This window comes from Euleptes europaea, chromosome 13, assembly GCF_029931775.1.
Source record: "Euleptes europaea isolate rEulEur1 chromosome 13, rEulEur1.hap1, whole genome shotgun sequence".
In the NCBI taxonomy this organism is placed as follows: Eukaryota; Metazoa; Chordata; class Lepidosauria; order Squamata; family Sphaerodactylidae; genus Euleptes; species Euleptes europaea.
In genome coordinates, this window is record NC_079324.1 from 31,326,418 (window position 1) to 31,903,133 (window position 576,716).

Below are 576,716 nucleotides of genomic sequence, written 5' to 3' on the forward strand. Positions count from 1 at the left end.
TGCCAAGTGCCCGGTGGTGGCGGGCAACCCCCCGACCAACTGAGGGTCTACGGGCAAACGTGCCTGCACACTGTGGCACATCACTTCCAGTTTAAACCCGGAAGAGCTGCATCGCGAGGGGCCTTTTACCACTCCATGTGAGTTTGAGTGGTAAAAGGCCCCTTTGCGATGCGGCACTTCCAGGGGTAAATGCATCGCAAGGGGGCTTTTACCACCGTAAAAGGCCCCTTGCAATGCATTTACACCTGGAAGTGCCGTATCGCAAGGGGCCTTTTACCACTCAAACTCACAGTTTGAGTGGTAAAAGGCCCCTCACGATGCGGCGCTTCTGAGTGTAAACCGGAAGTGACTTGTGCGTGACCATGCACAATCCCCTCAGCTCTGCCCTAAAAGCCTCCTGCCGCAGGAGAGGGGGGACCTGGCAACCCTAAGTGTATGTGTGTGAAAGCTACCTCTGAAAACTAGTTTCTGCACACAAAATACTCCTCCCTGGCTCTGGATGTCTGTGCTCTGACATTAGACTGGCCCAGTGTAATAATGACTGCAGAGTGCATTTCCCATTTTGGCGACATTTCTACATTTTTCTTGTGCCATGAAATGTTCTAGGATGTGGACTGCTCAACAAACATCAACATAACTTGTTTTGTTTTTTAAAGTATGCAAGAGAACTTTTTAAAAATCAGAACAGGGATCAAATATTAAAAATGCTCTTGTCACACAGATGCAAGACTTGAGTTCAAATCCTAGCAGTGTGAGCCTTTGAAATGCTAGTTACCAAGCAGTAGAGGATACAGGATTATATAAGAGAATGTAGCTACAATTAACTCTCCTCTTAATTGTTACCTACTACATATGGAACTTTATCCCAGAGAGATGCAACACAGAATGGTATTTACATTGTCATGGAATCCGCTTTTCCCCAAGTGAAATTTACAGTTAAATTGCTAAGACGTGAGGCCACTGCAGCAGAATGGTATAAAAGTTTTATTAACCAGGACAACACATGAATTTGTTTTTAGGCCCTGTGCTATTTGTAGTAAAATTGATGCAGCCTATATTCACTGAATTTAAAAAGAGAGAGAGAGAGGGTGGATGATGTATTCTCTTTTGGTCTAAAGAGGTATGGGATATTTTGGTCCAAAATCATGAGAATTGTGAAAGGGGTCTAATTTCTAGGAAAAGAGGCCGGCAGCCAAAGAGTGCTCCCAGTACATTGGGGTTTTCCTGCCCCCCTTATGGGTGCAGCAGTAAGCCTTCAGCCTGCTCAAAAGGCATTCATCGCCACACAGGTAGCTATAGTGGAAAAGGGTCAGTGGCAATCAAAGATGTCACCCCTTGGACAAAAGGAATGTACCTTCTATTCATGGTTGACAATCTCTGGATCCAGGCTATCGATGCCAGGGTGGAATTTTGTGTGGACGTCCTGTTCCCCCTCCTGGAAGCCCTTCCCTAATTCCTGAGGGATGGGGACACTCTGTGGTAAAGGAAATGCACTCTGCATAGGGGTATTTTGCCTTGGTATTGCTTCCAGTGCTTCAGGCCTGTGCCCTGAAACTGAAAACAGATGGTAGGACTGAGCACTGGGGACTTGGAGCGCCAACTAATCTTGGGTTGCCAGCTCCGAGATGGAGATTTTGGGGGTGGAGTCTGAGGAAGGCAGGGTTTGGAGAGGGGAGGGACTTCAAAGCCATAGAGTCCAATTGCCAAAGTGGCCATTTTCTCCAGAGAAACTGATCTTTGTTGCCTGGAGATTAGCTGTAATAGCAGGAGATCTCCAGCCACCACCTGGAGGTTGGTAACCCTAAACTAAGCTCTGCAAATAACCTTTGATATGAATTTCAACTGTGGTCAACTAGAAATGCTGTGCAAATTTAAGCAACTAGGGATTTTTTTTCCTGGATAGTGCATGGAAGTGCAAGGAGGAGGAAGTGACCACATGGGGAATGAGCACTGCTATCTCATGAAGCTCCATATTCCATGAGCAGCTATGGAAACCCCATGCAGGCATCTCTTGCCACTCAGAGTACCGAAAGCAGGGACTGCACTGTTCCATTAGTACCCCGGTGGAATCCTTGGCAAAGGTGTGCACATGGTGGCGTCCCACACAGTAGCATTCAACCAGGGACTGTCTCAAGAACAACTGCATATCACAGAAACGCAGCTGTACAGAGTGCAGGAAGCCATTCATGTAGGCTGCATGGGGAATGGAGTAGGGTGTTCACGTACATACCAGTGGATATGGCTGATGGGGAAGAGAGAGGCAGGCTGAGCACTACTGATGCCGCCCTGGTGCACATATGCACTATTGTTATATATTACATTTATATTCTGCTTTGGCTGTAGGGAGCTCGGGGCAGGGTACCCAGAGGTCCCATGTGGTCTTCCACCTACACCTTGGACAGACCCAAACTTGCTTAGTTTCCTCAGAGTTGCTGCATCGTATGCCTTCGGACCACATCTCTATGCAGTCAGAGGCTAGCCAGGGCCATAAAGTGATGATGCATTGGCTTACACTTGTTTCTAAAGGCCAACCTGGAGGTCACTGTGGTGGACTTCCCAGTGGCTCCTTCAACACAGCAGTACCCAGCAGCCCATGCCCATATAGATCCTAGATAGCAACGTGGTGGACACCAATTAGGGCAGAAGGGCCATACACATCTAGTCTGGAAGCCACAGAACCAGCTCCTTCCAAATGTCTTGCATTAGAGTTATGCGGATAAGTCCCACAGCATGGCAAGCCAGGTGCTTTTGTGTTCAAAATGTGATAGCACAGACTGAAAGGGTGCTGCAGTTGGCTTAAAAAACAGCATTGTGCTGTTGTGCTAAAACTGTAAGTCAAGTCAACAGAACAGAATCACAAAATTCCATTGCGTAGGAATTGGTATGAACATTTCCAAGAGCCTCTCGTGCTATACACGCAGGGCTGTAACCGCACAAGATGTTCAGTGTTCTGGTTTTCAGGGACGGAGTTTCTGAAATCTTAGCAACGACCTGCATCGAATGGGAGGGGGCAGTGAATGACATGGTTTGTGTCCAAAGGGTGATTTCCAATTTTCCAAGGGGACATTTCATACTTGCCCTCAGAGATTTAAGACATTTTGCTCAAGAATCCATATCTTCAACAAAAGTGCAATACTGCAGGGAATCTACCGTTCCATAAAGCACATTATGGATGGCAAGAATGGCAGGATCCAGGAGACGCGAGGCAAAGAAAAGAGTCCAAAACTGATACAAGTGGTACAAACAGGTACCCTACTCTGGAGCCATATTTTCCATTTATGGCGAGTTCCACTTCTGACAGAGGAAGATATTTTCTTTCTTTTTCGTTTTGTTTTAAGGAAGAGGAAAAAAGCGATAAAAATTAAGCTCTATGAATACAGTTCCCGAAAAGAGTGCTGTTCCACCAGTGATCACCTGTGCGCTGGAGGACGTAACAGGACGGAGCTGTGATGAACAGGATGGCAGTTACTACAACAAGTGCGCTTCAATGCGAAGCCAATGGAGTCCTTGCCGAACATAACGGACCAAGTTGGTCATACTGCTGTGTTGTGTTAAGGGACCCATCACGGAGTCCAGGTCTATGAAAAACTCTGCAAAATAAGAAGTGAGGTCATTTTCTGCTACTCTCGGGAAGAGGGTACCAAAAACCAATTCCCCAAGCCTAGTAACATGAACATTATGTTGCGGTCATTTATTAATTTTCTGCGCTGAAGAAGAAGAGTTGGTTTTTTATATGCCGACTTTCTCTACCACTTAAGGAAGAATCAAACCGGCTTACAATCACCTTCCCTTCCCCTCCCCACAACAGACACCCTGTGAGGTAGGTGAGGCTGAGAGAGTTCTGAGAGAACTGTGACTGGCCCAAAGTCACCCAGCTGGCTTTGTGTGTAGGAGTGGGGAATCAAACCCGGTTCTCCAGATTAGAGTGCACCGTTCCAAACCACCACTCTTAACCACTACACCATGCTGGTGTATACCAAGTACTAAGTGGGCTCAAAAGTGTTTTAAAGTATCATCAACAATAAAGTCTAAAGATGTTGCTAAAATCTCCGGTAAGGCACAGTATAGAAGGTATGGGTTGGGCAGAGGAACATAGTGGTACAGCGCAACCCAGCATATATTGACTTTGAAATAAGTACCTCTGATATCAGTGGGGATTACAGTGCAGTAAGTATGCATAGATTTGTAGCATTCAAAGTCTAAGCATGAAAAGCAGATTGCTATCAATATAAAGATTACCCTTTCTCTTTTTTAAAAGCAAGGACATAACCAGAAGACTGGGATGAATCAGAGAGATTTCTTCCTTCAAACCAGTTGTGTGTGTGTGTGTGTGTGTGTAGATTCATAATTGCTCTTGAGATCAGACAGAGGTGACACATGCCATTGACGCCATATGTGCTAGCCAATAAGGGTCCACCACAAATATAATCATAATTCATGTTCCATTCAGAGGAGGAATCTGTCTTTCCCTTTTTCAATCTGAAACACAGCCTAAACCTAGCAGATCAGCTTTTTTCCAGAATTTTTCCCTAGGATGCGTGGGAAAAAAAAATTGGAATTGTGGAATCGCAGCTGCTGATTCTCTCTGCCCTTAGTTTTCAGAACAATAATAGCTGGGTGTGTTTGTTGACTGAGCACCTGAACGGCTCTGGCTCAAAGCTAAGCAGAACAACTCACAGCTCTACTATCCATTAGCAGTCAAATAGCATCCCTTTGTTTGTTTGATTAAGAATCCTGTCAGGCAACTAAGCAACCTCCTGTAAAATTTGCTTTACTGGGATCCCTAATTTTTGTCTCTTTGAATTACCTGTCTGGAATTTTCAGCTTGGGAATCTACTCCCAAATAGAAAACCCACAGTATCATTTATGAAAGTACAAATTGTGACTTTTCTAGAAGGGGAGGGGATTTTTACATGGCCATTCCTTATATGATTTCCCATGTGCCCCCATTCATAAATAATACTGATTTTATGTTATTTCATACTTGGAAAAAAGGGAGGGAGATAAAAGATATATAGGTAGGATTAGCAAACAGGAACTTCCTTGTAAACTACAGGCACTTTCACGCATGCCAAATAATGCATTTTCAATCCATTTTGAAGCTGGATTTTACTGTGTGAAACGACAAAATCCACTTGCGAATGATCGTTAAAGTGCATTGAAAGTGGATTGAATGTACATTATTCAGCATGTGTGAAAGCGCCAAAAGAAGACTAGCCACACCCTTTTATTGAAACCAAAGATAATGAGACCTTGGAGATTATCCTCGCTCGGGGCTATCCACCTTGGGAAAGAATACAGTAAGCAGAAATGATGCAAAACAGGAAATAAGTATATCCTTTCTGCTCGCAAGGTTGGAGTTGCCACTCTGAGGCCATAATCAGACAGTGAGCTATTCAATTTTTAACTTTTCATTCTTTAGAGCAGAGAAAGAGTGGAAGGGGCACCTTTGTTCTCTTTCGTCAGCTTGTCGGCCATGTCCCAGTGCTCGTAGCTCCGCAGCACATTGTTGGTGATGTTGACGTGGCTGGCAGCCATGTGGTGGATGCGCTGGGGAATGGTGATGGTCCCTGCAGAGGAGGACCCTGCGGTGCCTGCGGCAGTCCCAAGAGAACTGATGGGCGATGGGCTCAAGGACATGGGGGATGGCGTTTCTGTGCTCCTGGGGAAAGGAAAAGAGGGTCCAATTCAGTATTAGAGAAGAAAATGCCCTACTTGTTAGGCATTCATTCATTCATTCATTCATTCATTCATTCATTCATTCATTCATTCATTCATGAACTCTGTATGCTGCCTCTTCAGACCTGCTCAAAGAGTTGGTTTTTCTCCACCACTTAAGGAAGAAACAAACCAGCTTACAATCACCTTCCCCTTCCAGCAACAGACACCCTGTGAGGTAGGTGGGGCTGAGAGAGTGTGACTAGCCCAAGGCCAACCAGCTGGCTTCATGTGTAGGAGTGGGGAAACAAATCCAGTTCACTAGATTAGCCTCCGCCACTCATGGGGAGGAGTGGGAAATCAAACCCGGTTCTCCAGATCAGAGTACACCACTCTTAACCACTACACCAGATCAGAGTTCTCCAGATCAGAGTTCACCGCTTCAAACCACCACTCTTAACCACTCTTCAAACCACCACTCTTAACCGCTGGCTCTCAAGGCAGCTCACAATAAAACAAAACCAATCAAGACGGTAAAAAAAAAGTCAGAAAAACAAAAATGCAATAAAAGAAGACAAGCCAGTAGAATAAAAACATACCAATAACCTCATGACTATAAAAAACAAGCCAAGCCAATTCAGAAAGCCAGGACACCAAATTACATAAAATGAACTTAGTCTAAAAATGATATTACTAAAACAGGCCTCAGACTAGGTAAAGACTATAAAACAACTAAAAAGAAACCCCTTTGTTAAAAAGCCTGAGTAAAGGCAAATGTTTGATCCTTGTGCCTAAAGGAACACAAGATAGGCAACAGTTGAGCCTCAAGGGGGAGGGCATTCCAAAAGCAATGGCATGGTTTGCTTATGCTACAGGTGATGCAGATCTCCATGTCCCTTTTAAGAGGAAGTGGGTCAAGCATCCTCTGGAATAACATCAAGCAGATTTTGAAAAGGGTGTATGTGTGCACTTCCAACCCCCAAAGCAGACACACAAAAAACCAAGGCTCTCGTAATCTTCCTATTGTCCTGTATAGTTGACCTCACAGCTCGAGGAATATGCAGTATCAGCACCGGCCTGGGCAAAATATGTGTGATGAGATCTGAATTTGTCTTGTTGCCATGGGAACCTCTGAGAAGAATTTTTTTCCAAGGGGACTTCCCAGACTTTTTGCATAGCAATACAGCACTGAGCCATTTAGAGGGAGAGGCAATAGGCATAGATTATTATTTTTTGGCCATAAACCCTCCTGTCTCAAGGCATGGAGGCTAGACCAACATCAAGCATTTGGCCATATCTATATTACAGATTAAACAGTCATTCCCCCCCCTCCTTTTGGTAAAAAGAAAAGTTGGTTTTCTAATACCCCAATTTTCTCTACCTTTAAGGAGTCTCAAACCGGCTGACAATCACCTTCCTCTCTGAACAGCAGACACCTTGTGAGGTAGGTGGGGCTGAAAGTTTGGAGAGAACTGTGAATAGCCCAAGGTCACCCAGCAGGCTTAATTTGTAGGAGTGGGGACACCAACCCAATTCGCCAGTTTAGAGTCCACAGCTCATGTGGAGGAGTGAGGAATCAAAGGGCAAAAACGCATGGTGGCTTTAGCCTCCTTTATTCCCTGTTTCGATCCTGGCTGAATCCTGGCTGAAACAGGGAATAAAGGAGGCTAAAGCAACCATGCGTTTTCACCCAAACTCGGCTCTCCAGATTAGAGTTCATCGTTCTTAACCACTACACCACACTGGCTCTCTGGTGTTAGGGACTTCAAACAGAGAATTCACAGTGCTCTCACCAAACTACAGATGCCAAGAGTCTTTGGGAGTAGCCATGACAGCTGAACTGGTGTAAAACCAATGTAAATCTGTAGCAGCAGCTGTTTTCAGTGAAAACACAGAACATGCTGTAATCTGCTTTCTCACATGATCACTGCTTCATCATACTGAATGCCAGTCGAACACATACGAATACACAAAGCTGCTTTTTACCTAGTACTGTCTATTTGACTGACAGCTGTTCTCCAGAATTTCAGGCAGGGGTCTTTTCAGAGAGAGAACTTGGATAACGTAAAATGATAATAAAAAAGCCCTCCTCAAATTTTCTCTTCTCCCTCTGAATGCTATTTCCAGGCTGCTAAATTAAAAAAGAATCCAGCAACGTGATACTTTTCAGTCTCCGAGATTCCCAATGGAGGCCCTTCATGAGCCCTAATGCTGGGGCTAATTTGCATATTTTATTAACATCATTACAACGTTTGACAATTAATCTGCTGGATATTGTGACAAGTTCAGTTCTGTCATATGAATCCCACCCCCCAAGTGCATACCATGATTTTTTGGGGTCTAGTATTAAAAATGATGATCTCTTTTAAGGTAGTTGAGACAGTGCAAACCTCGGTGGGGGGGGGTGAAAGGCCTTTGCAGGTGGTGTGACTCCTGCGCTGGCTTTAGTGCCACTTGCGCTGTGCTGTCCACATGGGCACTTACGCCAGCGCCAGGGCACTTACGCCGGCGCTGAGGAGCAGCGCAGAAGCGTGAGGCACAGTCTCGGTGGCAGCGCTCTTCCAGCACAGGGGATTGCACCAGCACCAAAGGGAGCATTCCCGGGGGCGAGGCTGACTTTAGCCAGCTCCCTAAGCCTTTTCGCCCTGGGAAGGCCCACTTTTGCTGGCTTTAACTTACACCAGCAAAAATGGTACCCCAAAGCCCCATGGAACTGTGCACAGCAGTTCTACGGGGCTTTGGGGTATTGTCCTTTGTGGCTTGCTTGCCTCAGTGCAGCAAACCGCTCAGGAGGTGGCCCAGCTGTGCTGTTCCCAGCTGCAGTGAATCTACCCCCTTGCACAGGATTGCGTTGTAAACAGGAATAAAGCTGGAAGAAAAATGTGCACACTAAAAGTACTGTTTCAATGAATCCACTATAGCCGTGTTGTCGAACGCATGGCACGCGTGCCAGATTGGGCACTCGGAGCCCTCTCTGTGGGCAAGCGCGGGGAGCCGTCGCCCTGGACGGGGCGGGCGAGGCACTCCTCCGCTTGCAGCAGCTGGAGCCTTTCTGCGTGGCGGCCGTGCTGCGCTCCCTTCAGAAAAGGCGCCCTCTCTAACGCCTCCCTCCGGAGGCCGGGCCGGGCGCAATAGAAGGGGCGGGGGGGCCCTCTCCTGGGGGCAGGGCCAGGGGAGCCGGGCCAGGGGCGAGAGGCTATAGAATCCACTATAACTGTGACTGGTACACAATGGTATGATTTAGGTGGAATGGCAAACCTTGGTTTGCTGCTGTGGGGAATATTTGTAACATCAGACTCTCTCCCTCTTTTCTATTGATGAGTCCAGCCAGCTAATCAGTTATTCCTAACTTTGCAGAACACTGAGTTTTCCAATACATCGGAACCCATAAACTACACATCGCTTGTCTCAGACCTCGGCTGGTGCCAGACAACATGGTGGGTGAGTCTACACCTGTCACTGCGGCGGCTGACTGGGTCCAAGCCAGGAGGCCCCTGTTCTCCTGCCAATGTTCTGGCTATAAGTTACAGGTCCAATCCACCCATGCTGGTTTCAACCATGGGTTTGAATCCTGGTTGGCAGTAGGACTGCCAATCTCTAGGTGGGGCATAGAGATCTCCCAGGATTACAACTCATCTCCAGATTACAGAGAGATCCTGGAGAAAATGGCACCTTTGAAGGGTGGACTCCACCGAAGTCCCAGCTCTCCCCAAGTCCCACCCTCAAATCTCCAGGAATTTTCTAACCCAGAGTTGGCAACACCAGTTGGCAAAAAAGCACAAAGTAGAGTTAGATGGTTCCAATGTAAAAATGGTTTGACCTAAGCATGGAAATAAGTAATTATTGTGCCATGAATGAAAGGAGGAGGAAGGGGGAACTTACAAGCCTGAAGATCCCCCAGGGTTGTTTATATAGTGGAAAGCCATGCTTCACTACTATACCTGAACCATGGAAATGAGAAACAGGAATGGCTAAAAAAATTTTTTTTGTCTAGAATTAGTCAATTGCAACTGAAGTGGTGTTTGTGTTCTAGTTACTAGAGAAAATCTGTGTGTCAAAATTTGTAAAGGGGTCTCATAGCTGTAATGATTTTCCTAATGACTGTTAGGGAAACATTCAGTCTGTATTATTGGTTTATCCTCCAAGCATCAGGCATGAAGAACAGTGACAGCCTGCTACACAACACAGTCCCCCCCCCAAATATACAAGGCACCACTGTGGAAAACTCTGTGAAAGAGCACAAGGAGAGATACATGCAAGCAACGGAATCAAAAATATTTCTATAGGACCCTTGAAGAACTGCTGCTAAGATTTGTTTCCATCTGGTGCCGGTTTATCTGGGCAATGTTTTAGAAGAAGCTGTGCTTTAAGTTACCTGTTTGTTGCAAAACTAATGCTCTCATATGGATTTCCTTTTAATTCTAGCACCAGCAATTAGGAAACATCTGCTGACGAGGATAGCTCTTTGGAGCTGCCTACTGCGGTCATGCACATTTCAGGGAAAGTCAATGAAATCTTTTTCTTTGGCAACATGATTTCACAAACCCTTATCTTAAATGTTTGCAGCTGATGAAAAATCCCACACCACTGTACACTAACACAATAATTAACAGTTATCTATGCTATAAACATATTGGCTTTATAGCCCTAGGCTTGCTGAAGAGAATCCTGGGATATGTAGGTTGATGAGGCTAGTAGAGATCTGCAGCCCTCCTGAACAGCACTACAATTTCCAGGTTTCTCAAGGAAGCTTGTTAATCAAGTCTGTAGATTTGAAATGGCCCCTTCATGTTTTGTGAGGCAAAATTGGTATATCCTCTTCCAAGGGTGGTGGGCTTGGGCATATGTTATGTTTGCCCACATAAGAGCAGTGGTTTGGAGCTGTGGACTTTAATCTGGAGAACCAGGTTGGATTCCCCACTCCTCCACATGAGTGGTGGAGGCTAATCTGGTGAACCAGGTTGGTTTCCCCACTCCTACACATGAAGCCAGCTGGGTGACCTTGGGCTAATCACACTCTCTCAGCCCCACCTACCTCACAGGGTGTCTGTTGTGGGGAGGGGAAGGGATGGTGATTGTAAGCCGGTTTGATTCTCCCTTAAGTGGTAGAGAAAGTTGGCATACAAAAACCAACTCCTCTTCTTCTTCTTCTAATGCAGGTAAACATGAAAGGGAGAATGACTTACACATGGGCATGCTGGGAGTTTCATGATTAAGCAGGGATATGAACACTAAAGACCCAAACCCAAGGCCATAGCTGTTTACCACACTACCTTCTTACATGCCCCAGTTGTGAACTATATCCAGCCAGCAGCGCAGAAGTCTGCAATCAGTTCCCCCACCTCTTGTTCAAAATCAGCACCCATCCCGAGCAAGCAAGCACAAATTGTGATGCATCAAGCCAAACACAGACATCCCCTCCCCCAGACATACACTGTGCATTTAATGACAACTTTTCCTGTTGTCGTAATCCTTGGGGGCAGCAAAACAAGGTAGAATGATTTCCTAGTAAGCCACTACAGATGGTTGCTTGGCTGTAGTTAGCATGGGGATTCACATGTTGTGAAGGCCTGTCCCAAGGTAAACAAATATGAAGCATGTGTGGAGGGCGGGGGGACACGCATGCGCATGCATGGCTGATTGACGCTTGAATTTGATTTCAGATTTGAGATGGGGATGCTTTAGCATTAATATAAGGGCTCAGATAATTGGTTGACTAAGTGCCTTCATGTTATTCACCACAATTACGCCTCCGGTTTTATTAAACAGCACTTACCATATATCAATGAAATATTCATTGGTCTTTCATTACTGAACAAATCATTGAAAAAAAATCATTGCCCTGGAGATTAACTGTACTTTGGCGTCCTGGAACGACACTGTACTTTCTATCCAATTAACAGCTATTTTTATGGCTCTCGTTTGGCTTTAAAAACCAACCTGATGAAGAATTTGGGATCAATCAATCCACATGAACCTTTTTCTGTTCTGCATGGCAAAGTGTCACTTATAGATTATCGTGCCATAATATAATACTTTATTATATATATAAATACATATTTAAAATTCACCATATAAGCCATTAACGGCTCATTTCTATGAATAGGGAATACTCACTTTCCATTGCCTCCCCAAGGAGAAGGGGCCTGTGAAACTTTGGAAGAATTCTGTAACAGAAACCGAGATTAGGAATAAAGAGAGCAGTCTTTGTTCGCTCAGCAGCAGACACAAAGGAAGATTTTAAATGGCATTAATATTGATTACCACAAGACAAGGAAGGCACTTGGTATTTCAATAGCAAAGCAGAACATTTTATTTATAGAACTATCTCAACATAATAATCCCTTTTAAGCTAAAAAGTGGGGGGGAACCTGGCTGGATAATTAGCAGGCTCTAACCAGTGGTACAGAATTCGATGAAAGGCACAATATACCAGAACTCCAGCATAAATCAGGCACCTTTCATGAAGAAGTGGTTTAATTATTCTTATCTGAAATTCCTTCTGTAATGTGTGCTTTTCACCTTGTGGCAAACTTTTAATCAGAACACAAAACCTGAGGATGAGAACTGGAAACAAGGGGAAATTGAACCCCGCAGGTGATGGTTCTTGGTAAGTTTGCACAAAGGATAGTGGCAGAACTCGCTGAGGTGACTAACCGTGGACTCTTCTTAGTTTGAGACACGTTACAGCAAATGTCCAGATTGCATTTAAAAGATTTATATTCCAACTCTCAGCATGAAGCTCTCCAAGGCAACTAACAATAACTTTATTTATTTATTCCTTAGGGTGCTTTAAGGTGCTATTGGTTGATTTTGCTACAGGAGTCTATCACGACTACCACTCTGGAATTACTGTCGCTGTAATATCATAGGTCACAATTTTTTTTTTTTGATGCAGCACCCACTTCTAAAGTTACTGAGTTGAATCCAGCCAGCTTTTCCACTGGTGAAAAGTGGAAGATGGGTCCCTTTTGACCACTGAAAAAGCTATTCTGGGGGACATTGGTATCTGCATGGCCCAAATCCATGTGGGATGCAGGAGGGGAATCAAGTGATATTGAGTGAAAAAGCTGGCTGGATTCAACCCACTGAATCTCCTGGTAACTGCTTGCAAATTAACTCCTGGTAACTGAGATTAACTGAATCCTGGTTACTACTTGCAAATTGACTCTGTGTGAATTTTCTTCTCCACAACATAAAATGCAATAATCCCACATCAGTGAACACTGATCAACTAATTTTTAAAACTTTACTTTTTAGTATTTAATCATATATAGTATTACTGAGCAACAGGCTGTGTTGCTTGGCCACACTTCGTACATTAAGTGCAGAGGCAAACCCAAATTTGCCATCAGGCCGCCTCTCCCGGCTTACCCCACCCCTTTCCTCTCCTGGCTCTTGTAACCTGCTTGTGAGAGATTCTTGGTCCACAGTCTGAGGACCACTAAATAAGACACATAAGCATAGACACACCTAACTGGTCCTCATACCAGTATGCTCACAGCAACCATGTGGTCAGCTGATTATGCTGACCTTACTCTGTGGCTGGATGTTAAAAGCAGCCAACTCTCTATGTGATGGCAGTCATGCTGCCAAGAGTTTAGGTAAGCGATCACTGCTATGAAAACAGTTGTCAACCAGGAGGCCTAGCAGTAGGGTTGCCAGCTTCAGGTTGGGAAATATATAGAGATTTTGGGGTGGAACCTGAGGAGGGCAGAGTATGGGAAGGGGGGGGGACTTCAATGGGGTATAATGCCATAGAGTCCACCTTCCAAAGTGGCCATTTTCTCCAGGTGAACTGATCTCTGCCGCCTGGAGATCACTTATAATAGCAAGAGATCTCCAACCACCACCTGGAAGTTGACAATCCTAACTAGCAGGCTGCCTGCATTATCTGGGTGATGTCATGGCGGGGGTGTGGAGGGGAACAGACATCATTCTACATTAAGAGAAATGAAATAAAATGATGGTCACCTTAAAGTATTCTATCAGTGATCTGGAGTACTTCATAGCATGGTCCTTCTTTAGTTTAAACATTCTCAGGTAGAGAAGAGATAAGCATCGGTAGCTGTGGGAATTTGGAGCAACAAAATTACATTAGTTCAGCCCATTATTGAAGCTGCAAATTCTAGGCACAATCCAGGCAAGCACCATTTGGGGTTGGTGCAACTGTCATGATCAATGCTGTCTTGCAATGCTATCCTAAGCAGTTACAACATTCTAAGTCCTTTTAAGTCAATGGTGTAACTCTGTTTAGGACTGCACTTAGCCCCTATTAATTACCAGCAGCCAATTAACAATTAATTCCTAACTGCCAAAAGAGATGGAAATGGGATGCAGAACCATACACTTTCTTACTGTAATTTCTAGAGATGTGCACAATCCCCCCCCCCCAGTATTTTTCGGATTTCAATTAAATAGACCTGAATTTTTTTTTGAAAATCCAAAAAAAGCCCAATCCCCATACCGATATGGGATTTTCCCTGGGTTTTTTGAATATCTAAAAATGTTCAGGTCTATTAAACCCTATGGGGAATCTTTGTGGGGCTCTGGGGGTGGGTGGTTAAGGTAGAGCCACCAAATTTTCAGCACAGCTTCAGGTGACTCTAATTTCATGGGCCCCCTTTTTTCTCCATTGGAATAAATGGAGAATGGATGAAGCACCCTCTTTGGGGCCTCATAAAATTAGACCCCCCTAACCCAATCTTTACCAAACATGGGGGTTCTTCTAAGGAGAGTCACCAGAAGCTATGCTGAAAATTTGGTGTCTCTACCTCAAAACACAGCCTCCCCAGAGCCCCACAAAGATTCCCCTAGAGTAAAATAGACCTGAAAAATCCGGGGGAAATAAAAAAAAATTCGGCTTTTTTGGATTTGCCTTTTTGGCTTCATTGAAATAGTGTCTCTTTTTTCGGTTTGGCATATCCAAATGCACATCCCTAGTAGTCTCTCCCATTTCCAGAGTTAATGTCCCCTGACCTGGCTATGCATTACCTTGGCATGGATGTTACTTCGGTTTTCTTTTACCTTTAAATTCCAATCAGCTTCAAAGCCATTGCTAAGGAAGCATCAAATGTTACCCCTACATTTGCTCTAAGTCCCAGTAATTTCTGCATTGAAGACTTCACAATCTGCTTAACCTTTTCATGGAAATCAATGCATTAACATACATAACCTAGGCTGGAGTCATTATAGCATCATATATATATATTCTTGAGTCATTATAGCATCAATATACTGGGTCCTAAAAATGCTGGTAAAAATGCCAATCTTAAGTCAGCGGGATCTGAGGCCCATTAAATTTTTTAAATCTCACCTTTCTACCAGAAGGTACTCAAGGCAGTTAACCATCAGAACTTTAAAATATTAGAATAATTAGAATTAGAATAACAGATCTAGTTCAGAACTAATATGACATTCTAGAACCAAACCATAAAACTATAAACCATAAAACCATTAAAAATAAATGGTTACCCATTATCTGTACACGTGATTAAACCACGGGTAAAAAGGGTGGACTTCACCTGCTGCTTGAAAGATCCCCTTTGTCTATTTTTTTTTTTAAATGAACAAGCTACAACTTTAAGCCTATGGCTCCTGAGACAGTTTCCAGCATAAAATCAAGCAATTCAAAAACAATCAATAAAAAAACTTTTAGTCAGACCAGAACTACAGCAGCCTAAAAAGATTAAAAACCCCTAACAACAAAACCACCACAGTAGAAACTTCCAAAATAAAGCCAGTATAAAAATCAGCACAAATGTTCTGCCCATCTGGAATACATGATAATAGGAATGTACACTACCAATACCTGAAAAAGAAGAAGAAAAGGAGTCCTAACCTGACACCTAAAGCTAGACAAGCCAGATCCCAATGGAAACTGTTTCTTGGGGGTGGCACTACATTTCTTTATTTTAATTTGGAAATTTCTATTTCTGACATCTCCATCCCTACTCAGGACAGAATCATGCTCATTCTTTCTCCTCAACCATACTAATAACATTTGAAAGAAATATTACCGTTACAAGTGATGTATGTTTTCATGCCAGCCATCGAAAGATACTGTAAAAATTCTGTTTAAAAACCCCCAGACGAATTGCGAGCACCAGCAATGAAATGCGTGAAAGGGAAAGGCTCATGGCAACCACATACAAAAGAAAAATAAACAAAAATAGATGCATTTGTCGAATTAGTGCAGGCGCTTGTTGAAATTGTTTGAGGAGGAAGTTCCTGAGCCAGGGTGCCACCACAGAAAAGGCCATGTCTCCACAGAAAAGGCCATGTCTCCACAGAAAAGCCATTTGTCTGACTGCTGATGATGGAGGCATTTGGAAAAGGGCCTCTGACATACACCTTAGTTGACAAACTAGTTCATACAGAAGCAAGCAAACCTTAAAACACCTTTAATCCTATACTCTTCACTTTCCCTTCTAAAGCCTGGAAACTGTTAGCTAGTTTGTCTACATTAATGAGAAAAAAAATCAACATTGAGTTAGTCATGAAAGATATCCATTGGCTAGCCTTTACTAGTTTCGTAGTGAAACAAACTGTCTCAGGGAAACTTCTTTAGTCAATCGGAAATTTGCCAGGTGCCTCACCATAAAACTGCTAGCTTCTTGTCTCCTTCTGTAGCGGAAGAGCCCGTGAAGTTTTTGAGCCTCATTGCATACCTTTAAAGAGAGATTGGGGAGGGGAACATTGAGCATTTTTAACGATGCTTTGAAGAAAATGGGTGACACTGAGAAACAACTCCTTCAAGAACCCTAGTAAAGACCTAGATCCGAGTCCTGTAACATCTTAGAGACCAAAAAGATTTCCGAGGTACACGCTTTTGGAAGTGAAAGCTCCTTTTGTCTGATACTGACACAGGTGGTTGGCCATTGCCTGTCTCTGTGTAGCAACCCTGGACCTTCCTTGGTGGATCTCCAAGTACTAACCAGGGCTGTCAGTAGGTTTGGGGTCAGACTGTGACTCGGTGGCAGAGCACCCACCTGGCATTCAGAAGGTCCCAGATTCAATCTATGCCAATTCAAGTTAAAGCACCTCCAGGGGCAGAAGCTGCGAGGGACCTACCTCTGCCCAAGACCCTGTAGAGCCCCTGCCAGTGACAGCATACAGCTTTGAGCTAGATGGACTAATGTTATGAGCTGGAAGAAGGCAGGTACATATATTCACTATTTTTTTTAAAGAAAAGGCAACCTTTTAAAATCCATATATTTAAATCACTTGTATATTTTTCATTTAAGGACACCATATGTATGCTGTCTTATATCGAGAGATCACTGACCCATCTATCCTGGAAGAAGAATCTGCCAGCTCTCAGGCTGGTCTTTCCCTGAAACCTGAGATCTTTTTTGATCAGACATGCCAGAGACCGGGCCTGATCTCTTGAACACATGAAGCTGCCTTATACTGAATCAGACCCTTGGTCCATCAAAGTCAGTATTGTCGAAGGCTTTCACGGTCAGAGTTCATTGGTTCTTGTAGGCTGTGTAACTGTGGTCTTGGTATTTTCTTTCCTGACGTTTCGCCACCAGCTGTGGCAGGCATCTTCAGAGGAGTAACACTGAAGGACAGTGTCTCTCAGTGTCAAGTGTGTAGGAAGAGTAATATATAGTCAGAAAGGGGATTCAGCTCAACCCAACCCCTTTCTGACTATATATTACTCTTCATACACACTTGACACTGAGAGACACTGTCCTTCAGTGTGACTCCTCTGAAGATGCCTGCCACAGCTGCTGGCGAAACGTCAGGAAAGAAAATACCAAGACCACGGTTACACAGCCCGGATAACCTACAAGAACCAAAGTCAGTATTGTCTACTCAGACCGGCAGCAACTCTCCAGGGTCTCAGGCAGAGGTTTTTCACATCACCTACTTGCCTAGTCCCTTTAACTGGAGATGCTGGGGACTGAACCTGGGACCTTCTGCATGCCAAGCAGATGCTCTGCCACTGAGCCATGGCCCCTCTTCTGCATGCAAAGCAAATGCTCTTCCTGTGAGCTACAGAATCTTTTCTATGCAACTGCTCTCATCCTGCTCCTGAAAGATTAAAGTTGAATCATTTCCCCCCACCCTACCCCTCCAATGAAGGAGTGTGCCTGCTCACCCACATTCCATGCATTTAGCCTCCTGAAAAATCAAACCATCACATAAAAACCATTGTTCTGAGCCTTAATACAATTTCACAGGTACTTGTGTTAGAATAAGTAATAGAGTTCGGTGTTGCGTAAGAAATTTTTAAGGTGTCCGGGCAGTCTCATTTACAAGGAGGTAATGGAGTGCGAGTGAACGGTACTGCTTTTACCACACCGCAACACAGGCGCCCAGTTCTTATCATCATTATGCTCTTTATAGATAAGTCCCTTTTAGTTCAGAGCCTCCTTCTCTCTCATGCGCATTATGATTGCTCCCATCATACCTAGTGGGTCAGGCCAAATAACAAAGATTTGTATCCCTTGAGGATGTGCAATCTTAGAAAAGAAGGGATTTAAAGACACAATTAGTCTAAACAGCCTTGGCAGTCATCTTTTTGGCATCCTGAGTTATTGTGATGAATTGCTCATTTTCACAAATCAATGTCATTTGTACGCTTTCAACCCTATGGCATAACTATAATTAACAAAAATGGATAAAAACAAAGGTCTGCTTAGGTCAGTGCAATGTTGTACATTCCAGTCTGGAAAACATGACATATTGAGCATGATCTGGACCACGGCTGAACTAGGTATATCATTTTCAGTGCAATCCTAAGTGGGGTTATGTCTTTCTAAGCCCATGGAAGTCAACAGGCTTAGAAGGATATAACTCTGCTTAGGATTGCATTGTTAGCAGCCAACACTGCCTAGGTCTTTCCTCACCTACATGATACTCTACATCTTTTACCCCAGAGCCCTCATTCTCCCCCCCCCACTCATCCCTTTGGCTTAACCTTGTTCATCCTTGCCCCCTTCTGAAATTAATCCTTTGGTGTTGTATATGATCACTCTACTGCACTGCAAACTTCTTTGTAGTCTCTTCTTTCAGTTTAAACCAGAGCTGCATGCAAATACACAATCTAAAATATTTACAAGGCGTATTATTTCCCCAAAGATAACTGCTTCTTTTCAAATCCGGTACATTTCTGCTATGTAAACAAATGCTCATTCATAATGCAATGCATGTACTATCTCCAGACTGATGCTTCTTGGTAGTCTCATGCAATGCAGTCTTTCATGCTCAAAATCTATGCTGATAAAAGAATATCCCAAAGAAACTAAGGATTGGCTTAGGGTGGTGACCTATACGTCCACTTCCCCACTGCCCCACTGCCATATCAAGTGATTACATGCATGTGTGTGTGAGCCATTGCAGATATAATACCAAAGACAAAACATTTATCACTTAAAAGTCCAACAGATTTCATTGGGGTCAAATCATACATTGCAAGTCATCAAGGGGTTGGTAGAAGAATTCCAGTGACCAAGGTCTGTGGAAAGCATTGTGTTTGGAGTGATGATGGAAGTTATGTCTGTGGTAATATTTTTATGATAGCCTATTCACCTGAGCAAGCCATCAACTGATACAACAATTGTTTAGTGATTCATCTGTATGTCAAATTAATGTGTAAGTGACGCCATCGAAAAAACAAAGAATTTGAGTTGAGGTGATATGAAACGTGGCCCATATACACACATGCAAACCATTGTTTGATATTATAGCTGACAAGTGGTGAACATTCATGTGTGAATCAGGTCTAAGTGTGATTTGACCTTACAAATCTGTGTACTAACATTATTGTCATTCTTGTTGGCCCTAAATTCTAACAGGTGCTACCACTTGTTCGATATTTGTCATGGAAAATACCTTCCTACACATCATCAGAAATTCTATTTTAAAATTATCGTTTTACATTTTCTATACTTCCCCTTCATTCTTGCTAGTGCCCAAGGTGGTGTATAACCACACAACAATTAACAACCATCATTGTTGTAAACATCTAAAAGTATTTCTATAAATATGCAAAGACTAATTTACCATAATATAACAACAACATGTTAAAAATAGTAGCTGTGCATTAAAACTTATAGCTTAAAAGCTCACAAATAAAATGCTTGGTAGAAGAGTACTATTTTAGTTTGATGTCTACAAGTATATAAAGACTTCGGTTGATGGGCATCTCTTGGTAATTTCAGAGAGATGGTGTTATTATCAGCTCAGGGTCACCATAGTGAACTGAGTTTGTATACCGGCTAAGGCACATTTATTTATTCATTGAAGGTGCTTTTAGCCTACTTTTATCTGCCCATTGAGGACAAAGTGGCTTAGAATGTAAAAAACTCATAACAACAGAAGTTACCACATGTTACATTGATCTTAAAGAGCAGAAAACTTCATCCATCAGTCTGTCCATCAATCTAACTGTGTGTTGAGGTAATAATTGAAGGTCTTATTTAATATTTCCTCTATTTGAGAACACCCACTAAAAGGAATAGAGCCTTTTCGGTGGTTGCCTCAATATTATGTGTGTTCATGTTCTTTCCTCCTAAGATTTAGGTGTCCAAGTAAGGCCTTTGGATAAGCAGAAGAAAGGAATCTTAAAGGCAAGGTACTGGAGCTATTGGTTCAGAGTTTATACCAATAGCTTGTGCTACTATACAATTACTACTGTTTCTACCTTATTTTTATATAGATTATATAGTGTGTATTTTTAAATAATCATGTGGGAGCCACTTAGGGCATCTATGAAAATGTGGGATAATTCATACATGCATATATAAAGTGCGTAGATAAACAACACTTTAGCTGTCATTATATTGCTGCTTTTTAAACAGGATTGTCCATATTAAGTAAGTATTGATCCAGGAGAGATTCAATGAATAACTCATAGCTTCTTCATGCATCTCTCATATTTACCAAATATTAAACTGAATCGGATTTCTCAATCAATAGATCTATCTTCGTATCTGTCAAGCTGAATTCAGCTTAAAACTGTAGTTTATATAAACAGGTCAAGGTAGACTAGTTTAAATCCAGTAAAGGAAAGGTTTTAAAAAGTCGCCTTAAAATCAGAAGACATGTACATCTGGTATCAAATACTGCTTTCAGTGCAAATGCTAGCTAACCTCACAGCGTCTCACTGACTGATTCACGTGCGTGTGTTGAAACTGTTAGCGTATTGTCATATGATCTAAGATCTATACATAGCCCAAGTCAACCCAAGTACTGGAAAAATCTGCAAATGATACATTTTAAACATACTAGTCAAATCTCAGTGCACATTACCTCATGGAGATAAGGACTTCAATAACACAAAGCAAGCAAAATCACACATGGAATGGAATGATAGGTTTGGGGAAATCTGTTGCTCCCTCGTGCATCCAAATAAGCTTTGGGGGAGAGGGTGGTGATGAGCCAAAATGAGGGGCACATTTTGTGAATATGCCACCCCCCCACCCCCGAAATGGGTTGTGATTCTTTTCTACCTTTGTAAATTAGAAAATATATTAATTAGGGGAAATTAAGGACTTATAGGTAGGATATATAGATTATTAATTGAAGTAAACTTAGAGCAAGAAATTTATGGAAGAAAAAATCAATATTATATCCTAGCTCTTTCATCCATTTCACCATTACTGGTTTAATCCTTTCTTGCTCTAAGTTTACTTGAATTAATAATCTATATATCCTACCTATCAGTCCTTTATTTCCCCTAATTAATATATTTTAATATATTTTCTAATTTAGATTTCTTTTTATTGAATCCAACTAACTTGTCTTTATTAAATATATCTTTTAGTTTATAATACATAAACCAGTCTTTAATTTTAAGTTCTTCTCTACTTTTTAGAACCCATTCTCCTTCTTTAAAGTCCATAATTTCTCTATAAATATCCATATCTAAATTTAGTTGTGTCTCTCTTTTCATAAATGCTTCTACTGGATTAATCCAACCCGGTGTGTTATTTTCCATAAACCTTTTATATTTTCCCCATATTTGAAATAGACCGAATCTAATAATATGAAAATTAAAATATTTGTTTACCTTATCTTTTTCATACCACAAATATGCATGCCATCTAAAACGTAAGTTAAAACCTTCTATTTCTAATATTTTGGAATTCTCTAACAAAATCCAGGTTTTTAACCACACAAAACAGGATGCTTCATAATACATTCTCAGATCTGGTAACCCCAGACCTCCTGTTTCTTTTAATTCAATTAAATTATTATATGCTATTCTGTGTCTTTCTTTACCCCATAAAAAAATTTAAAATATCTTTTTCCCAAGTTTTAAATATCTGAACCCTCTTTATAATTGGTAAATTTTGAAACAAGAAAAGCATCTTAGGTAATACCATCATTTTAATTACTGAAATTCTACCCCATAATGATAGGGGTATTTCCCCCCCAATTTTTTAAGTCTATAAGAATTTGTTGCCATATCTTAATATAATTGTTTTTGAATAAATTAAGATTGAGGTTACCCATATACCCAAATATTTTATTTTATGTTCAATAGAAAAGCCAGTCTTTTTTTATAAGTCTTACTGCTGCAAAGGAGTCATATTTTTAACCAATAATTTAGTTTTATTTTTATTTATCTTAAATCCTGCCAGTTTACCATAAACCTCCACCGTTTTATTCCAGTTACAAATTTGGTTAATAGGATCAGTCAAAAAGCATACTAAATAATCTGCATAAGCTTTAACTTTAATATGGTTTCTCCCAAATCAAAATTCTATTATATCTGGAGTATATCTAATCTTTTCCAATAAAACTTCCACAACCAAAATAAACAACAACGGTGAAAGAGGGCAACCTTGTCTGGTGCCCTTTTGAATTTCAAATTGTGATGTTAAAATATCATTGATCAACAACCTAGCTGATTGATAAGTGTAAATATTTCCAATAGTTGACTTAAAGTTTTCTCTAAAACCCATATATTCTAATATTTTTTTCATAAATTTCCAATTTACATTATCAAATGCTTTTTCTGCATTTAAAAATATCATTGCTAAAGGAGTAGTGACAGATTCTGCATATTCTAAAAGATCTATTACTATTCTAACATTTTGGCTTATCAATATACCTGGGAGGAATCCAGCTTGATCCTCATGTATAATCTGGTTTAATACTATTTTTAATCTAGTTGCTAAAATAGTTACAAAAAGTTTATAATCGTTATTCAATAATGAGATAGGCCTGTAATTTTTGACCTCAAATAAATCCGAGTTTGGTTTTGGTATTAATACAATATTTGCTTGTTTCCAGGTTTGTGGTATGGATCCATTCTGCAAGCAATTACTCATCACCTTCAGTAAAAATGGAGAAAGTTGTTCTGTAAAAGTTTTGTAATAAAATGCTGTGAATCCATCCGCTCCTGGACATTTATTTAATTTACTTTTACCTATAGCGTTTTTTAATTCCTCCATAGTTATTGTAGAATCCAATAATTCTCTATTCTCTTGCGATATGCCCTCCCAATCAAATTGATTCAAATAAACATCCATTTCCTTCTCTGAAACAAAATTTTGACTATATAAACTTTAATAATAATTTATAAAAGTTTCCATAATTTTTTGTTTATCTGTTGTTATTTTATCCTCTTTCTCAATTTTTAATATTGGCAATTTTTTTTTTTTAAGCTGCCAAGCTAATAATTTACCCGGTTTATTGGCATGTTCAAAAAATCTGTTTGTTAAACAATATTTTTCTCTATTTCTGAAGTTATTAAAAATTCATATTGATATTGTAACTTTTTAAACTTATCTATCTGTTCTTGTTTGAGTGATTTATCTTGTAATTTTCTTAGCTGTCTTTCTCCCAGTTTAATTTCTTCTAATATCCTCCTCTTTTGTTCCTCCCTCTCTGTATACCATCTTGTATTTTGCTGAATCAAAAATCCTCGAAATACTGCTTTACCAGCGTCCCATACTACTTCAACTGAAATTTCCTTATCTACATTCTCTGAAAAATAGTTTTGTATATCTATTTTTAATTTATCTACTATTTTTTATTTTTTAATAATAATTTTTTTTTATTTTTTTAAATAAAAAATCATTTATAGACCATGGTTTATTATCTTAATTCTAATTGAAACATCATTATTATCTGATAATACCTTGGGTAAGATCTCCGGATTTTCAGACATGTTTACAATTCCTTTAGAGAGCCATAACATATCTATTCTTGAATGAGTAAGATGTCTGGATGAAAAAAAAGTATATCCCTTTTTGTTACTGTTTACCAGTCTCCATATATCAAACATTTCCCATTGATCTGTAAGACGATTAAAAATACCAGGTAATTTACCCTCACAATTCCCCCCCTTTTTTTTGCAGATCTGTCCAACTTAGATTCCATCACTCCATTAAAATCTCCCATCAAAATCATTTTTTCTTTAGCATATTCAGCTAATATTGATGCCAAGTTATCATAAAATATTTTTTGGTTTGTATTAGGTGTATAAATACCCACTAACAATATCTTTTGAAACCCACTTACAATTTCTATCAACAGGATCCTCCCATCATTATCTTTGTATATAATCTTATGTTCTAATATCAAAGGAACATACATAGCAATTCCATTATTTTTTTTTCTTTTCATTACATGAGGTAAAAAGTTTACCCAATTTTGATTGTTCCAGTCTTATAATGTCCTTTGGTAAAATATGAGTTTCCTGTAAACAAAAGATGTTAGCCTTAGATTTTTGTAGGTGGTAAAATACCTTCTTCCTTTTGTTGGGAGAATTCAAACCATTAACATTCCATGATAATACTTGTAACATATTAACGTTCAACTAATCCCATACCATTAACCCTTGTTTAACCCCCCTCCCGCCCCCCATTACTGCTTTTAATATCATTTTTAATAGTTCAGCCTTCGTCTGTCTGTGAGTCCTCCTCAGTTGTTTCTGGTAAGTTTAGCCCTCCACTTGCTTCTGCCGCCTTGTATTCTTCAGGAGTATCTTTGGATGGACGACGTGTTGGTTTAGGAAGATCTCTATCATATCTTCTCAAGAATTGTTCAGCCTCATTGGTATCTAGGATCTTAAATCGTTTGGCCTTGAAGAGAAAAGATATGCCTTGTGGAAATTTACATCTATGTTGAATCCCACTGAATCTCAGCCGTTCCACAATTTCTGAAAAATCCTTTCTTTTCCTAAGTAGTCTTCCAGGGATTTCTTTCATTAACCTCACCAGTGTACCTTCTATTGTGAGTGGATTTGAGTAATGTTTATTCAGGATCAGATCCCGGTAGCTTCTGGAAAAAAGTTGGATTAAACAGTCCCTTGGGACATTATTATTTGTTGCATAAGCCGAGTTGATCCTGTAAGCTGTTATAATCATTCCTTCCACAATTGTTTCATCTTCCTGGAGAAAATCAGCCAGAAATACTTTTAAAAAGTTCTTTAAATCTTTCCCTTCTGATTTCTCTTTGAGGCCGCATATACGAATGCAATTTTCCTTTATTTTTAATTCTAACATCGCAGTGTAGTCATCACATTTTTCCTCTCTCTCTTGGCTTGCTTCCGTTGACATTTCCAAAGCATCAACCCTTTTTCTGGTGTCTTTGTTATCCTGTGAATGTTTCTGGAGTTTGACCTCCATCTTGTCCTGTCGGACTGTCAAAGCTGAAATACTATATTTCAAGGCAGAGATGGCGGCGGTATTTTGTCCAATAGTCACTGTATTTTGTCCAATAGCCACTGTATTTTGAGTCAGTTCTTGCTTTACTGCTGTCACTTCCTGAAGTGTTTTGGTCATCAATTCGTGTAAAGAGTTCAGGGTGACCTCAGGTTTTTGTTTAAGAGTCATCTTTGCAGCCACAGATGTCCCTGTCAGAACTGGTGAAGAGGTTAATTGGGCAATTATGTTAGATACAGATGCTCTTCTCTGGAGTGGCAAAGTTTGCTGAATCTGGAGCTGTTTAGGATCTTTAATGAGTCCTTTCGGGTCTTAAAAACAAATGTATGCACGTACAGGCAGAATGTACTTGTGTTTGCCATAACACATGAGTAGGGTTAGTGAAGGCAATGAGAAGACTTTGTTTGCTATCAGTGATATCTTGATGTGGCCAAAGCTGATTGGCTACCTGGATATCAATAATTTTCACTATGTGACACCTTATTAGCTGGGACCATGCAGTGAAGTGCATAATAAAACAATAATAAAAAGTGTTGAAGTAGCAGCAAAGGGAAAATGGTTGCCAAATGACACCAAATAGTCACCAAATCACAGAACACAGGGATATTTTCATAATTTTTTGCCACCTACAAAATGGCAACTTTCACTTCAAAAAGCAGACCTCATGAAAATATGGCACAGCCTGAATTTCTAAGCTAGAAATATGAATCTATGTTTCCAGAAAGCAAACTGAATTTACTTGTGTATGTGCATGTAAGTGCAAAAGGAGTACTCACAAGCTGCAACCTTACCTGCCAAATTTCATCCTGGTATAATTTTTTACAGCCAAATTATAAACCTCTGGAAAACAGATTTTATAACCAAGATCCCAATGGACTCTCTTTAATGTCTGGAATTATAAAACTAGCCCTTTCAAAAGACAAGTGTCATGGCCAAATGGAGAAATTACTATGCTTTCCTTCCACCCACTACATTTCAATTTTAATTTTATGAATATTGCAAATTATATAACACACACATTATAACCTCTAACGGGGCTCATTTATAAGAGCAGTGTCCATCAATTATAAATTTTCCATGACATTAATAAAATGGCAAGAAGAACTAATTATGATGACTTCTGAGACGAAAGATGCCTTGGACTAATCATTAACGAGGTCGAAACGATACTTTTAAAAAACGCAGCAAGTTCTAATTATGAGTGAAATGAGATTATGAAAACGATCACAGAAAAGACATTAACCTGATGAGTTCCACAGTCTCCGAGTACATGGTGTACGGAGATTTCGCCTCTAATGGATCGCGCTCCATAGCATTCCCACACTCAATGAAGGAAAGGGCAGCATCAGCATAATTCACGGCTTTGCCAAACTTTTCCAGCTGAAAAGAGAAAGAAGACACATCTTCAACGGATGCTCCAGCTTTTGTTTAAAAACAAGCTTAAAATTATCATCAACACAAGGGCACACTGAAGTGGGACCCTGTCTTTGCCAAACTCTGCTCTTGCTACTGTTGATATGGATGTGCGTCTTTCTGAGCATATGCCCCCTCCCTGTGCAGCTTACTGTGGGAAGATTTTTGAACACACACATGAAGTTGCCTTATACTGAATCAGACCCTTGGTCCATCAAAGTCAGGATTGTCTACTCAGACCGGCAGTGGCTCTCCAGGGTCTCAGGCAGAGGTCTTCCGCATCACCTACTTGCCTAGTCCCTTTAACTGGAGATGCTGGGGATTGAACCTGGGGCCTTCTGCATGCCAAGCAGATGCTCTACCACTGAGCCACGGCCCTCTCCAAAAGGAGAGGGGAGATGTGAAGAGCTGTCTGCTGCATTCCGGAATGCAGGATAAAAATGTCTTTGGGCTCTGTTGACAAGCCTGATTTTTCCTATATTGAACCCTCATGTTGCACCCCCCCTTTGGAACTAGGTAGGAACTAAGGTTGCCAGGTCTTCCCTGGGGACAGGCGGGGGATGGGGGTAGGGTTGCCAGATCCAGATTGGGAAACTCTTGGAGATTTGGAGATGGAACCTGGGGAGGACAGGGACCTCAGCTCCAAAAATTCTATGCCTCTCATTCTCTCCCGGAGGATTTGACATAGCCCCAACTCAGAATTATCCAAATCCTATCTAAGATTAATCATGGTGTGAAAGGGTGGCAGAGGACCAGCCAGCCCCCTCAGCATTTAGGGCCACGGGCCTATTGTTCAGTTTTCTACACAGGCATGGCTGACGTAGCCATAGGGTTGCCAGGTCTCCCCTGGACATTGACATGGGATGGAGGGAGTGGGTGGGTTGGGCTGCCAGGTTGGGAAACTCCTGGAGATTTGGGGATGCAGCCTGGAGAGGACAGGGATCTCAGCAGGATATAATGCCATAGAGTCAACCCTCCAAAACATCCACTTTCTCCAGGGGAACTGATCTCTGTAGTCTGGAGATGCGCTGTAATTCCAGGGGATCCCTAGGTCCTACCTGGAGTCTGGCATCTCTAGAAGGGACAGTAGCTGGGCCAAGACCTCCTTTGCTAAATGAGCTGCAGTGATTTTTAGCAGATGGACAATAGCAAAATGCAGCCAAATCCAGAAAAGCAATAGAGTGGTTGAGGAGGGCCTTTGGCAAGTGTAAGGGCAGGGATGGGGTAAAGAACAGGGTCAAGTAAAGGATAGCCCTTCTAACAAACGATATATGGGAGGTTTGCTATGGCCATACAAAGCGGCCAACAAGTTGCTGTTAAGCAGTGCCTGTCTTGGAATTCCAGTAAGAGCACAGGGGATGTCAAATGACATGCGACAGGAAAGAGCTGCCTGCAGGCACCAACAGGATGTGTGATGCCTTTTTGCATTAATGCTGCATGAGAAACAGCCTGAATTCTGCCAGGCCCAGACAAAGGTAACAAGATGGAAGGCTCGTCGACATGCCAAGTGAATTAGGCGGCGTGGGTGCGGCAGCGCTGAGGGGGAGCGCGAGGAGGCTGTCATGAGCCTGGGCCTGTAAACATTTGCTCGCAGAGAGCAGGCAGCAGGCCGGCGCCCACTTAACACGGATGTGCCATTAAAGGTCAGTCAGCCACAGGATGTGTTGGCAGCCTGCTTCTGCGAGCCTTCTCAACCTATGGAGTCAGCTGTCAGCAAGAAGCTCGGACCACCTCCTTCAAGCAGGCACATCAACAAGAATGAATGTTCAGTGACAAGCAAAATCCAGATCTGGAGCAGGAGCATGAGGTCCACAGTGGATCAAGGGAGGGTGGAAAGACCCAGCCACACCCATGCCTGCTAGGCTGAATAAGAGGACACCATTTGGTTTGGCTTGTCGCTCTCCTGCCCCCACTGTGTGCTTCCCTGCTGCTGCTCAGCTGGCTGACAGGGGGATAAAATGACTGGAAATGGGGGGGGGGTGATCATCAGCATCCTAACGTGCTGATGTCACTTCCTGTGTGCCTGGAAGTGACATCAGCATCTTGCCATGGGTCATTTACAGAACAATGCCAAGGCTTTGAATTGTGCTTGGAAATAAATGGGAAGCCTGTGACCCCCCCCCCCCACCGCAAGATGTTCACAAATGTTTTTCCAAAAATCCCTGGAAATCTTAATCCAACAGTGGTTTCTTTTCTACTATCTTAAATCTCTCTGCATCCTGCCTTGCTGTCTTTCCTCCTTGACCCATATCTTTCTTGGAAGAGATATCTTCCTTTTTACTATGTTTAAAATGGCATTTAGAATTCTGTCGGCACTAAATACTAACATGAGTTTGGTTTGGGTTTCTGCCATATGAAAGTCTGTCAGCCAGCAACTACTGTGAAGGGTCAAGTCTTTTCCTGGGTTTGATCTCTTTTTCAGGTTCTGCCAACATATTCTATCATGGGCTAAAACTAAAAACCCCAATAGGGCTATGTACAAAAAAAGAGCACACTCAACTTTTCGTGTCTCCTACTGAAATCTGTGAATCCATGTCAGCAGGTAGCAAAGTAAACTGGATTGTTAGGAGAGGAATAAACCTGCACTGCACAGTTCTAGGGACCCTTTAATGTTTGGATCCTGTCTCCACCTAGGCCTCCCATTTACACGACAGGGGTGGGGAATTACTCACGCTTAGCTCCAGTTTCATGCCACTGAGGAACTGAGGAGTGAAAGAAAAAATTGTCTCCACATAGTGATACTCAAGGAATTTCCCCTATGGTAACGACCACAGAGACTAAGGGAGGCAGCCTAGAGCATCACTTGGAAGTGACATCACATCTTCCCAAACTCTGCCCTCCCCAGCCCCCCCCCCCCTTCCAAAATCTCCCAGCATTTGCCAAGGTAGTTTTGGGGACCCTGTCTATCAGAATAATAAATTGGTTTATAGATAAATCCAACTTAGAACCTTCTGATAGTTACTACTTATTCAAAAGACGTGCCTGAGAACCACCTGCATTGCTGCAGATCTTCTGCAAACATTGTCAATGAATTACAAGAATAAAGGGCACAATTTAATAAGGCACACAGATTAGAAGTTGTCCTCTCTGGTTTATCATGATATCTTTCAAGATGCAGTATAGTGCTAAGCTATCGCCATGCCATTAAAAAAATGCAACTTCGACACTTACCAGGGCATCTGCTTTGTGCTTTAACTTCTTGGCCTCTTGCATGTAGTAATCTGCATTGTGGAGCCTAACCAAACAACAACAGTAAGAACAGCAATCAGCTGACAAGATTTCATTTTCTGTATTGGCCAAAGCCAAATAGTCCTTATCATGGTTTATTACTGTACCTTGGTTAAGATCACACAGTAAAACCATGGCTTAGTTTGTGGAGGGTATGGTTAGGGAGACACCAGTGAGACCTCAAGACATCAGAGAGACTCTGGGAAGATTGCGTAACAACAATTCACTCAGTGCAAGATGTAATGCCTAACCACGGTTTAACTTCAAACCATGATTTTCCTTTCTGGTTTGTAGTTAACCCTTAACTACTATTTAGGTATGTAATTCCAGATGTTAATGCTGAGTCATGGCTAAGGAAAACAAGCCATGGGACTCCGCATGATGCCTGCAGAGGGCCAGGTGTTGTCAAATAGCTGATAAAAAGCGCTGACTGGTTTCCAGGACAAACTGGCCCCATTTATTTTTGTTTCCCTTCTGTCTTATCAGTGCAAAGCTGCAGGATGCAAAGCTGTGATTGATGAGCTGGCTGCAAAATGGCTAACAGTGGAAACCAGAAGCCCAAAGGGGCCTATTAAACTTTGCTGAACAGAAGGAAAAGAGAGACCATTCAGAGGGATTAACCATAACAAGCTTCCATTAGAAAAGCTAAAATACAAAATTATATATATGTATGTTTTCTGCGGGGGAGAAAGAATTAGTCAGCATTATCCACAAAAGAAGCTTACTTAATCATAAATGATGCAAAACCTTGCTTCCAATAGGAAAAGAAAAGCCCCCAATTGTCCGAGATGATGGTCAGCCTGGAATCATACATACTTGGGTGGTCACTGCTCTGTGGCAAAGTGAATGTTTTGCATTGCATAGGGTCTGTGCTACAGTCCTTGACACCACCAGCAGAAAAGCTGAGAAAGACATCTACTGGGGGAGAGAATTGTCTCCAGTCTGCGTAGATAATACCGCACAAGTCAGATCAATGGGAATGGGACCCACACTTCATGTGGCAGACATAACTGCTGGGGGTGGAAAGTGCTGTCAAGTTGCCGCTGAATTATTGAAATAAGCATACAGTCTTTAAATACCTGCATACATGTTCCTGGGAACACAAACTGTACATGGGTGTCTAAAGATGTGTATCTGTCACAAATGATACACAGGCATCCGGTGACTGACTCACTATAAAACAGTGTCAGATTACCACTGAAATGAACAAGAACTTGTCTGTGACATTATTCAAACTAACAGCAGAGCTACACCAGCGGTGGCTGCTATTTGGCCAGGAGAGAAAGTAACAGAGTTAGCCTGCCTCATGCATATGAGTCTGGAGTCATGCGCCCTTCCTCTCCAATCTCTGAGTGGGAAATTGCTCCATCTTTCCCCAATCTCTCTCCTAACATCCATTAATGAACTGCCAGCTCTTGATTTTCTGAAAAATTTCCCTTCCACCCACCCAATTACTAGAAATTGTGAGAACATAACAGAAGTTGATGGGCAGTTAGTTTGGGACAGACAAAAGGAAGTCCATTTTCACATGGTGTATTATTACAGGATCCTCTGCCCCAAGATTTAGTGAGGGCTGCTATATCTTCAATAGGAGATAAAATTCACAGAGAATAAGTCTATAGATGTCTACTAGCCATGATGGCTAGACAGAACCCCACGTTCAGAAGCAGTATACCACTGAATAGCAATTGCTAGGAAGCATCAAGAGGGGAAAGCTTCTGTACCTATTTGTGGACATTCCAGGTCATCTGAGTGGCCATTGTGGGCACAGGATACTGGAGTAGATGGACGTCTGATCTGATACTCAGGGCTATCCTTATATTCTGCCAGCGTGGTGTAGGGTTAAAAGCAGTGGTTTGGAGTGATGGACTCTGATCTGGAGAACTGGGTTTGATTCCCCACTCCTCCACATGAGCGGTGGAGGCTAATCTGGTGAAGTGGATTTGTTTCCCCGCTCCAACACATGAAGCCAGCTGGGTGACCTTGGACTAGTCACCCTCTCTCAGCCCCACCTACCTCACAGGGTATCTGTTGTGAGGAGGGGAAGGGAAGGTGATTGTAAGTTGGTTTGATTCTCCATTAAGTGGCAGAGAAAATCGGCATATAAAAAAACCCAAATGCACTCTTTAATTGACACCATGTGGCAAAACCTTCCCCACCGTCCCTTGGAGCATTTGCATGCTTCTATAATCGAATGTAGACCTTATTTGACGACAGGGCCCTAGCAGTGTCAAGCCTGAGCCAGAGATGATTGCATGGCTTTGCTCTCACCACCTACATGTCATCGAATGTGATCTTAGGTCTCCTCGGCTCAGGATCCCCATTGGCGAAGGCAGGTGCTGCAGACCAGATATCATTGTCTAGATGGCTGGAGTCAAGCAGAGTGTTTGCGGGCCTGCTGCGGGGGTCGTCCTCCTGTGGGAAAGCAATTTTAATTAGCGGCTTCGCCTTGCTTGCTAATAATACCTTCGTATGTCATAGAATACGAGTTGGCGCACCTCAGGAATTAAAATCCAGGCACATATTTTGCATCTCGCAGGCTTCATGTCATAAGTCAAGCTCAGCAGATTAATTAAGCGCTGCAGCTACAGATTGCTCACACGCACGGCATCATTAACACCCCCTTCCAAAGGGGTGTAATGTCAGCATGGGTGCCTTGTAGCATCGCTTGCTTATTAAAACGGAAGAAGACGGAACAGCGAGGCAAAACTTTGCAATCTCCGATGATTAGTGGTGAAGCTGGATATAAACGGTGGGACCGCCACTGAAAATAATTCAACACCCCCTCTTTTAAATCGCATCAGTTATATCACATATTAATTCTATTAAAGTGTTGCATGAAAGAGATAGGTAGATCAAATAGAGGTGTAGTTACACACACACAGAGGGATCCGGGGGGGGGGGAGTGACTTTTTTTTCCATTCTGCAAATCATTGCACAACTTGTGTGACCCACCAAATTGGGTTGCCAACAGTCCTGGAGAAAGAATCATAGAATCACAGAGTTGGAAGGGACCACCAGGGTCATCTAGTCCAACCCCCTGCACAATGCAGGAAATTCCAAACTACCTCTCCTCCCCACACACCCAGTGACCCCTACTCCATGCCCAGAAGATGGCCAAGATGCCCTCCCTCTCATGATCTGCCTAAGGTCACAGAATCAGCATTGCTGATAGATGGCCATCTAGCCTCTGCTTAAAAACATCCAGGGAAGGAGAGCTCACCACCTCCCGAGGAAGCCTGTTCCACTGAGGAACCGATCTGTTAGAAAATTCTTCCTAATGCCTAGGCATAAAATGTCAGTCTTTTTAAAAGAGGTGTGTGTGTGTGTGTGTAAAGTGCCGTCAAGTCACACCTGATTTATGGCGACCCAGTGGGGTTTTCAAGGCAAGAGACTAACAGAGGTGGTTTGCCAGTGTCTTTCTCTGCATAGCAACCCTGGTATTCCTTGGTGATCTCCCATCCAAATACTAACTAGGGCTGCCCCTGCTTAGCTTCTGAGATCTGACGAGATCAGGCTAGCCTGGACCATCCAGGTCAGGGCAATAGAGGCTTAATGTGTGGGAAAGGGCAGTTGAAGCTTTTCACGACACAGAGGTAAATAACATCCCATTAAACCTCTATTAAAGGGACAGGAGTTTTTTTCTCTAGGCTTGTCCGTAACTCTGTCCCAAGCCTAATATAGCCCATCAAATTTCTTGTTTTGTTATGTACTTGTGATTGACTCAATAGTTGAGCACCTGCTTTGAAGGTAGATTATCCCAGGGAAGGGCTGTGGTTTAGTGGTAGAGCATCTGCCCCAGGTTCAAACCCCATCAACTCCAGCTAAAAGGATCAGGTAGTAGGTGATGTAAAAGACCTCCACCTGAGATCTGATTCAGTATACTGATTCAGTATAAGTATGTTCACGTGATTTAATCCCCAGCATATATAGTGTAAAGAATCATGGATAGCAGGGGTCATGGATGGCTGACTGAGATGCCTGAGAGCTGCTCCCAGTCAGAGCTGGCAATGTGGAGCTAGGCTGCAAAACCAGATCTGTCAGTTTCTCATTTGTTATTTACAGATAGGTTTGGATAAGGGTCTTCAGTTGGAGCAAGCAGAAACATTGTTCCCTTGAGTCCACGATACATCTTTTGCCAGAAGGGCAGAGAGATCATTTGATTGCTGCCTCTGAGAAATGTTATGGATTATCTGGAGCCAGGATACTAGCTAGACAAGTATGATAGAGGGCTATTTTTGATCGTTTTCTTTCTTTGATTGCAATTCTGTTCTTAGTGTTTTATTAATAAACCTAACTCCTTCTTACAGTGAACTAGAGTGTTTTGATCTTGGGGGGGGGGGATTCTACCTAAGCCTGTCTCACCCTGTATTATTTTCCTGGTTTTCTTAGTTACATTATTTAAGAAGTGCAGGCAAACCCCTTAGGGAAGCTGAAAATCAGTGTCTGGCAGAAGGGTTCCTTGGCATCCCACTTGGATCTTTCCCCACATGAGAATCCTGTTGCTCTACAGACGGAATGAGATATTGATCTGTGCGTATTGTGGGGTGGTTTTAGGCCCAGTGGTAAAGCTGAGGTATCTTGACACCCTGGGGTACCTGGGTAAGGAGAGGAATATGAACTGTCTGAAGGACTCCAAGGAAGGACGTCACTAGTGTGTTGTCAAGAACTTGGCATGGCACATGGACTGTGTTCAGCAGGGTGGATCACCATTCGTGCAGTACCAAGACATGATACTTTAATCACCACCCAGCAGTTTCTTATGCCAGAATTTGCTCTCTGTTTCCTTTTAATAACTTTCTGGGTTACTTACACAGATTCCCTTTGGGTTAGAAGAGGACTTGTTCTCGTTTTTCCTGTGTTTCGAGCAGCTGTTGGCCTGCAAGGGGTTTGCCGGGTTGTTTTCTTGGCTGAAGGAGCCGCTGTCGTTCCGTCTGGGCACCGTCTCATCTAGCAAAGGAGATAACGGCGGGGGGAGCAGCTTCTCTTCTCTCTTCTTAGTCACCTTTTTAACTGAGTTGTTGCTGCCAAGAAGTAAAAAAAAGGAGCATTTGTTATAGCCAGGACTCATCTGACATAGACATGTGCAAAGATGAACCTCCTGATAAGTCATAGGTGACCTGCATCTGCTGTGTCAGGAGGACTGTGGGTTTTAATTTTTACGTTTGTAGCATGAGTCAGCAAATGCAAAGTCCCTGCCCTTAGGCACCACTACACTGCCCATGTGTGTGTTCTTTATAATTGAGCCACCCCAAATGAAAGCTCTGAAACTGACTGCAAATGCTATAAAATGCAAAAGATAGCAATCACTCTGAAGAGATAGGCATACTTAGTGCCAATCTTGAAGCCCTTCAGTGATGGCCAAACTCCCATTGACTTGCCTTTGCAAGTGCCTGAAAAATTCCTTGAGGCATTTCAAGCAAACCAACAAGTGGATTAAAACAACGTGCGCCAAGCCTCTGTGCTTTCTTAAGCACTAAAAACCCTCCTCTGTCTGAAGGAAAATGAAATACCAGTGGCGAGAAGAGCTTGGTAGATGCTGGAAAGAACATTTTCCATTAGGAGAGTCCTGTGAAAGCTTCTTCTGTGTCTCCCAAGCCTTTTCTGCCTCTGCTGACCCCTCCTGCTTCACATGGGTAAGAGGTTTTCTCTTGCAAAAGTGGGGGGGGGGGAAGGCAGGTAGGTCTGGTGTGTGGCTGATGCTGCAGCAAAACATATTGTGAGCTTGGCCAGAATTTAAAAGGCTCCACTGAGCTGAAGCTTTGTGAAGTTGGGGGACTATATATTCTGAACTCCACCAGATGGAACTTTATCATTTATTAAAATAATTATAGTTCACTTTCCCTTGTTCGTTCGTTCGTTCATTCACTCACTCACTCACTCATTCATTCATTCATTTTACTTTAATGATACTGTTCCTCTGGCCAATTTGTTTATTTTATATCCCCTTGTGGCTCAAGGACGGCTTAAAATTCCAAGATTAAAACCATCAGTAAAACCCTGTGGACCCTCTCATCCCCGAGATAATTCCTGAATCTTAAAGACTGTTAAAAGCGTCCACAAATAAAATAGTCTTACCGTGCACCCAAGAAGATGTGAGGAGAAGATGTGCACCCAAAGTGACTCTAGGAAGAAAACATCTCTTCTACCAGCTTCTACAGCAACAGAGCTGTTCCCTTGGGAGAGCTGCCCTCATGTAACTTAGCCCTTTTATTCATGGGTGTGTCCCTCACAGTCACACCTCCAATGACTTTGAGTCTTTGTTTTGATTATGCATGTGGTTTCTGACCATCAGAGGTCACCTCGCTTTCCCCATGTATTTCCCCACGTTTTGTCCGTGTTTTTAAAATTCAAGATAAAACAGGTCTCTGGAAACGTAGGCAAAATGTGGGGAAACGCAGGAGGAGAGTGGTCGGAAACGGCATGCATAATCAAGACAAAGACCCAAAGTCATTGGAGGGGTGATTATGAGGGAAACAGCCATGCATAAAAGGTCTTAGTGGTAAGGCTGGTGTCGTGTGTCCTCGGAAATCATACTTTTCCTCTCTAAAAAAAACGACAGCCTTTGCTGCCCGCCCCCCAAAAAGGCAAATAGATCCACTTATCTCCTTAACATGTTAATTTGGCCATGGATTTAATATATATATATATTTTAGTTACTGTCCCAGTCCAGTCAATGAAGATTACTTGAATTTTAATCTTTCCTTAGACAACTAATATTGCATTCTACAGCCATTTACTTTCCATGATTATTGACTCAAATTTTCAATAGCAAATTAAGTCAACAAGAATTTATGTCTCCCTCTTAGTCAATTTAAGTCAGTGTCAGACATTTATGGATTTACAATACCTCAAAGCAACAAATCAAAGAGAAACAAGCAAAGCAAAACGGCTTGATTTCTCGATCGGGGGAAATTCAATAGCCTCACCTGGTGGTACGTTGCATCACTCCACCAGTTTTAATGATAATGACGTCCATTTCAGTTACTGCCTAATAATAGCCATTATCAAATAAAAACCATTGCTGTCAAACGGATGTTTTATTACCATTCTTACTAATATGACATATCTGTCTGTCTTTAAGTGAAATTTTAAATGAAGATCTGTAACATTTTATCGTATTAGAGAACTTGGGGAAAAAATTAAAAATTGCAGCATTATAACAAATACACATAGATGAACACCATCCTGAAACACAATTACAAATATGACCAACACTGTCCATTTCTCAATACATATATCCAGTGTTGCCAAAATTATTTCTAACATAGTATGTCAATTTTGACATAGACACTATAGTCTAGATTTCACCAATCTGTTGTTTAAGTTATCTCACCTTTCTTCCAACAAGGTGTTGGGGCTGCCACAGTTAAATGCCTAATTTCCTCTAAATCATTCCAATCAGCTATTGTTTCATGACAGCATAAAAGAAGCACTTTAGAACTGGGTGTTAAATGGCACTCCTGTCATTTCATTAATTCACCTGAGAATCTTATTCTAGAGCATCTGAATACAGGAGGTGGTGGGGGCAGCACTGGCATAAATGCCACTTGTGCTAGAATAAGAGGCATTTATACCAGTGCTGGGGTACTGACGCCGAGACCGGGGAGCAACATGCAGGGGTGAAGAAGAAGAAGAGTTGGTTTTTACATGCCGACTTTCTCTACCACTTAAGGAAGAGTCAGTCCGGCTTACAATCACCTTCCCTTCCCCTCCCCACAACAGACACCCTGTGAGGTAGGTGGGGCTGAGAGAGTGTGACTAGCCTAAGGTCACCCAGCTGGCTTTGTGTGTAGGAGTGGGGAAACAAATCCAGTTCACCAGATTAGCCTCCGCCGCTCATGTGGAGGAGCGGGGAATCGAACCCGGTTCTCCAGATTAGAGTCCACCACTCCAAACCACCGCTCTTAACCATCACACCACGCTGGCTCTCGGCGCTGGTGCAGCTGCGCAAGGGCTTGCACCTGTGTTAAAGAGAGCATGCCTGGGGGGGAGCTGGCACAGGAATGCCCACATTTGCCGACGTGAACTTACGCTGGCACAAAAGTAAGCACCGCCCAAGGAACTACATACAGTGGTTCCACAGGGGTTGGGGGAGCATCCCTGTTAGGTTGCTGGCTTAGGAGGCGGCTTGACTGTGCCGTGGCTGAGCCATATTAAAATCTTTGGCTGGAGAGATTCGGGAGTTCGAGTGACCCTAATAAAGCCAGAGATAGTGAGGCCTGAGCAGTACTTACCAGGAAAGGGAATGGCTACAAAGGGACTGGGAGGCCTCATTTCAACGTGCCCTTAGCTAACATACAGAACAAACACAAAAAACTGGCCAGGAGATTGAGAGATGGGTGGTGGGGAGAAATCCCCTCTCTGCTTCTGACTGGCAATGATTTGGCAAGATATGTCGAGCAGGTTAATGTAGTGACCAGAAGCCAAAGCAAAAGATTGAATAAAAAGTCAGAAAATAGGCCTGCAGCCAGAGAGGACTCCTCAGTGGGAGAGGGAAATTGCAACACAGAAGCCCCAGTGCATGAATTGCCTAGGGAACCAGACTGGCTTGTGGAGGAGGACACACCACCTAGTCTGCTGATTGCAGAACAGCAAACTGGCGAGACTTTAAAAGGCTTAATACAGCTAGCCAGAGAAGGCCCGCCTGAAGTGTCTGTATAACACGTGGTTTAAAGGAGGCAAGCTGTACAGAAAGTCTCTGAGAAGAAGGTTTGCAAGTGAGGAAGAAGAGGCTTGTCACACTACCTCACAGGGTTGTTGTGCTAAACGGGAAAGCTCATGGCACGCCACTGTCACTGGACAGAGTACAATACACTACAGATGGGATCAGCAAATCTCAGTTTCACTTCCTGGTGTTCACTTTTGCTTTTCAACCAGTTTGATGCCTCTTCAGCCCAACATGAATTTTAAGAAATACTTAATTGCTAGCTTTTATGCCTGTATCAAAAGTCCTTAGATTTTATGGGGAAATTTTCAGCTGTGGCAAAAGGTGTTCCCCCCACCCCTTTGACAGTTCTTCCGCAGTTGCATTTATACTGCACTCTTTTACTCCTTCTCTGAACTGGCATCTGCACACAGGCAAATCTGATTGGCTATGCATTGCTTTGACCTCAACACATTCCATTAAGCCTTAATGATGAAGGGATCCCTGATTGGTTAGTCTCACCCCTTTGGATAATCCAAGAAGAACAAAGAACAAGGAGAAAAATAAAAGCACTAAAGCTGTAGCAGCTAAGAGAAACTACAGCACTGATGAGGATATGGTGAAATATTTTTATTCTTTCAGCAATTACTAATGTTGGTGAGAAAATCAATATGGGAGAACATTCAGCACCATCCTGATTATATAACCTCAGTGAAGTCACTTGCTACTAGCAATTATCTATATTGTTTCTTTGCTCTGGGCTTTTATAAACTGGCTAGTGTTCCTGGTTTTACCCTTTCTAGAAATTTGTACGATTTGCATTTGATTGGACGCTCCCCAGGTATCACCTAAATTCTCAAACAATTGGTTTGGGCTAAATATGAACTCATGGGATATTAATAGCAACTTGTAACGTGATTCTGGTCTCAGTTAAGCGTAACAGATAAGGAAGTCAAAAATTTTTGCTTGGCAACTGGAAGCATCTGGGACCAGGGGAAAAGGAAACTAGCATAGGGGAAATAACTATTGATGAACACAATTATATTTTAACAGAGGATACCAATGGTTTCAGAGCCCTAAGGAATTAAATTAATGACCTAGAAAACAAGCTCAAATTAAGAAACATCAGGATGGGGGTAGATCCCTAGGGCTTGATGAAGGAAGGAAATAAAGATTTTTTATAGATTGTGTTGAAGGATAAATTTATAGTATTTCAGGGAATGACACACAGGAAATTTCAGACACACTCTGTAAATTCATCTAACCCCATGCAAACTATCTGTCCCCTTTTCACACTTGAGAAACAGAGGGTTTAACCAGGGTAAATCTGGATTAATTCATTTGCATTAAGAGGAGTTAGTAATTACAGAATTATAAAAGAGATTAGGAACTGCCTGATTTTGGTACACAATGGGTTCTAAAGCCATCAATTACATGTTAATTTCAGGATTACTTAATAAACACAAATATTGCTGCTGCAATCAAGAGTCCAGAAGAATTGGTGATTTCTTGGCTCACAAGAGCATCAGTCAAAAGTAAATCCTTGCAAATCAAGAAAGGGATAAAACTGGGGAGGTCCTTTATGGATGATGTCTACAGAAATAAGAAGTAATAACAATTAGCTAAATAGACTTGAGGGAAATAAGAGGGGAAAGAACTGGAAATGAGGAATATTGGCGTTTGAGCCATTTTCTGTGAGTTTTTTTGTTCATTTTAATATAAAAGCAGAAAGGAGATTTGAAGGATCAGAACAATGACCTGTTTATTTCCAACAGTGGCCAGGCAGATGCATTTGAGAACATGAGAACAGCACGGCGTAAAGGCAAGAACTCTCACATCTGTTTCCAGCAGCAACTGGTCTTTAGAGGTATACTGCCTCTATATATAAAGGTTCATTTAGCTTGCCATGGCTAACAGTGCCATCTTAAAAAGTTCCATCCTTCTAAGCCCACTGTCTTCAACAGACAGAAGGGTGTAACTCTGTTTAGGATTGCACTACAAGAGACCTACACTTCCAGTTTAATCCTTTGAGGAAAAAAATCTGTCTAATATAATTGCTATCACCATATCCTGAGGCCAATTCTGTATATTATATGTTGCATTAAATACTTTGTTTTGTCTGTCCTAGGGAAGCGGCAGGAGTTTAGTGGCAAAGCACATGCTTTGCATGCAGACAGCCCTAAGTTCAATCCTTAGCATCTTTAGGCAAAAGGTAACAGAAGCTGGACGATGAAGAAAGCTGACAGGAAGAAAATAGACTCCTTTGAAATGTGGTGTTGGAGGAGAGTGTTACGGGTACCATGGACTGCCAAAAAAACAAATCAGTGGGTTATAGATCAAATCAAGCCTGAACTGACCCTAGAAGCTAAAATGACTAAACTGACGCTATCGTATTTTGGTCACATTATGAGAATGCAAGAGTCACTAGAAAAGACAGTCATGCTAGGAAAAGTTGAGGGCAGCAGGAAAAGAGGAAGCCCCAACAAGAGATGGATTGACTCAATAAAGGAAGCCACAGCCTTCAATTTGCAGGATCTGAGCAAGGCTGTCAAAGATAGGACATTTTGGAGGACTTTCATTCATAGGGTCGTCATGAGTCGGAAGTGACTTGATGGCACTTAACACACACACAACAGATGCTGGGGGATTTCTCTGTTTCCTGAGACTCTGGAGAGTTGTTGCCAATCAGAGTAGAGTACTGAGCTATAAGGACCAATGTTCTGACTCAGTATAAGGTAGCTGCCTATGTTCCTACTAACCTACTGCCCATTAATTTCATTGGATACCCCCAAGTGCTCTATTCTCATACATAGCCATCCTTTCTTTGTTCTCCTTCCTTACTCCAGTGTCCAACCAGGATGAAAATAATATTTGCAGTGATAGTTATCATGTGAGTCATATCTATCGGTGTGTGAGTGGCAGTCTGTGGCATGATTCTCTAGGTGCAAAACTGCAATTTGGCACAGACTGCTGGATTGGCCATTTCAGACTATCTGGCAATTCCTGTTGGAATCTCACTCCACAGTAGAGGGGAAAACGTACTTTGATTCCAACCCCAAGTAGCCTGTACAGAGGACAGCCCCATGAATTCACTGCATATGTGGGGAGGGAGGAAGGGGCACTATTGCTTGGTCGCCTGCAGGTTGCGACCATGTGGAGGAAGGGGTTGTCCGTACCCCCCTCCCTCATGATCATCGATGCTGCTCTCCAAATGTTGCTGATCATGAGGAGGGAGAGTTTGCGTGGCCATTTCCTCCATGCAGTTGCCCCTCCAGATGGCCAGGCAGTTGCTGTGTGGGGTCAGGATGCTTGTGCTCACATAGGCCTATCATTTGTACTGGGATACTAATGCCTGACAATGGCAGGAGATAAAATCTTAAAAGAACTTATCATACAACAATCAAAGGTAGCATCTTCAGGCTGTTCAATTCTACCTGCACATATCTTGTGAACAACATCCACGTGAGCTTGCAGCTTGTAACAATCCATCTAGTACATTTTATCCCACTTTCTTTAAGAAGATCAGAACGCAATACATTCATTTAGAAAAAATCTATACTACCTCTCTAGAGAACCCTAGAGGCAGCATACATAGTCAGCCCTTCCTCATTTTATCCTCACAACAACCCTGTGAGAGAATGGTTGGTCTGACAGCATTATCTAAACATGGTATCAAAATTGTTTTCATCCTCTTTTGAGGTTATTTGGAGGAACTCTTGTAGATTCCTATAGAGACAATAACCCTTGTAGATTCCTATAGAGACAATAACCCATCCTGGTATGAATTGATTCTATGGGATTAATATGGCCCTTTTCTTAGCGTTCTGGTTAGAACGACAAACATCTGCCTGCATGAACAAAAGTACTCGTTACTGATAAAGCAAGGGAATCGTATTTTACGGATATAAAAAAGGTCCTGGTCCATTGTGGCTTGCAAAAGGGCTGTGTGAATTGTAAAGGGACCATAATGTTTCTTTAATTACAGGGAAGAGTCAATGTAAAGACAGGCCTCTCTGCAGCCTGTCATTCTGAAGAGTCTGATGATAAAGGATCATCTTAATATCATGGAAAAACTTACTCTTTTGCGTTGGTTATTCTGTGATTGGGTATTGGAGAGATGCAGGGCGGAAGCAGACAAGACATAGACGACTCCTCCAGGCGTTGTTTCTTGTTTTCTCCAAATGCGTCCAAATTCTCCGACTGCTTCAACAACAGACACCAGAAAATTATGGCTTTAAAAACACTGTGTCTCATCTCACCAGCTTTCCCTACCATTGCAGATGATAAAAAAAACAATCACAGTGTATGTCCCTCCAAGTAATTGCAGCCGGGGTTGAGCCAAAATTAGCCAGGCAGATTCAGCTGTGTTTTTGTTTAGCTTGAAAAGGACTTCTGTTTTTGAACGTGGTTTTCCAGCACCTCTCTCGAACATTTCTATCATACTCTGTTTGCCACTCAGCACAGAAAGGGGATTGTACCGACGGTGGCTCATTCAGTGTAGCTTTGAACCACAATCGGGAGATGTGCAATGAGCTAATCATAGAATTGCTCGATGCCAAGAGTGGCTGCTTCTACACGGCAATTCCCTGGTTTGCTATCATGGCCACTGTGAACGCAAAGGCATTTGATGGCGCGTCCACACAGGGTTTTCTCTGTGCTTTCCTGTTCCGCCCTTTGACTCAGATGAGCATGTTTCAGAAAAGATTGTTATCAAAGCAGGTTCAGGAAACCGCAGAGCAGAGCTAGGGAAAACCTGGAAGGTTGATGACTTGCAGAAGGCCCAACAAATGTCACAGCAGTGTGTGTGTGTGTGTGAGGTGGCAGGGAATGCTGAATAAGTGGAAGCAATCACTGGTGATTCAACCGACACCATCGTTGGACCCAGCCTGGTTCTCTGAAACAGGGTGGAACTACATGCTATTTGTTTTATTTTTATTTTTTTTAAACAAAATGCAGATGCGGGAGCTGTGATTTAAAAGGGCAGCTCATAATGTATGGGGGAAGAGGCTGTTGAACTCTCTTCCCTCATACTTTCTCCTGATGAAAATCACCCCACCCCAGCCACTCTTACCTATACTGGGGGGAAATATGTGTGCCCATAAATTTGAACTGGGGGGGGGGGAAAGGAGCTTCAGGGTGATTAATTCTGGTGGGAAAGTAGCAAGGGGAAAGGAGTTATACCTCCTCTCCCCTGGCCTCAGTCTCTCACTTTAAATTGCTGCTCCTGAAGTTGCATTCTCTTAAAAAACCAGCAGGACTAATAATCAGAGAACTACCCCCAATGTGTAATTTTGCTCTGGGAAGGTGGTCTGGCAAATTCCTCCTATTCCATTATTAGCAAAGCTATAATTGAATTTTGGGCTGGATTCACTCCCTTGTTTCTGGCACCACAGCTGACATTTTTTGCATGCAATTGGCACCAATGGTACTTGTTGCATTTGCTGAGATTGATAACATCCTTAAAAATAATAATAATCCTGAAACCGTTTTTACTCTACAAGACCAGAAGTAGAGCCATTTCCATTCAAGAAAAGTCCCACACAGACGCAGCAAACATTTATTTTTGATATAAACCCTCTGTTTCCTTTCTAAAAAACACATTTTAGTTTGAAGCATGCTGTCATATCCCACAAGATAGGATCCCCCTGGGCATAAATAACACGAAACACATGATAAAGCATTGTCTCTCGAGTCACAGCAGATTCTGCTTTACAGGTAGCTGTTGCAAAGAGAGGATGGGAAGGTACTGAATGGCATTTTGATAAATCACATTTGTTTATGTAACAAACCCCACATTTTTCAATGTACATTAAAAAGGCTGAACTCAGTAACTGCAACAAGCAAGTACAGTCTATTGACTTTAATGGAAGCATGCCTGTTTACGTTTGCAGTAAATCTGGATTTAATGCTCCAGACAGCGAAAAACAAACCATCAAACAAAGATAACAACCACAGCCCAAGAGGGGCACTGCACAACAAAGCCCTTAAGTTATCTTCTAACCCCTTCCCTCCCATTATAGTCCTCTCTGATCTTCCAAACTTTACTCCAAAGAAGTCATGGTTCCTAAACCTGGAGAGACATCCAGTTTTTCTAGGCTGCATGCTCTACGCATGAAAAGGGAGACCATTGCTTATCAGCAATACCTAAAGGCCAAACTACATGATACTCTTTTTAATGAGTTGGGTTTCACTTCCCCCAAACCCAACTCATTCTCACCTCAGTCACACAGCAGCTGCAGGAGCCGATTTGAACTCGGACAGTGGCATGGGGGGAGAAGTCGTCTTCTGCCTCTGCACCACCTTTCCCCTGAGCTGACAGGTCCTGGTGGGGAGTCATTTGCATACCTTTGGAGCTGCACATGCTTGTAATACTCCACGTGCAGCTCCAAAGTGATGCAAATAATCCCCCATGCAGGCTGTTGGCACTCAGGAAAAAGGTGTGTCCTCGTTTCTTGCCAACTTTAAAGGTGACATTCCCTGGAGCTGCTGTGCGACCGAGGGGAAAGGGAGTTGGGTCAAGCGAACCCAAACACAACTCGTTAAAGATGTATTGTATAATTTGGCCCTAAGCTTCCTGATGAGAATCATCACCCTCTATTATAGCGAAGAAGGGGTGTCTGCTTACAGACTTTGTAGAAGGCCAAACAGGGAGAGGACAGGTGGCCTGGAATCACCCCATGCCTTCCTCTCAGCTCCCGATACCAGCAGGAGCTGAGCACTCTACATAAAATTTGTCTACGTGCTGTCAGAGAATTCTAGCCGCAGAAAGCAGTGTACCATTATGAGGTAAAGGCATTAGACTGGCCAACTGGAAACAAATAGCCTGCCGCTTGCTGTCTTTTAGCTTGGGTTTTTAACTGGGGGGAGACTATTGACGATGAAGGATGCGTGTCCCTGTGCTTCTTCTAGGCCTATAACCTCTCTGCAAGTGGTGTGGGGGACTCTCCCCTTGCAGCTAAAATTAGGCTACAGGAGAAGGTCGACTAGTCTGGATCATATCCTACAAATCAAATTTACCCTTTCATATGCCAAGGATTCCATTAAGCCATAAGGGGGACTGCCCATAGTGGATTAAAGGGTCACAAAAGTTTGGAAACTGATTCTGTCAGACCAGTCCTCTGCCCCCCCCCCCAGCAGATAAATACTTGTGGACAGCAGTTTGTTTCCCCGATGCACAATTTTTCAGTAAAAGGGCAATACCTGTCAAGGCTGTCACCACTCCTGCGGAATGTTCTCCACCATGAAGGCAGAGACATGGTGGACAGAGCTGATTGAACTATACAGTGGGAGGATTGTGCACCCCTCATTGTTACAGCCCAGTTGTAATGCTGAGTACCTATGAACAAGTATTGGGAAACAGTGGCAAAGAAATGGAAATCTGGACAATTACTGTGCCCCAAATGTGCTTTCGGTTTCTCAAAGGCATGCTAATTATCTTTAGCAAACACAAAACGAAGGGTAGCCATGCAAACCTCTTTCTTTAAACTTTGTTTCTGGTATTAAAATTTCTGATCTTACTAACCATGATTATTATACAGCATTACTCAAATTAATTGAATTAAAATGGGCCAGATTCACTGTTGTGGCTAAAAAGATTTACTATTATAGTGTGCAGGAGCCATTAACCTGTCCTCAGAGGAGCTCATCATCAGTACCTGAGTCACCTCCTGACTGGAAGCAGTGGTTCATGCAGAGATGCAGTAGGCAGTTTCCTCTGAGAACGGTTAAGATCCTATCATGCCCAAAGTGGTATGTACAGATACACCTTTTTTTGCTTTGTTTTTGCAGATTGCCACTGTGAGATTTTCTCTCTCACCCTTCCTCATTTCTGTGTCTTGATTCATTTGTTGCCTTTATGTCATTTTTACATCATCTAGAAGTTCCATACCATTTATATGCAGCTAATGCAAAAAATATTGTTCTTTTTTTTTAATGGGGAAAAGTGGTATGAAGGAGCTGAAAATGACACCAAGGCAAAGACTCACTGGTTCATTTCACATAAGGGAGAGGCGAAACGGAGCAAGGATTTCGGAGTCAAAATGTGGAGGTTGCAAAACTGAACAGCATCCCTGTACTTGAGGTGGAAATGCAGCAGAATTAAATACTCCCAGTGGTCCAATGGGGGGAAAAGACAACATCATTCAGAGACACAGGAGGCAGCCTCCTCAGTGGGTGGGCACCTTTAGATGCGAAGGATTCTTTAATTTTGTAAAGAATCTATCTCTCACAGCATAAAAGTGTTTCCCTTCCACATACTAATGCGCCCCAGCATGGTTTGGGAATTACGGATTCGGCTCCGTCAATGTACATATTTCATCTGTATAGAAAGGGCTTTCCAGAAGTAGACTAAAAGGCCAAGGGAGCAAAGACTGGATCTGCCCTGACACCCTCACTTCCCTGAGAGATAACAATGGTTCCCCATCCACTGCAAAGAGAAGGATTACCTTGTGCTTCCTTTTTGATTTAGTGGAGGGTTTTTCAACAGCTGGTGTCGGGGACTCCCGGGACTGTCGCCTGTGCTTCGTGTTAACCTCACGGGGTTCTGCTTTCCCAGGTGTGCTCTCAAAGGGGTCTTGTCCAGGGATCCGAGAGAGTAAACTCAGGTCTATTTTCACCCAAAGATATTTGAGCTCTTCAAACTCTTTGAGCGGGGAAAGGGGTTCATTCTGCACGATTGGGATAGGCGAGAAAAGCTGCTCCTCTAAATCGTTGCCGTTTTGGTCCATGGAGGTATTGCTGCTGTTGCTTGTTAGGCTACTTACGCTGAGGATGTTGCTGCTGGAGTCCTTGGCTTTAGTGCTATTATCAGGGCCGCTGCAGGCCTGCAGGTTCTTTGCCTGCAGCCCCTCTTCCTGGTCGGTGTTTGAATCGGAGGTGGACGAATCCGTTTCCACGAATTCTCGGGATTTGGGGACAGTTTTGCTGGGGCCTCTGTACTTCTTCTTCTCGGGAGCAGGCCCCACGCTCGTCCTTGGTTCTTTCCTCGGAGCCGTCTTCCCGGCGGTTACCTTGGTGCGGACTTTTGGCTGTTCTTGAGAGTCTTGCATTTCCTTCTCTTTGGGTGTGCTGCTGGTATTATTTGGTTTGGGCCAATTATAGTCTTCAGTGCTGGAAGTCCTTTCTACCTTTTTGGGTTGTTTTTTCCCGGTAGTCCTTTGGGAGGGGGGTTCATTGTGAGCTGGTGATTTCTGCTTCGAGCTTTTTGCTTCTGCTGGAGCTTTCTGGGCAACCCGGGGTTTGGCTTTCTCGCGGATGGGACTACGTAGCGCCCTGTCTTTGGAATCGGTCAGGGCCAGGCTGCTGCTCAGCTTCCCTTTGTTCTGTCCCTCGATCGGTGGGTTGCTCTGAGATTGTGAGCTAGTCTCACTGTGGCTCTCATGCTGGTTGCTGATGATGGTCTTGTTGTGGGGATTGACTTTGTTCAACCATTTATCCAGCTGCCATTTGTTAGCTGAGGGGGGTTCAGGCTGGAGAAGGAGAAATGATAAACAAGCAGCCCTTCAAAAAGTTAAATGAACATTGCATTCCCAACACTCACTTCTATTTTAGTCGAGCAATGGCTACTGCTTACCACACGGCACTACAGAAGGATAGCAAGTTTCAAAAACATATTTTCTCCAAGGTCATTACAAACCAGTGAAAAAGAAGAAATGTGAACAAATTTCATATTGATTTTTGAATTTAAGAGAACAATGGAATGGGATTTAAATCATCCTAAAAGGTACATGGGCTTGGTCCCATGTACCCGAATGCACATCTCTTTTACTGTATGTGTCCCCCTCCCCTAATTCTTATACACATGATCGGAAAACTCTGCTTCTTTTGTACAAATGGTATACATTAGGGCAGATGAGGATATTTTCAGTGGTGGACCCCACACCATGGAACTGCCTAGTGAGGTTCAGCTGGCAGCCTCTCGGGTATCAGGCACAGACTCTTTTTTGTATCAAAACCCTTTTTTAAAGAGGAACTCCTGATTGTTTAATGTTAAATGGGACTTATTTCTGAGTAGACCTACTTACAATTGCAGTCTTAGAAGCATACCAAGAAGCTCTCAGGGAGCAGGTTTGATCCCTTGAGGCTAAGGTTGCCAACCCAGAGAAGCTGAGGCAGAGAGAGAAGTTTGGGGACAAGACCTTCAGGGACTTATCAAAACAGTCCTACTCCTGTGCAGACAGCTCTTGTGCTGTTATGGAGAGTGAGTCTTGAGGTCAAAAGGCATCAGTCTATGGAAGAGGGATGGGATCTCTTAGAAGGGACCCCTTCCTTGGGTGACAGACCAATATCCTCTCATACCAAGGATAGCCCTCTGGGGTTGGGGAGAGGTGGGCTTTTGGTAGTGGGTGATTTCATTATTAGGAACATAGAGGTCTGTGACAGGCGTTTTGACCACATGGTAACTTGCTTGCCTGGTGTGAAGGTTGTGGACATCACATGCTGTTTAGATAGGCTGACAGATACTTCTGGGGAGGAGTTGGCAGTCATGGTGTGTGGTAGCACCAATGACATTGGGAAAGCTAAAGGCCAGGACCTCAAAGGTAGCATCCTCAGAAGTGCTACCGGTTCCATGCGAAGGGCTAGCTCGACAGGCACAGATCAGGGCTCTCAATGCGTAGATGAGAAAGTTGTGCTGGGAGGAAGGGTTTACATTTTTTAGGCACTGGGGAGCTTTCTGGGACAAGCTGAAAGTGTACAAAAGAGACTGGCTTCACTTGAACCAAAAGGAAACCAGGCTGATGGCGATTAATATAAAAAAGGAGGCAGAGCAGCTTTTAAACTAATCCCAAGGGAAAAACCGACAGGAACTGGGGAGCCTCCACTTTGGGACAAGACAGTCCAAAGGGATGATTGCGTAAACACTCAGGGGCATACATTCTACAATGCAGCTGTCTGTAGATTTTGTTTCAAATAATATGGAGCAATGAACTGGCAGTGTGATTCCTAAATATCCACTGTAGGTATTGCAGGATATTTACGAGACGACTAGATAGTAATAGTAATCTCACAGTAGAAGAAAGTCATGCTCTGTATAAAAATAACCATGATAAGTCCAGCCACCTTCTCTCTGAAATGGTGAACATAAATAATGTTGACATGAATTTAGGGTTACCAACTCTTGAAACAAAAAATGGCTCAACATCTCAAAGTCTTCCAGGATGAAGTGAGAGAGGTACAGTCCAGTGGCCTTGGGCAGACCTGGGGGAAGAACCCGTATTTAAAACATTTCTCTTCTCCTAAAGGGAGCAGCTAAAAGAAAAACTGCCTAAGGGAACAAAAACAGCCTTACCCCAGGTTTGTCTGGCAACTGGGCTGAATGAAAACCCCAATCAGACTATTTCCCCCCTCTCTGATCAATTGGTAACCACATGGACTACATTATTTCTTCAGAAACACTCAGGTTTTGTAGGGAGATACTCCTTTGCAAAAACCAATGCTAACTGTATGAATTAACTTCAGAAAGGGTTGTATGAAAGTGCCTTTGGCAAGCCAGATGGCTCTTCCATCTAGCTCAGCGCTGTCTGCTCTGACTAGCAGCTGCCTTCCAGGCTCTAAGGCAGAGAATGATCTCTCAGTATCGGTTTGAGATCCTTCACATGGAGATGATGCTCAGGACTGGACCTGGCAGCTTCTGCATTCAAAGCATGTACTCCACCACATAGCCATAGCCCTTTCCCCTAAGGGGAGGGCAAAACCCCCTTTGGTTTTACCTCTGGAGTCCCGCTGCGTGACTCTTCATTGCATTCACTGTCACTGGAGCTGGTTTCACTGTCCGAATCAGATTCAGAGCTGCTCTCGGATTCACTGGAGCTCCCAGAGCCTCCACTGGAATGGACTAAGACGGTGTTATGTGTTGTCGTCAATGGAAGGCCACTGTACAGGAGAATAGCACATCTCTGTTAGTCCCATCTGTTCATCCTAACTTGGCCTTCACTAATTTAACCACATTTTGATCCATGATCTTGAACAAGTTCTTGGTCAGTTGAGACACCCAACGGTCTTCTCTTTACAAACAGGCTGCATTGGGACAGGTACCTGGGGTACTGCTTCACCTCTGCTCTATTTTGCTACCACCCCATATGTGGTGTAGCAGTGCATACTCATTAGTCCTTTCTTGGGCTGCATCTGCATAACAGCAATCATTTGAAACATCCTCTGTGGACAAGCCAATCCAGTTGCAAATGATTGCTATAAAGCAAAGATAATGCAGTATCCAACAATGTGTGGATGCAGACTTACTCTCTTGCCCAATATCCTATACCAGCCTGTGACTTATGGGCAGGACGTGGCCCCTGCAGCAACTTTATCTAGCCCATGGTGTCCCTTCCAATATTTTAACCAAAGGTTTGCTTGTAGCTTCACTTATACAGAAAGGGAATCTATTTCCGCCTTACCAAAGTGAGAGACAAGACTTGCTTTATGTTTTAAGCTGTCTTTGGGTTTTTCATGTAATGTCTTGGGTTAGGCTATATCTGAGTTCACGGCACTGCACATCTGTAGAACCATTATCACTAGGCGGCCCCAATTTGTAGAGCTTAACCATCTACGGGAAAAGTCTATTTGTGTGACTAAATACATCCCAGGGGACAAAATGGCTCTTGAAAACAGAGCAGTTGGCCGCCTGTGTACTATGGCCTGCAAGGGCTATAAGAACTGGACATAAGTAAGAGAGGGAATGTGTCTCTTAGAATTTTGCCTCCGGGGCATGGCAGAAGGGCCTATTCCCACATTACCAGATGGGCGAGGTTGCTGCTGCTTCCTGATGGCCTTTTCTTGTAATATCTGAATACTTAGAGGGCTGAGTTTATGATGTGGATACAGCACTCTTGCCCCTTTCTGGTGGGCGGACACCAGAATTTTCTATTTTAACTGTATTTATTACATTTTCATCCCACCTTTTCTCCAAGGAACTCAGGTTGGTGTTTGCAGGCACAGGGGCCAGAAGGGGAGTGTGTGCGAGGACAACAGACTGCTCTTACACACCAGTCAGGGATCATCACTTATGGTTTTCTCTTCCTCCACATATAATCAGAACTACAATGTAAGACAGGTAGGGCTTACAGAAAATGACAAGCCAAAGGTCATCCTGTGAGCTTAGAACATAAGAACACAAGAAAGGCCATGCTGGATCAGACCAAGGTCCATCAAGTCCAGCAGTTTTTTCATACAGTAGCCAACCAGGTGCCTCTAGGAAGCCCACAAACAAGACGACTACAGCAGCATTATCCTGCCTGTGTTCCACAGCACCTAAGATAATAGGCACGCTCCTCTGATCTGGGAGAGAATAGGTATGCATCATGACTAGTATTCATGATGACTAGTAGCCATGGATAGTCCTAGCTTCATGGCTGAATGGGGATTTAAACCTAGGGACCGAATCCAGACTAGATTGTCAATTTCCACCGATTCCCCCTTCCCACTGCAGAGCCCCCTCATGTCATTTCTCTGGGTCCCCTATCCCCGCCCCCCAGCAGCATTTTTGGGAGATCAGTGACCTGCGGTTGGGGGGAGGCAGGAAAATTCCATTCTGCCACTTGAAAATCTATTCTGGATCCAATCCCAGGTTTACCACGGCCTGTTCTCACCAGTGTACCACATTGGCCATGGCTTTATTTATCCTATTTATAATAGTTTTAAAAATTATTAATTTATTTGAATAGAACTGCAATTTTTAATGCTCCAGATATTTTGCTGAATACATTTTAGGGCATGTTGTGCTGGATTTGAGCCTTGCAATCCCAAGAGAGCAGTATGCAGTTATTTCACAATAAATTAAAATACATAAATAATCTGGCAGAAGTGGGTTCAACACACATATCTTAGCCCAGTGAATATAGTGAATGTACGTCAAAATCACTTCCCCCCCCTTTAGAATATCTGTTTGTCCTCATCATTGGCCTGTTCCAAAAGTATTAGAGCACTACATGGAAATCCTTAATCACTTTCCCCTGAGAGATCTGATTCAAAGAGCTGGAGAACGCATCAGATTCGGTGGGAATGAGGATTTGAAAGCTCTGTTTGTGAAACAATCTAATATTGCTGATGTTTTCTTAAAAAACAAAACACAGGGATCATGAGCAATCCTCAAGGGAGTGCGTGAATGGCCTCAGGAGGCAGCGTGACCCCTGCGCTGGTGTTAGCGCCGCTTGCACCAGCTAAACCGGCACTAATGCTGGCGCGGGGCCACTTACCCCAGAGATGGAGAGCCACACGGCAGCGCCACACATGGGCACCAACGCAGACAGTGCGACAGTGTTTCCCCAGCACAAGGACTCACATCGGCACTAAAGGGGGCATTCCCAGGGGCAGGGCTGACTCTAGTCAGCTCCCTAAGCCGTTTTGCCCCAGGAATGCCCCCTTTTGCTGAAGTGAACTTGCAGCTGCAAAAAGGGAGGCGTGGTCCCATGAAACTGTATGGATCAGTTTCATGGGGTTTTCAATAAAACATTTTTGTCTTGCTGCGTCCGGCAGCAAACCGATCAGGAGGTGACCCACCTGCGCCGTCCCCAGGTGCACTTCTATTACCCTCCCTTAGGATTGCGCTGTTAGATGTAACTTACTGTCACATCCAAACCTGTTAGTCTGTGGCTTGCAAAAACAAATAACTATCATCTAAATAATTTACCAATTGAAATGCGCAATCTTCGCTTTTATTTTTTTTGGCCCACATATTTATAATTTATGTTCAAATGAAGGACATTAGGCAGCTCTAATATCTGAATGTAAACACTTTAAAAATTAATTTTAACGGAGGCTATGGGTTATTTCCCCCCCCTCCCCCGGGCTGTACACAAAGAACTACTGGAACATTACAATTCTCTAGAGATGCCCTGGAGATTCTTTATTTGGAGCTATTTTTTCACTCATGCTTTTGCTAACTCAACACCAAAATAAAGCTCCTCCGTGTCTCTGTTTCAAACCATCTTCTACGCATCCCTTCCCTGCAAGCCACTACTATTTATAGAATAAAAGCACAGTTTAAATAATTGGATTCCCAAAGCAATAGTTATTGCTTGCTGCAGTAGCTCCCTATTGACTTCCAGGCTCCATTCAAGGTGCAGGTGATAATCTATCATGTCCCAAACGACCTAGACTCAGTACATCTAAAAAATAAATAAATGGCCCTGAGTAAACCGTCTCTTCATCAAGCCACGATTGCAAGGGCATGTCACTCTAGAGTTGTACTCTTATTGGCTGAGGGGAAATACTTTTCCCTTGGAGACTCACCAAAACTAGAATTCAAGCCTTTTGAAAGCGGCGTAACATTTTAATTCAAACTAGCTTTTGATGACTGGGGACTGGAAGGGATGGCGTAATACAATTAAAATATTGTAACCTGAGCTTCTTGTGTCCTGTTAAATAACAGACCAACAAATGACTCTGATTCCATTAAGCTCTGGCCAAATGCTCATCTTTACACTAGGAAGGATATGTCTTGAGGGAAAGCCTGTAAATTCCATGGCTCTCATGGGGCATGAAATGAGTTTCTTTGCATTGTGCCCTCTTGTACCTGTGCAAAAGGTGTGCAAACAAAGGTGTTCATATTTTTGTCAGAGAAACAGAACACATGTTTTTGTATCCTTCTACCCAATTGAGAGAGACAAAACCTGATGATGGATTTTAAATTTGCAAAGCTGAGCATTGGAAAGCTGACGCCATTTGTTAGTACTCCATTATGGATATTCAATACTTCACCCAACCCTATCTCATGGGATGCGCGTGGCCAATTTCAACTCACCACCATCATTCCTTGGAACTGTTTGTGATCTCTTTTCTCCCTTTCCCAAGCTTCCTCTTTCTCTCAATTCTTCCCTTTCAGAAAACAAACCCAATCGAACGTCTCTCCACTTTCTCAGATGTTTAACCAAACAACGGCACGATAGCAACTCAAACTTCCAGAAGCCAAAAATCAAGAAAAGTACAACAGGAGTGTCCATAAGAATGCTTGCACTATCACAGGCAGATTAGGATGTTAAAACAGACCTAGAACCAGCTGAGCTGAATTGTCACTGTGGTGTAGTTCAAGGGTGGGTCTGAGACAATGATGACAGTATAGATTTGCTCTACTTGGCTCAACTTGCTCTTGCCCATCCATGGCCCTGCAGGGCAGTGGCCCCAAAGGAACTTTCCCAGAAAGTTCAAGGGCCAATCCGCCCCTATACATCACTTTCTTGTCTGTTGACATCTACAAAACCTTCCCTCCAGCAACAACAGATTCAAAAATCCAGCAGCAAGAGATTCAAAACATTTGTGCTAATTCTTTGTTGATATGTGGTTGCAACACTTCTCCATCACACAGGGCCTTTTCCATTGTTACGTTTTTTGGGACTATTGCATGGCAAGTACCAGGAGCATGCACTACGACGATTTGCTCTAAAGCAGAAGAGTTGGTTTTATATGCCGACTTTCTCTACCACTTAAGGAAGAATCAAACCAGCTTACAATCACCTTCCCCTCCCTTCCCCTCCCCACAACATACACCCTGTGAGGTAGGTGGGGCTGAGAGAGTGTGACTAGCCCAAGGTCACCCAGCTGGCTTCATGTGGAGGAGTGGGGAAACAAATCCAGTTCATCAAATTAGCCTCCGCTGCTCATGTGGAGGAGTGGGGAATCAAACCTGGTTCTCCTTATCAGACTCCACTGCTCCAAACCACTGCTCTTAACCACTACACCATGCTGGCTAAATGCACTCAGTTGTAGGGTTGCCAACCTGCAGGTAGTAGCTGGAGATCTCCTGCTATTACAACTGATCTCCAGCCGATAGAGATCAGTCCACCTGGAGAAAATGGCAACTTTGGCAATTGGACTCTATGGCTTTGAAGTGCCTCCCCTCTCCAAACCCTGCCTTCCTCAGACTCCACCCCCAAAATCTCCATCTCGGAGCTGGCAACCCGAGATTAGTTGGCGCTGGACTTTATGGTATTGAAGTCCCTCCTGTCTCCAAACCCTGCCCTCCTCAGGCTCTGCCCTAAAAACCTCCCGCCGGTGGTGAAGAGAGACCTGGCAACCCTACTCAGTTGCCCTTTTGTTTGACTAGAGTACCATGCATATTTTCACCTCTGAAGCAGAAAATATAAACAGGGCCCTCTTCAGATGCAATGCCGACTGTGTATTAGAAGGATAGTTAGTAGTGCTTGTATGTGTGGTTGGATACCCCCAAAGTAATAATGACTGAAAAAGGCTACAGAAATGTCATCCTTTGGAGTGATTTTAGTTGTAGTTAACATGAATAACCATACCCTCTGTGACTATTCCCCTGCCTCCTAACCTGCTTGGTGATGTTCCTTTCTGTTGGAAGAGCAACCACCAGGTTAAGAACGTAAGAACATAAGAAAAGCCATGCTGGATCAGGCCATGGCCTATCAAGTCCAGCAGTCTGTTCACACAGTGGCCGCTAGGAAGCCCACAAACAAGACGACTGCAGCAGCAGTATCCTGCCTGTGTTCTGCAGCACCAAATGTAACAGGAATGTTCCTCTGATACTTGAGAGAAGTAGAATTTTGCAACCAAAATGATCAGGGGACTAGAGCAACTGTGCTATGAGGAGCAGTTAAAACATTTCGGGCTGTTTAGCTCGGAAGGAAGGCGGTTAAGGGGAGATGATAGAGGTCATAATACTAGAATGCGGGGTCATCTGCTGAAACTGGAGGGGGAGAGATTCAAAACAGATAAAAGGAAATATTTCTTCACACAACACATAGTTAAACTGTGGAACTCCCTGCCCCAGGATGTTGTGATGGCAGCCAACTTGGAAGGCTTTAAGAGGGGAGTGGCAAGTTCGTGGAGGATAGGGCTATCCATGGCTACTAGTCAACATAAATACTAGTCATGGTTCATACCTATTCTAAAGGTCTAACTTAATTAGCCTCCCTGCTTTACTCTTCCTCAACCCTGCCCAACGTGTTGTGCTCATGTACAGGGGAGAGGGACAAGTGAATGCCCATCTCTACACCTCACAGAATCTGCCATGACGACTGCAGAAGTGTTACACAGCTTCATGGTCTACTTCAAACAACCGCATTGGGACTTGTGATTACGCGTTCCCTCCTCATAATTGGACCTCCTTCCCTAGTACTGTTCCTTATATTTTTGCTCCCATACCTGTTCACATGCAGTCTGGTTTCTTGGCATGTTTACAAATCATGCAAGTGACAGCCCTTTGTGGGATGCTGAGGCTGTGTGTACAACCTCTGTTGTGTTGGAGTTCTCCAATAGTCAGTGTGCTCTCATATTTAGAAGCAACCAAGAGACCTGTTGGTGAAGCTACCAGAACCTTCTATATCAGGGGTGGGGAACCTTTTTTCTGCCAAGGGCCATTCGGATATTTATAACATCATTTGCGGACCACACAAAATTATCAACTTAAAAATTAACCTGCTATATTTGGTCAAACATTTAGCCAAGAGGCAGGACCGGAGACAGCTCCGAGTGTCTGCCACATAGAGCGACTCACTTTTGAGCTCTGCTGTCCCCAGCTGGGCCCAAGAGATTCAGACAGGGCAGCATCCTTCTGAGCTAGAGATCTGCCAGGACCCATGAAGGGCCAGACCAAATGATTTTGCAGGCCTTATACGGCCCCCGGGCCTGACGTTCCCCACCCCTGTTCTATATTTTGGCCACATAGCAGACCTGAGTAGTTCATTGAAAGCAACATACTGTAGGTGACAAATATACCAGGAAGATAAACCACGAGGACTTTGGATTGTCCTGGGGTTCATGTGGGAACAACTGGGGAGGCAACGGCAATCATGCCAGGAAAAGTATAAAGGATATCACAACCTTTAGTTGTTTTACAAAGACAAGATTGAAAAAATTGAACTAGACCCAGCCCAGCCTTTATTTCTTTTGTGGTAACAACACAAGCTACTCTGGGCCGAGACATGGAATCTGAAGCCAGCTGGTTCACAATATTTCTTTTCTGTCCACATAAAATACAATCAAGTCATATTTTCCTTTCTTCTTGGATGACAAGATTACGACTTTGGCTGCGTCGTGACATTTCATGCTAAAGACCTTACTGCCACCAAACAAAATCTTTTAAATTAGAGGCTCCCCTGTTTTTAGCTCACGAACAAGAGAACAGCACTGCCACACAATGAGCTGCGATGAGAACTACCGGGTTTTTTCTCAACATCATGCAAAGCAAAAGACACGGGGCGTCTTGCAAACAGATGTATGAGTGATGGAAGGAAGGAGGTACATACAGAGAACGTTCATAGAGAATAGGGCGGAGTAGTGGAAAATCTTCATCTTGAAGATAAATTGGAATGGAGAGATTACAGGTCTTTTAAGAGAGGAAAATCTATCATTCAAAGGAAAGTACAGGTTGAACTGAACTTTCCCCTGGAGGCAGTTTTCAGCCACATGCTTGAAAATGATTTCCTATGAAGATCAAGGGTTCAAATATTATCTGACAGAAGTGCTACTTTCCCTTCCTCATATGTATGGGAGTCGGGAAGGGTCTGTAAAAAGCGGAGGGGCTCCAGGTCAGTTGCAGAACACACACCACCCAAGAATAAGGTCCTAGGTTCAATCTCCTGTTCCTCCAGCTACAAGGATGCCAGTGGGGGGGGGGGGGTTTAAAGCCAAAATGGAGGGAAGGTGATCGCAGCATCTGCAGGTGGTTTAATGGAAGATGTTAATGGACTGAGGTCTGTTGGCTGGAGATCAGTTGTAATAGCAGGAGATCTCCAGCTACTACCAGGAGGTTGACAACTCTATTGTCTGAACATGGGTCACTATACTAACTATGGCTAGTCAGGGCTGAACTACAGGTCTGAGAGTTTGATTCTGCCCATTGAAATCTCTCTCTGCCAGCTATGCCCGGAAAGACCGACTATAGCCAACTGAAAAGTCTCTCAGCCTGTTGGCGAGCTGGACCAAGCAACTTGAAAGCACGGAGTCGCAGGGTTTCCTAATTAGTAGCATTTTCTCACACAACATATGATTCTCTAGGATTCCACAGTTCAGGCATTACACTGCATGTTGACGTACACACCATTTACATTTACAGAGGTTTAAACATCTGACCCATTTCTGAAAAGAAGGCCTGGTTCAGCCATAATTCAAAACTCTGATTGAATTCAACTAGCTATGGCCAGTGTGATTGTCTGATAGGGTTGCCACGTCTCTCTTCACTATCGGTGGGAGGTTTTCGGGGTGGAGCCTGAGAAGGGCGAGTTTTGGGGAGGGGAGGGACTTCAATGCAATAAAGTCCAATTGCCAAAGCGGCCATATTCTCCAGGTAGACTGATCTCTGTCGGCTGGAGATCAGTTGTAATAGCAGGAGATCTCCAGCTACTACCAGGAGGTTGACAACTCTATTGTCTGAACATGGGTCACTATGCTAACTATGGCTAGTCAGGGCTGAATTACAGGTGCTGGTTTTTGACGAGTCGGGTCTGCTTTCCTAGACCCAACTTGCTTTCCCTGTAGTCACACAGCAGCTGTGGGGAATGGCATTTTTGAAGTCCCCAGGAGCCCAATTTGGCTAGGGATGATGGCACAGGAAGAGGAGGAGGAGGAGGGACTCTTGCCATTCCCACGGTGCCATTTTCCTGAGCCAAAACATCTGGGGAAGGGAAATGGTGTTTGCATGTTTGGAACTGCACACGGAGCTCTGGTGTGTGGACCTAAAATGTACAGGAGCACAATATGTAAAACTGTAAACCATCTGGGCTGCTCAGACCATGTTCAAGCTAGGGCAGCAGCAACAGTGTACAATTTCTATGCTGTTTGAAGCATGAGTGAGGCGGAAGGTGACTTTTCTTAAACAGAAAGAGCTAGTGTGGTGTAGTTGTTAGAATACTGGACTGTGAGGGCCAGATTCAAATCCCCTCTCTGCCATGGACGTTTGCTGGGTGACCTTGGGCCAGTCAATTTTTCCCAGTCCAACTGATCTCACAGGGCCATTGTTATGAGAATAAAATGGAAGACAGGAGAATAATATTGCAAGCTGCCTTGGGTGCCCATTGGGGGAGAAAAGCAGAGTTTTCAGAATAATTTACACAAGGAAGCAAGGTATAGTATATTCAAGAGACTGGGTTCAAATTCCCATTTAGCTATGAAGGCTGTTGTGTGGCCAAAGTAAGGCAAATGAATGGTCAAAATAAGGCCTTTGCGACCATACAGGGCTGTTGTGAAGGTAAAATGGATTAACCCCATATACATTAACCTCTTGGAGGGCAGGTGGGATGGATGAAGAATTAACTAACTTCAGCAATGTCACCTTGCCTCAGATATACACCACAGGTCGTGCAATTCGAAACAAAACTCTTACATCTGAGTAGCATACTTCCCTTCCCTCTTGCCTTTCTAGAAGGCATATTTTATTAAACATTTTTTTCACATTATATTTTATGGCTCTCTCAGGAAACCATTACACTATGGAGAAAGGTAGCAGAGCAGTCAGGAATCAATCTAGTTTATAATACCGAGAAGCAGAATACACAGCAAGAGAGTTTTCTCCCAACAACTGCATAATGAAGTTAACAAATACAAGCCACCCCCCATCTCTCAATAAAGTAAATTCACAATGAATAAATAAAACCATTTCCAAGAATTGTCAAGTTTAACTCTTCTTTTCTTGTTCTTAATAGCATGATGATCATAATGCTGGACTAGATAGATACTGGACCCAGCATGGCAGCTCGGGTATTCTTATAGCTAATTTTTAACAGATCTCTACCAAATTGTTTTAATAATACTAGCTTCTTTTAGTATAGGCATTTGGCACCAAGATAAGCCCACTGAAGGCCAAACTAGGCGCAACAGCTACTTCTCTCATTTCCTTCTAATCCCTCCTCAAAACCACCTTTTCCATGAAGCTTTGGCACAACTGAAATGAGGCATGTAATGCATGAATGTTCTTCTGATTATTCTGGCCTCAAGATACCTCTGTTGTTTCCTCTGAGGCACTTTTTAGACTGCAAGCTTCTCAGAGTAGGGACCTGTACAGTACCATATATTGTGGGTCTTTTACACACATGTCATAATGTAGAAACTATATCAGTAAATCCTGACACAACTGTAGTACTCCCATATAGTTAAATGCAATCCCATTGAGAGAAATTCCTCTGCTTCTCTCCTGACCTTTTGCAACATTTAATCGGCTGGACAGCTTAATGCTGTCACATTTGTGGGAGTCCGATCCTATGCAGAGTTGCTGCAGGGTAAGCCCACTGATTTTCAGGGCCAAATGATGTGAGAGCATCAACAGGTGCAACCCATGGTGCAACAACAATTTTAAATGCATTTATAAATGCTGCAAGGTCCTGATCCTGATCATACCTGCAGCGAGGTAGCCTGAGTTGCCCTTGTTTCCTTCCTGTGGCCTTTTAAAATCCCTTTAAAATGCTGGCTGCTTCCATGGGTTAGATCTGTGGAAGCTGTCATGTCTCGTTTGCCCTTCAGTGGGCCTACATTGGTGCCAAATGCCTATACTAAAAGAAGCCAGTATCATTAAAACAACTTGGTAGAGATCTGTTAAAATTAGCCATAAGAATACGAGCTGCCATGTTGGGTCCAGTCTCTATCTAGTCCAGCATTATGATCCAAACAGTGGCCAAGAAGAGGCTTTCAAACAAAGCATGGAGATTAAATCATCTCCTTCTTGTTGTCCTGCAGCACTACATTTAGAGGTATACTGCCTCTGAACAAGGAAGTTCCATTTAGTAGTCATGGCTAATAGCCATGATGCCTTTATCCTCTATGAATTCATAATCCCTTTTAAAGCTTTTCTAAGAACACAGAATTCAGTGGACTCAGAAAGGTGTAACTCTGTTTAGAATTGCACTGTAGGTCAGTGGCAGTCACTATGTCTTGTGGCTGTGAGTTCCATAAGTCCACTGCCCCATTATATTATATCATTCCCTACTGCACTATGCTTTAGAAAAGCTTGCAAGAAAATACTGTTGCAATGGATGTCAATGTCTCTTCACCTCATGTGTATTTCACTTTGACAACCAAAAAGCCAGGTGGCATTCCCCAAGGGATTTGGCTCAGGTTGCTAATCCAGCCAGAGCTGTGTAGTGATGTAGTGGTTAAGAGCGGTGGTTTGGAATGGTGGAGTCTGATCTGGGGAACCGGGTTTGATTCCCCACTCCTCCACATGAGCAGCTGAGGCTAATCTGGTGAGCTGGATTTGTTTCCTGAACACCTACACATGAAGCCAGCTGGGTGACCTTGGGCAAGTCATTCTTTCTCTGCCCCACCTACCTCACAGGGTGTCTGTTCTGGGGAGGGAAAGGGAAGATGATTGGTTTGAGTCTCCCTTAAGTGGTAGAGAAAGTTGGCATATAAAAACCAACTCTTCTCCTCCTCCTCTATTCCTTTTTGCTTTCAGAGCCAAAACTCCACTTCATTGCTGATCCTAACAAACATTTTACAAATACCAGCAGCAATTCACTCCCTCTACACTCATGTAATTTAAAGAAATAAATTATTGACTTATATTTTCAAGCCACCACTTTTGCTTCGTGTATTTCCTTAAGTTAGAGATTCATTTTCTAAATGTCTCTTAAATGATTACGGAGATTTTGTGTGCATGGCTTATTTTTCTGCACCATAAATGAAGAATGAATGTGCAATTTACGCATTGCTTGTTTCTCCAGCTCGCTGCTGAAACTGTTATTACATTATTTTCAACACATCATTTACTCTTAATATTTTAATAAACCACTTTATAGGTGAAACAGAATAGTTGCAACAAAGATAATGCACACCATTAAAAACTATTAATCTCCAGGATAAATGTAATCAAATCTGAGTATCATGAATACACTTGGCAATAAAAAATGTCACTTAGACAAGGGCTATCAATTGATTAAGAAAATTTTAACTTTGACATAATTTCCTTTTGACCCAATTAAGCAATTGATTAGATGGAAACACATTTGCATGTTACCAAGGCTCTATGTAGGTGCTTTTTTAAATACTGAAAGGGAAGTAAAATAATTTACAATTTTACAGCACAATCTGAAATAGATTTACACCCTTCTACTATGTCCATGAAAATGGGCTCAGAAGGTATAACTCTGTTTAGGATTGCTCTGTTAATGTACAAAAAGCCACTATTCTTCATTAGAAGCAAAGGCATTAACATTTTCTTTTTCACTTCCTGTGACAGGAAGGGCCAAACTACACCACTGGCTAGTGTATTTTTATCTCACACTTTCTCCAAAGAGCTCAGAGCGTTACACAGTTGCCTCCATTGCTCCATAGCTTTGAACTTCATGGGAAAGTGGAGATTTGAACCCGGGACTCCGAAAATCCTAGTCTGACACTGAGCACTGTAACACACTGACTGTTAAGGACATTGAACCTCTCAAAGGGTAATTTAGCTGAAAAAAGCAGCCATCACACGGGGATGAAATGGATTTGGAGCCAGACCAATGGGGGAATGCAATGGAGATTAAAAAAAAAAAAAAATCTTCCCCTGTCATCTTCCTCTCTAGAAAAATGTTCTTCTCTGAGCTGCAGCAGGGGAAACAACAGGCAAGATGTGGGTACCTGCCTTTATTCCCTTACAGGGTTTGACAAAGGGGCAATGGGAAAAATGGAGCAGGAAGGGAGGAAATTAAATCTCCTCCCCTCATGCAGAAGTCCTAATTCATATCTTAAAGGTAAAGGTAAAGGTAGTCCCCTGTGCAAGCACCGGGTCATTCCTGACCCATGGGATGACAGTCCCATCCCGACATTTACTAGGCAGACTTTATTTATGTGGTGGTTTGCCAGTGCCTTCCCCAGTCATCTTCATATCTTACCAACAGTTTTTCCCTCATCTGTTTTACATGTTGGACGCTCTGATCATAGATCTCCATGGTTCTGTCCCTAACACACTGGAACAAAAATAGGCTCCACAAATAAACCAGTATGTCCTTAGTTCACTGATCCAAATTGGATGCCACAATTAACTAGCTCAAGTTGTTACTGATTAAAACTAATCACACCTTGAAGAGTCCCCCCCCACTCCACATTACAATGACAACCATTATCTAAAAAGACCTATAATTTCCTGGGCCACTTGAGCAGAACAGCCATCCAAGCAAACTCAGTTGTAGGATATATAAACCAGGATATATAGAATAGCAGTCCTTGAGATTGCATTTGTCCTCTTTCTTACTTTCTTTTGGTTTTCATTGTGAGCATGAGAATCAAGGTAAAGAACATTTTTATAACAAACATGCTGATTGCTGTAAAAATTACACATTTGTCCAACAAAAAGCTGTCATTCCATTTTCATTAAACACAAAATAAAAAAGAACTAACATTCAATTGGAATGAAAGAAAATCTTTTAAATTCTCTTTGCATTTTAATATTAGCTTATGAGATCACTATTTATTTTAGGGGTTAATATGGCCTATTTGATAACAGCTAGCTTTCTAGGGCACAAGAGGCCATCTGATTGGTAAAAAAATGATAATCTATTCTGGACTGAATATTGTCTTGAAGGATCAGGTACCAAAGGCAGAACTAAATATTTTTCCCCACCCACAATATCTTGCTAATGATGACATTCATAACACATTAATAACAAGCGTAAACGTAAATGGGTTTGAAAATCCTCCTCAGCATTCCCTATAAATCATAAAGGACTGTTAATAAACAGTTGTAGAGGGGTGAGGGGAGGAAATGACAGATATTATGAGAATCTGCTCCCATGCTTTGCCTAATGTTATCTGTGTGGTGTTCAAGGATGACATCTTAAATCTTCCACACGAAAACCCTCCAAGTCAAAAAGGCTCAGCTCCTCGCCAGACAGACTTCCCAACCCCCGTTCTTTTGAATGACAGTAAAAGAAATAGCAGAAATCCTGTAAATCTATTTGATTGACAAGCTTCCTTTCCAGGTCGTATCCACTGCCATCTCTGTTGCTGGCACCACATCACGGGCCCGATTGATAACAGCCCTGAGTGCTGATGTACACGGCAACATTTCCCAGATGGGACATTCTTATGCTCTTGTAACCCCTCTGTTCTTCAAAGGAGCTGGACCACTATTCCCCCCACCCCCCACCCTCATATGGCACACTGCTAAAGGCCCTTGTCCACCAGCACCTGCTATTCCTTTTTATTCTAGGGAGAAAAAAAAACTGTCCTAAAATTCAGTTCAAAATCTAAATTTCAAAACGAACCTCACCAAATAAAATGGAGGCACAGTCAGATTACAACATGCACAAGGCCCTGTACTATGTTAAGTTTAAGAGCCAAAAAAATTACCCCTAATAACCAACAGGCCCTACTTAGTTTATGTATAAATCCAGCTTTGAATGCCAGGCTAGACACCATATGGTAGGGTTGCCAGGTCCCTCTTTGCCACCGGCGGGAGGTTTTTGGGGTGGAGCCTGAGAAGGGCGGGGTTTGGGGAGGGGAGGGACTTTAATGCCGTAGAGTCCAATTGCCAAAGTGGCCATTTTCTCCAGGTGAACTGATCTCTATCGGCTGGAGATCAGTTGTAATAGCAGGAGATCTCCAGCTAGTACCTGGTGGTTGGCAACCCTGCCATATGGACTCCTTTGCAAGATCAGGGTATCAATACTAGGGTCGCCTACCCTTGCCAGGCCACCCCTGGGAGCACCGGGGGGGGGGGGGGAGGAACAACTGTGGAAATCAGCATCACACAATGTCATGATGTCACTTCCGAGTTAGTATGCAGAAGTGATGACAGTAGGATTGCCAGGTCCCCCCTCTCCTCCGGTGGGAGGTTTTTGGGGCGGAGCTGAGGCACGGATTGCATGCGTGCGGCCGCGGCGATGCAATCACATCCCTTCTAGTTTATACCTGGAAGTGCTGCATCGCAGGGGGCCTTTTACCACTCAAACCGTGAGTTTAAGTGGTAAAAGGCCTGCAGCGATGCGGAGCTTCCGGGTGTAAACCAGAAGGGACGTGCCGCAGCATGCAGGCGCACGTGTACGTTTGCCAGCCGACCCTCAAACTGGTTGGCGGGCAGCTGGGTGGGTTGGCAGGGTTTTGCCTGCCCCCACCAAGCAGTTGGTAACACTAGATGACAAGGTGTCACGGGTTGCTCTAGGAATCCCGCACATTTCTATAGTTTTTACTACAGGAATTTGAGACTTTTCTTAGAGAATTTGAGAGCAGTAGTGGGAGCCCAGAGGCAGGCAACCTGGCAATGTTAATCAATACCCATGTTCTGTTCACATCTGGATTATACTGCTGTAATACATTTTACATGCAGACTGTTTGGAAATTTAGCTGGTTCAGAAATCTATCACTAAGATTGCTGTTAGAGAGCAAACATCTGGCTAGTTTCAAAAAGAACTGCGTTAGCTGCTATTTTCTTTCTGCACCCAATTCATAGTTTTGATTCTTAAATAGACTGGGATCAGGGCATCTAAGGGACCCCCAGCACTCCCACAGAAACTTGCCCCTTCAATTACCATCTTCTACAACAGCACTGCTCTGTGTGCACCGCCATCAAAAAGAGGCGTTGGATCTGCAGGGGTGCCTCTGTTTTTAAATTCCCTCAGCACAGTTGGTCACCTCGCCCTAAGTTTGCTAAGCTTCAGATGCAAAATAAAACTTGTTTTGTTCTCAGATGTTGGGTTGTGTGAATGGGCAGGCTCCCCCACTTCCCCAATTGCTTCTGTGTGTATGCTCTTTAGGCCAGGGGTCCCCAACTTTTTTGAGCTTGCGGCATCTTTGGAATTCTGACACAGGGAGGTGGGCTTAAACACAATATGGCCTAAATACATTTAATTTTTATTCTGGACTTTTTCTATCTTAATGATATGTGTTTTAATTACATAATGTGAGTCAGCTCAGACATTTTTAATGGACAGAGCAGCAAAGAAAGGCTTCATAATAATAGCTAATGACAAATCCATGCAAATCCATTCTTGTTCCCCAAAGAGAAGTTGCATCTCTCTGAGTTCTTCCCCCCCGTGTTCACATTTGGACATTTAATTTCTGGAATCTTGGACAAGGGCCAAAGTATGCAAATCACACTTGCATTTAAAAAATCTTGAAAAATCTTCTCCAAAGGCAAACAGAGACTAAACAGGGATAGTTATTTACAGGGGACTAAGTCCAGAAAGCAGGGGAACTTGGAGAGCATGTGCCGAAGAACTTCAACACAGCCAATTTGTGTTTTATGTCCCAAAGAACAAAAATCACAATGCCATCTTTCTGTGAAAGAATTTTCCGATTCCATTTTTATTTTATTCGAGTTGGACCTCTTATAACACAAGAAAGTAAAAACTATGTGTGTGATTTTAATGGTCATGGCAGTTGTTGAGAAACTTAAAGTTTCTCAAATTTTTAATCTGGTGTGGGAGTTCACATCAGATTCAAACTACATGTTACGTCTACCAAGAAACAAGCGATAAGCTTCATGTCATAAGCAATCGCAAAGCTGCCCCATTAATCTTTTAAACGACTCTTACCCATTCTCCTTTAAGCACCCTTATGACTGGGAACACTTACAGGGTGCTACCTCTCTCTCTTTAAATCCCTCCTTTCTTGTATCTTTATTCCAAACTAGGACAAAGCTTTTAGCACACAGTGCTTGCATGACATGGGTTCCCTTTGGTTCTCTTTTGCCTGTGTTGTCCCTTTCCACTAGGGTTGCCAACCTCCAAGAGGGACCTGGAGATCTCCCCAAATTACAACTGATCTCCAGACCACAGAGATCAGTTCCCCTGTAGAAAATGGCTTATTTGAAGGGTGGACTCTATGACATTATGCCTTGCCTAAGGTCCCTTCCCTCCCTAAACCCTTCTCTCCCCAGTCTCCACCCCCAAAATCTCCAGGAGTTTCCCAATCCAGAGTTGGTAACCCTACTCCCCACCCCCACAGAGAGACTTTGGAATGTAAGTTCCTTGTGGCATTTGCCTTCTTTGCGTGTGGTGTAAAGCAGTATATATAGTGATAGATATGTGCCATGTTTTACCTTCCCAAATTGTGCACGACACAGCTGCAATCTGGGAATATCATCAAAACATACAGGAAAGAAGCAGCTGTGGCTCAGTGGTAGAGCATCTGCTTGGCAAGAAGAAGGCCCCAGGTTCAGTCCCCGGCATATCCAGTTAAAGGGACGAGGCAGGTAGGTGATGCGAAAGACCTCTGCCTGAGACCCTGGAGAGCTGCTGCCGGTCTGAGTAGACAATACTGACTTTGATGGACCAAGGGTCTGATTCAGTATAAGGCAGCTACATGTGTTCATGACTGTAGAGATCTGTGTTCAAATTTTGAAAAAGATCCCTGGATGATTTGGGGGCCAGTCACTTTAGCAGGGTTGCTGTGAGGATACAATGGAAGGGTGCCAGGAGCACCCTGGAAGAAGGGTAGGATATATTTAAAAAATGTTAAGAAGTAATTGTTGCCTGGAAAGCAATCAAATCTCATCTCTGCCAAGAACTCGCTGTGTGGCCTTAAGCAAACCACTCTCTCTTGGCCTCAGTCCCACCATCTGCAACATGGGGATTATAATTCTCTTGACAGGGCTGTTGTAACGAGAACTATGAGAACAGTGCTCAAATGCTAGCTATTATTATGTTTACCACTGATGGTTAAAAATAACAAAAAAAAAATTCTGTGGGCAAACCCGAAGCTGTTTAATAGCTTACCATGCGCTAACTCTAATGGCGATGGGAGGCTGCCATGTGTATCAGCGCAGCTATGTGGCATGCCCAGCATTATAACCCTCTTGTAACATCCCAGAAGGAAAGGGAAACAGGGAGTATAGTATAGTAACACTGTGGTGACTACACAATGCCCCGTTCCAAATTTATTGAGCCCCTCTTATGGAGAATGGGACCCAATAGGGTGAGAGAAAAGATTGAAAAGCTCTTACAAGGGGATAATCCTTCAATCAACTCGCAGGTTGCGAAATTTCGTACTGCAGCAATGGAAATACGTCGCCATAGAGTAGTCTCTTAGCCCAAATGGCAGATGTCTCTCGGTTGTGGTTTTAAGTGACGTATGACTCGGACTGTAAATCTTTCTTTGCAAGATTATTTTAGTCCATGTTTTTTTTAATCTGGCCAAGGGCTGTAAATAAACGATTGATTGATTGATTGATTGATTGAAACACTGTGGTGACCACATGGTCACAGCCCATGGGGAGGGGCTGTGGCTCAGTAGTAGAGCATCTGCTTGGCACACTGAAGGTCCCAGGTTCAATCCCTGGCATCTCCAGCTAAAAGGACCAAATGATTTCATTACAGCTTAAGAGAGCAGTACGGCCACAGAATATGCTGGACCTTGTATTCCAAAGCAAAGCATAGATGAGTGCCTTGCAGATAGGGTTACCAACTCTTGAAATATTAAAATATTGTAACATCTGAAGGAGCTGAGTCACAATATGGAGCCTAGAGGTTTCTGGGAAGTAAGACTCAGGGTCAGAGGCTAGCAGTGTCTAGTTATTGTGGGGCAGATAGAGTGGCCAGCTCTGGGTTGGAAAATACCTGGAAATTTTGGGGGCGGAGCATGAGGAGGACAGGGTTTGGAGAGGGGAGGGACTTCAATGCCTTATGTCCAATTGCCAAAGTGGCCATTTTCTCCAGGTAGGATTGCCAGGTCCCTCTTCACCTCTGGTGGGAGGTTTTTGGGGCAGAGCCTGAAGAGGGTGGGGTTTGGGGAGGGGAGGGACTTCAACGCCATAGAGTCCAATTGCCAAAGCAGCCGTTTTCTCCAGGTGATCTCTATCGACTGGAGATCAGTTGTAATCGCAGGAGATCTCCAGCGAATACCTGGAGGCTGGCAACCCTATCTCCAGGGGAACTGATTTATATCGGGTGGAGATCAGTTGTAATAGCGGGAGATCTCCAGCCACCAGCTGGAGGCTGGCAACCCTGGGGGCAGAGTCTGGAGATTTCTGGCAGTTGAGAGGGGAGAGTCCAGTTTCTGTAGAGTCTAATGCAAAGATTGCTGAGTCACATAAACTCAGGCTTTCCCCCTTTTCCTGGTGAGCAGCCTAAAAGCAAAAACACTGGCCAGGAAGATTTTTTTTTTTTTGGCCTGGTTGGCAGGCAACCTTACTTGCAGGGGTAATTTTATTTCCATTTTTCTAGCTATTTTCTTGGTATATTGTGACCTGCTGTCAAGAACTCATTGCAAAAGTGCAGAGTGCGTGACTCATCTAAATCCTCTGTATGACTCATTTATTTGGGATAGAACTCCTGTGGAGTTTTAACATTAAATAAAAAAGGTGTGTGTGTGTGCGGGGGGGGGGGGATGGGACGACAGAGAAGGAAATGAAACACTGGCTCTACAGGATAATAACTTGTTCCAATGGCATGAATAATTATTAGGGCCAGATAAGATGAAAGTGTGCGTTCAAAAGGATTTCAGCAAGCTGCTCCGCCATAACTATGTTTACAAATGACGAATAGCAACTTAGCTCTACTCTTTGCCACAGAACTGGTGCAGTCCTTTCTATGGATTCCAGCAGTTCTCTATTAGGAAGAGGAGGAGGAGGAGAAGAAGAAAAGAGGGTGAGAGATTCAAAACAGATAAAAGGAAGTATTTTTTCACACAACGCATAGTTAAATTGTGGAACTCCCTGCCCCAAAATGTGGTGATGGCTGCCAACTTGGAAGGCTTTAAGAGGGGAGTGGACATGTTCATGGAGGAAAGGGGTATTCATGGCTACTAGTTAAAATGGATACTAGTCATGATGCATACCTATTCTCTCCAGGATCAGAGGGGCATGCCTATTATCTTAGGAGCTGTGGAACACAGGCAGGATGGTGCTGCTGCAGTTGTCTTGTTTGGGGGCTTCCTAGAGGCACCTGGTTGGCCACTGTGTGAACAGACAGCTGGACTTGATGGGCCTTGGTCTGATCCAGCAGGGCTTTTCTTACGTTCTTATGTTAAGAGGAGTAGTAGTTGGTTTTTAAATGCCGACTTTCTCTACCATTTTTTTAAAAGGAGAATCAAACCAGCTTATAATCACTTTCCCTTCCCCTCCCCACAACAGACACCCTGTGAGGTAGGTGAGGCTGAGAGAGCACTAAGAGAACTGTGACTAGCCCAAGGTCACCCAGCTAGCTTCATGTGTAGGAGTAGGGAAGCCAACCCAGTTCACCAGATTAGAGTCCACCGCTCATGTGGAGGAGTGGGGAATCAAACCCGGTTCTCCAGATTACAGTTCACTGTTTTTAACCACCACACCATCAGGGAAAAAAATGCCCTGATTCGGATGAGCTTTAGGAAAATATTACTCTCGCTCTGTCCTTTGTGCTGTTTAGTCTTACCCATGTTTGCCCTGATGGAAGTCATACTGGGATGAATCCAACCATTCTCTAAGAGGTCCCAATGTAGTGAATGGGGGCACCATGGTGCCCGCCAACACCTTTCCTGACACCTGCCAAGTGCGTTTAGAAAGTGGACAGGGCTAGGTGGGGCTTTTGTCCTGTAGGGCTTCTGATTGGCTGTGCAAATTAAAAGACACCCTGCTAAACTGAGCTTCTGCCGGAAATGTTGAAGTGGTACAATTAGAGTTATACAGAACCTTGATCCCTGACATTTTGCGGTTGGCTCTGCCTCTTGCGACACCTATTGTGTGATTGGCTCCACCTCCTGTGGCGGCCTCTTTTGATTGTGCCCACTGCGCTGGGTCAGAATTCCAAATGTGCCCACAGGCTCAAAAAGGTTAGGGACCCCCTGCTCCAAGGAGCCTTCCTCCCGCTTAAGGAGCCCTCCTCCAACTTAATGGTCTCTCCCACCAACAGAAGAATCACTTAAATTGGAGGAAGGCTTCAAACTTGAGACAAAAGGAAAGGTAAAGGTGCAAGCACCGGGTCATTCCTGACCCATGGGGTGACGTCACATCCCAACGTTTACTAGGCAGACTTTGTTTACGGGGTTGTTTGCCATTGCCTTCCCCAGTCATCTACACTTTACCCCCAGCAAGCTGGTTACTCATTTTACTGACCTCAGAAGGATGGAAGGCTGAGTCAACCTTGAGCCAGCTACCCAAGGCAAACTATAAATATTTCAACCAACCAACCATCTTTGCTCAGTGGAGTGGTAGGCTGGTGGTAGATCCATCCCACTGAGATAAATGGGACCTCAACAGCAATCCTAAGAGTCCTGTGCATACTTATTTGGAGTGAGGCTAGGATTGCCAGGTCCCTTTTTGCCACCAGCAGGAGGTTTCTGGGGTGGAGCCTGAGGAGGGTGAGGTTTGGGGAAGGAGGGACTTCAATGTCACAGAGTCCAATTGCCAAAGCGGCCATTTTCTCCAGATGAACTGATCTCTATCATCTGGAGATCAGTTGTAATAGCAAGAGATCTCCTGCCACCACCTGGAGGTTGGCAACCCTAAGGGAGGCTCACTAAACTCAGTGTGACTTCTGAGTAAACATATACAGAATCAGGTTGTCTGGTTGCCCTCCTAAGTACTTTGAGATCAACAGGACTTAACTTTGAAATAAGGCTGCCATGCAGTGCAATGGTTTAGTGTCATACTAAGACCTGGATTCCCCCACCACCTTTGCTTTGCTTCAGATTTCTGTAATCCTAGTCCTATTACATTGCTTATTAGATGTCTCAGCATATTGATTGCATTGACTTACGCCATGTAATCCACCTTGAGTCTCAGTGAGAAAGGCAGATGATGAAGTTATTATTATTAATGCAATAATGATTATGATGATAACAATAATGATAGTGATAACAACAACAACAGGATTCTGTTTCGTGACACCAACCCCTACACATAACCCTTTCCCTCACACCTATCCAGGAGAGGGGCAGTGATGTTTCATTCCACAGAGGGGAAAAAAAAGAGGTATTCGTGTCAGAAAATCTATCATTTGCTCTAGGTACTAGCTGGAGATCTTCTGCCATTACAACTGACCTCCAGCCGATGCAGATCAGTTCACCTGGAGAAAATGGCCACTTTGGCCATTAGACTCTATAGAATTGAAGTCCCTCCCCTCTCCAAACCTCGCCCTCCCCAGGCTCCGCCCCCAAAACCTCCCGCTGGTGGTGAAGAGAGACCTGGCAACCTTAGTGTTAAAGGCTGTTTACAATTTGCAGGCTGGGAGGAGTCTCCATTTCATCATTTCTTGCTGCCAACTGGATGCTGATGTGTACCCTTGTGGTATGCCTAGGGTTTACGATGCCCTCTCTACTATTGCAGTCCCACGTGTTCTTGCCCCGGTGGCACTAGCAGCAGAAGGGGGCTGGTGGGGAGGCCTCTGGGCTCTGTCACACTCCCAATGACATAACTGGGAATATCAGGGGGTCCAGTTTAGACTGAGTCATTTTAAAATATCCCTAGGACATTCTTGAAAACAATTCATTTTGCTCAAGTCCAGAATGAAATAGGATTGGGGAGCGGGGGGGTTCCACATGACTACAAAGAAATTTTTGTTTGGTGATCTGATTAGGGAGGATACTTTCTTTTCTTTCTTTTTTTTGGGGGGCCGTTTGCTCATTGCGACTTATTAATTTGTTGGTCTGGTGGTTTTATAAGCTCCAGTTCGGGCCGGGTCTCCCTCCAGTATTGTATTTCATGCCGATATGGGAAATGAAATGGAAGGATGATACAATTATGGCTTGCATGATATGCAAGGAAATATGGTAAACATGCCAACTGGCCTGAAAGCTGCTTAGCAAAATGATTGTACTATACTAGGCAGTGTGAAAATGTAAAAAAGAATCCGTAATGACAACACAGATTAGCCATTTGCTCTCTAACCTTATTTACAGAAGCAATCAGAGGTATTCAGGTCGAGTTAATGACCCTGTCTCCAATTAATTCAATTGTCTACAAACAACAGTGAAGCAGCGGCTGTATCAGGGACAATTGCAGAGGGAATACGCAGGACTCCATTAAAAGTGACAATAATAATGCATTTATTGCTAGGAGGGGGAAAAAGTACCCCTGCGCTACTGTATCATAAATTCCCGATGTTAAATTATACTCTGTGCTTTAACAGAAATTCAATTAGTGCAATAATGACAACTAGAATAATGACAAGGAAGAAAGGAAGAAAACAAGACAGAAAAAAGAAAAAAAAAAGAGAGAGAGAGTTGCTGTGCCAAAAAATCCTCGGACTAGAAATTTGGCTGCTTAGTTACAAGCAGTTGGCGGCTTCAGCGGTTTCTCCCATGCAGAGCCGCTCTCTTGAATCAGCGCCAGCTTCTCCCTCCCTCCCCGTACATTTTATGAACAAGTTGCAAAATGAAATCTGAAGCTTTTGAATCCAATTATGAAAGGCACATCGGAATCTATCATTGGTTTAAAAAGCCCCCTTCTTTGCCGCAGCGCTTGGATTTGTCTAGTAATTGAGGTAAACCCAGGTGCTGTTCATTATGGGCCATTGTGCACCATCTGAATTCTGGGAACGGCAGAATTAAGACGGTTTAAAACTCTGTGTGAATAACAAACAAGCATGATTTGGAGGTTGTTTATACAAGCCCGGACATCGCTCATCTGGGGCTCCTAAGACACCTGCTTACCCTTTTGGAAACCAAAACACTCTTATTGACGTTCAGGCTGCTTTTTTCCTGTCTCAAAGATCTTTTTTTTCTGTAGAAGCTACGCATTCCCACCCTCCCCTCAGGCTGTTATCGACAGCAGATCTACTGACAAAAGGAAAAACAAGGATATAACAATTATCCAATGTAACGGAGAGAGCTGAAAGCTTTAAAGCCATGTTTTTGCTTGAGAGGATTCGGGCACAAGCTGCCTTTGGAGCAAAATAAGGAATTGCTTATTTCCAACTCAGAATCGGCTCTAGATGTAGAGTATCATGTTGAAAAGCTTATTCCTTTCCCCACCACTTTCCCTGAACTTTACTTTCCCTCACATATACAGAACGAATTCCTACTTGCAGTATTGAATCTTATCAGTGATATTTATTTATTTATATTATTTATAGTCCTACTTTCTCACTGGAACTTGGCAGATTACACAGTTAATACATTCAACCAGATGGGACATTCAATAAACAATGAAATAGCATTTGGGTTGTAGATCTAATCCAAAGTCTAAAAAACAGAACTAAAGCAAAGCATAAGCGTCAACATGACACATTAAATGATGCAAAATTACACAATGGGAGCCAGTCCACAGCAAACTATACACCAGGGGTGTCGAACCCATTTGTTACAAGGGCTGGATATGACATAAATGTCACTTGGTTGGGCTGGGCCATGGGTACCATAAAATTTAATATCAGGTATCAGAGATACAAACTTTATTAGAAGACACAGACAAAGCCAATTAATGATATTATTTTTTTACTTTATTTTTTACTTTAAATATAAAAAAGCTTAAAAGAATAACACAGTATTTTTTGATGTAACTATCTTTGCTAATTGGCACCTTGGGACTGGTGTGCATGGCTTCCTCGGCTGGCAAGCCTGCAGCGAGCCCAGATCGGGAACAGGGCGGGGGGGGGGGGGCGGCTGGCTGCCTTGGCTAGCTTGTGGGCCAGATGAGAGCTCTCAAGGGGCTGGATCTGTCTCACATTCTGTATGTTTGACACCCATGCTATACACTGTAGTACAGACCACAGTCCCCATTCATTTGTCCAAGTAACTTTGTGATGCCTTTTGTAACAGCGCGACCCTACTGCCTGCATAGAAAAGCCCTCTTGAATAGTTCAGTTTTGCATAGTTTGTGAACAGCCAGGAGAGCGGGAGCCTTCCTGCTCTCTTCAGGCAGGCCATTCCATGAGGTGGGGGCCACAATGGAAAAGGCACGTGTACGGGCAGTTGTTGACTTTACCCTTTTGCAGATTGGCACCTGCAGAAGGCCTTGCTCAAATGAGTGAGAGAGAGAGAAAGACGTTCTCTCAAATATGTGGGTCCAAGGCCAAGAAAGGCTTTGGGTGCTTTCACAAATGCTGAATAATGCACTTTCGATCCACTTTCAATGCACTTTGCAGCAGGATTTTACTGTGTGAAATGGAAAAATCCACTTGGAAATTATCATTAAAGTGCATTGAAAGTGGATCGAAAGTGCATTATTCAGGACATGTGAAAGCGCCTTTTGTCAGGGATGGCCAATACTTTAAATTGGGCCCAGTATTGCTCTCTCAATCATTTTGCCCCAGTGGGGGATGGGGCGAGTAGGGTTGCCAGATCCAGGTTGGGAAACTCTTGGAGATTTGGAGGGTGCACACTACTTAGCCAAGATCAAAATTCCCAGTTGATGGTGTTTCTTTGTGCACATTTTCTGTCATGCTTGATGAGTGTATGCAATGGTACATTCTATATTCAGCTAGGAGGGCTGTCTCCAGCATCTTGCTTGCAAAAAGTAACCAGCTAGATGCAGGGCATAAAATCAACAACCCTCCTATACTGTTTGTCCTTTGGCAACTGGTGTTCAGAGGTACGCTGTATCTTTAACAGCCATGTGTGCCCCCTGTGCAAATAAAAGAAAAATGAATACAACCTATGGCTAGGATGGAGGTTTCTGCAACTCCACCAAAACCCAAGGTTTGTAAAAAAATAATTTATTTTACTTATCAATTTAAAACATTTTTATCCTGCTTTCCCACCCAATGGAGGACTCTCAAGGCAGTGAACAAAAAGCCATAAAAATCAACTTTAGCAACTATATCTAAACATCAATTAAAACAAACAGGAAGGAGGGACAGCTTTGCTTGGTAGTTCAACATTGCCATTAGACTTTTTTAGACAGTTGGGTGTAACCAGATAGCTCATTTCTTGCTGTATTTTTTGGCATATAAACCCTTTTATTTAGATTAGGTATTTACTTGCCCCAATTAGTTTCCCAGTTAACCATTTGTATTCCTTTTTTTGTTTTGTTTAATAAATTAAAAAAAAAAAAAGGAAGGAGGGACAGTAAGGGAAAGCCAAACAAAACAAAAAAGACTTAATCCACTGGTGGAAGACAGTGATAGAATTCCCAGGGAGGGAATTCCACAGTTTAGGGTGATATATTTGTTTTTTAAAAAATATAACCCACCTCGACAGTGCAAGCGATGTATGTGCATATGTGCACAGACATTAAAAGTAAAAATCCTTTAAGCAGCAAAAGGGCCATGCAAAAATGTCGTCACAACAGCCTCTTGGAGCAGGCACAAAGGGGACACTTGAGTCCGGTTCCACTGCTCCCCCCGCCCCGGGTTGCCAGGTCCCTCTTCGCCACCAGCGAGAGGTTTTTGGGGTGGAGCCTAAGAAGGGAGGGGTTTGGGGAGGGGAGAGACTTCAATGCCATAGAGTCCATTACAGGGGCGAACTGGCGATCACTGAGGATGGCTGTGGGACATCCCCTCCCTTGTAGTCCTTTAAGGGAGGCCAGGTGTCCCTGCCGTAAGTGATGTCATCGCATTAAGTGCCACACGGAAAAGCTTGTCCCCGCCCCCCGTTCTCCTGCCAGGCTGCCAGCGCCGGCTGGCAACCCTACTCTCGTCATAACAATAACTGTAACAATAACAACAATAACATCAAACCACAGTACACCTAATTATTTAGAGCTATTCTGTTCTGTACGAAGTGCACAGTAGTACCCAACAAGACAACTGCTAATAAAGCCAATAACAACAGAAATCAGCTCAAGTTTAAGCTTCTGTAAGTTGTGCATTTAATAAAACTAACACTGTCTGACAGGACTCTGTGGAAGGCAGGGTGGACTCTCCCTTCTTCCATATCATTATCACAGCCAGAGAAAGCTAAAACACTGCAGGAATAATAAATAAATTGAAAAGGCTCGCAGACAATATTCTACTGTGGGCCTCATTTGCACTTTTAAAAAGATGCCCTACAGACCTTATGTACTTTTAAGATTCATCTGAAAGATACATGAAGAAGTCTTCCAGTCAAAAAATGTACATATTTAATGGAATTAGATCTCTAGGCTAGAAAAATGTCAGAAGAAAAGGAGAAATATTAAAGTGAATGCTAGGCGCACCTTTCTACTGCTTTCTTGCTTTGATAAATATCTTTTGGGATGTCATTTGCTAGGAAGTCATGATTTAATGAAACAAAAAAGCAGGCCCCTGCAGTATATAATGTAGTCAGTTTACCTCAGAAGTGACTTGATGTTTTCACAGTTGGCACCCGTCTTATTTCGCCTGTCAGAGAAGTTCACATTCGCCTTTTTTGTTGCATCCCACCCCAAATGCAAATGTAGAGATTTGTGTGAGGTGTGTGAATAGAGTGTAGCCATAACTACCTCACAGGGTTGTTGTGAGGCTAAAAAGGGGAGAACTTTGCATGCTGTCCTGAACTCCTCGGAGAAAGAGTGGGATAAAAATGTAGTAAATAAATGAAATATGCCAGAGGTAGGAATGTTTCTGATTCTAGGGGAGGTGGCGACAAGGGGAATGTGGTGAGCAGAAAGGTTAGCCACTCACCCACCCCTTGTTCACTGCAAATTTACCCTCTGTCTGCTCCTCTGCAGTTTTTCAGCAGATGATCAGATCCAGATCTTTCACCAGATCTGGAGATCTGGTCATAAAAATCACATTTGGGGTTTGCAAATTAAAGTAAAGCAACAACACACTTCTTGGTTCCATCAGCTTCTTCTCTCTAGCATCCCTGACTCGAAAGAAAGAAAGAAAGAAAGAAAGAAAGAAAGAAAGAAAGAAAGAAAGAAAGAAAGAAAGAAAGAAAGAAAGAAAGAAAGAAAGAAAGAAAGAAAGAAAAGTCATCCTGCAGAGTTCCCCAGTGGATCACAGCAAATTAGCTTCCCTCATCCATAACACGTTGTGGCAGTCTCTCTCCCATGGCACAAGTACATCGGTGTCGCAAAAGGGTAAAGCCACGTCAAGTCTGCAGCCACCGCTATGCCATGACCTTAAAAGAATTCCACAATATCAATTCTCCTAATGGTATTAAAGCAGGCAGGATTACTTTTCATCTGTCCGTAGCAAACTGATTGAGTGTAACATAGCCAGAATTTCATTTCCTAGATATTTATTAAAGCAGCACTGGTCTTTGAAGAGAAATAGCAGCAGAAGAGAAACCGGGAACTATTTTATTGCTTACATTTTTTTAAAAAAAGAAGGAAACTCACTTCATATTAGCCCCATATCAACCATTAATCATAAAAGAGCTTTTAAAAAAGACGCCCAGATGAAATCTAATTGGGGGCATCAATCGTTGGGTAGATCAACCATCCCAAAGAGCGGTTTGATATATTATTGAGAAATGGATATGCAAATGATGAATAATAATTGTGCTAGCTAAATGGAGACTCCATGTACATAAGCAGTATGTCACGGAATACTAGGTTCTGCGGCAAACAGTTTTGCTAGAACATCACTTTGATGCCTTACTTTGGGAGTGCCTGAAAATCTGGCTGGCCTTGGCGGGGCGGGGGACCTTGGTCCTATCCTGCAAGGCAACTGTTATATTATTCTGTCTGCTTTCCAGTGTACTGGCTGAAGGGGAAGTCTGAACACCAGATAGTGATACCTCTGATGCATTTCACAACAGAGATAAGTGAAAATCCCCCTTTTAGATGTTATACTGCAAGTAAGTTTTAGTTGTTTGTCCATAACATCTGGACCTTGCTGATCTATCTGTTCAGAAAAGTCATATAGTACAGTCCTTTTTGGTCATGTACAACTTCAAAATGCAGCTAGAGGACTGTATGTTTGAATGCTTCTCCTATGTAAAAAAATCCTTGCATGTAGAAAATAAGCACATATGCCTTTCTTCTTGATATGCTATGATTCCGAGTACAGGTTTTTGTTTTGTTGTTTCTTTTTACACAGGGAAGTACTGGACTCTGACCTGAGAAGACCTGAGTGAAAATCTCTACTCAGAATAGGGTTGCCAGGTCCCTCTTCGCCACTGGCGGGAGGTTTTTGGGGCGGAGCCTGAGGAGGGTGGGGTTTTGGGAGGGGAGGGAGTTCATTGCCATGGAGTCCAATTGCCAAAGTGGCCATTTTCTCCAGGTGAACTGATCTCTGTCGGCTGGAGAGCGGCTGTAATAGAAGATCTCCAGCTAGTACCTGGAGGTTGGGAAACCTGTGCTGAAAATAGTGGCAACTGTATAGAGAAGCAGCATGTGGCTCAAAATAATAATAATAATAGAATATAGTAAATATCAAAAACAATATCTTGGTATAAGAATTATATTCATTCAAAACCAACCAAAGGCGAAAAAGCTTCGCAGGGCTTAAGACCAAGCCTTAAAGGCTCAAAAAAGTTATTGGCCAACCGGCTCCAAAAATACAATGCCTTTTAAGGCTAAACAAATACAAATTTGAAATAGCACAAGGCTAAACAAGTACAAAATAGAAATAGCAAATTCAACAAAGCCAGTGGCTTATAGTTACACAACAACAATACTATAGGTGCAATCACAAAGAGTAGCAATGCTAACACGACTTAACAAAGTAAGAGTCCATGACTCTTAGCATTGCTACTCTTTGTGATTGCACCTCTAGTATTGTTGTTGTGTAAGTATAAGCCATTGGCTTTGTTGAATTTGCTATTTCTAATTTGCACTTGTTTAGCCTTGTGCTATTTCAAATTTGTATTTGTTTAGCCTTAAAAGGCATTGTATTTGTTGGAGCCGGTTGGCCAATAACTTTTTTGAGTCTTTAAGGCTTGGTCTTAAGCCCTGCGAGGCTACTTCGCTTTTGGTTGGTTTTGAATTAATATAATTCTTATACCAAGATATCGTTTTTGATATTTACTATATTCTATTATTATTATTATTTTGAGCCACGTGCTGCTTCTCTATACAGTACCTGGAGGTTGGCCACCCTAACTCAGAATGAAGTTCAGATGGTGTTTTGGGACCATTAACTCACCCTAAATAGCCTCCTATGGTTGTTCTCAGGATTAAATAGGACAACTTACATACATGCTGTCCTGAGTTCCTGGGCAGTCAGGAAAGAAATATAATGAATGTACAAAGCATCTTCATTCATAAATAAAGGCAGGCAAACATTGCTTAATGTTCCATAAGCGATCTTCAGATTTTTGCTAACTAATACTGTTGGCACAACACCTTTCTGTTTGGTAATAAATGACCTTGTGAAGTACTAATTGTTCCGGAGGCACTTTATTGACTTCCAATAACCGGCATTTTTTCTGCTGCTCTGATTATAGTTATCACTCGCTAGTTGAGGAATGCAAGATGGCACGAGTTCCTTCCTTTAACAAGTTTTAAATCCCTGCAGAATTGTCAGCAACAGCCATAACCACAAATTGGTTTGCAATTTCCCTCTCTCTCCCTTCCCGGCAAGTCCTGCATAGTTACATGATGAACCTTGCTTCAAACAAACTGCTTCTGACTTTTATGATCCTTTTGTGATCTAAATGGCTATCTCGTAAGTTATTCCATTGAAAGGGCTTCTTCCCCCCCCTTCTTCCCCCAATTGCTTTTCAGTGTGAAATAGAATTCTGAAGATTTCTGGGGACCGTTTCGCACGCTTTCGGTATTGATTTGCTAAACCTGATGAGAGGTTTCTGCTTAATATACAGTCTGCTATAGGAACAGAGGAGAAAGCTTTAAAAAAAAAAAACACCACTAAGATCCAGCACCAATCTCACTGCCTGTGGCCGCCACTGCCTCTGGAGTGGGTTACTTTTAATGCAGTGTTAGTGTGGGGATTTGAAAGTATCATCACAATGAACATCTTTAAATCCTTCGTGTACACCTCAATGGAAAAAAGTAATTGACTCTTATAGAGTTGCTCACTCCTGTCCGGCAAGCTGGACTACAGAACAGACAGAAGAAGAAGAAGAAGAAGAAGAAGAAGAAGAAGAAGAAGAAGAAGAAGAAGAAGAAGAAGAAGAAGAAGAAGAAGAAGAAGAAGAAGAGTTGGTTTTTATATGCGGACTTTCTCTACTTTTTAAGGAGAATCAAACCGGCTTACAATCTCCTTCCCTTCCTCTCCCCACAACAAGCACCTTGTGAGGTAGATGGGACTGAGAGAGTTCTGAGAGAACTGTGACTAGTCCAAGGTCACCCAGCTGGCATCATGTGTTGGAGTGGGGAAACAAGTCCAATTCACCAGATTAGAGTCTGCCGGACAGCCGCTCATGTGGAGGAGTGGGGAATCAAACCTAGCTCTCCAGATTAGAGTCCACCGCTCTTAAGCACTACACCACGCTGGCTCTCACACAGCCAAATGCTCCTCCATCCTGCCTGGATCTGGATGTAGAGGAGAGCTCCACTCCTCCTGGTGACTAAGTAAGTGCCATAAACAAGGTCACAGTGAGAAGAGGCGGTGGTTAGGCATTCTCTCCCCACTGCCTGGATCTTGCTCAGGGTGAGAGCTCCCCCCCTCCAAGGAACAACCTGCCATAAACCACCTGGAGGCCAGAGGGAGAAGAGGCAGCAACTAGGTATTCTCCCATCATGTCTGGATCTTGCTGAGGATGAGAGCGCCACTTCTTCCAGAAACTGTCTGCAATAAGAGAAGCCAGAGGGAGAAGGGGCAGCAGCCAGGCCTCTCCCCCCATCAGGCCTGGAACATGACCAGCCTGCAAATCTACTCCCCAGTGTGTAAAATTACCTTTTAATTGATATTTGTTGTAAGCCACTTTGAGAGAGCCCCGGGGCGGCGCGGGACCCTGAGAAGTGCAAGTCTAATGAAGACTTGGAGATAAAGCGGCTGCAAGACCTCAGCCAGCTGAAGGGAGAGCTGGTGGTCAGGAATGTGCCCAGGTTGGTGGAGCGGATCTTTGGCGGGTGGGCCAGCCAGTGTCCTCCTTTGAGTGAGATTTGAAGATTGCTAGTTGATGAATCCGGAAAGCCCAATCTCCAGAAACAGAAGGATGTAGATCAGACTTTGATGAATGCCCAGAGAAACCGAGCTCCATAACTGGTGTGCAGCCACAAAGAACACCTCTCTGTTTGCTTCCGCAGGCCCTTTATTGCGAAGGCAAGATGGCTGACACTCATGTAGATCTGCCAAGCCCAAACTTCACTTGATCTTTTGGATACATGATTGGACTCCTTTTTATGTAAGTTGGTCTTTGACCGTAATAAATAAATAAAATGAATGAATGAATGAATGATTGGACTCCCTGATACATAATTTAACTGCAATAAGCAGCTATGGGGAGAACGATCTTGATCAGGGCTCTTTAGGGTTGCCAACCTCCAGGTACTAGCTGGAGATCTCCTGCTATTACAACTGATCTCCAGCTGATAGAGATCAGTTCACCTGGAGAAAATGGCCGCTTTGGCAATTGGACTCTGTGGCATTGAAGTCCCTCCCCAAACCCCGCCCTCCTCAGGCTCCGCCCCAAAACCTCCCGCCGGTGGCGAAGAGGAAACTGGTGACCTTAGGACTCTTTCTCTTCCCCATGCTCCTTCTCAAATCAGAAACAGCAGCTTTCCTGGGCCACTTTAAACGTTGGAAGGGAATAAAACGGGCCTGGATTGTGCCTGTCTTTCTTCTTTACTAGGGATGAAATAACCTGGGGGAGGCATCTCTTATTGGTAAAAAGTACGGGGGAGGAAAAATACCCTCCCCAGCATCTCATGCCCAAACCATGTCAGGTCCTCTATAGCTGCTTTTTGTAGATAAATTAAGCCTAGGGATCCTACATGAATCTGTAGCACCACCTCTAGTTTGGCCATAAGGCTCTAGGTTGGGGAAAAGCTTCACTTTCCCAAGGCTGACCCTCTTCTCTGACTGCAGTGATGGCATGCTTCATTCACCCCTTTCCCTCCCTGCTTTCTGAGTATTTTTCCACTGCAGTGCCTAAGAGAGAAAATGGAGTTATCATAGCAAAGGGGCAGGAGGAATATGCTACCTTCCTCTTCTGAAGTTCTTAAGGGCATTAGCACCCTTGAAGGTGGGATCCAGCAGTTCAATCCTCCAGCATCTAAATATGCACAGCAAAACAGACTGCTAAAGCCCATCGCTCAAAACCATGCCTGCCTCCATATTCATCTCCATTACCCCAGTGAATGAAAAGGAGATTGAGAACTGCAAATCGGCATAATGCTGGTGGTTCAGCGTTCAGCCATGGAAAAATGAGTGAGAAATTGACTGCCTCTCCCACCCTGAACTGCCTGACAGTTTCGTCTTTCCTTTCTAATCCCAACAAGATGTCGCGATCATCTCTCTTAGCCACGGATCTGATAACGTCACTCCAATCCTGTTTTAGTGACCTAGTCTTCTTGTAACAATGATCACTACAGCCCCCCTTGGCTTTGCCCTGTGCTGGAAAAAGCTGCTTCTGGTAAAGCACCTTTCAGGCCAGAGTATTTCATTATTTTCCATCCACACAGATATTTGTGCATGCCAGAGAGAATCTTTGACTGCTGTGCTCCAGGCACCCATGTGCAGAACTTTTAAAACTCATATCCCCAAACAGAACAGAACTGCCGCAGTGACATCCAATGCCAACTATTAAAAGATAGGCAAGATCCTCATCAGCTTAAATAACTCCCATGGAGTTTTGCTGATCAAAACCAATTCTCTTAGTGCGGTTAATAATCCACAAAGGAAAGAAAATAGGCAAAAAATGGTTGCCCAACATTTTCCTCTTCTAGAGCTAACAAAAGGATGGTTTCAATAGGCCAAATCATTTAGGGGTGGTGGTGGTAGTGGAAAGATTAACTCCCAAATCTCCTTTTCCCATATAACCACAATCAGGGCCATATATACCTGAAATGTACTTTTAAAAAGACTTTGAGCGATCTGCAATCTCATTTAAACCTGAGAATTGTAATCTGTAGGTGAACCTGTGAATGACAAATTATTAAATGCTTGAAAACTACTGTTTGAATTCTGTAGGCCAAGTGGCTCATATTTTTCTCTGTATAATATTAATATATGGTTTGCTTTATTTAGATCTGTGTGGGAGGGTTTTGGAACATTTGCCAGGATGTTGATGTGATTGTCTATGATGACTGAATGAAGACTAGACAAATAGTTTGTTGATATTAAATAAGTGAAGAAATTCCCTGAGCAATATCCGGTCCTAGGGACAAATGTGCAAGCCAGAACTGACGAGGGAAACATTTATTTTACACAACTATTATTTTACACAACATTTATTTTACACACAATGCATTTTAAAAATACATTGTTGTCAGCTATGCTTTTGGCTGATGTTAAATTATCACCGATTACATTTTTATTCCCCCTTCCTGCAAAAAGCTTAGGTCAACAATAGAGAACTGCCCTTATTTTATCCTCACAACTGCCCCATAAGGTCAGATTGAGAATTACTGGCTCAGAGATAGGACATTTTGGAGGACTTTCATTCATAGGGTCGCCATGAGTCGGAAACGACTTGACGGCACTTAACACACACACATTACCCAATGAACTTTTCAACTGAACAGAGATTTTACCCTGGGTCTCCCAAGTCCCACTCCAACATACTAAGCATTATAACACACTGGAAATATCCAGTACATTTGCTTCTGATCAATCCCATTTCTCCCTCAATGGGTCTACATTAGCTTTTAAGGAATGGATATTGTTTTTCTAATTTTGCAAAGAACTCTTTCGCTTGATAAGATTTTGTACGGATATGAACAATAGAGTAATGGAGTGTGTTGTAAAGACATTGACCTGGGTTTGCTCCATCGTATATATAGCTTGCATGCTTATGTTTGTGAATGGGTGTACACACTTGCCTTTCACTGCTGCAAGGCAATTTATCAAGAATAAATAAAAGTTCATATGAGTTCTGAAAATACGCACTCGGCTATGAGAACTGAATAAAGAGGCAGGATACCCTCCACATACCAAAGGCTGGATGACAACACTGGGGAAGGGCAAGTGATCTTCATGCTCTACTTATGGGCTTCTGACAGTCATCTAGCTTATCCCTGTTGGACACAGGAGTTGATGGACCTTTGCACTGATCCAAGCTTGAGGATAAAACATCTATAAATAGCTATTAAGTTTGGTAACCTAATGGTACTTCCAAAGACAGCTACCCTCCAAATAGTAGATGATGAGAACGGGGTATGGCCTTCTTTGTCCTCTCTGTTTTTGGGCTTCCCAAGTGTATCTGGCTAAGCCATTGTTGGTAACAGGATGCTGGATCACATGGAACCCTTGTTGATCCAGCTGTGCTCTTCTAATTTTTTTTAATGTGGACATACAAGAATGTCACTTTCTGCAGTGATATGTGCTAACAAACCAAGATATAAAAACAATAAAACTGTGGCCTTTTGTGCATGGCTGTTTCCTTGTGGTCATCCCTCCTATGACTTTATTTTGATTATGCATGCCATGGTCGCCTCACTCTTCCCCTGTGTTTCCCCGCATTTTGCCCACCATTTTCAAATTCAAGATAAAACAGGTCTCTGAAAACGCAGGCATAATGCGGGGAAACGCAGGGGGAGGGTGAGGCGACCTCTGACGGTCAGAAACAGCATGCAAAATCAAAACAAAGACCTGAAGTTGTCGGAGGGGTGACTGCGAGGGAAACAGCCATGCATAAAAGGCCTCTGTTTATGATCCATGTCAAAGAGGCTTTCAAAATCCATTTTGTTAAAAAAAACAACTCATGAAAATAGTCCTACTGCCCTGTCATCATCTGAGCTTCTGAATCTGCCTTATGCTGCCAAACTATCAGTCTGTCTCGCCCGGTCCTGTCAACTCTGATTTGCAACAGCTCCTCAGGATCTCGGGCAGAAGTCTTTTGTCTGCGTCGGCTATCCTTTTCAGTGAAAATGCCACAGATTGAACCAGGCAGGACCTTGAGGATGCACAGCCTGTTCTGTACCAAAGAGCTACAGTGCCCCCAACACCCTGGCAGTGTATTCAGCACACAGACCTCTGTACTTTTTCTAGGGGGCCCAGGCTACATGTGATGCGCAAATGCCAACTACGTACGAGGTGTAGATGTGGGTAATTTTTTTCAAAAACAAAGCTGGGGGGTGAATAGGGTTGCCGGGTCCCTCTTCACCACCAGTGGGAGGTTTTGGGGGTGGAGCCTGAGGAGGGTGGGGTTTGGGGAGGGGAGGGACTTCAATTGCATAGAGTCCAATTGCCAAAGCAGCCATTTTCTCCAGGGGAACTGATCTCTATTGGCTGGAGATCAGTTGCAGTAGCAGGAGATCTCCAGCTAGTACCTGGAGGCTTTTAACCCTAGTGGTGAAACTGAATCAAAGTCCAGAGTCTGGAGGAGGTAGCACTTCAACCTTTCCCATTAGGCTGTTTTTCTGCTCAAAACCAACATCCAGCCATTTTTCTCCTTTGGGGAGGAAAAGACTGAAGAACAAGCGCCCCTTGCTTTGCTCAGGCAACAACCCTGCACTGTGTGGCTTCAGGACATGCCCTAGGCCAACAAATTCCATTTGGATAAATGGGGTCCTCCCTCTTGGATCTTCGCTGCATTCATGCAGGCTCCTTGCCAGTTTAAAATTGGCAGTGCAGCCCTCAGACTGAGAAAGGTTCCCCACCCCTGGTTTGGGCAAGGACACTAGAGGAAGCCTGGGCAAGCTGGAGTATCGAAGGGCTTGTTTTTCTATGGCTGTTCTGGACACACTTGAAGCACACAATGAACCCACTTTTAAACTCTGGTATCCAGATCAAAAGCTTGGAAAATCCTTAAAAGCAGCCAGACCATCTGCAGCTGCCAAATGCTAAACTGTGGTCCCTTCCCTTCTAATTCCACAGTTTCAGGATGGATTAATGGACACCTTTCCTCCAGAATAAATAAATGTGAGAAGCCAGTTTTCCTTTCCCTCCGAATCTATTCCCTAGATTTTCACCTCACGAATGAGCACATTAATTCAGGAATGAGTTCAGCGGTGATCCCATTTGATGGAGAGGGACTGCCTGGATATGCCAATTTTCTTCTTCATACTAAAAGCCCTTGAAATTGTTTTTTTTCCCTTAAGTGAGAGAATTCTAAAGTGCAAACAGCCTATATAAATCTTAAAAGCTAAAGGGCTTTGCTACACCTCCCTTGATTTATACGCAACCTGCATGGGGAAATGCATGTTGATATTTTATCCACCCTAGTCATTCGTCACAGCGTGTATTCATCTCCTTATTTCCTGAGAGAGTAGCTTTAGGTTCATATTTAGATTTTTCACCTTGCTAATTTATGCCAGCTGACGTTTAAATTACCAGCTTCAGAAGAGGGCTGAAAAAGGAAATGTTTAGATAGTTATTTGTAGCAAAAATTTGGAACAGACCTACAAAATATAATGACCATAAAAAACAGCTCTTCTGCATTTGCACCCACTGTAGCTTCAGGCTTGGCAGGGCTCACACCAGGGATCTTGTGGGTAGGATTGCTGACCTTCAGGTACTAGCTGGAGATCTCCTGCTATTACAGCTTATCTCTAGCCAGTAGAGATCAGTTTACCTGGAGAAAATGGCCGCTTTGACAACTGGACTCTATAGCATTGAAGTCCCTCCCCTCCCAAGCCCTGCCTTCCTCAGGCTCCACCCCCCCCAAAATCCCAGGTATTTCCCAACCTGGAGCTGGCAACCCTACTTGTGGGTCAGGCAGAAGTTCCTGCTGCTCACTTATGCCACCAAAGCAACTGAAGCTGCGGTACTTAAACAACAGCCCAGAATCCTCCTGGCCTGGAAAATCAGGTGACAACCGAAAGCCAGTCCCATGCTACTGACCCCAGATTGACAACTGAAGAGGCTGTCACGTTTGTTGTCCTCTGTGCTACCAGACTACCAGTCTTTCTGCTTCCTGACTACCTGACTCGCCTGCCTTCATAATGACTGCTGCCAGGCTTGCCAGGTGCCTGTTGATGGTGGACAACCTCTCGGCAGTTTTCGCTGCTGCCTTCTGACGCTCAGTTGGTTGGCAGGCAGAAACAGTCTGGATAAACATGGGGGGCAGCGAATGTTGTCTCCACATGATGACATCACTTCCGGTGGGATCTGGAAGCACTGGCATTGTACTGGGGTGATGCTCTAGCACTCATCCCAAACCCTTATGGTTTCCCTGGAGTTTTTGGGCAAGTGCTAGGGAGTCACCCTGGCACAATGACAGCACTTGCAGGTCATGCCAGAAGTGATTTCATCATGCATGGTCGAAAAATCGTATGCCCCCCCATGGTAAGTACCCACCTCCCCCCCATCTCCCTCCAGTTGCCAAGCAATGCCTGGCAACCCTAATCTGTTGTCAGTATCTTTGCCTGGCTTTATGACTGAGTGCCTTGATACATGGTTTAGGGAAGAAGCAGATAAAATTTGCTAGTTTACTGATACAAGTGTGTGTGTGTGTGTGTGTGTGTGTGTGTGTGTGTATTAAAAAAATGAAGGGCAACCTAATGAAACCTTGAGAATTTTGTATACTGAGAAGATGGGTGACAGAGGAGCTGAGAAAGATATAGCAAATTATCTGTTTTATGACATACCAAAACTCTTTAAAGGTACAAAACTTTCAAGTTTCTTAATTTCCCTGAAAATCCCCATACATGTTTTGCTGGAGTCTATTGGAATATAGTGAAATAATTACATGTATTAAAAGTCAGGAGGGCAGTACTCCTATGCTACCACCTTACCTGACACTCTGACCACTATACCACATGGTCTTTTATGCATGGCTTTTTCACTCACTGTCACCCCTCTGACAACTCTGGGTCTTTGTTTGGGTTATGCATGCAATTTTCCACAGTCAGAGGTCACCTCACTTTCCCCTTGCATTTCCCTGCATTTTCAAATTCGAGATAAAACAGGTCCCTCAAAACACGGGCAAAATGCAGGGGGAGAGCGAGGCGACCTCTGATGGTCAGAAACAGCAAGCATAATCAAGACAAAGACCCAAAGTCACTGCAGGGGTGACGGTGAGTGAAACAGCCATGCATAAAAGACCAGTGTGATATAGTGGTCAGAGTGTCAGGTAAGGTGGGGCACAGGAGTACTGCCCTCTTGTGTTTCAATACATGTGATTATTTACCAAGAGCATATTTCTGGCCAGTTCACTGCCTCTCCATACTCCGTTGCTATAAACAATCACATGTGATTTTGAACTGTCTACACACAGCAAAGCCACAAATCCCTTTGCTGAAAAAAGCCAATTGATTGAATTGTGTTGATAACATTGCTATAGTGAATAGTTATTATGAAGTCAGAAAAAGTAACCAAAGTAGATGCTCTTAGAATGGATTTTTAAAGCAATTTAATCTTGAACAGATCCAAGAATGGGGATTTCAACCTTGCCGAGTTTCTTCCCGCCAAATTTAATATGGCATGCCTGAGTTTAATTTCTTACCAAAAACATCTCAAGAAACTGAGCGGGTTCGAAATAAACTCTTGTAAAAGCCACTGTGAAATGTGCCACACAGCACAGAAATGTGCCACACAGGGGGACACTGGGTGAAATCAGCCACTCTGCACTTGCACAAGAAGAGCTAGCTTGGCTCTCAGTTTATACCATTCATGCAGGAGTGGTGAGATGCTTTCCCAGTTCCTCTTCATTACCGCAACTTGTGCCTGGCATATGGTTTAGGAGGGCACAGGGACCTCCTGGCGAGAAGGCAAAGCTCTACTCTACCTCCCATTCATAGGAACCAATCCAATGTATGCAATCTATAGATACAAGTGTGGGCAGTTTCTGTGAGCTCATACACACAGAGAGAATATCACTAGATGTGACACACACAGAGTCAGATCCTACGCATGTTTACTGAGAAGCCCACTTTCCTGAATTTGATGGGGTTTATCCCCAGGTAAATTGAGTCTTATTCAGTCTTGAGGCAAAAAGGGGAGGGGGGAGAGACTATTAAGAGATGAAAAAGAAATCCCACAGAAATAATGTTTTTGTAAAAAAAAAGGGGGGGCTAAAAACAAAGTCGAAACTTGCCAATGACAGTTAATCCAAGATTTTATACGGAAAAGTATTTTGACTTCTTTGAGCCAACACATTTATAGCTGCTGCAATGAAATTTTAATTTTGTGCTCTAATGAACACAAATCGATCCGTACTCTGTGTTGGCAAACCTTATGATGGCTGCATAATTGAGAGAACTCAGTTGTGTTAAAAAATACCCACAAAATCGTAGCCAAGTGCCAAGAGATTAAAATGTAGGATGGACAGCCGGTGCGGAAAGCCGCACCACTCGTCACGGTTGCTTAACAGGAGTCATTCTAAACTCTCATGTACAAGTTTGCTGTCATTCTTTTTTCCATTTTCGGTAATTGCAGACAGTTGATGGTTAGGAAGAGAGCTCATCATTCCCCCCCCCCCCCAAAGCAATATTTAAGATAGTATTGTAGCTGCAGTTTACTTAGAGGGGAAGATATTTACACCTTTCTGGACTACTCTCTCATAAATGTAATTGCATTTGCTTCATTGTAAAGCCTCCACTTTAACAGGGAAGTGATATATACCTGCACATTATAGGACTAAGGAAATACCTGGCTTTCCTCTCTGGATGCAGCCTATACCACCAATGGCATTGTTGTTAGCCTGTGGATTCCACAAAGCATTATGGAACTTGAACTTGTTCAATATGAGGCCAGTTCTCACAACCAGTGGTCCCTGGATATAACCCACTCTGGGAGAACTCAGGGCTGGTGTTGGGTTTACTATTCAAGAGGAATCTTATGGCAGTAACAACCAAGAGGGATGAAAACATTCAATCATGAATAATCTGGCACAATTATTGTTAGTTAATGCAATTGTGCAAGTTGCAGTGAGGTTATCCTATACCGAGTTACTGATTCATTCAATCAGTGCATGAAACCATAGCTGGGTAACGGGTGGCAAAGTTTCCAGTGGTCCTGTGAGAAACGCTGACTACATGAATCAGAACTGGGAGAGAAAAGAAATGGGTAGGTACACTTTGCCAGAGCCCAGGAGTGCAGGGAGGTTCAGCCAACAGTGCAAACCCAAAGTGTATTTTTGACATTACAAAAATGTAATATAAAATCTTTTTCCCCCTCATGAAATTATATGGGTTAAATGCAGTGAAAAGAGCAAGAGTCCAGTAGCACCTTAAAAACTCACAAAATTTCTGGCAGGGTGGGAGCTTTCATGAAGAAGGGAGCTGTGGCTCACCTGTCAACCATCCAATCCTAAAAGAGGGGTTAATGGTGAATTTCTCCGACACCCCAGTAGTACCTTTTTGCACCCCTGAACACCGAGTGGCTCCAAAGAGAAAACAGAATGGAATTTGCAATCTGGAACGGTAACACCCCCTCTCTTTAGGTAATTCCACTATTCCCCCCTTGACTTTACAGAGCGCAGCAAGGCAGAGCCCGTAATTTCCAAACATAGATCCTGGAACTTGTCAAAAGAGGCTGCCCAAATGGATCGTGGTTCTGACCAAAGATAAAATTTCACGGGAAGAACTAGGGAAATCACTGCTAACTTGATGATTTTTGAATGCTTATTGTCAGCTGCCTGGGATATAAAACATATTATGTCAATCAATACTATTCTGATTGCTTATAAAGATCATATTTAAATCATAACCTTCGACACGTTAACACTACAATGACTTCAATGTGTGACTAAGCTCATGTGAGAAATGCTAATTTCTCTCCAAAAGTGATATACAGTTTTTTTTCCAGGTTTCCTTTTACATTTACTCCGCCCACCCAAGAAAAACATCTGAATTTCAGAAGTCTTTGTTGGATGCGCTTTCGATTTAAAGACGAATCTGATTCCAGTCCCTACACAGTAGTTATTGGAAATGGAAATGATATGTGAGGTGCTCCCATTAACTTGTAGGAGATTCCGCTGCCTTTGACTGACGCAAGGAACTTGATAAAGATAATCGTCTCATGGACACCCGCTGGGGACTCAGCTGTGACTCTACTGCAAAATACAGTGATCTATTTCCTAGACCCAAGAAAGTATTAAGGTACATCCTGATTATTTGGGTTTATAAAGAGCTTTGGGTTTCATGCACACATCAGATTACTGAAATGTTTACCTCAGAGTCAATAGGCCCTTCCCCACTAAACAGGGGAAATAGGTCCTAACAATACGCTAGTGGTAAGTGTAATTAATTCCTGGTTGATTCTTGTTTATCCTTAACTTATTTTAGATAACTCTGGGCTGACCTAAAGGCATGCAAAGTAGTTGCAAATCAAGGATGGGAAAAAATCAAGGCATGAAGCTAGTGGCCATGATCCAGACACAGAGCCAGCCTCTTCTCTTCTTTGTCACAGAATATTCAGTGCATGCAGTGCAAAATCCCTATCACTTGGGGTAGAGAATTCTCCACAAGAAGGGGCTACAGCTAGGGTTGCCAACCTTCAGATACTAGCAGGAGATCTGCTATTACAACTGATCTCCAACCAATAGAGATCAGTTCACCTGGAGAAAATGGCTGCTTTGGCCATTGCACTCTATGGCATTGAAGTCCCTCCCCTCCCCAAACCCCGCCCTCCTCAGGCTCCGCCCCTAAAACCTCCCGCCGGTAGCAAAGAGGGACCTGGCAACCTTATAGCTCCTTGAGCATATCAGAGCTATGTATCCCCCCAAGCTATCAAATACACCTAATAAGTACAACAGAAATAACAGAGCGACTAGGAGGAAGCAAATAATTGTCAGTCAATTCATTGATTAACTGACAGCTTCTGTCACATTAATAGACGGATCAGCTGGCTGAAAGAAATATTGCAGTTTCTCATTACAGAAGCTATTTTGAGTATCATCAATGCATATACATATATGGGACAAAGTATACCGATGCCTATAAAGGCTTATTCTAAGAGAAAACAATGATGCCATGGTCCAGCAATATAAATCAGTGGTTACAGGTCATGCAAATGCATCCAGATGCAGACTCAATTGCTCACTCAGGTATCCTTGAAATTTTTATAATTCACTTATTTTTTTTAAAAAAAACATTACTCTGCTTTCCTCAACATTTTAGGCAGATTGCAAATTGAATTAAAAAGATCCATCATACAAAATATAAAGTAACTCAATAAAACTAACTAGCAGCAATAAAACTAGCAGCGATGTAATTAAAATAGCAGCAGTCTTAGTCCTCCAAAGCAGCTTGAAGAAAGATATCCAGAAGGCAACCAAAATCACAACCAACATATCACCACAGAAATGTAACCCAAAGTAGGAATGTAATGAAATTCAACTCCAAAAGTTGGACAACTCAATTGTTGGTTCAACTCAAAAGTTGGCCAAACATGTGACATTGCCTTATACTGAATCAGACCATTGGTCTAGCAAGGTCTGTACAGTATTGTCTTATGTGTCAGGCAGCAGCTCTTCAGGATCTCACACAGACATCTTTCGCACTTCCTACTACCTTATCACTTTAACTGGAGATGACGGGGACTGAACCTGGGACTGTTTGCATGCAAAGCAGGCACTCTGCCACAGAGCTACAGCTCTTGATTGATTGCAAGTTCTTTTGTGGTTTCTCCATGCTTGGAATGAAACTACTGGGGACCTTTTGCCCAATCACATTAGCAAAATTCAACAGAAATATGGCCATCAAAACTGACATATAAACGGCCCAGAAATGGTGCATAAATGTCCTAAAAATTATGTATGTCATACAAGAAACAAATAAAAAGAAAGAAAGTAGTGGGATGAAAATGGCTTTCCTGATCATGAGCAAAAACTAAAAGAAATGAAAAAACACCAGCAACCCTGTATGTACATCTCTGACCAAAAGTGAGTCAAAATAACCATGCAGTGGAAGAAGAGTTGGTTTTTATTCCTCATTTTTCTCTACCTTAAGGAGTCTCAAAGCAGCTTACAATCATAATCCCTTTCTCTCCCCACAGCAGGCACCTTGTGAGGTAGGTAGGGCTGAGAGAGTTCTGAGGGAGCTGTGACTCTATGTGGAGTCACCCAGGTCGCCCAGCTAGCTCTATGTGGAGGAATGGGGAATTGAACCTGGCTCTTAACCACTACACCACGCTAGTTCTCAGTATTCACTTGGTGCCTAAACACAGAATGAAAAGACATCAGGCATATTTCACTGGGGATAGAATTACATAATCATGGTGCTACCACCAAGAGCCCCGTGGCACAGAGTGGTAAACTGCAGTTCTGCAGTCCAAGGTCTGCTCATGACCTGAGTTCGATCCCAACGTACGTTGGTTTCAGGTAGCCGGCTCAAGGTTGACTCAGCCTTCCATCCTTCCGAGGTCGGTAAAATGAGGACCCAGCTTGCTGGAGGTAAAGGAAAGATGACTGGGGAAAGCACTGGCAAACCACCCCATAAACAAAGTCTGCCTTGGAAACGTCGAGATGTGACATCACCCCATGGGTCAGGAATGACCCAGTGCTTGCACAGGGGACCTTTACCTTACCACCAAGAAAACTCTAGTCCCAGTCACCACTGACTTCAGAAAGTGGAGGGATCCAGAGAAGTGTCTCTCCAGAAGATCTTAATGAAAGAGATTGCTGTGAGGGTGGTTCAGCATCTTCATTCAGAGTTATATGTGACAAAATGCAACTGCAGCGGGATTCATCTTTAAAGCATCACACTGTATTTTGGCTTTCTTACTGCCACCATCCAATATTTTTCTGGTATATAGTTTCTTTTGATTAAACAGCAGAAAAATAATTTATTGGATTTTTAAACAAAAGGCTGTCTTAAATTTTCCCATCAAGAGACATACTCTGACTACCAGCTGTGAATACACTTTCTCAAGGGACCATCTCCATCTCAATGCACATTATTAATTTGCAAGTGAAACACATTATTAATCTGCAATGAACAAATCAATCAATTAATTGCACCCGTTAACGATTTTACTTCTTGAATTAAAAAGACCAAAAAAGAATTAGTTTGTAATTTTACATTTGGGACATTAAAGTTTCAGCTGTTAGCCAATTTTTGCCACTTCTATATATTGCTATGTTTAAGTCTTTTCATTTTTTTTTATCAGTATGGTATCATACAGCAGATTTTCAAGAACAACCTTGCAGGTCAAAACATGCACACAATATGGCCACTCGGGACTAGGTTAGATGTTTCTGTGAACCTGGCTAGTTTGTTGAAAAATGTGAAAACTTCAGAAAGAATAGGATTGATTCCCCCCCCCCCAAAAAAAAAAAAAAAAACTTTGGGCAGCATTTTGAGTCACTGCAACCCAAAATGGTACCCAACAGCAGAAGAAGGTAACTTAGGGGAAACAGGGGAAGGGAGAGGAAGAGGAAAACGAAACTGTTGGTGATGTGATAGAGGAGATGGACAGAGAAAGATGGAGAAAGAGTGAATGGGGTGAGCAGCCAGGAGGTTGAGTAAGGAGAATGGGAGGGTAGAAAAGATTTGGAGGGTGATTGATGAGAAGGAGTGGAGGAAGGTGCAGGGGTGGGAGAGAGAGAAGACTGGTTAGGCAGCTGGCAAAGAGGACTGAATGAGAGAAAAGACAATAACGATTAGAAAGGTAAGAGATGGGGGGAAAGAGTGCATAGGGAAGTGAATGAAGTGGAGATGGAGCAGAGAGGGAGGACAGCCAAAGAGAGCTGGAGGAAAAACAGGGACCAGTGGGAAAGGAAATGGAATCTCCCCTACCTGTGAGGCCTTGCAGGCCCCCAGCTTTCCTTTTGTATTTTCTTTAAGTTAGCCTTCTTCACTGCAGTATGAAATGCCTCATATGTCTGACATTTTAATTTTGAGGGCATGGGGCAAGGCCCAAGAGTATCAGAACTCTCTGCTTATGAACTTCCCTCTTGTCTCTCCCCAATGTGCCTGGGAAATTTCATTGTCGTTCACCAATCCCCCATCTCCTACCTGGCCTGTCTGCATTAGCCCTGTCAGAGTGTTCCTCCAGCCCTGTCAGTTCACAGTCAGCAAAGACAAAGAAACGGGAAAAGAAACATCTACGTGTATTTCCTCCTCAGCCAGAGGCCAAAGGCACACTGTTTGACAATATGCATTCTTTCCTCTTGACATGCACCAGTAATCCATGTGCATGTCGGAATGGAGGTCCCTCGGTTAATGCATAGCACTGTCAAGATAGCCCACGCCTATAATTAAAAAGCTTGCCAGCCGGGAAGACCTGATGGATGAGCCAATACCTGAATAAGTGTTACATCAGTAAGGTGAGAATTAAATGACTCAACAGGACTTTGACGTGCGACAGGGAAGAAAAACACAGCTACAACAAGGGTGTCACAAAATCCTCATTCCCTAAAACTGTAATCCCTTCTCTTTTCTTTCTTGCTCTTTGCAAGTCGTAAAACCCTGGCTGCCTTCACGTGGGAATTGTTCCCAGGGGGATGCACAACATGCCCCCACTTTATTTGGGAGCTTCCACAAAATGCCACTCTTCCTGAGCAAGGCTCCTTGGACTCTCCGGGCTTTCTCTTTTAAACCAAAGCAAAGGGGGGGGGAGTTCTTTGCACTCACTTCAAGTAGAAAATGGCCTGCCTGCTGCAGGCGGAGCCTATGCGTGGACACTCTGCAAGGAACCAACTAGGGGGTGGACAGTGGCGGACTGGGTCTAAAAATATCGGTTGCCAGGAGACAAAGGGGGCCCACCCACAACTATAAGGCTATCATTGAATTTTTATTAATTTTTTATTTTTAACATATTGTCTGATGTTTAAGGGGCCTCAATTCATCAGGTGCCCACCGGGCCCACTTGCCATCGGGCAAGCAGACACAATGGTCAGTCCGCCACTGGGGGTGGAGCTTAGCACTGCCTTCAAAATGGCGACACCGAGCTCCCGTATTATGGATCCCTTCCCTGTTAAGCTTTAGATAGATAGAGTTGCCAACCTCCAGGTACTAGCTGGAGATCTCCTGCTATTACAACTGACCTCCAGCTGATAGAGATCAGTTCACCTAGAGAAAATGGCTGCTTTGGTAATTAGCGTCTATGGCATTGAAGTCCCTCCCCTCCCCAAAACCCGCTCTCCTCAGGCTCAGCCCTAAAACCCTCCTTGCGGTGGTGAAGAGGGACCTGGCAACCCTATTCATAGAGCTTTTTAAATTTAATAAACAACTCAGTTGAGGCTCAGCTGCGAGCTGCATCTCAGCTGTTGGGGGTGGATTTGCCATGCTATGTGGGGGGACTGGCAATATTGTTGTCAGGTTGGTGCTTCTGTGCTGTGGGGCACGATGGATACCATCACTGAATGGTGTAGGGATGGGGGCATGTGAATGTTGTCTACCCCTGCCTCAATCCCACTTGTGGCTGCTTGCACAGTTAAGAGCAGACAGAATCAGAACTGGGAAACTGGTGAGCACAGTTCAGCACTGGACTGGTCAAAAGCGATTTGGTCACTTGACTGGTCATACTGCTCAAGAACAAGAAGATGTTTTAATCATCAAGTCTGATACTTATGGGAATTACAAGAACAGATTAAACTGTCAACAAATTTTAAAAACTGAATTATGATAACTTACTGCTGTCAGAGAAGGTTTCCATTAATATAAACAATTTGGGCCAAAACTATACATGCACAGCTGGGGTTCTCTCAGCCTGACTTTGATGCCAACAGTCAGACATCAGGAGTGGCAAAACTAACTACACCCAAGTATACAGGGGCCCTGTCCAGACTGGGACTCTGGCATGGGGAGAGAAGGGGCTCCCCCCCTTCTGAAATGGTCCTATTTGCCCTGATGTGTAGGGTTGCCAGGTCCCTCTTCACCACCGGCAGAAGGTTTTTGGGGGGAGCCTGAGGAGGGTGAGGTTTGGGGAGGGGAGGGACTTCAATGCCATAGAGTCCAATTGCCAAAGCAGCCATTTTCTCCAGGTGAACTGATCTTTATTGGCTGGAGATCAATTATAATACCAGGAGTTCTCCAGCTAGTACCTGGAGGTTGGCAACCCTACTGATGCGGGGCTTCACATATAGGACCCTGATACACATGCCTCTTGCCTTCTGCCCCGCTTGTTCTGTAAGCTGCCCCACATCACACCACTCCTGTAAAACAATCTGGTATGAGCCACCTGCACAATAAAATCTGCTGCTCTCCTGCTACTATTAATAATAATAATAATAGCAAGAAATGAAAATGCTCTTGTCAAGAAGCTGAGCTACACTGCTGAACTCTTATCTGACAAATTCTGAATGGGGGAAAAAACAAAACAACAACAACAACTCTAAAGCAAATGTTCCAAAATATGCCTGTTCTTCTATCCCGCCAGAAGGGTTGCTAATGAATTTGTTGCATGAATGCTCAGACAGATTGGGAACTATAGCTATGCCGGCCAGCCCGACGTTACCCTGGCACCGAAAAGCCTATTTGTACCCATACAATGTTTCCTCTAGAGTATGTTTCTCATCCAGAGGTGATTTTCCAATAAAATCAGCCTCAATTATTGCAAGCACAGGAGCAGCCCTGGAGGGAGGATAAGAGGCAATTCAATTGTTGGAAATGCTGCATGAAGCAAAATTAACCTTGCAGCGCTATTATCCTCCGAAACATTTAGCTACTTTCTCCTCTTTCTTTCATATTAATTGACCCTAAACGGCAAGAAAAATTACATGCATTTTTATCTTCATTTATAAGGGGGGGGGGAATCAAAAGTTGCTTAACATTTCCAGGCATTTTTTTAAAAAAAGACCCATGATTTGAAATTGCCTTTCATAATATATATATATGGCATTTATACACTGATAAGGCACTGTGTGAAGAGCCCCGTGGTGCAGAGTGGTAAGCTGCAGTACTGCAGTCCAAGCTCTGCTCGCGACTCGAGCTCAGTCCCAACAGAAGTTGGTTTCAGGTAGCCGGCTCAAGGTTGACTCAGCCTTCCATCCTTCCGAGGTCGGTAAAATGACTACCCAGCTTGTTGGGGGGTAAAGTGTAGACGACTGGGAAGGCAATGGCAAACCACCCCGTAAATGTAGTCTGCCTAGTAAACGTCAGGATGTGACGTCACCCCATGGGTCAGTAATGACCCGGCACTTGCACAGGGAACTACCTTTACCTTTAAGGCACTGAGTGGGGGGATGTGTTTCAATGTGCTTTGAGAATGACAAACTGAACAATGAGAACAGAGACCCCAAACTTGATGCAGCAACAGACACATGGTTGCTGCTGAAAACAGCAGCTGTATGCCTAACTCCCTACTCTATGATGTCTAGTAGCGCTTGCCATGTCTTAACATTATGTTATTGAATGTTCCTTGTCTCAATAGCTGGGATGCCAAGGTTGCCCATTTTGGCAACCTCTTACTTTGGCCTCAGTTCCCCATCACCACTTGTCAAAAATAAAGAATAGTGTTGTAAAAAGCAACGTCTGAACAAAAACAACACCAGGCTAAAGAAGGGAACAATACATAGTGAAAGAGACAAGAAACATACAAGAAATACTACAATATATAACAATCTCTATAATGTTTAAACACACATGAAGATAAACATAACAGCCCAACCTCACGTGGAGGCAAACAAAACCAGAGAAGTCCAACAAAATGTGAAGAACGCAAGTGGTCAGGTAAGTGTGGATGCTGAACAATGATCCAAAATGGCTCAAAAGGTCCAAAGGAGATCAAAGAAGGAGACAGTCGTTCCAGATACAAATTAGAAGTCCATTTCTGCCAAAGGCTTCATCAGTCATTTGATCTCAGAAGAGTCTGTGTGCAGTATTCTATTCTTTCATAGGACATTTAAGCTTCTTGCCATATTAGATTCAAATGATCATTGCGCTTAGCGTAATAATGGCAGGGTGGTGGTGGGAAATTGGAAAGGGGAATGGTGTCCCGCAACATTATTTCCGGCTGCATAACTAGAAGATACCGTAGAGTTTTGGGAAAATCCTAGAGCTTCCCATGCTGCACTAATGTCACTTCTGGTTATGTTGCTGGAAGTGACATCATGTCATTAAGGGACACCGTTTGGGTAGGTTTCCACCACTCCTGGTCTACCAATAGCTGACAGACTCTACATGATGTTAGAAATAACTTTAAACCAAAGTAGTCACAAAATTTGATAACATCCTTATTCAGTATCAGATCAAGTTGGGTGAGGCAGTGTACATTCAACCCAGAACCTATATCTGCTGCCTCTGAGCTAGGCCAGCATCAGCAGCTTTATAGGGTCAGATGGGACGTTACTGGCTTCTTCTGTCCCCTGATCCCTGGGGGCTGATAGCTTCAGTAATACCCTTTGGCCACCTGCAGCAGTGACACCGCATTGAAGCAGGGATGAGCTTCAGCTTGCATCTCAGTAATGCAGGGAGTACTTGCTCTCCACACCCAGAGCCCTCGTTTTGAGATCTCTGGGGCCTTATGATTCCACAATGTACACTGGCCTTTAGGCACAGTTTTCTGTAACTCTCTCTTTTGGAGAGATTGTGATATTGGTTCACTGGTTAATTTTCTGCTTGATTTTTCTAAGGTTCCATATCCTGGACAAGCCAACAGTTCGAATCTCACAATAAACTGCAAAATAAAAAATAAAAAATCATGTTCCTTTAAAAACCACACGCAGGCCTTTCTGGCTACCTTCTGCCAGGGAAACTAAACACTGCACAAACTAATTCATGTTCCAATTCATCACCACTGGCATGCATCTGGGTAGCTTAAAGTGTATCCGAAGTGGAAGCCATTTAAATTGGAACTCTACTGCCACAGGCTGCACACATTTTAATACCCAGTGGGGTAAGCATAGGGCTAATTTACCTGCATGGGCTCTGCTAACAATGACTGCTTTCCCAAGGAATGAAATGAGCTTTACAGTGGTTATCTCCAAGGCTGATAAAAATGTACCTAGCAAAATGTGCTGAGAGGATAAATCCCCAAAATAAAGGCGAAGGAGAAAGAGGGTTATTATTTCATGCCTAAAGTAGTACATCTATAAGCAGCTGCGTCGACTCTGGACTAAATCAGAAAGGAATGGCAAAGAAGGTAGAGAGATCTAAAGAGACAATCAAGCACAAATAAAGCCACATGGGGATAGCTGAATTGTAGGAGCTTTGCAAAAGTCAAAATTTACATTAAAAAACGGTATTGGAGGATTAGAATGATAAAATCAAAAGGGATTTAGTTTGTATGTATCTTTGCAAACAGTTTACAAAAACCTGTGTCTTATAATTCCTTTGCATCTTTAACACGTCAGAGTAATAGAATCATTTTCAGATTTTGCAAGAGCCTCAAAGAAACAACAGCATGATAAAAGCAGCAATTGGTTCTTGTGATGCATCATATGGGTTGTAAAGATGACTCTGCGCTGCTGCAGATATGTGCACACACCGAGAAGTTCTATTTTTGGGACTGAACCACTGAACATATGAAACACAGCGCTGCTGCCCACATTCCAGCCCTGTCTCTAGTTTCTTCCTGTGTATGTAAAGTGCCGTCCAGTCGCAGTCTACTTATGGCAACCCTGTAGGGTTTTCTAGGCAAGAGACTAACAGAGGTGGTTTGCCATTGCCTTCCTCTGCATAGCGACCCTGGTATTCCTTGGTGGTCCAAGTACTAACCAGGGCCGACCCTGCTTAGCTTCTGAGATCTGACGAGATCAGGCTAGCCAGGGCCATCCAAGTCAGGGCAGTTTCTTCTTACACCTCTGTAATATGTAGCCAATTTACCACTGTGTTTCCCCATAGTGATATACTTAGAAATAAATGGCCTGGGACCAGGGTACTTAAAGTACCTCCAGCTTCTGTAATGGCTACCTGACTGCTCTGGCTGTGTGGCCCTCACTTCTGAGTTCAGGTAGTGACTAGCAGAGAAACTGGCTCCTCATCTTTGGAAGGCTCTTGTCTCAGTCATTCACCTTAAGCTTCATCTTCTCAGTTCAAGACACTGAGTTAAATCATATTTCCAGGCATTCTATTGGTGTATTTTGTTTGAATTTGATTTCTCTCCCTCTTGAGCAATGAGTGTAGCTCTGTTTTACCAGTGTCATTATGGTCAGTTTCACCATGCTGTCATAGTTATCAATGACTATAGTCTATTTTTTAGTTTTTAATTATTGCTGGTATTATTCCCTTGTTGGGTTTGTATTTATCATTTTTTGTCCTGGAAACCTGATGCTTGGTGGGAAGGGGCAGTGTATAAATCCCTTAAATACCAGTGAAATCCTCTGTAGAATTACTCCAGTCTGAGTAGAGTAACTCTGCATATAAGAGGATTGCATTGTAAATCATATCAACACCAGCCACTTTACTGGAATAGATACAAGGAAATATCCAGAGTAATGACATAAGAACACAAGGTCAATTGTATTACACATTACAGAAGGAAAGCATCCACCTTGACACAGGGTTGCCATTTTCAGCAGCAGCCCCATGTTTTCTATAACTATAACTTCTATAACTATAACCACAGGATCTTAAAGCCTTATCCTTCTTTTCTTTTTCCATTGCTTAATTCCAGTTAAATCAGAAAGAAGCTCCTAATGCCCACTGCATGGTAAAACATCTTCAAAAACTTTAACGTAAATCAATTGCAAATTGACTGAAGCTAAAGCCAAGTTATTACAGGGAACCACAGCTATGTTGCCCTCCAAGAACAAGGGGCAGCAAATATTGCATTGATTATTGACAATTCTTGTATTTCTGCTGTGAATCCTATAGTACAAGAGAGTTCTGCCTACAGTCTTGAAAATACAAGATGATCTACTTTCTTTTATTTCTTTATTAGAGGGGGGAAGAGGAGGAAAAGGCAACACATGATTGCTGTGTTCGGCAGCAACTTTGTGTTTGCCATGATATCCAGAGCCATCCTCAAAAGACAATATATTTTTACTCTGAACCTTCTTTACTGTTGCACAAAAGCCAAAAACAAAGGAAAGCAGGAATGTCTTTTTAGTGCACTAAGTGCTCTTTGGCTGGCTGAAGCAGATAACAGAAGTTGCTTATTCACCTCGACTGGTTCCGCAGGGATATGAAGACCTATTTATATTTAACGAGAGATTTTAAATAGAAATGTCTATTAACCGAATCATTCTGATTCCCTGCCCTTTGGGCCCCTGAATCATTCAGAGAAGTTATCGCCTTTTTATAGTCCCCCAGGGCATTGTATGTACCATGCAAGGATCTCGCAAGGGTGATGCACATGCAATTCTCGCCCCACACAGGAAGGCACGCCTGAAGTGGATCACATGATGGGATCCCCAGCTGGATCAATCCATTTCACATGTGCAGCATTCAGAAGCAGCAGTCATCTAAACGGCGACTTAAGGGGTTATCTCAAGAGACTGGATCACACGAGCAAGTCCCTGTGTCTATTTTCCTTAGCATGTTAAGATAAAAAATATTAACCTGATAAGGAAGTCGATAATTGTGGTATTAATTCTGATGCCTCAGCTTCAAAGAACTTCCATTTCGTAAACGCAAAACATCCAGCTTTTGATCTCTAAGGCTCAACCTCCCCCCCCCGCCCCCCATGCTAAACGATTCCTTAACATTGAATGAAATTTGATTCTGGTCGACAGCCACAATGTCAGCAAAGTGTAAAGGCAAAGAATATTTTTACACTAATGAAAACCGAGAACCTTTCTTTCATTCCCCACCCCCCCTTTTCATATTGTAGCAGATGTCAACTGCAGTTACATTCAATTCAACTTATTAGTGCGTGGCTTTTAGCCAAAAGCCATTCATATTTGCAGAAGTGTACTATCACATATGTCTTAATAACAGAATCATGTTTTTTAAAAATGTATGTGATAAGTCACATATGCTAAGAGGAATCTGTGCATCTTTCACTTGTGGTGACAATGGGAGCCACTAAACTTTGCCGAGTGTTGCTGAAGAACATTAACAGAGGGATCTTCCATGACATTTCAAACCACAACAAAAGTGACAGCATTCGACTCCCCCTTTAAAAAAAAAGCCTTCCTTGCTTGGCCAAGTACAGTTGCCTCTTTTTGGATACATGAACTTCTTTGTTCTACCAACTTCGTTTTACAGGGTTTTTTAATCCACAGAGAATTTTTTCTGGGGGGCATGTTCTAGGGTGCACGCTTGGTTCTTGTGTGATATCAGCCCAGTCTGTTAGGCTTCACAGTGTGAGCTGGGAATGTGGCATAGAACATACTCTGCCTTTTCTCTCCCTGTTCCTTATGCCAGCGTGGTGTAGTGGTAAAGAGCTGTGGTTTGGAGTGGTACAGTCTAATCTGGAGAACCGGGTTTGATTCCCCACTCCTCCACATGAGCAGCGGACACTAATCTGGTGAACCGGGTTGGTTTCCCTACTCTGACACATGAAGCCAGCTGGGTAACCTTGGCTAGTCACAGCTCTCTTAGAGCTCTATCCCCCACCTACCTCACAGGGTGTCTGTTGTGGGGAGGGGTAGGGGATTGTAAGCTGGTTTGATTCTTCCTTCAGTGGTAGAGAAAGTCAGCATATAAAAACCAACTCCTCCTCCTCCTCTTTCTTCTTCTTCGCCTGGAACTACTACCCAGAACATGTGCATGACAACACCTCACTCATTTCTGAAAAACCTTTGGCAACTCTAGTTTCCAGCTTCTACTGAAACTAAGCTTTAAGAATGTGCAGCTGGAATGAACACACATTTCCCCTCACTCTCTACACTCCCTCACTCCCTTTTGTGGTCCAACATCTTAAATTTTAATTAATCTTTGTAGCAGATACCTGTTGTCAAGCACCATGCATGCTGATCGCATATTACTACTGGCTGCGCATCATATGGAAGACTAGTGACTAGCAGACAGATTTTCTTTCCTGAAGACCTGTATGCCATCACCATGGCTCTCCATGAAAAATCCCTCATATATTTCTGAGGATCCTCAGGGTTCCCTCAATCACAGTTCAGAATAGGCTTACTCGGTATCCTGTCTCTGGTCTCTGTCCTCCTGCAGCTGCCAGATGCAACAATGGGAGAAAAATGGGGGGATGACATCACAGCAACACTGTAATGTCACTTTAGGTCAGTTAACCAGAAGTGACATCCCATGTCGACATGATGCTCTAGCAACCCCCCCTCTCCAATCTCTGTGGTAATAGACATTTGGGAGATTGACAGAGTGTGGCAACAACTTCCTACTGGAAATGATGTTGTGATGTTGAACAATGGCTATACATGCCCCTCCCAAACTTGTGGGTTCAGAAGCTACAATTTTCCCTTGAAAAGATTTCTATTTTTCTTATCAGGCAATATTCTAAGGAGTACTGGTGATACAGGGAAGGGAAAGAGGTAAAGAGCTTTATTCTAATGAGCTTCTTTACAAAAGGGGGGGGAAACACTCAGTTACCTTCAAGTAAATCAAAGAGAAGGCAAGGCTGAGGTGGCACTCTCTTCGTTTTGGGGGGATAGGCAAAGACACACGGTCCCACAATGCTCTTTTACAATCTGGTTTGGAGCAACCAAGGAAGCAAAACATCTCATCGGTACCACCCACCAAGAACTTCTCCTTCACAAATCACGCCGAAGCTAAGGGGAGCAGCACAAAAGTACAGGTGGGCTTCCTGGTGGGTTGTGTCGCACAAAAACTAGCAGGCTGCCTCGAGATCCAAGTGAGCTGTCCAATTAAATACTTTGAAGAAGGAACACACAAAGTGGACTGGGGGTGGGGGGAGAGATGCTTATGACTCCTGCTAGAAACAACCTCATTAAGGAGGCTTACCTTGCACTCTGTGGACCGTGGCTTTAAAGGGAAACTTCAAGTTTGCCCAGGTAGGTAAACTAATAAAATGTATAAAAATACTGAGCAGAATTTAATTAATATTCCTAATTTAGTCCCATGGGAACTAATTGAAGCAAAATCCATGAGCAAATTCCAAAAGAACTCAAACTGAAAAGCAACAGGGTATATAAATTATACATGGGGAGATCTGGCTAGCCAGGTGACTTACTCTTTTTTTGTGTGTGGTAACTCTCAGGCTTCATAAGAATATAAGAACATAAGAAAAGCCATGCTGGATCAGACCAAGGCCCATAAAGTCCAGCAGTCTGTTCACACAGTGGCCAACCAGGTGCCTACAAACAAGACGACTGCAGCAGCATTATCCTGCCTGTGTTTCACAGCACCTAATATAACAGGCATTCTCCTCTGATCCTGGAGAGAATAGGTATGTATCATGACTAGTAGCCATTTTGACTAGTAGCCATGAATACCCCTCTCCTCCATGAACTTGTCCACTCCCCTCTGAAAGCCTTCCAAATTGGCAGCCAACACCACATCCTGGGGCAGGGAGTTCCACAATTTAAGTATGTGTTGTGTCAAGAAATACTTCCTTTCATCAGTTTTGAATCTCACACCTTCCAGCTTCAGCAGATGACTCTGCATTCTAGTATTATGAGAGAGGGAGAAAAGCTTCTCCCTGTCCACTCTCTCCATACCATGCATAATTTTATAGACCTCTATCATTTCTCCCCTTAACCGTCTTCTTTCCAAGTTAAACAGTCCCAAGTGTTTTAAACACTCCTCGTAGGGCAGTTGCTCTAGTCCCATGATCCTTTTGGTGGCTCTTTTCTGCACCTTCTCAGGCTCTGCAATATCCTTTTTGAGATGCGGTGACCAGAACTGTACACAGTATTCCAAGTGTGGAACCATTTTCTGACTCTAGATGCAAAGAGTGCATCCACAGTCAAATGCCACAATTTTTCAGGGGTGTCAAACACACAGCCCACAGGCCAGATCAGGCCCCTTGAGAGCTCTTATCCGGCCCATGAGCCAGTCGAGGTAGCCACTCCCCCAGTCCTGATCTGGGCTGGCGAACCCACTGCAGGCTCACCAGCCGAGGCAGCCACCACTCCCTGCTCCCAATTTGGGCTGGCGAGGCATGGCCCAGCCTGACCAAGTGACATTTATATCATATCCAGCTAGGGTTGCCAGATCCTCTTCGCCACCGGTGGGAGATTTTTGGGCCAGAACCTGTGGAGGGCAGGTTTGGAGAGGGGAGGGACTTCAATGCCACAGAGTCCAATTGCCAAAGTGGCCATTTTCTCCAGGTGTACTGATATTTATCAGCTGGAGATCAGTTGTAATAGCAGGAGATCTCCAGCTAGTACCTGGAGGTTGGCAACCCTATATACAGCCCTCTGTAACAAATGAGTTTGACACCCCTGAGTTATAACAACTGTGCTGTGAAGGAGTGTTTCAGGCCCACTTTGAAAGTGCTACATAACTCACGAACATTTACTTAGATGGGGTTAAGGAGGTTGAGGTGATGCTTAAATCAGTGCATCAGTTCCTACTTGTGGAGCTTTAGCACATGGTTGCAGGATGCAACGGTGTCTTTTATTCTCGGCTTGCTGCTACTACACATGTGCAAACGGGCAATCTGGTCTAAACATGACACTGACTGAGTGCAATCCAACCCAGGTACATTTCTGTTACATGACCGCAGTGCTTATTTTGTAAAAAGAAAAGGTGCTGGTACTCATATATTAGGAGCCCCGTGGCGCAGAGTGTTAAACTGCAGTACTGCAGTCAAAAGCTCTGCTCACGACCTGAGTTCAATCCCAACGGAAGTCGGTTTCAGGTAGCCGGCTCAAGGTTGACTCAGCCTTCCATCCTTCCGAGGTCGGTAAAATGAGTACCCAGCTTGCTGGGGGTAAAGGGAAGATGACTGGGGAAGGCACTGGCAAACCACCCAGCAAACAAAGTCTGCCTTGGAAACGTCGAGATGTGACGTCACCCCATGGGTCAGGAATGACCCGGTGCTTGCACAGGGGACCTTTACCTTTTTACTCATATATAAGGTTGCACTGATTTCCACCAATTCCCCCCTTGGGAGGGCCCCCTCCATACCAGTGAGTACTGCTACCAAAAAAGCACTGCATGCCCAGATCCTGAACTGGATCTCGTGCTGGTAGGGTTGCCAACTTCCAGGTAGTAGCTAGAGATCTCCTGCTATAACTGATCTCCAGCCAACAGAGATCAGTTCCCCTGGAGAAAATGGCTGCTTTGGCAATTGGATTGTATGGCATTGAAGTCCCTCCCCAAACCCCGCCCTCCTCAGGTTCCACCCCAAAAACCTCCCGCCAGTGGAGAAGAGGGACCTGGCAACCCTATGTGCTGGTGGTATGGAAATAATATCGCATGTCTAAACGAGTGCTGCGAACCTCACATTCCTATGATGTAGAGTGTAAATGCTAACAGTGCAATCCTATGCAGAGTTTCTCTAGTAGGACCCATATGGCATTAGATATTGCCAGACAGGAAAAGCCAGGAAATGAACAACTACAACAACACAATATCCAACAATGTGTGGATCCAGCCATCGCAGTAATCTTGCTACTTTGTCTCTGAATGTACTCCTCCAGAAATGTGCAAAGGTCTAAAGGAATTCAGTCATATATCTACACCTCCACGGTGCCACCTCCTGTGCCTTTAAATCCCTGTTCAAAACCTACCTTTATCACAACATAAAGGTGAGGGGCCATGGCTCAGTGGTAGAGCATCTGCTTGGCATGCAGAAGGTCCCAGCTTCAATCCCCGGCATCTCCAGTTAAAGAGACTAGGCAAGTAGGTGATGTGAAAGACCTCTGCCAGAGACCCTGGAGAGCCGCTGCCGGTCTGAGTAGACAATACTGACTTTGATGGACCAGGGGTGTGAATCAGTATAAGGCAGCTTCATGTGTTCAACATGAAGACTTTGGTTTAACTTATCAGTCTCTGCCCCACAACCAGAATGAGACCCAAACACTTGTGCCTGCTTCCTCTGTGCCTTGCATGCCTTCCTCTCTGGACACTTTCTCCCCCCCTTCTGTTGATGTGAAGACTGTGTAAGCTCCTTGAGGCAAGGACCTGCTGGTTTGGCTTACTCTGCTCTGCAAAAACCCCAAGTCCATGGTGACACGTTTTCAATAGCAACAATATATGAGGCCACAACAATCTGGCAGAAGTAACCAGAAACCCTTGTGAAATGCCTTTGAAGCAGAGGTCTGGCAGATTGCTTTAATCTGCTGGCAGAGGTCTCTGAAAGTGCATGGAAGCATTCTCCAATATGCACTAGCATTTTGCAGCAACAGGCTAGTAAGGCCCTGGCACACTGGTGCAAAATATTATTCTCGCGTGTCTCACATCCTCTCCGTTATTTCCCTTCTGTCAGACCTTCCCAGAGTTTGCAATTAAAAAACATAATCTTTTTAGCATGGGTGCACTCCCCCTCCAGGCTAGAGGAACTCTGCTCTGAATGTGATTATAATACCATTTAGCAGCTATTCATAGATGGCACATATTAATTTATGTAAACCAGGGACAACTTGGGGCAGGCAGCCATCAGGGAGCCAGGAGAAATCCAAAAGCCTGTCCTTGCTGATCAGGGACTTTTGAAAATGGCCATGACTACAGAGTAACCTGAGTCCTGATGTCTGTTTTGATTGCCCTGGCTGGCATAGCCTTTTTTTTTTTTAATTGTCCAATTTGCTTCAAGTTCATTAAACCTGCATTTTTTTCCAGCGGATATTCAAATAACTTACTTTACAGGAATGTTTCGAGGCTTCGTCTTCTCCGCAGCCTGTAAATAAAGAAAGGAAAGCAAAAGAGTTGTTAGCTGACCTTAGCAAATGTGACCTTTCACAGAAAATGCCAGATGAATTGGGGGGGGGGGGCAGCCAGACCGCTGTATTTCTGAGAACTGAAAATGAGCACAACAATGCGGGCTTCCATAATTAAGGAGAAAGCTCAGCAGGGGAAGCAACAGTTTATCAATTTTAATGGGTTTGTGCTGAAGTTAAAAAAAATATTTGCAATGCAACTGAACCTCAGAGGCAAAAATGATAAACGTATGAAATAAAAAGTTGGGTGTTAACCACACAGCTTAACTACGGCCTTTGTTTCATTTATGCCCGGCCATGGGGGAAATGCTATTGTGCAGTGTGGTCCCATATATGCACATGAACAGCACTGCCACATTAACAGGGCCAGTTGTGTGGATCTTTCCCATACAAGTGGTATCCTTCTCGGAAAGTGGGTAACCCATGAACACACATGAACACATGAAGCTGCCTTATACTGAATCAGACCCTTGGTCCATCAAAGTCAGTATTGTCTACTCAGACCGGAAGCAGCTCTCCAGGGACTCAGGCAGAGTTTTCCATACCACCTACTTGCCTAGTCCCTTGAACTGGAGATGCCAGGGATTGAAGCTGGGGCCTTCTGCATACCAAGAGGTTTCCTTGGAAGTAACCTCACACCATTGGTGATGGCTGCCCCCATATCCCTGCTCCTCCCAGTTCCCTGCTGGTTGCCAGGCCGATCCTGGCAGCCCTACAGTATGTGTCAGGGAGAGAGCAAGGGAGTGATTTGGGGGCATGAGTCAGTGGTGAGTGTGGTATGTGTAAATGAGTCAAGTATTAAGGACTTCAACGAACTCCCTCCTCCAATATTTTTGAAAAATCCTTCTCCAGGTTTCATTTTTAAGAGCCACTAACACTTTGGAAATCCAGAGGAACAGATAATCTTTTATTATTATCCTGATGTCTTGTTAGTTAGTGTAAGGTTTATTTTTATGGCTTTACTTTTTAAAATTGTATAACCTCAGGATAAGGCAGTATACAGATCCAACCAGACAACTTCATTCATAATTATTGCTGTGGTTGAGATATTAATTTTAACTTTACTGTTGTCAGTCTTGAACAACAACATCAGGAAAATTACATCCATCATGGCAGAACAGACTCAGTCTCCAAAGTCATTTTTATTAGCCAGCTACAGAAAAGGGCAAGGGATGGCCAAATGTTCAGATCAATTTCCTCTTGTGAAACCTTTGAGAAAACACACTCCAAATCTTCTAAATGAGCAACTATCCAGGCCTCTCATCCTGTATCGCCTCAGATACAGAACCTGGTTCCAGTTTATTGCTGTACCCATTGATCTGTATACAGTCCATTTATCATTCATGAAAAGAGCCGGTGATCTTCACAGTATATTAGAAGAAACAACTCAGATCATCTGTCAACGGCCCTCTTATTTCTGTTTCCCTCTCCGCAGGGATTTCATCTCCTTCCATTCTTCTTGAATTAAAATGTTGCTAAGCAACACAGTTGGGGGCATGGATGGCAGAATGGCTAGAGTCTATCAAGCTGTTTAAGCTGCTGGAGATTTTCAGCGGTGATGTCTTTTGTATATATAGTTTATATACATACTGCCATGGCATAATCTGGAACAAACACATGCAGCTTCTGAATTTCTGTGAGCCATGTAAATCTATCTCAATGCCATTCTATATGTTTGCATGGTTCTGGATTCTTTCGTCCCTGAACTGCTCTGTCAGCAGGGATGGCAAAAAATACCACCAGAAAGAGAAAGGAAACTAACAGGCTGTGTGTGTGGAATCCTGCAACATTTAATAAAGAAGACTTCCCTCGAATTAGGGTTACCAACCTCCAGGTACTAGTTGGAGATCTCCTGCCATTACAACTGATCTCCAGCTGACAGAGATCAATTCACCTGGAGAAAATGGCCGCTTTGGCAATAGGACTCTATGACACTGAAGTCCCTCCCCGCCCCAAACCTCACCCTCAAAATCTCCCACCGGTGGCAAAGATTGGCTGGAGATCAGTTGTAATAGTAGGAGATCTCCAGCTAGTACCCGGAGGTTGGCACCCTACTAGTTGTGTTGTCTTCCCCCCTCAATGAGGTACACAGAAATCAAAGCAAGACTGAGAAAGGGTTCATATTATAGTTTGAGGCAGAAATGTACTGTATCAAAACATGCCATGTGTAGGAGGTCTATCAATTAAGACTAGTTATTCTTTTCTGATCAGGAAGAACACATTATTTTTCTCCCTCTCTCTTTTGTAGCTAGGATTCTTTGAAATATATATCTCCTCTATAACTTCATTATAAGAAAATACTATCTCCAAATTACTTTTCTTTTCCTCCCTGGGATGGTTAGCTATTGACTCAAATTGTCTGTGTTGAGTAGTTCGCTCTGCTTTGATAATTAACTTTTGATCATTACTGACTTTAATGGCTCTAGTCTAATATTGTCATAGGCATCCTGCTCAATTACTTTAGCACTCATCACCTTTAATCTTTGAACAAAATGATCTCACTGAACCTCCATCAGCCTGACTACAGAGTTAATAATTTCTGTTTCTCATTTTCATGGGCTAAGTTTGATTTCTTTGAGACGTGATGTGAACTTTTGATTATTAATTTAAAGGATTTCAGACACCTTCCTTGCCTTCTTTTTTTTTTAATTGAGATATTTGTGCAACCTATGTCAGTGTAGGCCCCACAAATACATTTTTGAAATCTTAAAAATGGTTAGGGATTTTAAATGACATGGAAGTATGGTAGGGCAGTCAGAAGTCTTTTATGCATGGCTGTTTCACTCGCCGTCACCCCTCTGACAACTTCGGGGCTTTGTGTTGATTATGCATGCCGTTTCCGACGCCTTGCTCTCCCCCTACATTTCCCCGCATTTTGCTCACATTTTCAGAGACCCGTTTTATCTCAAATTTGAAAATGTGGACAAAACGCGGGGAAAGGCAGGGGGAGAGCGAGGTGACCTCTGACAGTCGAAAACGGCATGCATAATCAACACAAAGATCCGAAGTCGTCAGAAGGGTGATGGCTAGTGAAACAGCCATGCATAAAAGACCAGAGTGTCATCCAAAGCAGAGTTACACCTAAGTTGGGGTTGGCAGCTTGAGGATGGTAACCAGCGGGAGACTCAGGTGCAGGTAGGTGCCCTCTCTGTTGATGCCATGACATCACTTCTGGTGTAACCCAGAAATAATATAATCACATTGCTGGCAAAGCTCTAGCATTCAGTCAAAACCATATGGATTAAGCACCAAGACTGGGGCAAATGCAAGAATATTGCCCAATGTGATGACATCACTTCCAGGTCACACTGGAAGGGATGTCATGGTGTTGTCTGAGACTCTGATCACACCGCAATTTCACTCTGCAGTTTTCCCCTGGGTAGAGGCTGAGTGGTTGAAGGTGTCCCCCTGAAGTGGGAGACCTGGCCTCAAACATCCATTCAAGTTAATGGGCTTAGGAGGTGTAACTCTGTTTAGGCTTGCGCTGTTAGTGGCCTGGTTCTCAGGGCTGCAAGGCATGTGACTTTGCGGAACTTGTGATCAGACCTCCGTTGTGTGATTTAGACTCAATAACCTGTACAGTGGCCCTGATCGCTATTGAGGCCCCTCAACTGCTTTTAGAGGTTAAATTATCCACCAGGAGATTTGATCACGGAGCCCCAACATCACATGTAGATTGGCCCTGACCGAAATATGGGCTTGAATGACTAAACAACAACAAAAATTCCCTGTTTATAGAATACCAGCATGTCCTGGACTTCTAGACTTCTTTAGTTCAGTTTCTCCTTGCCATTTTAGTTGAAATTGTTTTGTGTGTTTTCTGTGAAGGGGGGGGGAAGTGTTCCATAATGTGAGCTGCAGTCAGAAGCAGTATAGACCAGACACAAGTTTACCTCTCCAGTGAAAACTCCCACTATTGAAGGACACGAACGGAACTGAAGCAGCCTAAAGTGCACCCTCGGGATATTAAGGGGGTTACATCATGCGTCTGCTGTTAATTTTTGAGTTGGAAAATGTACATTAAGATAATTAAAGGTAATTGGAAAACGGAAAGCAGATTGATGCAGGCAGTTTGGCCACTTTACTTTATAATATCCCTATGATTTTATTTGCACAGTTATGTCCCAGTAATATGCTATAGATATGATTGAAACATCACAGGTATCCCACATCTTAACTAGAAGCCATTGTGTTGGTGTGGTTAAAAGCTTCAGTGGAGGACTTGGGAGACTCAAGGTCCATTCCCTGCTCAGCCACTAATGTACTGGGTAACCTTAGCCCAATAATTCTCTCTCAGCTTTGCCTACCTCACAAGGTAATTAGAAGGAGAAAATAGTGGGGGTGTAATATGCCCCAGGAGGGAAGGCAGCATGGTATAGCCCGATCTTGTCAGATCTCGGAAGCTAAGCAGGGTCAGCCCTGGTTAGTATTTGGATGGGGGACCACCAAGGAGGTCCAGAGTTGCTATGCAGAGGCAGGCACTGGCAAACCACCTCTGTTAGTCTCTTGCCATGAAAACCCCATAAGGGGTCACCATAAGTCGACTGCAACTTGATGGCACTTTACACACACACACACACACACACAATATGTCCCAAGCTCCTTGGAGAAAGGGTGAAATAAAAATATGACAGATCTGCCACAGTAAAGATATCTTAACACAGAAGGGTGTGTGTGTGTGTGTGTGTGCATATTTATATACAAAAGGCTATTTCAGAGAATCATAGAGTTGGAAGGGACCACCAGGCTCATCTAGTCCAACCCCCTGCACAATGCAGGAAATTCACAACTACCTCCCCCGCCACACACACCCAGTGACTCCTACTCCATGCCCAGAAGATGCCCAAGATGCCCTCCCTCTCATGATCTGCCTAAGGTAATAGAATCAGCATTGCTGACAGGTGGCCATCTAGCCTCTGCTTAAAAACCTCCAGGGAAGGAGAGCTTACCACCTCCTGAGGAAGCCTGTTCCACTGAGGAACCGCCATAACTGTTAGAAAGTTCTTCCTAATGTTTAGATGGAAACTGCCGCTGGTGCTGCCTCCTAGCACAGCTATTCAGAGTTGTATCGCCCTTGGATTTTTATTTATTTACTTACTTCATTTGTACTTTGCCTTTCTCCTCAATGAGCACCAAAAGTGGCTTAACGTTTATTCACCATGGCTCGTAGCCATTGGTCTTTTATGCATGCCTGTTTCCCTCGCCATCACCCCTCCGACAACTTTGGGTCTTTGTGTTGATTATGCATGCCATTTCCAGCTGTCAGAGGTTGCCTCTCTCCTCCCTGCATTTCCCCGCATTTTGCCCGTGTTTTCAGAGACCTGTTTTGTCTCAAATTTGAAAGCATGGGCAAAACGTGGGGAAACACAGGGGGGAGAGAGGCGACCTCTGATGGTCGGAAAAGGCATGCACAATCAACACAAAGACCCAACATCATCGGAGGGGGGTGACCGCGAGTGAAACAGCCATGCATAAAAGACCACTGGCGGACCCATAATCCATAAATCTGTCTTATCCCCTTCAAAAGCCATCTAGCAGCCATCACTACATCCACTATCAGAACATAAGACTGTGTGGGCTAATGACCGCTTTGGCTTGCATCCAAGCTAGTCTCTGAAGACCACTGTGTGGGCATCCCACACCAGTGCACTTTCTGCTCCATAACTTTTGAAGGGGAGGGGGTTTAAGGGCCTAGGCCTTGGAGATGGTCCCATGCAGAAGCGGCGGCGCGGCCGGGCAAGGGTCGGGGCCGCCGCCCCAGGCCGCCCTCGGCCGGCAGAAGCGGCGGCGCGGCCGGGCGAGGGCTGGGGCCGCTGCCCCAGGCCGCCCCAGGCCGCTCTCGGCCGGCAGAAGCGGCGGCGCGGCCGGGCGAGGGCTGGGGCAGCCTCCCTGCAGCTGCAGGAGGCCGCCCCAGGCCGCTCTTGGTAGCAGGAAGCGGCGTGGGCCCGGCGGCGGCGGCAGTAAGTTCCCCCCTCCCTCCTCCTCCCTCTTCCCTCCTCCCTCCTCCCCCCTCCCCTACCCTACCGTATTGACCCGCGTATAAGCCAAGTTCGGCTTTTTCAGCCCTTTTTTGGGGCTGAAAAACTCGGCTTATACGCGAGTATATACGGTATACCCCCAAAATCTTGTTGGTTTCTAAGGTGCTACTGGACTCAAATCTATCTGGGAGAGAGAGTGTGTGCATGTGCATGTGACTGGAAAACGCCCACCCAACAACTTTCACAGCTGATCAGGATTTGAACCCAGATCTCCTCGGTAAGAACATAAGAACATAAGAAAGGCCCTGCTGGATCAGACCAAGGCCCATCAAGTCCAGCAGTCTGTTCACACAGTGGCCAACCAGGTGCCTCTAGGAAGCCACAAACAAGACGACTGCAGCAGCACCATCCTGCCTGTGTTCCACCGCACCCAAAATAATAGGCATGCTCCTCTGATACTAGAGAGAATAGGTATGCAGCATGACTAGTATTCATTCTAACTAATAGCCATGAATACCCCTCTCCTCCATGAATATGTCCACTCCCCTCTTAAAGCCCTCCAAGGTGGCAGCCATCACCACATCCTGGGGCAGGGAGTTCCACAATTTAACTATGCGTTGTGTGAAAAAATACTTCCTTTTATCTGTTTTGAATCTATCGCCCTCCAGCTTTAGCAGATGACCCTGTGTTCTAGTATTATGGGAGAGGGAGAAAAACTTCTCCCTGTCCACTCTCTCCAAACCATGCATAATTTTATAGACCTCTATCATGTCTCCCCTTAGCCGCCTTCTTTCCAAGCTAAACAGCCCTAAGCGTCCTAACCGCTCCCCATAGGACAGTTGCTCTAGTCCCCTAATCATTTTGGTTGCTCTTTTCTGCACCTTCTCAAGCTCTGTAATATCCTTTTTTAGGTGTGGTGACCAGAACTGTACCCAGTATTCTAAGTGTGGTCTCACCATACAAGTCCAAAACTTTATTCCAAATCCCAAGGGAACCAATGTGGTATACTGACTTTCATGATACTAATATTAGGCTCTTCATAGCTAAAGCAACATGAAACTGACCTCCATGCCCTTTGAGGTATGGGGAAACTGGTACATTTGCAGTGATTCTAAGTTGCTGTGGCTAGACGGGCCTCTCTAACTCGGTGTGTTGTCTCCTGAGGGGCTGTGCCAGGAGAATCTTCTGCCTTTTGCTAATTTCCTGTGACATGAAGCTGGCAACTTCGCATTTGGTAGTCTGAGTGTCACGGTTTAGGTCAGCCTTACCCTGAGGATGGTGCAGAGGCTGGTTACTGAAAGGCTGCATTTGCAGGGATGGCTCTCATTTCCTGATTGCACAGCACGTCACAGATATTCTGTGTTCACATGAAGCCCACGTTTTTCTTCCAGAAGGCAAATACCACAGTTGGTCTAATTGGGATGACTTTTCTAGCACATTTTGCAGCTGGGCACATGGTGAGCTTCCAATCCATGGCTAAGCAGTTATCTGAGAAAATCAACACCTATGTTGTCGTTAATCAAAGGAACATAAGCATTACTGGATCAGACAAAGGCCCATTAATGCCAACGTTCTAGCTAGTCAGATGCCTCTAAGTTGGAAAGTATTGTCAAGTCGGAGTCAACTTATGGCGACCCCATAGGGTTTTCAAGGTAAGAGACAAATAGAGGTGGTCTGCCTTTGCCTTCCTCTGCATAGCAACCTGGAACTTCCTCGGTGGTCTCCCATCCAAGTAATAACCAGAACTAACCATGCTTAGTTTCTCAGATCTGAGGAGATCGGGCTAGCCTGGGCCATCTTGATCTGGGTCAGATAATTTTACAAGCTCACAAACAGGCACAAAGCTGATGGCTTTCTTTGGTTGTTTCTCCAGTGCATCTGATTGTTCAGAATTGCCTCTGTCCGTGGCAATTCCATTTCATGTTAATGGCCAAGCTACTGTTCAACATACTTGGAGAAGTGTAGCGGTATAGAGCCAGCTTGGTGTTGTGGTTAAAGTGCTGTACTAGGATCTGGGAGACCCAGGTTTGAATCCTCATTTTGCCATGGCACTTGCTGGGTGACCTTTGGCCAAATGCCCTCTTGCAGGGTTCTTGTGAGGGTGAAATGGAGGAGGGGAAACGGATATACCCCCGAGCTTTCTGGAGGAAAGGCAGGATAAAAATGCAATAAGTAAATAAAATAAATATATCGGCTAGCCACTTCCCTGTGGATCCAACACTGGTATGGTTGGCTGCATATTAGAAGAAGAAGTGTTGGTTTTTATATGCCGACTTTCTCTACCACTTAAGGCAGAATCAAACCGGCTTACAATCACCTTCCCTTCCCTTCCCCTCCCCACAATAGACACCCTGGGAGGTAGGTGGGGCTGAGAGAGCTCTAAGAGAGCAGTGACTAGCCCAAGATCACCCAGCTGGCTTCATGTGTAGGAGTGAGGAAACAAATTTAGTTCACCAGATTAGCCTCCACCGCTCATGTGGAGGAGTAGGGAATCAAACCAGATTCTCCAGATTAGACTCCACTACTCCAAACCACTGCTCTTAACCACGACACCTGGCTCAGAGCCTCCTTAGTTCTGGCATGAGACTAAGCGTTTTTTGTTCATCTTGATGTCTAGTTTTTTGTTGGTAGTATGTCCTTAACATTTTTTTTTTAAAAAGCTGTCTTTCAGACAAAAATTTTATCCTGCACTTTTTCCAAGGACAGCAAGGCAGCATATTAGCTCCCATTTTAACCTCACAACAACCCTGTGGGGAAGGTCAAACTGAGAGGGAATGAGCAGCCAAAGGTCACACAATGAGCATCATGGTAGAATGGGATTTGAACCTAGGTCTCCCTAGTCTTAGTCTTCTAACCACTGTATCACACTGTCTTACTGAATGTCTGCTCTCGTTCCTGTTAATGTTTGATGCTTTCAATGACTACTCTATTGATTTAATTGCAAATTATAGCTGCAAAGTGCCTTGAAGACTGTTTTAGAGGAGGGGTATGTTTTTCAAATAAATACAATAAATAAATATAAATACCATAAATATCCCAAATAAACACAAGAAATTTTATTTCTGCTGCTGTTCTGCTTTCTTGATCATTTTATATTCTGACCCTCAGTGAGTGTGGTTGTGTGTGTGATCACTGACAGTCAACATGGGTTTCTCAAAAACAGGTCATGCCTAGCTTATATGAAGAGAGGGATACATTTAAATTTAGAAATGGATGCATATAGAGAAATTATAGAGTGTAAAGAGGGAGAATGGGTTTTAAGAAGTAGAGAAGAACTTAATATAAAGGACTGGTTTTTGTATTATAAATTAAAAGATATATTTAATAAAGATAAACAGTTTGGATTTAATAAAAATAAATCCAAACTGGAAAAAATATTAATAAAGGGAAATAAAGGATTGATAGGAAGAATATATAAATTATTAATTGAAACTAATTTAGAACAAGAAAGAATTAAACCAGTAATGGTGAAATGGATGAAGGAGTTAGGATTTAATATTGATCTAGAAATATGGGAAAATTTATGGAAGAGAGAATTTAAATTTACAATAACTAATGAAATCAGAGAAAATTTATATAAAATGTTTTATAGATGGTATATAACACCTGTGATGATATCTAAAATGAAAAAAGGAGATGTGGATTTATGTTGGAAATGTGGAAAGAGGCACTTTTATGCATGTATGGTGGATATGTAAAAAGATTAAAAGTTTTTGGGAAACTAATAATTTGATTACCGTAATGGTAGAGTAAAAAGAAAACCTGCATTTTGTTTATTGGGAATTCCACAAAAAAAATATGAGTAATAATGACAGGATTATTTGTCAATATAGTTTTGCTGCTGCAAGGATTGTAATAGCTAAAGTTTGGAAGCAAGTGAATAAACCTTCAATTCGTGACTGGAGAGAGAAATTATGGTTGTATATGAGGATGGCCAAATTAACTGAATTCCTACATGGAAAAGATATGGAAGAATTCAAAAAAACTTGGGCAAAGGCCGTCACATACTGGCAAAAATGGATTTTACTTCTTTACTTAGTGAGTTATAGAAACTAGTTTAATACTTTTATATGTTACTGTTAATAGATATCTTTAAAACTGTTAAGACACTTCTTCAGAAGTCGGGTGATGGGTCACTTTCTTAAGGTGGGTGGAGGGTCGAGGGGGTATCTTTTTGGATTTAATAATTTTTTAATCACGAATGTATCAAATAGTATATATAGATACTCTTTTGTACTTTTTAATTTAAATTTTTTGTTTTATTATTATCGTGTTTGTTTTATGTTATAAAAATTTAATAAAAATGTATTTTTTTAAAAAACAGGTCTAACTAATCTCATATTTTTTTTGAAAGAGTGACAAGTATGGTAGATGACGGGAATGCTGTAGATGTAGTGTACCTTGATTTCAGTAAAGCCTTTGATAAAGTCCCCCATGATCTTCTTGAAACAAAGCTAGTAAAATGTGGGCTGGACACTGCTACTGTTAGGTGGATTGGTAATTGGTTGACCAACCAAACCCAAAGGGTGATCATTAATGGCACAACTTCATCCTGGAGAGGAGTGACCAGTGGGGTGCCACAGGGGTCTGTCCTGGGACCGGTACTATTTAATATTTTTATAAATGACTTTTGGATGATGGGATAGAGAGCATGCTAATCAAATTTGCAGATGACACCAAGTTAGGAGGGGTAGTTAATACCCTGGAGGATAGGGTCAGAGTTCAGAATGACCTTGATAGACTGGAGAGCTGGGCCATAAGTAATAAAATGGATTTCAATAGGGAGAAGTGTAAGGTACTTCACCTAGGCAGAAACAACATAAGGCACAGGTACAGGATGGGAGAGAGTTGGCTTGACAACAGTACATGTGAAAGAGATCTGGGAGTCTTAGTGGACCACAAACTGAACATGAGTCAACAGTGTAATATGGCGGCTAAGAAGGCCAATGAAATTCTGGGCTGCATCAAAAGGAGTATTGTGTCTAGATCAAGGGAAGTAATACTACCATTGTATTCTGCATTGGTCAGACCTCACTTGGAATACTGTGTCCAGTTTTGGGCTCCACAATTTAAGAAGGATGTTGACAAGTTGGAGTGTGTCCACAGGAGGGCGCCCAGAATGGTCAAAGGTCTGGAATCCATGCCCTATGAGGAGAGACTTAGGGAGTTGGGTTTGTTTAGTTTGGAGAAGAGAAGGTTGAGGGGAGACATGATAGCCATGTTTAAATATTTGAAGGGATGTCATGTTGATGAGGGAACTAGCTTGTTCTCTGTTGCTCCGGAGACTAGGACACGGAGTAATGGATTTAAACTAAGAGAAAAGCGATTCCACCTAAACATTAGGAAGAACTTCCTGACGGTTAGGGCTGTTCGATGGTGGAATGCACTGCCTCGGAGGGTGGTGGAGTCCCCGTCTTTGGAGGTCTTTAAGTAGAGGCTGGATGGCCATCTGTCGGGAGTGCTTTGATTGTGGGATCCTGCATGGTGGGGGGAGGGTTGGGGTCACTGGGGATGTGGGGGGGAGGTAGTTGTTAATTTCCTGCATTGGGCAGGGGGTTGGACTAGATGACCCTGGTGGTCCCTTCCAACTCTATGATTCTATGAAATTATATAGCTGAAGTTGGCTTACACTGAATCAGACTAACAGTCCATCTAGTCTCAAGTGGGAGCAGTTCTCTCAAGCAAAGGTCTTCTCCACCTAAGATCCTTTAACTGGAGATGCCAGAGATTGAACTTGGATGGGGAGGTGGCTCAGTGGCTGAGGCATGAAGAAGGTTCCAGGTTCAATCCCCAGCATCTCCAGTTAAAAGGGCCAGGCAGTGGGTGATTTGAAAGACCTCTAGCTAAGACCCTGGAGAGCCTCTGCTGGTCTGTGTAGACAATACTGACCTTGATGGACCAAGGCTCTGATTCAGTATAAGGCAGGTTCATGTGTTCACCTTCAGCACACAAAGTAAAGCACAGCCGCTGAGCAATAGCACACCCTCCATATCGCTCCTATGAGAAAATATGATGTCATATTTAAACTGCTAAAACAACACTGTGAATATAAATTTGGATGCTTTTTTCCTCACACATGGTCTTTCATTCTCAGATAAGGAAGGCCTCCAAAGCCATGTAGGATCATTAGTACCACTTCAAGCTGCCCCATGTCCTTATTTTCTCTCCGGTTCAAGCTTTCAAAGACTGACATTCAGAGATCTTTTTCTTTTCGAGGGTTTTTCATCCCCAAGCAAAGCAGCGTCCATGTTGGAAATCATCCGTGGGTTTAAGCCTGAACCTTTCTTGATAAGGAACAGATAAGTCATTCTGACTTCAACAAGGAACCTGGATACAAGGTGACATCCCGGGGGCAGGAGGGGGGAAATCTTCACATTTGCGCTTTCCACTACTGGCTCCAGCTTGTGTTCCCATTATTATTGTGTCGAAGAGAGCCCACATGGGTTAAAATTCCTTTTGCCTCACTGAGAGACGTATCAGAAAGGCCTGCTCTTGCCCTCTCTTTGCTTGCAGCAGTTGCCCTTAGATTCTCCTTTATGATGAAGGTCTTCTTTATCTCAGTCCTCGGGGAATCTGTAGCAGCCCCTCATTTCTCTCCTTCTCTCAATCAATGAATAACTCTCCAGTGAAGAAAGGGCAAAGGCAAAGGATAACAGCAGCAACAGCGCTGAGAGAGAGAGAAAGAAAAGGGAGAGAGGCAAGGCCTTCCTGCCATTGTTGTGCAAGGCTCAATTGTAGACTTCATATGCAGGACCGAGGAGTGTAAAAGCAATTAAATATATTACAATCCATTATAAGGAGACACGAGGGCAGCGAATGCAGTTCGGCTGATTGTCTGTGGTACTCCTGTGTTTCTCCTGATTTCTTTTCTCCTTCACCTACAGGATTCTCTTCGAAGTAAAGATACGTTTGCCAAGGGCAAAGAACCCCCTGCGCACAATTACCTCAGCATACAACAATAATCTATTAATGGTAAGATTGCCTGTTTTATCGGTTGAATTGATACACTGACCAACTTAACTCTTTATTTAATTAATTGTTGGTAGAAGGGGCAATCTGAAATAGTGAGGGCAAATTTTAACCAGTAAGGATTGAAGGGTGAGGTTAGATGTATTCATTTGTGAGGTTATTTTCCTTCTGGACTTTCAATGGGACAGGGAATAAAAAAGGAAAATATTTTAAAATGGCCATTCCATATAATAATATATTTCATTTCCCTTCTCTCTGTTGGGTCTTTCCTATCCAACCTGCTAGATCTTAGACTATCCTTGTTTTCACTAATTACTAGATCAGTCACCAAACTGTTGCCTAAAATGACATTTCAAGGTAAATTTAGAGAATCTTAATTGGACACAACATCTGAGGAATTTGAAGCAGAGGTTTGATAAGACAGGCAAAAAAAAATTCTCTGGAGATTCTTGTGCATCACATCAGTATTAGTGGCTGAATGTAATTATTTGCTTCAGATGATTAAAGGAAAAATACTAAAACCCCTCTTTCGCCTATATTTGTCTTTGAAAAATACTTTAACCACCGGCTCTTTATTTGTTACGGCGACATCATTCTGCCAGGACCACAATGGAACTCAAAGGCAGATAAACAGTTTACATTCAAATACTTTATCAAAGTTATTTGTAGCTGGGCTCATCCTAATCCATCTGATTTTTCTATAACTTTGACAAGATGACCTTGCTCCCCGTGTGTGCGTGCAGTATCGATGCCATTACTGAGAAACGGCTCCTCAGCTTTTCTGCTGATAACAAAATAAATAGAAATGGTGGGGTTTTCTCAGGGAGGTAAACAAGTTGTTCGGAATCCAGCTTTAAAATGAAGGAGGAGAAGTAGGAGAGATAGAGACAGATGGGAAAAGAGGGTGTGTTGTCAAAAGAGGTTTGGGTGCCATATCTGTTTACAGCAGCCCTGCCCTAGCTTCCGAATTAGCAGATTTTTAAGGAAAGTGTTTTAAAAAGAGACAGGCGGATCTAGTTTGAAGTTGGATATAAATGCTCTGCACTTTCATCGTCTGCTGAAAGGAGGTGAAATCCAGCCTCAGGCTTTAGTGCCTCTGAGAAATTAAGCCATTCATTTTGCCTGCAATTATCAAATGCAAACATGGCAAAGAAAGAAACGCTCAATAAAATATTACAGCTAGATCGAGAACCAGGATGAAGTTGGAGGTGGCTGTGTAGTGCAGGGTTATCTGCGATCTACACATGTAAACATTAATCATTTAAGCAAAGGAGGGGGAAGGAAGAGAGAGAGAGAGAGAAAGATAAAAAATCCATTTCAACCATTTGTTCTGCCAAAAAAGGGTTTAAATACATAAAGTAAGAAAATGAGTCAAGTGACTGGTATCGCAGTTGCTGTGGTCCAAAATATACAACACTCCAGCAATGTGCTTTAAATTAAGGACACACATTTTAAAGGGCAGGAGGAATATTCCTCAGGCGGAATGCAGAACAAAGGGGCTGGAGAAAATTAATAAACTACAAGAACTTAAAAATACAAGACCCTGCTACAGTTCAGTAGTGTTCTGAGCTCAGAGCTAATTGGATCAAAATGGCTTAAAAGAACCAGAGTGTTAGATTATTTTAATCTCAGCTCTACTTTATGAACTTCACATGGTGGACATTTGGCCTCTGCAAGGACTTTGGGTTGGGCATGTGCTTGGAGTTCTGTGCTGGGAATGTAATTCCAAGACACATAGGAGCCCAATTTGGATTGGAAGCATGGAACATGCTTGGGAATGTAATTCCAAGACACATAGGAGCCCAATTTGGATTGGAAGCATGGAACATGCAGAGAAGGGACTCCAGTCTTCCTCCCCATGCTGTTTTCCTGACCTGAAACAACCTCGTAGAGCAGTATTTGCCGTGTTGGGGAAACTTGCATGTGTTGATGGCTCCATACAAGTTTGCCCAGTGGTGCCAATTATGGTTCCTGGGGCCATTTTAGGTCTTCAAAACAGCACTGGTTGAGGGGACTCAAGCCCCTCAAGCACACACCAAGGTCCTGATCAAAATAAGCCCATGCACCCCAGAACTCCATGCACACATCTGTTGTATATCGTACATGTGTTTACTATGCGGACTTTATAACATGTAAATAAGTCTCACAAGTGGAATTTTTCTTTCATTTTTTAAAAAACTACACAATAAAGCCATTAAGGTCCAACCCTTGCTCCTTGAGCCAGAAAAAGAGATTATGTGCAGATGATGGAAAGTGCACCCAAATGCATATCTGCACCACAGTGCTCACTTGGGCCTGAATGGATTATATAGATTCATCTTTTGATACAAATACAGACGTGCATACACATCCTATGCCGCTAGTTGTCCCTGTGATGGGATGCACATTAAGCATGCATCATGGCCTGTGTCATCACTATTAGTATCCAGGCTGCAGTATAAAGCAAAGCCATAGTTTGCCAGTGTACAAGATCAACCTTGCATCTATGATTTTGGCCATGGAAATGTCTCTGTACTGCAAATGATGCACTCCCCTGGATTCCTTGCAGCTGGACAACCACAACGTTTAAAAATGCACATACTGCTTAAGCTCAGTTTAATGACGCCGCTTAATAAAACATTAAGCAGATGTTTACCTGCTGTTAAGAATTTGTGCCTTGTAGGCTGGCCAGCCCGCATGTTTTTTTTTTTTTTTTTTAAATCACAGAAATAGGACCAGCTTGGTGGAAAACTTCAAACAATTTGACAACACTTTTAATAAAGCCATCAATAGAATTTTCTTTGCTTTAAAAAAAGCATTCAATACTGATTATGCAGTTCGTACTGAAAGGGAAACACACGGTCTGAATTGTTAGATCTTTTTGCGAACAGAGAGCACAGCATCAATAGCAGCTCCTCGACTGTAAATGAAAATTGATTCCAGAGATAGCCCCTCATTTTTTGTTTGCACCCAAAGGAAGGGCCAAAAACTGATTAAAATGGGCACATTAGGACAGGGGCATGGGTGAAGGTGTTCCTGTAATATTGTAGCTCAGTACCCTATTCTCCATCTTCTTCAGAGTCTTCTGGAATAACCAGTTCAATAAAGAGTAGACAAAATAGAAGCCAAAGGAACAACATCATGCCTCAGCAATGAAAACCAACCCAATACATTTGGTAAGAAATATAGAAAAACATTAGGAAAGAAGAAACATGGGGATTAGGAAGGGTAGCATGAACCAAGACATATGGAGTACTTTCAATGGGATAAAACTGGGACACCTGGAATGAAAAATGAACCATAACCTCATTCCAAAGTACAGAGAGATCTGAATGATTTGTCCCACATCTGAAATGTCATCATAAGTACTGGATGGGCAGGAATGGGTTGCTCAAGAAATCAGAAAAGCTATGGGATACATGGGGCTGACCTTGAAGACAATCGAGAAGCTTCAGCTGGTGCATCTGGAAGCAATAAGCATGTCTACTCAGAAGTAAGTCCAACTTTATTCAACAGGGCTTGCTTCCAGGAAAGTGTTCTTATGGTTGCTGCTGGCTGCCTCCTGGTAAGTGCTGAGTGGCCCCACATATTGTACTAGTTTTGAAACAACCTCATCATTTTCTAGTTTGCTTCTAGTCTCAGTTCAACCTGGGATCCATATACATGAAAAGCACCTTTTCCTATATGAACCCATGTGCCTGCTTAGATCCTTTCAGTGGATCCTTTCAGTGGTGCCCCTCATCCAACAGGGTTGTATCACCTGGAATGTCAAAAGAGGTGGGAAAGATTTCTTTCACAAGCCATTTTTAGACTGATTGTATTTTTTAAGATTTTATCTGTGGGTTCTGACAATTTTCATTGGACATTTTTATGGGTTTCTTAATTTATTATTTTAATTCCTTTATGTTTTTAGATGGTTGTTATTTGTATTGGTTTCACTAGGTAAACCACCAGCAGGATAAAATGAAGTACAAATTTGTTAAACAAATACACTTTTAAAAATTGGCAAATGAGAAAGAACAATGAGATGTCAAACATGTTACCTGCTCATTATCATCTTCATCACTGCTGAGTTTCAGATCATCTTCAAGCATTCTTTAAAAAGAAAGAGAAAGAACAAACAGTTACATAAAATGAACCTTAGTGTGGCCTGATTTGAGACCTTAGGTCAAATGAGTTGACTAGTAAAGTAAAGGAATGGATACATTCTGGAGGTACTTTGGTCCTCTGGTAACTGGCTAAACTTTCCCTGTGTTTGAAAGCAGACCTGGGACTTATAAAGAGGATAAATTCACTGGACATACTGTACTGATTTACAAAATTAATTGATACGCAACCACGTTGTATCACACTGAATATGTAGGGTGGGTGGGGTAGACAGAGATGATTTGCTGAGAATCTGGTTACTACATATGTGTACCACCAAGTCAAAAGCAAGATATTAACATATGAGATTATACATGATATTCTCACATGATAACAGCAACAGTCCAAAAATGAATGCCACAAATACCCTATCAAAGGCACTTACCACCTGGATACAGATTCTCATCACCTAATAGCTATCAGTTCAGGATCGTCCAAGGAAACTCTTATTTTTTATAGTTGTGTGTGTGTGGGGAGGGGGAAGAGAAACTGGCACTTGTAATACTTCCCTTTCAGGTGATATATCTAGGCTCTTGCCCTGACCTGGATGGCCCAGGCTAGCCTGCTCTCGTCAGATCTCAGAAGCTAAGCAGGGTCAGCCCTGGTTAGTATTTGGATGGGGGACCACCAAGGAAGACCAGGGTTGCTGTGCAGAGGAAGGCACTGGCAAACCACCTCTGTTAGTCTCTTGCCATGAAAACCCCAAAAGGGGTCGCCATAAGTCAGCTGCGACTTGACGGCACTGTACACACACATCTAGGCTCTTCTTGTCTCATATGGAATCAGATTATTCATTTAGCTCAGAATTTGGTTCATTTAGCTCAGAATTTTCTGTTCTGTGAGCCCCCGTGGTCTCAGTCAGAGAAGGGTTTCTCCCAATAACTGCAACCTGTATCCTTTGCTATACCATTCCTCTCCACAGATGTTGTTAGGGAGGTATGGGACAAGAAGCAGTGTGTCCACATTACCTGTGATTTGGGACTTAGTGTTCAAGTTGCAGAACTGGAAAGAATGATGACATGAACAATGGTATCAGGATCCGAACTCAGGGAGGGTGACCTGAGAGATGGTAGTGATTGTAGAACACCATCCAGTTCTGGCCACAGGGGGATACGGTAGGGAGTCCATATGCATCAGCCAAGAAAACCTCCTTGCACAAATCATCAGAGTAGGTCAGCTGATACTTCCTGACCCCTATAAAGGATTCCAGGTCAGGCTTCTAGGTCTGAGCAAGACCTGCCGTCCACTGCCACATCTTCAGCTTGTACCATCTTTCCGATAGTCTACCTTTCACTGTCAAGAGCTGGGTCAGCATTTGCATTTTGTATTGAGGAAACCATTAATAATGTTTAAGTAGAAAGTGAAATTTGATAATGAGCTCTAACTCGGCAACTTCACGATTTACTCTCATTTCCATTTTCCATTTTTTTTCTATTTAAGTATGACAATGCTTAAGGCCAGGCATAGAATGAAAAGTGCCACTGTTTCCGAAGCCTGCCGGTTTTATATTCATTTTTATTCTATTAATTTTCAAAATATACACACAATGAATACACATAACCAATGGGTGTTCTAAACCCCCCCCCACTTTACATCTCCTTTCCTACTTTTAAGAAGCGCAAGAAAGACTGTTAGCTGGTTTGCAAGTCATCTGTCTTTACTGACCTCTGTTGTCGGGAGGCTCAGCTTTTACAAAATATCTAGACCTGAAACTACTGATCATTAACCTCTTAATCAATGACAGATGCCTCTGTCAAGCATAAACCCGTAAATGTGTGACTGAGATCAGAGATCTTTTTTTCTCCTAAAACAAGAAACCTTCAGCAAATATTAATCTTTAACAGTTTGGGTTCCGGTGACGAATGGGTGCTGGACTACTTGTTTATCAAACTGCCTTCTTTGGTTCCACTGTGGCATTTGTTGCCTCTGGTGATCACGACAAAGATCGCCTGAACCTCTATTTACCCTTGCTTTTTATCGCTGTGGTACATTACATTCTTCTCAAAGGGCAAAAGTGCTTTTAAGATTCAGTTACAAAAACAGCACCCCAACAATCAGGCTGAAGGATAACACTAGCTCAATCCTAAACCCTCCCTTTAAAACTTGCATCTCTTTTAAATATGTAAAACCTAGAAGGGGAGCTTTAAACAACATGGCTCTGAGTTTATTGGGGGGGAAAATAGAAAGATCTATGGGGAGAAAAATGGTTGGTTTTGTTTTTAATTGAGGCCAAAGGATTTCCTTTCTCCTTGGTCAACCCATGCTATTTTATTCTCTTATATGTTAAACATCCATACTTGACACACTCTGGTAGAAATAAACAGAGAGGATGAAGGGAAGTGGAGATCAGACAAATGGAAAGAACAAAGAGAGATGGCTAAACCAAACATAGGGACTTACACTAAGCACAGTCCTCTCAAGGAATTGATTAAGAAGTGGAGAAAATGCTCTGCAGTAAGCAAAGGATGAGTTTATTAAGCACTAAAAAAAATCACATGAAAATAAAAGATGATGAGCAAGAACAAGAATTGCCAGAGTTGTTTTCTGACAAAATAAATGTGCAGGGTTTATAGCTTTCCTTCAACAGGGATGTTTATAACAGAAAGGAGGAAAAATGGATCTGGGACTTTCTCGTGGCTTATCATTCAATAGATATAATTCTCTCTTGTTTTCTGTAGCCATTGCTGCTAAATAAAGAGTGCACACTTTCCTTTGACCCTTCACTCCATAGGTTAAACAACTATAGAACCCTACCATAGGGCTGCGATGGTAGGTGGAATTATTAAAAAGAAACCAAATAAGAAATGTCTAGGTAGTGATGCCAGCCTCCAGGTGGGACCCAAGGATCCCCCGAAATTATTGCTCATCTCCAGACCACAGAGATCAGATCCCCTGGAGAAAATAGATGCTTTGGAGGGTGGTCTCTATGGCATTATATTCTGCTGAGATCCCTGTCCTCCCAAGGCTGCATCCCCAAATCTCCAGGAGTTTTTCAACCTGCACCTGCCAACCCTAACACCCTCCCCCCATCCCACGCCGATGACCAGAAGAGCCCTGCCAACCCTATGGCTAGGTCAGCCATGCCTACGTAGAAAAGTGAACCATAGGCCCATGAGCCTAAATGCTGAAGGTGCTGGGTGGTCTTCTATCACCCTTTCACACCAGGAAATTAATCTTTGTCAGGGTTTGGATAATTCTGAGTAGGGGCTATGTCAAATCCTCCTGGAGACAGTGGAAGGCATAGGATTTTTGGAGCCATGCAGCCATTTTGGTAGGTCTACAGTGAAGGAAAAAAGTATTTGATCCCCTGCTCAATTTGCCCGTTTGCCCTCTGACGAAGAAATGACCAGTCCATAATTTTAATGGTAGGTTTATTGTAGCTGTGAGGGACAGAATAACAACAGGAAAACCCCCAGAAACCCAGAAGAAAAAAGTCAGAGATTGATGTGCGTTATAATGAGTGAAATAAGTATTTGATCCCTTTGCAAAAGATGACTTAGTACTTGGTTGCAAAACCCTTGTTGGCAATTACAGAGGTCAGATGTTTCTTGTAGGTGGCCACCAGGTTTGCACTCATCTCAGGAGGTATTTTGTCCCACTCCTCTTTGCAGATCCTCTCCAAATCAGTAAGATTTCAAGGCTGATGTGTAGCTACTCGAACCTTCAGCTCCCTCCACAGATTTTTGATGGGATTAAGGTCTGGAGACTGGCTAGGCCACTCCGGGACCTTAATGTGCTTCTTCTTGAACCACTCCTTTGTTGCCTTGGCCGTGTGTTTTGGGTCATTGTCATGCTGGAATACCCATCCTCGACCCATTTTCAATGCCCTGGCTGAGGGAAGGAGGTGCTCACCCAAGATTTGACGATACATGGTCCCGTCCATCGTCCCTTCAATGCGGTGAAGGTGTCCTGTCCCCTTAGCAGAAAAACACCCCCAAAGCATGTTTGACGGTGGGGATGGTGTTCTTGGGGTCGTAGGCAGCATTCCTCCTCCTCCAAACACGGCGATTTGAATTGATGCCAAAGAGCTTGATTTTGGTCTCATCTGACCACAACACTTTCACCCAGTTCTCCTCTGGGTCATTCAGATGTGCATTGGCAAACTGCAGACAGGCCTGTATATGTGCTGTCTTGAGCAAGGGGACCTTGCGGGCTCTGCAAGATCTCAGTCCTTCACGGCGTAGCGTGTTACCAACTGTTTTCATGGTGACTATGGTCCCAGCTGCCCTGAGATCATTGACAAGTTTCCCCCGTGTAGTTCTGGGCTGCTTCATCACCGTTCTCATGATCATTGCAACTCCACGAGATGAGATCTTGCATGGAGCCCCAGACCGAGGGAGGTTGACAGGGTTAGGGTTAGGGTTGTCACCTTCTCACCAAGCTGCTTGGCAATAGTCTTGTAGCCGAGTCCAGCCTTGTGCAGGTCTACAATCTTGTCCCTGACATCCTTGGACAGCTCTTTGGTCTTGGTCATGGTGGCTAGTTTGGAATCTGATGGATGGATTGCTTCTTTTGACAGCAGAACCCTAACCCTAACCCTAATCTGGCTGGTTGATAGGGGATCAAATACTTATTTCACTCATTATAATGCACATCAATCTCTGACTTTTGTCTTCTGGGTTTTTGGGTTTTTCCTGTTGTTATTCTGTCTCTCACAGCTACAATAAACCTACCATTAAAATTATGGACTGGTCATTTCTTCGTCAGAGGGCAAATGGGCAAATTTAGCAGGGGATCAAATACTTTTTCCCCTCGCTGTATATACAAATGCCTCTGCCTTTACTATTAAATTGCTTTACAGCACACGGTTTATAGAAGTCATTACATGGAAGCAGTGAATTGTTGTTCTGACTCAGTGTAACACATGCCTTTGTTGGTTTGAGACAGTGCACCAAGAGATTTGTAGTTCAGATTTCTATTTGTAGTTCTTTATTGCTGTGGCACACATGTATTTCAGAATCTACAGATCTGCATTGTGATTATGTACTGGGAGAGAGCAGGTAGGCTGTACCCTATCCATGGCATCCCGTTATTTAGGGCAGTCATAATGGAGTGTAGAGAGTAACAAGGGTACTAAGTGCAAAGTACGCTTATGAACAAATGAATGTGGGATTGCGCAACTCATTCAATTTGTTCATTAAAGATACTGTTTGAAGTGGAATAATATCTAAAACTTCACTAACACAGTATTAAATTGTTTGGATATCTGTTTAACATTCTGGGGCTTGGGATCAGATCAGATTTCTCTTAGATCTCCTTTGTAAGCAATTGGGATCTTATCATGCTCAAAGCTTCATGCAGACAAATGGATGTAATGTACCACAGTGTCTTAGAATTAGAGATATCTAAATATGCCTTTTGTTGTTTGTTTTTGTTTTCCTATGTCCACGTTGTGTTTTCATATTGCCCAGTTTCATTGCTAGTGTTCCCTATTGTTTACAGCATTCCTGCATGTTATGTAACATTTATCAACCGTTCTCAAATATTCCCTTCTTGAGCAAGGTGACTGAATGCATGGTGGTTGAACAACTTCAAGCATTTCTGGATGAAACAGATTGTTTCGTCCCTTTCCAGTTTGGTTTCAGGCCTGGTTATGGGACTGAAACAGCCTTGGACTCTCTGCATATACATTTTAATGTTCCACGTAATCAATAAATCAGCATTAAATGTTGTGTATATAAATGACATACACTGTGTGTATAAGTACCATATAATTTGCGCAGAAAAACCATACCTCGTGCATACACAACACAAATGAATCTTGCAAAACCAGCAGCAACAATTGGAGAATTGAAACAATTGATAAAAACATAAACAAGGATAAAAAGGTTCTTGTAGGTTATCCGGGCTGTGTGACTGTGGTCTTGGTATTTTCTTTCCTGACGTTTCGCCAGCAGCTGTGGAAGGCATCTTCAGAGGAGTAACACTGAAGGACAGTGTCTCTCAGTGTCAAAGTGTGTTGGAAGAGCAATATATATAGTCAGAAGGGGGTTGGGTTTGAGCTGAGTCATTGTCCTGCAAAATGTTCAGCAGTGGCTGAATATGGACTGACCCAAACAGGACACAGGGTCTTATTCCAAGACACTGAAATACTGGGCAATTCCACCAACTATTTTGTCAGATTACCATTTTGTCAGAGAAGCCATTGAAATTCATAAACATCAGCACAACTTTAACAGAAAAGAAGAGAGTTTAAGAATGAAAAAGGCTTGGCTTCCTGTCCTGAAAAACTCCAGACTAACAAAGACTACAGTCCACAATAGCCATGCAGATTTGCTTTGGATTCCACATGTTAACAGATCACTTCAGGATACAATGGTTCCACATTAACATACCACACCCTAATTAGCACATTACCTTGATACTTACAGGACAATGATTAGCACATTACCTTTGATACTTTTGCAGGACAATGACTCAGCTCAAACCCAACCCCCTTCTGACTATATATATTACTCTTCCAACACACTTTGACACTGAGAGACACTGTCCTTCAGTGTTACTCCTCTGAAGATGCCTGCTCAGCTGCTGGCGAAATGTCAGGAAAGAAAATACCAAGACCACGGTCACACAGCCCGGGTAACCTACAAAAACCGATGAACTCTGACCGTGAAAGCCTTCAACAATATTAATGATAAAAAACAATTTATCTCTTATTCCTATATAACTACATTGAAACAAATGAGCTTTGCATCAGCAATCCTTATGAAAATCATCTGGATAGTTTTAAAAATATTTAACTCATATTTATTTCACCCTTCCTCCAAGGAGCCCAGGGCAGTGTACACTGGTCTCTTCCATTTTACCCTCTCAATAACCCTGCGGGGTGAGTTGGTCTGAGAGAGACTGACTGGCCCGTGGTTGTCAAAGAGCAAGGATTTAAACCTGTGTCTCCCAGATCATAGTCCAACATCCTATCCATTACACCAAGCCAGCTTTTATGAAAAAGATTTTGATCTCTATATGACTATGCCATTGCTAATTTTTGCAAAACATTCTCTACATCGCCAGACAATGTTAGCTAGTAATGATATCAGCTCAAATCTTAATAAAAGACAATCCATTGGACATCTTGAAACAACACTGACAGCAGGACAGGAGGGTAAATCAAAAAAAGAAACTGGACTTTCTCAGAAAGCTCTCTCCAGGGACGCTATGGATTCACTTCATTTCCTATTCTTTTCTGATCTAGTCAACATTATTATTGCATTTATACATGTACTAATTTGTCTTTTCATTCATAGCTAACACACAAGGGCACTTCAGGGAAAGACGTGTGCTAGAGGAATGGTTTTGATCTCTTTAGTAGAGCAGTGATACCTCATAGTTATCATATTCCTCGACCCCCAACCTCCTGTCCTTCACAGGGACAGGCACCAAGCTAGTCCGCAACAACCAGTTCCCAAAATATTCTATGTCATTCTCTGGGCTGCCTCAGCTGGTGTATGACAAAGAGACAGAAAGCTCAGGGTTGATTGGGAGGGATAGGTTTTTGTAGAGGATTAGAGTGCTGAGAAGGGAAAGGGCCTGAAGCACGCGAGGGACATAGAGAGTAGGCCAGGAAAAGTTTTATGGGTGAAACAACCTTGCTCCTCCCCAGAACCTCTCCCTAACCCATTCATGAAACATTGGCTTTTAACTAGCATGTGATATGTGTACTCTTTTTCTCTGATCCCTTACAGACAGGAAAATACTTGTGCTATTTGTTCTCAGTGAACGGATGGTGTCTGGCTATGCATTCACTGGCCAGTCCTCCTACAAAGTGCGAGAATCATAGTCAATTCCTTTAATTTGTAAATAACCACGCAACTGAGAACCAGAATGGGTGAAGCACTTAGGCTGGAGAGAACTGGGTTCAAACTTTTCAATACCCATTAAGTTAACTCTGTCAAGTGAGACCCGGACCCTGCATAGGGTTGCCAACCTCCAGGTACTAGCTGGAGGTCTCCTGCTATTACAACTGCTCTCCAGCTGACAGAGATCAGGCCACCTGGAGAAGATGGCCGCTTTGGCAATTGGGCTCTATGGCATTGAAATCCCTCCCTTCCCCAAACCCCTCCTTCCTTGGGCTCTGCCCCAAAAACTGGTGGTGAAGAGGGACCTGGCAACCCTAGTCCTGCGGGACCTGAAACAATTCCGCAGGGACTGTAAGACCAAGATGTTCCGCCAGGTTTATGGTTCATGACAGCAACAGTTTCATCTTGATGGCCTCCCTTCTCCCCTCCCTCCCTGTCCTTCTTACTAGTTACCTATCCTATTTATATAGTCCCCATCTAGGTTTGCCAACCTCCAGGTGGTCGAACCAAGTAACAGCAGAGTGGCTACAAATAATCCAGGCTGATACAGCGATACAACGTTATCGTCTATTACACAAAAACCACCCAATAAGATAGTATGTAACAATGTGCAGTTCATATAACATCTAATGTAGAACAAACATATACTAAGCACAATGTAGAGAAGAATTAAAGTCCAAGTCCATGCACAAAGCCTCATGATGGATGAATACAATGTTCCCAATCTCCCTGGAGCAGAAACGTGGGTGCAGGACTACAACGATGGACACAGACTAGTTCAAATGAACCCATCAAGGGGACAGGGATCCGGTATTCTTCCTGTTTTGGTAGGTTTCTTCATCAGGGTTCAACAGAGACTGCACATTGGCAAGTTCACCTGTTGATTGGAATGCGAATGTTCTCCAGGTGGTGGCTGGAGATCTCCCACTATTACAACTGATCACCCGGCGACATAGATCAGCACTTGGAGAAAATGGCTGCTTTGGAAGGTGGACTCTATGGCATTATACCCCAATGAAGTCCCTCCCCTCCTAAAGCCATGTCCTCCTCAGGCTCCATCCACAAAATCTCCAGGTATTTCCCAACCTGGAGCTGGCTACAATATCCCCATCCCTTCCCTGTTAGAGTGTATTTATTGTTTCCTTGCTCCTTCCCTCTGAATGGTCCCCACCAGTGTTTTGTGATATGATTTTAGGGCACTTTGGAAATGTTAATGTGATTTTTTGGTTTTAAATTGTAAATTGTTGGGTTTTTAATTGTATTAGTATGATGTAAGCTGCTCTGAGCCGGGCTGAAAGTTGGGAAAGGGTGGCATATAAGCCTAACAAATAAACCAGGTGACAGACCTTGGGCCATTCACTGTCTCACATCCTAACATCCCTCTCTAGATTGCCATGAGGATAAAATGTCCCACTCTAAGCTCCTTGCAAATATTATTAGAGAACATATTTCAAATGTATTGTTCTGGATTATGTAATATTGGTTGGCAAGAGTAGTAATTTGAGTTATCAGGCAAAGGGCTAATGGGACGCAGATGTGTTTCACAAAAATGTCCGACACCATGAACCTATATTTTAAAATAATTTACCAGATAGGGTTGTATATATGCATGTGTTTTGTGTATGAAACTTTCTAGCTATTGATTTTCCTAAGGAATATTATAATAGAATTGGGGACGGGGGGAGCCCAGGGAACTTGAAACAAATAGTAAAGCAATACCATGGAGAAAGAGGAGTCTTTGTTTTAAAACATCCCCTCTATAAATCTTGAAATTTGATAGTCACTCATTGGACAAAATGTGCAAGTCATTTTCAAAATGTTTCCTCTGAGATTTTTCCAAGAGTTATCTTTTTTCTATTAAAAAAATCTCAGGAGAATAAAAAGGAATTTACAAGCATCATTTAGTCTGTTATTCATGATCACTTGTTCAGCAATTATATACATATTCAACTGCATTTGATTAAACTTGCCTTTTTGTTGATTTTACTTTTGTTCTTCCCCAACAACTCAAGTGTGAGTTATCTTACTACATGGAGGACAGAATGATATAGTGGATGAAATACTCCATCCTGATTTCGCAAGACTAGGGTTACCAACCTCCAGGCTGGAGAGCTCCCAGAATTACAACTGATCTCCAGACTACAGAGATCAGTTCCCTTGCAGAAAAGGGCTGCTTTGGAGGATGAACTCCATGGCATTATACTTGCTGAGGTCCCTCCTCTCCCCAATGGGCTGCTCATGACATTCCTCTTGCTGGCTCAGATCCTGCGTAATTGCATGGGTCAGCTATGACCGTTCTGATCACCTGTTTTCAGGGTGGAGAGACTGTCACTGATATGGCAGACTCACAGCCCATTCCTGACCTGAAAGGACGAAAGCCCTTTGGAGGCCAGAAAAGGGCTGTGCCAGCGTAAGTGGCATGGCCGCCGTTGGCCATGCCACTTACGCCATCCAGGTTGGCACAGCCACTGGCAGGGGGACCCAGATGCTGGTCTTCTGGCGCCGCCTAGGGACACCAGCTGGGCCTTCCGCCAGCATCCCACTTGTGCAAAGCCCCATGCCGGCATCCCAGGGGGCATTCCCGGGACATGCTGGGGGACGGAGCTGCCAGTAGACAGCTTCCTGTCCCCTTTTGCCCCGGTATGCTGGTGGCGAGAACATGTTGCTGCTCCAGCTTTTTGCTGGTGCAGCCTTGCTGTTCTCAATGGGGCAAAATGCCCCATTGAAAAATAAAAAAGCCTTCGGAAAGCTTTTTAAAGCCTTTTGGCAGCCGGGGAATGCCTTGGAAGTGCCGCTGCCACACCGCGGCCACGCTGTCTCAGCCACCAAAGGCTCAGGAATGGGCAGTTAGTCATCTTTATACGCAAATACCATACAGAAGATGAGGAATGTTACTACTACTTTGCATATTTAATTAAAATCATATATTTGTATGGAAGCTTTTAAATACAATGTAGTTCACAAATTCACCCTTGAGAAACATGAGTTCAAATATTCGTTTTTTTAAAACATATATATTAATGGTATACTGAAGCAAACAACTCTTGAAGAGATTAACAGAGCCTGGCAGTAGAATCCCAACAAATGGTATGCGGGAGACTTGGGTTCAGATCCCCAGTCAGCTATGAAACTCTCTGGGTGACCAAGAACCACTCACTGACTCTCAGCTCTACCTGTCTCACAGGGTGGCCGGAGGAGAAAATGGAAGAGGGGAGAAGCATGTATGATGCACTAAGCACCCTGGATTAAAACTGCGGGAAAGAATTGTGAGAGGAAGACTGTTCGCTTGACAAAAGTTGTAGGACCAGACCTTTCAGCATGACGGGTAGAATGTAAGCAAAGCTACTCCAATAAAGTTTCCAGATGAGCCCCCACCCCAATCTATATTCAGCTGAACTATCTGATCTCTCCCTGCCCCAGAAAGCTCAGTCTACTGTCTACTACTGCTTTTCCTCAGTATGGTCTCTCACAACATCTGCTCCTATCAATGGACTATCCACAGGCCAGAGCCCTGATCAGGCAAAGAGTTCTGGACGTGGAAAGACAGCATGACCGAAGTAGAATCAAAAACATGTGCTACAATCGCAGCACTCTTACCAACGTGGTTTTGATGTCTTACCTTTCCCACTTAGATAGTCCAGACTACAGGAGGGCCTTCACCCTGATGCATTGTAACACACTCCCTTCAGCTGTCTTGGAAGGGAGATACAAAAAGATACCATATGCAGGACGATTATGCCCCTGCTCTGATGGGAGCACTGAGACCCTTGAGCACGTTGTGTTTGAATGCAAAATCTACAACAAGATATGAGAAGCCATTCTTTCTGAATTATCGGACCTCCCAGGGCGATCCAGAGCTTTTAGTCTTTCTAACATGCTCTCAGACAAGGATATGGAGATAACTTTTAAAGTGGCCAAATTTGGGTGGCAAGCAATGAGGACCAGGCGTGCATGGGTCGAACTTAATGGTTGAGCGATTTTATATTTATATTTAAACTAATTCCAAACATGTAAGATTTTTTAATTAAGCGCTTAACGGCTTTTATGAGTGAGAGATTGTAAGGTGTTATAGGGGCTCACACTTGATGCACTTTTATATGTGTTATGTTATGTATGTATATCTGGTCTTATGTATGTTCTTATGCTGGTCTTGGACCGTATTAAACTCTATTTGTACTTTGTACTGCTTTTCCTCAGCAAAGTAATAGAGGGGGGGATCTTGTGTTGCTAAGAAACACTCCATTTTGTGTTGTCACACTCAATCTGCCTTAGCACCATATCAGTAATTAGTGTAATTACAGCTGGTGAGAGGAAAGTAACCCCTGTGGTTATCTATTAGGTAACTCACAATCCGAGAGTGCACTTCATTACTCATCTCTCCCTATCATCTCCTAATTTCAAAAGGATTAAGCAAAATGAATTCTTTTAGCAAGAGAATGTCTTTATCTAGATGGCCATTAATCTCCACACGTAAAAAAAAAAGCTCTTCTAAGCAACTTAAATATTAAGTTGTTACTAAGCAAGTGGGGACTACTGTTTTTTCTGAGGCGGCATTCTTTGTGTCCGATGACAGTAAAGAAAAAACAAAGAGGGCGGTTTCACTCACAAGAAAACTTTTGGAATGACAGAGCAGCACTTCTCTCTTACAGTAAATCCCTGATGTTTAGTGGATGCAAGCGGGACCCCATACGTCCAACACTGACAATCTAGAGAAATGTGGAGTCTGAAAGTGAGAGAAATACCAGTGAATGTTCACCGTCATTTAAATACAACTGTCTGCATTCAGTGGTGTATGTAGGGGAAAACGTACATCTGTTTTCAGACGCTCACAAAATCAAATATGTCAGGTGGACTTTCTCCAATCGACTTTCTCCAATGGAGAAAGTAGAAGGGAGTTTTGGATCCACCTTGATGGAAAGGAATTATTGCATCCAAACTGATGACGGGTTTCTCATAAAATATGAATGGGAATATTCCCAATTCAAATTTAAGTAAATCATTTAAATGTTTAAATAAATAGCGTTAGCAAATGTCAAATAATGCTAGCAAAAGATGGCAAATACATCATGTATAACCCTAGACCATAGATAAGTACTGGGGGTTTTGTCTGTGCTTCATATCCCACATTTAGTCCACCTAACATAACTGATTTGCAGCACACCAGCTCGGATAACTACAGATAAACAGACTATATTTACATAAGTGGGATGGAATATTTTCCATGGAAAAATATAGCATTGGAAAATTTTCTGGAAAAAAATTGTTTCAGTGATTCATATTAGATGCAGCCCATTGTCTTCAAAGCGTCAGGTGTCAATGCATCCCGACTTCCTAACAGTTCTTTCCAATCCACTTTAGAGGCACCTTTCCATAAAAATTCTCCAACAACTGCCCAGAATTCTCTTTGCAAAATCCCTTGGCGTCAGCATGTAATTTTCTTCTGGGGATATTCATGTCAAAAATATATTTTCATGCAAGGACACATACCTAGCTAACACCATTGACAAAACTAATCTCTTTTATATTTATATATGTGTGTGTGGGGGGGGGTGGGGGTTGTCTTGGCAGCTGCTTGGATCCAAAGAGCAATTTGAGGTACATCAAAGGACACTAACACCTTCAGTAAGGTTTTGGTCTGTTGTAATACAGCACTGGGGCATCTTGGTCAATCTCCTTTTTGAACATCCCTATATTTCAAAATGCCCTGACCTGGATGGCCCAGGCTAGCCTGATCTCGTCAGATCTCAGAAGCTAAGCAGGGTCAGCCCTGGTTAGTATTTGGATGGGAGACCACCAAGGAATACCAGGGTTGCTGTGCAGAGGAAGGCACTGGCAAACCAACTCTGTTAGTCTCTTGCCATGAAAACCCCCAAAGGGGTCGCCATAAGTCGGCTGCGACTTGACGGCACTTTACACACACACACATATTTCAAAATGATTTTCCATAAGGCAGGGGAGGGGGTCGTTGAATGACTTGAAAAACACAAACCCCAAACACCTTTGGGCATATGGACATAGTTGTTTAGTTGTTGGGATTCTGGCTTATGCTTATATAGAAGCCAATGCCATTGACTTCAATGGGACTTACTTCCAAATTTAGGATTGCAGCTTTGAAGTTTTTATCAATTTGTCACAAACCAAAGATAAAGCTTGAAACATTACTTGCATGCTTCCTTCCTTCCTGCTTCACCAGACAGCTGAAACCTGCCTTTTCAGACAGCTTAACTCATAGTACATAGTGTCATAAAGATAAAAAATGAGGGACAGAAGAAAACTATCTGTGTGGGAAAGCTGTGAGGCGAGATTAACGGCATTAAAAAAATCTCAATTTCACCATGGGGCATTTTATTGATGCAAACAGTTTAATAAAGTTGGGGAGAGGAACCCATCATGTTTTGCCTGGGGGACTGGATAAAACTTGGTCTATAATAAGCAGAGACCACATACACTGGAACAGCGCCAGTCTATAAAAGATGACCATATGTTGCTTTTAGTTTTATTTTACAACATTATTAAGCATGGGGAATTAATAACTGCCTCCCTCACAGCTGGGGGTGGAGAAGTCTGGAACTGAAAAATACATCCTAGAATAAACTGAAATATTAACCCCCCACACCAAAGCTCAGGTAACAAAGACCTTGGGATTAGACAGGCTCTTGGCCCAGAAAAAGAGACTTAATAAACAGTTCAGCACATCTGACATGCCTGTATCTTGTCCGTGGCCCTCATAGATCTTTAGGAATCAAAGGTAAAAAGGAAAGTTTTCTTCTGTAATTATTTCCCTTTATCTTGATAGCTGAGACCAAATTGTGTCTAGGTCCTTCTTTTTTCACTTACTAGACTTCTACCAGAACCTGCCCTTCAGCCTGACTGCATCACCTTTTCCCTCCTCCATTTGTTCCTAGTATCCATTTATATGGCCAGGGCCAGATTAAGACACACTGAGGTGCAACCCCCCCTCCCCAATAACACTATCAAAAAGTGATAACTGAGTAATTTAAATTTTAAATTTTGTATATAGTGGCCTCTCATAATCTGAGGTTCTCAGCTGTAGTTTACTTAGTTTGTGCATAAATCCAGCTCTACGTATGGCCTAACAGACAACATTGGCTTCAAGAGCAAGGACTGATGTAATCGAATTGCGCCGTCAAAGATACTTATTATGTCTTGATGTAATAAAACCCATTGACTGCTCCCAGAGAGAGAGAGGCATCTTAATTTCTTCACCGGGCATCAAACTCGCCATGAATTAATTTAACCTCAAAATAAAATCTTCCAGCTAAGCAGCACTTCAGGACAGTGACACAGAACATCCCATCTTTAGGCTGTCAAGAAGGCTATTGTAGTTGATAAAGTGGAATAGCATGCACAATTTGTTTGTTTCCCCGTGTTGAGTGAGGACACACTGATTGGCTCTACAAAGTAACCAGAGTTTTCTGAGATTTGGATACGGTCCAAGAAAGAAACATGACAAAAATCTTCCACATTTGCTAAGAATCTATATTATGAAACGGGAAAGTGACAAGTCAATTATTCCAGCTGAAGCTCCTACAAACCTGTGACCATCATTTAGAAAGTATGGATGAGAAAAATGCTCCAATTTTCATCTTTTAAATATCTGTGTATCTAACTCTGAACATGGATTTAGAGTGTGGAGCAAAAAATCCATACAATGGGACCAGCAATAAACAGTGGGGAGGTTACAGGAAAATCCAAAACGTGCGTGTGTGTGTGTGTGGGCGGGGGGAGGACTGAGAATTGTTTAAAAGTCCACAAACAGGAGAAATAATGTGTGCACTAGCACACATACTGTTTTTAAAAAGCCACCTGAGATCTTGCCAGATCAGAGTTGGAACTTTGCTGTCGCCTAGCAACCATATACAACCAGGCATTCATTCATTCATTCATTCATTCATTCATTCATTTTTGTTTATTATATTTTTATCCTGCCCTTCCCGACTAAAGCCAGGCTCAGAATTACACTTAAAATTATAAATATCATATAAATAATTAATTATCCATGAACAATAATGGCACTGTGATCATGGCTCTCAAATGATGGTGTCCTTTCCATGTTTGGAGAACCATGTGGACCCAACGTGGGGAGCCACAGGGTGTTAAAGGATAGGCACAGGGTTAGGGAAAAACAAGTAGGGAAAAGGGAAAAGAGGGAAGGGGAGGGAGGGGAAAAAAGAAAATAAAGGGAGGGGAAGAGGGGGAAGGGGAGCATTAAAAAACAAGTGGCCAAACAGAGGGGAAGAAAATGGATTGAGGGAAGAAGAAGCAGTGGGGGGTGGGGAAGAGAAGGAAACAGTGGTGCCTCTGGAGGGCAGTGGCAAGCAGAGGTAGAAGGAGGAGTGGTGAAGGTGACATGATGGGGAAGGAGAAGGCAGTGATGAGAGGAGGGGAGGAGAGAGGAGTCAACGTAACCAATGAGGGGAAGGGATTTCCCTTTGTGATGCAGAGTGGTAAGCTGCAGTACTGCAGTCAAACACTCTGTTCATGACCTGAGTTTGATCCTGATGGAAGTCGGTGTCAGGTAGCCAGCTCAAGGCTGACTCAGCCTTCCATCTTTCCGAGGTTGGTAAAATGAGTATGCAGCTTGCTGGGGGTTAAGGACAAGATGACTGGGGAAGGCACTGGCAAACCACCCCGTAAACAAAGTCTGCTTGGTAAATGTCGGGATGTGACATCACCCCATGGGTCAGGAATGACCCGGTGCTTGAACCTTTATCTTTTCGTGAGTTGGTCATGGGTCCCCTGCTTATTTGTTTTAAATTTGTCAGACATTTAAATTCCGTGCTTTATGATGTTCATTTTGTAATTTCATGTGTTGATTTTGTAAATTCACTTTGTAAATTCCCCGAGAAATGTGATGGAGGTCAAAGGGGGAGGCTGCAGAGAGACAGGAGAATCAGCAAAAATGCCTTCCCCTTTTCACAAGCAGAAGTGCTCCACTGCAAGAGGAAAGGCAGCTTAGGATTCAAGACACAATGTACAGCGAGAGAGTCCTACTGAGCGGTATTTTCCCCCAAAGAGTATGTTCAAAATAAGCATTGTGATTTTAAAAGACTTGCGAAATCAATTGCCCTATGTGGTTGGCTTCTGGAAGCCACGTAATGCCAATCTAGAATGTAGCTGAGTGGTGGAGGCAAAATACACAAGACATCTGTGGAGTTTGCGGCACAGTTAACTGGAGAATTAGGAATAATTTCATGTAAAGTATGGTCATAACCCTTCAAGTGTTACATTAAGAAATAAGCTCTCCTAGCAGATAAATGGAAACATATTTGTTTCCTGTCTAGGTTTTTGTCCTTGATTTGGATACTCGTTTTCCTTGGCAGGCTCTGTAAATGTAATATTGCTTGATAACCTGATTGAAAAATTTGATCCTATTGTTTTATAAGGGGCTCCAGCCAGTCTGTGCACATTTCACTCCTAACTAACAGTGCAGGGCTTGTATTTCCCCTGGCAGGTTTTTTTTTTAATGGTTGATGTATTTGGCTACAGACCCAATCTTGCACGGCTTGGAATCTGGGAGCATTTCCCTCAGCATGTTGAATTATGGCCCTGAAATAAATCCACAGTCCCTTCTGTGCAAGTAACCATGTTCTACAGTATAGTTAGCTCTTGCAGAAAGTGTGTTTACCTCGCAAAATTATAGCATGGGTTTAAATTTTTTTTTAAAACACACCACATTTTTGGCTTGGGGTTCAGAATGGTAAATTATTTCCTAAGTCTTTTCAAAGGCTGTTTGCACAGACCTCTGAAGTGTATTTAGTTGCCTGGTTAAATACCTGGTACCTGGAAAACACCAATGATGGAGACCAAGCAATAGCTAATTATAGAGGAATTTAGATGAAAGAAAACATTTTTCTGCATGCATGTAAAAAAAAGTGCACCACTTAAATGGATATTGTAGCCTTTCTTCAAATAGCAACATACAATTGCCAATGGAGAAATCTCATGTTGATCAAAATAGACAAAACAGACATTTAGCAGCGTAGTGGTTTGTGATGGTTTAGTTAGAAAGGTTCAACCACCTGCTGTGTTGGTGTCAGCTAACGTTGGCAGTTATTCAGCTTGGTTCAATTCCCCCCCCCCAACAAAAAAATAAAAAAAGAAGTGACCTATAAAACAGGGTCTTAGCTGTGTTGGATCACTTACTCTTCTTTCATGATTGTTTAAGGATAGGGTTGCCAACCTCCAGGTACTAGCTGGAGATCTCCTGCTATTACAACTGATCTCCAACCGATAGAGATTAGTTCCCTTGGAGAAAATGGCCACTTTAGCATTGAAGTCCCTCCCCTCCCCAAATCCCGCCCTCTTCAGGTCCCGCCCTAAAAATCTCCAGGTATTTCCCAACCCAGAGCTGGCAACCCTATTTAAGGGCCTCTTCCCCAGTGGAGAAGGCAACTATAGGTTGGGTCAGGGCCATGACAATGAATCCAGACAAGATTGATGTGCTGTTGGTCAATAGTCTAGCTCATCAGGGAGCAAGGAGCCAGCCTGTTCCAGGCAGGGTCTTTAAGCAGATGTCTGGAACAAACCTTTGCTGGTTTGTGTTGAGAATGTGTCAGGAAATCTTCAGGCTCACCTGCTCTGTTGCACCCCCCGCCCACACATACCTACCTATTTTTCAAGTGCTGAACTTGTTAAGTTTTTGGCACCTGGTGAAGACATTTTGATTTACCCAGGCATGTGCTCATGCCTAGCACTGCATTCTTCACCCCGGTAACATGCTACTGTGCTTTGTTTTTATGCCATAATTGCATCCTTGTTGGAATATGAGACTGCACATGGCAAGCAGATGGCAAGCAGATGTAAAAGATCTATGTGACAGCCAGGTGATTGGTGGTGTCACATGACAGCTCAATGACTGAGCAGAAAAACTGGCTTGTACTGGACTGAGCTAGATAGTCCTGGAGACAAGGCAGCCAACAGGTGATTGGCTGAGAGACTATGCCAGATATGTATATAGGTGTGTTATATATGTATTGGGTTGTGGGTTGTGGAGAGTTGATGACCAAGCGGAGCATTCTGTCACTGTGAATAAAAGAGCACTTTTGTACTACGTGCTGAGTCTTCTGTGCTTACTCGCCTGTAGAGCTGCAACGCTTTCTAACATACGCCAACAGGGTTATGGGCCCAGAACAGCTCAACTGCGCTACATCCTGGAGGTTCTGAGCAGAGGTACTATCTGTGGAACAAGGGCTGTAGTGAGCAGAAGGCGAGTGGATGTCTGAGGTTGAGTCAGACGGAGCAGAGGAGGTGCCCAGCAGGTCTGTCAGCAGCAGTGCGTCTGAGGCGGAGGAGGAGAGCGACACGGAGCAGGAGCAGCAGGGAGCGGGAGAAATTATGGCTCAAGCTGCAATGTCCTTGCTTGTGGAGAAGCTCACTTCTACCAACTACAATGTGTGGGCGTTACGAATGCAACACTACCTTAAAAGAGAGGCACTGTGGATTTATGTCTCCAACCCACCGGATCCTGAGACGCCGCAGGACGTGGTGAAAGATGAGAAGGCACTGGCAAGCATAGTGCTGAGCGTGGCTGACGACCAGCTTGTCCATGTGACGGGAGCTTTGAAAGCGAAAGCAGCCTGGAACTCATTATCACAGGTCTACGTCCAAAAAACAGCTGGCTCTTTGATAGCCATAACGAGACGTTTGTACAGAACTTTTCTTTTGCCGTCAGTTCCTGTGAGAAACCATATAAATGAACTGACTGAATGTTTCCAAATGCTGGAGCAGAGGGGGAAGACTCTACCGGAGGATGATAAAGTTTATATACTCCTGAGCTCTCTGTCTGAGCAGTATAACATGCTAATTACAGCTCTGGAGTCGGTTGAAATTGATAAACTAACTTTACAGTATGTTATTGGAAGAATTTTGGAACATGAAAAGAGATTGCTTGCAAGAAATCCTGAGAAGCCTGCCAAGCCGGAGGGAAACCTGCCAAGCCAGGAGACGCGGAGGTTTGCCGGCGGAGAAAGGAATGCGGAGCAGAGAAAGCCGGGTGATTTACAGCAGCACGTGGCTCTGAGGGTCAGACGTTGCTACATCTGCAAGGCTACAAATCACTTAAAGCGCGACTGCCCAGAAGCAAGGAAGAAAAGCCGAAGGGACCAGTCGTCACGTGAGTTTGTGAGCGGTCAGAAGGCATCATTGGTGCTGACTGAGCACAGTGACACAGCCGGTGTCTGGATTTTAGACTCTGGTGCGTCACAGACCATTTGCCGGCATCAGGAACTTTTAAAAGACACACGGGACTCAAGTTTGCCGCACGTAAGCCTCGCTGATGGAAGGAATTCTGAGGTGACACGTGAGGGGAGTGTGTGGTTCCCAGCTTTGAACTATACATTTAAAAAGGTGCTATGTGTCCCTGAACTAGAGAACAATCTGTTAAGTGTAAGTGCCCTTGACAGGGCTGGATATACTGTAACATTTACAGACAAGGCTTGTAAGATATCCAAAGGTGGGAAAGTGCTTCTTACAGGGAAAATGTGTAATAATGTGTATGTGGTAGAAAATAGGCATGTGGAGGCAAAGATGATAACTAATAAGAGCCCCCATGACAATTGCATACATCTGCTACATAGAAGGTTGGCTCATGCAAATTATGAGACCATAAAGAAAACGCTAGCCTTACTGGGAAAGGAAAAAGTTAAAGAGTGTGGGAACTACCTGGATTGTGAGGTATGCAAAAGTTCCAAATCTAAGGCTTACCCAGTGGCTAAGCATAGTGAGAGACTCTCAGACACTGCATTAAAGGTAGTGCATGCAGATGTAATAGGCCCCTACAGGGAGAGTCACTCAGGTAACCATTACGCGTTGATTCTGGTGGATGATTGCACCAGATTCTCCTGGGTGTATCCTTTGAAAAAGAAGTCACAGGTGTTTGAAACATTTAAGTATTGGGCCAAAAGAGTGCAGAAACAACTTAAATGTACCTTGGATTCTCTCCAAACAGATTTTGGGGGAGAATTCATGTCAAATGAGTTTAAGAAATGGTTACAGGTGCAAGGTGTGAGGCACAGAGTTGCCAACGTGGCGGTGCCAGCAGAAAATGGTGTTGCTGAACGACATGGGGGAATGCTACAAACAAAAATGTATTCCATGTTGCAGGATGCAGGGTTGCCAATGACATACTGGGCAGAAGCAATAAAGGCCGCCTCCTATGTTTCCAACAGGATCTGGACCAGGTCCATACAAGATATACCTTATAGGGTTTTGTACCAGAGGGATCCTAGCTTAGGTTACCTCAGAGTGTTTGGTACAAAAGCCTGGGTTGATGTGCCAATATCCAAGAGAAGGAAAGGAGGAGCGAGAGCTAAAAAACTAACCTTCCTTGGGTATCAGTCTGGCATGAAATCATACAGGTTTGCTGATGAACATAATTCTCTCAGCTACAGCAGAGCTGCGAATTTTTGTGAGGGAAATAACTGGGCCAGAATTCATGGACAGGAGGAGCCAAAAGAAATTGGGCTACCATTGACAGATCTCTCACAGGATGCAGATGGGGTGAAGCAGGAGGGGTCTCCTCAAAGGGCTTCATCGCCAAGGGCTGAAGAGGGGAGACAGATTCCTAGGGTGTCAAGCAGGAGCACTAAAGGAATTCCCCCGGAGAGGTATGGTTTTGAGACTACTGATGTAAATCATGTACAGGTCAAAGAACCAAAGAGTTTTCAGGAGGTAATGGCTTTGGAAAGCAGGGAAAAAGAGGCCTGGCTAGAAGCCATGCAAACTGAGTTTGATTCCCTGAAAGAGAATAAGGTATTCTCTGTAACAAAACTGCCAGCTCAAAGAAAAGCCATAGGGTGCAGATGGCTTTACAAAGTCAAACAGTGTCCAGAAGGGAAGATACTCCGTAAGGCCAGGCTTGTGGCTAAGGGTTATTCCCAAGTTGAAGGGCAAGACTTTGATGAATTATTTGCTCCCACTGTGAAGGCTGATACTATAAGAGCTGCATTGTGTAAAGCTGTCAGAGATAACATGTTAGTGCACCATTTTGATTTCACCACTGCATATCTGAATGCAACAATAAGTGAAGAAATATATATGGAGCAGATCCCTGGGTTTGAATGCAAGGGTAAACAAGGAGTATTAAAATTGCATAAGGCTCTGTATGGATTAAAGCAGAGTGCACGTGCATGGTCCCAATGCATTAGTGAAGCATTGGCAAATCTTGGGTTTAAGCAAGGTGTTGCTGATCCTTGTATGTTTACCAAATGTGTAAAGGGCTCTGACTGTGTTGTATTTTTATATGTTGATGATCTTTGTTTGTTGTGTCATACAAAAGAACAACTAAACTGGTTTAAGGAGGCAACTGGAAAACTGTTTAAAATGAAGCATCTTGGTGACATTCAAAATTATCTGGGGGTAGAAATTACCAGGAACCCAGAAGGATATTTTGAATTGTGCCAGGAGAAAAAGATTGAACAGCTCCTAGAAAAATTTAAAATGACAGAGGCCAAAAGCACTGAGACTCCCATGACAACAGGGTATGTGAAAGAGGTGGATGATAAGGTATTCCATGATAAAAATCAATACCAATCGTTGGTGGGTTCATTGTTATATCTGTCATGTTGGACAAGACCAGACATTTGTATGGCAGTACATTTGCTTTGCCAGAAATGTGCATGTCCATACATGAAAGACTGGAATGCAGCAAAAAGGGTGCTGCGATACTTAAAAGGCTCAGCTTCAGCCAGGTTGTGTTTAAAGGCTGATGCAGAGGAAACAATCACAGTGTATAGTGACTCCAGTTGGGGGGAAAGAGAAGAAGGAAAGTCTACCACTGGGTACGTGTTATTTCTACATGGGGCACTGGTTATGTGGAAGTCTTTAAAACAGACTCATGTAGCTACCAGCACATGTGAGGCAGAATATTCTGCATTAAGCGACAGTGAGATTCAGCTGGAATGGCTGTGTCAACTGGCTAAAGACCTAAATCTTGAATATGAAATGCCTGTAAGTGTTTACTGTGATAATACTGCAGCACAGCAATTGGCTGGATATCAAGGTATAAGAACAAGAAGTAAACACATCACAATAAGATACCAGAATGTCAGGGAAGCGGTAAACAATGGTTTAATGGTTCTGAAACATTGTGCTTCAAATGTAAATATTGCTGACGTTTTACCAAGTGTTTGCCTACTGAAAAGTTTGAACTATTTAGAAGCAAATTGGGGCTTGCAATGTCAGTCTAGGAGGAGTGTTGGAATATGAGACTGCACATGGCAAGCAGATGGCAAGCAGATGTAAAAGATCTATGTGACAGCCAGGTGATTGGTGGTGTCACATGACAGCTCAATGACTGAGCAGAAAAACTGGCTTGTACTGGACTGAGCTAGATAGTCCTGGAGACAAGGCAGCCAACAGGTGATTGGCTGAGAGACTATGCCAGATATGTATATAGGTGTGTTATATATGTATTGGGTTGTGGGTTGTGGAGAGTTGATGACCAAGCGGAGCATTCTGTCACTGTGAATAAAAGAGCACTTTTGTACTACGTGCTGAGTCTTCTGTGCTTACTCGCCTGTAGAGCTGCAACGCTTTCTAACATACGCCAACAATCCTTTGATTATTTATTAGTGTTTCTGTTTTTATTGTTACAAGTATTTGTAATATGACTGATATTTTTTAATGATTGTTGATGTTTACCGCTATCTTGCTGCTGATTCTCTTCTGACGGTGTTTATTATTTTTTATTTTATATTGCTTTTTAAAAGAGGTCTTGTGAACTCTGGTTGAATGTGTGGAATAAAAAATGTCTTCAGTAAATAAATACTGCTCCCTGCAGTATTTGTGCACTACATGAAGGGAAGAGCATATTTCCTGCTTTTGCAACTAATTTGCCTAGCAATAGAGGGACTGTTCCCTGTAACTGTTCCCCATAACCGATGTCCAGTTTTTAAATGGCCCATTAAAATGAAGCAAGAGTATGCCTATCTATTAAATAGATAATTAATTAAATAGATAATTAAACGGAACTATGAATTGGAAACCTTCTAGGGGCTTTTCTACATAGGGGGGGGGGTTTCTGGCCCCATAATGCTTCCGTTTATTCTGATTTCTGCACACATTTTTGTTTCTTTAGTTTTCACTTTGAATTTTTTTTGTTTTTTCCTCATTTTTTCCTGATTCTTTTGAGACCGCTTTTACCCTGATGTTTTTTGGGAAGCCAATTTTGAATTGGATTTTATCTCATGCGTAATGTTTCTCTGGTTTTCTTTTTCTCCCACCCATCTCCATCCCAGTTTTCAATGATTGGACTGTCATGGTCAAACCACTCCCTCTCCTCTCTCCCACACTAGAGATGAGAGATTTCTTTTCCTTTTTTTAGTGGCAATAAAATATCAATATATCACTGGAGCATTGCAACAATAGGCTTAGCAGGTTCTTTGAATTCCCAGCTTTAATTTTTTTTTAAATTAAAAATGTATTTATTTATTTAAATTAACAGCCCCTTCCTAAGAAATGGGCTGAAAGCGCTTTGGAGGTGGTGTGACCCCGCCAACAGCGTAAGTGCTCTCTTATTCTGTGATAAGAGGCACTTAACGCTGGCGGCAGGAGCAGTTCTGTCGGGCCTGGGCGCCGTGGAGCTGCAAGCTGCTCCCCCAATGCTGCAGTCGCTAAGGGACCTAAATCCCAGAAGAGAAATGCAGCAGTGGCATGGGGGGGGGCGGCGTTTCCAGGGTGTTTCTGGTGTCAAAATTGACAGTAGTCAGCGTTCAAAGCCCCTCCAGCCAAGGAACACCCCCTCCTGCAACAGCATTGCTGGCCAGGTTTTTCCTGGCGCAGCCTCGATGTTTTCTATGGGGAAAATGCCCCATTTTCCTTAAAAACCTTATAAAAAGGTTTTTTTAAAGCCATTTGGCTGCTGGGGAACCTTTTTGGGGGCACCACAGCGATGCCTCAACCACACCGTCCTTGGCCTCCGAAAGGCTCTGGAATGAGCTGTCTGTCTCTATCCCCTTTTGTTGCGGAGATATAAGGGAAAAGGTGTATCTTTTAAAAAAAAATGAAAGCTGGGAGTTCAGAGAGCCTGCTAAGACTATTGTTACAATGCTCCAGCAATACATTGAAATTTTAGTGCCTTTAAAAAGAGACATTTGTTTGTGTGCTGTGATGCCACTGGTGACACCACCCATGACAACAGCACCTTCCCTTGAAAATCCTCATTATTGAAGCCATGCATGGAAAAAAACAGACTCCACAACTGTGAAAATGCAGAGGGAAGGCAGATGTGCAGATGTGCAGAACAACTGTGCCTGAACCAATTATAATGCTTGTGGATTAATTCCCAAGAAAATCAGGAGTATGAGGAAAAGCCCTAGGTCCTGTTAGGCATTCTCCATTGGGAGGACTCGGAGACTCAGACAGGACATGAATGTCTGGCAAGCAAGCTACAGTTCTGTGTCTAATTTCCAGCTCCCTCATTTCATTTATGACAGTGACCAAGTCCTAAGGCAAAAGCAAATTCAGCCTTTCAGAATCTAAGTAATTTTCTTAGACTTGTTTTTAGGGGTAGCATTACCATACTGAAATCTCTGTATTCCTTGAATACCGTGCCCATTTTGTTATGCCGTACGTTTAAATGCCAAAAGCAGATAAATAAATTAAAAACCAAGTCCCATTTCCTGAACTAAATAAATCATGTCCTATTGACTAGGCCAAATCTGGTTGCTCTTTCTACAACGTTCCTCAAACCACATTGGTTTCCAAGAGAGAATCTGGTCCCCCCCCCCCCCGTTGTGGCTATTGTAAATAGGGGCTCCCCCCCTTTGATTTCTTGTGCTTTTTGTTGTTTTTAATCGACCACCCATCAGGGCTGAATTGCCTTGTAACTGTCACCGGAGCGCTCATTTGACAGAGATAGCTGCTGCTGTTAACACGAGCCTTCACTTCAACCCATTTAACTTCCCTCCGTTTGACAGCTTCACAATAGCTACCTTCCATCCATAGAAAACTGTGATTTAGTAGGAAGGGAATGTGGGACAACAGTCTGCTCTGTCACTCAGTCTCCTGTGAGTTCTCTTGGCATAAAGTTCCTCCACAAAGCCACAAGGATGAAATGCCGCACAGAAACAAGACGGCCGTTAAGACAGGCTTGGTAGATATTCCAGGAGAATCTAAGAAAGTGTGTAATGCAATTCACATTGCGTAACTCCAAAATACAGCCCTTTCTTATCAGTAGATACTTTTGAATGTGGCAATGAAAAAGCTACTTTGGTTTTTCCCCATTTCTGCTATTTTTTTTTAAGATTATCATTTCCATGGCAAAGATTTGGTTTCACTTCCTCTTATTTATTCACCTCGTAATTGTTCCACAATTGATCTATGGCAACTCCTAGTCGAAGCCGTAAGTCACAAGTAAATTAAATCTTTCGTTGTGAAACTCATTCTTCATTTTCTATATGTGCTAACATGAAAAAGTATTGATAAATTAAGAATCTGTATATCCTCCCTTGTGAACAATTAAAAACCTCCAAATTACACTTGACTAGGCATAAAACCTCACTACAAATCTCAATGAGTTTTGCAGACAAGACAGTGTGGATTTAAATTCTAATTTAGGGACTAGTACCTTACTGGGGGGGGCGCTTCAATGTGGCTTTTCAATGTATTATTAAATGGGAAGAAATCTAGGCAAATTAACCCTACCAAGCATTTGGTTACCAAATTATTTTGATTTCAGCAGAGTTCTGACCTCATCATAAATACTTTTTACTTAGAAGTAAACCTCACCAAAACTTTTATGTACGTAGGTTTGTAAACATAAACTTATTTTCTTTGTAGCCATCAGAATTAAGGCTTGGATCCAATCAGCTTTTTGTCTAGTGAAAAAGGCAGAAGGAACCCCTTTGATCACCCTATCATGAGTAGGATTGCCAGCTCCAAGTTGGGAAATACCTGGAGATTTTCGGGGCAGTGTCTGAAGAGGGCAGGGTTTGGGGAGGAACAGGACCTCAGTGGGTATAATGCTATAGAATCCAACTTGCAAAGTGGCCATTTTCTCCAGGTGAACTAATCTCTGTCACCTGGAGATCAGTTGTAATAGCGGGAGATCTCCAGCCACCACCTGGAGGCTGGCAACTGTAATCATGAGACCTGGATGGACCAAAGTCATGTGAGATGGGGGCTGCAGACCTGGGCAAGTATGAGCAAAAAAAGCTCATTAGATCCAACTCTAAGAATAGAGGAAGACTTCTGGGTCATACAAAGGTCCATTTCGTCCACCACCCAGATTCCCACATTGGCCTACCAACTGCCTCCAAGAAGCAAACAAGGCATGAAACCAATAGCCATCCCTTTCTATTGCTCCCTTGACTCACTTAAACATAGAGACATCTACATCAAAAAAAATTATGGGGTTGAGAGCAACTGTACTGTAGTAGTTAACGTGTCAGCATTTGGGATACCTGGTTTTGAAGCCCTGCTCTGTCATAGGAGCTTGCTGGGTGACCTAGAAGAGTCACTCTTTCTGTCTCAGCATAGTGTATCTCACAAGGTTGGTGAGAGGATAAAATGAAGGAGGGCAGAACAATATATAATATTATTTATTTGGTCCTCATGCGAACCAGATAAATTAACAAACTCATAGAATCATGGAGTTGGAAGGGACCACCAGGGTCATCTAGTCCAACCCCCTGCACAATGCAGGAAATTCACAACTACCTGCTCCCCCCACAACCCCAGTGAACCCTACTCCATGCCCAGAAGATGGCAAACAAAACAAAACAAAAAAACCCTCCAGGATCCCTGGCCAATCTGGCCTGGAGGAAAATTGCTTCCTGATCCCAAAATGGCGATCAGCATTACCCTGGGCATATAGAAGGTTGCCCAACACCTGGTTGCCCACTGTGTGAACAGACTGCTAGACTTGATGGACCTGGGTCTGATCCAGCATGGCCTTTCTTATGTTCTTATGCAACCCTTCCTGCCCTCCCTCTCATTATCTGCCTAAGTTCACAGAATCAGCAGGTCAGATGGCCATCTAGCCTCTGCTTATCAACCTCCAACAAAGGAGAGCCCACCACTTCCCGAGAAAGCCTGTTCCACTGAGGAACCACTCTAACTGTCAGGAAGTTCTTCCTAATGTTTCCTTTCATTGATGCAGAGACTTCCACTCCCATAGAAACCAGTTGGACCCTACCCCACAGGAAACCACTGATGAAGGTACAGTGCACCATCCAACATGGCATGAAAGGCTGCAGCTGGAACCAGCAAAGCCCCATGTACATGGAGAAGGACTTTAGCCACGCTTTTTGGGAAGATGCCTTTGGATCCTAATTCAGGCACATAATCCAACAAAGTGTTAGGCCTGTTAAAACGTGTTAATTTCACTGATTTTAACCATGCCTAAATCTGTGCTGGATTGTGATCATTGACTTTGATCCCTGACCTACAGATCCTTGTATGCTTCATGCGTGCACCAATGGAAAGGCACTGAGCACAGGACTCCCAGGGTTACCCGGGATGGTACCCACCTAGCCCCAAGTGTGTCAAAAATATCCTGCTATTACAACTGATCTCCAGCTGATAGAGATCACCTGAAGAAAATGGCTGCTTTGGCAATTGGACTCTATGGCAGTGAAGTCCCTCCCCAAACCTCAGGCTCCACCCCAATAACCTCCCGCTGGTGGTGAAGAGGGACCTGGCAACCCTAGGTGGGCCTTAAAAGAGGTAGTGTGAAGAAGAAGATGATGAAGTTTGTTTTTATACCCTGCTTTTCTCTACCTTTAAGGAGACTCAAAGCGGTTTACAACTACCTTCCCCCCCCCCCAACAACAGGCACCTTGTGAGGTAGGTGAGGATGAGAGAGTTCTAAAAGATCTGTGACTAGCCCAAGGTCACCAAGCAGGCTTCATATGGAGGAGTGGGTAATCGAACCCAGTTCACCAGATTAGAGTCCACCGCTCTTAACCACTATACCACACTGACTCTCTGGGCAGATGTGGCAGAGGAGAACCAGGCAAGGTGGCACCGTGGCGACAAAAGGGCAAGGGAGCCAGTGCATGGAAAAGGCAGGGTGGGGCTGAATTTTCTCTTCAAGGGTGGTACGGATACATTGTCTTGGCTCATGGCAATAAAGAGGTGTTTGTTGTTGCAACCTTATCTGGAGTATCTTTGTAGCCACCATGGAAGCTCATCTTCCCCCAAGCTTGCTGCGGGCTCCACGTTCCCTGTGCCATGTCTGCAGCCACACCTGGAACCATACTCAGACTTTCCACAGTTGCTGGTGTTCACTGGCCTTTGGAGAACACTACATGAACACCTATGCTCAAGGCATTGTATTGGTACAGAAATCAAGGTGGGCAGCTGTTGGATTTTGACATGTCTTATGCAGACATCATCCATGTAAGGTTGCCAACCTCCAGGTGGGGCCTGGCGATCTCCCAGGTTCAGAAGTGATCTCCACACTACAGAAACCAGTTCCCCTGGAGAAGATGGCTGTTTTGGAGGGTGGACTATATTATACTCTCCCAAGGTCCCTCCCTTCCCTAAACCACACCCTCCACAGGTTCACCCTCATATCTCCAGGAATTTCTCAACTCAGTGTTGGTAACCCTATATCCATGTATTCCAGATCCTTAGCATCTACTTCAGATTTCCCGAAGCCATTGCCATCATATCTATTATTAAGCAAGAAGCAGCTTGTCAGGCAATATTATAGTTAATGGTGGCTAAACCTAATAGAATTCTCTCTTTGTTTGGGGTCTTTCCCCCACTCCTCCTTAGAACGCTTTACATTAGAAACGACGATATTACATGAAAAGCTTCTATATTGTTTATAGGGAGAAAAAAAGCTTCAATTTTCAGGGGGAGCTAACACAAAGCTTTATCTGATTTATTCAGCAATCTATATAAATCTGTTTTTATGTTTTATTTGATTCCAGCCATTAGCCTGTGCTAGGAAGTAATTCTAAAATATACATCATATCAGCAATTCAGCATACTACACCACATTAATCTACATAAATCTATACCTGTTTGCAGGGCCTTGTTGCAAGCTAACCTCACTGCATAGCAAAGAGGGAGAAAGAGATTACAGTAATTCTGCTTGTGGGTTTTCTAGGAAAGTCAAGGGTTTCCCCCCCCTCCCACTCCACTCAGTCACTGGCAGGAATACAAATGTTCTCAGCTTAAAAAAATGTTATGTTTAAATTAACTGCATCATCATTAACATGGTTTTATGTTTTCAATTTCAGAACGAGAAATTGCATATTACGACTAGCATTTCCTCTGTGTGATTGATTTCAAGTTAGAGACTTGGAACGGGAAATCATTTGGAACAGAATACACAGTTTAGAAACTTTGCGCCTGACAAAAGCAAAGTCTATCATATTAACAAAAAAAGCAGGGATGGGGGGAGAAGACTGAGCTCATTCCCCTTTGAAAAGCTGGAGTTCAGCTGTCTGGGCAGAAATTTTTATTTCTTAGAATCCTTGAAACTTTCTGCGATTGCCTCTTACCAAGTGACCTGGATATAACTTTTCAATTTATTCAAATCCTATATCCGTTTATTCAAATCCAGGTTGGGGCAGCCATAGCTCTGTGGTAGAGCTGCTGCTTGGCATGCAGAAGGTCCCAGGTTCAATCTCGAGCATTTCCATTTTAAAGGACCAGGAAGCGGTGGTGGAAAATGCTGTCAATCACAGCTGACTTATGGCGACCCCATAGGGGTTTCAAGGCAAGAGATAAACAGAGGTGGTTTGCCATTGCCAGTCTCTGCATAGCAACCCTGGACTCCCTTGGTGGCCTCCCACCCAAGTACTAACCAGGGTTGACCCCTTAGCTTCCAAGAGCTGATGAGATTGGGCTGGCCTGGACCATCCAGGTCAGGGAGATCTCAAAGTAGCTGATGTGAAATACCTTGACCTGAGACCCTGAAGAGCTGCTGCCAGACAGAGTAGACAATACTGACCTCGATGGAGCATACTGACTCAGCATATGGCAGTTTCAGGTGTGTTCAGACAGAAAACCTTATTTCTGCTAACAGAACTAAATATAGACCTGTACTTGGTTTTGAGGATTTAAAATTAGGGAACAGCAGTTGGGACTTATTTGGCATAATACCACTGGGCCTTCCAGCTGCCAAAAGAAAAGGTACATTGTGACCAGGAGTTGTCAGCAGGGGAAGAGAGTTGGAACCTTGACCTTCGGTTCTTGACCCCATTCTCTAACTGTCCTTCCATGAAATTTACTTGCTAGAAGTCATTTCAATTTAATTTGGCGAAGAACAGGGTCACTATCCAAAGAACTGCCTTACTAGATCAGCCCAAGTACCCTGCTAGCCCCATGGGATCTGGATAGCTGAGTTGATAGAGCAGATGACTTCTCATCCCCACCCTTGCCTTGCAGTGATGTTCAGGAGGCCTGCTTCTTCCTTATGGGGGAACTGTATAAATTCACGGAGGACAGCTGCCTTTTCTCCGGACTGCTGTTTTTATGACCTGGTTTTTACATGGGAGGGAAGACAGCATGGTATAGCCCGATCTTATCAGATCTCAGAAGCTAAGCCAGATCGGTACTTGGAAGGGAGACCATCAAGGGAGACTCTGCAGATGAAGGCAGGCAAACCACCTCTGCTTCTCACTTGCCTTAGAAGTCCCTTGCTGGGGTCACAGTAAGTCAACTGTGACTTGATGGCAATTTACACACACACACACACGTTACGTACTTGTGAGTGTTAGGGGGGAAGCTTTTATTGAATTTATTGCATATTTAGTGAGTAGCAAAGGTTTCAAGGTTAAGAAGCACTATTCTAACCACTAACAATCACTCACTTTGATACCACATTGGCTGTCCATCTGCATAGCTTTCACCTGCATGCTTACACAGCATGCTTGGTTCTCACTAGCCTCCTTCTGTGTTGTGGTATACCTGGATATGCAGATTATTTTTTGCTGTTGAGTTACAGCTGACTTACGGCAACAGTGGGGTTTTTAAGGCAAGAGATGGTCAGAGGGGATTTGCCATTGCCTGTCTCTGAGTAGAAACCCTGGTATTACTTGGTGGTCTCCTTTTCAAGTACTAACCAGAGCTAATCCCGCTAAGTTTCTCAGATCTGCCGAGATCAGGCTGGCCCAGCTATAACCAGGTCAGGGTGAGTATGCAATAGCACAGAGACATTTAGAAGCATGGACCAGAACTCTGTTTCTCCTTCAGCTAAACTCAGATAACGGGGAGAGCTTAAAAAACAAGCACCCTTGCAGGAAAGGGGGGAATGTTTTTGATGTTCACGCACATGCACCCCGCCTCTGGAGCTTTGGGATGACACGGCTGCCTTTTCTTCCTCTGCCTTTAGGGCTTCCTTCCAACAAATGCATATACTATGACAGCAGGGGCAGGCTGAGCCTGCAGAGAGAAATGTCCGTAGGTATCATTACCAGTGATGACAGGCAATAAGCTAGAAAGCTTTCTTTACCTGAGTGCTGGATGGAGAGGGGGGGCTGAACTTGGACTTGGACTCCTCTGTGATGGTTTACTGGCATTTTTATTGCTGCCGGTCCATTGAAAAAAGGCTTCTGTCATTATTTTCTGGGCTGTATTTCAACCTCAGGTCACGAAGGTTCATAGAACAGTCAATTAATCAACCGGTTACTGGGAGCATAAAGAATGCCTGGCAGCCATTTCCCATTCAGCAAAACCAGTAAAATGAAAGGGGAGGCTAATTGAGGAAAGGTGTTTGACCACTGCTAAGGACACCTTCAGCAGCCACCCTTGGGGAGGTTTAGATCCAAAGAGGTTTTTTCTTAACAAGGAAGGTCCTACAAAACCTCACACAAGGTGACATCATTGAGCTCATTTGGTGGAAAGAAAGACTAAAATATTTCTTAGTAACGGAGCTTCATCTGTGGAGCTCCCTGCTCAGGGAGGCCCATGTTATTTATTTAGTTTAAAACATTTTTATGCCTCCTTTCCACCCAGTTTAGGGTTTCTCAAGGTGGCAAACCATCAAAAACATTCAAAGCTTGAAAATGCACAGCATAAAAATGGTTAAAACCAGCAATTAAACAAAACACATACACAGGACAGAAGGTCAGTGAGGACATCTCCCATTTCAGACAGTTAATAAAATGACCTACTTTTGGAGGGCTTCCTGCCTTCTGTGAAAGTCTCTTTAGTGAGAAAATAGGGTCTACTATTTTTGGGGTGGCTTTGTACATTTTTTGTGATGCTCTGTTTTGGACTTAATTTATCTCTATTGAGTAGCAGCCCCAATAGCCCAGACTAGCCTGATCTTGTCAAGAGCTTGGAAGCTAAGCAGGACTGACCATAGTCAGTACTTGAATAGGAGACCACCAAGGAAGGCAGGGGCTGCTACTCAGAAGAAAGCTCTGGCAAACCACCTCCGTCATCTCTTCCCTTGAAAACCCCATTATGCCAGAAGTTGGTTATGACTGGATGGTTCTCTTTACCATTATTGATCAGTGTCATGCATTGCTTTCTTAATTTTGGCATGTTGGTTTAAAACCATTGCCAGGAATTTCGACAAGAAATTTTGATGAGGTTGAGGACAATGTGCTGCTGACCTGATCTGGACTCACTACAGATTTCATAGTACCCAGTTAAAGCTCCTGCTCACGTTGAGCAGCTGGGAGATTGGCTCATCAGTTCCTCTTAAAATTCCACTTTAGAGAAAGACATAATTCAATGGCAGAGCAAATGATTTGCAAGCAGAAGGTTCCAGGTTCAATCAGTGGCTTCTCTAGTTGAAAGCTCTTAGGTGTTGCAAAAGATCTTTGTCTCAAAACTCTGGACCATAGCTCCCATTAGAGTAGCAACGACCAAAGGTCTAACTTGGTATACATCTTTATACATCCAATTGCCTTGAATTTCATTTTTAGGTCCCAGCTGGATGCCCACAGTTGTACTGCCCACAGTTAAAGACAAAAACTATACATCAAACCACAGCAACTTTGTGCCACTTTTCCAGAATACAGCATCTGTAATTACATTGAACCCTGACCTCGATGACCCAAGTTAGCCTGATCTTGAAAGCTAAGCAGGGTCAGCTTTGGTTAGTACTTGGATGGGAGACCACCAAGGAAGTCCAGGCTTGCTACACAAACACAGGTAATGACAAAGCACCTCTGAACATCCGTTTGCCTTGAGCATCCTATGGGGTTGTCATACGTGAGTGACTTGAGAAGAAGATGAAGAGTTGGTTTTTATACCCCAATTTTCTCTGCCTTTAAGGAGTCTCAAACCAGCTTACAATTGCCTTCCCTTCCCCTCCCCACAACAGAAACCTTGTGAGGTAGGTGGGGCTGAGGGAACTGTGACTGGCCCAAGGTCACCCAGCAGGCTTCATGTGGAGGAGTGAGGAATCAAACCCAGTTCTCCAGATCAGAGTCCACCACTCTTAACTACTACACCATGCTGGCAAAAAATAAAAATAAGAATTGAGCATCAAGGAGTCATCATGTAATTCCCAGACCATAAGGTTATCTTGATTTAATCCCAAATTATGTTGTTAAGGAAGAGACAGACTTGAAATCAATGGGGCTCACCTCTATGCAAAATAGAAACTACACCAATATTCTTTTAAGTAAAATGAGTACTAATTCTATAAAATCATCCTGGGAGAGATGTGAGACCCAGTACTTAAAGATTACCAAATTGGTTTGCGAGTTTCAGACTGAGCAATTATCTACGGGAAGAGGTTGTACTGCCTGACTTTCAGCACCATCAGGCATGGCAATTCCACCCCCTTCCAACATCGCAAAGAATAGGATTGCAATTTGCCATTAACAATTACAGCAGGATCTAATAAAAGGAACACTTTAAGCATCCGTCTGCATTCTACAAACTAAGTACAGTATGTTCCAATCTATCCAGAAGACAGAGTCAATATTAGAATTCAGTATTATCTTTTAGTCTCACTGCAGGGAGACAAAGAATGACTGTAATGAACGGTGCAATTAAGCACAGCGTAAATAAGGGGGGCACTGTGGTGAACCGAAGTCCTATAGGAGGTCCAAAAGTTACAAAGTTTGGGAGAATTGTCAGTCAATCAACAGAGAATGATAAACACAATCTTGCGATGCTGTATGTGGCAAGCGGAGATGGGCCCTCTGCCATGAATTCCCCACGTCTGCAATGATTTGGCATCTTCAAACTCCAAATCATTTATAATATTCAGGACAGGAAGATTTCATGGGCAGGGGGGACAATTCCAAACTGTTTATCTCTCCTTCCAATTCTTTGTGGGCTCCTGGCTTGTATCTCTCAATCCCAGATCCTATGGACAAGCAAAAACAGGGGAAAGACATTCTCTGTGGGGCCTGCTTTCAAACACCCAGTTGGGATCCAGGGAATCCCCTGGTGTGATTTTGCAGCGCAATTCCTAAAAACGCTGCCATTTATTATTACCCAGCACCGAGAAAAGTGAACACTAGCATTGTGTGTTCCACAAATATCCTTGGGTAAGGGTGTCAACTCTGGGTTGGGAAATTCCTGGAGATTTAGGGGTGGAGATTTAAAGGAGGATGGAGTCTGCAGGGTATAATGCTATAGAATCCACCCTCCCAAGCAGCCATTTCCTCCAGGGGAACTGATCTCTGTAGGCTGGAGATCAGTTGTAATTCTGGGAGATCTCCAGGCCCCACCTGCAGGTGGACAACCCTATCTTTGGGGCACAGACTGATATGCAGAACACTTAGCACTGGCAGAAGTCCCAGACATGAATGTTGTTATATGCAGATAAATCCAAGTTACGGCGGGCAATTGTGTTTCCATTACACACTTTAAAACATAATGATATACTCGGCATTTATATGGTGATTTAGAGCAGGGTTCCCAGTGTGGCACCAATGGGCACCATGGTACCCACCAAATTTTTCAGAAACTGGGCAGGGCCATTGTAAGGTAGGGATTGTTATTGGCTGCCTATACTCCAATGAAAAGGGTTTCCACAACTGCGATAGCAGCCACAGACACTGGTGGATCGGGAGACTGGGTTTTCCTTAGTCAATGTGTGGGTCCACTCTCACTTCAGTCTTTCCTTCTTTTTATTCCCCAATCTCTTTCTTCCCCCCCCCCCGCGTTTTCCTTCATTTCTTTTTATTCCCCTTCCTCTTAATCTGCCTCCTCCCTGTGGCAGCCATTTTGAGTTCAGCTCTGCCGTCTGTGGCAACCATTTTGGGATAGTGCTTATTGGTACCTCTCAAACTTCCAAAGGTCACCACAGGCTCAAAAAGGTTGAGGACCCCTGCGTTAGAGTGTTCCATGTTTGTTATTTTGCTGTAACCCTTCACACCACTCTGTAAGGTAGGCATTGCTATCCCCACATGGCAGATGGGGAATGGCTACTGAGAGGGTGTCCTGTCTAGGTGAGTCCATGCTGAGGTGAGGTTTAATTGGTGAACTTTTTAATGACTGATTATTTATTATTATTGTTGGTCAGAGTATTGCTTTGATTTCGCTTTTCAACTCTTTTATGTCTCACGAGGTACCTTGAGCGCCGCTAGCAGAGACCATGGGGTAAAATAATTTAAATAAATAAATGTCATTAATTCTTCTGTGCTAGTATACACCAGCAGTCATCTGCTATTTCACTGGGCTCATTATTATTTTTTCCAGGTGACTTTGCTTACTGTCCACATTTTATGATGCTTTAACTTCGCACTTAATAGAAATTTTAGCATTGCACAGAGAGAGTCATAAATAGAGTAGCACTCTTAGAACATAAAGCTAATATAATACTTATTACCATGAACTACAAATTGCCTTGATGTTACACATCTTCATGTGAGGCTCATATTGATTTCTAAGCCCCAGAACTGAGAGAGGGATCAGGGATGCCATTCATACCCTATCGCTCAAAGGAAGTACAACCCACCACACTTAAATGTCTTATACTCAGTTACACACTTCTAAGTCCACGGATGTCAGTGTGTTTAGAAGGATATACTTTTGCTTAGGATTGCACTGCAAGAGCTTTATGGTCTTGGTTGAGTCACTGATTGTGGTTCTATACTATTTCGCATTGCACGCCAACAATTTCTTCCCTGTTGGCCAACAAACAATGGCCATTTCCTATCAGTGACTGACCGCATGGCAAGTTCAACATGACTTAGAGCCAGGCATGCAACAAAGTGTCCCCTGATGGGTTTGTTGTGTGGCCACCCTGATTTTCAGCCCGCGCTGATATGTGTCCTGTCATCATTCAATCAAAATTGTTTTAGTCACGCAGCAGTGCTGCCCACTTGCTACTTTACTGCGCAACAAACGGTGTTGTGTGCTGAACTTACCGACGTCTGTAGGGCTGAGACCGAATTTCGAAAAGCTGTGTGGTTTGATTCGATTTTGTTTTTCCCTTGTGAGAAATGAACCTCCTGGTCTTCATTTCTGCACCAGTTTCTCTTTCCTGGCAACCAATTTTTCCATGTTATTTTTCTACTTCAGGAGTGTACAGACGATGCAAAATGGCATCAAAGCAAAATTTATTTAGTTATTTCGATTACTTCTACGCTGCCTTTCTATACAGCCTGCTCAAGACGGCTGACAAAGTCAATCACAATAAGAACATAAACACCAAACAGTTAATAAACCATTAAAAGCCAGTGTGGTGCAGTGGTGTGTCCAACTAGGAACTGGCAGACACAGGTTTGAACCCTTGCTTTGCCATGGAAACTCGCAATGCGACCGTGGGCAATTCACAAACTCTCAGCCTAACTTGCCTCATATGGGTGTTATGAGGATAAAATGGCGGTCAGGAGAACAATGGGACTTTGGGTTCCTAGTATGGAGAAAGGCAGGGTATAAATGGCCAGATCAGCACATCCCTACTGACATGGCTAGTGAAAATGTTGGATCATGCAAATGGGGTTGCCAACTCTGGCTTGGAAATTTCCAAGAGATTTGAAGCTGACGCCTAGATCAGGGATGTTAGCAGGAATGATTAGAAGGGATATTGTATCACTCTAGGACTTCCATTTCTCCTAGACTCTATGATACACCAGAAAGTACATCCTCCGAAACTGCCATTCCCTCTAGAGAAACTGATCTCTGTAGTCTGGAGAACAGTTGCAGTTCTGGGAGAACTCCAGGCTCCACAAGGTGGCTGGGAACCCTAATTGTGGATTGGCTACTGCAGGCTCGTGCTGACAAGCCCAATCTATGGACATGTGTTTTCTGAACCTACAATGCTGACTTGCTGAAGGTTTCAAACATAAACTCATAGGAAAGCCTACGAGTATTGATTGGTATTAATGACTGGTACCACCACAGAAAAACTTGTCATGTAAGCAATATAAACAGTCAACCACTCCTATTTACACTTACTAATTTTTTTTAATGGCCCTCACTTCCTTTTGTCTCTCTGAATTAAATATGTCTCTCATTAGATAGTACCTCCTTAGCAGAGTTACAAGGAAAAAGGGGTGGGATTATTGATCCGATAGATTAAAATGGCTCTTTTTGAGCCATCTCTATCAATCATTTAAATGCATGTACAATGAGCTTTAATCTGCAAATTTGTCATATTTGGAAGTCATTATGCTTTAATGGATTTACTGTGTTTTGTGGTTTTATAAATATGATGCATGAACTCTGCTTTCTTCATTGCATGTTCAGTCATTTTTACGATGCAAAAAGTTTGAATGGAAGACAAAAATTACTGCTCGTAATCAAACAACAGTATATCACAATTATTAATTATCAAAGACGCAAGAATACAATTCTATAGTGTTAAGCAGCTGACTATGCAAATAATTGCTAGTTATTTGGGAACAGAGTGGAATCTCATAAATCTGAATAACTTCAGATGTAGACAGAGCATTTGCCTAATTAGAGATCTGGCAAAAAGAAACCAAGAAGCAGGAGTGTTAGTTAAACAGTGTTATGTGGACATGAGATTAATTGGGGGGGCATAATTAAATATTTTGGGGGGGAGCTTCCCTGTGGGTGGCATTGCCATACCCCCAGCTCAGCTGATTGGGAAACTTCCTGATTTGAAAAGTTTGTGACAGTGGTCTATCCCTCTGTGTGAAACCACGGCTGGGCAGGGGGGGGGGGAGGTATTTACAGAGCGGCCATATGAGTCATTCTGTTACCATAATCCCATTCAGACTAGGAACTCCCCATATTGGGTGGGTTCAAGAGGGCAGGGTTGGGACCAAAGAGGCCTTTTTTTTTTTTTTTTTAACTGTGGGCCAACCCAGTGTATGGGAGTAGAGCATCAGACTATGGTCTTCGAGACCCAGGTACAAATCTGACTCTTCCCTGGAAGCTCACCAAGTGACCTTGGTCCAGCCTTTTATAGCCTAAGGCTGCTGTAAGGATAAAATGAAGGAGGGGATAACAATGTTTTAAGTTGCTTTGGGTGGAAAAGCAGGATATACATATGTAAATATATAAATAAGCCACTCCCAGCATTGATGATACAATACCTTTGGGTACTCTGATGTGTGTTTATTGGGGGAGGGTCATGTGACAGGCTTTGTGCTCCCTCCCTGCCAGCCCAACCTACAATAGCTTTCTGTCACTCAATTAAATGTTTCTCCAATCTTTCTTCCCAGGAACTCTGAGAAGCACACATTTCTCCCGTCTCCTGCAAGACAGATTAGGCTAAGAGCCAGTGTCTAGTATCAGGTCAGGGGTGGGGTTGCCAGGTCCCTCTTCACTACCGGTGGGAGGTTTTTTGGGGGAGCCATAGGAGGGCAGGGTTTGAGGAGGGGAGGTACTTCAATGCCTTAGAGACCAATTGCCGTAACAGCCATTTTCTCCAGGTGAATTGATCTCTATTGGCTGGAAATCAGTTGTAATAGCAGGAGATCTCCAGGTAGTACCTGGAGGTTGGCAGCCCTATTCAGGGGTGAGTGAAGGTTTGAATGGAAGTCTCTCCCATTGTTGCTCAATGCTAGCCACCACACCAGACTGGATTTCCAGTCCAGATCCCCCCATAACTACCACACATGAAATTTACTATGGACAAGCTTGCAAGGTCTCTATTGATGACAGAGACCCTAGGCTACCTGGTGTGACCCTTTAAAGGGCTACCTGCACATGGAGTGCTATGCTTCAGGAAAAAAAATGTCAGATTTCTCACTCTGTTCTATAAGTGGGGACTGCATTCGAGTTTTAGCCAGATCTGGCGGTTTTGCTAGACCTTCTTCTTCTTCTTTTTTTTTAGTGAGCTGTGAATTCTTCGTTAAATGCCCCCATTTCCAAGGATAAAAAGGGATTAGTCCACTGGGCATAAAGCACAATAATCTCAGACAAAAACAAATATTTTTTAACGGCGCAGATCTCCTTTATGATGCTAGTCTCTTAACTTGGTGCTTATGGAGTTAGGAAATGGCACCTTGGTGGTTTATCTTTCATAGTTTGCTCTATAATGTGTTTACAAAGTCACTGTTACAGCTATATGCTTATATATTTTGATAAACAGCCCATGCCACAGTAGTGTGTCTTCGGAGAGTTTGTTCTTATTTTTTTTAAAAAAGAAATCCTATTTGAATGTTTATTTAGCTTCATCCCTGACACAGAACTGCTCAAAGGCATCAACTCCCACAGTCTGTAGGCAAACATTACAGAATTAAATGGGAGGGGAGGGGAATCGTGACTTGCATTAAAACGTAATTAACCAATTTTATTTCTTATTAAAACAGGAAGTATGTTTTCAGTCAAGAGGAACCAATGATCCCCATTTCATTTCAGATTGAGATGTTCCTCCAGGCCTATGGTTGAGGGCAGCGACGGTATGGGAGAGAGCTGCCTGCGCCTTTTCACTATTTGGTACCAACTTGACTCTGACTGGGGTCCTGATTGCCTCCCCAGACTTGCAACGAACCTGCATGCCAATGATAGGTGCCAACTAGTTTTGTATTGGGATTTTATTGGAACATTTTTTTATTATTTTATATTTTAATATAATGAATGCTAAATGTTGTGAGCTGCTCTGGGCCCAGGGTGTGTGTGCAAATTTAATAAAATAAATAAAATAATTTCTTTTCTTATCCATGTATATTTCTGGCAACTGTTTTGGTGCTTTGCTTTTTGCTGTTGATTTCGAAGCTGTAGACGCACATCATATACATCTATTAATTTCTGCTTGGAGTGGAGAGGGGCCATGGCTCAGTGGTATTCTGCTTGGCATGCAGAAGGTTCCAGGTTCAATCCTCGGCACCTCCAGTTAAAGGGACTAGGCAAGTAGGTGATGTGAAAGACCTCTGCCTGAGACCCAGGGGAGTTGCTGCCGGTCTGAGTAGACAATACTGACTTTGATGGTGAAGGGTCTGATTCAGTATAAGGCAGCTTCACGAGTGGGTAATTAGTAATCTCCTCTCCATGGCTTTTTTGAAGAAGTCATAGCACACTGTACATGCTCTTCTGCCATTCCTCGTCTCTGGCAAGGGTGCCTGCACTTGCAACAGGTCAGGAGATGCTTCAGCCATGGTTGCGACTCCACCCTGCCCCTTTCTGAGCCACCCAGAGGCCAATTTTCTGTCATTCTTAAGGAAGGGGACCATGGCTCAGTGGCAGAGTATCTGCATGGTATGCAGAAGGTCCCAGGCTCAATCTCTGGCACATCCAGTTAAAAGGCTTAAATAGTCGGTGAGTTGAAAGACTTCGTTCTGAGACCCTGGAGAGCTGCTGCCAGACACAATCGACATTACTGATAGACCAAGGGTCTATCAATTAGGCAGCTTCTTGTGTGTTGTGGGTGGGCGGCAGCAGAGATTTAAAGGGAAGCTCCTTCCTGGCACCTGCCTGCTTTTTACGGCAGCCACCAATTGGGGACAGGGAAATCCATTTATATGTACAACGTAAGAACAATATTGATTTGCTGAGACTGAAACAGCATTAGCAAGTGTGTATCTTTACCTGGGAAAATTCATGGTGAAGAAACAGAAAAGTGTGTGGGAAAAAAATAGCAGGTTTGATTACCACGAGGGAGAGGTGACATCAAAACAGGTACCAAAAGAATTGTGACGAGGCATTCGAAACCATCCCTAGAATTCCGTTCATAGAACAGTCCTTACGGCTGCCTAGAGAGGCCACCTACTGTCCACACCTTGCAACGTGATGAATTGGAACAGAACAGACCACCATGCTTCCCAGGGGGTGGCCAGTGGACTGGCTCATCCAGCCTCTTCCCATTCCCATTTACCCTCCCCTTCTTTAACCCTCTATCTGCTCCTCTTCAACACAAACCACTCCATACAACGCAATCCAGACTGGATGACGGCAGCAAGCTCTGTACAGGGCTGCCTTTGAGGGCCGTTTGCTATCTTAACCAGCACAGCAAGCCGCTGCAAAAGTTTTAAAACTGAGGCCTGCCACAGAGATCATATTTTAGCAACATTAGATCATTGCACTGGTTGCAGTTTGTTTCTGGGGCCGATGCCAAATGCTGGTGTTTGTTTATTTTGTGTATATCCTGCCTTTCTTCTGGTGGCATACAGAGGAGGCTTCCCATCCCACATGCCATCTAACCACACCCAGGGACTTTTCAAGCATTGACTAATAAATCTCTTAACAGTTTAGGACCATGGTACCTTAAGAACTGGCCTCTGCCCACCTGGACCTGGCCTTGTCCTGAGATTGGCCATCCCTTTCCTGCTACACAAACCAATGTTAGCTGAGATGAACTTGGTGAGCACAGCTTGTTTGGCTGTGGCCTTTAGACTGTGGCACTCCTGTCCCAGCAAATTCATTTGCCCTGGGAAAACCATTTCATCTCAGAGGGCTCTGATGACTCCCAATATGATGTCATGATGCATACCTCTTCACCCCAGGATCAGAGGAGCAGAGAAGCATGCATATTTTATTACGAGCTGTGGAACACAGGCAGGACAATGCCGCTGCAACTGTCTTGTTTGTGGGCTTCCTAGAGGCACCTGGTTGGCCACTGTATGAACAGACTGCTGGACTTGATGGACTTTGGTCTGATCCAGCAGGGCCTTTCTTATATTCTTATGATGTCTCTTCTGTGGCTCTTGATTTTCATTACAGATGGCTTTTTTTTAAATAATTGCTGCTACCAGTGAGTTCTATTGTGTTGCTTCTATCTGTTTTTTTGCTGCTCTATTATTGCCATATTCTGTATTTCCACATTTGGATCCGTTTCATTTTGATGCTGCTAATCGGTAAACACCTTGGGTACTATTTCATTAATATGGTATGCATATAGCCAGTATCAGAGTATGAAACATGGCGGCTAGGATGGGGCACTGGGCAGCTACCAGGAGCAACAGCTGTGATGGGCAGGATGGCAGCCACAGGCTAGCAGGCTTTAGATGGGGGTGTGGTTGCCCCCCCCCCAACAATGTAATGAATTCAGTGATGCAATACAAGAGAGGATACTGCACAGTGCAAAACCCAGAGCTGTGGCTGCAGGCTTCAATTTGTTGCATGAGCCATTATCTAGAACAATTCCATATAGGCAATGTAGGAGAAAAGGACCTGTGATGAATAGAACATCTCAAATCACCTGAAGACTGTCTCTCCTTCTCAAGTGCCCTTCTCTTTAAAATCCTCCCCACTCCCCTTTGTAAACCCCCCCCAAAGAAATCAGTATCACAACAAAACTATATATACAAACATATTTCCACAGAAATATCGTGGCTTCAAGCACCGCAGCAACACCCCAGATCTCCTGTTTTTAATTTCTATCAGCTTAAAATTGCTTGATGCCAGATGGATTATTACCAATGAATCTGTCTGGAAGAGCTACACCCTACCCTGTGGATGGGGACATCTAGGGGAGGGTAGAGCCTCTGCTTGGCATGCACAAGGTCCTAGGTTCAATCCCCGGCATCTCTAGTTAAAGGGACTAGGGAAGTAGGTAATGGGAAAGACCTCTGCTTGAGTCCCTAAAGAGCAGCTGCCAGTCTAAGTAGGCAATACTGACTTGGATGGACCAAGTCTGATTTTTTTTAGGGGAGGGGCTGCGGCTCAGTGGTAGAGCCTCTGCTTGGCATGCAGAAGGTCCCAGGTTCAACCCCTGGCATCTCCAGCTAAAAGGATCAGATCAGAGGTGATGTGAAAGACCTCAGCCTGAGACCCTGGAGAGCCGCTGCCGGGGTCTGGTTCAGTAGAAGGCAGCTTCATGTGTTCATGTGATTGAAAAGACAGCCAACTTAACTGCTGATTTGGTGGGGGGTATTTACTATCTGTCAGCGTCACGGGGGCATGAGCAGGCAGCTCTGTGAATCACACAAGCGGATCCCTTTACCAGCAGGGTGGCAAGGATGGAGGAGGGAGCTACAGGTAGCCCCTAGTGGAACACTCACACAACAGCCCAGAATTCTCCTGGCCCAGGAAATTGGGTGCAAAACAGTGGGCCAATTTGCTGCTGCTGTCTGAAGCTCCATTTGCCTTCCCTCCGCCTGGGCAACTTGTTATGGGAGGCCACTGGGCTCTCCCTCTCGGCTGCCACCGCACTGGGCTCGGGGATGCCCTCCTGCCTACAGGCCCTATGCTTTGCTGTTTCCAGCCTCCCCAATGGTCTCGTCTGCCCCTGGCACTATGTTTGTTGAATGTTTAGAAGCAGCTGCAGAGCAGAGCTGTGGAAGGGTTTGCCAGGCAGCCAAATGCCTCAGGAAGAGGTACTTCTTTATCTCAAATGGTGCTGAAAGTTAGAGGTAGCTGGAACGACGCTCCTGGGTCATTTCTTTAAGAGCAATTTGACTGGCCTCATATGCAGCTAAAGAGCTAATCATCAGGAGCTGGCAAAGCCTTTCTATATGTTCCTTGCAATCTGAACATGTGCATGACACACCCAAAAGGGCATTTTTGCTCATGATGCACCATGAGAGGGATGACCAATACAAGTTCTCAAAAATGTAAGACTATAATAGCAGTAATGAACACCCCTCACACACGTAAGAGTCTACCTAGTAAAGAACATCAATGCATCAATATATAGTAGTGATATTTTCCTTTAGCACTACTTACTTTTCTGATGCTTTCTCTCTTGGTCACTTTGTAAACTGCCCCTGTCTCTTTAACTGACACAGGCAGCACCTCCTCCAGCAAATGACATCATAATAATGTCAGCAGTATAAACACAAAGTCCATAAGAGCTGGCAGGGGAGCTGGCATGGATCAATGGCAGAGCATGTGCTTGGCATGCAGAAGATCCCAAATTCACTCTCTGGCATCTCAAGAATCCCCCAGTGGGGTTGGGAATGACCTCTTAGTTAAATAGTCACTGGTCATCAGCGAAAACAAAACTGAGCTAGATGGACCAGTGGTCTGACTTGGTATCTCTCAACATTTTAATTATATTTAAAAGCAACCACCGGGAACTTGATTTGGATCAGAGGCAGCACTGAGGCAGGGAGGATATTAAGTTTCCTCCCCTGCACCTTTTGCCCAGATAGAAATTACCCCACTCCACACTGCTATTAGCCACACTTTTTCTTACCATACCAGGCTAACTATAGCCTGTAGGACCTATGCATGTTCCTATCCAAGGAACAGCAATGTGGAATGGATAAGCCTTTCCTCCTTTCTTCCCACATGCACCATAGCCCCCCTTCAAACCACCTCCTCCTGCAGATGCCTTTAAATGAAATTAATGATGTTGAGTGAGTCACAGATCTCATTGTGCTCTTAGGGCTAGTATCCGCCGTGCTATATCGCCACGCCGTATCACAAACTTGCTTTTGGAATGCCTTCCCGCCGAGTTTTCTCAACTGCTTTCCACACAGGACGGAAGGAGCTGGTGTTTCATAAAAACAAGTCTAAACCTCTTTTTGGTTCTGTGGCTGGTTTCATGGTTCGTTGGCTCTTGCCCATCTGTCTGTAGGATCTATTGAGATCGGTCGTCCTTTCCCCCTTCTCTCTCACCCAAACATGGTTTGTGGCACTGGACAGGGTGACCCACTTAAGATTGTGAGCTGTGGCAATCTTAGTGATTCTTGGGCTCTAGAAAAAGTCCAGGATGGTGCTCCTGAATTACTGTCATCCTACCAATGCCTCCCACTGGGGTCAGGGACGGGGTGGGCCTCATGGCTGCCTGCCGCACGAACCCCATAAGAGGCAGGCATGAGTGGCAGCAGGAACCTGCTCTTCTTCTTTTCCCTCCTTTTTTGGGGGGGAGGATAGAGCTGTGGGGGCTCCCCCCAGCGTGGAGCCTGGGGCAGCTGCCCCTCTTGCCCATTGGCTAAGACCACCCTTGGTCTGGAGGCAACCCAATTTTAGGCTATGACCCATCCATTGAAGACCAACAGGGCAGACTGTTACAAATGTTATGCTGGAATCCATCTTTACTGCCTCAGCTTGGCTGGTTGCCACCTCATCTCATCCGCTTTGAATCCCATAAATTGGACGGAGGATGATTTGAATTTCATGCTGCAGAGAGCTCTTTCACTTGAATCACAGCAGCTTTTTTCACTTTAAAATAAACCTTTCCAAGATAAGATATTTTGTTGCTCTGTTTTTTTTTTTGCTCTCTCCTTCTTTTTTTTAAGTAAAAAAGGGAAAAGCAGATTATTTCAATTAAGGACCTGTCTTTGACAATTGTAAGCAACCTTTTTTCAGAGTTCAGAGCAGCAGTTGCAGTTTTAAGTTCCTTTTTGGTATTTCTGTCAGGATCTAATTTCCGAGGCACTGTTGCCATGGTAGCCACTTGGAATTTTAATCTAGTACTAAAGGTCAAGACAGGTCGCCAGTTTTGGTTGCTCTTCAATATTAGAATAAAGACACACACATTCACACACAAAATAACCTTCAAAGAATCCATGGGGAAGCTGCCAAGATTCTAAACTATATGATATATATATAAACCCTAAATTTGGTCTGGAACTATTAAAATCAACGCTAAATCAAATGTAGGAAACCCTGGTTCATATTTTCTCTCTGCCTTTCTCCCTCCTTGGAGAGACATTTCTCTTAAACAGAATGAAGTTGGTGGTGTAGCCGTCTGGAAATACTGCAAAAGTCAGACGGACCATGGCATCAGCTTAAAAGAGAGCTCAGGTGTACCAAAACGAAGACCTTTAGCACCTGCAGCACAACTTAGTAGTCCAGTGGATATCTCTGCCTTTCGTGCCAGTGGATATCTCTGCTTTTGCTTAATAATGGAAAGACAATGTAGTAATTGTCATCTCTCCTCAATGACTTGAAAAGATGATACCTTTCTGCTGCTGGTTTGTAGGCTGAGAAGGAGCACAGCTGGTGCTAGTTCTGATGGCAAATGTCATGCTCCTGGGCAAGGTCAGGTTTTGCATCTTCTCCAAAGCATGGTGGAAGCAAAAGCATCACACACCGGAGATGGTCAAGATGCACCCAGTGGCTTCCTATTTCACTTGCCCGGGAAGCCTAGCACACCACACCTCAGTTGAGGGCCTCAGTACATAGGGTTGCCAGGTCCCTCTTCGCCACCGGCGGGAGGTTTTGGGGGCGAAGCCTGAGCAGGGCGGGATTTGGGGAGGGAAGGAACTTCAATGCCATAGAGTCCAATTGCCAAAGCGGCCATTTTCTCCAGGTGAACTGATCCCTATTGGCTGGAGATCAGTTGTAATAGCAGGAGATCTCCAGCTAGTACTTGGGGGTTGGCAACCCTATCAGTACAGGGCATCCTCCATGCTCTTGATACCATGTGGCCTTTCTCCTCACTGACCACTAAGGCATAAGGAAACTCTTTTGCATTTTAATCCCTGCCTATCTAGATATCGATCACATTTTCACCCCAACATTTATCTAAAGAGCCCAAGGTGGCATGCATGATCCCCCACTCCACCATTTTAACCTCACAACAACCCTGTGAGACAAGCTAAATCCAAATAATAAATAGGGCCAAGTTGAAAAGGGAGCATATTTATTTACTTACTTCATTTATACCATCCCCCTTTCTTCCCACTGGTTGGGATCTCCAGTGTTTTCACTCTAAGCTGTTTTCATTTGTCCTCACTGACATCATCACTAACCAAATGTGACTCATTATGTAGCCCTGTGATGTCATCACATTCATGACATTGTCCCTGACTGCCTGTGATCACATAGCAAAGAGTAGAAAATGGAGCCAAAGCAATGGAAGATTGGATTCAGAAGCAGAGCAACTGCTTTGTATCCAGGTCTCCAGAATCTCAGGTTCAGGGCTCGGTGGCCTGATTTACAAGTGAGTAATGAAGTGCCCTGATCTGGAAAGCCCTGCACTAGCCTGATCTCATCAGATCTCAGAAGCTAAACAGGATCGGCCCTGGTTATTTGAATGGGCAGCCTCCAAGGAATGCCAGTGTCATGACCCGGAGGCAGGCAATGGCAAGCCACCTCTGAATGTCTCTTGCCTTGAAAACCCTACTGGGTTGCCATAAGTCAGCTGTGACTTGATGGCGCACACAAAAAGTGAAGTGGCAGAGTTAGGCTGGACTGTTCTACTCCAGGCTGCAGGTGAGAGGTTATTTTTTTAAGGTTCCTATTGATTAATAATTTCCAGTAAATGGGAAACTAGCACAGCATGCAGAATGCTACCATAGAACCATTCTCTGGATTGTGCTGATTTTTGATTTTCAGGAGTGTTTACATGAAGATGCATTAAGCATGTGACTCTCCTCCCCTACTGTCTTAAGTGGTAAAGCCCATTCTACCACCTCATTTTGCTACATGGGTATACCAGGTGGACTCTGATATGGAGAACTGGGTTTGATTCCCCATTCCACATGAGCTGCGGACACTAATCTGGCAAACTGGATTTGTTTCCCCACTCCTACACATGACAGCTGGGTGTCCTTGGGCTAGTCACAGCTCTTCTTAGAGCTCTCTCAGCCTCACCTACTTCACAGGGTGACTGTTGTGGGGAGGGGAAGGGCAGGTGATTGTAAACCAGTTTGATTCTTCCTTAAGTGGTAGAGAAAATCAGCATATAAAAACCTCCTCCTCCTCCTCCTCTTCTTCTTCTCCTCCTCCTCCTCCCCCCCCCCTCCCAAGGAGCTGTAGCTAAGGTTGCCAGATCCTGCTTTGCTACTGGCGGGAGGTTTTTGGGGCAGAGCCTGAGGAGGGAGGTTTGTGGAGGGGAGGGACTTCAATGCCACAGTCTTGAATTGCCAAAGCGGCCATTTTCTCCAGGTGAACTGATCTTTTTCGGCTGGAGATCGGTTGTAATAGCAGGAGATCTCCAGCTTGTACCTGGAGGTTCAACACAAGTGTGACACAGAAGGGCTACACAAAATATAAAGCTAAATGAAAAACTGTATTGTACAGCAAAACACAATATAACAATATAAATAGTTAATTCATAACAGTTCTGAATCCTCAATATATAGAAGTTCTCAATTATTGAGTTTTCAATGGCATGTCTCTCTGCTGGGAACTTTGGAAGGCTGGAAAGATTGCTTGTAGCTGTTTAGAAGAAATGCACATGACAGAATTGGAAAGGGGGTGATGTTAGGAAAAATATTTCTTTATCTGGGACTCTAGAAAGCCACGGCCAGTTGAAGGAGATGATACTGAACTGGACAGACCAATGGTCTGACTTGGTGTTAGGTAACTTAATGCTGGTGTTAGGGGTGTGAACAGGTTTGAAAAAGATGGGCATTCAGAAAGATGGAAGGAACTGTGAGGAACATTACAGCTCCTTGGCAGGAACAACTTTTGCCTGCATTCACAGGCAAACATCCAGTGCACCCATCACAATAAACAGTTTAGATTAGAGTTAATACAGACAAATAATTAAGATTGGTGTGTCCCTGCAGATGAGACCATTCTTCAAAATAATTTCCAAAGGAGTCTTTTAATTTGTTTTCATTATTCAAATGGCTCACGTGCCTTTTAACCTCTTTGTCACAATAAAATATCTGCTAGCCCAGTTTGACAAATGGGCTGTTTCGAGACATATTTACAAATTACTTTAAAAGATTCTGGGACAAGAAGAATTTAATTTGGTTATATTTTAATAATCAAGTGCTGAATAATTTACATGAGTATCTCAGGCCTAATTGGTGCTTTAAAGGGGGCAAGAACAGATGGCCCTGTTGGAAAAACAAAGTTGGAGAAATTGAACCTACACTTGTAGGACTGGCAAAAACAAAATCCATGAACTCCTCTAGTCATTGGCTTACCATTGTGAATGCTAGGGTTGCCAGGCTGTTGTCCGAGGGAGAGCAAGGGGCAGATGTAATGTTGCACACAGCATCGACGTCATTTCCAGGTGAAAGCCCACACACGATGCCAGCACATCAGCCAACTCTCTGGGCTTTCCCCCAAAGTCTTTGGTAATACCATAGAGACTGGGGGGAATTCCAGAGTGTTGCCTAATTTGGAAGTGATGTCGGCATGGCATGCAATGTCATTTCTGCCCCCCACATTCATCCCACTGGCCCAAATGCAAGGTCAGGGGGGAGGTTATACCAGGAGGTTGCCCAACTGAAGTGGGCAAATGGTAAACCTGGTGAATATTCGTGCTCTGATGGCTACCATTTTTGTATTCCTCGGAAGCTATAGGTACTAAACATGTATATTGGGACTTACGTAGTTTCCACAGTTCTTCCTTCATACTGTAAATATAGCTAATGGGCCCAGAACCTCAGGAATAAAATATTAAAACCATGCTTGGGATAGATGCCTAGAACAAGGACTGTGGTGGTCCTACTGTATGGGGCTCATTGGAGGTAGTGGATGGGCAACCCAATAGTTCAATTCTTGGGTGCCTGAGCTGAATCTAGAGGTATGGCGAAGATGCCAGGGACAAAGTAGAAGCTGCATGCTCACAAATTGTGAACACATCTGGCCATTGAGCCAGATGTGAAGATGCTTAAACCTAGAAGCTGAAGAGGGAGTAGGGAAAAGGGATGCAAACCTTGCATGGAGGATGAATGCTCACCCCTAGAGTAAACAGAAGGATGATTGGGAGAGGTTGTGTGGTGTAGTAGTTAACATATCAAACTAAGGCCAGGAAGCGATGATTCAAATCCCCACTCCACCCCCAAAATCTCCAGTTATTTCCCAATATGGAGCTGGCAACCCTACAAAGGGGTTTCTTCTGCTCTTCCTCCCATCCTCCGATGATGTATTTCAGTTAAAGAAAATAAGCTATGCTTAGCAACTATTCATGAACCTCTTGGCCCATGAATACTCCACCATAGACAGAACATTCATAACACAATGCTATTCTGTGGAGTTCACCCATTCAACTACCAGTCATTAAATGCAGAGAAACCATGTGATGTCCAGCCATGAGGACTCAGCCTTCTCTAGAGTTGCCAACCTCCGGTATTAGCAGGAGATCTCCTGTTACAATTGATGTCCAGGCAATAGAGATCAGTTCACCTGGAGAAAATGGCTGCTTTGGCAATTGGACTCTGTGGCATTGAAGTCCCTCCTCAGGCTCCGCCCCCAAACCCTCTCGCCAGTGGCGAAGAGGGACCTGGCAACCCTAGCCTTCTCAGACACTGCGTTGGATTCTGTGGATCCATTCCTCTCCCCTAGTGCAAAGAGCCTTCCCCTGTTGCAAGAGTCTCTTGAAACAGGGGAAGATTTCTTGTAGTAGGAGAAAGCACCGCCATTAATGGCACAGATCTGCAGGATCCAACCCAGTGTTCATGATGGGGTCATCATGCACACAATCTGTAGTGATGATGGCTCCAGAATTTAAGTCGTGAGCAGAAAAATCTACAGATATGAAAGGTGTCCTCAATAAAACAACTTGATTGACAAAGTTCAGATACATTTATATGATTTTGCAACACACAAAAACATAAGGCATTTGCAAAAAGCATCAACCTTGGGCGGGTGAAAAGGGAATTCAAGTGCCAGCCCTGACTAAATTCCAGTATTTAATGTTCTTTATAAGCTTCTGGATTACACAACCACATTTTGATTTGAATGTTCTGAACGGCAATATTGATTGTTGTCACATTACCCAATATGAAAAGCTTGCAGTAAAAACCCTCTTGACGCCTGATTGCTCTTCATAAGGGGCTCCCGCTGATTCATTTCAAAGAATGAATTACCTTTAATTCATAGTATGGAGACGTTGCCAAATTTTGTTTTGTCTGCTCCCAGGTGGCTCCCTTTTGACATGGCAGAGAAGTTCCAAACAGATAAGATGAAACGCTCTTTGACAGTGGAGAGATATCGTGAAGCGGGTTTCTATTTTCAAAGACCTCCATCAAGAATACTTACAATCTTTCGGCTTAGGAATCCAGTGGCAATTATCATTGAAAACTCCTGCTTTATAATGAGAGACCCCGTGGCATAAAACAAGCTCAATAATGGCCCTTTGCTCATTTTGTAGCTCTTTAAAGATGCCCTTCTGATTTGGGCTTTGTGAAAGTGTTGACGTAGTGGAGTCAGGCGACCATGCCCAAGGCAGAAATCTATTGATCCAAGTGGAAGGAGATGTCCTTACTCTGCAATGGCAGCTTGCCATGGTGACCTAACCTACCCCACAGGGTTGATGTGAGAATAAAATGGGGGAACAGAGAACAATGTAGGCCACCCTAAACTCCTGGGAAAGAAGTGGCAGGATAAAACTGTCCTAGTTAGATAGGTAGAAGAAGAAAAATAGTTGGTTTTTATATGCCAACTTTCTCTACCACTTAAGGGAGACTCAAACCAGCTTACAATCACCTTCCCTTCCCCTCCCCACAACAGACACCCTGTGAGGTGGGTGGGGCTGAGAGAGCTCTAACAGAGCTGTGACTAGCCCAAGATCACCCAGCTGGCTTCGTGTACAGGAGTGGGGAAACAAATCCAGTTCACCAGATTAGCCTCTGCCGCTCATGTGGAGGAGTGGGGAATCAAACCTGGTTCTTCATATCAGAGTCCACCGCTCCAAACCACCACTCTTAACCACTACACCACGCTGGTCAAAGGATAGACGAAAAACACATAGACAGATAAGACACCTAGCAAGCAGCTCTTACAAATGCGCTCTCTCTCTCTCACACACACAAATAGTGGTCAAAATCTTTATCCTGAACTGGATGGTCAAGGCTAGCCTGATCTTGTCAGATCTCAGAAGGTAAGCAGGGCCAGCGCTGGTTAGTATTTGGATGGAAGACTACCAAGGAAGTCCAGGGTTGCTACCAAGAGGCAAGCAGCGGCAAATCACCTCTTTTCATCACTTGCCCCGAAAACCCAATGGGGTCATCATAAGTTGGCGGTGACTTGATGTCACTTTTCACCACCAGTCAAAACCTTTGCATACTTTGGTCCTCAAGTATCCATATCAATTGCTTGAAAATCGTTTCTTTTAGTGTGAAGAAGAGTAGCCATTCTCTTGACTTTAATTATGCTGAGCTACAAAACCAGCAGAAGTATGTGGTGCAGCTCTTATTGCTTCACACAGCAGGAAGGAAATTGTATTTAAAATACTTCTGCACATAGAACATTTGCACGTATGCATGAGAGACAGGTGACAACTCTTCTTCATGACATGATTGCTTTAGATATGGAATGGTTTTAAACCGCTCATTACCTGCTGCCTAGTTCAGCAAGGGCTGTACCACATTTGTCTGATGATCGTGTAGCTCAGCTAAGCATTAGGTCTCCAGGGCTTGAAGAAGGAATGATATTGTGAGCCACCTGGGACTTTGTTGGTACATGCTACTTGGCACTGTGTGGGCTTCTGTCCACTTCAGGTAGAAAAGGAAGAGTGTGTGAAAATGGCCCCTGCAGTTGTAGGCAATATAAAGTGTCTGGATTGGCTAGGCCTGGTATATATCCTAGAAACCTGGACTTCTTTCCTTGCTCAGTCAACTTAGCAGCCTTTTGCCCTGGATACAGTCCCCCTCCCCATCACCAGAAATTTGGCTCCTGGGTTGATGAAAACATGCTCTAGGCTTGGATTTGGGTACAGCTGCTCACAGACAGCTACTCTGCTACCGTTGCATGAGATGTGCTCCTCCAAGCATCATATAAACCAAGACACCATTCTTATGCTTGTCTGTTTCAACAGAGATTGTTGTTTCCAGCAGATGTTTTCTAGTAGCATCCTTAAGCTCATGAGCCGAACCTTTTAATAATGGGTTAACTGAGTACACGTAAGAAGCCATTTGATGGCAAGGAAAGGATAGCATTATGACTTCTTCTAACATCCATTCTTTCATTCCAGCTGGGCTTTTAAAGGAAGCCCTCAAGAGCGCTCAGCAGTATGACAGACAGCACAGGACGTATTTGGTTTAAAAAGGCCCTGGATAGCTTCCAAATGGACCTCCAAAGTGGACCTTTACAACCAAACAGAAGTGCAAGCTGTTTCAAAAGTAATGTGCTCTCCATAACAACTGCAAAATGCAAATCTATTCGGTCACATAAGAACATAAGAAAGGCCCTGCTGGATCAGACCAAGGCCCATCAAGTCCAGCAGTCTGTTCACACAGTGGCCAACCAGGTGCCTCTAGGAAGCCCCCAAACAAGATAACTGCAGCAGCACCATCCTGCCTGTGTTCCAAAGCACCCAATATAATAGGCATCTTCCTCTGATCCTAGAAAGAATAGGTATGCAGCATGACTAGTATCCATTTTAACTAATAGCCATGAATACCCCTCTCCTCCATGAATACGTCCACTCCCCTCTTAAAGCCTTCCAAGTTGTCACCTAATGGAGAAGGCCATCCTTCAGAGTGCAAAGCTGTTGGCTATCCTTGGTTATCTTGTTGGTTATCCTTGGGCTCACCACTTCCTATTCAAGGCATGAGAATATCCCATGTGTCAATCATGTGTTTAAAGAGTGGTATCAATATACAGTGAGACAGACAACTCACACAAATAGGCAAGACATCTATAGAAAATACTGTAAAATGGAGGACCACATCCAGAGGGCCACATTTTATAAATTGGAACCACATCCAGGCAGGGTTGGAGATAAGATTTATTTTAGTGACAAATCACAGCAATCCTATGCTCAGAGAATGGGCATCATCATGTGGGTTTATATGCCAATATTGAAAGTGACACTCAGGTATGATCCAGGTAAAGTTCTCATGAATCAAATGAGGAAGAGCTAAGCATGTGTTTAACTCATGTTTCAAGTCAAAGGTGCTTCACTTTGGCTGGAAGATACTGCTATTTATTATTTAGTAGTGTTAGTAGTAGTGTTAGTCAGAATAACAGTAGAGTGGAAGTAGCAGTAGAAGAATGGTAGTAGTACTAACAGCAACTGTAGTGTGGCTATAGAAGTAGCAGTAGGAAAGTGGTAGTGTACTAACAGAAGTAGTAACAGAAGTAGCAGAGTGGTGGCCGTAGTGGTGTGGTAACATTAATAGTAGTATTTGGAATGCTTAAAACAAGGTACTTTCAAGTCTCATTGTTTTAAATGCATTCAGAGCATCTGATACTGCAGCATTTTTGAAACAAGAAGAATGTGGACTGGGTCAACATCTTGATGGGAGAATACTAATGTCTCCATTTAGCACTCTGAGCTTTCTTTAATTAAAAAGGAAGAACACAGCATACTTATAATAAATAATGGGAAAGATTTAAGCTCATGATACCACATTACTATACCAAGGGGAAATTTCTTCCAGAGCTCAGGTATGATGCCAGATTCCATTGACTACAAGCCGAAAACCCCATCCACAGATTGGATTTCAGCCACTTTCCCAAGCAAGCAATTCAATCCGAGTACAACCCAAAATTTGATCCATTATACAATGCAGATGGATTCCTAACCAATGTAAACAGACAGAAAGAAACACACACAATACACAACCTTCACAGAAGATGCCTCAACAGTGTATTAGTAGGGGAAAAGAAAAGCAACAGCTATGACTTAGCGGATCTTCATTTGGAAACTAAAAATAAAAGTAACTTTATATTGCAGCTTTGATCTGTCATGTGTAAAATCCATCACCTTTCATAAGACGGCTGTTCATTCCTCATAGGATTTTGATTGATAGTGCTGGAACCTTAGATCAAGCAGCAGAACAGAGAGAGGCTGGTTCATAAAAGGTATTCTCCATGTCTTTGGGTTTTATATCAGACTTCCTATAGAGAGCTTTGGTCCCATTAAATGCACTGTATACCACTGAGCTCAGAAACATACCCCCCTTGCCCAAGCCAGCATATAACTATACACCAGGACTGACGTGCCTTGGTTACAAACTGCTGATCCCCACATTCAAAATACTATTAAAAAAAGGAGCCCCGACACATTTAAGGATGAGCAAATGGTCCCAGTTTAATTTCTTTTGCAGTCTCTTGTCTTTCTGCCAGTTGTTTTGCTCTCCACATTTTACTATTGCTTTGAGAAGTTCCTTTGTCTTCTGTATGCACATTCTGCAGACAGTACTCACAATGTATACATACAGTAGCCCCATTCACAAATACCAGCGGATGCATGTACAATCCATGTACCGTGTACGTGTGATTTTTCTGGATAATTGCTTTGAGTAATTCTCATGTCACATTCCACACATGTACAGATGGATGGGTGATTGAAACTACACATTTCCCCAGGTTCTGGTCCTTGTTTTCATTTGTAAAGTGAACGCGCACTGACTCTTTCTTGCCAACACATGTATGCATGTTCCCTGCAACATCTGAACAAGGCTTGTGTAACTACTTCATATGGATGATCTATGTATAGAAAACAAGGGTGATTTATTGATGCTCAAATAAATGTTGAAAAATGTGTGCATTATACTGGAAGATTTAGGACAAGGAAACAGAATAGGCTGCAAAAATTTGAAAAAATAATAATATTCTGGGTTTGATTTGTGATTGGGAGATGAGAATGGGTATTTTCTGGTCAAAAAATCACCAGGATGAGAAACTTGAAATCACCCCTAATGTACTGAAAAGGAATAAAAGCATCTTTAAAACTACACTGTCTGGTATTCCATTGCAGCGATGTGCATTGATACAGTGTTGGCACAACTTTGGCACTCCTACACAGCTACTTCCTGTGCTCACTCGACAGGTTGACATCATCCCATAAAGACAGACAGTGACATGTGACTCCATGCTGGCTGAACACTCCTGAACATTCCCTCCCCTTGGGGGGGAAAAACCCACCCCAGAAAATCAGCGCTGTTTTGCAAAAACAAAACGACAGGAGCTGTTTCGTGGCACTCCTATCAAAAGGTATTAATGAAGATGGCCTGAGTCTAGTTGCCTGTACCCAGAGTCCCTAAACATTCTATTGCCAGAAGCAAGAAATGATTGACACGGTAAGTCTGGGCTTCTGTTTTCCCCCGCTGACAAGCTGGAGCATTCTCAAATACAATGTGGTTTAAGTTTCTCTTGCTAAATAGAATCTAATAGACAACTGTGAGAGAGGGAAGAAGAATGCTGCCCAGCAGGCAGTCCCGGCAGGCCAAAAAATGCCTCCACAGCTTTTGAAGCAGGGAAGAGGAAGGTATCGCTCCACTCCATTCCTCCTGCCAGAGGATTTCTGACGTGGCCTCTTGCTTCAGGGTTCAGCTCCTTCTTGGCCTCTTCTCTTACTTGGTGTTCTCCTGCACACACTCAAGCGTTTTTGTAATGTAGCCCACGCCGGATTGAGAGATGTGTCACCAAACCTGTAGCTACCCAGCTGCCCCTTGGTGTGCGGCTTGCTTATGCCCATTAACTGACAGTGGCCAGTCTCCCAGCTCTCCCAGCTTCCGCTCCAAGTGGCTGCTGCATTCAGCCTAACCAATGCGTTGGCCATCTTGTGAATGAGAGCCTCTGTTTACCATAACACTGTGGGAAAAATATTTACTTGGTACATTCTAAATAATAATCTTTCCACATCTGTCAGTAAAATGAGTTTCTCACACGTGCCTCTTTTTCACTATTCCTATGTTGGGACATGTGTGTGGATGTGCACACACATGCTTTGCGTGCAGAATAGCCAGGTTCCATTCCTGTTCTCTTTAGTTAAAGGATCTCAGAGTAGACAATACAGAGCTAGATGGACAGATGGTCTGAGTCACTACGAGATCTCGACTAAACATTAAGTGTTACCCAAGTTAGTTTCTGATCACAAACATGGGGGGGGGGGAGAAAGGAAGGGCTTCTGCCTTCCTGCCTGCACTGTTTTCTCAAGCTGAAACAGCCACAGTGCCTTCCCCCCGCCCCACTCAGGTAATACATAACATTTAGGTGAACCCTAAAACAGTTTCTTATAAAAAGAAGGACCACAGTTCAGTGGCAGAACATGTGTGCTGTATACAGAAGGTCCAGGTTCAATTCCTGGAAAAACCTGGCTCTGCTTTGTGAGCTTGGAGAGCATCTGCCAGTCAGAGTAGACATTGCTGAGCTAGAGGACCAATGGTCTGAGTCAAAATAAGGCAGCTTCGTATCAACATTGATGAACAAACATATACAATATTCTTATGGTTTTATAAAACAACAGCATGGTATTTTGTAACCACTTGGTTGTGGAGTGGAGCAGTTCTAAAGGCAGTTGCCTGCAGCAAGGCAAATGGTTCACTCCCATGCTTCTCTCTGGGAGGCTCTAGTCAATTCCTCTTCCAAAACACAAGCATAACCTCACTATCCCAGCCTGCCTGTGTCTTTGAGTTGAAGGAAACTGGAGACCAATAAAATTCTCACCCATTTGCCAACTGGTTGGAAGGAGGAAAGTCCAGAGCAGTGACTCATACAGAGAAACAACAGGCAGCTAACTCCAACCTGTTTAATTCTGCTATTCTTGTAATATTTCAGCCATGCACAATGGAATGGAATTATTTGAACTCAAGAGAGATTAATTGGACACTGGCAACGAATCATGCAGACATGATCAGCACCTTTCTTTGAGATGTATTTTGGACCATAAGGATATTTAATTTATTTCTCCCAGCACTTATTTTTGGAACTATAATGCTAGAAGATGAATGCACAGATCGTATCATATTCAAAAAGTTACAGAATGGAAGCAAGACTACTTACGATTTCTGTGGCACTGATTTGGTTGCAACTTTGCCAGCTGGTTCACTCCATTCTGCAAAGAAAAGAACCACCTTAAAATAATTGCCACCAGATTGCGCTGTTAAGTGCTACTCTATCTAATTGTAAGTGATGTTATGATGTGCATCAAAACAGAACATGGCATGGTATGCAAAATAATTTTTAAAAACCCAAACAAATCACAACTATAATCTGCTTCAGCAGCATGGAAATGAATTTTTCAACCTTTATTTTAATGACATTGTATTGGATGGAGGGGAATCTGATGGTTTAGACTAAGAACAATGAAGACCTACTTTGCACATTGTATCCTGAGGTCAGATGCTGCGAATCCTACAATGAAAACAAACAAAATGTCACCATGAGTTAGGAGCTTAAGGAGGAAGATCCATATTTACTCATTAGGCTAATAGCACAAGGGCTACATCAACAAAGACAGATAACTCATAGCAGCCTGTACCCTTCCCACCAACGTTAGCATCTGAACATACATTCATTTAGACAAAAATAAATCTGTTGACTTTGTATCAAGGTCCAATTCAAATTAGATGGAGCCCTGGGAAAAGGCACTTTGCAATGCAGGTGTTCAACACAGATCTCATCTTGTTTAGATGTGCTTACTCAATGCACCAGTTCATGCACTAACATGATTGGCACATGTTAAATCAGACTTCCTATGTGCCAGTGGGATGTAGTGGTTAGAGTGTTGGTCTAGTGGTGGAAAGTGCCATCAAGTTGCAACCAACTTATGGCAACCCCATAGGGTTTTCAAGGGAGGAGGAGGAAGAAGAAGAAGAGGAGTAGGAGTAGGAGTAGGAGTAAAAGGAGTTGGTTTTTATATGCTGACTTTCTCTACCACTTAAGGGAGACTCAAACCAGCTTACAATCACCTTCCCTTCCCCTCCCCACAACAGACACCCTGTGAGGTAGGTGGGGCTGAAAGAGCTCTAACAGAGCTGAAACTTGCCCAAGGTCACCAGCTGGCTTTGTGTGTAGGAGTGGGGAAACAAATCCTGTTCACCAGATTAGGGTCCGCCACTCATGTGGAGGAGTTGGGAATCAAACCCGGTTCTCCAGATCAGAGTCCACCACTCCAAACCATTGCTCTTAACCATAGTGACTGGCATAAGGTCTTGGCTGAGTGGGGATCTGAACCCAGGCCTGCCAATTCCTAGTCCACTACTAACCACTGCACTACATTGATTCTCATGGGCCAGCACATGTGCTAAGCACATTTCAATGAGATGGGAATGCTTAGATGTGTATATGCTTTACTGGGGGCCCACTGGGAGCAGGGCCTCACATCTCCATTCAGCAAGATGAACGTGTGGTAGAACACAAGCTTCGGGCTTGTGAACACCTCACCCACCACACATAGAGCTTTTAGTGTGAATAGCTGCTAACATGCACCATTGCTTACTTATTTGATTATGAAGGAGTTAAATGATTCTTTTTAAAAGGAAACCAAACAATCCAGTCCTACAGCTCAGCGCTGTTTTGTAAAAACTGTCAGAACTATAGGATACTGAAATCATTAAGACCTTTGCGGTTCCTTCTCTCGGGGCATGATTAGTTCCTAATATTCTGCCACACTGCTAGTCAATCCCTTGCTAAGCAAATCATGCCGTAACAGTAAACATGGCACTTTATAGCTGAGTGTCAAAGGGAAAAATAAATTGCAGAAATGAACGCTCTCCTTTTCTACTGCATTATTACACTTCTGGTGGGAATATTTAATTCAAAGAGATCTATAACAATGCCTGTCTTGTGCCCACATTTCCAAAAGCCATGCTCCGAGTTGTTATTGCTCCTAAAAACTGCTTTGTGAAGAAAAACGGAGAGCACAATCTGGTTCAAGCAAAGCTGTTGGAACCCCTGTTCTTTTCCAAAGAAGACAGCCACACATGTGGTAAAATTTTCCTCTTGAATGTATTAATCTGAAGGGCTTCTTGGTCCTCCACCTCAGAAAGGAAGGAAGACATAGAGAGCAATCCTAAATAGGTCAACTCAGAATCATACTCAGCCAGCATGGAATAGTGGTTAAGAGTGGTGGTTTGGAATGGTGGACTCTAATCTGGAGAACCGGGTTTGATTTCCCACTCCTCCACATAAGCAGCGGATGCTAATCTAGTGAACTGGGTTGGTTTCCCCACTTCTGCACATGAAGCCAGCTGGGTGACCTTGGGCTAGTCACAGCTCTCTTAGAGTCTCTCAGCCCCACCTACCTCACAAGGTGTCTGTTATGGGGAGGGGAAGGGAAGGCGATTGTAAGCCGGTTTGATTCTCCCTTAAGTGGTAGAGAAAGTCAGCTTATAAAAACCAACTCTTCTTCTTCTATTCAATGGGAGTTACTCTCAAGGAAGTGCTCTTAGGATGGCACCAACAGAGACTAAACTTACCCTAAGGCTTTATTAATTTTAAAACTGAACTGCAGGTGGTAAACGCTTTACATAGAGGCAGACCATGGGGTTTGCCAGTGTTTGGGCAATCCTACCCAGACTCCAAGCAGTTGCACAGCTGCTAGTCACTTCTCTTTGCCCGCGCACCAAACTGTGCTGAGAGTCGCTGCCCATCACACTTGTTGGCTTGAGAGTTCAGACTCTGATGTCTAACACCAAGAGTGTTCCCTCCCCAGGCGCTTGGGTTGATCAGCCTATGACGTTTGCTCATGTGACCTTTCTCCAGTCTAAGATCCAGCTTCATGCTGATCTAATTAAATTAGTGATAAGCCCATACCAATCCCGCTGCCTTTGTTAGGGCCTTTACCAGTCTACTCCAACCAGGTGAGTTTAATAATAACCCCTCCTCCCCTTATGGCACGAAGCAGGAAAAACCAGAAAAAAACTTCTGACAGCCAATTAGAGACAATCCTAGAAAATTCCTGTAGGCTACCAGCGAATCTCAGAATGCAACTTGAAGGGAGAGTGGGAGGAACAGCTTTGCCAGTGAAAAGGTTGCCTCAGATGGGCACAGTTTTTAAATCACCCTCCAATTTGCCCCCTGCCAGAAAAACTTGAGGCTGAATAAACGGCCCAATTGTCTTATGCCCTCAAAAAAGGGGTGTGACCAAATAACGGTTGCCAGCCACTCAAAAGATGGGAACAAACCTTCTCGGTAGTTGGATTGTACCCCCTCTCCCCATTTAAAAGTGGCTGTGCTTTTCTATTTTGGTGCTCATGTTACTTGTCAGAATTTCTCATTGTAATGTTAATATGTTCCTTCTAATTGTATATTAATCTGTTTATAGTCAGCAAACCCAGCAAAAGAGCTCTGGGTGCAGATACCAGCTTCTTACATACATACTTGAGGAGGATAAACATGTGCATCTGGATGTGCCAAATCTGGCCAAATGCATCTTTTGATGTGGCTATGGGGGCACATCTCCATTCTGGGCCATTAGAAGGTTTGTAGCCAGAATGGGGCCAATGGGGGTCCCATTTACTTCAGGCACTGTTTGGTCCCATCTAATAATATTTTGAAAAATAAGGTTTTTTTATTTGTGCTATGAAATCGTGCGTTAAAGGTCACTATCATCATCGTCTCATGTAGGTGACCCAAAAATCCACTTTTAGTGACCATAGTAGTGCATGGTAGCATTTTAAGAGGGGAGGAGTAATTTAAGAAGTTTCTATTTATGGAAGAAAGGTATCCATTGTAACTGTGTAAAAGCTCCCAAACTAAAGAATAACTGTTCTTATTCAGTCTAAACATTTATGACACTAACAATCCATAAACACAAAAATGCAAACAGAATGTGGGCCTGGCAAAAGGGTGTTAGATAGGGTTGCCAACTCCGGGATGGGAAATACCTGGAGATTTTTGGGGTGGAGCCTGAGGAGATGGGGTTTGGGGAAGGCAGGTACTTCAATGCCATAGAGTCCAATTGCCAAAGCGGCCCTTTTCTCCAGGGGAACTGATCTCTATCGGCCGGAGATCAGTTGTAATAGCAGGAGATCTCCAGCTGGTACCTGGAGGTTGGCAACCCTAGTGTTAGAGTATTCTGTGGGTTAATGGGAAATTGCACATTTTCATTCAGTTCCTTAAAACCCCACCTAGAAAGATGGCAGCCCAACTTGCCTGGAAAGCTGGTTACAGCCCTGAGCGTTAGATGTGGAGCACGAATAGAGTAGGATTAGGGCCAGTGGATTCAATACCCAACATTTCATTCCCTCAAAGCAATGGATACATTGGGTGGCACATACTAATGCAAGGCTACCCATAGCATACCTGCACTTTGTTTGGAATGGAAAACTTATTCTGTTCTGCCTTCCCAGGTGTGTGGATAGCAGTGAGAGGTGGAGGCCAGGAATGGGTCATCTCCTAGCAAGAACAGAAAAAGAAAACAGAAATGTAGTTTGCATTATATACACCAATCCATGTTTTCATTACCTTGGTTTACAAAGTAATGAGCTTTCAGAAAGACATTAGTTGATGCCTCCAGTGATATGTTACAATATTTTCCAGTTGTTGCCTAAAAAAACTTCTGCTTTTGACAAAACATAAGAGAGATTCTTTTGTGATACAGAAAAAACAGAGATTTAAAAAGGCACAGCTATTTAGCGTTAGAAGAAAGGGTGACAGTGACAGCTTTGTTAAAAGTAACATGGATATCATGTCTAGTATGATGAAAATCCAACTCTTATCGAAATGTATCTTCTCAATTGGAGATGACTGTTTCTAATAAAACTTTATTTGAAAAACTGCAAATTAACTCACAAACAAATGAAACGAATGCATGAGCAAAAGCTCTGTAAGAACTGAACACGTGTACAAATTTTTATAGCATGCTCTGCTATGGGATAATTACCCTCAAATGTAAAGGTATTTCCTCATAATATGGAAAAAATTTTTTGTATTTTCATTGACTCCAACAGATGTCAAGAGAAAGGTTTAACAGACAAGTTGTTGAATTTCTCATCCACTCTTTACATTCAATATTCAATGAATTTTCCCAACAGGGAAGCTATGAATACCGGATTTGAGGGACAATCTGCACAACTTATTTCAACTCATTTTTAACAAAGCAACATAATCTCAAAGTGACTTTGTGACAATGCAAAACCTATGATATGATGGACCAGCCCCTATCTTGCCCCACCCCAGCTGATCAATGGTATAGACTGATGCAACTATGGCCTCCAGTTTTCACCAGCACAAGAAGTTGCCTTCTGGGCACACGATCTCCCATACAGCACCTCCAAACAAGGGCTCACCTTGGCAGTCCCCAATTTCCAAGCCATAACCACTTGTGTCACTTTGACTAGCAGTTGTTGCTCTAATACCAAGTGTCTTTCCACTCCCAGCTTATGGTTAAATGTGCAGGTTTATGCCTGGCATAAAAAGGTAAAGGTAGTCCCCTGTGCAAGCACCGGGTCATTCCTGACCTATGGGGTGACGTCACATCCCGACGTTTACTAGGCAGACTTTGTTTACGGGGTGGTTTGCCAATGCCTTCCCCAGTCATCTTCCCTTTACCCCCAGCAAGCCTGGCATAGCCTTGGCTTAACAGGTGGTTTTATACACTTGCAGCTCCTGGTCACCCTTGGAACTGCATAACCAACACACAAGTCACTTTGCATACAGAGAAATCTCCATGACCTGTCCTCCTTCCCCAAATGCTGAATCATGTATTCAATCCATCTGTATCTCTGAGGGACTCCAAGGTAGGGTACCCAGGTCCCTCTTCACCACAGGCAGGACATTTTTGGGGCAGAGCTTGAGGAGGGCGGGGTTTGGGGAGGGGAGGGACTTCAATGCCATAGAGTCCAATTGCCAAAGCGGCCCTTTTCTCCAGGGGAACTGATCTCTATTGGCTGGAGATCAGTTGTAATAGTAGGAGATCTCCAGCTAGTACCTGGAGGTTGAGAGAAAAAATAGTACTGAGCAACTAATTATGCAAACACAAATTGTTTAGTGACAAGTGAAAGGTGCAAACATAACAAAACATGAATAGCCGAGTTGCAACAACAAGCAGCAAACGAAAATACAATTTACACAAGCATAGCTCCCAACAAGGGGCCACCATACGTCTCTTCAGGGCTGTCTTATTGGTCCCGCAGGACTCTCTGTATAATACAGTCTTTGAAGTATTCCTTGAAGTATTAAATTGACAAAGGTAACAGTAGAAGATGGTAGAAACGCAGTCCGGATTAACTTGACGTTTTCACCGCCGCTCTGGCGGCTTCGTCAGCAAACCGTTCTATTTCGAGAGACAATGCTCCTGTAAAAAAATGCAATACGTACTATTTTTCCAATAAAATTATTTTAAAAAATCATTTTGTGCTTGACTACTTAAATCTATTATAACATAGTGTTTTTTACAGCAAAATTACCAATTATTGACACCTGTGGCTTTGGCTACACGCAGCTTGGAGCGGAGCAGCTCTACAAGTGCATTTGAACAGAATTCACTTTCTCAGTGAAAAATTTTCATTGTACTAAGGTATGTTTGGTAATTTTGCGGTTAATCCGGACTGCGTTTCTACCATCTTCTACCGTTACCTTTGTCAATTTCATACTTCAAGGAATACTTCAAAGACTGTATTATACAGAGAGTCCTGCGGGACCAATAAGACAGCCCTGAAGAGACGTATGGTGGCCCCTGTTGGGAGCTATGCTTGTGTAAATTGTATTTTCGTTTGCTGCTTGTTGTTGCAACTCGTCTATTCATGTTTTGTTATGTTTGCACCTTTCACTTGTCACTAAACAATTTGTGTTTGCATAATTAGTTGCTCAGTACTATTTTTTCTCTCAGCTTGCCTTGGTAGTACTAGGTGCCTATTTCTCTAGTAGTACCTGGAGGTTGGCAACCCTACTCCAAGGGGAAGAAATCACCTAACAAATCCCAGGCAACTCTTCTGCTCCACTCTAAGTGTTCTCTTCAACAACCCAATTTGTCAAATCGTTTCCCACCAACAGATGTTCAAATGTATATCCCTAGTGGCCCTGCCCTGGATTGCGCAGGCTAGCCTGATCATGTGAGATCTCAGAAGCTAAGCAAACTCACTTCTGGTTAGTACTTGGATGGGAGATCACCAAGGAATACCACGGTCACTATGCAGAGGAAGGCGGCAGCAAACCACCTCTGTTGGTCTTTTGCCTTGAAAACCCTACTGGGTTGCCATAAGTCAGTAGTGACTTGACGGCACTCACACACGCACATATCCTTAGTGTAAGCAAACAGTGGATATGGCCTATGAAACTTCATGCGCCCCTGAAATTCTACTGACACAAAGCCACCCTAAATTTAAGAAAAACAAATCCTCATAGTTGTGATTAGTTTTAAATACAGTGACTAAATTTGTTAATTAATTTTGAATAAACAAAAAGATCACGACTCGAATGATTTCTGAATCCATACATTAACCTTTTTTTCAATAATGACTCATGGTTTTCATATGTAAGCATAATTTTTGAATAGTGCATGTTAAGAGCAAGCGTTTAGCAAGTTCATGTTCATTTTTTTCAGTGACATATGCAAATGTTACCTTAGGACTCCAATTTAGTCCCAACACAGCTCTGAACTGAATGTTCACCTTTGTTCTAAGCCTGCAACACTGTATCTTGTGCACACTTTAGGGAAGTCAGCAAAGAATCATAAAGATTTTTAACTTTATTTTAATTTTGGGAAGAGGGTGAAGAACAATTCCATTTCCAAATGTGAAAGCTTTTAGAAATTATTTGGGTGCAATAAGAGTGTAAAACCAAAATGTTTTAGAGTGGGATTGAAAGGAGACAAGTCCACAGAAATCATCAGGATATTTTCACGCGGCTTGGACTTTAAAACAATTCCAGAATTGTATTTGCTGATGGATGAGTTGTAGAGTCACTTTGCAAAGTGTGCCTATGAGCAAACAATGAGAAGGGTTTGGTTGGCTTAGAAGATGCTTTGGCTCAACAGGCGCATCTGCCTTTCGAGAATCCTCCTTCCTGAAAAATTATTTAACCATTGTTTTAATTGACTCTGCGTGTTTTATTATTAGGGCTGGACACGCTCACTTCTCAAAGCTCCCTTTTCTTTAATGAGCTGTAGATGCCCTCAGGTAAGGAACTGAGAAGGAGACATACAGAAGATACTTAATGAACAGCTACCAGGAAGAAAAAAAACAGAGCATAATTTGTCTGTAGGGCTGTAGGGTTAATGGCCCCCACAGCGCTCAAAGAGAATGTAAAGAATCAGAAGGAAAGTTGTCTAATTCTGCAAGATGGGTTTGAAGCCGTTGTGGGGTCAATGAGAGGAAGGGATTCAAATCCGAAAGGCCAGCAACTAAAGAAGGGCATTATGGAACTAGTCAGTCAGATAAATTGCTCTCTTTTCAGAAGTTTGGCTGCCTGCCCTTCACCTTGTTTCATTTTTGTGAGGAATCACACTGGGGGAATCAACAATCTGGGAATCTCCCCCAAACCCAAATCTTTCCCTCCAGAATTCTATGAGGGTCGCATCCACCCATCCTCAGACACTGCCCTACTGTAATAATTCAGCTTAATTACAAAACTCCAATATCCAAAGAAGAATGGATCTATCTAAGCTCTCATGAGCTTGAGCAAGCCGGTTTCCATGTCTCTCAATGTTTTGATTTTTCCTTTAACTGACTCTCAATTGCTCTCAAATTCCACACCTCCTGGAGCATTCTCTGGCCACCTCAGGCTATTTTACAGTGCCTTTTCTTTCTTTTCTTTTTTTACTCTATAAAGTCATATTTTTCTGCATACCTTCCCAAGTATACTGCCTTCAATTAACACAGCTACAGACTCCAGTGGAATAGTCATATTAGTCTGTTGCATCAGAGAACCAGAGAGAGAGAGAGAGCTGTGATACCTTAAAAACTTAGGTAATTCAGTGGGTAGCCGTGTTGGTCTGTCTGCAGCAGTAGAAAAGGGCAAGAATCCAGTAGCACCTTAAAGACTAACCAAAATATTTTCTGGTAGGGTAACAGCTTTCTGAAGAAGTGAGCTGTGGCTCACGAAAGCTCATACCCTTCCAGAAAATATTTGTGTTTGTCTTTAAGGTGCTACTGGACTCTTGCCCTTTTCTACTACTTAAAAACTTAGGGATTTACTGAAGCATAAACTTTCATGAGCTAGATTCTGTCTAATAAAGATAACAATAATAACAGCAGCAGGGGCAGCAACATTTACTCTAGACTATTCAAAACATTTCACAGGCAGTGATCCTAAGGTTGCCAACCTCCAGATGGGGCCTGGAAATCCCCCAGAATTACAACTGATCTCCAGAGCACAGAGATCGTTTCCCTGGAGAAAATGGCTGCTTTGGATGGTGGACTCCATAGCATCCCTGCTGAGGTCCCTCTCCTCCCCCAACACCACCCTCCGGAGGCTTCACCCCCCCCCCCCAAATCTCCAGGAATTTACCAAATCAGATCTGGCAACCCTTGGAACAACTCTATCAGCTAGTCTCAGAAACTGAATCAAAATCAAAATCTATGTAATTTCTGTACTGCTTAATGTGTCATGTGAATACTAATGTTATGCTTCAGTTCTTTCTGGTGGTTCCAGACTTGTCTATTGAATGTTTCATTTTGTTGATTGTGCTGACTTACTGACTCACTGTGGGTAATCTGCCTTGAGTCCCTGTGAGAAAGGCGGACAATAAATAATGTAAATTTAATAAACAAATAAATATACATTCAGTCTAGTTTTTTGTTCCAAGGAGGAAGAAGAAGAGTTGGTTTTTATATGCCGGCTTTCTCTACCACTTAAGGAAGAATCAAACCGGCTTACAGTCACCTTTTCTTCCCCTCCCCACAACAGACACCCTGTGAGGTAGGTGGGGCTAAGAGAGCTCTAAGACAGCTGTGACTAGCCCAAGGTCACCCAGCTGGCTTCACGTCTAGGAGTGGGGAAACCAACCTGGTTCACGAGATTAGCATCTGTCGCTCATGTGAAGGAGTGGGGAATCAAACCCAGTTCTCCAGATTAGAGCCCACCGCTCCAAACCACCACTCTTAACCACTACACCACGCTGGCAGCAGTGAAGTGTTGCAGACAACAGAGTATGCCTGACTCAGCCACAGCTAGACCTCTGGGCCCTCTTTCCCCAATCCTGGGGTTCCACTGATACATTGATGGTGCCACAATGGGGGTCATCTATGTTTTAAAACACAGCCCTCCAAACTGACGATAGAGCAGCACCAACACGCGCCAAAGTCTAATAAGGGACAAAAAGAAAAAAGAAAAGAAAAACTAGTTCTTTTACGAAGTTACGAATAGTAACATATAATTCCATCTCTGCAAATTCTAAAACCTTGGCAAGGTTCCTTCGAGTAAACAAAACAAGTGTTCTTTGGAAGCTGCTTAGCATTGGCGGTTGTTTGAGGGGTGCGTGATAATTTGTTCCATCTGTCTAGGGAAGGGTAAACAAGGAAACAAATAAACAAACAACTCCCCTACTTCGTACTGATGGCTTTCCTTAAAAAAGAACCAACCCCCAAACTTGAAGCTTGCCCCAAGGAAAGAACGTAATTATAATTTACAATGTTAAAACAGAACTGTAAATAACCAAAGGCACCAGCATAGGCAAGGTCCATTTCCATTTCCAGATGCAATCAATTCCAGTTTCAAATGCTAAAATGCAACTGTCAGTTGTACACAAATGGAGGGAGGCAATGTTGCAAGTGGGAGGGGGCATCAGTCTTATTGGCATGTGCTTCTGGATTGCATTATGCCTGGAGATCCTTACTGGTGTTCCACAACCTTATTTCTTTTTTTACTTTTAGAACATGTATACCCCAAACCACTAGGTTTGCCAGCTCCAGGTTGGAAAATACCCAGAGATTTTTGGGGCGGAGCCTCTGAGGAGGGTGGGGTTTGGGGAGGGACTTCAATGCCATAGAGTCCAATTGCCAAAGCAGCCATTTTCTCCGGTTGAGCTGATCTCTATCAGCTGGAGATCAGTTGTAATAGCAGGAGATCTCCAGCTAGTACCTGGAGGTTAGTACAGGAGCGAAAGGATAAATGTTACCAGTGCAAAAACTTGTATTAATAGCTACATAAGACTCTAGTAACCAACAAAGTGATCTCTACAGTAGACTATCCGAATATAATACATTCACAATAGAAAAAGTCTCTCTATGGAGTGGAAAAGTTCAAGTGAAGTGGTTCACACTCTGCATAAGCCAGAGATACAAGGGGATACGGCCAGAGATACAAGGGGATACGGCCGTTTCGAATTCTTCACACAAGTTCTTCCTCAGTCCCACTTGTAATAAATATTTATCCTTAATGTTCATTCATCATTCGTAAAATATCAGCTTCAAAATCATGACTGCTATTCCATAATTCAGGATAGTCAGCTAGTTCCGCATAGGGATACAACAAGTGCAGCAGTACCTGGAGGTTGGCAAGCATACAAACCACAACATAAATGTACTCCACATGAAGCCTGACTTAAATATGATGCAGGCAGGGCAGCAAAGGAAATCTACCCATGTGACTTTGCATGCAAACAGCATTCCATCTCCACTGGACCTTCCGTCGCCATGCATGAAACATTCGCCCAGGTGGGCCTCAAGCTCGCATGCTAGCATCGCGCATATAGCCATTGTGAGGGCATAGCAGCCTCATTACAAGGAGAAGGTAAGCTTGTGCAATGTTGCACATCCCTTCCCCCACCCCCATGTCATGCTTCAGTGCAGCCTGAGATCCCTGATAGGGTTGCCAACTGCCCAGTTGTGACAGGCAATTGCCCACCAATCAACCGGGCTGCCCGCTGGCAGCTGATGGTCAGCAGGCAGAAGCAGAAAGGGGGGAGCGATCCCCCCCACACTCTCCAGGGAACGCTCCAGCCTCCCTTTCTGCCAGATCAGTCCCGATCTGGCTTGCAGCTTGGAGAAGGAGGCGAGAGCCTTCCTCCTAGCCCTGCTGTATGCACTCCGACTCCACAGAGCGTGCATACAGCAGGGCTAGGAAACCGGAAGTGGAATCGGGAGCACACAGAAATCCCTCCACACAGCCCATCCATAAGACATTCCCACCCAAGGTAAGTGGGGGGTCACACCAAAAAGATCTTCTCCATCAATGACAGCATTGCTAACCAGCAGGGAGCAGGAGGTAGAAGAATCACTGATCCCCTCTCTTACTGTAAGTTGCCTGATTAGAATGCAGTATGAGAATGCAATATGAGAAGAGCCAAGAGAAGGACAAGTTTACAAGTGCAACCAAATGAGACAGAAGAAAGCTGAGGCAGGGAGAATGGAGTTCACTTCACATTGTGCTATTTTACAGATGAAGATTGCTTTTTGTTCAAAAATGTAATTCCTTTGTCTGCCACTTCAGAGGGTGGGTTAGGACCTTTACTTCTCATGGGCTATTTTTTTAGATGCAGAGTGGATTTTTTTTTTAAAGAGAACAATTAAAAACCCCTCACCAGTAGCTGGAGCAATGCATTCTACCACATCAGGGCAATGTATTTTACCACCTCAGGATGCTACCCCCAGTTTCTGCTGCAGGCATAAACCATTCTGCACATGGTAGTCAGAAAGGGTAAAAAGGATTGCTTCCGACTGTAGATGGAGGATACTCCGTTTTTAAATACTCCCCAGCATGACAAGAAACAAATGATCTTCCCTACAAGGGAATACTAAATAAAAGATAAAGAAAAGATGACTATGGGGAATGTGATACGGGTTTATAAATTAATTTATGGGGTGGAGAAAGTGGGTAAAGAGGACATTTTCTCCCTCTTGCATAGTATCAGAGCTCAAAGGCACCGGAGAAGTTGATGGACAGTTGATTCAGAACAGACCTCAGAAACTACTACTTCCCTCACTGAGTAATTCACTTGAGGAATTCATTGCTACAGGATGAAATGATGCCTTTGAAAAGGGGTTAGCCAAGGAAGCATGGGATCGTTACTGTCCAAAACCTTTCAGACTAGTTTTATATTACTCTTAGGAATATTTGTGCCTGGATTATTTTTGTAATGTTTTGTCATTTTAAGCATTGTAATTTTAGCCATATTTTGTCTACATGCTCTACTATTTACCAACCAATTCTGCAATCATGTTTTATTTGATGGTCTATGACCGTATAATAATAAATTGAAATTGAAAGGGGTTAGACAAATTCCTACTGTCTATTAGTAATAAACGCTAAATGGAGCCTCCATGTCCGGAAGCAGTAACCCCCTGAATAGCAGCACTGGGGGGGGGCAATAAAAGGAAGAGGTTTTGTGCCCTGCTCATAGCACTTCTGGAGGATCTGGTTAGAAACAGGATTCTGGACTAGATAAACTTTTTCTCTCATCCGCCAGGGTTTCCCTTTTGTTCTTATTAAACTCTTGTCAGTTTCACCAAGGGGACAAAAACTAGACTGCGTTAACGGAGCCTGTCTGTGGAATTAGTCCTGAAACCATTTAGTTCTACTTGATGCACTAAGCTGCCAAACCACTGCAGCCAGTGTCTAATCTGCATCTTTGCAAAACGCCCCAAATGAGCCAACCAAATCCTGAAGGATTTAAATGCACCAGCCCCTGCCAATAGCACATTAGCACTCAATTTAGAATATAGGAGGATTCAAAACCTGCATTCTCCATTTCCTCTCGGTTTACTTCTAAGTTATTTTGTATAAGCCGTGATTCCCTTTCATTAAAATGGGATCCTAAATTATAACTCGAGGCCATTAAAGTGACATGCAGGACTGTGTTGCAGCGAAGAAAGCTTTCGCAATGTCTTCTTCAATTTATTTCCCCAGTATTGAAGATTCTGCCAAATGTCTCCATCTTGCCTGCCATATAAATTGCAAACAGAAAAGAAACAGCTTCCCCACACCTTTCTGAGTGCTGCTTCATCGGACTCCTTTGACCAAGCTGTAAATTGGTTGTGTGAAATAACTGTCGACCTCCAATTACCATGGACAGAGGTCCATCAGGGGATGCAACCTCTTCTCAACTGCTCTTGGTCTTCTGAAAAGACTTACCATGGTTTGAATCCAGGGCTAACACAGGATGACACTTGGCTGCCATTTTCATAAAGGTTCAAAATGGGCCGGACCCTTGTAATAGACCAGTAGTTTTCAAATTACATTTTCAAATTGCATTTTGCAGAATTCTGGGCTTTCTCAGAAGCTTCTCTGGAAGACACTTGGCCCGACGCTATAGTCGACACTGTGAAGCCAAAGGAGCACATTGAGTGTTTTTTACATCATGCTTGGTTTGTCTAAAGTGACTCTGTGGCACAAAAAGCCTTGGTCAGCACTCCGAGTGAATTAAACATGCGTTCTGGAGCATTCCTGGAGCCCTCTGCATTGTGCAAACGTTCCATGGCAAATGTGGAAGGGTTCCTAAAGCCAACATGTTGGTATGGAAAGGATCATAGAAGACAGTACTTTCAAAAACCACTGCATCAAATCATGTTCCACATTAGCTCTGTGTGTGTGTGTGTGTGTGTGTGTGTGTGTGTGTGTGTGTGTGTGTGTAAAGTGCCTTCAAGTCGCAGCCGACTTATGGCGACCCCTTTTGGGGTTTTCATGGCAAGAGAGTAACAGAGGTAGTTTGCCAGTGCCTTCCTCTGCACAGCAACCCTGGACTTCTTTGGTGGTCTCCCATCCAAATACTAACCAGGGCTGACCCTGCTTAGCTTCTGAGATCTGATGAGATCAGGCTAGCCTGGGCCATCCAGGTCAGGGCTCCACATTAGCTACCTGTTGGGAAATACCAAAGTGCAGTACAGAATGGAACCTCACTGGAGGCACTTTCACACAGCCCAAATAATGCACTTCCAATCCACTTTCCATGCATTCTGAAGGTGGATTTTTCTGTGTGAACTGGCAAAATCCACTTGCAAACGATCATTAAGGTGCACTGAAAGTGCATTGAAAGTGCATTATTTGGGCTGTGTGAAAGTGCCCAGAGTCTTTAAATGCGACCCTGCCATTTGCTCACCAGTGTTTCAAAATCCCAGTGTAGAGGGAGAGTGTTCCAAGATTCCTTTTGTTCTTTTAGCAAGGGTAATGCTTAAAACGAACAATCCTTTAAAAAACACCTTGGTGAGCACCTTTCTTCTTTCTCAAATGATGTCTCTTATCCAGGGTGGACAAGGCAAGAAGGCCCGAAATATTACGGCACAGGAATCCAAGAAGGTTTTGAGTGATGTGGCTTCAAAAAATGGATCGTAATTATTACTCTGGCACGCACTGTCTTTGTTGCCTCCAGCTGGTCATCAAACACTAGAAGGCTGTTCATTAGCAACAGTTTATCAGGGGGTCACAGAGAAAAGCTGGATAGACGCCCATGTAAAGACCACCCAGGAGAACCATGATTACCACACTAGTTAGCCCTAAGCAGCAAATGTTATGCATAACTCCAGCAAGTGTCAAGCAGTGACAATTACCAGTTATCATACAAAGCGGAACTGGAGTAAACCTGCCAAAGAATACTTTATTCCCCCCCTCCCCTAGTACAACATGCAATTTATTATCATGTTCCAGCAATTACCAAAGGGAGTTGTTGATCTCGCTTTGCTGGAGAGATACAAAGGCTAGCCTCGCTAACACGGCATTCTCCTTTTTACAAGGATCACTCGTGTTCTAAGCGAGAGACGCCCGAAATGACAACTCAGCTTGCAAAAGGAGACAGAATGATGCATTTAGCGAAATCCCCCCAGCCCCAGTCTTTTCAAAGAGGAACGCCGGCAGTCAGTATAACTGCTTCTGAGGACCGTTCTCGCTTTTCAAACATGATGGCTTCCTTGTAGTTTTCACTTATCACATTAAGAAAAATGGTAATGAGGGGATCATGACAACTTCTTTCGGGAAGCAACAAAGGCGGAATTGCTCAGGCACAGAAATAAGGAAGAGCGATCACTATTTTCGTGGCGAGAGGCCTCCAGTGAGCAAGTCGACTGCTGCTCTGCTCTCTCGTCACTTTAAAGCTGGAGAACAGAAAAAGAGCAGACAGCTCTGTGACTACATCTGAGCCCCACACCTGAGTTTCAAGTGCTCTACACGGATCTCCCCTCCGGGCTGCTTGCAATATCACATTCTCCCATCTTTTAGGGCCTCTTTGCAAATTGCCTTTTTAGGTGTACTCCAAAGATGCTTTCAGCGTACACCTTAAAACATAAACTGAAAATCCAACAAATTCAGGGATGGAAAAATGAGTAACATGGCAGGAGGAACAAGTTCCCCCTGTCACAGCAGGCTCCTTCACTTGCCACATTCAGGAAAGAAGGTATGACTGTTTTATTTCGGAAGTCATTCGATAGAAGGTAAACTACATTGGTGTGCTTTTAAATGGTGTGCGTTGGTTTTTCAACTGTGTGAACTGGTTTTCGTTGCTGGACTCTTACGGTGCTTGTGGCCTTGCCACATTTGCTGTTTTGTAAGCTGCCTTGCATCTCAGGAGATAAGGCAGAGTAGAAACATTTTAAATAAATAAATAAAAGTAAATAAAGGCACGTTCGACTGAATGAACGCTATGGCCGTACACTCTTCTCCAAAGCTACATGTGTGAGGGCTTGTTTGGTCATGTAGCATTGGGAGGTGTGAAGCGCTGGACTCTGAGATCAGCAGCTGCTCCCCCAGCCTCTGTGAATGCTGGCACTGCTCTGAGAGATGCACAAATAAGTATGTGACTAATTATGTATTAATTAATTGTTTGGGTGAGAAAGAAAGAAAGAAAGAAAGAAAGAAGGAAGAAAGGAAGGAAGGAAGGAAGGAAGAAAGAAAGAAAGAAAGAAAGAAAGAAAGAAAGAAAGAAAGAAAGAAAGAAAGAAAGAAAGAAAGAAAGAAAGAAAGAAAGAAAGAAAGAAAGAAAGAAAGAAAGAAAGAAAGAAAGAAAAGAGAGTTGTTTGGAGAAGAAACTCAGCAACAGAAAATTTTGTAAGCATCTTTAAATGAGCATACTCTGCAGACAGCCAGGGTTAACTGCAGGTGTCTTTTGAGTGTACTCTAGGTGGCGAATCTAGGTTTACCATGCATAATATGTAAAATTTCCCACAATTAAAAAATACTAGTAGGGAAAAGAGCCTTAAAATAGCAAAAACCATAGCTGTGTAATGCGAAAAGGGTCAAGCATGTGCATTAGATCTACAACTTTTAAATTTCCCAGGACCTACTCTGTGGTTCAGCACAGATGATCCTCCAAACTATGGAGGATCAGATGCAACCTTCAGATACATGAAACCTCCAAACCACGGTGGGCTTGCATTCCCCCTCTACTTCTGTTCTGAAGCTTCCTCTTTTAATGGCATGTTTTTTGGTGATATCCAAATTGGCAAACAATGGTTGGTGATTTCCCTTCATACCAACACCAGAAAATCAGTTCAAATTATTCTATTTTGGAAGGAAGCACAAGCTATAATTTGCTGCTCTAGATGCCAGTGAAAACTATGGTTAGTACTAAAAGTGGGGGGAGAGAATTCAGAAGGAAGTAATGAAAGACAAGCAAAGAGAGCCCTAAGGTGCATTTTTAGTGCTCCAAACCATGGTTGAGATGAACTTCTGAACCTGGGATTTTCATCTTGAGTTCATGCCTTTCCTCTGTTACAATACGGAGGTCTTTCATGCATGGCTGTTTCACTCGCCATCACCCCTCCAACAATTTGGGGTGTTTGTGTTGATTATGCATACTGTTTCTGACCATCAGAGGTCACCTTACTCCCCCCCCCGCATTTCCCCGTGTTTTGCCCATGTTTTCACACTTGAAAATTTGAAAACAGGGGCAAAACGTGGGGAAACACAGGGGGAGAGCGAGGCGACTTCTGACGGTCAGAAATGGCATGCATAATCAACGCAAAGTCCCAAAATCGTCAGAGGGGGGCGACGGCGAGTGAAACAGACATGGATAAAAGGCCAAAGGTTAGTGGCTTGGGCCACTAGAGAGGAAATCCCAGGCACTCATGCTAGCAGGGGAAATGCGACGCTGTAGAAGCCCTGAATAAACTGGAAAACTCAATTTCTTATTTACATGAAGCCTCCTCTTGGGCTGTTTAAACCGTTTTCCCCTTGAATTTTGCCAACAATTCTTTGCAGGGTGAGCACTGTTCAGAAGCCGGGCGTGCACTACTGCAAGGCAATGTGCACAAAGGATAGTCATCATTAAAACTAAATGCTGGCAAGGAATCTAGAAGAGGAGAGTTTCAAGACAAATGGGTGCAGAGGCACTCTGTTAAACTAAACCAAGCATCCTTGACAGATCCCTTCTATCAGGGCAACTTTATGAACATTTCTCATCATCAAGAGACACCATCACCATTCCTCTGAGCGTCCAACATCTGCTCTCTGTGATGTGGAGACCACACACGATCCTATACCCAATGTCCTTCTTTAAATGCTTACTTTCTCGTAAAATGATTTTGCTCCTGGGCGTAGACTTTATATAGGAAGTCCAGGCCAAAAGCTGGCTTTGATAGAGCAGCTATAAAGAGCTGGAAGCAGAGGGCTGCGGGTCTTGTATATTTCTTCTCACAGCCCTAGTGTCAGGCAAAGATTGAACTCTCTGAATGGGTAAAAAAATATTGCTACCTTCCGTGCTTTAGGCTGAGACTACAGGTTAAAGAGAACAGATAGTTGCTCTCGAAAAAGTAACGCTGCGTCACATGCGCTGTCTCCCTCCTGTAATACTATAAATAGCACGTGATTGTGACAGTATGCTTCCAGTCCCACCCATTTATGCCAGTGTAGCATAGTGGTTAAGAGTGTTGGTTTGGAGCGGCGGACTCTGATCTGGAGAACCAAGTTTGATTCCCCACTCCTCCACATGAGCTGCGAAGGCTGATTTGGTGAACTGGATTGGTTTCCCCATTCCTACACATGAAGCTAGTTGGGTGACCTTGGGCTAGTCACACTCTCTCAGCCCCACCTACCTCACAGGGTGTCTGTTGTGGGGAGGGGGAGGGAAGGTGATTGTAAGCCAGGGTTGATTTTTCTTTAAGTGGTAGAGAAAGTCGGCATTTAAAAACCAACTTTTCTTCTTCTCACAAGCAAGTGGAACAGGAAAAACTTGGAAGCCTGGTGATGTCATGTCACACATTTTGTAATAACATACTTTACCATTGGGGTTGGTGCTGGCTATGCGATTCTAGAGTATCTAGTTCTGGCCATAGCCAAGGTCAAAATATGAGCAAGATGTCAGGATGAAACAACATGTCCTGCTGGAGTTCTGTGATTAGAACTCCAGATGCATTATTTGGACCTTGAATGTAGCATTGGTGGGGGGGGGCACCGATATGGATCAGAGCCATGGCACTAAGGATTTCCCCCCCCCCCCCCAAAAAAAATCTATCCCTTGGCATTGCTTGCTTGATCAGAAATTAATACCCTGGGATGCTTTGAGGCCAGGGCCGTAGTGTGGGGGGGGGGGGAGGGCAAGGAAGGCAGTTGCTGCCCCTGTGGCATGCAGAGAGGGTGGCAGGTAGGAGGCGCAAATCTGCTGCCCTTCTGCATGCCAGAGGGGCGACGGCTGCCCTCCTCACCTCCCCCCAGTTATGGCCCTGTTTGAGGCTAAAGGGGGAAAATAAGGTGCTCAATGTGCATATTTTCTCTTACTGGGTTTAAAGCAGGCTAGGAAGTAGGGCATTTTCAAGTGAGGAAATAGCATGGGAGGGGAGAGTTGCCCACTCCTTCCCCAATGCGTCAGCCCCAATCCCAGCGCTGTTATCACAGCCTCTCTTTAGGACCCAAGGACACATCTGGAGTTCCAAACACAGAATTCCGGCATCATAGGAAGCTTGGTCCCAAGCATGGTGCAAACTACATAAACATAAAGAAAATATGTTCACAGTGGTAATAAAATAAAGTGGGTACTATAGCCATACACACGCGCACACCCCCTTCTTTCCTTCCCTAGCAGAGAGGGAAGCCGAAACTGTCTTGCTGTGCAATTTACTAGCCCTTTACGTCTCAATTTCCGCTGCTGATTTGTCTAACATATTGGGGATATCAAAAATATTGCCAGGCAAATGAAGCCAGCCCAGATTTATGACGGCTCGCCGAGATCTCCTAACGCGCCCCTGATGCTGCATTGTCTTTACGCTCGGCATCATCATCATCTACGCACCTGTAAAAATGATTAGTCTTTCCCGCAGAATATAAATTTACTGGGACAGATTCCATCCTTCTCGATGCCTAATTTGTGCACAGCTGGCAACATGCAGCATATGTAAAGCAGGGCAATGTGGCCAAAAGGTAATTTCCTCGTGTCAGGCAATCCTCTTCCTGCGCAGCAATTGCCTAGCTAGAGAGTGCCGGGGTTATCTACCGATTGCTGCCCGTAAGGGAAAGCAACAGAGCGTTATTTCTGGGGGTGAAGGAGAGGGTTTTAAAAAAAATGTTTCTTTTGTTTTGGATTTTCTTTCAGAGAGCCAGTGTAGTACCGTGGTTAGAATGTCAAACTAGGATCTGGGAGGCTCAGGTTCAGCTCTCTACTCTGCCATGGACCTTGGGCAACTCACACACACTCAGGCCTTTTATGCTGGGATGTTTCCCCGCTGTCACCCCCGCTCACTGCTTCGGGGCATTCTTTTGATTATATATGCCTTTTCCACCCGTCAGAGGCCACCTCACTCTCCCTGTGCGTTTTGCCCGCATTTTCCAGATTTTGACTAAAACGGCATCTGGAAAATGCAGGCAAAATGCGTGGGGAGAGCGAGGTGACGTCTGACAGGTGGAAAAGGCATGCATAATCAAAAAGGAAGTCCCGAAGCAGTTTGCAGGGAAACGTCCCTGCATAAAAGGCCTCAGCCTAACCTACCTCACAGGGTGGTTATTTAAAGCTGCTGAGAGGTCCAGGAGAAATAACAGGGTCACATTCCTCAAGTCCTAGTGTAGGTCATCCACCAGGGCAACAAAGGCCATCTCAGCCCATAGCCAAGTGTGAAACCAGACTGAAAGGGAACCAGACAATCCGTTTTATTCAGGAATGCCTGAAGTTGATCAGCCACCACTTGTTCTATCACCTTTCTCAAGAATGGTACATTTGAGATTGGGTAGTAATTCAAATCTCCTGGGTCCAGAGTACGCTTCTTTAGGAGCAGGTGCACTACTACCTATTTCAAGGCAGGAGTGACCATCCCCTCTCTCAAGGGAAGTGCTTACTGTCTCCCAGATCCAGTCCTCCACCCTCCCCTTGGCAGATTTAAGAACCAGGAGGGGCGAGGGTCATACAAGGAGGTCTCAAACTTCCAAAAATCCTGTCCACATCCTTAGACTGGACAAGCTGAAGGGAATCCCACCCTGGGATGATCTGATCCTGTCACTCTAGCGCAGAGTCCAAGTTGGAACCAATGCGAGAGATTTTATCTGCAAAATGCATAGCAAAATGATTGCAGTGGGTTGCAGAGCAGTCTATCTCCTCCTGTATGCTGGAACACAATAAACCCCTGACCACCAGGAAGAGTTCTGGAGATCTACACTGTGTGGATGCACTGGCCTCGATACTGTTATAAGGCAGTTTCACAGGGGCATAAAGATGGTGTGGTTATTAACAGCCATTGTTTCTGGCTTTGGATGATTTTAATTCCAGTCAGGATAACCAATTTCTCATTCTGTCACTCTAGAATTTTCATAATTCCATCACACTCTGGTGTGGCCAAAAGAGAGAATGTGGGATCATGGCTGGTACAAGGACTGTTGCCCAAAGCAAGGTCCGTCCCTTGATTCCTCCCATAATGCCATGGGCCACAGGCTACACTGACCCCTTAGGACAACATCTGGAGCCAGATGGAGGTAGTGTGGGACTAGGAGGTGATGCTCTTTGCCTCCTGCGTTGCCTGCTGCCAGGAGTGAGCCGAGCCCTTGGCTGTTCTGGTGTCCTTCTCGTGTCACTCCATGGAGTCACTTGGGTGGCTCGTTCAGGGAACTGGATCTCCATGAGATGGGGCTGTGTAGATGAAAGCAAGTTTGATTTTTCAAAAACTGGGGGATCCCCTGAGGCAACACAGAGGTTTAGCCCCCATCCCAACAGCATCCCTGAGCAGTGTCCCCCAAAAGTGTCCCCTTCCTTTCTTCCATGTAAACAAATCGCTGCCTTTCACTCCTGAAGGGAAAAGGAAAGCCCTATGCCTGGGAACCCTGCCCTTCAACCTTCATATGGGGCGACCTTGCCTTCAACACCAAGTATTTCACAGAGAGGGGCTTCCACATGCAGTGTACATAGAGATATGCTGCATCTCCCCAGAAAGGTCCTGGCTGTATTCAAGTGCTCTCTCCACAAATGTACACCTCACCCATCGTGACAACAAATTAGTAAGTAAATTGGGACTTTCTGTGGTTCAAAGCATGTGTTTAGACACTGAGGCATGGCCTCTACCCGTTGTGCATTTTACAAATTAATTAAAAAGAAGATAGGCCCCTGCCCCAAAGAGCCTGCAATGCAAAATATGGCTTTTTAGTTCAAAGTTTATCTTAAAAAAAAAACATGTTATATTTTTAATACTAGGGGCCTCCTCAGGATCCACCCCCAAAGTCTCTAAGTATTTCCCAACTCAGAGCTGGCAAACCTATTCCTGGCCCTTGCCACAATCCAGCCCTGATTCTCCTTGGCTTCTGCCCTGACTGATTTGGCCTTGTTTTGCTCCCAGCCCTTTGCATCCTAACTCAGCAGGAGTTTTTCTGATAACATCTGCTGAAAAGTGAGTTTTTTAATTCCACAGTGCTGGGCCAGAGGCATCTGCAGGCAGTTGCTCAACTTGGTCTGGAACCCTGGCATATAGATGGCAGAAGTAGACCGTCCATATGATGTGTGCTGACCTGTGAACCTTTGCTTAACCCTTTGGATTCCTTGAGGTCCAGAGGAGTCTACGGGCTGTCTGGGTGGGCAGCGCTGTCCTGCAACCAAAAGGCCCACACCCCAGCCCTGGGGAATCTTCTGACAGGGCAGTGACGCCAACTTTGAGTCAGTTCCTACAGCACATAAGAGACACACAGCGCTTAACATTTATTTACTTAGCTGTTGAAAAGTGTCTCTTCTTACTCATTCTTGAGCAAGCAAACTGCTAGGTTGCTAAGTGACTGATATTTGACATCACATCCTTCCCAAGGTGTTCCCGCATTTGACAGATTCCCATGATTTACTCAACCAGGCAGAGCTTTGCTATTCACTCAGCCGATGACGTACATCAAAGCATTTGAAATTCAGATCATATCCTCATCTTCTTGCCGCAAAGCTTTCAGATCCACAGGAAAATGCTTGTGGGCTCCTGAACACATCTGTGCCCACGCTAGACACTGTGCCGATAATCCAAATGCAGTCATCGCCCTTCTGGCCTGGCACTGTTCTTCCACATCTTTTTAAAAATATATGTGCGTGTGTGTCACAAAAGGAACAATTAACAGGGTGGCATGGAGGGGAGAGATAATGGGGATAAGACCTATTAGGAAGCTAATTTTTGCTTGGTGAACAAGTCTCCTCAGCAGCGGCTGGCACTTATTAAGTCTATTAGTAGCCCCCCCCCTCCCCAACAGCACAAGAAAGGTAACACTGCACATAATTTACTCAGTCAAGGGCACATTCACCTGCTGATCAATTTACATATTCTCCAAGGTCATTAGATTGAAGCTAGCCATCAGAAGGAGAGAGGAGAGAATAAATTACAGACTTTTTGTTCATTTAACTCCAATCATTTTATTCTAATTATGCACAGGTTTTGTTTTGCTCGAGACAATGAAGCTTTTAATTAATATCACACCTGTCCAGCTATTTGTTCAAAAGTATGGAATGCATGTTCCTAAGGAGAATTGGGTGGTCCCTGGAGTGAAGGTCTATGGAGTTTCTCATGGCTGATTCTGCCTCCCCCCTCCCATTGGAGGCTGCTTCCTCAGGGATATGATGTCACAGGACTTAACCTGCCGATGGCAACACAACAAGAAGCAGAAGCTCAGGAGAGTCCTGCTGGATCAGAGAGACAGCGTGCAGTAGTGTGTTTGACTATGATCTGGGGGACCCAGGTTTGAATCCCCACTTGGGTGACCTTCAGCCAATCACTCATTTTCAGCCTAACCCACCTCATGAGATTGTTGTTGTTGTAAGGACAAAATGAAGGATAGAAGAACAATGTTGTTAAGTCACTTTGGGTCCCCATTAGGGAGAAAAGTGGGCTATAAATATCTCAAGAGATAAGCAAATCAGATCAATGGTTCCTCTAGCCCAGCAACCTGTTCCCATAGTTGTTAACTAAATGTATCCAGAAGGTAGGGTTGCCAGGTCCCTCTTCACCACAGGTGGGAGGTTTTTGGGGTAAATCCTGAGGAGGGTGAGGTTGGGGAGGGGAGGGACTTCAATGCCATAGAGTTCAATTGCCAAAATGGCCATTTTCTCCAGGTGAACTGATCTCTATCGGCTGGAGATCAGTTGTAATAGCAGATCTCCAGCTAGTACCTGGAGGCTGGCAACCCTACCAGAAGGCCCCAAATCACAGCATAAAGATGAAAGCCTCTCCTTACTATTGTGTGCGTATAGAGTGCCATCAAGTCGCAGCTGACTTATGGTGACCCCAGCAAGGGGATTTCAAGGCAAGTGAGAAGTAGAGGTGGTTTGCCATCGCCTTCGTCTGCAGGGTCTTCCTTGGTGGTCTCCCTTCCAAGTACCAACCCTGCTTAGCTACCGAGATCTGACAAGATCGGACTATACCACGCCACCTTCCCTCCCCCCTTACTATTACCCCCCATAAACCGTTATTAAAATATATACTGCCTCTGAACATGAAGGCTCTATTCAGCTATGTATTCTCAGCCTTGCACAAGAAGTCAAAATGCCAGCCTTGGTGGCCATCAGCACCTTCCAGCAAAGTCTGGCAGACTTTCTGTGATGCGTCAGATACATATGGAGTATTGTAGATACAAGTGGAGTATTGTAGCCTCCACTTGGAAGTGCCATTGTGAGAAAGCCTAATACAGAGGCTTCTCTGTGAGGGCCTCCGTCCACACAGAAACAAATGTGTCGGAATTAACTGTATGTCTGCAGCTGGTACGGATACTCTATGGCGCAAGGCAGGCTAGAGCATAAGTTTCCAACCAAATGGATGCTATTCATGTCACTGAACTATAGGAGAGGTCTGTGTGGAGAGGATGGGTATGTAAAGGAGAACCTACATAGAAGAAAGTCTCAAATGGCTGAGAGACATGATGACCAAGTCCTATGAGGAAAGGTTGAAGGAGCTGGGTATGTTTAGCCTGAAGAGAAGAAGACTGAGAGGGGATATGATAACCATCTTCAAGTACTTGAAGGGCTGTCATACAGAGGATGGTGCCAAGTTGTTTTCTGTTGCCCCAGAAGGTCGAACCAGAAACAACGGGTTGAAATTAAATCAAAAGAGTTTCCGTCTAGACATTAGGAAGAATTTTCTAACAGAGTGGTTCCTCAGTGGAACAGGCTTCCTCTGGAGGTGGTAACTTCTCCTTCCTTGGAGTTTTTAAAGAAGAGGTTAGATGGCCATCTGTCAGCAATGCTGATTCTATAACCTTAGGCAGATGATGAGAGGGAAGGCATCTTGGCCATCTTTTGGGCATGTAGTAGGGGTCACTGGGGGTTTGAGGGGGAGGTAGTTGTGAATTTCCTGCATTGTGCAGGGGGATGGACTAGATGAGCCTGGTGGTCCCTTCCAACGCTATGACTAAGGAAAAGAGCCCGTTGCCAAGATCCAGCAAAGAGATGTGTGACAGTGCTCCTTTGATTTATATTTCCCAAATGTATGCCAACCCACTTAGATGGCCAGGCAAAGGAAAGTGCCTCTGCAGATTATGAAGAGAGCAATTTAACACACTTTCAAATCCATATACTCATGAGGGATTTTCTTACCTGCTGCCTTCTTAAATAAGTAAAATACCTTCATATTTCTACTTCATTGCATAATTCTAATCTCAACGACCATGTTCCACAAAAGAAACAGTAATACCAATAATAAACTGTACTTTATGTATTGCATAATACCACCCTTTGCCTAAGGAATTTAGGGAAGGTTATATTCCTTGGCCAATTGCATTTTTGGCTGGACAGTACCTGATCCAGGATTTGAACCTAGATCTTTCTCTGCCACTCTAATCCACTGCACCAGGCTCTCAAATGTAATCAAAAGGAAACACTTCAACTTACCCGTAATATTTCCTCCACACAGCTGGAATCATTGGGAAGGGTAACCTAGAGGGGAAGAACATAAAGTCTGTCAGAGAGTAAACTTTTTATTAATTACAACAGAAGTTGCTTAGTTTACTAGGTTATATTTAGCAACTGGACACCTGCAGTGCCCAAAATGTAAGCCATTTCCACACTTTTCCAATATATTAATGAAGACTGAATATCATATGTGACCAATATATGGACATAATGCAACTTTATTCATTATCAAATATGATACATTTCACATTCATCTGTAACTTCATATCTTCCTTTGCATAAAAGGCTCCCTCTGTCCCCCAAAAGGTGATGCCACCATAGTAAAAGGATTCTGCCTTGAACAATCACACACACACACACACACACACACACACACACACACACACACACACACAGTTCTTTCTTGGCACAGAAATGGCACCAAAGTACACACAATCTAAGGATCTATATATGATTTGGCTGGTTCAGAGTAGGCCTAGGTGGCTGTAAAACAGCAAAACTTAAATTAGGGATTCTGGCAAGAGGGATGAAGCATCTTGACTACTGTGGCAGCTTGCAAGAACTGATACCAGCAGTAGTGCCATGACAGCCAGCCAAAGGATGGTTCCGCAGCTTCCAAGACAGCAAGGTTCAGATGATCCAAGAAGCCTATAAGATCTCATCTGGCTCTCTTAAAGATGATGAATTTGGCCTGGCTCCTCATTCAGAGCCTTGTTGCACAGGAACAGACAAATCTGCTTCTCCACCTATGTGATGATCTGTGTCCATCTGGCTCAGTTGCCTGTGGAACCATCTGCTGGTCACCAAACCTGACATTAAGGACCCCTTCTTTGGAGCTGCTTCCTTCCCTTGCAGCTCCAATAATATTTGGAAACTGGGAACCATGTGGGCTTATGCCAATCATCCAGGTCATCTGGTGAGGAAGGACAGTGCCTACTGTAGCAGCACAGGATGATCTACTGATCTACTATATTTTGGTCCCTCCCTTCCTCCAAGGAGCTCAGAAAACCACATGTGGTAACTCTCTTCTATGTTATCTTCACAATAACACCAAGATACACTGACTGGCTCATAGTCACCATGAGGTTCATCATTGAGTGGGGAACCCAGTTCTAGGTTTGGACTATAACCACTACATGACACTGTTCAGAAGATAGAATGGCATAATGGAAGGAAGATGTGAAGACAGTGCAAAGGCTGACAATGCACAACAAAGCCAGGAGGATTATTGCTCCCTTATTTGCAGAGAGCCGTAGAGTCGGAAGGGGGCTTTTCATCTACTCCAACCCTCTGCTCTACGCAGGAAAACCAAAGCAAGAGCATTCCTGACAGTTAGCTGTTCAATTTCTGCTTAAAGACCACAAACGAGAAAAGCCCACCACCCCACTGGGTACTGGTTCTGCTGCTTAACTACTCTCATCCTTAGGAAGTTTATCTCCATTTTCAGCTGAAACTTACCCTCCTGTAACTTAAACCCATTAGAACTAGCCTTAGTCTCTGCAGCAGCAGAGAACAAGACTTTACCCTCTTCTGTGTAATATCCCACCAAGCATTTGACGAGTATTATTATGCCTCAGTCAATCCTCAGTCTTTTTTGCACCAGGCTAAACACACCCAGTTCCTTCCTTCAACACATTCGCACAGGACTCAGTTTCCAAACCCACAGAACATCTTTATTGTCTTTTGTTGAGACCGTTCCAATTTGTCAACAATGTTCTTGTACCAGTTGCTCTCCCGATTTGGCATATGGGTAATCTATAGTCTATATAACCCTTGATGCATTTCAGACAAAATGGAAAACTTATGCAGTTTTCTTTAAGAGCGTAAGAGCTGTCTTGGCAGATCAAACCAAGTTTATCAAATCCAATGTTTTGTTTTCAAATGCAGCCAGTCAGATGCCTTTGGGACCACACAAGAATGACATGGAAATGAATGCCCGAGGTATCTGTTATGTCCTGCGTTCATGGTATCTTGTACTATCTGGAAATCTTAATTCTTTGTGACATTTTAACAGAATTATTCCTTATTCCACTGTGATAATTATCATTCCTTATTTTTAAATGGCCATTGCTTATTCGTCTGTGTTAATTCATGCAAATTTAAACCAGCCTATTGAGGTGATGCTTCAAAATATAAGACCGTAATTATGTAAGAACATAAGAAAAGCCCTGCTGGATCAGCATCCTATCACATAAGCCAACCGGTTGCCCTGGATGGGCAACAATCATAGCACAGAGACCAAGGCCTTCCCCAGATGTTGCCTCCTATAAGAAGTAGAAGAAGAAGTGTTGGTTTTTATATACCGACTTTCTCTACCACTTAAGAATCAAACCAGCTTACAATCACCTTCTCTTCCCCTCCCCACAACAAACACCATGTGAGGTGGTTGGGGCTGAGAGTGTGAGACAAGCCCAAGGTCATCCATCTGGCTTCATGTGAAGGAGTGGGGAAACAAATCCAGTTCACCAGATTAGAATCCACCACTCTAAACCACTGCTCTTAACCACTACACCATGCTAGCATTGGGTTTAAGAGATTTACTGCCTCTGGATATGGAAGCTCCTTTTACTCGCCATGAATCTGTCTAACCCCCTTCTAAAGCTATCTATGCTTATGGCCATCACTATCTCCACTGACACTGAACCCTACAAATGAGTTACTCATTGAGTAAAGAAGTATTTCCTTTTGTCTGTCCTCTACACATAGCCCATCAGCTTCATTGGATGCCCCTGAGTTCTAGTTTTACGGGGGATGAAGAAAATCTCCTTCTATCAACTTTCTCTACCCCATGCATAAGTTCATGAACCTCTATCATGATCCTATGATCCACTCCAGTCAGCATGCAGCCCACATCATTCTGTACCAACTGTAGCCTTTGGACAGTCTTCAAGAGCAGCCCTGCATAGGGTGCACTGCAATAATCAAACCTAGATGTTACCAGGGCATGCACCCTGGGAACATCTTTCCTGCCCAGGAATGGCTGCTGCTAGGTCACCAGCCAAAGCTAGAGGCCAAGGAGCCAAGAGCAGTCCCACATCACCACACTCTGAAACCTACCTTCTAGGTAGGACCAAACCACTATGAAATGGTGCCTCCCAGTCCCAACCCTGAAAGGCAGTCCAGAAGGATACCATGATCGATGTTATTGAAAGCTGCTGAGAGGTCCAGCGTAGGTCATCCACCAGGGCAACAAAGACCATCTCAGTCCCATAGCCAGGTGTGAAACCAGACTGGAAGGGATCCAGACAATCCGTTTTATTCAGGAATGCCTGAAGCTGCTCAGCCACCACTTGTTCTATCACCTTGCTCAAGAATGGCACATTTGGGATTGGGTAGTAATTCAAATCCCCTGGGTCCAGAGTACGTTTCTTTAGGAGAAGGTGCACTACTACCTATTTCAAGGCAGGAGCGACCATCCCCTCTCTCGAGGAAAGTGCTTACTTTCTCCCAGATCCAGTCCTCCACCCTCCCCTTGGCAGATTTAAGAACCAGGAGGGGTGAGGGTCATACAAGGAGGTCTCAAACTTCCAAGAATCCTGTCCACATCCTCAGACTGGACAAGCTGAAGGGAATCCCACCCTGGGACAATCTGATCCTGTCACTCTAGCGCAGAGTCCAAGTTGGAACCAATGCGAGAGATTTTATCTGCAAAATGCATAGCAAAATGATTGAAGTGGGGTGCAGAGCAGTCAATCTCCTCCTGTATGCTGGAACACAATAAACCCCTGACCACCAGGAAGAGTTCTGTGGGGGTGCAATGGGGGCAGAGAATGGGGGCAGAGAAATATTGCCATGGAATAGGCTTTAAAATGAGTTTTCGCCTGTGCCTTGTTGAATTAGTCCTGAATCTTTCCACACTGTTGCTCTCGCCGCCCTCTCTTGTCTTTTCGTTGCCGGAACTCCCTCATTTAACCAAGGGGCTGCCCAGGCTCTGAATAATTTAGTATCATTTGCAAACTTGGGCACTACACTGCTCATCCCCAATTCTAAAACATTTATGAATAAATTAAATGGCACTGGTCCCAATACCAAATCCTTATGAGATCCTGCTTCTCACTCCTCTCCACCACAAGAATTTCCCATTTGTTCTTACTCTCTGTGTTCTGCCATTTAACCAACTTTAAATCCATTAAAGGACCCGTCCTCTTATCCCATGACTTACTCAGAGTTTTTGGTGAGGTACCTTGTCAAAAGCCTTTTAGAAGTCCAAGTATAGGATGTCTACCACATCACCCTTTATCCACATGCTTGTTAACCTGCTCAAAGAACTCCAAAGGTTTGGTGAGGCACAATTTCCCTTTGCAGAAGCCAAGATTTTCCCTCAGCAAATTCTGTTCCTTGATATGCTTAATAATTCTTTCTTTCCTAACAGTGTCTACTGATTTATCCAGAACAGATACTGGAAAGCAAAAAGAAATCTAAAAGGATTGGTAACAAGCTATACTATTTTAAGTCATGTCTGGAACACACAGCACAATCCTAAACCGATCTTCCAAGTCCACTGAAGCCAGTGGGCTTAGAATCATAGAATCATAAAGTTGGAAGGAACCACCAGGGTCATCTAGTCCAACCCCCTGTACAATGCAAGAGGTTCACAACTACTTTCCCCCACACACTCAGTGACCCCTACTCCATGCCCAGAAGATGGCCAAGATGCCCTCCCTCTCACCATCTGCTTAAGGTAACAGAATCAGCATTGCTGACAGATGGCCATCTAACCTCTTCTTAAAAACCTCCAGGGAAGGAGAGCTTACCACCTCCCGAGGAAGCCTGTTCCACTGAGGAACTGCTCTAACTGTTAGAAAATGCTTCCTAATGTCTAGACGGAAACTCTTTTTATTTAATTTCAACCCGTTGGTTCTGGTCCAACCTTCTGGGGCAACAGAAAACAACTCGGCACCATCCTCTATATGACAGCCCTTCAAGTACTTGAAGATGGTTACAAAACGTGTAACTCTGCGTAGGAGCGTGCTATTAATTTCTCACTGCCAAATGTATGCTTATAAAGAGTATTTGGGGGAGGAGGAAGAAACTCCATTCTAATAGATAGCTGCAGGCATGGAGATGATATTAACTGCCACTGGTTGAGGCTACGAAATAAGGTGAAATAGTGCTTTTGCAATGAATGATCTAGAATTTAAAAAGCCAAAAGAAGTCTAGATTTCAACTGGATTTTTAACTACCTCCCCCTTGGTTGCAATTCTAATTAAGCCACTTTGATCTATTGATGACAAGAGACATCGCTAAATGTATTCATCATCGAGGTCTATGGCCTTCCCTGAGATTCAGAAATCTTTCAGATCTGCATGTGCTTAAACATCAGGCTTCTTAAACTGCTCGCTAAAATGCAAAGAAAAAAAGAGACCCTAAAATAACTCACTTCTATTTGATTTATAAATTACATTAATTAAATTCTACATTTCCAGCAGTGTACAACCCAAGCACTAACACAAGATCTAATTAAGGAAAAGTGGAGAGGGTTTGTTTTTGAAAAAAATCTAGTACACACACTTGCACACACACACACACCAATGGAATTGTAACATAGAAGTAACTGTTTAGCCTCAAATTAATGAGGCGCTATGCGAAGCAAGAATGTCTATAAATCCCTAATGAGGATTTTAAACACATTAAAACTTCCTAATACAAAGTGTTTGCCTTTGTTTTTATCCAATAACAAATAATCCAATAATTTTATGCCTCTAAATGACACTATTAACTGTCATGGCATGTTTTATTTGACAATCACTCCATTCAAATACAGTAAAAACCAATTAATTTGCCTGCTGTGAAATGTTTCTTGATAGCTTTTATGTAGAGGTTTTTTTTTCCCCCTCTCAAAGAAATGTAAATAGGAGGTCAATGGAGGTGCCTGGTTTTACTTTAAAAGACAAGGCAATAAGCTATAGATTTTCTATTCGGTTTGCATTTCAAATAAATGGAAAGATAACCTCTAATTTCTGGGGGGGGGGGTCATCAATCACATTTGGTCAACCAGGTAAGTAAAGAGTTTCAAAAGAATCATTTTACAATGAGGGGAATGGTCAAATATTTAAGATGCGATCATTACACAGGGGCAACGTTGTTCTCTCTTTAAACTGTCACTGGAAGTTAGGCTTGCCAGCCTCCAGATGGGGCCTGGAGATCTCCTGGATGTAGAACTGATCTCCAGATAGGGTTGCCAACCTCCAGGTGGTGGCTGGAGATCTCCTGCAATTACAACTCATCTCCAGCCAACAGAGATCTGTTCACCTGGAGAAAATGGCCACTTTGGCATTTGGATTCTATGGCACTGAAGTCCTGCCCCTCACCAAACCCCTCCCTCCTCAGTCTCTGCCCCAAAAATCTCCAGGTATTTCCTAACCCAGAGCCGGCAACCAAATCTCCAGAGTACAGAGATCAGTTCCCCTATAGAAAATGGCTGCTTTGGTGAGTGGACTCTATGGCATCACATGCCACTGAAGTCCTTCCCCTCCCCAAACCCTATCCTCCCCAGATTGCATTCCCAAATCTCAACCTTATTTCCTTAAAGCCGCTCACAACGCAACAAGTTGCAAGGATACAAAACATCAGAGGTCGTTAGCAAAATGAAAGCAACGAAAGCATTAAAAACGCACAGCTAAATCTGCTGAAACAATTCACCCACTCCCAAATGCCATCTGAAACAGCAGAGGCCTCGCACACCTTCCAGAATGTACCCAGTGAAGCTGCCCTTTGTACCGCTCTGGTAAGGCATTCCAGAGAACTGGACTTCCACTAGGAAAGCCTATGACCTAGTTGTTGCTGTACCATAAGGAGAAAGCTTTCTCAGGAATGGAGCTGGCATGTGGGAGGATTTACTTGGCAGAAGGTCCCTGGCTCAGTCTCTGGCATCTTCAGTTAAAAAGATCTCAAACAGGAGACCTCGGCAAGCTGACACTGCTTGTCAAGTTCTGATCTACATTTACCAATGCCCTGACGATACATGACAGCTTCAAATGCTCATAAGACACTACGCTTGTCATTAGTCCATTATGCATAGACCAAATTTCTGTGAGGAGGATACGGTTGCCACCCTCCAGATGGGGCCTGGAGAACTCCCGGAATTACAACGGATCTCCAGACAACAGAGATCCGTTTCCCTGGAGAGAATGGCAGTTGTGGACGGCGGACTCTATGGCATTATAACCCTACTGAGGTCCCTCTCCTCCCCAAACTTCACCTTTTCCAGGCTCCACTCCCAAAATCTCTAGGAAATTCCCAACCTGAAGGGAATAGAGTTGGCAGCTCTATGTGAAGGTGATGCAGCGTCACATTATTCATTGTAAATTAGAACTTGGAAATGTTGCTAGGGTTCACAGCTATCATACTTTTACTCCACCCTTTCTTCAAGGGGTTCAGGGTAGCATACATTGTTCTGTCCTCCTCCATTTTATCCTCATAAGATTCTTGTGTGGTACCTCCAGCTGAGATAGAGTGATTGGCCAGAAGTCACCTGTGAGCTTTATGCTTGTAAGAAAAATTGAACTAGGGTCTCCTGCTTCCTAGCCCAATACTCTCTGTGTTTTGGATTGGTGAAATCCATTGAGTCTCTGTGTTTTGGATTAGTGAAAGCCATGCTCCCTGGATTTCACTCTGCAAATCTCTGCCATGAAGAAGGCCTTGGATTTTTATCCCAGGAGCTATTGCTTCTTGCTATGGATCTTCTCTAACCAAGTACAATGTAAGTGCCTATCAAATCTTCTGAGGCAATGAAGTAAGTTTTAAATAATGCTGTGTTTTAAAAAAAGTTACTCAAATATGATACATAAGGGGGATTCTAATAGGTTTATTTTGACCATAATCCCTGCTTCTGACTTTCCTGCCAAATTATGATGAAATAGACCAATTAGAGATAACATGGAACTGTTCATACTCACATATACATAGTTCAAAACATCATTTTCAAAAGCTGCCATACAGATAACCAATAGCAATTGTAATGGTCCAGTATCTAGACTTGGGTTCAAGTTCCAACACAACTAATGGCTGGAATTTTATGCTGCTTTATGATTTTGCCTTGTTTTACTTTGTAAGCCATCTCAAGAAGTTTCTCTGGCACATAAGTTTTCTAAATAAACAAATAAGTTATTTCTCAGTCTTGGTGCCTGGTCTGTACAAAGGAACATATCTCATGGCATAATTAGGAAGATGATTGCAAAAATCCCTAGCTCTATATATCAATAGGGTAATATAACAATAGTAATGCTACTTGTCCGATAATGGGATTTTTACATTTGGATTTTATTGTGATCTTTTTAAAGGTGGTATATGAATGAGTGTTGTTACATGCGTTTATGTATTGCCTTGGGTGATTTTATGGTTGAAAGGCTAGGTCTAAATGCTAAAAATAAATAAATGATAAATAAATAGTTGATATTATGCATCCATCTCTCCATCCATTCATGGTTGCCTTACTGATGAACTGAGTGAAATAGACACTTGAAGCAGAAGAGTTCAAAGAGGGCAGCTTCCAGTCTCTACACATGTGACATTTTAAAAATCTGAGCTCCAATCTAGAGGGTAGGGAAGGTGGGTTGGAGAGTCATCCTTTGATACATATATTTTGGGAGTGAAACGGTCAAGGGCCACTATGGCATCCATTTACTATTTCTCCATTTAAAAAAGACAAGAAGATGGCTTGATTCCATCCCTTTGCTCACGTGTGATTGTTCCTGGTCTAACCAAAGACGACGCTCCGTTCTTTCCCAAATCTACTGAAGAGTGCCAAGTTCTTTTTTTGGCACAGACAAGGCGTATTCACCAGACGTGCAACTGTGACAAATCTAAGATCGTAAAAGCTCTTTGCAACTCCATTAGAAAGCTTTCCAACTGTTGGGCTATCCAGAGACAGATCGGTTTTTAAGTGGAAATCCCCATTTATATCAAAAGAGGCTTCAGCTGGCAGCAGCTTTCCTTTTGCTGGAAAACTCTGAAAAATCGCCTACGAAATGCAAACCAGTTGTTCAAGAGAAGTCTCGGCGCAGCTGAAGGCCATTAAAAAGACAAGGAAATGGTTTCTGTTCTCTCACTGCAGCTTAAATTAACAGTTGAACTAGCTGCTTGAAACTCTTCTGATGGGGGAATCAATTAGATAATTAATCTTATACAAACACAAAAAGGCCCATCATCCCTTTGACAGAGAAACCAACCAATTATGATATCCAGACTGAACAGCTCAAGCATGGTTTTTGTTTTTTTGGTTTTTTTGCACATTTGTCAAGGACACCAGAACTTGAACTGGGAGTTTCAAGGGTTGAGACTGGGATGCAGCCCAATGAGCTACTCTGGACTGTGTGTATTCAGGTCTCGGTGCCATGCCAAGGAATGGAACAGCATATTATTTATTTAAACGTTTCTAATCCACGTTTCTGCCAATGGACCTGACCAATAGATTACATTCACTTGGATGAAAAACCGATTGCCATTGTGGGGTAAAGTGCCATCAAGTGACAGCCGATGTATGGTGATGCCCTAGGGCAGGTTCCCAAACTTTTCGGGCCACTGCCCCCTTGGTTTCACAAACTCAACCCCAGCACCTCCTACCCTATCCTATAAAAAACATTATTCAAAATAGGGGTTTGCATGGCTCACTAAAGAAGATAATAACAATAAAATTTCAAAACAGTAACAATTAATTGCACATTTATTCAAAATCAAATTAAAACTTTTTAGTTTCAACAAAACTGATGAACTTGATACAGTGGTACTAGCTCTTCAAAGTCTGGAAAAAAATTCTGATGTTTCCACCAAATTTGCCAGCATGGTGCCATAGTTTGATCTATTGTAAATTAGTGAACAACACAGTTGAAGGGACCCACCTCTAGCGCCCCTCTGTTGCCTTCTTGCCTCTTAGTGCCCCCCTAGGTAATCCCACCGCCCCCTGGGGGGGGTGCTGCCCACTTTGGGAACCACTGCTCTAGGGTTTTCAAGGCAAGAGATGAACAAAGGTGGTTTGCCAATGTCTTTCTCTGAATAGTGACCCTGGACTTCCTTGATGGTCTCTCATTCAAGTACTAACCAGGGTTGACTCTGCTTAGCTTTCAAGATCTGACAAGTTCAGGCTAGCTTGAGCCAGCCAGGTAGGGGAAGGCTGCCATAGGTTTTCCCAATAGGTCTTTGAAAAGATCATGGAAAAACATGGGAGAACCTAGGGTCCTCGGGGCTCAGATTGTGACTTTGTCATTTCTTGCAGGGGCTGGCTTTCCTTACCTTTTGGACTTGTAAAAAATAAAACATTCTCCATATCCCATCATGCGACAAGAGTCCAATCTGACATCATTTCAGCTATGACAGACAGCTACGATGGCACCAACACGTACTGTTAACCCATTATAATGAATTTACAGTTGCAGGAAAGATTGGGCCCATTAGGATTAACAAGATTGTTACTGGAGATATACCATAATAAACTGTGGTGGGCCAATTCAGAGCTTTGAGAATCAGAAATTCAGAACATGCAGAGGAGGATACTACCGCATATATAGCCTTTTAGCTCTTAGTCACGTGGATCGATGCTGTGTTTGTGCCTTAGAATCATAGAATCATAGAGTTGGAAGGGACCACCAGGGTCATCTAGTCCAACCTCCTGCACAATGTAGGAATTCCACAACTACCTCCCCCACACACACCCAGCGACCCCTACTCCATGCCCAGATGTTTGCCAAGATGCCCTTCTTCTCATGAACTGTCTAAGGTCATAGAATCAGCATTGCTGACAGATGGCCATCTAGCCTCTGCTTAAAAACCTCCAGGGAAGGAGAGCTTACCACCTCCTGAGGAAGCCTGTTCCACTGAGGAACCGCTCTAACGGTTAGAAAACTCTTCCTAATGTCTTGATGGAAACTTTTTGATTTAATTTTAACCTGTTGGTTCTGGTCCGACTTTCTGGGGCAACAGAAAACAACTCGGCATCATCCTCCATATGACAGCCCTTCAAGTACTTGAAGATGGTTATCATACCCCTCTCAGTCTTCTCCTCTTCAGGCTAAACATACGCAGCTACTTCAACCTTTCCTCAAAAGCCTTTGTCTCCAGACCCCTCACCATCTTTGTTGCTCTCCTCTGGACACGTTCCAGTTTGTCTATATCCTTCTTAAATTGTGGTGACCAAAACTGAACACAATACTCTTGGTGAGGTCTAACCAGAGCAGAGTAAAGTGATGCCATTACTTTGCGTGATCTGGACACTATACTTCTGTTGATGCAGCCCAAGATCACATTTGCCTTTTTAGCTACCGCATCACACTGCTGACGCATGTTCAGTATTTGGTCTACTAAGACCCCAAGATCCTTTTCACACACACTACTGCTAAGACAAGTCTCCCCCACCCTATAATTATGCATTTGATTTTTCCTACCTAAATGCAGAACTTTACATTTATCTCTGTTGAAATGCATTTTACTGATTTTAGCCCAATTCTCCAGCCTGTCAAGATCATCCTGTATCCTAGCTCCGTCTTCTACAGTATTTGCTACCCCTCTCAATTTAGTATCATCTGTAAATTTAATAAGCATCCCCTCTATTCCTTCACCCAAATCATTTATAAAGATATTGAACAACACAAGGCCTAGGACAAATCCACGAGGCACTCCACTAGTCACTCCTCTCCAAGTGGAAGAGGAACCATTAACAAGCACTCTTTGGGTGCGATCTGTCAACCAATTACCGATCTACCTAACAGTAACAGAACCTAAATCACATTTTCTTAATTTGTCAATAAGAATATTATGGGGAACCTTATCAAAAGCCTTACTGAAATCTAGATAAACTATGTTTACTGCATTCCCCTGATCCAGCAAGGTAGTAACTTTCTCAAAGGAGATAAGATTAGTCTGACATGACTTGTTGTTGAGAAACCTGTGCTGGCTCTTAGTAATCAGATCCATCCTTTCTAAATGCTCAAGGACTGACAGTTTGATGATTTGTTCAAAAACCTTTCCCAGTATAGAAGTCAAGCTGATGGGTCGGTAGTTACCCGGATCCTCCTTTTTCCCCTTCTTGAAGATGGGGACAACATTTGCCCGCCTTACATCCTTGGAATGTGTTCCTGCTTCTGCATCTGACATAAAGCCAGAAGATGCAGCCAGAAGTCTGTGTAAGGGAGAACCAGAATCAGGGCTATCCCTGACCAGCATCCCCTTGGATATGTATTAACCCAGCAGGAAAGCCAGTCCAATGGGCAGTTTCCTAGATCTGCACTGAGGTTGACATTGTAGGGCTCTACTGCATCAAGGTCATCGCTGCAGGATTCCCATTCCTTCTCTATTGTTCTAATCAAACCCTATTCCTGGAAACATCTTAGAATTATGGTTCCAGCAGAGTAGAAACATCTGTCTCTTGGGACATGAATGGCCAAATGTCATTTACAATATTTCCATTCAAATAATCAGCATTCCAAATGTGTAAATCTACATCACCACAACAATTGTGACCCCATCTATTGATTATGGAGCCCTAACTAAGCATATCTAGAATCTCATTCTATGTTTGGCTTCTTCTCTTCAATCCCTCTTTAATCAATGTTTGCATGTATACAAGGACAAAATAAACTGGGCATCTTAATTAAAACAAAGTATTTTGATGCACTTAAGAGGATGATTCCTGATGATATCTCAGAATATTTTAGATGTTTTTTCTTTCTTTTTTACATCTATCACCTCATCCAGAATTTTTAATATATTGGGCTAGCACCACCTGACACTGCTTCATTTGTGACCTTTTTCATCTGTCATAACAGACAGATTTTTATCCGGCAAGATTCAACCCAAAGCCTCAAAAGGTGCCGTGCCAGAACGTTAATCCATTCTGCTAGACAGTCATTCAAATTATAATTCAAAGTTCAACTTCCTTTAGCATTTCCTGCTGAAATATTCTTGGCATCCCAGGGCAGAAAGTCGAAATCTGGTTTCCAATAGAGACGATATCTAGCACTTTCTATAAACGTTGGCCGTGAAAATTCCTTATTGTCTAAGAGATCAGCAGATGCCGGCTCCCATTAATTTTCTTTCCCTGACTGCTGCTCACTTTGAGAAGCCTTTCTTTTACCTTAGGATGTTGACCTGCTGCTGGACCCCATCAAGAACAGACAAGAAGAGACACTGATATATTAGGCAGCTGGAGATACTTCAGGGAAATTCCCAATAGCGGTCTTGGCAGACTCTTTTATTTCCATTCATTTTGACTGATGCCATAAGCAGAAAAATCAAGATTTGAAGGGAAACCACAAAACTGGAATCTGTTCAGCTTCTGAACACGACAGATATAAACTGCCCAATGTAGACTAATCTTGCAAATAACTTTGCAAAGGTGACTCACCAGCACTTACCTATGTTTATTTCTTGCAGGCCACAGACTGAAGCCCTCTCTGCACATGACCCCTCCATGCTTTGACTGAATGCGTGGGGAGGGAGCATGGGAACATGTGTGCTGGAACCAACCCTGCCTTGTCGTATGCCTGGTGTGAATACACAGAGGAAGTGTTCTCATGTATGCTTCATCACCTTGATTTGGGATGCTGCTTTCCAAATGGGAAAGGGCTATGGCTCAGTGGTAGAGCATCTGCTTGGCATGCAGAAGGTCCCAGGTTCAATCCCCGGCATCTCCAGTTAAAGGGACTAGGCAAGTAGGTGATGTGAAAGACCTCAGCCTGAGCCCCTGGAGAGCCGCTGCCAGTCTGAGTAGACAATACTGATTTTGGTGGTCCAAGGGTCTGATTCAGTATAAGGTAGCTTCATGTGTATGTAGATCATGTGTATGTGTTGCCTATTACAGGGAGGGAGCGTATATGCAGATACCTCCTCCAGATACCTCCTCCACTCATTCACACCATTCAGACAACCCAGGGGACACATGGATGTGGGGCCAACACTCTCATGCCCACTCTCCCCACCCCCGCATTCAGTAAACATGTGGAGGGGTCATGCGTAGAGGGCTTCAGCCAGCTTCTTAAATCTTTCCCTACCAAGTCACCTGGAGGATGAGTCTACTCACTGTAGATACAAGGTAAGACACAATTTTCAAGCCTATTCCATGCTAACAAAAGTTACTCAGAAACTTGCAGGGTTGGGGTTTGGGTGGGCCTTTTTTCTTTTGAATGACTGGATTACACTAAATTGAAACTAGGCATTACTCTTATAAACAAAGCAGGAAAGAATGGAGAATCTTGGAGTCCAAGACTCAATATTTGACAGTCAAGCTGGTTCCAAAATACCACAAAAGCTACCATAAAATGAAACAGAGATCAGCAGTCCTTAGGTACAGATGAAGAAAGGACAAGCACCAATGTGTCCATTTCCCCCCAAGAATAGATCTACATTGGAATTTACATACATTTATAAGCACCCACCACCCCTTTTGAACCTAGGGAGCCAACTGATCATTAAATCCAGCCAGCCACTATAGTGACAGACACTTTGACAGCAACCAGGACACTATGTTGACATGGATCTACTAGGTCAGGCATTCTTTTCTCCTCGAAGGTGCACTGCAGGGCCATTTGCATGGTGCAATGTATGAATCTTAGTACAAAAGGTAATGTGAGAATTGCCTTTAATGTTGCAATGGGATTTTGTTTTCTGTTTCAACATCATCTTTGTGCATTGGTTTCCTCTCCCTTATCGGAAGAGTATAAAAAGTGGTTTTAACTGGTGATTGTAAATGAAACAAAACACACACCGAGTTCATTGGTGTTTGATGGAGAAAAGGATTACCATTCCGATTATGACCTTACTAGGGCAGAAAGGTTTAATTTCTCCTTGTCTGACAAGCCTAAATTCTGCAGCTGAGATGGCCTGTCTCCAGGGTGAATAAATGAATATTTGTGCATTATTGACAAAAATTGAAATAAATAGCAAGCTAGTTTTACAAAGGCAGAGAGAGAAAGAGAGAGAGAATAAGAATGGATCATCAGTTAATCTTTAATAGTCTGAAAGGGGGAAATATTTGTCAAGTTCTGCATGCCAGACAAACAAAAATGCTGGCTTAGTACTTCCTTCTCAACTGATGAAGCTCCAAGACTTCATTCCATGTGCCATGGAAAGATAACAGAGTTATATGCATATGATTCCATCAGTGCTTTAGGAGACAAGACATTTTCTAAGATCCATTGGGAAACTTAAACAACAACAACTTGCAAACAGACAGCACAAAAGTACTCCCAAGCTTACACACCCACACCTATGGAAGTTAAAAGGAACATCTACTAATTACAACTACTTTTAATGGTGTTGGGATCTAAAATTAATAATGGAACAATCCTACTATTTGGTGAAATGTTCACTATGTGTTAGGTAAAGGTGAAGGTAAAGGTCCCCTGTGCAAGCACCGGGTCATTCCTGACCCATGGAGTGATGTCACATCTTGACGTTTACTAGGCAGACTTTGTTTACGGGGTGGTTTGCCAGTTCCTTCCCCAGTCATCTTCCCTTTACCCCCAGCAAGCTGGGTCCTCATTTTACCGACCTCGGAAGGATGGAAGGCTGAGTCAGCCTTGAGCCGGCTACCTGAAACCAACTTCTGCTGGGATCAAACTCAGGTCATGAGCAGAGCTTGGACTGCAGTACTGCAGCTTACCACTCTGCACCACAGGGCTCATTATGTGTTATCTGTAAAATAAAATGTTACTTGCCTAGCAGTATAAGCACCATGCTGGGGAAGTGTCTAGAACTTTTCTTAAAACGTAAGTCTAAGTGAAATTTACAGTTTTCAGGACAGAACTGGGGGTTTGGTCAGGGGGAGTTGCATCAATGCCTTCTGCTTACTCTTTTCACATTGTGTTCATTGCCTTTTTGTGCAGCAGCTTCTTTCCCCAACCAACAGCTTTAGCATCATGAAACAATAACTGTGTGGGCTTTCCTCTGACATAATCCTAGCCAATCAGGGATCACATAGGCATCTGGTCAATATAACACTGTCATACACCTTGGCCTGTGTGATACCGTCATGAAGTCAAATCAGTTAGAAAGGGGAAGCAATCTATTTGGGGTTTATCAAATTGGAGTGAGGGGAATGTTTCATGCCCTTGCCCTGAATGGCTTGACATTTTTGACCCATTTTTGGCCCAATTTAACACCATCATACATCTTTGGCCTGTGTGATACTGTCATGAAGTTAAATCAAAGTTAGAAAGGGGAAGCGTTCTATTTGGTATTTATCAAACTGGAAAGGGGGAGTGTTTCATGCTGTTGCCCTGAATGGTCGGACATTTTTGACCCATTTTTGGCCCATTTCACATCCCTCCTCCTGAGCAATCATGTGCATGTGTTCCTCAGGGGGTAAAGTTTTTCACGAAATGCAGCCCCCTGCTTTATCAGAACCTTACTAGAAACCACAATTCCACAAAGCAATTGCAGTTTTCTCTTTGTTTTCATCAGGGATTGTCCCAGATAAACCCATGTGGGAAACCCAGGGACGTGTCCCTTACTCTTAGAACACATCACAGATGTGGTTACTTATGAGCTGGCCACTCCCTTCAATAGGGGTAAGAAATTATGCCAGTAAACAATGCTATCCCCCAGAAAGGGTGAGGATAAACAGATTAATGCAGGGAGATGTAAACTAGCAATTTTCTCCCTTATATTTTTTCAGAGTTAAGAGTGGAATTGTTTAGTCCTGGAGGAGCTCCCACTCCGCTCGCATTGCAGCAATAGCCTCCAGTGCTGAGCAGACTGCAGGAAGCCAGGCGAATGGCTCAGGAGATGAAACAAAGAAAAAGCCTAATTACCATGCAAAGCACAGCGTCTCTCAGATGTGATGGGAAACGTGGCCGGTCCTGGGGAAATTTCAAAATATGACCACCCAAGCGTAACAGAGAAGAATGGCAAAAACCAGGCGAACAGCGACAAGGGAGGAAGGCAATTCGGTCTTCGGGGAGGGTGCATTTAAACAAACACCTCGTAGTGCTATTTTCTCTCCCCCTCCCTGTTCAGAAATACATAGATCTGTGCTAATGAGGCTGGTTGGGGTCTACGTGTGTGTGAGCGAGAGAGACCTACAAGAGAAAGTTAGGGGGAAAAATAAAACTTAGCACATCATTCTGGAAGGAAAAAAACCCACACTGTTTTGTTTTTCATCGAGCTCAATCATTCAACATTATTTTTGTGCCAAACTGTCCAATATCACTGGATATCAAAGGCGTCCAATAAGATTCTTTTTCCTTAGAAAAGCAGACAATGAACTGGGACAGAGTGATGCTCTCTGGGTTGAGAAAGCGGCCGATACGTTAACAATAGGGATGCAGTCCGGCATTAACTCCAATAACTTCTGTTGGAATGCATGAGCAAACCTGATTCAGATTAACAGAGGCCACCCAATTAGAGGACTGTAGTCAACCGGCTGCAGTCCCGGGAGGGAGACAGGCAAATTTCCATGCTGGCTTGGGACTCATATTAACAGAAAGGGTGTTGGAGAGGGCCACTTCTCCACCCAAACCACACAAAAATGACCACTTGGAATCACACAGTGATAAAGACTGGCACTCAGCTTGCTGCGAGTTGCAGGTAGTGTGACAGGAGGTGATGAATGTGCTGTGGCTGAGTCCAAAACTAGCCTCTGAGAGGCCTGAGGGGCAGGCAGTGCGGGGGTGATAAAATCCCTTGAGCTGGCCTTGACGTTGGATGTGACCCCGGATGCAAAACATGCAGTGCAGCCCACATCTCAGTGCAAGCCTGGATCCAGATTCACCTAGAATCATAGAGTTAGAAGGAACCACTAGGGTCATCTAGTCCAACCCCCTGCACAATGCAGGAAATTCACAGCTACCTCCCCCCACACACCCAGTGACCCCTACTCCATGCCCAGAAGATGGCCAAGGTGCCCTCCCTCTCATCACCTGTTTAAGGTCATAGAATCAGCATTGCTGACAGATGGCCCTCTAAACTCTTCTTAAAAACCTCCAGGGAAGGAGAGCTTACCACCTCCCAAGAAAGCCTGTTCCACTGAGGAACCGCTCTAACTGTTAGAAATTTCTTTCTAAAGTGTAGGGTTTTCAAGGCATGAGACGTTCGGAGGTGGTTTGCCATTGCCTGCCTCTGAATCGGCTGAGAGAGTTCAAAGAGAACTGTGACTGGCCCAAGGTCACCCAGCAGGCTTCACTTGGAGGAGTAGCGACTCGAACCCAGTTCTCCAGATTAGAGTCTGCTGCTCTTAACCAATGCACCACACTGGCTCTCTCAAGACTTACATAGTTATTATTTTGATAGTTAAATTTGGGGCTGTCTGAATTGCACTGCCAAAATACATACTAAGTTTATTGAAGTAGTAATTTCCATTGGACAGATACCTTGGTTATTGGGAAAGGGAGAAGAAAGTATCAGATGTCAGCAGACATGTATGTCCCCCACCTTCTCAGGGGTTGCTCAGTACTGACTACTCAGGGAAGGGAAGAACCCCTAATTATTCAGGGGCTCGTCTCCTCAATTTAACTCCCTTCATTGTTTAATTTGCCTTGATTTTATTTTTAAAACACAAGAACAAAATTCACAGCAGAAGCAGTCATTCTTGTATTGCAGAAATGGATCTTACACTTTGATTCTAAACACTCTACTAAAACTAGTAGGAATAGTTTGTATTTCAACAGAGAAGGAAGGTACCAAAGTTTCCCTTCTATTTCCCCCTCACTTTTCAACCTTTGTTTGTGGAGGGAGGACACTGTGTGAGTACACAGACATGCTTGAGTGCATTTTAGAACCAAAACAGACAGAACTTCTGACTTTGAGGCAGTTCAGTGCCATAAGTCAGATGTGACTTAATGGCAAAAAAAAAAAAAAAAAAAAAAAAAGCTAATGCAGTGGTCCAACCAGCACGTTGAGTACAAGATGGGCATCAACAGGGAAAGAAAGTGGATTATTAAACACAGCTTGGTCGAAGGGATGAGACACACATGAATGGAGTGTTTGGTTTTGCAATCATAAAAAAGGGGGGATTCTTAGGTTCAAAGTGGAATTCATCATGCTGAAACTGAAGGAAAAGGACCACCATCTACTGGGCTAACCACTTCTGGAAACCATGAACCTTGCCCAAGAAAACCTGCTCAGCGTTCCAGTTCAGAAGATCTGGTGGATTCTCTTCAGGCAGTTGTGTAATGGGCCTGCTTCCCTCTTTGCTCTTGCTTCCATACTGCAGATTTGTAACTCTTCCAAACCCCAGTTGACACTCTGCCTGTGGAGTCCTCCCTCCTTGTCATCTTCATACTCTATTTTCAAGAGGCAACTGCGGCTCCAGGGAAAGATTCAGGGAACCTGTTAGGCAGTACTCTATATCATTTTCAGTGCAGAGAGGATGTCTCTTTGTGCAGCCACCTCCAACAAACATTTAGTCAAAGGAATACGTCATTGTTGCAGGATACCGTTGCTTCAAATTACAGTATTATTGGTGTATTTTCCTAGCAGGGTTCCTTTATATCTTTTCTAATATTATACAAAACCTTGTACAGTTCCTTGGAGGGTAAGACCATACTTCTTTAGAACACATTGCAAACTCTGAGATAATGGCTTGCATCCTCCCATCATTTCCCACCAAAGGAAGGGCCTCAGAGGAGAGGCGTGTAGTTTTTGATGGTTCTTCCATCTACCGCAGACCTCGACTTTGCCCTGTCTCCATGTTCATGATAGCCCCCTGACTGTGACAGAATTTCAGGGGGTTCAGTGAGATACAAAGGAATAGAGAGGAGGGAAAGTCCACTTCCATGAGGGTTATGCTTCTTGTGGTCCATTGGAAGCAAGCCATTCCCTTCTCTGCTTCTCGGGTAGTGTGTACAAGTTGTACTAATGCTTGCTGTTCCCCACCTTCTGTCTCAAGTGGTTTGAGAGAAAGGCCAGTTATCAAATATTTTTAATACATTTTTTTTTGTAATCCAACCCTTCTTCCAGGGAGCTGAGGATGGCTGACACAGTAGTCCCTTCCTCCATTTTATCCTCGCTGCAACCATATGAGGTAGGTAAGGCTAACAGCGCATTCATGACCGGAATGCCTGCGCCGGGCTTAGGAGGCAACACAGTGGCGCTGCCTCCGTCCGGCACAAAAAATCTGTGCAACCCTCAACCCTAAAAGGTGGCGTATCTCAGCCAAAAAAAGGGGGGGTATTTAGTATTTAGAGTATTTATACCATGCTTTGATACCAATGCTGACACCAAAGGTGTTTGGCAATGCTACAAAAATTGTTTAAAGAATTACCATTGTCCAAACTCTGCAGCACCAATGGAGGACCTGGAGGGACGAAGTGGCCAAAAGTGCTCACCCAAATCTTCAAATGGTCCTCCTGATGCCGCAGATAGTGCCTTCACAAGCTAGGTAATGCTATGCTTGAGCACATGTGCTCCTGTTTGGCGAACAGCATGACCTCCAAGAAACACAGCAGGAGACTATTTCTCACCTACACTAAACAGAGAAGTATGCAGGAATCAAAGCGAGGTATGTGGGAAGAAAATATGGGATATTTGCAAACCACACAGGTAACATTGCAACCATTTCCTTGGGTGCAGATAGCAAAAGGAGAATACAGCAGGACCTCTGCAAGCAATCAAGCTAATTGCTACACAGCTGGTCGTATTTTTTTTTTTAAGCACGGCAACGTCACTGGCAAATCTTTAGTTCTAGATTCAAGCCATGTGAAGATAAAGGAGCGAGATGAATCACTCTTCTAGGCTTGGTGATCTCATCCCTTAAGTAGCGCTGAGAATATGCACTCGGCATTACCAGGCTTATCGCTCTCGTTCAATGAGATTAAACTTGTAAATCTCTGGTATCTTTCCGCTTTGATTCTGGACCACTCCAACACAGAGTTTACAGGAAAGTAAAAAACGGAATCCTTAATTGAGACAAGAGCGCCGGGGCACCATAAAACCTTTCAATCTTCTTCACGTGTAAAAGCAGGCTCCCGTGAGATGACCCATTCTTCAAAGCAACCGACAAAATACACAAGCCCTACCAACTGAGGAAGACTTGCACAGTGTGCATTCATCTCCCTTGGGATCCAGAATAATATCAATGCACGGTGTTGGATTTTAGAGTTACAGGAGGCCAAGAACGAGGGTTCCGGTTGGGTGAAACAAAATATCGGTAGATATCTCGAGGGGAACAAAAAGAATTTTGATCCAGTTACTGAAATAGGGGGCCCAGAACTAGATAGCCCAGGAAGGGTCAGCCCTGCTTAGTACTTGGATGGGAGACCACCAAGGAAGTTCAGGGTTGTTATTCAGAGGCTGGCAATGGCAAACAACCTCTGTTCTTTTCTTGCACAGAAACCCATATGGAGTTGCCATAAGGGCTGCAACTTGACAGCATTTTCCACTGTCACTGAAATATTGGGGGGGGGGGCATATCTATTTAGTAGTGTGTGGTTTCCCTGGAATTGATCTCTTTCCAAACACTGCTTAAAGGCCATGATAGTAGAGGCCAGGCAGACCTCCCTGGGTGGGAAATTTCACTGTTTCAGTGCAACACTACTAAAAAGGCGCTACCACAAATGTTCCCTAAATGTAACTCAGATAATGAAGGCACTTGCACCAGAGTTTCTGATTAAATTCTTTAAATCTCCATAGGTCAAAGCTAGCATTTGGACTTGAGTCCAGAAACCAGTGTAGATGTTGTAGCTTGCTCCAATGAGCATGCTAGTAGCAGCACTGGCAATCAATTTTACTTTCTGAACATTTTCTAATGGCAGCTCTCATGTGGATCATTGCACAGTAGTCTAATCTAGATCACCAGAGCATGAGTTTCCATGGTTAGGATTTTTATCTTCCAAGAAAATTTAATTGGTAAGATGAACCCTTGACCACAGCAGCTAGCTGAACATCTAGGAGCAATACTAGGTCCAACAGTCAGTGAATTTGGGGCTTAAGGGGGAGTGCAAATGCATAAAGCACAGATAATGCACAGATTCTAGGATCAGATGGATTCCCAGCAACATTCCAAAAGGTTCATCCAATCTCAGCATTTTTCTGGAAATATTTCTACCCTAGCAACTTTGAGTATTTTTGCTCTGAAAAAAAAAAAGTGCAGAGTGTTTGGCACTTTCATCACTAAAAGAGAGAGCTGCCTCTAAAAAAGTTGAAGTTGACTGTCCTAAATTGCTGAGGTCATGAATGTAGTAGCACCTAACCAAATCTCAACCATGTTTTGCACGACTGTCCTTGGAGGTCACATATTTTCTTTTTGCCAGTATCACACTGTTTCTTTGTTTGCCAGGGAGACCAAATCAATTATTTTCCAAGCAATCATTTGAACCAAACTAATTCTAAGGGGTCAGAAGCAAAGACTAAGAGAGAGAGGGAGGGAGGGAGAGGGGGAGAGAGAGAGAGAGAGAGAGAGAGAGAGAGAGAGAGAGAGAGAGAGAGAGAGAACACTTTTTTCATTCTTATCACTTTGCTGAACATGATAAACAGGGAGTGAAGGCTGAAGTCAGGATTGCTCTTAATGATTTCACTTTATTTAAGGCTAAAAATATTAATTCCTCACCTTTGTCTTTGTTTCCAAGACAGATGAAATGAATAATGAACCCTGTGAGTCTTTGAAATGAGAGCACTCAAAAGAGATCTTTTCTCTCTGAGAGTAATATCTGAGAAAACTATTATTTTGGAGCACAACTGCATTCCACCCCCACCCCACTTTCCCTACCATTTTTTTACTTTCAGTTGCACAAAAAAATACCTATCCTGTTGGAATGGATTTCTTGACCCACACACTGTTACATTAAGGGGTATAATTTAATGCAATCTAACTAAATTAGCATCAATTAGACAGGCTAAATTAAAGGGCATGTCACTAATAAATTTTATGCTAAACATATTCCTGATAATAAGCTCACTAAAAAAATTGCATAATGAAATAAGAGTCTTTTTTAAACACTGTTGAAGTTCTAAATATGAACATATAAAAATAAAGAAATCTCGCAAGCTCATTCCATAGATGCCTTTCAGGATTGCATTGTGGCAGTACCAGAAAGTGATGAATAATGCAGTGTTTAAGTAACAAGTCTACACTGTAATTAAGCAAGGTTTCGGGATAGTATCTTGCAGCCCACAAGAGAAGCTGATGATCAGATCTCAAGATGCACGGTTGACAGAGATTATAGATAAAATTCAAAATATATTCCAAAAAAAATCCTACGATTTCTTAGAAGTTTATTACGCATTTCTCAATGAGCAGATCAGTTTACTGGAATATTCAGCTACAGAAAAAGTATTGTTTTCTGGAGCATGTATGAGATGACACTGAGGTCTAACAAGCCTGGTGTGAACTGAAAGGATATCCTAGAGCCTTCCTAAAACTCTCTGCAATGCACAATGTTTCCTGGACAGATGCACTGGGGTTCTTTGGCAAACAGTCTTGTGTGGAAAGGGCCTCTTGAAGGTGTCTGAAAACCAGTGGATTAGAAGGACGCAGGGTTGTTCTAAGTTTTCAGACACGACTTGTGAGTTGATCAGTAAATTGTTCCTTAACTGAAGCTGCCGAGCCATGGGGTAATCAGGAATCCACTTAGGGTTGCCAGCTCCAGATTGGGAAATACCTGGAGACTTTGGGGGCAGAGCCTGAGGAAGGCGGGGTTTGGAGAGGGGAGGGACTTCAATGCCATAGAGTCCAATTGCCAAAGCGGCCATTTTCTCTAGGTGAACTGATCTCAATCAGCTGGAGATCAGTTGTAATAATCAGGAGATCTCCATCCACCACCTGGAGGTTGGCAACCCTATACCCACTCTATTAAAACTTAATGTTATAGCAGGCTCCCATCTTAACCAGAGATACAGATGGGTTTGCAAAGCTTGGTTAATAGGGAACATGGTTAATATTTGCCATGGTTAGTACTGGTTCAGAATGTAATGAAAATCACATTTAAGGCAAATAAAGGAAGAGAATAGAACTTGCACTGGGGAATTGGTACCTAAGATTAACTCTTGATTTGCAAACCATGGTTTGCAGGGGATCCAGTGTTATGTTTGCCCCAGACCATGGATTTCTCATTGTGTGTAAACTAGAACTCCTGAATTACTGCAAGTTGGGCTTCGTTCACTTGGGACTGGGCTCACATTTTAAAAGAGAAATCAGATGCTATGGCTTTCGTATCATTTACTGCAAGTCACCTAAGTGGATTGAAGATTAAAGCTTAAGAAAGTTATTAATTAGTTGACTGCACTTTAGAGACAAGGAGAGATCGTTCTAAAATCCACTCCTTCAACTCCAATTGGAAAAAAAAAAAACCTTCAAACAAATGAGAGATGCCTTCTTATTTAGGCTGTTGGAAAAAGCCAAAAACTCTCCATCAGTTTGGTTCATTAACCTATAACTGTACAAAAGCAGGAGTCAATTACATTGCCACATCAGGTGTGTGTAAAGATAATTACCCTGCAAAGAAGATGTAAGGATGTCCATAAAGGCAGTGAATTGTGACCTATTAAATCAAGCCGAAGCCTATTATGGGTCAAAAAACACATTTGTGGGGCCAATAACCTCATGGCTCTGGGCAATCTACCATGAACACAGCCTGCGTCTTTTTCAGATAAACTTGAAATCTCTCCTTCCTTCCCATCTCTGTTCCAAAGCTCTCGCTAGATAATGGATATTCACACTGTAACTCGCACACTCCTTGTTCCACCAGTATGCCTGCGTCTATACTAGCTTAAAGCGGTTTCCCCCAGCATAATTTGAGATGCTCGTTTGGGCTTTAAATATTGGCTTCTTTATCACGCTTCCTACCATATTCTTTAAGACGGATCAAAAAAGTCCTCTAAATGAGATTTATTTAAATTGTTTAGACGCCCACCTTTCTCCCTGACAACTGGGACCAAACGTGCATAATGAAAGTAAAAACGTATCCAAACACCAATAAATAATAAATAAATAAATATTAAACCAACTTTTAAAAAAGCCAACAAAAACTCAATAAATAGCACATATTTAACACTGTGGTTCTATGCACAGGCCCTCCAGTCTAAGCTAGAGTTGCCAACCTCCAGGTGCTAGCTGGAGATCTCCTGCTATTACAACGGATCTCCTGCCGATACAGATCAGTTCCCCTGGAGAAAATGGCCACTCTGGCAATTGGACTGTATGGCACTGAAGTTCCTCCCCTCCCCAAACCCTGCCCTCCTCAGGCTCTGCCCCTAAAACCTCCCACCGGTGGCAAAGAGGGACCTCGCAACCCTAGTCTAAGCCCAGGGGTTTCAATGGACTTAGATGCAGTAACTGCATAGGAATGCATTGCAAGTCACAACAGAACAAGAGTCCTCAAATCTCCAAGCTCACGGAGTTCCAAAGGTTCTTTTACAGAGTTTCATTTTACATCCATTATGAAATTCCAAGCGAGCCAGTGTGATGTAGTGGTTAAGGTGTCAGACTAGGACCTGGGAAACCCAGGTTCAAATCCCCACTCACGCCATGGAACCTTGGGCCAGTCACACACTCTCAGCCCTGACCATGGCAAGTATTTGGATGGGAGACCTCCAAGGAACACTGGGAGCATGACACAGAAGCAGGCAATGGCAAACCGCCTCCAAATGTCTCTTGCCTTGAAAACCCTACGACTTGATGGCAAAAAAAAGAACCCAAAATGAAAAAAATGAAATTCAAGTCAAGGTCATCTCAAGTTCCTCTAGGAGGTCATTCTAAAGGGCTGGGGGGACCCAGAAAAGGCCCATAAAAGGGCAGCAGCAAAACACACTCTTGGGGGATGTGGGGAGTGTGGAACAGTCAACACATGTTGCGATGTTGAGCAAAGCCACCCCAGGGACTCATATTGGAACGCTGACTGTGGGTTGCAATTTTAAGGCAGTAATCCACAGAGAGACATTCTCAGCACCTCTGCACATGCAGAAGTAGCACATGATGCAACCTCCCTGGGTTTCTACCCCTATAGAATGCATGAGGTACACTATATATGTGAATGCTCCTTGGGAGAGGGGGAGAAATGGCACATCTGAGAGAAAGCAAAATGGGAACCGTCCAACTGCTTTCCCACAAACTTTTCACAAGCAAATTCACAGTGGGTAGCCGTTAGTATGTCTGCAGTAGTAGAAAAGAGCAAGAGTCCAGTAGCACCTTAAAGACTGCCAGAAAATATTTTTGTTAGTCTTTAAAGTGCTACTGGACTCTTGCTCTTTTCTATTTTCACAAGCAGTAAGGGGAACACGTACAGTGCAATCGTAAACAGGGTTATACCCTTTTAAGCCCACTGATGCCAAGGGATTTAGAAGTTTGAATTATATTTAAGATTGCATTGCCGATCACCTCGTCCTCCCTTTGCATTCCGAAAGGGCACAATCCCAGGACCAAGACAGTTACAGTTCTTAATTTTTTTTTAACATTTCATGTCTCCAGCAAAACCCTTTCTATTTATGTGATGGCTTGCAAGACAGAATGCTACTAGATGGGCTAGAAAGATCTACAGCTGGTATAACCCCACTGGTTTCTGTATAACAATGCTAGTTTATCCCAGGAGAGTTTTAAAGGCATCTCCCTTCTTGGAGGGCAGGTGGAATTTTACATTCGCCCCTTTCAAAGCCATGCCGCGGCCCACCGGGACTCTGATGCTAAGTAAAAGATGCGTCAGCTCATTCTAAAATCTATTAACATAAGAGTCTTTAATTTGATTTGCAAAATACTGTAACAAAGTCTCATCTAATGTTGCCTTAAGGGAGACAATCAGAGTTGCTGGAGATTAAATTAACCTAACTGATATTTGTCCTGTGCTGCAGGTTACCAAAGAGGAAACCTTGGTGAATTAACTCCAGTATTCTTTCAAGCGCAGTGCACCCTGGATCCACACAGGAATTCTCTCTTTTAAAATGGACTGGCTGTGCCTCAGCTAGCCAGGCGATGCACTGCATTTATATAGCTGCCAAGAAATGACAGGATGCAAAACAACGTCCTTTAAAAAAAAAAAGAAAACCTGTGCACCTTAAATACAGAACTTTAGTAAGGTTAATCTGAAGCCCTAGCAGTTGTTGAGAGTTTCAGTGTAGCAGAAACCGCAATTCAAAAGAGCATTCCATCTGACTAACTCTGAGCATAACAAGAAATGTTGGCTAGGAACATGCTCACATGTTGCAGAAGTTGCCTTGGTGACTGACCGCCTTGCTTCCAAGCCTCACCACTCGCCAAGAACCTCCAGGTTGGGACCCCAGTTACTGACCCCTGGAAAGCTCATTCTAGACTGGGACTGCCCCCCCCATCAGTCAAAGCTGGAACTTTTTTCAAGCCCACAGCAAATTTTACATACATGATTCCCCCTCTAATTATATCCCTAATCTAACTCTGTCTCTGACTAACCATATTTTCTTGCAGTGACTCAGCTTTCTTGAGTCACAGTGAGTGGTGGCTCACGAAAGCTCATACCCTGACAGAAAATATGGTTAGTCTTTAAGGTGCTACTGGACTCTTGCTCTTTTCTACTGCTGCAGACACTGCGACCCATCATGATCTGTCCTGTGACTATATCCAAAACCTATCTACTCACATCAGGTTTACATAGGTCAGCAAACTGGACCATGTGAGACTTCTTTCAGTCAGCTGACCACTTGTTGCATGAATGCTGACTATCATGAGATCCAGCTAGCCATTCTTTAGTTCTGCTTTCTTGGTTGTGCACCTTTTATTACATAGCCAGTGTCCACGTGACTGGGCTTTGTGCTCTGGGACCTGGACCCGAATCCCCTAAAACAGAGCCAGCATGAGGAAACAGCATTGCTGAGCAGTAGCCAAGCCCCCAAAGCCTTTGGAGGGTCCACCAATGTACAACAGCCAGGGTAACAGCTCCCCACCCCTTCTGAGTTCTCCTGGAAGGACTGGGCTTGATGAAGAAGAGTTGGTTTTTATATCCTGACTTTCTCTACTACTTAAGGAAGACTCAAACTGGCTTACAATCACCTTCCCTTGCCCTTCCCACAACAGACACCCTGTGAGGTAGGTGGGGCTGAGTGTGACTAGCCCAGCTGGATTCATGTGTAGGAGTGGGGAAACAAATCCAGCTCACCAGATTAGCGTCTGCCACTCACGTGGAGGAGTGGGGAATCAAACCTGGTTCTCCAGATCAGGGTCCACCACTCTTAACCAAACCACCGCTCTTTACCACTACACCACACTGGCTACACCACGCTGGCTTCCAGGGATGTACCTGGAAGGTGGCCTCTTGCCAAGGGTGACCCAAACCTAAAGCCATCCCTGCTCAAGGGCTCCATCATGGCGGAGGTGAAGGGGCTCCTGAGCAGGTAAGCATTGTGGAAAAGATCCCCATAAGTGGGTAGGCTGGAAAACTGCTAGACAAAGCTTTTCTGCTTGGTTGCCTACCAGTGAGTCCTTTCTACTAACCACAGGTGATCAAGCAAGTATCTACTGACAAACTTCTACAAGTGAAACCTCTGACCCTGATGCTGTTTTCCTCATACTTGAATGGGAATTGAAAATACACTAACCTAAGACGCTCAAAGGCTTGGAAAGGTTTCTGCTCTTGGACAACTTTTCTTCTTTTAACTGTCGGAACAGGGAATACACCCATAAACATGTCTGCAAGCTCTGGGCCATTAGAAGAAGAAGAGTTGGTTTTTATATGCCAACTTTCTCTACCACTTAAGGAAGACTCAAACCGGCTTACAATCACCTTCCCTTGCCCTCCCCATAACAGACACCCTGTGAGGTAGGTGGGGCTGAGAGAGTTCTGAGAGAACTGTGAGTGGCCCGAGGACACCCAGCTGGTTTCATGTGCAGGAGTGGGAAAACCAACCTGGTTCACCAGATTAGCATCCGCCGCTCATGTGCAAGAGTGGGGAATCAAACCCGGTTCTCCAGATCAGAGTCCACCCCTCCAAACCACCTCTCTTAACCTCTACACCATGCTGGCTCTACATTACATGTATTTTGGGTCAAACCCAGTTGCAAATCCTGCATTGCATCGTCATCTCTTACCGGGAATTGCATATATGCATTCCTAAAGAGGGTGTATTTCGTTTTCTCATTAAAACAGGATGTTCCCACAAAAGACGCTCTTTAAATCACACTTTGTGCGCTCTTCCATGATGCGATTTGTCTCGACTAAATTTGCTTTTCCTTAAGCAGGTAATAAATATAAAACGGTGTCCCCCATCTGTATATCTTTTAATCGACTGCAGTCATTTAACCTAGACCCTCTAACCAGATTAATAATAGAAAACGTGTCATAACAATTCCTTACCCCTGGATGAATTATCATTATTGTTTTGGCATTGAAAATTCTCTCTGTTACCTCAAATTACCCTTCTTTTCAACAGAGCACAATACATGAATCATTTCCCTAATCTTTCTTGGTAGTAAAAATCACATCCCAGTACAATAGAATCATCTGACAAGCTCTGTTCTGACAGAATGCTAAGCTATCGTATTGGTGTATTCCCAAGGACCCTTGACATGAGTTTTCTTTCTTCTTCCTTTTCTTCTTCTTCTTTTGTTGTTGTTGTAAGGGGGGACAAAAAAATGGAATGGGGTATAGTGGCAAATGAGCATCTATGTGTGCAAGAACATTTCCACATCTCAGTTCTTTTCTTTGCCAATGGCATTATGCAAAACGTGCCTAGAAAGAGGTCAGGGATGATCTTGGATTTCTCATCCTAACTGCTTTGACCTAAAAATAACTCCGCCTCCATTTTGTTTCTTCTTTATGCAAACAACTCCTTATGTTGTGCAATTTTCTGCTTTCCTTGCACCAATTGTTTTTCTGTAAAATGTACACATGCTTTAATGTTTAATGCATCCATAAATCAGCATTATATATGATATATGTATTATATGTAAAATGACACCTGCTGTATGACTAAATACTGTACAAATTGCACGTACAACCTGTACAATATGGATACACAATACAAAATTACCAGAGAAAGCAGAGAACTGAAAATTATGATTAAAATGTAGATGAAAATAACAGCAAAATGAAGAACTTTCACTCATTACTAAAAGAGATGCTACATGGAATAACTTCTATTCACTCTGCTCTAAACATACAATAATCTGAAAGCATAGTTTGTACTGAAATAGAACGTTAACATTCCATTTAAATAGGATATATAATGAAATGCCTTGTTTTTCCCCTCAAGCTTGTCCATCATCTTCTTGTTAATAGTAATCCCAGCCAATCAGGGATCCTGTAGCAAGCCTTTGGGCGACCGAAACACATCTGAAAAAACTGCTGTAATCTGCTTTGAGCCCACAGGGTAGAAATCAGACAATCAATCAAACAAACAAATAAAATGATGGCATCAAAATGCTGCTTAGCAATCAGATAGTAAAATTTGTTTGCACTGCTTTGCAAAAGATGATCTATTGGCGCAAAATCAATTACAATCAACCCTGCCACTGCTAGTTGGGAGCAAAATTGTGATTTCATAGTTCCCCAAAGTTTCTACAGCAGAGGCAACTTTAAATACACAGAAACAGTTCAGACAGCCATCTGCCTTATCCACCCTTCCGTTCCAGTCTTATGGGGCTCAAAAAGGAAAATAACAGGTGGATTTGCAGACCAAGCCATTGGTAGTTTCAGAAACTGAACGTGCTATAAGCCGGTTCTGTGGGTCTACATGGGCCCTTTAATTTTCACACTAAGGATTTCCCAATTCCCTATAACTGACCAAGCTACAAACAGTACTTTACATCCAGAAACAAATGTTGCTGTTTTTAAGTGGGGCAGCATGCACAGCTTTCATAAGGCTCTCCTTCAGCTAAAATACGTCTTTTGTGGTTTACTGTTGAGGGGCAAAACAAAATAGTTCTCCAAGATGCCACCTGGTAACTCTACATCCAGTGCTTCTGATGCTGTAAAGCTGAATGGCTACTCCCTAACCGTTCCCTTGTGTGGATTCTTAAACCACACTAAAATTCGTGGCAGAGATTCAGTTCTCCCATGGTACAATGTGTTGAGTTGTGTCTGTGGTGCACGTGAAGGCAGACCAGCCCTAAATTTGCTTGAACAAATTGAGCAGAGAATGTTTCAGCTCACCCACTGGGCTCACCCCATCCCTGAAGGCAACCTGATCATGATGATGTTACCTTTGACTGACCTGGTACACCACAGGGGTCAGTTGGAGCCCTTCTGCTCAATTGACCAATGTACTGCAAGGGGGGGGGGAGCACCATGTTTTGGAAAAACACACAAAGACCTAGCCAAAGGATGGTATCAGGTTGCAACCTGTGCTGTGTCTGACAGCATGAGAGAACACTTGGACAAAATGAAGATGGCCCAGCTGGTTGCAGTTTGCTCTTGTCATTGTAGAATAGAAAGCTGATTACAGAAGAATAGGGGTGGCAGATCTCACTGAAAGATGGAAGGTAAATAGCAGTCCAAATTGTACAAATATTCCCATTTTTATATCAGTTTGCTTTTGCATATTGTCACGGTTAACAGAAAGAAATGAATTGGTGAGTGGTGACACCAGTAACGGAAATGGGAAAAATTTGATTCATTGCTTCCTTCTACTCCGTGCTGGATTTACGTATAAGCTAAACAAGCTATAGCTTAGGGCCCCACTCTCTTGGGGCCCCCCAAAAAATTTAAAGGAAAAAAAACTGGATGTACATTGTGTTTCTAAAGGAACTTTTGTTTTTGCCAAATGCCAATGTGTTTGTATTATTAAGTTTGTTATGAATAAAAAATCATTTTAAGTTAGAGCTTAATAATTATTTCACTATTAATATACTTCTTAATTGTATTTCAGTTCAACAATTACTTTGATAAAATACATATTTTTTTATGTGCAAATTTCTTTAGATACCTATTAGGTCCATAAATTACCATATAGCATATATTCAACACAAAAAACAGCGACAATTTGTTGTTGACAAAGGACAGCTAGACATATAAAGGGCCCCATTACCTTCAATAGCTTAGGGCCTCATCAAACCTAAATCCGGCCCTGCTTCTGCTCAACTTTTCAATGCCAGTTATACATTATCTGCCCTTTAGATGCTACTGAGGCAAAGATATTGTTTAAAATTGCCTGGATGTAACATGGAAATTTGACATGAAGACATGGTAAGTGGCACAAAAATAAAGACTCACAGGCACACTAGGGCAAAGTGAAATGGAGCCGGGATTTAGGGCTGTAAAAAAAAAAAAAAATTCGGTACAGTTCGGATTCGGCCGAATTTGACCCTTGTGGGTTCGGTACGTGCCGAAGTCCGAACTCCCCCGCTTCGGATCCCCGGTAATTCGGGGGGATCCGGAGTTCGGGGGAAAATTCGGCCCCAGCGCGCCTTCAGAGGGATTCCCTGAAGGCGCGCGGGGGCCGTTTAAACTGATATGCGCCTCCCAGCCGGGAGGCGCAGGTCAGTTTAAAGGGCAGCCCGCGCATCTCCAGCGGAGCCCGCTGAAGGGGGGCGGGCTGCCCTTTAAACTGATCTGCGCCTCCCAGCCGGGAGGCGCAGGTCAGTTTAAAGGGCAGCCTGCGCATCTCCAGCAGAGCCCACTGAAGGGGAGCGGGCTGCCCTTTAAACTGATCTGCGCCTTCCGGCCAGGAGGCACAGATCAGTTTAAAGGACAGCCCGAACCTCTCCAGCGGAGCCCGCTGAAGGGGGGCGGGCTGCCCTTTAAACTGATCTGCGTCTCCCAGCCGGGAGGCGCAGATCAGTTTAAATGACAGCCCGAGCCTCTCCAGTGGAGCCCGCTGAAAGGTGCGGACTGCCCTTTAAACTGACCTGCGCCTCCCAGCTGGGAGGCTCAGATCAGTTTAAAGGGCAGCCTGCGCCTTTCAGCGGGCTCCCCTGAAGGGGGGCCGAATTGGCCGAATTTATTCGCGAACTCCCGAACTCGCTGAATTCGGCCCCCCCGGTTGCCCGCCAGTTTTGAGTTCGGATCCGTCCGAACAGAAAATCACCGAATCAGGGGAAATTCGGTTGATTTTCAGTTCGGACCGAACCGAATTGACAGCCCTACCGGAATTTTCAAGACAAAAAATGGGGCAGTGAAAATCAATATTAACTATGCTTTGAATATAGAGCTCTGGGTATGTCCATCCATTTCCACCTTGTTATTAATTTTGAAAGAGAACCTCTCGAAATACCCTTTTGGTTCTGGAAAGAAATTATTCTCCCTTCCTTATGAGATTAGAAATCGGGATTACTCGAGAAAGTTGACATGTCAGGAGAGATTAAAGACAGGAACTACCTCACAATGTGTAACTGGCTATGAAATTTTGTTGCCATAAAATGCACTGATGGCCATCACCTAAAGTGGTTTTAGAAAGGGATTAGAAAAAATGAATGGAGGATACTTGTACTTATGCCTATCAGCTGTATCTATGAATACCAAATACTGGGGCTGCTGCCTTTGTGCTGTTTTCATGAGCTTCCCAGTGGTCAATGCTTCCTGGATCATCATACACTTCATTCTGATTGGGTGAATTATTTTGCTATGTTCTGCAATGCCTTCCCCTCCATCAGTGAAAGGGGAGCACTTTTCACGGCTGCTGACAGTTTTCATGAAACCACCGCTTTACCCTTCAGCTCTAATTAAAACAGCCTTGTGAACAAGTTCTCAAGAATTACAGGCCAAAAATAAAATCATCAGCCCACTCATCTATGCCTGTTTGTCATTTGCAGGATATGAAGAGTTTAAAAGAATAAGGAAGTCAACTCTCTTTCAGTTTACAAAACCTCCCCTACGTGATCACCAAAAGATAGTTCCTACTTGCCATGGGTGAGCAGGTGAATGGTAATTTACAAGCCAATGATAAAATTAGGGATGGTTGGATTTTCAATCTCTCTCTACTCCAGTGGATCTGCTCCAATGATCTACCATTAAATTTCAAAGAAATAAATTTGTGGAGCGCAACCCAAAGAATATAGAAAGTCCCCCCTCAACTGAGGAAAAACTGTTTTTTCCACATCTCCACAGGGATCAAAGATCTGGTGTGTGCTTCTAGGAAGCCCACAAGCAAGATCACTGCAGAAGCATTATCCTGCCTTTGTTCCACAGCGCCTAATATAATGGTCATTCTGATACTAGATACTCAGATGATCACTAAAGTTCAATGGTGTCTGCCAAGAATTTTAAAGAAGATACCCAGGTGTGCATTTCCAAGATTTAAAGATAATCAGAAAAGGCCTCGACACAGGACTTCATTATGGTTCCTTAATTTTATATACAAAGATTGTCTAATTTGATATTGATCAATATTTGATTGCTAATTTTTCATCTCCCATTTAAAAATTATTGTGGATGGACTTTCTAAATATGATACTAAAATATAAAATTAAAAAATTGCTCTATATTAAATGAGAGAGCCATAACACCTTTAGTGTGATTTCCTATTGCCCTTAGAGAACCTTAATAAACATGGAGGGGTACTTTTTGGAAGATACCTGAATTACACTACTGCTCTTTAAAAGTTTTCGCCCAAGCTCTGGGGTTTCCACAGATACTAGGGAAGGTTTGAACTATTCCTCAGAAATTAGTATAATGTTTTGATTCATTGAGCTGTCCAAGGAGAACCCCGATTTGATTATGAAATCCAATGTCATAGGATTTTGCAATCATCCTTAGTTAAAATAACCTCTCCGTGCAACTATTTAGCTACCATGTTAAGATATCAAACTGGCATTCATCAAAGGTGACACGTTGTCACACTGATTCTGGTTGTAACAAATGTCACAATTCACATGCTTTCCAGTTTATGTGCAGGAGAGTGTCTTCTCCTATTATCATTATCTGTTTCTCATTTCAGTTTTAGCTATGACGTTGCACTAACCGATGCAAATGCTCCTGTCAGATAAAGATTAATTTGATATACTTCCTCTTTGTTCTTATGATATATTCTATTTTTGCTGGCTAAGCAACTTTCACTTTTAAACTACATCTGTGTTGTATCATAATAACAACAACAAAAATCTAGGGTGCTGAACAATGGAAACCACAGGCCTTCTGCAAGCAAGCTCTTGGCCTGCTCCAAATGAATTAATATTTTACCCTACAAATTACTCGATTGCCCCAAGAATATTAAATTAGTAAACTTTTTGAAAATGAAGTGAGCCGGCAAAACCTGTTGCTCTAATTGATCCCTTTGCTTCTAAGGATGCATGACCTTTCTGTGCCTTGAATCTGGGCAAAGTGCAAATTTGGATGATATTGTTGTCATAGGCAGAATTAGGGCTGTCAATTCGGTTCGGCCCGAACTGAAAATCAGCCGAATTTCCCCTGATTCGGTGGTTTTTAGTTCGGGAGGAACCGAACTCAAAACTGGTGGGCAACCGGGGGGGCCGAATTCAGCGAGTTCGGGAGTTCGCGAATAAATTCGGCAAATTCAGCCGTCAGTAAGCAGCATAACCGTCAGTAAGCAGCATTCTCCTCCCCCGGCCAATCGGTGGGCAAGCTGGGTCTTCTTCTGGCCAATAAGTCAGGATTGAGTACTGGAGGAATCAGCTGATGTGCGGCCCGGCCAGGGAGAGAGAGCGAGAGAGCGAAATCCTCGTGTGTGTGTGGGGGGGGTGCTTGTGCACATTCACTCCTTTCTGTGGCTGCAGGGGGCGTATTTTTTGGGGTACAGACACAAAACTTTCACTGGAGCTTCAGATGAAGCTTCTTAAGGTACCCCCCAAGTTTTGTAAACATTGGGTCAGGGGGTCCCGAGATATGGGCTCCCCCTTTTTCTTTCCATAGCTGCAGGGGGCGCATTTTTGGGGGTACAGATCCCAAACTTTGAGCAGAGTTTCAGACCAGTGTTCTTAAGATACCCCCCAAGTTTTGTGAACATTGGGTCAGGGGGTCCCGAGATATGGGCTCCCCCCTTTTTCTTTCCATGGCTGCAGGGGGCGCATTTTTGGGGGTACAGATCCCAAACTTTGAGCGGAGTTTCAGACCAGTGTTCTTAAGATACCCCCCAAGTTTTGTAAACATTGGGTCAGGGGGTCTCGAGATATGGGCTCTCCCCCTTTCCCCCCTTTTTCCATTTATGTGGCTGCAGGGGGCGCTTTTTTGGGGATATAGCCCCCAAACTTTTAGCATAGCTTCAGTCAATTATTTTTAAGATACTACCCAAGTTTTGTAAAGATGGGTTCAGTGGGGGCAGAAATATCGCCTCCCCCCCTTTTCTCTTTCCATGGCTGCAGGGGGCGCATTTTTGGGGGTGCAGATCCCAAACTTTGAGCGGAGTTTCAGACCAGTGTTCTTAAGATACCCCCCAAGTTTTGTGAACATTGGGTCAGGGGGTCCCGAGATATGGGCTTTCCCCTTTCCCCTTTCCCCTTTTCCCTATTGGGATGAATGGATCAGCCGATCCTGTGCATCTTCTCCAGAGCAAAACGTTCCGTGCCTAATTGGAATCATCTTGGATTACAAGTCCTCTCTTCAGCCCCTCTTGATGGAACAGAAGACAGCCACAGTAAGACCCCTTTGGGGGCTTTAATCTATAATTTTTCTCCTGTGTATGTGTGTGTGTGTGGGGGGGAAAGCAGAATCTGTGTGTGTGTGGGGAGGGAGCAGTTTCTGTGGGTGGGGGGGAAGCCAAAGGGGGCTTTCGTCGGTTCTGCCTGGGGTGTGTGTTCCCCCTCGAGTCTCTCGCTCCCTGGTTTGAGGGGGGAGGTTTCAGTTGTGTGTTGCAAAGGTGTTGTTTAACAAGGTTGTGTTTGCAGTTGTTTTACTAATTTCTCAGCTGTTGTCAGGGCTGGGAGCTTTGTGCGTGGGCGGCAAGCTCTGCTGAGAGATGCACATTAAGGGTGGGGGGACCCCTTTCAGGGCCCATATCTCAGCCCCCCCCCCTGACCCAATCTTTACAAAACTTGGGGAGTCTTTCAATAAACGTCCTTTGAAGCTCTGCCAAAAGTTTGGGACCTCTAACCCCAAAAATGCCCCCCCAGAGCCGCGGAGAGGCGCGATTGTGTTTTTAATGGCTTTATTCGGCTGAATTTTTTTCCGAACTTTGAATTCCTGCCGAATTGAACGGATCCGAAGTGGGGGAGTTCGGACTTTGGCACGTACCGAACCCACAAGGGCCAAATTCGGCCGAATCCGAACTGTACCGAATTTTTTTTTTGACAGCCCTAGGCAGAATAACTATTTCAGTGGGTAAGTGAAAGCAAATTACACAGAAAGCAAATGGAAGGAAAGAGCAAGAGTCCAATAGCACCTTAAAGACTAACAAAATTTCTGGCAGGGTATGAGCTTTCGTGAGTCACAGATCACTAGACGTGACTCATGAAAACACATACCCTACCAGAAATTTTGTTATCTAATGTGCTACTGGACTCTTGGCTCTCTTATACTGCTACAGACAGCCTAACGTGGCTATCCATCATGATCTATCTCCAAAGCAAACAGAGTAACTCTCAACCTTCCCAGATGCTCAGCTATTTAGATTGAGATGATGGGATGGATCCAGCCAGCTGCTTCTTCAGTCTCTCCTAATTCCCCTCCTAATTCCCCCATCCCACTTGACTTTGTCCATGTAGGTCCCACAACCACCAGTCCAGCATAGCTTTTTTGGTGGTCACTTCTTCCCTTTTTCACTCATCAGCGAGAAAGCTAGTTGGATCCAACCCAATTTATCCATTGATTGGTCAGATGACTAAAGGATGATTTCACATTCTTCATTTAAAGCAGAATTGCTGATAAATACGCGAGCCAAACTCAATTTCAACTGTAACTTTTGGTTCTCTCTCTCATCAGAAGTCCCTGTTGTCATAAAACTAACACTTCACCCATTGAACTAGCTTCCTGTTTGTTTCCAGGCCTAATTCAAAGCACTGTTGTTTTTAAACCAGTGAGGTCTTTATTGATTTGGGTCCAAAGTATCTGAAAGACTGTTTCCACCCATATGAACCCACCCAGGTTTTGAGGTCTGCCACTGAGGGCTTTGTAGTGAGGATTCCTATTGTCCAAAATATGACAGGTGGATGCTAATGGCTTTCGCAGCTATTGCACGTAAGTTATAGGACTCCTGTATCCAGGAAGTATTATTAGAACCTTTCCAAGGTTTCTGCAGCAACAATCTAAAAACTCTCCTGTTCCAAATTGCCTTTGAAGGTAACTGTTTGCTGGCTAGAGGTTTTAATGCTGCTAGATCATTTGAATGTTGCTTGATGTGATTGACTAATGGTTGACTTGGAGTCTTTATTGTGTTATTCCACTTTACACTTATTGTCAGTCTCCTTAGTCATTTCTCTAAATAGAGAGGTGAGATATAAAACCACCAAAGGAATGAATAAATATAAGTGCAGCTTGGAAGATGAACAGGATGCTGGGTGTAGAGGAAGAGAGTGATAAGAGAAAGAAGGAGAGCCACTATACACTCAGCTCTCTGAAAGGGCAAGATGCAGGATTCTAGCTTATGGTTTTTTTGGGGTTTTTTAACATGTTATTTAATATACTTCTCTATTTTGAGTTTCTGGAAAGTGTATAGATTAAAAAAAACATTAATAATTTGCAGGAATCACCATTATCACACCTGAACATTTACAAGAGGGTTCAGCAACATTGATCCTATGGACAGTATCTGGCCTGTCTATTTTTTTTTTTTAGTACCCATCTTTTCTCATGCTAATACACAGCTGACAGGCCAATCACCACACAGTTTACAACAATGGCATAAGCCACCAATGGAAGCTGTTTACCATGGAAGAGTTGCCTTAATTTCCAAATGTAAAAACTTGCATTTAAACATAGTGTTTGTATATGGGCACAGGAAGAGGGATTGCAGGAGGGGATCATCCAGCCAGCTGGACAACATATTTGCTGCGTTTTTCTCTCCTTCTCATTTGCAGGCACCTACAAAGCTTGGGCATGGCTAGAGTAGGGTTGCCAGATTACTCTTTGCCACCGGCAGGAGGTTTTTGGGGTGGAGCCTGAGGAGGGCAGGGTTTGGGGAGGGACTTCAAGGCCATAGTCCAATTGCCAGAGCGGCCACTTTGTCCAGGTGAACTGATCTCTATCAGCTGGATATCAGTTATAATAGCGGGACATTTCCAGCTAGTACCTGGAGGTTGGAAACCCTAAACTAGAGGCACAGGCCAAGGGGCAAGAGCCAAAGGGCTCTTGGACTTTTTGGCTTTTAACCCATGCCTCATAGCCATTGCCTTTGGATTAGCCACCTATGGAATCTTGGATCAGCCCAGGACATTGCTTGTTGTTCTGTTTGTGCTGGTTATTTATACTGGAATTGTTGTGCACTGCTTTGGATCCCTCTGGGGAAAAAAGCAGGATACAAATATTTTGAATAGACAAACATAATGAGTTGACCAGACTGAATAATAAATTAACATTTTCACCCAACCAGGTCTCCCCCACTCCCCACGATCCTATTAACATTCTGGTCTTCCAAGCATTATATCTATCCAAATGACAGGCCTGCTTGCCCAAAACGAAGAAAAAGAGAGAGAAGAACAGGAAAGGCTTGTACAATATTCCTGTGATCTCATTCCGTTGGTTCTGGATACACACAATGACCTCCGGTAGCCTTTCTGGGGAGGAATCTGGCCCAGGGAGGGAGAAATCAAACTCTGTTGCAGAACCTGTCACCTCTCATCAGCTTGTGATTTAGAATAACCTGAGCAGGGACAGCCCTGTTGTGCTTTGTACGAAGCAGGATGACAGTAGCCAGAGCTTGGAGGTCACTGGCTTAAATCTGAACTAATCCACCATGTCAGTCCAAAGGCCGCCATCGGGGCACTTTCAGCAACTGGAAACATTCTTTTGAAGTTTCAAATCATAATTAACCATAGACAAAGCACACAGCTGCATTTTCCCCCCTTTAAAAAAAAAAATGAAGGGACTACAGTTCTAACAACTAAAGATAATTGGCTAAGTACACTGCAGTTGGAAATGACCGGAACTCCATCTAATGTGCGTAGAGATCAGAATTCTTTTGACAACAGCAAATTAGATGGCAATTAATAAACTTTAGTCATCATCATGATCAGATTAACCGGTCAATCGGGGGAAGCGATCCTTTCAATTAATTTGTGTGCCTGTAACAATAAGCAGGGCACTTTGCTCGCCAGCGGCCAAGGACATGCATTAGAGAAGGAAAAGCCGAGCTCCGCATTTAGCCCAGGGCACAAGAACAGATGGGCAGCGACGCTGGATCAGACCAAAGGTCCAACTAGTCCACTAATCTGTTTCCGACGATCTAGCTAGCTGGATGCTTCTGGGAAGCCCACCAGTAGGGCATGAGGGCTTGTGGTTTGCTCCTATCACCTGGTTTTCAGAGGGGACTGCCTCTGAACATGGATGTTCTATTTAGATATCATGACTAATCCCCCTTGATACACGTAAATTCCATTTATCTGTCTAAAATCATCTAAGTTAGTGGCTGTCACCTTGTGCCAGTGAATTCCTTAAGTTATTTATGCCCTATGTGAAGAAATTCATTTGTCTGTCCTGAATCTACTGCCAGTCATTTCCACTGGCAATCCTGGATACTTGTATTATGATAGAGCAAACAGTTGCTTTCTATCTCTGTAGTAATCAGAATATTTCTAGGTAATATACAGTTGATTCTTCAGAAGAGTTATACCCTTCTAAGCCCGTTGAGTTCAGTGGATTTAGAAAGGTGTAACTTGGCTTATCCTAACCTGAATGGCCAAAGGCTAGCCTGATCTTGGCTTTTTATGCATGGCTAAACCCCTCCGATTACTTCGGGTCTTTGTTTTGATTATGCATGCCGTTTCCGACTCTCCCCTTGTGTTTCCCCTTGGTTTGCCCACATTTTCAAATTTGAGATAAAACAGGTCTCTGAAAACATGGGGAAATGCGGGGAAACACAGGGGGAGAGCAAGGCGACCTTGGACGGTCAGAAACGGCATGCATAATCAAAATAAAGACCCGAACATGTCGGAGGAGTGACAGTGAGAGAAACAGCCCCCTTGTCAATTCTCAGAAGCTAAGCAGGATCGACCCTGGCAAGTATTTGGATGGGAGACCACCAAGCAGTGGCAGACTGGCCATTGTGTCAGCTTGCCTGATGGCAAGTGGGCCCTGTGGGCCCCTGATGAAGTGGGCCTTCTTAAACATTAGATAATATGTTAAAAATAAAAATTACTAAAAATTAAATGATAGCCTTAGTAGTTGTAGGTGGGCCCCCTTTGTCTCCTGGCAACCAATATTTTTAGACCCAGTTCGCCACTGCCACCAAGGAATACCAGGGTTGTTATGTGGGAGGTAGGCAATGGCAAGCCACTTCTGAACATCTTTTGCTTTGTAAACCCCACTAGGGGTTGACATAAGTCAGATGTGACTTGATGGTAAAACAACAACAGAAACTTGGCTTAGGAAGGCACTGATACTGTCCTGGCTCTTTTGCCTTTTTTCTCCAAGCCAATTAGATAAAAAAATGCATGCAATGAAGAACAGGTTCTTTCCTTGCAACTTCCTTCACCAGCTACTATGAACCACAGGAAAGGGGGGACTAGAAAGTGCACATGTTTACTCGTGAGCAGGCACAACAACAATTCTGCTATCAGCAACGCCAAATTACGTTCTTTGCATAGTATAAATAGGCAACTATTTCCTAAATGCATGTAATTTGTTTTCAGATTTTATTTGTGACACAATCTGCATGTCTTTATCTTGGGAATAGGAGAAAGTAGAGGGAGGGGAGTGATGCATGACACCCACTGGTGGGTCAGACAAGCAATTGGAGCAGGGATGATAAAGACCTGAAAAATGAAGGGGAATGAATAACTGAAGGAGGCTGTTGACCCTGGTCATGGATCTTCATGATGCCATCACCGTTATGTCATCAGAAAAAATATAGGCTTAAAAAAAAATTGAAAGCAAATATTCTTTGGATAGGACGTGTAAATGTTTTCAGTTCCATTTCTTTGTATTTTCATTGATATATTCTGCCCTCCCTATCCTGCTTTTGTCAATTTGTTTTGCATTGTATATACGCATGTTGTATTTTTATCCACAATTTACCCTTTCTTTATAAGTAAATATACATTTCATATATGTGTCATATACAATGTGGATTTATTGATGCACAAACCATGCTAAAACGCTCGTACACTGAAAATATTCATTGCGAGGAAACCAAAAACGGAACAGAGAAAAGACTTGCAGGTTTGTTTTGCACAAAACAAAAGAGACATTTAAATAGGAATTTTCCAGTCAAAAGAGCAGAAGTGGAAGAGACAAGAATATCACCAAGAAAAATGGAAGTCTTTTTATCAATTTTTGGTAACATCTCTCTAAGATAAAGGATTAAAAACAGTTTACTATTGGTTAACAATCTTCTATATAACAAAAATGAATGACTGTCAATATGTAAGGCTACATAAGCTACAAAAAACATAAACCAAGGCAAAATTCAAAATAGAAAAGGATGAAGATACACAGAAATAGGACAAATTACCTAAGGTTTAAGCTAGAGAACGAAGATAACGAGAAAGACAAATTAAATATATATTTAAATGGGTATAATATTAAGGGCCGAATTGAAGTATTAGTTGAGGTAGTATGTTTTTGAATGGGTACTGTTAAAAAATATCAAGATTATTTGATTGATGGGTTGGAAACTTTTGTTTCGTGTGTGTCATTAATCTATGTATGGTCCTTAATGTATGTGTTTCTTTCAAAACTGAATAAAAAGAATATTAAAAAAAGAGAGAGAGAGCAGAAGTGGGAAATTCAAAATGGTCCCTGTCTCTGGATCTGGGGGGTGGGGCAGCCTTAGTCGATTTTGCACAAAGAGGGGCCCATTGCCATCAGACCACAGACGTAGTCGGCTCATGTATAGGACATTCTAGCCATGCGTCAGTCTGCCATAGAACAACCAGCAACCAGCAGTTATCATCACTTGTTCATAGTTGAGTCCCAGCCGGGCTGCATTGTCAGGCTGATGAGAAGGGGAAAGAACTGTGTTGTGAGAACAATCACAGCACAATGGAAGGAAGGAAGAGCAGATTGCAACGCTCTTGAAAATTATAGTCTTGTCCAATACAGTGAATATGACTAAAAGTCCTTTATTCAATTAAAGAAACCACTGACACATTCTTGGCAGAAAGTCAAAAGTGCATTTAGGAAGACAATTAAAACAGCAAAACGCAGTCACTATAATTAGAACTGGATCTGGTCAAGCACTGAACCATTTTCCTGCCAAAAGGATGGCCCCTGTGAATTTTTGTTCATAAATATATCTCATATATAATGCAGATTTAAGAAGATGATTATTTTTTACAGGGGAGGTTAGTGAAAAGCAACAAATGTTTCCTGAAATTATATTATCTGACCTTCCCCAGTAATTCATATTGTATTTTTAGACTTCACTGGCACATAATCCTGATTTAAATATCATCCTGGTGAGGGAGTTTAATGTTAAGAATGTAAGAAAGGCCATGCTGGATCAGACCAAGGCTTATCAAGTCCAGCAGTCTGTTCACACAGTGACCAACCAGGTGCCTCTAGGAAGCCCACAAACAAGATGACTGCAGCAGGATCCTGCCTGTGCTCCACAGCACCTAATATAATAGACATGCTTCTCTGATACTACAGAGAATAGGTATGCATCATGACTAGTATTCATTTTGACTAGTATCCATGAATAGCCCCATCCTCCATGAACATGTCTACTCCCTTCTTAAAGCTTTCCAAGTTGGCAGCCATCACTACATCCTGGGGCAGGGAATTCCAAAATTTAACTATGTTCCAAGTGTTAGGAGTAATCTGTTAATCTATTATTATTATTTTCCTATCCTTCTCTCAAGACGTTTGGGGTTGTACACCTGGACCCCTTCCCCCACTTTGTCCTTTGCTTGTGAGGTACGTTAGGTTGAGAAAAAGCAACTGGCTCAAGGCCACCCAGCAACAATCATGACTGAACAGGGATCTGGATCTGGCTGTCTCCAACCATAGTCAGATGCCCTAACCCCTTTGTCAAATTGGGCTGATGCATATATGTAGGTATGCTGCAACCAATTTGTGGTGACTCCAGCAAGGGGCCTTCAAGGCAAGTGAGAAGCAGAGGTGGGTTGCCATGGCCTTCTTCTGCAGTCTTCCTTAGTGGTCCCAATTCCAAGTACCAATCCTGTTAAGCTTCTGAGATCTGATGAGATTGGGTATACCCTACCATTCCACATTCCACATCAGTAAAAGGTAACAGGCCATTTCTAACCCATGGAGTGACGTCACATCCCAACGTTTACTAGACAGACTATGTTTACGGGGTGGTTTGCCATTGCCTTCCCCAGGCATCTTCCCTTTACCCCCAGCAAGCTCATTTGACCGACCTCAGAAGGATGGAAGGATGAATCAACCTTGAGCCGGCTACCTGAAACTGACTTCCGTCGGTATTGAACTCACGTTTTTAGCAGAGCTTTTGACTGCAGTACTGCAGCTTACCACTCCGGGCACTCTGCTATATATGTGTTCTCTGCTGAAGTGCTGGCCTTTTTATGGATCTCTGTCATGCTAAAATTGCACCTCTAGCAGCTATGGGCTCGGATTAATTGAGAGGCAGGATACACGCAAAGGCAAGCAAGTTAGTTCTTCTTGCTTAAAAGCATCATGTTTAAATCAGGTCTTAGACTTTCCAGATTTGTTGATAGGATTTCCACTACTTTTTATTTTATTCCTCACTTCTCAGGTCAAAGTCCATCTTCCATTTGTAGCCCGGGTGTCTAGGTGAGTCAGATGTTATAACTGACAAAAAGGTTTTTCTAGTTCAAATGAAGAAAGAAACCACCTGGGCTTAGCACTTGTTATTTTTGAATTCTGATATTATGAGTGCCCGCACACAGGTCCCAAAAGACCCTGCTGTTGCTGGTGACAATATTATAACATCTGTGTCAGTTGAAGAGTATGATTGGACCTCTGAGATATGGGCTCTGCCAGAAGGTTGATTGTTTGTAACTCTAAAGATGGAATGATCCTGGGTTTGATCCTGCAGATCCATTCTGCCAATAGAGGTACTTTCTCCTAAATAGCCACATGACAAAGAAAGGCATCATCATTAGTAGCATGGAATATGGAATCCCACAATATCCAGAATGGAGAACACGCTTAAAAGTCTAGATTCTGTTGGTGATGGTTCATAAAGAGAGTCATTATGTAGAAAGTTATAGGTTTTATAGGTTTTCTAAGTACTGGTCGGTGTTTGTTTGGAAAGAAGTTTGTTTTTAATGCTGTATTGTTGTATTATTGTTAAACTTAATAAAATTATTTTTAAAAATACTGAAAAAAATCATTAGGATCCAACTCCATGAAAAGGTTCTCCACACCTGCTTTTTCTGCCATAACTTGTCCCTTCTGACTGGTTGCCTCAAATCTCCACTACTTTTCCACTCTATTACTAACAGTCAACTGGTTGAGAAGCAACCTTGTTGGGTGGTTGGTCTAGAATTGGTGACAATGGCTACAATAACAGTGTGTTTATAAACAGGTCCATTACAGATGGATTCATTTGTACACTGGTATTTAAATATATTGCCAGTCCTTGAAATGATCTCCCAATATGTAACTGTATTTCCAACATCACATCAATAGAAGCCATATGTAAAATTTTGCAGATATAAGTGGAGCATGAGAACTAAAAACTTAAAAAAAAATCCACTAATGTACCAATAATCATAATACTCAACATAGTGATTATAAAATACTTCAGTTAGACTCCAACAGAGAAAGCTTCTGCATTCAGAATTCATCTGCTAAAGAAAAAGGGGAGGAAGAGAGTGTGAAAAAAAAACATTTCAACTTGAGCCATGCTGGGATTTCATTTTTTCCTCCTCATCCCACGCCTCTGTGTGAAATTAATGAATGGCCTCCTAAATTACATCTACATAATAAATACGGCAATCCTCCAACACTTTGGAAGAAGTTAAAATTGGACAGCACACAAGTCATAATAGCTGTACTGTAGAAATGTTGCAACTAATTGGCAATGTGGTAGTTAAACAGATATGAAAGACAATCAAACGAGTATAAAAGCTAACTTTTGAATGAGCAGGAGGAGTGGGAGAACAAGTGAAATGTGAGAAAAGAGGAGTGGAGGATGGAGACAAGCCATCAGGGCAATGATAGCAACGCCTAGTTTGGGTACAATTATCCTCTTAAGTCAGTACTTTTCAAAGTCTTTTGCGGTTCCTTAGAAAAGGGCTGTAGCTCAGTGGTAGAGCAGCTGCTTGGAATGCAGAAGGTCCCAAGTTCAATCCCTGGCATCTCCAGTTAAAGGGACTAGGTAAGTAGGTGATGTGGAAGACCTCTGCCTGGAGAGCTGCTGCCTGTTTGAGTAGACAATACTGACTTTGATGAGCCAAGGGTCTGATTCAGTATAAAGCAACTTCATGTGTTCAAAAGGTGGGTAAGATTCCCTGAAAGACTGCTAGCCCTTCTGTGTTCATTTCCCTCTTTTATATGCACTCACAGGGAATGCTAGGTACGCTGCATATTCTATAGTCCATTCTTAAATTATGCAGAATGATGGTATTTACAAATAGTGATCAATTTAACATTTGCACCCTGCTTCTTCCAAAGGTCCAAAGCACTACACATTAGGTCAGTAGCACTGTACAAGCTCTGCATGATCTGTACTACTAATATCTTCTCTTCTCATTATTTGTATTGATACTCAGGATGATCTTGAAAAGAAAAAAGGAAGAACCAGAAGAGAACTTTGTTTTACAATTGGCTTCAACTACCCTCACACTGCCTGGGTACATGCATAGGCATCTTGGCCATCTTCTGGTCACTAGGTAGTTGTGAATTTCCTGCATTGTGCAGGGTATTGGACTAGATGACCCTGGTGGTCCCTTCCAGTTCTATGATTCTATGTATGTTGTCATCATGGGAAAGCTAAAATTTCTTTATATCATAAATGGTTGTGACTTGTAGCAGTCGGTCATGGGGCCAACTAGACAGAAGGTAATCCTGGACTTGCACCTGAGTGGTGTTCACAACCTGGGCTGAAATACAAATGTCGCTGAGCCAGCTGCGAACACTGATCTCAGTCCAGTGTTTATTTGAAGGGAAGATGGACACAAAAGTCCAACATAGTCATATAGAAGAGGAAATTAAACAAAGTGATAATCCAAAGGAAGCTGCAAGGGAGAGTAAAGAGGATCAAATCCCTTTGGAATGCTGGGGAAAGAAGATTGGATTCTCCTGAGTCGATACGAGTGAATAAGCTGTGTTGCATATTTTAATATGAACTTTTAATACTCATTTATATTTTTGTCAGCTGTTTTGGTTCTCTGCTTTTCACTGCTGGGTTTGCAGATTTGTATACAAATGATGCATGGCTTTTATATGCAACGTATATGTTATTTATTAAGGAGGGTATTTTTAGAAATGGAATACGGCTGTAATTTATTGCACTTTTTACTGTACTATCTTGTTTTTATTGCATTGTTTTCTAATTTCTATAATCCGATTTTTGGATTGTTTATGGTATATCATTTCTTAGACTGTTTTTATTGCATTGCTTTTAAATTTTGTAATTTGCTTTGAGTCTCAGCTAGAAAGGCAGACTATAATTTAAGAAAGTAAGTAAATATAGTAAAGGCATCACTCAGGGAGACGTGAGATAGCAGTGGGTATTTTCAGGTTAGACTTTTCCTCTTTTATAATGTCAGACTTTTCCTCTTTTATAATCTAGGAATGGAGCACTGTGGCCCAGAGTAGTAAGTTGCAGTACTGCAGTCAAAGCTCTGCTCACAACCTGAGTTTGAGCCTGACGGAAGTTGGTTTTAGGTAGCTGACTCAAGGTTGACTCAGCCTTCCATCCTTCCAAAGTTGGTAAAATGAGTACCCAGCTTGCTGGGGATAAAGTGTAGGTTAGAGTTGTGCATATAAATATACTCGAACTGAAAATAAACCTGAAATTAGCCATTTTGGCAATATTTGGGTTTTAGGTAGACTGAATACCAAAACCTGGGAATCTGCCCGAAGCCGAATAGGTGATTCCCGAAAAAGTTGAAGACATATTCAGCTTTTTTGGGTTTTGCTCAGATGCACAGCTCTGTGCTTTCTCCCATTTTTCTACCATTGACTGGTTTTGTTAGGGCCCCATAGTTAGGGACCTTTTGAGGTAAGGGTCATTTAATCGCAGCCAACTTGGTCTGACCAAACCATCTATCACCATTCAGTGGAGTGGACTAGATTAGGATAGTCTGGAGGCAAAAGGGTCATTTAAAAGATGGGGCTCACATAGTCCTGTTTGGAGGGATATACCCTCCAACTAAAAAGCACCAGCTTCAACAGCTGCTGAATAGGCTTCCTTCTGAAGAAGACTGCTCACCCGCACAGATGAGCAATCTCCTTCACAAGAGCTGCCTTGGTCATGACTTCGGCTGGCTCCGATATCACCCCTCCTTGAAAACCTGCTTGCAAACTGAAGGTCGCCCCAAGTAGAGGCTTTGTTTTCCCACACCATGAGCATCTCTTGAAATCAGATTTTTGATGACCATAATAAAGGACTGTTCACAAGATGTCATTTGCCACCAAAAGAAGTGTTTTCCATGCCTTATTTTTTCTTGCATTTGGAAGATAATTTGCATGAACATCATGCTATGCGCACCAGATACGAAGGGACCCCCCAGACTTTGAAGTGCCAGCCTGCCAATTGCTCCTTCCACCAGTCCTTGGCAATGCTAAACTTCTGAAACTGAAAACCAATTGACAGCTTGTCTCACAAATACCTGGAGGATGGGGTGACCCCTTTGTGGGCCCATAAAATGGGACCCCCTGTCCCAACGTTTACCAAACTTTGGTGTCTGTCTAAGGAGAGTCCCTTGCAGCTATGCTGCAAATTTGGTTACTTTAACTTCAAAAATGCCCCCACAGGAGCTTTGAAAAAAATCCACACAGACTACAACGGACCCAATTTTTTTTTTGTAAACTCGGAAATAAAGCTGAAATACCCCTTTACTGAAATGGGTATCCAGCTTATTCTGGGTTTACTGAAAAAATCGGGCCAAATAAACCCAAACCCAAAATTTACAAAAAAAAAAATTTTTTTTGCACAACCCTAGTGTAGATGACTGGGGAAGGCAGTGGCAAACCACCTCATAAACAGAGTCTGCCTAGTACTTACTTACTAAGTGAATGTCGTGATGTGACATCACGCCATGGGTCAGTAATGACTCGCTGCTTGGACAGGGGACTTCATTTACCTTTAATGTATTTAAGAATCACAGCTACTGAAGCACACCCAAGTGTTCTACTATATCACACTGAGGATCAATTTAGCCCCTCATCCTTTTCCCCACAGTGGCTATTCAAATGTCACCCCAAGAGCTGAGCAAGGAACCCAAAGCCTCCCCCCCACTGCTGCCCCCCCCCAATACTGGTGTTCAGAGGGTTACTACCTCAGACATGTGCCTACTCCCCTGATCTAGTGGGCATCTTGTGACAGTCAATTCTACACGTTAACTATTAGTTATGCAAAGAAGGGCTTCCTTTGATGCCCTGCACATGCACTTCACTGGATGACCTGAGTTACAGGAGACCAAAGAAATCATCTCCCCTAATGTAAGAATTCAGGGTCGCCCAGCGGATTAGATGACCAATTTCTCTCTCTTGCTCTCCCTCTGTGCTTTCCCCACAGCATGTGTAGTTTTATAAATCTTTATTTTACTTCACTTATTACAACAACAACAACAAACAAACAAAGATCTGATGGGCCAAAAGGGGGGGGGAATGTTTTATTTGAACAGCTTAATTATTATAACAGAGAGAAAAAAGATGAGAGGGGTTTGGGAGGGGAAGGCAGGACCGTGTTTGTAAGGGTCAGCAACCAATGGTTAACCTTGAGAGGTGGAAGGAAGTAAATCAATTTTTCCCCATAGAAGTATCCTGCTCTTCCTTGTAAATTGTATTCATGCCCTCCCAACTTAAGCACTAATTTCCATACTTAATTTCTGACAGGTTGACAGTCGGGTGCCCTTCTCTCCTCTCAGTGTGAAGTGAAAAGTCAATTGTTATTCTGTGTATCAGTTACAGTGGTAAAGCCCCTAACTGTATTTTATATAATGTGCTATCTGCAGAAAGGCAGATAAGAATTTGATTTAACATCCAATTAAAAGCCGTCATTGAAAAATTACTTCAAATAAACCTTTTATTTTCTTTAATCAGTCTTCAATTCAAGCCTTCCTCAGACCAAGTGAACCAAATACTAGGACTCATGAATTTTTATTAAAAAATTTTGAGCCTATTTCTAACTTAAGCAGATTTTTTTTTGCTACACAGTTTGATAGAAATTTAATAAATCTATGAATCCTCACCAGCATCATTTATCATCTTTTTCCCCCCACCAGGCTGGCCCATTATGCTTAGGCAGTAAATTACGAGGGAGCCAGCAAACCAAAACTTTTCAGTCTGATACTGAAGAAGAGATATAATCACTTGCATTGAACCATATAATTATAGTAGAATATGAAACTCTGAAACATTAGGTCCCTGTTTTGAATATATAATGGCCAGCCTTTGAGAGCCCGCAAAGATTTCTAGCTGATCTAATATAGTTCAGTTTAGCGTCATACCGAACAATTTGCTGTTAATGAAAATGACAGCCAAGCGACATAAACAAGCAGGGAGCCTTTGTCAGAATTATTAGAGAAATTTCCCCCGAGTGAGAAAAAACAAATCATAAAGCCAAGTAATCACCCTTAAGGATTTAGATTTGGTGACTGTTTATTTAAAAAAAAACAACAACATAACCAACCTGGGTAATTCAACTTTTACTAGTCGGGGTCTTTGCTTGTTGTAACATATTTAAGACTAAAACTGTGCCCCACAAGTGAAGCAGGGCAACACATGATAGGAAACTGTGATGCAGCCATCTGGGAAGCTGAGCATCTTGTGAGCCAGCCAGCCAGGGGTGGACTGGTCCTTTAACTTACTGAGAAAGTTCCTGGTAGGCTGTTGCCCTAGAGCAGGGGTCGGCAAACTCATTAGTCAAAAGAGCCAAATATCAACAGTACAACGATTAAGATTTCTTTTGAGAGCCAAATTTCTTAAACTTAAACTATATAGGTAGGTACACTGTTTATTAACTTAATAAACTTTAATTAAAGTTTTAAGTCTTAATTAAACAATAGGTACACTGAATAAAACTTGATATCATACTTAATAGTGATCTTATTTATTGATAAAAATTAAATTGTAAGTCCCTGCCATTTCCCCCTCCCCGTCCAGAGTCCTCGTCTGGAGGCCTGGTCTACTGCCATAAAAGCCTATTGGTAGACCTGGCCTCCAGCTGAGTCCCATTGGGAGGCCAGGTCTACCCATTGGCTTTCTTGGCAGTAGACCTGGCCTCTGGAGGCCCATAGAAGCCAATGGGTAGACCTGGCCTCTGAAGGGGGACTTTTCCCCCTCATCAGAGTCCAGGTCTACCGCCAAGAAAGCCAGTGGGTAGACATGCCCTCCCAATGGGACTCAGCCGGAGGCCAGGTCTACCAAAGGAAGCTCGCCCTGCCCAACAGCTGATAGGCGGGGCAGGAACCGCTGAGCCGCCCGCCAGCAATCGCGCAGCTAGAGGGGAGGGGAGGCTTTAGCCTCCCAACCATTGAGGGAAAGGGAAAGGGGGACCCGGCCATTCTCCACGGCGGGGGAGAGAGACAGAGCGCCCGCTCTCTCTCTCTCAGGCGCGCTGGCTCCACAGCCCAGCTGCCGGCGCGAGCAGGCACAAGAGCAGGGGCTCCGAACTAAGTTCGGAGAGCCACACTCAACGGGCCAAAGAGCCGCATGCGGCTCGGGAGCCGCAGTTTGCAGACCTCTGCCCTAGAGGGCTGCCGACTGCATCGCAGTGATGTTGGCAGGGGTTGCCCAGTATAGTTTTGGCCAGTGGAAACAATGGGTGTCAGCTTGCCCATCACCTCCCTTTGCACCACTGCAACAGGTGAGATGATACCTGTCATGGTCCAAATCCAAGAAAAACACCTTCTGTGTCAGGGCAGTCAGTTCTCCTTGCTTTTGGGGCATTCTAGCTTCCCAGTCTGCCCCAGCACCCTGGTAGTCAGCTGATTTATGAAAGACTGGTATAATCATATGATATGGCCAGCTGATCTACAAACAATTGATTGTCAGAGGCTGGAGTTGGATAGGGTCATTTCCTCTATCAACACCATCTTGGGCTTATTTGGATTTCCAGCCTGACATCTTAGTTTAGTCTACGAGAAAGATATCCGTGCAGCAAGGATGATTTTGAGATGATTTTGATTTTTTCATCTCCTCCCATTTTGATCTGAAAATCCTTTGATTGTATTTTCCCCTTGTGTATATCAAACCCATGTTTCTTGATTTTCCTGCCATTTGCTGTTTCCTTGTACCAAATTTCCCCCATAAAATGTATGTGTTTATCAAATGCTATGTGTGCATCAATAAAACAGCATTACGAATTATAAATACATTATGTGTAGAACACCAGTAGGATGTGTAGAACACCCCTTTCTTATGCAGTTTGCTAGTAATCTTGGAGCACCCTCTCTACATCACACGGTTGTTGGGAGTATAAAACCAAACATGTCCTTATGAGCTCCTTGAAGGAAGTGTGAGATAAATATATACTAGATGTGTGTGTGTGTGTGTGTGTGTGTGTGTGTGTGTGTGTGTAAAGTACAGTCAAGTCACAGCCGACTTATGGCGACCCCTTATGGGGTTTTCAAGGCAAGAGATGAAGAGCGTTGCTTTGCAAGTGCCTTCCTCTGCATAGCAAACCTGGCATTTCTTGGTGGTCTCCCACCTAAGTACTAACCAAGGCTGACCCTGCTTAACTTTAAAGATCTGAAGAGATCGGTCTATACCATGCTGCCTTCCCTACCATATACTAGATAGATAGCTATAAAGGTATGTCTAAGAGCCATGTAAGCAGCATCTAAAAAAATCACAGAATGTAATCAAACCTTGAGTACCCAGCTCGCTGGGGGTAAAGGGAAGATGACTGGGGAAGGCACTGGCAAACCACCCCGTAAAACAAAGTCTGCCTAGTAAACGTCGGGATGTGACGTCACCCCATGGGTCCTGGTGCTTGCACAGTTGTAGCCTTTTTAAATCAAACCTACCACATCTTAGGTGGAAAACAAAAATATAAAAGAATATAAGAAGAAAACAGAGAGCATTTGCTCTCAGTGTGTAGTAACAGGGCTCCCATTCTGAGGCCCTATGTTGAACTGCTGCCAAGAAACAGGGCACTTCTTATTTAATTGCCAACCTCCTTATCCAAGAAGTCAAGATCTGGTATGAAGAATCTGTTCTTTTGTGCCTATGCCTCACTGAGAAGCCAACGGGAGTTAGAACCCCTTCTCATATCATGTCCACTTCTTCCAAGACATGAGCAGCATGGCAAGCATGGACAACAAGGGATGAAGCCTTACTGTGGTTCTTCCTTAGGTCAGCACTCCCTCGGTTTCTGAGAGGAAAGTCCCTCCTCCACTTGTTCAACTGAAACAGCCCATAACAACAACTATTTGACAGGAACTCTTTAATAGTGCTATAAACACGATATCATCGGCCAAAAGTCAATCTCCTGCATTTCTTTTTATTGTTAACACACTGAACTACTGGGTAAAACATTTATTTGTTCTCTCCTCTTGGCTTATCTACTATTTTTAAAGAATAAGGTCAGAGCAATTCTGATGCCTCTGGTTTTGGTTAATGGAGAGGCGGAGAGCACCTTTTTAAAAACCGCGTACATTGAAAAGTTTGCACTATCTTTGGTTTGAGCCTAAAAGAGGAAAAAAAGACCATTATAGTGGCATATCTGAATAGCATAGATGTGCAGTCTTAGTTGTCACAGGTATAACATTATCTGAGTGTGAGATATAAAAATAGCCTCTTTGGAACTGAGGCAATGGTGATTTCTGTCTGGATTTTGATGCTCTCTACAGGAATCACCCTACTGACCCTATTTTTCAGCAACTTCGTGATCTGAGTTTTTGGGTTGTTGTTGGAGAACCCAGCAGGGGATGGATTCAAGACCCACAGATGTAAGAGGCTGCCAAAATCTGTACAGCTTGTCTGCTGGAGAGGACTCGAGCCATTCTAAAACATCTGTAACATCTACTTTTTACATTGTTCAGGGAAGGAGCTCGGCAGCTGCTACATCCCTGCTGAATTGTGTGTGCATTTATATATTCTTCTACTGGTCCCATGAGGATGATTTCAAGGGCCTCCCAAATGGATTCTATTATTCAAAACAGAACAACATCTGTTTGACAAATACCATCAATTCCTTGGAACACACCTTGTTCCCTTTGTAACACTGCCATACAATCCAAAGTTATTTTCCTATTGCATCCATGAGATTTCCTGGCATGTTCCAGAGAGGACCATCAGCTCTGGGGCAACATAATGTGTTTGAAGGGATGTGGAAAAGCAAGTTCCCCGTGGCCCTAGAAGGTGAAAAGACAGATGTTGCCGATCGGTAGGGCAGCACAAGGAAAGAATCGACTCTTTCTGCACTGGTTTTTTTTTTTTAAAGCCAGAAAAGACTGCACGGGGGTATGTGCAGGAGTGTAAAAGGGACAGGCACAGATGGACATGAGGTAAGCAGTGTGGAATGAAATAAGATACAATGTGGGGCTTGGGTTTGAGAAGGAGAGAAAACCTGGGTAGAAGTATCAAGTGTTAATGTCTTGAACAAAGATGGGAATTGCCAGCCTACAAAAAGTTGGATACGCTCACCATATTTTCAGAGCAATTATTTAAAGCTGGTCTTAGTATTGCTTGAAATTCCCCTTAGATAGAGTATGAGCCTCCTCCTTATCCAGTTCCATTGCTTTACCCTCCATCGTCTTGTTGGGGGTCTCAGGCAGGTCTCCCCGCACCTCAGAATGGGGAAGAGGGTTGCGCCACCAGCGTGGCATCGTGGTTAAAAGCAGCACACTCTAATCTGGAGAACCAGATTTGATTCCCCATAGGCTGCCTGCTGGGTGACCTTGGGCCACTCACAATTCTCTCAGAACTCTCTCAGCCCCACCTACCCCACAAGGTGTCTGTTGTGGGGAGGAGGGAAGGCGATTGTAAGCCACTTTGAGGCTCCTTAAATATAGAGAAAAATGGGATATTACAATCAACTCTTCTTCTCATTCTTTCTCCTTTCCCCAGGACCACAGCTTTTGCCACATGACAGCTATGTCCTCTTTTCCTCCTTGGCCTTTCCCAGGAACCTGCCTTTAAAGGTTCTAATAGCCTTGCCCTTTCCCTGGGCATACACGGCCTCTTTCTGAGGGAGGGCGGTGATTTGTTCCTCCCTGTCTCTCCTACTGGACTGCTGGATGGCTCCTCCCCCCAGTTGCCCTCCCTCCTGCCCTACTGGTTATGTTAGGGCTTGGCTGGGATAGTCTGCCAGCCCTCAGGTCCTGTCCCTGCTTTTCCCTGGCCCTACCATCCCCAGGTCCCTGGGCCTAGACAGCTGTAGGTTTCTCTAGCCATGCCTAGCTTGTATCCTGGCTGGCTTTTGTGTAGGCTGCTCCAGCCTCACTCTGGCTTCTGCTGAGGCTATGGAGGCTGCTGTCTTCTCTAGGCACTCCATTGTCGTGTCCCAGGTAGTTCCTCCACTTGCCCCCAGAGTTGGGGTGCCAGGTAAGGGCCTTGTGCTGTCACCTGGGAGTAGGGTTGCCAAGTGCCAGGTGGTGGCGGCAAACCCCTGCCAATCCACCTGGCTGTCCACCAACCAAGGGTCGGTGGGCAACGCGTGCACGTGCGCCTGCCCGAGGCGCCATGACACTTTTGGTTATAAACTGGAAGCGCCACATCACAAGGGGCCGTTTACCACTCAAACTCCCAGTTTGAGTGGTAAAGGGCCCGTTGCAATGCAGCACTTCCGGGTGTAAATTTGAGTTTGAGTGGTTTGAGTTTGAGCGGTAAAGGAAGGCCCCGTTGCAATGTGGCATTCTGGGTGCAAACCGGAAGTACTGTGATCGCGTCGGCGCGGCCACGCACATGCGTGCGCAATCTCACTCACCACCCAAAAAACCTCCCGCCGGAGCAGAGAAGGGACCTGGTAAGCCTACCTGGGAGGTTTCCAGACTCACTGTATTCAAGGGTGAGGCCACTGGGAGCTGCATCTCCCATGGTGGCAATGGAGGATCTGGTGCTGAGTCCAGCAGCATCTCCAGACATAGGGCAGACCATTTGATGGCTACAACATCAGGCACATCTTAGCTTAATAACTACATCTCAAGTTATATTTCATTCCATTTCTTGGGTTGGATCCAGCCAGCTTTTTTCTCCATCTTATTCAATTCTCCTTGTACTACAGCTCCTGACCAACATAGCTTTTGTCTCATGATCTCCCACATAGTATTTTTGGTTGTCAAAAGGGTCCCTTTCTCACTGGTGAAACAGCTGGTTGGATTCAACTCCCCAACTTCTTTTTTCATGTGTTACAAAAGCAAAGAAAGTAAAACAGAAGGCTTGATTCAGACAACGTTAAGCACTTTTAGATCCCCCACTTCCAGAGGAGAGAATTAAGTATGTGCATCATTTCCAGAAGAGCACTGGAATCATTCTCTAAATTGTGTTTATTTGTTAAAAATTTCTGGACTCACTGAAACATTTCCAGTTTAAATCAATGGGTCTCAAAATGCTTAACATTGCCTGGATCATGTGCACAATTTATGAAATTTATGAAACAAGAATGAAACAAGTCCTTTGGACTCAGAACTGTGTTTCCTTTCAAACAAAGAAATAGCTTCTCTAAGACCCTTTGTGGACTGTTATCAAAGGCTGCAAAATATACACAAATGATTCATGGTGTTGTTCAGATACAAACGTTTGCCTTTTAAAGAAAAACTCTCCTAATCTATAGCGTTATGAATATAAGCAAAGGCATCAGAAATGATCTTTTCCTATTTGTTTTAAAGATGGCAAATAAGCAGAGAGGGGAGGAGAAGTCAATGTTTATCCAACAATTCACAGTGTGATATTAAGACAAAACCCAGGAATCATTCTTGTTCCCTTGGGTTTCAAGGAGGAAAGTCAGGTTCTAAATGTTTTAAAATTAAAACAAAAACAAAAACCAGTAGACAGCCACAGTATGAATCACTGGTGGGCCTCTGTATAGATGATGCAAGTTGCATAATGGGGCTTTCCACAGGCATGGTACCTACTCAGGAAATACCTCAAGACGCTCAATGCAAATCTAAGCAGAGTTACACCCTTCTAAATCCATCCAAGTCAACAAGCTTTGAAGGGTGTATCTCTGTTTAGGATTGTGCTGTTTTTCAATTAACCTGAAGAAAACAAGTCCACCCTGATGAGACCTTCAGAAGAAACAGAATATTGAGAGCAGGTAAGTGTTAGATAAAGGGGAAAGGAGGAGGCAAGAAATCTGGTTGCTCAAATTGCTGAGAAAATTACGGAGGGGGAGGTATTTGGTGAGGTGATTCCTCACGGGCAGTCTATCACTACATCAAATAGTACAGTGGATAGCTCCCGTTACAATAAGATACATAGACCCAGAGACAAGGAAAGGGTGTCTACCACTACAATCCTAAGAAGAGGTACTCCGGTCTAAGTCCATTGAAATGAATGAGCTTAGACTGGAGTAACTCTCCTTAGGATTGTACTGTAAGTATGCAAGGGACTCCCCTGGTATGCAGGAAAATATGACTTTGTAAATTAACCCAAAGGAAAAGAAACACTTAAAAATTGGCCAGATGACTAAAAATGCTCCAGAATGGCCAGAAAGTTGACAGTAATGGAGAGTCAGTTGAGGGGAACAGAAGGTAGAGTGGACATTCCAGCCTGACTCAAGCTCCAGAAAATTTACAACATCCTGGAATGAGAGTTGGGGGTGGGTAATTCCCAAACTGTTCTTTGCTCCAGCCATTCCTCACAGCCCCACATCTTGTATTAACTAGTTTTGTAATTTATTTTGACAGCTCTTCTATTTTTTGGGAAGCTGTTAATAAATGTACTAAATAAATAAATGTTGCGGCCTTACATTGGATATTTGTAAAGATTTCTTTATCCCCTTCTCTTCCTTTTGCTCTGTAATATCCCAGCAGAAACCAGTGTTTTGTCATCTACATTTTCACATTCAAACTTTTTTTTTTTTAACGTGTGTGATCGTGGCAAGATTAATGCCCACAGTTTCCTACAGTTAATTATATCTGTTGATGGGGTGTGTGCACACACCAGTATATTAATAACATGGCAATAATCTTTTTTAAAAAGCTGCCAAAAAGAGAGTAACCCCTTTGTATAATTACTCAATAGGATTGTGTGTGTGTATGTCAGGGGGAGGGCTCATTCTCTTTTAGGAACTGTTGGTGCTTTAGATTTTCTAAAACGTATTGTAGTGAAGAATAATTTCAAGACCGAGATCTAGATCAGATCTTCTTATTGAGACTTACGGAGGAAAAGTAATAATTAATTAGTACTGGAAAAGCATCCCTTCGGTCAGAAAACCTCCAAGAGGTATAGGGCCAAGAAAAACCCATATGAGCTAGGTGCTAAAAATTAACCAACCAACCAACCAACAAAAATTAGGGTTTTGCTGTCCCAAGCTAGTCAGATAGAAGAGGGGTTTTTGTTTTTTTTAAAGTAATGTGATGGTCCACAATGAATGGCAGCTTCAGTTCAACTGCCCAGAGGCTGTAACTTTGGCAGGCATGAGATAAGGTTTAGCAGGAGACTGCATCAGTGAACTGGAATTAAATAGGTGTTGAAAATCATTGAGAGCCACAGACAAGGGGTGGGGGGTTGGGATGTCTCTGAATTTATTTTCCCACCAATTACCTTTATGGTCCGGTCTACATTATTTTATGGTAGTAGAGGGCAGGACAAGAGATATGTAGGAAACGAATTACCAGCAAATGGATGGAATGTTTTATGGTTCAAGAGCAAGTCATGGGTTACGCATATTATGGGATTTTTAAGGTGGATTCTGATGCACCATTACATGCTTGTTCATGTGGGGAGAAGGAGAAATGTCCCACCTATGGGATGTTCTTGCACATTGGTTCTTGTAGGTTATCCGGGCTGTGTAACCGTGGTCTTGGAAGTGGTCTTCCAAGACCACGGTTACACAGCCCGGATAACCTACAAGAACCAATGAACTCTGACTGTGAAAGCCTTCGACAATGTTCTTGCACATGTTGAAAAGGCTGTCCCAAGAGAGCAGAATCCGGACAATTAAGAGCAGAATCTGGACAACTGTAGTTTTTTCAGCCTCCTTGTACTTAGGGTTGCCAACCTCCAGGTGGTGGCTGGAGATCTCCCGCTATTGCAACTGATTTCCAGGCAACAGAGACCAGTTCACCTGCAGAAAATGGTGATTTTGGATGGTGTTATACAGCATTGAAGTCCCTCCCCTCCACAAACCCCACCCTCCCCAGACTCCAACCCCAAAATCTCCAGGTATTTCCCAACTCGGAGCTAGCAACCCTACTTGTACTGGTGATCTAACAGAATACTGGTCAAACCAGTAACATACCGCTTGTTCACTCTGAAAAGGCTTTAACCATCAACAAAGTCAAGGCACACTCAATCACAGAGTGCCCAAAGATTCCTCCAGCTTCAGCTCCATCATGTTGCCTCTCTGCTATGTTGGATCCTCAGGAATCGTTCCTCAGAGAGTCCCTGAATTTACACCCTGGAGCTCCCCTACTTCTAAAAACCCTTTGAGACATGAGACAACGACAAAAAAAAAAGATTAGTACTTCACACTGGTTTCACCTCAACTGGAATGTCACCAGTTCCCTGTGCTGTGGTTTAGTCACACTACCATCCCCTATAATACCAAAACTGTTTCAGGCACATAGGAAACACAAATGGCAGGCCCAGAAAAATACTGCTGTCTCCTTTCTTCCTAGCAACTCTTGCCACGGAGAAACTCTTTTACATCAGTACTCATGGTTTGGTGCAATGAAAGGCAGAAAAGTATTGACGTATGTCCAAATGGACAATGAGAGCAAAGTCTGAAATCTGGCTTCATATTTGTGTATTTTGAACCAACGCTGCTTCAGGACAAACTCTGAAAAGAGACATCTGCATCATGTTCCTTGACAAACTGCTGCTATAATGTGGATCTCTCTGTGCAGAACAATTTGTAAATGTCTCATTAAAATGTACTTTTTGTTCCTTTCTTCTTTTTCACCTCAAACCAGGCTCATCTGCTTCCTGGCTATTTTCGTTTTCCAGGGAGAAAATGTCACATTCCCCTGTCAGACAATATAAATAACCTTTAAAATTCTCTCTTTCTCTGCCCAGCCTTCTTCCCGATTTATCTGGCAGTCAGAAGAAAATTTCTATCTAGAGAATAGGTATCTTAAAAAAAAATCAGATAATTGGTATCTTTTCATAGTCAGATGATACCCTGTAAAAATAAGAACTTCATAATTTAACAACTAAAACTTTGTACTAATTTTATGCCAAGTTAGTCAGTGCATAAACCATGCCTACCAAACACAGTCATGCCTACCAATATTTTGTATTGTGGCCTGCCTGCCCAGTCTCAATAAACTGCCTCTTTTCCCCATGGCAACAACCAGCAAATGAAGAATGACTAAGATGTTGAGCTACAATGCATGGCTGGCAGGCTGAATTTGACTTAGTGGGTGACACTTTCAGTGCATTCCTGAGCCGCGCCGGCGGCCGGTACGAAAGGCCTCCGGAGGCCATTGAAGGGCTGTGCTGGCACAAGGGCCCACAGCACTGGCGTCCAGGTGGTGTATGGCGGCATTTGTGGCCCCAGCGCCGGCATCAAGGCCTGGCCGCCAGTCACTGTCTGCTGCTGCGGCAGCACCAGTCCCGGACACCGAGGGAGCCTTCCACCAGTGTCCGGATGCCGGCAAAGGCCGCGTCGGCATCCCAGGAGGTGTTCCCGGGGCGTCCCGGCACCAGTCAGGGGACAGGGCTGCCAATAGGCAGCCTCCTAGGCCATTATGGCTTGGGAACGCCACCTTTTATTTTTGAAGAGATATGCCACCTTTTAGGTGGCGTATCTCCCATGCAACCCTATGCAGGTTGCACGGATTTTTGGTGCCGGGCGGAGGTTTTGGCAGGGCTGAAACCTCCTTAGGAGGCAGCGCCGCTGTGTTGCCTCCTAAGCCTGGCGCAGGCATTCCGCTCAGGAATGCACTGTTCATGTGTTGAGGTAAGCTGTACAATCTTTATAAAGGACACAGGGGCTTTGGTTGGGGAAAGAGGAGGTAACCTGCACCCTCACAGCCTAACTTAGCCTGCCCGACACACCCATCCCTTACACATCATTACAGATAATTCAGACATCCTCTTAGATGCCAATTGTTTGCAAGTCTGACACGTCCACATGAGAATCATGAGGCTATCGCGAGGCAGGAAGGCATCTGTGCGAAGTTGACAATGATCTGGTTACAAACCTGGAGTGCATTATATGTGATCAAAAGTACTCATTTGACGATAAAACAGTGAAAACATCTGGCTTTGTGTATTGGATCACTTCCACATATGACGTCGCAGCTCTCCTGTTTGCTCACTAATAGCATCTTATAATATGTGTGTGCTATCACCGGTACTAATAACACATGTAACAGCTTGATCTCCAAATAAAAGATACAATCGGAAACAATTGGTTGCTTCCCCAAATACTTTCCTGAATGCAGAACACAAATTCTCGTTACAAGAGCCTCCTTATGGATGACTCATAGCAAATTTAATATAGCATGAACTTGCCTTTTGCCAATCAGTTGTTTTATTCATTCATTCATTCTTATAGCCCACCCTCCCCAGAAGAAGCTGGGCTCAGGCGGCTCACATAATAATAAATATACAATAAAACATACTCTTTGGTATGCATGCACTTTCCCCCTGCACAGAGATAATTTCTGCAGAAAAGAAGAGGTATCCCATTACTTGTGAAACGTAGTCAATGCTGTGTGTGGGTTAGGAAGCTTCTGCGTGTCCAGTTCTACACAGAGAAAACTCTGTGTTAACCAACCCTCCCATTTTCTAGGTTTGGCCTGCTCTACACCTACAATTTTCAAACACTCTGCCTGCACTTTAGGGATACTGACAAATTTTGTGGCCACGCGTTTTTGATTCAAAAAATGTTTCTGACATGGGTTCTCCCCACTCTGAACAACACTTCACCTCCCCACCCACCCCCAACCATACTGATGTAATTCAACAGAGATATCGGCTCCAGTCTTCCTACACCACTCAGCAACGTTAGAAGACTTCCTCCAAGTTAAGTGGCTTAACAGAAGAGCCACTTAAGTTGGGAGAAAAGCTCATTGAGCAAGGGAAAGGCTTCAGCTAGGGTGACCAGGTCCCTCTTCGCTACCGGCAGAGGGTTTTTGGGGCAGAGCCTGAGGAGGGGAGGGTTTGGGGAGGGGAGGGACTTCAATGCCATAGAGTCCAATTGCCAAAGCGGCCATTTTATATTAATAACCAACAAGCTGAAGAAGCCAGCAGTGAAACGTGTGCACAATCTAGAGGACACGTATTTGTTGGTATGGCTATATTGGCATCTCTTCTAGTACATTGGCTGATGTACTTCTGGATATCCTAACTGGATGGACTTTGATTGCCTTACTGTATTTCACGGTTTTATGGATAGCATTATTGAATAGAAATTTGTTACTTATCTCATTTGGGTTTGGTGTAGTATACAGCATTGTAGGATATGTTAATAGTGGATAGAATAGATACAGAGTATAATATGAATGTTTGGTTAAAATAAATATCGCTACTAATATTAAATATTGGAAGTGCAATTGAGCCCTCATGCTGTTTTTTGATATTGTAACTTGACTAATGCAGCATAGGTTTGTTCTTTCTTGATATTTAGTACCTGGAGGTTGGCAACCTTAGCTTCAACCTTTGTTGAGTGGAATGGGAGGATACAAGCCGCTATTGTTAAAACTGATATATTGGTGGGTAAATGGCATATGATGTATGAATTGTAGAGAGATGAAGTAAAAGGAAATCTGAACAGTGGGAATGAAAATCAATGGAATGAGAAGGATCACAACAAACTGCCATTTATTAAAACCTTCTTGGTTTGCAAGTTTGAGGCTGCCCATGACTGAGGGGGTAGGGGGGGAGTCTGCCAGCCCAAGGATATTCTAGCTGGACTTGTGATATCTGAATGCAACTTCCTTCCAAAAGGGAACCTCTCCTTCCTGAATCACCTGCTGATTGACAGAAGGATTTTTTGTGTGTGTGCTTTACATCCGATATGTATGGAATGTTACGGAATGGGGTCCATATTGGTCAGGTTTTATTATACTGTTTACTGATACACCAGGATGTTCTAGCTGGAAGATTTTTGCATTGTGAAAAGACACTATTATAACGAATTTTACCTGATCATTCAAAAAGGGAATTGTATGTGATTGTATGTAAAGTGATTGATGGATGTAGTGACTGTTGATGAAGTCATTATTTTGCTGAAATGTGTTTTGTCCACTTTTAGTTAGAGTTTACAATTCACAATTTTTTTCTGGTCAGAGAGGTTTAAACACCACATATCTTTTAGGCTTTTTGATGAGATACTATTAAACTTGTATATTTCCTAACAAGTATTTTTATCCTTTGTCTCAAGCTTTTGGTTACTCAACCTATTGTTTTGGGATGAGTTTTCTTCCCCTGTATTTTATTTCAGTCTGTTTGCTGAAGAACCCCCTGTACATGAATCTGGAGCATGGGTATATAGTCACTTTACACAAGACACTAGGTAGGCTTGTTGGGAGCTCAACAGTATTTGGCAAATGCTAAAAATGAACCTACTATGCTTCACTGTGAGTACACATTGCAGAGAAATAACTGTTATACTAACCCTTACAAATCAATCCCTACACTGATCTTAATTCTAATCCAATTAATTTACTGATTGGATGTCCCACCCTGTAGATTGTATTGACTTATACTGTGTAATCCGCCTTGAGTAGGGTTGTCAGGTCCCTCTTTGCCAACAGCGGGAGGTTTCTGGGATGGATCTGAGGAGAGTGGGGTTTGGGGAGGGGACGGACTTCAATGCCATAAGTTCAATTGCCAAAGCAGCCATTTTCTCCAGGTGAACTGATTTCTATCGGCTGGAGATCAGTTGTAATGGCAGGAGATAGCCAGCTAGTACCTGGAGATTGGCAATCCTAGCCTTGAGTCTCAGTGAGAAAGGTGGACTATATATAACACAAATAATAAAAAAATAAGCAATCGTGGAAGCTGACATCAGAATTCCCCAGATCACTTTACAATCACTGTTTTAAATTAAAAGAAATGGCAAAGACCCTGGTCCAGAACATCCGGGATGAAAACAACCTGCTTGTTTAGTACAGTTGCTCAGAGACAGTAGTATAATTTCAAGTGGCATTAGTTCAGCCAAATGCTTCTCACAGGCATTGGTGCTCCGTATTGTATCCCCAGGGAGGCTGAGTGATATAAAGAGCCCATCCTCTAAGGAAGAGGCCAAGGCACATGGGGCCTAGTCTGACTGCAAGAGAGAACAGCCATACCAGTGAGATTCCAGAGCTCAAGGCCCTTGGAGGTTTCTCTGCAGTTCTTGCTCCCAGAGGTGGTACAAGAACCTCTTTTATGTCTCTACTGGTAAATCTTGATACTATTAAAAATCTTAGCTAGGTTTGGACTGAATTTTTCTTAAGACTTAATACAATGTCTATATGAGTTTTTATTTCAACTCCTTAAAATTTCAACTCCTTAAAAGTTTTTATTTCAACGCCTTAAAATGGGAAAGAAGTCAGTCTGTTTATTTTGGCTTGCTACTTGGGGGGAAAAACCCCATCAAGGATATGTACTATGTTTTAGCCATTCACATCTTTGTTAACCACAGGCTTCTTCACTAGTGAAGGTCTTCCGAAATATATATATGAAGTGGATCATGTATATTTTGCTTTGTACATTCATTGGGAAGGTCTCATTTACCTCTAGAGTAGCACAGCATTCTTAACAATGGCCAATATTATTATTTACATAATACAAAAAAGGTGGGGCAGAGATTAAACCAACATTGGTTTTTATGAGGTTAAGGCAAGATTTGAACCAGCAACTTCCTAAACGACAATCTTAGGAACTACATTGCACCAACTCATGGAGTAAAACCAAACCAAACAGTGCTTTCCGAGCTGACCTCCCTCTTCTGAACCTTCTACAGCTTTTAATAGTTGGTGCTGAGATCATGTAAACAAAATAGAAAGCTGACCTCTTGCCTCCAGATAAAGAAGAGGAAGAGTTCGTTTTTATACCCCACTTTTCTCTACCTTAAAGAGGCTCAAACCGACTTGCAATCGCCTTCCCTGCCTCTCCCCACAACAAACACCTTGTGAGGTAGTGGGGTTGAGAGAGTTCTGAGAGAACTGTGACTAGCCCAAGGTCATCCAGCAGGCTTCAGGTGGAGGAACGGGAAAACAAACCTAGTTCTCCAGATTACAGTTCACTGCTCTTAACCTCTATACCACACTGGCTGCATGTAGAAGCCCTTAGAGATTGCTTTAGAATATGAGGTATAAAGTGCTCTTGAGTAGAGGCTCCTTGAGTAAACAAAGGAACTAGGGAGTTATGCATTCCTGTAATGCTGGTGTTTTCCTCCATGTATATGTGTGTGTGTGTGTGTGTGTGTGTGTGAGAGAGAGAGAGAGAGAGAGAGAGAGAGAGCATACATACATACATACATACATTTGATTCTACCTTAAGTGGTAGAGAAAGTTGGCATATAAAAACCAACTCTTCTTCTCAAATGTGGCCACCAGAGATGTTTGCTCCACTGACATCCATGAGATATCAGTAGGCAATGGCCACATCCATCATTTCTCAGCACAATCTTTAGCCTCACCAGTGGCTACAGCTGATTAACAGTTTAAGGACCAGTGCACATAACAGCTCCTCGTTATGGGATGGGTGTCAATGGTAGCATAATACACAGCCCCTCCAACCACCTTAATCACATGAGCAGAAGTTGCAGCTATTCCTAGGAATCAAGTGGGTGCAACCATAAGATAATAGCCAATCATGCCACTGAAGTGATGCATACGTTTACGCATGAGTTATATCACCACTGCCATGTTGCACAGTACTGTACAATCACCTTATCCCCTGCAGTATGTGCAAAATTTAGCCAATAATTTCATGGCCTATAAGCGCCCAACAGGAGATACAAATAATGGTGGACAGATCTGGATCAGTGTATAAGGACATCTTCCATGATGCCTGGATGATACAGAAGCCTCACATTTTCACAGGAACACCTGAAGTCTGTCTGCAATCTGTACTCTTCCCATCCTGGATGAGCCTTGCCCTGTGGACACCCTTGTATTAATTGATAAATTTAATCTCTTTCTGATGGGAGAGTTCCAAATTGGATGTGGTGGGTTCTATTCTATCACTAAATACGAACAGTTTCAGACATCACAAGACTCTCCCTATACCTCATGGTTTCCTTTTTAGAAAAGCCCTTCCAACTGTGAATGTCTGACAGTCTCGATCAAAGGGTCTGTCACAGAGTTTTACGCCGGCATTTGAACTTGGTGTAACGTTTCGAAAAACCTAATTATTTCTGAAAACCCGGCACAATATTTATACATATTGGGAGGTCATGTGCATGGGAGGGGGGGCGACAACAGTGACTTAGTCATTAGCCTTTGTGAGGTGGTTAGAGCATCTCACGACGGAGACTGCATTTTTCTGGACCAGAGTCATTAAAATATGCACTAACACGACCGCAACGTTTTTAAATACCTGGCACTCAATACTGAAAAAATAATTAGTTTTCAATAAAACTTGCTTTTTTTTATTACCCAGGCAAAGTTCTCCAGTGACTTTTAAGGAACTGCCAAGTGAAATTTAAAAATGAAAACAGAGCCCCTTGCGCTGGCTGCCAGCCAAGGTGAATGAAACACAAACCCGCTGGTCAGCACCAAGCATTAAGCATGCTGGGCCGAGGCAAAGTGATTAAGTTGATCCACAGGTTTAACATTACATAAACCAGGGTAGCTGCCTCCCCCTCCCACCTCCCCAGAGCACTGCGCTTGAGGGAACCGGCTTGGAGCTTCTCACCTGCTTTCCCCCCTCTTGTTTCCTAGTGGTCAGGAAATTAAAAATAATTCAGAAGAGAACAGAATGATTTATGTCTAAGAAGTCAGCCCCTATAGGTAATGTTTAATCATAGTCCATTATAAGTTAGTGGTTTTAAAAACTATGTTCCACGGAATCTCTGTGGAGCTTACCATAAGAAGTCCACCATGAGAAGACCAATAAGGGTGGACATGCTTCACTGAAAGAGAGTGAGCCCTTTATTGACCTCGTAGCAAAAAGAGCTTACTGGGTATATCCTAAAACAGATCACCTAAGGCAACGAGAAAGGGCTAAAGAAGAGCAGAAGAAGTGCTCTGTTTTGACCCCCTGCCCCAAGATCATAGCAGGGATCATTTGAAGTGGGGAGAAGAACAGGGCAAGGTTGTTTCTGCTCTCGCTTGCACCAGCAGAAAAACTGGTAGGATCCAGTACAAAGATCCCAATGAACATCAGAGTGGCATTACGCATGAAGACATTTTCTGGATCCAAGTTAATTAAAAGAAGGGAGGCCACAGTTTAGTGCTAGAGCACATGTTTTGCACACATTACTCCCAGGTTCAATTCCTGGCATCTCCAGAAAGCAGAGCTAGGAAAGACTTTTCTCTGCCTGAGAACTTGGAGAGCCACTGCCAGACAATATTGACATAGGTAGACCAGTGGTTTAAGGCAGCTTCAGGTGCTCATTTACAATGCAGAATCTTCTGTAGCAGATGCAGAGGGATCTCTCATCACACAAACTAGTGTGGTTTGATTTCCTTGTAAACAGAAAGGATGATAGCCACTGATAGAAATGAATTAAAGTCCCCCACGCAGGAATATAATTATACTCACGGGAAACAGCACAATGGCCAATCATCTTTTTCTCCCTCACCCAACCTAAAGAAACAGGCATCCACTGAAATCAGGTGAGAGCCATAATCTTCACGGAGGAATATGGCCAGTGTATCACCACAGCCTTTTGCTGTTCAAACTGCGAAGGTGTTTTAGGAACATTACCACCTTGACTACTATGTAAAATGGGATGCACATTTTAAAGTCAAAATCAAAATGAAGAATGGCCTCTCCTTGTGTTGATCACTGGGAGACTTAATTCCATGCTGCTATCAGACAAGCATTCAGATATGTTCCTGAGTAACTCTTGACCTTCCACCAACGGTGTCTATTTATATTCATGGTCAACAAATATCATTATTTAGGCCAGTGGATAGTGGGGCCACAATGGTACCCAACCCTTCTAACATTTCCTTCAAAGAGCAATGGAATAAGCTGCAATTTTCTGTCACAGAAAGTTTAGAAGACACATATTTTCGCAGAATCTCAATAGCATCCCAGCCATTCTTTGCTAAGATGGAGAATTGTGGTAGTTTCCCTCCCATAGCATTCAACCAAAACCAATGCAAAGAAAAACTGTGCGCTCCCCATTTGAACCCAAAATACAGCTGGAAAATTCCAAATTCTGGGCTCTGATCTCCATGTCCAAGAACCAAAATCTATTGTTTGTGGTAGCATCTGCATCATGACAGAAAAAGCAGTACGGAGGTATTATTTAGAGACCCACCTAGATATTTAAAGCCCATGATGTCCTCTGCAGTTTCCATCATAAGCTTTTTCTTAAGTTATACTGCAAACTCTTTACTTTTCAAGCAACTCCGAGGGAGAATTTATACATGTATTTTTTCTATGTTCTAATCTTTCCTATTAATTTTAAGTTACCTTTGTTTTTTGCTATTCTTTCAGGACCAAGGATGCTTTTTATATCAATACATCTCAATGTGAATGTGGAGCTATTTTCTTTCAGATCAAAACAAAACACAACAAGCTAACTCAAGGTTTTAAGTTACATTTAAAAATGTGCTCTGGATTTTCCTTTAATTTAAAAAATTATTTTGAATTAATAGCCACAAATGGGATGACATGATGAAAAGAATAAACACCCCAACACTCAGAAACTTGGTGTTCAATTGATCCAGCCGAAGTGTCCAAAATTCTAAACTCCATCCCATAACCCCCGCATGTGAAATAAGTCTAGATCACTTAACTTCTTAGAGTGGATCTCCTTTCATGGAAAAAAGCCAATTACACATCACAGATGCCCAGACTAATCCTATTAAATATCAGAGAGGCAGGAAATTATGTGAAAAAAGTGCAAAAAAGTGTCTCTACTGAATCAGCCAAGGAAGGATAAAAGAAAGAAAAATGTAAGGAAGGTGAAACAAACAGGAAACACATACCAAAGGAAGAAACAGAGGTCATGTTAGCATAAGGATGGAAGATTCGCGATCACAAACAGACTTGCTGTTGATATTATTCACTCCTATTTTACACAGTAACAAAAGCCGAAAAAGAAAATTATGTGCCTTGAGGAGCTTACAGTCTTCAGTTCAGTAGCAGGACAATTCACACAGTCTAGGCTGATAATTTACGTTGCCTTGCTTGCTTGCTGTAACTGGAGCAGCCTACAGTTAGATATTTGGCTACGTTGAAGTCCCGTATGGGCGGTCAAGAGTTTGCATTTACCTTGGGCCCGAGTCCTTGTTCACACGAACATAGCCAATGCATGAACATTTGTTCACAAGTTATACAGGATGTCCATGTCATTCAGTCCTGCTTTCTCCACATACATCCACTCTCTCCAGAATGTAATTTGTTGGGTGAAACAGCAGAAGAAGAGGCAGAAATGCAAAAATGCAAAGACAACATTGGGTGATGGGAGAAGGGCAGAGAAAGCATATAGGGTTTCATTTTGGGTGGAATAAGAACCTGTCCCGGATGGGCCAGGCTCACCCAATCTGATCAGGTCTTGGAAGCTAAGCAGGGTTGGCCCTGGTTAGTATTTGAATGGGAGACTGTCCTGGAAATCCAGGGTCAAGGCTGCTGAGAGCCACCTTGGGCCCCAGACCAAAATTCCGTCTGGGCCCCCCATATGATCCTGATCCAATTCAAACAGTATAAAAAAATAAATCCCATGGCTGGCTGCCATGTATCTATAATAATAAAAGAACCCAAACGTTCACTCATCTTGTCGAAGGCTTTCACGGTCAGAGTTCATTGGTTCTTGTAGGTTATTCGGGCTGTGTAACCGTGGTCTTGGAATTTTCTTTCCTGACGTTTCGCCAGCAACTGTGGCAGGCATCTTCAGAGTAGTAACACTGAAGGACAGTGTCTCTCAGTGTCAAGGGTGTAGAAAGAGTAATATATAGTCAGAAAGGGGTTGGGTTTGAGCTGAGTATTGTCCTGCAAAAGTATTGTCCTGTAAGTATCAAGATAATGTGCTAATGAGGGTATGGTATGTTAATATGGAACCATTGTATCCTGAAGTGATCTGTTAATGTGTGTAATCCAAAACTAATCTGTATGGCTATTGTTGAATGTTGTCTTTGTCTGGAGGTGTTTCAGGGCAGGAAGCCAAGCCTTATTCATTCTTAAACTCTCCTCTTTTCTGTTAAAGTTGTGCTGATGTTTGTGAATTTCAATGGCTTCTCTGTGCAATCTGACAAAATAGTTGGTAGAATTGTCCAGTCTTTCAGTGTCTTGGAATAAGACCCTGTGTCCTGTTTGTGTCAGTCCATGTTCAGCCACTGCTGATTTCTCAGGTTGGCCAAGTCTGCAGTATCTTTCATGTTCTTTTATCCTTGTTTGTATGCTGCGTTTTGTGGTCCCGATGTAAACTGTGCAGCTGTGGAGAAGTTTACATCGGGACCACAAAACGCAGCATACAAACAAGGATAAAAGAACATGAAAGATACTGCAGACTTGGCCAACCTGAGAAATCAGCAGTGGCTGAACATGGACTGACACAAACAGGACACAGGGTCTTATTCCAAGACACTGAAAGACTGGACAATTCTACCAACTATTTTGTCAGATTGCACAGAGAAGCCATTGAAATTCACAAACATCAGCACAACTTTAACAGAAAAGAGGAGAGTTTAAGAATGAATAAGGCTTGGCTTCCTGCCCTGAAACACCTCCAGACAAAGACAACATTCAACAATAGCCATACAGATTAGTTTTGGATTACACACATTAACAGATCACTTCAGGATACAATGGTTCCATATTAACATACCATACCCTCATTAGCACATTATCTTGATACTTACAGGACAATACTTTTGCAGGACAATACTCAGCTCAAACCCAACCCCTTTCTGACTATATATTACTCTTTCTACACCCTTGACACTGAGAGACACTGTCCTTCAGTGTTACTACTCTGAAGATGCCTGCCACAGTTGCTGGCGAAACGTCAGGAAAGAAAATTCCAAGACCACGGTTACACAGCCCGAATAACCTACAAGAACCAAAGTTCACTCATCTGTCCATTTTTGGCAATGTTACTCAACAGAAAATAAAACTAGGAATCTCAAAAATGGCCACCAGTTTCAGGATGATTGTGGGAGCTCCAGGGCCAAATAGGGTTGCCAACTGCCAGGTTGTAGCAGGAGATCTCCTGCTAATTCAACTGATCTCCAGCCGATAGAGATCAGATCACCTGGAGAAAAATGGCCGCTTTGGCAATTGAACTCTATGGCATTAAAGTCCCTCCCCTCCCCAAACCCCGCCCTCCTCAGGCTCCGCCCAAAAAATCTCCTGCCGGTGGCGAAGAGGGACCTGGCAACCCTAGGGCCAAAAGTAAAAGGAATCAGAATATCCTGGTCCAGGTTATCTCCAAACACCCCCGTGTTATTTACAATGGAAGCTAAGTTTTAACTTCTGTTCCTCATTTATAACCACTAAAGCAGATCAACATTCCATTATCACACATGTAAAGGCTGGAGGGAGAACATCCTTTTACTACTTTGATAGATCATGGGGAAATATTAACTCCCCCCTCCTGTGCAGAATATTAACAAAGGTTTCCTGCTATACTGCTATTAGTTCTAAGTTGCCAACCAGGATGGATGAGAAAGAGCTGAGACCAAGACTGAAAAATAAGGTCACGGATTAGAAGTGGGGAGAGAGAAATGAAGGCAGATCATGAAAGAAAGAGAGGAAAATGAAGTAGAAAACAGTGAAGAAGAGGAAGATAAATTAAAGGAAAGACAACAAAAGTTTTTTTAAAACTTTTTTTTAAACTTTTTTGCTACAACATACTAACAGGGCTGCCCTTCTGCAAGATCTGGCTGTGCAGACAAAACTATGGAGCTTGGCGGAACTAAAGGAAGAGGGAAACCACAGAATGTTAGGAGGATGCATCCTTGCAATGACCGCAGCTTGTCCTGGCTGGTCTTGCCTTCCTCCACTGCTGGCTTGGCTGATGGGTTTGGCAGGATCTGAGAAACCAGGGTTTCCCTCAGTCTCATAGTAAACATTGCAGAAATGCCCAGCCAGCAGAGTTTGAGTGACTGCTGTTTTCTGTGCTCTGCCTTCCCTTCATCTCTAGTGGATGCAGCACAGAACTGCATTAGAAGTTAAAAAAAAATTATGTTCCTTCCCAAGAATGCAGCATGACACTGGCTTCAGGGAGCCTTCAGCTGACTTTGGTCTCAGGAATTTTGTTCCCCCAGTCCCCCCGCCTCTTGGTGGCCCTGTACAGAATTACTATGCAGAGGCAGGCAATGGCAAACCACTTCTGAACATCTCTTGCCTTGAAAACCCTATGGAGTTGCCATAGTTTGGCTGTGACTTGACAGCACTTTCCACGGCCACCAAGAACTAAAGCAACTTTGACAGGGGGGGAAATGGTGTTGGGGTTTTAGATGTGTGTGGTAGGAAGCTGGCACCACACAAAAATTCTGGAAGAGACTTCAGGGCCTTGAGGACAGCATGGGGAAATTCAGTTCTAATAATGCCCCTCAGAACCTTCTCTGCAGAATGAAACTCTCTGGCTGACCTCTATCCTCTTTCTTCTTAGCTCACTTGCAAAAATAAACCCTTTTGCATTTCCCCTTCCTAGATAAGAAACACTTGACACCAGAAAGAAAACCCTCTTTTCCCTGCATCTTTGCGACGCCTTGGCCACCCATCCGTTGGCTCAGTGGCGCAATGAGCGCAAAACGTGCATGGAAATGCGATTAAAAATGATCTTGTTTTAATTTCTCCCTCTCCCCCACTTCCTCCTCCCCTCTGCCATGGAGCAATATAGGGCAGGTGACAGGCCCAGCTGGAGCGCCTCTCTTTCATTTCTCTGCGACCACAAATCAGACATCTTGGGCTCGCAGCAGGACAGGCTCTACTGGCAGTAATTGGTACCATCTGTAGCTGTCAGAGCCCTGCCTGGCATCCCGGCATTTCATCTTCCCAGCCCGAGCATTCATCACCAGTCCAAAAACCCAGCCAGCTGACACTGAAAGATTAACTTGAATTGATTTGCTTGGATAAACTCGCCTGTGTGTGTGCGTGCCCCCCCTCTCTCCCCCCCTCTGTTGGTACCTCGCATTTCTGTTTAATAGCTATCCCGATCCCCCAGATGTTTACAAGGCAATTGTCTGCTTTCGCTCTGTTCCCCCACCCCACCCGGGCTCACTCCTAATGTGTTCCCAATGATTATAATTTAGAAGGGAGTGAATGAAAAGAAGACGAAAAAAGACACGTGCGAGTGATTGCTAGGCCGTTTGGTGTGGCCGGAAGATAAGGCACTTTATGGACAGGACTGTATGTGTGTGTGTGGAGAGGGGGAGTCTGCTTTTCAGGGGAGGTAGACCACATTGCCGGTTCTAAAATAGCCAGTGACAAGGCCAAAAGGAGGAGGTGCCAAAAGGAACAGATAGAAGGAGGGAAGGAGAAGGAGCCTCCCAAACTCTACAGTAAACCTCTCAAATCATAATGGGCCTTTTCACACATTACCCAGATGCAAACTTGGGTCTGCCTCGGACTGCACACTCTTCAGACACCTTACAGCACAACTCTAAGTCAAGTTACACCCTTCTCGGCCCACAGACTCCAGTAGAAGAAGAAGAAGGTTTTTGTATGCCGACTTTCTCTACCACTTAAGGGAGACGCAAACCAGCTTCAGTCACCTTCCCTTCCCCTCCCCACAACCGACACCCTAGGAGGTAGGCGAGGCTCAGAGAGCTCTAACAGAGCTGTAACTTGCCCAAGGTCACCCAGCTGGCCTCGTGTGTAGGAGTGGGGAAACAAATCCAGTTCCCCAGATTAGCCTCCGCCACTCATGTGGAGGAGTGGGGAATCAAACCCAGTTCTCTAGATCAGAGTTCACTGCTCCAAACCACCGCTCCTAACCACTACACCTCGCCGGCTCTCAGTAGGCTTAGAAGAGTGTAATTTGGCTCAGGATGGCATTGTTAAATGCCCGACTAAAAATATAGTGTATTTACTGTACTGAACATTTTAAAGGGCTGGTTCACATGCGTATGCCCATAGCTCATGTCCACGGCATCAGGGTGACTCGCATTTGTGAATGAACCATCCCAGATCAAGCATCACCTCCGTGAGGTGATCTGGCCATGGCAATCTAAGCTCCAATTACACCCAATTAGATTAATGTGATGCGCTCTGCGTGAGGCCGTCTATGAAATGTTCTGGAAACTTCAGCTGCATGCGGCAGCCAGCCTGTCAGGAGCAGGATAAAAGGATCGTCTCACTCTGGCGCTGAAAGATCTGCACTGGCTGCCAATCTGTTTCTGGGCACAATTCAGAGTGCTGGTTCTTACTTGAAGGTACTAAATGGCTTGGGACCAGGGTAGCTGAAAGACTGTTTCCCAAACTGGTCATCCCTCCAGCTAACAAGCCCTGTTCTCTGTGCCCCCATATTCAGAAGTGAGGCAGGTGGTGACCAAAGACAGGACCTTCTTTGTAGTGGCACCTCACTTATGGAATGCGGTTCCCCTTCAGGCTCACCTGGTATCTGCACTGCTCTCTTTTAAGCACCAGGACAAAACATTTCTTTTTTGTTCAGGATTTTTATTTTTAACACCCTTTTAATCTGCTTGTGTAAGACTTCTTTTCAGCTGGTTTATTTTTACGCTCTGGCTCGGTTTGGAATGGGTTTGCATTATAACTTTTGTTTATGTTTTTTTTAAATTATATTTTATTTTGTAAACTGCCTACGGCAGGTTCTCTGGTGACATGCATATAAAATAAGTAAATAAAATGTTTCCCTCAAGACATCACCCTTCATCAGTGTTCACATAATATGATCCGGGAGACAGTGTTTAAGGTGGTCGCCTTCAACCGTTCAGACATGGGACCTACTCACTGTTCTGCAAGCATGTGATGGGAAGTCACATGGCAGGCCAGTCACATAACATATCAAGTGACAGGAAGATGGTAGAAGACAGGTAGGATCCACAGTTATGATAATTTGGGGACTGACTCTGTACGGAGAGTACTGGAGGACTGATTAGCAGGAGCTGGGGGGGGGGGCTGGGCTAAGCATGGGGAAGAGGAAAGAAAGGAAGGGGGCATTTTCTTGGGGGCAGGTAGGGTTGCCAACCTCCAGGTGGTTAAACAAATAAGAGCATCACTATGCCTGTACCTAGTAGGTTTGGAAATCAGCACAGTCAAGGTACAAAATTACAAAATTATTATTAGTGATTAGGACAAAGTACAACAAGTGTCATACAACAACAACAAATGCTATCCTACTATGATACATATATATAAAATTCTCTCGATGTCAACCACACAGGTGTACACATATTCTAGCTGGAGATCTCCTGCTATTCCAGCTGATCTCCAGGCGACAGAGATCAGTTCCCCTGGAGAAATATGGCCGCTTTGGCAATTGGACTCTATGGCATTAAAGTCCCTCTCCTCTCCAAACCCTGCCCTCCTCAGGCTCCACCCCCAAAATCCCCAGGTATTTCCCAACCCGGAGCTGGCAATCCTAGAACAGGGGGAGGTTTGAAATTGCCTGTGCTAAAAAGGAATCCTAAAACCTTTGAAATTAATACTGGAAATTCAGTTTGGAGAAAGGCAAGTATGATGGGGTGGATGGGGGAAAGAAATGAGGGAGACCATGAAATACTTTTTGTGAGTGCAATAGCTAGAGAAGTGATCTCGATTCTTGCACATTTTATTACAACAGAAACCTTTCCTTGTCCCATCTTCTCTTATAACTAAGGTTGCCAACTTATTTTATTGGCCCTGCGCCTCTGCCTTTAACAGAAGAAGCCTGGCACTTAAAAAGGAAGGTTGCCCTCCCTGGTGTGATGGGGAAAAAATCATCCGCTTAATGTCACAGTATGCAGCTGCTAAAGGCATGGGAGATCACAAAAAGCTGACACCCCTCCGGTGTTTGAGGAGACCGTGTTACCAATGCTTTCAACCATCTATAGCCATCCGAGCAAAAGCTCACAAGCTCTTGTGCAACTGCAACTGGGCTTCTATGAGAGCCTGCCTTACCCCCACACAGTGACTGGCGGGGAAATATATATATTCCTATGTGGTTTTGAAGCTTCACTGGTTATTTCCTGTTCCCATTATCTTGTCCCTTTTGCAAAAGGCAAACATTTACAGCTCGCTGGTAAACAGAAGCTGGCTAAATTTTTCGCACTGAAGTATCATTCCTATGAAGTTGGCTGGACTCAATTGGTGCAAACCATCGGAAACAAATACAGTGTCTATACCGTTTGCCTCTCTCATAAACAACCTCCTAAATTCTTCTAGGCAATGATCTGACAAACCTGAATGTCTAAGCATGTGTTTGGTTGTAGTTGCCAATGGTGGTTTTTTTTCTTTCTGTTCCTGTGTTTAATAGCCGCTCAACATTTGTAGATGTTAGCAGGGGAAGTTCATCCCCATGCCACAAAAAAACAACAACACCTGCTCACTTTTCCATATCAGGATAGGGATGTGTTTTTGGATATTAACAAATAAAAAACCCAAATCAAAACGGCCTTGTTCAGATAATTATAACTAATCCAAGTGGAAAAATTAACAACAGTCAGATTCATACATCTTCATATTCTGGCCATTATTCTTGGGTCTAGTTTATAGTTCTAAATGGTTGGGATGGGAAGAAGAAGAAGAGTTAGTTTTTATATGCCGACTTTCTCCACCATTTAAGGAAGAATCATCTTCCCTTCCCCTCCCCACAACAGATACCCCGTGAGGTAGGCGAGGCTGAGAGAGCGTGACTGGCCCAAGGTCACCCAGCTGGCTTCATGTGTAGAAGTGGGGAAACAAAGCCAGTTCACCAGATTAGGAGTGGGGAATCCAACCCGGTTCTCCAGATCAGATTCTACTGCTCCAAACCACCGCTCCTAACCACTACATTATGCTCACTCTCTGAGGGTCACAACTTTCTCCCCCTGTGTTGTAGATGCACATGTGCCGACGGCTACAAGGAAGTCATCATGACACGATTGATAGTACAATGGAACTGAGATGCTTTATGCGTGTTGCTGCACTGCAATGCACATGCTCTCTTGTGCCCTGGAAAAGCACCCTTCCCAAGGAGCTTGATGCAGACATGCATACCATGGTGTCAAGATTGCTTGTTAATGGTGCATAATCAATTGGCACATCAGGAGCATAAAGGAAATGTGGAGAGGTACAAATGAGCTGAAGGAACTGAAAACCGAGTCGAGCCACATGTATCCTGTACCAAATTTGGTAATGAAAAACGAAACAATGGTGGATTTACCACTGCATTCAGTTCCACCATGAAACCACACCAGATATTTCAGAACTCCAGAATCTGGAGTGAAATTCAGGGAAGGTGAAATTCAGAAGCATCCCTACTGTTAAAGGACACAGGAGCATATCGGGCCATTTTTCTGGTCAGTTGGCAATCTTGGGAGTCCATAGGACTTCAGGGGCTTCCTTTGATATGATCAGGCTGGCTCCAAACACAGAGGAACCATTGCTCCCTAAAAACACACACACACCAAAGACCCTTAACCGCACACCTGTCTCTATATTTTTTGCTCCCTCCCGTCTGCTGTTGCACTTCATCAGAGGTTTACATATTTCTTAAAAGCAGATCGCAGTCATCTGCAGAGTGCCGTTAAATGCATCACAGATATGGAATGCTCTTGCAGGAGGTTTCATTAAGTCTAACATGATTTACGGGACATAAGACACATTGCTTCAAGATTTTTATATCACTGCAGTAAGTACTCCTGGGATATTTCGACCCACTTGAAATTGTTTTAGCTACGCTATTACCAGGGTCAAAACGGATGGCAGTATATATCAATTAGATTGGAGCAATTTTAAAAAAACCTGCTTCTGGACACTTGAAAATTCACATCCAGCCCCCCTCCCCTCCCCTCAGTCCTGAAAAGCAATCTCAGGATGGAACCATCAAGGCAGCAAGATTATGCATATTTACTTGGGAGTAAGCCCTGCTGGACTCAGTGAGACATTACTGAGTAAACAGGTTTAAGGCTGCACGCGTCAGCGCAGTAAACACTTTTAGTTCTAAGTAAACATACACAGGATTGGGACTGCTCAGCCACAGGCACAGTGGAACCTAGTGGGACTTGTGTAACATGCACATGATCAAGCTACTGGGCTGCACACACACCGGGAAATGTGATGGACCTTTCATCCATGCATTTGCCTAATCTCATATTAAAGTCAACTAATCGAGTGGCCACCCTTACATCTTAGAATCATAGAGTTGGAAGGGACCACCAGGGTCATCTAGTCCAACCCCTTGCACAATGCAGGAAAATCTACCCACACACACAACTACCCACACACACACACACACCCAGTGGCCCCTACTCCATGCCCAGAAGGTGGCCAAGATGCCCTCCCTCTCATGATCTGCCTCAGGTCATAGAATCAGCATTGCTGACAGATGGCCATCTAGCCTCTGCTTAAAAACCTCCAGGGAAGGAGGACTTACCACCTCCTGAGGAAGCTTGTTCCACTGAGGAACTGCTCTAACTGTTAGAAAATTCTTCCTAATGTCTAGAGTCTCTAGACAGAAACTCTTTTGATTTAATTTCAACCTGTTGGTTCTGGTCTGACCTTCTGGGGCAACAGAAAACAACTCGGCACCATCCTCTATATGACAGCCACTCAAGTGCTTGAAGATGGTTCTCATATCACCCCCCTCAGTCTTCTCCTCTTCACGCTAAACATAACCAGCTCCTTCAACCTTTCCACATAGGACTTGGTCACCAGACCCCTCACCATCTTTGTTGCCCTCCTCTGGACATGTTCCAGCTTGTCTATATCCTTCTTAAACTGCGGTGCCCAAAACTGAACACAATACTCTAGGTGAGGTCTAACCAGAGCAGAGCAAAGCAATACCATCACTTCGCACGATCTGGACACTATACTTCTGTTGATACAGCCCAAGATAACATTTGCCTTTTTAGCTACCGCATCACACTTCTGGCAGTGATATCTATAAGTTAATTACTACGATTCCCAGCTGCCCACTAATGGTGGGAAATTACTAGGGCTGCGCATGATTCCCCCCCCCCACCCGCCCCAATATTTTTCAGGTTTGGGTTTATTAAACCTGAAACTGAAAAATACATGACACAGAGCAGAACACTGGGCTCAGCTACCTGCTGCCTCCAAAGTCCATACCGAATAATGCCGAAAAAATTCAGCTTTGTTTGGGACCCGCTTTTCTGCTCCCTTTCATTGCTGCCATTTTTTCCAGTAATTTCTGTGAGCGAAGTAGTCATTCCTTTTGTCGACATGATTGCTCCCAAGCCATAAGCGATTATTATTTATTAGAAGAAGAGTTCATTTATTTGTTTAGCCATTGGCCATTACAAAATATCATACATATGTACAAAAAGCTGAAAATGGTAACTAAGAAGGATAGAATTGCATCCATATACATTGCCTGGATAAAAACTATTTCATATGCAATCTCTATGAAAACATGGCTTTGGCAGTAGAGAATCCATCGGGGGTGGATTTTCTGCCTGGTGCGCCAAAACATCTTGGGCCATCTCTGTGCATGTGGGGGAGGGGGCTGTACATGTGGACACTTCAATGTGGGTGACTGCATGCTTGCTTGGTTTTCATGAACAGTTCCTCCATGACAGCAGCCCACTGGTAAGCCTACAAAGACAGATCCCTTGGGAATATGAGCCAGTCCAGAGAGTTTAGTTTTCTTTTGCAAGTTTACAGTCTTCCTTCTCCGCCGCCTTAGACTGCAGCACATTAGCTATACCTTCCTTTGTGTCCGCAAGCAGTGATTCAAATGGATTGCTCCTCAGGTCATTGGTCAACGATTTCCACTATCCAGAAGAGCTTCCAACAAGAACCTTGGGGGAAATCTGTCTCGTTTAACAAAAATGCTTATGGTTTAACGGTGGACCTTTTTCGGCATGAATTTCAGAATACATCTACTAGAAAATTCATTATATGAAACATTTATCCCATGAATAAATTAGAGACTCTGGAATCTAACGCAATAAAACTTTTTTTTTTTGCTGCTAGAAGGATTTTTATGGGTAAAATAAATGTGAAAATTAGTAATATTAAATATGATTCTCCTTAACCCAGAACAGTCCCACATACAATTGTTATGACATCTACTGGCATTTTGGCATAACTGGGAGAATGTTCACGAAATGCTGCAGAACTGAATCAAACAGTTCAAATCAGAATACGGAATTGCAAGAAATGGGAGCAGAGCAGGAAAACACCTCACTCCCATTCTCTCTGGGAAACCAGAAAGATCACCATAGAGTGAGAAAACTAGCATTTTCCTTAACTGTAATTCATTACCCCCGCTGTAGCTCTATATTACAATGTGGGGGGCACCATTAATTAGGATTTTACAGGGCTGTTTTAATGTGTTTTAGATGCTTTATGCTATTTTAATTGTATGTTGGAATTTTTTTTGGCCTTTTTAAAAAATATTTCTTTATTGAGGATTTTTAGGATACAGAAATTAAAAGGGGAAATTGGGAGAAGGGGGGAGGGGAAAAATATTCAAGTCATATAAATATTCCATTGTACAAAAAATCCATTTGATCCATAATACGTCCAATCCAATCCGATCCTAGTTAGGATTTTACAGGGCTGTTTTAATTGTGTTTTAGATGCTTTATGCTATTTTAATTGTATGTTGGAATGTTGCGTGAGCCGCTCTGAGCCTGGCCTTCAGCTGGGGAGGGCGGGGTATACATGGAATTAAATACTTTTTAACCTGCTTTATATTGTTATACTGTTTTAGATTGTAATGGCCTATGGCCTTATACAATAAATGTGAATTAAATAAATAAATAATTCAGAAATCATTACATCCCAATGTGACAAGACCCCCAAAATATTAGGTGCTACCAACAAGGATGTTACAGGTGCAACAGAAATACAAAAAGGACTGTCTGCTCTGATATATACCAACCTATCAGTTCATAGGTGGGTGTTTGCTTGATGAAGCTGTCCGTAAGTGTGGGGTCAACAGTGTACAGCAGCATCCTGCAACTATCAGGTTTACATGTGTACCCCCAGTCGTGACTGGCCTGCCATATAAGGGTGCCCCCTTTTTTTGTGGCTGGGAGCAGTGTCGGCCAGCCAGAAGCCAGATCAGGTGGATTATCAACAGATATCCTAAATCAGATTGGAAACCAAGGGGAACATGTGATATCCTAATATTTCTTTCTTTGTGCCCAGACCCTGCCCAGAACCTCAAAGCTGTCTCTCATTGATGGTAGCCACATCAGTAAGTGTGAAAACTACATGTCGCATGATTTTTTGTTTTGTTTTTTGAGCCACAATGTGGCTATTAGGGAGAGGGACTTCTGGGTGTTGGCCCCTTGTTAGTAGAACTCCCTTCACTCCCCTCCCCCCGTTGAGTACCAAGTAAAAAGCAAACATTTCTATTCCTTCTGGTTTTCAGGTGATTCTTTTGATGGCCTTTTCATTTTGGGGCTTTGTTTGTTTTCTGTTCCTTTTAAAAATGATTAAAAGTTGTGGGGGCAAGCTTCTATAACAAAGGGAATCCTCACCACTTTTCAGAAGCTATACCATGGTGATCTTAAGACATGACTCATGGAAATTCCTCAAATGGACACACTGAGTCACAACCATTGTGGCAAAGTTATCTGAATTGTCCTTAACATACAACTGGTAATCGAATTATGGGGGGAAAGAGTTGTTCTCTGGAAGAATACTCATTATCTACGCAGGAGTTTCCATTTTAAACTCACTCTGAAATAAACTGTAGCCTTGACTTTCAGAATATGCTAGTAATAACATCTATACAATGTTTCAAAGTGTTCTAAGTGTTTCACTTGTAATCCCTACCGATGACCTGTGAGATAAGTCAATACTATCCCTAGGGTTGCCAATCTCCAGGTACTAGCTGGAGATCTCCTGCTATTACAACTGATCTCCAGCTGATAGAGATCAGTTCACCTGGAGAAATGGCCACTTTGGCAATTGGTCTCTATGGCATTGAAGTCCCTCTCCTCCCCAAACCCCGCCCTCCTCAGGCTCCGCCCCAAAAACCTCCCATTGGTGCCGAAGAGGGACCTGGCAACCCTAACTATCCCCCATATTGCAGATGGGGAAACGGTCTCTTGTAGCATGAGAATGATTAAAAGATTTACTGTGGCATATGTTTTGTGTGTGTTATCATGTAATAAAGGGGCCTGTACCCCATAAAACTGTAAGCAGCGTTGTACCCTTATAAAACCTATTGACTTCAACTCTGCTTAAAATGGCACTGTAACACAACGCTCCTAAGCAGGTCTACTCAGAAGTAAGTACCACATTATTCAATGGGGCTTATGCCCAGGAAAGTGTTCTTAGGATTGCACTCTTAGGCTGCAATCCTACAAACTCTTTCCTGGGAGTAATCCCTGTTGAATAAAATAGGATTTATGTCCATGTAGAACTGTTTAGAACTCCTTTAGTCTTTAAAGTATTACAAGACTCCCGTTAGTTTTTTAAATGGTCACACGGCTATCACTCTGCATAAAGCTAGGTTTGCCAGTTCCCTCTTAGCCACTGGCGAGAGGTTTTTGGGGGTTTTGGAGCCTGAGGAGGGCGGGGTTTGGGGAGGGGAGGGACTTCAATGCCATAGAGTCCAATTGACAAAGCAGCCATTTTCTCCAGGGGAACTGATCTTTATCGGCTGGAGATCAGTTGTAATAGCAGGAGAGCTTCAGTTGGTACCTGGAGGTTGGCAACCCTACATACAGCACATGGGGGGGACTGTGGTTGAAAGTAGTTTGCTCACTCCTCAATTGAGTATATGGCAGAGCTGAGAGCCAAACTGTGAACTTCCTGTTTAGTCCCTTGACTACAGTGCAATCCTAAACGGAGTTGGTGGTGGTGAAAAGTGCTGACAAGTTGCAGCTGACTTATGGTGATTCTGTAGGGTTTTAATGGCAAGAGACATTCAGAGGTGTCTTGCCATTGCCTGCCTCTTAGCGACCCTGGATTTCCTTGGTCTCCCATCCAAGCACTCACCTGGACCGACCCTATTTAGCTTCCGAGATCTGATGAGATCGGGATATCTTGGGCCGCTGTGTGTGTGTAAAGTGCTGTCAAGTCTCAGCCGACCTACGGCAACCTCTTATGGGGTTTTCAAGGCAAGAGACTAACAGGTGGTTTGCTATTGCCTTCCTCTGCATAATAACCCTTATATTCCTCAGTGGTCTCCCATCCAAGTACTAACCAGGGCTGACCTTGCTTAGCTTCTGAAATCTGACTAGATCAGGCTAGCTTAAGCCATACATGTCAGGGCTCTTGGGCCATTTAAAAAGGTAAAGGTAGTCCCCTGTGCAAGCACTGGGTCATTACTGACCCATGGGGTGACGTCACATCCCAACGTTTACTAGGCAGACTGTGTTCATGGGGTGGTTTGCCATTGCCTTCCTCAGTTATCTACACTTTACCCCCAGCAAGCTGGGTACTTGTCCGACCTTGGAAGGATGGAAGGCTGAGTCAGCCTTGAGCCGACTTCCATCGGGATCGAACTCAGGTCGTGAGCAGAGCTGCAACTTACCACTCTGCTCCACGGGGCCATGACACCCTTCTAAACCCATGATATAACTTTGTTTAGGATGGCACTGTACATGCAACAGGGGTCTCTAATGGGACAGCAAAGGTAGAGCACTCTATTCTCCGGGCAGGCCAGTGCTGCCAAACACAAAAGGCAGAGTAAGTGTTTTGAAGGGAAGATTTATACAGAAGGAAAACACTCTGCACAAGGGACTTGGATAGGAAAGATGAAATGGAGGAAGGATTTCAGAGGAAGGGAGTGTGGAACTAAATGCAGGGTACTTAATAAATCTGAAGAGTCTGGAAAAGGTTAAGAATTGAATTATTATGCGCTGTGGAGACTTACACGTGGAATTCCAAGAGTACTTTCACATGCCAGCATCCCGGGAGGGCTGTAGATAGTTCGCAAACGATCCTTCACACTCTGCCTTTTACACCTGCAGCATCCCCATATTATGTCTCACAACCCTCCTCCTCACGTTGGGAGTGTAATTTCCCCCCAGGCCAATATTTCCGTCACGGTTCCTGTCCGTCCTCTTTCCTTGCTCCACCGTCTGCTCCCCCAAATGCCACCCCCTTGGGGAAAAACACACACAAGATTACGCAGAACAGCACTCTGTGCGGCCCCCAAATTAGAGGGTTCCCACAGCAAAACAGCAAGGCGGGGAGAAAATTGGGTAAGGGGGGGGACTCTCTCGAGGAAGGAACGTCAGTTGCTTGCTGATGGATACTCAAAGCAGGCACCAGCAGGGTGCACAAATAAAGCAGTAACATCGGCGTTCATTTGCACGATGCCGAATACCCTTCATACACTCAATGCAAAAAAAAAAAAAAAAAAAAAAGGAAAAAAGAAAAATACAGTAATTTGTGTAATGGGTAATTAAAAGAGTTAGAGAAGTTAGGAAATATATGTGCTTTCAGTTTATTGTAATTAGTTGTTAAGTAGTGCGGGTATTTAGAAACATTTACTGCGTTTTTTAAAATCTCCTTGCTTTGCATATAAATTGGTTATCTCCTGATCTGGGTGTCCCCCCCGCCCGCCCGCCCACCCCCGGCCTCTCACAGTGCTCATGGCCTTCGGTTCCAGTGATTCAATGCAGCACAGCGCAAAGCAGAAAAAATAATATCCTCCATTTTGAAGATTTATTCTTATGCGGTATGAGCCACTGAGTGAGTCAATAAAGCTGGGGAGTTGAACCAGGGCCAATGCCTAGAGTTGGCCTGGCTGGGGATCAGCCAAGGTCCACAGCCTGGTGAAAGTAGGGTTGCCAACCTCCAGGTGGTAGCTGGAGATCTCCTGGGATTACAACTGATGTCCAGGTGACTAAGATTAGTTCACTTAGAGAAAATGGTCACTTTGGAAGGTGGACTCTATGGCATTATACCCCACTGCGGTCCCTCCCAGGGAGCCAGCATGGTGTAGAGTTTAACAGCGATAGTTTGGAGTGGTGGACCCTGATCTGGAGAACCGGGTTTGATTTCCCACTCCTCCACATGAGCGGCAAAGGCTAATCTGATGAACTGGGTTTGTTTCCCCACTCCTACACACAAAACCAGCTGGGTGACCTTGGGCTAGTCACACTCTCTCCACCCCACCTACCTCACAGAGTGTCTGTTGTGGTGAGGGGAAGGTGATTGTAAGCCAGTTTGATTCTTAAGTGGTAGAAATAGTCGGCATATAAAAACCAACTCTTCTTCTCCCCTCCCCAAACCCTGCCCTCCTCAGGCTCCACCCCTAAAATCTCCAGATATTTCCCAATCCAGACCTGGCAACCCTAGGCAGAACATCTACCACCAATGAGAGGTGCTCAGGCCATCTCTTTCCAGCAAGAATGGGAAATCATCCCAGGGGGAAATGGGATAATCTTTGATATCATGGTGGTGAGACAGCAAGGTAGACTTCCTCTGAATGTGGGGGATCCACTTAAGTATTTTGATTTAATAGTTTTTGATAGCCTCTTCTCCTTGTCTGTGAATGTGTTGAGACAGCAAGGGAAAAAGTCTGCTTCAGTACAAGACAGCTCTCTGTGTGTTAAGTCAGTGGGGGAAAAGTCATGGTGAATGATAAAGGGGACTGGATGAAACCGCTGCGCTCCTGACTCTGAAACTACCAGATAAGCCCTGAATGTTGACGTGCCACGTCTTAGCATGGAACTAGAATAAAAGTTCATTCCCCAGTACAATCGGGGCTCAGTCATTTATGCTTGTTAAGGCGGCTGAGCCGCAGCTGCAGATAAACTGTTTTCTCGACTAATGGTCTCGGGTCTCTCTCCTCCACGAACCTCCGTTTTGCCGCAACAGTGGGACTGATGTGGAGTGGCACAGCATGATGCTTTCTTGCTTTCTTGAACCCTGGCAGCTCCTTCCAAGCCATACAGGCCTCAGCAGTGTTTGAAGTACTGCTCTGCTCTGCTCTCTCTTCCTGAGTGCTTATTGAGGGAGAAGGCACTGGGTCACATCTTGTGGAGGGACTCCTAAACCCTGTAGCAGGTCCTGCATCAAACAAACACCTTTCAGTAGGATTGCCAGGTCCCCCCTCTCCTCCTGCGGGAGGTTTTTGGGGGCAGAGGTGAGGCGCTGATGAACCTACCCTCTGGATGGCAGGGGGCAGAAGGAGAACTTTAGGAGTTGACGTGTATCAAATTGAAGTGGAAATCACTTTCTTATGGATTCAGCCCCTGGTCATCAGCCGGATGGGAATCGGACCCTCTGACTCATAGGAATTCTACAGCAATATTACAAAAGGCGTCTTGCGTGCATGAGAAGCAAGAAAACATCATGCCAGATTGCACAGCCCTAATTGACTTCGGCACTGGTGTAGAAAGGGTGTTACTGCACACAAGGGCTTCCTCCTTCTCACTAACACACTGCTTCTCACTCCTCAGCAAGGAGTGTGAAAGAAGACTGTTTATATTACGAAAAGAAAGCAGTAGCTGCTTGTTTTTTTTTTTTGGTTTTTTTAATTGAAGCATAATGGGTTGGTTAGTGTGTACTACTCATTTTGTTATCACACTACTGTTTTACAGTGTGAAATGTGGTAATTATTTTACTACGGAGTTGTTCTCATTCAACACGAGCATCTTTTTAGGAAAGGTCCCGAATCACTCACATCTCATAGGCTGGTGTAGCCTAGTGCATACGCTTATTAGCCAGGATGTCACGGGTCTGAGGATCTTTTCCCTACTGTGACCTCTAGGTAAGTAGGGTTCCCAGCTGTCTGCTGGCAAGGCCATGAGCTTCTGAGGATGGGGCAGGGGTAAGGGCAGCACATGTCCAACACCATAGAGATCTGGGAAATTCCTAGAGAGATGCTGTGACACCGCAATGTCACTTCCGCTCCATTGAGCAGCAGTGGGAGCCCAGAGCTTTGGGAGGTTTCCAGCTATAGGCTGACCTTATGGGGAAGTAATCTTTTCTAGCTTCATCCCACCTATCTAGCCACCTACCCCAGTTCTGTGCCTGTACAGCCACAAAGACAGAGAAATAACTTCCTGCCTTCCTCCTTTCACGGTGGTGCTCTGAGCCCAAACAGGCTCTGCTTTGTTTTTTAGCAGTTATTCCTAGGGTTGCCAACCTCCAGGTCCTAGCTGGAGATCTCCCGCTATTACAACTGATCTCCAGCCAACAGAGATCAGTTCACCTGGAGAAAATGGACACTTTGGCAATTGGACTCTATGGCATTGAAGTCCCTCCCCTCCCCAAATCCCACCCTCCTCAGGCTCCGCCCCAAAAACCTCCCGCCAGTGGCAAAGTGGGACCTGGCAACCTTAGTTATTCCCTAAGGATGCTGTGAGGTTGAAGGAAAAATGAGTTGGGTTTGGGGGAACCCCAGACCCAACACTTAAAAAAACAATCATCTAGTTTGGTCCTAGTAGCCGTTGATTGACTTGACTAACCCGCTTCCAAAGGCACCCAAGCAAGTAGCCATCAATACATTCTATGGCAGCGAGTTCTGTATGTTCACTAGATGCTTTTGTGAAGAAGCACTTTCCTTTGTCTGACCTGAACATACTGCCTATCCACTTCACTGGATACCTCCAAGTTCTAGTACTATGGGAGAGGGAGAAAAATTCTCTCTATCCATTTCCTCCAAATCATGCATAGTTTTATAAACCTTTATCATGTCCCTTCCATAGCCACTGTTTCTCTAAAGTAAAGGATTAAAGCTCTTTAACCTTTCCTTCGAGGGCATCTATCCCTGAACAATTTATGAATTCATGATTTATTTATTTAAAACATTTATACCTGACACTTTCATCCAAATTGTTCCCTAGAACAACCATGTAGTCTGAAACATGGCATGTGCATATAGGTACATATTAGGTTTGCGAAGTGCCAGGTGGTGGCGGGCAAACCCCCGCCAATCCACCTGGCTGCCCGCTGACCAACTAAGGGTCGGCGGGCAACGCGTACACGCTCGCCTGCCTGAGGTAACATGACACTTCCGGTTGTAAACCGGAAGAAGCGCATCGCATGAGTGGTAAAGGGCCCATTCTGATGCAGCCCTTCTGGGTGTATATGCATTGCAAGGGGCCTTTTACCACTCAGACTGGGAGTTTGAGTGGTAAACGGCCTCTTGCAATGCGTTTTACACCTGGAAGTGCCGCATTGCAATGGGCCCTTTACCACTCAAACTCCTGAGTGGTAAAGTATGGCCCTGTTGCAATGCAGCACTTCCGGGTGTAAACCGGAAGTGCTGCAATCACGTCGGTGCGGCCGTGTGTATGAGCGCGTGATCTCGCAACCACCAGGAAACCTGCCGCCGGAGCAGAGGAGGGACCTGGTAAGCCTAGTACATATGATAGCCTTCTGCCCAGCCGCCCCTCCAAATGCTAACCCCACATAGTCTCTCATTAGGGTTGCTCCACACAAGGAGAATCCTTCCTTCATACTTTGGCTGCCCATCTCTTCTCAGCTCTAAGTACCTACCGAGTCTTCTCATTGCAAAGTCTTTTCATACCCTGGGGGACTCACAGAAACAGCACTTTGGCTTCGGAGCCTAGTATTTCACCTCGTGAAATAAAATACATACAGCGAGTGATTTAATGCTGGACCCAAAAAAAAGTTTTACTTGGCTTGGAATTTGTCTTTTTTTTTTTTTTTAACAAGTGACCCTTAACTTTTTTTAAAAAAAAATCCATCCTGCAATTCTGATCGGTATGAAATTAGTTTCATTTTGTCCATGTATCAGTAGTCTCCTTCAGCAGTAATGAGATATTATAGCTTCCATGTGTGGGGAAAAGCATGAAAGCTACATTAGCCTAATGGCGCAATGCGGGGGGGGGGGGAGAGAGAATGTGTTCGGAAAGGCGGTTATAAAAATAACCATCTAGCTGGCCAAGTTTCCTTTTCGACAATCTCCTGGGCCTCGACATCTTAAAAGCCATTTTGAGGGGACGAAGGCAAGTAAGGGGGAAACTAGGTCCCGCCATTTCGGTGATTGGAAAAACAGAATCTCCCCCTCCCCGATAAAAATCACCCCGCTCGCTCGTGGTCAATGGGAGCCCCATGCTGCTTTTTGGCTTCCCGAACGCTCAGGCTAATTAGGAATGCTATGCTAGGAGGGAAAAAAGAATAACAGAGTACAGCCCTCCTAATCCTCCATGAGAATGTGACACCTTTAACCCGGCTATAAACCACACTGACTGCAACATCCCCCAGGGACTGACTTCCAGATGTGTACAGTCAGAATGCTGTAATGCTCTAGCCAAGGCCTGTCTCACCTGCCTCATGCCCAGGGTGAGCAGAAAGACTGGATCAGCAGCTCGACCGGACAGCAGGGAGCCGTTTCACTGCACATCAGTCTGAGCGGCTCAAATGAGGGTAAATTCCCCACCATGTGGCAAGGCGCAAGCTATCGCTGTCGTCTAACAAAATGATACCTGCCAATGTGAGAAAGGACAGGTCCCTGCCCCAAGGAATTTACAAATGAGGAGAAAATGGGGACAGTTCTGAGGGCTGGCACAATGGAGCATTAACCCAGGATTGGCAAAGGATTCACCGCCAAGAGAAGATGCTTGGCTCATGACCTCGCTCGCACCTTCTGGGACAATCTCTTATCTCATGAACACATGAACACAGGAAGCTGCCTTATACTGAATCAGACCCTTGGTCCATCAAAGTCAGTATTGTCTACTCAGACCGGCAGCGGCTCTCCAGGGTCTCAAGGTAGAGGTCTTTCATATCACCTACTTGCCTAGACCCTTTAACTGTAGGTACCAGAGACTGAACCTGGGACCTTCTGCATGCCAAGCAGATGTTCTACCACTGAGCCACATCCCCTCCCCATGCAGGGATAGATGCCCTGAAGGAGCAGGGAGCAACTCTATTGCGCTCCTTTTAGCCTTGCTGGCATTGGTGGGGCTTATAGGAGCATAGAAGGCATTCTGGTCCCTCCTCCAGGAAGAGTATGGGTTTGCGTGCAAGTATCAGGGGCAGCAGCTGGGGAAAGCAACCTACCCAGGGCTAGAAACCCTGAAGCTGGACCTGGTCCTGGGAGAAATATGGGGAAGGTATAGGGGACACAGAAGTAACAAGAAAGGCCTGTGAGAAAATGTAGCCAGGATTATTTGGGGATGGGGACAGAAATGCAAGGAAGTATGTAATCCAAAGGCACCAGGTAAAAGGCAAGTTTTGAGGAGGTGTCTGAAGGAAGAAAGACAGTGCAGGAAACCTGAGAGGCAGGCACAAGAGGCATCATGGGATAGAATTGTTTCAGAAAGAGCAGGTGGCCTTAACTGGAGTTACTGGGAATGGTAGAGTTTGAAGAGTGAAGTTCATGGGAAAATATGCATTAATTAAAATATTTCTATCCCAGCTTTCTTCGTGATTCAAATCACAGTTTAAAGTATTCCTATTTAACAGCAATAGCCTTAAACTCCCAAAATAACCAACCTCCTCCACAAATACGGGGCCATGGGGAGTCAGACTGAGCCTTCCCTGGCAGGGCATGCACCTAAGTGGGGTGGAATTGCAGGTGGAACTTGGAAGGGACGGCCGGGCACAATGCTTCAGTCCAGGAGGCAGGCTGGGACAGCAGACTGAGCAGAGTGTGTGCCAAGGGGCCATGATGCCAGGAGGCTGCAGCTTATGCCCCCCTTGCACAACTGCAATGCATCTGGGCTTGGGTGTGGAAGGTGGCATGGCCACAGTGGCTCCCGGCCACAATCAAGGAGAACAGGGAAAGTGGTTTGGGACCCCGGCCCATGCTCACCTGTGGGCGCCCCTTTGGATCGAGCCTCTGATGATGGGGTGTCTGTCAGGGTTCTGAAATGAGAGAGGTCAGACACAGAAGGTGGACTTCACTCTCTCCTTTGGGTGTTAGTGAAAAGTGCTCACCCACAACTATGCCAACGTAGAAGAAGAAGAAGAGTTGGTTTTTATATGCTGACTTTCTCTACCTTTCAATGAGAATCAAACCAGCTTACAATCTCCTTCCCTTCCCCTCCCCACAACAGACACCCCGTGAGGTAGGTGGGGCTGAGAGAGTGTGACTAGCCCAAGGTCACCCAGCTGGCTTCATGTGTAGGAGTGGGGAAACAAATCCAGTTCACCAGATTAGCCTCCGCTGCTCATGTGAAGGAGTGGGGAATCAAACCCGGTTCTCCAGATGTAGGAGGCTACACCTCAGTTGTACCGATGGGCAGCCAGTATGGGGCTGTGCTGGTGCCCGAGAGCAGTGGAGCGGTTCTGGGGGTCTGTGCTAGCATAACTGGCCCTTATGCCAGCATATCTCTGAGCGCATTCCCCTCCCCCAAGACCAGGTACACTGTTCGAAACCAACTGATGCCAACAGACTTAGAAGGGTTTAAAACCAGTCTTCCAAGTCAACTCCTTTTAGCCTGCAATCTGTCAATCGCTCTTAAAGAAAACTGCTTTTTAGGAATTCCAAATGCAGCTATTGTTTGTGGGGGGGGGGGAGCCAGTCAAGTGCAACAGCTGTAAAGATGGGTCAGAAGTTATGTTAAGGAACCATGGCTGTTTCCATTTAATTACTTTTGAGGTGCAAGTCTGCTGATGCAAGGTCGCAAGGTCTTTCCGTCTATTCCGTCAGCTTGATCCCCCACCGCCCCCAACAAACACACGCACACTCCTTAAGTGAATCAAATGCAGTATATAAATATTGGCTGTTCTCATGCTTGCTTTTTATCCCAACTCTAATGGGCAAAGAGCTTCAACTCTTCCAAGCGAGCCTAGAGGGCCCCGTTTAGAGATTGCATCTCTGGCAAACAGCTCACTGCAGCTCTTCAAACAAAGCTGAAATTACGACCTTATGTTATTATTTCTCAACAACTCTGGACTTTCTGATGTAAACTCCTCTTGCCCTTTTCCAGCGCAGAGTTGACATCCTGCCACTTTTGTTTAAAACGCCCTATGAAAATTCATCGCCAGGCTTATTGGAAAAGGCTGCTTTGCGGGATTATAGACGCTGCATAGTAAATAAGGCATGTGTTGATTTATACTCTGCCACCTCCAGATTTAGAATGGCAATGTGATTTCGGAGCGGCAATGTCATAGAAGATCATGGGGTTTCCCCCGCTTCCTTGAATGACTTGTGGAGGGTGCAGAATTCAACAGGCAAGTCACACGTGTGACAACTGTAGCCCAGAGTTCAAACCAAATGAAAATCAAAGCATACAGGCCTAGAGTTGCCACCTATGTATATCTGAGTCACATGCAAGAAGATAATGGCTTTACAGGCTCAAAGTACAAAAGAGTTGGGTTGGAATGAGGGATGCCAGCTCCAGGATGGGAAATACCTGGAGATTTTGGGGGTGGAGCCTGAGGAGGGCAGAGTTTGGTGAGGGGAGGGGCTTCAATGGGGTATAATTCCATAGAGTCCACCCTCCAAAGCAGCCATTTTCTCCAGGTGAACTGATCTCTGTCACCTGGAGATCAGTTGTAATAGTGGGAGATCTCCATCCATCACCAGGAGTTTGGCAACCCTAGTTGGAGCAACAGGGCCTATTGGCGGTCCCATCAACCTGTTGGTGGGGATGACGGCAGGGCAGATACAGACTTTGTGGCAGTTTTTGTTTTATGGAACCACCTTCTTGAAAAAGAGAGGGGGGCTACCTCATTTCCATCTTTTTGGAGTGACTACAAGCTCTTTAAAAAAATTCAAATGGACAGGTCACTTAAAAAATAAATCAGATGTGTATTTTTTAAAAAACTTTTACTTATGATTCTATGTATTTTGAGAATAGTGTGTTATGCCCTTTTGAAAACTGGGAAACCAGAATATCATTTTTTAATTTTAAAAAATCTGCGCAGTAAACGAAGCCACTGCCACCATCCTGGTTCTGAAACAGAGTGGAGCAGTTGAAGAAATGGCTGCTTTGTGGACTAAGCCAAAAATAAATACATAAATAAATAAATATTGCTCCCCAGGAAGACATTCTGTGAACATGTGTTGGGATCTGTTGGCAAGCAAGGACAGCAAGCTTACTTCAGACATCCTTTCATTACCGATGCCAAGAAGTAAATCTGTTCACTGAAGAGCCCATTCCTGAAGGGGGGCTGGGCAAAGCTCCTTAGGAGCTGGTGTGACCCACGCTGGTGTAGGTGCCACCTTATCACAGAATCAGGTGGCACCTACATCGGCGTGGGGGCAAACACACTAGCGTCCGGACGCTGCCAGCCCCTGCCGCCAGCAGAGCCACGCTGGCTGGAGAGATGGGCAACGGAGAGCTTTTGTTTTCTAGTGGAGGAAGATTTCATATTTGGTAATGTAACAGCCATCCTTGGCAGTAAGCATACAGCAAACTAAGGCTTGTTCTCCATGGTCTCAAACATGTGACTGTGTCTGAAGGCACTGAAGTATTAGGCTAACCGCTGAAGCCAAAGCAGCTAAAGTCATTAGAAATATCCACCCTAATTCACGAGAGGTGGATTTTGTGGTTGCTCTTCCATTCCGATGTGAAATCTCACTGGATTTCCACTTCCAGAGCTCTCCTATGCAAATGTGACAGGCAGTTTATATTTTCCAAAGTTCAGATTGTTCATCACAGGATTTGAAAAACAGAAAATCTTGCTGTACAACCCCCCCCCCACCCCACCCCGAGTCTTGTTTCAAAAATATGTAAGTGAAACTTCTCAGACTCCTGGATTAAAATGATAGAGGGATAATGTAAAAGGATGCAAATATTTGGCCAATATCAATGTTTTGGAGGCCCAACATTTGAAGAGTGCAAAGTCTACAGAAATTCAGACAATATAAAACATACGGACATATTTTTGACATCATAATCCGTGCTAGCAAAGTGCCAAGGAAATTCTCAAAGGTCTCTTTTCACCTTATTTCATGCTGTTTACTTTGACTCCTTCCTCATGTCACATGACTGATTCTAAAATAAAAAGGGTGCCCCTTTTAGCTCTACAAGCTCCGTATTAATCTCAGATTTTCAAGGGTTCTCTACTTAACAATAATTTTCATCGTCATCATCGTCTCAATGGATATGAAGGAAGTATTATGAAATTCCACCAGGACTTCAACCACTTCCACCCCAATGGACACGGACAAGATCATTCAGCTGTGTGGAAGCCCTGTTACCTCTGCGCTGCATTAGCAGCTGCTGCAGCAACAGAAACAACACAACCCTGCCTAGGGTTGTCAACCTCCAGGTACTAGCTGGAGATCTCCTGCTATTACAACTGATCTCCAGCCGATAGAGATCAGTTCGCCTGGAGAAAACGGCCGGTTTGGCAACTGGACTCTATGGCATTGACGTCCCTCCCCTCCCCAAACCCCGCCCTCCTCACACGCCACCCCAAGAACCTCCTGCCAGTGGTGAGGAGGGACCTGGCAGCCCTAAGCCTGCCCCATGTGGAAAACACCTCCATCAATGGCCTTGACAACCCACAAAACACAGTAAACAGAAGGTTGTCTGCATCCATCAACATAACAGCTCCCAGATCCCCTCTTGCCCTGTTCCACTGGCACATCCCCCCATGGTTCAAAACGTATCTTTAATGTGAATGGGCCAAGAATTATCCTCTTAATTTCCCTGAAGCAAAGTTTGGTATTATATAGTGCCCTATCCACAATGTGGAAGTTTTAAATAAGAGAAATGTTAGCTGCAAAAATGCAAGAATCTTTTTTAAAAAAAATAACCTTTATGTTTAGTCCATTAACTGGTGCTAAATTAAATCGGAATTGAAACAGCATTATAAGGAGACATGTATTAAAAGGGAACATATGACAACCACGTGGATGTCACATTAATCCATTATGATAAGTACTTTTCCAGTAAAAGCAAATCAATTCATGGTGACCCCAACACTTAAAAGAAAGTGAAACCTATGAATACAAATGGCAAAGCAGTAGAAGACCATTTATACTAATCACACCACCTTTCACTGGTTCAAAGAGAACTGGCACAGCCTAAGCTAAACGGGAGATTACACAAAGGCACTCTTGTGAACATTATTCCAGCATCAAACGGAGGCCCTTCGCAAACTGGGAGGACTGGCATGTCAAATTCCATGGCAAAAATGGGAGATTTCACAGTGAGACACATTTTATAATTGGGGGTGGGGGAGAACCCCACATGCATAAATTGCAAACACTGAGGTGCATTAAACCCTATCACACCAATGAGCAAAGTTTTTTTTGTTTGCTTGCTAAAATAGCTATATTTCACCTTTTGTTTTGGCTCATGTTTGAAGTTTTCCTCCAAATTAATTGACTCTTCCGCCAGAGGAAGGTCTACATAAGTTGGAGGAAGGCTCCTTAGGCTGGATAGGGTTCCCAACCTCCAGGTACTAGCTGGAGACCTCCTGCTACTACAACTGATCTCCAGCCGACAGAGATCAGTTCACCTGGAGAAAATGGCCGCTTTGACAATTGGACTCTATGGCATTGAAGTCCCTCCCCTCCCCAAACCCCACCCTCCTCAGGCTCTGCCCCAAAAACCTCCTGCCGGTTGTGAAGAGGGACCTGGAAACCCTATTCGTTCAATGCATCTTAGGGACCGTCTCTGCCACCAGGGGGAGGTTTTTGGGGCGGAGCTTGAGGAGGGTGGGGTTTGGGGAGGAGAGGGACTTCAATGCCATAGTGTCCAATTGCCAAAGCTGCCATTTCCTCCAGGTGAACTAATCTCTGTTGGCTGGAGATCAGTTGTAATAGCAGGAGATCTCCAGCTAGGACCTGGTGGTTGGCAAGCCTAGTACAAACGACAGTTAATATACACATGTGGGTGATGAGATGGGGCCTTTTCAGTGGCCGCACCAAAGTTGTAGACCAACCTCTCAAAGTAAGCCTGTAATTTTCCATCACGGATTTCATTTAGGAAACAAGCACAGACTGTCATGCTTCAGTGTGCATTTGGATGTGGTTGGATTTTTCTTAGCTGCATGTTCTTTTGGTTAGGTTCTCTGCCATCATTTATCAGTTTTGTATTGTCACTTGGATTTGGTACTGTGCCACTCACCTTTAAGGACCTGTTAGGTGGAAAATTGGAATGGTTGAAATATTTCAAATATACAACTAATGAAGAAAGAATGCTCTTAGTGATAATCAATTTCCCAGAAGGTTCCTCCGTTATCTTTGGAAAGAGGGCTGCTGCGATGCCATTTCATTCCACTTTTGAAACCTCAACAGGGTTCAAGATATCGGGGTCAACAGCTTGTTGGCCAGCCCCATTGTTCACAACAGGCCAGAATTGATTCAAGACTGCCCTTTGGCTCAAATGGAATTTTGTCTGCAAATGCCTGTGATTTTTTAAAAGTGTTTCTTAACTTTCCCAGCAAGTGCAAAGGTCAATCAGGATGTAATTATTTCGCCTTTCAGTCCAATGATCAGGCTTCTGTTGAGATGGATCGGAGTCGGTAAGCTAAGTGCCGCTGACATTTTCAAAGGACAACAGTGCACACACGGCCAGCGTTGCTGACCGTCTTCCAATCCTGCAGTTTCCTTTTCCGTTATCCTTACTAATGACCATCGGCTGATCAAGTAATTATTTAAAAGTCACGGATTTCAAGGCAAAGGGATATATTACCTGGCCAGAGAACTTTCAGCATTTTTTAATCAAAATCTAGCTTGGAGATAGCTACCTGAAGTAATATACAATTTATGAAAAAGTTCATGCTCATATCATTCCGGCGCATAAGAAGTTAGGCCATTTATCCAAATGTGACCAGCCTCTGTAATTTCAGAGGAAGCCCGGGCCCTGAATTCTCCATATGCAGACTCTGCACAAAATTTAAGCGTTTATTTATTGAATTTATATACTGCTTTTTAACTGTTGTTTCCAAAGCGAATTACAGCATAAAATATTAGGAGGTTGTGTTTTGTAATCTTTATCAGCAGTTTCATACTTTTTGCTGTTGGTTTGTATGTTTGATTGTAATGCAAACACATGTTGCATGGTTTCTATAAAAAAAAAGGTAAAGGTCCCCTGTGCAAGCACCGGGTCATTACTGACCCACGGGGTGACATCACATTCCAACGTTTCCTAGGCAGACTTTGTTTACAGGTGGTTTGCCAGTGCCTTCCCCAGGCATATTCCCTTTACCCCCAGCAAGCTGGGTACTCATTTTACCAACCTCAGAAGGATGGAAGGCTGAGTCAACCTTGAGCCGGCTACCTGAAACCAACTTCCATTGGGATCGAACTCAGGTCATGAGCAGAGCTTGGACTGCAGTACTGCAGCTTACCACTCTGTGCCACTGGGCTCACGGTTTCTATAGGCAGCTCATATATTATCTATCCCCTTGCTGACTCAGTTATGAGCCTATGGGTTACACTGGAACCAATATTACTGCTGGAGAAGCAAGTTAATGAAGCTGCAAAAAAAAAACTTTCTTCTAACTCAGGTAAGATGGTCCCTTATCTTGACATAGCCAATCTGGCTGCCTGAATCCACCCCACGTTAACATTGACTAAACTACTGTAATAGGTCTCCCCTCAAAGTTTATTTGGAGACACATGAATCTGTGAAGCTGCCTTATACTGAATCAGACCCTTGGTCCATCAAAGTCAGTATCGTCTACTCAGACCGGCAGCGGCTCTCCAGGGTCTCAGGCAGAAGTGTTTCACATCACCTACTTGCCTAGTCCCTTTAACTGGAGATGCCAGGGATTGAACCTGGGACCTTCTGCATGCTACGCAGATGCTCTACCGCTGAGCCACAGCCCCTCCCTACTTGATGCAGAAGACTCCACTTGTTGCAAAAGACTACAGCTCAGTTATTACCAGGAGCTAGGTGGAACATGTATATTATTCCCACTCTCCAGTCTCTCCATTGACTGCCCATCAGTTACCAGGCTCAATTTAAAGTCCCCCAGCACCTTGGTCCTTCCTATCTGCAGGACTGTCTCTCCTCCTTTGCTCCACTACAACAGCTTCACTCATCCAAAGAAGGGCCTTCTGCAGGGGCCACCCAGCAAATGGGTCCATCAACTGCTCATACATGTGCATTCTCCTCAGTATGAAATGCCCTGCTTGAGGAAGTCAGGAAGGGTCCCACTCTCCTGGCTTTCTGCAAAACCGAATTATTCAGGCAGTCTTTTTTTTACACAGGTAATAAGGCTATACTGTAACAAAATGATTCAGAAAGATGCTTCGGTAAAGGGTCAGACACTGTGGACAGTACTACTGTGTACAGCGCTTACTATCTGTTGCAGAAATTATATAGTAGTATTATATTTACAGCATCATTTAACATGCCATGTTAATGCTTATGTTCTGTGTCTGCTTGGTTTCAGATTTGTGCAGTTCAACTCTTATTGCATTGTTCATTGGATGCCCCATGCTGTTGATTGTATTGACTTACAGCGGGTAATCTGCCTCGAGTCTCGGTGAGAAAGGTGGACCATCAATAAATAAATAAATTATACATGGTGTCCATTGTACAAAGTGGCATAAACTATTTTAATAAATAAAATGGGGTGTGTGTGAACAAACTAGAAGTATTTGGTTAGTTTTTTTAAAAAATCCCAGAGCAACCATGGAAGCTTAATGTTTCCTTGTCAGTATTCTTTCCTGCTGCAAATAGTAAGAATGCCTACCGTTTCACAATCTTGAGGAAGCTCTCTGGACGGCAATCATGTTCAGCAATAACATGGAAGCTGCAATCATATCTTCAAGTCCAGTTGTATAATAATGACCCCTTTAGGTATTGGCCTCAGGTGGCATATTTGGGGGGCTGGCAGCCTTCTTTCCTGCCCACCACCAGCCTCCTGTTGAGAGGAACCACCTGCATCCTTGCTCCCTGCCATACTTTTATTGCCTCACTCCCCTAAACCTCTTGACAAACAGTGCAGCGAGCCATGCGTGCCACTTTCTGAAGTCCTGTGAGAATTTCTGAAGTCCTCACGAGAATTTCTGAAGTCCTCACGAGAATTTAGCCGTCACTTCTGGTTGCCTGTTGACCGAGCAAGCAACATGGTGGCCGAAGGATAGGAAGTATTCATAGAAGAGACCAGAAAGTGCCATAGGCAGGCAAACCTTGCTGCACTCCTTTAAAAAAAAAAAAAAAAACTTTCCTCAAGCTTGATTTGGAATCGGCTTGACTCAGACAATTTATTTTGAACATAATATGGGAACTATTTGATAAAAGGTTAGCTGTAGGAATGGGAGAGGAGGCAGCATGGTATAGCCTGATCTTGTCAGATCTCAGAAGCTAAGCAGGGTTAATTCTGGTTAGTATTTGGATAGGAGACCACCAATTAATAACAGGTTTGCCATGCAGAGGAAGGCACAGGCAAACCACCTCTGTTAGTCTCTTGCCTTGAAAACCCCATAAGGGGTCGCCATATGTCGGCTAAGACTTGGCAGCACTTTACGCACACACAGCTCTAGGAATTGCTGGAAACTCTATGGTGACACATAAAGGTTCAAACAATTCCAAGGAGCTACCGTTGTCACTTCCGAGTTGTGCCTGGAAGTGATGCAGCAACGTCAGCGATGTCGCTGGTTGTTGTTATTTTTTTTAACCCCCACCCCCACCCCGCTGCTTAGAGTGGTGGCAGGCAATGGAGCTTGTCAGGACACCTAGCAAGCCTACCCCCCCCCTTTTATTGCTTTACGTGTTTTTCATCCAATTTTGAAAGAGAGCAAGTTCCAATAGTTATTGTTTTAGTAAATGAGAGCGGCAAGAAGAACATTTTTGGGCACCTCAATTAGTTATTTCCTCCACAGAATTGTACCAAGAGGTGCTGAGCCTCAACAACATCCCACTTAGGGTTGCCAACCTCCAGGTGGTGGCTGAAGATCTCCTGCTATTACAACTGATATTACAAGCATGTTTAATAAGACAGAAGAAGGTAACCTAAATTTTAATTAAAGTTATTCAAGTGTTATAACTTTACCTTTTAACTATTTATGTATGTCTAGAATTATATCAATTTGTTGCTGGTCTTTGACCGTAAATAAACTTCTTGTTGTTGTTGCTACAACTGATCTCCAGCTGATAGAGATCAGTTCACCTGGAGAAAATGGCCGCTTTGGCAATCGGACTCTATGGCATTGAAGTCCCTCCCCTCTCCAAACCTTGCCCTCCTTTGTTCACTAGTCTGTTTAATCAGTTGCAGCTGTTTCCACAGTGATTCCTTACCTGTAGAGCTTTATAATCAACGACACCTGGCTTCTAGCCATCTAGCATTTTCATTGAGCAACCCTTTGGGAACACGTAGTGACTAGCTGAGAATTTTCTTTCTAAGAACTCTGTTTGAGAATTTAAGGTATGTTTTTGTATCCATAGTCTTTTTTTGGCAATGTAGTCTTTATTTGGCAATGCTGTACTTTACAATGCAATCTAAGAAAGAATGAGACCACAAACGAGAGGCTTGTGAATTATTTATTGCATTTATAGGAGCCTTGCCTCCTGGGCGAACGGAGAGCTGAAGAAGCTGCCCTGGCGGCGGCGAAAACGCAAAGCATCCGGACGGCGTTCCGATCACCTCCGTCCCCTTGGACTTCCGCCTCCTTTTTCCTTATTCGCACCAAAAGAGAGAATTTTGAATTGAAGCAGAGTCTTCTTGACTAGATATTAAGGCACATGAATTGTATTCTATTTGTTATAACGGTTCGTGTATTGTGCATGTATGTTTGTGTTGCTCGTGAGCAGCTCCTACTGCTCTTCAAGCAAAGTGTTTATAATACTGATAAGTTTCCTTTGATACACGTTCACTTCCTCACATTTGTATCGTTAATATATGTTTTTGCAAGAATTTTGTGAGCCTAGTGCTATTATTTCCTCAGCTTGACTACGTTAGTACTTGTGCATCTTTATCTTAGCCAATCTCCAGGTGGTGGCTGAAGATCTCCTGCTGTTACAGTTATCTCCAGGTCACAGAGATCAGTTCACCTAGAGAAAATGGCTGCTGTGGAAGGTGGACTCTATGGCATTATACCCCATTGAAGCCCCTCCCCTCCTCAAACCCCGCTCTCCTCAGGCTCCTCCCTCAAAATCGCCAGGTATTTCCCAACTAGGGTTGCCATCCTCCAGGTAGTAGCTGGAGATCTCGTGCTATTACAACTGATCTCCAGCCGACAGAGATCAGTTCCTATGGAGAAAATGACCGCTTAGGCAATTGGGCTCTATGGCATTGAAGTCCCTCCCCAAACCCCACCCTCCTCAGGCTCCGCCCCCAAAGCCTCCCGCCGATGGTGAAGAGGGACCTGGAAACCCTATTCCCAGCCCTGAGCTGACAATAGGGTTGCCAGGTCCCTCTTCACCATCGGCAGGAGGTTTTTGGGGCGGAGCCTGAGGAGGGCGGGGTTTGGGGAGGGGAGGGACTTCAATGCCATAGAGTCCAATTGCCAAAGCGGCCATTTTCTCCAGGTGATCTGATCTTTATCGGCTGGAGATCAGTTGTAATAGCAGGAGATCTTCTGCTATTACCTGGAGGTTGGCAATCCTAGCTGACAACTATCCGTGAGGGAGGTCAAGCTGAAAAAAAGCCCAAAGACACCCACAAAGCTTTGAAACAAATGATGGGGGTTTAAATCCAGGTCTCTCTCACTCTACCCACAATCCCACACCAGCTCTCAGTACTTCACTCCCCTCCCTCTGCAGTCTTTCCCCGCCTCCCCATTTTAAATTGTAACCACACGCAGGACAGGTCCTTGCCTGTTTGCTTATGTAACACTGCAAAGTGCAAGAACACTGACAGCGCTGCATAATAGACACATTATTTGGAGCATCAGCACTTCTGCTGTAGCAGAGGAAGGAGGGGACTTCTGGGGTATGCCCCCCCCCACTGCCACCATGGGGATGGGTGACAGAGCAGCTGCAACAGAAACACTAGAAGAAATATCCAATTAACCGAGCCACTCAAAAATTTCAGAAAACCAAGTCCTTTCTTTTTCCCTCTTTTTTTTTTTTTTTTAAGAATTAAATTTTTATGTTATGGTAAACAGATGGAATGCATCGGAACGATTGTTATTTATTTGTTGCTGTCAGCTGAATTTATGCCTCTCATTTTATCATGAGCCGCAAGACTTCATAAAAGTGTATCTTATTTCACTGATCTTTAATAACCTGGAAACCTGTAACACAAACCTGTAATGAAGCACCCCATATACTCCAAATTAAAAATAAATAAGTGACCTCAAAGAGGTTTTCCTTCAAAGGCTCTTTCCTTTTAGCGGTTTGGTTTATATACATATAAACAAGGCGATACACTGGTAAATATTTCCAGCAACTTAGACTATATAATGCAGAGGAATGAGCTGTACGGCTATTTATTCTGAGCACACGATTTAGCATTTGTTTATGCAAACCATATAATTGGAAACTCTGTCCATTTTTCTGCTTGTGCTAAATATTCTGTGTATAAATACTTTTTCATAGTAGATAAATAGGGTTTTTATTTAGGTCTTATCACCTTCATATTACATATTCATTGATTTCTAAACTGCTTTAAACAGCTCAGTAGATGTGAAACATTATGAATTCCGTTTTGGCACCTTGGTATTAAATTTGCATATCAGGTCACGCACCGCTTGACATACATGCAAAATTGCACTGCGGCTACTTTATTACAACTCACAAAAGAGATTCAGGAACTGCATGCAGCATCAAAAATAAATTAAAAGGAATAAAAGACCCAATGGTGGGCCACTTTTCATTGTTTACGGGTGTCTCAAGCAGTTTATTTCTTCCTATCCATAAGTGAGAGTTAATGTAAAAACATGTTTCAATGTTTGTTTTTTCTCCTTACCAGATTTTAATTGAGGTTAAAAAATAGTGAATTTGGGGTCCTGTTTCAATTCTAATGATTTTGTTCCTTTGGTTACCTAATAATATAATATGAATATGTGTTCATACTAAAATATTCTGTGCAAAGTAATTGGAACTCTGAAATGCTTGATGATGATGATGATGATGATGATGATAAGGCTGAATTTTACAAATTATGAGTGAAGTAGCTCTTCTTTACCGTCCCCTTCCTGTAGTGCGGGCCCCCCTCCCCCACTGTGACCACTGCAAAGACACGTTTGGGAATCTAGAGACCTCTGCATGGACACAAAAAAACCCCAAACAGACAAGAGGGGATGCTGGAAGAACAGGGAGAGGAAGGGTAATTTTGCCTCCTCCTCCTTACTGTAGCTCCCCATTTTGCATAGCTTTTTGTCCATGGGGGTCTCCCAGCAATACATTTATATGGCTCACAGGTGGCTTTCATGGAAGTGGGAGAAAATCCTCTTCAGTCACATGGGCAACCCAACTGCATGAAAAATCATCCCCTGACTTCCTCGCCGTGTTTACACAGGCTATGTGTGCATTACTGAAACTCACACCAACTCACTAGAACTGAAGAATTGTGAGAAATATGCCCAATACCAAGAACTGTACTGGGAATGGGCTGTAATTGGAACGGGGACATCATGCTATTGAATCAAAGTAAATTTACATAATATATTTTGATACATTTGACCTTATTGCATGTGATCTGCAACTAACTCATTGATGACAGACTCTCCAGATCAGTAATATAGAAATTTAGTTTAATTCCGTGCAGTTAGAATGAGGAATCAAAATCAAGATGCAGTACTTTACAAGTCATGGAAGAATATAGTATAAAATATAAGCCTCTCTTTTGTTACCAATGCTTTAAAATAACACTAATATTTCTATTATATATTTGAATTTATCTCAGAAATCACAAGGCCTAACACAAACAAGACTACCTGGGTTTTCATCAGGTAGCCCAAAATTATTTCCAGCTTTACTAGCTAGAGTCATATAGGGCATGTTTCAGGTCGTTTATTTTGGTATACCAATTTTACATGGCATGGATTGATTAAAGAAAATTTCAAATATTTCATCCCTGCCATTTTGACCTGAAAATCTATTCGGGTTTCCATTTTCCCCATGGCAACTCAAACCCTTGAGTGTTTTTGTTTCATTTTCGCACCATTTTCTGTTTCCTCTCACAAACTTCTCCCTGAAAAAAATGTATGCCTTTGGACATTTACTTGTGTGCCAATAAATCAGAATTATATTAGCCGCATCAATGGTCACTCCATTTATAAAAATTATATCCAGAAATGGTGCAACAATGGAAACAAATTGCCCAGCCAACAGTGAAAAGTGAAAGTTTGAAACTTTTGACAAAAATATAAATGAATTTTAAAAAAAGAATGTTCACTTATCCTTAGGATTGATCCACAGTGGGCTTGTATAAAGTCATCCCCACTTTACAGCAGGAGGTACAATGGCTTTGAGCCATTTCAGTTTCTCATCCTACACAACAAGACGTCACATGTGTAGTACAGGAGAATATGCTGATTTTGGTCTCTGGCAGAAAATGGCCATTTTGGTCTATTAGAGAGGGGGGAAACCTAAGAGCACTACTTTGGAAAGTAGTAAGACTAGTAAATATGACTGGAATGAAAAGGACAATCAGTAGTTTAAAAGGCTATCACCTTCAAAATTGGGTCATCTGCAATCAGGCATGTGTGGCTCTTTACAAATACTGCCATTTTTATCCTGACCCAAGTTGGTAAGACTGAAAACTGTTTTTCATAGTTTTGTTTCATACTGGTTAAAAACAATAAATTTTAATGTGACATTTTTCTTTGCAAGCCATTTTGAATTTTTTTAAAGAAAGCTGAAACGCATGACAGGAATCTAGAAGATAAATGAAAAACAGGAGTGCTTTGTATTTAGGCTTCCAGACCCCTCCGCTTTGGGGCCAATCCCCCGATGCCATCCAGCTGGCAGGCAGGGGGTCTTACCAGGCTTAAAATGAGGCCTAGGCCTCGACGTAGCTGAAGTGATGTCATCACACAGGAAGTGATGTCATCACACAGGCAACGACAAGGGAAATGCTCTGGTCTTTGTGCAAAACTCTATGGTAAAAACAGCTTCTACCATAGAGTTTTTGTTCATATACCACAGTGTCTCCGTCAATGCCGTCAAAGTAATGATGTCACTTCTGGAGGTGATGTCACCATGCAGGTGGCGTTGAAGCCTAGGCCTCATTTATAGGGTTGCCAACTACCAGGTAGTATTGGAAAAAAACACCTACGCTATAACAAATAGTTGAGGAAAAAATAGCACAAAGCTCAAAAAATAGCACAAGGCTCAAAAAATATGCAAAGTACAAAATTTATAACACAAATACTACCAACTAATACAGTGTATAAACTACCACCTATGTGAATATTCACATAGATGGTAGTTTATACACTATGTGAATATTCACATAGGTGGTAGTTTATACACTGTATTAGTTGGTAGTATTTGTGTTATAAATTTTGTACTTTGCATATTTTTTGAGCCTTGTGCTATTTTTTCCTCAACTGCCAGGTAGTAGCAGGAGATCTCCTGCTAATTCAACTGATCTCCAGCCAATAGAGATCAGATCACCTGGAGAAAAAATGGCAGCTTTGGCCATTGGACTCAATGGCATTGAAGTCCCTCCCCTCCCCAAACCCCTCCCTCCTCAGGCTCTGCCCCAAAAATTTCCATCCAGTGGCAAAGAGGGACCTGGCAACCCTACTCATTTTAAGCCTGGTAAGATCTGCCCCACCCCTGCAAATGACCGGGGGGCCTGGCAACCCTATTTGTATTTCTAACAGTCCTGCATTGTACTGATTGTTATTATCTCACAGTGGATGGGGATTAGATCCCCTAGCATTTGACTTTTGGCTACTGGACCATGGTGACATTCGAAAGATACCAAGTCTGGTCCCAGGGAATGCTTAGAGGACACTTGATTCAGCAAACTAAGAAGGATGCTAAGCTAAGAAGCTAAAAAGGATGGGTTCTGAGCAGGGCTTGAATGGGAAACTTCTTAGAAACTCTAGGTGTATCATTTAACATTAAAATGTTTTTGATGTGATAGGCTCCTCTTCCAGGAGGTCTCGTCTATGAGGATGGCATTTCTGATTAGGCATTTGGGCCTCTTTGGAAAGATTTGTTAAATTTCATTTTTAGCCCACCTATCCCGTCAAAACATTGTGAAGCGTTACTGCAGGATGCCACGTTAAATCCCCATATTTTTAGCACTTGGTAAAATGTTTAATTTATGTTTATGTATTCTTATTCAAAATGTTAGTTAACAGCCTGTAGGGACCTGGTAATAGGATCATTTCCCCCTTCTTTTTTATGTTTATTAGCTACATTAATGACTGTTTCTGCAACTCTGCTACAAAGACTCATGCTAATGAACGCCAATTAATTCCAAAATGATTTTAAACAAAGGGTGATGAGAATAACCAATCAACCATGGCAGTGTAAAGAGAAAGCGAGATGTTCTGACCTATTTTTCTTTCCTTCCTTCCTGTTGTCAGCTAGCTTCGCTATTCTTCCAGCCCACCTATAAATTTCATGTACCTACACTGCAACATTCAACATGATGTCTCCCCCCCCTCTCTCACACACACATAAATACACCCTTACCCAGAAAGATTGATGCAATTGATTTGCACTGTTAGAATAACCAGCCACATTTTGTTGACTACAGGTTTCCTCCAGGCCAGGTTGGCCCGGAGTACTAAAACGTAACAGAACTGAACTGTAAATTCTATTCACAAGAGGTTTATGTGAAGTGGGATATCCTATCCACAAATGTGAACCCCATGTAGGCAGTTGCTATGAAACCTAGAGTGGTTATGATGCTTATTTTATGTTCTTTAAACTTTAGATTCTTGAATGTCAAACTTTTAACAATGTTCTTTGTTCAGTTTTGAGATAAGTTCCGATGAGTTAGAGAGCAGGGGTGTCCAACTCAATTGTTATGAGGGCCGGATATGACACAAATGTCACTTGGTTGGGCCAGGCCAGGCCTTGACAGCCCAGATTGGGAGTGTGTGTGTGTGTGGCTACCTTGGCTGGGGCGGATAAGAGCTTTCTAGGGGTGGGATTTGACCCTCGGCCCTTATGTTCGACACCCCTGGATTAGAGTAACACATCCCGCAAGTATTAATTTGTTACTACGGCTCTCCTTGCATGAGGCTGAACTGTCTCAGATATTCTCTGCATTTGACAAAGTGGACTCTCGTTTATGTCAGAATATGCTACATTCAAACCACGGGACTGGATCCAAATGGAGCCCTTCCACCCACATGAAGGAGTCTTCTGCTAATTCTGTGAGTGAAAAGGTATCTTGGGATCCACCTCATAGTTTGGAGGCAACCCCGAGTGTTTAAGGTGCCTCTGGATTTTTGTTGTTGTTATTTTTGCTGCAGCAGACTAACAGGGAAAGGATTCAAGGGAATGAAGGGAAACTAGGAACATGGGATGAAGGTGGTTTGGCATGAAGAAAGCTGTATTCCAATCACTGGTCAAAAATATACAGATGGGAAAGAGCTTTGTATATGAAAATGCCTCTCTCTTTAAGGTTAGGTTGGCAAATAAATTACTGCTAGTTATTTCATCTTGCTAACCTCAATAAAGGCTTGGTCCTTTATCAAGATGGCCCCCATTTTATGGTTCTACTCACCAGCGGAGGTCCAGCTTATTCTTTCTCTTTTACCACCCCGTCCTAAGCCGTTACACCCTTCTCAGCCCATTGAGTTCAGCGGACTTTAGAGTGTAACTCTGTTTAGGTTGGCAACAAACTTCGCAGTGAGCTTGAAAAGCTGTTAATCTTTGTAGGCCTTTTGGTTGAGGTTGTTGTCTACAGGAGGTGGATTTTCTGATTGTCATTTTTCCTACTGTTCTCAATTGCGACCAATTTTGCTATTTTATTATGACTTGTTTCCTTGATTTGTCTTTGTTGATCGATTGTATTCTCAATTTATTGTTTATTATAGTTAGCTGCTTAGAACAGATGTGGAAAAGCAGGATATAAATGTGTAAAATGAATAAACAAAAATGATGAATTACCATGGCATCCTAGATTTGGCATCACTTTAACATTTTATACTGCCCCATGCATTCAACAGCTACCTGCATAATAGAAGGACAAAAGAACCCCCCATGTGGAAATCAACTTGCCCCCCTTTGGCCAGGTCCAGCATTCAATAACATGACCTCAGCTCATTTAAATACTACTGTCAGATCAGCTGTCTATTATTCCTCCTGCCAGTTTCACAATGCTTTCTAACTCTGGCCAGGCATTGTACACCTGGTGGCGGTGGGGGAATGTTTCTTTTTAAACAATGCAACAGCTAACCAATGCAAAAAGCTAATAATTAAATTACATTTAGCTGCTGGCTATTATTATTCTGCACCGCTCTCCCACCGAGGCAGCAACGGTGATACGATTTAAGCAGCAATCTAGCAGAACACTTTTCATTGCCCGTGATTGTTGTGCTCAGCAAATTGGCTTGCATCCTCTTTGACTCTAATTTGGGTTTTTTGAACAGTTAATTTGAACTTAAGCATCGATGGAAATGTCATTATCAGGAGGTGCTATGTTGGAATCCTCTTTTGAGTTGTGCTGTTTAAAACAGAGTGAGCAATGATAGCTCTCTTAGATGGTTCTCCTGCTTCCAAATGTGCCATTTATCAGGGGTTTATCAGACAACATCAAAGGAAAAGGGCCTTGTAACACACAACAGCTTTCTCCTGCTGAACTGCTATGGAAAGGTGCAAAGCACACAACATGCTAACTGGGCCTGTGATAGAGGGGGAGACACCAAACAATTATTTTCTCTGATCAGTCATCTCATTAACCACCTATTAACAGCATGAACTGAAATTGGAGAGTCCCTCTGGAAAAGGTTGCTTAGAGCTGATGGCGCTGTTCTAAAAGTCCCCAAGTTGCTCAGAACCTCTTTGGAGGATAGGGTTGAGAAAAGTGTGGCAATGCACTGGCTGGCCTCCCCTCCTCTTTCTAAAAGAAACAACAATAGCTCCTCTGTTAATGGTCCTCTTGTGGTTACCCAGCCCACCTGCCACCCCCTGAGTTGCCAACTCAGGTAAGTCAGCTCTATGGAGGGAGTTGCTGCAAAGGTGATTTCAGGAGAATATGTAAGAACATAAGAAAAGCCATGCTAGATCAGACCAAGGCCCATCAAGTCCAGCAGACTATTCACACAGTGGCCAACCAGGTACCTCTAGGAAGCCCACAAACAAGAGGTCTGCAGCAGCATCCTGCCTGTGTTCCCCAGCACCTAATATAATAGCCATGCTCCTTTGATACTGGAGAGAATGGGTATGCATCATGACTAGTACCCTCCATGAACATGTTCACTTTCCTCTTAAAGCCTTCCAAATTGGCAGCCTGTAGTCATGCTGGCCTGTGGTAGAAGAGTTAGATGCGAGTTAGAGTCCAGTAGCACCTTAGAGCCCAACACAATGTTTGAGGTATAAGCTTTCGAGAACCAAAGCTCCCTTTGTCAGATACAAGTATGAATGGAGATCCCTGAGCCCTTATAGCCCAGTCAAAAGGTGGGAGGGGTGTTGCAAAGAAGGAAGTCAGGACACAAAGGAGCAATGCAAAACGTAATCAGCTTGATTAGAGCGGGGAGAAATGTTTAGGGACAGAAAATTAGTCTCTGTAGTGAGATAAGAATCCTATATCCTGTTCAGCTGGGAGGGGGTGGGGTGTCCATTGTTCTGAATTTGTGAATGAACTCAAGTTCCAAGGGAGCTTTGACTCTCGAATGCTTATACCCTGAAAATCTTGTTGGTCTCTAAGGTGCTACTGGCAGTGGCTGACCTACATTTTTGGGACCCTGAAGCTTGAACTGTTACGGGGGGCCCTTTGCAACCAGCAACAATTGGGCAACACCCAACAAGGTCCAATGGGCCTTGCTGCCCTTGCAAGGACCTTGAGGCCCAAATGGCGGAGAACAGGGTGGTGAGGTGGAGTCCTTGAAAATGGACCATACAGTGGCTCAGTGAGCCCATACAACGGGGGGTTCGGGCGCTGCAAGCCCCCAAGAAAATTTTGAAATCAGACCAATTACAGGGACATTTTGAGGCCATATGAAATGGGTATTAGAGCATATTCTAAGGTCAATATTCAGCACTTAACCCACTGGCTTATGATTCTGCCACTAAATAAGCCTTATTTTAATAATACGCACTTTAAAAAACACCAATTTTGTTGAAAAATTCACTCATTTTTTTAAAAAAGTTGCTTCAGGGCCCCTCCAGGATTAGGGGCCCTGAAACTTAACCTTCATTAGTTTCATAGTAGATCCACCACTGGCTACTGGGCTGTTAAGGTACTGGGACTTGTTAATCAACCAAGAGGGCACTCTGATAAAACTACGCAGCCTGGGTTCATCACTGAAATTCAGCCCAGCCCAAAACCCAAAATGAACTTCAGCGCTCCTATTCAAGAAAAAAAAAAAGTGAAAGACTCTGAAGGAAGCCAAAAGTTTTAATAAGGCTAGCAAAGTTTCCTGGGGGGTAGGGGACAGGGAGGAGGTTTACACTTCCCACTAACAATACGGACCAATGGAGATCCTAGTGGTGGAAAAGAGAAACAGAGAAATGGAATGTCACATCACTGTTCCAGAAGAATTCTGGGAGGGCTTTCGGAAGAAGAAGAAGAGCTGGTTTTTATATGCCTACTTTCTCTACCACTTAATGCAGACTCAAACCGGCTTACAATCACCTTCCCTTCCCCTCCCCACAACAGACACCCTGAGGTGGGTGAGGCTGAGAAAGCATGACTTGCCCAAGGTCACCAAGCTGGCTTCGTGTGTAGGAGTGAGGAAACAAATCCAGTTCACCAGATTAGCTTCCACCGCTCATGTGGAGGAGTGGGGAATTAAACCCGGTTCTCCAGATCAGACTCCACCACTCCAAACCACCGCTCTTAACCACTATACCATGCTGGCTCTCACACCATGCTGGCTCTCCAGCGTTCCAGGAGCATGAGAACAACTAAAGCCCTCAAGGGGGACCATAATGAGTAGTGCAGCCTTTATGTCAGGAATGGTGAGAGCTGCCAGTAGATTAAGGGACCTCTGTTTGCAAGGTGTCCACTGGGTTCCTAACCTGTTGTTCCACTTTAGTGGCCAAGAGCTGCACCAAGAGTAGTAAGATTAGAAACCTTCCACCTATTGACTCTAGTCTCCCATTCAAGGAAACTCTTCCTCGTAAAGGGCCATGCAAAACAATGTGAGACTGAATCACGCTCTTGACAGCCAGAACTGTGCTTCCGAGTCTTTTTTCTGAAGGCCCAGCTAGCTGACAGAGACAGCCACTTGTAATGATGTGCTGAATTAATAATGAGCATATCCCTTAACAGACATGCGGCGGAGTGTCACTTTTCCTTGTTGAGAGGAAAGCCATGGATTTAACCATATCTGATGTCAGGAATGTTAACCATATCAAGTTGTGACAGAAAATACCCACATCAAAGAGGGAACACCAAAATCAAACAATTGTTTAGGGGATAGGATGTTGGGGGTGGGGCAGATATACTTGTGGGATTTGTGAAAAGCAACGCCGTCGACAAGTCAGCATTTTCTAGTTAAAATCAATTATCTAGACTGACAAGCCAACTTACAATGAACTTGCTGTTTCTCAACAGCAACAATGAATGTCTGAATAAGATACCGTTTTTAAGATGAGGAAGAATGGAAATCACGTGGTTCAATACCTCTGGAAAACAAGCAGTTCAAAAAGTTGGTGTACAACAATTTGATCATCTTTCCCAAGCAATGAATTTTCCATATAACTTCTGAACATGTAATGGCTGTTTGCTGCCTTCTTTTGTACAATGTATTTCAATTATTCAAGATGCAAATTTGTAGAAAAAAAGCTGAAAGAAAAGCCAGGTGAATACATACATGTTCACCTGCAAGTACGAATGGGCCATCAGAAATCTAACACCACAGATAAGATCTGGCATACTGCTTCACATTACATCAAGTACACTACTTTTCAATGAAGTCAGGTCAATTCATTCAGCAGCTAGTCTGAATTGTACAGTATATTGTATCATGTACATTAAATTAATCAAATGATGTAAATGCATGTGTGAACCAGCCCAAAGCATATAAAGACTGGAAAGTGATACCTATGGTTAGGAAATAGGAACTCTGGTGTAGCTGGGTAGGATTCTGCACTTCTTTGCCATGGAAGCACTGGAAATTGTTAAAATATTCTGGAACTTTAGCAGCATTGTTATTGCTATTGGTAGAACAGTTAGACTATTTCAGACTATTGTTATTTATGAACTGAGTTTTAGCCTTTGGGCATGTTTTGAGCATTGTTGGAAAGGCAGGATTTTATTTTAAAATAAATAAATCTGGACTCCTCTCACCTACAGATTTCTCATACCAACCTCAGGGTCTAGATGCTTATTTTCAAACATTGTTTTATGCCAGGTATCAGACTCCTGCTGAGGTTAGCTTACAGTTCCATCCTGAGCAGAGTTATACTTTTCCAAATTCACTGAAATCAAAGTGGTTGGAAGGGTATAACTCTGCTTAGGATGGTACTGTTACGTCATTTATGCATGAGTACTTTGACTCATGTTCGTCCCCAGACTGACTCGGTTCTTCCTTGGAGGGATGCATGTTTTTTTCATCCCTCAGAGTTCACTTTGCTCTCACCCCATGCTTTTCTCAGGTTTTCCCAATGCTGTTTTGCCATGGATTTAAAGTCTGCTTAGAGATGAACTCGGTTCAAATTGTAGCCATTTGTGTACATAAGGCATTCCAGGTTTTCCCCTTCTCCAGCCAGCGCAGCGGGCAGGAGCTGTGGGGCCAGGAGGAAAGGTGCAGGGAGGAAGCGAATGTTTGCATACTCAGGAATTTGGAAGTGGTCTACTTGTTAGTAAGCCCCATGTTATTCAATGGGGCTTACTCCCAGGAAATCACAGGGGATGGGCAGCTGAGCCCTGGGCTGCAGCGCTGTTCCCCCCCTTTTGTAGAGGCATTTCATAGCTCCCACTCGCTGGGAGCTGGGGTGATGGTGACGTCTTTCTAACAATAAACACTACCGCCAATTACAAAGGAGCGTTTTCAAGGGGCAGGGACTCAAACACTCCAGATTTTTGCTGGTGATTCTGCAGTACAAAACTTCTCCTGGACTTTCTTCGGGGCAAACAAACACCATGCAGAGGATTTTGAGAATTCAGATCAGAAAAGTGTGGGTCAAGAGAGCACTGAACCTAAGGTAACATTCCCATCATAATAGTATAGTTTATTGTCTCAGCTACAGGAAATAACAAAAGTCAGCATTATCTTACATGATATAAAACAAAACCAATTTCACATTCCTAGCACCAACCTCATCAGCTGTCAAACTTGTAATCAGTTGCATTCGTTACCTTAAAAAATCCAAAAAAAAAAAAAAACACGTTTGGCCAATATTTAACAGCCCCAAAGCAAAGCTGGCTGCTTTCAACATGACGTCCATGTTTCTGTTGGCTTTTTCAGAAGTGAGGATTGCACATGCAGCCCTGGGAATAGGAGCTCTTGATTCATGGCGAGGGACTTTCTAGATCTCAGTGGTTCGTTGAAGGGCTTGAAAACATGTGGGCAGTGACAACTACAATTCCAACAGCCTTAAAGTTGCACTCTTTTTTTATGGCGAAAGATTTCAATGTGTGCACAACAGAATTCTTAAAGTACATATTTCTTGTTCCCTACATCTCAGAAAAGAACGTTAGCCTCTGCGGACTACACAATCCCGGCATGTTTAACAGAGATGCTTAGTAGTCAGAAATTCCAAAGCAGGCTAAGTGTTTCCAAAGGGCTTCAGTGGGGATCTTTATCATGCTGCCTTCAGCCATGCCCCTTTACTCATGTGCAATTTTGTATAAAGACCATTATTTTATTCTCCCCAGAATTCCAGCTTCTGCAGTATTTCAACTCTCAACCAAATAAATTATGGGAAAAGAGTACGAAAAGGTCTGAATTCAGATTTCCTTGACTGGACATACAATCTGCCTCCTGCAGTTTTAACATCTGGGGTTTTAAAGAACTGCACACCAAATGAATCAATCTATGAAGTTTTATGCCCTGCTCTCCTTCCAAGGAGTTCATGGCAGCATACTTGGGGCTTTTCTGCATTTCAGTCTACAACAATCCTATGATGCTGGTTAGACTAAAATAGAACGACCAGCCCAAGGTCACCCAGGGAACTTCATTGCAGACCTCACCTTAGGTCCAAACTGACTCTCTACCCTCATCATGCCATTAAAGGTGACTGAAACTGACTCTCTACCCACTGCATCATTCACACTCTATCATTATATCCAAGCAATGGAGAATCTAATCAGCACACGGCACAAAATCGTACACTGTCGTTGAAGTACAAAGCTGTTCTCTGACTTCTGCCATTTTCTGGCCTCTCCCTCCCCCCCTTTATAAAGAATTAAACCTTTTAAAAAACATTCTAACACGGAGAGTCAACGCTTTCCCTTTATGGTCGAAACAGGTTTGATACTGTTTTTTTCCCTCCTGCGTGGATGTTTTAAAACCAAACATAAGCAATGTGCAGACAGATCCATTGTTTATTTACGACCCCCGTGACAATCAGTGTGGCATATGTGCCTACAATGTTTGACAGATAAAACGAGTTATTTACAGAAGCCGTGTTTATTATGTATGAAGATGAAAGCAGCAGTAGTATTTATTAAGCCCTCCATTCATTCTCCCCAGAGCTGGCTTCTGGGACAGTTGTAGCATTGCGCAAGGGAGTGTTACAAATGCTCTCTTCTCTCTAGCTTACATGACGTTTTCATCTCCAAGTGTTAATGTCAGAAATGAGTCGTGACGTTGTTCAGGAAATGCTGAAACTGTTTCTTTAGACAGGCTTTTTCATTGTGTGTAAGCGTGTGTGTTTGTGTGTACACAAACATATATGCGTGTGTTTTGCCAGCTTTCAGCCATGCTCTTCCAGCATGGTGTCAGCGTGGAACCAGCGTGGTGTAGTGGTTAAGAGCAGTGTTTTGGAGCGGTGGACTCTGATCTGGAGAACCAGTTTTGATTCCCTGCTCCTCCACATGAGTGGCGGATGCGAATCTGGTGAACTGGATTTGTTTCCCCACTCCTACACGTAACGCCAGCAGGGTGACCTTGGGCTAGTCACACTCTCTCAGCACCACCGACCTCACAGAGTATCTGTTGTGGGAGGGGAAGGGAAGGTGATTGTAAGCCAGTTTGATTCTTCCTTAAGTGGTAAAGTCGGCATATAAAAACCAATTCTTCTTCTTCCTCCTCTTCCTCCTCCTTGTGTCACACTCCAGCTTGACCAAGAAACAGAACAAAAGGGTTGGGACTGTGTAATATAAGAACAGACTTATTTCTCTATGGCTGGGATTGTCAGGAACAGAGAGCAGGGTTGGTTCCCCCAGGATATGAATACCCTGCCTTTCTCCCCAATGGGGACCCTAAGTGGCATACATCATTCTCCATTTTATCCTCACAACCACCTTGTGAGGCAGGTTAGTCTGTGGGTGGGTGTGATTGACCCAAGGTCACCCAGCAAGCTTCCTTGGCAGAGTGGGAATTCAAAACTGGGACTCCTAGATCCTAGTCAAACACCCTAACCATTATACCACACTGGCTCTCTTACTTTCTTCCACATAAATGAAGTATCCATTCAGTTTTATTACTGAATTGGGGAGGAGAGAAAGACAGACTGAGGGGAGGGAGGATAGGTAGAAAAAGGAGACAGGTATGGCGAGGGGCTCTCTTCATCCTAGCCTCCCCTGCCACACATTCAATAATACAAAAAATAATGCTGAGTAAAACAGGGAAGGGGAGTTTCATGAATACTTTCACCTTTTCAGCATCTCTCTTCTCTCCCCCCCCCCCCACAATTATGACTTTTACATTCTTCTACAGAAGGGCACAAAATAATTTGCCAAGCTAATGTGGGGGGAAATTGGGCCAGACTTTCTCCAGCCTGATGCAGCTGCAATTGGAAGTAACTTCACATTCTGTTTCCACTACTCATGTACTGCTACACATGACAAAGAGTTGGAACAGGGAGATGTGTGTGTGTTTTTAAAGTGCCATCTGACTTATGGCAACTCAGTAGGGTTTTCCAGGCAAGAGGCTGACAGAGGTGGTTTGGCATTGCCTTTCTCTGCATAGAGACCCTGGCATTCCTTGGTGGTCTCCCATCCAACTACTAACCAGGGCCAACCCTGCTTAGCTTCTGAGATCTGATAAGATCAGGCTAGCCTGGGCCATCCAGGTCAGGTCACAGGGGGATGACGATGCCCCAAATGTTTGCTTGCTGCCTTGCTCCTAGCAGAACATCAGCTTGGACAATAGGGATATGATAGCTCTTTCTCTCCACCATGGAGAGGGAAGTCAATAGGAGAGTTTTGCTTGCTCTTGGAGACCCACCTCAAAGCCAAATCTGGTTAGCGCCTTTGCATTGCTATGGTCACTGTGTGACCCCTGACTGGCCGGCACCCAAAAATGCTAAAAACAATTATTGCTTAATCACCAGAGAAACCATGTCTGCAAAGAGGAGTAGAAGAAAAATGTAGAAGGGAATGGAAAGTGGGAATAAGTTTGGGAACATTTTTCTCTCTCATATTCCAGTTCTGCAGCAAATATTGACCTTCTGTGGTTCTCCTTCTTTTAATATAGCTCACAGTAGAGGCAGGAGGATTCTCTCCAGCGCCAGCGGCAGGCTGCTCATAAAATACAACAGTAAAGCTATATGACAACCACATCCAGTAATCAGGTGCGAGAAAATATCGAGCACAGAGTCGATATTTCAAAGATATGTCAACCCTCTTTCTCCCAAGGAAACCCGGTCAAAATGGCACAACTATACTGAAACACCTGAATAGACAGGTACCATTTTCACACTGGTTTACAAGTCCTCAGTCACAGAGTGCTGCCACATCTTGCAATGGAAAGGAACACGCCATGACGGAGCTTCCCCCACCTCATTAAGTGTGCCCCACGCTGATTTTATTAAGAAAACACTAATTTGCATGCTAAGGAAAAATAATGATCTCAGCGTTTACATTTTAAAACACTGGCACATGGAAATGGGAGCATGGAAAGTCACCAACAGCTGACTTGTCCGATGGATTTAAGTGTCACCACTTGCGCGTCTATGAAATATAACCCGACGGGTTTACACATCTGGGGAACATAATCGCATGGAGTTATTCAGAGGAATCGGACACGGGAAAAGCAGCAGGCAGCACTGTAACTAAAATACATTTGGGCTGACATTATTTATGAGCATCAGCAGGACTGCCTTAGGAACTGTGGCCCCAATGTAGGGAAGAGCGGAAAGCAACTCAGGTGTCTCTCCATCTGTCACCAAGGAGAGGAGGGTAATGGCATGGGAAGGAACGGCAAGAAGAGCCAGGCATGCTGTGGAGATCTGTAATTTTCCATTCCCCAAGGTGAAAGCCAGTTGTGCATGTTTGAAGCCAAAGTCAGCTGTGCGTGGCACTGATTGCCTGCCTCCATGATGTCACCAAGAAACCATATATTTATGATTGTAGATAAATAATTTGAACAAGGCAGATTTATTTATTTATTTACATCCTGCTGCTCCCCACCAATGGCAGGCTCAGGGCGGCTCACAACAACATACTACACAGTTTAAAAACATACAGTTCCAGTTACAATTCTTTAACGTCTTAAAATTTCTAACGGTCCCCTTAATCGTTCCAGTGGGGTGGGGGCAGCCGAGGAGTGGTAAAAGGGATCTCAACAAGAAAGGAATCAAGGTTAGGATAGGCTTGGCTGTTAATATAACTAAAGAGGCAGGGTAGGAAAAGGGAAAGAAGGGGAAGGGGGAAGGGAGGCCAGCCAAGATGGAAAACCTCTTTGTTGTCAACCATAGGCCTGGTGGAACATCTCAGTCTTCAGGCCCCGTGGAGTTGCATTAAAACCTGCAGGGCCCTGGTCTCGTTTGAAAGAGAGTTTCACCAGGCTGGGGCCAGAGCCGAAAAGATGACGACAACAACTACTACTACTACTACTACTACTACTGTTTTCAGGCTTTCAAGGAGGCACTACTACTAAATCTTTCATGTTTCCCATGATCCTAACATTAATTTACGGAAGATTAAACAACCAGCTGATGCTGCTCTGACCTGGATGGCCCGGGCTAGCCTGATCTCATCAGATCTCAGAAGCTAAACAGGGTCAGCCCTGGTTAGTATTTGGATGGGAGACCACCGAGGAATACCAGGGTTGCTGTGCAGAGGAAGGCACTGGCAAACCACCTCTGTTAGTCTCTTGCCATGAAAACCCCAAAAGGGCTCGCCATAAGTTGGCTGCGACTTGACGCACTTTACACACACACACATATTTGCCCTCAGTTTGCAAGATCTGAGCAAGGCTGTCAAAGATAGGACATTTTGGAGGACATTCATGCATAGGGTCGCCATGAGTCGGAAGCGACTTGATGGCACTTAACACACACAGATATATACATGTGAAGGGGGCAATTTAGTGTTCCACGAGGTATGATGCTCCCACTGGGCTCACCCTAGCAACATTCCTGTGCCATACAAACAACATAAGGTCTCCTTAACAACTACAACATTATTTAATGGGTTTCCTGGATGTAGAGATTCTTTAAAAAAAAAAAACTATTTTAAAGCTGAAACCAGAATACAGAAATTAGATTCCCTGATATTGCTAATGCTATGACCTGCCCTATAAATATATTTTTATATCTATGAATCATGGATAGCTGCAAAGTGGTGTGTTCAACTTTCCTTTCCTGTGTCTCTCTGAGAGTGTGTTTTTGCTATTAATGTAGGTTCATATGGCACTTTCACCTGCAGTTTCTAAGTGTTTTTTTCCGTATTTGGACAAGAGAGACCAAAAAAACAATCTTGTAAAGGCCAAAAATACTGTTACAAGATCTTTGCTCCAATTTTTGCACATTGAATCAATGATATTAGCACATAAAGCAGGGTGCAAGTGGCTTAAACTATCTGTGCAGGCACATGTGGTCCCCCAAGGCAGCCTTCACACTAAAACAATTTTGAACAGATTTTCAAGTGATTAGGGTAGCAGAGCCAAGCTTGAAAAGGCCATGGTGGTGCATGTTAAGGGCTTAGAAATGTGAAAGTAATAAGAACAGATCAACACATTATGTGGACAGAGGAGACAGAATTCTGGACTGCTTCAGACTGTAAAAAAAACCATACAAACTACTAGATCAGACCAAAGGTCTATCTAGTTCAGCATCCTTATTTCCCCTGGTAGCCCACTAGATTCTTCCAGGAAGACCATAAATAGGACAGAAAGCCAATAGCCCCCCTTTGTTTCCATCTATTGAAGCACCTCCTCCATGAATTTAGACGAATACAGTCTAAATTTAGTGTAGTGGTTAAGAGGGGTGGAGTCTGATCTGGAGAACCGGGTTTGATTCCCCATGCCTCCACATGAGTGGCAGATGCTAATCTGGTGAACTGGATTTGTTTCCCCACTGCTACACATGAAGCCAGCTGGGTGACCTTGGGCTAGTCACATTCTCTCAGCCCCACCTACCTCACAGGGTGTCTGCTGCGGGGAAGGGAAGGTGATTGTAAGCTGGTTGGAGTCTTCCTTAAGTGGCAGAAAAAGTCGGCATATAAAAACCAACTGCTCCTCCTCTTTTTCCACCTCCTCGGAACACAGTTTAAATCCTTTGGTTTCAGTCCTCATCTCCAAGTAAAGGAAGTAACATGTGTTAAGCCCATGACTGTGTGGTAGAGCATCTTCTGGGCTCACAAACGGTCCCAGGTGCAATCCCCAACATCTCCCATTAAAAGGATCAGGTTGTTAGAAATGTGAAAGATCTCCACCTGAGACCCTGGAGAGCTGCTGCCAGTCAGAGCGGACAATGCTGATCTTGAGAGACCAGCGGCCTGGCGCAGGAGAAGGCAATTTCCCTTGGGTTCAACTACACATGCTTGCAATCAGTCCTTCTTGCCCTGCCTTTCCCTTCACCTCTGCCTATGTTTCAATTTTACCTTGTAAACTTGCTGGGGGCAAGGACCTAGCTTTTGCTTATGTTACGCATGAATGTGCCACGTATTGTGAGGGCGCTGCGACTGGGTATCTTCTGATTGGTTGGGCAGCATGAACTGTAGGCTGGGGTGGAAGGACACCAGGCCTGGGGTGGGGGGGAGGGGCAGGTAATGCCAGTTGGAAACCTGGGCCCCCAAACCAGAACCCTGCCAAGAGGGCCATGTCTGCATTCTGAGGTCCCTTGACCACCATCATCTGGCCTTCATTACAAGTATCGCAAAAGCAAAACTTCTCATAGTATTTACAAATAAAAACCACATGGCCGGGACTTGTAATACAGCCTGGACGATTCAGCTCTGGGTTTGGTTTTTTTGGCAGCAGATTTTTTATTTGATTCTCTTTCTTTTTGAAATATGAACCAGGCCAAGGGATTTCAGCCTAATGCTTGTTCCAGCCTATTATTCTTCATCCTCTGAAGTTTTTTTGTTGTTTTTTAAAGGAAAGGGGAGCTTTAAATATGGAAAGAAAATCCTCCCCACAAGCAGAGGACATCATGTTATTTGGCAAATCAACACAAAATGAGGAGTTAGTTAACTCCCCCCCCCCGCTTTGGCCTTCCATTCAATTAAATAAAGCCCCTCTTACACTGACTGCGCCCATAAAGTTTTATAAGTCACATACAAAGCTCCTTGCATTTACTGCTTGACTTGAATCAATATGGTTATCTACCTGTCAATTTCCCATGGTCTTTAATCTAGAAAGAGAGTAAGCACACACAGAGACACAGAGGAAGCACTAAACTAATCAATACGTCCTGTGATAAGGGGATGATTTGGAACACATATAACAATAGCTTATCATTTCACTGTATACTGAACTTGTCAAAATATTTTCCTAGAAGGAATGTAAAAAAAGAAGCCCTCCGTCATTCATGGCTTAAGTGGTTGCTGACAGAAGCATTATGGGACTTTTGGCTCTGCTGTCCTAAGTGGTAATTCAGTGTTTGATTGTTTCCTATACATTATAACCCATAATGATCAGAATTCAATGCCACATGTCTCAGGAGTAGGGTTGCCAGGTCCCTCTTCGTCACCGGCGGGAGGTTTTTGGGGCAGAGCCTGAGGAGGGTGGGGTTTGGGGAGGGGAGGGATTTCAATGCCATAGAGTCCAATTGCCAAGTGGCCATTTTCTCCAGGTGAACTGATCTCTATCGGCTGGAGATCAGTTGTAATAGCAGGAGATCTCCAGCTAATACCTGGAGGTTGGCAACCCTACTCTGGAAGCATGAGATAGGCCTCTAATTTTCAGCCTAACTGGGGCATCTCTCGTTTTTACATGTTAAGGGTGTTTGCATAAACGATTTTCTCTGTAAGATTTTTTAAACTGTGCTTGTAATAGTCACACAACTATGCTTATCCATCCCCTGGATGGGATATGTGGAAGGGATAGGATCCACATAGGTATAATACGGTGTGCACTTTACTTTCCAGGGTTTCTGTTGAACTGTAGGAAGACTGGTTCCCCCTGTTCTGTGCTTTTAAGGTGGAACAGACCTCCTTGAATAGAGCAGGGAGGGAAAGAAGAGCAGGTCAATCAAGAAAAGGGTTAACAACTTAAGCAAAAGTGGAAAAAGGGAATAGACCATGGCTGACAGGAGAAGAAGGCAACAGAAAAATATAACCCATGGGGGAAAGGAGAGAGTGCACAAAAACTGTCTGAAACAACCTGCCACAGGGAATTGATATAGTTAGGACATTAACCAGGATGCAAGGTAAACATATAAAGTGACTCTGCTCGGAGCAATCAAATGCACTCTTGACTCTTCTCTCGGCCTTTCCGTATGCAACAAAATGGGGTAGGTGAGAGGACAGGAGTTACAGCTGCTTCACACTGTCCCATGCTCCCCTAGAACGGGGAACGTGCAATCTTCTTGTAGAGGGAAGATGTGAAACTCACATTACATGGGTTTCAGAGGCATGTCTCATGGTGGACGGAGAGATCGATTTCCATCAAGGTGGAGAAGTGCAGAAAATAGGAAGCACAACTCATCATACTTCCTGCCCCCCCCCCTCTCAATACTGTGCTTGGAAAAAACCCCAACTATTTCTATTCAAGTCTAGATTGGATCAGAATGGCATACCCAGCAACTTTTAATCATTGCAGTCTGAAGGTTCTGCTTGTAGGGTTGCCAGGTCCCTCTTCACCACTGGCGGGAGGTTTTTGGGGGTGGAACCTGAGGAGGGTGGGGTTTGGGGAGGGGAGGGACTTCAATGCCATAGAGTTCAATTGCCAAAACGGCCATTTTCTCCAGGGGAACTGATCTCTATTGGCTGGAAATCAGTTGTAATAGCAGGAGATCTCCAGCTAGTACCTGGGGGTTGGCAACCCTATCTGCTTGTCATGCAAACTTGACAGTATTTTACATAGGCCAGTATTTTACACAATCGCTTCCTTGCAGGCCGTGAACCCAAGCAGTCTCCACTCCTCTCTCTGCTGTTACTTCCTTTGACCCAGAGGGTGCTTTCACACATGCTGCATAATGCACGTTCAGTCCACTTTCAATAGACTTTGCAACTGGATTTAACTGTGTGAAATGGCAAAATCCACTTGCAAACGATTGTTAATGTGCATTGAAAGTGGATTGAAAGTGCATTATTCAGCATGTGTGAAAGCGCCCACTGTGTATAAATATCATCTGTCTGCCTTTGTTCTGCCTTAGACTAAATTCTAATCAACTGAATGAAAGTATCTGCCTGAAACCTCTGGTGCAATGTTGCAACTAGACTAGCAGATTGTCATGGCTGGCAGTGTTCCCTCTGAACCAGTTATGCAGGTGCAGCAAGTCCTATACGACTGGGCTGTTAATAGTAATGGAAATTTCCTCTCCTGGTGCCCGCCGAGTATTTTTAGAGAGTGGATAGGGCCAGATCGGGGCTTTTACCCAGCAGGACCTCTGATTGGCTATGCAGATTTTTAAAAAGTTGCTTCAGCAGCAGCTCTTCACTGGATTTTCACTACGTGACTGAAGGTAAACTATGTGTATAAAAGAAAATATTCTTAAACCATATGTTCATTTTAAAAGGCATTTGGTTAAACAGAGCTTCTGCCTGAAATCCTGAAGAGTTCCTATAAGAACTGTTCATGACCTCATTCCCTGACATTTTTTGGTTGTCTCCACCTATTTTTGCAGCCATTTTGCGGCTGGCTCCACCACCACCTCCAGCAGACCTTTTGTGGTTGCACTCAGCGTCCTGTGTCAAAATTCCAAAGGTTCTTACAGGCTCAAAAAGGTTGGGCCCCCTGCCCTAGGAGGTGACCTCTGGTGACAAAAATGTGTATGGACTGCTCTAGCAAGTGCCCAGAATACTGCTCAATATATCATGAGGTAAGGGCTCCCCCCGCTCTCCTTCCCTCATCATACAGTAACCAGCAACAACTTTAGGAATCAACACACAGAGCACTGGTCTCCCAAACATTTTACCTTCCGAAGACCCTTTCCAGAAGACTTGTCTGCTGAGCAACTTTGACCAGTGCATAGGATACTCAGACATGATTAGGGGACTCACTCATTTCTAGAGTTGCCCACCTCCAAGTGAGGCCTTGAGACCTTCCGAAATTACAAGTGGTCTCCAGATGACAGAGATCAGTTCCCCTCGAGAAAATGACAGCTTTGGAGGGTGGACTCTCTGGCAGTATGCCCTGCTGAGGTCCCTCCCATCCTTAAACCTGGCCCTCCCCAGGGTCCACCCCCAAATCTCCAGGAATTTCCAAACCCGTAGTTGGTACTGCTACCCACACCAACCTGGCCTGTTGAGTATCTTACCATTGTCACATCTAAGCCAAGACCCAGAACATATCAACATTCTCCTCTGGTACTATAGGGAACAATGGGTTCTTGGTGTATATCTTTGTCTGCCATTATTGATCTTCTCATTGAGGAGTCACTGCTAAACATCTGAGGAACCTCAGGGTTTCCTAAAACAGATAACCCCTGATGCAGAGGAATATTCTCGCATCCTGTCTTAAAAGTAAAATGGCCTTAACTCTTGTGCTCCAAAACAAGTCCAAAAACTCATGCACCACTTCAAAAAGTGAACATTTTTTAGTTAGGGTTATTTGTTTTTGAAGTGCCAAATCACTTCAGAGTTCCCACAGACCTGATTCATCTTTTCTTTACTGAGCGCACTTAATTTGTGCTCAAGGATCAAATGGAATGAGACACCACACCGAGTTAGTAAATTTGAAATAATTTGTAAGCATCTGATTCCAAAAGGCTTAAGTGCACCAAAGCATGTCGAAATTCTGGATTTAAATGCTGCAGGCAATGGATCAGCAAACAGAGCAGACTCTAAACTCTGCACATGTTCAAAGAGATGTACAGGATTTAGCAGTGTCAGTCCAACTGAAGGCTGAGTTAGAAACATGCAACATTTTGGCACTTTGAAAGCTGAATTTCAGCACAAGAAATGGATATTTCACGTTCTCCCCTACATATGCCTTTATTTAGTGAACATTGCCTATGTCTGCTTAAAACTTACATTTAGGAATATTGGAAGAAGTAATTTCTTTGAACTATGGGAAAGGGGTCCAACTGTACCCGCCGACCCATGAACCAGCACTGGTTGCAAGAAGGCACTTTAGTGCTGCTGACATTGTAAATTCTCCCTGCTCAGAGGATGCTGTGCAAATAAACCTATCTATCCCTTTTTTAAAATCCCTTCTTTCCTCCATGGTGGGTAGGGTGGCTTATAAGATTCACTAGTCCTCCATTTTATTATCAACAATCCACAGGTAAGGATGAGGTGGTGTGACTGGCCCAAGATCACCCATAAAGTTTCATAGCTGAGGGTGAACCTGGATTTCCCTGATGAAATTCCTGCCATCTACTTGTGGCTATCCAATGTCATTTGTCCTTACCCATCAGTTGTATTCATTGCATGAACGTGCCTTACTGTGTTAGGCTATAGAGAGCAGGGCCAATAAGAAATTGCCATGGTCCTACTGTTCCTGCCTTGCTGCCTTTAACAATATGTAGTTTGACTCTTGAAAATGTGCCTAATTATTTCATACTGGAATGGACACATTAAATTGTGTGTGTGTAAAGTGCCGTCAAGTTGCAGTTGACCTATGGCGACCCAGTAGGGTTTTCAAGGCAAGAGACTAGCAGAGGTAGTTTGCCATTGCCTTCCTCTGCATAGTGATTCTTGACTTCCTTGGTAGTCTTCCATCCAAGTACTAACCAGGGCCGAGCCTGCTTAGCTTGAGATCTGACGAGATCAGGCTAGCCTGGGCCATCCAGGTCAGAGCCACATTAAGTTACATAACATTAGTTGAACAACTGTTACTGTATATGTTACTATATAACATGATCATTGCTACTTAGCCATATCAACTCACCCTAGGAGAGAGTAGAAGAAGAAGATGTGGTTTTTATATGCCGACTTTTTCTACCACTTAAGGAGGACTCAAACTGGCTTACAATCACCTTCCCTCCCCCTCCCCACAACAAACACCCTGTGAGATAAATGGGGCTGAGAGAGCTCTAAGAGAGCTGTGACTAGCCCAAGGTCACCCAGCTGGCTTCATGTGGAGGAGTGACAAAACCAACCTGGTTCACCAGATTACAGTCCACCACTCATGTGGAGGAGTGGGGAATCAAATCTGGTTCTCCAGATTAGAGTCCACTGCTCCAAACCACAGCTCTTAACCACTATACCTGCCCCCATCAGGGACAAGTAAAAGTAAAATGATAAACCATATATTTCCTTGTTGCTTTATAGGCATTGGGAGTTTTACAATGGAACTACAGGAGACAGACATAGATTAAGACTGGATTTCAGGTGTAAGGCTAATTAGACCTAGGGGACACCTAGTTTAAGTTTCGGTTTTCCAAACACCTACAAAAAAAGAGAGAATGTTTCCAATGGGGAAAACAGTCTACTAATTCCTCAAAAGAAGATATCATACATCCCAACCTACAAATCAGCAGTTGGAATTAATGACTTTTAGATGGACCGAAGTCTTCAAGAAGTTCTGGTGAGAAGTTCCTTTGCTTATCTTCCATTCCCTTCTAGGAATTCTGTGCGAGAGATCTTCCCGCTAGATTGTACCTTCCCACTTTTAATTAAATTGGACTATGCGGTACTGAGGATTACAACATATGCGCAATGGGGTGACTCCAAAGTATTCAGCTGTAGCTAACCCGCATTACGCGGTTTTGTAAACATACCCTAAAGTTCCACTGAATGCTGACTTAGATCTTCCCTTCCAAATTTGTTAATGGATTCAGTTTTGTATTTAATAGACAGCAAGAACGAACACATTTATTTGCCTTTGCAACCTCATTATTTTCTTTGCATGCAATTATTTTTTTGCCAAACAATACTGGTGACAAATTGCAATAGACTGCTCCAGCAGATTTTTAACCCAAGGTAAAAATAAACAGAAACATCTGTAAAGCAATCTTGTACAAAGCTACGTTTATTAACAAATACATTTTTCTAATAAAACACCATCTGCAAGTAACCCTCAGCTTCCACTTGATATAAATAGGCCTTTTTACGGTTTTCAGATGCTGTTCCCAGAAAATTATTCCAAGCCTTCCTGCAAAACACATCAGTCTTTGTTGCCCTCTGGAATGTTAATAAATAATGGCAGGGGATTTTTTCCCCCTTTAAAGCAGTCAAACAAATTATTGGCTAAAAACAATTATTTCAACAGGGGGGAAGAAAAGCTGACCTTTGGCAATAAAGTACCCTAAGAACACATTGGTGCTTATAAAAACCATGACCAGCCATGAAATAGAGATTTAGGAAAGAACTATAGAAGAAATGTGTTATTTCTATCTGCTTTTGAGATATGCACCAGATATGTACCACCATGCTAAGAACCTCTGAAAAGGAAAATAACTGCAAAATACACAGTACTTATCCCGTACATATTAATTTTCAATAGTTGCTAATCTTCAGACCATATATCCACAATTATGACATGCTACGCAAAGTCAAAGCCCACCTTATTATGGAAAACCCAATTATGTGGCCTGAATAAATTATTAGCATCATGATTCAATTTAAGAAGTCTCAGGTGATTGACTGTATAAGTGGTAATCAATTAACTGGTTCAATCTAAATAAATTAGCCTATGTAGAGAATAAAATAAACTAATTGATTTGAAGAGGAAGAAGCATTTCCTCTTTTGTTTTTAGAAGATGCATGCATCAGAATAGGAGCTAGCAGAGGCATTCTCTCCAATGTGAAAGAGATGCTTCTTCCAAGATGGTTCTTCCCGCCTTCACATCAAAAGTGTTCATGCTCAATATAGGTAATTTTAAAAAATCCTCCACCTGATCAATCAGTAATGACCATTTAATAGATGCAGCCCTATGAAATGACACAGCTCTATATGCTTAATTTGCGGAGTACACTGTGTTTCTGATAGCCCTTTGGAAAGGAAAAGGCTGAACACTGCTTCCTAATCAGCAGGATTCCACCCAGGAAAGACACCCAACAGAATTACCTACCCATTCCCAGTTCAACATCTCTATGAGTTTTTTCTCCAAGAACTGCCCCCTTTTTTAAAGGTAATATCTACACCCATGAGAACTAGAAATATGCTTTTGCAAACTCAAGGGATCTTTTAGTTTCTCCCAAATTTCTGACAGTTAAGGCATTCTTTTGTCTGAATTAACATTGGAACCATACGTCACTGATTCCCTTTACAAGGTATACTTTTAGAGCGGGCAAAAGTATGAACTACCTGCATTTAGAGGAGCTCACTCTCCAGGTTTCTGTATGAGTCACTATTCTAAACATGCAGCTAGTCTAGTCACTATTCTAGACAAGTAACTGCTATGCCTCTACATATAGAATAACTGACCAATCCAATCAGAATTGATGCAGAGATGTAACAGCAACTCCCAGCAGAAATACAGCAGGTAGCCTCCTCTATTGGGAGGTAACTTTGGGTTCAATCAATCAATTTAGTGTGGCCCACCAGCAGTTCCCCTGTGGCCCACTGGTGTGTTCTGGCACAAGCTATAAATCAATAAGGACATACTCATTTCATGCCATCTATATTCCCCATGAAGGTTTTCTCAGAGGTAAGTGCCACTGAATTCAATGGAAATTGCGTCCAAGTAAAGGAGACTGCAACCAAGAAATGAGAAGGAGATTGAGACTTGGAAGGACAGCCAGGAAGGAGCTAGAACAGAAACGTGAAATGTGGTGTTGGAGAGTTTTATGGAAACCATGGACCACCAAAAACACAAGCAAGTGGGTTCTAGATCAAATCAAGCCTGTCCCTAGAAGCTAAAACTGTCCCTAGAAGCTGAACTGTCCCTAGAAGCTAAAATTACTAAACTGAGGCTATCATGCTTTGGTCACATTATGAGAAGACAACAGTCACTGGAAAAGACAATCATTCTAAGAAAAGTTGAAGGCTGCAGAAAAAGAGGAAGACCCAACATGAGATGGATTGACTCTATAAAGGAAGCCACGGCCCTCAGTTTGTAAGACCTTAGCAAGGCTGTTAACAATAGTACGTTCTGAAGGACATTGATTCATATGGTTGCCATGAGTCGGAATCAACCTGATGGTACTTAACACACACAATATACACAGCACTGCACCCATAATTCTGTACTCTTGTGAAATGAATCTGGATGCACAGAATCCATACAGCCAGGTTGGTGAAGGATAAAACCCATTTCAGGAGAAGAAATTGTGGGGGGTGTTATACAGTTCTTCAAGACAAAACAAGCATCATATAAAAATACCAGTCATTCTGTCAATATTCCCAGTAACACCCTGGCAGTACCATTGCTTTAAATAGTCTGACAACCAAAACTCAAACAAAACAACATCTAACCTGCTTTAATCATAGACTGAAACATATTGATCGCAAGTCTGTTCTTAGGGATGAGAGTCAGGATAGTCACAGAGAGGCTCAACAGGATATGAGTCCAATTCTTTTTAAAGCAACACAAAACAAATCAATGGGATCTGAACGAAACGAGCTAAAAATGTGTGTGCCCTTTTAGTCATTTGCAGCAAGCGATAAGCAGGTTTCAAGCTATCGCCAATTTGAGCGTAGATCAGTTCTGCCGAACATGTAGTTGAACTCTGCTAAGGACACATTGCTATGCATTGGAGCATTTCCACCATCTCCTCCAGTTTTTGCCGAATAAAGAAGCAACATAGTGAGGGTTGGATCCAGCCAGCTTTTTCTTTCAGCCTCACCCAATTCCCTCCCCTACTACGGACCCCATCCCACATGGCTTTGGTAGAAGAAGGTGCCCTGATTCCCTCCTCAGAATCAATTTCTTCCAAGATGTTAAGTTTACATTTGCCAAAGATGACAAACTTCTTTACACTAAGCTAGCATTTAATGTATTTTAAATATTTGATTCATTTATTTAAATAACTTTTCAAAGCATTTGCTTCTTGCAACTGGAAATAAGGTGTGCGTGGGACTTCAAGTCCATTCAACAAAATTGGAATGTTACCACCTTTGTGTTACTAACAGTAATAAGCAATTAACTGATAGTTATTCCAGTTAATGACTGCAGCCCAACAAAACCAACCTGCACATAGACCCGATTACCCTTTGCCAACTATGGAAAGTAAAAACACAACTTTGCCATTTCTTTTCTGGAAAAAGGGTAAGATTCCTGGTCCCAAGCTGGCTACAAACCAATGTAGAGTTTCTCGTAATAAAGCCCAATGATATTAATACTATTAAGCAATGGTGCTTCCTAAACCCCACCCCCAATTCAGGAGCTAGTGAATGTTTTTTTGGCAGCCAAATGGTAAGGAAAATGTGAGGCTTGAGCATTCCAATGATTGTTCTCCTCCCCTATAAGTACAGCTCCATTGAGAGGTAATGATGGTCAGGCCTATGGGGAAATCTGACCTGGGATCCTTTCTTTCCACGAGTGGCTGCCAACTGTGATTATTCTGCTGAATAAGGGAGTTAGGGGATGTAGCAGCCAGGTCCTAGCAGCAACAGTACAGATGCCAGAAGGATAAATTTGCTTCCTGACCTCTTCCCCAACTCTGGGGCTCGACCCCATGCCCATTTCTTTAAGGTGGTTATGGGATGCCTGGATAACTGAACCTCTGATCTTAAGCCTACCGATCTCTGGCTTGCCTCTGGCTTGCACTTTGAAAAAAGAAAAGCAACAATAACAACTGGACTAAGAGAGTGACAGTATAATCAGAAATCAAAGCAGAGCTACAGACTGAAATATGGCAGGAGAAAACCAGACTTACTTCACTAGCTTGAGGGATGGTAAGCTTTGGTAGTTTATTCTTCGAGCCCAGTCCGGTAGCCTTTCCTTCCAGCAGTGATCCGAAGGGCTGGTTTCCATACACACCTTCAATTTCTACTGGCGGCTTCAGTTCTGGCGAGTCATTGGGAACTTGGTCCTGGCCATCCATTGGCCTAACATAAGCAGTAGGCTTTTGCTGTGTCATGCTACTCTTACAATGAAGGCCTGGAGGAAAGTTCTGAGTTGAGAGACTGTTGTTGGCAGACAACAAAGAGGTGGAAGGGAGTGGGGACCCAGGGCCATGGCCCAGAAAATCAAGGTCTACCGGAGACTTTGAATGGCTGCTTTCTTTATACGAATGTTCCACCGCCGTCGATTTGGAATGATTATGCCTTCTCGAGTGTGACGACGACGGTGTTGTGTTGGCTTCCTCAGCTCCTCCGGTTTTATGCTGCTCACCTGGGCAGGTGTAGAGGTCATCGTACCTGCCTTGCAACTGCTCATGAGAGGTGCTATGTTTCGTCCTACTCTGCTGGCTACCAGATTGACCTGCCTGGCCACTGCTGGAGTTGTGGCTGCCACGGGACCAGTCAGTCCTGGATTTCCTGCTGCTCTGGTGACCATGCAGCAAACCAGAATTTGATGATATGGAAGGTGGAGGAGGCATTGATGCTGACGAGTGGCCACTAATCTGGTGGGGTGGGATCATCCGGTTTCTTTGTTCCGGGAAGAAGCTCTGTTCATTTTTATCTACTGGGGTTTGTGGCACAGAGTTCTTTGGGATTCCTACAAGATGACTCTGGTTCGAATGGTTTGTCAGCAAATCCTTCATCTCGTCATAATTCCCCAGCGTATTTTGGACGCGGTTGGCAAGAGCATCACCTTTGTTAGTCTAAAATACAAAAAGAAAACCAAAGAAGAGCGTCTCAGAATGAAGTCACTGCTTAGTATCTCTACCTAAAATGAGATGATAGTTGGCAGCTGTTGAAGGGTGGCTTACTTGAGAGTAAACCACACAAAGTTCAATGGAGCATAATTCCAAGAAAATAGGTATACAGCATTTCAACTGAATTCGTATTTATAAAACAATACACTTAATTTTTTTTAAAAAAAACTGGTTTTAAATATAATATGGGGTCAAAACTGATGCTGGAAGATATGTGCAGGGCCCCTGACCTGTGTTAGGGCCATGTGGGGACGGGAGACCAGGTTTAAGCCTTCTACCCCTGCAAGTTTTCACTAACTGAAACCAACCCTCACCCCCTAGGCATGGTATACGTCCATTACAGGGAAAAGTGGGCAAATGACGAATGACTGTCTATTTTTCTTTAAAGTCTAATAACAGATGGCAGTTGATTTCGATTAATGAAAGGGTTAGAAGGGGTTCAAATGTTCCACCCAGCATAGCCCTTATCTAACTCAAGGGACTACACAGCTATAATTTTGCTTCAAAGGACTCTGGGAAATCCATGATCTACATCTTATCCTCTTTGACCCTTTATTAGTGAGAGAGCCAGAAAGGGGCAAGAGGTGTTTAGTGCCTACTTCTGATGTGACATGTTTTACAATCAGCAACTGGAGGCCTCAGGGTCAAATACAGGGTGGTTCTTGCATATCTCAACCAGAAATATGCATGGAAGGACAGGTCTCTCTGGCAAGAGGATTCTTTGCAAAGGGGAGAAAGGGAGAGTTAGATCCTGGAGGTAGGGTTGCCAACCTCCAGGTTCTAGCTGGAGATCTCCTGTTATTACAACTGATCTCCAGCTGATAGAGATCAGTTCACCTGGAGAAAATGGCCACTTTGGCCATTGGGCTCTATGGCACTGAAGTCCCTCCCATCTCCAAACTCCACCTTCCTCAGGTTCCACCCCAAAAACCTCCTGCTGGTGGCAAAGAGGGACCTGGCAACCCTACCTGGAGGAAAGGTCCATCAATGCTACTAGCCATGATGACTAAAGGGAACCTCCATATACAAGGAGTGCCTGTGCTAGGAGGCAGCATCAGGATGCTGGACTAGATGGTTTGGTCCAGCAGGGCTCTACTTGTGTTTTTATCTTACTCACTCACATACACACACATGCACGCACGCACACACACACTCCTCTTGTTAAACTGGTGGGGTACCAAGAGCCTTATTGTACAGTACAGGTGGAATAAAACCGAAATGTATTTTTGTATTTACTGCTATGGACTCTTCTAATACAGTTCCCTTGCTGGATCTTCAGCCTCAGGCCAGCTTGGGTATTAGACAAAGTTAACTTGAGCATTTATAAGATCATTTGTTATCAAAGAAACACATAAATACAGTTGTCGGCTGTGTTTGGAAGGGCCGCTCTGCTCTGTTTCCTGGAACTGCACAGCATGTGTTTTGCAAATCAATGATTCACAGTTATTTTCTGTAAAGTGTGGAGATTATTAAGCAAATTCTGGCTCATTTTTTGGCGTTATTATGTTTTCATTGTCAGTGATTTTCGACTCTATTGCCCAGACTGTATCTGCTTCTCTTTAAACGTGCATTTAAAACACACACACACACACGAGCTTGTACGCACACTACATTTCAAACCTCTGGTTGCACTTGCCATGAGGAAACTGCTGTGTTGAGTTGCAAGCCTCCATTTGAGCATTGGCTGGAAGCGATTCCCTAAAGGTAGGTGAGAATTTATCCAGGTAAACTCATCCTACCACTAAGATAGATAGGGAAGTAGAAGGGGAAAACTAACACTCACAGACACACAATAAATGCATTTTTCAGACTAGGATTGATGCAAGCTTTCTTTCACATTTTCAAAGGCCATGGAACTCTGATCCAATCACTTTCCACCTCCTGAACACTGGTATGAAATAATAATCCTAATGATCCCATACCAAGACATGGTTGTAACGCACCTTGAAAAATCAAGCCGATGTGTTGGATCTTTCTATGCTAATCTGGGCAGAGAAGCCTTGAATGGCATTGAACCTCCCCTTGTACGAATAAATGAGTGGTGTGCCATCATCCTGATGGAGGGATTAAAGGTATACTAGGATTCTTTGAGTTGGCCTGCCCAGCAGATGACTGAAGTGGTGAGAAATATCACCTTGCGGACAAAGCAATGTCCCACCCCTCAGCCCGAATTGAGTGTAGAAAAGGGAGGGCAAGACACCAGGAAACGACATCAACTGTGCTGTCCCACATTTGTAAAGAGGATGTCTGCACATCATTCTAGGTGCTGAATGAGAAAATATGTATCTTTGAATGAACAAGCAAGATGCGAGTCTGGCTTTAATTTTTTAAAAAAAATAAAACTCAAAAACCCTCTGCTCAAGGTATGGGAAATACTGTAATCATCCCTCAGTATGTATGCCTGATTTTACAACATTTTCCAGAACCAGCACAAATTAGGACAAGAGAAATTAGGAGATGGAGGTCCAAATTCATCAGCTTTGGACCATGGTACCAGCAGAGCATGTGTGTGGGTTGAGGGACCTCAGTGCTAAAGTGCACGTTGAAGCAAGCCTGTGTGCGACAGGATGCTGAATTAGATGGACCACTGGGTTAATCCAGCAAGTCTCTTCTTATGTTCTAAGCCCTAGTGTACTGAAGGAAATCACAAGGCTTTTCTGGAGCGGGTTGGAATGAGTGAAGAGTTGGAGGTAAAAGAGATCATAATTCACATCATGGTATCTTCAGAGTCATGACAGTAGGTCGATAAATGAGAGGTTGGTAAACCTCCAGGGCAAAAATCTGCCCCAACCAAATTGATAAGCCAGCAGTAAAACAAAATAACCAAGGGACTTCCTGACAAGCCTCATTGGGTTATAGAGATAATGGGGTTGTGCCCCTTCACAAAATGCCTTCTCAAAGCAAACATCTTCAAAGGCTAACAGCTGACCAGAATCTCAAAAGAAAAACAAACATGCACACAGAGCTGCTTTTACAGTGAGTCAGACCACAGGCCAATCTAGCCCTGTACAGTCTAATCTGATCAGCAGCTACTTTTCAAGATCTTAGCTGGAAAGGTCTTTCCTAAATCTACTAGATGTGGTCTTTGTTCACAGGAGATCCTGTGGACTTTTTTTTTTTTTGGCCATCAAGTTTGCCATCAAGTTGCAATGGACTTATGGCAACTCCATAGCGTGTTCAAGGCAAGAGAATTTCAGAGGTGGTTTGCCATTGCCTGCCTCTGCGTAGTGACCCTAGACTTCCTTGGTGGTCTCCCATCCAAATACTGACCAGGGCTGACCCTGCTTAGCTTCCAGCATCTGACAAGATAGGACTAGCCTGGGCTATCCATGTCAGGGCCTGGTCTTTCCTAAATCTACTAGATGCAGTCTTTGTTCACAGGAAATGCTGTGAACACAAAACACTAAACACATGTTGTGATGGTGAGCTATACCTCCTCAAGGGAACAAGAACTGAAAGTGTGGGACATAAGTCCATGCCTGGTATTATTCGCTGTGTATTCTGACCCACTGAACCAGCCAGATAACTGAAATAAGATGTTTCTGTTGGTTGAATGCCTGGGCTGCAACTGGTGGTAGAGTCCAGTGGGCTCTCCTAGTCAGATCAGGACTACGAAGGCCTTATTTCAAATCCTTCTGAAGCTCACTGGGTGACTGTGGACCAGACACATTCTCTCACAGGTGAACCTACCTCATGGGGTTATTGTGAAGTTACAGTGGTGTAAGGCAGAAGCATACATGTCACCCTTAGATCCTTGGGTGAGATAAAAATGTGATCAATAGACTCAGGCCATTTGGTTGTGCTGCCAACTTGCAGGTACTAGCTGGAGATCTCCTGCTATTACAACTGATTTCCAGCCGATAAGAGACCAGTTCCTCTGAAGAAAACGGCTGCTTTGGCCATTTGACTCTATGGCATTGAAGTCCCTCCCCTCCCTAAACCCTGCCCTCCTCAGGCTCCGCCCAAAAAACCTCCTGCTGGTGGCAAAGAGGGACCTGGCAACCCTACCCTTTGGGGAGGGAATATATAGCCAGAACATTTTCAATCACAGCACTTCCAATTATACATAATGATTATGGGAAGAGAAGAAGAGCAGAGAAAGTCAAACTCCCATTTTTCTTTTGTTTTCTTTTGAGAGATCGTAATAAAGTAGCTGAAGTAAATATTTAGTAAGTTAATCAATTGTGTATTGCTATGTATCACAGTGTACACAAGAAACACTTTTTCCTTCAGAAAAGAAGAAGCTTAAGTTGGTCATTTTCCATGGCAAAAAAACCCCCAACAACAACCTGCATTCCATCAAGGCAAAGAATAAACTCTTTGTGCCTGACCCGTCTCCTTCAACCCGAGCCGCACAATGAACCGTTTTGGGTAGCAGCCAAAGCAAGTCTCAGCTCAGCCCCCCAAATTTAAAAACAAGGAGATTCCATTGTGCTTAAGGGACTGGGAGGAATTACGATGCAAATGCCAAACACTCGTTCACTTGTTCTTCTCTCCATCCCTCCCTGAAATATTGCTGAGACAGCACATGTGTATAGGGGGCCAGTGAGGTTGCTGCCATCGAGACAATTCTGGTCTAAAGGGTCTCGTTACGCAGTGTGCAGTTCACTCTGCCGAACTGTCTGCAAAGAAGCGGAAATGGAACATCTATTTTTCCCAGCAGCACTTTAGGGTTGCCGGAAAAGGGGCTTTTCTCCTAACCATTTTATTTCATTATTGGTTATCATGCCCTTCCTTCAAGGAGCTCAGGGCAGCATATGTGGTCCTGCAACCTCAAAACAATGTATTAGTAGGGAAGGCTGAAAGATAGCCATGATCCGGCGAGGGTTATTGCTGAACGGGGATATGATCTCAGATCTTCCAATTCCTAGTCCTCACGAAAATGGATCTTTAGGATGAAACCCCAAATTACATTTACAAGGGACTGTCACACTGCTATAGGATGGAAATTTTGACTAAACATACTTAGAACTGGGTTGTAGAGGGAGGGGGGTTAAGACTTGTTCTTGGAATTTTGGTTTTTACGGTGGTGTAACTTATCTTGATTGGACAAGATAACAGATTTTTTTAAAAAAAGAATGCCCCGATACTCCTCTAATTCTCCATTAATCTGTGAAACCTCATGGAGATGAAGGCATCAAGTACAGGTTTCCAAATAACATTCGCCTGGTCATCTATGTTGAGAGAGAATCAAATACAGATGAACAGACAGTGATGAATTTATAAACTGAAAGTTGGTAGTATTTCCCCCCTTTTCTGGCCATTGAAATGCCACAAAAATGGCTGACAAAGATGTCTGTGGACAGGTACCAACAGGACTAACTCAAATTATTGTTGGCTATTAACTTTGAAGGCACTGTTGGCAAGGCCAATCTCTGCACATCAGAAGATGACCATCATTCCACACAATTACAAGCCCTGAACTGAAGCGCCTCTAAGTTGTAGGACAATCTCTTGTGGTTCTAAATTCCTAGAATTGCATTCAGACATTATGATAAATCATAGTTTGTACAATTAACTTTGGATAGTCTTTTTTTTTGTGCCGTCAAGTCACAGCTGACTACCAGATGTAAATAAAAATTCCAGTTTTGAAGAACATGGTTTGTTAAATTCTTTCCTTATTTCTCCAACAGGAAAAATGTGCTCCCTAAACTGTTTTCCTTGGGGCCAGACAGCTATAAGGGGCAGTGCTACTCAGCGAACTCTGGTTTGTGAATTCAGACATTGCAAACTGTGTCAACAAACCAGCTACAAAATCCTAGTATAAAGCTCATTTTCATAGGCTATCTTCATGCAGACATTACCTAACTAGGATTTGATGAAGCCACTATTTATAGCTTATATTTTCTTGTAATTTCTGGATGCAGGGTCTCCTCACCCCACCCCTCTTTTTCTGAGAAAGAAAACCTCTGTTTTCAGCGTTATTTTCTGAACACAAGTTGAATCTCTGCTTTGCCTCCCTCAGGAAATGTACTTTCTGAAGAATTCCAAGACATAAATTACATGTCTGGTTTGTGACTCACTACTTTTACCCCCTCACAGTCATTCAGAGATCTTGTTAATTTGGAAAATGTGTACCTCCCTAGTTTCTGTTGCTCTGTTGCTTTAAAAAAAAAACAATCAAATACAGATTCCCCCAGCCCCACAAGTTACTAGCTGGCTACAGTTAGACATGTCTCCAACTTCATGAGTAGGGTTGCCAATTGCCAGGTAGTAGCAGGAGATGTCCTGCTAATTCAACTGATCTCCAGCCGATAGAGATCAGATCACCTGGAGAAAAATGGCCACTTTGGCAATTGAACTCTATGGCATTGAAGTCCCTCCCCTCCCCAAACCTCGCCCTCTTCAGGCTCCACCCCCAAAATCTCCTGCCGGTTGAGAAGAGGGACCTGGCAACCCTAGTCATGAGACATATAAGGCCTGCATGTGATGCTTTAGCTGATGTTTGCAGACCTTCATTCACTTCCTCGTATCCTTCAGAAGAAGGGACTTCAGTAGACAACATGATGAGGAGTTTCAGACTGAGCTAAAAGGTAATGGAAAGAAATTTGCCTCTTAGAAGATCTGTCTGCATTAAGTTGGCCTTTTTCCATTCCATCTGGGACCCATTTTGAAGCCAGCTGGCTTACCAAACCATGTTAGAAGGGCCAATTGGCCAATTAATAGGCTGAGATACAGGTGATTCTAATCAATGTGGCTACAGCTATACTGTTGTTCTCTGCAGAAATATCTCAACCGTATGCAAATAATCACAAAATCATGTGTCTCTCTCTCTCTCAGTATCTTTCCATTTTTTCACTTGCTCCTCTTGTTCATTTTCTGTACATTTTACTTTTTTAAAATATATTTTTAATTTATAATTTTCAAAAAAACATACAAACTAACCTACACACAGACTTATCCCAACCATTTGTATATATACAATGTAAGCTGTCTTTCAGGGAGTTGATTTTAAATTGGTGCACATGTCAATCTAAACATTTATTTAATCAATTGTCTAAGGCAAAGGTAAAGGCCCCCTGTGCAAGCACCGGGTCATTCCTGACCCATGGGGTGACTTCACATCCCGAAGTTTACGAGGCAGACTTTGTTTATAGGGTGGTTTGCCAGTGCCTTCCCCAGTCATCTTCCCTTTACCCCCAGCAAGCTGGGTACTTATTTTACTGACCTTGGAAGGATGGAAGGCTGAGTGAACCTTGAGCCTGCTAGCTGAAACCAACTTCCATTGGGAACAAACTCAGGTTGTGACCAGAGCTTTTGACTGCAGTACTGCAGCCTACCACTCTGCGCCATGGGGCTCTTAATCAATTGTCTACTTATATCCAATATCCACATTTCCACACTGGCCCATTTTACATGATGTCCCATGATGTCACATCTGGTTTTTACTGGGTGACCTTTGGCCAGTCACAGTTCTCTCTGAACTCTCTCAGCCCAGGCAATGGAAAGCCACCTCTAAATGTCTCATGCCTTGAAAGCCCTATGAGGTCGCCATAAGTCAGCTGTGACTTGACGGCAAACACACACACAGCAGAAACACACACACAGAAGTCACCTTCATGTGTTCATAAATTAGTGTTATAGTCATGAAACAAACAAAAAACACCCAATAAAACCTTTTTCCACAGTGCTGTTTTCTGGGGTCTGCGTAAGATAATGGCATCCCAAATATTCGTTAGGCTATGCAACACATTTGCCAAGACCAGGGTAGACTTCAAAGACCAGATTTCCACAGATCTGTTCAAAATTGCGACATCGGGTGGGGTCTGTCAAAGTTTGCCATTGATTGAATGGAGCAAAGAATGTGCGCATGGCAAAGCAGCAGAGTTCTTCAGGGAGCACTCTGGTGATAAATCAGAAAACCCAAAACTGTTCAAGGGGGACAATTCTCTGATGATGAAAATCACAGGCATAAAACCTCTTCAGAAGAGGGTTATATGAAAAAGTGCGACCCTGGTACATTTTACTAATAGTACTTAACATTTGGATTCATGGGGATGCCAAGTGCTGGATGGACGGAACACAGAAGAACATAAATGTCAGCCCAAAGGGCACACAACCTGGTGGGTTCATACTTGCCACAGATAATTAAACCACTCGGTGGATTAACATGAAAGCTTATTCTGCAGTGCATGAAACCCAAAGGATGGGCTGGTGGTTATTTAATGCTTGGGAAGGAGAGAACAGTTTCAGATGAAAGATGCCAAGACATAGGTGCTTATTTACCTTGTAGGGTTCCCCAAAGAGATTGAAGCCAGAGGCAAAGAGATCTTCATCCTGCTGGACTTCTTGATTTCTCCGCTCCCATTCTTTTCTCTTAAGTGCATTCCGATCTTGTTCATAGTGACTGAAATTAGAAACAAAGAGAAAATAAAAACCAGCCCATTATTCTTTTGTCTTTTAATCAAACAAGTTTTTTTAAAAAATGGTTTTCGGAGGAAGTACGTGTAACTGCACCTCTACAATGATAGCTTTAAGAGAGTACTGACAGTGAAAGAATCCCAGGATCTTCAAATTTTGGTTTAGCAGCATTGGTGTTTACCAAATGATGCACATGCAAAAAAATAATTTCCCAACCCACATCTCTGCTGAAGAACTCCAGACTCAACAGATTCTTCCAAGCTTTGTCCCTTACTTCCCAGCTCCTGTCTTATGTTTGCCTCTAATGTGCCAGGACTTCCCTGCCTTGGCAATGCCCCCTACCAATATTTCTGAAGTCCATTGGAGCCAATGGCTTAGAAGAGTGTCGCTTTCTTTAGGACCGCATTCTGAGTTGGTTGGTCCTCCATCTCATTTGGCTCGTGTGCATTGTGTATTCAAGCAGGCGGACCCAAATACATGTCAGAATGCATTTCCATTAGCATCTATGCTGGCAGAATAGCAAACCACTGACATAAGAGTGTAGCCTTCCCAGGGCTGGTGTTGACATTCTCTGAGGTGGGGCAACTGCCAAGACCCAGAGCTTCAGATGGGGCCCATTGCCACCCCCTGCCACCTGCCCTTTCCCAACCCAATCATAGAATCATAGAGTTGGAAGGGACCACCAGGGTCATCCTGCACAATGCAAGAAATTCACAACTACCTCTCCTCACGCCCCCAGTGACCCCTACTTAATGCCCAGAAGATGGTCAAGATGCCCTCCCTCTCATGATCTGCCTAGCATTTCTGACAGATGGCCATCTCGTCTCTGCTTTAAACATTCCAGGGAAGGAGAGCTCACCACCTCCCGAGAAAGCCTGTTCCACTGAGGAACCGCTTAGACAGAAACTCTTTTGATCTAATTTCAATGCATTGGTTCTGGTCCGACCTTCTCATTTGTAGGTGCTCTACCATCAACACTCCTGGCTCCACATGATACCCAGCAGAGCCGAGGAACCATGTGCAGGTGAAACGCAGAAGCACTGCTTTTGGCAGTGGCTATGATGCAGTTGGAGAAAGGGCTTGTGGGCAAGTGTGAGCATGGGCAGTGGGAGGGCTTGCAAGAAAGGGTAAGGATGCAAGGGCGGGGGCGGACACATGAACAGGTGGGTGGGGAAAGGTGGCATGAACAAGGAGCCTGGCAGTGGGTAAAGGAGGGGAGGGGGCTCCCGTTCACACTCTGCCTCCTCCCCCCAAAAAATTGCAACTGGCCCTTAACGTAATTACATTAAATTGCATATTACATAAACTCCCGGCGGGGGGGAGCTCACGCCTGTTGCAAGCTGACACCTCCCGGCCCCGCTTCCAGTACCAGGCAAGGCACAGTGCAAGGAGGAAGATGTAAGCCAGCCGTTGCCTGCCGGGGTTGGGATGTGTGGGGTGTAGTTCTTTAATGTCTCTCTTATTCCCACTGCAACCCACATGAATGGCTATCAAACTGCATGAAGTAGAAAGTCAGCTACTTTGGAGGCACACAAACAGAAGTTCCTTAATGTTAAAACGTTTGCTTTTTGTGTATGTGTATGCCACGGGGTTGACAGCGCCTTCTTCTCCCTGCCGCCTGACTCTTTTTGTTTGTCCCTCTTATGTGTTCCTTTTTTAAAAATCTTGGGATAGAAAAGTGTGAGACATGAGAGGGACAAACCAATGACATCCTAACCATGTATTAGCGGCCCAAGTTGAGTCCAGGAAACCCAGACCCAACTAGGGTTGTCAAGTGACCGGTGGTGGTGGGGAAAATCCCGCCAATCCACCAAGCTGCCAGCCGATCAGCTGAAGGCTGGAGGGCAATGTGTGTATGCGTGATGCGCCTACGACACTTTCGGGTTTATGCGGACGCTCTAGCGACCTCCACAGACACTCTATGGAAACCACAGAGTTTCAGCAGAGATTGCTAGAGCATCTGTGTCACTTCTGGGTAAACCTGGAAGTGATGTAGGCGCGTCATGAAAGACGCGCGTGCGCATTGTGCCAGGCCCGTGTGTGTGTCGCATGCCACAGCAACGCTCCTGAAAAGCTCCCGCTGATGGAGCTACGGGATCTGGTAAGCCTAGACCCAACCCATCAAAAAATATAACATGTCTTTTATACATGGTTGTTTCACTTGCCATCACCCCTCTGACGATTTCGGGTCTTTGTTTCGATTATGCATTCTGTTTCCGACCGTCAGAAGTCACCTCGCTCCCCCCCCCCCCGCGTTTCCCCGCATTTTGCCCGTGTTTTCAGGGGCCTGTTTTCTCTTGAATTTGAAAACGCTGGTAAAACGTGGGTAAACGCAGGGGGAGAGTGGGTTACCTCTGACGGCTAGAAACTGCATGCATAATCAAAACAAAGTCCTGGAGTCATCGGTGGGATGACCGCGAGGGAAACAGCCATGCATAAAAGGCTGTGGTTTGGCCCTTAGTACTGTCTGATCTGTCAGTAGCTTTCCAGGGTTTCCACCAGATAAAGGTTGCTATCTTAAGTGGAGATTGAACCTGGGCCTTTTTGCATGCCAGAGAAGTACTCTACCCACTGAACGATGGCTGCTCTCCAAACACAAGCTATCTCCATGGCTATATAGTATTTTTAATTGTTCTAATAGTTTAAACTGTTCTGTATATATCTCCCGAGGCATGGATGTCTGTTGCATTTGCGGGAGGCATTTTAATAAAAGAAATTTATGCATCCAGAATATTTTAACCCGAGTTGTGTTTTAATTTTTAAAAATCACTTTTATTGCTGTTTTGCATGTTTAATTAAATTCCACTATCCTAATTCTGCCTGACATAAATCATTAGCAAAACATAATTATATAGTAAAATAAGCAATACAGCATTTACTATTTTCTAGTAGGTTAAAAAAAGGATTGATAAAAAAAATCAAGCTCTATAATTGCTCAAATCAATGTACATAATTATAGTCTGTCCTTCTAGGATCCAAAAAGATACAATAAATGGAATATGGCGTCTGAAGTTGTAAATCTGACACACACACCCCCAATGGCTGTGTCGACAAATCAGAGTTCCTCCTTTGTCTAGAAGACAAAACTGGAAAATTTGCGTTTCAGTTCCATCTTCTGCATATCAAGGCTTCCTACTTGATAACTCAATCCTGATTTACTTAAACTGGTCTCCACTTGCTGACCTGCACCCCAATTTAGAACATTCGCTGGAGCCACCATCAAAACGTGCCTTCAGCACAAGCATTAACATCATACTTTACAGGAAGCAACCCATGCCAAGGAGACCTCTTTGAATCCAAGCCTTATCTCAGTACGAATATAAGAAATTACCATATGCAGAGACAGACCACTGGGACATCTAGCCCAGCAGCATGTACTTCCAGTTGCAGGCATGTATTATCAGGCATCTGCCGAGGCCTACAGTCTGCCTGAGAGCTCACTGCCAACTAGAGATGGCAGCTTATCCATCACAGAAGGAATAGGAGATCACCCCAGAACCCCTGTGATGTTTTGAGACTCTCATTTCTCAGAAGGAGAAACACTGGGAAGAATATGAGGGGTTTTTGTTGTTGTTTTAGCTTTGACAGAACAGTCGGGGCTTGAAGGGGTGCTGAACAGTGTCCGGCTGTTCTCTTCTCCAGGAGGAACTCAGACTGTGTTTGTATGTGCATACATTCTAGCACACCACAAAGGGGTGGCATGCTTAGTAGTACGAGAACCAGGGTGGGTGGTCTTGCCTAGGCCCATACAAAACGTGAAGCTGTCCCTGCCAACGATTTAGGCACATATCTTTCGTAGCCCAGCCGTCTAAGGTCTCTGTAGATGCCAAGGATTGAATTTGCATGTGCTCTACAACTGAGTTATGTTTCCTTCTTCCAAGACAGCAAAACACCAGAAGAGGAGGAGGAGGAGGAAGAGGAGAAGAAGGAGAAGAAAAAGAAGAAAAAGAAGAAGAGTTGGTTTTTATACGCTGTCTTTGTCTACCACTTAAGGAAGAATCAAACCGGCTAACAATCACCTTCCCTTCCCCTCCCTACAACAGACACCCTGTGAGGTAGGTGAGGCTGAGAGAGCTCGAAGAGAACTGTGACTAGCCCAGCTGGCTTCATGTGGAGGAGTGGGGAAACAAATCCAGTTCCCCAGATTAGCCTCCGCTGCTCATGTGGAGGAGTGGGGAATCACACTCGGTTCTCCAGATCAGAATCCACCGCTCCAAACCACCACTCTTAACCACAACACCACGCTGGCTCTCACATGTATAAGAGGTATCCCAATTACCACACTGGCATGATAAGCAGTGCCTTCTTGGCAGTGCTGGTGTCATGGAAGCTCCCAGCTGCCTTCCTCTATTCCTTTCACCACGGATGAAGACCTGTCTTTTTTGGTAGGCTTATACATCTGAGATGCGATGGAAGTGTCGTGTTAATGGTAACTGTGAAATTTGTTTTACTCTTTAAATATTCTGGAGTTTTGATTTTGCAGTGTGATGTTCGTACTGTCACTCAATGCTCCGAGTAGAAAAAATATGTTATAAATGCAATTGTCATCATCATCTCTCACGGTCTTGAAAGTCGGTGTGGTGTAGTGGTTCGGGTGCCACCGAGATTGGGGAGACCCAATCAAGTTCCCATATAGTGCATAAAGCTAATTGTGTGACTTTGGGTAAGTCCCTCCCCCTCAACCTAACCTGCCTCATAAGGTTGCTGAGGAGAGAAAAGGGAAAAGGGAAGAATGATGACTCCTGTACCAAACTCCCAGGAAAAAAGGGCAGCACAAAAAATGCAAAAAATAGGCTGTCTGAAGGTTAATGGTTAGAGCTCCCTGTGGCCCCAGAGGTTTCCACAAACTGATTCCCCCCTTTCTACAGGCCTTATCTGGTTTTTCCAGAACATCTTGCTTGTGGGAGCAAGGGCTTTCTAAGGGCTTTCAATGTTAGAGTACATACCCGAGTGTGTGTAAGTGCCGTCAAGTCGCTTCCGACTCATGGCGACCATATGAATGAAAGTCCTCCAAAATGTCCTGTCTTTGACAGCCTTGCTCAGATCCTGCAAACTGAAGGCTGTGGCTTCCTTTATTGAGTCAATCCATCTCTTACGTACCCGAGTAGACTAGTTTATATATGTTATCCCTCCCCATTTTATCCTCACAACCACCTTATGAAAGAGGTGAGGTTGAGAGACGGAGAATGGCCCATGGTCACGCAGCTAGCAGAGCACAAGAGTGTGAAGCCAGATGTCCCTGCTTCTAAATCCAACTGTGCATCTGCTACTACGGTTGCCGGCCTCCAGGTGGGGGCTGGAGATCTCCCCCTATTACGGTTGATCTCTGGGCAGGGGAGACTCGATGGCATTGTATCCTGCTGAGGTCCCTCCTCTCCCCAAACCCTGCCCTCCCCACGCTCCATCCCCCGAATCTTCAGGTATTTCCCCACCCAGAGCTGGTAACCCTAGTTATACCACACAGGCTCACAATTGCTCCAATTTCATGGGATGTATCCAGTCAGGAAAACAGGAAGACCCAACAAGAGATGGATTGACTCAATAAAGGAAGCCACAGCCTTCAATTTGCAAGATATGAGCAAGGCTGTCAAAGGCAGGACATTTTGGAGGACTTTCATTCATAGGGTCGCCATGAGTTGCAAGCAACTTGATGGCACTTAACACACACACACACACATCCAGTCATGTGACAGACTCTCTCATTTCAGGCATGATGCAAAACCAGAGTTGACACTTAGGCCTTCTATGCACAGGTTGCTTCCATTGCCATCAAGCCCCGCATACTTCAGGGCTTTGTTTTCATTATGCATGTATTTTCCAACCTTTAGTAGTCGCCTTGCACTCCCCTATGTTTTGTGGATGCTGTTTTACCCTGTTTAATATCTCCCTTGATCCCAAATCGAAAGCTAGTCCTGTGCCTACTTGTCAATTCGGAGTTTTCTCCCCATGCCCATTCTTAGTTCTTCCTCTCACTTGTCTTTCCCTCCCATCCAATCCCTCCCCTTCAAGCTGGAATAATATGGCATTGCTTATTTGGTCAGTTTCACAGTGAATGTGTCAGTTTCAGACCTCTGCTGGATGGACAAGTGAAAATAGCTTACCCAGCACAGCTGATGTGGAGATACACAAAGAACCTACATACAGACAGATGCACATGGATGTAAGCAAGAAGGGAAGCACTTTGTCAAAAGGGCGAGGGGGGGATTCAAACAACAGAAAGTGACCTGGAAAAGAAAACAGGAAGACCAAAGGAAAAGTCGGGGGGGGGGGGTTGTGATGAATTGCGGCTACTCGGTTACTCCCCTTTTCCCTTTTGCACACCACCCAGAGATGAAGAGATCGAAGCCTAATTAGATTCGTGGTCACCCCCACCTAAAAAAAAACTCTAAAGAGGAGGAAATCTCCCCCCTCCCCCATGACCATACAAAAATGTCGGTTATGTGTAACTCAGCTGACATCTGCCTGCTTTGAATGACACACTGACTCCGCTCTCATGAAGAGGACTGAAGCACTGGGGCCTCTTGCCTTTGCAAAATACCTTCCACTTCTCTGCTGAAGGAAAAAAAGAGGGAGAGATGATGGAGGATGGAGGGGGGAAATGTCCTGTTTGACACGCAATGGCAACCTTGCACATGAAAAGCATTAGGGAACACTTCAGTGCTTACAATGGGCATTTGGTTGTTTCCGAACCTTTAGGGCATCTGTTTCAATTAACAAGCTGCCAAATCCCAGGTAACTACCAGAAGACTAAGTGCACATGCAGATGACTCCCATTCTGTTATAAAACTTGATAGCAAAGAACTGTGTGCAAGTGTTAGCTCTTAGCGAGTCAAGGCTGACAAGCAGAGAGGAAATCACACTGCAGTTTAAAAAGGGAGGGCATTGTCCCTTAGGATACACACCCTCAGACGTACCCCCTCCACGCCCAGTTTCTTATTCAATCCTGTCATAACAACATAAGAAAAGCCATGCTGGGTCAGACCAAGGCCCATCAAGTCCAGCAGTCTGTTCACACAGTGGCCAACCAGGTGCCTCTAGGAAGCCCCCAAACAAGACTGCAGCACCACCATCCTGCCTGTGTTCCACAGCACCTAATATATTCGGCATGCTCCTCTGATCCTGGAGAGAATAGGTATGCATCATGACTAGTATCCATCTTAACTAGCAGCCATGAATACCCCTTTCCTCCGTGAACATGTCCACACCCCTCTTGAAGCCTTCCAAGTTGGTAGCCATCACCACATCCTGGGGCAGGGAGTTCCACAATTTAACTATGGGAGAAAACGCACGGTCGCTTTATCCTCCTTTAATCCCTGTTTCAGCCTGGATCGAACGCGTGCGTTTCGCCTAATGTGCGTTCGATCCTGGCTAAAACAGGGATTAAAGGAGGATAAAGCGACAGTGCGTTTTCGCCCTAAGTGTTGTGTGAAGAAATACTTCCTTTTATCGGTTTTGAATCTCTCACCCTCCAGCTTCAGCAGATGACCCCGCATTCTAGTATTATGTCTGTTGCCTATGAAGCTGACAAATGAGAGAAGGGGAGATAGTGCTGCTCAGAGGCCAGATTCTGCTTAAGGGCCACCGGTTGCCGATCCCTGGTTTAAAGACTGCAGCCATACACATTTTGGTTGGGTCAGATGATTTTGCTGTATAGGATTTGCTGAATAATCTTCTTCCCACATGCCTTTTAATCAAGAGGCATCTTCCACCCAGTTTGACCCAGTCCCTTTTAAATCACAACCCAAGGAGCTTACAAACAGGTCTCACTTCCTGTTGTGAATTCTCAGGAACTGTGTAGTTCAAGTCACATAGAGCGAAAAGAAATTTGATTTGCCAAGCTGGTTTCGGAACATGGACTTTATCCTTTTCAAGGTCTTTTTCTGCCATGTTCACCAGGCTCCTGAAATCTCCAGTCACTGACTTGGCACCTCATTCCATGTTCCATTGTGATGTCATGAAACACATTAGAAATGTGAAATCAAATGGCATTAGCTGATAGGCCTCTCCTCCAAGAGTGCTGTGACATCATATTGTCATAAACTCAACAGGAGCTTTCCCACTGATGATTTCACCTCCAAATCCATAACCCCATAAAGAAGCTGTTCACATCCAATTTTTATGGAGAACAACGTTGTAGTAATGTTCTCAGGAGCCTGCACAAACAATGTATTCATGAGTAATGTATGAATCTCCTCTCCAACATAGATCTTTGCTGTGAAAATCTAGACATTTTACAGTGTTACTACAGTTGAAATCCACTGAAATCAATGAGGTTAGACTGGAGTAATGCTGCACAGGATTGCACAGTGAGTCAGAAACCACTGAATCCTGGATCCCAAAGATGGAAAGAGCATATTATGCCACTGATACCACTTCCTCACAAAAATCTGTACTGCTTCCTCCAGAATCAAACAATAATGTTTTTATACATACTAACAACGTTTTGATAGGCAAGTATTGGAGAGACCCACAGTATCTGGCATCAAGCTAGGAGAAGATCTTACCATTCCCTCAGCTGTTTCTCCCAACTGTATCCCACTTCATCTCCTAGAATTCACTGGAAACCACTGACAAATGGGCCTGCTTGCATTTGCAGAATCTCCGCTTAGATTACATTTAGGGTTGCCAGCTCTGTGTTGGGAAATACCTGGAGATTTTGGAGATGGAGCCTGAGGAGGAAGGGGTTTGGAGAAGGGAGGGACATCAATACCATAGAGTCTAATGGCCAAAGCAGCCATTTTCTCCAGGGGAACTGATCTCTGTTGCCTGGCGATCAATTGTAATAGCAGATCTCCAGCCACCACCTGGAGGCTGGCAAGCCTAATTACATTTCTTTGTTCATGCAACAACAGCGGCTCTCGATCTTTTTGGAGCAGAACCCACTTTTCAATTTCTGGGACCCACTTGCAAAAAAAACCTCCCCCCTACTCTCCCCCTCCAGAACATAAAATGTAATAATCTCCCAGTGGTTAACACTGAATAGGTTTCCATTGTATTTTTAAGTATTTATTAATGCATAGCATTATTGAGTGACTGGCTGTATTTCCTATGCAGAGGCAAACCTAAATTGGCCATCAAGTGTCCTCTCCCAGCTCACCCTGTTCCATCTCTTCTTTCCCGACCTCACAACCCAAACTACCTTTGGGCCCCAACCCATAGTTTGGGAACCACTGTGCTAGAGAATGATAAGGAAACAGAACACAGGGACTTGGCTTTTATATAACAGACACACACACATACTTCCATATGTAGCAAATGCACCTTCTAAAACACCAGGCTATAGCACAGAACAATGCATTCTCACATCTCTGCTGGGAATGAATTTAATCTGTATCCAGCCTTTCTGCACCAGGAAGATAACCAAACACCGACTACGCTTGCCTTTCCAGCTCAGCAGGCCAATGTAGTGAAAGATTCACACAGCGAGATATAATGAGCTATGAGCTGCACAGTGATGGGGCTTTTGCCATGTATAAAGTCACCGATTTCTCACCGAAGCCACAATTACTAATTTGAAGCACTGTCTAATTAAAACCACAGCTATGTATTTAGCCTCTTGTTATACCTACTGCCGTTTTATAATTACAAGCACCTCCTTATCTACTCAATTAAAGTTCTCGGGATGCAGACAGGTTGCGTTTGAACCCGCAAGCTTCATCCAGACTGGTGGCGATGACATATCCGTCTCCTTTATTGTTTCTTAGGCATGTATTCTTGTTCTCACATGGAAGCAAGACAGTGCAAAACCACAAGAAATGCTCATATTGAAATGCAGAGGAAATGTATTTGAATAATTTAATTATGAACATTTGCCCGTCCAGACTTTTGAGATGTTTGGTAGGGTAGGAACCCCCAGGTTTTGCAAACATTCATCTTTTCTGTACCATTCAGCAAAACTGTTTATCCAGGCTGCTGTTTGTTTCTGCTTCCAGAATCAATCAGAAAGGTGATCCCACCGAATCAGGGATCACAGCGTGAAGGTGACAATACTGCAACGCTATGTCTGCTGTGATTACATCACCAGACCTTGGTAAATAAAAATAATTATCAACCAGATTTGAAGGCACAATGCTTTCATTGAAGAGAGGATGCTTAAGAGTGAGAGTGATTTAAAAGAAAAAAAACAATCAATTTTATAAATGCTATCTTGGGGGGGGGGGTTACCCCCCAAAAAGAAAAGATGTTTTCAGAACTGCTGGCACCAGTTGTGAAAAATGAGTTGACGTTTCAGCTCAATCTTCCTTAGGCATGTCGAGATGCTAACATCCTGAGTTAGTTTTATCCCATTTATCCAATCTGTTAGTTTAATAATCAGATTTGCTTTACTTATTCAAGGGCAGAATTTGAAGATGGCTGGAACATCTTTAACATCCCCAAGAAAATTCCAATATACAGACTCATCTTTTTCACACCAAGATACATGATCCTGGTATGTAGACGGGGTGTGGTGTGCAGAGTTCCCTAAAGACATATCTTGGTCTAGGAATGACCTGAAATAGTTTGAGCAGTGAAGAATCTTGAGGTTATTTTAAAAGTGCTATCTTAAGATGGACAATAAATTCAGCCACACACACCCTCACAGCTATGTTAATAATCCATGCGGTTCTCATTAAGACCCAATTCAAACATGCTGCTTTTGATACAGTCCTCACAGAACTACACTACTGCAAAATCCATACGGGGAGACTGTACGAAGTCAGCCTAACATCAAAACCTCGCTATTGGTGCAAAGGGAGATTTTGGTTCGAGTGCATGTACATTCAGAAGAAGAAGAAGAAGAAGAGGAAGAAGAAGAGTTGGTTTTTATATGTCGACTTTCTCTACCACTTAAGGGAGATGCAAACCAGCTTACAATCACCTTCCCTTCCCCTCCCCACAACGGACACCCTGAGACAGCTCTAACAGAGCTGTAACTTGCCCAAAGTCACCAGCTGGCTCCATACCACTGCTCTTAACCACTACACCACGCTGGCTCTCAAACAATTCAAACAAGTGATTCCCTCCCCATGTGCATCATGAAGTAATATAGGCCTGTAAGACATGACTGTACCATGTGCTTGCCTAAACGCTTCATTTGGCTCACAGGAAAACCCTGAGGCTGTTTCTGGAACAAGATTTACTTCTTCCTAAAGACTCTATGGCTACATGGCCAAATGTCTGAAGCACGAGCTGACTCTTTTCACTATGCTGCTCATCACATGGTTGAATTTCCCCCCTCAAATTTCTAGGTGCCAACATTGACCATCTTGGAGCCAGCAGTTTGGGGAACCAAGCCTGCATAGAGGTAGGATAATGTTTCAGATTTTCTAATTACTAACCAGGCAGGCACCAGGAATTTTTCTAGCCCAGGGAAAACACAATGTGGTGTTTTTTTTCCCTTTCAGATCTTCATGTTGTGCACACTTTGATAAATAAACCTGCGCTGAACATGATGCCACTTGGCTTGATGGTTAAGTGGCTAAACCACTAAGATTAGAAATAAAACTGTAACAGATATAAAATCGCCAACTTAACCTCCATTTTCTCTGAGATCCAACTGATGAAATTGCTTTAGTATACAAAGTATGTATCTCCCCCCTCCTTTTGTATGAATTTTGCAACCGTAGCTATTAAAACTAAAACCCCATTTTGGAGAGAAAAAGGAGGAACATTAAATATTTAAGTTACCTAAGAGACTTTCATAAGGCAGCATTAAGTTGCCAGGAGCACCGCTGGCAATGTCTACTCAGTATTCAAACATGTATTTTATCACATCACTGGGCCTTCAAGAAAAATCTTACGTTTTGCTTCTGGTTGAATGACAGAGATCTTCACGCCTATAGGCCAAATCTTCTCCTTGCCTAGGTTTGCTAGCCCTTGGCTGGCAATCTCTGGGAGCATGGGGTGGGGGGGTGAAGACTTTCACTTTGGGGACCTGACCTAAAGCAAGATATAGTTGCAAAGTTATTGGCTGAAACTGACCCAAATGTAACCCTTGCTGTGGCAAACATTTTATCTATGGTTTTTAATGATACTTCTTTTTAACTGTACTGTTTAGATATTATAGTTTTGTATGTTTAGTTATTTATGTATTATGGAATGTATTGTTTTGCTTATGACCTGTTGGCTTGCCAGGCCCCGCAGCTCCACCATTGGGAGCTTTGCGGGGCTGTGGCGTTAGCGCGCGCCCACGCACGATGGGCCTACATCACTTTTGGTTTAACCCGGAAGTGACGGGGATGCTCTAGCGATCCTGGCCAAAGTCGAGGGTGCTAGAGCGTCCACGTCACTTTCGGGTTTACCCAAAAGTGACATGTGCACCGTGTCTGCGCGCACGTGCCTGCAGTGCCCAAGCGCATGCCTGCAGTGCCCGCTGGCCCTCAGCTGGCCGGCGGGCAGCCTGGTGGATGGGCTGTAGTTTACCCGCCACCACCAGGCAATTGGCAACCCTAGTTGGTCCACAAGCATAAAGAATGGAATAAAAGAAAGGAGAATAAAGGAAAAGACATCACTTCCTGTTTCAGAACAGGAAGTAATGTTATTACACCAGGTAGATAGCAACCCCTACCCCATTTTTGACTGATTGTTTGAAACTCAATTATTTCTATTTACCTAACCCCACTATTTTCAGTTGAACCTGAGCCTCATTCATGTCCATATCAACCAGAGATGGATGAATAGGTGGACAGACAATCTGAATGGGTTTTGTTTGTTCTCACCCAAGGAAAATGAAGATTTGCACTGACATAGGTCACACACAAAAATGAGTGAAAACTCATTAGCAACTTCTAGAATGTAGGGAAGGGTCCAAAAGACAGGGACAATTGCATACATCTTCACAAATACTGTACAGCGCAAAGCCTGCTGCTAAACTACAGCTAGCTTCAATGCTTCTACTTCTCATGATGCTCCAAAGACAGTCAACTGTGATAACTGACAACTTTAAAACTCAGATTTCCTCCTCAGGAATACTACCACTCCAGCTGGAACCAATTCTACTGCTGAACAACATCACCTCTTAATAGACAAAGGAATCAAATTAATCACATCCCAGCCCATTAATTAAAGACAATGTAAGCAATGTATGTATACACATTTACCCATCACTTCTGTTTTTCCAGAACAAATGTCTCTGTTAAGTAAATATCTATTACTAAACTTCAAAATCAATTATGCTTGTCTATGAAATATAGATTGTTCCATCTTTGATATTCAACAGTTATGTACAGAAACCCTCAAGATGACCATTTTTTATCTACTCTGAAGTGCTAAATCTGTCATAGATTTGCATAATGCCACAAACAACAGCATGCTTGATACAAAGAGATTAAAGTATCCGTACAAAAAACAGCACCCAGTGGGCTTACCAGCGTTTTACAGAAATATTAGTTGCAGGGTTAAATTCAGGGCATATATTTATCTCTCTCTTTCTTTTGCAATTCTTTTAAAGCCTATCAAACCAGGGTTATTTTCTGCCACGTCAAGATTTTGCAAGGTCAGACTCACCTCAATGTCAGTTTGGAACAAAGTTCTATTATGTTTCCAGGTTCATCTAAATATCCAGATCAGCCATGTTCCCAGTCTACTTTGCGACCATGTGTGAGCAAACTCTGGCTGTATTTCCCTTCCTATTATATGGGGCAACAGAATGGCATGAGGTCATACGGTAGTGTTATGCTGTTTAGGCTAAGGGGGGCTTAGTATGGTTATGACCTGAATGGAAGTCTTTTTGGGAACCCCATACAAGCCACCCTGCCGGCATATTCATAAATTAATAAATCTATTCCACATTTATCTCCCAAGAGCTCAAAGCAGCCTATTTCATTCTTTTCACCTCCATCGCATCTTCTAAATAATTATGTAAGGTAAGTCAGACAGAGAGAATGGGACTGCTCCAGGGTCAGCTAGGAAGCTTCATGACTGAGGATTCAACCCAGGTCTTTTCCGTACTAGTTCAATACTCCTGCCATTATGCCACACTGGCTTCTCAGGACAATATCAAATGATGACTTGTGAAGGACTATCACAAATACAACACAGAGTGGATTTTGAGATCATCTCAAAGCCCTTTGCAGCTTAGAACTCATAGGAGTGATGGGACACTCTTGCCCCATATGTGCCTACACACCATTTGAAGTCACAACCACAGGTTTCATACACAATTCCATTGATGCTTCAGGTGAAGACAATGAGAACTCAAGCCTTTTCTGTCAGTCCCCTATATTGTGGGGTCATATTTTGAGGAGGTGAGAATGAAGCAACCAACCTCCTGCTTTTTCAGTCATGTGGTCTTCCTCTGGGCCACATTCAGATCCCAAAGCATTTTTAACTGGCCCTACCAAACTTTAGTCAAGATGTAGGATAAGGTTTGTTATCCATATTACAGTGTCCTTATTAGGGTGAGAACCCTATAAAAGGACAGTTGTCTTACAGATCCCCTGACAAAGCTGTGTGCAAAACACACAGGGATCCTTAAGAGAAATAAAATTTCTTTTCCCACTGCACCATATTTTTTGTTCTTCTTATCCATAACAGGGAAGGTCTTCCTGCAATAGGCTTATCAGATCCGTAGCTCCATCGGCGAGAGCTTTTCAGCAGCGGGGGACACATGCGTGCGCCTGGCGCAATGCGCGCGATCGTCCCACGCAAAATGCCTACATCACTTCCGGGTTTACTCGGAAGCGACGCAGATGCTCTATCAATCTCTGCCAAAACTCTATGGTTTCCATACATTCCATACATTGCCCGCCGGCCCTCAGCCGGATGGCAGGCAGCTCGGTGGCTTGGCGGGATTTTACCTGCCACCACCAGGCACTTGGCAACCCTATCCTGCAAGATGGAGTCAACATGATCACAGGCCATCCTGCAAAGAGGTTAGTTTACAGCCAGCCAGTATGGTGTGGTGGGTAAGAGTATCAGAGTAAAGGAACCAGGATTCCAGTCTCCATTCAGCTGGGAAGCTCCTCAGTGACTTTCACCTGGTTGCTTACCAGCAGTCTGTCTGACCTCCTAGGGGGGTTGTTGTGAGGATTAAAAGGAGAATTGTGTGTGCTGCTTTGATCTCCTTAGAGGAAGGGAGTGATACAAATATGATAAAGTGAAATAAATTTCTAGTCTCTCGCCCATTATCTTCAGAATTGATTATTTAATAAACGACAAGTTGCCCAGGAATACAGAACCTAATTGCTCGTTCCTTCTCTAAGAGAACCCCGTTTTTTTGTCTTTGTTTTTTTTGCTAACCTTCACATGCCTTTACACATCTCAAACCTTCCTAAGGAATGCAAAATTATTAGGCAAAAGAGACCTCGTTGTTGTTGTTTTTAAAAGCTTCCATTCCACATGGTAAATAACCCAAAACACTGCATGAAACAAACATACTAATTCCAAACGATCCCCAGTTCTTACAAAGATCCACCATTCTGCACAAAAATCCATGCTTCTCATTAAAATACTGTTTTGCCTGTTTTAATAGAGGGGGAAAACAAACAAATATATTTTCATCCATTCCTGGTTTATTTCCACTGAGAGTTCAGTCTCCCATAACAAAAATACAGGGGTTGAGAATGATAACTGGAAGTGCGGGGGGGGGGGAGCTGCCATTATTAATGAAGTGGGGAGAAGAATCTCATTTTCTTCATCTTTTTAAAAGCAAAGAAATTCAGAAGCTGAAATTCCATCCTCCTTCCACCCCCACACAACAGCATTCAGAGTCTCCTTAGAATCACAGCAGGGTACCTATCTAACACAGCCTCCTAATCCGCATCCTTTATCTGGGATGTAATTTATCTGGTGCCAAGACTCCCTAATGAATTTCACACATGTGTACTTAAAATTTGTTACAGCTTACCAGTTCAGTATGATAAGAAATAAGTAGAATACTGGATTTCAGGCCTCTCCCACCAAGATATATGAAGGGGTATACTGATGTCAGAAATGTTTTATCTGTTTGCTGGGCTGGGGGGAAAGAAAAGGGCTTATACAATTTCATTTGATATGTTAATTTCCAGATCCAGGTAAACATGGAATTTTTGAAAACAGATTTGTGATGTGTTTAATTCCATACACAAATGAATGATTTTTACTTTAGCTGTTATATTTCTTGAGCCCCTACCCAGTTATACTCTTCCATTTCCCAAATATCTAAGATAACTTGCTAAGAGGCTATTTTAATAGCCCATTAAACCCTGAATACACATTATTTTAAAAAGCCCAGTCTCTGACGTTGCTGCATGGTCATCTTTCAACAGATAAATGTGCCTTCTTGATTTAAAAAAAAAGTTAGAATGGTGTTTCCCAAGCATCTTCATTGAAAAATAAATAAGACTAGGAAGGATATGATCTTTCATCACCACCATACCTTGTAAGATGTTTGGAAATATTTCTAGCGACATTTCTCTCGAAGATAAAAATCATGGTTATTACACTACCAGTCATTATCCTCTTTAATAAATAAGTTGTAATGGCGACTCCATTCGTTTATGATTCACACCTTTATGCAATAGTGTTCAACAATCATATTTTCAGTGGGACCATTCTGATTACAAAGTGATTGGACTCTGATTTACACAACAATTACCCACCTTTGTGGAGGTTTTTGCAGACTCCCTGGGCTAACATCTATGCAGCATAACCACATAAACACTTTCTTTTGCGCTGTTTCATTTTTTGTAAACGCAGATTGAGAACTAATCATTCTGAGAAACAATACGCTGCGAGACAGGAAGCAATCTGATTCTTATAATCAGCTGAGCAGTACGCTCTTACTTGTTCACCAGTAAGCACATATTGCCTCTTCCATGAGATCCAGGCCCTTTGACTTGCAATTGCAACCCAGTTTAAATTTAACCTAATCTTAGGGGCATTATTATCACCACCATCATCATTATCTTTAAATAAGAACAATAATCATTGTATATTGCGGTGTTGGAAAATTCAATGAAGTTTTGATGGAGACAGAATTTTTATTATCAGCAGTAATTAATATATAATTAGAGACAATGCCCCAAACACCAACAACATGATTCCAAGCATTTTGAAACAGCCATAGTCTGAAAGGTCACCCTTCCCCATAGGAAAAAATACCCATACTTTAAGATATGTACTAAGGTTGCTAACTCTGGGTTGGAAAAATCCTTTGGATTTGGGGGTGGACTCTCTTGAGGGTGGCATTTGGGGAGGGGAGGAACCTTGCCATGTTATAATGCCACAGCCCACCCTTCAAAGTAGCCATTTTCTCAAGGGGAACTGATCTCTGTAGTTTGGAGAATCGTTGTAAGTCAGGGAAATCTCCAGGTCCCACCTGGAGGTTGGCATCCCTAATCTTGCTTTGAGGTGTGTCCCCCTCCTAGCTTCAGGGGTCAGGAGAATGGTAACTAGGGATCAGGTCTTTTTAGGGTGATCCCCAGTTATGGAATGCCCTCCCCAGAGGCATTTGTATAGTCCCCTCCCAGTTAATGTTTAGGAGGCAAGTACATGTTTTATTTTCACATGCCTTCAAGGAATGCTTAACTCTCTGACATGTTACAATAACTGCTTTATGCAGCGAAATGGAAAGGGCTAGAAACTCCAGAGAAAAAAGACTGGATTGTTAAAATGTTTGAAGTGGCAGAAATGGCAAAACTCACAGCTATTCTAAATGAAGAAAATGACGTTCGGTTTTTGGGGGAATGGGGGGCGTGGATGCATTATTGTGAATATGAGTTAAAATTGGGAAGAATGGAAGAATATTTTCTAATCTGATCCAGAGGATTATTTTTGATTTTTTTTTTATATTGAATAAGCATAATTATATTTACTAACAGATTATGGTTTTTTATATATGGTATTGATATTTTATCAAGATTAGATTACCTATGACGGGAGGAACTTTTTATTAAGAGGCAGATAGAGGTGATGGGGAAGTCAAAAAAATTTCCATTTCTTTTTTTCTTTTTTCTTTTTAATTATATGATATGGAATTATAACAACTTTAGGTTAGAATTGAAATTCGATATTGTTATAGATGTTGTTTAATGCAATGGAAAATTTCTATCATAAAACCCAATAAAATTTATATATATATAAAAAAAATAATAACTGCTGATGTCCTACAGTTTATTCTGTTCCTTTTTTCTGTTGCACTATCGCTTTTAAAAATTAACCTGTTTTTGATGTTGTTATTAGTTCTTTTGAACTGCTTTCAAAGCTTATAATAGAAAGGCAGGTTGAGTATCCCTTATCCGAAATGCTTTGGACTATAAGTATTTTGGATTTTGATTTTTTTCGGATTTTGAAATATTTTTATATACATAATGAGATATCTTGGGGATAGGACCCAAGTCATAGAATCATAGAGTTGGAAGGGACCACCAAGGTCATCTAGTCCAACCCCCTGCACAACTACCTCCTCCACACACACCCAGTGACCCCCCTACTCCATGCCCAGAAGATGGCCAAGATGCCCTCCCTCTCATGATCTGCCTAAGGTCATAGAATCAGCATTGCTGACAGATGGCCATCTAGCCTCTGCTTAAAAACCTCTAGAGAAGGAGAGTTTACCACCTCATGAGGAAGCCTGTTCCACTGAGGAACCACTCTGTTAGAAAATTCTTCCTAATGTATAGACGGAAACTCTTTTGATTTAATTTCAACCTGTTGGTTCTGGTCCGACCTTCTGGGGCAACAGAAAACAACTCGGCACCCTCCTCTAAATGACACCCCTTCAAGTACTTGAAGATGGTTATCATATCCTCTCTCAGTCTTCTTCTCTTCAGGCTAAACATACCCAGCTACTTCAACCTCTCCTCATAGGAAACACAAAATTCTTTTATGCTTTATATACACCTTATACACGTAGCCGGAAAGTAATTTTATACAATATCTTTAATAATTTTGCACATGAAGTCTTCATCCAGATGCCCACTTTAACTGTAGTTAAATACCAATGTGCACAAGAAGGGATAGTGCTGAGACTGACTCTGGTTATTTGTGACATGCACAGATGTGAGTGTTGAGCTTCACGGGATGTAGTTTTCCTTCCCCTAACCAGGGTCTTAAACCAGGATTAATGGTGCAATCCTAAACAAAGCAACACCCTTCTAAACACACTGATTTCAATAGACTTAGAAGAGTGTAATTCTGTTTAGGATGGCACTGTAAATCTTGGTTATGAATCCCAGGGTGGGGGCAATTCTTACATCACAGGAAACTGGAGTTAGTCTTATACCACTATTCCTTCATCATGCTCCAAGGAGGAGCCAGTCATGTGCACAAGCCTGGCGTAAGTCAGAGTCATTCACATTTTTGTCAAATTGTATTTACTTCGGAAGCATGAATATACTGCTAGGGTTGCCAGTTTTTAAAATGGTCCCTCTAGCTGTCCCTTTAATATCTGTCTGAGCTGCAAGCAGATGATTGGAAAATGATTTTATTTCATTTCATGCCATGAAAAGTTTCGGCTAATTATTTCCGCTCATTAAATCTTTATTAAAGGGATAGGGCACCCCCACACACACACACCCCATCTAGTTGGTAACCTCAAATACAGCCTGTGAGAGCCTTCTGCCTATCAAATAATTAAGAGTATGATCCGGCCAAGGTTAAGCACTTTTAAGGTCACATTCCTAAGCACATAGCAACCTGGAAAGGATCATGCGTGGTGGCGTTAGAACAAGTAGCCCTGCAGATCAGTAACTGATTTTCTGTTTCCTGCATGACTACTGGTGTGTGTGTGTATGGGGGACTCTAAGTAATTCCAGCTGGGACAATCACAAAACAACCCATAATCCTTCTGGTCTGATAAGTCAGGTGATAACAGAAGGCCAATCCCGTGTCACTGGCTGATATAAAAACACCCAGATCTGCCGTTTTTGAGCAATTTGTAGATGAGAGAGGCCTTCCAGGGTCCTAAGCTCTGATCCCCTGTCACTAAATCCATCTGAATCAAATAGAATTTATTTTCTTTTTTTCAAAAAAATTTTATCAAAGTAAGAAATAATACATACCCATACATACAAAATATCATATCTTCCAAAGGGAACATATATTTAGAGCCATTCATAATGCTTCAAATATCACATTGATATTCTTACTACCCTTTGTCATTACTACCAATATAGTATTGATTGTTATTTTATCAATATTTAAATTCAATTTAAAATTGATCAAACTACTGCTTACAAACATCTGCTTTATACTACCCCTCTTGTTTTTGCATTCTCTATAAACTACTGATATTAACATTCTCATTATCTAACACCCTATAACCATAGTGCGGTTACACATAGTCGGTATACGGATTCCATTTTCTCCGAAAATCCTCCTCAGGTCTTCTGTTCACCAAATACATCAATTTTGCAATCACTGTATACTCTGCCATTTCTTCTCGCCACTTTTCAATCTCCGGAATCTCTTCTTGCTTTCAAATTGATGCCAGAACCATTCTGGCTGCTGTTCTCATATAGATGAACAGTTCTCTGTGATTTTTCTCCAGTTCGTCCGGTGCTATACCCAATAACATAGTCTCTGGGCTTCGATGAAAGGGAGTTTTTAGCACTTTCTGCATTTCTTGATGAATTGCTATCCAAAATTTCTTAATTCTTTTGCACGAGCACCAGGTATGAAAATACGTTCCATCAATATCTTTGCACTTCCAGCCATGGCTGTCAGTCATTTTATTCATCTTTTTTATATCCATTGGTGTGATATACCATCTGTAGAATGGAATTTATTCCTGAATTAAAAACAAGAGTTAGGGGCTGTTAGCCCTGCTACATTTTAAGGGATCTCTCTGGCTGAAAGCGGTGGGACTTGTCAGTGCTGGATTGTCAGTGCCGGATTGTGTCCTAATTGAACAAGTCACCACAGGAATCCACAACGTCAAACGATGAAGCATTTGATTACAGGGCACTTCCGCCGCCCTGCCAAACATGTCTATTTACTAACAGGTTACTCGCTCTGCTCAGGAAGACGCATTCACGCAGGGCAATGGCAGCTTGCTCAACCTTGGTTAACATTCACCTCTTTGTGGGCAATAATGCAGGTAAAAATTAACACTTTAATAGGATTACACCTCATTTCACTCATCAATTATAGATTGAAAGAGAAACATACATAGGCCCTTTGTAAGCTGCAGATGGATGCACATTGATCTATGGGCTCCAAGAGCAAACACAAACAGCACTGGAACTTTCAGTATAAATGAATCCACTGGTAATACAGGACACCTCTCTAGACTAGATTAATTACTTTCCAATAAATTATTTCTCTCTCTGTTGAAGCCTTCCTTAATTGCTTCCACTTAGTACGGAAGCATCCGTTAGAAAAATTTCAAAAGTGGATAGGAGTGCTAGGTGTCTTCAAATTGCAAACAGTGCATCACTCCTTTTCCATTAACCTCTTGCATGCAAGCAACTGCAGTGGTCTGGCAGACACAAAAGCCCTTCACGCCCATCGACAAGGTGCTCCTGCTCTGACAAGCCAGGCTTCTAAGGCATGAGCCAGAAAGCTGTGGTCCCTCAATATCCCATGGAAGTGTGTCCCTATTTTATATTATCTATTCATTACGCTTCCTCCAAATACCTCAGGGTAGTGTACATAGTTCTCCCCTCTTCCATTTTTATTCACAACAACCCTGTAAAGTAGGACAGACTGACGATTGTCAGTGACTGGTGCAAGGTAAGTTTCATAGCAAGTGGGGATTTGAATCCTACTAACCACTGCATCATACAGGGGCAAAAAGCAAGGATGCGCATTATCTTTCTGATATCAGATCTCAAGTTTATACTGCACGTGGAGCTTGATAAATAAAATGTAACGTACTAAATATGATGTAATAAATAAAAGTTCTGCCTATAACAAGGAATAGGTCAGACCACCACCACTACAACAAAAAGCCTGTTGGTGCTGACACAGGTCACATGGTAAGGCCTCATCCCCTTTAAAAACTTCTGATTCTCTGATCTGAGCAAGGAGAGGTTTTTGATTCTGTTTCTGACAACTGTCAATCAGATCAGTGTAAGAGCAAGGAAGGAGGATGTGCCAGCCACGCCGTGAAGGATTCTTGGTTTTAGTAATCTCAATTTACTATCTCCCATGTCTCAGTATAACCCTTTATAAATGGCACTTCCGTATATCCAGACATTTAATTATCCAAACCAATATTTGGCTGTCCTCCAGGCCTTTTGGATGAATGAAGCCGGACTGCAATGTAATTATACATTTTTAAAATTTAACTCCCCTTTGAACTAGGGAAAAATTATATATCATTATGGATTCCCCTGTTAACCGAATGCTTACTTGGCCAGTTTTTCTTCACCATTCTAACTGACTTGTGCCCATAAGACTACATGTGTAAGGCATGTTTTGTCATGTGCATGGTTGTATCAAAGAAAAACTCCCCCTAATGTTCCTTTTCCCCCTATAAGTACATGGGACTAGAAGATTAAGAGACTCTTCTTAAAATAATCCATAAAGTACCATCTGGAAATTAATTTTGAAGAAGAGTTTATCAAGTTAATTCCACTGATAGGAACAGACAGATTTGAGGCAATTAACTAAATATTTGGTTTCCCCCCTCAAGTTTCAATTCATTATAGCAAATTAAACATTTTCCCCCACTTGAAAGTGTTACAGTGCTAACATCGAAAGCCTGGAGATGTGTGTATTATTGAATTGCTGTTTTGAAAGGGATCATTCTTCACTACAATAAAAAACCATGTGTGTGAACTGGTACCATTTATTATAATTATTATAATAGATCAATATTTTGGTTGTACTTGTGCGAAAAGGTGGGGGGGAGAAGCAAGCAGAGACTCTGTTTTCTTATCTGTAATACTCTACAGCTTCTAGCCAGGATGCAATCAGCTCATCTCTGTAGGGTTTAGACATCTTTTGCTCAGCCAGTTGGCAGAGTTATTGGAAATCCTTTCAGAGTCCACAGACCTAACAGGCAATTACAGACCTCCAGCCTCTCTCAGCAGCACAATCCTGACCCTAACAGGAAGAAAGAAGCTTGATGCCCAAATCCAGCAGAGCTGTAAACAGGGACATCCAGATAAGAACATAACATAAGAACATACAAAAGGCCATGCTGGATCAGACCCAGGCCCATCAAGTCCAGCAGTCTGTCCAACCAGGTGCCTCTAGGAAGGCCACAAACAAGACGACTGTAGCAGAAGCATACTGCCTGTATTCCACAGCACCTAATATAATAGGCATGCTCATCCAATCCTGGAGAGAATAGGGATGCATCATGACTAGTATCCATTTTTACTAGTAGCCATGAATAGCCCTCTCTTCCATGAACATGTCAATTCCCCTCTTAAAGCCTTCCAAGTTGGCAGCCATCACCACATCCTGGGGCAGGGAGTTCCACAATTTAACTATGCGTTGTGTGAAGAAATACTTCCTTTTATCTGTTTTGAATCTCTCACCCTCCAGCTTCAGCAGATGACCCTGCATTCTAGTATTATAAGAGAGGGAGAAAAGCTTCTCCCTGTCCACTCTCTCCATACCATGCATAATTTTATAAACCTCTATCATGTCTCCCTTTAACCGCCTTCTTTCCAAGCTAAACAGCCCTAAGTGTTTTAACCACTCCTCATTGGGCAGTTGCTCTAGTCCCCTGATCTGTACTGCGCAGCCCTTTGTGGTGAGCCATTCAGGAGAACACCATCAGAAGGCTCCCAGGGTGACTACATACAACAAAGCAGCCCATTGGTTTCTCCTGTCCTGGAACGTCCTCCACATAAGGTGGCGGCAGCGGCGGCTTCTCCTCCTCCTCCTCCTCCACCACCACCACTTCGTGACCTGGAAAGTTCTCAAGGTGTGGCTTACGATTCATGACCTGGAAGCTCCTCAAGGTAATGCTTACAATCCTTGTCTGTTTAACCATCACAGCAAGTTCTTATAAATTCTTTCTCCTATACCTGTTTCCCTAATTTCCCATTAGGACATGGCCCAGAAATTCATGCTTCTTCACTGTATTACCTCTACACTTGCTGTGGCAACCCCAATATCATTCTTCTGATATTATCTGCATAGATAAACACACTTGTTCACATTTGGTCTCTGAAGGCTTGGATGTTCAGAGTGATGTTCAGCCATCTGGAATTCAAACTCCTCCTGGCCACATGTGTGCTGTACTTGTCATGCACTGAGAAGCTTGGCGATGGGAGCCCTGGAGACTCACATCTCTAGTGTTCAGCATCCTGGAAGATTTCTGTTGGAGTGGTGAAGATGGGCAGGACAGTTTTGGCCACAAATTCAAGGGTTTGAAGAAGAATTACGACATTTGTATTGCCTGAGCTGAGTGATGACCGTGTTTAGTATTTCTACAGGGGAAAAAATTGGTCTTGAACCTGAGATAAGCTCCATGCATGAGGCATCTGAGACAAATAGCTTTGCTGTGTCCAGCAGAGATGAATAAGGTTAGAGGCTGGGCCATGTTTTTACAGGGTTTATTGTTTTGCAGCAAAAAGGTGAAATTTTGAGGTAGCAAACAAAGTGATTTCAAAAATGAAAGCATTCTACTGAGGTGAGGGAAGAAATCACCTTTTGCTGCAAAATGATAATCCCACATTTTCATCCCTGAAAGACTGCTAAAACGGGAGGTGTTTGGGGTGGAGTTTTTGTTTTGTTTTGCAAAATTCAAACTGTTTTACAAAAATGGCCCACTCAGCCCTACATGTACATTCCTCCTCGTAAAGTGAAGGAGATGAAGAGGTTCTGGATGTTTTTGGGCAGTCGAATCAGCAAGTCTTTATGAGCGCCAAAGATCACCATCAAATGCAAAACCTGCTGTCTATGATTGACAGAATTCTTCCAGTTAATAGCACAACTGTACAGGGACAGTTCCTTGGATAGTCTCCTCCATTCCTTGACTTCATCAGTGCAGATAGGATTGCCAGGTCCCTCTTTGCCACCGGCGGGAGGTTTTTGGGGTGTAGCCTGAGGAGGGGCAGGGTTTGGGGATGGGAGGGACTTCAGTGCCATAGAGTCCAATGGCCAAAGTGGCTGTTTTCTCCAGGGGAACTGATCTCCATCGGCTGGAGATCAGTTGTAATAGCGGGAGATCTCCAGCCACCACCTGGAAGTTGGCAACCCTAAGTGCAGATGTCACCAAGAGGCCACTGAGGTCAAAATGTACAGGTGTGCCTGGAAACCTCAGGTATATAAATCAATAGAAACCAATACCACTATATAAACATGAGTCTATTTTATATACATTCATTAATGATAAACTCCATTACATATAAGCTTTGAGCTTTTATACAATTATTATAACAAATGCATAAGCTTTTGACAAGGTTTCGCGATTATTTTTCCTTGTTTCACTTGTTGCTTTCTCACAAATCTGTTGCTTTAAATTCACAGGAGAATCTTAGCTACTTATGAAGTCTTACTGATTCTTTTCCCTGTTCCCTATATAAAACAAAGTTTATAACATAAGTTTACTTATCCTACATTAACTTATTTATTACACAAATAAAATTATATTATTATATTTACCCAAGCAAGTATTCAGTTAAATCTGACAGACCACGCTCACCAGTTATAACCAAAAGTTATCACCAATTATAAAATTAAGGATAGATCTAATACAGAGTTTAATCCTACTGGTTGGATTTAATGTATGTATGTATGTATGTATGTATGTATGTATGTATCTATCTATCTATCTATCTATCTATCTATCTATCTATCTAAAATGATTCCTGTTGATGTAGCCATTTCATGACATTGAATGAGGAAGCAACAAGTGAAACAAGGAAAAATAATCATGAAACCTTGTCAAAAGCTTATGCATTTATATTATATTAATTGTATAAAAGCTCAAAGCTTATATATATGTAGTGGGGTTTAATATTAACAGATGTCTATAAAATAGACTCATGTTTGTATAGTGGTATTGGTTTCTATTGGTTAATGTTCAGGTACCACTCCCCTCTTTATATATTGGTAGTGGAAACCTCAGGTAGGCAGACAAAAGACTCATACCAGAGGCCATGCAATCCTCCACTTGCGTCCTGCAGCAGTACCCTGGCAGGTGAGCTGTACCATGTACTATTTGTAAATGTACAGGCTGAACAACTACTTTGCCAGCAAGCTGCTATCCACGGTCTCATCTCTTTGATGATCCCAAATAGATCCCAAAAGGACGTGCTGCCACATAGATGGTTAGGACTGGCAGCCTGGAGGCAGGAAGAGAGTTTGGCAGAGAGTCAAAGCAGGAAGCCAATCCTTGAGAAGCTCCACCAGCGCCTGTGTGAACAGTTGCTCAGTCTTAGGTTAGCCAAGCTAGATGCATCCGTTTTATGAAGTCAGATTGGATGCTGTCAGCTCCTTGGGTCATCCAATCCTTGCTAGGCTGAAAGTTGCCATTGCACTCTCTGGCCATCTACAGTGGTGGCGCTGCAATGCGGTAAAAATCAGGCCAGCAGCTACCTCTACTTGCATGGTCCCATGGCTTCATGATGAGTAGAGTGTTTGGCCTCCACCGGAAGAATCACTGGTTTAAAACCCTTGGAGCCTTACAAAGACTCTGGCAAAACACTTCTCTACTTCTATGGATAATTGGCAGCAAAGCAGAATACAGTGAAACCACATCTCCAGATTATCAACCGGGACTACTTTTAGTTTCTCAGTAAAATGCAGCTGTTATCTCATCCAAGGGAAGAATCACTGGCTGGGAATAACTCACTGCTGTTATAACAATTTGCATTTCATTATCTACCACTCTTGCAAAGTCACGTTTTGCATCCACCGTCTCCCTATTTTAATGGCTTCAGCATTTTAATTCACGATTTCTGTTCATGTCAAGTCATGAGGTCACAAACGGGCAAATCTCTCTGGTGGAAAAAACAGATGTTCAACATATTATGTTGAAACCAAAATATGGAAATAGGCCTGTGCCAAATTAATCAAGAAAGGAGGGGGAAATTATAGCATAAAACAGTGTGGTGCAGTGGTTAGAATGTTGGACTAAGATCTGGGTTCAAATCCCTATTCTGCCATAGAAGCTTGCTGAATGACCTTGAGCCAGTCAGTCTGTCTCAGCTTAATGTATCTTACAAATTTGGGTCTCAGGGAAAAGAAGCTTGTAACCCCTGAGTTTTGATCAAGCTTCTGGTAACGCTGGGGAGGGGCTGTGCCTCAGTGATAGAGCAGCTGCTTGGCAAGCAGAAGGTCCCAGGTTCAATCCCCAGCATCTCCAGTTAAATGGACTAGGCAGATAGGTGATGTGAGAGACCCCTGCCTTAGACCCTGGAAAGCCGCTGCCGGTCTGAGTAGACAATACTGATTTTGATGGACCAAGGGTCTGATTCAGTAGAAGGAACCTTCATGTGTTCATGTGATCTCAACACAGCTCATTTACAGTGCTACAAAGGCTTTTCCCTATAGGCTTTCCTCTCACCCCAGTCTATTTCACTTTACCTTTTTAGCTTAGAAGGCAAATAAATAAATCATCCCCAAATCAGAGTTAAATGCAAACTAATAAATTACTGATTATCCTTTTCAACTTACAACAAAAAGACTGGATAACTCACGCTTCTATCTTCTTTTCTCACTCCTTGCCTGGAGTCTGCAGTTTGGTTAGAGAAAAGATCTGGCTTTGTGTGTGCATTTTTAATTTAAAAAATGTAGAAAACCAAAATATCTGAAAGAGTTCCAAAAGAGCAAAGGTTCCTAGTGTGAAGTGAAACAGACATTCCAATTCAGATTTATGATACAATTCCAGGGTGTTAGTGAAACAGTAGAAACTCAAATTTACCGATGCTATCGTTGTATTGTTTCCATGGTTCTAAAAAAGTGTTTGGCATGGATCATGTTATCTGAAGTTTCCCTTTGTTCTTGAGATTTATTTTATACAGGTCAAAGATCACCCCTACCTGCCCATATCTGTCGCAGATGGCTAAAAGCACTACAACTTACAACTTGGTCTGGAAGGGGAAAGCATGCGAAATGTACAACCGGCAGCAGTTTGTCCCCGCACCCCATACCGCTTCCCTTGCACGAAACTCACGCCGTTCAATGCTGGAGGCAGAATTCAGAGTGAACAGTGGCTTCTGCATTCTCCTTCCTACACAACAGGCCAGGCCCTTCTGTTCTTTTGTACTGCCTTTCCCGATGGATACACAGAACACGTCAGCAGAGCTAATTATCACCGACGGCCCAGGGAGCACACGTAGAACCCTGCCGGCTTCCAGCAGGGCTGTAAGAAAGTGTGCAGAAGATGCTTTTCGTGGCAAGAAGGGCTTTCCAGAATAAAAATGGGAAGACCGGCCACCTGAACAGTTGGGGGAAATCTTAATTTGTGCAAACTGGAAAGGCTCCTCTTTCTTAGACATGGAGGGAAGAATTGTATGCTGCTGTCCTTTTAACCGTTTTGTAACCAATATGTGTGGTTTGTTTGGTAGCTGGGTAAAATAATGCTTTTCTTTCTTTCTTTCTTTCTTTCTTTCTTTCTTTCTTTCTTTCTTTTCTTTCTTTCTTTCTTTCCTTCCTTCTGTCTGTCTGTCTGTCTGTCTCTCTCTCTCTTTCGACTAGGGTGCAAGCCTCCAGTAGGACTCAGAAGGGAAAAGAACATGATCAGATTTGCTTGACATAGGGTTGCCAGGTTTCTCTTCCGTCTTCACCACTGGTGGGAGGTTTTTGGGTCAGAGCCTGAGGAGGGCGGGGTTAGGGCAGGGGTCAATGCCATAGAGTCCAATTGCCAAAGCGGCCATTTTCTCCAGAGGAACTGATCTCTGTTGGCTGGAGATCAGTTGTAATAGCAGATCTTCAGCTAGTACCTGGAGGTTGGCAACCCTATCTTGACATCAAGAGTATCGGTGGAGCCAAGAGTGCCAGTTCTAATCTCAATGTGGAGGGGGTGAGAGTACAGAAGGAAGGAGGAAGAGTCTACACCACAATGCATTTGTGTGTATTGAAGAAGCACCCTGCAGTCTTACTCTCCCAGGAGCCTCTGCAACATAAGACCCTGCTTACATACATACCCTGTCCATCATGACTGCAGGCATTTTATTAGTGTCTTAACATTAGTGACTAAATACTACAACACAGCTGGGGAAATATCACTAAATATGTGGCATGTGTCAAACTCTGCTCCAATCTCATTGCACAGAGAGACAGAATTGTGCAGTGTACGGTTTTATCACCTCAGAATGTCACTTAATACCTTTTAATATGAAACAAGACTTTAAAGCCCCGTATCACAATTCAGTGGAACATCCCTTATCTTTCTTGATAGTGAATCTCTAGTACCAATTGCATGTTATTGTGTTTTAGGGACTGACGTTTTGCGCGAGCATGCTGATTTTCTCTTCAAGGTCTAGACAATTGACGCTTTATACCAAGGGACACTTAAGCCAACAATGGCTTCACGCACTCCGAGATATTCCTGAAATTGCGAACGTGAATTTCATTCTTCTCTCCCCCCGCCCAATCTAACAACATCAAGAGTAAGCTGGCTTCTCATAAATAAAATAAAAATACCCGATGAGATGGCCTCACTCTCATGTATTGTCAGATTGGCTGAGGAGTCCAGTCAAAATAAATGTGTGTATTGGGGAGCAGAAAATATGCTTTTGGAGACACAGAACTGTGATGTGTGTTTTCATGTACTTTGACTGATTGCTTAATTGGAGAATGGTGGTTACTGATTTTATTACTGCTGTATTTCATGCCCTATATTTTCATTTTTCTATAGACATAAGAGACCCCCGGGAATGTTTGTTGAGGAGGGGCATTTTTTTTAAAAAAAAAAATCTTTGCGAAGGGTAGTCTGATGCAGCCAATCCTGAGCTTTGGTGAATCACCAAAGAACAGAGGTGATGTCAGCCCAGGAAATATGTGATGACATCCTGACAACTAACCCAGGAGACTATAAAAGGCACTCTCCTAGGATCAACATGGGCTGTTGACCTCAGCAGAGGAGCTCAGAATAGCACCAGAGCTCTGGCGGCAAAAATCCTGGGACATCCTAGATAGGGGAGTCTACCTGTCCTCAAAAACAGTGAACTGTCTGGAGGTGCAAGCCACTGGACTAAGGGGAATGCCAAGATTGCCCCCTAAAGAAATTGGAGGGGGGGGGTTCTGCAGACACTCCAGTCTGAGGTGACACAGGGTACTCTAGCAACCGAGGGATCACTTAAGAGAAAGATCCTGTTCCCATATGCCTGAGGAATGTGAGCTTGGGAATATTCCTTGCCTATAAGGAACATAAGGAGAGCCAGCATGGTGTAGTGGTTAAGAGCGGTAGTTTGGAGCAGTGGACGCTGATCTAGAGAACCGGGTTTGATCCCCCACTCCTCCACGTGAGCGGTGGAGGCTAATCTGGTGAACTGGATTTGTTTCCCCACTCCTACTCACGAAGCCAGCTGGGTGACCTTGGGCTAGTCACATTCTCTCAGCCCCACTTACGTCACAGGGTGTCTGTTGTGGGGAGGGGAAGGGAAGGTGATTGTAAGCCGGTTTGATACTTCCTTAAGTGGTAGAGAAAGTCGGCATATGAAAACCAACTCTTCTTCTGCTATAGTGAGGAAAACTTCCAGCATCCTTGTGAGAGCCCATGTTGGGTCATGTACCAAAGGCTGGGGATGTGCCCTCTGAGGTCACAAAGGGGGATATTTTCAGAGGTCACATTAGTAAATAATAAATAGAAATTGTTGGATGGTTTCACATGCATAAAGGTGCAGTGATGAGACCATTAGCTAGACTATCGAAGCCAAGAAACTAGAACTCATGTGGAACCAACCGCCTTCGACTTTCCACAGATCCCGAGGCTGTTCTTCAGGTTGAGCTACTTGGGGAAGCCTCTCATCTTCTGCCTGGCTGACCTTCCTGGATGCCTCTGGGGTCTCTCCACTTTTTCGTCTCTGCTGCTGATGTTGCCATGACTTAGCATACCACACCTTGGTCCTTTGCCCATGGACTGCTACCACTCCAGTCTTGTGAAGCCCACAAGCTTCACAACCCTCCTCCATACAGTTGCCAGGTCTCAGGCTTCGTCCCTGAAACTTAGGTTTTGGGGCTCACTCTCAAGATTATCAGCTAGCCCACACACACCATGCCTTCTGTCCATCCATGCCTGCTTGTGGTAATTATGGCAAATGTAGACTAGTTATAGGAGGACGTAATCTGGCACTAAAAGCTCAACTGCATTAGATAATTGCCATATTGTTTTATGTATGAACACACACAAAGCTGCCTTCTGCTGAGCCAGACCACTTCCGCCTTCTGCTGAGCCAGAAGGGCCGTAGCTCAGCATCTGCTTGGCCTGCAAAAGGTCCCAGGTTCAATCCCTGGCATCTCCAATTAAAGGGACTAGGCAAGAAGGTGATGTGAAAGATTTCTGCCTGAGACCCTGGAGAGCCACTGCCAGTCTGAGTAGACAATACTGACTTTGATAGACCAAGGGTCTGATTCAGTATAAGGCAGTTTCATGTGTTCATCTATCAAGGTCAGTACTGTCTACACTGACCAGTGGCTGCTCTTCAGGGTCTCAGAAGTCTTTCACATCACTTTGAACTGGCTCTTCATGGTCTTAGCTCTTTCATATCACCAGGTCCTTTAAAAAAATATAACAAAGCTGGGGGCTGAACCTGTGACCTTCTGTATGAAAAGCAGATGCTCTCCCACTGAACCAAGACCTCACATGGTCACAGGGCATGTGGGGTGACTAGTCCATTGCCTCAAAGCCACATGATTATGACAACACTTGTACACAGATACATATGGTATAATTCCTACTTGTATGTGGAAGTACTACCCATAGTACTGCTATTTAATGTGACATCATCAGGCTCTGCCCCCATGACATAACCATGAGTGTCTGGGTTTGAAATACTTCTAACCACTGACAGAGACTGGAATTACCCAGGTGAGCCTTCTGTTTAGCTAGACTGAATGCTAACCCATCTATGGTTATGCAGGGCAGAATTTTGAATATACCATATCCGGACAGGACCTGTCCTTGCTCTTCTGGCTCTATCGATTCATTAGCTCATGCCCTCTTGGAATGCCACTTTTACGAGGAACTTCAATCACATTATATCTCTCCCCTTTTAACATATAAATCTAATGTCTCTGTGTCTGTCATAATGCCTTTTTAACTAAGTGACAGGGATCCCAAGCTACATTGTCAGTGGCAAGATTTGTTTCAGTCCTTTTGTCCCTCAAACATTAGATATTTGCTGCTCAAGATCAATGAATCAAGGAGCTTCTAAGGGGTAAAGGAAAGGAAAGGTATTACCCAGGTGTGCAGACAGAGCATCTGACACAGAGTATGTGCAAAGGATCAGGTCTATGCATAGCATTATGAACAGAGCCAGAAATGCACCCGAATAATGTAATCCGTAAACATGATGGTGCTTCCATGTATCTTGTAATTCAGCAGTAGTACAAACAACAACAAAACAACTATTTGTGTATTGCAACACTTTTGGCGCTTGTGAGGAGGAGGGGAAGCAAATATAGCATTATTCAGTATTCATGGAACATTCCGACACGTTTTCGGCAGTAGATATTTTTACCTCTCTCTCCTTACGTAAAATGTACAAATACACAAAAGGAGGTCTTAATTGGCCCATTTTATGCACCAAGGGATAATGGTCTTAAATGGGTTGAAGAGAATGCCACATTTATCTCTCCAGTGAGGGAAAGACTTGATGATTCAGAAACTGAGAAGCCAGGAGAATACAGTCACGAGTGGAATATATAGTACTCCTTTTCAATACATTATGTATTCCAGCCCCCTAAAGGCACAAGTAGGGGAAAAATAGGCAAAATCTAAATGTTTCATTTCTGCTCAACATAAGTCATCTCTCCCCCCCCCCTTTAGTTTCTTTTTAAATCTCCTCTCCCCTCCTAGGAATTGTGACTCACAGGCCTTCCAGATGGTTGTTTTAACAAGTGTAGTAAACTTTCAACTATCACAATCACCTAAGTAGTCTTTTCTCCCCTCAAAGAAGTCAGCCCAAGGGCCGCTCCCATTTGAACCCAAAGTGCAAAGAGAGTTTTACCATTTATTACAACATTTTCAGGGTGCTGCTACTGAACTTAGTATTGCTGGAGAGAGGAAAAGTTCTTTTTAAAAATGATCTCTGTATTTAAATTTACATACATTTTATCTATCACATTGTTACCAAAGGAGCTCAGGGCACCAAACAGTGTTCTCTTTTGCCTCACTTTTATTCTCACAACAATATGGTGAGGTAAATTAAGCTGAGAGAAAGCGACTGGCCCAAGTACACTAGAGTGAGCTTCATGGCACAACATGGATCTGAACTCATATCTCCCAGAGCCCAGGCCAACGTCCTAACTACTATACCTAGGGCTGCCAGGTCCCCCCTCTCCTCCGGCCGGAGGCTATGGGGTTGAGGTCCGGATTGTGCACGCGTGCCAACACACATGCACGTCACTCATGAGGGGCCTTATACCTCTTAGTTTGAGTGGTAAAGTGACCCTTTACCACTCAAACTAAGAGTTTGAGTGATATAAGGCCCCTCGCGAGGAGGCACTTCAGCTTGTAAACCGGAAGTGACGCGCGTGCACGTTTGCCCGCCAACCCTCAGGTGGTCGGCGGGCAGAAGGGCGAAATGCCGGGGGTTTGCCCACCACCATCGGGCACCTGGCAACCCAACTATACCACCCTGGTGATTAATCCCCTCAGCTTTAAATAAGAGCACTCATTTTTATTTCTAGCAGGTAAGGAATAACAGGGAGAAGGTCAGGATCAAATCAGAGGAAATGCTCAATATGTATCTGCTATTCAAAATGGCAGCCGTGAATCTACCTCACCTGCACTAAAAGTCTACAACCCTGTCTTATGCAAAGTCAGACCAGTGGGACCATCTAACTCAAGTCTTGTCTACTCTGACCAGTAGCAGCACCTCTTCAGGGCCTCGGGAACAGGCTCATACCAGAGATCCTGTAACTGTGGACACTAGGGATGGAACCTGGCAGGATCTACTCAGCTTGAGACCTTCTACTGAGCCACAGCCCCTCCAGAACATACCTAAATCCTAATATCACAATGTTATGTTTCCCCTCATCCAATATCCCTGGCTACTATGGATTTGGGGTGAGAGGAGAGAGGAGAAAACACAGAGCATCGTATTGAAGGATAAATCTTACTGGATGCTTTGGAGGGCGACAGGGGAGCTAGCTACTGGCAACTATTCTTGGTTCACATTCCATCAATATTTTCCCCCACCTCATTAAGACTGGTAAAAGCTGGCTTCAAATCCCAGCTCCTCATCCATATTTGGCCTCTATTCTAAACCCACCTTATTCTTATAGGAACGTCCCCTCCAGAAATGAAACATCATATTTATGCTTCAAAAATACCATAGCCGGCCATAGTAAACCACGCTGACATAGCAGGTTATAGATACCCTTTCTTTGTTTTTCCCCAGTATTTTTGGTTCAGTTATAATATACTCCGGTGTTTATTTTGCTGTCTTCTGTGTTTATATGAGTTCTTCCCCACCCAGCTTGTGTGAGTAGGTTTATAAGTCAAAACAAATGTAATAAATAAGTCAACGATGTACAAAGCCAAGGGAGCGTAATGAAGAAGGCATGCTCGCAACTGATTGCTGAGTTCCCAAGAGGGTGAGGGAAGGGAGCAATTCAAGACAGGATCTCCTCTCACTACTGGGTTTGCAATATCCAGAAAACAACATTCTCCAGATTAGTATATTGATGATGGGAGAATCCCGATGCCTTCACCTAAAACCACAAACTGTTGTTTCTGGGTAATTCTGTTTTCAGCTAACATTTCCATTATAACTACCTTTGCTGTATGGATAGGGTTGCCAGGTCCCTCTTCGCAACCGGCGGGAGGTTTTTGGGGCAGAGCCTGAGGAGGGTGGGGTTTGGGGAGGGGAGGGACTTCAATACCATAGAGTCCAATTGCCAAAGTGCCCATTTTCTCCAGGTGAACTGATCTCTAGGTGAACTGATCTCCAGCTATTACCTGGTGGTTGGCAACCCTATGTATGGACAGACTGTGAGAGTGTAAGGTCCCAGCAGTGTCAAAGATCCTGGAGGGATATTCTATGGTTCACTGCACCGTCGAGGCAGGTTGCCAGAGGAGGGAGTGGTTTATTTGAAGGACCACCTCCTTCTGTACTGTCCAGGCCACCAGTTAAGACCCTTTTCTCAAGGCCTGCTCTCTTTGCCCTAGCCTACAGAGGTAAGGGAGGAGGCAACCAGAGATGGGGATTTTTTTTCCTGTGGTGTCAGTTTGCCCTTGGAATGCCCTCCCCCTTGAGACTTGCCTGGCACCTACCTTACCGTCTTTCAGGTGCCAAGCCAAAACATTGTCCTTCAGTCAGGCTTTTAAATAAGGGGTTTCTTTTTAGTTGTTCCATGGCCTATACCAAACCTGAGGCCTGTTCAATTAATATCATTTTAGACTGCTCTGTTTGTTTTATGTGATTTTTACACCCTGGGGCCATTCCAATTGGCTTGGCTCACTTCTTATTGGCAGGTGTTTATTGATTTGTTTTAATTTATTTATTCTCCTGCTTTGGCTGGTTTGATGACTTGTTTTACGGTGTGATTTGTTTAACTGACTTATTTTATCGCCTTGATATTATTTTAAGTTGTGAGGTCCCTTGATCGGGTCCAGAGACAAATTTACACTCAAATTTACCAAACGAATAAATTAAATCATTTCTTCTCGACTCTTCAGCATCCCAGAACCACCATCACCACAGATGGCTGCAGAGGGGTATTGCAGGCTGCGAGCTCAACAGGGGATCAGGCGACAAAAAGGCCTAAAGGGATGCATCTGGCTATATAAAGCAGCTGACTCAGCAGCTGCCGTCACTGGCGTGGATCAAGCATAGGCCAAGCACTGCACGACCCCCTAGGGTTGTTAGCTCTAGGTTGGGAACTTCCTGGACACTTGGGGGTCAAGTTTGGTAAGGACAGAGTTTGGTAAGGAGAGGGAGCTCGGCAGGGATGTTGTGCCATACAGGCCACCTTCTGAAGCTGCCATTTTTCTCCAGGGGAACTGATCTCTGTTGTCTGGAGATCAGCTGTTGCTCCAGGAGAACTCCCTGCCTGCTTAGCCACTTCCTGGCTTGCCTCCACACTGCCAATATTAACATGGAGTTGGAAGTAGGGTTGCCAGGACCCTCTTCGCCACTGGTGGGAGGTTTTGGGGGGCGGAACCTGAGGAGGGCAGGGTTTGGGAAGGGGAAGGACTTCAATCCCATAGAGTCCAATTGCCAAAGCGGCCATTTTGTCCAGGAGAACTTATCTCCATTGGCTGGAGATCAGTAGTAATAGCAGGAGATCTCCAGCTAATACCTGGAGGTTGGCAACCCTAGTTGGAAGTAGTAACCTTACCATCCCACTCATCCAAATTCACTCACATTACCGGTGCCCCAGTCCCATGCTCCTCTTCAGCAGCTCCTATGCCTACAAAGTAACTCCTATGCCCTGAGAAGTAGCAATATATTGTACCAATGCTCTATTTTTTTTGAAAGTGAAAATGCTGGACACCCTCTGTCTTCCACTGCATCTATTCAGCCATATTGCTTTGAGAGAAAGAAAGCAGCCTTTTCAATCCCACTGTCCACGAGGACAGAAAAATCTCCAACCAAAATATAAGGAGGAGATGCCAGTGCGGTTGGGAATGTTGATTCGGCCAATTCCAGAAGACGTTTATTTTGTTCTGTTTTCTCACGAGGGCAGTTCAGGCTGGCCGGATTTGTGAATTTATGCTAGGCAGAAGCTCAACTTTGAGGCACACGCCCTGCCAAGCGACTCAGAGCTTCTCGGTTGGTGTGAGGGGAAAACGGAGCATCTCATTCCCATTCATTTGGTGCACAGTTTCAGATACAACATTAGCCGAGCATCATTGTCTCCCCCCTCCCTTTTCCTGAGTGGAAGTTAGTCCTTGCATTAACTTGTGCTTGATGGGGGGGGGGGGAAGAGAGAGAGAGAGAGAGAGAGAGAGAGAGAGAGAGAGAGAGAGAGAGAGAGAGAGAGAGAGAGGCGCTAGAAGAAAAATGAGCGGGTAATATTTCCTTTTCCCTTCCAGCCGACAGCAAAGCTTCATGAAGTGTACAGGGTTCAGTTATTCCCAAAGCAATCTTTTGTAACTGACAGTTCTGTGTGCAACGCTATGGTCTGTGGCTCTTCTTTGCCCATGGCAAGTCAGGTAGGAGCCTCGAGCATCTGTAATTTAAAATTCAGTTATGCTCCATCAGGTAGCCTTACCCACAACGGCATCCATTTCTGTTTTTCTTATTTTACAGACACGCACAAGTTTTTTGTTTAAAAAAAGAAGAAGCAATTCCACCCCCTTGTCCCCCGAGAGTTAACTCTGAAGCTCTCTCCCCAACTCTGGACCTGTAAGTAAGAAGATGCACACATCCCAAATGTTCCTCTGTCAGTCTTTGAGCCCACCTTTCCCTGGGACCGGCAGTGCTTGGGGCTGTGTACGCTTCACATCTGCATGTCTAGATGTGGCACTCCAGCCTCTTACCAGAATACAAACATTCCCTGTTTGAAGCATCTCTCTGTCTCAATGGGATTTAAGAGGCTCGTTAGAGAGCGGAAAAGAGCCTCTAAGCGATTCCACAGCTGCTGACTTCAGAGTGGAGAATCGACACCCCGCCCCCAGTAAAATGGGAGTAAAAAGAGCAACTTGAGCATGCGCAGAGTACATTTCACTCTGCAATCAGTAGCCACAACCAGCCTATTAAATGGCAGGGATTGTGAGAAAGGACAGGAAACTAGCTTCCAGGTCATTTTCAATCTCAACAGCTCTCTATTTCTACACCAATTTATTCCAGGAGTTGGCATAGTAGGCCTGCAGATTTTTATTGGCAAATCATAAAGGTTTGATCCAAGTTTTACATCTGTGGAGATGAAAAGGAAATATTAAAGTTGGCCTTTTCTTCCAACGTGATTGTTTTTTCATTTAGCAAATAGAAAATCCCTACAATTCCTTCAGCATCCTCAAACTAAGCAATTATACTAAAGTGACAGCAGTATGCACATTCAACCAATGAATATCCTCTTTTCTTAGACATTTTTAAATGATTGCTTTATAAACTACTGGTTTAGGAATAATTGCTTTTATCATGATCCTCAGGGCTATCTCATGCAAGATATTTTTTGCATTTGGGTGTTTAATACCCAAGAGCAAAATATATGTATGCCACACCATGTACAGGGATGAATGGATTTCACCCTCCCCACATCCATGCCTTTATTGTATTGCTATTTCTCTCTGTGCCAAATTTAACTCCTCCTTAATTCCATTTTAACTAGAATGGTTTCTAAAATTAACTCTGCAATTGGATCATGCAAGTTTACTGCTGTTTTTTTTTAATTCTTGCAGTCCATTTGCATCTCTTTACCCTTCTCCATGAACAATGGACACACATGCATTGATAAAACACAGAAAAAAGCAACCATCCAACCTGGATGTGATTGTATGCATGACCTCAGCAAGTTTCTTTCTTTTTTAATGCAGTATTTTACTGGGGCACATCTGCATTCCTACATATCAGTAAAAAAAACACCCCAAAAAGAATCTGGATACAGCTGTACATATAATCATATTAAGGGTTTTTTTTTTAATTGCAAAGTTTTATCTGTGCAAGCAGGCTCATCAGTAAACAGGAGGGAAAATATGCAGCTCAGCTGAAGGTACGGAAAGCTGCACATGCACACCGTTCGGTAGAAAATTCAGAAATAAAAAAAAATGGAATGACAGAGAACTGTTCTAGATCATTATAAAGAGAAGGAGGTAATTGGGAAGTGAAGAATCAAGGGAGAAATTTGGAAGAGGGAGATTTTTTGGGAAGCATTCCTAAACATGGGAACATTCACGAGTTTGTGGCACTTGGCTATATCGATCACACGCAGGACTGGATCCACTGCTTTCTTGATGGCTACTCAGATGTCCTCTAAATGGGCAAAGAATGAAAAATACACAGGAGCCTGGATCATGCTTTAAGTGGTGCATGTTTGTATTTTGTACCCAAATACCAGAATGAAAAAATCTCATTCGAAGCCCCCCTGCCCCCCCCGCCCCCCGTCATCCCAATAGGATTTAAGAGATTCATTATCCGAAACAAAGATTGTCTAATGGCTCGGCAACAAAGAGCAGGTGCTGATTCATATGTAGTCACTGTGACTGCAGAAAGCCAGGCTGAGACGTTGCACACATGTATGTAACAAACAAGCAACAGGCAGAGATTTTAATTCTCCTGTTGGCATCCTGCCGGCAGGCTTCTTTACAAAGTAAATATTTAGCGTCAAGAGAAACTGCCTGACAATAATTTACAAGAGTTTCCAAGTACTGCAGATTACATTTACCTTTAAACCGTTTGACAGAATTGAGTTGACGTTTCTGAGTGTTCAACTTCTCTGGAGACGCCTGCACCTCACTCCCACGATTGCCACAGTTCAATTTCAGCCTTCACTTATATGGACTCATGTTCCATCAAGGCTGCGGAAGATGCTCTCCCACAACAGGACCCAGTCTGGCACTGTGTGCAATTTATTTAATATCGAGCTAGAAATTGCCTGTCCCCGTTTCTCCCCAGGCAAACGGAGCGACAGAAACTCTTGCTGCAAAGCAACTGTCCTCAACTCCTTTTGATCTGACTTCGCACTGTTAATTGAAATTTACTGAGGTTGTTGGGTGGGCCAACTAGAAGAAATACCGCGATTAAATATTGATCATATCAAGACCAACAACAACGGTAATAAAAAATAAACATTTATACTCCACTTTTCTGACAACTGTGTTACAAGGACAGAATAGACAGACACTCTCCTCAAGTGTAGAAACCAAAAACAACACTAAAAGGGAAGGAAAGTGGAAGGCAAAGGCAGAGGAGAGAACTCAGTTGGTTCTGTCAACACAAACTTAGCACATACCCTTATTAACTTCCTGGTCCAACATCACCCATATCAGTGATGACTCCCCTTCTTGAATATTAGTCCAAAATATATGTGAGGTGGGAGTGTAGTTTAGGGTGCCATTTTGTTGTTAGATTAAGATTTTATGGTTTTAAATATAAATGTTAATGAGTGTTACATGTTTTAACCTTTGTATTTTTACCTATTGATTGATTGTTCTGTCAGCTGGACTGTATGGCACTGAAGTCCCTCCCCTCCTCAAATCCCGCCCTCCTCAGGATCCACCCTAAAAACCTCTTGCCCATGGTGAAGAGGGACCTGGCAATCCTACCAGTAAGATCTCTCCTCCCTACTCTTGCTTTGATTAGGGTAATGCAAACTATCTTGCAGCCCGTTGTCCTCTGGAGGATGGAATGTTATTCCCTTCCTGTCTGCAGCCTAGGAGTGGGGCACTACCAGATGAGCTGAGGAGTCTTTCTGACAGGAAAGAGTAGGGAAGGGACTCCCTGCAGCCCCTCTTTCTTTGGTCGAGGACCAGAGTTAGGGTGGGCTTCCTCTTGCCTTGGTATTCTTCCTGGGAGGGAGGAAGTACTACAACCTGTGGCAGAGGCCCAAGTGTCTTTCTCCTCTGTTCTGTCATCTTTACGCTAGCTGTGCACAGGCTCAGCATGACACACGAGAGACAGTCAAAGAGCGTGGTAGATTTTCGATGCCACAGTGGGCGTCCCTCGAGGCAATGTATCCCATCCTCATCACAGGCGGCCCAAGCCAGAAGAACCAAGGATACCAAAATTCCAGTCAACTCTAGTGCTTCCACTAAGAGCAATCTTTAATGCCCCAACACCACCAAAGAGCTGCCTCATATACAATTTTTATTTTAATGCATACAGAAAATGCATATAACAATTAGAAGCCTAAGCTAAAGTTGATCGAATAGGAATGATTGGGCCAAGGGGGGACACGTTGGAAGGACGGTAAGAAAATCCACCAGTAATTAGACAGCTAAATCCTGATTTGTGGTAACCCATAGGGTTACTTTGAAACGCTGGAATTGAATATGAGGTGAAACTGTCCAGATAGATTTCTTTAGGGGTCCACGTTTCTTGACGATGTTGTGTTTTTAGCAGTGGGCAAATATGGCAAGACACAGCCATTGGCTGAAACTTCTGGACCCTTGTGCAAACACCAAAACAGGCACTCACACAACCTTTAAACATACACATATACACCATCTGATTTCTCTACACTGGATAATATGCACTGAATGTGACCCAACTGATCTGAGGGGCATGAAGCAACACAAAAGTTCTTCCCGATAGTGTTTTAACACTAAAGAATCATTCATATGCATAAGTCCTCACTCGATGCTACTCTGTTGGTTTTATAAAGATTTATACCCCACTTCAGTCAAATGATCTCCAAAGCAGCTTACAAAAGAGAAAGAATCTCAGCTTCAGGTAGATGCTTCTCCTATAAAATGTTAGTCAGTGTACAAGCATGAAGGTACATTCGTGAACCAGCTCTTTGACTATGCTGAAGTGATGTCTATGCTAGAGAAATGTTGCGTATTAAGCTGCTCTCTAACTTCCCCTCGACTTCAAACAGAATCTGTAACATAACGAACCTTAAACACATGTTAGGTCTTCTACTGAAGTGAACAGGACCTTAAAGGTGATTAATTTTTTACAGGATTGTGTCCTACATCTTCTGTGTGGATCCTGAATACTTACAACACTAACAGTGCAATCCTATGCAGAGTAACTCTAGTCTAGGCCCACTGAAATGAACAGGCTTAGACTGGAGTAACTCCCTTTAGGGTTCCACTGTAATAGTGCAGGCTATGTATGCCTGACTTGGAAGTAAGCTCCTCTGTGTTCATTGGGGTATACAGAATTACAGCCCTACAATGCCATCCTCAGCAGGTCTACTCCCAATTTTACTATTTAATGGGGCTTACTTCCCGGGAACGTGTTTTTAAGATTGCATTGTAAATCACTCTGGAAGATCTTATTTCCAACTCTCTCTCTCTCTCGTAACAATATTTTATTGCAGGAATTGCAGGGTTTTCTTCCCTTTTTTAAAAAAAAAACCCTAAATTTCCTAACCCTTTAACATTATGAAAGTGACTAGCTTCAGTACACATGCTGGGATGTAAGAGGGCCACTTGACACGCTGGACTGCCTTCTCTCTTGGAACATGCCATGGAAATTCAGGTTTTTAAAATGTGGGGAGGAGTAACTCAGATCAAACGGGAAAGTCAAAAGAGTTAAGTAGACGGCTGGAGGAAACTAGTGAAGACCAGCAGCAGGGAGGAAGGGAAATGGAGTTAGGTTACTAGCACTGCAATCCTCAGCAGAGTTACTTCAGTCTAAATCCGTTGAAGTCAATGGGCTTTAACTGGAGTAACTCTGCAAAGGATTGCACTGTAGATTACGGTTTCATCTTTTCGCCACTGCCAAGAGAGTAATTGTTATTACAGATCAGTGGAAGAACCGTGTTAGGCTTAAGTAAGTACTTTAACAGTTCTCTCATTGCACAGTATCATCTGCTAGTGCCATTGGAAAAGGCGGTTTTCTAGTGCCATTAGAAAAGGTCATACCCACACTATTAGCTAAGAACATAAGAAAGGCCATGCTGGATCAGACCAAGGTCCATCAAGTCCAACAGTCTGTTCACACAGTGGCCAACCAGGTGCCTCTAGGAAGCCACAAACAAGACAACTGCAGCAGCACCATCCTGCCTGTGTTCCAAAGCACCTAATATAATAGGCATGCTCCTCTGATCCTGGAGAAAATGACTAGTATCCATTTTTACTAAAAGCCATGAATAGCCCTCACATCCATTAACATAGTCAAAAAGGGCAAGAGTCCAGTAGCACCTTAAAGACTAACAAAAATATTTTCTGGTAGGGTATGAGCTTTCGTGAGCCACAGCTCACTTCTTCAGATATCTGAAGAGGATGGGTGTGGTTTAGCTTAGTGATTAAAGTCTGCCCAATTTAGACAAAGAGCGGGGGGAGTGGCTACATTGGTCTATAGCAAAATCCAAAAGCAAAAGCCATGTAACAGTAATATCTTCCAAAATGACCAAACAAATGAACACAATAGAACAGTATGCGAGATTTCGCGGTGTGCAGAACTTTCATAAGGCCGGATGTTCAAACAAACAAAAACAAAAGCAGTTTTCTATGTTTTCAAATTTATGGCTTCCATTTTTTGTTTCTTGTTCCCTGCATGCCAAGGGTGCAACCTGATACTATCCTGTGGCCACTGAAACCAGCAAAGCATCCTGTGCTAACAAAGAGACCTTAAAATCATAGTCTGGGAGATCTTTTTTCTTCCCCCTCCTTTAAAAAAAAATACTGATGAAGAGTTCTGGAGAACTCAGAAACTTGTAGAACGAGTTGTAGTATTTTGGATGGTCTTAATCAAATATTTTACATGGCTTTTGTTGCCACACAACTTGTGACCTGCCAAGCCAAATGCAGTTTACTAGGCATGGGCTGAAGTCAGAAACCCCCTTGACAAACCCTGTTCTGGCAGGCATCACCATGCTGCCTGGGCATATCTTGAAGAATAAGAATAAGATGATGAGTTGGTTTTTATACCCCGATTTTCTCTACCTTGAAGGAGTCTCAGACCAGCTTACAGTCACCTACCCTTCCTCTCCCCACAACAGACACTTTGTGAGGTAGGTGGAGCTGAGAGAGCTCAGGGAGAACTGTGACTAGCTGTCAGACTTCAGTACCTCTATGATTCTTTAATAGGGAACTTCACTCCAGACGTAGCAGCGAGTTGAAAGTTTTATTAAGAAAGCAATAGGTTCAGCAGGTCCATACAAACATAAGGCCAGAATACAGATGTGGGGAACACCGGACATATTTATAGGGGACATACAATAGAATTGATCACATTAGGAACAGAACACAAAAGGACAAGGTGTAGCAGAGCTGTCTTGAACGGATCGGATAAAAGGTAATAGTAAGAACAGTGATCGCCGGTGATCTCACATTAAGAAACCTACTTGTGAAATTGACGCGTAAATGGCTGGGCGATCTCCCGGGCTCTCAGGCATTGTTCCGCGGTCCCTGTTATCACAGCAGCGAATCTCAGGGCGAGTCCCCATAGAAACGCAGATGTCGGGCGTGTGATGGCTTAGAAGCGGAGGGGGGAACGGAACTAGTCTGGACTCCATTTTGTTCAAGCGAGGAGCCATCTTGTTAGAACCGGGGCCCGGCTGGATGCCCTCACTGACACTAGCCCAAGGTCACCCAGCAGGCTTCATGTGCAGGAGTGGGGAATCAAACCCGGTTCTCCAAATTAGACCATGAACTGTGGATTGTTTCACCAACCGTGTTCTTTTCCACCCTGCGAGGAAAAGGTGAATTGTTGACAAACACATACTCCATGTGATACCTCCTGTATGGAGGATTGTGGTTTAATAAAGAAGCAGCTGCCACTGCTGAATGATTAATCAATACCAGTAAGCTGACATCTTAAGAACTTGCTGAACGAAAGCATTTCTTTTCTTTCCTCCCTCCTGCACTTACAAATAAAGTGCTCAGCTATTTGACTAAAGCCTGTCAACTTGACTGGGGAAAAAAATATCAGAGTCCTATTTAAATGACATTTGCAGAGAATGAGATTTTATCCTGGTCGCAGCTCCTTATCGCTAATAATAACATCAGATTAGTGGATTTAGGCCAGAGGAGTAGAAGCGGTGCCCATTTTTTCTCCCCCTCTCTGAGCCTGTCTTAAAATGGCTCTTTCCATCTGTCTAACCAAGCTTTCTTCTGCTTGCATTGGCGATAATTAGGTCTTAAACGGAACTTCAGTGGCTACCATGTGGGACGGCGCGACAAAGACTCATTGTTATTCAGTCAGCACAAAACATTCATCAAGTCGGACCACTTCTCCCCCAAGATCAAAATACCTGGGCACTTTGTGTCCTCATCAAAAAGGCATCAAGCAACCATTATGTTAATGTGTTTTGGTCCACAAAAGAGGTTTGAAGACTTTAGACTTGCGTGCAGGACAGTGTTTTATTTTATTTATTTTTTTAAATCATGGTACAGCACTAAAGACAGTTTTGTATCCATCAAGCCTGGACTGAATTTAAAAAAAATTAACAATCCTGGCATCCTTTCAGATGCAGCAGAGTTGCTCAGAAGGCCAAATTTATCAGGATTAGCTGTTTCCAATAATCAGTATAAATGAAAAGAAAGCCTGCAAATTGATTGTCATGATCCCACTTGTAATCTGCAGCTGGAACTGGGAAGAGAGGGTGGCCAGGTCCCTCTTCCCCATCGGCGGAAGGTTTTTGGGGTGAAGCCTAAGGAGGGTGGGGTTTGGGGAGGGGAGGGACTTCAATGCCATAGAGTCCAATTGCCGAAGCGGCCATTCTCTCCAGGTGATCTGATCTCTATTGGCTGGAGATCAGTTGTAATACCAGATCTCCAGCTATTACCTGGAGGTTGGCAACCTTATGGGAAGATGAGCCTTACCTTTGCTCCTCTTATACAACTGCGCACCAGCCATGTCTCGTGTCCAGCTGGGTTCGACAGCTCCACCCTGCCTTAAGTTTTGTGGACCAAAGTAATCAGCAAAACAAGAAGATTTATCAAGCCCTGGTAGGCTACTGCAAATCTGACTGGTTGTGTTGGGCTTGATGGGTAGAACATATTATTTATATGTTTGTTTGTTTTTTATCCCCACTCCTGGTATTGTATGTACATTTTATCCTTAAAACAATACTGTAAGGTACATTAAAGTGCACGAGCGGCCTAAGTTCACTCGAACACGATGGCAAAATTGGGGGTTTGAGTCCAGGTTTCTTCAGACCTAGTCTGACACTCTGACTACAGTAACTCTTTTTGACTAAAGCAGTGTTTCCCAACCTGTGGGTCAGGACCCCAAAGATGGTTGCGAAGCCTCTGCAAGTGGGTTGCAGGCCACCCCTGCCCTTTTCCATCACTCTATTTTGTATCTTGGGAACCAAGATCTGACCCTGGAAACAGTATCTTTCATTTTTCTTCTGCACTGCATATACATGTTGATCAAGTAAAATGTGTCCTCATGGTCACTAGAGAGAATGAGACTCTTGGGGGGGGGAGAATCAGAGGGAGTAATGGAAGAGGAGAGGGTGGTCAAAGGCCGGAATGTAACTTCTACATGAAAAGCTGTGTTTGCTGGAATGCCGTTTGCTTGGGGTTCATAGTGGGGGCAGCTGCACCCTTTGGTTTCTCAAAACATCAGGTTAGCCACTGTAGAAAATGGAATGCTGAACTAGAGGGATGCCAGGGTCCTAGTTCGCCTAGAGCGCCAAAAAACCTTGGGCCAACCCTGGATGGGTCACCATATCAAGTAAATTTGGACTCGTGGGTCACCATAGCGAAGGGGTGGGAACCACTGCTTTAGAGCCCTCTTTTCTCCCTGGACAGTTCTACAGCCAGCTTTTCTGATGTATTGGGTAGCACGCATACTCTACATACTAATGCGTGGTTAAATGGTTCCGTCTTCCCTGCTAGTTCCAGTGGGGTTGAATCAGGCTGATGGATGATAGCTAGTGCCAGCTATTCTCATACCTCTTGACCCAAGCAATGCCATGGATTTAGTGGCCCAGGAAGAGTCTGTGTTTCCCTTAAAAAATGCTCACACCTTTCTAAGGAGCCCATGTCCCTTTGCATGAAGTTTCATCTTAATGCCAAACTCATTCTCAGATATTAGCCCATGGGCACTTCCAAGACAGCAAAGGGCAGCGTACACAAACATCACTGCATTAAGATGATAGCAAAGGATTATTATAATTAAGACTCTGGCTGTTTTAATTAATGGCTCATCTTTAAATGAAGGGAGGGGGGAAGGATGGCAGTATAAATGCCAAATCCTCTTAAGCAGCGGTTCTGTAGTGTATTTTGGAACTTATCAGTGTTTCAATGCCTGCCTTCTGCTTTTCCTTCTAAAAGTCCTTTTGCCTTTTCCGTTCTTCCACTTAATTGTAATTTAGCTAATAACTGACACTTCTCCCTGTTTAGTGTACATCTACACTACAAGTTTTAAAGCAGCTTAACTGTTGTGGTTTCCCACAAGCATCCTAAGGGACTGTAGTCTGTAGAATTACCTGCAAAGTATTCTTAGCCCAGCATTTCTGCATCAGGAATGACTGGAGGGCCAGGTCCAGGCCTAGGGTTGCCAAGTGTCAGGTGGTGGCGGGCAAACCCTCACCAATCCACCTGGCTGCCCGCTGACCAGATGAGGGTCAGGGGGCAACCCATGCACACGGCGACAAGTCACTTCCAGTTTACATCCGGAAGAGCCGAATCGCAAAGGGCCAGTTTCCACTCAAACTCCCAGTTTAGCAACATACTAGGAATTCCCTGCTCTCTGTGGGAAGGACCATACAGGCTAGGGGAGGCAGCCTAGAATGTCACCCCAAAGTAATGTCATATCCTCCACAAACTCTGCCCTCCCCAGCCCCCCCCCCCAATCTCCCAGCATTCACTGAGGCACTTCTGGGAACCCTAGTCCAATTCTGGATATAGAAGTCTACACGCCTTCCCTATACCAGGTCCCTTGAAGTCAAAGGCCAAGGCCAGAAATCCTATAGGCAGAAGACACTGCCCTGTTGACAGGCTTCTAGTATTTATACAAGGCCACTCTAGTATTTTTATCAGTCTTGCCTGTCCAGAGGCTCCTAACTGCCATACAATTGTAGAGTCTGATGAGGCATGAAAGAGAAACAGGGCTGTGAAGTAAGAAGTATCGAAGGACTGAATTTAGGGTTGCCAACCTCCAGGTATTGGCTGGAGATCTCCTGCTGTTACAACTGATCTCCAGCCGATAGAGATCAATTCATCTGGAGAAAATGGCCGCTTTGGCAATTGGACTCTATGGCATTGAAGTCCCTCTCCTCCCCAAACCCCGCTTTCCTCAGGCTCTGCCCCAAAAACCTCCCGCCGGTGGCGAAGAGGGAACTGGCAACCCTAACTGAATCAGTTGTTGGTAGTGCCAGTCTCAGGCCATGAAGTTCCTGCTTCAAGTCCAGGCATCCCCAACAGTTCAAAAACATGCTACATTTGTAGTGTAGGATCATGGGGGAGTCTAGCTGGATTGCTGTTTGCGCACCAGACACTCCCAAGCCATGTAAGGGCCATGCTGAACCCTCCAAGCAGACACACAAGCTAGAGCATGGTGACTGACATGGAGTACTATGAGCAAATTCCCACAACCAGATTTGACATCTTCCCCTCTCCCCTCATGTCCACTTTACTAAAAATCAGCCCTGGGAGGAACTGACACCTGGACAAGCCTTCAATAAATATGGCAAACCTGACAGCAGCTGCGTGCCAAGATAAGAGCAGTCAGTGCTCATAAAACAATCCTATTTGTACGCCATGCAAATCTCTTAACTGTTGTGATAGTTTCGTTATTAGCAAGCCGGTGGCTAAAGTTAAACCGCATCCAAAAAACACACACAAATCCGTTACTTAACAGCAGGGAAAAGGCTATTTATGGTTTAAGAAGAGAGGCTAGCTTGAACCCAGCAAACGGAAAAGAGACAGAATCAATTGTTGCATGCAGCTCAAAGCCTTTGCTCAGATCTCTCTGATCAGCTCTGTTTATAAATCAGAAAGCTTTTCCGGGTAGCGGACAACCAAAAGAATATTTAACCCGGTTCCTCCTTCCCATTTTGAAAATACCGCCCTTCACGGGTGAATGAGAGAGACAGAGTTAGGGCGGGTGGAGCCAACACAGGTCTTAGGAAGCAGAGCCAAGATGAAACCTGATTTTTAAAATATTTTAGCATTCTGTTGGCTTCACGAGTCACATTTATTTCTGCCTTTCATGGAACTCCGGGTGGCTTCTGTAGTTTCTCAGGAGGTCTCCCAGGCAGGCATTGACCAGACCTATCTTTGCATAACTTTAACAAAGCTATATGCCCTCTAACCATATCCTGGTACACAGTCAACCTAATATTCCAAGATTTCCCTTCTGTTCCCTTCTTCTTCCTTCCAAATTTCTTCTCCCACTGGATCAATTTAAGTGGTTTATGCTTTCTTGTTACCAACCTTAAGTTCTCCTAGAATTGCAATGGATTTCCAGATTATAGAGATCACATCTCCTGAAGGAAACGGCAACTTTGGATGATGGACCCTATGGTATACCAAAGACTTTATGGGAAACAGAAGTCCTAGAGCAACATTCCCTAGATGCTGATCCTCAACCACCAGCAATAATAAAACACAATAATAAACCATAACCCACTGTCAATAACCCTACTTGTGAACCCTTTAAAGGGACATCAATCTGTATTTAGAACTGAAATACACCCTCAGAATAGGTTGGGATATACTTCTAAATAATAAATGTATTAGACCATCCATGCCAATCATATGATACTAAAACCCCAGTGGGATTAAGAGGTATATGATTGTACCTTTTTTTAGTTTGCAGCTTCTCAGCGTATGATTACTTTGCGATAGCAATGAATCCCTCCCTCCCACGCACATGCGCGCTCACACACACAACCGTTGTGTTTTATCATCCCTAATTAGCTGCCAGATGAAACACAGTTCTGTTTCCACATCATCTTCATGTAATTGCCCAGACTTGCATTTTTATGAAAAGAAAGGAAGTGCGTTTGTGTGCGCACAGACATATATATAAATAAATGGAGGAAAAATAATGACTACATACATATATTTAGTTTGATTAATCATGAAAATAAAATCTGTCATTAAGGGATTACAGCAAAGCCATTTTACTCCTGCTGATCATGTTCAGCAATTCGAAAATTATTTTATGATCCTGATCAATGTAATTAATGAGAATGGCTGTTAATTAGTTACACTAGCAGGCGGGTCATGAAATACTGCAGAATAACATGCAAAGCAGGATTTCCAGTTTTGCAGAACTGAAAGAAGAAGGTGTATTTAACGGCTAGTTTGGGGCTCTGCTCTTTCAAGTTTGGGCCACACGGCATTGTGGCTGTTTATAGATTAAATAGAGAAATTAGATATACATTTATTCCCCTCCTTTTAAAGACAAATCCCTTCACTGGCTCTCATATAAAACTCTGAGATCAGGAAACAAGATCTGTTATTCCTAAGTAATGGGAGCTTCACAAACAACATCTTGTTAATTTAGCCCATCTCAGCTGGTCCTTTCTAGCTTCCCGAGCCCCTCAGGAGAAAGTCTCTTGAAGAGAACACACCCCTAGAGATCTAACTTGAGAGAGAGACTAAAAGCGTTAACTGCTTTGTGGTGTTGTGTACCTAATTAGCAACACTGGGAACTTAATAGCGGTTATCAATGTCATGCTGGAGTACCCGGAGGGATGAGGGTGGTGGACACAAAGTGAATGAGCTCTTATTTGTGTGTGTATATCCAGAAAACACAAATAGGAAAGCCTAAGAGTTCTTATGAGGAAAGTATAAGTATAGCTTAAGGAGAGCCAGTGTGGTGTAGTGGTTAAGAGCGGTGGTTTGGAGCGGTGGATTCTGATCTGGAGAACCGGGTTTGATTCCCCACTCCTCCACATGAGCAGCGGATGCTAATCTGGTGAACCAGGTTGGTTTCCCCACTCCTACGCATGAAGCCGGCTGGGTGACCTTGGGCTAGTCACAACTCTCTCAGCCCCATCTACCTCCCAGGGTGTCTGTTGTGGGGAGGGGAAGGTGATTGTAAGCCGGTTTGATTCTCCTTTAAGTGGTAGAGAAAGTCAGCATATAAAAACCAACTCTTCTTCTTCTTAATTATATAGCCATCTCAAGTTTCTAGCCCATATTTTAAATCCCCTCTATCACACTGCCACAAGTTTCCCTTGTTTATCCATATGCCCATGCTTGCCTGCACTAGACAAGTCCTCCTCCAATAATCTGTCATCTTTGCGCCTTCAGCCCGGTTGCTCTTTATGCCTGGAACAGCATTTCCAAGGTCTCCTTGGTACCAAGTATTAGCCCTGGCATCAGTTTTCTCTGCCAGGGCTTAAACCTGGAACATATGAGAAAAGATTAAGTGATGATTAAGTGAGAGTGTCCCTGAGGACTTGGGAGAGCCCCCGCAAAAAGAGGCTGTACTCAGTACCAGTGAGTACCACCACAAAAAGCCCTGAGTTTCCTGCGTTGAATTCCCCCCATAAAGTGTTCCCATTTCTCAGTGTTATTTGTGCATCATTAAATCAGCATTATACCGAAACATGTAAATGTCGTATGTCATAGGTACAGATGCTGTATGAAAAGGCTACAGTGTGCGAACAAAACCAACAGTGAAAAAGAAGAGTTAAACTCATTAAGAAAATAAGTATAAAAGCACTGAAAGAAGGAATATTTGCTCACCCCCGAGTACTGCTGAGGAAGGGGAAAATGCCCAACAGAGCTCTTGTCAAGCCCCCCCCCCAAAAGCATTCTACCTCACTTTGTACCAAGCCAGCAATCAGAACCGCACTGCCCCATCACACCTCAAGTGCACCAGGTACAAGAGAAAGCATCCAGCACCAGGTTAACAAGAAAAAAACACCTTTCCACATAGCTCTGCCAAGCATACCTGCAGCAACGTGGCAAAATCATTCCTGTTTGTTGTCAGTAAAGAACCTCCCGCTGAGCCCAAGCTACCGATCAATTTCAAGACATGGAAGGTCAACCTTGAGGTTCTGAACTACATTGTTTGCAGAAGATTTCTAGTTATTAGAGCCAGGAGGGAGGTTAGGAAGCTCCTTCCCCCTTGAAACAGGCCAAGGTATTAGCAAGCACAGAGGTAGGGAAAGAAAGTGGACTTTGCAGCGACTAGTCAAACGGTCTATTTCACCAGGGATCAACTTTATTGAAATGCTCAGGGCAACCTGGCCAGGAAGCCCACAACAGTTTACTGGCCCACAACTACATTCTAGTCAACATATCCACACACATCAGTACTGATGTCTAAAGGGGGGGGGGTCGCTTTACCGTCCTTTATTCCTTGTCTCAGCCAGGATCACATTTTTCAGTATGCATGTTACCTCATTCCTTGGAAGTTCAACGCTGTTTCAACGCAAAACAAAACCGGCTTTTCCCATTCCTCTTCTGGCCCGAATTAAACCGTTCCTCCTGGTTCATTCCAGAGTCACAGAGCATGCATACTCAGTTCTCAGGTTGAGCTTCACCCCACCCTTTTCCAAACCCCTCTTCAAGGCAGCATGCAGATAGCCAAACAGGGGAAACACAGAAGATTGGCTTCTCTCACAGCCAATCACAAAGCAGTGTGCAAAGAGGCAGGGATTCAAGTGAATCCTGCTTCCTGCTACCTTAGAGCTCTTTCTGAGCAAAAGAAAGGCTTTTTAAAAACAAGGCTTATATATCCCCCCCCCCTTCTTTCAGATTGCTCATTTTTGTTTTGTTTTTTGTTCTTAAAATGCATTTTTATGTGGCAGTTGGGTCTGGGGGGGGGAAGGAAATCTCTCAGGATGAGTACTGCAAGTTGGCCAATTACAGAGCAGCATTTAAAGAGGTGGGACTTGATTTGAACTTGGGAGATTGCTTTTCTGTATTCATGCCTCCATTAGCACACAGTTTCGTCCCTGATCATTCCAGCCAATGCATACAGTTTTCCCCAACCCGGGTTACTTTGATCCTAGCTGAAATAGGGAATAAAGGAGGTTAAAGCGACCATGCACAAATGACCCATGTCTTTTTGCATTTGCCAGGCGAACAGAGCGAAAATTTCACAGGCGAATATTTTCAGCTACACTGGAAGCATTCTTCGTAACACCCCCAAAACTTAATTTCACTATGCTTTGCTCCTGATGGCTGCCCCCTTGAACAGCAGTTTTAATGCTAATTTGAAAGGTTCTTCTTGCTGCTTTCTTGCTTGCAGTAAGGGACCAGGTAACCAGTGTGACACCACCGTGACACCTCAGAGCCAATTAGGCCCAGCGGTGTGATAACACTATGCAGCCAGATCAGAATGACAAGATGGGGACCTGCAATGAATTACAGAGGGGAGGGGAGAGAAATGCTTGGGAATTTCCTCCATTGGAATTGGGAGATTCTCCAGAATACTATAAGCTCTCAAATGCCAGTTTCCCCATCTCCTGATGGTGCTCAATCTTCAGTCACATGATGCTTGCTGCTGCCACTGCCCCACCCCTACCCTACCCCTTCCCTGTCCCTCTAATGCACTGGCGATAGCTCTGTAACCCCCATGTCCCTCTCCCCCTCCTTTCCCTTTCCCCACAGAGCCATGCTGTAACACTACAGCCTGCCTTGACAAGAACGGGGGTGGGGGGCTTTAAAGGGCTAAAAACGGGATAACATGCAGCAGCAATTGGCTCGATGCCTTTTTGAAAACAAAGCTTAACTCCACCCAGATTGTGGAGCTGAAATCCAAACAGATTGTTGGATTTCAGAGAGACACTGGGTAAAGAGGAATTAGGAGAATTTCACTCAACAGCTTCACTGCAAGCTACTCTGGTGGTGCGCAGAATAAGTCTAGAATAAGTTACCCCAAAGGTAAGGAATCAACATGAAAGGATGGGCTAATATTGATACAAGTGACTTTGTAAATAATATATAGTAAATTTAATACAGACACAAAAATAAATATAAATATTAACAACTTGCATGTAGCCCTGTTCAAGCCTCTTTGTATCTATGCTAAACATGCCAAATAAACATAAAAACACAACAGTGCAACAATGTATTCAAACAATATCCCAGCTCAGACCAAATGCGTTTCAGCTGTGAAGCCTTCTTCAGTGGTCCGAATAATACAGTTCTGAATAAACCTATGCCACTGTGAAAGTACATAAATGTATTAGAAAACTGCAATCCTTAGACTGAGTAAAATAATGTTCTGAAATATAAATGAAAATGTGAGATTACATACCCTGTGAATAAAAAAATCTAATACTAATGTCCAGAATTTTTTAATTTTTTTTTAAAAATTAAAAATATAAACACTGTAAAGTCTAAATTTTGTTTATAATTACTGTAAGGTGTAAAAAAAATGGATCTAGCTGTCCAAGATCTTGGTTTGAGACCTGCATGCCTTATGTTTCATTTCTGACGACACTAGGAAGAGCAACGCATGATAAAATGCAGCTGTCAGATGCAAAGTTTGCATTATTTGTTGTCATGGATAAGAGTCCCAAAGAGGCAACAGACTGGAAACCATTATCACCAGGTCAGTGGCGGGGGGGGGGGGGCTAGCAAAGGAATTCACAGGCTGTCATACAATTAAGCCATGTGACATGAATAATGATCCAGATCTTCATAACATCGGACTCTCTGCTTTTGATTGAGGAAGAGGATGTGCAGTTAAGGATCTAATAAATTCACATGCAACCGACTCAAACATTATTTGATTCCAGTGTGCAAACAAATGAACCCCTGTTCTTGCAGGTAAGTATCCTGAATACATGACACCAGCTTGCAGAAAGGCAGAAATATCTGCAAGAATAAAAGGGATGGGGTTTTGTGTCTCTCTTCAAAATAAGCAGGGGGGGGGGATTCCAAGAGAAGATAGAGAGGCTTTTAAAATAATTTTTTTCTCTCTGTGCTTTTCTGTAACAGCTTAATGCTAATCCGAGTGGCTGGTATCCAGATCCCTCAAAAGCCAGCCTTAGTCATCTCACCTGCTGATTCTGGCACTAAATATCCTCCCCGCACAAGCATTGATTTGAGCCAAGGGGACGCCAGCCCTCTCTGGATGAAAGGAAATTGGTGTCGGCAGCCTCCTGAGCACATTTTAATAATCAGGCTGATCATGGGTGCACGGCAGCTGCTCGACTGATGGTGTTAGACAGTAAATAAAGAAAGATGCCAGCACTGCCCTCAGATCTGACACAACAAGAGAAACATCAGTCATTTGGCTAAAAGGCTCATAAAGGTTTCCATCAGCTGTGACACGGAGGATCCCATCCTGTGTGAAGCTAATGAGGAAATGTGGCAGCGTTAGCATTCTCCTTAGACAGTAACAAGTTGCGCGGGAGCCGTGTTTCCTGACGGTGGAGGAGGTGGGGGGAATCGAGACGGGAAAAAAGGGAGCGAGTCTTGACAAAGGCTTTCAAGTGGCGGAAGAGTCGTTAGTTGATTATCTTCTGCCCTTTAACTGATTCAATTCAGCGGTCTTTCAAACTATGTTGTGGGAAATCCTGGGGGTTCCTGAAAAGCTTATCTGGTATTCTTTGGTGAGATAATTTGTAATGATGGACATGTTTCCTTGGAACGCAACTGGAAGGATGCGGGGCCACAAGGGAGTGTCGCAAGCACTCTATGGAGCATGTTGCTTCTCCCAAAGTGGGAGACTGACGGCCAAAAGGCTTGGTGGGCACCCCGTAGGAAATGACTTTACATCTGAGAATATGCTACAGAGTCCCGCACAGTAAGTAAGGGACCCTTGGCAGATGAGTACATCGGGAAAGATTTATCTGAAAATCGCGAGCTAGAACATGGCTGGATTTATCAATTGGATGCATCTGTCTGTCATCACAACCTCAGTGCAAGAGCTCCTTAAGATACTGAAGGAAGTGTGAGATAAATGACTATGCCACATACAAATGCTAACACTTCGCAGCCTCTCCAATCCAGTTAGAACAAACACGTGTGTGGCAGGAGGGATACTGCAGCTGCGGGGTCCATTCCCAAAATTTATAATTACTTACTAAGCCACATTTCTATCCTATCTTCCAGCCCTCAAGGAACGCAAAGTGGCATGAATGGGGTACACATGAGGCCTCCAATGCAGGCACAAAGTAGATGAACACACATACATGACCACATGAAGCGTCCTTATACTGAATCAGACCCTTGGTCCATCAAAGTCAGTATTGTTTACTCAGACCAGCAGCGGCTCTCCAGGGTCTCAGGCAGAGGTCTTTCACATCACCTACTTACCTAGTCCCTTTAACTGGAGATGCCAGGGATTGAACCTGGGACCTTCTGCATGCCAAGCAGAGATGCTCTACCACTGAGCCACACACAGCCCCTCCCCTTGATGAGACTTGCTCAGTTTTAGAAAGGTTGCTGCATTATGTGCTTTCCAATCCTCCCCTGGGATCTATTTAGATATGTCCCAGCTATGTCTGCTCAACCTATATGCATGTGTGTTTGTGCATGCTAGTTCCGAGCGCACCACCCCTCCACATCTTCGACAATTTGCAGCGCGGGACAGCAGATACCAGTGAGCGGGTGCGATGTCACAGAGAGAGACTGCACCCATAGACCTCCACCCATTCACGGATGACCTAGCAATCATGCGGAGGCAGGGGGCGGGGCTGTCTTGCCCATGCCCACCTTCCCTCTCCGCATATTGGCTGAACATGCAGAGGGTCATGTGCTCGGGGCTACAGTCAGGAACCTTTTTGCATGTCGCGTCTTTAAAAACAGCAAACTGAAAGCATGGAGGCTGGTGGAGGGCCTGCTTCTACAGTCCCATAGCCCCACACCCTACGTTCAATTTAGACCAAACATATAAAAAGAACTACTTTTAGAAGGGGAGTCCCTTTCTGTGTTTTCTTTTCTCTTCCCCATTACCGCCATGCAACGGGACCAACGGATTAAAACAAACGGAATCCTTAACTCTTAGCCTCACTGGTGAAAAATTCACCTTCAAGGATAAAAACTGGCCTTCGCAAATTAATCAACTCAGTCTTCAGTTGATTAATCTACCAATGAGAGCTTGCAACCCTAATTCTTTAGCAGCCATTTGAAATTATGCATTTGAAGAAGAGTAAATCAGTCCCATTGGTTATGCCCAGGGATACCTCCAATAGTGAAGCCAGGGCTCCTGCTGGGAGGGGGTCGGGGTTTGAAGTTAGGAGAACATAATTCCAGGACCTCTGGTCACAATTGGGGGGGGGGGCATAGAGCGAAGCAAGAGAGTTGCTTTCACATGATTTTAGGGTTATGTGTGGGTGATGCGAGGGGTCCTAGAGAGAGAGAAAATCCTTGTCTTGGGGCCTCTGCTGTCTCTTGGCAGCCATGGCTGCTACACAGCATTCCCAAGGCCCCAGCCTAGCTGTGGCCACACGTATTATCCAAACGATCGGGAGAATGACAGACTGCAAAGAAGAAGAAGAGTTGGTTTTTATATGCCGACTTTCTCTACCACTTAAGGCAGAATCAAACCGGCTTACAATCACCTTCCCTTCCCCACAACAGACACCCTGTGTGGTAGGTGGGCCTGAAAGAGCTCTATCAGAGCTGTGACTGGCCCAAGGTCACCCAGCTGGCTTCATGTGGAGGAGTGGGGAAACAAACTCAGTTCACCAGATTAGCCTTCACAGCTCATGTGGAGGAGTGGGGAATCAAACCCGGTTCTCCAGATCAGAGTCCACTGCTCCAAACCACCGCTCTTAACCACTACACCACGTTGGCTCCTTGTGCCTCTACATCTGAAGCAGCAATTCAAAATTGTTCTGGCTGTTTCTGATAGTAAGAGGACAGCAGGACTTCTTATCCAATGTATACGACAAAAAGGTAGAACTACAGGATCTGAGAGACCACAGTCCCTGCAGTATCACAGACAGGCTGGTAAATAGCCTCTCACCTTCCACACATTAAAAAACACCCAGCTTGGAAGAGGGTTTTTTTTGTTTGTTTGTTTTTGGCTTTGGTTTGCCAACCATCCTGGCAACTGACATCAAACGAGATTTTAAAATGCTCTCTTCACAGTAACGGCATACGAATTACAACAGGATTCCTGAACAGATACAAACAATGGAGCTTTTACTAACGTTGAAAGTGAATACCGTCACAGCTTTCCCACTGTTTTGGCTGGCTCCTTTTGCACTTTGATTTACCCAGTAATGGATCTGTGCCAGCTTACACTAATATAACTTAAGGTTCGTTGTAGTAGGATGAGTTCTACACACACACCACACATCCTTTATATCTCACAGCTGTGCTCTATTAATGTGGTATTTTTTCTCAGTTTACTTTCAACCTTGTCTGTAGTGTTAACAAGCCTGATAGCTAGATCAGCATATTGGGTTGACTGGCATCTCCGGGATTTGTCCCCTGTAAAAAGAATCTGGGGGAAAATTCCCTTGTAAAAATAAATGCGTGCCCTAGAGCCTTTTATTTCATTTCATTTTTTTTGGCAAAGCACTCAATGCCAAACAATTCCAATGCTGATGCTGAGCCACATGTTAACAGCTGCATGTATTAACCAAACAACCACAGAACATTTGCCCACAGCGCTACCTGTAAGAGGATGCATTTAGCACCATATTTCAAGGCTCTGTAACATGCCACCATGCAAATTAAATTCTTCGCTCCAAATGTCAACAGTGAGGTGATTTCCTGCCATCCTGAGTATCATTTTCCTGAAGCCGTAAAAGTTACACAGTCAATCTTATCTTATCTCTCTCCTTTCCAAACACGCACACACATCATTTGCCACAGACGCACACATGCCAGACCACACATACACTGTTTCCCCACAGGATCTCAGGGAGTTTGTCATTCATATTCCAAAAGCAAATGATGCAGTCTGTAGAATGGAGGGGATGGGGGTAGGAAATTGTACAGGAATGGAGAGATTTTCTCCTGCTGGAGCTGCTTCTTTAACGGGAGAGGAGACTGTCCAGTTTGTCGGGAACAGCTTTGAAACGGCACCTAATTAATCCTGCCAGAATTAACGTTCGTTAGCACCACTAACACTATTTCAAGAAAATCAAATTAGCTTCTTTAACATCCCGCTGAAAGCTATTGTAGCAAACTGGCTAAGAGACGGAACTGATCCACGAGACCCTTCCTTCAAATTTTGCTTCCCGTACTCGATCCCAATGGAAGTTGGTTTCAGGTAGCTGGCTCAAGGTTGACTCAGCCTTCCATCCTTCTGAGGTCGGTAAAATGAGTACCCAGCTTGCTGGGGGTAAAGGGAAGATGACTGGGGAAGGCACTGGCAAACCACCCCGTAAACATAGTCTGCCTAGTAAAGGTCCGGATGTGACGTCACCCCATGGGTCAGTAATGACCTGGTGCTTGCACAGGGGACTACCCTTACCTTATTGGTAAATTGCTGTCTCCCAGCCTGGCACTCCCTGGCAATGAGGAAATTATAATCTTGATCTATTTTACAGGTCTGCTGTAATGATTACTGGTACTTCTCACAAAGCACTTCAAACCTACAAAAAATGCTGAACGTCTATAACTGCTAAAATATCATTCTCCTCTGAACTATCACCCACCTTGCATGTGGCAACCACGAATTGCGCAAACACAATCAGGGCAGGTTGCAAAATGCACAGAATTCTGAGGACTGAAGTAGGCAGCCAAGAAAATGGCAGGAGGGGAAAAGATTAAACCCCCCTCCCTGGTGCCAGGGCCATAATCCGAACTTCCTCCTCCGCCACATTTTAATAGTAACCATTATAGATCTCCCACATAATGGGTCATTTGTCCTACACGCACTCACTCATAGCGCATGATTGCAAGCCAGATATGACAGCTTGTGTGATTTAGTGGTTAGCGTCTCAGACTAAGTCTGGGTTCAAATCCCTGTTCTGAAGCTTGTTGTGTGACCTCAGGCCAACACTCTCTATTAGCCGAACCTGCCTCACAGGGTTATTATGTGGATAAGATAGTAAAGGGAGACTCATACACCACACCAAGCTCCTAAGATTAAAGGAGGGATCAATCTTTCCCAGGGGCCCCAAAAGCATGGTTTATAAATGGAGTTTTCTTTCCTTTTTCTTGGACTGATAGCAATGTAGGATGCAGGGGTTGTGAAACTAGGCAAGGGGTGGTGGTTAAAAACCCTCCAGCTATGGCCATTTTTAAATGCCGGAAAGATTCCTTTGCATTCCTCCCAGTGTCTGTGTTGGCCCAGAAAGTTAACCCCGTACCAACATACTACAGCTATTGGAGAGAGCAGCCTGTTTCCTAGGGCATAATTTCAGTTCTCATGTGAGAAGAAGAAGAAGAAGAAGAAGAAGAAGAAGAAGAAGAAGAAGAAGAAGAAGAAGAAGAAGAAGAAGAAGAAGAAGAAGTTGGTTTTTATACCACTTTTATACCAACTTTCTCTACCACTTAAGGAAGAATCAAACCAGCTTACAATCACCTTCCCTTCCCCTCCCCACAACAGACACCCGGTGAGGTAGGTGGGGCTGAGAGAGTGTGACTAGCCCAAGGACACCCAGCTGGCTTCATGTGTAGGAATGGGGAAACAAATCTAGTTCACCAGAATAGTGTCCACCACTCATGTGGAGGAGTAGGGACTCAAACCTGGTCCTCCAGATCAGAGTCCACAGCTCCAAACCACCGCTCTTAACCACTACACCACGCTGGCTCTCTAGAGGTGAAAATCTGGTTTTTGGTGTTAAAATGCACAAGCGAGATGAGTGTAGCTTGAATTGAGAATTCAGATGTCTTTTTATGGTTCTGACTGGCTCTAGCCTAAGGGCTGAGCTATAGAACTATTCAGCCGTGCACCAATGAAGGATTCAAGGATCCAGCTGCCAAAATGTAAGCTATGGATAGAATCAGGCGAGCTCAGCAAGCCCATACAGCTGGTGGTTTGGGCGCTGCAAACCCCCAAGAAAATTTTGAAATTTGACTAATTACAGGGACATTTTGAGGCCGTATATAATGGGTGTTAGGGCATATTCTAAAGACAATATTAAGTACTTCAACCCATTGACTTATGATTCTATCACTAAAATACTTATTTTAATAACACAGTTTATAAACTCCATCAATTTTGTTGAAAAATCTACTCATTAAAAAAAAAAAGTTGCTTCAGGGCCCCTCCGGGATTAGGGGCCCTGAAGTTTAAGCGTCATTAGTTTAATAGTAGATCCACCACTGTGTGCTCCCCAAAACGTTACACTGGAGAATCAGTTTGCTCTAATGGTTAGAATGTCGAACATGGAAGACTCATGTTCAAACCCCCGCTCTGTCATGGAAGGTTGCTGGCAGACCTTGGGCCAGTCGCACACCCCTAGCCTAACCCACCTCACAGGGTTGTTGTGAGGATAAAACAGTGGAAAGGAGAATGTTGTAAGCTGCTCCCCCCACCCTGAGGTCAGAGCTGACTTATGGTGAGTAACCTGTGGGGTTTTCGAGACAAGAGATGTTCAGAGGTGCTTCGCCACTGCCTGCCTCTGCATGGTGACCCTGGTATTCCTTGGTGGTCTCCCTTCTAAATACTGACCAGAGCTGCCCCTGCTTAGCTTCCAAGATCTGATGAGATCGGGCTAGCCTGGGCTATCCAGGTCAGGCCAAGCTGCTCTAGATCCCTACAGGGAGAAAGGGCAGTTCTAGGTTAGTTAATTAAATAAATACATAAAACGAGCTCCATGAATCCCCTCTGCAGCACCTAGGGGTTCCCTGGCAGGCAAGCTGATTCAGGAAACGTTCCCGGAAGATTTAAAGTTCAAAAAGCCCTGCTCTGCCTGACACAGTGGTTCACCCAATCGCTGTCACAGCCTGACGGAATCGAGATCTAAAAGCATACTGCGGGCTTCCTTCTGACAGTGCATTTCAAGGCAGGCGACCTGCATCTCAAATGTCTTTAATCTCCCTTCACACAGGCTCCTTTTAAACAATCTCGGAGGGATGATGAAAACAGACGGCAAACACCGCAATGCCAAAAAACAAGCTTCCTCCCTGTTAACCAGAAAGAAACATGTTTGTGTTTTTTTTTCTCCCCTTCACAGCCACTTAAAATATCGATTCTGAAAGAAGCAGATGTGACACTCCATTTCCAACTGCGGGGAATCAACTCACACACTTTTTGAGTTAGCAACCCAACGGATGGGAGGCAAGGATTCAGCCTGTGCACCTCTAGCTGGCCCTGGCCAAAGAAGGGGAGCTGCAGGGAGAGGAGCCGCATCAGCCAAAAAAGGTAGAACAGTCTGTGCGGCTCTCTCGCTAGTCAGGGTCAGGTTTCGATATTGATTTGAGCGGTGAAGAGACCTGCTCTCCCTTGACCAACGTCCTCTCTTTGCCTGACCCTCCCAACCTACGGTTACCACTGCCGACCTCCAGTTGGGGCTTGGCATTTTCCCACCTACCTCACAGGGTGTCTGTTGTGGGGAGGGGAAGGGAAGGTGATTGTAAGCTGGACTGATTCTTCCTTAAGTGGTAGAGAAAGTCGGCATATAAAAACCAACTCTTCTTCTTCTTCCCCAAACTCCACTCTGCCCAGGCACCCCCACACACCTCTCCACACACAAAATCCTCAGGAATTTCCCAAGCCAAAAGGCAGCCCCAGGAGCCAAGTCTGAATGCGCCTTGGAAGAAAGCCCTCCCCTCATTTCGTCTAAAAATCTCTTGCCCAAGTCCACACAGTTAGGGTGTGTCCGTGTTAACGGAGCAAGGAGAAAAAACCAAGGCTAAAAACCTGCCTTGACCTGCACAAGCATCCTCCTCTTTGGTGTGAGCTGTGAGTGCAAAATGGCAAAAAAAATTATAAACTGGAAGCATCTCAGGGGAAAGAGTGCTCAAAACAACAAACCAGCGAACCTTTGCGATAAGGTTGCAGGATTGATGCTGGAGATGGTTTCTGCTTTGGTTCCTTTTCATGTTACCAGATATTATGCTTATTGAGCCCTCTGATCCTCCCTGGAACAATAAATAGTACCCCTCACTTCCTGCTGTTTATTCCCAAAGAACACTGCACTGTAACTAAGCTCTCTCCACTTGCTTTAGGACTCCTGGGCAAGATTTTCAGCAGTCCCGCAAATGTACAGGCGTTTTGCAGTACTTGGCCAGACACTTCTCAGTAACGTGTCCTCTACATTTTCTCAGTTCCCTGACAGCTTTGATAAGGTTTGTTTATTTTATTTACCCCTTTTATAGCCTGCCTTTCTTGCTGAGACTCAAGGCAGATGGCAAAATGTAAAAAACAATTCGAGAAGACAGCGTAAGACATCCATTAAATATAGGGTTGCCAGCTCCAGGCAAACTGGAGATTTTTGGGGTGGAACCTAAGGATCAGTGAGCAGACGTGCACATGCGTGCACATACTATGCGCACGTCCCTTCCGGTTTAGAACTGGAAGTTCCGCCTCACAAGAGTCCTTATATCACTCAAATTATTAGTTTGAGTGGTAAAGGGCCACTTTACCAATGAAACCAAGAGGTATAAGGCCGGAAGTGCCGGAAGTGCTGCCTCACGAGGGGCCTTATACCACTCAAACAGGTTGAGTGGTAAAGGGCCACTTTACCACTCAAACCAAGAGGTATAAGGCCCCTTGCGAGGCAGCATTTCTGGTTATAAACCGAAAGTGACGAGCGTACGTCGGCGCACGTGCGCATGCACATTCACAATTGCAGCCAAATGGCCTCCCGCCATAGGAGAGGGGGGACCTGGCAACCCTACTGGTGCCGCAGGTTGTCCTCCACACCCCTCGGCTTGGCTGTGGCCTCTTAGTGGATACATGGTCACGGAAAAATTTAACCAGCAGCTTCCTAGCATATGCTTTCAGGGACTATGCCATAGCACCTTCCCCAAAACTAAAATCGACTTCCCCAATACCAAAGCCCCCCCCCCAATAATTCACATTTAGGGTTGCCAACCTCCAGGTACCAGCTGGAGATTTCCAGCTAGTACAACTGATCTCCAGCCGATAGAGATCAGTTCACCTGGAGAAAATGGCCGCTTTGGCAATTGGACTCTATGGCATTGAAGTCCCCTCCCCAAACTCTGCCCTTCTCAGGCTCCAACTCAAAAATCTCCCGCCGGTGGCAAAGAGGGACCTGGCAACCTTATTCACATTGCAGAACGGCAAGAAAACAGGCATTATCCTTGTCGAAATAGGCATGTAAGGGGGAGGGGGATTCTCAATTAGATGAGCCAAAATGGAAGGAAGGATATGGTAGCTGAAGAGAATAAGAAAATACTTTTTTTTAAAAAAAGGAAAGGAAAGGAAGAAAGAGAAGCAGGTTCACCGAGCCAAGTGGCTCTTTTTATGCTAATAAATTGCTACTTTACTTCCTGATTAATTTCCCTGTTCAAACAGCCAGGAAATCAAAAGGCAAGATTTTTTTTTAGAGCACTCGATGAACTCTGTGGAGATACTGGAGACTTGGACAAATAATGGCATAAAATGGTTTATGAAACCAGAGGGTTTATGGTCTATAAATAACTTCCATGTATTTTTCATTCTTTACACGTACAGTATAACAGAGGGCTGGAGGATAGCTTTTCACTGCAGCCTGAGTGAGTTCCTCCACATACACACCCAAGGTAATGACAATATTGATCCTGAAGAGATATGTTTTTGAGGCAGATGTGTTTGTGTGTGTGTGTGTATATATATATAGCCATTCAACAAGGCCTAAAATGATTGGGCCTAGCAACTGGGAAATAAGGTTTAATCCATTGCCTATGCAACTTTACAATATCAGCTTCTAATACAACAATTTGACTTGTACACACACACTGCACACACTGCACACCCAGAGCAAAAAGGCTTTGTGCAATATTTAGCCTTGCTTCTAGGCGGTGAGCTTTCCTAAAGCTCAGAACGACTTGCCTTTCCTTTGGCCTGTGTGACGGCTCACAAACACCTCCGCGAAAACAAGGGGAAATTGAGTGTGAAAATATTTCCCCTCTCCTCTTCTTAGGCTTCAAACCCTTCTTTTTTGGGGGGGCGAGTTTGGAGATTTCCAGTGGGCCGAAATCCAGATATGTGGCACGGCTTGGGTTTCCATGGCTACTGCTCTGCGAAACCAGATTAATTATTCAAAAGGCTCATGCCATTCTCCCGGCGTTCCAGAAGGGACGCCAAGAGATGCACCTTCCCTTTACGACAGAAAAAAAAAACCCCACAGTTATTTAAAAGGACTTCGGTGCTGGCTCTAAATACCACCCGATATTCCGTCACAGCACCGTGCCATCTTCAAGACAAGGCTCGTAAATATTATTTAGAGACCACACTACATCAGTGAAGCGACATCTTCCCTTCCTTCTCCCTCCCTATTCCTGGCCTCGCCATTTCCACTACCTCCACAATACGCTTTAATTACTGCAATGGCTGATCATCATCCCGCTGTAATCCTACCGGAAACAAACTCAGCTACTTCGCATGCAGCCGGAGCCTCCCCAAACCCACGTTGCGCAAAGGATGTCATTTTCAGTTTTTGTCTAAACCTTCTTGCTTACAAGCCCCGTTTCTCGCCCAAGTTGTGCTCTCTGGATATTTTTAACCGTCGCAATCAAAGTATCGACATATACACAGACTTCTTTGGAGATACGATTATCAAATGCGACATCGCGGGGGGGAAAGCAGGATTCCCGGTGTAGCAAAATGGGGTCGGATCCAGTGGGGATCAAAACAGCCGAACTGTAAGCAGGGTCAGAGCCTGAGTTACTTACACACGTACGGAACCGTAGTCACACAATATTACAGCCCTATACAGACGATGTACCTTGGGGACAACAAAACACATGTGAAATAGGAGAGGCAACAAAGGCGCTGATCCCAGCCATCTCCTGCGCACATTATTTTGTCTTCAGATGTGCAATCTCTGTGGGGGTTCTCTAACCCCATTGCCACACTATCCCTCTTTGTGTCCCATGAGCCCGGCCTTCAGCTGGGGAGGGCGGGGTATAAATAAAATCAACAAACAAACAAATAAATGAGGAAACAACAGATGTCGAGAGGGAGCAGGAACAAGCACACTGGCCTCACCCAACTGTGTGCGCTTGCCAGAATATGAGCACAGTGCTTACACGCATACAAAATGAACATGTCCCTGTGATCAGGTACCTGATGCCAAAAAAGAGCATTACCCATTATGGGGCCAGACCCTATGAGTATACACTCGATAGGAAAGAAACGTAATAGTGGTGTCCTTGAGAACATACCTACAGGGAAAAGCATGGACAATGCTTCTGACAGCGTGCGGTTTGGCCTCAACTGTCACGAACCTGTGGGAGGGGTGCAACGTGTCTCCTTGCTCTGAGCGTACTCAGAAGCGTGCTACATGCACCCCAGGGGTCCCTGCAATATTACAGGCAGCACAACACCCATCATAATGACGAGCATTTTGCTAATATAAGATAAACAGCATATGCCATGTGGAAAAGTGTCAACAGGGCTTTCCAACAGCACATATTGCCCCTTTAGCCTGTCAACGTTTTGTCATCTTCTGACATTTTTCTATGGTTCAGAACGCTGTTTTTTCCTCTCTTTTCCCCCTACCCTGATGGGTACAAACTGCAGAAACAGTGGAAGGAAGTGGAAAGGAGGGGGGTTGTGATTCATTGCCTACTGAATTAAATTAATAGGCTTTGATTCACTGCCTGCCTAACAAATTCCCCACTTAGGGAAATAGCACAACTGACTATCCATAAGTCTGGTCAAAGGCACAATAGGAAGCAAAGTAAAAACCAATATTCTCCAGTTATCTTTCCGGGTTGTCGTTTTTTTAAATCTCGGATCAACAGCATGTCAAAGATTTTCAGACCAAAGGGTGGTTTTAAGTGAATGTTCTCTCTTTAAGGGGTGAGATCATTAGCATGCTGTTTTATTTATGCAATAAAGCAATAGCTCTATAGTACATTTTATGTCATGGTAAACAAAAGCTGCAATCCTGCTCCCTGGGCATGAGGAATAAAGAGCATTGTAGGGTTTGGGGACAAGCGCCATTCCTCAACCATGCGCCCATGTGCTACTGCTGTCCCATAGAAACAGCAGACACGAGAAGCTGCTTCATAAAGGGCCTGACTATTGGTGCGGTGGTAGAGCATCTGTTTTGCAACCTGAAGGGCCCAAGTTCAATCCCTGATAAGGCGGACATTTGTCCAGGCATGGCAGGCAAACGTCTGCCCTATAAGGAGCAGTTAAAACGCTTAGGGCTGTTTAGCTTGGAAAGAAGGCAGTTAAGGGGAGACATGACAGAGATCTATTATGCATGATATGGAGAGAGTGGACAGGGAGAAGCTTTTCTCCCTCTCTCATAATACTAGAACGCAGGGTCATCTGTTGAAGCTGGAGGGCAAGAGATTCAAAACAGATAAAAGGAAGTTATTTCTTCACAAAGCATAGTTAAAATTGCGGAACTCCCTGACCCAGGATGTGGTGATGGCTGCCAACTTGGAAGGCTTGAAGAGGGGAGTGGACATGTTCATGGAGGAGAGGGCTATTCATGGCTACTAGTAAAAATGGATACTAGTCATGATGCACACCTATTCTCTCCAGGATCAGAGAAGCATGCCTATTATATTAGGTGCTGTGGAACACAGGCAGGATAATTAGGGTTGCCAGGTCCCTCTTCGCCACCGGCTGGAGATTTTTGGGGCAGAGCCTGAGGAGGGCGGGGTTTGGGGAGGGGAGGGACTTCAATGCCATAGAGTTCAATTGCCAAAGCGGCCATTTTTCTCCAAGTGATCTGATCTCTATCGGCTGGAGATCAGTTGAATTAGCAGCAGATCTCCTGCTACTACCTGGCAGTTGCCAACCCTAAGGATAATGCTGCTGCAGTCGTGTTGTTTGTGGGCTTTCTAGAGGCACCTGGTTGGCCACTGTGTGAACAGACTGCTGGACTTGATGGGCCTTGGTCTGATCCAACCCTTGGTGTCCAAGCCCCTGTGGGTTTCTTTGCTCCAAGAGGAGCAAAAATAGGGGGCAGAGACCACCTAGCTCAATGCCGCTTACACAAACTCCTTGCTCACGCACAGAAAGAGCTTTCACAATGCCAACAACTTGATGTCCTTTAGCTCAGTAGTTCCCAACCTTTTTCGAAGGGTGACCCACAAGTCCAAATATACTTGGTATGGCGACCAATCTAGGGCTGGCCCAAGGTTTTTTGGCACCCTAGGCAAACTATGATCTTGGCACCAGTCTAGTTCAGGATTCCATGTTCTACAGTGGCTAACCAAATGGTTTTGAGAAACAACCCGACATCGCACAAAGGGCATGGCTGCCCCCACGATGAACCCCAAGCAAGTGGCATTCCGATGTACAGAGCCTTTGTATATGGAGGTTACATTTCAGCCTTTGACTACCCTCTCATCCTCCATTGTGTGAGAGTGTTAAGTGCCATCAAGTCGCTTCCACCCTATGGCAATCCAAAACATCCTATCATTTACAGCTCAAGTCTTGCAAACTGAGGGCTGTGGTTTCCTTTATTGAGTCAAACCATCTCATGTTGGGTCTTTCTCTTTCCCTGCTGCTATTGACTTTTCTTGGAGTTGGATTCAGCCAATCTTGCCCAGTTACCCTGTTTACTACGGCCACTGTCCCAAATGGCTTTTATCCACGAAGGTCCCATGATCCCCAGCATAGTCTTTTTGGTGGTCAACGGGGACCCCCTCCTCCATTTTCACCAGGGGAAATGCCAGCTGGATTCAACTCACGATTCTCCCTTCTTCTGCTTCTTTTTTTTTAAATTCTCATAACAACCCTATGAGAAACAACCCTAGGCCAGGTTGGCCTAGCATCACCCAATAAGCTTCATGGCAGAGTGGGGATTTGAACCTGGGTCTCCCCAGAGCTAGCCCAACACTCTAACCACTATACCATATTCCCTCCAGCTGATGTTTGTAGTTTTGGGCATGGATCTCTCCACCAACAAATGCTTCATGCATCCAACGAAGTGGGCTTTCACTCATGAAAGCTTATGTCACAATAAATTAGTTGGTCTTTAAGCTGCCATCATACCCTTTGTCATTTTTTTAAAAAAAGTTGGCAACTGTATTCGCTACCCATATAAAGTGCTCCACTGATGGAGACCAAAGATAAAATACAATTTCCTTGACAGCAAAGCATGAGCCGAGCATATTTAACTCTGCACCATTTCATAAACTGTGTGATGTTGCAATAAAATCTGAAAAAAAAATGTGATTAAAGATTATACTGCATGAGGAAAGCTAGGTGATACGGGAAGTTAAAATGCAGTTTCCCCGATCTCAATTATATGCTAAGCAAATAAAATAAACATGCTATTTGCTAATTAAAGTGTACTCTAATGTATCCTGGAACCGCCATAAATTATACCAACATTTAATTTTTTGACTGTTTAACAACAGTTTATGACTCTGCCTTACCAAATTAAAGGCAGGAGAAAGAGAGCAATGGTTTACATGGATATATTGCTCCTTCCCTCTTCATTTTCTTGGGATTAATTGCTGTTGATTTTTTTTTTTTTTTTGCAAATGAACTGCACCCCATTATAAATAACCATTACAATATTTTACTACCATAAAACATTCCTTTCACTTGTACATTTCAAAGCTGCGTTGCTTTCCCACTTTACAGCTGGAGTGCTACAGTGGTTAGAACTGAGCCAAGGAAGCCAGAGTTCAAATCCCTGCACAGCTATGAAACTCACTGAATGATCTCTGGCAGCCATTCCTCCTAAACCATAAATCTACTTCACAGGGCTGTTGTAAGGGTGGAAAAATGGGTCCTTCTATCCACTTTTAAATTTATTTAGTTCATTTATACCCACTCTTCCCCACCCCCCGGATAGGAACCCAAAGAGGTTCTACTCCATTTTATTCTGCCTGGCAAAGTGGGGATCTAAACCAAAGTCTCCCAGATCCTGTCTGACACTACCCACTACACCACGCCATCTCTCATCTCTGTATGCTCTTTAGAGCTCCTGAGAAAAAGGAGGGGAGATGTAAAGATGAAAAAGGAATTGTAGGTTGACAGATTTGTAGTAGCCAGTGTGTTGAAGTAGCCTGTGCAGTGTAGTGGTTAAGGTGGTTTGGAGCAGTGGACTCTCATCTGGCGAATCGGGTTTGATTCCCCACTCCTCCACATGAGTGGCGGATGCTAATTCAGTGAACCGGGTTGGTTTCTCCACTCTTACACATGAAGCCTGTGGGTGGCCTTGGGCTAGTCACAATTCTCTTCGAGCTCTCTCAGCCCCACCTACCTCATAGGGTGTCTGTTGTGGGGAGAGGAAGGGAAGGTGATTGTAAGCCAGTTTGATTCTTCCTTAAGTGGTAGAGAAAGTCAGCTTATAAAAACCAACTCCTCCTCCAACTCCAACTCCTCCTCTTCTTCTTTGTTACCTTATATTGACTTAGACCATTGGCCACACCATCCCAGCAAGTAAGGCTGCCAACCTCCAGGTGGAACCTGGAGATCTCCTGGAATTACAACTGATCTCCAGGTGACAGAGATCAGTTCCCCTGGAGAAAACAGCTGCTTTGGAAGTTGGACTCTATGGTATCACAAGCCTACTGTGCTCTCTCCTCCAGCTTCATCCACCAAACCTCCACGAATTTCCAAACCTGAGGCTGGCAACTCTTCCAGGCGCTCTCCAGAGACAGAGGTATTTCTCAGCCCTGCTCCCTGAGATCCTTTCAAATAGAGATGCGAGGGACTACATTTAGGATTTTCTGCCCACAAAGCAGACAATCTCATCAACCAGAACATAGTCTCGCAGCCACATATGTGACGCACAAGGGACCAGATATAAATGTGCAGCACTCTCTACCTGTCTGAGACGGCAAAGACCAGGTTATTTTAGAGCACCAGGCAACCCATGATGCACGGCTGTCTTTGCTTTGAGATGTCCCAAACTATGCAGGTTGCTCTAGTAGCAGCTTGACAAGGAGAAACTTAGACGAAAACTTCTCCATAAAAAGAGGGGAAAAGCTTTACCTGTTTAATTTCTGTCAAATCGGATTGGTATTAAAAGGGCACAGGGTTGTATTTATAAAAACATCTAGGATATGTGTGAACACATGAACACCTGGAGCTGCCTTATACTGAATCAGACCCTTGGTCCATCAAAGTCAGTATTTTCTGCTCCTACTGGCAGCAGCTTTTCAGGGTCTCAGGCTGAGGTCTTTCACATCACCTACTTGCCTAGTCCCTTTAACTGGAGATGCCAGGGATTGAACCTGGGACCTTCTGCATGCCAAGCAGATGCTCTGTCACCGAGCCACAGCCCCGGGCTAGACCTGTAAAAGCATTTTGCCTGTATGTTTGTGTACACACACACAGACATTTGTTTTACACCAATATCTCAATCTTTTGCATTTTTGCTCAAAGGCAGTTCCTCTCACCCTAGGTGAACCATCTGAGAAATCACAGGCAAAAGCATCCCAAATCATGGAAAGAAACCCAGCTCATTAATGAGGCTCACAGCTCAATCCACCAACTACTTAAATTAGCTTAGCTCCCACTGAAGTGAAGTGGTACCATGCCAGCTTTTGCTCAGGCAATACAAAAATCAATTGGACTAAGCAGGCTTAGGAGGAGATACATTGGCTTGAATAGTTTACAGATGCCTATAGGCTGTAAATCATAGAACTACAGAGCTGGAAGTGACTTCAAAGACCTTCTCCTCCACCTCTTTGTAATTACACAGGAGTCACTGGAGCTAAGGACTCCCACACAGAGGTTCGAAGTGAAAAAGAGAAAGAAAGAAAGAAATGGGAGGGGGGAGAGGTATTTTAATTAATATTTTACAGTTTTTTATAAGCACCAAGCAAGTAATACAGGATGAAGAATGCTCCCATTTTATGTATATTAATGGCAGAATTTGTAAATGGAAGCTAGGACTATTCTGCATGCACACAGTACTCCTTTTTAAAAAAAAACTTTTATTTTATTTTATTTGAGGGATACAGAAGGAAGAAAGGAATAGGAAAAGGGGCAAACATTGGATATATCCATCTGCGGATCAGAATAATAAAAGAGAAAATTATAGCGTAAACCCAATAACTAATTTGTTAGTTAATTCAACAGACTACATTACTAGAAATCTGACCTAGCTTTAAATCTATGGCAAAACATTTAATTTTCCATTCCGTAATGTATATCAGCCTGTAAATATTTTTGGCAATACATTCTTAATGTTTCATCAGCCTTGACCTCAGGCCTCTATATACCTGTAGAACAAATTTCATTTGTCATTAAACAGCACAACATACTCTTGATTTCCTCAGCAGTCAATCTGCAAGTATTTAAATTGGCTTGGGGAAAACGTTCCGCACGTATGTCCTTTCCTTGGAATCCCTTCTGTTGTATTTCTTCCGCACATTGCCAAATAAACAGAAATATTCAGCAAAGTTGCTGGGCGTCACTGATGGCATCACCAGGGGTATCACAGCCCCCCCCCTTTATTTTTTGCACACGGAGTCTAGCGCTAGTGTGTAGAAATGCTAGAGACATTTCTTCCTCCACCAAAATGGCTCTCACTGGCAATTCTCTGTTTACGAATTGGACGATCGGCACACATGTGGTAGAGTCGGATAAGAAGACGCTCAACAAAATGGCTCCGACCCTGCATTAACTGAAGCCATTTTAAATAATATGTGAAGCAAAACTCTTTCAACAAGTAGTTGTTATAGCATTTATTGCATATAGCCAAAGGCCATTACAATCGTAGACAAACAACGCTAAAATAACTGGATCTAAAAATACTCATTAAAACATTGCACCCATCTTTTGAAAGAACTATGTGTTTGGCTTATTGTATCTGGGAGAGAAAGAAATGGTTGTGAGTTTGGGTGGAAGGGCTGATAAGAGGTTTCTCGTAGGCTTTTAAAGGTAGTCCAGGAAGTGGTAAAAGCCTCACTGAAGGAAGGAGGGGTGCAGACTACCTTGAACAACAAGTAGTCGTTGTTTATTGTTGTTATGGCCAATGGGCAGCATATTCAACAAGTAGTAGCAATTAACAGATGCATTCTTCCTAACAGTGGTCAGCGCAAGTAGCTTCCCAACCCATCATTTTTGGTTTTGTTTTTCAAAGGACAAGTTTAGCAATAGAACACTGAGAGGAAGGCAAACGCACATGTGGAAGAGTCAGGGAACAGAATGCTAAAGAAAATGGCTCCTGAGCAGATGTTAACTGGTGCCATTATAAATAGTATGTGAAGGATCAGTATCTCCCCACCCACCATGAAAAAAAGTGTTTTTTCCTCTCTTTTTTTTAAAAAAGGCAATAAAATATTGCAAGATCACTGGAGCGTTAAAGCAATAATCTTTGCATATTCTCTGCATTCCCAGCTTTCCTTTTTTTAAAAGTACATCTCTAGCCCTTTCTCTCATGGAGATATGCCTTTTCCTTATATCTCCACAAGGGAAGGGGTTAGAGACTTGCTTTTTAAAAAAATGAAAGGTAGAATTCAGAGAATCTGCTGAGACTACTGCTTTAATGCTCCAGCGATCTAGCAATATTTTATTGCTGTTATTTTAAAAAAACTGACCTGAAAGCGATGAAACCAGGAAACTGACCAGATTGCTATAAACGTCTGGTCAGTTTTAGGGTTGCATGGCTTTCTGGTCAGTTTCATAGCAGGGAGACTGGCCAGAAGAGCAAATTCCTTGGAGTTTGATCACTAATCTTGCATGTTTAATTTTTTTTTTTTTAATAGTGAGGAAGCCCCAGTTGGAGGGGATGGGGAAGGTGGGGTGTGTGTGTGGAATCAATTGGGAAGGTTAGATGTGGGCAAGGGTGGGTGTCAATGGGTGGTAAAAAAAAATAAACAGAGCATTTCCGCACGTTGAGTGAATTGAACTCAGAACCAGCTGGGGGGGGGGAGCTCACGGTAAAAGGGCTCGTTAAAAAGCTGGAGAAAAGCTGAGGAAAGACTGAAGCCACTTCTTTAGGGGCAAAACACATGCGGAAAAGGGGGAGAAATCGAAGTAGTTTGGGGCCAAAACCAACAAACACCACGTGTGCAGAACAGCCCCTTAACCTCAGCCTTGTGCTGAATCACTACCATGTATGACACATCTACACTACCTACTTAATTGGCTTTTGCTGCCATGATTTTCCCTGGAAGCACCCTGGGAAATAACAGCCTTGCAAAGCTGCTAAATATTGTTAAAGCAAAAATAATAATAAAACAAAAGCAAACAACAACATGCTTAGTATTTATATAACACTTTCAGGTGCTCAGAACTCTTTGCAGTGATTACCTTATTAAAAGCTTTCACCGCATTCACATAATTACAGTTCCTAAGATTCAGGCGGCAGCCAATGATTTTTAAGCCAGTTTCGACTCTGCGTTACCCTGCTAACAGCCATTCTGGTTCCTATACTTACCCAGCCTTTACTCGAAGAGCAGCTGACACACCACTTTCCACCACACCACACAAGTAACACCTAGGGTTGCCAATCCCCCAGCTCCCATTTTCCACTGCCCCTCAGAGCGGAGGCAGGCGAAAATAAAATTTAAAAGGCCATTAGGCCTGTGGCGTGAAATCACTTCTGGGGTAATCAGGTAAAACCACAGAGGTGTTTGGTGACTCCTAAGGAGAAGCGGTGTCCCTTCCTGGTCTCCCTCAGAAGTGACGTCATACTTTAGTTCTTTATAATGGAAACATAGACAAAGTTACTAGTTGAGGTTTATGTCTTTATGACTTTCCTAACAACCACAGAATAGAAATGATAAAGAGTTCTGAGTTATTGAAGTTAGCACTTTTTATAAGAGATATTATTCTGGGGTAACAGTAAGTAGACTGGCTGTCCTGGGCATGGGCATAAAATGAAATGTTAAATCTTTCCCATCTGTTGGTTCTTGTAGGTTATCCGGGCTGTGTGACCGTGGTCTTGGTATTTTCTTTCCTGACGTTTCGCCAGCAGCTGTGGCAGGCATCTTCAGAGGAGTCACACTGAAGGACAGTGTCTCTCAGTGTCAAGTGTGTAGGAAGAGTTATATATAGTCAGAAAGGGGTTGGGTTTGAGCTGAATCATTGTCCTGCATTGTCCTTTCCCATCTGTCTTTTCCCTTTCTTTTTTCTGTGTGTGTGTCTTAAGTGCCGTCATGTCACTTCCGACTCATGGCGACCCCATGAATGAAAGTCCTCCAAAATGTCCTATCTTTGACAGCCTTGCTCAGATCTTGCAAATTGAAGGCTGTGGCTTCCTTTATTGAGTCAATCCATCTCTTGTTGGGTCTTCCTCTTTTCCTGCTGCCCTCAACTTTTCCCAGCATGACTGTCTTTTCCAATGACTCTTATCGTCTCATGACAAGACCAAAATACGACAGCCTCAGTTTAGTCATTTTAGCTTCTAGGGTCAGTTTTTTTCTGTACCCCTTATTAAAAATGAATAAAAATATTTTAAAAAAATAATAATAAAAGAAGTGACGTCATAGTGTTGCCAACAGCTGCCCACTACCCCCCACCAGCTCCTGTTAGTAACAACATGTGTGGAGCATGCCCCACACAAAGGCACATAAACACTGAGGCCTAGTCCATGTTCCCTCAATTTTTAAAGGAAAAACGGCTCCATGAATCAGTTCTTCATGTTTACAGATCTTTGGGTGCCATGTTACATTATGGTGGGGAGGCAGCACTAATATGTGCTCCTGGACTGGATACACACGCAAACCAGTGACATTACTTTCCCTTTTTATCCTACTGTCCCTCATGGGCAGCGTGTACCACTTCTCTCCTCTTACCTTCACACCAACCCTGAAAGTAGGGTTGCCAACCTCCAGGTACTAGCTGGAGATCTGCTATTTCAACTGATCTCCAGCCGATAGAGATTAGTTCACCTAGGGGAAATAGCCACTTTGGCAATTGGACTCTATGGCATTGAAGTCCCTCCCCTCCCTAAACCTCCCCTCCTCAGGCTCTGCCCCAGAAACCTCCCGCTGGTGGCGAAGAGGGACCTAGTAACCTTACCTGAAAGGCAAGTAAGCTAAGAAAGAAAACTGACCGGGAAGCAGCATGGCTGACTAGGCACTTGAGCCTGGATCTCCCTACTCTTAGTCCAACAGCCTAACCACTTTATCACACTGATTCCCAGAAGTGCTGCCATGAACCAACCCTCCAGTGCTACTACACAAGATATTATTCCGTTTGCAAAAGAGTTGAACTCTTGTAGAGAGTTTACTGTGTTCCATTCAGACTTACAATGTTTACAACCCCATAGGTTACTAAATACAGTCGGAACATTTCAAAACCTGCATTGTCTAATCCTCTAATCCCTTTCTTTTATGTTTTCCTTGATGGTTGCAAGATCTGAGAAGGCTTTTATGACTCGAGGTCCAATTCCTTCTGCTCGAACAACTGTGGAGCAAGATTGCAGCAAATCTCGCCCTGTCATTGAGAGGATGTATTTATTTAAAAAAGAAGAAGAAACACACAGAGCAAGAGACTGTCTAATATTCAAAACCATGGATTGGCTCGTTACCAGCTCATCCATTTTGATGCCAATAGACAGGGGGCTTCTGCTGCTTCCATTGAAAATAAATGTCAAACCAAGGTGGCTCTTTTCCAAATTTCTCGATATTCTCAGGGAATATTTGCGCCTGTTGTGCTCCAGACATTGGCAAACATTGAAACTGGACGTTATGCTGAGCCTGAGCTATAATTACAGGAACACAACAATGCCTTTGAAGCTGCAGGACTCTCTGCTTTTAGCTTAGCAACATTATATTGTCTTGGATTTCAAAGGCTGATTCTCACAGGCCCAGTGCAGACGTAACATTTAACTATGGTTTGCTTGAGATATAGAAGAGTCCTGTCGGATCACGTTAAGGTTTCTCTTGGCCCTTCTTTATGCTTACAAAAGACACAAACCATTCTTAACCATAGTTAAGCGTTACACTTGTATACCTAAATTATGTTGGAAGACTGGTTGCAAACCAGAATGTGAAACCTTATTTCAAGTAGAATTGCAAAGCATGGACTAACATAGTGTCCCTGGGTACCATGGAACCCAGCAATATCTTTTCTGGTGCCCACCAAGTGCTGTTTAAAAAGTGGGCAGGGCCAGTTGGGACTTTTCCCAGTAAAGCTTCTGATTGTTCATTGGAGATTTGATTGGCTGTGCATATTTTAAAATATGTTGCTTTGGCAGCAATTGCCGCTATAGCACAAGGATCATTACTGTGTGACTAAAGGTAAGCTGTGGAAGCCTTTTTTCTGCTGGCTCCACCTCCTGCAGCAGCCATTTTGTGGCAGTCATTGTTTTTGGCTGCGCCCACCAATGGTGCCCGCACATTCAAAAAGGTTGGGGAACCCTGGACTATGTTACCCATGGTTCAGCGTTACATCTGGGCCTAGATCTCAAGGTTATCACAATTCCTCTGCCTGTCCCCATTTATACTGGGGGAAAAGACACCTAGATGCCATCCTATACATGACACACAGATGAAAGCTTAGCTCAGAAAACTGGCTCCGTTCTCAAGGCATCAAACCATGGTTACAGCTAACTATGGATAGGTGTTTAAACTTGCCTGAAGTCACTGTGACACTAGATGCAATGCTGCAGAAACAGCAATGGGGAGAAAGGCAGGGTATAAATGACGTTGATAAATAAACTGAAGACAGCTTCTCAACCTACTGGTGTCTTGTCCTGAATCTCCTCAGCTGAGCTAGCCTTCCTAAATTGTACACTTGAAAGAAATGTTCCGTCCTCATCACTACCCTGTTTCTATAGAAACAAGAAGGCATCTCTGCTCTTCTCTTAAATCCCCCACCCCAATAGTGCATGGGGGGAGAGTTCACCATGCCATACGGAACACTTGCAGATAACTCCATTCGTAGTATCGTTTACCCAATTAAAGAAAAAAAAGACACCAGATAAAACAGCAAGGCGGACTTAATATTTCGGCCGCATCATCTTCCGCATTAATGCGCCTGTGGTCAGCTCGTTTCCCACTCCACCTACCCCGAGGGTCTTTTTAACGATTCACGCATTTTGGAGGCGAAAGGTTTTAAGCAATACCGCCTCACAAGAGTTAAAAGAGGTCAAGAGGATACGTACTTAACCACCAGTTGACTTTTAAAGTTAGAAATCTCTCAGCCGTTGCATAAAATCTCTCTCATCACGGCCACCATCAATTACTCTCGAAAATGACAGAGTTGCTAACCACCAAAGGAGCCACACGGCCCATACGGCTGCTCGGGCTCCACTCCTTAGACAGCTATTACGTTTGCTCGTTTTCTCATTGTGGTTCTTCTTGAGAGACAGGATTTGCACAAGAATTACGATGGCTTGTAAATATTGTATCTGCCTTCTTGTAATTGCTCGGCAAACAAACTGTCAGAGGCAGGAAGGACTTTTGAAAGGAAGGCTGTTTGTGTGTGTGTGAGCGCGCTTGTTAAGACTCTTCAGTTTAATCTTATCCAACGGGAAGAGTGAATCCCCAACAATCAAACTGTATCTGAAATATTTTGACCGACAAAAAGATTGACAACAGAACCCCCGTCGTAAATAGCTGCTGGCCTACCCACTTCTGGTGCATAACCTAAATCCAGATGGACAGGTAGATGGCAATGGGCAGAAGACTCAGGAAACAGCGAAAGAGCCTTGGGCTTGTGGAAATTGCTATCATGGTGGTGGCTTCTAACTTACTTGGCTTTGAAAGGACAGAGAGCCAGTGGGTAGGAGTGCTGGTCTAGGATTTGAGAAACCCAAGTTCAAATCCCCACTTTCCCATGGAAGCTTTCTGGGTGACCTTGGGCCAGTCACACACTGGCAACCTAACTGACTTTATAGGGTTGTTGTGAGATTACATGGAGGACAGGAGAACGACAAAAGCTACTTTGGGTCCCCAATGGAGAAAAGGGTGGGGTATAAACAAAGTAAAATAAAATAAGACAATTATTAAATAAAACAATCTAAATAAACAAATGGCAATAAGCCAGGATGACTAAATCAATTTTCCATGTTCAGAGGTGTTAGAATCATAGAGTTGGAAGGGACCACCAGGGTCATCAAGTCCAACCCCCTGCACAATGCAGGAAATTCACAACTACCTCCCCCCACACACCTAGTGACCAGAAGATGGCCAAGATGCCCTCCGTCTCATCATCTGCCCAAGGTCACAGAATCAGCATTGCTGACAGATGGCCATCTAACCTCTTCTTAAAAACCTCCAGGGAAGGAGAGCTTACCACTTCCCGAGGAAGCCTGTTCCACTGAGGAACTGCTGTTAGAAAATTCTTCCTAATGTCTAGAATTCTTCCTAATGTCTTCCTAATGTGTTGGGAGGCAACAACAGGAAGTGGCTTTGTCTTCCATGCCCTTCTTTTTAGGCTTTCTGGGGTATCAGTTTGGCCACTGTGTGGACCAGTTGGACCAGGGGTCTGATCCTGCAGGGATGCTCTTATGTTTTTATGTAGAGACATTGTTATGAATCAGCTGTGAATAGCGGGTTGTTGTTCCTTCACCCATGCTATCAGCGTGAAACACTGACATACAAGTGTTCACCGACAGGTGGGGCCCATAACACCTTTTTGTGAGCTAGACATTTTTGCGGGCTCACTTGCAAGTCTTCGCAAAAACTATGAAATATTCACTGTCTCATAACAATGGGTTATTATGATTCAATAACCACCAACACGAATCTGAAGGGCAACCAACATGATTGGCGGGAGGCCTACTTAAAACTTTTGAGATATTTGGGGGGGGGAGATACAGGAGGAGGCAGAACGGGAGAGGGGTATCAGAAAATTATGCATGTCATAGGGAACATATTTCCGTATTTATTTATAGTAGAATTGGGGGGGGGGGTTTCCACCCAATAAAATTGACAGTAGATTTGGGTCAGACAAAAGGAAGTCCTTCACACACTGCATAATTCACTTGTTTTGGTAATGGCAGCTAACTTGACTGCCTTTTAAAAGGCATTAGACAAATTCCTAGAGGGCAAAGAGGTATACAATGGCCACTGGCCATGCTAAACTAAATGGAGCTTCTATATTCTTAGACAGTCTACCTCTGAATATCAGATACGGGGTGGGGGCATGTGGGATTCCTAGAGGCATCTGGTTGGCCACTGATGGAAACAAGATGGATCACTGCGTCCCAGCAAGCTTCTTCTTATCTTCTTATGCTTTGCTTTGTTACCAACAATGCATGTATCGCTAAAATGTTTTGGTTGAGGGACTTGACCCATATGCACACCATTTCCCAGCGGTAGATGCACACTAAATAACGATAATACTCAGTATTTATCTGGAACACTCAATCTGAAAATAATGAACTCAGTGGAGCATGGCATGTTGCACAATTGCAACATGAAAGACTTCTGTGTACAGATTACTGTACAGCTGCATGCAGACTGTAAAAAAAAAAGACTCTTATGCACAGATGTGCTGACTCTCATTGGTTGTGGTTTCTTTACACGTCATGATCTTTCTATTGGTTTAAAATTAATTCTTCCACTAAGTGTCTTGGGTACAGGAATTGTGTAATATGTGATGAGGCCTAAGAAAGACTACTTCAAATACGACAAAAATATTCTATGCATCCATCGCTTCCATCAATGTCACATGTGACATCCAAGAAATTCAGATCTGAAATCTGGTACCAACACACAGTTCGTGGAAGAAAGGGGTGCCTCACATTTTTATCCTACTCTTCCTTCTTCAGGATAGCATTTGTGGCCCAAGATCACCCTGACAGTTTCATGGAAGAATATGGATTTGAACCTGGGTTTCTCCAGTCGAATCCTGACACTCTAACTACCAAACCATAATCACTATTTGCCTAATAACTTACTGGAACCTCCAAGCACAGGGGCAGTTTACCTTTAAATTCAGATGTTGGCAATGAACACAAGAATTGCCACTTTCATGCCTTGCTTGTGAGATCTGCAGAAGTGTGATGATGATTATTAATCCCTCACAAATGTTCAGCCCCCATGATACCTTGCAGCAGTTTACAACGTTAGAACTATTCAGAATAATAGTTAAAAACATTAAATCAGAAGCATCAATGTGAGGAAAATAAAGCAGGAGTCCAGAGACTAACAAAATGTATTCTAGTGTAAACTTAAAAGTCAGAGTTATGCTGTAACAATTGTTGGTAATCTTTAAAGGGCCACCAGATTTACGTTGAATTTTGCTGTCCCAGACTAGCATGGCTAACCCTCTGGAATTATTAGAGTTGCCAGGTCCCTCTTTGCCACCAGCGGGAGGTTTTTGGGGCGGAGCCTGAGGAGGGTGGGTTTTGGGGAGGGGAGGGGCTTCAATGCCATAGAGTCCAGTCACCAAAGGGGCCATTTTTTCCAGGTGAACTGATCTCTATTGGCTGGAGATCAGTTGTAATAGCAGGAGATCTCCAGCCAGTACCTGGAGGTTGGCAACCCTAGGAATTATAAATGTGAGCAGAATCAGGCAACAGGCCTTTGGGCTGTATTTTTGATAGAAACAGACGGCTGGCCCTTGGTATGGTCAAGTATGGTTCCTCTCTGGTTCTTTTATTCCTAATTGTGTTTAACTACAAGTATATTCTAGCCAAATAGGATGTATGATGCAAGTCTTAGAACAGAAAATAATACACTCTGGATAAATACCAATTTGCTTTGCTTTTTATCTTCCTCCGCTCTCTGGGTATCTGCTGCAACACCATCTCTGTCTTTGCCATCATAATGAAACTCGAATTGTTGTATATTTGCTTTGACCACTTCTTGCAAGATTACATGGCAAAGCCAAGACTACCCCATTGCCGGCCATTGATTTATCTGTAAAACAGTAACAGTAAAAATGATGAAGGGGGCTCTATGCTAGCTAGCCTTGTGAAGGAGTTTATTATTTAAGCATTAATGACCCGCTTAGAGGTCCTTACTGGCCAGGTAATGACCAGTGAAAGAAGTTAAGGGCCTGCAGCAAAATACTGTCGTAAAGCCATGCATACAGGATAGGCCTGGCTTCTTGGGTTTCCATTAGGAAACTGAGTGCAAAAGAGGAATGAAATACACTTCCAAGAGGCTTCTTGCCTCTGCTTTATGTCTGGCGCAAGGTGTATGGCCTGATTCCAGCCGCACAAATCATCCCTTGTTTACACTAACACCTACAGCAGTGTAGGACAGAAATTACTGCTGTGGAAGAAATAGCCACTCCCAATATTGGGGGCTAAAATAAATTTTCTACCAGCAAGAATATTTACTTATTATTCTGGGCCATCTTTCCACCCAAATAGGGTCCCCAAAGTGGCAAATTTCAGCAATAAAATAACATTTTAAAAATAGTATGGGTATACAGAGAGACAGAGACAGAGAGACAGAGAGAGAGACAGAGAGAGAGAGAGAGAGAGAGAGAGAGAGAGAGAGACAGACAGACAGACAGACAGACAGACAGACAGACAGACAGACAGACAGATAGATAGATAGATAGATAGATAGATATGATAGAGTCGCCAGGTCCCTCTTTGCCACTGGCGGGAGATTTTTGGGGCGGAGCCTGAGGAGGGCAGGGTTTGGGGAGGGAAGGGCCTTCAATGCCACAGAATTCAATTGCCAAAGTGGCCATTGTCTCCAGGTGAACTGACCTCTGTCGGCTGGAGATCAGTTGTAATAGCAGGAGATCTCCAGCTAGTACCTGGAGGTTGGCAACTAGATAGATAGATAGATAGATAGATAGATAGATAGATAGATAGATAGATAGATAGATAGATAGATAGATAGATAGATAGATAGATAGATAGATACAGAGCAGGGAGGAGGGCTAAAAGCAGTTATTGGGCATAAGCCAAACAAAAAAGTCTTCACCCGCTAGCAGAAGAGAAGAGTAGAGGGAGACAGATGATTCCCCCTAGGGAAGGAGTTCCAAAGTTTTGGCACCACTGAGAAGGCCCTTTCTTGGATCGTCTGTCTCAGATGTCATGGGCACCTGAAGCGAGGCCTCCAAAGATTAACAGAGTGGACAGGTGGGTTCATATAGGAGAAGAAAGTCCATCAGGTACGCTGGTCCCAAGCTATATAGGACTTTAAAGGTCAATACCAGCACCTTGAATTAGGCCCGGAAGCTAGGGTTGCTAACCTCCAGGTACTAGCTGGAGATCTCCCGCTATTACAACTGATTTCCAGCCAATAGAGATCAGTTCACCTGGAGAAAATGGCCGCTTTGGGAATTGGACGCTATGGCATTGAAGTCCTTCCCCCCCAAACCCCGCCCTCCTCAGGCTCTGCCCCCCAAACCTCCCGCCGGTGGCAAAGAGGGACCTGGCAACCCTACCGGAAGCAAACTAGGAGCCAGTGTAGCTGAAACAGGACTGGATTAATATGATCTCTACAACCCACTCCAGTCAACATTCTGGCCGCAGCATTTTGTACCAACTGTAGCTTTAAGGGCAGCCCCACATAACATCTAATCTAGAGGTTAGCCGAGCATGCGCCACAGTATCAAGATCTTCCCTATCCCCCAGAAGCACGCAGCTGGCTCACCAGCCAAAACTGATGAAAGACACCCCTGGCCGTTGCTGCTACCTGTATATCCAACAGGAGGCCCAAGTCCAACAGCACTCCCAACCTACAAACCTGCTCCTTTAGGGGAAGTGCAAACCTATCCAGAACAAGACATCTAACCCATTTCCTTGGTCAAACCTTCCCCCCACCAGCAGCACCTGCGTTTTGTCAGGATTACGTTTTAGTTCTCATACATTTCAAAACTGTCTCCAGGAACCTGTTCAGAGTTTCCACAACCTCCCTGGGATCTGCTGGAAGGAGGATTGCCAACCTCCAGGTACTAGCTGGAGATCTCCTGCTATTACAACGGATCTCCAGCCAATAGAGATCAGTTCCCCTGGAGAAAATGGCCGCTTTGGCAATTGGACTCTATGGCATTGAAATCCCTCTCCTCCCCAAACCCCTCCTTCCTCATGCTCCACCCCAAAAATCTCCAGGTATTACCCAATCCAGAGCTGGCAACCCTAGCTGGCAGTATGAGATAGAGCTGAGTGTCATCTGCATACTGGTGACAACTCAGCCCAAATCTCTGGATGACTGCTCCCAACAGCTTTACTTAGATGATGAAAACTTTTTGGGAACCGCATAAACCAGAGGCCAAGGGGCAGTGCAGCAGCTCCCCAGCACCACATTCTGAAACCTACCTTCAAGGTAGACCAAAACCACTGCAGAACAGTGCTTCCCAGTCCCAACCTCAAAAGGCAATCCAAAGGGATACCCTGATCAATGGTATCAAAAGGACCAGGGGAAGTCCAGGAGTATTAAGTGGGTCTCACTCCCCCTGCCCATATCCCCGCGCATGCCAGCCACTAGGATGACCAAGGCTGTAGCAGTCCCATAACCAGGCCTGAAACCAGACAGGAATGGACCAAGACAATCTAATCCATTCTGAACAAAAATTAAACAGGGAACTCACTTCTTATTAGAAACATGTGACACTGATTTGCCTCGAAATTTTAATCCCAGAAACCAGCAATAAATAAAAAACCTCTTTATGGTATTCTGCTAGCTCTAGGGCCTAACTAGACAGGGGGATACTGCTGACTACACTTGCCAACCTCCAGTTGGGGCCTAGAGATTTCCCCAAATTACAACAGATCTCCATACTGTAAAGAGCAGGGCCCCTGGAGAAAATGGCTACTTTGCAGGGAGAACTCTATGGCATCATACCCCATTGAGGTCCCTTCCCTTCCCAAACCTTGCCCTCCGCAGGCTTCACCCCCAAATCTCCAGGAATTTCCCAACCCAGAGTTGGCAAGCCTACTGCTGACCCAGGTCTCACCCACATGCCCCGCTAGAAACATCTAGAAAAAGAAACGCATATTATGATGCGAGTGGAAAAAAACCCTAAACAGGATGGCATTTCTTTTACCAGACATTGCCAGTGATACGCGGGTTGGCAAAAAACATGTGCCCTTACCTCCAATAGAATCTAGTGAAGCCTTCTGAAAAACTATTTTTAGCTTCCCTCAAGTGCTTTATGATGTATCTGTAAAATGTATATGCCACTTCTCTAGAGACCCGAACGAGGCGGCATACAAATAAAACAATGCCATAAAAATAAGTCATTAAAAACAAGCCAAAGCAATTAAAAACAAGCCAAGGCATGAACACAAAGCAAAACAAATATTGAACAGTTTAAAGTGATATTGATCAAACAGTCCTCATGCAAGAAAGAAATCATAAAACAGCTAAGAGAGGTAACACCACCCCCCATAGTTAAAAGCCTAGGAAAAAAAGGAATATTTAGTCTAAATAATAAGTTAGGCACCATGCAAGCCTATTTTACCCAAACAAAACCCTCAAAATCCACCTCAAATTTTCTCTTTCGGCAGCACTGCTAGTTTTAAATATTCAGTACCCAAAGCTGGCTGATCAGGGATTTGAGTTACAAGGTCTACTCCATGTATTTCTAGTAATATGGAACCCCATAATCTGGAACAAATTCAGCAGTGGCAGATTTTTTTTTTTTTTTTGTACACATCCCTAGTTACTGTTCCATTTTTATCTGTTGAATGTACTCAGGAACAGCTTCGTGGGTGTGAAAATATACCCACTTTCTACTGTTTCAGCTACTTAATGGTATATGGGAAAATGAAATTAAAACAGAAGTTCGGCAGCAATAATTCATGTCCAAGGTAAGTCGGCAGTATATTGCCCCATAAAAGAGCAGACAAGGCTTGGAACAGGGCCCCAGACAGTCCCTGCCATTCGCTGTCAAAGGCGCAGAAGACATTTGGGCCCTCATAACTGCTGCTCAGCCTTACAACCCCGTAACACCATTGATTTGGGTCCTGATTTATAGCATCATTTGTCCTTGGTAAGAGCCACTCACCAAGCCTCCTCAGGGGAGAAAAGGTAAAATAGCGCCCAGCTGTGAAAACTTTAACAAGAGTGGGAAAGAAAAGATAAAAACGGCCAGAAGAATCAAGACAGTTGTCCAGCATCTACAATTTGTACTTTTTTTTTTTGCTAGAAAAGAAATCAGCTCTGTGTGTGTGTTTTCCATTTGTTTGCATCAGTAATATATCTAATTACAATGTGGCTCCATCTGTGGATACTTACATCCAGAGATTGGAGCCATAATAAGACAGATCTTTCTACAAACCTGAAACTAAGAATGCCCTAGATTTGCAGAAAAACCTGAAATTTAAAAACAAACAAATAAAATACAAGAAGCAGCAACTATAGCTTTAAGAAATGAATGCCCTTGGTGGCTGTTGCTAGGCAACCACAACAGTATTGCCAGACTTCAAGCGCTGGTTTCTGTCAGTAAAAGACAGAGGGAGGGGGCAGGGCTGTTTTGGACTTTGAGGGAGGACTCATCGGGCCAGGGCCAGCAATAACCACCAGGCAGCATGATATGATGCTGCTTGCATGATTCATCCAGGACTGGCTGCTTGCTACTGTTCAACAGCAGCCATCCCACCAAAGCCTGTATGGTGTATTGGTTAGAGTTTCAGAGTAGGATCTGGGATACCCAGCTTTGAATTCCCACTCTGCCGTGGAAGCTCACTGGGTGACTTTAGGCCAGTTACACGTTCTCAGCCTAACTTACCTCACCGGGTTGTTGTGAGGATAAAGTGAAGAAGAGAATAATGTAAGGCCGACGATATTCATTCTTGTATTTTTATAATGCTGGTCAAATGACCGTAATAAATCAAATCAAAAAGAATAATGTAAGCTGCTTTGGGTCTCCATTGAGGAAAAAGGTGTGGTATAAATTAAATGAATAAATAATAAATCCAACTGTAGATGGTGGGGCAGACAAAGGTAAGCTGTTTGGTGGGTGGGAAGGAAAAATATGAGGTTATGGAGATTGCCTGGAAGAGGAAAAGAGGAAAAAGTGTGGGAAAGGGGTTACAGGGGGAAATGGGGTCTCCCCTGCAAGTCCTTATGAGTTGCCCACCATCTAAGTGGGTCCAGTCTGGCGGTCAACACTGCACACAACTCAGACACAGTTTTTCCAGGAAGTGGCCGCCAGAGGGAGGAAAAGCTGAAGACAGGGGACAGATAAAGGTGGGTTGGCTGGTAGGTGAGAAGGAGAGAAGTGGGCAAAGGGGGCCGCTTTGGGGACTTTCAGGGAAGGTAAATAGGAAATAGTGATGGAGGGGGGAAAGGAGATGTCTCCCACAAGTCTTTGTTGTTTATAATTTACTTCCAATAATAAGAGTCCAACATCCCAACAGACGAGTGTAGAAAACCCATAATTTTATTCATATGAACAGGCCAACTTCTGTATTCTTGGGGTGGGCGGCAGGGATTTCATTCTCCATCCACCATGCATTCTGATATCCTCACTCATTGTCTGGCGCTACAAGACATAAGCATCACCTAGCAATGCATGTTAATATTGCTTGTTAAACGTTTTATGCTCCAGATGGATTTTCTATGGCTAATTTTAAAGGATTGTATATTTTAATGATTTTTATTATTATATCATGTTTAACGTTGTCAGCTGCCTCAAGCAGGTCTCTAGAGAAGTGACAAATAAATTTTCTAAACAGATAATGTTTAAGATAGGGAGTGCACACACTCAGGTGGCGTGAGTTCATTGAGGTGCATGGGGGGGGGCTAACCTAATAATATGTTTCTTTTAGTCTGAATCACATCGGTCCACCTAGCCCAGAACTGTTGGCTACAACTAGCACTGGCTTTCTAACACCTCAAACTGAAGACTTTTTCCCATCTCTTCACCCATTTTTTAAAAAATGGAAATTGCAAGGATTGAACTTGAGACCTCCTGGATCATTAAGTTATTGCCCCTCGGCTGCTTAGTCCACCTAGACCAGCATGATTCACTTCATCTAACTGGAGGTGATGGGGACTGAACCTGGGACCTTCTCTGTGCAAAGCAGGAGCTTCATGGAGTAGGGGTCACTTGGGGTGTGGGGGGGGGGAGGTAGTTGTGAATTTCCTACATTGTGCAGGGGGTTGGACTAAGTGACCCTGGTGGTCCCTTCCAACTCTATGATTCTATAGCCTCTTGTCCTTTAGGTACCCCTTCTTGACAGATCTCCTCAAGATCGGTAGTAGCTTTTCGCCTTTCCAAAAACTGCATGAGATAGCATAGATGAAATATGGTGAGCAAAACTGTATTTAAAAACATCTTGCTTAAAATCTGTTAAGTCAACCAGGGGCACAGAAAGTTGTTTCTGGGGCAAACTCTGGCCCATAGGCTACCTATTTGATATTCCTGAAGAAGATAACAGCTACTGTTGTCAGTAGGTTCATAGCAAAGTAATGCTGACATAACTTATACTATGAAATGGCTCTTGCCAGCATCCCTAACAATTAATCTAAGCAGCGAGCCACTATGGAGAATGTTGCATTTGTAGGATAATTCCCAAATGAAGAGGCCTTTTTGGTTTTTTGGCTTTTTAAAAGGAGCTCCAATAAAGTGCATTTTATTGCCAGCCGTGCATGCAAAAAAAAGCACGATTTCCTTAAAAGGGGGATTAAGTCCAGAAGCAATATCTTAATAAAATCTGAATTTCTTCTGTAAAAACAAATCTTTGGGCTTGTGCAGAATTAGTAGCATCTAACGCCTTAGGACAGAGACGCGCAACTGTGAGCTAAAATAATGCACTGCTGGAGACACACTCAGCCAACCTGCTTTCAGCCATTTACAAGTGCATCTCTCTCGCCTCCCACCTACACACCTACACATTATATGGCCATAAACCACAGAGGCGATGTCTAAATTATACTCCGGAAACTCCAGGTTAGAAACAGGCCTGCAAAAGAATCAGCAGCTTACTCATTTCTGCAGGAACAGAAGGTTCTGATTGCATCTTGGATGCAATTCACTTTAAACAAAGCCCCAGAAGCATAAATTAAGGCATTAATGGGGTTTTATGCAACGAGAAGCAAAAGAAACCAAGACCCAGGTGTGTGTGTGTGGGGGGGTGGTAAGAAAAGAAACCCAGATTTTTAAGAAGGAGATTGAAAGAGCAGCTTATACAGAAAAGTGAGAGAATGTTCACATCCAGGGGCACAGGACCCCCAAGAACCAGGAGATGGAGAATGGGAAGTAGATGATGTGCTATCATTTCATAGGACAATGTCATCTTCTGCTCATGTAGCATACCAGAAGTGAGGTTACTTCTCCATAGGAAAACATCATCCCTAGAGAGTGTTGAGGGCCTCCAAGAGAGAAGGACAAAAGAACAGCTTTTTGCTTCCCCCAAAGCCAAGAGCCAGTGAGGTAGAAGTGCCTAGCCTTGTGAACACAGTCCTGGATGCTCTAGACGTGACCCTACTTGAGGTCGAGGGTTGCCAGGACCCTCTTCGCACCCGGCGGGAGGTTTTTGGAGCAGAGCCTGAGGAGGGTGGAGTTTGGGGAGGGGAGGGATTTCAATGCCATAGAGTTCAATTGCCGAAGCGGCCATTTTCTCCAGGTGAACTAATCTCTATCGGCTGGAGATCAGTTGTAATAGCGGGAGATCTCCAGCTAGTACCTGGAGGGTGGCAACCCTACTGAGGTCACCATGGAAACAACAAGAAGTGGCCAGTTAGAGTCCAGGCAGGCTGTTTGGTGGAATGCCACCATTGCTCTGGTGACTCACACATTTTCCCCAGTGGGTCAGTAGCTTCAGTGGGAGGGCTTACATCAAGAAAAGGTGGGGGGTTTAAATGCTCCCTTCCCTGGCACTCCTCCAATCCATGCCTGAAGTGATTTTTAATGGGAATGTATTACAGTCAGGCAGGAGACCCCAAATGTCCAATGTCTTGTCTAGTTTGTCTAAGTTGTTGCAGACCTCGTCATGTACACCTAACTTAACCTTCACAATATCTCACTAATTTCTTTATTTTGTTACAGCATCAAGTGGGAGACTCTTATCCTAACCCACCTCACAGGTTTGTTGTGAGGATAAAATGGTAGCAGGTACAGTCAGGCAAGTCACTCTGAACTCCTTGGAGGAAGGGTGAGATGAAAATGTGATAGATGACAGGAAACAATACTGGCTATCAACTCAGTTCTGGACACAATTCAAAGTGGGGGTTCTTACCATTAAATCCCTGAACGGCTTAGACCACAGTATCATGGTTGCCTGCCACCATGTGAATGTGCCCCAGACTAAAGATCCTCTACAGAGATCCCCTGATCTGTGTGCTCCCTCTTTCAGAGGTGAGGTGAGTGGCTACCAGAGATGGGATTGTTTCAGTTGTGACACCTCACCTTTGAAATTTCCTCCCAACATGCAAATTTGACAGATTCCTACCCAAAAAAGTTTCTGCTCTCCCAGAAGGATAAGAAACAGCAATGAAACCATCAGGCAGAAAAGCAATAAAACCCAAAGAAATAATAAACCATCATTAATTCCAAAATGCCTGGGAGAGCAGAAACCTCCCAACAATCCAGCAAGGTAAGCAAAGATGGTTTTCATCAACGGACAGGCTAACAAAAGGCCACTCGTCTGACTTCCTTCATCCAGGGCCAAGTTGAGATTTGAACTCTCAGCCTCCCGCTCATGCTCGAAATCTCTGCATCTGAGTTTGTGAATGCCGTCTCTTTGGCATTGCCTAAGGCAAGCAGGTGTTGCAGGGTAAGCAATAATCCAGACAGCATCATCAGGAAGTACAGGACCTAGACAGGGGTTTAGAAGGACAGAGCATTCTGCAGGATTTACAGGCCCTATTTGAAATCAAAGGTTATTCTATGTGCCACCATTAAAGACTGCTAATGGCACTTGATGATATTGATGTCACTCCTTAGGTAAAGCCACATAATTAGCAATGCTATCACTCCTATACTTCTTTTGTTGCCCTAATTGCATCACTATAAACATAATTTACTCCAGGGTACAGAAAAGAGCCTGGTGCAGTTTTCTCTTTCCAAAAGATACTGAGGCAAGCTGCAAAAAGCCCCCACCCCCGCATGCCTCTATAGCACCAGCAATACCAGCAATGCGAGGTTTCCTAACCAAGTGGCAAACACAGAAGGCAATATATCAAACTGACAGTATCTCTGAGGAAGGAGTGAGAGAACTGAAGAAGGGAAGAAAGGCTGAAAGTTTGAGTGTTGCAGTCACCCACGGTGCTCGTCTGGAGCGAGTGATTGATCACCCACCCAGAACTGGTAGAGAAATCCACAAGGTTGAAGGCAGAAATTGGAATTCAGTCTCAGATTCCAGGTGTGGTGGGTGAGAGGTAATTTCACAGCACCTTAGATCTTATTGGGCATGTGTTTTATACTCACTTGGTCAATAGGTGTGAACGGGAGCCTACTTCATCAGAAGTGTGGAGTTATATTCATTTGACAAACAGGTGTACACACACAAACTACAAATGGTGTGAGGGTGTTACAAAGAGACTTCAAAAAACAGTTTCTTATAGAATGTAACAAATCTACCTTCTGGAAAAGTGAACCTTATGGGTTCTTTTTGTAATAACAAACAAATTCTGTATTTTTCAGATCTGGATTATAAAGAGACCATAATTATTGGTATTCCAGATTATTCAAGTCTCCAGTATCTGTTGAGTATTTAGATCTGGATTTTCCCCAAAATTATTTGGGTCCATTTTTCACCATGGGGAATCTTTCCTGGGGGCTCAAGGGGCCTTTTCTTGAGCAAATGACACCAAAGTTGCAGCAGAGTTAGCACTGCCTGTCCAATAAAGATCCCCCTAGTTTCAAGTGAATTGGACCAAGGGATCAAATTCTATGGGCCCCTGAACAAGATGCTCTCAACCATCCTCCATTGTTTCCTATGAGGGAAAATCCCATGCTTTCTCCATGGCAAAGAATAGCCAAACATTCAAGATAAAGCAACCACTGACCAAAAGGCTCCAAATGCAAACAGAACAAATAAGCCCAACAGAACCAACATCACACAAGAGAATCCCAGAAGAACCACAGGCGATATGGCAAGCCCACCACATCCAATGTCAAACCAGAGAATCCAGAGAACCAATGTCATACCAGAGAATCCCAGCATAACCAACCTGGCTATCTCCTCCTAATGTGTGGTCTCAATTGCCTGTGAGAGCTGCTTCCTTCCCACTCCCTCCCATTGCCCGTGAGACCTGCAAAAGGCACACACAAAAACGTTTGGAGCTTTTTAACACCATCCCCAGATGTTCCTGAATAGTTGGGACAGGAATACTGGTATTTCCAAGATTCCCCAATATCAATACAGATCCCGAATGTATCACAAACATATTAATAAGGCATTTTTCAAATATATATTTGGACCGGATATATCCGAGCACATATTGCTAGTAATAATTCCACACTCTCACACTTCTGCTGCTTGTTGCTTTGGGCACATACAGCTTTGGCGACTGAATATAACACTTCACACATCTGATGGAGGTACAGGCTCACAAAAGCTTCTGCCCCACAAAAGGTGGGTCATTAAGATTGTCAAGCAATTCTTTCAAATTTTGGTTGCAGCAGACTAACTCACCAATTGGATAGGTATATGAAGCTTATAAATGCTTCATCGCATGGGGATGAGTATTTGGGAGGTACTTATTTATTGCAAGTATTTATCTGGCCCTCCCCACCCCCCATTAACTGAGCTCAAAGCAGTTATCCCACTGGGTTTCCAGGTGGTCTTCCATGCGGGCTCTGATTTTCAGCAAGACTGCAATGGCTCAGTGGTAGAGCACCTGCTTGGCATGTAGAAAGTCCCAGGTTCAATCCCCAGTATCTCCAGTTAAAGGAAACAGGCTAGTAAGGTGATGCAAAAGACCTCTACCTGAGACCCTGGAGAAACACTGCCAGTTTGAGTAGACAATACTGAATTTGATGGACCAAGGGTCTGATTCAGTATGAGGCAGCTTCATGTGTTCACCCACAACCATAACCTGGGACCAGGGTTAAGAGCCTGATCAATGGACCACTCCATGTTTGCCAGCTAGCTTTGGCTAGTGTAGTCAATGTAGTCAATGTACTCAAGTCTGTACTAATGTAAATTGGTTGTAGTCAATGTAGTAAAGTCCGAACTGCATCACTGGGTCATCTGGTGGGAGTAACAGTGTATCATTCCCCTCTTTTCACAGCAGGCACCTCCTGCCCAGACACACCCTCCAGAAAGCTTCTGCTCTCTCACCTCCCAATGAAACTTTGCAGCCTCCCACCGCAACTCCTGGCATCCCAGAAAATAGACACTGGATTCAGTGGGAAGTGAGCATGCAGAAACAACTTTCACAGCAGTCCTGTTCTCAGTAAGGTGAAAAACCAATGTCAGTCTGAAATCACAGACTGCAGGTGGGGGCTTACAAGAATGGACGGTGCTTCCTACAAAATCCCCTCCTTATGGAAAACTAGGGACTGGTTTACACATGCCAAAGAACGAGATGGTACAATGGGCCACACCCCTTCAGATCTCATGTGATGGATTCCCCATCATGAATGTTCCTTCATATAAATAAGTCTATGCTAGTAGAAAACTAGCACAGCAGGGAAAGCACTTTTGCATGGAAAGCACTTTAGCTTACTGAGCTAGTTTTCTACTTACAAGGAGGTTTTAGCATGGGGGAGTATTCGAAAAGGTGAACCTCCATGATCCTCCGCCTGCATTCGGAAATGGTTCTCAGCATCCCACGACTTTATTCTCCTGCATGCATGCACTAGTCCTAACATATCAGGAGAAGAGTTCCAACCTAGCCTTGTCCTTGACATGACTGTTTTTTATGTGGAGGGATTTGGGGGGGGTATGAAAGAGATATTCAATGTTGCAGGTCTCCACCTGTAGTCTAAAAGAGTAAATCCTAGACATAGATTTACCACCTCAAAAAAATTTTTTTTTCCCTAGTGAAACACTTCAAACAAGGCCAGAAATTAATGGGCTGGATCCAGCCAGCTTTTTTGCTTCATCTTGCTCAATTCCCCTTCTTACTACCGCTCCCATTTCATGTGGGTTTCATCCATGCCAGTCCCATGATCCCCAGCCTATCCTTTTTGGTGGGGACCCTGCCTCCTTTCCCCCACACGGGAAAAGCCGATTGGATCCATCCCATGTTCAGTCTATTTCATTGGGGGGAGGGTACCCATTTGATCCAGCAAGGTGCTCTATAGATTTTCTAGGAAGGACTTAATCTTCTCAAATTGAATTGTTTCTGTAATTTATAGAAAACACTTTACCGTCCTTTATTACTCCTCTAATTTAGCTAACACTCAGCAGTCAATGGGGGGGGGGGAGCTGGTCAAATGTCAACCCCAGAGCCACGACCCGAGCAAATTTTAAAGTGACCTCCATGTGCCGTTCATCCCAACCCTGACATAGGCATGGAAAAGAAATATTCACATGAATGCATTACGTCGGTATTCCTATTTGGCTGGGAAGAATGTAAATTTGAACAACAGAGTTCAGAATGCTAGCGCTGCAATGTAATTCAATTTATCCATGAAACCAATTTCTGTCCTCAGCGTTTTATGTTTTATGGTATGAAACGGAATATTATTTGCTGTAATGTAGTTTATTTAACCTTAACCTGACGCTGTCCGACGGCAGAGGCAGATACGTTCAAAATGTTAATAATATGACATGCCACGCTGATTAAAATTTCAATTGTGTTTCCCCTCATCTCCTTTGGAAAGTTAATGAATTAATGAATCTTTAAGGACAGTCAGGGAGGCCTTCAAAAAGGAGATGCCTTTTTGAGTAAGGAGAGAAAGTGGCAGATTACAACTTAATAGCTTCAGAATAATGGTAATTTCCCTATTTTTCTCAACTCGTCTTAGCTCAGCTAATGGCTTCATTAGCCACACTCCCCATCGGATAATGGAAGACCACGTCACATCCATCTTAGTCACATCACAATAAAACCAGTTAAATACAATTCAGCTACCTGCCCACTGCCGGGCGATCTTGGAAGGGAGAATTAGCGAAGCAATCAATATAAATTCAAGTGTATTCTCTTCTTTTTTTTCTTGAAAAAAATTAATATTGAGCTTGTACATAAAAAGCCGTTGAACTCTTAATGATGTATCTATTAAATAACTGTAGGCCAGAATGTTTCAAAATGTGTGGAAGATTTCCTGAGGTTGATGTGGCCAGCTGGGAAGAGCCTTGGAAGGTTTCTGCTACTGAAATACAAAGTTCTCACTATTCAGATGTTGGGGGGGGGGGAGGATCCTGCTAGCTTCTCCTCTACCAATAGGGTTGCCAAATCCCTCTTTGCCACTGGAACCAGGTTTTTGGGGCAGAGCTTCAGGAGGGCAGGGTTTGGGGAGGGGAGGGATTTCAATGCCATAGAGTCCAATTGCCAAAGTGGCCATTTTCTCCAGGGGAACTGATCTCTATCAGCTGGAGATCAGCTGTAATAGCAGATCTCCAACTAGCACCTGGAGGTTGGCAACCCTGTCTCAACATGTTTTTATGTGTGGTAGGCTGCTAGCCACTAACAAGCAGCCAAGGATGGCATTCTCCACTTGCCAGCTGCCCTTTCTAAGCCTCCGGGCAAGCTGCTATGAGGCTTTTCATCGACTATCTTAAAATCAAGCTTAATTCTGAATGACTTCTATGTTTCCTGGGGTACGGCTTTAGGGTGCATGATGAGCCACTAAGTAGAACAGGATTTGGTCAGTGCCTGCACAGGAGACTTCCAGGGAACTAATTGTAAACTGGGCTTGAGTTACATGAGGGAAGAAAGGCAGGATATAAATTTAACACCTTAATAAACAATAATAAACACTGACAGACATGCTACTGTGATGTCTTTGCATGCTAGGCTTTATGGGATTGGTGTGGGATTGTGATTGGCATGTTTGGGATTGGCGTGTTTGACAGCAGCTATGCAAATATTGGCACATGAACACATGAAACTGTTTTCACCAGCTTGGTGTAGTGGTTAAGAGCAGTGGTTTGGAGCCATGGAGTCTGTTCTGGAGAACCGGGTTTGATTCCCCACTCCTTCACGTGAGTGGCAGAGGCTAATCCGGTGAACTGGATTTGTTTCCCCACTCCTACACATGAAGCCAGCTGGGTGACCTTGGGCTAGTCACACTCTCTCAGCCCCACCTACCGCATAGGGTGTCTGTTGTGGGGAGGGGAAGGGAAGGTGATTGTAAGCAGGTTCGATTGTTCCTTAAGTGGTAGAGAAAGTCGGCATATAAAAACCAGCTCTTCTTCATCTTATATTGAGTCAGTTGTCTCTATCACAGTCAGCACTGTCTACTCTGACTGACAGCAGCTCTCCAGGGTCTTAGGCAGAGGGCTTCCACATCATCTGCTTCTTGATCCTTTTAAACGGAGATGCCGGTGATTGAACCTGGGACCTTCCGCACACAAAACAGACACTCTACCACTAAGCCATCGTCCCTTCCCTAATGCCCTAAGCTTGGCCTTGAGGGTACTACCAGATACTTTCGCCCTGATCCACAGCCTTCGGTGACAGTTTCATCTGTGGATTAGAAGATTTCCCCTCACACCAGCCCTCAAACACATTTGGGAATGTCTTCCCGACCAAGAGGCATTATGATCAAGAGCCTGCACGGAGCACTGAGTCTCCTTTGTTTTATTCCGAGCTACACAAATCTTAATGTGGGCTGAAAGTTTTACACAGTATTGAGTAATAAGGAGTCAGCATCTATCGGAGCACGGTACAGTAACTTGTAGGTTTTATAGTATATGAGGAGAGGGGGGTTGAGAGAAAGAATTGCCTGAAGGTAAACTCTTCATTCAGATAGGCCTAGTGATGCTGCCACTTTAGATGCCTTTTAAGCAATTGCCTGCACCTTCCCTTTTCTGACTCTTTCAGGGGAAATCGGCAAGGGGCAATCTTGTTACCTCGGTATGCCAGAAAGAAGAGGAAAGTGCTACCCGTGCCCTGAGGAGAACTAGCAGAGCAGAAGGTAAGGCAAGTTACCTGCTGCTTGGCTGAAAATGCATGTTGGAGAGATGGAAAGGGAATGTAATGCAATCCCCTTACAATATGCAACACAGCCTTAAGCACACACAAGACCATCCTTGGGAGGAAAACTTGTGAACCATTTTTTGGGGGAGGGGGAGGTTGTCCTCCAAGTCACATCTTCTCCAAAACATGCAGCTCTGGCTGGCTGTATTCAAATGTGACAAACTTGCTACTGCCAAGAAAGGAAATTCCTCAGGGACAACCAAGACCACAACTCACACCACACAAGTGAAGCGGGCCAGTGATCTCCAAAGAAAGAACTGCCTTCTTAAAGCACAATGACTCTTCTTCAGGGGGCAACTGAACCAGTTTCATCAAGAGTCAAGAGATGGGCGCCACTCCATCTGCTAGAATATATTCGCTCCTCCCTCCCCTCTTCATTGCCCTGACTTGGATGGCCCAGTCTAGCTCATCTCTGGTTAGTACTTGGATGGGAGATCACCGAGGAAGTCCAGGGTTGCTAAGCAGAGTCAGGGAATGGCAAACCACCTCTGTTCTTCTCTTGCCTTGGAAACCTTGGTTGCTATAAGTCAGCTGTGACTTGATGGCACTTAATTCCAGAGATCAGTGGAAACATATATTTCAGAGCTTTCTTTAAAAGGACGTTTGCCTTTTTTTTAAAAAAATAGGACAATTATGTTGTTGAAGGACGTTTCCTCCACCTTTAAAGCCTTGCTCTGAGGACCTGTGTTCCAGATAAGAAATCTGTAACTTGGAAGAGAGACTGTTGCTTTCAGGATGAGACATGTAACCCTTCTTGGCTTCAATTACACCCCGGTTAGATTTACGTACCATGAAGGGATCCCCTCAGAATTGGCCTCCTCAGTATGCGAATGCAACCGCAGGCTTAAATTCTACTTTTCCTATTAAAGTTTTTTGTGTTTAATTAAAGTTGTCTTTAATTAAAATGCAAATATTCCAGGACTTCAACAATAAATTGTTTACACTACACTGAGAAACGGCTCTCAGAGGCTTTGGAGGAAGGGTTTCTGTTGCAGCCAGTACACTGAGACTTCACTCTTCAGTGGAAGTGCATACAGATTCTTTTCTCTCCCAAGATTGGCTTAATCTGTTCCAAACAAATGAAAGTTATCCCTATCTGCATCGAGGATGCACATACATAAGGTGAAAAAAATCCCCAGCATTATCCAGCACTAAGCAAACTGTTAGAATGCTCTGTTACTCAAAAATAATTATTTTGGCCTATTTTGCTGGAAGACGGCTTTGAATCTAAAATCAAGAACATTTTGTAGGTTTTGCAAAAGCAGCGGGTAAAAAACAGCAACGATTCTCCCACAGTGGCCCACAGTGAAAGTCCTATACAGGCTTACCTTCTAGGGACTTCATCATAAGCGGAACTTATAAGTAACTCAAGCACATACATTTACTAAAACCTCTAACTGAAGATGCCATCAAATGTGTCCTAAAACAATATTTCAAAGTGTAGTTGGAAATTCCTTCTTAGGTGAAACTAAGCAGAGAGGGACCAGCTGTGGGTAGGGTTGCCAGCTCTGGGTTGGGAAATATCCAGAGATTTTGGGAGTGGAGCCTGAGGAGGGTGGGGTTGGGGAGGGGAGGTACTTCAATGGGGTATAATGTCACTGAGTCCACCTTCCAAAGCAGCCATTTTCTCCAGGTGAACTGATCTCTGTCGCCTGGAGATTAGTTGCAATAGCGGGAGATCTCCAGCCACCACCTGGAGGTTGGCAGCACTAGCTGTGGGCCTTCTATACGACAGTATTTCAAAGCTTTGGAGTAGCAGTAAGAAAGTCCCTGCTTCTCATAGGCCATTTATACTTGGTAACTAGCAGCATGTTCCAGGCTGAAGTGCCCTGCAAATTTTTTTATTTCTTCATGCTGAACCGTCATTCCAGACATCACTGCGAAGCTGGGGCATACCTGCTTCACATTTCTTAAGAGCCCCTTTAACACAACCTTCTGTATTTGCTCTGCCCCCGCCTCGAAGCATTCACATGAAGAATCACAGCTGGCTTAGCTATACAAACATCAATTGCTAATGGCTATGCAAACAAAGGAGATGGCGAGCATTAAAATCGACTTTGCATAAATGGCCACAGAGTTCAAGTTAAGTGCCACAAAAGGCCACAGCGCATTAAGTGGCACTGTTTCAGTAGATCTTAACTACTGGGGTGTGTGAGGGGTTCCTTATGAGAAGCAGTCTCTGAACAAGAAGCCTGGATCCATGCACTTTGAACTGCTTTCCATAGTAACTGAATTTTCTGGACAGTGTTCACATTACAAGAAGTTACAGGGACCAAATCTTTGTCAGCCCAGTGCTGAGGCTTAAAAATAGTGTGCAATCCACTTCAAAAATAGCACTGCAGAGCTTAATTGCAACACATTTAGCTTAAATCAAAAAAATTAATGTAGATTTAATAATTAGCATATTCAGGTGATTTATTAAAATACAAATAGGCACAACAGTATGGGGCTGGATGAGATTAAACAATATTTTCACAAACTAAATTGACTTTTCTGCATGACAATATATCTATACAGGCTAAACAATACAATTTGCCATGAACGGCACTTGAAATTCAGTTTTTAATTTCTGTGTAACCTCCAGTGTATGAGATGTGAATTCCAGGACTTTTCACTTTATCAGTTCTCTTGTGTATCAACTTGGAAATTCCCACATTAATTAATGTGATACAGACAATTAGGCCTTTACCTACAGGGGGCATTTGGGAGCATTTGGGGAGGGGCTGTGGCATCTGCTTGGCATGCAGAAGGTCCCAGGTTCAATCCCTGGCATCTCCAGTTAAAGGGACTGGGCAAGTAAGTGATGTAAAACACCTCTGCCTGAGACCCTGGAGAGCCGCTGCCGGTCTGAGTAGACAATACTGACTTCGATGGACCAAGGGTCTGATTCAGTATAAGGCAGCTTCATGTGTTCGTGTGTAATATGTTACACCCCCTCTCTGAAATTTCAGCTTTCATTTAAAAAAAATATCTAGCACTTTTCAGTGTAGAGATATAAGGGGAAATGTGCAAGCAGTTTTCCATGGGGGGAGGGCAGGGGGAGGGCAGGAGAGGGTGCTGCAAGATGGCTGGAGCTAGGGTTGCCAGTTGCTCCAGAGCAGGGATCGCGTGTGATGTGATCACAGAACTTCTAGATTTACTCCCGGAAGCACCGCATCACTGCAGCTGCTTTAGCACTCTGCAGCAAGTTGCCTGTGTGGAAGAATGTATGGCTCAGAGCATGTACAAAATGATAAATTCCTATTCTCACATTCACCAAAATTTGGAATTAGGGTTGAAGGACTGAAGGAGGGCGAGGTTTGGGGAGGTGAGGGACTTCAAAGCCATAGAGTCCAATTGCCAAAGCAGCCATTTTCTCCAGGTGAACTGTTCTCTATCAGCTGGAGATCAGCTGTAATAGCAGGAGATCTCCAGCTAGTACCTGGAGGTTGGCAACCCTACCCCCAAATCTCCAGGTATTTCCCAACCCAGAGCTGGCAACCCTACATTTCATGGTTGCACAAAGTCCTGGCCAGGCAACAGTTGGGTGAGGACTTGTACCATTGGTCCCATGCATATAGTTCTGGGACTTTTAAAAACCAACACCATGGGACGAAGTCATGGAAAAACAGCTCACACTGGGCAACTTAATATATCAAGGAGATTTTGTCTCTCTTTATCCAACAATGCTATGCAAATCAGTATCATTGCCATTTTGTAAAACACATACAAAACATTGCAATATCTGAGTATCTGTCTCCATAAGCTGCAATTAGTGCTTTTTAGAAAAGAAATGGGACACAGGCCTCCAAGATATAGCAGATACCCATTTTTCTAAGCCCAGTGAAACCTCGAAAATGCAACAATTACAAGAAAGTAAACAGCAGTAATTGTACACTAAATGCCTTTTTAAAGAGCCAAACGGTGCATTTAAGCTTTAACTCCCACTTGCTGTGACTCTAGAACAAACAATACATTAGCAAACACAGAAACGAGGGGGAAGAAAACACAAAAGCCCTACAGCTTCTTTCCTGAGCAAGTTCTTACAATTTCCTTATACATACACACACACACACACATATATATAAATGTCAGCTTAATGCATTATTATGTCTGCCAAAAAAATGCATTGCATAAAAACACAGAAAACGATCCTGCGATACTCTGTAAAGTGTAACATCGTCTAATTTCAATGGGGGGGGTGCAAACAAGCATTCTTGTAGTTAATAAATGTGGTGGTGTAGCTCATATTGCTTCAGAAGCAAAAAAAGGGTGAAGAAGAAATGTAACAGTTTTAGAACAGCAGAGCTATTCTGTAAGCAGCCTCACTACCACCTGGGCAGCCCATTCCAGAGGAGAAGGGCTGTGCCGGTGACTGGAGGCAGCGCAGCCACGCTGCCTCCAAAGGAGGTTTCACCCACACACACACACTGAGGCCGAAACTTTCCCATTTTCTCAAAAACCCGTGCAACCGCTCAATAGGAATGCACTAGGATTCTTGAGAAAAAGGAAATGGGGCATTCCCGGGCCGAAAGGGCTTTGGAGGCCGCATACAGGCGGCCTCTCCCCTGGCCCTGCTTTGGAACACCCCAGGAATGTCCCCGAGAGGACGGCGCACAGAAGTGCGCTGTCCGGACACCGTTGCGAGGCTGTGCCGGCGTCCCTGAGTGGCACTGCTGCAGCAGCAACGGGAGGATGGCATCCAGGTAGGGTTGCCTGCCTGCTGGGCCGGTGCCAGTCATTTTTGCGCCCTAGGCAAGGCTAACTATTTGTGCCCCCCCCCCCGCATTGCTAACCAATTTTCAAAAACAGATGTCTTGTAGAAAAAAATAAAAGCACAAAACTTTTTATAAGAAGTTATAATTAATTATGTCTCATAGCACTGTTGTGGTAAAAAGGTAAAGGTAAAGGTCCCCTGTGCAAGCACCGGGTCATTCCTAACCCATGGTGTGACGTCACATCCCGACTCTTACCAGGCAGACTTTGTTTGCGGGGTGGTTTGCCATTGCCTTCCCCAGTCATCTTCCCTTTACCCCCAGCAAGCTGGGTACTCATTTGACCGACCTCGGAAGGATGGAAGGCTGAGTCAACCTTGAGCCAGCTACCTGAAGCCGACTTCTATCGGGATCGAACTTAGGTCGCGAGCAGAGCTTGGACTGCAGTACTGCAGCTTACCACTCTGCGCCACGGGGCTCTTGTGGTACTTATCTTAAAATAAAAAAAATATAAATTGTCAGTTGCATTTTTCTCCGAGAAACTAATCGGTTTAAAACTATGCCCCGGTGCCCCACTGAGGCCTGCATCCTAGGCAACCACCTAGTTCACCTAATGGTAGCACCGGCCCTGGTTGCCAGGTCCCTCTTTGTCACTGGCAGAAGGTTTTTGGGGCAAAGCCTGTTGAGGGTGGGGTTGGGTGAGTGGAGGGACTTCATTGCCATAGAGTCCAATGGCCAAAGTGGCCATTTTCTCCAGGGGAACTGATCTCTATTGGCTAAAGATCAGTTGTAATAGCAGGAGATCTCCAGCTAGTCCCTGGATGTTGGCAACCCTATGTCCGGGCTAGGGTTGCCAGGTCCCTCTTCGCCACCAGCGGGAGATTTTGGGGGCAGAGCCTGAGGAGGGCGGGGTTTAGGGAGGGGAGGGACTTCAATGCCATAGAGTTCAATTGCCAAAGCGGCCGTTTTTCTCCAGGCGATCTGATCTCTATCGGCTGGAGATCAGTTGATCTCCATCTACTACCTGGCAGTTGGCAACCCTAGTCCGGACCTCCCCACCGGCATCTGTGCCACATGGTTAGAGTAAGTGGCCTGAGCACCAGCGCAGGGGGCCCGAACACCAACGCAGCTCCTTCCTGCCCGGGGCATAAATAAATACATATTCCATTCAACCCAATTGTTTAATCTCAGCGACCGGGGGTGGGGGAGTGCGTTCTACAGGTCTGAAGCAAGCCATTTGTGTGTGGTCTGTGTTGGCTTCCCTCCTGTGGCTCCAAGAAACTTTCCTCTTCAATCCTCAGATCATTTTTGCCCTCTAAAAAGTCTCATCATTTTTTAAAAAAAAAATAATTAGAGGATGAACAACCGGATAACCTCTCGAGCGTTTATGCAGCCGTTTCAAAAATAAAAAGGCGGGCCGGTCAACCGATGCAATGGGTGGGAAGGGCAAGACTGACAACTGAGAAAGGATTCAAATAGTTGTTATGCTGCTTTGGGTTTTTCAGTTTCACAGCCAGTAGGAAGCTGGGTTCACTCCACAGCCGAGGGACGCCCTGCAAATTCACTCTTCCTGCTACAACTGTCTTCACTGACGCTCTTTGCACCTGCAGTTTACACTCAAGTCACCAGAGAACAACCGAAGGTTTCACATCTCTCGTAAACCACTCTGGTTTCCTCTTTCCGCTGGGGTGGCTGGAACACGTATGCCCTTAAAGGCATGGCTATTTTTGTCCTGCATGTACATCTGCAAGCTTTGCACAAGACTCAGGCTGCACTCTGCCCATGCCAAAGTGACTCAGTCATAGCCTGCAGCTCCCCTGAGGTCGGCAAAATGAAAGAGAGAGATTTGCAAAAGCCAAGTTGTATATGGATAAAAATGAGAGAAAGGGATATTGTTAAATCTGCTGCCCAGTCCTACCGTGTGGCAGCGCCAAGCTGATCTGAGTCATGGTAAGAAAAGCGTATGCCACAAAGGCCCGTCCAGTCCCCCCGTTAGGGTTGCCAACCTTCAGGTAATAGCAGAAGATCTCCTGCTATTACAACTGATCTCCAGCCGATAGGGATCAGTTCACTTGGAGAAAATGGCCGCTTTGGCAATTGGACTCTATGGCATTGAAGTCCCTCCCCTCCCCAAACCCCACCCTCCTCAGGCTCTGCCCTCAAAATCTCCCGCCGATAGGGAAAGAGGAACCTGGCAACCCTACCCCCCCCCTTGTCAAACTCAGCCATAAACTCATTTTTGTAGCCTTAAGCAACAGGCAATGATGGTCCCTGCCTCTACCCCAAAACCCCGGGGATAAGAATACCAGCCTGCCATGCAGAGCTTCTGCTAGAATTACAGAGATCATTTCAAATCTCCTTCGCTTGTATATAATTGCAAAGGTGAACAGATGCTTTAAACACCCACAAAGATAAACAAATGTTTATTTATGTATTACATTTTATCTACTGTCTTTCTTCCAATCAGCTCAAGGCTGTTTCCAGCTGAGAATAATGGCTTGTAATCTGATGACACAAAAAGGGAAACAAGGATAGGATAGGAAGGGGGGGGAATACACACAATGTTGTATCATGGCCGGGTGGAACATCCGCTTCTGGAGGCAGTTCTGGGTGGGGAAAAGGTAGGATTGCTAGGTCCCTCTTCGCCACCGGCGGGAGGTTTTTGGGGCGGAGCCTGAGGAGGGCGGGGTTTGGGGAGGGGCTTCAATGCCGTAGAGTCCAATTGCCAAAGCAGTCATTTCCTCCAGGGGAACTGATCTTTATCAGCTGGAGATCAGTTGTAATAGCAGCAGATCTCCAGCTACTACCTGGAGGTTGGCGACCCTAGGAAAAGGATAAATGGCAGTGGGTCATGCCGAGGGAGATCACCTCTTCCCTGATGCAGACAAATAGAATGGCTGCTTATCGAAACCGTTCTTGGAGCAGAGGGGTCAAATTGCAGATAATGTATAGTGATCTCTTTTGCAATAGCCTGACTTTTGACCATAAACATCAAGGATGTGATTAGGTAAAAGTTCAAGGCAACACACCTAGGAACTCAAACCCAATTTTGGGAAAGATCAGAGAAAACCTCCCAGCTGGGAGAACAAGATTTAAGAGTGGCGGACTCTAATCTGGAGAACTGGGTTTGATTCCCGATATTCCTCGATATGAAGGCTGCTGGGTGACCTTGGGCCAGTCACAGTTCTCTCAGAACTCTCAGTCCCACCTACCACACAAGGTGCCTGTTGTGGGGAGGGGAAGGGAAGGCGATCGTAAGCCACTTTGAGACTCCATAAGGTAGAGAAAAGCAACATATAAAAACCTACTCTTCTTCCACTCTTCTTAACACACTCTGTGAAAGGTGCACAAGACAAGGACTAGTGAAAAGGGAGAAATGAAGTCTGCCTTGATGAGCCTCTGTATTGTAGTTCCGGCTGTGTTTGTGTCCATTTCTCTGAATGGAATACCAAGATACAACCAGTGACTTGTATAACCTACTAAGTTTCCTGTTTTTATTTCTTTTCATTAGTTTCTGTAGCACTTAGGCTAATGTACTGATATGAGTTTCCTATGCTTTTTCAGTCCAAGAAAATAGAGTCATTTTGTAGTAAATAATGATCTTTTTCATTCTAAAGATTTCAGATTGTGACCAAAAGTTCTTACCCAAAGCGCCTGGCCATTCATCCATGCATAGATCAAAACTCTTGACCAGGCTAGAGAGAGTTATAGGGTTGCCAGGTCCCTCTCACCACTGGAGGGAGGTTTTTTGGGCAGAGCCTGAGGAGGGTGGGATTTGAGGAAGGGAGGGACTTCAGTGCCATAGAATCCAACTGCCAAAGCGGACATTTTCTCCAGCTGAACTGATCTCTATTGGCTGGAGATCCCTTGTAATAGCAGGAAATTTCCAGCTACTACCTGGAGGTTGGCAACCCTAGAGAGTTAGCAAACAGATGGAGAAGAGGTGTGTTTGGCCACTAACACACACACGCATACACACACAGAGAGATGGTCATCTCTATCAGTGCTTCAAACCACTGACAGGGAGGAAAGGGCAGAGTATGAGTGGTGGTAACTGACCCCATATGATAGGAGGGAAGGGGGCAAAAGTGGAAACCCCCTCTCACATATGCAGATCCCCCACTGCTTCCCAGGTACACTTAGATCATCACAATTATTAAGTTCACAACTACATCATTTTGGTTCTATTTTGGTTTTAGGACCTCTGCAAGAACCACTATCATAAATGAAGCTTGAAATTCTGAATGGATATAGTGAATAGACTGATTAGTGACCGAGTGACTTTAAAAAGTGTCACCATTATTCAGGTGCCAGTTTACAAGAGCTATTTTTCTTTCTCTTCTGCTCTTCCTAATATTCAGACACTAGATCAGCCAATGAAATCGACACAGCATCCATTCAGAGCACACAAAAATGCCTAGCTGACGTATGAATCTCTCTGCCACAAGATGTACCAACAACCACTGATTCTGATAACTTAAAAAACAGAATGAAGATGAATTCACAAAGGATACATCTATCAGTTGCTATGACCTAGGACAGCCACCTTACGATTCGGAGTGAGAATTCATGAGCTTCCCAAAAAGATCTGGCCATTTACTACTAAAAAGTTAGATTACAGGCCCAGGTGGATGTTTGTTTTGATGCAGCAAGGTATTTCTTATGGAAGGTTTCTCAAGAAATTAGGCAGGCAATTATCTCTATGCCCCACGCAAGAGCTCTTATTTTTGTAAAAGAAAAACCTAACTAGAATAGAATTAAGAAAAAGAAGCAGGAAACCAAAGTTAGCTTTGAAGTCTCTCTCCTTGGGCAACTATGTGTGTGTAAAGTGCCGTCAAGTCGCAGCCGACTTATGGCACCCCCTTTTGGGGTTTTCATGGCAAGAGACTAACAGAGTTGGTTTGCCAGTGCCTTCCTCTGCACAGCAACGCTGGTATTCCTTGGTGGTCTCCCATCCAAATACAAACCAGGGCTGACCCTGCTTAGCTTCTGAGATCTGATGAGATCGGGCTGTACCATGCTGCCTTCCCTCCCTCTGTTGGGCAACTGGACATATTCATGGAGGAGAGGGGTATTCATGGCTGTTAGTTAGAATGGATACTAGTCATGCTGCATAGCTATTCTCTCTAGTATCAGAGGAGCATGCCTATTATTTTGGGTGCGGTGGAACACAGGCAGGATGGTGCTGCTGCACTCGTCTTGTTAGTGGCTTCCTAGAGGCACCTGTTGGCCACTGTGTGAACAGACTGCTGGACTTGATGGGCCTTGGTCTGATCCAGCAGGGCCTTTCTTATGTTCTTATGACGAAGAGAAAAGCTGAATGCAGGCCTGGAATCTTCTCCTATATTGACACCATTGCTGGTCCCTGTCCAACAAAGGACTCCACTCAGCAAAGAAAAAAGATTTTATGGGACTAAGAGCCAGCATAGCATAGCGGACTAGGATCCGGGAAACCGGGTTCGAATCCCCACTCTGCCATGGGTGCTTTATGCATGGTTGCTTAACTCTCCTTTATTCCCTGCTTCAGCCAGGATCAAGTTTTTCGGTATGCACGTTACCTCATTCCTTGGAAGCTCAACGCTGCTTCAACACAAAACGAACCCGGCTTTTCCCATTCCTCTTCTTGCCCGAATTAAACCATGGATCCTGGCTCACTCCGGAATCGCTGAGCGAGCGTACAACTTTCTCGGGTTGAGCTTCGCCCCACTTTTTTCCAAACCCCTCTTCAAGGCAGCATGCAGATAGCCAAACAGGGGAAGCACAGAAGATTGGCTTCTCTCACAGCCAACCATGAAGCAGTGTGTAGAGGCAGGGGTTCAAGTGCTTCCTGCTACCTCGGAGCTCTTTCTGAGCAAAAGAAAGGCTTTTTAAAAATTAGGCTTGGATTTCTCCCCCCCTCCCCTTCTTTCAAATTGCTCCGTTTTTTGTTCTTAAAATGCTTTTTTATGCGGCAGTTGGGTTTGGGGGGGAAGGAAATCTTCTCTCGCGAGGTAAGCCAACTACAGAGCAGCATTTAAAGGGGTGGGACTTGATTTGAACTTGGGAGACTGCTTTTCTGTATCCATGCCTCCATTAGTTTCGTCCCTGATCATTCCAGCCAATGCATACAGTTTCCCCCAACCCGGGTTACTTTGATCCTGGCTGAAACGGGGAATAAAGGAGGTTAAAGCGACCATGCATAAATGACCATGGAAACTTGCTGGGTGACCTTGGTCAAGTCACACACTCTCAGGCTTGACCCTGACAAGTATTTGGATGGGAGACCTCCAAGAAATTCCAGGAGCGTGACTTAAGAGGCAGGCAATGGCTAACCACCTCTGAACTTCTCTTACCTTGAAAAACCTGCAGGGTTGCCATAAGTCAGCTGCAACTTGACAGCACTTTATACACAAACAATGGTGTCTTAGAGATGCTTTACAGCAGGGAAATGATAGAGCCAAACTGCTGCCAGTAATCCGAGTGTGACTCCTACACAAATTTATGCCATTGCACTGAAACAGCTGTTCAGTTACTTACTGTGAGAGCCCCTGTGTGCTATTTCCTATTAAACGACTCAGAACAAACAGTATTTGGGCTGCAGAAATGTTATGGATTATTAAACATGACAGTCATCAGTATTAAGAAGTAGTGTGTCTTCAGTTATGCAAACAGATTTTCTTATACAGGTTCTTTGTTGATCTGTTGATCTGAAGTTTGATGTCATTTGGCTCATTACTTGTCAAAGGTTGCTGACCCCTATTGTAAGGCTCCAGTTATGCTAATTTCCTGGAGACGAAAGCCCCTTGAGATCAGAGCGGGGAATAGGGTTGCCAACCTCCTGGTACTAGCTGGAGTTCTCCTGCTATTACAACTGATTTCCAGCCAATAGAGATCAGTTTACGTGGAGAAAATGGCTGTTCTGGCAATTGGACTCTATGGCATTGAAGTCCCTCCCCTCCCCAAACCCCGCCCTCCTCAGGCTCCACCCCAAAAATATCCCGCCGATGGCAAAAAGGTACCTGGTAACCCTAGCGGGGAAAGCCTGATCCAGAAAGCACGTTTGTCTTCTTCAGAACTAAAACACATGTAGATTTATGCAAATTTAATCGCCCAAGAAGTCATCATACTTTCATCAGGCGACGGGCCCGACTCATAGCCAAATAATATCAATAATGATTCAAACCTGCAATCTGATAAAGATGGATTTAATGGTACAAATTGACTCTCTTAAGGAGGCCCGGCCGATCTCTGCCAAGGCTATTAAATTGAACTCTCCCTTGTTCAACTAGAAATTACATTTTGCCAGACAAATAGCATAAGCCTTATCAGGCTCAGTGTAATTAGCACACTTATTAAGAGAGATGGCGGGGACGGTGTCACTCAGGCACTGGGACGACAAGCTGGCCTTATCATCAAGGACACCTACCTGATCTTTTCTGGTGATCTACTAACCCTTGGACTGCTGAGCGCAGACACGATAGGTGTGCAAATTACACGGACCAGAAGCAGGCTTGCATGCATCCTCTACCCGCAGACCACTTTGAAGGATTTCACGGGCCACGCACGGATACATTTGCATGGATACATTTCCTGTGGTTGGTTTTAGTTCCCTTAAAAGGGAGGAACAGGGACGTGTGTGCGTTTAATTACACTTAAAGTATAAATCCACTGTGCTCCTTGAGCCAAAATAATTAAAAGAATGATGCAACAAAGACACTCTCTTAGTTCTTCTTCTATATGCGCGGCAGCCGTTGTAGAAGCGGTCCAAGTATCTGGCTTGTAAAACAATAACAAAACAGAAAAGAGGCCCTTTTTTAAAAAAATGCTGTGTATACACGCAGGCTAATGTTGGTAACTGCCTGAGGCTTTTACAAACTGGCCAGATTATGTCCTTATTAAAATTACAAGCGGTATGGAGAGACGGAAGAGAATGTTCTCTTTTCTCCCTCTGTAGGGCTGCCCAGTGGAATTGAGTGGCAGTCATTCGGCAGAAGAAAGCATTTCAAGTAAGACATAATGAACGTATGTAATTCACAGCCACAGGATGTGGCCACAGCCAGTAGCTTAAAAAAAGATTCAAGTAATTTATTTATTTTTATTTAGTTAGTTTTAAAGATTTACTTCCTACCTGTCTTCTATAATGGAACTCGAGCCAGTGCACATGAGTTTATGATCAAGGTCCCACTGGAGGTCTCCCATCCAGGCATGTAACCAGACCCACTTAGCTTCAGCAAGCTGGCTACATTATGCACCTTCCAACTGTACCTTGGGCCAGCTCATGGCTATTAGCCATGGTGGCTAAAGAGAACCTCCATGTGCAGTGGCAGTATATCTGTAAATACCAGATATTGGAGACTCACAACAGGGAACGATGTTGTGTTCTTGCTCTCCTTTGCGTGTTTTGGTGTTGTTGTTTTTTCAGAAGCATGTGTCTGGCCTCTGCTTGAAAGAGAAAGTGGAATTCAAAGGTCTGATCCAGCACAGAACTTATGTTCCTGAAGATCTTTAAAAAAGACCTACCAAGAAGCAGTGACGTAAGCCCATCCCGTCACCTGTGAGAATATAAGACATAAGGAGAGCCTTGCTGGAGGAGACATGCAGAAGGTCCCAGGTTCAATCCCCAGCATCTCCAGTTAAAGGGACTAGGCAAGTAGATGATGGGAAAGACCTCAGCCTGAGACCCTGGAGAGCCGCTGCCAGTCCGAGTAGACAATACTGACTTTGATGGACCAAGGGCCTGATTCAGTATAAGGCAGCTTCATGTGTTCATGTGTTCATGAGACCAATGGTCCACCCAATCCAGCATCTGTTATCCACAGTGGCCAACCAGATGGTCTGCGAAGCTCACAGAAGGCATGCAGAGGCCAAGCAATGGGCATTCAAAGATGTTCTGCCTCCAGACATGGAAATCCCATTCAGCTGTCATGGCTAACGGAGGCTTTTTATGCAGGGAAATTTCCCTGCGGTCACTCCCGCCAAAGGCTTCAGGGCTTCCTTTTAATTATGCATGCCTTTTCCGCCCATCAGAGGTCGCCTCGCTCTCCCCACACGTTTTGCCTGCATTTTCAAGATTCTGGCTAAAACAGCAACTGGAAAACACGGGCAGAACGTGCGGGGAGAGCGAGGTGACCTCTGATGGGTGGAAAAGGCATGCATAATCAAAAGGAAGCTCGAAAGCAGTCGGCAGGTATAGCCACGGGAAAATGTCCCTGATAAAAGGCCAGATGGATCTGCTCTCTATGAATTTGCCTAAATGAATTTAAAAACCAACTAAGCTAGTGGCCATCACTCATGCGGCGGCAGTGAGTTCCACAAGTTAACTATGTGTTGTGTGAAGAGCTACTTCCTTTGGTCTGGCCCAAAACCACTGCCGGTTGAAACATACCCAGGGCTGGTCTTTGACACCTTAGCAATACGTGCCCTAGATATGTGGCCTTTAGAAAGGCAGGCCCTAGATGAAATGGTCCAAATGAAACTCACCAGCAGTCTCTCTTGATTCAGCACAGGGGTGAATACAGGTAAAAAAGGTAAAGGTCCCCTGTGCAAGCACTGGGTCATTCCTGACCCATGGGGTGACGTCACATCCCGACATTTACTAGGCAGACTTTGTTTACGGGGGGGGGGGGGGTTGCCAGTGCCTTCCCCAGTCATCTTCCCTTTACCCCCAGCAAGCTGGGTACTCATTTTACCGACCTCGGAAGGATGGGAGGCTGAGTCAACCTTGAGCTGGCTACCTGAAACCAACTTCCATCGGGATCAAACTCAGCCAGGCCTGATTTAAATGTGATGCTGGCCGAGGCATGCCAAATAGCTTCTATGCACTGGCAGAAGCCCACACTCAAGGAGATGTCCTGTGAGCACAAAAAAGCCCCACAGGTAGTTCTTTTGTCTCATCAGTGCCACATTTAAATCAAGCCACAGTCGTTGGCATCGCCCTACCAAGGGAAAAGGGAATTTAACCGCTCCCCTGCTTCTCTGGATTTCTAATCAGCTATGGACACAAGATAAGATTCTCCTCCGTACTTGGGAGGGCAGCAAAGGGGACTGTCTTACCAAAGCATTACATGAACACCCTGGTTATGTTACCATTTGACAAATGTGCCTCTGTAGCATCTCAATATGGCTCAGCAACTAGAAAGTCCAGATTGGGGCTTTTAAAAGTGGGAGGGAAGCCAGAATGGAATGTTTTCACCATGAACAGTTGTTGTTTCATGCTTTAAAAACACACACACAATAAAATTGGGTAACCGAGGCTTCAGCGGCAGACACTACAGGAAGTGTAAAGAAAACGAGGCATGCTCCTCAATAAAATATATACAAACAAAAATAGAGTTTTGCTGGATAAGATCAAGTGTCCCCCTAGCTCAGCATCCTGTTTCCAACAGCATCCAACCAAGTATCTCAGGGAAGCCTATAAACAGGTCATGAAGATATCAGCCCTCTTCCACTCACCCCTCCCCCAGCATATAGTATTATGAGATAGACTGCCTCTGGACTTGGAGGTTTTGATCAGCTATCATGATTAATTGTAGCTAACATGCCAAGCACCCCCAAAGAACTCCTTGGGGCAGAACAATAGACTGCAGGGTCTCGGTTTGCTACTGGGCCTCACTGGTTCAGGAGGCAACAAGCAACAAGTCCTGGGCCCATGCCACCTCTGGCAGGGCAGGGGCAACCTGAGCCCTTGTGGAGGACATGGGAGGAGGCTGTAAGTGTACTTTGTTTAGGATTGACTTTCAACTGGCCATTAAAAGTTCATCCTCCTTAAGAACCCAAGTATGCCTGGCAGAATCGGGTCCAAGGTCCATCTAGTCCACCTTCCTGTTTCCAACTCTGGCCAATCAGATGTCTCTGACAAACCCAGGATGAGGGAACACTGGTGGTTGAGGCAGCCTGCAGTTCCCCACTCAGCGGCTTCTCCCGCACAGGTGTTGCGAATGTAGTGGTTAATCCTGCCCCTAGTCTACCACCCAAAGATAGAGATGAGCAAAAATCCATCCTCAGAATCGCCAGGGGATAAAAAAGAGAGAAGGGCTTCGCATTGCTGTCTTTCCTAATGAGATAGAAAGTGGCAGATGTAAAAGATTTCATTCAGCCAACAATCTCTTTTATGATATGAATAAACCACTCAAACAGATTTAATCCTTTGCTAAATCAGATTATGAGCGGCAGACAAAATCACAACTTTATTCAATATGCCATTTTATCCAGTGTGACTAATGCATTATTTGTATGAAGTTAAAGTGGAGCTTTGGAAGAAAGGGGGGGCGGAGGTTGAACTACCCTATGAAATAAATCAAACACTCTCCTTTATATAATCTTAACAGACAGATCCTATTAAGATTCCGCTATGCATAGCTGTTGGTTAAAATCATTGACCAGTATCCTTATAAATTAATCAACTGAGGTAATGCAGCCTTGGCTGTCAACGTTGACGCCTAATCTGCATTTAGAATTCACTTTGCTTTCTTGAGCCCCCTAGAATAAGTTTATCAAGCTTCCCCTCCTTTGCTGAAGATACACGACAAATAGTTTAAAAGTCTATCTAGACCTTGACACAACAGACCTGCATCCAGATGACCATTTCGCCTCTGTACGCATGATCGCTGAAACTGTCAATGCGTTAGATTCACGTCCGGTCCCTCTGACCTACGGTTGCCAACCTCCAGGCGGGGCTGGAGACCTCCTGCTATTACAACTGATCTCCAGGTGACAGAGATCAGTTCTCCTGAAGAAAATGGCCGCTTTGGCCATTGGGTTCCATGGCACTGAAGTCCCTCCCATCTCCAAACCCCGCCCTCCTCAGGCTCCATCCCCAAAATCTCCAGATAATTCCCAGAGCTGCCAACCCTAGTATAACCTTAACCAAACAGCTGGACATTCCACAGCCAATTTTCTCTCTTCATTTGAAAGACAGTGATACCCTCTTGGGAGCAGCTGTGGGGTCTAAAGATCCATGAGCATATAATGTTGGAACTACAACATCTCATTCTTGGAAGGGAGGGTAGGATTACAGGTGGAAGTCTATATGGGATGGTCCAAACAAACAAACAAAGGTACAAAGCAATCAGTTCCCCTGGAGAAAATGGCAGCTTTGGCCATTGGACTCTATGGCATTGAAGACCCTCCCCTCCCCAAACCCCGCCCTCCTCATGCTCCACCCCCAAAACCTCCCGCAGGTGGCGAAGAGGGACCTGGCAACCCTAATGATGGGGATGGGATCCAAGTCTAAGCACAAAATTTATTTTTTTTATATGTCGAAAGACATATGTATACATTTATACACATAGCCTGAATGTAATTTTAAACAATATCCTTTAAATAATGTTGTGTACATTGAACCATCAATGGCATTGCAGAGGGCCTGTGAGTAAGGCCTGCATGCCAGCTCAAAAAGTCTGGTTTTTGGGTCAGTCCAGATATCGGATGTTTGGATAAGGGGTACTCAACTGGTATCTGGCTTTTATACAGTAGGATTCGTTTCCATGCAAATTGGATTTTATTGTGGGTTTTCTTCATTATTTATTTATTTAAATATGTATACCCCAGTGGGCCCCCAAAGTGGCTTACAGCACTATTTTTCCCTCACAACAACAACTATGCGAAGTAGGCTAGATCGAGAGTGTGTGATCACCCACTGATCACCCAAGATCACCCACTGAGCCTCTATGGTCTCCCAGATTCCCATGGTCTCCCAGATTCATAAGGCCATACTCTGAGACTGCAGTTCTGAAGACACTTTCCTGGGAGTCAGCCCCATCGAATAATGGGACTTGCTTCTGAGTAAACCTGTTTAGGAGTGTTCCCTTTTAATAATAAAAAGGTCATAATGTGATCAGAATATTTATACTCTACATGTCAAGCTGATATTTGCCCAAAGAAGCCAACAATCACAATACAAAACATTTTTTTAAATCATGGTAAAGAAACCTTAATCACACAAACTCAATTAACATCTAGAAAATTGGAAAGCAGCAGCATAAACAAACTGATATTATTTGAGTGAGACAGATATTTGCACTAGCGAAGGACCTCTCCGGGGAGGGCACCACAACTGAAAAGGCCACGTTGACCTGGTTCATTTCACCAGGATCCCTAAATAATCATTTCTACAGCGCTGACCTGCTTTATTTCACCAGGATCCTGAAATAATCATTTCTATAGCGAAATTCTCAAAAGCATAAGGCTATTCATTAGCTGTGCAGTTCTAAGCAAAGTTACATCCTTCTATGCCGGTCAATTTCCATGGACTTAGAAGGCTGTAACTCTGTTTAGGATTGCACCTATTCACTTTTACTAACCAGCGCATTTTGAATGCATCTCTCAACCAAGGCCATCACATCATTCAAAGTTGTCTGAAGTGGACTTCAAATTCCCTGCTGACAGTGAATTTGTTTTCCTGCCTTCCACCCCCCCTTTTTAATGTCATCTTTTTTTTATCTCTGGATATCTCCATTAGTCTACAGATAATTAGGGTCAGGGAGTTCATGGCCAAGAGACACTGGAACAATTTAAACAACTCTTTTGATTACTAAGCACCATTACCGAGCCATCTTCGAACAGTAAAAGCTTTCAATGAGTTTCCCCCCCTTCTAGGCACTGTAATGAACTTGAAAACAGTAGCTATTTTAAGAAAAGTTTGCTTGGACAGGCCAAAACTAACAGAAACACCTCCTCCCCTCCCCAAGTTTAAGAACAAACAGGGAGGCCCAGTTTCAAATCCCCCACTCGTCATGAAACTTATTGGGTAGCCTTGGGCTAGTCACTCTCTTTCAACATAGCCTACCTCATAGGGGTGTTGTGAAGATAAAATGAAGGAAGAAGGTCATATCCACTGCCCCGAAGCTCCCTGAAGAATGGATGGGATCAAATAAATAAATAAAATTATTTTTAACATCAGGCAGGAAACGTTCACACTTTTACTTTATTGTTACATTTGTTGCACATTGAGCTGGGTAACATCTGCCTCTTTTTTTTTTTTTTTGTCCCCAAAGCAAAGATCTTAGGGAGCATTCTGTCTGTATATTTACCGAATCCGTTCATACCCCCATCTTTCTCCCCAGTGGGAACTCAACATGGCTTACTCCTCTCCTCTGTTATTATCAGGGCTAGGTTGAAATGTCTAGTTTTCTTTGTAGCAGCTGGAAAACAGAATGTCAAAAAAGAGAACCGCTAGATTCGAGTCCGGTACCACCTTAGAGACCAACAAGATTTTCAGGGCATGAGCTCTTCAAAGTCAAAGCTCCCTTCCTCAGACTCTCAAAAAATCTTGCTGGTCTCTAAGGTGTGACTGGACTCGAATCTAGCTGTTCTACTGCAGAAAAACATGGTTACCCTCTAAAACTAAAAAAGGTGGGTTTTTTTAAGTGTTAGAACTCCTCGGCAATGTCCCTCTTTTTCTTTCTTTCTTGTTTTAAGGTTCAGGGCCCAAACAAGACTAAACCATTAGCTGACTACCTTTGATGCCAGCGGATGTGAGGACCATCCAGGACACAGGCAATTTCAAGCCTTTGTTTAAAGTACCCAATTAACAATGGGACGCACGGGGCAATCTTGGGCTGCCACCGGCTCAGTGGGAAGAAAGGCATACCTTGGACTTCAAAAGAGGAAAACGCAGTCCCGAGAGGCATTTAGTGGTTTCAGTATACATCAGCTTCATCGAGTAGCTCAACGCGGCATTAACAGGCACAATGGGAGAGCGTATTCAAGATGGCCACAATCTTCCTATTATATGGGATAAGCCATTTTTGTGCACCACAATTGTACAGCATATTGTTATCTCCCTAGCATGATACAGTTTTAGAATATGGCTCATGAGGCCAATTCTGGGGTCTTGTTTACACATATGCCAGGGATGTATTTATTTATTGGGTCCATTTGTTTTTGTCCCACCCCTCCTCCAAGGATGATGTACTCTGTTCTCCCCCTCCTCCATTGTATCCTCACATCAACCCTGTAAGGTAGGCAAGACTGAGAGACAGTGGCTAGCCTAAGGGCACCCAATGGGCTTCATGGCAGAGGAAGGATTTGAACCACTTAGATCTCAGGTTAACCACACCATGCTGGATTGTCTAGCTTCCCCTCAGAGATGATCAGCTAGGGGCCCAAGAGCTGAAACCCAACTCAGTTCATTTGCCTGCTCCGGCAGCCCTACCGGATTGGAATCCTTGCATGGTATTCCAAGAATTCCACACTTTCAGATTAAGCATATTTCTGGAATTTGTAAATCACAGCCAGGAAGGGTTGCCAACTGCCAGGTAGTAGCAGGAGATGTCCTGCTAATTCAACTGATCTCCAGCCGATAGAGATCAGATCACCTGGAGAAAAATGGCCGCTTTGGCAATTGAACTCTATGGCATTGAAGTCCCTTCCACCGGTGGCAAAGAGGGACCTGGCAACCCTACAGCCAGGCTATGTTTGAGCACATATGCTCTGTTATTAGGGTTACCTGCTCTGGGTAGAGAAATACCTGGAGATTTGGGGGGTAAAGCCTGGGGAGGGCAGGGTTTGGGAGGGGAGGGGCTTCAACAGGATATAATGCCATCGAGTCCACCCTCCAAAGCAGCTATTTTCTCCAGGGGAACTGATCTCTATCGCCTGGAGATACATTATTTTACTTTTATTGTTATTACAGTCATTGGCCAGAAAATACATTTTCACATATATAAAACATTCAGGTGAAGACGAAAGCAGTTTTCAATAGGACAACCCCAAAGGACTAATTCAGGATAACAGTAAAACCGCTTAGCCACCTGTATAATGGCAATAACAATAGAGTCAATAAATAAATCTGTAAAAGCTAAAATAAAAATACAGTAAAAATATGAATATGAAATTTAAAATTTAAATTCATTTTGCCTTTTTATCATTATACCTGCGGCACACTTTACATACAAAAGCACAGAACTTAGCCACATTACTTGTGACTTGTGGGTTTTCATCAGAGGGGAGTTTTCCAAGTTGAGTTTTTTTCAGAACGACCTGGGATGACTGGAGATAAACTGTAATAGCGGGAGATCTCCAGGCCTTACATGGAAGTTTGAAACCCTATCTGTGGTTGTGATGGTGGCAACTTGGCACTGACTTTGCGACAGAGGCCAAGCACTCATGAAAAGGGCTGAGGTTACAGGGCAAACTACCCTTCCAGACCCTGGCGAACAGGGCAACCACTGTGAAGATGGAAACGGGCCATCCCTAACCCTGCCTCATATTAAACCCACAAAACCAGCAAAACACGATGTGCTAGCAGAGGTTATAGAGGAAAACGGTCCAGTCAATGGTCTAGGTGAAAGAGCAGCCTCGGCTGCTGCATTGCCAAAGCTAAGAAGCTGCAGATATGATCAGTCTCTCGGACAGGGGACCACTGGGAGCGCCATTGAACAGCTGGAGACAAGGACAAAATAATGAAGATAATTTTTTAAAAGCAAACACGTGGAGCTGCATTATACTGAGTCAGATTGTTATGGGTCCCTCTATCGTATTTTTAATCCTATCATTAAGGGTGACATTTACAGGGCTCCTCCTGTCACTTTCCATCCTCCCAACAACCCGATGAAGTCGACTTGGCAGAGACAGGGAGACAGACAGGCACAAAGTCACCCGATGCATTTCATGCCCCCTAGCCCTGCAAGCCAGGCACTACAAGCAACTGCTTTGTATGCAGAAGGTCCTGCGCTGGTCCCTAACATCTCCAGCCTTTACCCCAAAGAGATCTCAAGTTGCAGGGGCTGGAAACGCCTTTTTTGGTCTGACTTCCAAGAGAGCCATTGCCAGGTAAAGGGACCGATGCTCTGAATTGATATAAGGCCGTTTCATATGGATGGCCCACAGACTTTCTAGCCTAGTATTTTCTCCTTGGACTGGCGTAGTACTCAGTGGGCCTTACTTCCAAGCGAGTGGGCACAGGATGGCACTGCAAGCCTCTGCCCGAGTCTTTCCCAGCCTTGCTGCTTAAGACCTATTAAATAGAGGCCCTGACCTGGATAGCTGAGGCTAGCCCAACCTCATCAGCTCTTGGCCCTAGTTAATACTTGGATTGGAGACCACCAAGGAAGTCCAGGGCCACTACACAGAGGCAAGCGGTGGCCAACCTCCTCTGTTCATCTCTTGATTAGGAAACCCAGCAAGATTGCCATCAGTCAGCTGCAACTTGACAACACTTTCCACCATTCAAGTGGAGATATTCTACATACGAAGCATTCACTTTTCCACTGAACTACGGGGTCCTCCTCTGTGATCCTGCCCTCACTTGCACCTGTTCAGTTCCCACTGAGCTCCACAGAGATCCTACACACGCAAAAAAAAACTGTGTTTACATAAAAACTATCCAAAGGTTTTGGAGTTCTCCCCCTCCCATCGATGACCCAAACTTTGTTCAGGGATGGTTTCCCCTTCTTCCTAATCCCTTTATTTTTTAAAGTTGTACAATTCTTGGGTGACCCATCAGTAAAACAATTTGGCTGTCATGAAGCTGTCTCTGGGTTTCGACTCGGCTGTGTGCAAGCCTGGGAATTTACAAAACCGGAGATTCTACTCCAGTTGAACTTTCTTTGCAACCCACTGTCGGAAGGAGAATAATTTAGTATGTGAGGGAGTCATTCATGGTGGGGCTCATGCACCCCTTTGCCACCCTGGTCCGTATTTTTTGCCCTAGACTTGGACTGCTTGTTTTGACAGACCTTAATCCCTCAGTCACATACCAAGAGCCTTGAAAGTCATGTCGCTACACTGCAAAAACCCCAAAAGGAAACCAACGGTGAAAGCTATTCCAAATAATTACTTTGGAGATGTCCACAACAAATCCCCAAAACAGACATTCGAAGAGACAATACAATATTTTAATTTCCTCCAACTCCTGCAACAGAACAAAGACAAATCAGTGACTCCATTTCAAAGGGGCCCAGCAGAGAACACATGGGACCCGCTCCAACACATGGCGAGAGAAAGCCAACGGGCTGAAAAAGGTGACCCATGGCAGTGCATGGAGAAATGGTGGGGCACAAAAACTGCAGCTGCTGCAACCCCAAACAGGTCAGTTTTGTCTCACATGCAAGCATGACCTGGCTTGCAGATGGCCCCGTTCTTGGTTTCATCGGCCACAGGGTGACCTCTCCACTTTCTATTTATGTAATAGTTTAGTGAGTTTAAGCTGCTTGTATAGAAGGCTGTTTTCTTGGGTTGAGGTAATTGGGTTTCTGTCAATGTCTCATGTAAATCAACTGTTGTAAAAAAAAAAAATTCCAACTTATTGGACCTTTATACTTTTTAAGATGCAACTTGATTTATATTTGCAGCATGGAGAGCAGCAATGGTAATGGTAATGGGGTTATCTGCCAATTATTTTTAATATCGAATAATATGAATTTACTGTACACACTTTTACAAACGCCAACAGACAACATTTGGTCTTTGTGTAACATGGGAAGAGCACATATGTTTGCTCAGAAATCTTTACAACAGTCCTGCAAAGTAGGCCAAGGCTATCAAGGAGGGGCATGATAGAGGTTTATCAAATGATGATGATTATAGGAAAAGTGAACAGAGATCTTTTTCTCCCATAATGCTACAACTGTAGGGCACCCACTGAAGTTGATGAATTTGAGACAGAAAAAAGAAAATACTTTTTGATGCAATACATCATTAACTTGTGAAATTCACTGCCAGTGGACATAGTGCTGGCCACTTGCTTAAAGGTAAAGGTCCCCTGTGCAAGCACCAGGTCATTCCTGACCCATGGGGTGATGTCACATCTCGATGTTTCCTAGGCAGACTTGGTTTACGGGGTGGTTTGCCAGTGCCTTCCCCAGTCATCTTCCCTTTACCCCCAGCAAGCTGGGTACTCATTTTACCAACCTTGGAAGGCTGGAAGGCTGAGTCAACCTTGAGCCGGCTACCTGAAACCAACTTTCGTCGGGATCGAACTCAAGTCGTGAGCAGAGCTTGGACTGCAGTACTGCAGCTTACCACTCTGCGCCACGGGGCCACTTGCTTAGGTTGCTTTAAAAGGGGATTTGACAAAATCATGGAGAATACACACATCCATGCTTATAGAACCTCCAGGTTCAGAGGCAGTCTACCTTAGAACACCAGCCACCAGAGGCAACAATGGGGAGGATGATTTGGTGTCCATGCACCTGTTTGTTGTCCTTCTGGGGGCATCTGGCTGGCCACTGTGGACAACAGGATGCTAGATTAGATGGACTACTGGTCTGATCCAGTAAAACTCCTCTTATATTCTCATGTTATGTTCAGCTTTATAATAATATGATTTGATGAGCAATTGCATCTAAGAGGTAAGAGTAGGGTTGCCAGGAGTTGTGGGGGTGGGGGAGGGATGTGCAGGGGTGTGTACTACATTGCATGCATCATGGCATCACTTCCAGGAAAACCAGGAAGTGACATCAGGTACCTCTTGTGCCTGGATCCAGCTCCAGTTGAAGAGCCCTTTCTGCCAGCATCCAGCTCCCACCATTGAGACAAAGAGAGGGGGGGGGGAGGGAAGCAGCCCAACTATTATACATCATACCTAGATCTAGCTCCATTCATTCAATGTGCTTGTATATGTTAACTTTTACGGCGGTGTAGTGGTTCTCCTACAGCCAGGGAAAACCAGGTTCAAATCTCTGTTTGGCATGAAACTGGATGACTTTGGCCCAGTCGATCTCTATCAGCCTAGCCTGCTTCACAGGGTTGTTTTGAGGACAAAATGGAGGAGGGGACATATCACATGCGCCGCTCCAAGTTCCTAGGCGGATGGGTGGGGTTAAAATGTACTAAATAAACAAATAAAGCTGTAATTTTAAACTATAAACCCGTTTGTGTTGAAAATCAGTAAAACATATATAGAGAACATTAATCCGTAAAGAAAAGATATCCTGCTCTGCGAGACATCTCCGCCCATACGCTCTAGTGCCCCTTACACCCAGAACCCCTTTTGTGAACATCAACACAATGCCACCTCATCTCGTCCTTCAACCCCCCCCCCTTTAACTATCAGTTCTTTTGTGATGAGGTCAATGTCCCTCCCATTTTGATACTGAACCATGGAGACCTGGATTCAAATCCCTACTTAGCCACACACAAAAAATGATTGGATGACCTTAGGCCTGCCACCGTCTTGCATGGTTAACAGGACTGTTGGGAGGATACAGTGGGAAAACCCCAAATGCACTGTTCTAAGGGAAGATAGATGAAGAAGTGATATTGGTGAACCTCCATCGCCTTGGATGAAATACACAAGTGGTTTGGAATTTGCACCCAGAACATCATTTCACATTATTTGACAGCCCTTGAGAAATCTCTGCACATCAGCAACTGGCCCAAAAAGGAGGGAAGTACTTCCCCACCCCCACACCAGGAACACAAAGATTCTGGGATTAACTTGCTGATACCAAGAAGAACCAGCAGTGAACCCTGATTTCTCTGGTGCAGACAGTATCCATGCAGCTCTTGGTCTTCCAATTTGAATGCAATTATTCTTTCATTGACAGAGCGTCCTGAATGTTCATGGAGTTTTCCAGAATAATGCAGGGGGGGGAGAGAGGCCCCCACCCCAAAGAATTTACAATATAAGTGGCCACCAAAGCCCGCCATCTTTAGAATTTCATATTTGATGCTCCCCTTTTCATTTTGCATTTGTTTCTGTGTTGGGTGCACAGCCTAAGGTGAACACACCGAAGTGTTGCAGCAATTAACCCCCAGGGTCATTTATTTTTTTTAATCCCAGGGTACCAGATGCTCGAGGTAGTTTGCTGCTGTCTAATGCTGACTGCTAGCAAATTGCCTTTAGACACTCCTTAGGGGTAGGCTGAAAGCTACCTAGAGGTAAACTCAGCCGTTTATCTACTCTGCTAAGGACACAAACAGGGTGGTCTGCATTTAGACACTTCCAGGTGTGCTCACTTGGAATCAGTCCCTTTGAATTGAAGAAGGACTTTGTGCTGCTAACCGTCTTGATATCCTCTGCTATCTAACTACTAACCGCTTTTAAAAGTAGGACTCCTTTCTAGAAAGTGACATTTTTAAATATAATGTCATTATTTCTGTTTATAGGTTTTTTAGCCAGTAACAGGCGGAGACAGATGCCTTATGGAAGCACAAGGTACATGGTACACAAAAAAGACTCACTAAAAGTTTTAATGGTACACATAAAATTATATGAGACTGGGGTTTGAGGTCTAGGTGTGTAGGACAAAGTGAAAGTTGCAGAATGGATGTATAGGGAGGGGATTGGAAAAAAGAAGGAATGATTTCTACGAATGTAAACAGGGTTTCAGACACCTCCCTGATTGTCCATACATAACAACACAGACCCAACCCTGATGAATCTGTATGCCCATTTACTGTAGCACACAAAACAAGGAATTTATGCAGGCACCCACCCCTCTGGAATCAAAAGCCTTTGATTTAAACCCCCCCCCCAAAGAATCTGTACTTTGAGAAAGTGAGCTAACAGTGGACAATAGGAAATGTTTTACTGCCTGACCCAAAAATACCACTTCCCCCCCAAAAAAGCACATCACCCATTTCTTCTTCTTTGAAATACATCATTTCAACATTCATCACGCTCAAAATGCATCAAATGCCGCCAATATTGGACTCCATAAACATTATAGAACGCCTGGTTTTCAAACAACACCTCCACGCTCAGTTGTAACAGCTTCTATTAAATTAATGATGTTACCCACACCATAAATTAGGCAAATTGTATGCAAATACTGTTTGAGCAGCAATACAGCGGTTATCAACTGTCTGCAAAAAATAAATTAGTTTGGCAGAGTAAAGATACTGTGCAGCAGCATATTTAATTGGGCACTAATTTTATTGTGATTATTACTTTTAAGTAACAACAGCGTGATTATTAAGCGACATAATGTGATGGTTTACACAGAGCTGATAAAACACTTCGCAAGATCCACAACGCCTGCCTGCAGATTAATACTGATACAGGGTAATTTATGGTCCCAAGGACCGATTTTCAATTGCAGTTTAAAAAGAGAGACAGATTTGATTTTCTTGGATTTCCAACCTAGACAGTCACACTACGTTAAAAAAAATGACAGTGATCCCCTCAACCTAGAATCATCTTTAAATTTCTTCCAAATGCTATGTCTTAACGTACCAACAAATTAAAGTAGATTCTCGCAAAGCACGGCGTATTTTTCCTACATCTCCAAGGCATTTGTAGATCAGGGCTGCAAAGTACAATTGTTTTCACTTTGGTTGCCTTGTTGGCAACCTACAGCCCACCTTGAGTGCACAGAATCCTTCCCTCCATCAATTCTAGAGTGGGGGGGCAGGGAACCCACCCCAAATTACAACTCAGTTGTTCACTTGGCAAAGAAAAACATGAAACCAAACCAGAAGCTGGCAAATAATATTCAAATATTGACGGGCTACAACATGTTCCTCTTTTCCAAGTTTTAAAAAAACAGAATCGAATAGCAACTTCTGGACTGTTCATTTGCTACCCGCACCTACCATAAGTTGCCCCATTTACTCCCCCATCCCCCCCCCAAAACACTTGATTTTATTCTGCAAGTTTGCCACTCTTACATCCAACACAAACACACTAATTCGCAAATCACAAACCATTGGAAATTAAGGTATTGGAACCACTGGGGGTATTTTCAAGCCTCGAGTTAAAATAACTGCACGAGTATGTGGCTAGGGCAAGGGGAAAGCCCACGCTTCAGTTGTGGAACCGGGGAAAGAAAGAAAGAACCCAGGCAGGTTTCAAGAGGAGGGGAGATTAAAATCTTGTAACTGACACCACTAAACTGAACACAAGAAATCCACGGTGTTTGAGGATATTTCCCCCCCCCCCTGGGAAATTTCCCTTTGATTTGAGGGGGGCGGGGAGTCGTCGTTGTTCTTCCTATATATCTGGACGACCCAAACACCCATCCGTCCAACTTAACCCAGGGTCCAAGGTATCAGTGTTGGGGGGGGGGGGGGGAAGAGGTGTGCGCGAAGGAAAAATCAAAAGAAGGCCAAAATCGTTGTGGGGGGAGAGGGGGCAGAGGCGAGGGGGAGGCCAAGCGGGCTTCTCCCCCACCCCCTGCCCCGCTTCGCCAAGGGACCCCTTCCAAGTTGGAGCATCCCGGGCGAAGGGCGGGCGCCGCGCATCGTGCGCTCCCGGCCGCGGCCAACCACCCCGGAGTCCCAACCGCGGAACCGGCTGTTTCTTTGGGGCGGGCGGGCGGGCGGGGGGACACATTAAATTTGGAAGGAAAAAAAAAGGGGGGCTCTCCCAACACGCCCGCAGCCGCACCAGAGACCCGCGGGGCTCGACCGTCCCCCACCCCCCCACCCACCCCAAAGCGAAGCCGTGGCTGAAACGCGACCTACCCCTGCTGCTCCAAGTCCCAATCCCGGAAAAAGTCGAATAGATCCATCGCGTCGGCCGAGCGCGGCCGTCTCCGCCGCCCGCCTCTCCCCGCAGCCCGGCGAGGAGAAAGTCACCGCCTGGAGCGCATGGAGGCGGCCGGCCGGCCGGCCGGAGGCTGCCCAGCGCCGGCGGGATGCGGGATGCGGGATGCGGGATGCAGGGGCGGCGGGGCTGGCGCTGTGGCTCCGGCTCCGGCTGCGGCTGCCGCCAGCCAAGGCTGGCTGGCTGGGAGAGGCAGGAGCGGCGGCGGCGGCGGCTTCGCCCCCCACCACAAGGGGAGGAGCCTGGGCGGCCAGGAGCCGCGGCGCGGAGCCCGCTCGCCACCCCGGGCAAGGCTCGCGCGCCCTGGCGCCGGGCGGAGGCGGCCGGACTCCCCCCCCCTCCTCCTCCTCCTCCTCCTCCTCTCCCTCCGGACAGCCGCGGGCCCGGCAGGGGGGGGGGCAAGGAGCCCCGATCCGGCTCGCCCTGGTGGAGCCAGCCCCCCAAGCCGCGCCTGCTCCTGCACATGGAGGTTCGTTGCCTGGGAGCCGCCGGTGGAGGCGGCAGCTGGGCGGTCCCTTCGAGAGCCGCCCGGCCAACCCCGGGGGCGTCTTGTGGCCGCGAATCCCGTGGGCACCGTCGAGTCAGAGTCGGAAGGGGCCGCCAGGGTCATCTAGTCCAACCCCCTGCACAATGCGGGAAATTCGCAGCTATGGACATGGAGGTTCGTTGACTGGGAGCCACGGGTGGAGCCGGCAGCTGTCTGACCAACCCGGGGGCGTGGGGGCGTCTTGTGGCCGTGAATCCCGTGGGCATCGTCGAGTCAGAGTTGGAAGGGACCGCCAGGGTCATCTAGTCCAACCCCCTGCACAAGGCGGGAAATTCACAACTATGGACATGGAGGTTCGTTGTCTGGGAGCCACGGGTGGAGCCGGCAGCTGTGGGGTCCCTTCGAAAGCCATAGAATCAGAGTCGGAAGGGACCACCAGGGTCATCTAGTCCAACCCCCTGCACAATGCAGGAAATTCACAACTATTGTAATGGAGGTTCGTTGTCTGGGAGCCACGGGTGGAGCCGGCAGCTGTGGGGTCCCTTGGCAAGCCATAGAATCAGAGTTGGAAGAGATCACCAAGGTCATCTAGTCCACCCCCTGCACAATGCGGGAAATTCACAACTATGGACATGGAGGCTCCTTATCTGGGAGCCACCAGTGGAGCCAGCAGCTGTGGGGTCCCTTCGAAAGCCGTCCAACCAACCCGGGGGCACGGGGGCATCTTGTGGCCGCGAATCCCGTGGGCATCGTCGAGCCAGAGTTGGAGGGGACCACCAGGGTCATCTAGTCCAACCCCCTGCACAATGCAGGAAATTCACAACTATGGACATGGAGGTTCGTTGTCTGGGAGCCACAGGTGGAGCCGGCAGCTGTGGGGTCCCTTGGCAAGCCATCTGACCAACCCAGGGGCGCGGTGGCATCTTGTGGCCGCAAATCCCGTGGGCGTTGTAGAATCAGAGTTGGAAGGGACCACCAGGGTCATCTAGTCCAACCCCCTGCACAGTGCGGGAAATAGATCCATGGCGATCTACATGAGAACGTAAGAAAGGCCCTGCTGGATCAGGCCAAAGCCCGTCAAGACCAGCGGTCTGTTCACACGGTGGCCAGCCAGGTGCTTCCAGGAAGCCCGCAAATAAGACGACTGTGCCTAATATAATAGGTGTGCTCCTCTGATCCTGGAGAGAATCATAGAGATGGAAGGGACCACCAGGGTCATCTAGTCCAACCCCCTGCACAATGCAGGAAATTCACAACTATGGACATGGAGGTTCATTGTCTGGAAGCCACGGATGGACCTGGCAGCTGTGGGGTCCCTTTGAAAGATGGCTGACCAACTCGGGGCCGCAGTGGCGTCTTGTGGCCGCGAATCCCGTAGGCTTACATGAGAACGTAAGAAAGGCCGTGCTGGATCAGACCAAAGCCCGTCGAGGCCAGCGGTCTGTTCCCACGGTGGCCAGCCAGGTGCTTCCAGGAAGCTCGCAAACAAGACGACTGCACCTAATATAATAGGCGTGCTCCTTTGATCCTGGAGAGAATCATAGAGATGGAAGGGACTACCAGGGTCATCTAGTCCAACCCCCTGCACAATGCAAAAAATTCACAACTACCTCCCCCACAGACACACCAGTGACCCCTACGCCATGCCCAGAAGATGGCCATGATGCCAATAGGTATGCATCATGACTAGCATCCATTTTTACTAGTAGACATGAATAGCCCTCTCCTCCATGAACATGTCCACTCCCCTCTTAAAGCCTTCCAAGTTGACAGCCATCACCACATCCTGGGGCAGGGAATTCCACAATTTAACTATGTGTTGTGAGAAAGAATACTTCCTTTTATTTGTTTTGAATCCCTCACCCTCCTGCTTCAGCAGATGACCTCCCCCATTCGTCCTTCCTCCAAGAAGTTTAGAGTGGTGCACGGGGTCCTCCTTTTATCATTTTTGGGTTACGATTGGTGTTCTTGCTTTCCCTGTTTTATCCTCACAACAACCCTGTAAGGTAGGTTAGGCTGTGAAAAAGAAAGTTACTGGCCTACTGTTACTCAGTTAGTTCTGTGGTGGAGTGGGCTTGTGTGTGAGTTAAGTACCGACAAGTCGCTTCTGACTCATGGCGACCCTATGAATCAACGTCCTCCAAAACATCCTGTCTTGAACAGCCTTGCTCAGGTCTTGCAAATTGAGGGCTGTGGCTTCCTTTATAGAGTCAATCCATCTCTTGTTGGGTCTTCCTCTTTTCCTGCTGCCTTCAACTTTTCCTAGCATCATTGTATTTTCCAGAGACTCTTATCTTCTCATAATGTGACCAAAGTACGATAGCCCTAGTTTAGTCATTTTAGCTTCTAGGGTCAGTCCAGGCTTGACTTGATCTAGAACCCACTGATTTGTTTTTTGTTTTGATTTGGCAGTCCAGGGTATCCGTAACACTCTCCTCCAACACCACATTTCAAAGGAATCTACTTTTTTCCTATCAGCTTTCTTCATTGTCCAACTTTCACACCCATACATAGTAATAGGGAATACGAAGGCGTGAATTAACTTGATCTTGGTTGCCAGTGACACATTCTGACCTATATCCATTGCTTCTTTCCCATGTTTATTTCAACTGACTTTGCCTTTTGCAAACGCTGCGCCTGGGAGGGTTCGATCAAGGAGAAAGGGGGAGAGAGACTCTAACCTTTTCATCCCAAGGCACCCCGGAGCACCATTAACCCCTACTGTTTGTTTTACTTACTTTATTTATAGCCCGTCTTTCTGGCTGAGACTCAAGGCAGGTTACACATTGTAAAACAACACAATCAAATAGTACGGGGCATCCAACAGCCAATACAATAAGACTAGGAATGCTAAGGATGTTGCAATGGTGCAAGGAAGAAAATCTGGGGAAACGGGGACTCGGGGAGTCTGGTTTTTTTTCCTGAGAGTTTTTTCTATTTTCCAATAAAAAATCGGAAGTTTGGGGAAGCACTGTGAACTTCTTTTTTAATGCATCAATCAGTCTTTGTTACGATCACAGATCAGCCTAGATTGACACACAGAATGTGTGAAACGCTTTCAAAGACAAGATTTTACTCACTCAAATGATGTACTGCGGATTTTTTAAAAATGTAAAATAATCTGTGGCAATCAAGAATGACAATTCCTGTGTACAGAGTACACGTGCACACTATTGAAGGGCACATCCATTGGTCTTCATGGCTAATTTTATCCATAATTAATAGGCTGCCGTATGCTCGATACCAATACACTGTTGAAGAGTTCACTGTTACAAAGTTTAACTTGATACTGTGACTATATGTCCAAGTCATGCCGTAATTTTGTTTATTTATTATTTATTAGATGTATAGCCCGCCCTTTCCTGACTACAGGCAGGCTCAGGGCAGCTACTAACAGAAAAAAAAACACAATTCAATATAAATACACATTATAATTTACTACAAAATTTGTGTTTTCTATTTTCAGCTCCCCCTCTTTCTTTTTAAATGACAAAAATCAAAAAACGTGCCAGGGTAGCATAGGGTGCAATAGTTTGCAGCTCTCTATAATAATGAGGGTTTTTTGTTGTTGTTTATTTTGCACAGTATATGTCATAAATGTACTAAACAGTACAATTTTACATGCTATATGAGTTCTAAATGTTGCATTTTACATTGTTAAAAGTAGAAAAATAACTTTGGGGTATTGGATATATTTCTGTGCCCTGCCCCCCCCCCCAAAAAAAACAGCTTGGCTCTACTGGAGCGTTTCCATGTGCCAAATGACTGCTGCCCACAGAGTATGGCTTTCCCACCTCCACTAACAGCCTCATTTTGGGGGAATACTTTAGGCAGCAGTGAGAGGGGAGATGTGGAAAAGTCACAGGCTGCAGGAGGAAATCATACTGTTTGCAGAAACCTTCCAGTGGATCCAAGCCATGTCCCCCCATAATTTCTGGAAATATTGCATATCTAACCCCTGCTTGGGAAGGTACTGGTTTATTTTTATTTTATTTATTGACATTATTTATAGTCCGCCTTTGTCACTGGGGCTCAAGGCAGATTACGCATGAGTCAGTGCAATCAACAAAATGGGACATTCAATAACCATTGCGTTAGGATTTTAGAAGTCTGGAACCACCAGAAAGAAATGAATCATAGCATGAGTATTAATATGACACATTAAGCGGTATGGATAGTATATAATTAGTTCCTACTTACAATAGGAAGCCACAGCCCTCAATTTACAAGATCTGAGCAAGATCTGAGCAAGGCTGTCAAAGATAGGACATTTTGGAGGACTTTCATTCATAGGGTCGCCATGAGTCGGAAGCGAGTTGACAGCACTTCACACACACACACACACACACACACACACACACACACACACTTACAATAGGCTATATACCAGTAGGTTTTCACCAGCTAAAGTAAAAGCTGCTGTGGGGGGGGGGGGAGCTTTTTCCCATGAGAAAACTGTGGGATGGGGGGAGCTTTCCTCTCTGAAGCACCATAATATGGGGGGAGGGAACAGACTGATTGTGGTTGAAGCTTTTATGAACAATCCCACTTCATCAGATGTATTGGTGTGTATGCACATACCACTGGTTATAAACAAAATTATTGTGAACAGAGGAATCAAAAGGTCATGAAGCACAAGAAGCAGAGGGCGCATATACCCAACCACAAGACATCATGTTCAGTCGTTTGTACGCCTCTGGCAATTCCCCTTGTCGCTTCAATGCACACTACATTTGTGATGTGGGTGTGACTGATCAGACCCCAAATTGTCCTGTTCAATTCTGTGATGTTTTTCATTCATCTCTGTAAACACAGCCTTTCACCACCTTGAGTAGGTCTGGAGGGGTGGCACAGAAATCTTCTAAATAAATAAAATAAATGGCTCCTATACAAGTACAAGAGCCAGCGTGGTGTAGTGGTTAAGAGCGGTGGTTTGGAGTGGTGGATTCTACTCTGGAGAACTGGGTTTGATTCCCCACTCCTCCACATGAGCAGTGGATGTTAATCTGATGAACTGGGTTTGTTTCCCCACTCCTGCACACGAAGCCTGCTAGGTGACCTTGGGCTAGTCACAGTTCTCTCCGAACTCTCTCAGCTCCACCTGCCTCACAAGGTGTCTGTTCTGGGGAGAGGAAGGGAAAGTGATTGTAAGCCGGTTTGATTCTTCCTTAAGTGGTAGAGAAAGTCAGCATATAAAAACCAACTCTTCTTCTACTACTAGTGTGGTGTAGTAGTTAAGGTGTTGGACTAGGATCTGGGAGACCCAGGTTCAAATCTCCACTCTGCCATGAAAGCTTGCTGGAAGACCTTGGGACACTCACATACTCTCAACCTAACCTCCCTCACAAGGTGGTTGTGAGGATGGACTGGTGGAGAAGAGAGTGATGTAAGCTGCTTTGGGTTCCCATTGGGGAGACAGGTGGGGTATAAATGAAGCATGAATAAATATTGTGCCTTTCCCCTATCTGCACTTAAAGCAGACTTGAGGAGCCATTTCTGGACTGGGGCACAGTGCAAGAGGCAAAAGATTATTATTATTATTTTTAAAAAAAAAACTTTTCAAATGTCATGGTCCCAGTTCATATCACACCCCCGTGGCTGCTTGTTGCAGTTAAATAACACATCTGGAGATCTGATCATAAACCCCCAGAATCAGGTGTAATTCAGCCTGGGGATATCAGCCGTTTGGAAAAGCTTCTCATCCCAGTGGCCAAAGGACTCTTGATATATGATGACTTCTCAAGTGGGAATGAGGCAAAGAGGTTTTTGAAGGGCCATACAGGCATACTCATCAGAGATATAGATTTGGCTTCCGGTCAGGGGTGTAATCAGCAGTAAAACTCAGGTTTCCCTCTCTGTAATCTGTAAAATTAGCGTGTTCAGGAGAGTTCCTAGGTTGTATTAACTAGCGTGGTGCAGTTGTCAAACTGTGATCAGGGAGACCCGGATTCATATCTTTCCTCTGCCACAAAGCTCGTCCTCTTTCACCCCAACCTACCTCACAGCACTGGCGTAAAATAAAAAGGGGGGAACCATGTATGCCACCCAGAATGCCACTATTGGTAAATGGGTGAGATTGGGGGGGGGGAAATCTAACAAACAACACATCTCTGGATCAGAGGTACTCCTTAACCAGAGTATGGCATTTTTATTTCAGGTCTCAGGGTTTTAATAGGCAAGATCTGAAGCCAGAACTCCGTTCCCCCTACATTTACCACAAAACAATATGACAAAAAAAATTTTTTTTGTGTGTGGGATGCCAAAAAATCTCACATTCTGTTCTGCTTAAGGCCCCTTGACTCCCATTCTGTTACCACTGAAGCCAGATTCCCACATTCATTCATAACCTGTTAAATTCACCACAACACAATTTTTAGCTGTCATTTTCACTGGGCGAGTATTTCTTCAGCATATGCCCTCATGTGGCGAGACCTGAGATTTACCGTAATCTAGAGAACGTTAAATTTTGGGTGGATCTTCAAGGCTCAGAGCAAAGTTTTCCTCCCTGGATGTATTGTGGAACAGTTCCTGGAAGGCAGGTATCTGTGTGGAAATTGTTATGCTGCAGTTAAAAATCCATGTGGATTTGGAGAATAATTATCCCCTCATTTGTGTGTAACTGGGAGCTCCTGAGCTAACATGTTCTCAAACAGTATTGGACTTTACTGATTACATATTTATCCTGCTCTTCCTCACCAAGAAGCTCAGGCATACATGGGTCTCCCATCTTCCATTTCATCACTGCCAAAACACAGTGGGGTAGGTTAAGCTGAGAGAGAATGAATGGTCTAAGGCCAACCTCTGAGTAAACACAGATTTGAACCTGGACCTATTCAGGCCTAGTCCAACCCTCTAACCCAGCTCTTCTCAACCAGGGTTCCCTGGAATTCTCCAGGAGAATCTCCAGGATTCCGCGAGAAATCGCTAGGGGTTCCACGAGAAATAGTGATGAATAGGCTAATCATATGTAAATATATGTAAATCATATGTAAGGGTTCCCTGAGACATGAATATTATTTCAAGGGTTCCACAAGGGTGAAAAGGTTGAGAAACGCTGCTCTAACCACTACTCCACACTGGCTCTCAACATGGAAACAGCACTTTACTAATGAGCTCGTAAATAGTTTCTGAACCCCCCTCCCAGTGTTTTAAAATGGCAGAGTAAATGTGTTCCATGTGAAAGAAATTCCAAAGGAGAAATATGTTATGTTGGAACTAGTGTGCAGCTACTGGCCAAAGGAACTGGGTACTACTAAGCTGGCAACTTAAGGCAACTTTGAAAAAACCCAATATTTATCATTTTGTAAATTTGAAGATAACATATATGTGAGTGTGTTCTGCAGATACGGAGGGAATATATTCCTGTTAGGAATCTGTGTAATCCTATAGCCCCTGCTCCGGTAAAAACATTAAATCAAAAATTAGTGGATTAAAAAAAAAAGCTATTAAAATTAGTTGCCAATCAGGAATGTACTGTTAAGAATTTCCCCGATCGGCATACAGTACCCCACTCAATCTGTTTGTTGAGAATAATGGCAGCTCAGCAGCACTCAATGCAAATGTTGATTTGATGTATTTTATTTTTACAAAAGGGCTGCTAATTCTTTCATTCTCTGAAAAATGACGCTTGCTGCAATTTATGCTGTTTTCTAAGCCGATGACTGAGCCCCCCCTCTCCCCATTACATGTCTAATTTATTTTTTCGCTCACCACTGTGTCAACACAAGTAAGGCAAGAAAGCAAATCTTCTTATGTAATGCACCACATATGATTTAATCCGCAGTTTATTAATGTAAATGCCTAAGATAAGCTTGACGTTAAACACAAGTTTACAGACTAATGACGGAGAAAAAGAGCTCAGTGTAAAGGCAAATGTAAAATTAAACTGTGGTTTAGGAAAGAACACGCACAACCGGGCCATTGATACAGCAAAGGTGCCGTCACGTCAGCCCTCCATGGGTGGAACCGCCTCTTGGAAACCAAGAGGCATTTCAATTGCAGATGGTGTGTTAGAGACCCACATATACAGAGTATTTCTGCCATTTATGCTACTTGGCAAGCCACAGCGAGACAGATACATTTCCTCTTACAGCACTTCTTTTTTTCCTCGCAAAGTGGAACACTCTCGGTATTAGCATCTCCTTCTGGATTCCCTTGGTTATTTTATCAAAACACAGAGGGGAAAGGAAGCAGTCTGATGCTGTTGACTCAGTGGAGCCATGCTACTGTGGGAAGGTCTATCCATATGTCAACAAAATGGCCAGCCAATTGTATAAGATCATTTGTGGTTGATCAATCAGTGGATGTGGTGCAGAAATCTTTTTTGACTGAGTTTTGTTTTTTTGGTATGATTTTGTCAAAAGCTTGAAGAGAAAAAATGCACATGCCCAAGATTGCTTTATGCGCCCCCATACATGGATAACTCGACGAAATAATAACACAATGACAAATATGAAGGAGTTTAACCAGTAGCCAGCATGGTGAAATGGTTAGAGTTTTGGACTAGGATTTGGGAGTTTCAGATTCAAATTACAACTCTGGCATGGAAGTTCACAAGGTCATCTTGGGCCAGTCACTCTCTTGGCATCATCTACGTTGCAAGGTTGTTGTGAGAATAAAATGGAAAGGCACGATGATGTTGACAGTTACCATAAAAGGTTGCTTGTTGGGATATGCAAGTCTCAGCATCCAGTCATGAGAGAGTTAACTGCTTCTGTATTAGTATGTAGCCAATAGGGCGTGGAGTAAAGCAGTTGATTCTAAAAGAGGGAGTTTAATTGACGTTGTGCTATATCAAGGTTCAGTTGTTGTAGCTTATTTAGTTTTTCCATTGTTTAGGACTTATATCTAGTATGTTAGTTAAGGAATAAATCTTCATGTTTAAGCTAACATTAGTGTCTGTTATTATTTACTCTGCATAATGTGATGTATATTAGCCAACATTGCTACAGGTCTGCTTTCTAATGTGCTTAGGCACCACAAGCAATGGTGGTTGAGAAGCACTATTGCAGCTTCTAGATCAGCAGTTGTCAGGTGACATTATTTATTTATTTAGGAGACTCATATCCCACCTTCCTATTTAAGGAATACTCAACGAGACGTACTATCATGAACAAGCGTCTGCAACATCCGTCCATGAAAGAAAATAATGCCTCAAGCTACTCAGTATAAAGCACTAATGCTATAAGTATTAAAGACAGTTTAAACAAGAGAAAGTGAACACTGCAGCAGCCTAAAACACATCTCAGAGATGTCTGGAATGGTGCTCAGGGCAGTGCATTCATTTATGCCTTCTTAAGCTAACATTTTTATACTGGAGTAGAAGGCAGGAGAGATTGTGATTCTCTCAGATTGCCTTCTCCCGTTCCTGACACAAAATGTAACTTTTGTCTAATCCAGATGAAGGAAAGATCAGAAGGCCAAGGAGACAACAGTTTTACTGAATTCAGAAAGATCTTCACTGTAAGAGCACATATCTTGCAATTAAGGTTGCCAAGTCCAGGTTGGAAGATTCCTGGAGATTTGATGAAGAAAAAGAGTTGGTTTTTATATGCCAACTTTCCCAAGGCCACCCAGCTGGCTTCATGTGGAGGAGCGGGGAAACAAATCCAGTTCACCAGATTAGTCACCACTGCTCATGTGGATGAGTGGAGAATCAAACCCGGTTCTCCAGGTCAGAGTCCACCGCTCCAACACTGGGATGTTCTGCCAGGCCTATGGCTGAGAACAACAATGGTGTCCATCATAGCTGGCCTCCCTTTCCCTCCCTCTTATGTCATCTAAGCTGATTTAATTGGGGACCCTGACTGCTCTTTCCTGAGCTGACCCGGACCAGTGTGCCGACAAATGGTGCCAATTAGAGTTTAATGTTAGGGAATGCTGGTTTTAAATTGGTATTGTATTGTATGTTTTTGAATTGATGTTAACCACTCTGAGTCCAGCCTTGGGCTGGGATAGAGAGTGGGATATAAGTCTAAAAAATAAATGAACAAACAAATAAATAAATAACCATCAGAAGGACCACTACACACATGCACCAGCTCTGGTGAACATGGAAATGATGAGAAATTATAGATGAGAAAATGGACAAAGATGAAGCAACAAAGGGTCACCTACTATTTTACCCTATGTCAGTAGGGTTGCCAAGTCCCTCTTCACCACCAGCAGGAGGTTTTTGGGGTGAAGCCTGAGGAGGGTGGGGTTTGGGGGAGGGACTTCAATGCCATAGAGTCCAATTGCCAAAGCGGCCATTTTCTCCAGGTGAACTGATCTCTGTTGGCTGGAGATTGGTTGTAATAGCAGGAGCTCTCCAGCTAGGACCTGGAGGTTGGCAACCCTAGTTGCCAGACACTCTACAGATGGTGTATCATTTGAAATAGTATGACATAGCTCCAATGTTATTATCACACAGGGCTGTACACCTAATCTTCCTAAGTCTTGAGAACCGAATATATGTTGCGGTCAATGAAGACAGGCAGCACATGAATTTGACTTCCGGTCAGGAGTGTAATCAGCAGAAAACTCCGGCTTCCCTCCAAGGGGGGTGGCTTAGTCAGAGTGGGTTTGTTTTGGTTTCTTTCCTCTGGTGTCAAACATGTTAATATTTCAGGGTGGATGTGAACCAAAATCCAACAGAAGGTCATACCACAAGCGAAGTAACTACTAAGACATAATCGATTGCATAGATGGGCCCCTACTGAGTGATTAATTACTTTCATCGTAACCCGATCCCAAGGTCGCCATTCAGGTGGCCCGTGAACCTTTGAAAACCTTGCTGGGAACACACTCACGCACACACAACGTTTGCAGTGACTCCTTGTCGGTAAAGAGATGAACATTCGGGCATGTTTTATTTCGTAGAAGGAGAAGTAGTCTCCTAAACAAATAGCTGGAATGAGCATTATCCATCCCTCCTTCCTGGCAACTGCTTTCAATGACCCCTGCTTTGCTTTTCTGGGAAGCCTGCCAGAGACCTTTGAAAGGTCTACCAGCTAGCTGTGTTTTGGCTTGAGTCATTAGCTCATGATAATTTCTATCATGTTCTCCAGGATTCTGGGCAAAGAAAGGTCTTTTCCAACCACTGTTACCTGAAACAATTCAACAGAATATGCTAGAGCTCAATTCAGAACCTTCTAATGTGACATACGACTAAGTCCAATTGTGGCGCATCTAGGTGAGCATTTCAGTATTTATATCTTGATACAGTGATGGCAATACAGGAGGATAGTCAAGCTATTTGTCCATCTAGCTCAGTTTGTATACTCTAACTAGCAGCAGAACTCCAAGTCTTCAAACAATGAAAGACCCTTTCAAGCATCTGCTCTATTAACTGAAAATGCCCAGGATTGAATCTGGAGCCTTTGCAGTCACAACTGGTGTGCTCCGACTGATAGACTTGCCAACTTCCAGGTGGTAGCTGGAGATCTCTTGGGATTACAACTGATCTCAAGGCAACAGAGATCAGTTCATCTGGAGAAAATGGCTGGTTTGGAAGGTAGACTATGGCATTATACCCCATTGAAGTCCCTCCCCTCCCCTGAAAAAACCCACCCTCCTCAGGCTTCACCCCCAAAATCTCCAGTTATTTCCCAACATGGAGCTGGCAACCCTACTGAATGAGCCATGGCCCTTCCCACAGAGGATCCCCCACGTCACCCCCCCCCCCCATAGCTATACATACAGAAATAATTTGCTACTGGTCAGAGGAACAATCACACACTTATTTTGTTACATGTCTGCAATGATTTCAATGTTATATCTTAGCAGGAGGGGGGAGGGGGGAGATGGTGCAGCTGCTCAATGAACCCTGGCACCACTCATTTGTCTTGTTCAGCACGCGATTATTCATAACTCAGCAATGATATAAATGTAACGTCTTGCTAAAAATATTGGTCTTACTAAAATATTGATCTTAATAAGTAGGGGCATATCATTCACCGGGGAAATATTTGGCCTCCATAAAATGATGAATGCTTATATCATTACCCCAGTTATTTTTACTGAAGTTTCCATCATTAGTTAATGACTTAGAAGGGCTTCCACCAAGAAGGATAAGGCTTTCAGGTTGGAAGACATCAGCGGAAGATCCTCTTGCGGGACAAATGGATGTGCTCAGGGCGAGAATGTGCAGTGATAGTTGGGGAGGCATTGATTAGAATGGGTTCTTGCAAGACACAGCAGCAACTGCAAAGGCCAGTGGCCAGGGCAAGGGCTAATGAGCAGACAGATAATAGTCAGGGTGTAATTGGTAACTTTCCTCCCTTCAAGTTGCAACAGTGAGAGAGATATCACAATAGGGATGTCACCGAATTCCACAGCCCCACTCTTCCAGTTCGAAAATTCTGCCTCCATGTATTCCCTGGGAGTCTTCATTTTTGAAAAATTCACTTTCTCGTGCCGAATTTTACCCATTTAATTTATAACCTAATTTTTTTTTCATCTGTTGCGTAGAAAAGACTCAGAAAAATGACAGATACCTGGTGCAAAACAAAACAAAAATATAACCCAGTTGGGACGACCAGCAACAAAGGGGTGAAATGAAAAGGCTGACGGAGACAGTTTATAAGAAATATATAAAAATGTACACCCCCTATTTTGCAGACTCAGGGCAAGACAGAAGGAACTGTTTAGATATATGGAAGTTTTGCACCACAATGGCCCATCTTTTCCATTGTGAAATTTTTAATGTTTCAGCCTGAGAAATGAATCCATATTTGCATAACATTGATTGCACACACAACGCAGTAGAAAAGAACAAGAGTCCTGTAGCACCTTGTGTGTGTAAAGTGCCGTCAAGTCGCAGCCGACTTATGGAGACCCCTTTTTGGGTTTTTCATGGCAAGAGACTAACAGAGGTGGTTTGCCAGTGCCTTCCTCTGCACAGCAACTCTGGTATTCCTTGGTGGTCTCCCATCAAAATACTAACCAGGGCTGACCCTGCTTAGCTTCTGAGATCTGATGAGATCAGGCTAGCCTGGGCCATCCAGGTCAGGGCTGTAGCACCTTAAAGACTAACAAAGTTTCTGGCAGGGTATGAGCTTTCTTGAGTCACGGCTCACTTCTTCAGATACTGTGATCACACAATACAGTGTGCCGTTTTGTTATTCTGTATTTTGGATTCTGTTTCTGCTAGTTATGTGAAGAGGGGAACGGAAGGTGGTTGTAAGCTGCTTTGAGACTCCTTAAAGGTAGAGAAAAGTGGGGTATAAAAACCAACTCTTCTTCTTCTATGGTGAGAGTCAAGATGCTCTGACCTGGCCTGGCCAGGAATGAAGGCGGGCTATAAATGTGAGATAATAAATAAATAAATGCTAAAAAGGGCCCTGAAGCCTTTACAGTATCTTGCCCTGTGGCAATTTTATTCAGTAACTCTGTGATTCCAAACAGGCATTTTCCCCATGCACGTTTTCAGCCTGCTTTCCTGATCTCAGGGACCTGAAATCTGCACCAAACACAGCCTACATTCATGCAGAATCATGGTAATTCACGTAGCCCAGAGCTTGGCAAAAATCAAGCAGGGAGGTACCCAATGCTCTCACAGCAGAATCCAGGAAGATGCTCCTGAACCTGAACTTCTGACAAATCCTTCTTGATAATGTGCCTTTGTGAAGTGCTTTCAAGTGAAACACTTCACACGCCTTATCTTGTTGCAGTCCTTAAGACAACCCTGGAAGGCAGGAGACTATCCTCCCCATATATTGCTAATGGGAGGGGAAGGACTAAGGCCGAGAGAGAGTGGCTGGCTTAAGGCCACCTCCCATGTCTGCTGCAGAGAAAATTTGAATTGAAGACTTTCTGATTCATGGTTTTCAGCACAATCCTAAGGGGGAGGACAAAGAGGCTCAGGGAGTGGATTGACCCTTACATCAGTGTATCTCTGAGTGAAGGGCCAGTGACACTGGCAGAAGCCCCCACTGCCACTGCACTGTTCTTGGGTGCTGCCACAGCCCAGAGTGGCTGCCAATTGGTACCACTGAGGCACAGGTTGTTGGAGGTCTGTGGAATGCGGAAAGAGTTATTTGGTTCCCTAAGTAGGGTTGCCAGGTCCCTCTTCGAAACCGGCAGGAGGTTTTGGGGGCAGAGCCTGAAAAGGGTGGGGTTTGGGGAGGGGAGGGTCTTCAATGCCATTGAGTTCAATTGCCAAAGCAGCCATTTTCTCCAGGGGAACTGATCTCTATCTGCTGGAGATCAGTTGTAATAGCAGGAGGTCTCCAGCTAATACCTGGAGGTTGCAAGAAAAGATCAGCACAAAGACTCTTAGATTGCCAAGTATAATTCCTATATTATTATAATACTAATGTTCCAATTCAAACATGAACTAAATACAATACATAAATCAAGCTATTCAATTCATGCCTCAAAGTATAAATTCCCCACAAATACATGAGACAACAATAATCAACAATGTCAAAAATCTATCCTAACTAAGCTAAATTGCACATCCATAAATGACGTGAATCTTGAATCTTACATCGGTATAATTCCCACTTAAATTTTACAAGGATATAATTCCCATTCGTGAAGTTACACAAAGCCTGAAAAACACATTAAACTTGAGAGATATTCTCCAAGTCCGCAATTCCGCCGACTCAAGTAATTGTCCTTTGGAGGTCAGAAACCCTCCCTTCAATGAAATGTAGTCAGTGGTGTGTTATATGAAAGGCAAGTACGTGAGGTCGATCCTAGTCACGTTTTGTTCTCTTCGTCAGCTTGCCATGAATATTCATGTATGTCCCCCAAACCTCTTTCCCGGTTTCCCTTGCCCATGGTCGGAAGTCACCCTGGCAACGCCACCACCAACACCTAAGCCCAGCGGAGTGGCAGCCGATTGGGGGTGGCAAGAGCCACAGAATCCCAGCACCATGGCCCCTCACACACAAGGAGTATTGGTGCATGGGGAGTGCCCCGGGAGAGCTGCCAGGGAAGGGTGCCCAAGTTGTCGGCTCCACACTAGGCTAACAGCTCATCCATTTGCTGGGCTTCCTCTCAAGCAAGGCACTTTGTTTTTTTTGGGGGGGGGGGTTGGAGCTCCTCCATTCTAAATGGAATGGGTTGCCACACAACCACTGAACTCATTCCCTTGCAAGATCAGAGCCCTGTGCTACAGCTGCCGAGGTTGATGGATTGTGAACTCTCACTGAGAACTACAATGCAGGACAGATGAATGTGGTTCAGATGGCACCAGCCTCTGCTGGGGGCATGCATCATGGAGTCCCTGGTGACCCCTGACGGACATGGCTGGCTCACCTACCCACTCCTGGCCCCACGGTCATCGCATGTGTCTCTGTTTTGTTGTCCTGCAGGTGAAGATCCAACAGGTTGAACAATGGCTCAGGGCACTTCCCCCTGTGCCAAATCTGCTCAGCCAGCTGTCCAAGCCTGCCTTCAGAAGTCAACAGCCTTCAGCCTGCTGCTGCATCTGTGGCCCTGCCCCACTTGGATGCCTGCTTCCCCAGGACAGGATCAGACATTTTTCCTGTGGCTCCTCAGATGTGGTCCCTGGATACCCCATTAACCCCTTACCCCATTAGCCATTCAATAAAGTGTTGTTTACTGCCACAACTGCGTCTCTGTCTATGTGAGGGTGGTGTCTCAGGGTGGGGAAGTTGTTTCCAAAGGTACAGGCTTTAATCTTCCAGCAGAGCTGCTGGTGCCTATCCTGTAAGTAACTGCCAAATCTCAGGTTGCTTGGACCAAAGGGTTCAATTCTATTGGCCCCTGAACAGGGTCCCCTGTAGCCATTAAAAAAACATTGTCTATGGAGGGCATGCTGGGTCTGGAGAGCGGCCAGCAAACAATGAATAGGGTTATTCTGCAGCAGGGAGGAATGGAACTGATGGAAACCACAAATAGATCACTGTCATGTTGCCTAACCCAGACTACCGTGCATCATTTGCTTGGGGGTCAAGTGGTTGGTAAGGCTCATGAGAAATAAGTTGCCACCAGTTTTTTCAAAGGATGGCTGTGTTACAGCTGCAAAATGCAAGGCTGGTCAATTTCGAGGGGATCCGGCCCTACAGAGACCTGGAAGGGCCAGGTGATTCCCAGCAACCTAGTGGCCATTTGGGTATGCTAATCAAGGGGAAGAATGCGAATGTCAGGCTGCAAAGGGAAAAGGAAAACACAAAGAATAGTGGTGTGGCTATTGTGTGCATTGGGCTTCCTGCTGGTCGTGTCGGGAGAAAAGACTACCATAACGAAAACCGTGGTTGCTGCAGGTGGAGTACCAGGTTCCAGGCAGCTCCTGTTTATCCCAGGGCCCTGAGAGCTAGGAGCGCCCACCCTTCGAGAAGTGGGTGCCTGGTGGGGTTTTTGCCCAGTAGAAATTCTGATTAGCCATCAGAGATGTAATTGGCTTTGCAGATCTTTTTTTTTTTTTTAAAAAAAACCACATTGTTTTGGCAGCTGCTGCCTCTACAGCTCTACATGACTGAAGGTAAGCTGAGTGTAAGCAAGAAATTTTTTTTAAACAATATGTTCATTTTAAAAGGCATCCTGTCAAGCAGAGCTTCTGCCTGAAAAGCTGAAGCGTTACTAGTAGAATTATACATAACCTCTCTCCCTGACATTTTGTGGTTGGCTCCACCTCCTGCTGCAGACATTTTGTGGTTGTTGCCCACCACTCTGTGCAGACATGGAGCTGGGGGAAGGGGTGCCCAGGGCAGGGGGGAGGGAGGGGGTGTGAACGCATGCACTGGAGCCAGACGCTGGTGACCAGAGGGGCGCTTGCTGCAACACCACCACATGCTCACCTGTCCCATGGCCTCATGTGCCGCTGCTGTAGGCACAGTGCACATGACAAGGAAGGGCAGGCAGCTAAATTCTGGGCAGTGCCGCATGCACCAACTGCACTGTAGGCAAGCAGCTGCGCACGTGTCACGGTGCTGCTCTTCCTCATGCCTGCGCTGGTGCTAGGGTTGCCAACCTCCAGGTGGTGGCAGAAGATCTCCTGCTATTACAACAGATCTCCAACCGATAGAGATCAGATCACCTGGAGAAAATGGCACCTTTGGCCATTGGACTCTATGGCATTGAAGCCCCTCCCTCCCCAAACTCTACCCTTATCAGGCTCTGTCCAAAAAACCTCCTACCAGTGGCGAAGAGGGACCTGGCAACCCTAGCTGGCGCCCTCCACCTCCTTGCGCCCGGAGCACTTGCCCCCCCAGAACCCCCCCCCCAAAGATCTGACCCTGACCCTGTGTCAGAATTCCAAAGGTGTCCTCAGGCTCAAAGTGTTTGGGGACCCGTGGTCTAGAGGTAATGCACATATGAATCCCTTTGATTGCTCCTGCTACTAGACAGTTCCAACATATATTTATATTGCTTTGTGTCTCTATGCTTGATGGCTATGTGCCTGGGTTTGAGTCACACATGATTTATTTCTCTGTATGTGATTACAGACAACTGGCTGCAGAATGTGACTTGACTATGAAAAAGGATTGTATTTATGGCTATGTGAATGGCCTAACCTCATGTCTACCTAGGATAGCCCATTCACACATGCAAGATCAAGCATAGAGTATCAAATCTGGCCTGGGAAATTCCTGGAGATGTTGGGGGGGGGGGTGCCAGTGGAAGCCGGAATTCGGGGAAGGGTTTCCCCTAGAATCTATAGTAAATGAACGTCTGTACTCTGAAACTGCCATTTTCCACAGGGGAACTGATCTCTGTTGTCTGGTGGTCAGCTGTAATCCAGGCCCCACCTGGAGGTTGGCAACCTTAAGTGATGACCATGTATATGTAAACTCAGTCCTGGAAAATTTCAAATACACAAGAGCAAAACAACATTCTAGGGAAAGAAGTGGAATCTTCTACAGAATCGCTAGTATGGCTTACCTTCTAAATTTATTTGCATTTAATAGAAGCATAATGTTCTCATTCTGCATTTTTACAGTGGCATCAAAATATTATACAGCGGGAACTGCAATTAAACTCACCCGATTTTCTTAGCATAATTTTCCTTTGCATTAATTCTTAGCAAACCAAGTTATGGGTGTAATATTCCTCCTGGTACTGGTTTTCATAAAGGGAATGATGCCTCCGAATAGCAATAAAAAATATTTCTACTAAACAGCGCTGCACTTTCTTTAAAAAAAAAAGGGGGGGCACATTAAGTTGTTGGAGGCTTTAATTTCAGCGGGGAAGGAAAGAGAAAGAGGTGTTTGTCCCTTTAAATTACAGTTCGCAAGTTACCAAGCCCCCTCACTTAATCTCTCTAAATAGGTAATTTACTACCTTTCGGAAAAGCACCCATGTGCAAGGAAATGTTAGTGCACTCCAGGGATAGATTCAACATTGATTGAAGTCTAACTCTGTGCGCTGTGTTAAGCTCTGTTTTACATAAACCTAAATCTACAGTAATTTCGAGGCAAATGGAAGGATGACATTATCTTTGCATCATCTTAGTCCTGGTCTATACACGCAGCAAACAAATTGAGGCCGTCAAGGCAAGGATGGACTGTATCCCTTCAGACTGCAGAGTTGGGAGAATGCCATTTTGAATTTTTTTTGGGGGGGGGCGAGGGGGAACCCTGCCCGAAGGAAACTAGCACAGCAGAGAGCATGCTGAGCTAGAACCTAGGAGTTATTTGCTTGCATGTGCTACTTTTCTGCTTGCAGGGAGCTTTTTATGTGTAGCATTTAAAAAAAACAAAACAGCACGCTCCTCACATATAATCAGAAGGACTTTAGCATGTTTTACCACCACCTGTATCGACAGGCTTCAGTTTTACTTTGTCTCCTTTTGTCCAACTTTGGATTTTTCTTGTTCCAGGTTGAATTATATGAAGCTGAATTAGCTCTCAGAGAGAGGCGCTGGGAGGAGCATTGGGTGAAAAAGGGAGGGCAGAATACCCATGGTGAAGCATTGCTTAAACAATATGAAAATTCTACATTTGGTCTACACAAACAGCTGAGCACATGTAAAGATGTTCATAGACAGTACCACTGTAGCTGCGGAACTGCCAATGAAATGCTCCTTCTTATAAAATTTAATGCTCATAGATAAGCAGATGTCAGGGAGAAGGGTTTTGGTCTAGCCTTTTCTCTGACTTTCTGAATGTCTATTTGCAAGCTCTCTCCCCACCCCCCCAAGCATTCAAATATGTAACCCCCCCGGCTCTATTTATTTATTTAAAACATTTATATACACACCATTCTCCTGAGCATCTCAGGACCCAAGGCGGGTAAACAATGGTCATTTATGCATGGGAGGTTTTGCCTTGGATTTCCCACTCTCTGGATGCACATTTCCCCCCATCCAAACTCTAAAAACTCAAATATAAGTTCCCATGCAGAGTTTTGAGAATTTGGATGCAGAAAATGGGCATCTAGAGAGTGGCAAATCTAAGGCAAAACCTCCCATGCATAAATGGCCAAAATATATTCCCCCCCCCCTCACATAATAGCATAATTTTGACACTTTGCTCCCAGGACTGTTAAAATCTGTTTAATTAATTTGGCCCTCTGGAAATGACAGACCCTTAGGACGACACTAGTATTTTAGACATCCCAGCCCATCGCTTGAATCCACTGAAAGAAAGAGGCAATGCTCACAATTCCCTTCTCCCTCTATAAACCTCCAGTTCACCTAGGGTTGCCAGGTCCCTCTTCACCACCGGCGGGAGATGTTGGGGGTGGAGGAGCCTGAGGAGGGAGGGGCTTGGAGAGGGGAGGGACTTTAATGCCATAGAATCCAATTGCCAAAGCAGCCATTTTCTCCAGATGAACTGATCTTCATCAGCTGGAGATCAGTTGTAATAGCGGGAGATCTCCAGCTACCACCTGGAGGTGGCAACCCTAAATTCACCCCTTGTGCTGTTCATGATGGTCCCCTGTCCCTCAGGAGTAGCATTTTGGTGATAACTGTGGTTTATGGTTGGTGGGGGACAAGGAAGTCCTGTTCCACTGATGGAACGGCCTTCCATTAGTAGAGATTGACCATGGAATCCACAGTGATTGGACATGAGCATCGAGAACAAATTAGTTTGTTCACAATGTCTGAATAGACCCTGATGGACAAGGGATGTAAGGAACCAGCCAAACATTAAGCACTTTCTGGGGCCATTAATTTTAACAGAAGAAAATTTTGCATATGCCCAATAAAATCTCAATGAAATAATGAGATTTAAGCATGCTTAACTTGGGCTGCCTCTGGCCAATGGGCAGCAAAATTTTAATCTAGAAATAATCTTTCATGCTCAATTTGATGTAATCCCATTACCTATTCTTTGGAAATCCAGCCTCTGCTTTAATTTACTATTGTGGGTGGTTGTTTTGTTTTAAATCATTCTCTGTACAAGCGTAATTGTAATGAAATAACAATAAATCAAGACATCACATATACCATTGTGGTGGGGAATAAGAATCTGGAAGCTCATCTAAAGTTCAGCACCTTAGAGAGTTAATTAAGGCTTAAGTTAATTGGCAAAGATCTTATCATTAGATGGGAAACACAACTGATGATCTTGTTTATGCCTAAACAGAGTAACCAAGGGCATTACAAGACTTCTCTGCGCATTATCGATTGATTCATAATTTCTTTTAATTAATTTTGATTGACTTTCAACGTGTCTTGCTGTTCAACTTTTAACTCTCTGACTCCTTACCACACTGAGGGGGAGGGAGGAGGAAATATTGAAATCTGTTGACATTCTAAACCTGTATTTATGGCTTCCATTGTCTCAATACTTTTATGCCAGGCAACCCCACCCATCCCTGTATCTTCTTGTTGGTAAATTGATATCGTTTTGAACACATGCAATCTCTGCTGTGTAAACCTAAGAGCAGGAGCCCAAGTGAGTACCCTCTTTCTGATTTGCAAACAAAAGGGAACACCAGACAGTCAGAAGTGGCCCTGTTACTTCTTTAGGTCTCTAGCACAGAAGAAGAAGGAAGAGGAGGAGAGTTGGTTTTTATATGCCGACTTTCTCTACCACTTCAGGAAGAATCAAACCAGTTTACAAAAACCTTCCCTCCCCCTCCCCAAAACAGACACCCTGTGAGGTAGGTGAGGCTGAGAGGGTGTGACTAGCCCAAGGTCACCCAGCTGGCTTCATGTGTAGAAGTGGGGAAACAAATCCAGTTCACCAGATTAGCTTCGGCCGCTCATGTGGAAGAGTGGAGAATCAAACCCATTTCTCCAGATCAGAGTCCACCGCTCCAAACCACCGTTCTTACCCACTACACCATGCTGGCTCTCAAATGTACAGCCTTTATTCCAGTTTACACCCTTTATTCAATAATGGAGCATTTTTGTTATTAAATACATGCTGTGTTGGCTTTGTTTCTTTCAGCCACAAGAATCAAAGTTCCACTTCGCCCCTCTCCTTCTCAAAATTGTTCCACATAAAGGATTGTCCCTCCTTGAAGACAAAAGGGTGAAAAGATGCCCAAGTATATTTAACTAAATTTCCAGTTCTTCTCATGTTATACTTGTCTCACTCTTTCCCTGTGGACTCCCAAACTCTCAAAATCTACTTTTGTATAACTTATTTGTAGAACTTGTTGCCATAATGAAGTGAAGGCCACCAGCATAAACCGTCTTGAAAGGGGATTAGAAAAATTAATGGAGGAGAGGTCCATCAGCAGCTATGAGCCATGATGGCTAAGTGGAACTTCCATGTTCAGCAGAAGTATAATCCTAAATGTCAGATGATGAATGGGTAGGGTTGCCAACCTCCTGCTGGTAGCTGGAGATCTGCTATTACAATTGATCTCCAGCCAATAGAGATCAGTTCACCTGGAAAAAATGGCCACTTTGGCAATTGAACTCTACGACATTGAAGTCCCTCCCATCCCCAAACCCCACCCTCCTCAGGCTCCGCCCTTGAAATCTCCAGGTATTTCCCAATCCAGAGCTGGCAACCCTATAAATGGGAGGCCTTTGTGCCCTGTTTCCAGGCCTTTCAGGGGTATCTGGTTGCCCACTGTGGGAAACGGAATGCTGGTCTAGATGGACCATTGCTTTGATCCAGCAGGGCTCTTATCAGAGTTTGATACATTTCCCGATTGTAATGGGCATTCCCACCCATATAACCATGTATGTATTATTTGATATTTTTCACCACAGCAACACTTTTGTCCTTATGACCTGCACAGAATAACTCTTGCGAGTGCCTCTGACTTACGGTTGTATAGTTTCACGATGGATAATATAAAGGAGCATCGTGGAGAGTGACATAAAACAGCATTTAGTTGGCTGTTAAATCAACACCAAGAACAAGGGAAATGCCATAGCATCTTTCTGGTTTCCTTTTTTGTTGTTGTTGCCATCACATTAAATCCACTGAGCTAGCAATGAGATTATTTATTTATTTATTTTGATTTTTCTCCCACCTTCAGTCCCTGGCCAAGGATGAGCTCAGGGCAGCTAACAACATAATAATACACTAAATGCAATAAAATACACTAAAATCACGATAGATAAATAAAACAACTTAACTGCCCCATAAAATCATCATATTAAATTAATAAACAGATGGCGCTCATTTCTGAGGCATAGGGACCATGGTAGGTAGGGTTGCCAACCTCCAGGTAGTAGCTGGAGATCTCCTGCTATTACCACCGTTCTCCAGCTGATAGAGATCAGTTCACCTGGAGAAAATGGCCGCTTTGGCAATTGGGCTCTATGGCATTGAAGTCCCTCCCCTCCCAAAACCCTGCCCTCCTCATGTTCCACCCCAAAAACCTCCTGCCAGTTGCAAAGAGGGACCTGGCAATTCTAAGTTCAGAGCATCTTGACCAAACCTAAAATGGAAGCTGGAAAGGGTTAGGATTCCTTTCCGTTTGGTTACAGTTTGTTCTGTGTTTTCGTTTCCTACTGTTATTTTGCTACGAATGTTGCCAAATCCCTTCTTTAACATCTTCCTTAAAATCCCACTAAATGTCTGGCTCACATAAGCAAGGACTTGCTACTAGGTATTCACATCATTCCAGTGATGACCAGTGGCGGACTGGCCATTGTGTCAGCTTGCCCGATGGCAAGTGGGCCCCCTTAAACATTAGGTAATATGTTAAAAAATAAAAATTAATAAAAATTAAATGATAGCCTTATAATTGTGGGTGGGGCCCCTTTGTCTCCTGGCAACCCATATCTTTAGACCCAGTCCACCCCTCCTGATGACTGGTGTGCTGCCTTTGGCCTACAGCTGAACCAAGCAAAAGAATCTGTGTAGGCACTTTTTTGTACAGCAGCCTTCCCAAACTGCTTAAATTGTACACTGCAAAACCCAAACTGCTGAATTTTGTATGTTTAGGATCCCAATTGACTGGATGCCAGAACTGCATGGGGGGAAATGTAGCTCATCTATATGAGAGTAACGTATTGAAACAAATTCACATACACACATAAAAATTCTGCACCGTGCAGACCGTATTTTCTTCCGAAGGCACTTCAGACAACTCAAATCCCCCCAAATGTGGAAAACATTACAAATATAGACTTTTTTATTAGCTCTGTTTTGGCACTCGAACTGGCCCCATCTTGTGACGTTCTTTTACTTCTCTCTTTGAGTGTTTGAAATAAAATTCAAATGAGATTGAGCACTTGTAATTAGGTTTTAATTCATGCTATTGTGAAGTATTTTTATCTCTATTTAGTTTTACATTTATATCATCATAAGCTGTCTCGAGCACCAAAGGAAGAGGGGGGAAACACTAATTCAGTGTTTATAGAGTGGAAATTAGTATAATGAGTTTGATTCGGAAACTGAGGCCCAATTCCCACATTTATCTGTAAAGCTACCACTGTGGAGCTTAGTTTGCTTAGGAATCTTGGGTCCATTCGGATCTGGAAGATAAGGTAAAGCATTCCATCATAATTACCTACTTTTATATGTACAGAACCTGGGGGCAGGGGAGAGTCAAGCATAGGGCTGCCAGGTCCCTTTTTGCCACTGGTGGGAGGTTTTTGGGGTGGGGGCTGAGGAGGGTGAGGTTTGGGGAGGAAAGGGACTTCAATGCCATGGAGTCCAATTGCCAAAGCGGCCATTTCCTCCAGGTGAACTGATCTCTATTGGCTGGAGATCAGTTGTAATAGCAGGAGATCTCCAGCTAGTACATGGAGGCTGGCAACCCTAGTCAAGCATACAACCCTTCACCTGCATTCAGGGGGAAGTGGCACTGTCCCAGGAAGGCTCATTATAAAGCAACGCTGTTCCAACACTACTATTTCTATGTGTGTATAAAATGCCGCCAAGTCATAGCTGACTTATGATGACCCGATAGGGTTTTCAAGGCAGGAGACTGAGGTTGTTTGCCATTGCCTTCCTCTGCATAATGACCCTGGCATTCCTTGGTGGTCTCCCATCTAGGTACTATCCAGGGCCGACCCTGCTTAGCTTCTGAAATCTGATGAGATCTAGCCTGAGCCATCCTGGTTAGGGATACTATTTCTACAGTCCAGGAAAATTCTCTGGATTGTGCAAAGATTTATTGTAAAGCCACTCTAGAGAACTAACTGGTCACGTTATGGCAAACTTGTTTGTGGACTAAACCAGTTCTGAAATCATGTAGAGGAAGTGAAAATTTACCCAATATTAAACTAATTGTGCATCAAAGCGAGATGTTAAACACAAGTCTCTATGGCTAATTTGCTTTGTATAGGAATTGGGGGATGGGACACTTTATTTTTATGTTTTAATTCTGCCTTGCAGCCAAAAATTGGCTTCCAAAGGAGCTTGCAACAATTAAAATACACTATAGAATGCAGCCAAGTGGAAGAGGAAGGAAAGTAGGGGCTGCACAAAATATTTTGCTGCCTACTCCCATGCTGCCTTCTGGACAGGGCAACCTCCAGAGGACGTGTTTCTAGAGCCTTCTTACATCTGGTCAGTTGCCATGCTGGTTTGACAGGTGAGCACACCCATCAAGTTCTCTCACAACTGTAGTACTCTAAGCGACCATGTGGGACCTCTGGGTGGTGGCCAGGATCTGTGAGGAAGAAGTCCTCAGCTCTAGCTGAGGTCAGGCGTGAAGGAGGAAAGCCTGGCTTTGGACTCCCTTCCCACTGACAGCCTGTACAATGGCAGCATTCAGGTAATGGAACCACCACCCAAAGTGGTGTAGCCTCTGAAGACTTTTACCCACATAACCAGCCGTTTGCCCAGAGATCGATATATGCGGGGCACCATCAGGTGTTTTCCCCTAGTGGAAAACATTCGGTGCTCTTTTGAAGTGAATCTCCAGAAATGGTTTAGTAGTGACACTTGAGTATTATCAAAACAATAGCTTCAAAGATACACTTCTGTGGAAGTCTAACAACTACCCTGATTCAGCTGTCACCGACAAAACAGCTTCTGTTCCAGTTCCTACAGGATCTAATTGTTGACTAAGAGCTCTTTAAGTGGTTTCACAACTGCTGGCTCTGCCTGGACACTGTTGCTACGCCTGGGATCTCTAGCCCCTGTGGACCAGAGGCGTTCGAAATGCTCTATTTTCCTTTTATTGAGTACTTGATTGGAGTACATTTTATGGTCACAAGGACAAGCAAAAACCCGCTTGCAGGCATTCATGCTTTGTCATCTCAAGTAGACTACAGGCAGGATTCTCACATTGGCCATGATAACCAGATTAATCTAGCTGTATGAAGACATCCTCTTAAGAGAGAAACCACTTACTACTGTACGGGAGGTCTCATAATGTCAGATGCTCACTCACACACACACACACACACACACACACACACACACACACACACACACAGAATTATACTTTAGCTAGAGAAAGCTTTATTGCAGAAGCAACAATAAAGTGTCAATCCAAAGGTCTAGTGCAGCAGCTTCTCTGGACAGCAATTCTATTTGCACATTGGAGGAGCAAGTGTGCAGTGCTCTCTGCTTTCATAGACCAAAGAGCCTACCTCAGGGGTCTCCAAAGGTAGCTCCTGAGGAGGAGGAGGAGGAGGAGGAGGAGGAGGAGAAGAGTTGGTTTTTATATGCCAATTTTCTCTACCACTTCTTACAATCACCTGCCCTTCCCTTCCCCACAACAGACACCCCGTGAGGTAAGTGGGGCTGAGAGAGCTCTAACAAAGCTGTGACTTGCCCAAGGTCACCCAGCTGGCTTCATGTGTAGGAGCTGGGAAACAAATCCAGTTCACCAGATTAGCCTCTGCCGCTCATGTGGAGATGTGGGGAATCACACCCCGTTCTCCAGATCAGACTCCACTGCTCCAAGCCACGGCTCTTAACCACAACACCACACTGGCTCTCAGTTACCAGTAGCTCACCAGCTACTCTAGAGAAGCTCATGCATCCCCTAGAACAGGATTTCCCAATGTAGTGCCTGTGGGTGCCATGGCACCCACCAGTACTTCGCTTGGCAACCACCAAGCTTTTCAGAAAGTGGGCAGGCTCAAGGCATGGCTTGTTTTGGGCTGCCCTCATTCAAACACAAGGATTTTCCACTGGAGGATCAGGAGGACTGGTAAAGACCTGGATTTTCTTTAGTAAGCATGTGGTTCCAGTCCCCTTTCAGGCTTTCCTTTTTTTCTAGGAGTTATGAGGAGGGAGGAACAGAGGCTTTATTCTTGGTTGGTGAGCAGGAATAAAGGGGAAAAGAAGACACTGGGTATGCATCACTTCTCTAGGGCAGAGTCATTCAGTGCCATAGAAATGCAGAGGGCCCTGGCCAGAGAAGGAAAATGTGCAGCCAGGCTTCCGTATAAGCCATAAAAACAGCTAAGCTATAGATCTTCAGGAGGCCAAAGTGCAGAGTGGACCATGTTGGCTAGGAAAGAGTCTGCTAGGGTTGCCAGTTCCCTCTTTGCCACTGGTGGGAGGTTTTTGGGACAGAGTCTGAGGAGGGCGGGGTTGGGGGAGGGACTTCAATGCCATAGAGTTCAATGGCGAAAGCGGCCATTTTCTCCAGGGGAGCTGACCTCTATCGGCTGGAGATCAGTTGCAATAGCAGGAGATCTCCAGCTAGTACCTGGAGGTTGGCAACCCTAGAGTCTGCTGAGAGGTGGGCTAAGACAGATAATAAAACCTCCAAGCACACTGAAGAAGCTTTCTTACGTACAACGTCTCTTTGGATCTTGGGCATTTTTACATACCAAGGAGAAGGAATCCGTCTTGTCTCAAGAAAGAGTTACGAGCACAAGGTCCTGAGATCACCATGGGGAGACCCCTAGATACTGAATCCAAGGTAATGGATGATTGCTAAATGGATGCTTGCTAAATGGATGATTGCTCAACTCCAAGAATTATATAAAGGTAAAGGTAGTTCCCTGTGCAAGCACCAGGCTATTCCTGACCCCATGGGGTGACATCACATCACGACTTTTACTGGGCAGACTATGTTTACAGAGTGGTTTTCCATTGCCTTCCCCAGTCATCTACACTTTACACCGAGGAAGCTGGGTATACAGCCTTTTTCTTATTACCATCTGTAACAATATGTATAGAGTTATGGATTAGAGGACTGTGGTTTATCACTTTTTGTTTTATCCTTGCTCAGTCTAATGCATTTGCAGATGAGCTGTGCTGTTTCTATTTTCTTATTAAACTTCTTTTCATTTTTAATGCAGTCAGTCTAATCTCTGGACCCATGTTAAGCCCCTGTTCAGTCCACACATACTAGAAGCAGCAAGGGGAGGGAGCAGAGGTTAAGCCCCACACTTCTAAGGTACTCTGCTAAGCATGTTCTTCTCAGTAGTGGGTGCAAAATGAGAAGGAGGCGTAAATGGCAAAGTGTGCAGAACAAACACCTAGAAATTGATGGTCCCAACCTGGAGGGGGGAGGCAGAGAATTAGGAGGTGGAGGAAAGGAAGCCTGGCTGGGCTGCAGGACCAGGACGGCTAAATAACTACCACACTGAGCAGAAATGAGTGCTAACAAGGTCCATTTCCCCACAGTGGGCTACACTCCTGCCTTGCCCCTCCATTCCAGGTCACCGGGTTGGACTTTCCAGCTGGTGGGACCTGACCTTGAAATGCTGCAGACCTGACCAGGTGTGTGAATGTGTGCGACGTTTGGTGACCCAGGTGGTGGCTGGAGATCTTCCGCTATTAGTTACAACTAATCTCCAGAGGACAGAGATTAGTTCACCTGGAGAACATGGCCACCTTTAAGGTAGACTCTATGGCATTATACCCCATTGAAGTCCCTCCCCTCCTCAAACCCCACCCTCCTCAGACTTCACCCCCCCCCCCAAATCTCCATGTATTTCCCAATCCGGAGCTGGCAACCCTACTCCTCTGTCTAGTAAGACAAACTTACAATATGACACCATCACATTCTTCCCTTGCCAGCAGCAGCTAACAAATTAAACTGTGGGCAGGGGAACACAAAGTATAGCAATGTCACATGATGTGTTTCTTTTACACAGCGTTACCGCGGCGATACAGTGGGCAACTGTCACTTATCTCCGTAATGTCTAGTTAAAGGTCTTGAACATCTGCCATTTTTAAAGGTTTGCTGCAACATTCTTCATTTGGACGACTGTTTGCAGAAATCATTCAGCTGAGGCACTCAATTACAAGAAAGAGGAGCCTTTGAAAATTATAATCCTCCAATCTATTTATGTGTGTATGAGATACATGCAAAATGATTATCAGTTGACCCATAATTACCATATGGTATTAGTCTTGGATAAGTAATGTTGATTGTGTGTGTGTGTGTGTGTTTCAGTGAGTGTTGTGTTCACAGCATCCTTGAAGAAAACTCCATTACATAGTTGTTCCCACCTGTGGGCTTGCCTGATCAATCCACTTAAAAAACCCGAAGCATATTACAAGATGCATTTCACTGCCCATCTGAATCCTACAGCTGTCTCTTGAAAATAACTAATCTTTGAATGTGCTTAATTCCTTGGAGAAACAAGAGGCGATGTTAGTAATGGGGAAATCCAGATGAAAGGAAAAGTAAGTAGGTTTCTCAATGACAGGCACAGTTGCTGGATGCATGTTCTTCCCTCTCCCTAAAAAACCGAGACATGCACACAGTCCCCACGGAGTCATCTATGAATCCTCAGGTTTTGACATATTGCTAATGATGTCCAAGGCCTTAAGAATCACAAGGGTTTGGTTTGTGTGTGTGTGTGTGTGTGTTTGCAATAGACACTCAAAATAGGTATTAGAAACTGAGCTTTCCAAAAGGAGCATAACTTGAACTGGAGTTTGCAAAGCATTGTGGATCAACAGGATTGAATTAAAAGTTGTGCTTTTGTCTATTCAGAGCAAGTTTGTTACGTTACCACTGCTACCAGCAGTGGTGATAAAAATAGAAGCGAATGCCAGAGAGCAGGGGCAGCTGTCAAAAAAGCCCTCACTTGTGCTCCCACTGTTTTTTCCCCACCACCACTCTAAGCCAGGAAACAAATGGCAGGGGCGGGGATCTACCACCCCCACCAGCAGCCCTAGTTCCCACCAATAGGGTTTCTCAGGCAGGGTTCATACAAGAAGACTTCCTTGTCTGACCCCGGCTCTGTTCATAAGTTACAGTGAAGCTTGCTAGGTGTAAAGTGTAGACAACTGGGGAAGGCAATGGAAAACCACTCTGTAAACATAGTCTGCCCAGTAAAAGTCGTGATGTGATGTCACCCCATGGGGTCAGTAATAGCCTGGTGCTTGCACAGGGAACTACCTTTACCTTTATATAATTCTTGGAGTTGAGCAATCATCCATTTAGCAAGCATCCATTTAGCAATCATCCATTACCTTGGATTCAGTATCTAGGGGTCTCCCCATGGTGATCTCAGGACCTTGTGCTCGTAACTCTTTCTTGAGACGAGACGGATTCCTCCTCCTTAGTGTATAAAAATGGCCAAGATCCAAAGAGATGTTGTACGTAAGAAAGCCTCTTCAGTGTGCTCGGAGGTTTTATAATCTGTCTTAACCCACCTCTCAGCAGACTCTTGGGTTGTATTTTTTTAAAAAATACATGCACTGAGTAACTCTCACATTACATTCAACACATGTGCAGCTGAATGTGTAATACAAACTCCACATTTATCTAGGAAATGTACCCTGGATAGATCCCCCTGGTTTCAATAGCAAAGTAAATGCACATTTCAGAGGGTAGTCATGTTGGTCTGCAGTAGAACAACTAGATTCAAGTCCGGTAGCACCTTACAGTCCAAGAAGATTTTTGGGTTATAAGCTTTCAGGAGTCAAACCTCTGACTCTCTGACAAAGGGAGCTCTGACTTTTGAAAGCTTATACCCCAAAAATCTTGTTGGACTGTAAGGTGCTACTGGACTCAAATCTAGTTGTTCTAAATGCACGTTGGCTCTTAGAAAATGATGTATGCACATATTTGCAGGATGTATGGGTGTTCACTCTAACATGTGAACAGGGTTTAAGTGTGAGTCAGTTTGTCTAGGTGGAGGCTGTCCACCAGGTACCCTGGACTTAAGCCATTTAGACCCTGAAAGGTTAAAAGCAGCACTTGGGCCCATTTACAAGTAAAAGGTAATTTTTAAGCTGCCAACCTTCTGTCCTCTCCTCCAGCTGATATTTGGTTGTCAAAACTCCCTACAACCCCCCTCTTCTTCTCTCCCCCCACCTCACATAGAGTTGCCAACCTCCAGGTACTAGCTGGAGAACTCCTGCAATTACAACTGATCTCCATCTGACAGAGATCAGTTCACCTGGAGCAAATGGCTGCTTTGGAAGGTGGACTCTATGGCATTGAAGTCCCTCCCCTCCCCAAACCCCGCCCTCCTCAGGCTCCGCCCCAAAACCATCCTGCCAGTTGCAAAGTGGGACCTGGCAACACTACATCATTGGTTATAAAGCACTTATGAAGTGCTTATTGGGCCAGAAACCCACTATGTCCTGAATGCCAGCAGACCTGAGGGCCAGAAGCGGGTAGTGTAGTCAGATAGCAGTCTGAGGGTCAATACTGGGCTGTTCTAGTTCTGGATCCCAACAAGTGTCAGTATCAAAAAAAAAGTACAAATGCCAAGTCAAAGTCCATTCCAACATCAAGGCCACAAGAGTTTCAGAAATGATCAGAGGACCAAGAGGACATAGGGTAGTAGTAACAAGGTGTTCCCACATCAGCCTGGATGCAAGTGTCTGCTTAAATAAGCCTAAGAGGAACCAGCTGTTCCTAAAGGCAGCTCCATCCCCCAGAATGCCCCAGGAATGCCTCCCGGGATGGCAGCATGGGAATTTACGCTAGGAGAACGCCGACAGAAGGCCCTGCCGGTGCCCAAGTCCCGTTCTACAGCGTGGCATCCCAAGGCTGTCAGGGACGCCCTCCACGGTGGCCTAAGTGCCCATTATCCTGGGATAACCAGGCACTTACGCAGCCACAGGGTCATGTTGGGTCCTAAGCCGACTTGGGGGCCCCCTTCAAGAATGTACAGATATAGTTCTGATGTAATTGTATGTTATTATACGAAAGGTTTGGGGTTCTCTAACAAATGATGTCTGGCATTTGTAATTATAATACTATATTTTATCATGTTTTGACTGGCTAAGTGCCGCAAATAAATTATCGATCTATCTATCTATCTATCTATCTATCTATCTATCTATCTATCTATCTATCTATCTATCTATCTATCATATTAGAAGTAAAAAAATTTGGGCTCAAATTAAACTTTCCTGGTCATCTCCTGTTTAGACATCTTGTAATATATTGAGATTCAGCTAAAAACCACCAGTCAATTTCTCACTTTCAAAAAGTTAGAGGAGCAAGCTTCATCTGTTGAGATAGGGGTTCAAAGAATTAAATTTACTTCTATTGCCAGTTTCTGAAGTGCGGTTCTGTTCTGTACAAATAGCATGGTAGGGTTCCCTTCCCAATTTACTGGCGCTCTATGATCCCACAGCAAAAAAACCCACTCAATGGTCAAGGATGCTATTTTTCTCACCTTAACCTGCTGATTCTGACAATTCATGTCTTCTCTCTGACAAGTCTGCCTGAGCACCTTCATTACTCACGAGCCACAACCAACAATAAAGATCCTGCAGCCCAAATTACACCTTCGCTTTACACCTGCGCAATCCCATTTCTCCAAATTACATCTTCGAATACAACAAATGTGCCCCTGTGAGCTTTCAAGCATGCAGCTTGGGGACACCATTTGCCTCATAAGCGCTTTATAACCAGTGATGTTGTGAGGTAGGGGGGAGAGAAGAAGAGGGGGGTTTGAAGGGAGTTTTGACAACCAAATATCAGCTGGAGGAGAGGACACAAGGTTGGCAGCTTAAAAAATACCTTTCACTTGTAAATGGAGCAAAATCGATCTGCGCTCGGTTAAAAAAAGATACTGAGGGGAAACCCCCACCGCGGCAGTGCTACAGAGTGATGTTTACCACCAGACCTCCATTTTAAAAATGAATTATTGTAATCTCTATTGCTGTGCTTTGGATCATGAGAGAGATTGATTTTTTTTTTTTTTACAGCTAGATATAACAGAGTCACTTACCTGTACATTTGGGAGGCCCCATGGACAGGCCGACATTCAGGAAGGGCTAAATTGTTCTGTTTCGTTCTCTTCTCTTGTACATCAGGGTCTGTGCCTCTTTAGTTCTACACTTTTTCTGAAAGTACAGGCTCTTGTTTCTTCCCCTCTCTGATTTAAGAGGGGTATCTGGGCCACCTCAAAAGCAGAGGGAAGGAGTCTTCTCTTGCCTCAACAGAATCCCAGCGAGGTAAAGAATACACAAACAATGTGAAACCCACGTGGATGTAGTCCCTCCTGAACATCCCATCTTGGAGAAGGTAACCTATGGGAGATGCAGACATTTGGGGCAATCACAAGCACAGTTCTAAAGAAAAATCACGCATAGGAAAGCATTTACACAAATAGTCTCACCACGTGAAAATGAACAGATCCATCAGATTAGATAGAATGTGTAAAGTGTCCTTCAAGCCTCAAGGCCATGACGTTTAGGATCACCCTTTGCATTTTTTCTGATGGGGCTGCTGAGTTGCTTGGTAAGGCATTTAGAAAGTGATTACAAACAGTTTTGAGAATCTCTGGGTGGTTCCAAAAAGTTGTGGAGATTATACATGACAAAGCAACCTGGCTAATTTTCAGAGCTAGTAAAAAAATACAGTACTTATATCTGGCTGCTGGTTAGACATGAACTTATCTTTTCTACAGCTGTTCCCCATTCCTAGAAATTCCTGTCAAGAAATGAGAAGAAGAATTGTTTTTTATATGCTGACTTTCTCTACCACTTAAGGAAGAATCAAACCGACTTACAATCACCTTCCCTTCCCCTCCCCACAACAGACACCCTGTGAGGTAGGTGGGGCTGACAGAGCGTGACTAGCCCAAGGTCACCCAGCTGGCTTCATGTGTAGGAGTGGGCAAACAAATCCAATTCACCAGATTAGCCTCTTCCACTCATGTGGAGGAATGGGGAATCAAATCTGGTTCTCTAGATCAGAGTCCACTGCTCCAAACCACCACTCTTAACCACTACGTCACACTGGCTTTCTTACCACCTTAGTTATTTTGTAGGCATCAGGAAAAACTTGGTTCCTATTTTTGGCAACTTATTTCACCCCAACCCTCTTCACCTCTTGTCCATCTTTATCTTTGCTACGGCTTTGCGGTTCATAGTTCCTGTAGCTTTCATTATTGCTCTGTTGCATTCCTGTTTTTACTGTCGCTATGGACTGCTGTGAGAGAAAGGTGGCCCATACACTTCGCAAACACATAGGGGAAGGGTTTTGGCTTAGCGGTAGAGCATCATCTTTGTATGCAGAAGGTCCCAGGTTCAATCTCCAGGTAAAAGAGCTCTGGAGAACTGCGGCCAGTCAGAACAGACAATACTGACCTTGATAGACTGAAATTCTGACTCAGTATAAGGATGAGAAACCTTGGCAGTCCACTGGTCTGACTCAGTGTAAGGAATGTTTAATGTTGATACAACCCAAACCCAACCAGAAAGGAAACAGCAAAGGCTGGTCGTGCCAAATATTCCACTGTAGGAAGCAGATGCTGCCCAAGCCACAATAGATTTTCTTATAGTTTCTCATAAGGACAACGGAAACGGTGATGGACATTTCAGCTATTATTTTACTCTGCAGTATTTGGTGTTTGTTTCTAATTTTAAAAAGGCCATTCATACCCGATGCAGCATCGAGACTTCTTCCTGCTTCCTGAGGCACAGGGTGGACGGTGCCTTATATCATCCTACATGCAGGGTTAAAGCAGATTACAGCTAAATATCCACACCTTAGCGTTTCGCAGCTGTTCTCTTGCCTTGGCAGACTCTCTGGGCTTCTTTCCAACCTAGCTCAGCAAAAAACCGCTACCCCCAATGCCTCACGGCAGACCTCTTTTATTTATTTAGATTTATTGCCATACTTAAGAAGCTCTCCTCTTTCCCACCTGCTTTGTTCTAAGAGTGTCCTCCACATCTCTGCCTCTCATCTCTTACCCATCTGGCTTTTCTCCAGGGAACCAAGACAGATTTTCTGGGTGTTGATGAGGATTGAGCACCATTTAACTGGTAAATACATTTTGCAAGGGACCTTCGCTCGCCAACTGCTTTGGTACTTGGATGGCAGGAGATGTCCACAGGGCAGCTCACCCTGGTGTGCCCCTTCTCGTTGCTGGCCAAAGGAGGGAACTGCAGGGAGTTCTGCAGGGGGGCACTCAAGCAGCTCTCCTTGTACCAATGGGCCCAAGCCGCTCAGGTAATGTTCCCTGACACCTCCACCTCCCCCATGTCAGATTTGCTCACTACAATGAACCGCCAGGAGACTTGCACTTGCCACCTTCAGAATGATCCCCCCCTTCCACCTGCTTTTAACAAAGCCTTACACGGTCTGAGACCATCATACCTTTGGGGACCACCTCTCCTGGTACACGCCCCCCCCCCAAAGCTCTATGCTCCACTGGTAATAATCTGCTGGTGGTTCACAGCCCAAAGAGTGTACAGCTGTCCTCAACAAGGGCCATGGCTTTTCCGGCCCTGGCCCCGTCCTTGTGGAATAGCCTTCCTAGCGACATCGGGGACCTGCGGGACTTTAAGGAGTTCCTCAGGGCCTGTAAAACAGAACTATTTCACCAGGCCTACAACTGAAGGCAGCTGCAGGTTTATCCATCATTATTGGCCTCCCCATCCCCATCCCACTCCTGACATCTGTGGAGGGTTGACCTGCCAAAACCCAGTACACTGTGGTGTCTGAGTGGTTTTTAAGGCTATCTGGTTTATGGTTTTAATATGAGGTTTTAATTATTGTTCTATCATTTTGTGTATTTTAAAGTTTGTTACCAGCCCTGAGCCTGGCCTTGGATGGGAATGGGGGCAGACTATAAATTTGAATAAATAAATAAACTGCACAGTAGTTGGGTATAGCAGTGGGTTGGAAACAAAGCGATGGCAAACCACCCCCATGCTTAACTAAAATCACTCACATTTTTACATTTCCCCCTGTTAAACACATGAGTCTTCTGTGAGCATTTGCAAATGTTCAATGGGACACTCGCAAAATCACACACGCACACACAGAGGTATGGGTGTCTGCCACTCTGCCCATTCCTACTATCTCTTCCCAAGCCGCAAATCTTACCTTTTACCTTATCCTGCAGGGAATGGTTCCTTAAACAGAGGATAGCCTCCCACCAAGATCTATAATTTCTGTACATTATTCTTCCCCGTCTTTCCCAACATGAGTTACTGATGAGGTTGATGAGAATTTGCAGGGGTTGTTGTTATTGTTAGGATTTCCTGGTTGATCCATACTTTGGAAAGCTGAGAAAACTACAACTTCTATCAATCTTAACCATCCAGTAAGTTCTGGGAATGTCCCAGCTGTAGCTACTGGCCATCTGCATACAGGATAATGAATGCCACCAACAAAATGCACATGTATTCAATATAACCACTGATGCAAGCATAAACTTTGAGCATAAACATTAATAGAAATAAAAAATAATCATTCTGAAAGGGGGGGGGAAGGATTCCAATGTTGTTTTTCTGATGATCCATTGCATATATTTTATAACATCTCATAAAGTTTTACATAGAATGTGCATGGCACATTTTTAAAATAAATATATGAATGGAACTGTGCGTGCAAATTGCTGAGCAATCATCATCTTAGAAGAGGCATTCCTCCCTATGAGTAAAAGAGAAATGTGGATGCCTCATCTAACACTGCCGTGCCCACCATTTTTTTCTAAGTCTCTGTCTGCATTGAGATGGTAAAAGGTTTAAGTTAATGTGGACAAACCTGTCTTGGTTCCAAAGTTGCAAATGTCCGTTCCTCCTTCTTCCCTGAATGGAGAGCACAGTTAGAAAGTTACCTGTGATGTATGAATGCAGGTGTGTGGGTAAACTAGAATAAGCTTGCCTTCATTTAAACAGGATTCTAAACTCAATAAATAAACAATTCCAGTTACTGGAGGGGGGGAAAACGATGGATAATCAGCATATTTGCAATCATGTGTCATAGACAGCTAGTTTCTAACTGGGATTCTGCCATTGTGCTATGCATCAAGAGGTGTGCGCGCATACATGTACACACAAGCTGTGTTCATGCACATCTTAATTTAATTGCAATTAAGTTTGCTATCTAAAATGTAGTCCTTGTAGTAACAGGATTTTTTTTGTTGCTTAAAAAAAGCACACTTCTTGATTTATCTGGATCACCTTTTTAATAGACCCAAAGCTTTTAAATTTGATTGATGTAACTCATGAATCGACTGAACAATGCAACCTTCATTACAAAGAAGTGTGTGTGTTTTTGCCCATGATTCTTGCTAACCTTTCAGCTCGAGGCTCATTTGGTTACGATAAATACTCCACACAGGACACTTTGTAGATTCTTTTCTTGGTTAAAGAAATTTATATAATTTGGAGATGCAAGCTTAATGTATAACTCTGCGGTTAGACAAATCTTTCCTGCCTTTGGATGCACAACTGCCCAAGCTCTCAAGGCAAGCGTTAGGAAGCACCTTCCACTTTGATTCATGGTCTCTTGAACTTCTGCAATTAGAGAACCTACGAATTCATGGGAGAGAAAAATCCAATCTGCTGCATGGCACCTCCTCTGATATTTGCTTCCCCCAAAGGTTAAGACGATCATCAAGGCTGTAAAGTGTCACCATGACATGAATTTAAGTTCAGCTGGAATTTAACTTTTATGCCGCCTTGGACAGGATCCCATTAGTTTTATCTTTTGTCAAGTGGCAACTATCCTTTGAGGTGCTATATAAAGCAAGACATTTAAAACGCAATACAATAAATAATCATAACATAATAACCTAGAAGAAAAGTAGATGGCTTTCGGAGCTGATAGTCCCGCTGTGAAAACTGATTGTGCTTCAGCTGTGTCCCTTCAGGAGGAAAGTTCTTTAAGAGCTATCGACCTGTCGCATTTTTAGTCTGCCCTTCCACAGAGAAGCTTAAGGCAGCCCAGAGAGTTCTTCTCCCCTCTGTTTTATCCAAAGGAACAAACCTGCGAAGTAGGTTGGGGTGAGAAAGAGGGACTGGCCCACAGCCGCTGAGGGGGGCATCTGAACTCAGTCCTCGTCTGACAATCTAATCACTGTATCCCACTGGAGTTTTGGATGGCCAGCCCCCCCCCCCCCCCAAAAAAAACTTGTCATCATAGTTCTAAAAAAAATCCAACTCTGACACTCTTCATCCATGTCCAGAGTTGAATACACAACATCTATAATCTTAATTCTTAATTTTATAATTAGAATCATGGGTTGGATCCTGCAACTCCCTTCTGCTAAGTGAGGAACCAGCATGGCGTAGTGGTTAAGAGTGGAGGACTCTAATCTGGAGGACCGGGATTGATTCCCCAGTCCTCCACATGAAGCCTGCTGGGCAACCTTGGGCTAGTCACAGTTCTCTCTGAACTCTCAGCCTCACCTACCTCACAAGGTGCCTTTCTGTGTGAGAAGAACACTGCCATTCTTTACAGTGGGGGTGTTGGTACGAATCTCTTTACTAGTTTTCAAGCTTGGGAAAAAGCCATCAAAGTTCATTAGAAAGGACAGGGGTTTATTGGAATCCCGAGCTATAGGTGAAACCTTAGATTTGTTCCATGGTCTACCAGTTGTCTACCCCAAAGTATGTCTGTATGGATTGTCCCTTGTGGACCACCAACTTGTGTTTTAAAGAATGCTGAGATCCATATAGCTCCACTCATTTTTTCCTTTGACCTGTCAGATGTTCAACTTGGTCTCAACTCAAACTGGTCAAGAGCCAGCATGGTGTGGTGGTTAAGAGTGGTGGGCTCTAATCTGGAGAACCGGGTTTGATTCTCCACTCCTCCTCATGAGCAGTGGACTCTAATCTGGTGAACTGGGCTTCCCAACTCCAACACATGAAGCCAGCTGGGTGACCTTGGGCTAGTCACAGTTCTCTCTGAATTCTCTCAGCCCCACCTACCTCACAAGATGTCTGTTGTGGGGAGAGGAAGGGAAGGAGATTGTAAACCGGTGTGATTCTCCTTTAAAAAGGTAGAGAAAATTAGCACATAAAAACAAATTCTTCTTCTTCTTCTTCTTGTAACTTTGGGACCAGTCAGAAGTCTTCTTCACCATGCCAAACCCATTCAGAAAAAGTCACCCCTATTGGTGAGATAATACCAGGCGCAAAAATTGTCAATTAAATCAACCTTTTGAAATGAGTCAATTTTCCAATTGACTCTCCCTTCTGTTTGTTTTGTCCCAAATCCTAATTTGATGCTGAACTTCTTCTTTGCAATTATGCTACTAGGACTAATGCTGAAAAATGACCACACACACCCCAGGATAGGCAGTTACTTGTCATTTTAGAATGCTTTATTTAATTTCACTTAAAACTGATAATTAATTTTATCAATGGCCAATTTACTGCAGGCAATCCACGATTAACCAACATGTTAATTCGGACCTCTTCATGATCCGCCAATGCTAGAAAGGGCTTGCATTTGCCTCTGCTGACCCCTGACTTGCTATCCGGGCAATAATTATGAAAATGATCAACCGATCTTACATATTGAATTCTAATTTTGAAAGGCCCCTATGCTGACATTTTAATTCATTAGATTTTTCCCTTCGATTGAATTTTATTCATGTAGCTTGGCTTTTAATTCATTGTGGCTTTACTTTGCTGTTTGCATCAATTCATTGCTAAACCACACTCTCATTCATCAATGACCTAATTAACTGCTACCCTTGGTACGTGCTGAACAGCGAAAGCTGTTCTCCATCAGTGTTTGAAACATCGAGGTCCTATGTTATGTTTTGGTAATATGGGATTGTTTCCCTCTGTGTATGCATGTATTCACTCTTCAGCTTCTCAAGTACCCAGGTGGCAGGGACCCCATTTCAGATTTCATTGTGGGTGAAATGCAAGAACCAGCATGATCCAACATCATTTTGGGATACATTCAAAATTAAATTACAAAAAGTGGTGCATTTTAAGAGCATCTGTTACAGTTATGTTCTCTTTTTTTTACTTCCTCAATATAATAAGAGCCAAACTAGAGATGATTTTGGTGTTTAAACAGAGGTCTGTAGCAATAACATGGAAAGCAGGGGATGGGAGATGGAGATCAGATTTTAAAAGCAATAAAAACACATGGGTGAAAAGTGCAGAACAATTTCCACTCATGGCTTCCTTCCCTATACCCTGCTCTGCAGCAAATTTTTCATAGTCAGGACTTTTGTTATTAGATGTTGAACTTCCAGTACCATAGTCTAAGTCAATACAGTGTGGAGGGACAAATTGCAGGGAGACAAGACTTTGGGGGGCAGTTTCAGCAGCCCAACCCACATAACCCCCTTTGCACCATAACATTGGATCCCTCACCCCCACCCTCTGCTTTCTATGTGATTGCAGAAGTCCCATGTTGAAACACAGAGATCTGCGGCAGTCATGTTTTTCTGGTCTTCATTTGCCAGGGAATATGTGCTACCATGTTTGATGTATGGTTCTTTGCCCCATCAAGGGCCGAACGTTCAGATCCTCTCTTTTGCTTGCCTAGTAATGCTAGCTTACAAATGCTACACATTTAGGTTCTGTGAATACCAGTTCAAGTCCCAGGCAAGGCTAGAAGGACTATAACTCAGTGGTAGAGCACACGGTTTACATACAGAAGGGCCCAAGTTCAAGACCAAAGAAGGGCTCTTGCCCGGAATTACAGAACTTCTGCCAATTGAACACAGGAAGCTTTATTATACTGATTTGGACCACAGGTCCAACCAGGTCAGTAATGTCTAGGGAGCCAGCATGGTGTAGTGCTTAAGAATGGTGGTTTGGAGCAGTGGACTCTGATCTGGAGAACTGGGTTTGATTACCTGCTCCTCCACATGAGCGGTGGAGGCTAATCTGGTGGACTGGATTTGTTTCCCCACTCCTACACATGAAGCCAGCTGGGTGACCTTGGGCTAGTCACACTCCCTCAGCCCCACCTACCCCACAGGGTGTCTGTTGTCGGGAGGGGAAGGGAAAGTGATTGTAAGCTGGTTTGATTCTTTCTTAGGTGGTGGAGAAAGAAACCAACTATTCTTCTTCTTCTCCTCCTCCTCCTTTTCCTCCTCCTCCTCCTCTGTCTGGCAGCTGCTCTCCAGGATCTCATAAGTCTTTCACATGACCTACTTCCTGTGCCTTTTAACTGGAGATCAAACCTGGAACCTTCTCCATGCAAAGTAGATGTTGGTCCACTGAGCTACGGCCCTTCCGACTGTGGTAGGAAATGACTGATGGGATTCTGTATAAGGTAGCTTCGTAAACTCAATTAGAATAATGGCAAGAACAAGGCAAAGCAGCATCTGGGTTTTCTTGAAGCTGGACTATATGCACCATGGGTAAGAAATAATTCCATAGCTAAGGCAGCACCTGAAGGAATTCCTTTTCTGCCAAATATGGCCCATGTTGCCTTGGAGAACAGACTTGAGAATGGGAGTGGGGGATGGGGTGAGAATTTATAGGAAAAGAAGTGCCAGTTCACAGCTTGCGTTTTTTTGGAGTAAGAAGAGTAGGGAGGATTTAGGATGGAATAAAGTGCTTGTGAAAGCCTCCATAATTTGATTTTATTTTTAGTGCTGCTTTTTGGATCAGAGAGAAATTCAGTCTTTATTTCCCAAGCAAAATTGTTATCTCTCCATGCATGAGGCTACAGCAGCTGTGTGATTTGATTGTTCTTTAGTTAGCCTTTCCTAAACCCTCCATGACTCATCTTGAAAACTGACCCACCATATAACGTTCCTGTTGTGTGGGGGGGGGGGGGAGAAAGCATTTTTTCCATTCAAATCCTCATCTTGTACTATAGATTTATCCTAATCCCAAGGCAGATTTACATGGCACAAGAAAATTAAGCTTTGGGTTGCCTGGCCCCTCTTCGCCACCAGCAGGAGGTTTTTGGGGCAGATCCTGAGGAGGGTGGGGTTTGGGGAGGGGAGGGACTTTAATGCCATAGGGTCCAACTGCCCCTATGGCAGGTCTCTATCGGTCTCTATCGGCTGGAGACCTGTTGTAATAGTGGAAGATCTCCTGCTACTACCTGGAGGTTGGCAACCCTAGTCTTGCTGATATAAAACATTTGCCTCAATGTTGTTGCCTGTGACAACATCAGTATCATACCATTCAATTACAGCATGCTTTGCATTTAATGCACTGGCACTGCTGTTGGTTTGACATACCAAAGCTTGTACAATGGGACTGTAAAGCTGAAGTGAATCCCTCTGTTCAAATGATAGATTGTGCTAATCATATATAAAATGGTATACATATACCTGGAAAGCAGAAGATGGAGGGATGAAGGGAGCTTAGCACTTCCCACTATGGTTATCTTATCCATCTAGTATATTTTTTATCTCACCCACTCCTCAGGAGAGCTCTGAGCAACAGGGTTCACCTCCCCTCATTTTATCCTTACAAAGGCCTTGTGAGGTAGGTTAGGTTGAGAGAGATGACTGACCCCAAGGGCACCCTGTTTCCCACTTTATAATGCTTGGGGTAGGCAAATCTGTCTTCGACACATCTAATTTGGTCATAACAGAAATCCAAGGGCACACACTAGGAAAGCAGTCACTGAGATATATAGCAAAGGTCTCCTTAGTCTTAGGACAACATTTTAACCGCAACACCATGCTGGCTCTCCATTATTTATTTACTTCATTTATACCCCCATCCTTCTCCCCATTGGGGATCCAAAGTGTTTTACATCATCCTGTTCTCTTCCATTTTCTCCTCACAACAACCCTGTGAGGTAGGTAAAGCTGAGATTGTGTGACCCAAGATCACCCAGACAACAAGCCATGCCAGAGAAAAAATTCAAACCTGGTTCTCCAAGATCCTAGTCCAACACTTTAACCACTACACTTTATTGGTTCTCCAAGAAGTTTTATTTCACCCATTTTTTAATTAGCATTCGCAGCTTGCTTATGCTGCCATTTTGCCATGCACCCTAATATGACATTAAAAAGGTAAAGGTCCCCTGTGGAAGCACTGAGTCATTACTGACCCATGGGGTGATGTCACATCCTGACGTTTACTAGGCAAACTTTGTTTACGGGGTGGTTTGCCAGTGCCTTCCCCAGTCATCTTCCCTTTACCCCCAGCAAGCTGGGTACTCATTTTACTGACCTCGGAAGGATGGAAGGCTGAGTCAACCTTGAGCCGGCTACCTGAAACCGACTTCCATTGGGAACAAACTCAGGTCGTGAACAGAGCTTGGACTGCAGTACTGCAGCTTACCACTCTGCACCACGGGGCTCTAAAATATGACATTAACAGGCGGGAAAGTTAAAAATTGGTTAAATTTGATGTAAGGGTACAGAAGAATGGCATGGAAATAAATACTTATGAGTTTGATTCACACAAGGGAGAAGCAAGTACAAAATGGGGGGTTTCACCTCAAAATAGGAGCGACTCAGAAATTAGTCAGCATCCCTCTTCCACTTCTCCCCTGCTCTGGACAAAAGACAGCTTGATCTTCCCAATCATGTATATTGTTTCCAGCTCTTTTTCTAGAATGTGGAGTCAGCTGTGATGCCCCCATTCTTAATTGTTCCAGTGCACAACATCCCACAAGACAAAGCTCAGCTCCATGGAACATAAAACGTAATTAAAGAAAGACACAAGAAGGACAGGTTGACATAATGAAACAAACAGCAGGCATATGAGCTGCATCCGGTCTTGGGCAAAACGTACTTTATGATTTGCTATTAAAATGATGCATTAAACTAAAGCCGAGAACTGAAATAGAACGAATAAATTCTTGCATGGTGTTATTACCTCAGCCAGAGACATTGCCTTGACATCCCTCCCAGAGGTCAAAAAGGCTAGCATAGAATTGCATATCTTCATTTATTTAAACATATGCAAATATTAAATGGACCATTGCCCCGCTAAGTAACCCACTCAAACCATACATTTGACTTGGTAACGTCTGAGAACACTCGTCATTCTCTGGCTTTATCTCTACTACATACCTATCTCAAATTCACACCACAGTAACCATCACAGTTTCCCCAAAAAGAATTCTAGGAGTTGAGAAATCTCTGTTAGAGTTCCCCAATCCTATCTCAGATCAACTCTTGCCAGGGTTCCATGTATACATGCAGGGATGTGTGGGCGTTTGTATGTGTGAAACAAAGGTCATTTATGCATAGGTACTTGGACTCATGTTCTCCCCTGGTCTGACTCGGTTGTTCCTTGGAGTTCTGCATGAGTTTTCTGCCCATTAGAAATGACCTCGCTGCCAGCCCTCGCAATGTCAGGGTCTTCCTATTCCTCTGTTAACCTGACTCTTCCCTCTCCCCTGAGCTCAGCCTGGCTGAAATCGCCATGCAGAAGGCAAAGTGCGGGGCACAGGAAGATTGCTTTCTCTCACAGCTAATCACAACCCAACGTGTAAAGAAGCGGGGGTTCAAATACTTCCTGCTTCCTGATTCCTCAAAGCTCTTTCTGAGTAGAAGGAAGGCTTTTTAAAATCAGGCTTGGATTTCTCTCCCAGCCTTCCTTTCAGATTGCTCCGTTTTTGTTTTTGTTTTTGTTCTTAAAATGCTTTTTTATGTGGCAATTGGGTTTTGGGGGGAATCTTCTCTCACAGTGAACACTGTGAAGTAAGCCAATTACAACACAGCATTTAAAGGGGAGGGACTTGATTTGAGTTTGGAGACTGCTGGTGCATAGATTTCCAACTGGAAAGTGAGGGTCCAGCCAGCAAACAACCTTAGGTAAACCTCCCATGCATAAATGACCAAAAACCGTTAAACCAGCTTAAGCCTGTGGTGTCGAGATGTGCTTCTTCTGCATGTGTAGGGGAGAGTGAAAGAAATCTCATTATGACCCTCTGCATAGCAATTAGCATTGATTAAGGGAAGGTGGGAAGTTAACAGAGGGCTTGTTTAGGGAGACATTTATCCTGAGATATTGATTGGGTTTATTGAAACATTTATATCCCGCAGAGGAAGCTTCCAAATAGTAATTAAAGTAAACAACAGTCTCCTAATTAAAAAAAACTCAACAACAAATAGACCAGCAATAAAACAATATAATAATCTGTAGCAACCAAGAATTAAATCAAATCTATTCCAAATGCAGCAGAGTAAGAGGGGACTCCAGCCGGGGAACAGATCTGGGGGATGTGACTTCCTTAGGGTTGCCATCTCTGAGTAAGGAAATTCCAGGACGTTTGGGGTATAACCTGGAGAGGGCAAGACTTCACCCTCCAAAGCAGCCATTTTCTCCAGGGGAACTAATCTCTTTAGTCTAGAGGTCAGTTGTAATTCCAGAAGATCTCCAGATACCACCTGGAGGTTGGCAAGCCTAAACCTCCCTCACTCCGTTCTGTAATTTTGTTGTGTCCTGATTTCCACTCCCCCTGGATTCCAGTGAAATCAGGAACATTTCTAAAATGAATTCCAGAATCAGTGTGTGCCTATCTGGGGCGCATAGCATGATGGCCATGCAAATTAGCTTCCAAACTGAGGGAAAAGGCTTAAATGCACGGAAAATAAGGCAAGGAATCAGCAATGCATTGCTGCCATTGGCCACATGGGAAGCTCCAGTGAGCCTTCCTATTGGCCACTCCAACATGCCTGCTCCCTCCCTCCTGCTGCCCTGGAAACCAGCCAGAGGGCAGGAATTGTCGCGCACAGCTTGTCTGGACTTCAGGAGTTTACCTGGTAGCAACTTCACACCACGCAGTTCTGCTGTGTACAGTTTATTTACAATATCTACACAGAGTCCTTTGGCTGTTAACATTCACAGCTCTGAGCAACAGCATGCTCCGCCAGCATGTATATTTCAGGCAAGAAGTAACTTACATTCACTACACAGACTTATATACACATTTATGACCAATCACAGTTCACTTGAGATGAGTCATTCTGGAAATCCCCATTCCTGGCTGTACAAACTGGATCAGACCAGCATCATCACATGACTTAGCTGTCACTCTGATCAGTATGATCTGTTTAGCAAACTGCAGACTAGGCATAACTTTGACATATGTTGACGAAGAAGGGAGATAGCTCTCATTTAAACTCAACAAGAGCCACAAAATGGAGACTCCGCAGAAGGCGAATAGCCAAACCCAAAAAGCTGAATATCTATTTGGCTTTTTTGGGAATCACCTATTTGGCTTCGGGCAGATTCCTACGTTTTTGTATTTGGTCGACCCAAAACCCGAATATTGCTGAAACAGCTAATTTTGGGTTTATTTTCGGTTTGGGTATATCGATATGCACAATACTAATTCAAACACAATGTGCCTTTAGTATGGTTGCCAGCTCTGGCTTGGGAAATTCTTGGAGCAATAGGACAGGTGCCTGGGGAAGATGGAGTTTAGGGAGGAGAGGGGCTCAGCAGGGATGTGATGCCATAAAATCCATGAAGTTGCTGTTTCTTCCATGGGAATTGGTCTCCGCAGTCTGGAGATCAGTTGTAATTCTGGGAGAACTCCAGGCCCCATAATAATTAAACACCCACTCGCTACTGTCAAACACTGACAGGGATACTCTTTTTAAAAAAAAATATTGGTTGCTGCTTTACTTTCTCTCCTTTGCTACTGGGTCTGTCCCATGGGCAGCCAGTGGAGATCAGAGAGCTCTTCATTGTTCCCCCTTATAATGCAGGGGATATCACCCAGCTGCTGAGCTGTCAAGCTGACCCTATGCCCCTCCACCAAAGCTGAGACCGTGGTTCCCTCTCTGAAGCATTAAAACAGAAGAGACAAGCACTCTTGTAATTTCAGCACCCCAGGCAATAGCTTAGGTAGACTCCACCTCGTGATATGGAGGCAGGCAATGGCAAACCACCTCTGAACATCTCTTGCCTTGAAAACCCTACAGGGTAGCCATAAGTCAGATGTGGCTTGACGACAAAAAAATGGTAGACCGGGACCAGTAACATTATGTATGTAAGTGGTATCAAGTCACAACCAACTTATGTTGACCCCAGCAAAGTGCCTTCAAGGCAAGTAAAAAGCAGATATGGTTTTCCATTGCCTTCTTCTGCAGAGCTTTCCTTGGTTTCTCCCCTCCCAAGTCCTGACCCAGCTTAACTTACAACATTGGGCTATACCACACTGCCTTCCCTCCCTCCAGTAAAATTAAACCTAGTTATATGTGCTGGACTCTCAAAGACATTTGCTCTGAGTATTTTCCCTCTCCATGTCTCATTTAAAATACCAAGAAGCTGACTTACTTGCTTACAGATACAAAAAAAAAAAAAAAAAAAAAAAATTCCACTGACCTAGACAGAATGGAGATGAATTGTTCCAATCCTGCTTAGGCAACTCGGGGGATTGTGAAGTTGCTATTAACCAAGCAGGAGTGGCACATTTTAATAATGAATCGTGCCACTGTGATGCTGGCCCAGGTAAGCGCACCATATTTTATTTGTGGCATCCATCCGCCCTCAAAGTAATTAAACTGCTCACAAAAGGCCGCTTAGCTGCATTTCCAGCAGACAGAAGCCTGCCAATTCAGGTCACAGGCCTCTCTATTGTATCACATCAGCGCCTCAGGATGAAGTCAGAGGATGTGGTGTGCATATAGTGGGTGCGGGGAAATCCAGAAACAAAGGTAAGGCACGTATTTAAAAAAGGAATGCTGTTTCTGAGCCAAAAGTACGAGTGGAATTTCTGCATGCCAAAAACTGTCTTTGTGTTTAGCAAGTGGCGGCGGTGGTGGTGGGGCTCTGGATTGGGTAATTGCTGGGGATTTTATGGGAGGAGCCTGGGGAGGGTGGGGTTTGGGGAGGAGTAGGACTTCAGCAGGCTATAACGCCTTAGAGACCAACTTCCAAAGCAGCCATTTTCTCCAGGGGAACTGATCTCTGTTGTCTGGAGACAAGTTGTAATTCCAGGAGATCTCCAGCCACCACTTGGAGGTTGGCAACCCTTTGATTCCAATAGGCAATGACAGCTCCAGGGTTTTGGGAAGCCCGCATTACATTTTTGAGGGGGTATAATCAGTTCTGCCCTGGCCTGGATGGCCCAGGTGAGCCTTATCTCATCAGATCTTGGAAGCAAAGCAGGGTTGGCCCTGGTTAGTATTTGGATGGTAGACCACCAAGGGAATTCCAGTGTCACTATGTAGAGGAAGGCAAGGGCCCTCAGAACCACGAACAAAGATGTGATATAAATTTTTAAACAAACAAATAAGTAAATAATGTCATGACGTTGCAAAAGGCAGATTCCCCCCCCCCCATGTCCCTGCGCCTGTGTCTGGCTGGTTGCCAGCATCCAATCTGGAGAGCTGGGTTTGATTCCCCAGTCCTCCACATGAAGCCTGCTGGGTGACCTTGGGCCAGTCACAGTTCTCTCAGAACTCTCTCAGCCCCACCTACCTCAGAAAGATCCTGTTGTGGGGAGAGGAAGGGAAGGAGATTGTGAGCTGGTTTGATTCTCCTTGAAAGGTAGAGAAAGTCGGCATATAAAAACCAACTCTTCTTCTTCTTCTTCAGTTCCACCACAGAATTTCTGGTGGTTCTGAGAGAGGACTGACATCAATTTGGGGTCTTCCCAAGACATGATATCATGACATTGCCAGTGGCAGCCTTTGATGTCCCCACCCCCTCCATCTCCCAGTGGTTGTCATGCCTGGCAACCTATATGGCATGCCTGTCTGTCAAGACATCTTCTGCCACTAGTCTATTTGATGTTCCATTGCTGGCCTTTTATCTGCCACTGGTTTTGTTTATGCCTTCTTACTCTATTTTATGCTTTTCAAGCCAATTTATGCTTCTTCTTTTTTACTGCTTTTCTATTTCCATATTGTTTTTACAGTGATTTCCTTGTCCTTTTTATTTGGAGTTTGCGTCAAGCAGATTTACAGATTTGTGTGGTCTGTATACACATACCCCAACAAATCATTGTCACGAAGAGGGAGGGAGAGATAAGAATGTGCAAAGTTGGCAAGGAGGAAAGAAAGATCCAGATGCAAAGGTAGGGTTGCCAGGTTGGTGGTATCGGCGGGCAAATGTTTGAGTGCTAAAGCAGCTGCAACGACGTGGCGCTTCAGGGGGTAAACCTGGAAGTGATGTAATCACATTGCGTGCAGGTGCGTATGCCATCACCCCAGCCCCTAAAACCTCCGACTGATGGAAAGGGGGGACCTGGCAACCCTATGCAAATGGCAGGAGCAGCCATTAGGGAGGGCTGGCCTAGCCTGCAACCCACTTTCAGAGGTTTTGCAACCCACGTTTGGGTCCCAACCCACAGATTTGGGAAATGCTGCCCTAACAGATTGCTCCCCAATGTTATGCACATCGTTTCCCCCTATGAGGAGGAGGAGAAGAGTTGGTTTTTATATGCCGACTTTCTCTACCATTTAAGGGTGAATCAAACCAGCTTACAATCTTCCCTTCCCCTCCCCACAACAGACACCCTGTGAGGTTGGTGGGGCTCTCTAAGAGAACTGTGACAAGGCCAAGGTCACCCAGCTGGCTTCATGTCTGGGAGTGGGGAAACCAATCCAGTTCATCAGATTAGTGTCTGCCGCTCATGTGGAGGAGCAGGGAATCAAACTCGTTCTTCAGAGTCCACCACTCCCAACCACCGCTCTTAACCACTACACCACGCTGGCTATCCAAGGCCAAAAACCAACTACAAGGGACTATTTTAAGTTAGGAAACAATGCAAGTGGGGTGAGTTAACCCCCCCTCCTTCCCAGTACCATAATCTCAGTCCATAGTCTCTGGACGCCTGCAGCTGCTTTTTTGAGGCTAAACTACATGTAGGGAGATGTAGTCATGGACCCCCAGTGGCACATATAATTTATCTCTTGGAATGGAATTTGATGGAACTTACTTTTGAGTAAACATTCCTAGGAAGGGCCATAGAATTGCAATCCACAAAAAACTTCCCATAGCGCTTCTTTATGCCTTCTTTGGAGTCATTTAAAAGTCTCTCAGGGTGTGTGTGTTTTTATTATAGTGGCCTTTGAAGCTTTCTTGAATTGGCTAAAAAATCAAGAAGGGGAAAGGACGAAGGGGAGACATGCAGCTGTATCAATAAAACGCTGCTTCTCCTCCCCTTATAAAGAAAAACAGCCTGTGTGAATTTTCAGGCCCCGGCGGTAATTTCTAACTAAACATTCATCACATGTAAAAATATACTGATGATTGTTACCAAATTAAACAGAACTGGCTGACTTGATGGCTCGACTCTTCCAGACCACACTTTGAGAAAAAGGAGCAGTAGTTCGGCTTACATCTCAGCCTTCTCTTTTTTCTTCAGATCTTCTTCTATTTTTAAGTCCGCAGAACATTTGTGGGTTTCTGAACAGCAGAATAACTCAGGGACTTCCATATACAAGAAATTACCATCCTGCAAGCCTTCCAAACAAATCAACTGAAGCCTGACAGTGGCCTGCTCCTGAACTATGCTACCTGGCCACCACAGCAACACGAGTCGCCAATGTTCCAGACATGCGGCAAGCCCTAAATGCAAAGGGAAAGCTGTGGCTCAGTGGTAGAGCATCTGCTTGGCATGAGAAGGTCCCAGGTTCAATCCCCGGCATCTCCAGTTAAAGGGACTAGGCGAGCAGGTGATGGGAAAGACCTCTGCCTGAGACCCTGGAGAGCCTCTGCCGGTCTGAGTAGACAATACTGACTTTGATGGACCAAGGGTCTGATTCGGTATAAGGCAGCTTCATGTGTGTTCATGCCGTAACCTGCGAAACAGGCACCAAGGATCCATGGGAAGGACAACCCCACTGAGTGAACCAGAGGGAATCCATTTTCCTGCAATCCTGTCCCAGTATCCAGCAGATGCCATTTTGCAAGGAACAACTAGACACATAGCCAGCCCCCCCCCTCTATCTGAATCACTAACGATCCATCAGAAGCCCCAAGGTATCAGCACCAAAGAGATCGCACCTCAGGCAACCAGGAAGTGATTCACCCCGAACACAGCTGTTTGCACCTTTGTGTCAACTCAATAAACCCATCAACAATTGTCTCCCGGTGTCCCCAGAATTGCGCAAAGAATATAGGTTCTAGTTAGCCAGTCTAAATCACCCATCGCCCCACCCCAGTAGCCGATCGTTAACGCCATTGTCTGCCTTTGTTTGCTGCAGGAACCACGAGGGAGTATGCCCATCATCCCCCAGCCCCCAAAAGAGTATAACTGGGGTAGTTTTCAGCCATAAGCTAGTCTTCTTTTTACCCCTCCTATACTTGCTGCCCTGACCTGGATGTCCCAGGCTAGCCTGATCTCGTCAGATCTCAGAAGCTAAGCAGGGTCAGCCCTGGTTAGTATTTGGATGGGAGACCACCAAGGAATACCAGGGTTGCTGTGCAGAGGAAGGCACTGGCAAACCCCCTCTGTTAGTCTCTTGCCATGAAAACCCCAAAAGGGGTCACCATAAGTCAGCTACGACTTGATGGCACTTTACACACACACACATACTTGTCACTCTGTTGGTTTGGGTTTTGTACAACCCAGCCAATATACTCTCCCGACTTGCTGGTCAAGCCCCGGGAATCCCTTCCCCCACTACGTTTTTTCTTGCTAGCCGCACGAAACTCAGGACATCTCCGCTACAGGACTAGGTGCAGTATTTACCCTCTTCAAAGGGTGACCAGCCACATTGGCGAACATCTCTATACTCATACCTTTATTTCCTAGATTCTGTGTTGTATACGTGTTATTGGATTGTTTATGCACATATTTCAAAATAAACTTCTTAAAGAAACCAGTGCTTCCACCTCTTGTTTGAATCTTGGAATGGATTCCCGTAAACAAAGGTTAGATCTTGAGGTTATGCCCCTTGCTGATTATTGATTTGCTAATTTCCCCATATAAATATTCATAACCGAGCATTTTGGCTAACACAAGGGAGAATTGCTACTGAACTCTCAATGAAACTGACAAGCAGACCTCAAGTACATGAGCAAAACCAATCTTCTCCTACTAAGGATAAAGTAATTTATGGGAGAGAAAGTGCCAAAGCAGGAGTACAGCTGAACATCAGGAAGACAAAAGTAATGACTACAGGAGAATTACACAACTTTAAGGTTGACAATGAGGAAATTGAAATTGTTGAAGACTTTCTATTTCTTGGCTCCATCATCAACCAAAAGGGAGACTGCAGCCAAGAAATCAGAAGAAGATTGAGACTGGGAAGGGCAGCAATGAAGGAGCTAGAAAAGATTCTGAAGTGTAAGGATGTGTTACTGGCCACCAAGATTAAGTTAATTCATGCCATCATATTCCCTATTGCTAGGTATAGGTGTGAAAGCTGGACAATGAAGAAAGCTGACAGGAAGAAAGTAGACTCCTTTGAAATGTGGTGTTGGAGGAGAGTGTTACGGATACCATGGACTGCCAAAAAAACAAATCAGTGGGTTACAGATCAAATCAAGCCTGAACTGACCCTAGAGCTAAAATGATTAAGCTGAGGCTATCGTATTTTGGTCACATTATGAGAAGGCAAGAGTCACTAGAAAAGACAGACATGCTAGGAAAAGTTGAGGGCAGCAGGAAAAGAGGAAAACCCAACAAGAGATGGATTGACTTTCTATATAAAGGAAGCCACAGCCCTCAGTTTGCAAGACCAGAGCAAGACGGTCAAAGATAGGACATTTTGGAGGACATTGATTCATAGGGTTGCCATTAGTCGGAAGCGACTTGACAGCACTTAACACACACACAATGAAAATTAGGGTATAAAAACCTTATTCTTCTGAGCATCATTTCCCTATCCTGTGTTCCAGGAAGATGTGCAAGGCCATCACCCAGTGGGGCTTGTGGTTGTCAGGTGGTTCCCACTTAAAGAGACAGCAGACGCTGGAGGGACCAGAGGATGAATGAGCAGCAGGTCCTGTGCTAGGATGCAAAGGCCCAGAAAATTATGTGGATACAGCCAGAGTTATCATTGCATAACAGTTATATCTTATATTATTGCACGTATGCATTGGGTGGGGTGGTGAACAAGGCATGCAGTAGTGATGTGGCTTTTGGGATTGATGGTAATTGTAAATATCGCTCTCAGAAAGCCACAGAGTGGGTACCACCGCCCTAAGTGGATTTAAACCCTACCTACTTTTCTTTCCAGCTGGGGATAAAGGCAGCTTGGAAAAGGGCGGTGATTATTAGAAAAATGATGCAAAGTTTTATCTTTTTTTTTTAAAGTCAGTAGACCTAATGGCAAATTCCACACATTGAGTCTAGAAGCAATGTGCCCAGAGACCTGCTTGTGCCAGTAAGCAGAGAGCTCCTGTTGATGGTATGGTCTGGTCCCTCCCCATTTTCTCTTCCTCAAGGTTTCATTGAATGGTGCCAGAATTCAAGCCAGGTTGGGAATGGGACCATTTTGACTTCCTCTGGTGAGTGGCTGCTTGTTGCAATTAGGAAATAATGTAAGAAGATGAGGCGGCAGCCAAGTTCCACACACAAAGTAATAAAAGAAATCCCAAAGCACACTTGAAATTATTTACAAAGTCTAAACACATTTTGAGTCTGCGAACTCACTCATTACCATTGCTGGTCTCCAAAAATATATAAAGTATATGTGTCCTCAAGATTACAAAGGAGATTTTTAGCAGCTAACCATTTAAGTGAAAATAGATACCTTATCGTAAATTATGAGGCTTATTTGAAGGTATTAAATACTTAGCCACAAATTCAGCGCCTGTTTTAGTGATGATATTTCTAAATTGAAATATGAGTAAGTCATATAGTGTTTCTTTCTTGCTCGGGCATTGTAGCGGGTATGAAAATGATACGGGAGGTTCCACAGACCAATTTCTCTCAGTCCACCACCTGTTAGAAGGATTACTGAGAATATGATGGAGAAGAAGAGTTAATTTTTATATGCTTACTTTCTCTACCACTTAAGGAAGAATCAAACCGGCTTACAATCACCTTCCCTTCCCCTCCCCACAACCTCACCCTGTGAGGTAGGTGGGGCTGAGAGAGTGTGACTAGCCCAAGGTCACCCAGCTGGCTTTATGTGTAGGAGTGGGAAAACAAATCCAGTTCACCAGATGAGCCTCCGTCGCTCATGTGGAGGAGTGTGGAATCACTCGGTTCTCCAGATCAGAATCCACTGCTCCAAACCACCGTCCAAACCACCGTTCTTAACCACTACACCATGCTGGCTCTGATATCTGAAGTGTTAACTGATATGTCTTCAATGAAGATGTGAGGGGTTCAACTTGGAACCTTCTGCATGCAAAGTGTGTCCCATGCCATTGACTTATAGCTGCCAAACTGAGGCAGGCCACTGGTCATTTGGTTAGCGATGTCTGCTCTGATTGACATTGGGCTCTTAAAGATCTCAGACTAAGGAAAGTTGTTCACTATTAGCCCTGGATACACCAGGGTTTAAACTTATGACTTTCTGTATGGTCTCTACCATAGTCCTGTAGCCTTTCCCTTGTGCTATTTCTTCTAGTGGTGTGCATTTCAACAATTTTCAGATCTGGATTTCAGGAAAGGCATGTTTTTCATTATCCTTAAGCTTCTGGATTCTCATCGCTGTTTTGGGATTGGGGGTACTTTTCATGATGGGGGGGGGATACTTGAAAATTTGGGATTTTTTCCCAGTCCCCAGAAGCAGGAGGAGTGGGGAGGGAGGGAGAGAGAGGAAACTGGCCCCATCAAACAGCTGTTAGTTAGTTTTTCCCATCCCTTTAAACTTTAAAGGGACTAGAAGCATGCCCAACAGTTGATGCCAATTGCCAGTGGCCTGGTCTCCCTGCCATTGGAAATAATGGAGACATTATTTTCTATGGACTTTAGAGCGCCCACGTCTTCCCATAGGAAATAATGGAGCCATTACTTCTTATGGGTAGACCTGGCCTATTTACAGATCATAGGAAATAATGATTTCCAAAGGTTGGTAGACCTGGCCTCTGTCCACTCAGCAATTCATAGTTGGGGGAAGTGGAATTTAACCGGCCTCAGAAAATGACAGGTGATTGAGTGGGCTGGTGGGCAAGCTCCTCTACTCCTACCAGGCTTCCCTGCCCCACTGGATTGAGGGGTGGGCTCTTGCATTTCCGGAAAGGTTGGCTGAATAGTCTCACCTCACTGGAGTATAGGAACCTGCCCAATGGAGAAAATGTGTGGGAATGTAGGAGCCCACCAGCCAGTCGGGAAGGGCAGCAAAGCTTCATGGGAGTACAGGAGCCCACACACCAGCCCAGCCAACCACCCGCTCTTGTCTGATGCTGGCCAGGTAAATCTCCCTTCCCCTGACTGTCAGCTGTTTTTTTGGGGGGGGTGGCTTCTCTCTCCCTCCCATCTCCAGCTCCTCCTCAAAGCCAAAACAGTCCCGAAATTCCAGCAGATACATTTTTGTTACTCTCAGAATTTTTGGAGCGTTTTGGGTAATTTCAGATATCCCTCAGCAAAACTGACACAGCTAATTCTGGGTATAATTTCAGCTCAGGCACATCTAAATGCACATCCCTGATTCCTTCCTTTCTCACACATAGCAGCATACGTGGAAGCAAAAGAAACTGGACAGCATCCAACTCTTTTCCACTGGTAATAAAGAGAGGAAGGGGTCTCTTTGATCACCCAAAAGACTATACTGGGGCTCATGGGACCTACATGAGTCAAAGTCATGTCTAGGGTTGCCATGTCCCTCTTCGCCACCAGCAGGAGGTTTTTGGAATGGAGTCTGAGGAGGGTGAGGTTTGGGGAGGGGAGGGACTTCAATGCCATGAAGTCCAATTGCCAAAGCAGCCATTTTCTCCAGGTGAATTTGATCTCTATTGGCTGGAGATGTTGTAACAGCAGGAGATCTCCAGCTAGTACCTGGAGGTTGGCATCCCTAGTTATGTGGGATAGGAGCTGTAGTAAAGATGAGTGAAATGGAATGGGGGGGGAAATTGCGCGACGCAACTCCCTGTTTCCTACCATCTTCAACAACACAGGCACAAGCACCATGTTTGTGTGGGCAAATGGCACCTGGATTTTTACACCCCTGCTCATACAAAGAACTCTTCAGCCGTAAAGTTAAGCTGGCCTGCTGTTCCAAACTAGAAGCTCAGCTGCCTGGCCTCAGTATCAGTAAATATTTCCCAGCCTTTGATGGAAGGAGCCACAGAAGCAGAAGAGCAGATCAGCTGGCATGTCGAACTCCTCCTTTCCTCCCCAGCTAAGAACTGGTGATCATACGGCCCAGTAACACCAACAAGCATTATTACCTCTCGGGATGGGTTCAGTGCTACATTTCAGGGCTGAGGTGCATAACTACTTTTCTTCCATTATATCTCCCTTTTGTACTTGATGTATTCCAGTCAATGGCAGGGTAATTTGCCAAGAAGGTTCCATAAGAGGCCCTCCAAATGATTCTGCCTACCCTTCTCATCTCCTCCACAAAATTAAAAGCGGCGGTGGAAAACTTTGCAGCTTTTACTCCTGTGCATTTGTCCAATATGTGGTAGATGGATAAGAAAGAAGAGGAGGAAGAACAAAAAGAATTGCTTGGGGGGGGGGGGATGAATTGCTGGAGGGAGAGAAATGCCCTGTCACCGTGGCAGGCATATGAGGATTGGTCTCATCAGGAAGCAGTAGAGATGAGCACATTTCCTTTCGTTCATTTCTTTTTTGTATTATGTTTATATATTTTCGTCCTCGCTGTTGGGGTTATAGATAGGCTTGCATTATGTACAATGTGTGTCCTCTCAATAGAAATATATGCCTGATGCTAATTTACGGATGTACAAAAACGGTGGGAAAGCAGTGTTCGTTTTATGGGGAAATTTGGTACAAGAGAAAATAGTGTGAAAATCAATAGTGTGAAAATCAGAGGTGCCAATGTGATACCAGTCAGCACCCGTCCTGATGCCTGCCAAGTGCTTTCAGAAAGTGGATGGGGCTAGGTGGGGCTTGTGCCCAGCAAGGCTTCTGATTGGCTGTGCAGATTAAAATGCATCCTGTTAAACAGAGTTTTTCCCCTGAAATATTCAAGAATTACTATTAGAGTTATATATAACCTCGCTCCCTGACATTTTGTAGTTGGCTCTGCCTCCTGTGTTGTGAATGGGCCCCAGTGCCCTGTGTCAGAATTCCAAAGATGCCTGCAGGATCAATAAGGATGAGAACTCCTGAACTGTATATTGTAGTAGTCAAGTGTGGCCTAATCCGTGGATATCTAAATCTGCAGATTGGGGCCACACTGACTGTAAACAGATATTTCTACAAACTTGGTGGACCCCCAGGTTTGCTAAAAAAATATTTAAAAAACACATTGGGGGTTTAATTCCCCCCCCCCCAAAAAAAAACCATCTCCTCTTTTTAGACAAAGTCATTTCTGTACTACTGGGCTTTTGCTCTGATCTGGATATCCCAGGATAGCCCTATGTCTTCAGATCTCTGAAACTAAGTGTGGTCGGCCCTGGTTAGTATTTGGATGGGAGACCACCAAGGAATACCAGGGTTGCTATGCAGAGGCAGTCAATGACAAACCACCTCTGAATGTCTCTTGCCTGGAAAACCCTTTGGGTTGTCATAAGTCAGTTGCAACTTGATGGCAAAAAATGTCTTTTGAGAGGAAGCCCTTTGTTTATGGACTGCAGTTTTTGAGATTAGGCATGGAGAGTATTCCTGTTCGTTTGGGTTTAAACGTTGGATTAAAAGTAGAAAAAAGCAAGAGTCCAGTAGCACCTTAAAGACTAACAAAATTTCTGGCAGAGTATGAGCTTTCATGAGCCACAGCTCACTTCTTCAGATGTTAGATTAAAAATTAGATTTAATGGATTCTAATTATACAGGATATTTTGGGCCACAAACTTGGGCCACAAATAATGTGGATGGGGAGCAGCATATCAGAGAATGCACCACATTGAAAGTAATGGAGGGCATGCATCTGAGCATGCACCCAATTTATGCGCATGGCACCTGACCCACCATGTCATACTGGCATGGAAGTCTGTTTCTTTGCATAGATCCCCTTGTCTGGATAAAGAAGAAATTACTGATCCTGGCTCCCTTGAAGGAGTCCCCTCCTCCTTCCATCACCCTCTCAGACTCCTAATTTGACTGAGCTCTACCATCTCAAAGCATCAATCTTATTAATTTTCTTGCCAGTACATAAGAAATTGAAGCAATAAACCACAACCTGCTTGTAGTGGAGTTAACATTATTATGTATGATGCTAGCTGACAAGAGGACCGTTTTTCCATTAAACTTCAACCAAAGATACGAGCGCATAATCTTGCATGCATCTCTCTAGCACTTGATTTTTTTAAATCACTGATGACTCACTCAAAAAGCTGACCTCAAATTCACCCCACACAACTTTGAGTTTGCATAGAAGGGTGGGGGGAGGCTGTCTTCCTGTATCTTCATTACTGTTGGATGTAAATATACACTCTCCTCTGTGACCAGATTATCACAAAGTAGAGACGACGCCAGGTTTAAGAAGCAAAGGGAGAAAAAAGCTTTTTTTATTTTGCCAGGCAAAAGAGGAAGACATTTCAGCCCTTTTCGGGTTCAAAAGTGAAAGTCTCCTAACAGACTCCGCCTAGTTTTCATATTTATACTTTTCCAGAGTTCTTTGTTCTAAGAGGATTTGAATATCTCCTCCTCTCAAATCCACCCTAACTCTGATCTCATTTTGTGGTCACATGGATATGATCTCATCTGTTATTTGGTGATATCCTGTACCAGATACGAAAGATTTACCTGCTTTGTTCAGTTTAAGTTAGACAGGACTATTTTCTACTGACTTATATAAATAACCACAGCTTACAAATATAATAGAAAAATAACATTTTTCTAATATGCTAGAATTAAATTAATTAAAATCTTACACATCCCACAGTCCCCCCTCATGATCAAAATCAAAATTATTTTGAATCTTGATCATTCTATTATATTAACTTGCAATTTTAAAACAATAATGTAGACACAATGTTTCCCTAGCCACTTTTTCTAACCCAAAGGACTAAATAATACATCAAAATGGCTTTTTAAAAGAGTTTCAAACATCTACTCTTGTTCTTTAGCTAGCAATTGTGCTCTGGTTTCTAAGTTTTCAATCATAAGTCTTGTTGATTTCTGAATAAAAATTAAGTTCGCCTGCAGGTTCGACTAACCACTTCGAGCCTCTTGCGCATGGACTTTCTCCAGTTGCAGTGGCGTTGGCTGCCACGACGTCATCTACTGCCCTTCTGATCTCGGCCTCACACGGTGGTAGCACTTTCTTGCATCTGGATTAATGGACCCAGCCTTCCTTTCCATTTACCTTCACTGCGACATCTGTGGTGAAAAGAATTTGGAACGGACCCGTCTACCTGAGCTGGAGAGTAGTATGCTTTTAAGAATTTACAAACACCCAGTCTCCTATTAAAAAAAATGGACAACAGAGTTTAGGGGGAGAGGTTGTACAACACAAGCCAGTTTTTGGGTTTCCTTCAAAGCTGCACTTAAAGTTTTTATATAGTTTTTTTTTATATATCTGTTTTCAACCTCTTTATTGGGTGTTCCCTGATTTTAAAAATGCTAAAAGAGACATTCATACAGAGCCTCAAAGGGCAACAACTTGTGTGGCCCTTGGGCTAATATACGGATGCGTGTCAGTGTGATAGGCAATACATCTGACCATTTTAAATTAGTTTTTACACAAATTTTAATTAACATCTTTTTTTTTTTTTTTAGGGTCTGATTCATTTTTTTTTACTGTCCCTGGTAACTGGGATCGCCAAGCCATGTAAAAACTATATTTTATTTTCATTTTTTTTAAACTGTTCTATAACTTCCCTAACAAATAACCCCCTCTGTCTACATATACCCTTTGATATGTTACATGCTTTTGCTATGTGTTTTGTTTTTTGATAGATGCCCTTTCCATTGTATGACTGCAAGAATATTTTTGTTAACCCTGTTCCCCAGATGACTATTCTAGTGTAATTGTGTGAGGATGTGTGTGATGTGTACCCTTAGGCTTTTTTCAACCACCCCCCTCTTGTTTCTGTAGTCCTTACTTTTGCCATCCAGTTCCTTTTCTTCTTCAGTGCAGGGCCCTGTAGGTGGTAGTGTAAAAACTGGGGTTAAAGTCATTACCATATCACAGGATGTTGATTTTGCTGTAGTCACTTTTGCCATTTCATCAGCTCTGCAATTTCCTTTGGCCTCCTTGGTATGTCCAGTTTGATGTTATTGTCACCTGTAACTAAATATTGTCCAAAACCTGTAAAATCAAATTTCCATGCTTTACAGCTCCCCACTAGCTGTCAGGACTCTTTATTCTTTTCAGATGTATTTATATGCTTGTACAACTCCAAAAGCATTTTTGCTGTTAGTATAAATGTTCACAGTCTTACCTGCTGCTTTAAATAAGGCCTGGTTCAATGCATATAATTTGGCTGCTTGTGCTGAAAATGACGCTGGTAATGGCTTTGCTTCAAGCACTTCGCACTCAGTCACTAGGCTGTATCCACTCTGCCTTTTTCCACTCACCACTCGAGAAGATCCATCAATCCAAATTTCGAGATCTGCGTTGTGGATAGGCTCATTTACCCGTGCCATGGTGCACATATCTACAGTCTGTAGACAGTCAGTTGTTACAGGCAGCAGACTAGCAGGATTTTTTGTAAGTTATTTGGCTCCTTTCCGTTGTAACAAAATAGTCACTGCATGAGGGCAAAACACTTTGATTGGATGTTCAATAGTCAATTTTTGCTTCCTTCACAGCCAGGGCAGTTGCAGTTACTGCCCTCAAGCATGGAGGCCACTCTTGTGCCACTGGATCCAGCTGTTTTGATAAATAAGCTACAGGTCTTTCAGTTAGCCCACAAGTTTGTGTAAGGACCCCCGCCATGCAACCCTCTTTTTTGCAGGTCAGGGATACCCAGAGCTGGTGCTGTCATCAAAGCTTGCTTCAGCTCTTTTTACTTATGTGCATTTTCAGGTTCCCACTACAATACTTTTGGTTCCTCATTATGGCATATTTTTATAAAGTCTCTGGTTAGTTTACTATACTCTTTTATCCACTCACGACAAAATTTCAATATTCCCAAGAAGGACCTTAGCTGTTTCTTAGTTTGAGGGAGTGGCATGCGATAAATAGTCTTCCCTGTGTTATTTTGTGTCCCAAATAAATTACTTCCCTTTGGGCTACTTGGAGTTTTTCTTTTGAGACCCTATATTCTTTCTGTCTTAAGAAATTCAGCAATGAGATCGCTCCCTTTAACACCAGCTTTTCTGTTTTTGCAGAGATTATCTGGATTCTTTCACCTCAGGAGAAACAGGTCCTTAGAGTTGGCATCCAGTGGAATGCTAAAAAGGCATTTTTCAAATTTGTCACACTAAACCATACATGGTGTCCTGATGGGGTGTACAGGAAAGTGTGAGGATCTGACACCATTGGATGCCCATGTTGAACAATCTCATTAATTTCCTTTAAATCCTCAACTAATTTCCATCCTCTTCTCTTTCCTTTTCTACCTGGCTTTGGCAATGCCAGAATAGGGTGGTTGTCTCCCATTTGTCAGCAACTGCTGTACTACTGGTAATTTTAACTGGCATTTACGCTCCCAGTCAAAGGTTACCTGTATGGGTGAAATGTTCAACTGGCCTGCATTGTCATCTTGCACTTACAGCATTCGTTTACAAATAATATATAATTTATTTTTTATTTTTTTTTTTTTTAATGATGCCACTTTTATGTTATAACAACATAAAAACAGAAAAACATAAAATAAAAAGACACTGTCCTTCAGTGTTACTTCTTTAAAGATGCCCGCCACAGCCGCTGGCGAAACATCAGGAAAGAAAATTTCAAGACCATGGTTACACAGCCCAGATAACCTATGAGAACCAATTAACTTTGACCGTGAAAGCCTTTAATAATACCCTGGCTTTAATTTGATTGTGTTTTAAAACACTTAATATATTAACATGATTTCTCCGTCCCTGGAGAAAACAGGCACCTAGCATCACCAATATCCATCTCATTGAATAACCATAACTATCCTCTCTCTTTATAAACCCTTTTGCTTTCCTCTCTTAAAGTCTTTCCCAACCATACATAACACCTTTCCTCAGCCCTTTTAAGCCACAACACTTGCCCCTTCACAACACACTCAAAACATGCTCTAACTTTCTCATAACTTACTTATTCCCTCATATTAATACACATTGCCTTTCCACCTTGTAAGCATTTCCAGTCTGTTTCTTTTCTTATAAAGTTTTATACAGTTCACAAGACTCTGCTTTTCAAATTCCAAACACTTTTGACTTGACCCCTCCTCCTGCGTTCAGCAAGAGGGCTGGTTCAGTCAGAGTTAACTTAAAATTCCTTTTTTTTTTAATTTTAAACTTCAGAGAAAGAAAGGATCTTCTGTTAACAAAACAGCATTGCTGCCTTGATTTACGACCAGTCTGTTAAAAAAAACCTAGAGAAAAAAAGAACAGAGAAGCAAGAAGGTTTAAAGAAACACTTTAAAGCGGAGAAAGGAGGGGCATGGGGGATTTTTTCTCTTCCAGTCTCTTCCTCAAAAAGAAGACAACCAGATTACTTTTCTCTCAGCAAAGAACAGATTTTCAACAGAAAACAACAACAACACACACAACAAAACCAGACTACTCAAACAATTTGATTTCCTTTCGGCAACACAGTTTGAAGGGAGGAGGGAAATTTTTTTTTTGGCTGACGCCGTCCAGTATCTCAGGCTGGCCCCATAAAAAATAAACACGTTAACATTTGTCAAATAATCACATAACCCTTTATAAAATACTTCACAGAAAGAGGGAACATAAATCACGCTGGACAAGACAAGACACAAAAGTACGTTCCTTTTTCTAGGCATTTACCTCTTCCAGTGCCCTGGAGGCAACTGGAAAAATTCTGGATCAGCACAGGATTCCACAATTCCTGCTCTTGCTTTTCACACTGACAATAAAATACCATTGGCTGAACCCTCTGTTACAGCCCCCGTTACCATTCCAACTCAGTGGCGTCCCACTGAGCCCCTTATCCATGGTGGCGTTGCTTCTGCCTTCTCCTCTTAGAAGGGCTTACCTCTAAGATCTGCCCCACCATTAAGGTCCCGTAATTCCTTTCCGCGGTTCCTTACCTCCAGCCCGTTGCTTCTCCTGGGTCGGTTTAAAAGTGGGACTCTGCAATTGCACTCACCCCCAGATGCTGTGTCTGCCAAGCTTGAGGACCAGCGAAATCGCCGGGTGCACCTGTCCTACAAAACTTCGACACCCGTCATCTGTGAGCAATTGACAACCAGATGTCCCATCTGGGGTGCCATAAATCTGTTGGATGTAAATATACACTCTCCTCTGTGACCAGATTTATTATCACAAAGTAGAGACGACGCCAGGTTTAAGAAGCAAAGGGAGAAAAAAGCTTTTTTTATTTTGCCAGGCAAAAGAGGAAGACATTTCAGCCCTTTTCGGGTTCAAAAGTGAAAGTCTCCTAACAGACTCCGCCTAGTTTTCATATTTATACTTTTCCAGAGTTCTTTGTTCTAAGAGGATTTGAATATCTCCTCCTCTCAAATCCACCCTAACTCTGATCTCATTTTGTGGTCACATGGATATGATCTCATCTGTTATTTGGTGATATCCTGTACCAGATACGAAAGATTTACCTGCTTTGTTCAGTTTAAGTTAGACAGGACTATTTTCTACTGACTTATATAAATAACCACAGCTTACAAATATAATAGAAAAATAACATTTTTCTAATATGCTAGAATTAAATTAATTAAAATCTTACACATCCCACATTACTACTGATCTTAAAATGTTTTTGGCTCAGTTGTATCATTTGAGGGTGGAGGGATCTCATTTTTCCCCATTACATTCAATTAAAAATAAAGATCCTGAACTATTAGAATCACAAATTAACTCATATGTGCAAGTACAGTTTAAACACAGATTGCCTATACACATATTTATTCAACACAGCATTCCACACTATGTGTTGACTTTCAACATTGTGGAAACATTTGAATTTCTCTGTTTTTGAAAGCAGGTATTAAAAATAGTATTTATTAAGCATCTCATCAGAGGTAAGCTTGATACTTGCCAACCCTGGATTGCAAAATTCCTGGCAATTTGGTGGGTGGGGCCTGGGGAAGGCAGGTTTGCTGAGGGGAGGGACCTTAGCAGAGTAAAATGCCATAGAGTCCACCCTTCAAAGCTTCCATTTCCTCCAGGGGAAATGATCTTTGTAGTTTGGAGATCGCTTGTAATCCCAGAAGGCCCAACCCGGAAGCTGGCAACCCTATGAACACACAACTTAAAATTTAACAACAAGGCTTTGTAGTGGTTCACACATGCAGCAGAAAGCAGGAGGAATGAAGTAGCAGACCACCAAGGGGGCAGAATGGGCCAGGGAGGGGCTGTGGCTCAATGGTAGAGCATCTCCTTGGCATGCAGAAGGTCCTAGGTTCAATCTCCAGCATCTCTAGTTAAAGGGACTAGGCAAGTAGGTGATGTGAAAGACCTCTACCTGAGACCCTGGAGAGCCAGTCTGAGTAATGGACCAAAGGACTGATTCAGTATAAGGCAGCTTCATACGTTCATCATTTCAGATGGTGGGTGAGCAAGAGGGTCACATTTTGGAATGTTCCCCCATGCTATAAACTTCCTGCAAAGAGACAACTAGCACAGCAACATAAAAAAGAGGTGACATATTTTCTCCTTGCTAGGCTAATTTTCTAGTTGTGTGGATGGGTTTTTTTATGGGCTGGAGTCTACTGACTGCAGTCTGAAAGGGTGCAGTGAATTCTACCATTGCAGGCTATATCATCTCATTCTCCTGCATGTTTGAACCAGAAGACCAGAGCTCAATCCCAGTGAAACACAAAACTCCCTGGGTGACTTTGGGCCTGCCGTCATCTCTTGCTGTGAACGCCTTGAGCTCTTTTGCTGAAGGGCAGGGGGAAAAAAACATAAAACATAAACAGAGAACCCAAATATCACATTTCTAGCTTTCTGCCGCTTCTTATTTAGGCTGTTGTCAATCAAAACAATATAATGCATGTCGCAACTTCAGAATTCAATACTAATTTTCTGCCTGGCCTTAACTTGCTGCCGCTGTTGCTGAATGAAGTTCGCTGTCTGATGTTCTGTGCAACGGCTTCTACCATTCCAAAACACACCACTTGACTGCATTCCAGGGTTAATACATCCCCAAGCACTTAGGTCTCACTACAAACATAAAAAATTACATCTTGGCTGCAGTTTGCTTCGTCCAGTATTGATTTCGTGTGTGTTTGGACATATGTTTTATACATTATAGAGAGAAATAACCACTTTGTATCTGTATTCCAGCTCCCCTGGTATTGTCAAGTTTTGGCCAAGTGTCCCTTAACACAGGGAGGAAGAAAAGGTTAAGCAATTACAAATGCATTAATTTTTGAAACAAAAACGAGGAGGCACAGGGGACAAGGGGGAAAAAATGGAGGGATGACCCACAGGAAATAATATACTAAGCATGCTGGATGGCAAACTAACAGACTCCGTTTTGTTCAGGCCCAGCGAGAATGACCCCCAAAAGGGGGACGTGTTCTGAGAAAAGAAAAGAATATGAGGCAAAATAAATTTGCAAAACAGCAATGGGATTTTCTGTTCTGCAGCTGTGAGCTATTACCAGCTCCAGTAAATCATTCTAGAGTTGCTCTTAAAAGTACAACTGATGGCCCAATGGGAATAAGTTTAGGAATTTTTGCAATTCATCATTTTTTGCTTGGAAGTCAGAGAGCTTCCATTCCCAAATTAAAAGATGCTTTGGAATACACAAGCATACTTCTTTAAATGATTAAGAAGTCCACACAGCATTTAATCTCAAGAAGCCATGTGGATTCTCTGTGGGGTTTTTGTTGTTGTTGTTTAATCTGAGAGCAATGCTTTGCAGTATGAACCTGCCTCAAACGTCATATTGCACACAAACTGGGTATGAGCAAGCATTACCTATAATATTTCTATTTAAATTTCAGTTTTTGACAACAATTTTGGTCCTCCACTTTTCACTTCCAGTTGCATAGATTTGTTTGGATTGTGTTCACATTTTCTGAATAAAAACTGCACAATGTTCAGAGTAGTTATAATATACATGGCTAATATAATGTACAATGCTGATTGATGGATCAACAAGTAACGTAGAAAAATCTGGGTCAGGGAGACAGAAAATGACACAAAGATAAAGAGTCTTGGGTGGAGGTGTGGGGAATCTAGGGTTGCCAGGTCCCTCTTCGCCACTGGTGGGAGGTTTTTGGGGCAGAGCCTGAGGAGGGCAGGTTTGGGGAGGGGAGGGACTTCAATGCCGTAGAGTCCAATTGCCAAAGTGGCCATTTTCTCCAGGTAAACTGGTCTCTATCGGCTGGAGATCAGTTGAATTAGCAGATCTCCAGCTAGTACCTGGCAGTTGGCAACCCTAGGGGAATCTAATGTGGATCTCCAGATTAGAGTCTGCCACTCTTAACAATGGTCTTTTATGCAGGGCTGTTACACTCACTGCATGCCGTTTCCAACCATCAGAGTTGCCTTGCTCTCCCCCTGCCTTTCCCCGCATTTTGTCTGCATTTTCAAATTCAAGATAAAACAGGTCTCTGAAAATGCAAGAAAATGCGGGGAAAGGCAGGGGGAGAGCAAGGCGACCTCTGGCGGTCGGAAACGGCATGCACAATCAACACAAAGACCCAAAGTAGTCAGAGGGGTGACGGTGAGCAAAAAAGCCATGCATAAAAGACTTCTACACTATGCTGGCTCTCAAATGCAGCAAGAGAATAACCAAAGGTCATGCAACAAGGTGCTTGAAAGGGTCAGGAAGCAAAAGGTAGGGAGCAGCTTCTGCTACTGATTCATGGATACATTTCCAGGAAAATGCAAGCTCTGTAGTCCCAGACAGTGCTCCCCACCAGCCACGCAGGGATCAGTGAATCCTTCCTTTAACACCAGGCGGGACCAATCAGCAAAGTCTGGCCAGATTTCTAAAAGTTTCCAGTAGTTTCTTTTTTTAAAAAAACCACAACCCACTGAGGTGCTCCATATTATCCCATGTATTTGCAACCAGCTGTGCCTGTAACGATTATTGTCTAATCACGGCAATTATTGTATTAAGTTTGAATGCTGCATACACCCCATTTTATTTTTGTAGTGTCTTAAACTTAAATTATGGTAAAGACACTTTTCATTTCCTAAAATAAACGTTACTTCACTTTTGATCATTCCGAGCACCATCATTCTTCAAAATAAAGCAAAGTTGCAGTCCTTAATTATAGAACTCTGAACAAAGCATAGTTCATGCTCCCAGAAGATAGGGAAATTGATTTTAATAAAATAACAGAATTCAAAGGTGATTATGTAGATGAAATTCTGAATATCTGAGAAAAGACACTGTTTGATTGCCAATAAGCACATCATTAACAGCTATCATAAACTACAAGCAGTAAAACTGGGATAAAATCAAATCATCCTTACTTCTTTGCAATGCTCCATTTTCAAACCATCAGATTCAGAGCATTACTTTTCCTTCTTGAAGATAAGAGGAGAAATATTTCCCCATAAAGCACTGGTTCCCAACGGGGGGTCCACGGACCCCCAGGGGTCCGTGAGAACTAAATTAAGGTCCACGAAACAAAGTTATAAACCCATAATATATTAATATTTTCAATTAAAAGTTCTCTATTATAAAATATATATTCCAATATTATTCTAAGTTTAATGTTTAACTAACAGTTATGATTAAAGTTTATTTTCAAATTCTCTGAATTTTTATTTTGAACCTTTGGGTCCCTGCACCGAACAAAAAACTCCTAGTGGTCCCTGGTCAAAAAAAGGTTGGGAACCACTGCCATAAAGGAATGCAAGGCAGGATTTTATCATATTTGTTAATTTTAGGAAGAATGGCCATTTTTATGGGTAAGCTGAAATGGGAGTTAACGGAGCATAGGAGTTACCAGAATGAACTGTGATTCAGGAAGTGGCCAGTTCAAATCTCATTTCTGCCACAAACCCAGGCAAGCCATTGTCTCTGTGTCTGCAATGTGGGAATAATACTGGTCTACCTTACAAGGCTGTTGTGCAGATTTCTGAGATAATGTGGGCAAAACACTTTGAACAATGAAAGCACAATATCAAAATTCCTTGGAGGTTTTGCCCAAGTTAGTGTATCTCTAAAATTCACATTATACAAATACAGTGGCAAATTAATGTAAGGCATTTTCCTAGTAAAAATTCTTCAGTTTTTTGTTTTTTAAATTCTGCCGACGTTATACTTGATCAGGACTAAAGAGCATTTTATAATCTAGCATAAACTTTCATGGACTAAACAGAGCCATTTCTCCAGACACACGGGGGTTCTTGCCCATGAAAAAATTCTTTCTGTCTTGAAGACACCCCAAGCTGCCTGTTTATTTTGCTGCAACAACAAACAAACCCATCAGGAATCTGAGCAGGTCTCTTTGAAATTTCACATCCAGCGGAAGCTTGGTAGCAACTCTAGTCAGTATCCAAAGCCGATTCAATTGCACTTCTCTGACTTTCTGTAAAAGAAACTACCCACATAATCTCCAAGATCAGCATATGGGTGTCTTCCTCACTTTCATACCCAGAGGTAGGTCCAGAACACAGAAATCAAATAAATTATTCTTACAGTCAGACCTTTATGCCACCCCATCAATTAGGGTTGCCAACTCCAGTCTGGGAGGTTCCTGGAGATTTAGGGGCAGTACCTGTGGAGGGGGGGGGGAATTAGTGGAGACATTTCACCTAGAATCTATGATATACCACAGAATGCCTTCTGAGGCTGCCATCCAAGAGCAGGTAACTATAGTAATTATTAGGTCATGTGCATTTTACACCCCCCAGGAATGTGCTACTACATATATATATATATATATATATAATGTGTGTGTGTGTGTGTGTGTATAACCAACTCTTCTTCTTAACAGTCAAGCTTTTGTTCCTATTGTAAAGATTGACCTTTCTTCACTTTCAAGATTCTCGCAGGGTAAACATGAGCTCCTCCCATAGCTACAAATCATTAGTAATTTTCCCTCAGAAACTGGGTCCTGAAATAACCTCAGTCTCTTTCCAAAATATTATCTCTCTCTCTCTCAACTCTTTCAACTCCTATCATTCAGTTTGAATTAGAAGGACCCACACGGATGAGAACAATCACTTCCTCATTCATTTCATAACCAATGACTTCTATGAATGAATAACATACTCACTTAACTCTTTGGGAATGATAGTGCTCCAGAAGCTACTCAGACGTTTGCAGGTCTTCTTTGAAGCCAACCTCGCATTGCTGATATGGAGACATTGTTGCACAAGCCGAAGGGCCTGCATACAAAGAGCCACACAATTCCACATTACTAAGAGAGCTTGAATTTCTGTTTCTTGAATAGCTCTTTCTTCTGTCGTGTGGCAAATCACGTTCTGAAATTCAGAAGCAGTTTGTGAGTGGGCATGACATCATAGCTAAAATAATGAATAGAGTTGTCAACCTCCAGGTACTACCTGGAGATCTCCTGCTATTGCAACTGATTGCTAGACGCTTGAGATCAGATCACCTGGAGAAAATGGCTGCTTTGGCAGTTGGACTCTATGGCATTGAAGTCCGTCCCCTTCCCAAACCCCGTCCTCCTCAGGCTCCCCCCCCAAAAAAAAATCTCCAGGTATTGCCCAACCTGGAGCTGGCAACCCTAATAATGAACAAGGTCTGGGGGTCCCTGGTTCAAATCTCATTTCTTCTACAAATTCACTAGGTAACATTCTCTTTCAGCCTCCCCTACCATCTGCAATTTAGAGAAAATAACACTGGCCTAGCTCTTGGGTTGCTAGCTCTTGCTTACTGGGCTCGGGGGGTGGGGGTGAGGGCCAGAAATGGCATCCTACGATACCACCGCCAGCGGAAAACCAGAAGTGCTCTAAGAACCCAACACATTTCTATAGTTTTACTATAGAAATCTGTTGGATTCTTAGAGTGTCACTGAGATGTGTGGTGACATCGCTTTCCTGTGTTTTGGCTGGAAGTGACATCACTCATTGCGTGACACCATTTTCCTTTCCCTGTTTTCTTGGGCTGCTCAGTCAAGCAGCAGCAGGGGACTGGGAAGGATCAGTGAGAGCCCTCCCGCTGGAAACAAGGAAGGGGCATCCCTTGGCCTACTCTGCAGGACTGTTGAAAGGATTGCAGCAGAGCACTTTAAACACATCATCATGAGCACCACTCACTATATAAATTCTGTTTTATTAATTATTAGATAACAATAATATATTATTTTAAGAGGCTGAACTAGATAAGCCATTAGCCCTTCTGTACTAAAATGTTGCTGTATGACACCAAGATAATCAAAATTCTGTAGAAAAGCTCATTTCTGCATGGTTTCTTATTTTACATAACCCATTCTGATTGTGCTGTTCATGAGATGTGGCAAGGAAATATACAAGCTGCTGATCTTACTCAACCAGCAGGGTTGCCAACCCAGCGCTAGCAACTGGTAGGAGATTTGAAGGGATGGGCACATAGTTTGGGGGGAATCCTGGAGTGTCACCCTGAGGTAATGATGCCACTACTGGATTCATGCTGAATCCCCCAGTTGCCCTGCAGATAGGGTGGCCAACCTCCAGGTACTAGCTGGAGATCTCCTGCTATTACAGCTGATCTCCAGCCAATAGATATCAGTTCACCTGGAGAAAATGGCTACTTTGGCAATTGGACTCTATGGTGTTGAAGTCCCTCCCCTCCCCAAACCCCTCCTTCCTCAGGCTTCTCCCCAAAAACCTCCCACCGGTGGTAAAGAGGGACCTGGCAACCCTACCTACAGAGCTGAGGTGGGGGACGAGGTCTGCCGTGCTAGAGGTTTCCTGCCAGAGCGGGAAAACTGTATTACAAAATTATCAGCACACATGACCAAAAACAAGTGCTTTTCAATGCAATATTCTGTAAGCATATAACATACAAACTTGCAATCTACAATTGCTCATGCATTCTGTGATGCCAGTTGCTTATGCACAATTATCAAACATACAATGTTTTGCATACATAAAATTCAATATTCCATCAAAACAGATAATGCACCATTTGATTTTGTCTATAGCAGTCACAATGACAATGGACTCCAAGGTTTAAACAGAGATGGGCTTCCGGTATTGTCCCATTTTGCTTTGCTGCTTAATCAATCTTGGAAATTCAATATGCTAGTTGAGTAGGTGCTCTTTCTATGAAATATATAGATTACAGTGATGCCATTCCCCATGTTTAAATAAACACAAACAAAGAATACATACATGTTATCAACTCTAATGCTTCAAGCACTAGGCAATTTTTTAAGCATAAACGTTTTTAAAGAAAAGAACATTCTTGAGAACTAAACATTTTTTTAAAATGGTCATTTTAAAAGAAACTACATACCCTGCTTCATGAGGAGTGTGCCTCTCTGTTGCTTTGTGGATGGCTGTGTAGCTTCATCTACCCTAACTCAAAAACTGGTGTGATTTATGCCGCAGGTGTTTGTGTTTTACTCTGGAACCTTGTGTTGCTGTCCCACTCTTAAAGCAACAGTTACTTAATTTCAGTTACTTATACATAACAAGCTAGATCTAAAGATGAATTTAATCCATGTGGAATTAGTGTATTAAAAAGAAATATAAATCTTGCCTCTTGTTGTGCCAGGATTCGATCCATGTTTTGATTTTGAAAGAGTCTATTTGGAAAAAGCCAAACCACAAAAAACTGTAACTCATGGTCCTGATGTCTCATTTGTTTATAGTGGGCTGTAAGCGGAGCCTCATAGAATCATAGTGTTGGAAGGGACCACCAGGGTCATCTAGTCCAATCCCCTGCACAATGCAGGAAATTAACAACTTCCTCCCCCCCACATCCCCAGTGACCCCAACCCTCCCCCCCTACCATGCAGCATCCCACAATCAAAGCATTCCCGACAGATGGCCATCCAGCCTCTGCTTAAAGACCTCCAAAGACAGGGACTCCACCACCCTCCGAGGCCTCCATTATGTTGTTGCGAAATGGGACAATAACGGAAGCCCATCTCTGTTTAAACCTTGGATTCCATTGTCACTGTGACTGCTATAGACAAAATCAAATGGTACAAGATCTGTTTTGATGGAATATTGAATTTTATGCATGCAAAACATTGTATGTTTGATAATTGTGCATAAGCAACTGGCATCACAGAATGCATGAGCAATTGTAGATTGCACGTTTCTATGTTATATGCTTACAGAATATAACTACATTGAAAAGCACTTGTTTTTGGTCATATGTGCTGATAATTTTGTAATACAGTCCATTGGCAGCACAAGTTTTCTCATTTTGATTTCCTAGAGCGGGAAAACTGGCAGCCCAATCAGCCACCCTACTGGCTTCTGAGATTGTCCAGACATTTCCAGCATCTCTTTGCAACCATCAGGGCTAGCAACCTTTTCATAAAATGAAAGCTTTAAAAAAAAAAAAAAACGAAGGCACTACTACACAGTGTAGGTTTTATGCTCTCCTGTGGAACCATAGTTTACATACAGCCCTGTGGATAACTGAGCTACCATTTAGGACTATTTTCCTAAAAAAATGATAATGTAACGCGGAGAGAAAGATTAGAGTAGTACCAATTAAGCGCCCTGTAAAAAATTAGTAGTGTGCTGGGCAAATAATATTTTTTTGTTGATGGTTCTGTTCATCCTATAAAAATTTCACTTTGAATTTTTACGATTCCCCCTCCCCCTCTCCTTGATTAATAAAGCCCAGAGGACCTTTCATTCAAATATTATTACTAATTATGCCTGGTATATAAATGCGATCACAAATAGGCAGAGCGCTGTGTAGCTTAATGAATTGGATGCAAACATTGAACTTTAAAATGTGGATTAAAGAAGCAAATATAACTTGCTAATTATTTTTAGGGCCCAAACAATTAAGCTTTGTTCAGTGTTGGATTTCTTCTCAGAATATGCTTGTCTTTAATGGAAATGAGGCAGTAGTATTAAGTAACTGCATTTACTCCCACTCCTCCCTGGTTTTCCCCATGCAGTTCCCATCTCACCTTGTCCCCCACCCCACCAAAACTTGAATCACAAGCTATTGGGGCAGGAGCCTGAACACATAAACACACAAAGCTGCTTTTTATACTGAATCAGACCCTTGGTCCATCGAAGTCAGTATTGTCTACTCGGACCAGCAGCGGCTCTCCAGGGTCTCAGGCAGAGGTCTTTCGCATGTCCCTTTAACTGGAGATGCCGGGGATTGAACCTGGGACCTTCAGCCTGCCAAGCAGATGCTCTACCACTGAGCCACAGCCCCTCCCCAACCTGTTTTTATATTTATCACTCTGCTGCTGTGTAGTTTCCTGAGTACATTTCTATCCAAGTATCCTCCAACCATGAACCTATGCTGGTCACATTCTGAATAATCATGTGACAATGCCCCATTTTGATTGTATGGCTAAACGTTTCAATGCACCTTCACATTTTTTGTAACAAACTTTCTGCAGACCTCCCTGAAGTGCTACCTTTCTAAATGTGGGGAATTATTTTACATAGGTGACATGGATGGGTATTTATCATGTGTAGTGGATGACAGGCAGATTGGCAAGATATTCTGTGACAATTATGGAGATGGAAGGCTGAGCTGGGGGCATCCCAGGGACTGCCAGAGTATGGGAAAGATGTGCATACTAGTTCTTTGATGTAATTAAACACCTCTTCATTGGATGGACCATGTTCCGGTGGGCTTGAACCCAGGGACCTGGCATCCAGATTGGCTAAGCCCCCAGCAGCCCATGTGTAGGGTTGCCAACCTCCAGGTAGTAGCTGGAGATCTCCTGCTATTACAACTGATCTCCAGCTGATAGAGATCAGTTCACCTGGAGAAAATGGCTGCTTTGACAATTGGACTCTATGGCATTGAAGTTCCTCCCCTCCCCAAACCCCACCTTCCTCAGGCTCCACCCCAAAAATCTCCAGGTATTTCCCAACCTGGAGCTGGTAACCCTACCCTTGTGGGAAGGTGTTTGAAAAGAGGAGGAAGGGCTTGGGCATGTTGTTGTTAATGGTTGTGATGAGAGGAGAATGATTACTGTTGCCAGCCCCGGGTTGGGAAATACCCTGAGATTTTGGGGGCAGAACCTGAGGAGGGTGGGGTTTGGAGAGGGGAGGGACTACAGGGCCACAGAGTCCAATTGCCAAAGCGGCCATTTTCTCCAAGTGAACTGATCTCTATCGGCTGGAGATCAGTTGTAACAGCGGGAGATCTCCAGCCACCACCTGGGGGTTGCAACCAAACACAACAGTAGTAGGCTACAAAAAATAAGCAAAACAGGTAGTAAGATGCACACAGTCAAAAGACTGTAAATATATTGCAACTATAAGAGACTTAAAGTCGCAAACAAAGCTAAGCAATATGGGTTACAAAGCAACAAAAGAACTGGAAAGTTGCACATATACAATATCGAAGGAAGCTAACAGCCAAAAATCCTATGTTTAATGAATGAACAGTTTGTATAATTAGCTTGGCTTGTTGCTGGTCAATTTCATTTCATTTTCTTTTCAGGTGGAGGAGGTGGAAACGCTGCTCTGGATATTCTCCAGCGTTTTCGCTAAATGAAGTAGCTTCATCAGCCATAAAGGCTTATGAGTACAATTCTTAAACATAGCATTTTTGGCTGTTAGCTTCCTTTGATATTGTATATGTGCAACTTTCCAGTTGTTCTTTTGTTGCTTGTAACCCATGTTGCTTAGCTTTGTTTGCAACTTTAAGTCTCTTATAATTGCAATATATTTACAGTCTTTTGACTGTGTGCATCTTACTACCTGTTTTGCTTAATTTTTGTAGCCTACTACTGTTGTGTTTGGTTGCAATATCCGTTACAGTATTGGTGAATTGTTTATCTACCACCTGGGGGTTGGCAACCCTAAGAATGATCCTGGAGGACGCTTGCAGGTGCAACCCTACAAGCAGGACAATAAGTCACTGCAGGAGCTGCTGCTGAAGGAAATGACCAGAATCTCTGCCCCTGCTGGTGGGTATGATGAGGGAGAATAACAGAATGATTGTGGGGTCCCCTCAGGTCTTTTCCTTAACAGACAGGATACAATGAGAGATCCACCAGACCCCTCCCCCCTTCTCATGCAGTTATATGAGTAAGATTACCATCCTCAGTGTGATGCCTGGAGTTCTCCCAGAATTACAGCTGATCTCCAGGCTACAGAGATCAGTCCCCTCTGGAGAAAATGGGCAGCTTTAGAGGACAGACTGCATGGTATACCATAGCCTAGGAGAACTGTCAGCCCTAAAGTGGCATTACATCCCTGCTGAGCTCCCTCCACATGAACACATGAAGCTGCCTTATACTGAATCAGACCCTTGGTCCATCAAAGTCAGTATTGTCTAATCAGACTGGCAGCTTCTCTCCAGGGTCTCAGGCTGAGGTCTTTCACATCACCTACTTGGCTAGTCCCTTTAACTGGAGATGCCAGGGATTGAACCTGGGACTTTCTGCATGCCAAGCAGATGCTCTATCAATGAGCCACAGCCCCTCCCCTTTCCCAAACTCCATCCTCCCCAAGCACCATCCCCAAATCTCCAGGAATGTCCAAGCCAGAGTTGGTAACCCTAACTTCTAGGGTTGCCAACCCTAGCTTGGGAAATTCCTGCCATGATTATCATGTATTTGATCATATCCTTAGAGGAGTAGTGAACTAGCGGCATGGCCAACCTTCCCCACTAGGAGGAACATCCCCATTTCTGGTTAGAACTACAAATAAATGAAGCAAAAGGTAGTGATTTCCACATAGCCAGCAGTAACTTTTACCAACCTATTGCCAAGCCCAAGTGTGCATTTCAATGTCTATGACTTATTAACATCAGAATGAAATCTGTAATTTGAATTAGAATACGTAATTATGTTCAGAACTCTATCTAGTTACAGCTTCCTTAAACGGCTGAGGTGGGTGTCATCTGCTTATTGCTGGCACCTCATTCAAAAAATCCCCTGATGTCCTCACCTAGTAGTTTCACATAGATGTTAAACAGCATGGAGGGCAAGACTGATCCCTGTGGGACTCCATAGTATGAATACCACTGGGCTAAGCAGCAGCCTTACAGCGCCACCTTCTGGAATCAACTATCAAGTAAAACCAGAACCACAGAAGCAGGGCTCCCCCTCTCCAAACCCAGCCAGCTGCTCCAGAAGGATACCATGGTATTGAAAGCTTAAGAGGGATCCCAGAGAATCAACAGGGATCCATTCCCACATCACTTTCTCATTCAAGATCATAATTCAGGGTGACTCGGGCCATTTCCATCCCAAACCCATGTCTGAATCCAGATTAGGGTTGCCAGGTATACACACACCCCAGCCACTGGAGGGGGATGGGGAGCTAGGGTTGCCAGCTCCAGGTGGGGAAACTCCAGGAGATTTGGGGGGGTGGACCCTGGGGAGGACAGGGACCTCAGTAGGGTACAATGCCATATAGCCCACCCTCTAAATTATCTGTTTTCTCTAGGGGATCTGATATCTGTCATTTGGAGTCAAACTGCAATTCCTAGGGATTCCCATGTCCTACCTGGAGGCTGGCATCCCTAATCCAGATTGAAGCATGTTTAGAAAAACTGTCCATTTAAAGTTCATCTGAAGCTATATAGCCACCACCTGCTCAAGCACCTTTCCCCAAAAAATGAATGTTGTGCACTGGGTAGTCGTTGTTTAGGCCACTAGGGTCCAGGAATGCCTTCTTTAGGAGGGATCTCACAACCATCTCTTTCAAGGCTGCCAGAACTACACCCTCCTGCAGAGAGGCATTTATTACCTCCCACACTCACTTGACCAGACCAGCCCGGTCTGATGTCAACAGCCACAAAGGGTTAAGTCTAGATGTGGTGGGCTGCACACTTAGAAGCAGCTTGTCTACTTCATCGGATCTCACTGACAGGTACCTGTTTAGTCATGCTGCCTTGAACCATGAGGAAAAGCTGGGAGTAAATGCTTTAATAGATAAATAATCCATACCACAAGGACCAGACTGCTCTTCAGTGGCATCCTGAGACTGAACTGAACCGACATGGAATGAAGAGGTGCATTAATGACATTCTATAGAAATAATGCCATTAAAACCAACGTCTGTTTTTTGCATCAGTTGTGAATCAGAAATGACATCAAAATCCCATAACAGAAAAAAGAGGGCATTTGCCAAAGATGATAGGCAGGATGAAAATGGCATTCTCAACCATGCATAAAAATTAAAACGAACAAATAAACAAAAGTATTTGTATATCCTTGCTGGGGCTCCTATTCTTTTCTCTAAGGCCTTTAATGCATGGCTCTTTCCCTCAAGGTACCACCACCCCCCGACTACTTTGGGGTTTGCTTTGATTATGCATGCATTTTTTGACCGTCAGAGGACGCCTCACTCTCCCCGCACGTTTCCACATCTTTTGCCCATTTTTTCTGGATGCTGGCTAAAACAGCATTCAGCGTGGAAACGCACGGGGAGACAGAGGCAATTTCTGATCGTTGGAAAATGCATGCATAATCAAACCCGAAGTAGTTGGGGGGGGGGGTGATCACGAGGGAAACAGCCCTGCATAAAAGGCATGTCTATTTGAAGAGTATCTGGGGTATGAGAACACACTGAGCCCAGTTGTTTACTCAGCTAAGGCACGGTATTCACAACTGGTAATCATGCTGTGAATTATGTAGGGGCTGCACATTGTTGCTTTTTATGTGGGACCGTCTGAGCAGCATTTTGCTCTAATAATCAGTAATTTGGGTAGAATGGACTGCATTGTCTCACTTCTACAAACTTTTGAATGTTCTGTGTTAAAAAAACACAGTTGCTCTGCATGTTGAAAACTAGCACATTGGGGAGGTAAGGTTGTTTTGTTGGGCTTCTTTTTGCAAAGAGGTTTTTTTAACAGCAAAAAATATGGATCCACTCGCCTGCCACCTGAAGAGGGGCACTTCCATTCTGCTGCTTCATACTGTTGGTGTGTGTAGACCTGGCCCCCTTGTCGAGCATGGAGACTTTCTGGTGTAAGGTTCCTTCTCTCACACACGGTCATGCGTCTTTCTCTTGCCCTATGTTCCTCTGGGGAAATACAAGATTGTGACAGCTGGATAGAGAAAGCTGAGATGTGTGAAACAATTGCCCAACAAGACTGAATTGGGGGGTTGGTTTTGTTCTAGGGGTTTTTAAAGCTCTTGTTTGAATGTGAATGGGGGTTACCGCACTTTGTATTCCCAGCAATGTATTAAGAGTTTGAAAATGTTATAAAAAACATCACTTTAAAAGGGTTTTTGGATACCACGGCTTATAAATGGTTGGAAGACGTCTTCACAGCTAAAGGGGCCAAACAAAGTGTGAACAGTATTTTTTTATAATGTTTTCAAACTCTTAATACATCAAAATATTGTCGAAGGCTTTCACGGTCAGAGTTCATCGGTTCTTGTAGGCTATCCGGGCTGTGTGACCGTGGTCTTGGTATTTTCTTTCCTGACATTTCGCCAGCAGCTGTGGCAGGCATCTTCAGAGGAGTAACACTGAAGGACAGGGTCTTAATACATCGGTGGGAATACATAGAAAGTGCGAACAGTTTTTTTTATAACATTTTCAAACTCTTAATACATCGCTGGGAATACAAGTGCGGTAACCCCCAATGTCTGAAATATTTGGAGTCAAGAAAGAACTTTCTCTCAGGTTAGACTGGCTAATAACCTACAGATTTTGTTTGGGTTTACCTTCCACTGTAGCATGCAGCTTGGCTCACTTGCTTGAGCAATCTGTAGCTCTTTGCCCCGTGAGCAACTCAGAGTGTTTCTTAGTGAGCAGCCGCTTTTGACTTCTTCACATGGAAGTATCTTTTTTTTGCAGAAGCACGTACATTCACCACATTGCAGATCTTTACCCTGACCTCTCTTTGTAGCATACTGTGATCTGGCCTCTGCGAAGTTTGCCCCCTTTTCGGTCATCGGTTTGAGTAGATGGCCTTTGGTCTCTCAATTCTGAGATTCTATGGCCTATGGCTTTCAAACTCATTTATAACCTGCTCTTGCTTAGAAGTGAACCCACAAATATTAGAGTTCACAAACCTTACACAGGAAATAAACTGAGGGCCGCATCTGAAAGTACAAATTAGGTGACCTAGAATGGGATTGTTCCTGCCTCTCATGCCAGCACCATGAATACTGACAGTCTGGAAAGACCAAGACACCCTCGCCACAAGAAATCGTTCCCTTATTACTTTGGCAATTTTAAATAGGATTTTATTATGAAACATCATCAGTGATCCTTTATGGAAAAACCGGTTTTGAATCTGTCGCTGAAATAAAATAGCTTCAAACTGATGGATCTTTAGAGGAAGTTTAAAAAATCATATCAAAGGAGTCCAGCTGCCTATATATATTTTTAAAAAGACTGTTTTCTGTAGGATGTGCTACTGAATAGGGCATCTCTGTGTATGTGTGTGTATGAAGGAGAGAGGAATATTTTATAATTTGTATGGTATGTACGTACCGCTGAGTAAGAGGAATTCTTTCGCATGAAAAAATCAGCAAGCAGCCGCTCATTAAGCAGGGCTGAGGCTTAATCTAACTTGGAAGAAATTTAACCAAAGAGAGAGGCGGGGGGAGAGAAAAGAAGGCTTGTCTGAAGCTCTCCTGCCTGGGGGGTGGGGAGTTTAATCTCAAAGCAGTTGAGCATAATGAAAGAAGGAATGCAGGGCAGGTGATTAACAGCAAAGAGGAGCTCACATCATTTTTTTAAAAAGAACATATATCGAAATAATGTTAGAGAGAGAGAGAGAGCATCTTATTTTCTTTATTAATGGAAAAGGCCTCCTATATTGCCGTGTTTTCATTGTTCTAGTCTCAAAGAGTAAAAAATCGTTAGAAGATTCTGCAGTGTGGATGCTAGAGATTTTCCACCCACCAAGTCTTCCTCCAGTGGAGAAAGAGTTATTCCCACCGAAGAAGTTTTCTGCTGATAGAGAAAGACTTCCTATGATGGAGAAAGTCTCAGTTTATATTTAAATAATCACCAGTCATCCAAGAAAATAAACTCAGTTTAATAGCAAACTTATCTTACAAACCAGAATGATATGTTTTAAAAATACACTGGAAAATAGTGGGGTTGATTGTTACCCTACATGTGGCTTCCTGCCTAAGTGGATAAGAACACAAGACTATAAGAAAGGCCGTGCTGGATCAGCCCAAGGTCCATCAAGTCCAGCAGTCTGTTCACACAGTGGCCAACCAGGTGCCTCTAGAAAGCCAACAAACAAGACGACTACAGCAGATTTGTCCTGTCTGTGTTCCAAAGCACCTACTGTAACATAATAGGCATGCTCCTCTGATCCTGGATCATGCTTTTCTGATCCTGGATGCTCCCCTCTCAAAGAAATGCAGAGCCCCATTCTACTAACAAATTACCAGATGAACTCCAAGTGCAGAATTTATGCTGGAGGTGTGTGTCTTCAAATTTCCTAACATTTGTTTGCTACGGGTCAACATATATCATGATAACAATTTCTTTTTCCTAAAAGAAAGAAAAGTCTGAGGATCAAATTGCATATTATGTGGGGTTTTAAAGTGGGTTTTTTTTAATTACGGTACTTAAAAAATCCTAAATCATCTGAAGAGTTGATTAGGAGGCAAGGACAGAAAGAGGCTATTTAATCCTTCTTCCTCTGGTTGATCTTTTAAATTTTAACCTCAAAACTACTGTCCTTAGCTGCTTTCCCCCCACCCAGGGGTAAAAATATGAAGTTCTGCCATGGGTGAAACATACATCTTAGGGAGGGTGTTTTTTGTTGTTGCTGAAATGCAGCCAGAGGAGAAAGGGTAAAGTGCCTCCTCTCTGCCCATCTATTTTCATTTTGATTTGCAGCCTATCCAAAGGCTGATTCTGCCTTCTTGCAAGAAAATGCAGAGATAAAAAGACTCCGAATGTCATGTCATATGTGGTTTGTGGCTGAGCAGTAATTAATTCTTTGGATGATGACCAGATAAGTTGGACGCAACACTGCTTAGAGCCCATCAAGTGGAAATTCCATTAAATATTCTGAGTTGTGCCTTTGCAAAACAGGTGCCAAATATTTATCCACAAGATGCAAACAAAAAAAAAACACCCATTTGAAACAAACGTCCACAAAAAGAGTTTACTGATTTTTGAGAGAATTGCAGTTGGTTTGAAACTTGCCTTTTCTGCACCCTGAAGCATTCTAGATAAAGAAAACAGGATAAACGTGGCCATTGATAGCATAAACAGATGTTATCCCATATAATGAAGCACATGGGCCTAATTTGGTGCTGTTTTCCATCAGGAGGGCCTTCTGCAGAGCATCTCACTAAATCTATGTTCCATTGGCACCTACGTCTTGCTGAAATTGGCATCGCACCTTGTATGTGGGCATACAGCCACCCCAACAGATGGCATCAGAGTAGATATACCAGCGAACCAAGACACACATGTGCCAAGGAAGCCATTTCCCAAAAACAAACAAAAGGAAAAATGAAGAGTCCGGATCTATAGATTTTTATAGATCTATAGAGCTCTCTGTAAAACATGAAGTGGCATTTACAAGGAACTGCAAATATATTAACTATGGATGAGCGTTTGATAATTAGCATATCAAAATCACATCGAAATCCAAATTGCTATTTTTAGTATAACTAATGCAATCACTAAACGCAACAGTAAGTAATTGCTGGAAGTCTTCAGAAATTGTGTATTCTGGGGTGTTGCATTAACTGATCGGGTGTCGTTAGGGTTGCCAGGTGCTGGCTGGAGATCTACCGTGATTACAACTGATCTCCAGGAGATAGAAATCAGTTCCCCTGGAGAAAATGGCCGCTTTGGCAATTGGACTCTATGGCACTGAAGAAACTCCCCTCTCCAAACCCCGCCCTCCTCAGACTTCTCCCCTGAAATCTCCAGGTATTTCCCAACCCAGAGCTGGAAACCCTAGGTGTCATCCAAGCACAAGCATTAGCAAAAGTTAGAGAAGAGTAGAAAAGCTGTGGCTCAGTGGTTGAGCATCTGCTTGGCATGCAGAAGGTCCCAGGTTCAGTCCCCAGTATCTCCAGTTAAAGGGACTAGGCAAGTAGGTGATGTGAAAGACCTCTGCCTGAGACCCTGGAGAGCTGCTGCCAGTCTGAGCAGACAATACTGACTTTGATGGACCAAGGGTCTGATTCAGTATAAGGCAGCTTCATGTGTGTTCATGTATGTGTTCTCACAGGTGGGTCTATGCTCACTATTCCCACTTCCACCAGTCACTACGCTGAGGGATTTTTTAATTCTACAATGTAAAACCATAAAAGCATAGGGTTTCAGGCAAATCCTTGAACGGTCTTGTGACACATCCAATTACATCGCTGAAAGTGTTAGGGTCAGCCTCCACCCTCCCATCTTTCAGGGTCTGGCAACCCTAGCCTGGCAATCTGCCAGGGCCAACGTTCTTGCTTGTGCTGTCCAAAGAGCTCATGACTGCATGTAGTGAGGTGTGAGGAACAGACATTTTACTATTAGAAGAATAAGATGTGGGCCTGCAAGAGTTTGTGAGAGGGAGGGGATTATTTGAAAATCCTTGCCAAGAAATCTTCACCTTTACAACTCTCCAGGGCTTAGCTAGGTTATCTGCATAATTCCCCCATATGTATCTCTGCATGGCTGGGAGTTGCCCTTCAAATATACAGAACCCCTCCCAGTAGATGAGTGACATTGGGCGAAAACGCACGGTCACTTTAGCCTCCTTTATTCCCAGTTTCAGTGGGTTGGATCCAGATTAGTGATCTGAGGACACAAGCACTTCCATTTGTGGACCGTGATTCCCCCTCTCCTGCAGCACCCCCCAGATGCCCCCCAAATCCTCTTCCTGGGTGGGGCAGAGTCCCAAGAACAGGATTTTAGGTGTGTTTCAGGATGCTGCAGGAAGGGAAGAAGCAGGAAAATTGCACTCCATGGATGGAAATCCTTGTGCCCATGGAAACACAAGTTTAAAATAACCTTACGGCTATCCAGAATGACACAGGAGAGGCAGCCCAAGACATTATGGTGCCTGAGACATAAAATAGATGATAAATCCAAGCCACTATTCCAAGTGAGGGTACTATTGCTGAGCACAAAACATGGCACAGAATTCTAGATAAAGGGATGAATGAATGGATTTCCCCCATTTTATTTGTTGCTCCAGAATTAGGAGCATTTCTTAATTTATTTCCAGAATTGGGGTATGGACAGTTTCAAGTAACTTCTGGTCCTTTACACCTTTCTGCTCACTCTGCATTTCCAGTGCATACATGCACATTGCTAAAACATTGCAAAAAAGCATTCTTTGTGTGACCACATGTATCACAGCATTAATAGCGCAATCCTAAGAAGAATTGCTCCAGTCTAAGTCCATTCATTTCAATGGGTTGAGAGTGGAGTAACTCGCCTCAGGATTGTCTTGTAAGATTCTTTTCTATGATGTTATACTGATGTGTGTATGCTGCCTATCAGTAAGACATCACACAAAAAGAATCCATGAACATGACTGCTTCAAATATTTTTTGTTGCAAGTAATGCAGAAGGGGGAAGAGAGGAAATACGAATGAAGGGAAGCAGCTGAACATAGCTGTAGCTGACCCTGGGTGCACGATGTTCTGTACAAATTCACAAATAAAAACTGGAGGAATGGAAGATTCCTAACGACCCCGTTCCATTTTAGAAACCAGACCAGTAATCCAAAAATGGGATATGCAGAATTTTGGAGGCATCCCTGCTTACAAGCAAACAACCTGCTTCACAGTTTATTCAAAACAGAAACGGAGAGCAGGATCCAAAATGGGTTAGAAAGGAAAAGGACATTTCTCAGAATCAGACTACGCATTACATTGGGTATCCATGATTCCATCTCCCAACATATATTGTAGCCCTAAAAAGCAGCCATGGGGTACAGATAGGTAAGCATCAGGGTTCCAGTGCTGAGGAAGGTCGGTTCTCTCCTCCCCATCGCATTTCCCTGAGGAAAACCACTTCCCCCAGCCTGTGGTGAGCTTCCCCAGTAGAAAAAACGACAGGCAAAGAGAGCAAAAGTACAACGTTCTACACATTGACAAAAAATGTCTTCAGTGAAAGTATGGGGCCATTTTACTGAAACATGTTGGACCGTTGCCTTGAATAAAATCCCCCTCTGTTAGGCACCAATTTGACATTCTCCACTCCTTTTGTATCTGATACCTTGGGGAGGAGCCATGGCTCTGTGGTAAAGCATCTGCTTTGCATGAAGAAGGTCCCAGATGTCTCTGCTGACAGGAAGGCTGGAGTGTCCTGACTCAGGGGAGAATTTTGGTGCATTTACCAGGAAGCAAATTGGTTAGTTAACTATTATGTTTTTTATCAAAGGATTTCTCTATATTTTTCTGCCACAGGATCCATAATGTCTTGGGCTGCCTCTCCCATGTCATTCCTGTGAGTGGAAACAACTTCCAGCCCCATGGTTATTTTTATTTAAAGCATACATAGCAGTGAGGAGGGCTTAATAGAGAACACACAAGACAGTTAAGGTCAGCTCAAAGCCTGTTCCATTATCCTAAGAGGCAGGTTAGGCTGACCAGAGCAGCATCAACTGACTAGAGCAGCATCAACCGGCGAGCTTCACAGCTAAGTGGGGATTTGAACCCAGATCTTAACCCACTTCAACAGCACACTGACTCCATCTGGATAGGTCCCATCATGATCAGGGTCAGACGTTGCATGCTTTATTAGTTGCCATGGGAGAGCAGCCACCATGCTAAAATATGAAGTAGACCTTAAAGGAATCAAAATAAAACCAGAACTCTTGACCAGTGATAAACTTGGAAGCCTAATAATATGGGACGGCCATCAGATTAGCTACAATTTTTTCCCCATCTCATTGTTTCCTCAAAGATAAAATTTTATAACAAGCACTCCACACAAGCTGTGCAGTACAGGCACTGCTTCCAAGAAGGCACAGATCAGTAGTAAAAAACGAAGGGGAGGGGGAGAAAAACCACCCCGAAACCTTCAAGCGCGGACTCGGTGACATCTGCCGCAGCATTGTTATCCAACACCATCAATTTTTTGTGTCACAAATCTATAATAGTCTCAACTTTTATTTGTGAAATATCGGTTTGTCGGCAGCATCTCAAAGCTGGCAGGCAAGGACTGACAGATGCTCCGATCTCGCCTCATCTTCAGCTTAATGCGGCTCTCTCATTACACCAGCTAGAGCTGAGGAAATTATTCCTTTGCTTTGGAAAGCCGACACACGGCCATCTGTCTCTGCGTGGTTATCAAAACTAATATGGTAATGTGGAGAAATGAAGGTCTTAAATGGTACCTGGCAGACACAAAAGGATGCTAGGACAAGGATTCTCAAACTTCATAGTATTAAGATCCCCCGAGCCAAGACAATGGCTGTGTGAGTCGCCCTGAGTTTAACTCAAGACAGGAAGGTAGACAGTTTTCTTTGCAATGCTCAGTGAGTATCTTCCCCATGGCCATAAACCAGTTTAACAATCATTCTCTCTTCCTTGATCAAAGGGGGAGTTGTATTTCTGAGACCAAAAAAGAGAAAGGGGGCTAGGGAGTCTTATAGGGTTGCCAGGCCCCCCTTCAATATCGGCGGGAGGTTTTTAGGGCGGAGCCTGAGGATGGCGGAGTTTGGGGAGGGACTTCAATGCCATAGAGTCCAATGGCCAAAGCGGCCATTTTCTCCAGGTGAACTGACCTCTATCAGCTGGAGATCACTTGTAATAGCAGGAGATCTTCTGCTATTACCTGGAGGTTGGCAGCCCTATGGACTGTATGGCATTATACCCTACTGATGCCCCCCCAAACCCCACCTTCCTAGGCTCCTCCCTCAAATCTTCAGGTATTTCCAAACCCAGAGTTGGCGACTCTAACTGTACATGTGCTCACTCAGTCTGTCATTTGAAGGAAAAGTGAAAGAGTTGCACCACAGAGGGACCAGAGATTTATTGGGGTCCAGGATGGCTGGCCCTAGCAAAGTAAAGAGAAACAAATTGTTGCCTTTTTTTTATATCTCCCAAGGAGCTCAGGACAGCACAAATAGGGCGACCCTATATTAGGTCCTGACCTGGATGGCCCAGGCTAGCCTGATCTTGTCAGATCTCAGAAGCTAAGCAGGGTCAGCCCTGGTTAGTATTTGGATGGGAGACCACCAAGGAAGTCCAGGGTTGCTGTGCAGAGGAAGGCACTGGCAAACCACCTGTTAGTCTCTTGCCAAGAAAAACCCAAAAGGGGTCGCAATAAGTCGGCTGCAGCTTAAAGGCACTTCACACACACACACACACACACATTAGGTAGACTGTATAGAGAAACAGCTACAATCCTGTGTGGAAAGATAGATGATAGATAGATAGATAGATAGATAGATAGATAGATAGATAGATAGATAGATAGATAGATAGATAGATAGATAGATAGATAGATGAGTTGCCAGGTCCCTCTTTGCAACCGGCGGGAGGTTTTTGGGGTGGAGCCTGAGGAGGGCGGGGTTTGGGGAGGGGAGGGACTTCAATGCCATAGAGTCCAATGGCCAAAGAGCCATTTTCTCCAGGTGAACTGATCTCTATCGGCTGGAGAGCAGTTGTAATAGCAGGAGATCTCTTGCTACTACCTGGAGATTGGCAACCCTATAGATAGATGATATAAATCATTCTGTATTTTAAAAAAATGTTACGTGTAACATTAAGAAATGGTAAAGTTATGAGGTAAATGTGAGATGATTTTACTTCTGTGAGGGAAGTACAGCCACAAAGTGGAACTGATGCTTAGTTATTGTCTTAAAGGTAAAGGTCCCCTGTGCAAGCACCGGGTCATTCTTGACCCATGGGGTGACATCACATCCCGATGTTTCCAAGGCAGACTTTGTTTACGGGGTGGTTTGCCTGTGCCTTCCCCAGTCGTCTTCCCTTTACCCCCAGCAAGCTGGGTACTCATTTGACCAACCTCGGAAGGATGGAAGGCTGAGTCAACCTTGAGCCGGCTACCTGAAACCGACTTCCATCGGGATCGAACTCAGGTCGTGAGCAGAGCTTGGACTGCAGTACTGCAGCTTACCACTCTGCGCCATGGGGTTTTTCCCCTGAGGTTTTCAGTGAGTTTCTCTCAGATTTAAAAGCACATCATGATTGATCATGTTTATGATTGGCCAGTTAGTGGACAACATTACCACTTTACTTGGCCTTTCAGAACCGATCAGGACGTGAGACACAGTGGTTTTTAACTGTCTGACGGAGAGAATAAAAGGCCAGGCCAGAGTCTGTGACAGTGTGTGAAGATTCAGAAGGAGCTGTTGGGAGACAACAAAAACTGAAGAAATGGTCAGCGGAGGAAGAGCTGCCTGATGAAAAAAGCCTGCGATCTGGCAGGGGAAGCTGAAAAGAGGTTGTAGGAAGAGGAACGGAATTCCAGCGGTGGACTGAAACAATGTTTGTAGTAGAGGCTTATTCTGAATAATTCATATAAAATGCCGGTCAGGGTTTGTCAGGCTGTTAGGATGACCCCTGGACACCTGACAACCAATCCAATCGCTTATGGACACAAGAGAAAGTGCAATGTTTTTTTTTAATAAATATTTTTATTGATTTTTCAAAATAAAGTAAGTTTAACATCCAATTAACAACATTTATGAAACAAATCATGCAGTAAAATCCTTATAGTGTTGTTAAAAGTACATAGTAACAAATTATATACTGGCTTCCCCATCAGCTCCCTCAACTTCAAAATATATTCATATATTTCTTTCGTTTATAGTACTGACCCTCTTTAAGAATCTAAATTGCGACTGATAAATGAATACATAATGGGTCAGATCAATGAATAACCTTCTAATTTCCCCAAGTGCAATTCTTGTTCACAATATATCTTCCAAGCCTCCCATTCTCTCATAAATTGTTCATTATCTCTTTGGCTTATCATTGCAGTTAATTTCGCCATTTCCACCAGTTCTAGCATAGAAAGTGCAATGTTGACAATCACAAACACTGCACACTTCACTGTCCCATCATCATCTCCCATCCTCAAAGTCTGTTTGTCCCTTGAAGGTGGGGACCTTCAGATGCAAGGTAGACAACTTCTGGAGAAAGAATTCTGTATCGTGGTGCTTCATTTGTGGAACTCTTTCCCCTTATCCTTTAATTTAGGCGACCAGCAAAAAACTCTTACTTTACTTAGGCTTTGGTGGTATAGCATCCTTTTTGCCACCGGTGATTCTGTCAGCTTTGTCTGGATGACTGTTCTGTTTTGTTTCCAACTCCTATTGTATTTAAGGAAGCTATCACACTGTGCATGTTTGAAGGCTCAGTTCAAATATCCATGTTTCTATTTTGCTGCTCCTTTGCACAAATCAAACCCGTCACTATTTGTACGTTTATCACCATATAAATTGCATGAAAAATGCATAAAATAAAGAAATGAATCATCCGTCTGGCAAGAAAAATAAGCAGACCGAAACTGTTCACACAATGGCAACACAGAAATTCAAAAATCAATAAAAAGGGCATTTTTTATCAGTCCTCTATTTTGCTTTTTTAAATTGTTGCAAGCAACTTCAAAAAGCCTATGGATTGGCAGGTGAGATATAGATATTAGAAATAAACGACGGACACAGACCAAAAATCAGGGGACGCCATGGCCAAGTTGGGAACATGGGGGGCTACTCCCAAATCTAGTCCGATACCCTGAGATCAGTGACCTGAAGTGGACGTCATTTAAAACTGTAGGAGTCTAAACTGTTGCAAGCATGACCAAAGGCCGGGCTCCTAATTAGTGTTGCCAACTCTGGGATGGAAAATTCCTGGAGATTTGGAAATGGAGCCTGGGGATGGTGGGGTTTGGGGAGGGGAGAGGCCTCGGCAGGGTATCATGCCATAGAGTCCACCCTCCAAAGCTGCCAGTTTATCCAGGGGAAGTGATTTTTGAAGTCTGGAGATGAATTGTAATTCTGGGAGAACTCCAGGCCCCACCTGGCAACATACTAGAATATTGAATATTGATAATCAAGAGTTTTCATCTTACCTTCCAACTGCAGAGGCTAATATTATACACCACTGTTTCCTTCTATATTCGATGATGGCTCTGAGCGGTCATGGTCTATTGTAACTCAACAAGCCAGCTCCCAGTACCAGACCCCCAAGGTTCTGGACAAAAGCCCTCGAATCCCTGACGGGTGAGACGATTCCAGTGCTGATGTTCCTTAAACCTCCTGTTGATGCAATTTCAAAAAAACCCAACAAATTTAATTGTAGGATAATGTTACAGGGAAGAAAGGTTTGGCTTGGGCCTGTTTCCAAGACTGGGGTGAGGGAGAGATACTGCCTTGATAGGTAAGAAAATACAAGAGACCTCATGTTCTTCCCAAGACTGCGTTTCCAACAAAATACACACTCTGCCTTTTAGAACACACTGTAATACTCTGCTGTCAGACTCTTGATCTCCATGGAAACTGAGGTTCTCATTAAAATACTTGGGCCATCTCTTTTTTTTCTTTTTCTTTTTAAAGAAGAATTATTTGTGAGGCTGTATAAATACCAAGAAGGCAACCTAGTGAATCAAAGAACTATTTGGATTTTGGCTTTTAGACTCTGTCAACAAGCATTTATTTCCTCTTATCCCCCAGAGATTTGCTTGTATGCTTGAACAGAATCATTGCAGTATTTGAAAGTGATTTTTTCCGTCTCCCTTCCTTGCTGCCCTCCAGCCCAGCTTCCAAAATCTTACTGATTTTCATTCTTACAAAATAAGCAGAGGCATAAATAGACTGGCAGGAATGATGGGCCAAGGAGCAAGGCCAAATCACCACACACACAAAAACAAGTCCCTGGATTCTGTCTCTTTGTTGCGATGAAATAGAAATTAATATTGAGGGATCTCGCCTCTGCTTGATTAAGGGCTGACTCAGTATTTATGGACTTTCTTAGTGGGAAAATCGTCACGTTTCTGAGAGTTTTCACCTACCTTTAGGGTTGCCAGGTTCCTCTTCATGATCGATGGGAGGTTTTTGGGGTGGAGCCTGAGGGGGTGGGGTTTGGGGAGGGGAGGGACTTCAATGCCATAGAGTCCAATGCCCAAAGCGGCTATTGTCTCCAGGTGAACTGATCTCTATCGGCTGGAGATCAGTTGTAATAGCAAGAGATTGGCAACCCTACCTACCTTGTAATGCCTGCACAGGCATACTGATACTCCTGTTTGGATATCTTATATATTGCACTCTTGGTGTTGCCAATTTCCAGTATGGTAAAGAGTTACTAAGAATTATTCATTTAATAAAGAGTTAATGTTTGGAGGTGAGGCCATCTGCCTCCTGGTGGTGTGTGGAAAGAAGAAGCTGGGTTGTGGTTGTTAAGATGGCTGCTGGAGTTGTTGCACTTAGGGTTCCCAAACCCAAGTATATAGTCCAATAAAACCTGTTTAGTTCCTTGACAGCCACCTGTGATCAGTTCTTTGTAGAACCGGGAGGAATCTTCCTAAGTCTTCATCATAATAAGTGGTGACGAATATGAACCCTGTATGGCCTTCCTGAGAGTTCGTTGAGGTCATAACTAGGGTTGCCAGTAGGGTTGCCAACCTCCAGGTAATAGCAGGAGATCTCCTGCTATTACAGCTGATCTCCAGCCAATAGAGATCAGTTCACCTGGAGAAAATGGCCACTTTGGCAATTGGACTCTATGGCATTGAAGTCCCTCCCCTCCTCAAACCCCACCCTCCCAAGGCTCTGCCCCAAAAACCTCCTGCTGGTGGTGAAGAGGGACCTGTCCCCAAAAACCTCCCACTGGTGGCGAAGAGGGACCTAGTTGCCAGCCTCCATGTGGAGCCTGGAGATCTCCCAGAATCACAACTGATCTCCAGACTACAGAGATCAGTTCCACTGGAGAAAAGGGAAAAAATAAGCACAAGATACATAGACTGAACCAGCAAGCTTGTAAAATGTGGTCTCATCCCTAATACTGACTTACCTTCACTTTACGCTCTTATAAGGCAGCAGAAATTCTTTCTCGCAGCCCTTTGAAGGTTGAATTATTAATAAGCAGCCTCACTTTTGCTGGATAATTTTTGAAAAGATGAATCTATTTGAATATCATCATCCCAAACTTTCTGCTTTGTTTGACTGACTTTTAGCTTCCTAAAGATTATTAGGAATAAGGTCACTGGAACCTGCTATTCAGCATCAAGAACTTCTAAGATGGGAGGGCCCAAGCAAAGAGCATCTAGAAGGGCAAACCTCAAGAGACCCTTGAAAGGTTAAATACACCAGAGAGATCCCCAGCTAGGAAGAAAAGACAGAAAATTCCACAGCCTGACTTTGATTAAAGCTTCCAATCAAGATGTTCTTACACAGTCCCAGCTGCAAGGCAGAGGGGGGAAAACCCTTCATTTAAATCACTTATAGGATCTTAGTTAAAAGAGGTTTTTAGGAATTAAATTGACTGTTCTGGAAAAGGCTGTTTAAGCTGCCAGGGGCTGAATTGCACCAATTAAAAACCCACTCTGTGTAGCACAGGGGACGGATGCAAAATCCTGATGAACCAGAAGATACAAAATAGAGAAACAGCATTTTTTTTTTCTGAGCAGTCAGTGGAGGAGTATGCAAGGGTCACACAGAATTCTTCCTCAGTGTGGCCTACTGGCATGGTCTCACTGGAAGCTATTAACCTTTAACAGAATATCCAGCAACTCTATACCTGGCCTGGAGCTGATAACAGGGCAGAGGCGAAGACCAAACCTGAGCTATCATCTGATCCCTTGGAAAGGGCTTGTCCAGCATTAGTCCCCTTGTGTGTGTTAAGTGCAGTCAAGTCGCTTCCAGCTCATGGCAACCCTATGAATCAATGTCTTCCAAAAAGTCCTATCTTTAACAGCCTTGCTCAGGTCTTGCAAACTGAGGGCTGTGGCTTCCTTTATCGAGTCAATCCATCTCTTTTTGGGTCTTCCTCTTTTCTTGCTGCCTTCAACTTTTCCTGGCATGATTGTCTTTTCCAGTGACTCTTGCCTTCTCATAATGTGACCAAAGTACGATAGCCCCAGTTTAGTCATTTTAGCTTCTAGGGTCAGTTCAGGCTTGATTTGATCTATAACCACTTGTTTGTTTGTTTTGGCAGTCTACGATATCTGTAACACTCTCCTCCAACACCGCATTTCAAAGGAATCTACTTTCTTCCCATCAGCTTTCTTCATTGTCCAGCTTTCACACCCATACATGTAGTAATAGGGAATACGATGGCATGAATTAGCTTGATCTTGGTTGCCAGTGACACACCCTTACACTTATAGGGTTGCCAGGTCCCTCTTCGCCACCGGCAGGAAGTTTTGGGGGTGGAGCCTGAGGAGGGCGGGGTATGGGAAGGGGAGGGACTTCAATCCCATAGAGCCCAATTGTCAAAGCGGCCATTTTCTCCAGGTGAACTGATCTCTATCGGCTGGAGATCAGTTGTAATAGCAGGAGATCTCCAGCTAGTACCTGGTGGCTGGCAACCCTATTACACTTAGGACCTACTACTGTTTAGGGAGAAACAGGAGAAACTTATTTTTGTTATACTGTGCTTAACTCTGAACTTTTTAACTACAAAGCTATCTGGAAGATCAGGGCAAAATTTAAACCTGCATGAACAAATGGTAAAATGCTTCCTTTCCACCTTATACCTTTTCAAATCTATCATCTCCTGCGACCTTGATATGAAAACTGCCAACTGGCTGCCACTTAGGTTGCCAGGTCCCCCTGGCCATCAGCTGGGAATGGGGAGGTAGGGTTGGGAAACTCCTGGAGAATTGGGGATGGAGCCTGGGGAGGAAAAGAATCTTAGAGGAATACAACGCCACAGAGGCCATCCTCCAAAGAATCCATTTTCTCCAGGGGAACTGCTCTCTGGAGTCTGGAGATGAGCTGAAATTCTGGGGGATCCCCAGGTCCCACCTGGAGGCTGGCATCCCTGCTGCCACTGAAGACAGGCGGTCTCTTGCTGGTAGCTTGTGCCCGGGTAAGCGCTCTACCCACATGAGGTAAATGCAGGTAGTCGGGGGCGGTTTGATGGATTGACTCTATAAAGGAAGCCACGACCCTCAGTTTGCAAGATCTGATCAAGGCTGTTAAGGATAGGACACTTTGGAGGACATTGACTCATAGAGTCGCCATGAGTCAGAAGCGACTTGACGGCACTTAACGCATACAACACACAGGGGGCAGTGCCAGGGTGTTCAGTCACAAGCAGGGGCGGGACCACTGCACTCACTTCTGCCCCTCCCTCTGCGCCCGCTGACCTTGTGCACACATGTGTACGCTCTCCACGATTTGCGGCTATAGAGTTTAGATGCGCCTACAAACCTGCTTCTCTGTATGCGTTTCCTGGGCAGATTCCCCCCAAATTCCCATACCTGTTTTTGTTCCAGCACCTTCGTGACTGGCCTTGAACCAAATCCGGAACATTTTGGATCATATCACCTCCTCCAACCAGTAAGCCTTTGCCTCCTTAGCGTTACTTCGATCCCACACTGATGACCCCCGTTCCGAGCGTCATCACAGCGCCTGTCACACTATGTAAAACAGCAGCCACATCCTACAGGGTTGTCAGGAGTGCATATTCATTAGTACTTCTAATAGGATTTGCTCGGAGATCCTCTCTTGGAAGGTGCTGCAGAAGTAATGACTTCTTCTGTTAATTAAGGCTTTACCATGCAGCTACTCCTCTGCTTTCTTAGCAATGCATGATTAATCTGTTTTGAAGAGGAGGTTTGAAAAATGCAGGGAAGCCATTCAGTTCTTCATTGCATCAATTTCCCAAGATGATACAAACTGCTACATTGGGTCAGACAACTAGGCCAGCGACTCCTAACTGTAAGGCCATATTTGCTAATAAGAACCAGAAGATCCAAACCAGACGAATGCATGCTGTTGAAAAATGCTGAACAGCATCACTGCAGCAGCACCCTGTGAGAATGTTCAAGCTCAAGGAAGACACTGAATTTCACAAGCCGGTCGGTTAATCTTGAATATTCCAATTCTGATTTTGCTTCTTTCCCTTGTGAGAAACAACCCTGAGAGTCTTCACTTTTGCACCACCGTCTGTTTCCTTGCATCAAATGTTTCCTGTTAAAAGTTTACACAGGCCTTTTACGCATGGATGTTTCCCTCATGGTCACTCCCCTCCCCACTACTTCAGGGCTTTGCTTTGATTATGCATGCGTTTTCCGTGCTTCAGAGGTTGCCTTGCTCTCCCCGTATCCAGAAAACGTGGGGGAAATGTGTGGGGAGAGCGAGGAAACCTCTGAAGGTTGGGAAATATATGCATAATCAAAAAGCCCTATAGTAGTCAGAGGGGTGATCGCGAGGGAAGCGGCCATGCATAAAAGGCCACAGTTTCCAACATTATTTTTATTGTCAGTTGAACATTAAAAGAGCATGTGCATTAAAAAAAAAAAAACCGGAAGAATCGATGGCAGCAATACAATGAGGTGAACTAAAACCAATGACGGTAACAACTGAAGGAATCTAAAAGAAGAAGCATGGCCACATTGGCTTATTCCTGCCATGCTTCTTGCACAAAGCAGCAATAGTGTGGGGAAGCTATGTATCTCATATGAGTTGGCCATAGAGATTTGCTGTGTCATTATTAGACCTGGCAACTCTGAAAACAGAAGAATTATTTTGCTGGATCAGACAGAGGTGCTTCTAGTTCAGTATTTGTTTCCTGAGCAGCATCCAGAAGCTGACCAAGGGGTGATGGTATGGTTGCCAGGTCCCTCTTCACCACCAGTGGGAGGTTTTTGGGGTGGAGCCTGAGGAGGGCAGGGTTTGGGGAGGGGAGCGACTTCAATGCCATAGAGTCCAATTGCCAAAGTGACCATTTTCTCCAGGGGAATTGATCTCATCTCCAGCCGATCTCCAGTTGTAATAGCAGGAGATCTCCAGCTACTACCTGGAGGTTGGCAACCCTAGGTGATAGTCATACTCTCGAATCTTGTATGCAGAGGCCCCTGAACACAGAGGTTCTACTTGGTCATCATGGCTAGTAGACACCGACAAACTTGTCCACCATGTCTGTTCTGTTTCATTGCAGCCTGGTGTCTTGTAGCTGGTAGGTCACTGGTGAACCTGTTCAATGTAACATGTTCATCACCTAGTGAGTGAGCCAGAGCCATCAACCTTGAATCTGGCCCATATAGGAAAACAGTGCAGTTGTTCCATTACTGGCATAATACAATCCTGCCTACTAACAAAAGTCTGGCTCTGGAATTTTGCACTAGATTAAATGTCTCAATCATGTCCAGTGGCTGCCCCATGCAGAAGGCATTACAATAGATCTAATCTAGAGGTTACTGGTAGTGCAGAGTTACTTCAGTCTAAGACCATTGATTTCAATAAGTTTGGACTGGATTAACTCTGCATGGGCTTGTGCAGGAACACAGAGAAAATAGTGGCGAGATCCTCTAGTAGAGGGTGCCAAACTTTCACAAAAGTCCAAAACGACGGGAGCGCCAGGTGCAAGCAGACAATATTGGAAGAGTACTAGGGGACAGAGCTGAAAATATTGGGTTCTTGTGAAATAAGTAACAGAAGCTAGAAGGAGATGGTGGCTAAATGGCATAGCCATGGCACAGAGAGAAAGAGATCCGAGGAGAAGACTGAGAGGTGATATGATAACCATCTTCAAGTACTCAAAGGGCTGTCATATAGAGGATGGTGCCAAGTTGTTTTCTGTTGCCCCAGAAGGTCGGACCAGAACCAATGGGTTGAAATGAAATCAAAAGAGTTTCTGTCTGGACATTAGGAAGAATTTTCTAAAAGTTAGAGTGATTCCTCAGTGGAACAGGCTTCCTCAGGAGCTGGTGAGCTCTCCTTTCCTGGAGGTTTTTAAGCAGAGGCTAGATGGCCATCTGTCAGCAATGCTGATTCGATGACCTTAGGCAGATCATGAGAGGGAGAGCATCTTGGCCATCTTCTGGGCATGGAGTAGGGGTCGCTGGGTGTGTGTGGGGGGGGAGGTAGTTGTGAATATCCTGCATTGTGCAGAGGGTTGGACTAGATGGCCTTAGTGGTCCCTTCCAACTCTATGATTCGATGGTATTATAGGGAAATCCCTCCACATGTGCAGCAAAGATAAAGAAAGCAATGAAGACATAACAACTCTAAGTTAGAATGAGTGGGGAGAAGAATAGAAGAGACACCAAGGGTAAAAAAGAAAACATTCAATTTTTTTTGTTTGGTAGGAGTTTTATAGTTATTGTATCCAGGATATATGTCATGATACCTTAAGATAGCAAATAATTGTTCTCTGAAAGTGCCTGCATAGAGCACTGAGACGGAGCTGGTTTCCTCTGAAGAGCGAAAAGAAGAGGCTGCTTCATCGCCAACATAAAGGCATCTCACTTTCAAAAGGAGTCTACTTTACCGATTCAAATAACCTTCTCATACTTGGAATAGACACGGGAACAGCCCACTTCATCTCTGGGTTCAGCAGAGGAGACAGAACTCGGGTGCCCTTCTACACTTTCATAACCAGAGGTGCTCACAAAAAGGAGGAGATGAGCCTAGTTTCAGAGAAAGGGGGGGGGAGAAAATACTAGCACTAGCTTCACTGGTGTCATTTCAAACAGTCTGGAGTTCAGAGATGAACAGAGAAGGGTGAATTTCAACAGGTTGTAAGATAGCCAGAATATTCTAAGTGTGAATCCAAAGATGAACACATGAAGCTGTCTTATATTGAATCAAACCCTTGGTCCATCAGTGTCAGTATGGTCACAGGCCAAGGTCTTTCACATCACTTTCTTGCCTAGTCTCTTTAACTAGAGATGCTGGGGATTGAACCTGGGACCTTCTGCATGCCGAGCAGATGCTCTACCATCGAGCCACAGCCCCTCCCCAGTTACTGTGTTATAATTCCAATAACTACTTAGTACGTCAGTCAGCAGTGTCTCGCCAACAATGGGGAATTTCACCACTCCCTTATTATATCCTCAGATATCTGATCAGTGTGGAAATGTGCTCATATTCTCCTGATTCACCCCGTTCCCCTATCATGATTTGTTTCACTATATTGACATGGGAAAGTAACTGTTGCTGTTTTGCATTGTGCTGTTATGCATTGTGCTGTTTTGCATTGTGATGCAGGCTTGGAACCAATCTGAAGGCAGCCCTTCCAAGGGACCAAAGACCTGTCATATGTGAGAACTTGCACCTGGACATAAGAAACCACTTTATAGCGAGTTGGACCATTAGTCTGTCACGAACGGTATTGTCTGTTCTGAGTGGTGGCTGCTCTCTACGGTCTCAGGCAGAGGTATTTAACATCACCCACTATCTGATCCTTTTAACTGGAGGCTCTAGGCAGGGATTGAACCTGGGATCTTCTCCATGCAAAGCAGATGCTCTACCACTGAGCCGCAGCCCCACCTCTACATGGGCGGCTGTTCATACCGTCAGTGATAATGCTGAATAGAGATACCTTCCCCCCTTTCAACTTTGCTTTAGAGATTATTTTGAATGTCTCATCCCTGCGGTTTCAACTTGAAAAATCTTTTCAATTTTGTTTCTCCCTGGTGTAAATCAAACCTGTTATCATTCTCTGTTCCTGGCACCAAATTTTGCTGTAAAATGTAAGCATCTTTCAATAGTATTTGTGCATCAATAAGCTGGCATACATATATTATACATGTAAATGATGTACATTGTCTGCATAAATATTGTATAACTTGCATATGAAAGTGGACAATGAAAAACAAACCCACAAAGCCAACAGCAAAAAACAGAGAGCTGAAAACATTGTGGGAAATTATTGGAATTGTTGGCAGGACTGGCATGCCAAAATCTGATCTCTGATCAACATCTGATGTGATGTCAGAGAAAGGGGCCAAAATTTGCTGCCATATCCAACTATTGCTCTGAGTGCCTCCTTTTACTTTTTCTCATAGCTTTGATTTGTGTCTCTGTGACATGATTGGGTTGGGGGCAAAATAAGCTCTCACTGACTGACAGTTCAACTGTGCTGTGTGTTAACAGCAGAATCCTTCGGAGGGGAGGGGAAAAGCAAAGCCAAACAACGTTGCTAAGTGCGCTCTATAGAAAATGACCATTATTTGCTCACATTTGTCATTACTGATAGTGGTAGCATTATAAAATAAGCCTATTACACAAGGAAGCTGTAATTTCCAGGTTACCTTTTAAAATCCACACAAGAAGGCCATACTCTTTTCTTTACTTGCATCAAGGGGAAAACTGTACCAGGAAGTCTACGGAAAGACCTACATCGCCCCCTGAATCCACCCCACTCTATTTTTAATTGGTCATCCACACTGGGTACCTATTTGAACCTGCTCTAGCTGACAGAGGTGAACTCAAAACAAACCCATTGAATTTCCCCCTCATTTTGGTCTGAAGTTTTTCTCTCTCCCTAGTTCTTTGCTACATGATTTTTTAAAAAAATGTAAATATACATGCATAGCAATGGAAATTTTACTCTGTAAGTAGAATCAAATAAGCAATGAGAGAGAGAGAGAGGTCCCAATTTTCAATCATTTGTATTTTTTTTCTAAAGCAAAGAGGAAGATCCAAAATGAGAAGGATTGACTCAATAAAGGAAGCCATGATCTTCAGTTTGCAAGACCTGGGCAAGGCTGTTCATGACAGGACATTCTGGAGGACATTAATTCACAGGGCCACATACATAAGACACCCAATATTTATCTATGTTTCTAAAGGACTGTCCAAAACAAACTGTGATTGACCAAAGCAAATGTGATTCACCAAAGCCTCAAAACGTATGGTAGCATACCAAGTGTTTAGCAAGGAAAGAACAGACCTAACAAGAGATTTCTGGAAAGCCAAACTTCTATTAAGAAAGCCCTGGTGATTGTAGCCATAACCTAAGTGTCAGAAGGCAAAAGGTGCCTGAAGAAGGGACTCCTCAGATGTTCTTGTCACATGGGAGGGCTTATATAGATGAAGATAAACAGATGTAAACATTTCAAAGATTCCCTGCACCCATGCTACTTAGGAATAACTTTTTTGACATTTGTAGTCCTAGAGAATCAACCTGACCATTGGATTACAACTGCCCTGAATTTAGGGTTGCCAACCTCCAGGTACTAGCTGGAGATCTCCTGTTATTACAACTGATCTCCAGCTGACGGAGACCAGTTCCCCTGGAGAAAATGGCCACTTTGGCAATTTGACTCTACGGCATTGAAGTCCCTCCCCTCCCCAAACCTCGCCTCCTCAGGCTCTGCCCCAAAAACCTCCTGCCAGTGGCGAAGAGGGACCTTGATCACATTGGTAGCTCTTTTCTACGCAACATTTGTAGGCTAAAATAAGAACTTTTGTTACACTTCCAAACTTTTGTAACACTTCCACACCTGGTTGCCTGGAGGTGATATTTACTTCCCAAACCAGACAAATGGCTCTTTACAACCTTGAACTAAACTGTTTACAGTTCAGCATCTTGACGTGTTGAAATTTATCCTTCTCCCAAGTGACATTTTGAGCGTGTAACCACCTTGACTCAGTGGCAGGGTTCATAACTCATGAGTGATGCGCATGTATCTGACAAAGTGGGCTCTAGTTCAGGAAAGCAAGAATTAAAAAGCTTGTAACTCTTGAAGGTGCCTCTGCCCCCCTGTTTATTTTCAGCAGGGGAGTGCTATGCTTTGCATGCTGTACATTCCAGGCTCAATCTCCACCATCTTCTGTTCAAGGAGAGATTCTGCCAGTCACAGCAGATAGCACAAAGCTCCATATTCAGTTCCCAACATCTCTTGTTAAAGGATCTCGTGTAGGTGGACTCAATCAATCAATCATTTATTTTATGGTCATTTGACCAAAAAAAGAACATATCTAATCAGGAGTAACATAAATTTACAATAAAAACAGCATCAATCAGTCAGAGAATCCACAAAGCAAAATATATCAATAAAATCCCATATCTAAAAAGGCAAATACGCTAGCTTCTAAGATGTTTATCAATCAGATTTTATCTATTTATAAAATGCCTCTTTTCAGGCCTCATATAGGTAGGTGGACTCTGAAAGACCATTAGAAGAAGAATTGGTTTTTATATGCCGACTTTCTCTACCACTTAAGGAAGAATCACCTTCCCTTCCCCTCCCCACAACAGACACCCTGTAAGGTAGGTGGGGCTGAAATAGTATAACTAGCCCAAGGTCACCCAGCTGGCTTCATGTGTAGGAGTGGGGAAACCAATCTGGTTCACCAGATTAGCCTCCGCCACTCATGTGGAGGAGTGGGGAATCAAACTCAGTTCTCCAGATCAGAGTCCACCACTCCAAACTAGGGATGTTGAAAAAAAAATCGGTATAGTTCGGATTCGGCAGAATTCGGCCTGTCTCGATTCGAGATAGACTGAAGTCCGAACTCCCCAGATTCGGATCTGTGGAATTCGGCACCTAGTTCGAGTTCGGGGGGAAATTTGGCCGAATAAAGTCATTAAAAATGCACTCGTGCCTTTCTGCGGCTCCGGGGGGGGGCATTTTGGGGGATAGAGGTCTCAAACTTTCAGCGTAGCTTGAGGGGACGCTTCTTGCAAGAACCCCCAAGCTTTGTAAAGATTGGGTCAGGGGGTCCCAAGATATGGGTCTCCCCTTTTCCCTATTGGGATGAATGGGATCAGCCGATCCTATGCATCTAGAAAGCGGCAAATCCAAGGCAAAACCTCCCTTGCTAACCATTGCAATGAAAAGCAACACACGAGCGACCATGGAAAGGGACAGAGGCGCACTAGGCTAGCTATAGCAAAAAGGGAAAAAGGAGCAGGTGACTTGGACTGTGAAAATGTATTGTGAAAGTCAGATTTTGCAAAAACATTTTTGAGTGAGCAGCAAAACAGACTGTGCAAAAAACAAACAAACCCAGAGTTTGTATTTTCTGCCCTGCTCCTTCTTCTCATGGTGGAGGGACGCTCCCCCCTTATGCAAACAACCCCACCAAACTCAAGCAACCACCCCCCACCTCTCCAACCAATACGGCGCCGCGGTGCACCCCTTAAACGGGGGAAAAATCCAAGACACAGGGGATCTCACGCAAGCTGCCCCATTGCACTCAACCCCAGGCTAGAGGCAAAAACTGAAAAACACCAAGGAGGAGGCTCGACACCAAGGGTGCCAAGCGGAGAGAGACTCGCTAGCCACCGCACAGACTCAACTTTAAACTTAACTTTAAAAGCAGTACACACACTCCCACAGAGGTGAGGAGCGGTCACACACCCCTCGGCAGAATGGGCGAAAGCCTCCTTTGGCTTCCCCCCGCACAGAAACTGCTCCCCCAGACTCTGCTTCCCCCCCGCCACATACACACGGGAAAAAATTATAGATTAAAGCCCCAAAAGGGGTCTTACTGTGGATGTCTTCTGTTCCATCAGGTAGGGCTGTTGATTCGGTTCGGCCCGAACTGAAAATCAGCCGAATTTCCCCTGATTCGGAGGTTTTTAGTTCGGGAGGAACCA

General features: G+C 43.8%; 1 protein-coding gene and 1 non-coding gene across 3 annotated transcripts; both read right to left on the minus strand.

Moving 5' to 3' along the window:
* Positions 1-3,326: 3,326 nt before the first annotated feature.
* Positions 3,327-475,430, minus strand: AFF2 (ALF transcription elongation factor 2). 2 transcript variants are annotated; one of them, XM_056859368.1, is made up of 21 exons: positions 475,364-475,430; positions 350,939-351,059; positions 341,768-342,658; positions 211,452-211,496; positions 189,635-189,727; positions 185,704-185,740; positions 185,390-185,441; positions 126,713-126,764; positions 109,666-109,703; positions 50,286-50,448; positions 47,022-48,044; positions 42,656-42,777; positions 34,744-34,954; positions 32,209-32,345; positions 29,874-29,937; positions 26,533-26,669; positions 16,257-16,328; positions 13,633-13,726; positions 11,776-11,825; positions 5,448-5,662; positions 3,327-3,590 (listed from the first exon to the last, which is right to left on the minus strand). In XM_056859368.1, the coding sequence occupies exons 1-21, from the start codon at positions 475,408-475,410 to the stop codon at positions 3,469-3,471; spliced, it is 3,786 nt and encodes a 1,261-aa protein (XP_056715346.1). In that variant the 5' UTR covers positions 475,411-475,430; the 3' UTR covers positions 3,327-3,468. The 2 variants fall into 2 exon arrangements, with proteins under 2 accessions (XP_056715346.1, XP_056715345.1); XM_056859367.1 differs by having other exon boundaries at positions 42,656-42,780.
* Positions 309,291-309,362, minus strand: TRNAA-AGC (transfer RNA alanine (anticodon AGC)). Its single transcript has one exon. It is a non-coding gene; the product is annotated as a tRNA-Ala (tRNA).
* Positions 475,431-576,716: the final 101,286 nt, after the last annotated feature.

What these genes read in the sequence shown, in the direction of transcription:
- AFF2 (XM_056859367.1), bottom strand. Translation starts at nt 475,410, where the DNA reads ATGGATCTATTCGACTTTTTCCGGGATTGGGACTTGGAGCAGCAGGG. An exon ending in CCATCCCTCAAGCTAGTGAA is followed by an intron (nt 211,497 to 341,767) that starts GTAAGTCTGGTT and finishes CTTCCCCTCTAG; the next exon opens with GTTACCCTTCCCAATGATTC. An exon ending in CCTCGAAACATTCCTGTAAA is followed by an intron (nt 50,449 to 109,665) that starts GTAAGTTATTTG and finishes TCTCCTGTACAG; the next exon opens with TGGCCTTCCATTGACGACAA.